The sequence below is a fragment of the Mirounga angustirostris genome, unplaced genomic scaffold (assembly GCF_029215605.1).
Source record: "Mirounga angustirostris isolate CCGP_5_RB_7025 unplaced genomic scaffold, mMirAng1.0.hap1 SCAF_13, whole genome shotgun sequence".
NCBI lineage: Eukaryota > Metazoa > Chordata > Mammalia > Carnivora > Phocidae > Mirounga > Mirounga angustirostris.
This window is the reverse complement of record NW_026991721.1, coordinates 42,198,932-42,716,306: the sequence shown is the minus strand read 5'-3', so window position 1 is coordinate 42,716,306 and position 517,375 is coordinate 42,198,932. Positions and strand designations below refer to the sequence as shown.

The following is a 517,375-nucleotide window of genomic DNA, read 5'->3' as shown; positions in this document are numbered from 1 at the left end:
CTTTTTTTCTTCTTTTTTTTTTTGCAGGGGGGGTCACAGATCACAGACACTACCTATAATTTTATACAAGAAGAAGAGAGGCAATGGAGTGAAGATTTTTCTGAATTCATTAAAATATACAAATATTCATATTTATTCTCTTTGAAATATTTACCTTAATATTCTCCACTAGATGCTTAACTTCATTTTCATGTTACAGCTTCATGGAGTTGAATTAGGTGTCCTCCAAAGATGCTTTGGAGGGAGAATTCCATTATTTTCTGCTGGTTGTACAGAAAACCTAACACATTCTCGCTCTGTGTCTCTCATGTGTAAATCTGTGCAGAACCCTTGAGATTTTTGTGACCAAGGAATAACTAGAAAGTGTTAGGTTGAACCATATATAAAAAGCTAATATTTGATCATCTTAGACCTATAAAGGTCTAAAACTTTCATGTGACTCATTCTAGTATTAGAGCCGCTTTTTTGGTTTTATTTTTTTTTTAACAAACATCTGAACCTAAACATACAGTTGAATGTGGTCTTATTTAAGATTTTATTTATTTATTTGACAGAGACACAGCGAGAGAGGGAACACAAGCAGGGGGAGTGGAGAGGGAGAAGCAGGCTTCCCGCGGAGCAGGGAGCCCTGTGCGGGGCTCGATCCCGGGAAGCTGGGATCATGACCTGAGCCAAAGGCAGACGCTTAATGACTGAGCCACCCAGGTGCCCCAAATGTGGTCTTACTTAAAATAGTCATCCTGGGAGATTGTATATTTCATCAGTACTTAAGTTTTTGACATTTAACACCTAATTTTCTGCTTTATGTTGCATCTTTCGCAGGTTCTTGTCATTTCTCCCAATTTGGGTCTTGGCTTCTTAAAAGGCAAACCAGGCCTGCACCTTTCATGTCGTAGAAACAACACTAGTAAACATTTGTTGAGCACTTGGCTGTGTCAGGCGGTACTCTAAAGATTTTACAGATATTCACTCATTTATGCCTTTCAGCAACGCTTTGAGGAGGGTTCCTCTATCACTTTTTTTTTTTTTTTTTAAAGATTTTATTTATTTATTTGACAGAGAGAGACACAGTGAGAGAGGGAACACAAGCAGGGGAAGTGAGAGAGGGAGAAGCAGGCTTCCGTCGGAGCAGGGAGCCCGATGCGGGGCTCGATCCCAGGACTCCGGGATCATGACCTGAGCCGAAGGCAGACGCTTAACGACTGAGCCACCCAGGCGCCCCTATCACTTGTGTCTTATAGGTGTGGTAACCAAAGCATATGATGGTTAACAGTTTACCCAGGTTACACTGGTAGTGGCAGAGCCAAGGTGTGAACTCAGCTAGTCTAGCGCTCAAGCCCCACTACACAATGCCCACCACACTATGTTGTCTTTCACTGTAGGAACACAGATGTTTCTGGACTATTCAGAGAAGTTGTCTGACAAGCTGTTGTACTAAATGTCTTTATTGGCTTTCTCATTTGAAACCCAGCAGTCATCAGAATATTCAGAACTTATTATGGGTTCATGCTATGTTTTACATTGCAAATATCTGTTTATCTGTTCATACCACTCACCACACTGCAAGCTTCTCAGTGGTCCAGACCTGAATATAACACATTACTTACTTTTAGAGATTTTGTGATTTAACATAGGAAAGTAAACATAATTTTAATATAACATATAAAGAAAGAGAAGGACGAAATGCTGAAAGCACTGCTTAGTATTTCAGGGCAGAGCTCATATAAACATGACATTGAAGTTGTGGTTGTAAGTCTGATTGGGAGATACTGGGATAAGGGTACATTCCAGGTATAGAGAAGAGATTTGTAAAGGCTAGGAAGTGTGGAGCAGTGAGGGAATATTTGGGGATTACGGGGGTTTGATGACAAAGGAAGGACGAGGCAGTTGGAGGTCAACTGAGGGCCTTTACATGGTTAGAATTAGCTATATAGGTTGTGGAATAACTCTTGTCTAAAATAAACAGTTTTCCTGGCCAAAGCACACCCAATTCCTATTAAATATCAAACGATTTTGGACTTGACCTGACCCATTACATTTCTAAATGAAATCAATTTGAGAGGGAAAAAGTCTACTCATGTAGTGTTACTAAGTATTTTTGAGAATACAAACCACAACAGAATTTAAACAACTGGTCTCTGGTTTTCAGTTATTTGTGATTATCCAGCTGAGATCTCTAGGCCAGCAGCATCTGCGTCTCCTGCGAACTCAATAGAAATGCAGCTTTCCGAACCCATCCCAGACTTAATCAGAAATGGGTGGGACCAGCAATCTGATTTAACAAGCCCCCAGGTGGTTGTGCCGTGCGTGCGTGGGCTGAAGGTGGAGAACCGCTGGGCTCAACAGTCTGTCTTTGTGAGATACCAGCAAGGTCCAGGCAGAGTGCTGTCCTAGGATCTGGGACAAGGTCTGGAAAGTCCCACTTGAAACTAAAAATCATATATAAAACACCATGCAAAACACACAGTAATACATGGAAAAGGGTCTGGCCTGGCAGGAATAATGCTGCTGAAGTGTTCAGAGAAGTCAGCTTTGTGTGGTGGAATTATGGTTGGTTTGGCTTTTTGTCCCTATTCTCTTGTATTTTTGAAGTTTTCTGCAATGAGCCTGAGTTTTTTGTTTTGTCTTTTTGTTCTCTTTTTTTGTTAAAGCGGTTTTTATTTTAAAGTGACTTTACAGTGCATGGAATCTGAAAAAATAACAAAAATGTAAAAATGTGTTTTTTCTCCAGTAAGAGTCAAGGTCCCTTCATTCTGGATTTTTAACTCCAGATCTTGAGGTGGAATTCTGTTTTACAGTTAAGGAATGACAATTTACTAGGCAGTGATAGACCTTGAAATTGTCCAGGTCTTTGTTACATTTTTGGTACTTGGTAGATAGGTTTATTTCTGGCGCTTCTTAGTTTCTTGCTCGGTCTTTCTCTGATGTCCTTGCCATCCACGATTGTATGTCCTCTTTGTGCAGCCAAGTAATCCTAGCCCTCCAGCTAGCTTAGTTTCCCACTGTAATTCTCATTAAAGTGTTTGTATTATACATTGGTTAGTTGTGAGTTTACAGAGAATCAGCTCCCACAGAGACCTTTCAGCTCTTGGTAGACTGAGAAGGTATTTCTGTTCTTAAAGTGGAGTTCTAGTACCTACGCAATGGGAACCTCTCTTAACTACTGTAATGTGGTGCAGGCAGTTCAAAGTATTGCTAATTTTACAGTGTCTTATTTGAGGAAATCTGAAGTGATCAGGGTTCTGTTGCCTTAAGCTTTATGAAAACAGGACCTGCCCTCATTAAATGGAAAATACCTCTTCACTCTGTTTTCTGCATTTGATTGTGAGCTCTCCCATAGAAGAGGGCCTATTTTTTACACACAAAACCATCTCCCTTGGAGGAAAATAAGACAAAGGCAGATAACAGAAAACATGCAAAACTGTGATTCTTTTGCATTTTTCAGCAGATTCCACGGCCATTTCTGTACAAATACACTGATTGCTTTGTACATGAATACTCCCATATCAGCATCTCTGACATACAATTCCATGGTAACTGGAATACACAGTCACTTCTAAAATGTAGAAGCTACTGTTACAACCTTTTCATAAAGACAGAGAAGCAAAGTCATATAGTGGAAAAAGCATTAATTGCATTAATTTTGCTGTGAGCCGAGGTATGATGACTGCCACCCCCTAGCTGTGTGGCCCTGAGTGTGTCATGTATCCCTTCTGCCCCACCTTCCACAGCATTAAAATACGTACCTGGGAGCGTAGTAATAAAGTGGATATGAAGTGTTTGATACATTCGAAGTGTTCAGTAACCACTCCCTCAAAATCACCATGAACATCCAAGGAATAAAACTGGAAGAAGAATAGGATGAATTCTGTGAATGCAACCCAACTTACCTCCTCAGATTCTACACTGTGATTTTCCCATTTCTGATGTTTCCGTCAACATTTGTTTTATCATTAACAAATACAGACTCTGAACATTTTTTATAAAGATCTAAGAAACCAGTTCCCTTTCCCCCTGCAATATTAATATCACTTTCATTGAGTACCCCTCTCCACTGCGGCTCTTCTCCCACCAATAGCTCTTGCTCACTGGGATGGAAGGAGGATCCTTCAAAATTTCCTCATCCAAGGACAAAATTCCCATAATCATTTCACCGAGGGCACGATTCTTTAAAGATGGCCAGTTCCCAAATCATCCAGTTCCATGGAATTTCTGTTAGCCACACGCCTTGAGACAACTCACCCTCTTTCTCCACCCTAGTGATTTGTAGTCTGCTGATTGCCAAGCGCTTTGTCTTCCTCCTAGGGTGAGAGATTTAGAGCATGTGACCTGGGCCTAATTTGTGCGCCAAGAACATTTTGGGAGTTCCCTCCTCTTGCTCGTATTTAAGAGAGAAAACCTAAAATGCAAAACTGTCTGTCTTTTCTAATTATATAGCGTGGCTCCTAAAGTATTTCACGTTCCATTAACTCTGTAGTCCTCACACTGAAAAACGAGAAGGCACAGGAAGATCAGTGGCCTGTAATTAGAAAAAAAAACCTTAAACTATCGTGAAACAAGCTCTGGAGATCACCCCACTCTCACATACGTGCGTTTATAATCTTCCTATCTGAGCCTCCATCCTCAGAATGGAAAATCTTCGGAAGAGTCTCAGAACTAGAATTTGCAGGGTACGTGTGTAAGGAAATTGTTAATCACAGGTTCTTAGCTCTTGATTTGGGTCTGTGCTTCACCCGGCATTCCGTAGAGCTTTCTCACCCTTTTTCATTTTCAAAGGAGAATGTACAATGTTTCCACATTTAATTGTTAGGATTTTGGGGGGGTTGGCTTCATTTTTTTTTTTTTTTAAGATTTTATTTATTTTTTTGACAGAGACATAGTGAGAGCAGGAACACAAGCAGGGGGAGTGGGAGAGGGAGAAGCAGGCTTCCCGCAGAGCAGGGAGCCCGATGCGGGACTCGATCCCAGGACCCTGGGATCACGACCTGAGCCGAAGGCAGACGCTTAACGACTGAGCCACCCAGGCACCCCTTCATTTTTTTTTCCATTGCAGTTTAAGCCAGTACATACAGAAAATAAACCTAGTTGCCTTTTTACCTTTTTCCCCCCTTAGCTAGAACTTTCTAGTTACTCCATTTGAGTTAAGTTTCTAATTCTCACAGTCCTCACTTTGGAGTCCACCCCCCCCCACCCCTACCTTTGCCCCCAAGAGAAGGTTCCTGTGTATGGTGTTCTTTTGCCCCTGCAGGCCCACGCTCCTCTCTGTTCTGCAGCCGCTCTTTGCCACTGATTTCAATGCCTCCAGTCTGGTACCTCTCGAAAGCGCACTCTTCCAGCAGCTGAATGATTTTCCTAAATCACAAATCTGTTCATGTTCACCCCTATATGTGAAACCGTATATGACTCCCCTTTTGTACACTGCCCCCAGGATCAAATCCATACTTCATAGCACAATTTCAACGGCTCATTATGACCTATCTGGACAGCTTCACATCTCTCACATTCTTCCTGTTCCTCCTGCCCAAACCACTTGCTGTTCTACCAAAATTCTAATCTCTCTCTTGCCTTGATCATGATATATACTTCTACCTGCAAAATTTTGCCTGTTCTCACCATCTTTCATCTTTCAGTGTAGGGTCTGGATCAGGAATGCTTTCAACCGCAAATATCCAAAAACCCAGATTGCAGCTAATTTTTCTAATTTTTTGCTACCATTTATTGTCACCATCATTATTGCTGGTGTTATTTCAAATAGTAAGATCAGTCTTCTAACCTATGTTCTTAAGTGATCAGTTGTTCTGATAAAACTCCATTCCACATTCTCATTCCCCTGGTCCAAACCAGGGATCACAGACCGGTATTAGCTTAGCCCATTCTGCTAATCGGTTGATAACTGATACCTGTGTTGAAAGAATTTGAGACTTGAGACGCTCAGCGGAAGAGAATGCCTTGCATGATCATTTAGTGATGTCTGTCATGGGTGCAGAAAGCAAGCATGGTATGTGTGCAATGTATCTGCCATCTTTTGCCAAACTTCTGCATCTCTAAGTGGCTTGGTGTTAAAAGTTTCACAGCTTGTCAGGATGGAAAAGCACAATTCTAGAATAGGAAAGCATTATGATTATTTTTTTTATTAACATTAATAAAGTGCATTATTCCACTTTATTTTTTTTTTATTTTAAAGATGTTATATATTTATTTGACAGAGAGCACAAGTGGGGGGAGGGGGCAGGCAGAGGGAGAGGGAGAAGAAGTTTCCCGGTGAAGCGGGGAGCCTGATGCGGATATCGAATCCAGGACCCTGGGATCATGACCTGGGCTGAAGGCAGATGCTTAACCGACTGAACCACCCGGGCGCCCAACATTATTCCACTTTAAATGATAAAACAGCCTCACTTTTCTAGGATTAAACCCAATTTAGTTGTATATTTATTATCTTTTGTTTGTATACACTACTGAATTCAGCTTTCTAGTATCTCCACTTGTCAGTCTACTTTGAATTATTGTTACACCACTTAACATGTGAGAACCTTACAAGAGTATTTCCATTTACCTCCCTCCCTGACGGATTGGTTCAGGATTATATGTCAAACACTCTGGGAATTTCAAGAAATATTTGATGGACACTGCAGGGAATTAAAGTCTCTTGAGTGAGTTAGTTGAATCTATGGGCCCCCATTTATATACACAAGCTACTGAGGACTGGGGGCATTGAGCTAAAATTTTCAGTTTCCCCACACTGGCCCCCAAAGTCTGAGGACTGGACTATTCTTGTTCCTTTTTTGCTCCCTGCCCAGGCTCTGTTCTCCTTCCTGCTTCCATTCCATAGCTCTCCTGGGCCCCATTCTGAATTGAGTGAGGGCCAAGAGAGCTGTGGGCTTAGAAACCTCACACCATCCCTGCAGCCCTCTGCAGACTGCATCCTGCCAGGTTGCTGAAGGAAGATGCCTGTCTTCATTGCCTGTGAACTGCCTGGTCTTGGGTCCCTTTTCCTCCCTTCCATTTTCTCTTGACAGAGGAACAGGGGGATGTTGGGGAAAGAACAAAGGACTTTAGAGTCAGTCAGATCTAGGTTCAAGGTCTGGCTCTGTCACTTGAGCACCTTAGGCAACTCATTTCCCTCTGAGTCTGTTTTCTCACCTGTAAAATAAGTCACTGTGAAGATGAAATGTGATCAGGTATATAATGTACCCAGGACAATGCCGGACTCAAAGTTAACCGCTTAATTAGTGCTAGCTAGCTCTTATTAACAGGTGAGCCTGGGAGCACAAGCTCTGGCCTGCTCCTGGGATGAAGACCTTCCTACAGGCCCAGAGCAGAGATTCTGACAACCCAGTGGTGCCACCTTTACTCAACCTAAATATACACAAACGACATGGAATGCAGATTTTCTTTCACTGAGCTGGTATCCAGGTCTGGGAAGTGAACGCAATTCGGCAAATGGTTTTAAGTGCCTGTTTGTGTCAATACTTAGTCTGGAGTTTCAAAGGGACAGGCCCACTGGGAATCTGAGCAAGAGGCTGTGGGTGAGGGGAGGGACGGGGGGAGCCTCGGGAGCACAGCTAGGCATGGTATGAGCACACTGACCACAGCTGCTCCCCCCCAGAGCCCTGCAGGGACACCTTGGCCCTACTTTATCTTTCCACCCACCTCTCTTACTTATGCTTCCCTTTCCCAACCCCAATGATCGATGACCAGTTTCTCAACGGAGCTGCTACTACCATTTCAGGGGGCATGACTGTCCTGCACATTTGTGGGCGTCTGACCCCACTGGCCTCCACTCACTGAATGCCTGTAGCCCGCATCCCCTGCCGTTCATTTCCAAATGCCTCCCCGCTTCCCCAGGTGCACCAGGCACTCTTTGCACTTGCTTGTTCCTCTGCTTGGAATGTCCCTCCTCACCCCCACCTCTCCACCAAGCCCTTCAGGAACACCCAGCTCAAATGTCACATCTCTGGAAGCTCCTCCTAATTCCTCCAGGCCCCGGTCACAGCTGTGGTCCCTCCCTGTTACCCAGCAGGGATCACCACTGTTGGATGGCTGTTTTGAGGTCAATTTCCTTCCTTACACTGCAGCTCCAGAAGGGCTGGACCACGTCTTAGAAGCTTTTGTGTACTTCTCGCAGTCCCTAGCATCCCGCTGGAGATGCCAAAGGCACTCCATGCAGGGGTCCTCAGGGAAAGCCTCCCATCTTCCCCGGCAGGGGGCAGGCGGGGCGGCACTTCAGGGGACCTGGCGGGGAAGCAGCCTGGCTTCCCCTGCCACCCGGTGGCGGATCCAGCGCCCGCCTTGGAGCAATGTAAGAGTGAACCTGGCTGGAATTGATCCTGACATCACAGCAAGGAGAGAGAGCTGCAGAGTGAATAGGATGGGTTGTACGGATGGCAGGGCAAGGGATTTGTTCTCCATGGGGCATTATGTCACCTTAAGCGAGCCGCTGCTTTGTGTTCATGCCAGTACAGAGATGCTGCATGGAATGCACCGAAGGAGCAGGGCCTGAGGGGCCAGTTGTGAGCAGTTAGCCAGACCTTGCATCACTCACAGCACAGGATGGTGCAACGAGAAGGGGTTTGGGAAATCCATAAAAGTACTCCATGAGAGAAAGAGCCCATAACTTGGCACTTGCCACCAGGGGTTCCTGAGGCTACATTATAACCTTATCTGTGGAGGGTCTTGCCCTTCTCCTCAAATCTCCTGCTCATCCCTGCATATGACCTGGGAGATGCCCCCAAATGGCAGCTTCATATAGTGGAAGACAATGGAGTAAAGAAGAGGGAAGAAACTGACCACGAGCTTCTTTTCCTTCTGTGGCTTCTGCAGTGGTGGCAGACGTTATGAGGGGCTATGGCAGGCAGGAACTGAAATTTCTAGAGGACGCAAGACTAGGTGGCCTCAGCTGAGCCCTCATGCCCTACTTTTTAATAAGGCTTTTACTTACTTCAGTGACAATCATTCATGCCATGAATATTTACTGAGCACTGAACAATAGTAGTTGCTTGGGGCCCCTGGGTGGCTCAGTCAGTTAAGCGTCTGCCTTCAGCTCAGATCATGATCCCAGGGTCCTGGGACCGAGCCCCGCATCGGGCTCCCTGTTCAATGGGGGCTCTGCTTCTCCCTCTGCCTCTGCCCTTCCATGCACATGCACACTCTGTCTCTCAGAAAAACCCAAAAAATCTTTAAAAAAAATAGTGGTTGCTATGATCACTATGCTAGACTTTATTATTTGGATTAACAATTATTCTAATAACTGGTGGTAACACTATCAACTATGAGGTTAATGTTGAAGGCTCTGTAATCTAGGTAATCAGAGATCTCTGTGATATGCAAAATAAATCCAGCTCGAAGCAGCAAAAATGAAAAAAGTAGTGGAGTGGATCATATAAGTTAGAAATTTAGAAGTTATTGACCTCACGAACTGTTTAATACAGAAACTGAGACAATATTTTTTCATCTTTTAGATTTTTCCCTCTGCTTTTCTTTGAGTGAGAAACCACAAGCTCTCTTGCTAGAAATAGCTTCTTCTGCCAAGCAGGGAAAATGATATCCAGTGATCCAAACTTGTGTCTTTCCAGCAGTGTAACCAAAGGCAAGAGAGAATTGTTCTCACTAGTTTTGGCAGTAATGTTACTAGGACTCCGGTCTGAGTGACTCAGGTGCCCGCCCTTTGGAGTTGGGGATTAGGGGAAGATAAGGTGTGGCAAAATTGACTATATCCAAAACACAGGGATTGGGGGAAAGTTCCTTTGAGAATGTTGGCAGAAATGAGATGGAGAAGCATACCAAGAAGATGAAACCACAGTTATCACCATCCACTCACAGAAGAGGGTGGGACCAGTATTTCTTCCTTAAGGAATTCCTAACAATTTTGTCAAATACCTCACTCAAGTCCAGATATGTTATGTATATTTAATTTTCCTAATCTTGGCTGCATATCTCTTACTTGCCCCTCCAGGTATGCTCTCCACCCTTCTCCCCCACCCTGCCCTCCACCTGCTCTGTGCTCTAGGCTAGGCTGACTTATCTGGACTGTATCAAGAGTTCCTTTGCCTTCCAGTTGGATTTCCGGTTGCAGTTGGCTAACGGAGACAGGAAATTGGAGGGAAAGAGAAAGATGAGTTGCGATATTTACTTTCCAAACTCCCTTCATGCAAGATTACTTCAGGCTGCCCAGATCCCTCCACCAAAGGGGGTGTGGCTCTGCATACAGTAGCTCTGTCTTCAGGTTTCCGCTCACCTTCGGGCTCAGGGGTGGTGACATCCCCACTGTTCTAGCCCAGGGTACTGTACTCTTCCTTTAGTCTTCCTACTTCCTGCACATCTTTGTACATAGTTGCTTTATTAAAATTTTCTCTTAAAGCCATTCTAATTTGAGTACACTGTTACCTGACATAAAGCCTCTCTGCAAGGTAAATGAAATTAATTGGTTGTGATTGTCTTTAAGCCACATTGACTCCTTATGGTCTCTGCTTTCTTTTCTAAGCATTCACAGGTCATTCTCTTTACCTATTCCTTCTAGACTCTAGTAGGGAGTAAAGGTCACGTTTGGCAGGCTGTAGTTTTGGGAACACTCTTGAAAAAATGTGGCTGCATTTGCTGGTGTCAGTTCTTTAATACCCTACCCTATGCTTTAATGTGCTCTAGAGATTTGGCCTCTTCACCCTCCTAGTTTTTCAGTAGGAATAACCCGGCCCATGGCGCACCTGGGTGGCTCCGTTGGTTAAGTGTCTGACTCTTGATTTTGGCTCCGGTCATGACCTCAGGGTCTTGAGACTGAGCCCTGCATTGGGCCCCACCCTGGGCATGGAGCCTGCTTAAGATTCTCTCTCTCCGGGAACCCTCCTACACTGTTGGTGGGAATGCAAGCTGGTGCAGCCACTCTGGAAAACAGTATGGAGGTTCCTCAAAAAGTTGAAAATAGAGCTACCCTACGACCCAGCAATTGCACTACTGGGTATTTACCCCAAAGATACAAATGTAGGGATCCGAAGGGGTACGTGCACCCCGATATTTATAGCAGCAATGTCCACAATAGCCAAACTATGGAAAGAGCCAAGATGTCCATCAACAGCTGAATGGATAAAGAAGATGTGGTATATATATATACACAATGGAATATTATGCAGCCATCAAAAAACACGAAATCTTGCCATTTGTAACGACGTGGATGGAACTAGAGGGTATTATGCTAAGCGAAATAAGTCAATCAGAGAAAGACAAGAATCATATGATCTCACTGATATGAGGAATTCTTTTTTTTTTTTTTTAAGATTTTATTTATTTGAGAGAGAGAGAATGAGAGAGAACGAGTACATGAGAGGGGGGAGGGTCAGAGGGAGAAGCAGACTCCCTGCTGAGCAGGGAGCCCGATGCGAGACTCGATCCAGGGACTCCCCGGATCATGACCTGAGCCGAAGGCAGTCGCTTAACCAACTGAGCCACCCAGGCGCCCCAGATACGAGGAATTCTTAATCTCAGGAAACAAACTGAGGGTTGCTGGAGTGGTGGGGGGTGGGAGGGATGGGGTGGCTGGGTGATAGACATTGGGGAGGGTATGTGCTATGGTGAGCACTGTGAATTGTGTGAGACTGATGAATCACAGACCTATACCTCTGAAACAAATAATACATTATATGTTAAAAAAAAAAAAAGATAGTAGGAAGGGAAAAATGAAGGAGGGAAAATCAGAGGGGGAGACGAACCATGAGAGACTATGGACTCTGAGAAACAAACTGAGGATTCTAGAGGGGAGGCGGTGGGGGGGATGGGTCAGCCTGGTAATGGGTATTAAAGAAGGCACGTTCTGCATGGAGAACTGGGTTGTTATACGCAAACAATGAATCATGGAACACTACATCAAAAACTAATGATGGAATGTATGGTGATTAACATAACATAATAAAATTAAATTAAATTTTAAAAAAAGATTTTCTCTTCCTCTACCCACCCCTCCACCCCCAACCCCAGCTCACGCTCTGGTGTTTATTCTCTAAAAAAAAAATAATAATAATAACCCGGGTCATGCTGTGGTAACAACTTCCAACACTGAGTGGCTTAAGATAAAAACAGGTTGATTTCTTTTTCCTGCTAAGTGTCCATCATGAGTTGGCAGAGGGCTCTGCTCATAGTGAACACTCAGGGACCCAAAATGACACCAACAGATGGTGTTGGTCATTGTGCCAGAGGGAAAGAGAGTTCTGGAGCATCTTGCATGGACAATTAAATGTTTGGCCTGAAACTGACACCAAACTTGTCACAAGGCCCCATACCTCCACATGCGTCCAAAGGGGCCAAGAAGGCTGTCCTACTGATTGCCCGGGAGGTGCCTGATTTCAGGGGTATCTCTTATCTGTCCAACTGGGGTATAAAACCTCTTGGGACAGAGTTGTTTTTGCATGGCTTCTTTCTAGCCTATGTCTGGACCAAGATCATACTCAGTAACACCCACCTGAGAGGCGGCTTGTCCAACCGTGATTTTAAGAGTGAATGACATTTGAAAACAAAAAGGTATGCTAGATGTTATGATATTTCGTCAGCAGTTGCTCAGGGTTGTGTGTGTGTGTGTGTGTGTGTTTTAATGTCAATGGAAAATACGAGTTCTTCCAATAGTAAAATCTCATCTGAAAAGTAAAAAACCATATAGAAGGGAAAATGTATCTTCTAGATGTGCCCTTTCTGCCATTAGGTTTATTTCAAAGTAAGTATACAATTTGGTTTGGAACCCACAGGATACATGGCACATATTAGGCTAATTTTTGTGGAGTGAATGAATGCGTATCATCATTTCCACGTATTTACCTCGCCTCCTGTCCCGGCTTTTTCTCATGTTGCCAGGCAACAGAGAACCTATGTTCACTTTAAGCATAGTGTAACATGGAGGAGCTGAGCTATGCACAATGCCAATAAGGTGTTCTTACTCTAGCACAAAAACAGTAGATTCTGGGCTAGATGGCCTTTTATTGCCAGAGGACAAAGGCGTGGGTGGAGACAGGCCGTATCCACTATCTGCGGGCTGCTCTGACCTCACCTGTGTAACCTCAACTCTCCCTGGCTCTGCCAACCCGAGAGGGTAAGATATGGTTGAATTAACATCGAATCTCACATCTTGATTGCTGCGAGTCCCATCTGCTTACAAAGGAGCTCCAGGTGGTCTCAAAGTCACCCCCCAGGTATTTCTGCTTCCCTGGACTCAGGCTGAGTCCATTCATGCTTTTCCATGCCTTGATGCAGATTGGTGCCTGCAAACCATTCTGTCTCTGCTAATGGTGCCCTTGGGTTATTACACAGCTCTGTCAGGCACAGCTGTCCTCTGTTGGTGGTGTCCCAAGCCCTCAGTGGGGAGTCAGGGGAGGTGACCACCGCCGCCAACTCTGAGTCACATTGGATCATCTGGCTCCTGAAATAGCACACAGGTCCTTCAAGAACAGAGTGTCCTCAGCTTCTGACCCTGTCTTCTTCCTTCTCCACTCTCACCCTGCTCCCCGCCCTAAGCTGACTCTATCCCCCACTTCCCCATCCCTACCACTTCCTGTCCTCCATTCTCCACCCCTGGTGGGGGATGACTCAAAACTTGTCCCTCAAACTGGGCCAGGGATCTGTCAACATTTCCTTCCCCTCACCTTGGTCCTCGTCATGGTCAAATAAGTAGTGGGTGGTAGAGCCAGGTTTTAAATCCTTACCCACCTTTGCACTCACTTTCCCCTGAAAGCATACACTGAGACCCTGAGATAAAAATGAAATACAGAAATTATCTGTTTCAAGTCAGAACTCTTTAGTTCTCCTCCTTTCCCCAAATTTGTCCCTCTCCCTGCATTCATTGTTTTAGTAAATGACATCACACCCCATCCAGCCTGCTCATGCTCCATCCTGCCCAGAAATCCTACCAGCGCTACTTACAACATGGAACTCAGATCCATCCAGTCACCACATTGCCACTGTCCTCACCCTGGTCCAAACCCATTGTTATCCCTCTCTTGGTCGACCGACCTCCTACCTGGTCCCATCACTTCCAGGCTTAGCCCACTTCATTCTCCATAAAACGATTCCACTCAATTCTCCATAAAACAGATCCCTCATCATTGGATCTCCTATCGCATGCTAGCCTCCTTCGTGTTTGTTGATCACAGTTCAAAATATTCATGTGAATATTTCTCCCCACTCCATCCTGCGCTCACTGACTTCCTTGACTCCCCCTGAAAGGCAGATAGAAGCCCCCTACTGTGGCACTGGGGACAAAACTCTGCAGATACTTAACCATAAGTAAAGAAGAAAATGTTGCTTTCTAAGCAGAAGACTGAATAATCCAGTGCAAACTTGCAGGGTGAGCGTCCTTCCCAGGGAGACGATGAGGGGCAGGAACAGATTAAGAAACCTGTCATCCCCTGTGGGCATGCCCCTTTTCTATGGCTCAGCACCCTCAGTAATGCCTAGAATGGAAGGTGGTGGGGGGCGTCTTGGTGACTTGAGGGATGCAGGAGGCAAGGAGGGAACCCTTTCCCTATCCACGGGAGAGCTGGATGGAACCAATCTGTGACTGCCACTGAGCTGGGGCAGCAGCGAACACAGCTCCACCGTCACGCTTGTGAGATTGTTTGATTAACGTTTGTCTCCCCGGCGAGACTGCAAGCTCTGCGGGGACAGGCGGGGGCTAGTTTTTGCCCTTCGACCCAGCGGTGTCAGACACACGGTAGGTGCTCCGTACGTACCTGTTGAATGAATACACGAACAAATTACAGGTGGACGTGCAGGTGGGTATTTACAAACATACATGCAACACGTATGTGTATGTGTATGTGTGCACATGCTGATAAGCACAGCATTGAGGCTTCAGATGGCCAGTGTCCTCACTTGTTTTTCAAGCGTAACAGTCAGTAGAATTTTATTGAAGTACGGAAAGGGCTTAAAAAAAAAAGGTGTTAAAACCCATAAAACCGGCGCCTGGGTGGCTCAGTCGGTTAAGCGACTGCCTTCGGCTCAGGTCATGATCCTGGAGTCCCGGGATCGAGTCCCGCATCGGGCTCCCTGCTCGGCAGGGAGTCTGCTTCTCCCTCTGACCCTCCTCCCTCTCATGCTCTCTGTCTCTCATTCTCTCTCTCAAATAAATAAATAAAATCTTAAAAAAAAACAAAAACAAAAACATAAAACCTCTGTGAAGTCCTTACTCCTTTACCCGGGCTGGGAGATGCTTCAAAGCAGTGCTTTTCCAGGCTTGGGGGAAGCATGTGCCTCCCTCCCAACCCTCTGGTTCAAAACCTTTTGGGGAAGCACGTGTGAGCTCAAAGTATCATTGCTTTGATTTGATTTTTCATCAAAGTATTTGGTTTATAATTTCAAAGTACCCTAGAATAAGAAGGGATGGGATTTTTGCATTTAGCAGAAGAGGACAGAGGTCAAAAATGGTAGAAAATTCCCGTTTTAAAGCAAAGAAACCAGCGTGTGCCACAGTGAAGGACTTGTCATATGCATTTTTCTTGTCGTTTTAAAATTTTTTGACTGGAGATAGATAGTGTTGGCTAGAGGGCCAATTCTTACTAGCATAAACGAAGACGCTTTTTGAAGGGTTGTAACTATCTCCTTTGTGCAGATTAGGATTAGATTGTGATTCACCAGGGCTGCGTGGTACACAGCTTTAAGGCCCACTGTGGCCAGTGATATGTGGTGCCTGATGACAAAGGGGCCCAGGACAAGGTTGACTTAGAGCAGACGAAAGAAGTGAGAGGAGAGTGGGGTGGAATACAGTTGTGCTCACTCAGAAACTGCAGGAAAGAGATCAGAGACAAAAAGTTTATATGATAAAAATGAATCTACTGGGTGCCTGGGTGGCTCAGTTGGTTAAGCGACTGCCTTCGGCTCAGGTCATGATCCTGGAGTCCCGGGATCAAGTCCCACGTCGGGCTCCCTGCTCAGCGGGGAGTCTGCTTCTCTCTCTGACCCTCCCCCCTCTCATGCTCTCTCTCTATCTCATTCTCTCTCTCAAATAAATAAATAAAATCTTTAAAAAAAAAATGAACCTCTATGCTTTTTAGAAACCTCACAGTCCAAAAAAATTTGGCTTAGCCCTTTGTCTGCCAGAATTAATAGGAAAGGCCAAGTCTATCATTGCATGTGCCTGTATGTGCCTGCATGTGCGTACATGCACACCTTTCCTGCCTGGTTAGTAATTGTGCAAGAGCCCTGGGGGCTTATGGGTAACCCCCAGTGAAGGCTCTTTGCAGGTGGATGCAGCTCTTGGTTCTTCTTACCCATGTCCTGTTGGATCCATTCAGAAGCAGTGATCCCCTTGCATTTTATAACAAGCTTGAAACACAGAGATCTTTGCTAAGATTCCTAAGCCCTGGTGCCTGGTGGCCAGTGTTCTTAGCCATTTCTGTCTCAAGTATCTAGTAACTTTTTGCTACTCAGCATCTATCCCCTGCTTCCTCTAGTTATAATACCCAATTTTCTAAGTTCCAGGGAGGAAGCATGTGACCAGCCAGTGAGAACGCTGTGTCTCATGGATTTAGTGATTGGCTCAGTAATTGTCATATATTCTAGTGAAAAGCCAATACGATTTTTTTTGGAGACACCTGCTGGGGAACATTACGTAGATCCTGCCAATGAAATCAACAGAGAGAGGGAAATGCAATATTGAGAGATGGATAGAAACAGTCCTCATGATATATTTTAGATCCCTGGATCAAGCCATACCTGAAGGTAGTTACCCATGCACTATTTAGTAACCAACCAATAAATAACCCAACTTCCTTTATCTCCCCCCGCCCCCAAGCCTGGTTTGCCTCTGTTTCCCATCATTTGCAATAGAAGGTATCCTAACAGATACTGAGTCCTCCCCCTGGGAACTTTAAGTGAGGCAAAGGTCATAGCTGTTTATGAATCCAGCATCTCTGCTCTATCCTCCAGATCTCCAAGAATATCATTCTTTTCTGGTTTGGGTGTTTTCTCTATTTTCAGCCCTTGGAAGACTTTCCATTCTGGAACAATCCAGTTCGAGGTTCTATTTATGACGAGGCCCTTGAAAATGAACAGAAAAAAGCCTGTTAATTCTCTCACAAGGCAAAGGGTAGTTAGATCTCCTGGACACAAATGCTTGGCTGATCTTCCAGAAATGGGGGGGTGGGGTGGGGAATTTACCTTTTCATTTGCCTCTAGGTGGGGGAACAAACTAGAATAGGTATCTCAATAAATTACCTACTAGTTAACTTTAAAGGTATAATGCTAAGGCAGCAAAGTCCTAGTAATAGAGCACCTGACCACTGACTCACTTTCAGGTAGGTTTGAAATACCATAAGGATAAGACTACAGAGCAAGACACAAGGCACCTGACCCAGTGCTTCCTGACCAACTGCCATTGGAGAGGCTGCGTGGGCAGAGTTATACTCACACAGCTGACTGCAAATTCAGATGCCTCCCGGGGCCAGGTGGGTAACAAAACTAGTGATCTGGGGGAGGATGGAGCTGCACAGGCAGCAGTGGGGACCCTCCGGAACAGGAGAAGACTGTTCAATAAACAGGCCGCCGATACTCAGCTCAGCCTATTGTCACCATGTGGGGAAATAGGCACAGTGTGGCTCGAGTTTAAGAGAAGCCCTAAATTTTGCGAGTTCTAAATGTTTGCAGCTAATTACATTTAAAAAAAGCAAACAGGACAGTTCAGCCAAACAAAATACACAAGCTGGCAAGATACATCTTTTTCTGTTCCTTTGTTTAAGTCCAAGATAAATAGTGTGTCTCAGTGTGTTCATCAGAAACCAGATTCTTCAAATGTTACAAGCTACTAGATGGGTGCCTGGCTTTGACCGCCAGGGGAGATGGGTGTCTGGGTTGACCTGTTCCCCCTTTGCAGGTACTGGGCCTGCCTCTCCTTCGGGGACTTCTCTCCCTCGATTACACGTGGCTTGGGTGAGGCTGACTCAGTCCCTGAATGTGCAGGTCAGCCCACAAACCTGGCCCGGCCAGGGACCTCATCCTCTTACCATAGTGGACTAGGGCAATAAGGCAATTCCTGGATTTCTTTTTCAAAAACTACTGGGAAAGAGAAGCTCTGCTTCCTCTGATGTTGCTAGCTTGCTACAGGATTATGGATCTGGAGGGTTCCTGTGCCATCAATGGGAGAGGCCGGGAAAAGAACTGCACTATCACCGAGGAAAGCAAGACACGGAGAGGGCGAGGGTGGGAAAGAGAGAGAGATAGGGACCAAATGTGAGCTCCTGGCTCCAGCTATACCTGAAGCCATACGTACATCTGGACTTTGAGGAGGTTAGCAAAATGTTCTCCTTTTCCTAACATAGTTTTAGTTTGCATTCTCTCACTAGTCACCAAAATAAGCTTGTCAAGTATATAGTGGGTTACTGACTACCTGATAGCACCTCAAACCTAACTGGAGCCTGGGAGCCCAGAGCTTCAACCGGGGCCCTGCGGCTGGGAGACGGGGACATCTGTGAATCCAGCACTGAGGCTGTAGGGAGAAGGGCAGAAGAAGGAGAAGCAGGGCTGACAGATCCACCCTTCCTGCAGGGGTCAGCGTCAAATGTGTGCTCGGGCAGCATCCCACGTTCAGCCTGTTTTGCTATCGCAGTTATGTGCTGCGAGTGATTTCAACGTAAATGAGCTCAGATGTGATTGATAAATGGGGGGATGATGTCAGGGGAATGTGGAGGTTGCCCTGGTTCCCATAGGATGCTCCCAGGCTGCTGGAAGCTGAAGCCCAAGGGCAGGAACACAGCTGACGACGGCAAGGTCCTCCTTTACCTCCTGTCGCCTGAGTTGAGCCACAGTCTCCGTCTTCCCCGATCTTGGGCATGTTTCCTTATCTCCCTGACTCTGAAGACTACAGCTTCTCTTACATTTGCCTTCTGCCAACTGACCCCTTCCTCCTTTTTCTCCTTTCCAAGTCAAAGTCCTTTGTTTTCTGCAGAATTTTTTTTTAATGTATTAAGAGTTGAGCATTCTTTTTTAGACTCTGTGGTATTTTTTATTAAGATTGTTATTGCTTTGGTTAGTGCTCTGGTCACAAACTTGTGTATGTGTTGAATTGTCTGCCTCAATCCTATTTTCCCATAAGTCTTATTATTTTTAGTGTGCAATTTTACAGAAAGCACAGATCTCGTTATTGCCGAAACACCTGCACTTTTTTTTTTTTTTAAAAAGAGCAGAATGATAGGTAGCCATAGATGTGCTGACCTTGGGCCATGTTGCTTCAGTTCTCCTCCGTTTGCTTGCTTTTATATGGTATTATCAAAGTTCAACCTGTCTTTTAATCATTTTGTTTGTTTAGTATTGAACTATAAAAAGACTTACACCTGAATCTCAGGTCCTAGTAGGGCGAACGTGGAAGGCTTTCTGGATCCCTGAATTTAATTTTCCAACCTGGAAGACCTCGCTGTGCCCCTCAGCATCCAGGAGGGGCCTTTAAGCAAAACTACGTGCACCAGCAACGCAGCATAAGCAGATGCTACACACCGTAAAGGACGTGAGATGCAGGCAGCTGGAAAATTGTGCTACAAAAATAAACACCCACTTTCTGCAAATTGGGCAACTCTCATTAGCCCTGGGAAGCTCATTTTCATGGTTAAGTAGTTAAGCTGCTGATTAAAGGCACAGACCATTTAAGGCACCTGCTTCTTCTTTCATGTTCCTTCTGTTTTAAACTTTGGCCAGGAGATGGCGCTCTTGAATGTAAATTGCCTGAGGATCCCTAGGTGTTGGTGGTACAAGACCCACTCAGCACCTGCAAATACCTCCTTCTTAAACTGAGAAAATGACTTGGATTTTCCGTTGGGGAGAGGAATGCAATTTTAAATCCAGCTAGAAGCCTGAGTGGCTAAGAACATAATAACACCACCTGTCATGTTTTCATTTGGATCTAAAAATTCAATTAATGCCGATTAATGTTTGTGTGTGTGTGGGGGGGCAGGTGTACCCCCAGTGCTGTGATGTTAAACCAGGAAGTAATAATACTTTGTAGAAAAAAATAAGGCACTTGAGGAAGGACTAGTATTTGATCTTACCACATTAGATAAAGACAACTTGGTACACCGAGGTGTGGCAGACCTGACTTTATATCTTGGGCACAAATGCCACATATAATGGCTTATATCTTCCATACCTACCTTTGCATGTTACCAGAGGCCTTCAAAGCCATTATTCCTAGGGCTGAGTAAAACAGGAGGTTTCGGAGCCAAAGAATTTATGCATCTTCAAACATCGCTTTTTAGGCAGCTTCTACATATATATATATGTATATATATGTATATATATATATATATATATGTATATATATGTATATATATATATATATATATATATATAGTTTTAAAGATTTTATTTAAAAGAGAGAGAGAGCATGTGAGCAGGGGGAAAGAACAGAGGGAGAAGGAGAGAATCATCAAGTAGACTCTGCACTGAGCATGGAGCTGGACGCAGGGCTCGATCTCATGACCTGAGCCGGAAACAAGAGTCAGATGCTTAACTGACTGAACCACCCAGGTGCCCCAGCTTCCACCTATATTTGAAGAGCAAGTTCTAGAATGTGGCAGCTGGAGGTCTGATTGAATCTTACATTGAGATGTGGGTCCAAGAGATGTGCTGTCCTAAAAGAGAATCATAATGTGACTTGCCGGGTATGGGGTGCCCTGGGTGGGGGGCTCTGAATGCAGTATCTCTTTTAATCCTTACAACATCAAGAGGTGGTGACTCTTATTATCCTCGTTTACAGATGAAGAAACAGGGGCTTACGTAAGTGAAATAACTTGCCCAAGGTTAAACAGGTAGCAAGGATTACAGCTAGGAAATTATTCAGCTGGTTCCAGAATCCACACTCATTACTCTGCTGTTAATCTCCTCCCCCCAAACCCCCGAGCTTCTACAGTCTCTTTCCTACTTCAGACTTTCTGAGGGCTTTCATGGTGCACAGGATGGACACCGGATCCTCTAGCCTGACACTCATGGGTCTTTTTTTTTTTTTTAAGATTTTATTTATTTATTTGAGACAGAGAGAATGAGAGAGAGCACATGAGAGGGGGGAGGATCAGAGGGAGAAGCAGGCTCCCCGCCGAGCAGGGAGCCCGATGCGGGACTCGATCCCGGGACTCCAGGATCATGACCTGAGCCGAAGGCAGTCACTTAACCAACTGAGCCACCCAGGCACCCCCTTTATTTCTAATTTTAAAGAAATTCTAAGTAATGTCTCATAGTTCCTTCCCATACTCCGATGGAAGGTCTTGTTCATCCCTTGTTGTGCACACCCCCTGTACACTCAGGAAACCACCAGCTTCAGGTGAGGCCAGCCAGGGCTGGCTCTCTGCTCTGAGACAGAAACAGAAACTCTCTCCTGTGCGTGTTCAGGAGAGCTCAGGGCTTCAGGGGTATTAGGGCTGTCGGACGTGTGCTGAACAGTCAGCCCGCCCTTTCCCTGGGCTGGGGAGGGAAGGAGTATCAAAATTATCTCTAACTTGGTGAGGCTGGAAACAGAACTGAGGCAAATACAGGGACTGAACGATGCTCATGGCAGGATGTCCAGGATGTGCAAAGCCCATTTGCCATGGCATTGCCTCCCCTAAAGAGTGCTTGGGTGGTGTATCCATCTGTCAGGGCTGCCATAACAAAGGACCATAGGTTGGGTGGCTTAGACATGGGAAATGTGTTCTCTCGTGGTTCTGGAGGCTAGACATCTGCTCAAGGTGTTGGAGGCCTTGGTTCTTTCTGAGGGTGCGAGAGCGCTCTTGTTCCGCGCCTCTTCTCTGGCTCCCGGTGCTTTGCTGCCAATCTTCTGTGTACCTTGGCTTGTAGAGGCTTCACTGGGAGCTGCCTGCATCTTCACCGGGCAATGCCTGCCTCTTCCACTGGTCGTCTTTTTTTTTTTTTTTTTTATTCATGAGAGACAGAGAGAGAGAGGCAGAGGGAGAAGCAGGCTCCCAAGGAGCAGGGAGCCCGATGCAGGACTCGATCCCAGGACCCGGGGATCATGACCTGAGCTGAAGGCAGTCGCCCAACCAACTGAGCCACCCAGGTGCCCCCCACTGGTCTTCTTCTTATAAGGACGCCTGTCATGTGGGCTTGGGGCCCATTCTAACTCCAGTATGACTTCATCTGAACTCGTTACATCTGCAACCAGTCTATTCCCAGATAAGATCATATTCTGAGCTGTTGGGGGTTTGGACTGCAACATACCTTCTTGGGGGAGACACAGTTCAACCATAGTGGATGATCTCTGCTGAAGCTGGCTTCTCTAATCCCCCTTCTCTAAGCTTCCCTACGGCTGACCGTTCACACCAGTGTGTACGTGCCTTACGCCAGGGCTTCTGAACTTGCGGGCACTGTTGACATTCTGGACCAGATAATTCTTTGTTGTTCAGAGGCTGTCTTGTGCAGTGTCTCTCGCTGCCGGGAGCACTCCGCCCCGCTCAGTGGTTGCGGTCAGACGCGTCTCCAGTCATTGCCAAATGTCCCCTGGGGGGCAGATTACCACTGCTGTGGGGATGGCAACAGGTCGCCATGAGCGCCGCCTCCACCCCCCACCCCCCACCCCCGCGCCGGGGGCGCTGCCCGTGGTCCTGCGGCTATTTCTGCCTCCGAGGGGTGGCTCAGCGGCCCATTGTTCCTCTTCAGTTCTCCCCACTTCCGTGGGGTCTGGTGCGGAGCCCGCAGGCCAGAGTGGGGGGCTCGGGGGAGCAGAGGAGAAACCGGCGGCTCGTGTAAACTGACACAGGGAGTGTGAAGCGGTGATCTCCAGTGCTAGCGTGGGCAAAGTCACGCGGGGCAGGAGGGCCCGAGGCCATCTTCAGCGACAGGTGCAGGTCAGCGGGGAATTCAGGCCCGGAGGTGTCCGCAGCGTCCCTGAACTGGTTTTAAGGTTATGCAATAGCACTCAGCGCTGCCATGCTCAGTGCTATATGCAATGTCAGACCGAATCTCATGTCATCCTCAGGATAACTACAAGCAGTCGCTGCAATTAAGATCCTCATTCTATAGACAAGAAAACTGACTCAGAGAGGTGAAGTAACTTGCCCCAGGTCACACAGCTATTGAGTAGCGGAGTCAGGATTTGGGCCCCAGCCAGCCTGTTCTCCATTCCATGTCTTCTCAAAGGCCCATCTGAAGCCCACGGAGAACGTGCAAGTTCCCAGAGGCAGGTGGCGGAGCTAGGCTGCCTGAAGGGGACCCTTGGGCGGGGACAGTTTCCCTGCCTGGATTGATAAAATACATTAAGAGAGACGAGGCAAGATCTTTGATCTGCTTCAGAGAGCCAAGGGTTTCCAAGCAGGCTCCCTGAAAGAGTTCCTTGTTCATCACAAACCTGATCGCTTCATTGAAGCAGGTCCCTTGGGACCTGTGCTGCGGGTTCAGCTTACATCTAGCTGGCGGCCGATGTTTGCTCAAAAGTATGTTCTTTTCTTAATGTTACTTGAACTGTGTATGTGTGTGCACACATGTATGTGTGTGTGGCGCTGGAATTGGCAAGGATGAGCATGCAGGTGAGCAGAGGTTGGAGGAGGCTCAAGGCCCCTCACCTGTGGATAGGATGGCAGCCTCCAGATGTGTAGAAGGGAACTCCCTACAGCAACCTGTGAGCGCAACGCCATCTCCATCTGCCCCTCAAAGGCCTTCCACCCACAGTCACCCACTCCTCGACTCTCAAGTCGGCTTCAGTGTCAGAGACAGACAACGTGATATAATAGAAGAGCAAGGGGGGCACCTGGGTGGCTCGGTCGGTTAAGCGTCTGCCTTCGGCTCAGGTCATGATCCCAGGGTCCTGGGATCGAGCCCCGCATCGGGCTCCCTGCTCTGCAGGGAGCCTGCTTCTCCCTCTCCCACTCCCCCTGCTTGTGTTCCCTCTCTCGCTGTGTCTCTCTCTGTCAAATAATAAATAAAACCTAAAAAAAAAAAAATAAACAAGAGCAAGGGACTAGGAATCAGAAGGCGTGGATGTGAATCCCAGCTCTGCCGCCGAGTGATCTCGGAGAAATGGCTTAATCTCTCTGAGCCTCAGTGCTCTGCACTAGGTCCTGAAAGGACAGTGTCTGGCATATAGGAAGCACTTAGTAAGTGGGTGAGATAGCAAATACAGTGTTTACAACCTGTTTATCATAGGCACTGACATTCACAGCGTATTCTTGCTGCATTCACCTGCTTATCATCCTGGGCTGAAAGAAGAGACACCTGCTGGGTTGGGCTGGAGGACCTCTAGTGAGTAGAAAATGCAGTGACTTAGGCTTTATGAAGCTTCTGAGAGAAGCCAAAGGTGGGCTCTGCAAGGCGGGGATGCCTGGAGTTGGGTATTGTTCTAGAAATATAATTAATAGGCCACGCACCAGTGCATCATTTCTTGGTCCAGACTCGGTGTTAGACCCTGGGAGATGTGAAAGTGAGTGAGGTCAGCTTTCTCTGTCAAAGGGCTCACAGGCCAGTGGGGGAGGGGAGGAAGAGAGAGCATTAACCTGCTGGGTGATTAGAGCTCTAACAGGCCATTAGCAAAGAGTTGCAGAGAGCTTTACTGATTCTTCTGGAATCTCTTTCTCAGACACGACATGGGAGTTGGGTGGCTGTGTGTTTTCCAGACAGATAAGTGTCATTAAGAAACACTCCAGACAGGAGTGGCACTAAGATATTTGGATGCTATCAGGCAGACATACCAACCTCCGCTGTCATATGGGTGTGATCCATGGCTCGCAGGCCGCACAGCTCAGGGAGTTGGGACGAGGACAACAGTTGCAAGTCACCTTCGCCTGCGTGCAGCGGCCCAGGGAGCCCCCTACCGGTTGCACACGCGGAGTGCTTGCGCTGCTGGGCTGGCCCCTTGCTCCTCAGTGTGCCCTGGGAACAATGGGCAGGAAGGCATGTGGGACATGTCAGCTTTTATTGCCCTTGTATGGTAGCATGTTGGCCTTAGGATTCAGGATGAATCCGCTGGGACGAGGGACCATCCACGCAACAGACCCCATGCTGGGCTTAGATGTCTGCTCACGTGTCCCCTTGGTTCACTGTCTGACTCGAACCTGTGCTCTTTCCCTCTAGGGCGAATTCCTTCTCAGAAGATTCCTGGGCTTCTCATGGAAATAGGATCTCAGTAGACATACCTAGTCGTCCCCAGTTCCTAGGTTTGACTCCTAGAGCTCCTAGACTGACCACAGCTTGGCCTCCAGCCAGGCCCTTCCAGCTCCATTTGTCTCTGTGTCCGGGTATGCCCTCTGAGAAATGGGTTCATTTCTCACATTGAGTGCATTTTCCATCATGGTTATTGTGAAGACTGACTTGATTTACCGTATGAATCATCTTTATTTATTGTGTGAATCATCTTAAGGCCATGCATTCTCAACAGGGGCAATATCAGGTGAAAATTTGTTCTTGGGTATAGAGAAAGCACTGACATATACATAAACAGATGTACAGCCTATCTGTAGCAATAAAGTTTCGCTGGAGGGCATAAGGGGAAAAAAGGCCTACAGGGCTACTTGGGGACAATAGGGGAAAAAAGGCAGAGAAATACTCTTAAGACCCTAAGATAGGGGGTCTAAAAAGGAATATTTATATCAATTACAAATACACTTTCTATGTGATTATCTTTCTGTCCATGCTTATTAATACATTTCCGTGTAACAAACATTAGTAAAACAAAACTAATGTTGAAGACTCTGGTAAAGACCATTTCAGAATGTGTCTACAGACGTGTCTACAGAATTATCAACAAACATTTCGAGGAAGCCTCTTATGTAGGCTATGCTATATTTGAGATATTTCCTATATTTGGAACTCTGTGTCCTTTTTAAATAAAAACACTGAAATTCCCCAAATGGTTTTATTGGCACTGGTTACCATCATGGAATTTGGGCCAAAAGCCCTTTAGATATCTATGATCAATTAGTTTTTGATTATTGGCTAATTAAATGCATTTAAAATATATCCAAGAGACAGATATTACAGTTAAGTATCATAATTAAACTAATATTATGATTGAACATATTTTATTATATGTGCTGCCAAAGCGAGCACTGAACATATTTTAATCTCTCATCAGTCCAGGGCACTCATGGAAGGAATATTTATTATTTAATTTTATATGTACAATTTACAAAGTTTTCATGTAAGCTCCATTTCCTGGTTGTGTACCTCATCTGACACTCTCAAGAGCCCTGTGAAGTAGGGATTATTATTATTTTACCATTTTATTTTAGAGATAAGGAACATGAGGCTCAGTCAGCTTAAATAATTTCTTCAAGAGATTTAGCTGCTGATGGTGTGTGTGAGCCGACTCAGGCTGCCATAATAAGACACCATAGACTGGGTGGTGTAGGGAGAAAGAATTCTATTTCCTGCTACCCTCTTAAGTTCTTTGATTGGGGCCTTGTAAACTGGGCCAACAAAAGGCAGATGCACAAGAGAAAAACAGATTTATTAGCATGTGCCTCACCCTTATACATGGGAGAACTCAGAAATGAGTAACTCAAAGGGTTCATTAGGATTTGGGCTTATATAGCATCTTAGCAGAAGAACAATACATTATTAGAGTGTGTCAGGACAAAGGTGAAGGACCTTGAGTGTCTAGGGGCAGCAAACTAGTGGTAGATAAAGGCTGGTTAGTAGATTCCTCTCCATTGCCAGGCTATTCCTCTCCATTGCCAGGCTAATAAAGTTGTCTCCAGTGATTGACTTTTGTTTTTACTGGTAGAGAGGGGGGGAGATTTATATCCTATTTTTAGGCTTTTCTTGGATCTACTTCTAAATTGCCTTCAGCTCAAAGCAATCCTATGCCTAAGTGACATATTTTGGGGTGGCATATTCTGTCCCCCTACAGTGGCTTAAACAACAGGGATTTATTTTTTTTTTTTAAAGATTTTATTTATTTATTCATTAGAGACAGAGAGAGAGAGAGAGAGGCAGAGGGAGAAGCAGGCTCCCAAGGAGCAGGGAGCCCGATGCGGGACTCGATCCCAGGACCCTGAGATCATGACCTGAGCCGAAGGCAGACGCTTAACCATCTGAGCCACCCAGGCGCCCACAACAGGGATTTATTTTCTCAGTTCTGGAGGCCATAAGTCAGGGAGCAAGGTGCCAGGAGGGTTTGTGTCTGGTGAGGCCGCTCGACCTGGTTTACAGATGGCCACCTTCTTGCTGGGTCCTCATAGGGACTTTGTTTTATGTGTGTGAAGGGAGAGAAAAACATCTCTGGTGTCTCTTCCTCTCCTTATAATCTCAACAACTTCTCAATTAGGGTCCCACCCTTATGACCTCATTTAAGCTTAATTACCTCATTAAAGGTCCTTTCTCCAAATAGAGTCATATTGGGCATTAGGCGTCAGCACATAATTTGGTGGGGTGGACGGGAGCACGATTTGGCCCATAACATGGTGGCACTGGGGTTGGATTACTCTCCTCTGACTCCCAAACCTGTCTCCTGGCCACATCGCATGATCCCTCCACGTGCTAGAATCTATGTCCTGAGCCAGACCATGGCAGCAAGCCTCGTGCAAGCAGGCAGCTGCTGACCTTGGTGAGAGCTAGAGGTGGGAGGAAGGCCTGCATCCTTGGCATCAGGGAGAGAAAGCATAGGCAGAAAGGCAAGCTTCCCCTCGCTGTGGTCATTGCCCATCATTCAGGTGTTCTTTATCTCTTGCCTTGACTATTGGAAGAGTCCCCTGTTTACCTTTTCTGCCTCCCGCCTTGGCCCACTCTATTCCACCCCCGCAACAGGCAAGAGTCCTTTTCCTAAAATGCAACTCCTTACTGTGCTTAAAACCGTTCAGGGTTCGGGCACCTGGCTGGCTCAGATGGTAGAGCGTGCAACTCTTGATCTCGGGGTTGTGAGTTTGAACCCCACCATTGAGTATAGAGATTGCTTAAAAATAAAATCTTTCAAAATGTTCAGTGTTTCTCCATATCTAAAGTCTGATTCCTTAACTCTGCATTTAAGAGCTGTCCTGACCTTGGCCGGATCCACAGCTCTGACATTATCTCCTGCCACGGCTCTCCTCAAATTGAATATTCCAGCTACACAGAACTCCCTTGTGTTCTCTCCAATACACTGCTCGAGAAAATGTCTATTCTTATTTCAAAACTCAGCTCACAGAACATCTCTTCTAGGAATATTCCCCAGAAATCTTTCCTAAAGGAACCTGGCCATGCATTTCTTCCTGAAGTATGCTAGTTTGGTTATAAGAAGCAGTTACCTTCTATGGGAATTGTCCCCATTTTGATCCGCCTTAATGGAATGTGGGCCTCACATAGAACAGGGTTCAGTGAGTACTTGCAGAGCAAACGAGTGTTTCTGGTGGCAGGTCCCTCACCCAAGTGGGTCTCTTCATCTTCGTCATTCCCCAGCAGCCAAGAAAGCCAGCTTGTTCTCATGTGGACCTGCAGCCCCGGCTAGTCTCTGATGGACAATCTCAAGGAACAAATTGATCCTTATGGATTTTCTGCAGTAATAGAAAATATCACTAGAAAAATGGGATTTCTCTTTAATCTTAGTAACCCGCACTTCATCCCCTCCTCTTTTTGGAAAATTTCCTATGCCCAATATGGCAGCCCAACTCCATGCCACTGCTAGAACTCTGGGGGTCTCTGAGGCTCATAAGAAATCAGTTCTCCAAGCTTTCCTACAGCAAGCCAAGGCTCCTAGAAGGTCAAACACCGAGCCCTGGCAAAATCCCTTCAGTCAGAGTCCAGACTTGGCTCTTAACTTACCACCTGCAGCCAGTTGTCTCTTGAACTAATTGGTTGGCTAACTGTTAGGGCTTTTTTTCACTGACCAGCTGTTTAACTCAGTGGTTTATCACTTCCTTCCCTACTTGAGATATACAGAATCTCCCACAGAAGACTTCGCTGTCTGACTCAGATCCTACCCTTCATTCTCTCTCCTTCCTGGAGCACAACCACCTTCAGTGCCAACCCAAGGAGAGAAAGAACTCAGAGTAACCTTAAAACTCTGCTGCTTGTTATAGAAGGGAAGAATTGTAGTAACAAAATTGTCTAATTCAGTCAAACACACAGAAAATCCTGAAGACGATTAGGAGGGCTCTTCATTTTAGGATCAAGAGATCTATTCCAGCCTTTACAGAGTCCACAGGGGGTTAAGGTTCATGCATGGCTTCTCAATCCTAACTCGCCCTGATCATTTCTTGTTGGCATGATGCCTTTATAAGACTCTCAGAATGCTCCATATGCTCATCCCTATGGTAACAGAGTAACACCGCCGAACCTTTTTCTCCCCGTTCTCATTTCTACTCTCCTCTACATTTTATATCCTGATTTTATTCCACTTACTATCACACCACATTTTTCATGTTTGTTTTACATGATCATTGCAACTGTTATAACTTAATATTTCACCCAGTGCATATAAATACATTTTAAATTATTCTCATTTTGTTTACTAATTTTACGAAGTTATTTTTCACTCTTGTATGTAACACTTTGATGGATATCTTCACAAATAACACATTTTAAAAAATTCTTTCGACTTACTTCCTTAGGATTACTTTTCAGTATTGGAATGACTGGGTTAAATGGGATGCGTATCATTATGACTCTTTTAAGCTATTAATCTCTCGCTTTATATACACTGTGACAACTTTGTGGAGGTGTCTATTTTAGAGCAGGATCACCCACACTGAGGGCTATGATCTTCAATTTATCTTTGCTAATTAAATAAGTATAAGATATTATTTTCAGTTCCATTTCAATTTCCATTTAAGTCATGGCCAGTGCTTTAAAGTACAACTTCTTAGTAAGGCATGGTCAACTCGGACTTTTTAAGCACCACTAACTAAACTGCGATTTCTTTTAAATCCTATTCAGTTTGACTTTGGTTCAAGGCTTCACTGACATCTGGAAATGTGACTTCCTGCACCTGCTTCCTGGGTGCCCTTCCCTGGCTCTCCTCACCTTCTTCCCATCCTGGCCTGCACTGCTGTCTACCCAGGTCGGCATCTCTCTAAATTGTGCATCCGTCCTACCCTGTGAGTTATGTCTAACTGCATTTCTTTCTCTAGAAACATGTTTTGACTCTTTGTTCCAAATGCTCAGGATTACTGTTCTATTCCAACAGTGCTGTCAGAGTCCAAAATAGTTTGGAAAATTTTCTTTGGAAATTGTTCTCAAATCCATTAACATGTTCTTTTAAATATCCTTATTAGTGGCAAAACTTGGTATTTAGAAGGTAGATTTTTAAATTTGTTTTGGAAGGAAACTAGTATCTTTTACATAACTTTCCATATCAGACGGGTCCTGTCAGAAGCCAAAACCACGTCATTATTTCAGCAGAGAGATATAAGATAAAGAAACTATGTCCCAGGGAGAAGAGAGCTGGACAGGCAAAAAGGGGACACTGGGGTATCACAAAAGTAGTAGTTGGAGGAAGCAACTATCTCGCTTAGAGATGGGAGAACAGAAGGAAGATGTTGGGATTACTAAAGCTGAGAAATTTCTAGAAGGAACCTGCAGAGCTGGGACTCGGCCCTCTGTGGAGGAGCCATGCTCAAATGGAACTCGGTGCTCGGAGCTTGGAGTCTGGAGAAGAGGCTCCTTGGAGCTGGGATTCGGGCCCCGCAGGAGGCAGTGCCAGGGCTGGGGCTGGATTTCAGAGAGGGCTCAATGTGCTTGGTTCTGGGTGTGGGACAACCACAAACTAGAGCCACCTGCGCTGCTGGAACCAGCTGCCGCCGCCGGGGGGGTGAAGAAATGTTGCTGGAGCAACGTTGATAGGAACGGGAAGCAAACAAAGGAGAAACTCTCCATCTTCCTCCAACCCTCACGCTCCCTGTGGCACCCCTGACAGGCAGAGCCTAACCAGGAGCCAGCTGGAAAAGAACATTGTGTGCAGAGGCTCAGCCCCAGCATCAGAAGTAGACTGTGGAGGAGGGGAGGAATGGGGCCGAGAACAGTGGCTCAGTCACCAGCGAGCCACCAGGCACCAGGCTCTGTAATATTGTCAGCTACGAGACCTCCTTCAGTTCATTTGGCAGTCTGGTTTGCCAGGACTTCCTGCCCATGGGTGGATGGGGGCCCGGAGGCCCGGAGAGAGGAGGTAATAGTGACACTAGTGTGAGAAGACACACTTGTCACTTTGAGTTCACTGCTTGGTCCGCTGCCTCTGCTGAAGGTAAGCTTCCTTGGGGATGCCAAGGGGGCTGTGACAGGGAAGATGGGAGGAAAGAAAGGAAGGGGCCAGGGGCGTGGCATAAGGCTATGCCACATGTCATCGGAGTCTTCCTTGTGACCCACGCTCTACATCTCTAGAAATTTCTACCCAACTCATGAAACGTTTGGAGTAAGTGGGTTTCTTATGGAAACAGTGGAACGGTCTGAACTTTGCACTGTGAGAGACTCGCAGATGAACAAGGACAGCATCTGCAGATACAGCACAGGACTTAGCAGAAATCTTACTGGTAGCAGAAATCTCGGGGATCTTTATGACCTCACTAGGCTGTATAATTGGTCTGTATCTTAAGACCTGGGAGGCTCTAACTGACATTTAAGTTATACCCATTTTATAGGCAGAGAATTTGAGGCTCAGAAAGGTTAGGTAACATGACCACGATCACATAGTTATTAAATTGTAAAATCTGGATTTGAACTCAGTTCTGATTCCCAAGAAATGGGAAATGGACAAAAGAAGCCACATGGTACTATTACCTGCCATTTCCTCAACATAGAGCACATACCTGAAAACATGCTAAATTCTTATTGTGTTTAATCCTCATAATCTCATGAGGTAGATACATTATGCCTATTTCACAGATAGAAAAACTGAGGCCGACAGGCTAAATAATATGCCTCTTCACAGCCAGCAGTAAGTGGAGCTGAAACGTCCACTGGACTCCAAATTTTGGGCTCCCAACCAGTGCTCGTTAGACTCTAAAGAGCATGAGAATCACCTGGGAGTCACGTTAAATGCAGATTCCTATTCACTAGCTCCGGGGTGGGGCCCAAAATGCTGCATTTCTAATAAGCTTCCCAGTGATGTTGATGCTTACTGATTCATGAACTTCACCTTGATTAGCAAGACTCCTAGCAATGGCATCATACTGCTTCCCTATCCTGCCAAAACTATCTCACTGTTTTCACTGTTGGTCCGCCACCAAGAACACAGGAGGCCTCTTGGTCAAACTCAGCTGTGATATGACACACACAGCTCATCCTTCTTTCGTTTTCCTTCCTCTGAAATTTTTCATAGTAATGTAAGTAACCAAACAAATCCATCATCTGGCAGGTCATTAAGGAAAACATGATTTTTGCCCCCATGTGATTCCATTCAATTAATGAAGCTGTCATTAAAGTCTGTGAACGTGTCAAGAAAATTAGTTTCAGGTGTTACATTGTTTTGGTTCTAGAATAATTTCTATAGTTTTAATGAGGAATATTTGAAACATCATCACCCTTTTCCCCATCAGGGGCTTACAGCTCAGGAAACCGAAGAAGTCTGCCATATTGGGGGTCAGCGGGATGTTTACAGGAAGCAATTCACAACAGCTCATTGTTGTCTCCTTCTATTACCCTGAGATCTGCTCGTTGAGAGTTGAGAATGTTTTCAGAGCCTTAGCATTTCTTTAGGGATAGAGAAGCAAATGTAGCTTATGAAAAGTGCTGACAACTTTGTAAAGGGACCCAAAGAAGGCTAGCCAGGGATCTCCCACTGATGGTGTCTGCCCAGAAAATGGAAAGCCTTCAGGAAGATTCATTTCCCCTCTCTAACATAGAATATTTATATAGTAAACTCTGGGTTTAAAAAAACAAACACTATTTTATTCCAAGAGGTACGTGGGGTGGGTTAATATTTAAAACTAATGGACATGTTTTCCTCTTGCAGTCCCACATTTCCTAACATAGTTGATTAAACCTCAACATTTTCAGCAATTAGTGTTGAGTTGTAGCCAAAAGAATGATAATGAATAGTATATCAATACATATATATATATGTTTTTGGCTTTGGAGCTTTAAAGCTGAGTCTGGACTGTAGCAAAAATATGGTAAGTTTGCTTCACCTTCACACCAGGGAGCTAAGCTAGGAATATGTGAGCTGGAGCACTGAGGAAGCAATCAGGAAGGAGACAGTTAATTGCTGGTGGGGGTGTCTGAGACGGAGTCCTGTTTTGTTCCCATCGATGGGCTTGACATCCTAGATAGGACAGGGAAACAATAGAAACTAAGATAATGGTCGTGCTTGGCATTCAGTGCATTCCTTCCTCTGAGAGGCTTCTGCGGACTTCTTTATTTTTCTTTTTTTTTCCTGCCTATATTTATTTTTATTTACTTATTTTTTAAAAATATTTTTTACTTAAATTCAATTAATTAACATATAATGTATTATTGGTTTCAGAGGTACAGGTCAGTGATTCATCAGTCTTATATAACACCCAGTGCTCATTACATCATGTGCCCTCTTTAATGTCCATCACCCAGTTACCCTATCCCTTTACCCCCCTCCCTCCAGCAACCCTCGGTTCGTTGCCTATGATTAAGAGTCTCTTATGATTTGTCTTCCTCTCTGGTTTCATCTTGTTTTATTTTTTCTCTCTTCCCCTATGGTCCTCTGTTTTATTTCTTAAATTCCACATATCAGTGAGATCATATGATAATTGTCTTTCTCTGATTGACTCATTTCACTTCTATATCTTTTCAAATATCACCTATTTTCCATGTTTTGTGTCAGTAGTTCAGTTTTTTTTAAAGTCATTTCTACTGTTGAATAACACGCTATGATATGAATATGCCATGATATGTTTGTTCACTTGTCGATGGACCTTGGAGTTATTTCCACTTTTTGCTAATATGAATAAAACTGATAGGAATATTCTCGTACAGCTCTTTTTAAAATACACTTTTCTTTTTAGAATAGTTATAGATTTACAGAAAAGTTGTGCGGCTAATAGAGAGTTCCTATATATCAATATCTAGTTTCTCCTATTATTAACTACTTACATTAGAATCATGCACTTGTCACATTTAATGAGCCAATACTGACATATCATTATCAACCAAAGTCCATCCTTTATTTAGATTTCCTTCATTTGTGCCTAGTGTCCTTTTACTGTTCAGCATCCCATCCAGGATACCATGTCCATTAAGTCATCTCCTTAAGCTCCTCCTGGCTGTGACAGTTTCTGAGACTTAACCTTGTTCTTTAGGACTTTGACAGTTTTCAGGAGTACTGGTCAGACATTTTGTGAAATGTATCTCTATTAGGATGTGTCTGATATTTGTCTCATAGTTAGACCAGGGTAGGGGTTTGGGAGACGAAGATCCTAGAGATAAAGTGCTGTCTCATCACATCATATCAAATGTACATACTACCAACATGTGTTCGATTTTTCAATATATTTTCTGCATCTTTTGAGATTATCATAATTTTCCCCATATATTTTGTTAACGTGGTGGCTTACATTAATCAAGGTTCAAATGTTGAATCAACCTTGAATTCCTGGGACAAACTCCACTTAGTCATAGTGTATTATCCTTTTTCTGTGTTCCTGGATACAATTCGCTAATAATTAGTTGAAGATTTTGTGTCTGTGTTCATGAGTTTTATTTTTCTTACAGTATTCTTTTGTTTTTGTTTGTTGGTTTTGTATCAGAGCAATGCTGTCCACATAAAATAAGTTGAAAATTGTTCTCTTCTATTTTCTGGAAAAATTTGTGTGAGGTTGATATCACATGTTCCTGAACATTTGATAAGATTCACCAGTAAAGGCTCTGAGCTTAGAATTTTCCATGTTAGAAGCCTTTTAATTACAGATTCTGTTTCATTAATAGATATATGATCATTCATTTCTTTTTCTTCTTGAGTCAGTTTTAGTATGTTGTGTTTTTTAAGTAATTTGTCCATTTCTTCTTCAAATTTATTGGCATAAATATGTTCATAATATTTCCTTATTATATTTTGAATGTCAGTAAGCTGTCTACTGATATCCCCACCTTCTATATTGGCAATTTGAATTCTCTCTCTTTCTCTTTCTTTCTTACCAGAGATTGATCAGTTTTGATAATATTTCAAAGAATCAAGTTTCGGCTTTGTTAATTTTTCCTAATGTTTGTTCTCTATTTCATTTATTTCTGCTTTTATTTTTATTATTTCTTCCCTCCTTCTTTTGGGTTTATTTTTTTTCTCTAGCTTCTTCAAGTAAAAATTCTGATTTTTTAAAATTTTAAGCCATTTTTTTCTACTTTAGCCATGAAAGCTATAAATTTTACTCTTAGCACTACTTTTGCTGCATCCTACACATTTTAATATGTTGTGTTTCCATTATTATTCATTTGAAACAATTTCCTAATTTCTCATGATTTCTTCTTTGACCAATGGATTATTTACAAATTTACAAATTTGTTGTTTAATTTCTAAATATTTAGGGGGATTTTCTAGATACTTTATTATTAATGATTTCTGCTTGGTTTTGTTGTCTCTTGTGGCTAGAGCCCATATGTTCTAAGATTCCAATCTCTTAAAGTTTATTGCAAGTTATTTTATGTTCTTGCCATGTGACCTTGCCATTTTTCCTGCAAAAGGGGTAGCCTTTGACTTTCAAGTTGACTTGTGTGACTTGCTTCAGACAATGTAACAAGGAAGAAGTAATGGCATGCTAGTTCCAAGCCTAGGCAAAAGAGGGCTTGTGTATTTCCCATTGCCTTCGGGAAGTTTTACCATCTCTGTGTAAAGAACATGCCAGGGCCAGCCTGCTGGCTCAGGAGGAGGATGAGAGACACCAGGAGTAGAGCCTGGCCTTAATCAGCCTAAGAAGTCAACCTCCAGATCTATGGTCAAAAATAAGTAATTGTCACTTTAAGCCACTGAAAGTTTTGAATGATTTGTTATATAAAAAGAGCTAACTGGGGCGCCTGGGTGGCTCAGTTGGTTAAGCGTCTGCCTTCGGCTCAGGTCATGATCCCGGAGTCCTGGGATCGAGTCCCACATCTGGCTCCCGGCTCAGCAGGGAGCCTGCTTCTCCCTCTGACCCTATCCCCTCTCATGCTGTTTCTCTCTCTCTCTCTCTCTCTCAAATAAATAAATAAATAAAATCTTAAAAAAAAAAAAAAGAGCTAACTGATGTAGCCATTCTCCATGACAGGTGATTAAAGGGATGCTCAAGGCCTAGCCAGCTGGTCTGTATCCATTCCAATAGGCTTCCCTGCTCATTTGGGCTAAAGCACTACCAGGTCTATGTTCCCTTCCTTCTAGCTGCTGCCATTACTTTTTTTCCCTTGGAACAATGACAGTGAACATCAGTTAGGGCATCAGCCTGGTGAGTTTGCTCATGGAGTTGTCCCGACACAACCCCTATTGAAAAAGCTCAGGCATCCTGGGAGCACATCTGGGCCAGAGGGGCAGCATGAATGGGGTGTTGGGACAGAAACTGACCAGTCTCAGTTTTCTCCACCAGCCAGGGGAATGTGGAATGGAGAGCACAATTAAAAACCTCTACTGGTCTGCAGCACCTCTATATTGGCTCCCAACATTCACCCATGGTTTTGGACTCCGCTAACTTCAAGATGTCATTCCCTTCCTCTGTTAAAACGTGACTACCTTCAATCTGGTAAGGATTAGGCTTCTGGGACTGGCTCTGCATTTGGTCTGTTTCCCTATATTTATTCTGGCATCTCTAGTTTGGTAGGGAGAAGGTGGGCCAGCAGCACCCGTTAGTGTTCCATCTTGCCTAAAATTGGAAGCTCCATCTTTTCCTTTCTGCTAGTGTGTATGTATTTGTGAGTGTGCACAATGTACAAATATTTGTGTGCCTATGTGCCCCACGGGTTTATATTCTTTTTGTCTGATAGACAAATACACACATAAATAACTACGCATACAACAGGTATATATACATATATATGCCTCATATGTATATTCCACTAATATATTTTCATGCTATATTTATTAGTCTGCTATTGTTTTTCACCTGTGCTAAGTCTGGGAGAGGTGGGCTGGCTCACTCTTTGTGGGGCCTGAGGCAAGAGTAAAAATAAAGGCTTCCTTATCATATGTCTGAATATTTAAAAGCTATAAAACAAGCTAATACATTGTTAAACAGACTATGTCCTAGCCTCCTACCTTGACAATTACATCTTCCTAAGAACCTGGGAAGGCCAGGTTCAAATTTAGAACTCTTGGATCCTTCAGAGTTCTATGTCAGAAATAATGGTATGGAAAAGCTATTCCCTGACCTGTGCGCTCCCCTTCTATCTACCCCAGCGTGGGGTACTCACTAGTTCATGCACTCAAGCATCATTTACCCCCCTGCAAAAAGCCACCCCTTGGCGGCAGTTTGGGCATAGGCATTGCCGGTCTAACAGCATAGATCATCCTTGGGAGAATGGACAGGGAAGAGGCCTGTGCCGGCCAGTTAAGTGGCTTTAGGGACATTTTGGCAGGGAGACCCAGGGTCTGATACACCCAGATTGTCATCTATAAAGAGTGGGGGCAAGATTCCAAGAAGGGATGCCTTGCTGGCCCTACAAACATTGCAACTGGTAGGGAAAAGCCTAGCCAGCAGAGGACAATAAATATACATTGTAACAATACTATAATGCTAATAGTGCTTCACTGAGGAATAAATCCTCCTTGAACATGTGTATTTTTGTTTAAAATACCAGCTGCAAATATTTTCTTTAGAATTTTTGCATATTTATTTTTAAGCAAGGTTGACTTTTTTGGTATGTTATTTATTAAGTTTTGGTACTAAGCTTATGCTAGACTTACAAAGTGATTTGGGCAACTTTCCACTTACATATTCTGAAACAGTTTCAGTCATTTAGGTGGTTTTATATGTTCCTTGATGGTTAGGTTAGTTAGATCTTGCCTGTAGAACATGCAGGGTCTAATGTTCTTATTTATTTTTACTTTTTAAAGTGGTGGATTTATGAGAAACCTTGCTAGTGTATTGTGTGGTTGTTAATGTGTTTAGATAATCTACGTTTTCTTGAATAAATTTTTGGTCATTTCTATTGTGCTGGAAAAATCAGCCGTTTCATCTAGATTTGAAAATTTATTGACAACGTTTTCTATGATATTTTATAATGATTTTTACTGTTTTTTGCAACTATGGTTTTATCTTCTTTCTCGTTCCTGATGTATTTATTTGTCTTGCACTTTTTCTTCCTGGAGTATTGGGCTTATCGATCATTTCTGCTGACATTTGTTTTGTGATTCATTATTTTCAGCATTTTATCTTTATTAATTCCCTCATATTTCTTTTACTTTGTTTTGTTCTAATCTTCTCAATTGAATGCTTGGCTCATTTATGTTCAAATTTTCAAATGCAAATCCCAAGGAAAGAGCAGGTGCAGGATTGTGAATAGGTAATGAAGCCAAGGGTCAGAAGGAGGACAGGACATGAGGTAGAGTGGGGAGAGCCACATGAGGAGGAGTTATGACAAGCAGCATAGAATGTGTGAGGCTTGGTTGTCAGGGTGACATGTTATAAAACACCGCCATCCGGACACCCTGCCTCCGCAAGCTCTGCATCCAACTCCTGTCTCCATTTTGGCCATGAGCACATCATGAAGAGCTTGCCAAATACCCAACAGAAATCCAGAGCCACAATGTCTACTGCATTTGTGATCCAAGACTTTTAGTTTCAGAGCACAGTAAGTGAAAAAGAAGAGCCAGTAGGGACAAACATAAGGGTACTAAATTTTATTTTGTCATGGAAGGATATTAAACATAAAAAAAGATTTTTTTATTTATTATTTGAAAGAGAGAGACAGCGAGAGCAGGAACACAAGCACGGAGAGTGGGAGAGGGAGAAACAGGCTTCCCGCTGAGCAAGGAGCCCGACCCGGGACTCGATCCCAGAATCCGGGGATCATGACCCAAGCCAAAGGCAGACGCTTAACAACTGAGCCACCCAGGCGCCCACATATACAACATTTGTTATTAGCACAGTGATTACAACCAGATTTAGGATACTTTTACATATAAAAGTAATTAGCTCAAAATCACAGAATAACAGTTTTATTCAATTTGCAATGTGGTTCTTCACAGAATTCCAGCCCTAGCATCACAAAGCAGAGTATAGAAGGGTGGGTTTGAAGCTGAGTAGCAATAGCTTAATAACCAGTTCATTTGCTGGGCATGGGGGAAACTTGGTGAGCCCTACTTGTTTTAGGTTTATGTCCTCAAATTTCGGACCCTAGGAGTAAGTATGAAATGGATTTTGAAGACTTATCACAGGGCCTATAACTCAGCTTTGTTTTATCCCAATCCTTAACAATCATCCTGCCGAAAATCAGCAGTGGCAAATATCAATCCTATCAGAAAGAAGAGAGGATCAGGTAGGTCACAGTTTATTTCCACAAACAATTCTATAAAGACAGCATCCTGGACTGGATAAAAACTAGCCAGAAACACAAGGAGACAAACCAATAAGAATGAAAACCATTAGAGGCAGAACCAATAGGGTTTAATATGTTGGAATGATCAGATATAGACTTTAAAGTAGTGGAGATTACAGTATTCAAGGGGATAAAATACAATGTCTAGAATTTAAGGAGAGAACTGAAAGCTGTTTTTTTTTTTTTTTTTTAAGATTTTATTTATTTATTTGACACAGAGAGAGAGACAGCTAGAGAGGGAACACAAGGAGGGGGAATGGGAGAGGGAGAAGCAGGCTTCCCAAGGAGCAGGGAGCCCAACACGGGGCTCCATCCCAGGACTCTGGGACCATAACCTGAGCCGAAGGCAGACGCTTAACAACTGAGCCACCCAGGCGCCCCTGAAAGCTGTTTTTTAAAAAGAATCAAATGAATACCCTAGATATCAAACCAAAATTGAGGATGCAATTAATGGGTTTAACAGTTAATGAGAATATTAATACATTAGAAGACAGAGTGAAAGAAAGCACCCAGACCGAAACACAGAGAGGCAGAGGTAGGAAAAACACAGAATAGAAGAGACAAATGGATATAGGAATATCCTAGATCGATTTAATTTTTGTATTATTAACATTCCAGTAAGCAGAGAATGGTGGGAGAGGGAAGAGAGAGAGTGATGGAGGGAGAGAGGGAGGGATTGAGGGTGTGAGAGAGGGAGGGAAGGAGGGAGAGAGGAACAGAGAGAGAAAGACAGAAGGAATGGGGAGGAAGCCATACTTGAAGAGAGAGTGGCTAAGAATTTTCAAAACAGATAAGCAATGTGAATCTAGCCTTTTAAGACTACCTTCAAATGTCTTGCAGGACAAATAAAAAGAATTTCACCATCTTTACTATGATGTATTTAGATGTGGAAATCAAAGACAAGGAAATAATCTTAAAATCGGCAACAGAACAGTCATTTTATCTTCAAAGTCACAATAATAAGATCAACTAACACAAGGCAACTAACAGAAAGAATGGAAGCCATTGGACAGTGGAGTAAGAACTTCTAAGTGCTAAAAGAAAACTGTCAAACTTAGAATTTTATATCCATCAAAAACATCCTCAAGAATAAATAGGAAACAAAGGCACTTCCAGACGAATCTAAATGGAGATAATTCATAACCAGTAGACTGAACTACAGGGAGTCCTCAAGGGCAGAAGGAAATGATACCAGTTGGTCATGTAGGAAGGAATAAAGAGTAATAAAAATAAGTAAATATAGGTAACATTTACTGTATAAAACCATTTAAAATATTTACCATTTAAATGTTTAAATTAAATTTATAAATAAGTTATAAGATGAAGAACACATAAATCAGAGTTGAAATGTTGTAAGAATTTTACATTGTCCAAGAAGGTGAAAGTACCAATTAATATTAGATTGGATAAATTCATAAACCATGATGTAATCTCTAAGGCAGTCACTAAAAGAATTATAAAACAGCATTTGGCTTCCTAGCTAATAGAAAAGAAAAATTGAGCAATTAAAAATATTTCAAGAGAAAGTAGGAAAGGAGAACAAAGGGAGATAGAATATGTGGGACAAAGAGAAAATAAATAATAAAATGGTAAATTAAAACACCCTCCTATTGGTAATAAGAAAACAAATGGACTAAGGCCTCTGATTAAAAATCAAAGATTACTAGAGTTGATTAAAATCTCAATTTCATGCTTTAGATGAGAGGTTCATAAAACATAAGAGTACACAAAACAAGAAAGGATTGAGGTCACATTCACAGGTACCAGGGCTTAGGATTTCAATATGTGTTTATGGGGGACACAGTTCAACCCACAACAACACCCAACAGAAATACATGCACATTGTGTACCTTAAGATGTGTAAGAGTGTAGGTAAGAGTAGTATTTGTCAGAACCCCAAACTGTAGTGCTCTATTATTAATAAATTGTAGTGGTATAGTAATATAATGAAATACTATATGATAATTGTTTTAAAAGATTTTATTTATTAGAAAGAGAGTGAGCACAAGCAGCAGGGGGGTTGGGGCAGAGAGAGAGAGGGGGAATCAGACTTCCTGCTGAGCAGGGAGCCTGTCATGGGGCTGATCCCAGGATGCCGGGGTCATGACCTGAGCCAGAAGACAGCCTTAACTGACTGAGCCACACAGGCGACCCTTAATGCTATATGATAATTAAAATGTATACATTATAGCTATATACAACAATTTGTATCTCACAAATATAACATTAAGTTAAAGAAGCCAGATGTAGAGAATATATACTATATGGAATCCATTCACTGAAAGTTAAAAACAAGCATAACTACTCTACTATTTGGGGGATATATGTTAGATGATTGAACCAAAAAAAAAATTCAAGAAAGTAATTACCATAAAACTCAGGATAGTGGCTGGGGCGCCTGGGTGGCTCAGTTGGTTAAGCGACTGCCTTCGGCTCAGGTCATGATCCTGGAGTCCCGGGATCGAGTCCCACATTGGGCTCCCTGCTCAGCAGGGAGTCTGCTTCTCCCTCTGACCCTCCTCCCTCTCATGCTCTCTGTCTCTCATTCTCTCTCTCTCGCAAATAAATAAAAAATCTTAAAAAAAAAAAAAAAAAACTCAGGATAGTGGTTATCTTTGGAGGTAGGGAAGGGGTTGCAATGGGGAAGGGGCATGAGGAAGACTCCTGGGTGTTGGCAGTGTTCTATTTCTTGACCAGGATGCTGGTTACAAAGTGTTGACTTTGTGATAAATCATTTGGTCATATACCCTTATTTCATTTACTTTTCGGTGTGTGTGTGTTTAAGATTTTATTTATTTATATGACAGAGAGAGACACAGCGAGAGAGGGAACACAAGCAGGGGGAGTGGGAGAGGGAGAAGCAGGGAGCTCGATGCAGGGCTCGATCCCAGGACCCTGGGACCATGACTTGAGCCGAAGGCAGATGCTTAATGACTGAGCCACCCAGGTGCCCCCTTTTTATTTTATTTCTCATGTTTTATTTCTCATGTTTACACACACACACACACACATATTTATAAAGAGAAAGAAAGAAAGAGAAAGAAAGAGTGAATCCAGTTTAGTGAATTTGAGGCCATCTGGGTTACATTTACAATCAAATGAGCCAAACCAAAGAAGTATAATTAGGTTTATTAGAAACAATATATTGTCCTCAGTTCTGCTTACTAACCTGGATAGGTGTGGCTCTGCCTGCAGTATCTCCTGAATATGAAATTGTTAACTGAAATAGTTGACAATGTTAATTTATGCAATAGTATGTTTTTGAGGAACCCACAGTGTGCCGGACACTGATGTGCTTTTCCTCTGAGTTGAATTTTATGGAGTTCTGAGGAAATATGGACACTTTTGGTTTGAATAGCTGCTAGTCTCAGATTTCTTCACAGTGAGAATCTCTTCCCTCACACCACCCCCACCTTTGCCCACGCTCTAGTTGCAATGACTAAAACTTGCGAAATACTATGTATTCAAGCAGACAAGATGCACATATTCAAAAAATATCATGGCCATCTGAGATCAGGGTGAGAAAGTCTGTTGCAAATCTGTGGCAGCCTGAGTTGGGGAGTTGATGTGCATGTTCTCTGAATATTTAAGTTAGGTAAAGATTCTAAATCTCATTGCTTGAAAGTGATCCAAAACTCAAAGTGCCAGCCCCACTGGCCCCTCCTTTAGGAATACAGATGTCATCAAATCTCAATAATGACAGCTCTTAAGACAGCACAAAAAGAAATTTAAGAAGACATTTATTGTTTCTTAAACTTTTAGTATCTTCCATGCCTGGCTTGAAATTCATCACATATGATATTGCTGTCTTGCTTAATCATGTGTTTAAGACGAATGGACCTGTAGAATATGCCAGAAATGAATTTTCAGGAGCCTGGCTTGCCCAGTCATAAGTAAACCATGTTCAGGTAGTGATGTGCCAAGACTCCAATCAGCTTGTCTTCATAGACTTCTCTCTTTCCAGAAGCCATGAGCTTCAGGAGGGCAGGGACCATGTTTCCGTCCCTTACCAATGTGTACTCAATATCTAGTACAGTATTAGGCATGCAGCAAACACCAAATACTTATTGATTGACTAGCTGATTGAGAAAACAAATGAGCAAATACTTGACAAAACACGTTTCCCTAAAATGAGCAATGATATTCCAGAATGGTTCCATTTACATTGTATTTAACGTCCCTAACCCACCAAAAAGGGCCTGACTTTTGGACTTTCATGTATTCAATCAACTAATTTTTATTGAACGCTTATGTAGACCTTAGGGTACATAGTATTTTTGATGATAGGAGATGGGGGGAAATTTTTTTAAGTGGTAGGAAGTATTGGGGGCCGATCTTAAATAGAGTGATCAAGGAGGGTCTCACTGAGTTGATGTTTGAGTAAGATCTGAAGGAAGTGAGGGAGTAAGAGGTGAAGCAAGAGAAAAGAAGAAGAAAAGCAGGTGAGAACTAAGGGTACATCTCCCAGAACAGCATTTTAGGCAAAGAAAATAGCATGTACAATAGCTCTGAGGCAGAGAATCCTGGGAGAATTCAAGGGAAAGCAAGAAGCTGTGTAGCTTGAGCAAAGCAAAAGGGGGAGAACAATGGGAGGTAAGGTCAGAGAGGTTCCTGGTCCAGACTCTGTAGGATTGTATAAACTATTGGTTTTCACTAACAGTGAGATAGAATCCATTGGATTATCTTGGGCAGGGGATTGACATGGCCTGACTTACTTTTTAACAAGATCACTTTGATGGTTTTATTGGAAAAAGACATAAAGATCAAGAGCAGAAACATATGGAGTCAGAGCTAGTCTATGGAAAATTCTAACCATCAGATAGACACAATTGTAAGCAGAGAATTTGTTTTTTACCAAAATCAAGTCAAAATAGTTCTCTCCTTTCAGGAATATATTTGATGATAGAGTGGATACTATAATTACACAATAGATATTTTCTTTTTTGATGAAAATATATATTTGGTAATACATGAATATGCTACTGTCATTGCAATTTGGAAAGAGGTTTTGGAATGTTTAAACAAAATGATTGAGAAATTATAGATTACTGTTTTGAATGTTTTTGAAGGGTACTATTTGGCATCTTTTAAGGTATTTTTTAAAAGAACTGACAGGAGATTTAGATTAAAATTAATAGAGTATGAAGTAAAAACAATAAAGATGAACAGTGAAATCAACAGAAGTTATTTTGATACTGAGAAGTGAATTATAATAAAATTTTCAGATTATACTGAAAGCAGCAATTCATTAAGAGGAAGAGATAAATTTAAAATAAAAGTTATAGGGGCACCTTGGTGACTCAGTGGGTTGAACATCTAACTCTTGGTTTTCCATTCAGGTCATAATCTCAGGGTTGTGGGATCAAGCCTGTGTGGGGCTCCTTGATCAGTGGGGAGTCTGCTTGGGATTCTCTCCCTCCCCTCTGCTCTGCCCCCTGCTCATGTGCTCACTCTTGTGCGCTTTCTCTCTCAAATAGATAGATAGATAGATAGATAGATAGATAGATAGATAGATAGATAAATAAATAAATAAATAAATAAAATCTTTTAAAAAATAAAATAGAAGTTATAAAGTTGATCATCCCATAAATTTAAAAATCCAATTAATAAAGAGAAGTGATTAAATAAGCACATTGCTAATTTGGCAAAAACCAAAACCAGTGACGTTAATGAAGATAACAGAAAAGTCAAGATATGCTAACACAATAAGATACCAATGAAAACTGGTTAAAGAGTATTGTCGATTCAAAAAAGTATTGGAAAGAAAAGCTTGAAATGTTCTGAAATCTTACAGCTCGTATTTGAAGGAAACTGGATGGAGATTTTCCCAAATTTGAAAACAACCCTGAAAACTTACATGACATTACCAATAACAAGTTGTAAAGCTGAAACTTTCTAAAATATCAGTATTAAAAATCTACTTTCACCAACCATGTTAGAGGAAAAACCTAACTGTCTTTTTACTCTTGGTGTAGAAAATGAAGAGTTGACCAAAAAGTCTGCACCTCCAAAATTGTAGGAGAAAGTATGATAAAGGTGTGTCAGGTAGTTAATTAATCAAGATATTGCTTCTGGATATTGCTTCTGGAGTCACAGGTTTTGTTGACTTTTTAAAATTTGGATCTAGTTGTGATTTTTTTTCTCACTCTTGTTAAATTAATTAAACAAGGAAGCCATTAGACTGAAGTAGCTCTCATGAGGTGGCAGCCTACATAGCAACCCAAAATCTAAGCCTGTGTACATAAAATGCCTCAAGGTTATGAAATTGAAACCTAAGGATAATCGATCAAAAATAGCCAGCTAAACTTTAAGCTATAGCCAGTCAAATAATTTCCTTTCTATGCTTCCACCTCTTCTCTATGTATCATTCTCCCAGCTCCTGTCAGTGGGGTGCCTCTAACTTTTGGCTTGGCATTGCCCAATTAAATTGATTTTTGCTCAAATAAGCTCTTAAAATTTTTAATATGCCTCAGTTACCTTTTATCATTTTAAGTAAATATTTATGTTCTGCCTAAATTCTTAATGCATTTTTTAAGAGGGACCCCCAGGTGATAGAAGCTTCAGGCTCCCAAAATTTGGATTCACTCTGATCAATAGGTTGGTTTGTGTATTTTAAGATTGCAAAAAAAAAAAATTTTTTTAGATGTCCACAAAGATAGAGAGACAGATACACAAATTTGGAGTTCAGGATAGAGGTTCAAGTTGGAGAAGTACATTTGTGAGTGGAATGTTGTCCATATTCCAGTGTGTGGCTCCTTACCACACCACTAATAATTAACTTGATTCTCTGCAGATGCTGACTGGGTGTCCCACAAATTTAACTCAAGTGTGACACTACCTGGAAATAGTGTCAGATTCCACAGATTAATGGCTCAGTCCCATAAGACTGCCCCCCTTCTCACTTCAGATGCCAAGCTCAAATCCAGCTGGTTACCTGGGCTTCTGACCACCTTGCTGTAAATCAGAGGTTCCCACAACCGCCTCCTCGGGTTCCACTGATTTGCTAGAGTGGCTCACAGAACTCAAGAAACTAGTTTACTTACTAGATTACTGGTTTATTGCAAAGGATATTAAAGGATACAAATGAACAACTAGATGAGGAGATACATAGGAAGAGGTCCCAGACACAGGAGCTTCTGTGCTGTGGAGTTCGGTGCCTGGAGCATGGATGCATTCTGTTTCACCAACATGGAAGCTCTCTGAACACAGTTTTTGTGGAGGCTTCATGACTTAGACATGATTGATCAAGTCATTGGCCATTGGCCATTGACCATTGATTCAACCTCTAGTCCTCCAGGCCCTGGAAGGTAGAGGGTTGGGACTAGAAGTTCCAACCCTCTAATAATTAGGTTGGTTCCCTTGGCAACCAGCCTCATTAACATAACAGAGATATCTCTACAGCTCTTATTACTTAGGAAATTCCAAGGATCGGGCCAGAAAGAGAACGAAGACCGAATATAGGCATACCTCATTTTATTCTTGGCTTTATTGTGCTTCACAGATGTTGTGTTTTTTTTTACAAACTGAAGGCTTGAGGCAACCCTGCTTCAAGCACGTCTATCAGGGCCATTTTTCCAACAGCATTTGCTCACTTCATGTCTGTGTGTCACATTTGGGTCGTTTTCACAAAATTTTAAACTTTTTCATTATTATTGTATTTGTTGTGGTGATCTGTAATCAGTGATTAAAACTCTTTTACTGTAAAAGCTCAGATGATGGTTGGTATTTTTTAATTAAGTTACGTACATTTTTTTAGGCATGATGCCACACACTTAATAGACTACGGTATAGTGTCAACATCACTTTTATATGCAGTGGAAACCAAAAACTTTATTTGACTTGCTTTATTCTGATATTTGCTTTATTGCAGTAGTCTGGAACCCAGCCTGAAATATCTCTAAGGTAGGCCCATACATATTTCTTATCATAAAATCACAATATCACACATATCTAAATGGTATTTAAAAACTTAAGACTCAGGGCCATGCTAGGACTTTTGTGGGCTCTAGGCAATTTTACCTTTGTGAGCCTCTTCCTCCATTAAAAAAAATATATATATAATTATATAAAATTATATAATTATTAATAATTAATATAATAGTCAATATAATCACTAATTAACTAATATACTAATTAACATGATAACAACAAACTAATTAACTAATTAGCATAATAACAACATAATAATTACATTATTGTATATTTATATATTATTCTTGAAAACCGACCTCCCTGCTTCAGAGCCAAAATATAACACAAACACAGAGTTTGGGATTAAAAAAGAACAATAGCTTTATTGCTTTGCTGGGCAAAGGAGGCTGCAGTGGGTTATGGCCTTCAAAAAACTGCAAGCCTGGGGCGCCTGGGTGGCTCAGTCGTGAAGCGTCTGCCTTCGGCTCAGGTCATGATCCCAGGGTCCTGGGATCGAGTCCCATATCGGGCTCCCTGCTCTGCAGGAGGCCTGCTTCTCCCTCTCCTACTCCCCCTGCTTGTGTTCCTGCTCTCACTATGTCTCTCTCTGTCAAATAAATAAATAAAATCTTTTTTTTTTTAATTTCTTTTCGGGGCGCCTGGGTGGCTCAGTCGTTAAGTGTCTGCCTTCGGCTCAGGTCATGATCCCAGGGTCCTGGGATCGAGTCCCACATTGGGCTCCCTGCTCCATGGGAAGCCTGCGTCTCCCTCTCCCACTCCCCCTGCTTGTGTTCCCTCTCAGGCTGTGTCTCTCTCTGTCAAATAAATAAATAAATTCTTAAAAAAAAAAAAAAAGGGGGGCACCTGGGTGGCTCAGTTGGTTAAGCATCTGCCTTCGGCTCAGGTCATGATCCCAGGGTCCTGGGATCGAGTCCCACATTGGGCTCCCTGCTCCATGGGAAGCCTGCGTCTCCCTCTCCCACTCCCCCTGCTTGTGTTCCCTCTCTCGCTATCTCTCTCTCTGTCAAATAAATAAATAAAATCTTAAACAAACAAACAAAAACAAAACTGCAAGCCTGCCTGGAGGAAGGGGCTAGGGGGCTTTGTAGGGAAGTCCAGGTTCTAGCTGGTTTGACAGGAATTGTGTACTTGCTGCCAGCCTCCTTTGTCTTGTCTTGAGGGTGGTACCGCGTTCTTGAAACAAAAAGTTAAGAAGGGAGGAAAAAGGTTACTTTAAAATCAAACTTCGCTGGAGCATTAGTACAGCTATTTGATTTTGTTCAACCTTATGCTTTTAAGAGGTTTCATTACGATTATATGTTGTGTATTATAAATATATAATAGCATATATTAAGATGACTAATATCTAGGCTGAATATATTATCATATTTACTTTTTCTTCTAATTTTAAAATAAATTAAAATATTTTCAGGGGCCCTGAAAACTATTGCATAATTGTTAAATTAACCAGATTAGGCCCAAGACGGAGTCATCATGTTAAACTCTATATCAGCAAACCAAAACGATACTGAATTTCTGTGCGGGCTCTCCCAGGGAGGCCCAGGTCAACCCATCAGCAAATGCCTGCTCAGCACAAGTTACCTGACTTGGCTCCAAATAAGGAAAGTAATCAGCAAATGCCACTATAACTTCCTCGTTCCAGCTCACTTTGGTCTATAAAAATCTCTTGCCTTGTACAGCTTTTTGGAGATCCTTTCTAGCTGTTGGATTGATGCTGCCTGATTCATGAATGACTGAAAAAAAGCCTGCTAGAACAATAAATTGTCTGTGGAAAATTTTCTTTTAACACAGCCAGTTTTGCATATACTCTCCAGATCAGTCACACATGATGGCCCGCTTCTGGTTAGCCTGCCTCCAGCTTCCCTACAAATAGCCCCATCAGGGCATATTGAAGCCTTCCTTTCTTTTCATTGTAAACGTTTCTTGCTCCCCTGCCTGCCTGTGACTGACTTGCTGACTCCTTGATTGACTCCCTTGCTCTATAGTGAGTTCAAGCTTTGGTTCATTTCCACAAGGACAAGACCATTAGAGAGGAGGAGGTCAATAAACTGGAGATCAGGATAGTAGAAGGATCAAATATGTAGAGGTTAAAGTCATCTAGCATTATGACAGGAGGAGGGTTGGAGGGATAGACATTGACGGACATTGGTCATGTGAGAGACGACCCCAAATAGAAGAAATAGTGGAAGTCACCCAGGGTTCACAGATGATGGCAACAGTGAAGTATGGTGGGTGATAAAGTCTGATGACCTGGGAGTCAGATCTATGACTCTTACAGAGGTTAAGAGGAGATAATGGCAGGGGAGCAACAATGAGGAGTTGGAAGGACTCCTCTCCATCAGCTCCAGTGAAAGGAGGGATGTTGGAGCTCCTGCAACGGGAGCAGTGCCCTCAGGAAGAGCCAGGTTTCAGTTAGAAGATGAAGGTAACCCAGGCTTGAGTGTTTAGGGAAGCTTGCTTATTAGGACCATGAATTCCAGATAGTTGACTGCTTTAGAAGTTGGAGAGGGTTATGAGATGGGGTCAGAAAATACAGAACATTTTGGAGATCTTGGGGATGAGGGATGAACTGGGGGATATGAGCTTCCTGCAGTGACTAATAAAAATGGAGACAAAGACATACAGATGGATGGTGAAGTTGAGGGAAGGGATGGTTGGGGATCTTGTCAAAGTGGATTCTGAGCTCTGGTGCTTCTTCCAGACCTCCCTGGGGTCTGGAGGCCTGTGGAAGATCAGTTGTCCACTGAGCATGTGGAGCTTTGTTTAGACCCCAAGGATGGAGGTGTAGAGGGTGTGAAAGGGAGTCTTAGAAGTGGGAAGGGTTTCCCATGTTGGCATAAAAATGTCTCTGTAAAGACTGCCTCAGCTGCCTCAAAAGTCCTGCCAAGCCCTCAACATGAGCTGGATACACAGGCACCGAAATATTTGTTGAATGAATGAATGAAATAATGGATTTCCTTTAGTAACTGGAATATTTAACATCCACACCCTAAAGCATCTGCATTAGAATCACTTTTTGGGTAGATACCTACCAGATTTCTACACAATTAAAAGAAAAACAAAACAGGATAGAGTCTCCCTGCCCTAAGAGCAAATTCCAGCCCCAGAATGGAGAAAATTCTTATACCTTCTAAAATTATGGTTTTCTAAATCTAATCATTTAAAGATCCAGATCGCATAGGCAAAGAATGGGTGATTACAGAATAAGGGAAAGGAAAAGAGGAGTTAAACTTTATTGGTGGTGTTGGGGGTGGTCAAAGAAAGAATATGATGAGTTTTGAACATCAATTTGAAGAAGGGAAAGTATAATAAGTATTTCTTCTAAGTCATATGAGCCTGGGGTGAAGTCAGGATTACTGGCACCCAAATACTAAAAATAAAAGAAAATTAGTTATTTCACTTTTCTTCATTAGCCACCTTGCAGGATCACCCAGCATTTCCTAGGTCTCTCCTTGCACCAGCCATCAGGAGCCATTTCCTTGGACATGGGTGACAAGCCCGGGAGAGCCATCAGAGCGCCTCTTGGCTTCTGGTTCTAGGCTTGCTCCAGGTGCCTTCTCTGCAGCAGCTCCTAGAAGAATTCACATTCTGCTTCCCAGTTATAGACCCCTCAAGGCCACACTAATAAAGAACAGATTAAAGGGACCTTAAGGTGTTTTTAGTCTAATTCGCTACCTGATTGCAGGGACTCTTCAGAAAATGGCATTCAACTTCAAAGTGACACAGCATTTACCACCCCAGAGGCAGCCCATTCCATTTTGGTCCTTTTCAATAAATAGAATGTTCAGGCTCATTGAACTGAAATCCCCATAGCTTCTTTAGCAGTATTCCTGCCAAGATTTTGTAATCAGTTTAATAAGATCAGTGGCCATAGGATTATATGCCATAGGATGTCTTTCTGGTGGCCAGAATTCAGTCTCTGTAATGGAAACAGCAGATTCAACCCTGGTGCAGTCTTACTAAGCAATTTCCTTTTCTGTATGCATTATTTATCAATGTTCTTCTAATGTCATCCTCTGATTACATTATTGATTAGTTCTTTATTTTATGCAATCTAACAAGCATTAGATTAATTAAAGAATGCCTACTGTGTGTCAGGCACAGAGGTTATAGCCCCCTTGGTAAGTGAGTCAGATGAGATTCCACTCTCCAAGACTTTATTTGCTATAGGGATATAGAGCCAAGGAAACAGGCTTTAATTCAAAAGTGAGCCAAGTGCTATGTTATGGGAGTTATTAGAATAGGTTGGGAGTTCACACTGGGCCACCTAATCTAATTTGAATTATAATGCCAGAAATCAAGTGGTTGGTTTTTTAAAGTACATGCTAGCCCCGAATGTAAACTCCACTCTCCTTGGATAAATTTGTGTATGTCCCATGTTTCATCAAGCATTCATATGCAGACCATCCCCAGTGGTGAAGCCTATGGATAGGACAAACCCAGGGTTAAGCAGTCATGGATGGGAAAAGTGGCTGGCAGGGGTGAAAGAGTGGGGAGGTGGGTCTTGGCCCTGGGTGCCTTTAATGGCTCTCAAATTCCAGACTCCCCAGTCTTTCCCTAGTGGGCAAGGTTACTTCTCAGAATGACACGAGTTGCTGGGCCTCTGATGATACAACTGGAGCACATTTTGTCCATTGATTATTCAATGGAGCAAGGTCAGAAGCATTAAGCAAAAATATTCAAAAAAATATATAGATATACAGGGATTCATCAGTTTCCTAATTATGTGGGTACGTGTATGTACACACGCACAGATCCAATATGCCTAGGTGAAGATGGAAACAGTTGGGAAGAAGACATTTTGTTAGGACACTGTTACATATATGAAGACAAAAGTGATCACTAAATATTTTTCCCAGACATCAAATCACATAAGCTAAGAGCCTCATTTCACTGATAACATGCCTAGCCTCAGGTTATCTTCATAATTTTTACATTTTCTTCAACTTAATGAAATCTGCTCTGATTAAAAAACAAGATCTCCATAATTATGCTCCAAGTTATGGCAGAGGGGAGCAGATGGGTGGAATACAGAGATTTCTGGTGGGGAGGAATGTGGGTCAGAATTTAATCCCAGCTCCTCTCCCTCTTGTCCTATGATTTCCAGCAACTTCCTGAACCATTCCACAAATGTACATGAAAAAAGTCCCCATGTTATGGGACTGGTGTGAGCCAACCATTCATTTACTTGACAGATGTTTACTGAGCACCTGCTCTGAGGTTCCAAATCCTCAGGACTGGGATACAGCTGTGAAAAAGATGTGCAAAGAGCCCTGCTCTTGTGGAATGTATGTGGCACAGGGGATGATGGTAGACAATGAGTATAATTCACAAATGAATTATATAGAAGATGATAAGTTTTAGAAAAAATGAAAATATGGTAGAGCAAGGTGGGCTTGGGAGGGCAGGATGGGGCTGCACGGGTCCCACGGTTAAATAGAGTGGTGCAGTTGGGCCTTGCTGAGAAGGTGAGGTATAAGCTGAGACCTGGAGATGGTAGAGGAATTACCTAACTGGATGGCCAGGAGAAGACCATCACAGGCAGAAGGGACAGTCAGTGCAAAGGCCCCAAGGTAGGAAGTTTCCTAGGGCATGTTTGAGGGTAAAGGAGGCCAGTATATCTAAAACAGAGTAAAAAAAAAAAGGGTGGGGGGTGGGGAATAGGGAGAAGTGGAGGTCTGGGATGTCACAGGATCGCATAACACCTTATAGGTTGTTATAAGGATCTAGGGTTTTATTCTGAGCAAAATGGAGAACCACTACAAGATTTTGAACATTTGTTTTTAGCATATAAGGGTTTCCTGGCCACTCTGTTTGAAAGTAAATGTCTAGGAAGCCAGAGAAACTGGCTAGGAGGCAGTAATGGAGGTGAGAGATGATCGTGACCCAGGGGTAATGGAAAGTGGTGAGAAGTGATGGGATTGAAGATAAATTCTGGAGGAGGGCCAGCATGATTTCTAATGGATTGGATATGGATCATGAGCACGTTTGTGGAGGCGAATCAGGATCTCAGTTTGGGTATGTTTAATTTGAGGTGTCTATTAGCCACCAACATAGACATGTCAAGAGGCAGTTGGGTATGACTCTGGAGTTTGAGAAGGGGTTCTGGCATAGAGAGATAGATTTGGGAGTGTTTAGAAAGACTCAGTCCTTCTCCTCTGTTTCTTCCTTACTCTCCAGCACTGTTACACTTAGTACACTTCTGACACTAGAGGTAGGTGTGTTCTCTCACAACAAACAATTCTCCGCAACTCCAGCTGGGTGTTCTACAACTGAACCCAATTCTGCTACTGTGTACCTGGACATAGCGTCAGATCCCACAAGTTAAGTGTTCAGTCCTATAAGACTGCCCCTGCCCCATGCAGTTCAGATGCTAATCATAAGCCTAGATTGTCACCTGTGCTTCTGATTGATCAGCTATAAATTGGAGGTTCTATGATCCCCTCTTCAGGTTCCATTAATTCGCTAGAGTGGCTCACAGAACTCAGGAAAACAGTTTACTTACTGTTTATTATAAAAGGATATGATAGGGCACCTGGGTGGCTCAGTCCTTAAGCGTCTGCCTTCAGCTCAGGTCATGATCCCACAGTCCTGGGATCGAGCCCCGCATCGGGCTCCCTGCTCGGCGGGGTGCCTGCTTCTCCCTCTCCCACTCCCCCTCCTTGTGTTCCCCCTCTCTCTCTGTCAAATAAATAAAGAAAATCTTAAAAAAAAAAAAAAGGATATGATAAAGGATACAGATAAACATCCAGATGGAAGAGATGGGTAGGACAAGGTATGTGGGAAGGGGCAAGGAGCTTCCATGCCCTCTGCAGGCATGTCTCTCTCCCTGCACCTCCATGTGTTTGCCCACCTGGAAGCTCTCCAAACCCCATACTTCTAGGATTTGTATGGAGGCTTCTTCATGTGGGTGTGATCCATCATTACCTCCATCTCCAGCCCCTGTCCCTTCTCTGGAGAGTGGGGTGTGGGATTGAACATTTCAAGCTTCTAAACATGGCTTGCTCTTTCTGGTGACCAGCGTCCATCCAGGAGCCCACCCAGAGTTGCCTCATTAGAACAAAAGACACTGCTATCACCCGGGAAATTCCAAAGGATTTAGGAACTCTGTGTCAGGAACTGGGGTCAAAGCCCAAGTTTTAGAACAAAAGATGTTCTTAGCACTGTAGTCACTTAGGCAATTACAAGAGTTTTAGGAGTTTCATGCCAGGAACTGGGGGCAGAGACCAATATATATATATATATATATGTATATATGTATATGTATTTTCTGTTCTTACAGGGAGTCATCAGAGACCCACTAAAATATGTGGCAAGTTAATTCAGTGGGAGATGGTAATTTGTATTTTGCTGTCATTATATTTCCCCTCCACACCCCCACTCCTGTGACAAAAGGGGAAGCCAGGCTTTTGTTTCCTTTTGTCTCCAGGGAAGTTTGTTTGGCAATAGAAATGTCTGTTGCAGGAAGGCAACCCCTTGTTGTTGCTTTTGTTTTCAAAAGCTTAGAGTTTCTGGAAGGGGCCTCCCAGAGAGGTGTGTGTAGCAGGCAACTTTTTGAGAGTGGCTTGGCTGGGTGGTTCTGGTTCTCAGGGTCTTTTACGAGGTTGCAGTCAAGATGTCAGATGGGGCTACACTCATCTGAAAGCTTGTCTGGAGCTGGAGGAGCTGATTCTAAGATGGTTCTTTCACACAGACAGCAGGTTTGTGATTGCTGTAGTAGGTAGGACCCTCTCTGTAGGGCTGCCTAAGTGTCCTTACAACATGGTAGCTGACTTCCTCCAGAGTAAGGAAACTTTAACTCCTTTTATGTTATAGTCTCAAAAGTCACACACCAAAACTTCTGCCACATTCTACTCATTAGAAGCAAGCCACTAAGTCCAGTACACACTGAATGGGAGGGGAATGAGTCTTTATTTTTTGAAAAGAGAAGCATCAAAAAATTCGTAGTCATATTTTAAGATCACCACACATGGTGCTAGAGATCTTATAACCATACTGGAAGACTTTCCTACCGGTAAATAAGCCAAAACTTCCCTTTATTTTTAAAGCCAAGTTGAGTTGAGATTTTTTTTTTTTATTACTTATAGTCAAAAGTATTGTAATTAATGCAGTGGGTGTAAATTGAAGTAGTTGATCTGGGAGAGAATAGCAGTTCCCAAAGCTGAGAGGGGAGATAGTTTCTTGGGAGGTGATAGGCTCTCCAAAAGGTAAGGGAAATGGCAGCTCCCAGGGAGACTGGATCTTCCACACTGGGACTCCCAGTCTGCACAAAAGTCCATGGGCCTTGCATAAACATTCTGGTACTGCATTACCCATGTCTTTTATTTTCTGTATTCTGATGCTTTGACATCTGGGGCCCTGCTCACTCTGGAGGGACTGCTCCTCCCATGGTTAGCCAATTCCTAGAGATAGTAGATACCTTTGAGAGTATTTTTCAAATGCAAACCAACCAATCCAGAGCCCACACCCCAACTACATCCTTTATCTGACGCTCACCCTCTGAACCACTATCCACCTGCACTAATCACCCTCGGGCCAGATCCCAGACAACCAGGGACAATCTCTATGCTCTAGACCCCACTGAAATAATTCAAATTAGCCAATCACAAACCTGCTTACCATGCCTTGTCTCTTCCTTTCTGAAGAAAACAGAATAAAGACTCTTGCACATAGCTCTGCCCCTATCCCTGTGCCTTCTAACCAACCCTGGTGCTTCTCTGTGTGGCCCCTGCATGGCATGGCAGGACCTCCCCTTTTGGGAACTGTGAGTTACAAACTGTCTATTCAATGGTAATCATCTCTTGATCTGTTGGCCTTACTAAACCTCAAATTTTCTACTAATACACTATATTTTAAATCAGGCACACCATACATATAACTTTCTACCTTCAAAAGACCATGTAGGTATAGATGAGGGGTATATCACCTATGACCAGTAGTGTTCCTTCCTGAATATTCTGGACTATGTAAGACTCTAGGGGAAAATGGGGAACAGGAACTGGCCAGTCAGAGGCTGGGTAGAGTCAGATTTAATATAATTTTAAGAAAATGCCAAGAAAATAGATAACGTAATGCTTCTTAACCTGAGCGTGGTGATTACAAATTAAGACCTCCTATATTTAAGTTTTAGTTTTTGAAGAATCTGTGATAGTCCTCATAAGCAGTTATTACTATTCATATGTTGATTTTAATTTTCAAAGTAACTTATAAAGATTTATTTTTAAAAATTTCTAGCCCCTACCATCTCCCCCTTTTGACCTCACGACACATTTAAACATCGGGATGTGTGAAAGCATTTGGTGACAATTTTTGTTACACAGATGGTGCATGCCTCACCTCATCTACAAAAGTTGCTGAGTATGTTTACTTGAAAAAAATGTACAATTATTTTTATAAATTTAATCATGAAGTTACTTCATGGTCATTTCAGTTTGGCCTTTCTGGCAACTTACGGAGTTTCTCTCGAATTCAAATCTCAGCTATTTCCAGTAGGTAAAAGGCTTTCATTTTTTAAATTTGTATCTTTTTATTTCTTCCTGGATAGAAAGGTGATCCTCCTTCTGAGAAGCTTCTGTCAACAGCCTTTGCCTAAGACTGACATTCCTGTAATGTTTTCTCCTTTGTAGTCATTCTTTTTTTTTTTTCTTTTGCATTATCTGTCCCAACCCTTTTTCTGAGTCCCTATCTCAAATCTGTCCCATCATTGTCCTCAGTATATGACTATATGTCCTTCATCACTGCTGAGATGGAAGCTGTAAAGGGAAAACTCAGTTTAGGGAAAAACCCAGTTCTTCCCTACTAGGTGTTTCTTCCCTGTGTGTCTCATTTACTTTCACAGAGAACACTTTACTTTTTCTTTAAAGGATTTTATTTATTATTTGAGAGAGAAAGAGCATGAGCGAGGTGAAGGGAAAAGGAGAAGCAGACTCCCCACTGAGCAGGGAGCCCAACATGGGACTTGATCCCAGGACTCCGGGATCATAACCTGAGCCAAAGGCAGATGCTTAATGACTGAGCCACCGGGAACACTTCAGTTTGACACTTCTGATCACCAGATGTGTGGAGGTTTATCCCTATACCTAGTAATTCTCCAGACACCAGTGGGATGTTCTGCGATTTAACTCAATTCTAAAAGTATCTGCCCAGGTTAAGGACTCAACCCCACAAAACTGTTTCCACCCCACTTCAGGTGCCTATCACAACTAATAGATCCCCAGGTTACTCACAACTTCTGTCTGACTTGGCTACAAATTGAAGGTTCCCGGACCCCCTTCTCAGGTTCAGTTAATTTGCTAGAGTGGCTCACAAAACTCAAAGAAATATTTTCTTACATTTACCAGTTTATTAAAGGATATGATAAAGTCTATAGATGAACATCCCCATGAAGAAATGCATAGGGTGAGGTCTGGGAGGGTTCTGAGCACAGGAGCTTCTGTCCCCGTGGAGTTGGGGTGTGTCATCCTCCTGGTATGGATATGTTTGCCAGCCTGGAAGCTCCCTGAACCTCATTCTATTGGAATTTTATGGAGGCTACTTCACATAGACATGATCAATTATTAACTCCAGGGGCACCTGGGTGGCTTAGTCATTAAGCGTCTGCCTTCGGCTCAGGTCATGATCCCAGGGCCCTGGGATTGAGCCCCACATCAGGCTCCCTGCTTGGCGGGAAGCCTGCTTCTCCCTCTCCCAATCCCCCTGATTGTGTTCCCTCTCTCACTGTGTCTTTCTCTGTCAAAAAAAAAAAAAAAAAAAGATTTTAAAAAAATTAACTCCATTTTAGTCCCTCTCCCCTCTCTAGAGAACGGGAGGGGTGGAGCTGAAAATTCCAAGCTTCTAATCATGGCTTGGTCTTTCTGGTGACCAGTCCCCATCCAGAAGCCATCCAGAAGCCCATCCAGAGCTGCTTCGATAGAACAAAAGATGTTTCTAGTGCTCTTATCACTTAGGAAATCACAGGGATTTCAGGAGCTCTGTGAAAGGAACTGGGGGCAGAGACCAATATATATTTTCTGTTACCTCATAGAAACTGACTGATATGAAGGAGTTCCCTCATTCATCCTCAGATTCTAAATTCTCTGTATTTCTGTGTTAAATTCTCTCATTTTCCTTCAAATGTCAGAGGACAGGACTGTGGGAAAGTACTCTTCTCTTAAGCTAGATTACTCCTTTTGGCTTCTTGAAGAAAAAGGGCCCCTGTATTTATCACCTCCCATGCATCCATCCATCTAGCCAGTCATCCACCCAACAACTAATTATTGAGCATCTGCTATTTGGGGGAATCAGAGATGCTTAAGACTCTGTCCTTGTCTTTAAGGACTCTAAAAGCAGACTAACCAATTAGAGATCCAACAATTACAAAAGTGTGTACAAAAATACCTAGATAGCACAGAGGTGATGATGACTTACTATGGCGTAGGGTGGTGGTTCAGTTTTTTATTACTGTGTAACAAGCCTCACCAAAATTTTGTGCTTAAAACAATTTATGACTTCTCATGATTCTATAATCTCAGCTTGGCTTGGCTGGGACACTGTCCTACTTTATGTGTTGTCTGCTGGAGCAGAAAGTCCATGATGAATCCTTTACTTGCATGTCTATTTATTCATCTGAAAGGACTGGAACAGCTGGCTGCAGGCCACGCATCTCTCACCTTCCAAGTGGCATCTCCACCTGGCTTGTTTGGACTTCCTCATAGCAGCGTAGTTGGCCTTCTTTTGGCAGATAGTTTCTAAGAGGGGGTCATAGAAGCAGCTAGTTCTCTCCAGGTTTGGGCTTGGAAGTCCTAGAATGTCACTTTCACTATATTGTATTGTCAAAACAGGTCACAAATCCAGACCAGATTCAAGGGGAGGAGGCATAGATTTCACTTCTTGAAGAGTAGAAGCCATGTATGTACTTGGTGGGAAGACATCTGTGGTAGCCATCTTTGGAAATTACAAAGGAAAAAAGGTCAGGGAAAGCATCATAAAAAAGTGATTAAATTGGCCAAGGAAAAATTTTCTAGGCATAAACTCCTTATTCTTTTGGCTTCTGTGAATAAGGACTTCTTGTCCCTACCTCACTTTTATCACTTTTACCAACTCCCTATCCCATTGGTCAGAGAACCAAGCATGGTTCATGTCTGGCATAAAAATAATACATGGAGAGTAGCTATTTGAGATGTGATAAAGAGTCTATTGTCCATACTGGGATCTTCTTTTGATTGTCCTGACCCTAGATTTGTCTCTCCACATTCCTGGCATTTCTTTTTATACCTTGTAACATACTCAGTCAATACCAAATTATCAATAACCTAAAGAAGAAGTATGTCCCTTAGACAGGAACATGGAAACATGGACTTTGGAAACCTGACTATCTCTGTTCCTATAGGACTAGAAGTTCATTTCTGGAGCCTCAAAAACTCTGGAAATCATGTTGTTTCTATGCAATGTGCATTCTGGGGAATTATTTATTTACTGTTCTCTCTCTGGATTTAGTGAACTTTTCTTGAAATTTCCATCTTTCTCAGCTGTTCTAAATGGACCTCAAGGTAGAGATTTAAGCCCATATTTGGGTCAGAAGCATAAAGCAGAAGTGGTGGTCCCCCTCTCTACCTGACTTTCAGGGTCTGTATGGTGGTAGTGGCAGGAAAAGTAGGAGGAGTGCCCCAAGTGGGAGATAAGAGAGTTTGGTGAGGGCTCTCTGGCCAGCCACCTCTAGCCACCACTCTTTGCCAGAGTCACCTTCTCTTTTCCCCAAACTGGGAGGCTCTGCATTTTGCTTTCATTTCTTTATAGGAGACTGACTGTTACTAAAGTCCAAATGGAGATGGAGGGTCTGAACTAAGGTGGTGCATTGGTGAGGAATGGCCAGGCATCTCTGCCCATGCCTACCCTCCACCTCACATGCACACACTTGGACTCCCTGGTTCTGGGGCAAAGCAGCTTTGTTTAGAAACAAAAGAGTTTCTGCTTTGTTTGCACAATTGTTTGTTTTCCCATTCTGCCAGATCCCTGAACTTCTTCAGGGCACTGACAGCTCTTCCTGGGAATAATCCTTTGCCTGGGAGCTGCCTTCTTTCATCATCACCATCTGAAACAGTCCCTCCTAAGTTGGATTGGGCTGTGTCTGGGAACACATTGCAACTTCAGAATCCAGATGCCACTGTAAACCATCTAAAGACAATGGGATGACATGGTTTGTTGTCCTTAATGAAGCAGGGGTTAACTTGGAAATGAACACCATGAACTATGAGCCCCAAAGGACTCCTCCCTGTCAGGGTCCAAGCTGGACAGGATGTCACTGACAGGACCAAGCTGACTTTCCTTATCTAGAGGGTCCAAATGTTATCTGTTTTTGTTTTTTTCCCCAAATGTGTTTGAGAACTAAAAATTTCGGAGACATTTTGATAGTAAGGCTGGTAGAGAAATGGAAAAAAGAATCATGATAACTTTAAGAGGTGGAAATTACTCTCATGCACATTTTACAAAGGCATGGGGAGATGAAGACACTGGTCCATGTTTACACTGCCAACATGACAGAGATTTGAATTCAGGACTCTTTGGCCCGGGACGGCCTCCGCTCCCTGATTAGGAGCCCACCAGCCATGGGTGAGCTAGCTAGAGCTCTAGGCAGGGCCTGCCTGCTGCTCTGCCCAGGGTGCTCCCTCAGGTCTGTCCAGGAACCTGTTCTCTCCTTTTCTTTTCCTGACACAAATCCCAGTGAGTTGGTCTGCTTTTCTTTCTTCTAGAGCTTCCATCACTCTCCCCTGGTTTTCTGCCCCCAATCTCAGATGCACAATGGTCTGTTTACCCAGTTCCCTGCTTCTTCCCTGTTCTCCAAGGCAAGCACTTATTTCTTTTGGGCTTTAAGGGTTTCAATGCAGGTCTCTACAAGGACACAGAGAGAGGGTGACAGAAATAAGAGCTCTGCAGACACTTTGCACTCCTGGCCTCAGGTATAGGATACATGACCCTTTTGTGATATAGATAAGGAAGGCTTGGTGATCATCTAAACATCCATTTTTATTTCAGGAAGTGGAGCCCACTAGCCCCCCTCTCTTCCCACTGTCCCCCAGCTTAGGGATGAAAATGCTTCTGTCCCTTAGGAAGCGTCTCTCCAGCCAAAAGACTGCAGCTTGGTTAGCCACTGGAGATTTCCTGGGCAGTTTGCCTCTCTGGAGTCTTCCAGACTGGGAATCACTCAATTTCCTGGCTCTTCCATTCCGAACTTTTCCCCTGGGGGCACTGTCTTTGTGACTTGGCCCCAGTCCTTTGAGGCCTTGAGAACCCTGATTAAGTGAATGGTCAGTGGCCCCTGGTAAATTTAGATGCTGGTGTCAAAAGGCATCACAGGAGACCAAAGTTTGCAGAAGTTGGTCCCGTCCAGCCAGGTCACCAAGAGACTACATATTTTCTCAAAATTTAAAGCATTCAATTTCTTCCTGCCTAAGAAAAATCTCACAAGGGAGTCTGAGTCATGAACAAAGACGGGGACTGCTGTGGATTTGTTTTCCTTTTTCTTTCTTTATTTTCAGTGGAGAGATGATACAATTAGGTTGGAATAGAATAGGTGATTGTCTCACCAGGTGATTCTTAGGGGAAAGCAGAGATGATGTAGCTTGAAAATAGTCTAGTATCAGCCACAGCTGTGGAATGGGAGGGACAGTCAGCATTCTCAGCGGGCAATGAAAGTCAGTTATTCATTACCACCAACACTTGACAGTACAGTGAACACACGACATTATATTTATGCTACATAAAATAATGTGATACAATTTTTATGACCCAATTTAATGCAGTAGAGGGTATCGGTTTAATAAAGACAAGGACAATAGAATTAAAATTATCTATAGATCTACATAACAAAGGCTAGTAAAAAGCGAGAATTGCACTAATTTGACAGGAAATAGATAGCACTGTCATAAAATCTGTAAAATGGAGGAAAAGTGCCTCACTTCGAATTTGTGTGAGTTAAGTTGACAGGTGCTGATCTGGAAGAGGAAAAAAGCAAAAACCATACAGCCATCTCTTCTGAATTCCCAGGCTGAGCACAAGCTCCCTTCATTTATTCCTTCCTCTGACAGCAAAACAGAGTATCTGCTGTGAAAAGCTTTAATGTTTTAACAACTATCTGACAAACAAGCAAACTTTCCTATGGTTGTGCAAGATTTTTTCAAAGTTGAATTTCACTCCACTTTGGTACCTTGCCTACCTTCTAGATACCCATGGCAACTGGCTGGAAATGGTTAATATATAGAAATAACAGCACCAGTTGCTCCCTTGACCCATGGAGAGTCATGGGCTCAGAAATGAGGGTTATTTCTAAGGACAAAAAAAATGCGTGTGGTGTGTGGGTGGATTTCAATTTTATGCCACCCACCACATGTTTATGGAGCTTCCTCTGAGATTCCATGTCATGGCTGGGTTTGGTGGAGAGGCACAAAAGTCTATGACCTGGTCCATGCCCTCAAAGAGTTCATAGTCTGTAGGAGATGCAAGTTACTCTGATATGTCAGCTTTCTTTTAAGGGTTCAAAGTTGAGAGTAAATCCTAATGCTCTTTGTTCATTCTGCTTAAAGGTTTTTCTTAACCGTGTTCCTAGGACCAAGTTCATGGTGGTGTTGGCTCCTCAGGGCTCTTTTTCCTTTATCTATCAGTCAATTCCCTTGAACTAGCCCCCTTCCCTTCTAGGATAGGAGCAAACCAACCACAGGCTCCCATTACTCCTCATGGCTACAGGAGTGGATTTGGGGGCATCAAATAGCTAACCCGTGTCAGGTCATTGTCAAATCCTGAGCACTTTTCTCTGTAGAATGGCACTCAGTCTGCCCCTCAGAATTCTAGAGTCCCCCTAAGGTTTTTTGGAGTGAGCTGCAGGGAGGAGAGAGGAAGAGAGGAGGCTGAGAGGCTGGGTGAAGACTGGAACTATGCTGCCAGCTTTCTTGGGCCACCATTCTGCAGATGGCAAGTTATGGGACTTTTCAGCCTCTATAATCACATGAGCCAATTCCTTATAATAATTCTCTTTCTTCCTCTCTTTATATGTCCTGTTGATTCTATTGCCCTGGAGTACCTTGACTGATACATGGCCTTAGGTCAGTTTCAGAAGAGGGGTGGGTGCAGAAGCCAGGCTGAAATGAGTTGATGGGTAGTAAGGAAGTGGAGGTGGAAAGTATAAACTTATTTTTTCTAGAATGAATATAAGGAAGTACCTTGGGGGGAAGGGAGGGAAGGTTTTGAGAGAATTTCCTTTGAGAATTCATGACCTTGAGGGTAGAGAGGAAGCTGTCCACAAGTTGAGAAGGAGACACAAGAAATATGTGTGGGAAGGGCATCTGGTGGCTCGTCATTCACAGGAAGTGGGTGGGGAAGGAGCCAAGGCCACCACTGGGCTGTGTGAACTCAGAGTCATTTATCCTCTGGAGCCTCCGTGCCTCGACCTATAACCTGGACATCAAAGTGGCCACTCCACTGGCTTGTAAGGAAGAAATGAGATGGATTGTATGAAGGCAGGTAGGACAGAGCCTGGTACATAGGGGGAGGGTCACTCCTCCCTCCCCTCCTCTCTCAGCTTCCTGACACCATCCACTGTCTTCTGATTTCCACATCTCTGTCTGCACCTGGGGCGGAGTCAGGTAGATCAAGGTTTAAATCATGACTATACCATGTACTGGCTGTTTGACTTTGGGCAGGTTATACCATCTACCCAAGCCTCAGTATTGACATTTGTGAAATGGGAATAATATTTTTACTTCAGGGTTATTTGTGAAGGTTAAATGAGACAGTATATATAAAGCACCTAATAAAGTGCCTAACTTACACAAGATATGGTCGAGAAAAGCATAGTTTAAGTGACTCAGTAGAGGCTAAAGGCTTTATTCAGCTGATGTGCATCAGGGAGCACCTGACAATCAGATGACCCTCCAAGTCAAAGCAGGTTTTGTGGGGTGAAGAGAAGAGAGGGGTGTGTGTCTTTGTGGCTTGGTGCAGGTAGTCCCTCTCGTCACTTAGTGCTGGGAAGCCCATGCTTGGAACTCTGCCTCTGATTCAGGGTCCTTCATGCAACTCTGTAACAGTTCTTTCAAGCAGTTTTTTAAACTTTGCACCTTGTCTGCTAGTCAAGGTTCAGGTGGGGAGGAGGTAGCAGAAAAAAAAAAAAAAAGAAGAAAGAGGAAAGGAGCTAAGGCTGAAGCCAGGAAACCATCAGGTCTGTTTTAATTCTTTTATAATATTAAGTAAATGTATTGAAGGAACAAAAAATAAACGCATGTCTGGCCTAGGAGTTATCTTAGTGCTTTCAATGGGGATATGGAGTTATCCAAATGAAAATTCCTCTTACCCATGCTTGTTTTAAAAACTATACAAGACTATGTAGATATATATCTCTCAGGTTTCACCCAAACTCTCTGCCCTACAGAATCACCCTTTAAACCAAAATTGGTCAAGATTCCCTCCTTGGTGATTGCAGGAACTCTGGAAAAATGGGGTTTTTCTCAAGAAGATCCCACCCACCCCCCAGTATTTTTGAGTTTTCTCCAAAAATGTTTGTGTGAGCCAGAAATGTGTCCTGATCATTGCTTGTCACCTCTGGCCTCTGGGTCACCCTTTGCCACCTTATAACCTTTCTCCAGGTTCTCCTTCCTCTTTCTCTAGGACACAGCTAAGTTCAAGTCATACATTTCAACAAAACTTAACAGTTTGATGGAAACAACTTCAACATACAGAAAACAAATCTCAAAAAGGGTTCTGGGCATCTCAGCCCCTAAGCCAACAAAAGACATGGGTCCCAAACAAAGGTCAGCCCTCTCCTTGGCTTCCTGCTGCCACCTGTTGCAGGCCTCAGTGATGATCACCCCATGTAAACAGAAATGCTCATGGTCATCCCCTGTGTCCAGATTCAGGCCTCCAACATCCTTTGGGGCCCACCAGGAAGGTGGTACCTGCCCCACCTCCACTGTCTTCCCTTTCCTCATCAATAGCCCCTCCCTGCACATAAACAGCTATTACTAAACAATATACATTGATTATCTTAAAGTTCTGGAGGTCAGAAGTCTGAGTCTCACTGGGCTAAAATTAAGATGTCAGCACAGCTGCATTCCTTTTGGAGGCTTTAGGGCAGAATTCATCTTCTTGCCTTTTCCAGCTTCTAGTGGCCTCCAGCATTCATTCCTTGGCTTGATGTCTCCTTCCATCCTCAAAGCCAGCAAAGGCCATTTGGGTCTTCCCCACCTCTGACACTGACTTCCTTTTCTGACATGTCTCTTTTTTCCTTGCAAGATCTCTTGTGATTACATGGGCCCACCCAGACTATCTTGGGAAGATCTCCCATCTCAAGGTTTTTTAGCACATTTGCAGAGTTGCTTTTGCCATGTAAGGTCACTTATGCCCAGGCTCTGGGGACTAGCCTGTGGACATCTTTGCTGGGGCTAGAGGATGGTGGAACATTAGCATGCCTGTCAAAGATGAGTTCTCCTTTACTACTTGAGAAACAGGGAATACCTTTTGGTAACTTTAAAATAGTGGTTTGTTCTGAGTACATGTATAAATAACTTGCATTAACATGGAGACATTTTTGTTGCTGAAATTCTTCATGGGAAGAGAGTTATATTTGTTTAGAAGAATAAAACAATAAGGAGTGAGGAGGCCTGAGAGTGTTGGGGGCACGGAAGGCAGGTAGGGGTTGGGTAGAGAAGCAAGACTCAAAAGACATTTCAAGTAACAAAAGAGAGTTACCATAGTGTATTCTTTTTTGTTTTGTTTTGTTTTTGCTTTTTGTTTTAAGATTTTATTTCTTTATTTGAGAGAGTGAAAGAGAGAGCCAGAGAGGGGAGAGGGTCAGAGGGAGATGCAGACTCCCCACTGAGCAGGGAGCCCGATGTGGGGCTCTATCCCAGGGCTCGATCCTGGGACTCCAGGATCATGACCTGAGCTGAAGGCAAGGCAGACGCTTAACCGACTGAGCCACCCAGGCACCCTGCTATAGTGTGTTCTAAGAAGTGGAGCCTGTTAACCTGAGGTCACTTTGCTTCCAGGACGGGGTAGTGGAGTCAGCATGCCAACTGGAGAGTAGGAAAGGAGCACAGCTACGTACTAGAAGAGACAGAAAATTGAGATCCTCCAAGGGAAACTGAAGATGAAAGGGCTACAGGAATCTAGTACTGGTGGAAAAGGGAGAGAGAAAGAGAGAAAACAAGCAAATAAACTAAACAAAAGAAACAAAAGACCAAACTGTGGCCAGAGTGGACAATGGACATGTGGGATGTGAGAGCCACCTCCTTCTTTTTGGGGATCTCCATTCAAGTCCACCTTGCTCACTGGTGCCATGGGGGAGCATGAGGCGCGAGGAGATGAGAAAAGATGCTGAGTTCTACACCAGGGGTGATTCATGGTAAAGGCAGGATATCAGGACAAGAGAACCAAGGGGCCTGAAAGACTGGGGACAAGAGGGCAGCTACATTTGGTTGCAAGTGATTTAGATGTTCACTGCACTGTCTCTTGTTATGGTTTGTACCAGACCCCTGTCTGGTTTCTTTTTTTTTTTTTTAATTTTTTGTTGTTATGTTAATCACCATACATTACATCATTAGTTTTTGATGTAGTGTTCCATGATTCATTGTTTGTGCATAACACCCAGTGCTCCATGCAGAACGGGCCCTCTTTAATACCCATCACCAGGCTAACCCATCCTCCCACCCCCCTCCCCTCTAGAACCCTCAGTTTGTTTTTCAGAGTCCATCGTCTCTCATGGTTCATCTCCCCCTCCGATTTCCCCCCCTTCATTCTTCCCCTCCTGCTATCTTCTTCTTCTTTTTTTTTTCTTAACATATAATGTATTATGTTTCAGAGGTACAGATCTGTGATTCAACAGTCTTACACAATTCACAGCGCTCACCATAGCACATACCCTCCCAAGTGTTTATCACCCAGCCATCCCATCCCTCCCACCCCACCCCCCACTCCAGCAACCCTCAGTTTGTTTCCTGAGATTAAGAATTCCTCATATCAGTGAGGTCATATGATACATGTCTTTCTCTGTTTGACTTATTTCGCTCAGCATAACACCCTCCAGTTCCATCCACGTCGTTGCAAATGGCAAGATCTCATTCCTTTTGATGGCTGCATAATATTCCATTGTATATATATATCACATCTTCTTTATCCATTCATCTGTCGATGGACATCTTGGCTCTTTCCACAGTTTGGCTATTGTGGACATTGCTGCTATAAACATCAGGGTGCACGTACCCCTTCGGATCCCTACATTTGTATCTTTGGGGTAAATACCCAGTAGTGTAATTGCTGGATCATATGGTAGCTCTATCTTCAACTTTTTGAGGAACCTCCATACTGTTTTCCAGAGTGGTTGCACCAGCTTGCATTCCCACCAACAGTGTAGGAGGGTTCCCCTTTCTCCGCATCCCCGCCAACATCTATCCTTTCCTGACTTGTTAATTTTAGCCATTCTGACTGGTGTGAGGTGGTATCTCATTGAGGTTTTGATTTGGATTTCTCTGATGCCAAACGACGTTGAGCACTTTTTCATGTGTCTGTTGGCCATTTGGATGTCTTCTTTGGAAAAATGTCTGTTCATGTCTTCTGCCCATTTCTTGATTGGATTATTTGTTCTTTGGGTGTTGAGTTTGATAAGTTCTTTATAGATTTTGGATACTAGCCCTTTATCTGATATGTCATTTGCAAATATCTTCTCCCATTCTGTCGGTTGTCTTTTGGTTTTGTTGACTGTTTCTTTTGCTGTGCAAAAGCTTTTTATCTTGATGAAGTTCCAATAGTTCATTTTTGCCCTTGCTTCCCTTGCCTTTGGTGATGTTTCTAGGAAGAAGTTGCTGTGGCTGAGGTCAAAGAGGTTGCTGCCTGTCTTCTCCTTTAGGATTTTGATGGACTCCTGTCTCACATTTAGGTCTTTCAACCATTTTGAGTCTATTTTTGTGTGTGGTGTAAGGAAATGGCCCAGTTTCATTCTTCTGCATGTGGCTGTCCAATTTTCCCAACACCATTTGTTGAAGAGACTGTCTTTTTCCCATTGGACATTCTTTCCTGCTTTGTCAAAGATTAGTTGACCGTAGAGTTGAGGGTCCATTTCTGGGCTCTCTGTTCTGTTCCATTGATCTATGTATCTGTTTTTATGCCAGTACCATACTGTCTTGATGATGACAGCTTTGTAATAGAGCTGGAAGTCCAGAATTGTGATGCCACCAGCTTTGCTTTTCTTTTTCAACATTCCTCTGGCTATTCAGGGTCTTTTCTGGTTCCACACAAATTTTAGGATTATTTGTTCCATTTCTTTGAAAAAAGTGGATGGTATTTTGATGGGGATTGCATTGAATGTGTAGATTGCTCTAGGTAGCATTGACATCTTCACAATATTTGTTCTTCCAATCCATGAGCATGGAACGTTTTTCCATTTCTTTGTGTCTTCCTCAATTTCTTTCATGAGTATTTTATAGTTTTCTGAGTACAGATCCTTTGCCTCTTTGGTTAGATTTATTCCCAGGTATCTTATGGTTTTGGATGCAATTGTAAATGGGATCGACTCCTTAATTTCTCTTTCTTCTGTCTTGTTGTTGGTGTATAGGAATGCCACTGATTTCTGTGCATTGATTTTATATCCTGCCACTTTATTGAATTCCTGTATGAGTTCTAGCAGTTTTGGGGTGGAGTCTTTTGTGTTTTCCACATAAAGTATCATATCATCTGCAAAGAGTGAGAGTTTGACTTCTTCCTTGCCGATTTGGATGCCTTTGATTTCTTTTTGTTTTCTGATTGCTGTGGCTAGGACTTCTAATACTATGTTGAATAGCAGTGGTGATAGTGGACATCCCTGCCGTGTTCCTGACCTTAGGAGGAAATCTCTCAGTTTTTCCCCATTGAGAGTGATATTTGCTGTGGGTTTTTCATAGATGGCTTTTATGATATTGAGGTATGTACCCTCTATGCCTATACTCTGAAGAGTTTTGATCAAGAAAGGATGTGTACTTTGTCAAATGCTTTTTCTGCATCAGTTGAGAGGATCATATGATTCTTGTTCTTTCTTTTGTTAATGTATTATATCACACTGATTGATTTGTGGATGTTGAACCAACCTTGCAGCCCAGGGATAAATCCCACCTGGTCGTGGTGAATAATCCTTTTAATGTACTGTTGGATCCTATTGGCTAGTATTTTGGTGAGAATTTTTGCATCCATGTTCATGAAGGATATTGGTCTGTAATTCTCCTTTTTGATGGGGTCTTTGTCTGGTTTGGGGATCAAGGTAATGGTGGCCTCATAAAACAAGTTTGGAAGTTTTCCTTCCATTTCTATTTTTTAGAACAGTTTCAGAAGAATAGGTATTAATTCTTCTTGAAATGTTTGGTAGAATTCCCCTGGGAAGCCATCTGGCCCTGGGCTTTTGTTTTTTGGGAGATTTTTGATGACTGCTTCAATTTCCTTTCCTTAGTGGTTATAGGTCTGTTCAGTTTTCTATTTCTTCCTGGTTCAGTTTTGGTAGTTGATACATCTCCAGGAATGCATCCATTTCTTCCAGGTTATCTAATTTGCTGGCATAGAGTTGCTCATAATATGTTCTTATGATTGTTTGTATTTCTTTGGTGTTGGTTGTGATCTCTCCTCTTTCATTCATGATTTTGTTGATTTGGGTCATTTCTCTTTTCTTTGTGATAAGTCTGGCCAGGGGTTTATCATTCTTGTTAATTCTTTCAAAGAACCAGCTCCTAGTTTCGTTGATCTGTTCTACTGTTCTTTTGGTTTCTATTTCATTGATTTCTGCTCTGATCTTTATTATTTCTCTTCTCCTGCTGGGTTTAGGCTTTATTTGCTGTTCTTTCTCCAGCTCCTTTAGGTGTAGGGTTAGGTTGTGTACTTGAGACCTTTCTTGTTTCTTGAGAAAGGCTTGTATTGCTATATACTTGCCTCTTAGGACTGCTTTTGCTGCATCCCAAAGATTTTGAACAGTTGTGTTTTCATTTTCATTGGTTTCCATGAATTTTTAAAATTCTTCTTTAATTTCCTGGTTGACCCATTCATTCTGTAGTAGGATGATCTTTAGCCTCCATGTATTTGAGTTCTTTCCAACTTTCCTCTTGTGATTGAGTTCTAGTTTCAAAGCATTGTGGTCTGAAAATAGGCAGGGAATGATCCCAATCTTTTGGTACCGGTTGAGACCTGATTTATGACCTAGGTTGTGATCGATTCTGGAGAATGTTCCATGGGCACTAGAGAAGAATGTGTATTCTGTTGCTTTGGGATGGAATGTTCTGAATATGTCTGTGAAGTCCATTTGGTCCAGTGTGTCATTTAAAGTCTTTATTTCCTTGTTGATCTTTTGCTTAGATGATCTGTCCATTTCAGTGAGGGGGGTGTTAAAGTCCCCCACTATTATTGTATTGTTGTCAATGTGTTTCTTTGCTTTTGTTATTAATTGCCTTATATAATTGGCTGCTCCCATGTTAGGGGCATAGATATTTACAATTGTTAGATCTTCTTGTTGGATAGACCCTTTAAGTAGGATATGGTGTCCTTCCTCATCTCTTATTACAGTCTTTGGTTTAAAATCTAATTCGTCTGATATAAGGATTGCCACACCAGCTTTCTTTTGGTGTCCATTAGCATGGTAAATGGTTTTCCACCCCCTTACTTTCAATCTGGGGGTGCCTTTGGGTCTAAATTGAGTCTCTTGCAGACAGCATATCAATGGGTCTTGTTTTTTAATCCAATCTGATAGCCTGTGTCTTTTGATTGGGGCATTTAGCCCATTTACATTCAGGGTAACTATTGAAAGATATCAATTTAGTGCCATTGTATTGCCTGTAAGGTGACTGTTACTGTATATTGTCTGTGTTTCTTTCTGGTCTATGTTGCTTTTAGGCTCTCTCTTTGCTTAGAGGGCCCTTTTCAATATTTCTTGTAGGGCTGGTTTCATGTTCGCACATTCCTTTAGTTTTTCTTTGTCCTGAAAGCTTTTGATCTCTCCTTCTATTTTCAATGACAGCCTAGCTGGATATAGTATTCTTGGCTGCATATTTTTCTCGTTTAGTGCTCTGAATATATCATGCCAGTCCTTTCTGGCCTGCCAGGTCTCTGTGGATAGGTCTGTTGCCAATGTAATGTTTCTACCATTGTAGGTTACATATCTCTTCTCCCGAGCTGCTTTCAGGATTTTCTCTTTGTCTCTGAGACTCGTAAGTTTTACTATTAGATGTTGGGGTGTTGACCTATTTTTATTGATTTTGAGAGGGGTTCTCTGTGCCTCCTGGATTTTGATGACTGTTTCCTTCCCCAAATTAGGGAAGTTCTCTGCTATAATTTGCTCCAATAAACCTTCTGCCCCCCTCTCTCTTTCTTCTTCTTCTGGGATCCCAATTATTCTAATGTTGTTTCGTCTTATGGTATCCCTTAGCTCTTGAATTCTGCCCTCGTGATCCAGTAGTTGTTTATCTCTCTTTTTCTCAGCTTCTTTATTTTCCATCATTTGGTCTTCTATATCACTGATTCTTTCTTCTGCCTCATTTATCCTAGCAGTTAGCACCCCCATTTTTGATTGCACCTCATTAATAGCCTTTTTGATTTCTACTTGGTTAGATTTTAGTTCTTTTATTTCTCCAGAAAGCGTTTCTCTAATAACTTCCATGCTTTTTTCAAGCCCAGCTAGTATCTTTAAAGTGATGATTCTGAACTCTAGATCCGACATCGTACTAATGTCCGTATTGAGTAGGTCCCTGGCAGTCGGTACTACCTCTTGTTCTTTTCGTTGAGGTGATTTTTTCTGTCTTGTCATTTTGTCCAGAGGAGAATAGATTAATGAGAGAACAAAATGCTAACAGGGTTAACAATGTCCCCAGAAAATATACTCTAAACAAATCAGAAAAGACCTGAAGCTGGGGGAAAAAGAAAGGGAAAGAAAGATAAAAGAAAAAGAAAAAAAAAAAAAAAGAAAAAGAAAAAGATAAAAACAAAAAAAAAACCCCAGAACAAACCAAAAAAAACCAGAATATGATCAAATATGATCAGGCTGGTACCTAGATCAGCGCCACACACTAGATTTTGGGTGTATTTTGGTCTGTTAAAAGATAGTGCCTCCCAAGATTTTAAAGAAAGAAAAACTTATATATGTACAAAAATAAGGGTTAAATATGATGAAGGGATGGAATATGACTGTAAAGATGAAAATTATAAAAAAAATTTTATAAAAGGAATTGATAAGAAGTTGTTTGAAAAAAGAAAAGAGGATTTAAAAAAAAGGAAAAAAAGGGAGAGAATGTGATTAGGCAGGAGAGTAGAACAAAACCATACACCAGAGATTTAGGGTATATTTTGATCTGTTAGGAGAAACTATCTCAAAATTTTAAAGAGAGAACAACTTATATATATATATGCCAAAAATAAGGGTAACTACTATGAAGGGATAGACTATGACTCTAAAAATGAAAAATAAAAATGTTTTTTAAAAAAAGGGATTGATAAGATGTTGGTTGAAAAAGGGAAAAAGAAAAATTCAAAAAAAAAAAAGGACAGTTAAAAAAAAATTAACTTTGAAAGACTGAAGAATCATGGTAAAAAAGCCATGAATTCTATGTGCAGTATTCCCCTAGGGCTGGAGTTCTGCCATTCTCATTGATCGGTAAACTTGGTCTTGGCTGGCTGTTCTTGCTGATCTCCTGGGGGAGGGGCCTGTTGCCGTGGTTCCCAAATGTCTTTGCCAGAGGCGGAATTGCCCCGCCCTTGCCTGGTCCGGGCTAAGTAATCTGCTTGGGTTTGCTCTCGGGAGCTTTTGTTCCCTGCAAGTTCTTGTACAGCTTTGGAGTTCAAGAGTGAAAATGGCGGCCTCCCAATCTCTGCCCCGGAGGAGCCGAGAACTTGGGGCCCCACTCCTCAGTGAGCCCCCAGAGAAAAACCGCCAGTCACTCCCGCCTCCCTGTCTCTGGCTGCACTCCGTGCTCACCCGGCCTGTGACCGTGCGTTTCTATCTCTGGCACCCGAATCGGTGTGGAGTCTCCAAACCCAGCAGATCCCTGTGGTGCACTCCCATGCCACTCCTCCCGGGGGAGGAAGGTGAGTCTCCCCAGATCTGCCGCTTGTTGGGTCCCTGCTGGAGGAGCAGTGGCCCGACTGTGCCCCGGATCACGGTTTATGGCAACCCTGAGCTGAGAGCCCGCGCCTCGGCTCCATCTCTGCAGCCGGCTTCCCCGCTCCGATACCTGGGAGCTCTGCTGCATTCAGGCACCCCCGGTCTTTCTGTGACCCCGAGGGTCCTGAGACCACACTGTCCCACGAGGGTTCCACTCCCCGCTTAGCCACCGGAGTGACGTCCCTCAGTGAAGCTGACTTCTCAAAGTTCTGATTTTGTGCTCCGCGGTTCTATCACTTGCCCGTAGCGGCTGATGGAGGCCCCCTCCCCCGCCATCTATCCTCCCAAATATCGCCTCGGATTCACTTCTCCGCATATCCTACCTTCCAGAAAGTGGTCGCTTTTCTGTTCAGAGAGTTGTTGCTTTTCTTTTCTTTGATCTCCTGTTGAGTTTGTAGGTGTTCAGAATGGTTTGATCCCTATCCAGCTGAATTCCTGAGACCAGATGAAATCCAGGGCTCCTACTCCTCCGCCATCTTGCTCCCCCCCAATCTGGTTTCTGTGAGTGATTCACTTCATCTCCCTACTGCCACCTCTCCAACCCTTGAATGCTCTCTCCCCTTATTAAAATCTGGATACTATCTTCTCTAAATTCCTTAAAGATCCTAGATAGTCCTAATTTGTATTTGTTTATTTACTTTTACACCCATCTCTTCAACTAGTCTGTAAAGTCAACAAAGGCATATATACTGTTTTTTATCACTACATAGCCAGGACCTAACCTTGAATGTGGTAATCAGAGAGGAACATGGTGTTTGTTGAATGAGTGAATGAGCAAACTTTGGCCTATTCTCCTTCATTTCATTTTTCAGCCTATCTCTAAGTCCCAGTAGGTTCTTCCTTTGTTCATTTCTGATACTCACCTCCTCTTGTCCATACCTGCTGCTTCTGTGTCAAAGGGGGTGCAGAAGATAATGAAATGGGCCAGACCATTGTGAGTAGACATGCCTCCCAGAGTGAGCAGCTCCTGGCGATAAGACCTACCTCAAGCAAAACAAAGCATGAGGCACCAAGTGGGAAGAGGGAATCTAGTGCCTGAAACCCATGCTCCAGGCAGGAAATGTGGTCATGTGCTGCTGTACAATTAATTGGACAGGAGGACATAGGTGGGCATGCTGACAGGTGTTGGGACCAATGAGATACTCTAGGGGAGGCAAGTGTCTGGAGGACTTGAAGCTTGGGGCCAAAACTAGAGCATGTGTGTCTCTGTGTGTGTATGAATGTATGTGTGCTCACACTAACCTACACAGGGAAAAAGAATAGAGTCAGGTGGAAAAAAGGTGGTGGCCACTCAAATAGAAGGCAGCCTTGTCACAGGAAGTGGTCCCCTGAGTCACTGACTCTTGTAAGAACAAGATGGGTCTCTAAGTTGCAGATAGGCACCACGTGGTTGCAACTGTGGAATAGGTGTGTATGATGTGAAGAAGAAAGCCAAATAGATTCTTCCTGCACTGAAGTTTGATACCTCCTCAACTCTGGACTTGTAAAACAACTTTAACTTCTTCCCACTCTCATCCCACCTGTACAATTTATCTAGGTCCACTTGCTAAAGCACGGATAGAATCATGGCATGTTTGCTAAACTTCCCATGGCTCCCTATTGCCAGCAAAAGAAGAAATGTCTTGGGCGCCTGGGTGGCTCAGTTGGTTGAGCGGCTGCCTTCGGCTCAGGTCATGATCCTGGAGTCCCTGGATCGAGTCCCGCATCGGGCTCCCTGCTTGGCGGGGAGTCTGCTTCTCCCTCTGACCCTCCCGACCCTCCCCCTCTCATGTGCTCTCTCTCTCAGTCTCTCTCTCTCAAATAAATAAATAAAATCTTTGAAAAAAAAAAAAAAGTAGAAATGTCTCACCTTGGCCTTCAAAGCTCCATCAGTCTCCGCTCTCTCCCTAGTTTAACCAGATCACTCTGTTTCCATAATATATGTTGTCCTTTGCTGCCTTCGTGCCTTTGATTTGGCTGTTTCCTTACTCCTGAAGACAGTCCTCATTTTTACTCCTGGAAAAGTCAGCTCGGTGCTGTATGAAAAGACACATCTGGGCTTCACCTTCGGTTCTATCCTCTAATAGCTGTGGTTTTGGCAGATGCTGCCCAACTCCCCAGAGCCTTGCTTTACTCATCAGTGGAATGGGGATGACAATACCTGTTTGGCAGGGTTGCTGGGACGATTAAGTGTGATATCTCAGGCTTGTTCCCGGCACATCGTTGGTGCTCAAAACTGTTGCTGTCCCACTCCTCCAAACCGTTTCAGTTGCCATCTCCTTCCGGTGCTCCTCCACCACCTGTGACCTTGTTTCCCCTCAACCCCCACGGACACGATTGCAACCTCTCTATGGCATTTGCATTTTCTGCACTTTATTAGGATTGCCTGTGCACTTTTCTATCTCCCTGTTTAGATTTGCACTCTTGAGGACAAAGCCAGAAACCCTTTTTCTTGGTAGTTTCTGCAGAAGTACTACGAAACTGGTGCAGTGACTGGCAGCCATGCTCCAAGTATTTAATAAACATTTGTTGAATTTAATTGAAATGTCCGAAACAACCTGATCCCATTGTTATTCTCACAAATATCAGAATAAGGGCCACTACCATCACAGGCTGTCATGCATTATTGATGCCAAAGTCGCCTTCAGCACTCTGGTTTCCCGGTCCTGCAGCAGAGGACGAGACTGGACACATTTACATTTCAGAAGATCTGCTCTCTCTCCCCATCAGCCTGTCCTGGCCCCAGTGAGCTTCGAGCTTCCCTCTGCATGCCAATCACCCAACCGAAGTTCTTGCGGTTCTCTCTCACAGAAGCTCTGGCAGGAATACCGGCCTTTCAACGCAACTCCAGCTCAAAATATATTCTTTGTTCTTCCACATCCTTCGTGTTTCCGAAAAGCAAAACTCTAGCACTAAGTGCAGACCCAGAGGAGGGAAACTGTTTTGTAAAAGAAGACATACATTTGGCATGAAAAAAAAAAATGTCTGGGGAAAGGAAGTATAGAAAATCTGGGTGTGGAGGTAGCTGGACTTTCTGTGAGAAGACACAGAGAGTCCTCTTTTATTTTTAGTTCTTAACTTGATAAAAAGGTTGAGGCTTGTGCTGTCACTGGGTAGGTAGGCCTGTGATATTTAAGTAGATGATTTTGTGTACTTTGACAGGTGCACCACAATTCTGACAGTTAAAAACCCATCCTCTTCCTCCTCTTGCACTGAATGTTGATGTTAGATTGGTGTGTTCTGGGAACATCCTGAAGCTACCCTCAGAGAACTAAGGATTTTCAGAGTCTTTTTAGAATATAAAGCACACTTTGAATTGATTTACTTACAAAATGACATATTTCTGAGAGGACTGAACAGTCAACTAGAGATATTTCAAGTTGAGTGTGGGAAAACCCAGTCTTTTTCCTCATACATATTATTCTTGCCCAGTTCCTATCTGGCCCTCACTAGTCAAGCCACCATATCTTTGCAGATACTGTTCCTTCTGCTTAGAATGCTTCCCATCCATGTACTTATGGGGATAAGGTCATCTTTGGCCAAGGTCAAATGTTATCTTTCTAATTGCCCCTAATTTTGTTCCCACATAATTTGACACATCTCTTTCTAGTGCTGCTTTTTACATTGCTACAATTATTTGTTTCTATGCCTGTCTCTTTTTCTATATTGTGAATCCTTCAGTGATGACAGAGATGATTTTCTTTTCTAAGACTATTTTCCTGCTTCTCTTTGTATTCCATGACCTGATGGAAATTAAAACAAAACACAATCTGCAGGTCAATCTCAAGGAACTGGCAGTTATGAATACAAACAGAACAGCTTAAAATTCTGCTCTACAGGGCTGCCTAGGCAGCTCAGTCGGTTAAGCATCTGCCTTTGACTCAGGTCATGATCCTGGAGTCCTGGGATCGAGCCTCACATTGGGCTCCCTGCTCAGTGAGGAGTCTGCTTCTCCCTCTATCTCTGCCCCTCCTAGCTTGTTCTCTCTCGCTCTCTCGCTCTCTCTCAAATAAATAAATAAAATCTTAAAAAATTTTACAATGATTAGAATCATAGAAAACTGTGTAAAAAAAAAAGTAAAATGGGTACTCTGGAAGATTATAATGGTGGAACAGAAGGTGGATACAATCCAAACATACACAGTACCTGAAGACAAAGTGCCCAAAGAGATGTCAAGAATGCTTCCTACCTCCCCCAGCATCGCCTGATGGACTTTATAGAAACAAGAGATAAACACTGATAGTATTCCGTCACCTTCCGTCCCATCCCCTTCTCTATTACTTACTCTTGGTTCTCTTAGAAACTACCCTTTTCCACTTACATTATTTCTACTCATCTCCAAAATAGGTGGTTGAGATAATAGTTATAGTTTATATGCAATAATTGGTTTTTCTGCTCATTACTTATGTATTTCTATAGCCAAAATTTCTCCTTTTAACACTCATTATTCTAGTTAAGGCCCTCTGATGATTTCAACAGAATAACTATTTGAGTTATATAGTTCCTAAACATTTTCAAGTCTTAGAATATCTTCCATGAGAAAATAATAGGTTGAATGGACATAGCCATCTGGTATCACTTTCTTTCTTTAGAAATTCTGAAAATAGAATTCATTATCTTTTGATAAGTTGTAATAGAGGAATATGAAATTATCCTAATTGGGGCCCATTGGGATTTTTTTCTACAGGTAGTACCTCTTGAAGAGATAAATGCATAGCTGAGAGATGGTAGATTAATATTGTGAAATATCTCTATGTCCCCCCAAATCCTATGTCCCATCCACCCGATTCCCACCCCCACCTTACCACAAGAAGTGACTATTAAAATATCTAGCTAATAGACATAACACTGGAAGAAATTTCTTATGCACCAACAAGGAAACATAAATATATATTCTTATTTCCTCTTTTTACAAACAGGTAGAAGGAGATGGAGTGAAGATATTATTTCAATTTGCTTGGAATGAAAGCAGGGTACAGAAGACACAAAAAGAGGTATATTAGCTCTCAGATTAAGCTAATGATCAATGAGAAAGCATGAAGGAAGTAAGAAAATTCAAAAAGGTTGTAATTCCTTATCTACCATGAAAGAAAGTCTAAAGTTATGCTGGAATAGATACATATAAATTGATGGTGATAGTACATGGAATATTTATGGAAGTTCTGAAGTTAATGATGAGTAATGCAAAAACGGAGTGTTTACCTTCTAAATCATACTAGAATAAAAAAACTAATATTGCTTGTACATCAAAAGTTCATAATATAAAAGGGATCTCAAAGAAAAATAATGTTTAAAAGCATAAACTAGGATGACAGACCTGGTATTGTGATGGTCATCATGCTATCTGCTTTGAAATAGTGGTTTGATAAATTACAGTTTATTGGTCCCCTAGAAGGTGGTGAAGATAAAGGGAATGATCTTTGTAACGACCGAGGGGTGATGAGAAAAAGCAATTAAGATGTGAAGTTAAGTGAAAAGCTGATAAATGCATTGGGATTGCAGCTATGAAATAAATCTGGACAGGTGCAGGGCCATGTGGCAGGGTGGCAGTGTTGAAATTACAGGATTTATTTTCGTTATTGTTTTTCTTAATGAAAACTCCTCTTAGTTTTTGCTTTTGTATTACCTTTTCATATATTAAATAAAAAATTATAATATCAGTGGTTGTAATCTAGGAGACAATCTTAAGATACATTTTTAGAAGGTTAAAAATCTCTTCCCACTGCCCTCCATTCTAGTCCTCCTGAGATGATCAACATTAGCAAGCTGTTGTGTATTTTTCCACAATTTCCTTTATGCTCAAACAGAAACACATATTTAGGACTTTTTTGGTTGGTGTTGGTATTTGTTTTCATAGAAATGGAATTGTACTATAAATGTAACTCTGCAAATTGCTTTTTGTACTTAACAATACACCATGGGCAATTAGAGATAGATTGATTTCAATCTTTTAAAGAGCCGCACAATAATTTATGCTATGAATACATTACAACTGAGTCAGGAACATTCCTTATTTCTGGGATTTAGGTTCTTCCCAGGTTTTTGCTTCTATACACCATGATACAATAAATCTCTTGGTAGATGTATCCTTATATACTGGGGCTTTTATTTCTGTTAGGTAGATTTTCCAAAGTGGAATTTCTAGACAGTTGGTTCTATTGTCTATTTAAAAAGAAAGAACTCAGAGAAAAATGTGGTTTTTTGTGAATTCATGCATATTTACTTTTGCCCTCATTTTCTGAGATGATCATTATTTGTAGGACTAAAGATAGTTTGAATTTGGCTTCTTCTAGGCCCCATCCTGGTCCATTCTGGATGAAATCTTAGTTCAGAAGATGGGTCCACATGCATTTTGAGGGAGAAAAGAAGGGTAATAGGAGGAGTCAGAGAAGAATTGATCAGGGCCAAAGGAGAAGAGAATTTAAAGAAAGACAGGTGGTCAACAGAGTTAAATGCTGCTGAGACACAGAGGAGAAGCATCTTTCTTAATGATGGAGAGAAAGGCTGTTCATGAAATTTCATATGTATCTTTCCTGGGCACAAGGTAAGATGCTACTTCTTCCATTCTTTTGATGTTTTTCCCTATCACAGTGACTGGTGCCATTCCGGATATGGAGACTCTATAAGCCAGAGTCCGTGAGTGAGGACAACATATGGCAGAGCCCCTACCTCCCAGCAAATGTGGGATGGACACATGTAGCATAGATTAGATAGAAGCTGGATTGTTTTAAGCCACTAAGGTTTTAGGGTTGTTTGTCACTACAGCATAACTTAGCCTATCCTGACTGATACCTAGAAAAAAAGGTTCATTTGAGAAATACTGAAGTCTGATCTCAAGGGGATAAAGAGTAATCAAATTGTAGCTCAGGGGGCTAGAGAGTGGGTGTGTAGTAAGGAAGTGTAAGCAGCAAGTGTTAAATTCCTCTCAAGGTTGCTTAGGGGCTATCAGAACGCGGTCCTGCCAGTTAGTTAAATAAATGCTCTTTGGAGAAATCTAGGAATAATTCTAGAACACTTTTAAAATAAACCTAGAAACATTAACTGCATAAATAATGACAAAACCCAAGACACACACTGTAGAATTCTTTATATATACATTAAGATTCCAGCAGCTTTTATGCATCTCAAAGCTTACCGAAGATCTAAGAATATCATCCAATAAATTCCTCTGTTTATTTCTAGGAAAAAAAATTTGTTTTTCTGGATGAAATACATTTCCTTTTATTAGTTAATGAGAATAATGTCAACATCCCTCAAAACCCTTGTTCCTGCTCTCTTCTTATCTTTACTTCCAGGGGGTTGAAAGATTATCCTTTACCTTGATGGTTTGGCACCGCTCTCTGCTCTCAGGGACTAGCTTGTGGAACAGAGGAGCTTTAGGCATGGGGTCGTGTTGGAAGATCTGGAGGACCTAGACAACTCAGGGGGGTGAATGCAGTAAAGGATCTTATTGATTATGGCCAAGACAACTTGGTATAGTCCATAACTGGAAAAGACCCATCAGAGATTCTACAGGAGCAACAGAATAGAGGAAGGGAGTGTGTGTGTGCATATGGGACTGCATGTGTAACTATTTTACTGATGGTTCTCAAAGCAATGGTCCCATGACTAGTAAAATCCAGCAATATCTTGAGAATCATTCAGCTGTAAACAGTCCAAAAGTAGAAAACAATGTTGGTAAGACCCTGGTTCCCAGCAGATAAGACCAAACTGTCTACTACACAAGATGAGAGTTTTTGAAACTGCAAGCCACATGCCTTTAGGGGATTGTGAAATTGGTTTAGAGCATCTTGACTCAAGTTTTTTAAAAATAAGATAAAATGGAATAGGAAAATCAACATGCATCCCATGTCTTAAAGGTAAGGTTTTGTTTTTGTTTGTTTTTAAATGAAACTTTTGTTGCAGTGTGTGTGTGTGTGTGTGTGTCCTCGGTTGTGATCAACTGTGATCAACAATGTATTTCTTACTGTGGGTTCTGGGTCAAAACAATTTGAAACCTCTGGTCTAGAGCCTATAGGGAGCCTAAATTTATTTTCTGAGGACAGGGGTAGACCAGCACGACACTGAAAAACCCAAAGGTGGTGATAGCAAAAGACGGGCAAAAACTGGACATTGTTGAGAAAAGAGCTCCTTAGAAAGCTGATGCCGGTGGTACCACTGAGTGAACCGGGGCTTCCCAAGCATGCAGACAAGAGGTTTAAATGAGTGTGCACTGGCATGGCTGAACACAGTATGTTAGAGTCAATAAATGCTTAATTTGATATACCATGTCTGTAGCAATTTGTATTAAATCCCTCTCCTTGATCTTGGATCAATTTCTTCCTGCATAATAAACCAGAGGGATAATCTGAGAGAGCAGCTGAAGGTCAAACCAAAGGAGTGGTGCCAAACAGAAGGGCCTGAAGTGAGGTGGATGAGAAGGTAGCAAGAACGGGACTGACCGTGAGGTGGGAAGCCCAGATGATTCGCCAGGAGCAGGGGCTCCCTAGCAAAGACCTGACGGTGTTGAAGACCTGTTTTTAGGTGATTCTGCTGCTCAGTGTGAGGGCAAATCTGAGAGATGAAAGTACCCAGGAGGGATCAGATATCTTTTCCTTTGTTACACGACTTTTTGGGTTTTGTTATTTTATTTTAGGATGACAGTACTTTTGAATTTTTCATTAAAAGCCACGTTGAATTCTTTTCCTAAACCAGTGGGATGCAAGTGATGAATAAATAAATGGAGATGGGTAAGACCGGAGCTCATTTTATTTTATTTTAGGTCCTATCCTCTTGTTTATACTACCCTGTGGCAAGTTTATAGGCTGTGCCTTTTTTCCTATCCATAGAAGTTTTAGAGAGCACCCAACATGCCCAGTGATGACTGTACTTGGGATCCACAGATCCTTTAAGCTGTCATAACAGTTTTTATTAAATCATTACCTTCTATCTTTTTAATTTTAGTTGAAGGCATAATTTTCTGGCCTCTGAAGACTGTTGCAACCATAGAACCAGAATCATCACAGTATTGAATTTTTTTTTTTTTTTTTTTTTTTGCCCTTCTATTTTCAACACTTTGGCTGTGCCTGGCATGCTGCAAATATCATCTAGCCATCCAGACTGAAAGTGTAATTCTGGGTGTGCACAGTGTCCCCACCATTCAATTGCTGATATAGAATTCTTTTTAGGCTATTGTCAGTGATAGAGGGCAAAACATGTGTTTGTTTGAACATTTCTCTCTTTCTCCTTTGTTCCTAGGAAGATTATAAGGACGAAAAGATCTTCATTGGGAAAGTAGCATATTTTATTTAACCTAACACTGTTTAATAAAATAGGAACACATTTAAGGCAAGTTATAACACAGAACAAGATTTTTTTTTAAATGTAAACATAAATCCTTATTAAAAAAATGATTAACCTTTGTCACGATGTTAATTGCCTTCGGTCACTACTTAGCTACACTCTTTTTCATTTATTTCATTGTTTATTTATCTGTTTATTTATTTACTACCTGCAGAGGAGACCTGTCTGCAAAGATTTGCCTTTTGGCCCACTGCAGCCTCTAACGATCGGGGGTTGTCACTGCACTTATCAGTTTGCATTGTAGTCACTTGTCCTCGTGCATGCTTAGCTCAGATGAACTCTGAAACTCAGATTTCCCCCTACTATACCACACTGCTAATATTTTAAAGGATCCATGCTCATCTTGCCTGATGAACATTTAAAACCTGTAAGAAAAAAAAGATAAAATCAATTTTGAAATCCAAACAGATTCATCTTAAATGCTATTTTTCCATTTTGTTAACATTCACATATATATTTTGATAAAAGATAGAAAATAAGGAAAAGAAAAAGCTGTATGCCTGTCCTGTCTATCCATGCCCCTGCCTCCTTCCCCCAAGGAGCCAACAGAAATTTTCTTAAAGGGAGGTTTGGTTTGCATTTGGAGACAGCAGAAGCAAACTTGAAAGATAACACGGTTTACATGTGTGCTGGGATTCCTAATCACCCCTTCCTTGGCTGGCTTGAAAAATTAAACATGCCGCGTCCTATGTACAACCAGACGTGCATGGCTCCTCATTGCTTTGAACAGTTCCAGAACCTTAGTAATTTGAGTTTATCTCGAAAATTACTGAACTGCACGGCAAGAAATTAAACTAAAAATTATGTTCATCCATCACCTTTTATGAGCCATGGAAAACTACATAGGGAATAAATCTTTGCAAGCAAGACAGTTTCTGTTATAAGTGGTTCTTCTCACTTCAAATGCATTAATATTCAAAACCATAACCTGTCGCGTGCTCAGCTTTGTGTGAGAAGGGGAACAAATCAATCCCCTCCTTCTGTTTACTGTGTTGATTAACACTGTTCTCTCTGTGCCTGGGGTCTGGGAAGTTGCGCTCTTTCTCCCTTAAAGGGGTAGGCACCCAGGAAGCCCAGAAGAGAGAGAGGGAATCAGCACTTATCCTGAGCCTACTGTGGTCCATGCTCAACGATCCTAACAGTTCCAAGAGGGTTTTGTGATCCTCACTTTCTGGCAGAGGAAAATAAAGCTCAGAGAGCCCGTGAAACTCTGGCAAGCTGACATGGCTAGTCAGTGTGAGCCAGGTCTGACTCAGGCTCAGTCTAACTCCACATACTTCTTGGATGCCTCCATGACACTCCTCAAAAAGCAATCGAAGGAAGCAAGAAAATGATGCCTCAAGCAACTGGAGCCTTTCAAGTGTCTCCAGGGTGGAGAATGGAGAGCCCTGCCTACTGCCAATTCCTAAAGACGGCTCCTCCACTCCACTCACAGGTGGCCCAGAAGTCACAGCAAACTGTTCATGCTCTGTGTGATCGTCTGGCTTGTGAGTGGGAGGTGCCACAAGTGACTTGGGCCATGGGTCCCCACACAGCCCTCGTGAGGGTATGGGAAGCTCTCATCTCAAATTGTTCTGAAGTAATGCATTCCTGCCTGGATGACATCGTTATTCCCTCGGTGTCTGGCAGTGGGTCCCCACTCCCCAACCTCCAGAGAGTTATCAGAGTGAGAATAAATGTCTTTTAAGCAGAAGCCCACTCTCTCGACCCTTTGCAGAAAGTCATCTTGCAGTCTCCCCAGTTGGCGACCGACCGAAGAGCCCTGCTACCTCTTGCCTGCTCTCTGCTTGGCCCCTAGGCACTGACTGGTGCTCATGGGACAAAATCAGAGGGCAATTCTCCGCAGCTGTCCCGAGTTGAAGGCTGTTTACGCAGCAGCCTTAGTTGGTGTCCGTGTCTCACAGCAGAGAACAGTCTCAAACCTTCCCCACGATCAAGATGCCCTCTTTGTAAACAACCAAAACAGTAACTGTGTTCCTGGCCCATTACAGAGGGCCTCGGATGCCTGGTCACCCACTGTCCCCGCAGAACAGCAGGTCCCCACCATATGATGCCCTGTGACAGCTTTTGTAGAAAGTGTCCTATTGTGAACGACACAGCCCAGCATCCCCTGTTGGGCTCACAGTGCCCACTTCATAGACTCCCTAACATCCCATAGCTCCCCAGCCCCTGGCGCGTCCACCGCACCCACTTAGCCAGTCAGCTTCCCTGCCTCTGCCCATCAGCAGCTCAGCCTTCCTGGAGAAAAAGCGCGCCGCCTCGCCAAATGGTGCTGTGGATGATGCATCTCGAGCTACGCTTAGCAGAGCCTCAGTCATGTCTGGGTGAGCCAGGTCTGACTCAGGTCTGACTCCCATCACAGTCCCACCCCTCCCAGACTGTCCTCAAGCTCTTCCACTGGCCCTGGGGTTGGTGATCATTCCTATCCTCTCTCCCTAAATCCAGTTCTTTTTTTTTTTTTTTTTTCCTTTTTAAAGGTTTTATTCTTTCATTCATGAGAGAGAGAGGCAGAGGGAGAAGCAGGCTCCCCGAGGAGCAGGGAGCCCGACTCTGGGACTCGATCCCAAGACCCCAGGATCACAACCCGAGCTGAAGGCAGACGCCCAACCAACTGAGCCACCAGGGCGCCCCCTAACTCCAGTTCTTGCAGCAGGCTTCTGAATTAATGATTCGGAGCTCCTGGAAGGTAGGGGCTGGGATTTGTTTACATTCATGGTAATGATATATTGAATAAATGATGTAAATAAGCAAACAGGATCATGTTTAACCTGGGGAATATGGCAGAGTCGGTTAAGCGGCCAACTCTTGGTTTCAGCTGAGGTCAAGATCTCAAGGTCATCAGATCGAGCCCTGTGTCTGGCTCCACGCTCAGTGGGGAGTTTGCTTGGGATTCTCTCTGTCCCTCTTCCGCTGCTCCTCCCGCTCGTGCTTTCTCTCTCTCTCTCTCTCTTTCTCTCTCAAATAAATAAATACATCTTTAAAAAAACTGTTTAACCTGGGTCTCCACAAACCGAGTCCTCTCTCCTGAGAATCTTAATCAAGCAGAAGGGAGGGAGACAAAGTTAAATTGGACACTGATTTTTTTTTAAGCCCTGAGATCAGCACAGCCCCATATATTATCCCATGTAATGCTCACTCAAGTCTGCGAGGTAGATACCATTCTTTCCGCTTTTCAGGTACAAAAAAGTAAGTGGTCCAGATTTGCCTAACTCTGCAGCTCAAGTGCTTTTCTGTGTTTTTGCTATCTGACTTCCCACCTGCCCTTCCACTTTCTGCCTTTCTTCAAATTCTCTAACAACCCAGGGAGCTTATGAACCACTGGTGTAGGTGGAAGCTCCTTGGGAGGAGGCACCATTCGAGTTGGTCTCGGCAGACAGTGAGATGAAGAGATCCCCCAAACTTTCACACTCTCTGATGATTGGGCAAAGAAGACAGGAGGGGGCTGAGCCGCATATTAGTTTGAACATGTTTGATTTTGATTGCCAGTGACAGATACCCAACTTCAAACAGAGAAAGGAAATTGTGTGTTAAGTACCTAGGACATCTGAGGCACATTTGTGGGGTGTTTGGGTATGGAGCTCCAACAACGTCATTAGCAGGGGGCCCTCCTCCTCTCTCTCTCTAGATTTTCCTCCCCTCCCCATCCATGTTGGCTTTATCATCAGGCAAACTCTCTCTACATGGCGGCCACCTCTACATCTCTAGGCTACACTGTCCTCTGGACTCTTACTGCATTGCATGCCCATCCCCCAAACTCTGGTCTCTGTCTGAGCTGCTTCAGAGCACAGTCCATAACTTCATCTATATTCCCCGGGCCGGGACCAATGATCACTCACTGAATAGATGAATGACTGCAACCCGCTGGTCCTCTTCAAGTCCGGACTGGCCAAGTTCACTGCTGGGGGTAAGAGGAGGCAGTAAGAACAGACCTGAGAGGAAGTTTCTCTTTGTGTATCTTTCCACTTAGTTTTTAATTCTAGCACTGTTTCCTTTGTTCTCCAGTGATTTTTGACAGATCTCTTCCTTCCTTAACCTCCAATCAAGAGTTGGCAAGAGCGGGGCTGGGGGACAGGTAGGGATGGGCCAACGGGGAGGGGCTGCTGATATTTGCAGCAGTTTTTAGAGGAGAAGCAAATGTTCTAAAATTAGATTGTGGTGATGATTGCACAACTCTGTGGATTGACTAAAAAGCAGTGAATTGTATGCTTTAAATGGGCAAATTGTGTGGTATGTGAATTATGTCTCAATAAGGTAGTTTTTAAAAAAATATTTCAAGGGGAAAAAAATCCAGAAAAGGGTAACATTACAACATAGAATAAACAGAAAACCCACTATATATTACCTTTCCCCACATTTACTCTAACTATACTGTTTTATTAATAAGACTATGGTTACCATATATTGCTATAATCATGTAAAGGAAAGAAAAGGCAGGGACTTGTGTCTGTTTTCTACATGGTGATCTCCTCAGTACCTAGAACAGTGCCTGGTATAGAGTAGGTGTGGCAAGTTGCAGAAAATGGGCACAAATTCTTTGTAGCTCCTCTCCTACCCTGAGTTTGGCCACATGACTTGATTTGGTCAAAGGGACATTAGTGTACGTGATGTAAGTATGGCTTTAAAAGTATTAGAACAACAAGGGCGCAGCAGGGACACAGCCATGAGATAATGATGTGGTGCTGAGACCATCTGGATGGTATACATGACTGAACCCACTTAAAGCCTCCTGTAAACTTTTAAGATTTGGTGGCAGGTGTGGAATCCACACGTCTTGCTGACTCTCAAGACAAGCCCCATATATAAGTTCCTTGCCTGTTTAACCTGCTGCCCACCAGTCTGGAGTGGCCCGCCTCTTTCTCTGGTCTCTTTGGGTCCTCTGTCTCTGAAGGTGCGGGTGTGGGGGGGTGTTCAGATTATACTTGGGACGCACCCCAGGAGCTTAGAAACACCATGTGGATGACTCTGAATCTGACGCAGGCAGCCTGAAAACTTTCTCCATTCCATTGGAAAGATGAGAATGAGGCTGATCTCCAGATGCTCCCAGGCAACAGGAATTAAGCTGCCAGTCTTGCCACTGCTTTTCCTAAGAGGTTCTGAGAGTTGAGATTAAGTGGTGGGACTCAGGATGACATCAGATGGTTCTAGAACACAATGCACCACCGGCATTTCTGGAAAGCCTCAGGACCACCTACCCAAGGGAAGAGGACAGGAGAAGAGCAGAGATATGTACCTCATATCTGGTCCTTTAAATATGGTTGACACACCATGAACCATGCTGTCGCTGACAAGCTGAGGCCACTTTTTGTCATTGTCCCAGACCACAACAAAGTTTTCAAACCTGATGTTCTCACATTCATTTTCCTGACCCCTGTGCCACAGCTTTGGGTTGCTTCTTGTCTCTTAAATGAACCATTTGGACTCCCTCTTTGGGTCGTAGGCCTTGGGTCATAGGCCTCGACTTCCCACTCAGAACTTGAAACTATTCTTTCTTTGGATTTTGGTGTCTCCCACCCCCACCAAAAAAACCTCATATAGGAGGAGCGATGAGTTGGTCACCTCATCCCAATTTTCCCAGTTTTAAAATGGGAAGTCTTGATTCTCAGAAAACCCTTCAGTCCTGGACAAACAATCCTGGTTTGTCCTCCTATGTAGGAGCTCTCTAGAAAACCCAGATGGCCCAGTTAATCCCCCCATGCCCACGGGCAGCTAGGGAAGCCTACAACGATGCACAGTTCATCTGTAAGATGAGGGATAACATAGCATATGTCACTTAGGGTGGCTATAAGAAGTCAGGAAGGTGGAACATGCAGGATGCTTACTGCTACATAGCAAGTTGTCAGTAAATATTTATTATTCTTAATGTTAACTCTTGTTATTAATATTAATATTATTATTTAGAAACATATTTGAGAAGAGCTACGTTAGCATGATCCTGCAGGAGCAGTTAGGAAGTGGTGCTGAAGAACCAATGAAAATTAATGCTAGTTAGAAAACATAGATGGAATGAATAAGATGAGAACTTTGGAACCATGGAGGTGCCTTGTCTTTACAGCAATAACCACGTTAATAGTATTTGACATGAATTAAATATTGTTCACGTAGCTTTTGGAAAGAGCGCCTGTCCCATATTTAAGATCCTCCAAGGAGTGCTCGAGAAAGGGGGCTGATGACAACCCAACACGATTGCATGCAGTGAACTACTGGAAGAAATTTATGAAAAATGTATGACATATATCTTGCCTTTGGCAGCTAACAACTATTGAGTGCCAACTGATTCAGAATCTCTGAGAGCAGATTCCCAGAAAGCCACATTTTTAACACGCTGCCCCGGTGATTCTTACATGCCCTGAAGCTTGAGAAGCCCCCACTAGGACTTGGGCTCCCCGCAGGTGGGAACTATATCTTGTTCCCTCCTTTACTTCCATCCCCAACCCCCACACAGGTCCTGTGCCCAGAAGGTGCTCCCCAGATCTGTCTTTATTTTATCAATCTGCCTTTTTGTTTTTGAGGTTAAGGATTTGGTTTGCGACGAGAGTGTTTCTCCAGAATGAGACACCAACACATGTTCTAGTCACTGAGGCGTTTATTTAAACTAGTTTCTCACCCTGGTGGTAATGAGCAGGGCTGAAAATGCTCTGAAAATCAACACATTTCATGAGGAAAGGAACCCATGAAGTCTATGCGGCTAGAGGCTTTGACTAGATGGAAAGAGCACTTTAAAAATAATTGCCTGGCCTGCCATGGAAGGTACACTCTCCTCTCCAATTAATGCCATCTGGTTATCCACGGCAAGACAAAGCCCCTCCCAAGGAATGCCCACGCTGGAAGGAGGACAAGTAATCTAATTCCTCACGACATTTCCATCTCCATTTTAATGTGGAAAATCTCGATGAGATGGATTCTACAAGAACAGGTTTTCATTATTGAAAAGCCATGTCAGAAAAAATTAGCATGAAGAGGAAGCAGGAAAACACTAGATTGGATTATTCAGAACAATTTGATTATCCGCCCATTGTCAGAGTTGTTTCACACGCATTTAGGAGGTGTTAGAGACCCTAAGTATTGCTTTTTCTGCTAGTGAGAAAGTTATATTATCTGTCTTGCCTAGGTTGTTTATTTGAATGCTTTCCCTGCTCTTTCCAGGTTACTCGGTTGTTCTGCATCTTGGGTGGATAACGACAGCAGAGCACTGGTTAGAAGAGGAATTTACCCTTTGCAGCTTCTGCTCAGCCTCAGAACCATCACACCTGAACATACATGTGGCAGGACTCTACCTGGAGAACACTGTCAAAGGAGAAGGAGGAGCAAAATGAATAGGCAAACTGGGGGGTTGTGGGCCAGCCCCGAGCTGTTCCTTTTATGGGTGAGCCAGGGGGACGGCCGCAGAGACTGCTGGGGGCCTGGGAAGACAGCTGGGGAGGGGGAGACGCCTCCAAGCTAATGTCAGTGTGGCCAGGGCGCACAGATAAACACAGGGTTCCAAGGCCTTTCCCCTAAGGCTGCGCAGGCAAGGTCTCCCTTCCCTCTCTCCCCCTCCCCACTAACTTCCATGCCTCCCTCAGGCTGCCCCGTCAGATTCAGAGTTATCCACTTGGTGTTTCTAAGCATCTGGGGAGCTTCCCAAGTGTCATCTGAAGGCCCCCCCTCCCCGTTCTGTAAGCAGAGGACCCACAGAGACCAAAGAAAGAGGCAGGCCACCCCAGACTGGTGGGCAGCAGGTTAAACAGACAAGGGACTTGTATACAGGGCTTGTCTTTTTTTATTTTTTTATTTAAGATTTTATTTATTTATTTATTTGACAGAGAGAGAGACAGCGAGAGAGGGAACACAAGCAGGGGGAGTGGGAGAGGGAGAAGCAGGCTTCCCGCCGAGCAGGGAGCCCGATGCGGGGCTCAATCCCAGGACCCTGGGATCGTGACCTGAGCCGAAGGCAGATGCTTAACGACTGAGCCACCCAGGCGCCCCTACAGGGCTTGTCTTAAGAGGCAGCAAAACACGTGGATTCCACACCTGCCACCAAATCTAAAAGTTTATATGGCGGCTTAAGTGGATTCAGTCACATATACTGTCCAGATGGTCTCAGCATCCCATCACTATCTCCGAGCTGTGTCCCTGGGGCCGCCTCGGGGGGTGGGGAAGGCAGGGGGAATGCACATTCCAAGGACAGGGAGGGGGTGGGGAGCCTCCGATGTCCGGGTTCCACCACACAGGTCTACGGCAGTCACATCTTCTCCATGACCTCCCCCAACACCAGTATTTCTCGAATACCTGCTATATTCCAGGCTGGGCGTTAGTCCCCTCTGTGGTCATTGTCTGTGTGTATCTGGGTATCAGGAATATACGCGTGAAATGGGAAAAGCAGCCAAGCATTTCCTCTTTGCTTTATGACTCTCTGTTTTTGTGTCTGAATTCCTGGCTCAAGCTCAGGGACTATGTCTTGTTCATCCAGCAACTACCTCGGTGCCTGGCACTTGGCGGGCACATAATAAATGTGCAACGAGTGAATAAGCAAGTGGACAGCAGCCCGGTGGCATTGGTCTTCCTGTTCCCATTTTATAGATGAGGAAACTGAAGCTCGGAGTTTAGAGGATGTGCTTATGGGTCACACAGCTAAGACGGGGACTGCAGAGCCTCACCCGACCTTTGTCTTTTGGCTAAATCCCATGATGGGTGGGACTGAGGGCCAAGCTTCCATGCCCTGTTCTGTATCACAAGTCTGTGGGCCCCATGCCCCTCTAACAGGGGCACTACTCGGGGAAATACCTGCTTTCTTACTTTCCTTCACCAAGGAGACTCAATTTAGCGCCATCCCTAACGGGCGGCTTTTCTCAAATGACAATCTGGGCCTCCTCATTGTCCTGAGGTTCTTTTGGTCCGAGGGCTTTGCTGGGGCTCGGCTGAATGTGGCATGAACACCCATGCTGCAGCTGCTCCCCGCTGTGGGACCCACAGGTCCAAACACCTGGGCCTCCGCCATCTACAGGGTGGCGGCACTGGGGCCTCTGCTCTATCTGGTCTTGGAAGGGCTGGAGCTCCATTGTTCTCTGGCTTGGGTTTTCCGGCTGCCTAAGACTGTGTTCAGAGAACCATGATGGCTTTACAAAGTGAGAGTTGGGGGGGACACAATGCTGGAGCAGCTACTAGGCCCATATCATGAAGAATTTTAGGTATCATGGTAAGTTATTCTACTGTCTCTGAAGGCAATGAACTCACTGGATATCAGCCCCAAATTTCCTAACTCACCGTCTATTGGATGGAGGTAAAGCTTCTTCTCCAAACGGAATCATGCTATATGACTACTAATCAATCACAATACCTTTTCCTCCCAGGAGCGCAGGCAGAGAATTGAAATTCTTCTCAATACAGTCTTCTAGGCAGTTACCAATGCACCGGATGAAATCTATTTGCCATCCTGATTCTAGGCTCGCCCACCGTTTCCATAAGTGGAGAAAGGTTCTGTCATCCAGGTAACCCCAATCCACCCTCCCTGCTCCCCTCCGTCCCTTGCTCCAGGGATCTCTATACAAACAACCCTTGGGTTAGTCATGCATCCCACCCTGCTCCCATTGCCCCAGGCTCACCCCAGAGGACAGACCCGCACCCACTCTAAGAACCACAGCATCTGTGGCTTTCTCAGCAGCCCCCAGCAATGGCAAAGCTCTGGGTGGGACACAAGCTTTCCTGCTAAGCTCTCCCAGCCTTCCACTAATCAGGGGTCTAATTTTGCTTCCTCCATCAATATCACAGGGGAATGCCCGTTTTATGAAGTTGTGGACCAGCAGCACGGAGTCCGTGGCACTACGCAGTCACCAACGAGAACAGCTCTCCGTTAAACGAAAGCCTATCATTTTGCCCCCAAATTCCGTCGGGGCTCCCTGGTAGTTCCGGTTTCCTTTGTTAGGAGAGAGAGAGAGAGAGAGAGAGAGGATGCGGGGCTTGGTGCCTAGCCCAGGGCGGCCAGGGGCTGAGCAGCTCCACGACTGACAGCCTGGAAAGGCGGTGCGGGCTGCCCATCGCTGTCTCTCTCTCCTGGGGCGCGGGGCTGTGGGACCCAGGCTCTGTTACAAATCAGAGCAAATGCAGACTGTTGTCACCCATGAGCAGAGGCCGCTGTGTGAGGAATTTTAAAGCAGAGTTTATTCAGTCCCAATTAAATCCCATTTTACAAATTCCGTCCGAGTCCCCAGCAGGAGGAAGCCCATTAAATGTTCTCATACTAAGCTGGCCTAGGCGGCAGTGCAGGGCCGTGTGCGTGCGGCCCGGCTCCCCTGCAAGGCCATCGGGGCAGGGTTCTGCGCTTTCTCAGCAATGGCAGAAGGATTTATGTGGTATAACTAAGTACCAGGAAGACAAGGTTATTTCTAAGCAGGTATCAGAAAATAAAACGACAGGCATGAAATGGGAAAAATAATCTTTGAAGAGAAGCATTCGAGCGACCCAGGGGCTCACAAATCAAAAGAGAAAAGGTTTTTTGCTTTGTCTCTGGTTCTTTAAAGAAGGCCAATTCGCTCCAGTCAGGGATACCCCGTGAACATTATGGGCTTTCTAATGGCTCGTGATTAAAACAATTTTTAAAAGAACACCGCAGATAGAGCTTCCTGGGGTGTCTTTTAGCTACTGAATGGGCCACCAAGAGAATGAGTCCGTTCTTCACTCAACACGTAGCCTAGAACTGGAAATCAGTTAGGATGTCCTCCCTCGAGTCACCTTTTTACCCCCTCAGGCATCCTGGAAGCCCAACATCTGGGCACAGAAACAAATTCTTACTCTTTATTCTTGACTTGGAGTCAGCCCTAAATGCACCCCCGCATTGCTGCCCTGCCTTTCTGCCCTCTTAAGGGCATGGCCTCCTTCACATCCCCGCTGAGGCCTCAGGCAGCTTTAAATCTGAGAAACCAGTTCCTGCCCCTCCTCCTTGGGCCTTGCCGGACCTCCAACAGCTCTCTGGAGCCAAAGGGACCTCCTGTGCCCCGGGCGTCATCAGGCTCCAGTCTACCATTGGGGATGCACCATAAGGGCTGAAGAATAGGGTGGGGTGGGGAGACCATTACCACCTCACTCCTGCACCTGAGGTTTGTCTATGACACCCCTCTGGGGGGGTGGTCACAGAGGCTGAGTAGGGCATGGGGGGTGGGCGGGCAGAGGGAGGAGTGCTGACCTTCTGCTCTCTCCCTCCCTTTCATCCTCCCTTCCTTTTTCCTTTCCTTCTTTGTACTTACTTTAAAAGTCTAATTAGGTGACAGTAAAATAAATGAATTTTGATGCTTTCTATGACTTTGCAATTAGAGTTTGCAAATTAAATATTTCAGACCGTTCTTTGCTCTTCTTCCTCCTCCTCTGCCTTGAGAACTTTTCCTGCAAGTTAGACCTTTGACCCCTGGCTGGTGATAGGATCCTTGGACTTGAACCACAGGCAGGTGCTTTATCTCATACTTTGACTGCTAACATAATTTTCCACATATTTTATAGAAACAGAAGTCTTATTGAAACAGGGAAGCAAGTGATGGCTTCCCACCCCACTTCAGAAACAACCGTGCTTTGATTAGTCATTCAGTTCCCATAGATTTACTACTGGCAAAAGGACACTTTAATTATAAAGAAAAAAATAGAAAAACCATCTTTTCTGAAACATTTCTTTCTCTCTCTTTTTTTTTTTTTTTAAGATTTTATTTATTTGACAGATAGAGATAGTGAGAGCAGGAACACAAGCAGGGGGAGTGGGAGAGACAGAAGCAGGCTTCCCACGGAGCAGGGAGCCCAATGCGGGGCTCAATCCCAGGACCCTGGGATCATGACCTGAGCTGAAGGCAGACACTTAACGACTGAGCCACCCAGGCGCCCCTGCAACATTTGTTTCTGGAACCAGTGAAGCCCCAGGTAGAACTCTGAGAGTTAAATGAGAACAGTGTAGCAGCCTTTCATCCTTATGTAGATTTAAAAGACAAGGGAATAAAAAGTGCATTTATTAGAGGAAAGCTGAACACCTGTTTTCTCTACATTTGTGTTTTGTGCTCAAACAGGAGATCTGGGGTTCCCTCAGCTGGCAGACTTCCTGGAGACCTTCCAGCCCAGGTACATGAATACAGAAATTCTCAACAGCACTGAGCCAGCAAGATTGAGTCTGAGGGCAAAGCCTAGGATGGTTGGAAGCCAGGAGCTGGCCCAGGTTGAGAAAGGCAGGCATGCCAAGACCAGTGGCAGAAATAAACTATCCAAGGAAAGAATGGAAGTCAGGGAGCGATCAGAAATTGGGGAAGGGGGAGGAATTAGTAGGCCTATAGAATAAGACCATGCAGTGAAAGGCCTGTAAGGGTCCAGCCGGTAACTAAAATGAGGTCAGAGAGTAGGGTGTAATAGGGAGTGGTGGGGACTGTGTCAAACTAGAAGCTAAGTGCCTCTGTCAGAAGGATCCTCAGATCCAGTGACTTGTGGCCATGAAGGCATGCAAGCCCAGTATTACCAGATCTTCCCATTTTTAAAGAAAAGCACACAATCTTGATTTTTCCTTGGAACATCCCATTTTAAAACATTAGACAAGCCAACAAAATATGGGTGGGTTGGGATTATATGACAACTTCTATGGCCTGTATAAAATCACATGTCAAGGCAAAATTTAGATGGAGAAATGAGAGAAGCAGACACAGAGCGGGCACAGATGGGCATAGCTAGGGCTCCAGGAAGGGGTGAGGTCAGAGGGAAAAGGGCCAGCTTTCTGGGAGGCACACAGAGCATGGCCACAGGCTCTCTGTACTGCCAGGGGGCTTCATGGCGCCGGCCCCTCTCTGCTTCTGAAGGCCAGAGCAGCAACCCCAGCACCAGTGTGAAGGCTAGGCCGTCACACCAGCCTAGAATCCTCTATGGGATCTGGACCCCTAGACTCCGGCACCATCTCCTCTTACTCTCTCGTCCTTTCTCCTACTCTAGCCACCAGGGCCTCTGTGTTCCTTGGAGGCACCAGGGACACCCCTCCTGTAGGGCCTCTGCATGGCTGTTCCTTCTGCTTAGAACATTCTTCCCTCCCATCTCCACAAGGTGGATTCCCCACCTCCTTCCAGTCTTTGCTCAATGTCATTTTCTGACCTCTCTATGCAAAAGTTCAACCTACAACTACACCTGGTTAGTTTCTCAGTGCTTATTTTCTTTTTTCCAAATCAATTACCACTTGCAAATAACTATGCAATTTACTTGTTATTTCTTGTGTCTCATGCAACTAGAATGTAAGCTCCTCCAAGGTGAAGATTTTTGTTTGTTTTGTTCATTGATGTATTGCTGGAACATAGTTGTTCACATTAGGAGGCACCCAATAAATATTTACAAAAAGCAAGTATGGATTCATATTTCTTCCTACTGTCACGTAGCTCTGGAGAAGTGATTTCGAGGAGCTTCTCTTCCCTTCCGTATTTCATTCCTCCTCTGTCTTTCCCAGAATTCAAGTCAACAAATGTTTGTTGAGCAACCATGCGGCGCCAAGCCTCAGACCGAGCTCTGAGAGCACAGGGACAAGGAGAAACAGTGTCTACCCTCAAAGAGCTTATCATCTAAGAGGAGATGCATGGTAAGAATTTTTTTTAAAGATTTTATTTATTTATTTGAGACAGAGTGCATGCGACAGAGCTCGAGAGAGAGAGCGTGAGAGAGCTCGAGAGAGCATGAGAGAGAGAGAGAACATGAACTGGACAGGGAGGGGGAAGAGCAGAGGGAGAGGGGGAAGAAGACTCCCCACTGAACGGGGAGCCTGACAATCCCAGGCCCCTGGGATCATGACCTGAGCCGAAGGCAGACGCTTAACTGACTTCACCACCCAGGTGCCCCCATGGTAAGTATTATTACAGGGGATGTCCAAGGTGCTGTGGAGACACAGAGGAGGGCCACTTGCACTGGCCTTAAAAGATGTGCAGGATTTAGTGGAAGAAGAGGGCATCACAGCATCAAGGGAGGGGGGGCCAGGCAAGGAGTAAGAGCAAGTCAATACAAAGGATGGAAGGATGCTATGAAATTAATTTTGTGGGGTATTTAAAACGAAGTTACTTATAGGACATTGGCTGATGCCCCTGTGGAAATATGCTCACTGATACTTTGATGCTTCTATGACTTTGCAACTAAAGTTAGCAAATGAAGTATTTCAGACTCTTCTTTGCTCTTCCTCCTCCTCCTCTGTCTTGAGAACTGTTCCTGCAGGTTAGACCTCTGACCCCTGGCTGGTGATAGGATCCTTGGACTTGAACTGCAAGTCCTGTGCTAAAGCACAAATCTCCTACTTTGATTGCCAACATAATTTTCCACTTATTTTATAGAAACAGAAGTTTTATTGAAACAGGGAAGCAAGTGATGTGAACAAAACATTATTTCTATATGTTATTTGTACTGTGACACCTTTAAAAAAAACACACAAAATGAACCTTTATATACACACTAAGTATGTTCTTTTACCACAGTTATCAAGGATTCTGACCTCATTGCATCAAAACCCTGAAGGTCTTTTTTTTTTTTCTTGAAATTAACTTAACCATACAGCAGGTGCTCTCAATCCTTTTCAATGGAATATGTGAGTTTTCTACAGTTTCCTGGGTTGTTTTTTCTATATGGCAGGAATGAAAAATTAAACTATCATGTGGAGTGGGGATGCTTCTGGAAGTGGGAGGATCCCTCTGACTTCTAATCTCTCAAACTCCCTGTATAAATGGAAATGATTATCCCCTTGACTCCTGAAGCAGAGCGAGGCATGTTCCCTTGCAAGAGGGATATCAAATGTTCTAAATGTGACTTGAACCGATGTAAGAATAGTACTTCTCAGGAACAACTTGAGCTCCTAAAATGGCATCTTTAAAAAAGCCTCCTGTTACAAATCCAGACTTATGCTGAGTATAGCCTTTTAACCCAAAACCTTAAATACAGATCTAGAAATGGATTCATTTTTTTCACCCATAAGAAGCAAATATTTATCGAGTGCCTCATTATATAGGCATGCGTTCTACTAGGTGCTAGATATACAGAATGAATAAGATATAGCCCTTTTAAAATAAGTGTTTAGTTTATAAATCAGGTAGCTACAGATTCACATATAATGTATATTTCTATATACACAGTATATATATATATATGATCAAAATTGTTGCATTATAGATACAAAGAAAATCATGTGGACATAGATGAATGTACAAAGCTTAAAAACAAACTTTTACATTTTTTCTAATTAAAGCAGGAAACTTATTATATATACACAGAACTTCGGAGACAATATCTGAAGTGAACCATATTTTTGTAAACATGGGGTAAATATGAAGAATTTTTAACCTCACATTCTACAGAAAGACATGTGAAAGCAGGACATAGAAAGTAAATATAAACAAAAAAAAGGAGGAAACCTCATGCTAGTTATAATTAACACAGAAATTATTGTTTTTCCTCCTCAATCCAATACTGAAACCATACTACTCCCAGGGAAAAAGTTATTTTATAGTTGGAGTTTTTATACTGGATATTCATATGATGTATACAGATAAGTAAAATAGCAAGAGGTACCTCAAAAGCTAGAATTAATCTGCAGTTGGTGGCAACTTTAATTCTTTGAAGACCAAACTTTAAGCAATTGCAGAGAGTGAGGCAGCAAGCAGTGGATTGACTGTGGTACCAGGGTGTGGCTGGCGTCCTTGAAAGTGTGTAGAATCAGCATGGGGTCAGTGAACTGGACAGAGGCAGGAGTGACAAAGGGGGTTCTGGACCCACACCAGAAAATATCAGATTTCTCAGACTCTAAAACATCTTTAATTATAAAATACCACCAATTTACAAACAGCTCAGGGAAAACAAACACTACATTAAAGAATATACATTTTTACATTTCTACTCATCTTTAGCTGTATAATTATGCACTACTTTCTTTTTTTAGTAAAATAATCAAATTTTGAGTCTGAGCTGTCTTCAAACATCAGAGTTCAAATTTTTTTCTGATTTTTTTTTTTTTGGCCAATAGCAGCTATACTTACCATCACATGATATATTGATTTTTCACAAATCGTGCGTTTGACTTCTGTGGCAACTTTATTACTTTCAGGATTGGCAATATAATTTTGAATCATATATAAAAAAAGAAAACTCCATCTACATTTCCTACTTGGCTACCATAGTCTTTTTCCCCCACTGGATTACCAAAAATTAAACTGGTATTGTTGAGTAGAGAAATTTAAATCAGGTTCACTGAAAGGTTTTTTCCTATACCGAAAATATACAGCTTAAATAAAGCTCCCTCATGACTAAGCAGTAACTGAAAACCCCTTTTCTGAGCATGCATGTGGGATACCACTAAGAGGTGCTTAAATACACATTATTTGTTATTCAAGACAAAGCACAACTTGACATCTGATTTCTATGAGCCACTCTACTGCATTCTTCCTTCTAAAGTAGACGAAAACTATTTTGCATCTGCTGTGTGCCAGGCATTGGGCTGATCCACTCTAATCACCAATTTCATTTATTCTTTACAATGCTGCTGAAAGGTATCGTTATACTCTTTCTGCAGTTGGAGTAATGGAGGGTCAAGCAGTTATATAATTTCTTTGAAGTCACATAGACAGTAAGAGTGTAAGCATGGATTTGACTGATTCTAAAGTCCATGAGGTCAAAGAAGTCTTCAGTTGTGGTTTTCTCCCTCTGCAATCAAATGAAGAATGGGTCCTGGGAACTCTCCAAATCAGTACCATGCCATTGACAACCACTCTATACTGCTTCTCTACCCTAATGTGTCTTGATCAGTCCACCCCACCTGGTGCCCTGACATAGGAACCATCTGACCCAATACTTTGTCCCTCTACTTTTCTTTGTCCTCAGGAGTGGATTTTCCATCCGTAAAGGTCCTTGAAGTCTTTCCTGACTGCACCCTCTCCCAATCATTGGTTTTTTTCTTCTTTATAACCAAATACATTTTTGATTCGCTCTTATGGCATTTATATTCTAGCTTGCATTATAGAATTGTCTCATTTTATTCCCATAGTTTGGCCATGAGACCAGTGCACATGGCCTTGTAGACCCTTCAAAGAGGGTCAGAAGTACCAGCGGCATGACCAGTCTTTCTTCCTAGACACAACATTCAAGTCACACGAGTGACTGGATGTCTGGTCCGCTCATAATACCTCCTTCCAGAGCTGCTATGGCTTGTTAATTTGTGTACTTCCAGCTAACACTACCCCAGTTAATACCTAGAACTATGGGCTACTCAAAAGGATTTTTAGGAAATCCTTCTGTGTAACAATAAATAATACAAGATATATTCCACAGATGTACTATACTCTATATGTGTAACTTATACTTGTAACTTATATTTTGTGACTCCAAGCTGGTACTTTACCCTGCCTCTCTGAACATCTTGGTTCTAGAATTACATGAAGGGAAAGGAAAATGATCTTTTCTAGCTAAATTTACACTAATCAAAAGAGAAGCAGTATTAAGCCTCAAACCAAAGGGGAAAGCAAAAAATGACTCCAGATCTTAGATAAGGAAATGCTTGTGTTAGAGATGGCTTCTAACCAAATGAATTAAAGGGAGCAGAGGAAGGCTTAAAGCTTCTGTCAGGTGGGTTGGCTTAGCTAGCATGAAATCTTCTTAAAATCCCAACCCTTCCCACATTTCTACCTCAAGCATTTCAGCCTGTGCCCTTCAAGGTGACAGAACATCAAAGCTATGTCTTTGCTGTTTACTACCCTTTTTCTGTGTATCTTGACCCATCTTTTATCGCTTCCACAAACCGCTATTCAGTCCTGATGCTCCAATATGTTGAAGCCAAGTTTATCATCAAAAAATCATACAACTACCATTGATACCAAGACCCATGTTAGTAGCTATTTCTTGGGAAGTATTAAGGTCAAAAGAATGGATATGATAGGTCACCTCAAAGCTTAGGAACATCTCCAAATGCATGGAAGTTGGCAGTAAAGAAACCTGTTTAAATTAGTTTTAATACCTACATGACCAGATTTATTTTGACACAATACTACCCTGCCCCACACCCACCCAGCTTTTGTTGCTCTTGTTCTAGTTAAGGGAATTAGCCTTCTCTGGAACACATTTAGAAAATGTTAATGTCCCCTTCTGGTTCATGGCTCTAGCCCTTCTCACATTCTTAATTTTCTGGGAAGTCTTACTCCAGAGATCTCACTGCACTATCCTCCCCTAAACAAGTTCTATTTTAAGAAATACAGTTTTTCAACAAAAATATAGTCAGGATATGGACTCCGACAGTCTCTGCCAAGTGCAGTCATCTCATTAAGCCTTGACAGTGCTGGAGAATGTGGCACTCTAAAATTTCCATTTAAAATTAAAACTCCAAAAATATTTCAGGTAAGAGTAGGTGGCTTTTTGTTTTGTGCAATAGCTCCTTATGAAAAACTATTTATAGGTGGACCATTTTGCCACGGACCAAACAGACCTGTTTCCCATATTTTATTTAAGTAGATTTTTGTTTCTTTCTCTCACCAACAAACTTTGCTCTTTTGGAAATGCTTTATGATATTTAGAATAATTTACATCGAGGGGCGCCTGGGTGGCTCAGTTGGTTGAGCGACTGCCTTCGGCTCAGGTCATGATCCTGGAGTCCCGGGATCGAGTCCCACATCGGGCTCTCTGCTCAGCAGGGGGTCTGCTTCTCCCTCTGCCCTCTTCCCTCTCATGCTCTCTGTCTCTCGTTCTCTCTCTCAAATAAATAAATAAAATCTTTAAAAAAAAAAAAAAAGAATAATTTACATCGAGAAAAATGTCTTGTTTGAAGAACCTTGAGTGGATTCTCATTTCACAATATGTCTGCCTATCTATTCCTAAAAGGTCAAAGGAATCTGGCCACAGCTCTATCCAGAGCCTACAGAGGAGGTTGCAACCTTAAATATTCATTTATTCAGTCAGTAAATATTTATGGAGCACCTACTTTGTGCCAGACTCTGTTCATGATGCTGGGGATAACTGGTGAACAAAGACAGAAAAGGTCTATGACCTCTTGGATCTTACACTTTGGTGGAAAGGAATAGAAGTTAAATAAATGAAAGCATCTCAGAGAGTCATAAATTCTCTGAAGGAAATAAAGCAGGTTAACAGAAAGAAGGTGACTTGTGGAAGCAGGAGAAGAGAGGTCTCTCTGAGGAGGTGATGCTTGAACCGAAACCTGAATGAACTGAACAAACTAGATTTGAGTAAGGGGAGAAGATTATAGACAGAAGGAACAGAGGTGCAAGAGCCCTGAGGTGGGAGCAAGCGTGGGACTTTCCAGGTACAGAAAGAATATGTAGATGGAACAAGGTGGGGACTGCCTGGGTAGGAAGTTAGAGAGGTGGTCAGGGACCAAACCAGGTGGGGTCTTGAAGGCTAGGGAAGGTACTGCATTTTACTCCAAGGACATTGTGAAGCCATTGGCTGGCTGCCTCTGGGGAGTGATATTACCCAATTTATATACCACCAGTCGACACCAGTGCTGAAGCAACTTTTTGCAGCATTTTATTTAGAACCTTGAGATCACCTCTCCTGACCACATCCACATCCCTGTCAACCTTGGTTGAGCCCCTAAGTTCAAACCCCTGCAGTCACTAATCCTTTTCAGGGGCTTTATCTCCCAATAGCCTACCCTGTTCCTTTAAAATGTTTCTACCCCGTCTCCTAGAAGCTTCCATTCCAGAATAAATATTCCATCCTCATTATTTATTCCCTTCGCCTTTTTGTCTTAACTATAAGACAAGACAGTCCTTGAAGGTGCTGCTTTGCTGTGTTCCTCCTGAGCATTACTAGCTTGTTCTCCTGAGGCATGGGGTGGAAAATGGGCATCCTCTTTCCCCTCCCACAGCTGCTTCCACCCACTGCTGCCTCATTTTTGTCTTCCTTGATGATGCTCTATTCTGGTTTACAACATCTCTCTCTGGTAATTTCTTCCAAGTCATCTTTGTTAAGTTCATTTTCTTCTGCCTGCCCCTTAGGTTTTGGGGTTCTTGGCACTCTTTCCTTTACATACTTTTCCTGGGTTGTCTAATTTTCCCTCCATGGAGTCAGTCCTCATCTAAACCTGACTCTGCAAGCCATGTTTCTGGTTCAGAGTTCTTCCTCAAGTTCTAGACTCTTAAATTTAACTGCCTCCTGGAGCCCTCCACTTGAGTGTACCACAGGCACTTTAAGCTCACAATGTCAAAACTGAACTTATTAACCTCTCCTACCATCCAAACTGCTCCTCTTCCAACAGCTTCTATCTCTGTTGAATGGTGTTACTAGTTGTCTAAGCGAGAAACCTGGGAGTCACCTTGACTCCTCACTTTCTCTTGACTCGCATCCATTCTCCAAATTCTATCGCTTTTACCTAAAAACTTCTCATATTTCCATTGCCTTGTTCAGGTCCTCATCACCTCTTCTCTGATGGTACTGACTGACAAGTATTCTTGCCTCTAGGCTCTCAAATTTTCTACACAGTCACCAAGAGTGATCTTTCTTAAAACTGGAGCACACATTTGTTGTTCTTACCTGCTCAACATCCATTCACCCTTACTGTGGTGACAATATACTTATGTGGAGGAACCCCCTTCCCTCATCCCCTCTAGGGCCCTGATTCGGGTTCAAGGGGGTGGAGCATGAGAGCAGCCTGGCCGATCAGCGCACTGAGCCCCTGCCACAGTGATTGGTTCAGAGAGGGCATGTGACCAAATTGGTCTAAGCAGAAGAAGTCCTGGGTCTTGCTTGAGTGAGAATGGCCGGGAAGAAAAGCTCTGGTTCTACTAGATTTAACTCTGGATAAACATACGCTCGGAACTGCCTCCTCAAAGATCTAGAGAATGAAACCAACATTTACGAGAGTAGAACCAAAAGATGGAAAAGGAAGCCCATGTCAGGATTTGATGGAAGCCACATTTACCCGTGTGCTTTTTAGTTATGTGACTAATAAATTCATGTTTTTGCTTAAGCTTGTTTGAGTTGGGTTTTATTTTTCCCTAAATAATTTGCTACTAATAATCCAGAGAGACTCATGTCATTCATTACTCTACTTCATGTTTTCCTAGTAGTCTTCAGGATGATGTTCAAAGTTCTCAGCCTGTCATGAAAATATTTATGATCTAGCACCTGCTTACCTTTCCAGCTTCATCTTCTGCCACTGCCCATCTCTCCCCTTAGGCTCCCATCACACGGAGCTTCTTGCGGGTCTCAGAATGTGCCATCCTTTCATTCACCATCAGGCACTGCACTCATGATTTCCTCCCTCTAGAACAATCTCCAATCTGCCTCTCCACTTCCCATTATTCTTTCTTCAACATTGAAATCAGACATATTATCTTGCTAGAAATTTTCACTGATTCCCTTTCCTTAAGTCTAGATTAAGAAACTTCCTCACGCCCTCCTGACATTATGGGTAAACCTCAGTATTAGCATTTATCCATTTGGGTTACAATTTTCTATGTTGCTGTTTGTGTCTCCCCCATACAATAAACTCCTTGAAGGCAAGACCCATGAGTCTTTATATCCTTAAGGGCCTGGTATTATGCTTGACACACATTAAGATCATCAATAACACTTGAACCAAGAAATGCCTTTCAATGTTACTTACATTTATAGGCAGTAAATTATAAGCTCCTTGAAGGAGGGGCAATATTTCACTCTTATTTGTATCACTCATAACATGAATTGGGCTTCATTAGGCACTTAGTGAATATTTGTTTAAAAAAATGGATGGAGGAGTGCCTGAATGGCTCAGTTGGTTAAGTGGCTGCCTTTGGCTCAGGTCATGATCTCTGGGTCCTGCGACTGAGCCCCACATCGGGCTCTCCGCTCCATGGGGAGTCTGCTTCTCCCTCTCCCTGTGACCCTCCTCCCTGCTTGTGCTCTCTCTGTCTCAAATACATAGATAAAATCTTTAAAAAAAATGGACGGAGAAAACATATGCCATCAGACAATGCCACTGCTCTCTCCTTCCTGTTGTCATCCACCAACTTCTCTGTCTCCCCAGCATGTCCTGTGGGCTTCAGCTCTTCATATCATTCCTGACATTAACAATCATTTTGTTAATGGTAACATTTTGTTAACGGAAACATCATTTGTTAATGAAGAAGACACAGTCAACAGCTGGCCCCAGACATTGAGTTGAGGACAGCTCCTCCTCTGTCATGAATTTCTCCATCCCACTCGTATGTGATACCCTGGTCTAGGTCTTGTTGTCACCAATAGCTACTTAAGTCTCAATTCCATTCCTCCCATAACTTCCGGCCAACCTTCTAGAACTCACACTGTAAAATTCTCCATTGTCTTATAGATTTTCAATTCATTTTTCACTCTTTATTACTCCTCATGTCCTCATATTCCTCCCTATCCACCGTATAGTCCACCATTATCAGTCCCCGTGAATTTAGATTAGGTCCCAGGCAAGTGCTAGGTGCTGGGAAGAGAGCAGGGGAAAAACACAATCCGGTTCTGTACTCCTAGAATTTATAGTCTAATGGGGAGAATAGATATTAAATACATGAGGAAACATACAGATGTGTGTTTTAAAATTATGAGAAGTGCTTGGAAGGGAAAGTACAGGAGGCAATGAGTTTGCATAATAGGACCATCTAATCTAATCTCTGGGGACAGGGAAAGCCTCTCTGGAAAGTGCTAAAAGAATTTCCTCTTTAAAAAGGGGGAAAATTATTTCTGCAGTTTAAATGTTAATTTTTAATTATCCAAAAAAAAAAAAATCCACTCAACTTTTACCTAGAAAAAGCACTGACAGTTGCCTTCCAATAAATCCCAATACTTCCAATCTTTCCCCACACCATTCTGGGCATGTCACCCTTCCGAAGCATCTTTCCTATTGTCTATACTTTCTCTCCTCCTGTCTTAGGATGTTTCCGGAGATGCTACCAAAATGATGAAAACAGAAGTCCATCGGAAATCCTGGGATAGTTGTTACCTCTCCTGCCATGTGCCACACACAAGCATAATGTCTCATATTTGCTAATTAAAATAAAAACAAACATCTTAGATTTCGCATTACAAGTGGTACATTGGCTTCCTGGCTCTCTACCTCCAAAGCTCTCTGGAAGCTGTCTTATTTATCCTTCACCAGTAGGTGGCTCAAGCCTTCCCCAGAATCTGGGAACCTGGCCTTATGCGAGGGTTATCTTCATTTGACCTGTCCAGTCATACTGTGATGGTTTAATATCTGAGTCACTAAGTTTTTCTTCCCCCAGGGCAAGGGCATCTGCTGGGTTTATTACATAATTCTGTGTTCCTCCCCCATGGTTATGAAGCCCATCATACTGCTCCAGGGAAATAAATCATCTCCTTGTAGTGGGTTGAAACAAATTACAACGGCTCCCTCTTCATCAGGGCAGACCCTCGGCTGAGAGCTGACTCTCTAAGAATTTCCTGAGCCCTAGGAGGTGCCATGTTTTGCTTCCCACTCATTGGCCAGTAGCCATCCATATTTTGCCTCAAACTTTCCTCTAGGCACCTAACTCCACTGGAGACAGGAGCAAAATGACCAGAACAGATAAGAAGGCCATTGGAAGAATAGGAGAAAATTCTTCACTTTCCTAGACTTCAGAGGTTGAAGAATGAAGATCTTTGAACTGGTTGATGCACATACTTGAATAAGGATGCTTTGGAAGTCACTCAGGAGATCAGTTAACAAGGTGACTGGGAGAGAGAAAATGCAAGAACAGGGCAGGGAGCAAGAAAACTAGGAACTATCTCAAATTTGAGGCACTGGCAGTGCAAGGAGTTACAACCAGCCTGCCACAATCCCAGATAGCTCTTCCCCCGTTGGAAGAGCTCACCCTCTCTGTGTTGAAGTATTGTCGCCTGTCATTCTTGACGTCAACTTTCCTAGGATCACTCTTGTGGTGGATGTGATGGGTGGACGATGAACTGGATGGGAAGCGGTCCAAGTCAGACAGAGCTGTGGGAAGGGCTCTGCACTCCTAAGGTGAGGGATGAGCTAAGACACATGCCACGTGGTGGGGGAAGGGAGGAGGATGGATTGCAAAGATCTTCAGAGAGTCGAACTGGAAGGACTTGTAAACCGCCCATATGGAGGGAAATGGAAGAGGAGAAGTTCATGATAAGACCCAGGTTTCTGATTTGAACAGAATATATTTTCACTGGTGGGGCAGAGGTAGACAAAGGTGGACAGTAGTCAGCTCTGGAGGAGGGTCTGGGGAAGGGAGAGACCCTGACAGCCATGTGTGGAATTGGGGCAGGGATGGCAGAGAGGGCTGCACCTTCTGGCAGCTCCAAGCCTTCACAATCGGAACTTCTGGCAGATAGCATGAAGCCACGTGCCCTTCTTTCCCACTGTGCTTGAACCCAGTGCCAGCCCGCTTTGCCATATACTGGCTCCTGGAAGCCATTAGCAGTTAGTTAAACTTAGTTCTGAAGATGGAACCTAGAGGTTTAGGAGCGCCGTTGATGGGTAAGAGAGCTGTGGTCTTCGCTCAGTGTCCCCTTAGCAAACTCACTGCCATCTAGGCCATTTTCCTCACTCCCGCCTTGAGACTCTGTCTTTTGTCGGCCCCTCCGAGGGCTCCAGGCCTACCGGTCTCAGCACCTCCCCGCCCCGATCTAAAGGTGAGCGTTGCACCTCCTGACCTGGGCTCTCCCCCTGCCCGTGGTCTTCCCGTGAACCAAGCAGCACCAAGCTTCCCCTAAGCAAAGTGAAGTGTGTCCCTTTGCCCTCCCCCTCCCACCCCTTACAAAACTGTGTGGACAGCGGCCCTGCCCCCTGAAACCTCAAGCCTGAATCTTGGGAGGCTGAGTGACAAGCCCCACTCACGAAGACAATAGCGGTATTGACCTGCTGGCGGGAAGCAGGCCGGTCCACACGCTGCAAGGAAAGCTCGCAGACAGGCTTTTCCTCTCACACAATTGCTGCCTGTTTCCCATGTTTCACAAGAGAAGGGGTGCACATTCCAGGCAAGGGGACTATTTATTTTCCCACCGAAGATGACACGTGGCATCCAAAGGTCATGCCCAGGCCGGGGCCATGTTTGCTGGACTAAGCCTTGCCTTTTCCCAGAGGCCCTGATTGTTCCGACGGCCTCCCCAGCTGTGTCCCCTGCGCTGGGAATGTTTCCTCAACTGCCCTGTACAAACACCCATACTGGCTACTCAGTCTCCCAGGTTTGTTGATCAACCAAAGTCAGGGAACGAGCACCCACTCCAAAGGGTAGTGGGCTCTTGGTGGCTCTGCCACCAACAGGTAGGGAGGGGGGACAAAGTGGGTTGCCCAGGCTTCTCTTTCTCCACAAATCTGCAAGACAAGCAGAATTTGGACTATACAGAGGTCTTCAAACCACGGTTCAATCCCTTCAAAAGAAATTCGGCATGGCTGCACCTCCTTCGCTTTTCCAATGGTGTGAAAAAAAATTTTTATAAGGTTTTATTTATTTATTTGACAGAGAGAGAGAGGGAACACAAGCAGGCAGAGGGAGAGGGAGAAGCAGGCTCTTTGCTGAGCAGGGAGCCCGATGCGGGACTTGATCCCAGGACCCTGGGATCATGACCTGAGTCGAAGGCAGACGTTTAACCGACTGAGCCACTCAGGCGTCCCAATATGAAAAATTTTCAATAGCCTCCCAGATAGTTGGAATTCTTTTAGAGACAGTAATAATAATAATAATAATAATAATAATAACATTTATTTGAAAAACACTTAACATCTTATAAGACACTTCTGCAAATATTATTTCATGAAATTCTCAGTATAACCCGGGGGGATCGGTATAAACAATACCATGGGTGCAAGATACGCACTGAGTGAGGCATTGTGCTAATTAAGAGAATAAGGGAGGTATAAAGATGGACGAGAGTCCCTGACCTGCCGGAACCCACTGTGACATGTGTGACATAGGCTGGGGAAGATAGTGGTGGCCTTAGGGTATCTCCTGGCTCAAGGGCCTCTCAAATTTTGGCTGCCCATTAGGGGAAAATTTGTGCAGGGGAGTAGGGGACACCTTTGCACAAATATTGATCCTATCCAAAATCCAGTCCCAGGGAAACCAAACCCAGCCATGTTGCCTCAAAATCTGCCTGCCCCTCTCTTGAAGTATGTGCTCACAGTCTTATGCAAAGACAGCAACTTAGTTCATCTTGAGTGACTTTTTCTTCTGAGAGAGAGAGAGAGAGAGAGTGTGTGTGTGTTTGTGTGTATGCACTCATGAGCAGGGGGAGGGGCAGTGAGAGGGGCAAAGGGAGAGGGAGAGAGAATCTTAAGCAGGTTCCACCTCAGGCTCAGTGTGGAGCCCGACAGGGGGCTCGATCTCATGACCCTGAGATGATGACCTGAGCCGAAATCAAGAGTCAGACGCTTAACTGACGGAGCCACCCAGGCGGCCTTTGAGTGACTGTTCTGATGGGAATCTTGGCTCCGCTACTTTACTGGTGGTGCAGCCTTGGTCACGGTGCTCAGGCAGGTGGACAAGTGGGCATGTCAGTTTCTTCATCTTTAAAAGGAAGCTGCGATTCGTGGCTCCAGTATATGTGGGCAGTGAGGATTAAATGAATTAATGCAGGTGAAGTGCTTTGCATTGTATTTGTCATGTATGTAACACACGATTAATACCTGCTGGTTGTTGTTGTGGTTGTTATTTCAGTGACCATATGGATGATGAATTGGATGAAAATAAGGTTAGAAGCAGTAATACCAGTTCAGAGAGGAGTTGGGAGGGGCTAACTGAAGGTTTTTCGTCTTCCTTGTTTTTCTCCCTTCTTCCTCCTTGCATCCCACCTGCCCGCATATCTTCCTTCTTTCTCTTTCATGGTAGGATGAGTGTGAATAGGAAATGGGAAGAGTTAGGGCAAATGCGGTGGCCATCAGTTGGAGCCAGGACAGGGTCAGACCCCAGGCTCTGGGAAGAACCAAAAGGACCCATCCAAGCCCAAGACCACACAGGGGCATCCACAAGTCAAACACTAGAAACCAAACACAAATTCCATGTGCCAGGGGAATCAGAAAGCTGGCAACAGAGACCAGAGATTATGACTGGGGAATTGGGTCAGGGTTGGAACAGGGTGGAAACAATCAGAAAGGCCCAAAGGAATTGCTCTAACAGGTGGGGGAGGCTTGGTTAGCTGTGCTGGATGGTCTTAAAGGGTCAGAGACAGGAAAGATCACTCACCACCACCACCACCACCACCACCAATAATAATAATGGCCAACGTCTATTTAGCACTTTCTCTGCTATGGCAGTATGCTGATCCCTTTATGTGCATTTCTCATATAATGCTAAGTGTGTACTATTATTCTTATCATTTTGAAAGCTGAAGTTCAGAAGGGTGAGTTTCTTGGTCAAGGTCACAGAGCTGGACATGATGGAGTAGAATCAGACCTGGGACAATTTGACTATGATCCCATAATCTGTACTCTGCTGTCAACATTTACTCAGAAACACCACCTGAATGTTCCTAGTGCCCCAGACTCTGGATAAAGCATTGTGAAGGTTACACAGATGAATGAGACTTGGTGCCTGTTCTCCTAGCTAATCATGGGCCAGTGGAGGCTGATATAGAATCAAAGTGCAGTTTGTTAAGGACCATCACACACTTAAATTATTTTACATTTTAATAATAAGAGCAGGGGTTTTGCAACCAAAGAGAACTGCTGCTCTCTCGTCTTGGGGCCTTGAACAAGTCTTATGTAAAATGGGGGTACTGGTACCCATCTCAGAGGGGATGGTGAGGATTAACCAAGCTAAGTTATTCACAGAACCTACTACAGTGCCTGGCATTGTAGCAAATACGAATAAATGATGAACTGATGGAGGAGGTCAGAAGAGGGGCAGGAGGAGAGGAAGATGATGGAGAAGAGAAGGCAAATGGGGGCATGGATCCTCAGCAGCCCCTGGAAGGGACAGCTAACAGCACTTGTGAGGTCTCCTCAAGAGATCTTGTAAGATCTCTTGGTTCTCCCATGTTGGCATATTTTACTTCTACACTTAAATATGAGTTTGACATTAGAGAGCACATGCTTCTGAAAGGAAAAAGAACTACCCTAGGAATTAGAGAGAGAGAGAGAGAGAGTGTGTGTGTGTGTGCACGTGCAGTGAGGGGTGGGGAGTTCAAGGGTTTGGCTCTTGACAGGAACTATTCACTTAATAAGCATTTATGGTGCACCTGTTGGCTTGTGCCCAAGCCTTGAACGGAAGTCTGAGACCTAACCCAGGGAGAGGATGGTGCATCAGGCCCTGTGGCCTCAGGCCCAGGAGGAATAAGCAAAGGAAGGAACATTAGGAAGAAAAAGAGGTAATGAGCTATTTGGGAAGTAGGATCTACAGAATTTAGGAGCGAACTGAAGGTGGGGAGTGAAGGGCATTGTTACCTGGGTTTCCACCAGCAGCGGTTCTGCCCGGAACCCGGCTTTGCTGAAGGGCCAGGGGCTCCAGGGTTATAGAACACAGCCAGGCATTTGCTCTGACAGCTGGATGGGAGCAAAGTGAAACTCAAGCTGGCTTAGCCCCAAGACCACATGCAGAGAAGCTGGTTGTACGTTCCCACCATGTCTCTCCCCACCCCTCCCACCTTTGGCACCTTGGGCTCATTCATCCTGGATGAACCCTATTTGTCCCACTTTCTTAGCTCAGACACAGAGCTGTCTTCTTTCACTTATCTCCAGTGCATATCTATAACCTCACAGGGTTGGCTCAGTTCTCTGGCTGGATTTCTGGGAACCTGCTTTCTTCTCTATTTTGTGGGCCAGTGCCAGTAACAGTTCCTGACCTGCTCCCTTCTCTAGCCACAGATACCTAATTAAAAAAAAAAAAAAATCTCCACCAGCTTAAGTTCCCTGTAGTTCTCTCTGCTTCAAACCTTCCTGTTCTGGTCAATAATCTCATGTTAGATGTCAACCACCTGGCCATCCCCAGTCTTCCCAACTGGGGACGCCATTTCCATCTTTCAATGGGTACAGACAAATGAGTCCCATCCCGTCCCATAGATGGGGAGGAGGAACACAGCATCCACTATCATCTCCAGTTTCCCACCTTGCCTGGATTCTTGATCCCTGCTCTGTAATTTACTTCCTCTGTCCCATCCTTGCTCCATTTAGTGCATCACCTGGTAGACTTCATAGCTCCCCAGGTTCCTATTGAAGACTTACAGAAGCTACTGAGGCCTCTTCCAGAGTAGACGTTCCTGGAGGTTTTGGGGTAGCAGGTAGATTGGAGGACACCACATTGGAGATCACAACCTATGATCATGTCTTACTTGTTGGCATCTAGATGACTAAGGAGATTTCGTGCCCTGGGAAGGCTCTTGCCGACCACTGTCCATCAGGCCTTGCTGTCATCTCTGCCCCCAGCCTTGAGAACCTTCTCATCCCCTCCCGTGCTGCCAGCTGCCCACCCAAACCACCAAATTCCAACTAATTTCATGCTCAGGACACTTGGGCTCTCCACCCACTGCCCACAAACCCTGGACTCCCTTTGCATATCTCAAACTCATTGCTGAACGTTGCTATCTTTCACCAACTTCATCCAAAGGCACCCAAAGATGCTCTGCAATAGCATTTTCCCCTTTAACATGCCAAATTCAGTCCTTTGTCAGAGGGACCCCAGGGGTGCTAGGTTTTGTTTGGTTGTTTTCCTCTTTCATCTGCTTTCCCAGTTTCTTCCTTCTTACCTTCTGGAGGATTTCTCTACACCACTCAACCCCTGGGTTGACCAGCAGGCTGTTTGGATTTGATTTCATTTTCTTGCCTCCCTGCCCTGAACCACACAAGCCACAGCCCAGGCTAGAAACCACACTTGGCCTGGGCCCTGTGTCACACACTTGCTCTCTGGAGGGGGCCGGTGGCAGTTCTTTGGAAGGTTCCAGGTGGCGAAGCTGTTTGTTCAGTGAGGGGCCCCATGCCATCCTGTGCAGGGGGGCTGGAGGCAGAGAACCTGAGACTGTCTTCTAATAGTAGAATGTCACATCAAGGGGACACAGGGAGGACCAGGAAATCCATAACAGGGGGGTGGAGTCCAGGCAACTTGAGGCTTGGGGGTGCTGCTGCCTGAAGGTGACATTGACCGAAACACAAGCAAAGCAGATTTGGGGACGAAAGGTCCCTTTCAGGTGCAGTAAGGCTGAGAAGCCTGTGGATCAACCAAGGGCAAAAGGCCTTAAGGTAGGCAGCTGGGAAAGAGAGGGGCGGGGGGGCTTGGAGAGGAGGGCAAGAAAGAAGAGCTGCCCACCCGATGGCTTTGCTGTGACGCAACTCCCGGGGGGCCGGCGAAGCCTGGAGATCTGCTATCTGTCCGCAGAGTCCCCCAGCGCCCCGGCCGGGCAGGCACGCAGCCCTCGCGCTCAGCTGGCGCGGGCGGGCAGATAACGTGCTCTGGCGTTCAAGGGCAATCAGACTCAGCAAAGCGTGAAATCAGTTTTTTCCAACTAACTCACTCTGGGCTGAAGGAACAGTTTCTATCTTCAGAAAGAGAGGAGTAACCTGTCATTCCCCGAAGCGATTTACCTGTTCCAGCGGAAGCGGACATTCTTTTAAAGATGAGGGGGCATCTGTGCCCAACCAGGAACTGCCCACGTGGCGGGGTGCGTGGGCCCAGGGCGGCCCGCAGGCCGCTGACTCTGTTCCTGGCTTCCGGTCTGAGGCCACATCAGGAGCCAAGAACTAGGTTTCATTCATTTGTTCACTCGGTTTACATTTATTAAGCACATTCTATGCATCAGGCCCTGGGTCCCACTGTTTTCTAAAAGAGACAGAAAAATATGGGGTGGTGTTGGGTGTGTAGGCTTTGGAGTCAAACTGCCTGGGTTTAAGTCCTGGCTCCTCACTTAGGCGCTGTTGACCTTGAAAAACTTGCCTCCCTTCTTGTGCCTTGGCTTCCTAATTCGTAAAATGGGAATATAAAAATTATGTCTACTTCATGAGAGCGTTGTCAAGACTGTTACCATACATGTAGAAGCTCTTAGACTCATTCCTGGAACCCTGGAAATGCTGGTAAATGTTCGTAGATACTATGTCTGAACTTGTGCCTCCTCAAAATTCCTGGGTTGGAAGCCTAAGGCCCCAGGCAGTGGTATTGGGAGGCGGGGCCTTTAGGGGGTCATGACATCGCCAGAGTGGAGGCACCTGGAATGGAATTAGGGCCCTTATAAAAGAGGCTCAAGAACCCTCCCTTGCTCCTCCTGCTGTGTGAGGTTGTAACACAAAGACAGCCGCCTATGAAGAAGCGGGCCCTCATCAGGCATGGAAACTGCCAACACCACGAGCTTGGACTTCCCAGCTTCCAGAACTGTGAGAAATCGACGTTTGTTGTAGTAAGCATCCACTCTATGGTATTTCGTTTTGGCAGCTGAAACGAACTAAGGCAGCATAGAAAAGTAAAATCATTTCATGACCCTGGCACATGACATGTTGAGGGAATGAGGCGCTGGATTCTATGACAGCACTGGAAGAGTGTCTGGAATAGCACATGGATAGGGTAGGGGCTGTTCGGAGTCTCGAAGAATGATCAAGAAAGCGTATGTGTTCAGAGAACTAGAAATGGTTCAACAGTGCTAGAGCCAAGGTTCATGCCTGGAAAGGGGCAGGTAGTAATGGAGGAAAGGTTGGCAGGAGCAGACTGCAGGGGCCTTGACTGCCATGCCAAGACACATTTGTTTTTCAGTAATGTGTTGTAAAGATGATTCTGGAATTGTTTCTGGGAACTAAAATGCCATTTGCCTTGGCAATGTCCTTTCGTCAGGAAGGTAGAATTATAGTTTGTTTATTTTTAACAAAATTGATTTGTTTCAAACCTCCTATCTTGTTGCCAATAAACTGTTGTGCTGTGGATGCTGTTCAGAAACCTGTGCCTGTGGGAGCTAGAGTGTAATCATTGCTTTTCCTCATGGACTGACTGAAGCATTGGTCTGTGAGGCAGGAGTTCAGGGTCAGATTAAAAGGCATTTGTCCTTATTAAGTCCACCTGTCCTGAATATTTACAAAGCTGGGGGAAAACCAGGTGGCCAGTGGGCCAGTGAACCAGTGGACCACCCGTGATGGTCTTAGGTTGGGGGAGAAATCCTCGAGTCTAAATATGCACTCCTCCCAGGAGGCTTCCCAGACATAGAAGTGTCTTGAAGGGGCACTTCTTTTTTTTTTTTTTTTTTTTTTATGTTAATCACCATACATTACATCATTAGTTTTTGATGTAGTGTTCCATGATTCATTGTTTGTGCATAACACCCAGTGCTCCATGCAGAATGTGCCCTCTTTAATACCCATCACCAGGCTAACCCATCCTCCCACCCCCCTCCCCTCTAGAGCCCTCAGTTTGTTTCTCAGAGTCCATAGTCTCTCATGGTTTGTCTCCCCCTCCGATTCCCCCCCTTCATTCTTCCCCTCCTGCTATCTTCTTTTTTTTTTTTTTCTTAACATATATTGCATTATTTGTTTCAGAGGTACAGATCTGAGATTCAACAGTCTTGCACAATTCACAGCGCTTACCATAGCACATACCCTCCCCCCCCAGTGTCTATCACCCAGTCACCCCATCCCTCCCACCCCACCCCCCACTCCAGCAACCCTCAGTTTGTTTCCTGAGATTAAGAATTCCTCATATCAGTGAGGTCATATGATACATGTCTTTCTCTGTTTGACTTATTTCACTCAGCATAATACCCTCCAGTTCCATCCATGTCGTTGCAAATGGCAAGGTCTCATTCCTTTTGATGGCTGCATAATATTCCATTGTATATATATACCACATCTTCTTTATCCATTCATCTGTCGATGGATATCTTGGCTCTTTCCACAGTCTGGCTATTGTGGACATTGCTGCTATAAACATCGGGGTGCACGTACCCCTTCAGATGCCTCCATTTGTATCTTTGGGGTAAAGACCCAGTAGTGCAATTGCTGGGTCATAGGGTAGCTCTATTTTCAACTTTTTGAGGAACCTCCATACTGTTTTCCAGAGTGGCTGCACCAGCTTGCATTCCCACCAACAGTGTAGGAGGGTTCCCCTTTCTCTGCATCCCCACCAACATCTGTTGTTTCCTGACTTGTTAATTTTAGCCATTCTGACTGGTGTGAGGTGGTATCTCATTGAGGTTTTGATTTGGATTTCCCTGATGCCGAGCGATGTTGAGCACTTTTTCATGTGTCTGTTGGCCATTTGGATGTCTTCTTTGGAAAAATGTCTGTTCATGTTTGAAGGGGCACTTCTAAGTGTCCTTATCAGGATCCTTTCCATTTTCACCTGGCATTTCCTCCTTGCCCAGGGGGTGTGTTCCAAAAACAATACAATTTGGAGAATCACATGCAGTGCATTAGGAAATACATAGGCTTTTAGTTGCACAAAACCTGGGCTCTGTCTCAGCTCTGAGCCTTTGTCTCCTCATTCATAAAAGGACCATCATGGTGCTGCTTATCTCTCAGGGGTGGCTGAAGAAGAGAGAGTTAAGTGAGGTCACGTGTGAAGGCTCTAAGAACTAGTCACAGCACAGAGTGGGCAATTAGTACGGTCATTCGCTCTGATCCCTCCCTCCCACAACTGTCACACCTTCTAAGTGCCCATGACCCACAGGGTCAGGCTCACAGAATTCATACTTGCACAAAACCGAGGCACCACACCAATGGGCACAGGCTCCATTAGGAATGTGGGTAACAGCTCTGATTTGGGTCTGAACCTGACTCTGGGCAGTGGAGGATGGTGCCTCTTCCAAGTTCTTGTGAAGATTAAGCAAAGTGATTCCTCTAGAGTGTTTTTCTTGGATCTCAGCAGATAGTGAACACCCAATAAATGGCGGGTACTGGGCCAGCAGGAAGGGCATTGAAGGGGGGGCACAGTGGTGCTGAGAGCTAATAAAGATGTGGAAGGGTTGAGCCTAAGAGAAAGCGTGAAGACAAAAACAAAGGGAAAAGCCCTGATGTGTTGCCTCATGAGGTAGCAACTCCCTCTACCTCCGTCCACCCCCAGAGAACAGGAGCTGATGTCCCGGAGGCCGTATCATTCATCCTCCAACGTGGGTCACTTTTTTTTTTTTGGTAAAGATTTTATTTACTTATTTGACAGAGAGAGAGAGCGTGCACGCACAAGCAGGGGGAGTGGCAGGCAGGAGAGGGAGAAGCAGGGGCTCGATCCCAGGACCCCGGGGTCATGACCTGAGCCGAAGGCAGATGCTTAACGGAACTGAGCCACCCAGGTGCCCCCCTGGGTCACTTCTGAGAGTGGAAAAGGGTGCTCTTACATATTATCGAATTACACCAGGACAGCAGGCCAAAGTGGGGCTGTCCAGGTCAGGCTGCTTTGTGTGGTCCCCAACACGTAGTAATTTCTCAAATATATTGTCACTACCCCTAGGATTCATTAATGGGAATCACATAGTTAGAAAAGGCACTTACCAATTCTTTTTTTCTTCCAAAATTTTTTTTTAGATCCAAATGTCTTATACTTACAGACAGAAGGTGTGGATTGATGAGAAGGGGATGGTCAGGAGGGACGGTTGCCAGATGAAATGTGGAAAGTTCAGTGAAGGGTGAATTTTAGATGAGCAACAAATAATTTTTAGTGTACATATGTAGTGGACATACTTACTGTTCAAATTGTTGGTTGTTTCTGAAATTCAAACGTAGTTGGGCGTCCTGTATTTTTATTTGCTACATCTGGCATTCCTACCAAGATGGACCATGTGATCCTATGGTTGTATTATTAAATTAAAGACAAGACTATCTGGTGAAAACATTCTGTCTGCCAGGCGAAGTGCTGGATGTCAGAGTGGCATCCAAGTGAACAAGACACAGTTTCTGCCACCAATTCACCGGCCACGGAGTGAGGAGTTAAGGGAGGTCATGTTTGAAGGCTCTGAGAGCTGGTCACAGCACAGGGTGAACAAAGGAATAAAATGGACATTGAACGGAGCACCTATTGGGATCTGAATGCATTCACCAATGTTTCATGTGCCATCTCAATAAATCCTCACGATCAAGGTTATTCCCATTTTGCAGATGAGAAAATGAAGGCCCAGGAAGATGTCATGAGCCCAAGGTTTCAGAGGTCAGAAGTGATGAATCAAGGTCAAAAACCAGGTCCATCTGACTCCAGAGTCAGCTCTTTCCAATGAAAACACATTTTTTGTAAATGCATATACAAATTGCAATTTCAATAGACTGTTACAGCACAAAAGAGAGAAATGAACTCTGCCTTGGGTAATCAGGGAAGTTACTATCATCAATTTCCTGTAGTTATAAATCCAATTCCTTATAAAAGGAGGAGGTGGTTACTGTAAGGAAAAGCCATGGACTGAGATTAAGTCTCTCTTGGCACCTCCCTTTCTCTCTCTCGTGTTCTATTCATTCTTTCACTCCTGGCTGACTCCCTCTGCTCAGGCATGGATTCTGCTCATCAGAACTGTGGCCTGTGTGTGGTCAGCACGCTTTCTCAGGGTCTACACCTACCTCAGGCTTTTAACATCAGTTCTCATTAGCAGAAGCCTCAATATTTCAAAATTCTTGTTTTTTTTAATTATTAAAGTATAGCTGACACGTAATGTTGCATTAGTTTCAGGAGTTTGGTTTAATTTTTTAAAACAGTTTTATTGAGATATAATTTACATGCCATAAAATTCTCCCATTTTCTAATTAAAATTTTACAATAGATTATAGGCTAGTTTATGAATGAGTTGCCCTTGGTGGGGTGTTTCTCCCGATGTCATGTAGCCATCCCTCACCCAATAGCTGTGACCAGAGGACAGGGGCATTGAGCAGGTGCTAAGGGCTGAGAAATTTCACTTAGGATTGTGGACTTCTAGCACTGTGATTAACATGTCTAACAGAAAAGGGTTCTCAGAGGAGATGATGTTTGATAGGAGTCTTAATGAACAGGTTACTATTTGCCAGGAAGAAAAAAAAGGGAAGAAAGACATTCTAAGTAAGGAATAGCATGTGCAAATGCCAAGGTTCACAAAACAGGAATGAGCAGGGAATAGTGTGAAATTTGGAGAGCCCAGAGCACCAGGTCTTAGATTGGAAGGCAGGGGGGTATGGGTGACCATAGACTTCCAGGTTGCTGGCTTGGCTACTTGGGTGGATACATTTTGGAAGTACAATGATGGTTGGATGCACGGCTTGGAAGCTGTAACAGTCTTCACAAATTTATTAGAAAGGTCACCCACGATCTAGCCCTTGGAAGACCTTGATGCTGAGCTATATGACAGTGTAACAGGAAGATGAAGCCATTCCTCCAAAGACACCTACTCAAGCTGTCCTGAAGGTGGGTTCACCCCGAATTCTACATTGTTGATTCAGCCCAAATCCAACCATCTGGGTGCCTTTTGAGAAAGTAGAGAGCAGCAGAAATATGGCATGCTTTATGTGAAATCTCTGCTTAGCCAGCATGTTTAGATATTAAATGTTGAGAAGAAAAATATGACCTGCCATAAATTCTCATTAAACACATTATTGACTTAATAGTGCAAGTAAAGATAGGCCCCTAAAGAATTTTCTGATTTGTCATCAATAGTTTTTGCTTTTGATTTATTAATTTGTTCTTTTTCCAAGTGTGCTTATGGTAAACATTTTTAAAAAGAGATAATTTTTTTAAAAAAGGAAGAAGAGTAAAATCACTATAAATCCCAATACCCAAAGAGAAACCACAGTAAACAGTTTTGAGTATATGCTTCAAACTTTCTTTTTTTAAAATTACATTTTAGTATCTATTAACACACAGAGAAGTTACACATTAAATGGTACAGAAAAGTTGATGATAAAAAGCAGCTAGGCTCCATCTCACCCTCCTCATATTGTCCCCCTTCGCAGAGAGAACATATTTTAGTGGATTCCACTTTCCATAGCGGTTGCCCTCAAAGCTCAGGATCTGTGCTCTTTAATATACTCGCCACTGGTCACATGGAGCTCTTTAAATTAAAACTAATTAAAATGAAGCACAAATGAAAATTCAGTTTCTCAGCCTCACTGGCTGCAATAGCCACACGTGTCTAGAAGCACCCACTCTGGATAGAACAGATATAGAACATTTCCATCACTACAGAAATGTGTATTAACCAGTGATGCTCTAGATAAAAATACGCTTTTACCTTTGTCTCTCGATTTATCAATTTTAGACAGTATCAGTTGCCTTCTGTTTCTATTCAGATACATTTTTGTAAAAGCTTCTGGAGAAACTAACATATACATACACACAGAAAAGCATATCTGTTATAAACCTAAATCTTAACAACTTACCATGAAGTGAATAATTCCTGTAACTGCCCCACAGGGCAATAAGCAGAGTATTATGAGGAACTCAAACTCCCTCTTTTGTTTGCCCCAACTACCAGTTCCTCTCTCCGGAGGAATGAGTTGGTTTTGCCTGTTGACAATCTTTAGTATCTGGCTGCTTTCATGCAAATTATGAATGTGGGGTTCATTCAAATCATGTGAAGGAGAAGTCATTCATGGGAACAGAATTGCTGGATAGTCTGCATCATAGGATTATAGTACAGTTTATTGATCCGTTCTACTCTTTGGAGACATTTGAGCTGGTTCCAGTGTGAGGCTATTTTGAATAATGTCGCTGTGAGCATTTTTGTACGTGTCTTTTGGCACGTGTGCATTTATTTTGGGTATGAACCTAAGAGGGGAGTCGCCGGGTCACAGGTACAGATGTGCTCAGCATAAGTCCATCTCTGAAAAGGGATTGTAGAAGTGTATGGGTAATCTACCCAGCAGTGTTTGGGAGCATCAGCGGTGCTCCATAGCCTCATTAGTTCTTGATATTCTAACAATTACATCACTAGGTTGTAGATTTGCATTTCCCTGATGACTAATGAAGTTTAACATCTTTCTGGTATCCGTTGGCCATTTGGATATTCTCTTTTTGTGAAGTGTCTGAGTCTCTTAGCTATTTGACTACTGGATTTCTGTCTCTTTTCTAAAAAACTGATTTGTAGTCATTTAAAATATTTTTGGATATGCACCCTCTTTCACTAACATGTTGGCTAATCTCTTCTCTCAGACTGTAACTTGCCAATATCGTTTGATAAAGAATAGTTCAAATTTTTAATACAGCCCAATGTATCAATCTTTTCCTTCACAGTTAGTACATTTGGTGTCTTACCTAAGAAATCTTTCTCTACCATAAGGTCATGAATATATATATCTCCTATATTATTGTCTAGAAGCTCTATTATTTGATTTTTCATGTTTATGTCTATAATTGAACTGGAATTTATTTTTATGTAGGATGTGAGGTAGGAATCAAATCTTTTTTTTTTTTAAATATCGGAGCCAATTGGATTGTGTCCTTTATTAAAAAAAAAAATCCTTTGATGGGGCGCCTGGGTGGCTCAGTCGTTAAGCATCTGCCTTCAGCTCAGGTCACGGTCTCAGGGTCCTGGGATCGAGCCCTGCGTCGGGCTCCCTGCTCAGCGGGAAGCCTGCTTCTCCCTCTCCCACTCCCCCTGCTTGTGTTCCCTCTCTATCAAATAAATAAATAAAATCTTTGAAAACAAAAAACAAAAAACAAAAAAAAACACAAGTCCACTGGGGCACCTGGGTGGCTCAGTCAGGCAAGCGTCTGCCTTTGGCTCAGGTCATGATCCCACAGTCCTGGGATGAAGCCGCGCATCGGGATCCCTGCTCAGCGGGAGGCCTGCTTCTCCATCTCCCACTCCCCCTGCTTGTGTTCCCTCTCTCGCTGTGTCTCTCTGTCAAAGAAATAAATAAAATTGTTTAAGCACCACCTTTGCCATAGTTCTCCCCGCCTCTCTCTGTCTCTCTCTGTCTCTCTGTCTCTCTGTCTCTCTGTCTCTCTCTCTCTCTCTCTCACACACACACACACACACACACACACACACACACACGCACGCACGGCTCTCTTTCTGAATTCTCTGCCCCAGGGATAGGCAAACTAAGGCCCGCTGCCTGCTTTTACAAATGAAGCTGTCTTGGCAGAGCCGTGCCCATTCATTTGCATACTATCTATGGCTGCTTTCAGAATGAAGTCACAGCGACAGACCATGTGACTTACAAAGCCTGAGGCATTTACTATCTTGCCCTTTTCAGATTTTTGGTAAAGTAAACCCTCCGATTCTGTTCTCCTCCAAGATTGCTGTGGCTATTCTTGGGCCTTTGTATTTCCACATAAATTCTATTCAGATATATTGTGATTATAAACACTTGTTGTAATACAAATTGCGTAGAAAGTTTTGTAACTTGTTTTATAAGTTACTTAGTATCTAGTGGAAATCTGCATGATATTAAATGTTCTTCTACAACATAATTTTTAATGGCTTCGGAGTATTCAATTCCAAGATAAACTATCATTTATTTAACCAAAGACATTGCTTGGCTATATGTCTGTCTTATTTTCCTATCATTAAATTGTAAATTGCTCCTTTAGCTTGTTCGTACTCTTGCACTGAGTAATTTCATTTATGGGAATTAAACCAAAGTAAATTATCTTAAATGAAAAAAATATGCAAGAAGATGTTTATCACAGCATTATTTATAATCATGAAAAATTATAAATGACCACTTCACTGACCCTGGTAATGGCTAATTATAGTACTTCCATTTATTATAATATTACCCAAATGTCTAAAACAGTGGTCAGGGAGACTGGAAAATTATTACGGAATATTTTATGCAATAAAGTATGTGTACTCCTTAATTATGAGTATTGGAATATAGCCCTTAGGAAATATCTAGAAATGCATACACCAAATTAAAGTTAGTTAATACTAGGGAGTGGTATTTGTAAGGGGAGGGGAAGCACTGTATTTACTTTGTCTTGCTTGAATATTTTATAGAACTTATGCTATCTTACACTGAAAACATTTGAAAATCATTTTCTAAAATAGACTGCATGATGCATGAAATGATAAAATGGCAATACCCTAAGGAAAGATGAGCCTTTGTACAAAAGCAATACCGAAGACTTAGTTTTAAGCAAGTACATAAACAGAGCCTACAATTTAAAGGGAGCCTAACATCCCAGCAGTCATGAGAGCAGCGAACCCACAGACGACAACCCCAGCTAGACCAGAATTATTCTCTTAGTCACACTGGATACGTAAATACGAGCTCCTCAGTGAACACGGACTGGAGGCTGTGGATCCTTGGAGATGAGTGGATACAGAGTAACCTGTATGAAATGATTCTCATTTCAGAGTGTGGGATCAAAGTGACCCACAACTGGGGGCTCTCCTGTGCATATCGTGTGGGGGCCATAGAAGCGGACCACAATCTGGTGGGTGGGATGGGAGTTATCTCTGGATAACTAGTTTGAAGACCACTGCGCTGGGATCAACACTTCCCCCACACCCTTGGGTGTTGAAATCTCATAATTGCATCCAATTTGGATTGCGCTGCCCTGCAGAGTAATGGTGGGTAAGAGTTTCATTCATCAACAATAAGCCACGGAGTCCTACAAAAAAGACTCCATTAGCCCTGGGACGCTGCCAGCCCTTCTCTTTTCTCTTTGCCAGAAAATTAATGAGATCATTTATTGGAAGGTAGAAAACTAACCATTGCATTTTGTAGTGTTGGGGGTCAAATGGTACACATTCTGCTACACTTATGCTTCCATCAGTAAGGAATAAAGAAGGACCCTGGTTATGTGCCAGGCATTCTTTCCATATGCTGTGTCTCTTAATCGTCACAAAACACTCTGGAGAGTAGGTATTACTATTAGTTCCCTTTTACAGATAAGGAAACTGAGACATAAAATGGTTGAGAAATCTGACCAAACTTACATAGTGTAAGTGGCAGGGGCGGGGATCCGAGCCAGTTTTATTTAACTCCAAAGTTTACCTCTTGTCTTTCTCTTCATTATAACACCCTTTTTACTGTTGCACCCAAAATGCTGTCTGGCAAATAGCAAGTGCTCTATAAATACTTAGCAATTCCCCCTGGGATTTTACTGTGAGGATGGCGTTGGGCACCAAATCCTGAGCCTGAATTGCAGTAATTCAGCTTTGTTGGAGAAAAATATAGGAGCCTAGAAGTTGTGGCTGAGTGAAGAAAATGTCTCAATCTGTGGCTGAAATCTTCTTCTGAGAACGTAGTGTCCCATTATATACATTTGTACAAAATAAAAGGTTAAGACTCAAGTTTGCAAAGGCAGAGTGCATGTGGTAGGTTAAGGGCTTTAAGAAGGCAAAGCAGGTTCTAGAACTTATTGAACTATTTCCTTAATTAAGCAAATCCTTTATCTAGCAAAGGATAGGAAGGTCTATGAGTTGCAGGTGATCTCCATGATTTCCACTACTGGCTCAGGGAGCAAGGGAACCATTTGTTGTCAGGCACGTGGGTTTGTTTGGGGTTCTGGAAGGGGCAGAAACAGTAGTTGGGAGCAAGCCTACAATATGGTGTGGAATGACAACTCTACCTAAGAACCAATTCAGGACTGATGCTGCATTGAAAGCAAAGCACAGCTTCCTCCAGGGTAGGGCAGTGAAGGTCTCCAGTGAGTGAGTGCCTCTCTCATCACTCCTAAATTCTCTCTCCTTTAGAGAGGCTCCCTCTTGGCTCCAGCTGTCACCGCTGTCTAGTCTCCTGGGGAAGCCACTCACCATCTTTGAAAACTGCTCTTGCAGAAACGGAAATATATTTTAAGACAGCCTAACTTCCTAAAGAAACTTTACTAAATAATGAGAACATAAAAAGGAAAAATGATATAAAGTAGAAGCAGCATACAGTTAGACTATCAAAATGATGTTTTACATTCGTTTCTTTTATTCTATCGCAACTGGCTTCTGGTTCCAAAGGGTTGTTTCATTTCACACATCCTGCAAGTCTCCTGTCCTTCACACACCCCAGACTCTCTCCACCGTACCCAAACCTGTCTCCTGGATGTCCTTGACCCTTGGGGAAAATGACCTCCTCCCCTGCCGTGCTCCCTTTCGTGGAGTCTCTGGTCTGAGGGGCATGGCCTCACTCTCTCCCCAGCTGATGAGCAGGCCTCTGGTGGTCGATACACACATACACACACACACACACACGAAAGAAACTCACTCCCCCGGTGACAATCCTGTTTCCTACCCACAAAGGTAGGCTTTCTCCATTTAGGTTGCTATAGAATAATATCTCAAACACTAAACAATAATCTGTTCATTAGACATGGAGTCACAGAAATACCATTTTCTAAATAGAGGCGTCATGAGCATAGCAAAGTTTTTTCCTGACTCAGTACTTGGTGGTACTTAATCATACTCTCATTTCCTATAAAGTACCTCCTAATAATAAGGTACTAATATAAAACCCATTGATGGGCCTAATTATAACATCAGAGTGGCAACATTTAGCTAGGCAGCTGGGGAGGGGGGATTTTCCTTTATTTGTGATTGATACCTTACTCAGAAGATACAAGTTTTCTGGGGTTTTGATCAAGAATTCCTAACTCTCAGGAATGCAATCTCTATAAGCAACTATCAAAGGCAGCTCCAGAGACAGTAGGAGTTCTATATTCGCTCACACTGTGAGTGTGTTTTCTTGTGCTCCATAAGCTCAGAGCAAAAGGACCAGTCATTAAGGGTAACAAGAAAGCGCACCTGCTTATGTCTTGCAAAGTCCCCTTAGATGGCCATCTGCTGGAACATAAGTAGCCCTGGCTTCTGTGAAATAATAGCATCATGTGACAGTGGAAGATAGTCTGTGATTAAAATATAGCCAGGGCGGGGCGCCTGGGTGGCTCAGTCAGTTAAGCATCTGCCTTTGGCTCAGGTCATGATCCCAGGGTCATGGGATTAAGTCCCGCATCAGGCTCCCTGCTCAGCGGGGAGCCTGCTTCTCCCTCTCCCTCTGCCTCTCCTCTCCCCTTGTACTCTCTCTCTGAAATAAATAACTTTTTAAAAACCTTAAAAAAAATATATAGCTGGGGCCCATGTAAAAATGATGACTGACGTAGAAATGAATTCCAAAGAAACTAAAAGAGCAGTAGCTGAATGTCTACACACTGGGGGATGTGCAAGCAGGAGCAACATTGTAGAAAGCCAGATCCTTGAGGTGGAGGATGAAGAGCAAACAGTCTCTCAGAATTCAGAGAAGAGGAACAGAGATTAAAAACAAAAATAGAAGAAAAAAGATCCAATCTAAGAATTATAGATACTTCTTATTAAAAAGCAATTAGAAGCCATCAAAAGGAATGAGATCTTGCCATTTGCAACGACATGGATGGAACTGGAGGGTATTATGCTGAGCGAAATAAGTCAAACAGAGAAAGACATGTATCATATGACCTCACTGATATGAGGAATTCTTTTTTTTTTTTTAAGATTTTATTTATTTATTCATGAGAGACAGAGGCAGAGGGAGAAGCAGGCTCCCAAGGAGCAGGGAGCCCGATGTGGGACTCGATCCCAGGACCCTGGGATCATGACCTGAGCCGAAGGCAGACGCTTAACCATCTGAGCCACCCAGGTGCCCGATATGAGGAATTCTTAATCTCAGGAAACAAACTGAGGGTTGCTGGAGTGGTGGGGGGTGGGAGGGATGGGGTGGCTGGGTGATAGACACTGGGGAGGTTATGTGCTCTGGTAAGCGCTGTGAATTGTGCAAGACTGTTGAATCTCAGATCTGTACCTCTGAAACAAATAATGCAATATATGTTAAGGGAAAAAAAAGATAGCCGGAGGGGAAGAATGAAGGGGGGGAAATCGGAGGGGTGGACAAACCACGAGAGACGATGGACTCTGAGAAACAAACTGAGGGTTCTAGAGGGGAGGGGGGTGGGAGGATGGGTTAGCCTGGTGATGGGTATTAAAGAGGGCACGTTCTGCATGGAGCACTGGGTGTTATGCACAAACAATGAATCATGGAACACTATATCTAAAACTAATGATGTAATGTATGGGGATTAACATAGCAAGAAAAAAAAAGAAAAAAAAAAAGAAAAAGCAATTAGAATGGAAACAATACACAAAGGCACATTGAAGAAAACTTTCCTGAGCTAAAGAACAGATAGGCCTTTATATTTTTTAACTGACTTCTTCTACACTGACCTATTTTCATAAGTATCTCTACCAGATAGGGAATTTTTAAAATGGAACCCACGAGGTCATTACCTCACCTAATTAGACCTTTCTAAGGCCCAACCCAAAACAAATAGACCTTTCTGTTTTTTAAATAACCTTTTTATTTTGAATAATTTTAGCTTTATAGAAAAGTTGCTAACACAGCATTCCTGTGTGCCCTTTACCCAGCTTCCTCTAATGTCAACACCTTCTGTAAACACTGTACATCTGTCAAAACTAAGAAATTAGCATTGCTACAATGACCGTTAACTAAACTGCAGACTTTATGCGAATTTCATCAGGTTTTTCACAAATGTCCTTTTACTGTTCTAGGATCCAATCCAGGACACCGCACTGCATTGGCTTTCATATTTTTATAAAAATGGAACTGCAGTGGGAGACCATAACACTGGGTTAGCCATGTGAGCTGCCCAAAAGTCACTCCTTGGACCTCACCTTGTCTCATTCCTAACTGCCCTGGCCTCTGACTTTCTAATTCCTCCTGGTTTTTCTCCTTGCCCCTGGGATCTGATACACACTTTGACCTTGGAACTTCTAGCAATAATGCGTTTGTTCTCCATATGCACCGCACTGCCCCCAAGGGCCTTGGGTAGTGTCCCTTTCAGTTCCCCTGCTCTATTCCCGGCACTGCTCACCCCATGCTGCCTCCTTGGGGCACTATCACCCCAGCCTCCCCTGATATGTGGTCAGAAACGAATCATCGTGAATTGCTCTCTCGCTCTGCTCTGTATTCTGGTTGAAAGACAACATCAGTCTAGAGAAGTCTGAGGAAAAGTGAAAAATCAAAACCATTTCTGTTTACACGCAACTCAATATGCCTCCTTCCTCCCTTGATAAAGGTGACACCTTTTGAAAATGTTATTTCAGTTTTTCAAAAGAAGAAAAAGCTATTCATTGGCTGGGTTTGTGGGATTCCTCTGTTAGGTATTGTCCTGCGGGTTCACCACAGCCTGGGATCAGCCCGTCAAACTTGCAGGGTGAAGAGCCTCTACTTAATCAACTTCCCAGGGGGGATTGCACTTCAGAATGCTCACCATGCTAACAAAATCTCTAAGAAGTGGAAATAAAATCAGAACACCAACTCATTAATTTATAGTGAGCAATACACCTGACAAGCGAATCCATCACTGTGTGGGCCTGACCAACCAGCTCCATAGTAGCTTGGTGAGTGTGGAAGCAGAACAAAGGAGTTCTAGAATCTGAAATTGAATGGCTTCAGGCCCTGAAAAGCTGAGGCTCCCATTTCCCCAGTAAGGACAGTCCTGGCTGGTGGCTTGGTGCTTCCCTGACCTGGCCGGGCACTCCCTCCCCTGGGCACGCTTTGCACAACACTTCTCTCTGTGCTTCTGCATCTGACCAGTCCCTTTGGCTCAGGTACACTTCCAATTCTTGTCTGGGGCTGGGGGTCATACTGGCTCTTTAAGCTGATGATGGTTCTGATCAGTTGTGTTAGAATCTGTATTTTAACCCCCAAAGACTCCCTCACTTCTAAGTCCCTAGTGTTTGTGTGAGTCTGTGTGTGGTACAGTCATGGATGCCGTCTGTGTCCTGGAGTGTGGTTTTCCCTGACCCCCGCAAAGTGAGGAGATTGTCTGGGGAAGCGGACTCTGAGGTGGAGATGTGTGTGCAGGAAGGACACAGGGCATACTCTTGGCAGTAAGACCTGTGGGGGAGAAAAGAAGCAGAGCTGGGCAGAGCCAGAAGGTGAACTACAATGCAATCACAATGAAAAATACCAGCCGATTCTGGGAGAGCTGTGAATCCTAGGTGGCCCTTCCAAGTGGTCTTGAATTGGGGCAAGACGCTGGGCCTATGGTCACTGGATGGATGGTGTAACCCCGGTGAGGGACGACACTCCCCTCAGCTGGGGAAAGGAGTGGTCAGTCCTGGGTGAGTGAGATCTGAGCAGCACGTCACAGCACTTGTCACAGGGAGAAATACACCTCCTGGTAAAGCGCTTATAACCCAGATTCAGACTCTCTTGAGTTTGAATTCTGCTCCAGCCATCTCTTGCCTGAATGATTTTTTTGACGGGTTCCATAATTTCCTCATCTACAAAATAGATAATGTGATTTACCTCATAAGTTTTTTTGCAAGGATTCATTGAATAATCTGTGTCAAGTGTTTAGGTTAGGAGCAGACACACAGCAAACACTCATTAAATGTTAGCTGCTAACATTATGCTAGTTCCTATATTTTTTTGGCCCAAACTTTAAATTCATTACTTATATGCTTTTATTGTATAAAATGTTCTCCGTTTCTTCTAAGCCTCTAAGCACTGAAGGGGTTGAGTGTAAGTCCAAGATCTGGTCTGCAGTAAAAAGGACATGGGGCTCAGTTATAACCCAACTAACTCCCTCTTTTGAGCCTCATCAGATGGAGCGTTATTTACCGCCTGTCTCACAACCGGGCCATGCTGGCACCTGGGGTGGGGCAGAAACAAGGCAAGGTTGACGGGTACTGTTTGACAAGTGACAGTAACATACTCACAAACCTTGCTTCCAGAGTGTGGCTTCTGAGCAAGGCCAAGGGTATGATATTATCTATCATAAGGAGATTTTCCATTTCCCATGTCGAGCCCTGCCAGGCGGTTAAAGGACATAGAGAACACGCCGACAGCTTGCTGTGTTCCTGACCCCATTATGCAGCCAGTGGACCAAATGTGCCTCCTCTGAAAATAAACAGTTATTCATCAACTTGTCTCTCACTAGCATGGTGTAATTATCTTCCCAAAGTTATGAATGGGATGATAGGTTCCCAACAAAAAGAGCATGATGGAAAGATGGGTTTCGGCAGCATCAGTTTGTCCCTGGGCCTGACTCTCCCTGGGCTGCTTCTGCCGCTGATCACACACGTCTCAAGCCGGCCAGCTTTGTGAAGTGCATCAGAGAGGGAGGGGCCCTTCTTGGGGACAGTCAGAGCTCTCCGGTGCCCCAAGGGGTTTTGTGTCGCACGGAGCGGGGGGTGGTGGGGTGGGGGGGTGGCTATGGTTTGGGAAGGAGTTATGATAGACCCTGGCTTTCTGACTTAATACTAAATAATAGCACCTCAAATCCCAGTACTATTTCTTTTTTTTTTAAGATTTATTTTAGAGGGAGAGAGAAAGGGGGCAGGAGGAGGGTCATAGGGAGAGGGAGGAGGAGACTCTCCACTGAGCGCAGAGCCCAACTCAGGGCTTGATCCCACAACCCTGAGATCATGACCTGAGGTAAAATCAAGAGTTAGATGCTTAACCGGCTGAGCCACCCAGGTGACCCTCCCAGTATTGTTTCTAACAAATATCATCACCATCCTCCCAGTAGCCAAGCTAGAAAATGTAAATCACCCTGCACTGTTTCCTGATCTGTTATCACCATACCTAACCAATTTCGAATTGCTATAGTCACTGTTGTTATCTTGTGTCTTAATGTTGATCTCCTCCTATCTTCTACTCTTGATGCCTACTTGTAACATACATTCAAATGGGCATGGAATGATTTTTTTAAATTGCAGTGGAGAGGGGGTGAGAATTCCATGGTGATTATATGGCACCAGAATTAACCAGAGATTTAAATTTGTGTAGAGCAATGGCAAACAAAGTGATTATGGAGGAAAATAAAGTGGTAGCTATGAGCAGACACTCTTGGCTGTGAGCAGACACAACCGCTCTTCAGAAGGAGGGGTTGGCACCAGAAAGTAACAGAGGTGTTTTATGGTTTGGAATCCTGTGTGTTCTAGGGATGTATTAGAGACCTTTAATGAATTAATAATACCAGCACCTGCTGCAAACTAGTGGCAACTCTGCAGAGAGCAATGGAGAGGCTCCCAGGATCTGAGAAGTGCTTTTCTCTTCCCTTTTCTTTGATCAAACATTGGATTTATGAATATACTCACCCCACCCTGCCCCAATTAGAGTAGACTTGTTAGCCTTGATTAGAAGGTTTAATATCTATGATATATTTTCTGTGTTAACTAACTTCCTGTCCATGACCTTGTATTTAAACTACTTGCAAAGAACAGGGAAGACACAATTCTATTTCATATGACAAGTATTCCCAAATCTGTAGGTTTCGGAAGTGCCACTCCAGACAAGTTTTCCTTGGGGAGGTTGCCTCAAAGTCTTGGGGAAGGGGGTGCTCACCTGTATATGCTACCATCCTGTCTCCTGTCCGCTGTCCTCATCTTCACTCTGCCCACCCCCTAATCCATCCTCAGCAGAGTCATCTTTTTAAAGGACACACCTGAGCAAGCCAGTCACTGGGAGGATTTCCCCCACTGCCTACAAATCAAACTCTTAAATAAGGTGTTGAAGTCTCTTCCTTTGAGCTGGCTCCCACAAGCTTGCCGGCCCCATCTCTGACTGTGCCCTTTCTGGCCTCCCTGAAGGTTCAGATACCTCTGGAGTTCAGGCACCGGACCTCCATGATGCAGACTGTTCAGATGACTTCTCCACACCAAACAAACCATATGCGCTTTTGTATTTGTGCTATTACACAGCTCCCTTTATTTGAAATGTTCTTGTCTCTAGTCTCCACCTACTAAAACCCTAGTTCACTTTCAAGGTCAAATCCTATCTTCTCCATGAGAATTTCCCACATGCTTTCAGCCAGTACCACACAGGACACTGCCACTGTCTTTGTTTAGACACCAGTTCATTCTGACCTCTGTTATGTTAGTTTGATCATGTGTTTGCTCATTCCATAAATATTTACTATTGACCTTCTATGTCTCAGGCTTTGCATCAGGCACAGGAGATAAAATGGAGAGCAAGATCGAAATTAGACACTCTTCCAAACAGCATGGCATGATGAGGACCACTGCTCCTGGATCCTAATAGCAGGTACTGTGGGATGAACCAGGGAGTTCCTGGGCAGTGTGACTTGGGGAAGAATAGGTAGAGGTCAGTCTAGCTATCTCGCCTTGGTTTCACTAAATGGGGTGTGAGACTTGATGGGAAAACTGAATTGCTTGGGACAATAGAGGGAATATTTGGTGCCTTGACGAAAAAGAGGGCAGAAGAAGGAAAATCCTCAGAAAGTAGTTCTTTCTCTAAAGGGAAGAGGCTATACAGAAAAATTAAAATATGGAATAATAAAATAAATAAATAAATAAAATTAAATTAAAATATGGAATTAAATTAGATCATCCATGGAAAGTATTCAGCTCCATTCCTAAAACATACTAAGAATCAATAGAATTTAGTTGCCTAAAATTTTAGTTATTTCTCTATCCCTTCCTCTGAACCTCTATGAAATCTTCATTCTCATCAAGATTGTTTGTCAGTCCTCTGGAGCTGGACGTGTTAGGGGAAGGGAGGATTTCAGGAGAATGGGACAAACTAAGTCTGGCCTCAGGGTGGGCTTTGGGGAAAAAATCAAAGGCTGCTCAGAGAGAACCAGTCACATTTGGGGCATATACCATTTATTGTAATGGCCCACGAACTGGGCCAAGAGCTTGATATACATTATTTCACCTCATCCTCAAAACACCCTGTGATGTAGGTACTATTATCATGCCCATTTTAAAGATGAGGAAACCGAGGCACCAAGAACACAAATGATTTGCTCCAAGTCATACAGGTAATAAGTGGGTGGAGCTGGTTCAAATCCCAAATCTCCAAAGCTCACCCACTCTACTACTTTGCCCCACGGTTCCTCCACTAACCACAAGCCCCTTGAGGGCAGGAAAAGACAGTGTCGAGAGGAGGCATGGCCTCGGACATTATCCTCATTCTATAAATACGAGAATTAAGACTCTGGAAGTCAATTAACGTAACCCGTATGTTTTGAAATTAGTTTAGCACTACAACTTTTATCTTCTGACTCCTACTCAAGTGCTCTTTCCATTATAGGAGGCTGACTTTTCTGTGAGAACAATTCGCATGTCATGCATGATTGCTGTTTCCACTCCTAAGTTGATAGGATCACCAAGTCCCAGCCAGGATTAGAGTCTTCTTCGATTTATGGCTTATTCTTTTCTGGTCTGGGTTATTCAAAGGTCAGTTGGACTAATGGATGAAGACTGCTTTGCAGTCTATGTTCAATTTAAAATGCGTGATGCCTGTCAGACTTACTATTTTTTGAAAGAGAGCTCTCATTGGAGCAGAGATGCTATTTTAGAGATGATTCTGTGATTGGTTTTAGAGAGTAGATCAGATATGATTCAGAAAGATAGTGTTGAAATTCATGACATGTGAAAAAATGGGACCTAAATTCTCAAATGAACTCCTAATAAAAACAAAAAGATTCTCTGAAATAGTCCACAGTCTTTTGAGGCTATTAAGAAAGTGCCCAGCCAGGACTGAAAAGTGCATTAATGGTTATTTCTTTATGGCAATTGAATTATAGCATCAATCTCCACCTAGCTTGAATCACACTGAAAGAGGTTATTTTAAAAATTAGATACAAGTGTTCTGGTTTAAAAGGTGGCTGGCTAGTAACCCTTGACCCAACCTCTTCCAACCTCCCAATAAAAGTCTATGAAGAAAGAGAAAATGTCAAAAATGCATTTAAAAACCTTCAGACTAGCGCTGACAAACTGCTAGAATCTGGTACTAATTAATACCAACTTGAACGCCAATGGGATCAGCTTGAGAATGTAGCTTCTGTCCTACCCTTGCTCTGATACTAAAAACAAAGTAAGCCAGCTAGGCCAAAAACAGTAAGAATAATAATAGTATTTACACTGTTGAAAGGTAAAAAGGCATGTTAAAATTTTTTAAAGTTTATTTTAGCTAAAGCCAGTTTGAATCAGGAAATGCCAAACTGGAACTGGTCTGGAGCACTCCATGGTCAGGAGCTCTGGGCAGGACTTCTCAGAGAAGAGGCAGAAGCAAAACAAGGAAATTATTTGATTAGCTGTAGCTTAAGCAGTTGCATTATTTGGGAAAGTCTAGTTGGCTGTTTGTGATCGGTTGTTCTTCTTACCCTTGAGGCGTTTACAGGAATTGGCTCTGGCTTAGGTTTTGGATTGCTTACTAGGCTACTCATGGCCTTAGAGCCACCTCAGTCCGATGGTCTCCTTGTTTGATTCCTTCAACAACACTTACTGAGTGCTGCCTATGTGTGAAGTAGTGCTCTAAGCATTTTGCATGAATTACATCGTCCAACCCTCTCAACCACCCTATCAAGTAAGGACTATTATTTCTCCCATTTTACAGATGAGGAAACTAAGGCACAACGAGGCTAAGTGTCTTGTTCGGGGCCACAAAGCTACTAAGTAATTGAGCCAAGCTTAAAATCTACATGTTTTATCTAGTCCCTCTTTCATTTTGTGTCTAGTTCAGAAAGACAAGGTCTTTATATCAGCAGTCCAGGCAGCCATAACTCCACAATGTCCAGTGATAACAAAGTGTATTGTCGTGAAACGTAAGTGCCAAATTGCAAAGCATCAAACCAGATAAAGAAAAAAAAAATGGTTACAAACATAAGAAGAAACTGATAGTTTTACAATTATCTGGGTGATTTCTGTAGACAAATTAGGAGCAAAAAATAAAACTCCACAAAACTGGGTTTATAGAGAATTTGAACAATACATACATATTATATAATATTATAAACCAAATTATCCCTTTTATTAAAATGCTTGAGAAATATTTACAAAAACAGACCTTACAATCAAAGAAAGACAATTATCATATGATCTCACTGATACGTGGAATTTAAGAAACAAAACAGAGGATCATAGGAGAAGAGAGGAAAAAAATGAAACAAGACGAAACCAGAGAGGGAGAGAAGCCATAAGAGACTCTTAATCATAGAAAACAAACCGAAGGTTGCTGGGGGGGTTGGGGGTAGGGGGATGGGGCAACTGGGTGATGGACATTGGGAAGGGTATGTGTTGTAATAAGCACTGGGTATTATATAAGACTGATGAATCACAGACCTGTAGCCCTGAAACAAAGAATACATTATATGTTAATTAATTTAAATTAACAAGGGGGAAAAAAACCAGACCTTATACTAGACCACAAAGGACAGTTCAATAAATCTCAAAAAAGTAGAGTACGTTCTCTGTCTAAAATAAAGTAAATCTAGAAATCAAGAAAGTTCAGGGGTAAGGCCCTCCATCTCATGGAAATGAAAAATGCTCTTCTAAAAAACTATCATTAAGAGAGGAAATCAGTGGCACAATTGAAGATTATTTAGAAAATTGCAGTAAGAATATAGTACATCAAAACTCATGGGATATTGTCAAAGCTATCCTCATAGGAAAATTCATAGCATAAAGTGATTTCATTATTTAACAACAAAATAAAGCAAATAAACTTTCTTCTTGAACTCAATAACTTTATAAAATAAACAGCAAGGTAAATACGAGGCAGAACAAACACTGTGCAATTGATAGATTCAGAGACTGTAGAATGGTTTTCTTCGTGTTCCAGTCCGAGGCTCATTTTTTGTCATCTTCTTCCATAGAAGCTGCAAAGTAAAATAACTAACTTCCTGGGGTCCCCTGTAGTTAGAAGTGGTCATGTGAAAAAAGTCTTATCCCTGAGATATCAGTGGAGGATGATTGACGGGGCTTCTGGGACCCACTCTTGCTTTAATGGTCAAAGGGGTACAGACAGAGATGATTTAGTGTTTCCCCCCTTCCCCAACCACATTTTCTATCCTGACAGTGCTTCTGATATCTGAGGTCATAATAACCATCTTGTGACCAGAAAGCCACCAACATGAGGAGAAAAGCCAAAGGGTTGGGGATGGTGAATCTGAAGAACAGAATGAGACTAGATCCCAGAGACCCTGGTGAGTAGCTGAACAACGCCAGCAACCACCCACTCTGAACTCATGATTATGTTAGAAAAATAAATATTTATTTGAAGCTACAGTTAGTTTCATTTTGTGATGCAAGCAGCCAAATACACTTCTAACTTATATGGTATGCAAATCAAAGAGCTGATTCTGAAAATAAAAATAAAACTTCTGGCAAATCTAAGTTTTAAAAAGAGTGACAAGAAAATAAATAAGATTAAGATTTATACCAGTGTATCATAGAGAGAGAATTTTACAATTTTAAGAGGACATCAGGCCAATGACATCAGCAATCTCAAAATGGATCTTTTGCTATAGAAAGGAGAAATGAAAAAGAATCATTGTATATTGGGGGTTTTTTATTGCCTTCTAATTATTTGTCAGGAGTTGGCCAGGAAAATGAAACACTCTGGGTATTTTGAGGAGAATGTGATTTAGGACAGGAAACCATATGCTTAAAAAACTATTGGAAAAACAAAAACACACAAAACCACTGGAAGAGGCAGAGAACCGAAGGCTAGGAGAGATGGCCGATAGCACTCAGGTTCTTGTTGGCTTTTAGAGAATCAATAAGTTGCTACTGTCTCCCCATTCTGCAACTGCAGGAAACCAACCCCTGCCAGTGGTCACAGTTGCCTTCCCCACCAAGTGGGTATCTCTGGCGGGAAGGGCCCTGAGGCCACTGCGCTGCAGGAGGAGAAATAACAGCATATGTTTCCTTCTGCCTTTTAAATCTCATAGTGAGTGCCTCTCATTAATAGACTGTGAGTCAGAACCCTGCCTGCAAAGGATTTGGGGAAATGCAATTCTCAGTTTTCTACCCCCTATAATGCAGAGAGCATAGAAAGGGGAGGAGGAGAATGGTACTGAGTATCAGCAGCCATCCTGGCACATTTATTTATTTTATTATTAAATATTTTATTTAGGAAAACATGAAAAGCTCATATTCATTCTCTCTCTCTGTAGTGATTATATATTTTATATACTTATAGAACAATTATATAATATATAGAATAATTATATATAATATATAAATACATACGTATATATGCCCATGAAATTCCCATGCTATGTAACTGTGCACACCCCCCAAAATATATTGTATTAAAATTCTAGAAACAATTATGTTCAAACAGGTTTATGTACAGATAATTTAATGAAGAGATTGTTTATGGAAGTGTGATTGAACATTTAGGGAAGTTCACATAAATAGAGGTATTCCAGACTAGCAACAATGGGAAGCCATTACCATCCCAGTCTGAAAGGGACAAAGGGAGTGTGGAAGTTTTTAAGGACATCCACAGATTTTTTTGCTACTTCTCTCTTGAAGAAATAGGATTTAATTCCCTTCCACTTGAGTGTGGGCTGGACTTAGTGACCCCCTTCAAATGAACAGAATGTGGCAGAAGTGAGAGTGTATGACTTACAACTAAAAGGCATGTGGCTTCCTCCCTGTTCTCTCTCTGGATCGCTTGTTCTGGGGGACACCAGCTGCCATTTTGTAAGACATTCAAGCAACCCTTTGGAGAGGCCCACAGGGTCAGGACCCAAGGCCTCCTGCCAACAACCACATGTGAGAACTTGGAATCAGGTCCTCCAGCCCCAGTTAAGCCTTTGGATGAATGCAGCCCAGCCAGCATCTTGGCTGTAACCTCAAGTGAGACTCTGAGCTAGAACTACCCAGCGGAGCTACTCCTAGACTTCTGACCATCACACATTATGAGACATAATAGTGTTTGTTGTGAAATTTGGGGGCAATTTGTTATACTGCAATAGAGAACTATGCATGGAGAAAAATAATGTCCTTAGAGAAGATTTGAATGGTGGCAGAGGGCTCCTGAGCAGAAACTGCAGCCATAGAGGATATGGCCGTTGTCACAGCCACTGGGCCCAGGCTCAGGGGAGAGGCAGAAGAAAGCCCTCTGTCCTCTCTCCTCCTGCCCTTCAAACTTCTGCCAGTGCAGATGTTGACCAAGCCCAACAGAAGCTAGAGGGCAGGTGAGCCCCAGTTTGTAAAGATTAGCCACAGGGCACAGAGCAGGGCTGAGCTGGTCAGGGGATGAATCTTATGGTGTCAATAAAGAATGATCAAGACCTGTTTAGACCAAGCTTACTCATGAACAGTATTTCGATCAGGTCGGAGAAGGACAACCACTAGGGAATACAGGACATAAGGGGTATATCTATGGGTTGGACCTTATGCAATCGTGGGAGCTGGTTACACAAATTCTTTATGGCTGTTGTGTTTGTGTCTCAGGCTGGAGCCTGAGCAAAGCAGGCAGTGAGGAAAGAAAGATGGAGGTTAAGTGGAGGCAGCAAGAACTAAAGCCTACAAAGATGGACTGGAATCGACATCAGTCTCTCACTGCCCCCAAGTCTCCAATTTTAGTGATGGAGCGATCTGCGGGAGAAATTGGTCCCCTTCCGGTGGAGCCGAAATGTATCCAGGTCAGGGGTCAGTGAAACTGAAGGTGCTGGCCTGCCAGCAGCTGGAGTTGCTGTGCACCAGGCTGCTGTCCCATCCCAATCAGGTGAGCCAGTGGAGCAGTGACAAACTCTGAGTGGCATCGATGCCTCGTGCCCTGCACTGACCTGTGAGCATGATGAGAATAGGGCTCGGGCTTCACTTCTGCCTTCCCAGTCTCATACCATTGTCTCTTGTGGCCCGTTTAACCCAGAACTTCGCAGAGAAGGGAATTCTGGAAACAGCACCAGCTACACTAAGTCGATACAACACAAATCTGCCACAAAGTTGCAAAAGGGCGAAAATATAATAACAGCAAAACGAAGTACTAGGAGACCTGTCTACCCCAGCTAAATCGGGTGTACTCCAGGGAAGCAAGGATAGTTTCATGTTAGAAAAATCTAATAAGACATTAACAGCAGTTCAGCAATCTCAGTGAGAAAAACCACATAATCATCTCAATAGGTGACAAAAAGATGCTCAGATAAAATTCAACATCCATGACTGATGTTTAAAAATGCCCATAGAAATCTAGGAAAAAGAAGAAACTCCCTTTAACATACATCGGATATTGACAGCCTGTCCCATTCCTAATGTTGACCAGAAACATTTCCATTAAAACCAGGAAGAGGCAGAGATGCTGCGTGTCTGCATTGTTATATAGTAGCACTGTTCTAGAAATTCTATCTGATGCAATGAGACATCAGGCAGAAATAAAAGGTAGAATTATTGGAAAGGAAGAGTCAAAATTACTGTTATTTGCAGACAATATGATGATACATCTTTAAAAAGAACTGCAGGAGGATCAGCAGGAAGCTCTTAACATTAATTCAGAACAAGTCAAATGGTGGCATACAAGAAAAATGGACAAAATCCAGTAGCTTTCTTCTGTGCTAGCAATACCACTCAGATAATATAATGAACAGAATTCAATCATAAGAGAAACTAGAACACATTGAATACCTCATGACATTGGCATTTTTGAAAAATACAGATCATTGATTTTGTTGAATGTCTCTTAATTTGGGCTTGTCTGATGTCTCCCCATAATTAGATTCAGGTTATGCATTTTTGGCAGGAAGATCTCAGAAGTGATGTTGCGTCCTTCTCTGTGCATCCTGTTATGAGGAACATGATGTCAGCTTGTCCCATTATTGATGATACTAACTTTGATCTTGGTTAACATGGTATCTGCAAGGTTTCACTTCTGTGAAGTTATTATTTTTCCCTTTGTAGTTATTAAGCACCTTGTGGGAATTGATTTTGAGACCACGTAAATATCCTTTTTCTCATTAAACTTTCATTCATTGTCAACTATTTTCTATGACAATGCTGGCAAGGATGTGGTGAGATGTATATGTATACACAGTGCTGGTACGAGGATAAATAGGTCACATTCTCTGAAGAGCACTTGAGTATGCTTAGGAGGATTAAAAGGTGTCATAATCTTTGGCACGCCTGGGTGCCTCAGTCAGTTAAGCATCTCCCCTCGGCTCAGGTCATGATCCCGGGGTCCTGGGATCCAATTCTGCATTGGGCTCCTTGCTCAGCGGGGAGCCTGCTTCTCCCTCTCCCTCTGCCTCATCCCCTGCTCATGCTCTCTCTCTCTCTCTGATTAAAAAAATAAATAAAATGTCATAGTCCTTGAGCTCATAATCCAACTTCTAGGGAATCTATTCTGGGAAGGATGAGTATCTGAAATGTGGCCGAAGAAGGACTGTTTTCATTTCAGAAATATTTATAATATGGACAATTTGCTAACATGATAAATGGTCAACAATAGGCAAGTGGATAAAGAAGTTATGATAGTTCTATATAAAGAAATAATATACAATCGATTGCAGTATTCTTAAAGATTAATGGAAAAAAATAGTCACTGAACACTGTTGTTTGAAGATAGGGGTTTTGATCTGCACACGCACCATGTGCTTATAGGGTAGTAGTTTTTCGTAAATATCTTTTTAAAAATTTTAATAGTATCTGTTTCCAAATGCAGGTAATTTTCAGTTTCTTTTCTATTTTGCTGTATTTCCTCAGTGTACTGAATGCAACATCTTTGCACTCTTTTTATAATTGAAAAAAATCTTAATAAAAAGCTGTAGGTACAAATTAACTTTCTGCACATTTTCCTTGTACACATTTGCCTTCAGTGTGTTACCTCCCCTGGAGTCAACAACAAAGAGTCAATGGAGCAGCTGACAAAGCAGGTAAAATCAGTTTGCTGTGTTTGGTTGCTGTTAAACTACGACGTGTAATGCTGTATGAGCATATCCATCTGTCAGACCATTTTCTTTATTAATCTCACACATTTAATCAGCAATTCACCCAATAGTTTGGCAATATTTTATAACGGACAATGTACTTTTGTATGCATTATCTCATTTATTAGATGCTAAGCTTATTTAGGTCATTTTAATCCAACTGTGAAGAAAACCTTAAAAATTTCATTGAAAACTCAAGTCACTTAGCCTCTATAGAACTCTCTTCCCTTGCTCTAAGCACCCTGCGGTAGGAAGGGTGTGGGCCTGAGACAACACAGACCAGGTCTGAGTTGTCTTTCTGCTCCTTATCAACAGTGTGACCCTTGTCCAGTCACTTCGTCTCTCTGTGCTTCATTTTTCTGGTCTTTGAAACAAAGGGCTCCTAAGGTTCCATTTTAGGTGTGTTAGTCTGTGATTCTGATAGGATGTGTCAGTTCCCTCCATGTCCAATTTGCTTGGTTCCTGTGGGTCACTGCAATGTCAACAAACATCAGTGTGTCTGCAAACATCACCCCACAGATGCACCTTAACGACTTCACCCTGGAAGGGGACTGTGCTCTATTCTGCCCTGACAATCCTAAGCACCAGGCAAAACTGCATTGTCACTTCATTTCTCCAGAAACTTGGGACCTCTCCCTAGCACGGCCCGGTTCTTCAGCCCCTTGGAAGACTGGGGGCCACACTGCAGTAAACGGAAATTATAAATAATTGTACAGCTATTAGGCATTAAGCAGGAGGGCAAAGCACAGTCTTCCAAGCTCAGTAAACAATGTCTCAAATAAACATTTCCCAGTGAGTTGGGAGAAATAGTTGGTGAGGGGAGTTCATGCCCCCAATTCCTCTCAAGGAGACCATGCCTTGAGCAACTGTTTACAAGAATATGCTTTTCAATTGACCCTCACACTAAACCCTGTTCCACCCAAGAAGACCTATCGCACTTTTAATAAAGTGAGCTCCTTATAGAACACAGTTTGATTAATTCTCGAGTTGCCTCATCTGAGGTCTGCTTTGGAAAAGGCTTGCTAACCTTGCCAAGTTTTTTAAAGCCTCCAGTAGTCTTTGTCAGAACAGGATTTGGGAATAGAATATATTTATTTAGGACCAAGCGCAGTGTGGTTGAAGCCAATTATATCAATTAGCCCACAACCATCTTGTGAGCCATCTTATCTTCATTTTGTCAACTGAGAAAAATGTCTCAGATTAAATGAGTTCCCCTAGGTCACACAACCAGGCAGATCTGCCCGACAGAATCTATGATCTTTCTGCTGCACTGTGGCTATCCACATCTGAGGAATTCTGGGTAAGTTTCAATCCGCCTTCATTCTGTTGCTATAGGGCCATTTATTCATTCAACAAACATTTATCAAGTGTCCCCTATATATCAATATCTTTGTCCATTCTGGCTGCTGTAACAAAATACCACACACTTACTGGCTTATATACAACAGACATTTATTTCTCACAGTTCTGGAGGCTAGAAGTTCGAGATCAGGGTATGGGCATAGTCGGGTCCTGGGGAGGCCACTCTTCTAGGCTGCAGACTGCCAAGTTCTCAAGGTATCCTCACCTGGCAAAGAACCAAGCAGAGGAAGCCTGTTCCCTTGTGATCTTATAAGGGCATTGATCCCATTGTGGGAGCTCTACCCTCATGACCTCATCTAATGCTCCCAAAGGCCTCTCCTCCTAATAACATCATAGCAGTGGGGACTGAGGGAGGTAGAGTTTCGACATGTGAATTTGGGGGGCACAGACCTTCAGTCCACAGCAGTCAGGAACCATACTAGGCCCTGGGAATTCATTTTTGAACAAAATAGAAAAAGTTGCCCCCTCTGTTGGAGTTTACCTGCCATGAGGAAGACACATGGTGAACAGAATGAACAAGTAAAGTGCCTAGTGTGTGAGGGGTATTGTGTGTTATGGACCGTGGTGGCGTCAGTGGACAAAGAAGATGGGTTGGGACATGGTTGATTCTGAGATGACTGTTAAACATCCAAGGGGAGGATGAGCTGGAAGACATTTGGAAATACGGTCTGGAGTTCAAGGGAGAGGTGAATGAAGACAGTTCCCTATGAAAAAGAGTCCGAGGAGAAATCCTAGGATTTTTTTCTATTTGTAGTTTAATAACTCCCAGTCAGCCAATCTGAGCAAGTGCAAAGGCCTGGAGGTAAGAGAAACACTGGGCGTTCGAAGAAATAAAAGGCACTTGGTGCTGCTGGAAAGTGGGATGTTAGGAAAATGGGAAAGAAAGAGGGGAGAGGTGACCAGAGAAAGGATTCAGAGGATCATGAAGTGCTTGGCTTCGCTGTGAGGAGAAGAGGACCGTGAAAGGGAGAAAGGAGGGAAGGTGAGGACTCTGGCTGCAGTGAAGGGTGAGACTGGAGGCAGGGGTTCCCCAAAACCTGCTGCACGAGCCCGGGTGAGAGAGATCGGCAGCCTTAGGCAAGGTGGAGGCACAGGATGGAGACAAGTGAGGGGTCCACTCAGGCTTGGTCACAGAATGACAGGGCTTGGTGATGGATCGGAAATGAAGACTGCACAAGAGTGCGAAGGGGGTGCGTGACAGTGCACTCACCAATGTGGAGGTTCAGGAAGGGAAGCCAATTTGGAAAGACCAAAGGTAAGTTTAATGTTATATATATATATCATGTTAGAGGTGACTGGAAAATCCAGGTAAACAGTTGAGTGTGTAGATTGGGAACTCATGGGCAAAATCTGAAATACACATATTCAGCGGTGGTGGGGGGACACACACACACCCCCCAGAATGGATGGGGGGTCACCCAGGGCTAGTAAAGAGCAAGTTGAGGGAAGAGGACAGAACCCCATCAAACCCTACATTCTCCATAGGCACTCTCTCAATGTATCCTCTTAACAACCCAGTGAGTTCAGTTTTATCTTTTGTCAAGTCTGCTTACATGTGAATTACACATCTGTTACATGAGGGGCACCTCCTGCATGAAAGCATGTAGAGAAAGTTTGAATACCATCATACAGTCTTTCTTCAATGCTAGAATTATGTAATATCCTATACAGGTGAAAATGAGAAACTCCCCCCCCCTTTTTTTTTTTTTTTACAATTTTTGAGGCAAGGATATTGGGGCTGATACTACAGTTTAGACTGAGAGGAAATTTATCGATATGGTAAAAGTCAAGTTAGAGAACCCCAGAAATCGGATAGGACATGGAGGTTTTGATACGTGAAAATGGGCTTTTGGTCAATTAAGGTGAAAAGAGTAAGAAAATTTCCTCATGTTCCTTCAGGAATAGTAGTAATCAGTCAGGAGACATGGTGGTTAGACAAAGAATCATCCCACAAGGGGAAATATCACAAAATGCATAGTTTTTGTTATTATTTTTAAGTTCCCTTCTTATAGGAGTTCATGGCAGGAGAGGGAAAATATTTCTATAGAATCTCAAGAAAGCCTTTCCATGTGGGCTGATCCCAAATACATAAGACAGAATAGAGGCTTTTGAAATGAACCTTTAAAAATAATGGGTAAGTGTGGTTTTTTTTTTTTTCTCTCTCTCTCTCTCAAAAAATTGTTACACGGTGTGATTTTAAAACATCTTAAATCCCCAAACAGAAGCCAACTAAAATGCAATAATTTCATTGTAGGATGCCCTGAAAATAATATTTAACCCAGTGACTGCTCATCAAAGTGAGAACAATGATATGCTGGAATGGCACCTGGAGCGCGTTCCGTGGTCCGCTCAGCTGGCTACCACAGAGCGTCTCAGGAGCAAGCTCCGGGCTTTCAATGCCTTTGTGTAAGTGTTCACGTTCAGCTTAGCCATGAGATATGGCTCCTACATTTTTACACAGTAGAAAAGAAAGCCATTTTCCAAGTTTGTTTCCACAGCAACAACATTCCATATTGTCTTCTTCTGTATCTAAACATGATTAAGCTTCAACCACAGGGAGTGGAATAAAATCCTTGCAAAATAACCAGTTGAGACCGACTGTGAGGGTGAAATCTCCAGTGGTCATATTCATTCAACAAGCAGTGATTACCAGCCTACCCTAGGAACTGTGCAAGGCCCTGGAGATGTGGGGTTGGAGAAGACCCAAGGCCTGCCCTCTGGATCGTCCGAGACTGGTGAGCTAGATGGCCAGGCAAAAGGGTGGACACAATGCACACATAGTATCACATGTCCTGTAACCGAGGCACAGTTGGAGTATTAGGAGGGAACCACCAACAGCCCAAGGAATTCATGGGTATTTTACCTAGATACTGAATAACTGATGAACTTTCCCCGGAAGAGTGAGAGAGGAGAGAGAGAGAGAGAACAGTTAAGGCAAAGGGAAATGTATGTGAAAAGCATGCAGATAGTAGGAGAGCGATGTCACAGAGAAAGGCAGTTTGGGTTGGCAGGAAGAGAAGCAGAGTGGAGAAAATGGGGAGCAGAGTGGAGAAAAAGGGGTTGTCTGGGAAGGACCCTATGTGCCTTACTAAAGTGTGATGTAGATGATGAGGACCCACAGAACCCACTAAAGCAGAGGTGTGACCATATGTCTGCTAGGAGAATAGTCACGTGAGCTGCAGAATAATCAATGGGGATATTTGGAAGAGCTGGGGGGAGGGGAGTGGAGGTAGAGAGATGCAGCTAAGATCTCCTAGTTTGTATGAAGATTTGGGAATTTACCAAGATGTAAAAATATCTGTGTAGGCTTTGGCTCCTAATAGATCACTCAGTAAAGGTTAGTCCGCTTTCTTTGACCTCTTCTCCCTTCCCCTCCCAATCCTGTTTAACCCCAGAGTGAGCAGATGAGCTGGAGTTAATCCTTCCCTGGGGTTTTGCAGAGAAGAAATTTAGGCATGACAAGAAAGATCACTAGCCCAAGATTCTACCAGTGGGGAGTGGCAGGACTGGAATTTGGAGCTAGGGCTCTGACTCTAGAGGTTGGGTGTGTAATTACCACACTGTGCCACCTCTAACTGTGTGGGAAGTTTGCTATCAGAATGAAATGAGAGAATTAATGTCTCTGGCTGAGATGATGATAGTGTTAACCCTTTGATTGATTCCTTACTCCTCTCCCAGTATCTGTCCTCCTGATCTGTGACCACAACCTGGTCACTTCCCATTTTTCAGAGGCTCACATCGGCTCTTGCGTTCTGTACTTACCCTCACCCCAAGGCTAGAATCACTCCCTACAGTCTTTAGATTTTCTAATCCCAGACTAAGCACACACTCTCCCAGCCCTTTTCATGAAATACACCTCCTATTGGCCCTTTGTGAAATATCTGAACCTCTTTATACAGCCCCCGGTACTCTCTCCCCACCAAGTAAGTACCAAAAGTGGGAAGCCACAAAGTTCCTCTTGACCAGAGATCTTGCTTGTTACAGCGACATCAGGTCATTGTTGCTAAGAGGCCACTCTATCTAAAACGATCCCACCCCGAGTTCTGAGCCACTTGGCCCAGGAGGGTCCAGTCGAGTGGCTGGCCAGTGGCCGACTCAATTCTCTTTCTCTCTCTTGCTTGAACTGAAACGAGCTGGACCAAACAGGGAACAGCTGAGGGACTATGCAGTCCCTACCCTTAGATCCTGCCTTTCATTTATACTGGCCTTTTGGCTACACTCTCTGCCCTTGGGACCCAAGAGATATCCCCTGTCTGCTTCTAATACGCTCTCTCCTGGGTATGAATTTTATGTGTGCTCAATTGTAAACCCCATCAGAGCCAGACTTTTAAAAAATGTTAAGGGGAGTGATCCAATCCATACTGAGACTCAGCACTGAAAGTATCTTTCTTTGTTCATAGCTTGTAATGATGTAAAACAGGTTCTTCCCGTTGCCTCCTGGTTTTGTTTTTGTTTTTGTTTTAAACCTCCAGATAGTTCATAACAAAGATCTCTACAGAATCTTCTCCCACTTCTAGTAGCCTTAAAATATTTGACCAGCCTCAATCTGACCATATTGCTACATATGAGAACTCGTTGTAGTGGCTAATTTTTTTTGGTAATGGCTAATTTTATGAGTGCTACGAAGAATGGTACTGGAGAACATGCATGTGGGGTAGGGGGCCACCAATAAATTTCAGGAGTCAGATACCGCATCTGTTTATAATTGTCGTAAGGTTGCGTGTGCACGTGCACCCCCCCCCACACACACGTGCATAGCAGGATTTCACAGCACAAAAGGCAATACCTGACTTTTGAAAATCTGTCCTTTTTGATTTTGACAGTGAGCTCTGCCAGGTGGTCAATTTGAATGACCATTAATCAGTGCGATGGGGTGTCAAAGGAGTCAAGAATCATTAGGAAAGAATTGTCCCTGAAAGGTTTTGCAATTTTCTGAATTTATTTTTATCTAAAGAGACTCATGAGACTCCACAGTGGCATATGTGTCCTATTTACTCCATCAGAACCAGGGTGGTCTAGCCCAGATGCACCAATGAGGGAAGAGCTCAGTAGGGCTGGAGGCAGCCACATTCTCAGGGGTCGGGGCTGATTACAGCAAATGGTTGGCACAAAGACATCATCTCATCCAAGGGGGGTGCAAGAAGTAGGGGTACCCGAGCAAGGTGGAGGCCTGGAAAATTGCCAGGTCTCTGGCGATTGGCACCACCAGTGGGGGGCGAGCAATTCTGTCTGGGGCAGGTTGGCCGGGTGCTAAAAAGGTGCAAGGCTTGGCAGTGAGATGGGTCTGTATCCTCAACAAGGGACCGCTTTCTATAAAAAGAAAAATACTCAGATTTAAAGGGACATAGCTAGCCACCCTCGGATATGTGAACGTTGCTATTAAACTGTAAAGCTGTCATAAAGGGAAGCATGAAGATTAATAGATAATATTCTTTAGCACTTTAATTTTGTAGAATTCAAAATATAGGAAAATGAATTTCCTGGCTTCTTGCCAAAGCAGATATAAATAAGTAGCTATCGAGGTTCTCATTTCCTGAGAATTTTAATAAAGAGAAATATTTATGGTTTGAAATTACCTCCAAAATTATGCAGCAAAGAATAGATAGTTTATGACTTTGGAGAACAAAAAGAAACTTGCAAATACTTGATGTTGGCAGATCAATTAAGTGGTAATACATGCTACATTATAATTTTAATCACCATGAAATTAAAATATGGTAATGAGTGTTAACATGAGTTTATCCTTTCAAACTATGATTTAATTTATGGAACTTTTCTTGACTACTTCCTTATTTCCATGGTTATTTTTCTTATTCTGTGTGCTACTTTGATTTTACACTTTCCAATGCATATTATTCAGGACAGCCACCAATTAAATGAGTTCTTTATCCCTTATCAATTAAGGATCTTGTAGGCTATTCTTGCTCATTTTAATCTAGTTCTTTCCGCCTCCCTGCATAAAATATATGGAAAATGAAAGTAATTCTTTTTTTTTTTTTCTTTAGGTCTCTCTCTGGTTTTCAAATTGTTTCTTTTTTCCCGTGATACAAAGACAACCCGCGCGTCAGCTTGTCCTCTTCAAGGGCAGCCTTCCTCTAACAGATTTGGGGCAAAGGGAAGAGTTTGTTCTTGGCATCCGTGTGGCAGCTCTGGGGGCCTGGTGCACACCTCCTGCCTCTCCTGTCTCTACTCTAGATCTGGGTGCCCTCCCTCTCTCTTGGGGTGCTGCCAGCCCACACTGGCCCCAATGGATGGGTCACATTGCAAAGACAGTGTTTCCCTTTAGTGCTCAAATCTCTAGCTCCCAACCCCTCATTTTCAAAGCTCCCTGCTGGGATGTCCAAAAGTTATCTCAATAAAGGAGAAGAAAATGTTGAATAGTACACCAAAAGTGACTCAGATGGTCTATGGGAAAAGAACAACTAAAAATGGTAAACCCTTCGCAGAGGATCCCACTGTGTCTCCCGAAGGTACCAGCTTACAACTTTTGTCTTGAGATCAGCACTCCTCTCTGTCCTTCCATCTGGACCCCTCTTCTGGTTTGTTCACCCAAAACCTCATGCAGGGATGGGATTGGTTTGGGGGTGGGGTGCCGAAGCAAGGCAGTCTTAGGTAAGGTGCTTGTGCTAAAACCAACGCAATTTCCTGTCCCCTCGTTAAACACCTCTCAGACTGGTTACACTTTCCGGTGCCTGTGATAAGCCGTGCTCAGATCAAGCAAGCATAGCTTAGTTGCCCACTCAGAGGAAACACCAATTCTTGCAAGGTGAGGCTGTGAATCACCTACACAGTTATCCAGACTAAGGGTGTGCTCATCAAAACTCACTTCAAAGTCCTAACCTTGCTGTATTCACCAATCTAAAGCGATCATGCCATAAACTCTACCCAATCCTACCTTCTTCCTTGTCTCGCAAGATTTGCCTTTGCCTTCCCTGTCCAGGCTCTTGTTCCGGGCTTCCATGGCTCCCCATCAGCATCCCAGTTTACCTGTCCAGCCTCGTCTCCCTCACTCCCAACATTGCCCGTTCAGAACCCTGAAGAAGTTGTCACCAACCCCAGTGCACACCTACAGACCAAGATGTTTCACGTTTCCATGCCTTTGGTCACTGTCCTCGCTATTTTAAGTCCTCTCCTCCTCTTCCCCTTGTCGCCTTGGATAAATTCTCTTCAGCTTTGATGGGTCTGAGGCCTCTTTGGGGGAAGCCTACCCTGAACCTTGGGCCACACGAGGTGCCCATCATTCTCTTTTGTCAGAGCCCCTGTGCCCTCCCAACATCGCCGTGGAACGGTCCATCTATACATCCTGCCCTCTCAGCAGAACCCCATGAGAACAGAAACTGTCTTGCTGAGCTCAGGGTGCCCCAGGCCCCCCAGTTCTAGTTCCTCTGGAATGCATGGCTGGGAGGTGTTGAACGGAACTGGCCTGCGCTGGTTTTGCCATCATAGCCGTGGGGAATATTTTTCTTGGTGTATTGTTTGTCTTTCATTTAGGTTGTGTGAGTTTTTGACATAGAGCAATTTTTAATTTTTATGGAGTTAAATCTATTGATCTCTGTGTGATTTCTTCTATTGATTTTGAGCTTAAAAAGTGACGAACTGATTTTTAAGCGACTCCTCCTGACTTGGCTGAGAAATTCTGCAACCTCATCCTCCTCATGGGGAATAGGAAAACTGTATGAAGCAGAGGAGAAAAGGAGATGTCTTCCCCATCTATTCTCAGAAATCCAGGGCTCTTTTCTTTTTCTTCTCAGTGAGGGATGGTGCATGGGTTAAAGGCACAAGCTATATTTTGTATCTTGGCTTTTATAATTTTCATCAATACATGAAGACAGCTGTCTTCAGGCTAAGCAATTCCATTTGTCTTTAGGCCACAAAAGGCAGCCTATTCCTAAGTGCTTTCAAGTGACAGAAAAACAACATTTGCTGTTTTACTCTTTTCTCACCTTATTTTCTAAATAAGTATGAATACACCACAGCAATTTACTCAGCAGGCTGTGCTTGCCTAGCTTCATGCTTGGCTCTTGGATGTTCTCCATCTAGAATGTTGGCTCATTGTCCCAGGATCAGCTCAAATGTTATAGCTTTGATAAGCCCCTTCTCTGAGGAGCTCCTTCTCCTTCTAAACTCATTTCCCCCTTTAGATATGTGCTCGTATACAACATGACTGAAATGTAAGCAACACAAGGGCACAACTGATGTCTCGTGCATTCCTTTATGCATTTCCTGCTTACACATCAGCAAAACATAGCAGATTCTCTGCAAAGCACAGGAGAGGCGTGAACAAGACAAGCCCTGTCTCTGTCCTCATGGAACTTGTGTTATAGAAGGGGAGAGAGCTAGCCATTAAACAACTAGTTCCACATTTGATTACAAGCTTAGAAAGTGCTACAAAGGCAAAGTGTAGGAGGGTAAGTGAACAGAGGAGTGAGCGAAGGGGAGGTCAAGGAAAGCTTGTCTGGGACGTTTTATATAACAGTTAGTTAGGGTTAGTTAGTTTCAAGAGTAGAATTTAGTGGTTCATCACTTATATATAACACCTGGTACTCATAACAACAAGTGCCTCCTTAATCCCCATCACCTATTTAACCTATCCCCCCACCCACCTCCCCTCCGACAACCCTCAGTTTGTTCTCCATAGTGAAGAGTCTCTCTATGGTTTACGTCTCTCTCTCTCTCTTTTCCCCGCTATGTTCATCTGTTTTGTTTCTTAAATTCCCTATATGAGTGAAATCATATGTCATTTGTCTTTCTCTGACTGACTTATTTTGCTTAGCATAATATACTCTAGCTCCATCCACATGGTTGCAAATGGCAAGATTTCATTCCTTTTTGATAGCTGAGTGATATTCCATTGTGTGTGTGTATACACAACATCTTCTTTATCCATTCATCTATTGATGGACGCCTGGGCTCTTTCCGTATTTTGGCTATTGTTGATAATGCTGCTATAAACTCTGGAAAACAGTATAGAAGTTCCTCAAAAGTTAAAAATAGAACTACCCTATGACCCAGTAATTATACTACTAGGTATTTACCCAAAGGATACAACAATACCGATTTGATGGTAAGTGATATTTTAAGTTGACATCTGAAGATTGGTAGACGTTAGCTAGGTAATGCAGAGAAGAGGGAGGGCAGAGCATGCTGGGGAAGGGAATAGCATATGCAAAGTTTCTTAAGCACATTCTACCGCATGGTGGGCTAAAGTCACCACTTGCATCAGATGGTACCCAAAACACATGTATTATGTAAGGAAAATGGCAACATATAGTAAATGAAACAATATAATTGTGTACATTAATTCTTTCCAATGTTCTAACATGTTCAACTCTTTCCAATGTTCTAACATGTTCAACTCTTCAAAGTGGAAGCATCAAAAGTAAAATTAAGGGGCACCTGGGTGGCTCAGTTGGTTAAGCATATGCCTTTGGCTCAGGTCATGATCTCAGGGTCCTTGGATTGAGTCCCACATCGGGCTCCTTGCTTAGCGGGGAGAGCCTGCTTCTCCATCTGCCTGCCACTCCCTCTGCTTGTGCTCTCTCTCTCTGGCAAATAAATAAATAAATAAAATCTTTAAAAAAAAAAGTAAAATTAAGAACTGTCAATTTACTGGAGAGACAGAATATAACAGTGGTTAAGAACATGACTCTGTAGTCTGATAGGATTAAACTTCAGTTCTATTATTTATAGTAGCTGTGCAACCTGGGGCAAGTTACTTAACTTCTCTGTGCCTTTCTTCATCTGCAAAATAGGATAATGATGATGGTGGTAATGATGATGATAATAATAATAATGGTACCTACCTCATAGGGTAGCTATAGGAATTAAATGAGATAAAACACGAGAGGATCTGAGAACAGGCAATAAAGATCAGCTCTCCTCGTTTAGTGAAACCAACACATCATTTGAAAGTCTTCTCAATATCACCACCTAAATAAATATTTATTTGAGTTTGAATTAACAGTACTAACAGTTTTCAAGAAAAGGGAAAGTATAATTTTTCTTTTTTTGCCTCTGCCTAAGGAATTTCCCTGGTGAGTATGTCTATATATAGCATCGATTGGTGAAAAGTAGAGCAAAGAACAAAATTTCCAAGTGATAAGATTATATTTCAGTCTCAGTCATAATTACACACCTTCATAGCCGCTCTCATGAATTGCAAGCCTCATTTCTTGTCTGTTTTTACTTTTAAATACCTGCAGGTTTCGGAATCCTATTGGCAATCTTCTCCAACTTTTCAAACTGGGGCAGCTGAATTAGATCCTGCCTTTGCTCTTTTCCATCAGCAATTTGCTTAAGTTTTGAAAAACATCATTAAAACAAAGGATGCAGTGAGTATGCCCAAACATCGAGCTTTTGTTTGTTTCTGAGACAAAATCGTGAGGAGGGAAGTGACTTGCAAATGATTAATAGACTTGGTATTTAGACTTTCCAGCCTTGATTTCCAGCCTTGGAGCTTGCATTTAATTTTAAGAAAAACCAGCCTGTTGCTAGAGCTTCATTTCACACCTTGCATTTCTGCATCAGATTGACAAGCCCACTGGCCTTCCATTTTGCCCAGCAGAGCTAGACAGGAGGCAAAATTAAAAAAGGAGCATTTGAAGGGCAACTGGACTAGAACAGAAGAATAATCATTAGTTAATTTTTTCTCACCTCATCTTGAACAATGACAGGCAGTTGTTCTTTTCACCCCCTACCCTCTTGGTAAGCCTTTTCCAGGATGTGTGTTGTGCAGGTGGCCAAGGCGGCCTGAGTCAGTGTGGGGGCAGAACAGGAAGTCTGCTAAGATCGTGAACTCACTGCTGTTTAGCTTCTGATTTGGAGATACATCAGTTTATTGACTTTTTTTTTTCTAACAGCTTTATTTATTGAGATAGAATTCACATACGCTGTATTTCACCCATTTGAAGTGTACAATTCAATGGTTTTGTCTCTTTACAAGAGTTGCGCAACCATCACTCCCCCCCCCCGACAATATCCTCATCTTCTTATCCTTACTTTCTGTGTCTACAGATTTGCCTTTTCTAGACATTTCATATAATTGGAATTTTATAGTATGTGGCTTTTGGTGACTGGTTCTTTCACCTCGCATGATGTTTCATTTATCAGTACTTTAGTCTTTTTTATGGCTGAATAATATTCCATCTTGTGGCTGTACCACCTTTTGCTTATCCATTCATCCATTGATATGGACAGTTGGGTTGTTTCCACCTTTTGGCTGTTATGAATAGTGCTGGTACGAACAATCATGCACAAGTTTTTGTGTGGACATATGTTTTCCTTTCTCTTGAGTTTGTACCTAGGAATCAAATTTGCTGGGTCAAATTTTCTTGCTATTTTAACTCAAACACAAACCTTACACCACATTAAACTAAATGATAGCATTTTGTAAATAAATGAAGCACTTATAAATTTTAATTATAACTGTCTTCTAGAATATTTAATCCCCTAATTTATCCCGATAATGTTGACTCGGTTTCTAGTAGGTGCTTTGTGCTGTGCTGTGTATTGGCGATTCAAAGGGGACTAAGATAAGGCCCATAACTTTAGAAGGACTTATTGTTTATAGAAATAACTAATGTGTACTGGATCCTTACTTTGTGCCAAGCATGATCCTAAATGTTTTATTGGTATTAAATCCCTGACTACCACTGTTACCGTATGAGGTAGATACTATTACCCTCATTTTATAGAGAACTTAGGTAAGCTGCCCAAGGTCATGCAGGTGCTAAGTAGCAAAGCACAGTGGTCTTTATTAACTTGTCACTCTCCCAGGCTGCTTCTCTAACAACAATACCATTCAAGAGTTAAGTCTGAGTCATCTGAAGTTAGACATCCTGGGTTTGAATGCTGCCCTCCCCACTTACGACGTGACTTTGGGCAAAAGAATTGCACCTTTTAAACCTCAAATGCCTACTCTGTAAAAAGAAGCTAATCCAGTGACCTACTTCATAGAGTTGCTGTAAGCATTAAAAGAGATAAACATATACCAGGTGCTTGACATGTAATTATCATTCAATAAATATTAGCTGTTATTATTCATAATAAACTCTATAAGCAAAACATTACAAGGGCATATGATATATAAGGGCTGCCAAGTGTTGCAATTTGTCTTCGCAAGAAAGGAAAAAAATCAGGCTAAGCTGCAGAGTAGCTAAGCCTGTTTGCCTCCTTGTACCCCAATTCTATCCATCAATAGTAGCAACTAAAGTCTTAAAAGCTAGCTTCAGTTTATCTCTTCTCCTTCCATCTCTGTGCTGCTGGGGAGCCTAATGCAGGATAGCTATTTGTATTCTGTAAGTGTCTCTTGTCTCATCAAGAAAGGGGCCCATCCAGGCTTGTTTTTGGGTGGGTTTGGAACCCGACACCCAGGAAATGGGGGTAGCAGCAAAGGAATCAATCCAGGCATCTATGAAGGTGTCAGCCAGGCAAGATCCATTCCTCTGCAGGCACTTGCCAGGAAAGAAAAGGCCATACCATTATGCAAGGGAAGATCTCATAGAAATGTGTGATGCATTTAAACAGAAATGCATTCTATCCTCCGTAACTTGGGGGAGTTGCTGTTGCACTGGGATCGGGCTGACATGGGATTGGGGAGGCTCGGGGTGTGGTGTGACTTGTCACACTAAGTACACTTGTCTCCCACGGCAACGGGTTACTGGGCAGCAGGCGACAGCAGGGCTGGGAAAAGCATTCAGGGGAATGGTCAACAGGGAGCCCTTCTTTGCATATTTATCCGGCCCCATATTTGGCTGATGGCTTCAGAATGTTTTAAACAGTCATCAGCATTCCCTGCTGTTCTTGCGGACAGGATTGCTCCGGAGGAAAGAAGAATCAAGATTGGCTTCCTGATTCTTGTTACAGGAAAGTCAGACATCCAGGGAATCTGGCCATGGAGAAGGCAAAGTCCAGAATGTGTATGAATTTATGGATACACACATACAAATACACACCACACTGACTCTCCTGAGGGTCCTCACACTCACATAGTTGATGCTTAATAAATATTTACTCCCTCTCTCCTCAGTGTCTTAGAGATCTATATGTATCATCACTACTTGCTTACACCTGTCTTTGCCCATCAGATTGGATTTTGTGGGGAACAGAGACTGTGTGTTCTTCTCTTAGTAGTCCCAAGACCTGGCAAGGAATCTGGACCTTGGTATGTGCCAAAAAAAAAAAAGAAAGAAAAGAAAATTTCTAACTAAATAGCATACTAAGGTTGTATATAACCTTTGGCTGGAATTCTATTTAATTAAATGATCACATCAAGGCTGTGTGGGCGGTTTTATTGTTCCTATTTCACCAGACGAGGAAACTGATGTTGAGAAAGGTTAAGCAACCTGCCCAAGGTCTTATGGTTGGTGGAGCTGGAACTGAATTTCAAGTTGAGCATCTGATGGGTGATTAAGACTCACATAAAAATCAATCAACCTATTATCACATTAAGACACTAACTAGGATGACTGAAAGAAAATGCTTGAAGCTTCCAGGAAATTCAATATCATCAAAGAGCTTACATTAATTGCCTTCAGACCCATGACACTGAGCTAAGTGCTATAAGAGATAATCCACGCAGGTGGCATGGCTCTCCAGTGGATTTTTTTTTTAATAAAACCTATACCTAGAATATAATTATATGTAAGAGGAAGATTAGCAACACCATGAACTTGAACCAATCTGAATGTGGACCAGATGGACGAGAGTTCCCTGAGAATAAGGACTGGGTCTTTCTCATCACTGTGGTCCCAGTGTCCTGCACAAACTGGGCACAAAGCTGGTACCCATTAAGTGCTGCAGAGATGGACCCCATTTTCAGTATGAAGGCTAGGTAACCATTGGATATGAAATACAAAATGTCCATCAGTAGGATCAGTGTGGAAGTGAATGTACCCCTTCTTGCTGGCCTCCCACTTCTTTTTTTTTTTTAAAGATTTTATTTATTTATTTGACAGAGAGAGAGAGCGAGAGCAGGAGTACAAGCAGGGGGAGTGGGAGAGGGAGAAGCAGGCTTCCTGCCGAGCAGGGAGTCCGATGTGGGACTCGATCCCAGGACCCTGGGATCATGACCTGAGCCGAAGGCAGATGCTTAACGACTGAGCCACCCAGCGCCCTGGCCTCCCCACTTCTGCATCAGGTCTCATCTGCAAGACTTACAGGGTGTTCACTTCACTGGGCTTGAAATGAAAGCCATGAAAATGTCATCTTCACTGGAATGTTCTCGACATTAGCGTTGCAGCTCTGACCACAGGCATAGATGGGGGTACCTAAGGGCCAGAGGAGTGGAAGAGTAGTTCATCACAGCATTGAAACCATGTCTTCCCCTCCACCCTGGAAGCAGGCTAGGGGTGCCAAGAAATCACCAGAGAGGTGAGCAGAAGATAGGCTTGGAGGCTGTTTTAGCAGAGTCGGAGGTGGGGGCAACTTAGAGTCCAAGGAACAGCACTAGGAGGCTGATGATGAGCCCCCTGAACATGGAGCTGCCACTGGGCCAAGCACTTCTGCGTATGGGATTGGTGGTGGGTGCAAAGCAGGAATAAAGCATGCTCCAGAGGGGAGCCTGGGTCCCAGGCTGTGCAGAGGAGGACTGGTACAGAGGTGGGGAGGGGGGCTAGAAGGCACACACATTCTACAAGGTGTACCATGTGCTTGGAGGTGGGCCTGGTGAGGCAGTGGAGGGGGTGGGGAGAGGCGAGCTAGGGAATGTGGGAAAGTACTGTGGGAATAGAGGCAAGCGTAAGCTCCCAGATTTCACAATAGAGAGAGGAAGCCAATAGTAATTTTGGGTGTCAAGTGGGAAAAATAAAGACGGAATAAAGTATTACAATAATTTTTAAAAGGTGGATGAAGAAGGTTACTGAAAGCTAGTATGTGCCAATAGTTGAAGAGATTGGGGCTCAAATTCTAACTCTGTCACTTACAAGGTTGGTGACCTAGCATAAGTCAATGAGCCCTATTTAAGCTTCTATAAAATGGGTACAATACCTCATGTTGCCTCATCTGTGACACGGGTAGAACACCTACCTCGCAAGGTTTTGTAAGCATTAAATGAGATACATGTAAAGTGCTTAGCACACGGCCTGGCATAGCAATCCTTACTGAGTATTAGTTGTTACAGCTAGGGCTCCTGCATTTCCCGCTTGCCAAGCATTGGGCCAAGGGCTTTTGTCTATGCTATTTAAGTTTTTAAGAAGATTTTGTTTATTTATTTATTTGAGAGAGAGTGTGAGCAGGGGGAGGGGACGGAGGGAGAGCGAGAATCTCAAGCAGACTCTGCGCTAAGCAGGGAGCCCAACGTGGGGCTCGATCTCACAACCCTGAGACCATGACCTGAGCTAAAACTAACAGACGCCTAGCCAACTGAGCCACCCAGGTGCCCCTATGCTATTTAATTTTTAGATACTTTCTGCTAATGAATTATTTTTATTCTGACTTAATAAATGATAAGATTAAATCTCAAAGTGTTTAACTACCATGGGTAGTATATAGCAGATTTAGGACTCATCCCCCAGCATGTCCAGTTTTAGACACACTACTCCATTCACTCTCCTGCTGCTTTATTATTATAAATATATTAATACGTACCTATGGAAACTGCCTAGGATAGTGCTTGGATAATAACAATTGTAATAATAAGAATTATAAATATACTCTTATTTCATATATTATTAAACATTTATAATTATATCCATAGCAATCATTATGTATTTTTAATTCTACCTAGAACAATTATTATGTATTTGTAATAATTATTGTAATGGTTATTCTCTAAAGTAGGTACTTTTCATACATTTGCTCATTTAATCTTTATAATAATCCCATGAGTCAGGAACTATTAATATCTCCAGGTGACATAAAGTGGCTTGCCCAAGGTTACATATTTAGGGGCACCTGGGTGGCTCAGTCAGTTAAGCATCTGCCTTCAGCTCAGGTCATGATCCTGGGGTCCTGGGATTGAGCCCCGCCTGGGGCTCCTTGCTCAGTGGGCAGACTGCTTCTCCCTCTGTCTGCCGCTCCCCCTGCTTGTGCTCTCTCTCTCCGTCAAATAAATAAGCAAAATCTTTTTTAAAAAAAGATTACATGTCTATTAAGTGGTAGAGTTGTGTTGTGAATGGGGGACGGGAGACGCAGACACGGGGTGGGGCTTGACTCCAGATTCTGCTTATGTTATACTGGTGGGACTTGCATCACTGCAGTGCAGAAATTTTTCTCTCTTTCTCTGATTTTTCCTTTTTCTTATTTCTCACCCTTCTTTTTCTTCCCACTGGTGTCTCAAGAAAATTTCTCCCCGATTTCCATAAGCAGGTTACGAAGTCACCCAAACCTCCAAAAGGGAGCACAGATCTGAAAAAATAGCACTTAACCTTACTAATAAGCAAAGGAGTGAAAATTAAAAGTGAAAATGGCATGAAGGTAGTCAAAAAATTTTTAAATGAGGAAACCCAAGTCCACAGGGAAGCAGGTCCCATTTCCTGTGACAATGTTAAGTCGGTTCAGCCCTTTCGGCAGGAATTTGCATTAGATAGTGAAAGCCACAAAAGGGCAATTTCATTTAACAGTCATTTACTCATTTAACATACAGCAACACAGCAGCTTGGGAATTTACTATAACACCATGAAGGAAATTACTTTCTTCTCATAGGAATTCCACTTAAGAAGGGGTTGAATGTTATTATTTACTCTTCCCCCAACCATCTGTCATTTGGGGGGGCTCCGCTGGGGCCAGCTGGGAGAGGCCAGCTTCAGGGTTATGTTCATTACCCCAGCCCCCAGGATACTGTGTCCACTCAGGGGGCTCAGGTGGAGCGAGGGACTTATTTGTCTACCACGGATGCTACTTAAGTGAAAGGTAGTCCCTTCCTGATGTGGGCAGGCACCAGAGGGAAACTCCAGCTCCTTTATTTTTTTTTTTTAACTGAGCTACAATTTTTAAAAATTATTTGTTTTCAACTTCATTGCAATATAACTGACATATAACATTGTGTGAGTTTAAGGTGTACAATACGTTGATTTGATATACTCAGATATTGCAAAATGATTGCCACTGGCTTCCTCCGTAAAGGACTTCAGAGCTCTCCCAGGTGGAAGAGGCTGACTTTGTCACAATGACTCACATCCCATCATTGCTTCTTGCTGACCCACCGCCCCCCTCCCCGCCACACCTGCCTGGGGAATACTGGTTTCTCCTTTTTTTTTTTTTTAAGATTTTATTTATTTATTTGAGATAGAGAGAATGAGAGAGACAGAGAGCACATGAGAGGAGGGAGGGTCAGAGGGAGAAGCAGACTCCCTGCCGAGCAGGGAGCCCGATGCGGGACTCGATTCCGGGACTCGATCCCGGGACTCCAGGATCATGACCTGAGCCGAAGGCAGTCGCTCAACCAACTGAGCCACCCAGGCGCCCCTACTGGTTTCTCCTTAACAACCTTACTCCATTCTGAGTATCGCCGCTGGAGGGAGGGACCACAACACTGTGCCAACCATTTAGATCCAAAGAGTCTTTCATCACCCCAGCTGGATCCCACCCCTTCCCAGCAGCCTGGAGGTCCCGAGCAAATGAATCTGTGGTCACGACCTTTCTCTGGAGCCTCCCTGGATCTGGCCAGCTCCACTCGGATGCCCTCCAGGTCTGGGCAGCACACTGTTAAATCTGAGTAGTGTTAGCTCTGCCTGGGGCCAGGGCTGGGGCCACCGAAGGGGGTGGAGGGCATTGAAGGTGTCAGGGAGCATAGGTGAGGCACTTAGCATTCTCTCGCATCCTCCATTGCCTGCTATTGATTTTCTCCTGCCCTCACTCTTCCACTGCCCCATAAAGAAGCCAAAGTCATAAAGCTGTCAGGACATTTTCTAAAAGAAAGATGTGCTAAATGGAAATGTTGTTAGTGTGTCTTAAACAAAGAGGGACAGAGTGGCTCAGCGGGAGCCTCTGGTACTGCCATGGGCTGCAAGTGGAGGTGGGGCTGGAGAGAGAGCCACACTGTCAGGGGTGTGCCTGCTGATGTTTCTAGGGTCGAGGGAAGCATCACAGGCTCATCCTCTCCCCCCGGGGAACAAGCGCAGCTCACATGGGAGCTGCTGTGACACTTTGGTTTCCCAAGATGAGGCTGAGCATTTAAACAGCAGGGAGCCCCACAAATCAATGTAATTCAAAGTCTCTGTCCCTCCTTGGATTGCATCCCCCGTTCAGAAAAGAGAGAAGGCTCAGAGAACTGGAGGTATTTATAACGTACAGAATCTGTGCATCGTGAGAAACCTCCATTGTCCACCTACATCAATTGCAGGATGTTTGCTATGACAGTCTCAGATCAAGATTCATCTCAGCTGTTTACTGGCTCTGTGATCTCAGCCAAGGTACACAAGAGTCTGAGCCTCAGTTTCCTCGTCTTTCAAAATGCAGATGCTGATACCTACTTGCAGGGCTATTGGAAACTTGGAAACATGAAAGTTGAATCCTATTAAAAAGATCTAGTCTAGGGGCACCTGGGTGGCTCAGTCAGTTAAGTGTCCGACTCTTGGTTTTGGCTCAGGTCATGATCTCAGTTGTGAGATTGAGCCCCACGTTGGGCTTCAAGCTCAGCTGAAAGTCTGCTTGAGGATTCTCTCTCTCTCCCTCTGCCCCTTCCCCCTCCTCAAATAAATAATAAATCTTTAAAAAAAAAATCTAGTCTAATGCCTTGCACATATGTGCTCAATAAATGCTTCCTTTGACTATTTCAATCATTGGCCAGAGCCCTTAACCCAATCTCTGCATGGCCTTTCATGTTTTGACAGGGTGTGATGGATCTCTTCTAGGACTTGGTGTCTGCCTGGTTTAACAAAGCTCCTTTAATGGCTACAAAAACATTCTTGTACCAGAGTATAAAGCAATATACCATATGGATTAAAGGAGGAGACTGACATTATTAACAATGACCTCAGACAAGTTGATATCATTTAGTTGCTCATTTTCACAACAATGCAGTGTTTATAAAAGTGCTTAGCATGGTGCCTGGCCCAAGCATCAATAAGTGTGTCCAAAGCAGAATTCTAGGATGGCCCCCAAGATTTCCTGGTATGCATGTCCCCTATAATTCCCTTCCCTGGAGTGTGGCAGGGTGGAATGGGGGACTTGTGAATAGTGATGGGTTTCACTCTAGTAAGGTATATGGCAAAAGTAAAAGGATTTTACAGATGTAATTAAGGTCCCAAATTCATCGATTTTGAGTTAATCATAAGGGACATTATCCTGGATGGGTCTGCCTCAAGTCAATGAAAACTTCTCCTGCTCGCTTTGAAGAAGCAAGACACTGTGAGTTCTACAGCTGCTGGAAAATGAATTCTGCCAACAACCACATGAACTTGGACAAGAACCCTGAGCCTCAGATAAGACCAAAGCCCTTGATCGCAGCCTGCGAGACCCTGGGCAGAGGACCCAGCTAAGCTGTGCTCAGACTCCTAACCTATGGAAACTCTGAGATAAGCCACACTATGAACAGTAACATTTGTGGTAATGTGTTATGCAGCAACAGAAAACTAATGGAAAATTGTAGACATTTTTAAAAATTACCAGTAGTAATGAAAAAAACAGGACAGAATCATTCAGATGGGACTCAGTCACCGAGGTCCAGATGAAGGACCATATAGACCAAGATATTAATTTTCTGGAAAGTGACTGCTCCCCAACAAAATAAAACTCTATTCCTTCAATTCCAATACCTTCTTCTGAGTAGATACCCACCTGCAACCCAACAAAGTACATCCTATGAGCGAGCATTTCCAAGGAGCACTACTAGGTGGAGGATGTGCAGGCTTGATTCTGGGCTCTTATATTTGAGGTCAACCTAAATAAAGAGGCAAAATGAGGCACGCTCAAATGACCAGAAATTGAGCTTATTCAGGACCAGCAGAGGAATTGCAATTCGGGAAGTGCAATCTGTCGGAAGCTACAGGCAAGCCTGTTGAAGGTTTGGGGCAGGCTGTATTTATGGACCAGGCATGCAAAGAGGGGCAAAATAAACCCAGAGTTCAAGCAGTAAGTTCATTGGCTTGAGGATGGAGAGGGATTCTTGGCAATGTTCATTGGTCAGGAGATAAATCTCGGTCTTCTATAAATCAGGCATTTAATAAAAATAAATCAGTCTCTAACTTCCATTCTTCTGAGGGACCATGCATGAGATGCTCTATTTCTTATCTTCCAATTCCATTTTATTTATTTATTTTTAAAAGATTTTATTTATTTATTTGAGAGAGAATGAGATAGAGAGAGCATGAGAGGGGGGAGGGTCAGAGGGAGAAGCCGACTCCCTGCCGAGCAGGGAGCCCGATGCGGGACTCGATCCCGGGACTCCAGGATCATGACCTGAGCCGAAGGCAGTCGCTTAACCAACTGAGCCACCCAGGCGCCCCCAATTCCATTTTAGATTGAAATCCTTTCACACTGGAAACAGGAAGCAAGTGTACCGGGATGATATTTCAAAATATGAACACACCCTCTCCCTCCATTCCCAAGAGTGGACGTTCCCCTGCTCAAATTAAAATTTTCTGAGTTCCTTGTCTCAGGAGTGGAATGAGCCCCCAAAAGGGAGAGAACCAGATTTTCTGCTCTCAGTTTTCAGAAAGCCAGTCCTCAGAGGCAACAGGAGGACTCTGGACTTGAACGGTAGATTGAGAACCAACCAAGTGAGTAAGAGCCAGGCTCTACTTACCTCCAACTAGAAAGAGTCTCTGGGGTGGGAGAGCCACCAGGGAAGGGATAAATGCGTCAACATTGTGGATATTTGAAGAAGGGGCATGTTTATCCTTTAATCAGGCTGAGTTCAGACAGATGCTCCAGAAAGGTTGGGGAATATGGAGAGATGAAAGACCCTTGTCTTGTTTCTTGTGTGGAACTCAAAAGTTAGCAAGATTTCAGAAAAAAAAGAACTGCATAGTGTATGGACAGGTCCTTCAGCAGCCCCATAGAAATTCCCACGGCCTAGTGGGGCATAACAGTACAATAACTGAGTGCACCACAGAGGGGCAAAAAAGTAGCCGTGAGGTGGCCAGACTTCAAGGGGCCTGCATGGGCCCTTGATAGAGGAGCCAGAACATTCTACAGATGTCATTATGAATAGATGACAACCCATAGCGGAAAATGTTTCCCCAACCCTGGAACTTGGAAGGGACTTCCAGGAAGTAGAAGAGGGGAGGCAACTAAGAATGAAATTTAAATTTTTGCCATCCAGCAAGAAGGTGTGTGTGGGGTGGGAGAGTGCTTTCAATAAAATTTATACTGAGTTTAACCAAACTGACTTTTGCAACCGATTTACATGCATTGAACAACACTTCTGGGAGACCCAGTGAGAAGCAAAGGATAGCTTTCCAAGATCCTGAGAGAAATGGCCCCAGGGTATTATGCTTCCCTTATCCCACCTCATTTTACATCCTTCCCCATTGCCTCCTGTGACCTGCTTACACTGATGGAACATTAATGAGCGTGAGGGAAACTGAGGCTTGAGCTTGCACGTGGGTGCGTGCCCTATATCTTACTGCTTTGGGAACCCATCTACCAGGTGAAGAGTCCAAGCTAGCCTGGAGATACACTGCACAGCCAACAGTGAGGACCAGTATGTGAGAGAAGCCACTTCAGATCATCCAGCCACAGATTGTTGCCACCAGATGACTTCAGCTGCATTAGTCATCATTACTAATTTGCCAATCCATAGAATCATGAGTAACCAAAATCGTGGTTGATGTCGATTGCTGTATTATGTGGTGGTTTGTTATGCACCAAAATATCACCAATATAAGGGCACACAGGGAAAATATTCCAGTAAGACACATGAAACTGAGCTCCAATCAAGAGAGCTCAATACAAATGAATTAGCCAATGAACCGACTTAACTGCGCATTTTGAACCAGGAGCCTACATTCCTTCTGATTTTCCACACTGGCCCTGTGAAGTGAGATTTATTATAGGTCGGACATCTCAAGCCAAAAGCCACTGGTTTTCCACATAGTCCAACTTGTGTTCTAAAAATGTGCCTGGAACTCTTACAACACTGTAGCACGTCTCAAGAGGGCAGAACCATGAGCCTGGATGGGACACAGCATGCATAATAGCTAAGGCCTTTTCCCTTTCTTGTTCTTTTGAAGACCCAGCCCCCAAACCTGCAGCCTATCTACCATAGGCCCTTACTCCCCCACCCCAGACAAACAGAAGTTAGAGGAAAGAAAGAGGGAGGGAGAGAGCCCTGGGTGAGAGTTGAAAATCACCATGGAGTTTGGTGGTCTCATACAAGACAAAGGCATTCAATTCTCCTCTATTTGGACAGCTGAGACTGGTCCCTTTCTTGCCCCAGCATGCATGCCAGGAGACCCAGGCTGAATCCTAATGCCAGGCAGTAAGAGGGGGCTTCTCAGGGAAGATTTTCTATAGCAAATAGGTGAAGACACTCCAGTGACCCAATATGGTCTTACAAGAATACTTCAGAAAACTTCTGGCTCTCTTTTATATCACTCCTCTGACTTTTTTCCGATCAGACTCAGAGAGCTGAGTGGTATAAAAGCTGAGTATGTGCTGAGGAGGGATGGGGAGGACAAGTCTCTGAAGAAATCATTGAATTCACAGAGTTTTAGATTGGAAGATTTTCCTGGGCCTTGTAAGCCATAAAAAAAGAAGCAGATTTCTGTCCAGAGACCCATTCTCCAGAGCAGCTCTGACCAAGCCTGTTTGCCCTTGGAAGATGCTGTAGCCTCTAAGCATCCAGACACCAGGAGTCAGCACATGGTATTGTCTCTAGCTATGCTCCTTCTAGAAATGCTGCACCTTCTGCTTTATCCTAAACTAAGAGAAAGGGTTTCCTATGCAGAATGTGGTGGAGAATCCTAGATCCCTGACTCACAGGGGATCACTTTGGGCCTGAGCTTCCTCATCTTTAAACAGATAATAATGCATGGTTTGCTGTGTAGTGGTGAGGATGACATGGAGTGGTATGTGTAAGTGCCTGGCTTGGGTTCTGCACATCTTGGCTACTCCTGGCACTGACACTCACAGCAGGCAATCAATGAACATCAATTCCCCCTAATATTTCCACATGTGTATTTATTGGAGTGGTGGAATGACCAACAGGGTATAATTTTTATTTTGGTCAAAAAGGCAGGAACTCTTTATTAAGACAGGAAATCTTTGCTCCATGTTTAAAAAAAAAAAAAATCTTCCCAAAGTCTCCTTGGGGCCTCTGCTAAATTGGAAAACCCAATCAACCCGTCTGGTGTCCACTCAGTTGATTGCCTCCCCACTGCTACCTCCTTTTCATTACCTCCTGCCTTTATCTGACTTCATACAGATATTCATGCTCCTCCCTGGCCATGTGCTGCAAGGAAAGTAAACCCCTGCCCCAGCTCCAGGGGAAGATTTGGATTGGTCTAAGTCAGGGTTTCTCAACCTCAGCACTACTGACATTGTGGATGAGATACTTCTTTCTTGTGGTAAAGGCTGTCCTATGCATCTTAAGATGGCTTTTCAGTATTGTTGGCTTCTACCAACAGGAGTGCCATTAGCACTCCCTTCCCCAATCATGATGATCAAATATGTCTCAAGACATTGCCTGGTGGGTGGGGTTGGGGGTGACAGTATCACCCCAGTGGGGAATCAGCAGTCTAAGCTGATCCCTACCATTGATTACTTTAGACATTGGTATGTGATGTATTTCTGGCCAACGTAACTGAAGGGAAGTTTGCTAATGCTTTTGAAAAAGGTCTTCTCACTCTTTAAAAGAGAATCAAGGAGTAGATAACTGCTTTTCCTTCCACTGGACATTTTTGGGTCTGGTCATAAGGATCAGAACTATAGCAGCCATCTTGTAACCATGAAAAACTAGTCTGATGTCAAAGCCCACTCACCAAAAGATAGACTGAACCTGAATCCTTAATATGCCAATAAGCCAGAGTTAACCAAGCCTGGAACTCACTTTCTCTTATGCAAGATCTTTTGTTTCTTCATTCAATACATATTTCCCAGATGCCTACCATGCACAAGCTACTTTCGTAGAAATTGGAGCTGGATCAGTGAACAAGATAGGAAGATTGCTGCATTTATGACACCTGTATTCTAGTGACCTTAGTGCTTAGACCACTTTGAAAAGATTTTCTATTACTTTTTGTCACAGGCAACCAAACTAATACACCTACCAAATGCTAAAACTCTAAGCATCATTTGGGCCTTCGATAATACCTAGGAGATTTCTTTGTTTCTTCTGTTTCTCATTCTCCACACTGACCATTCCAAACCTTCTATGCTTTCCTCAAACCCCTGACTACCAATGTCCTTCTCCAATGTGGCCCTTATTTTTGAGCTACTAACTTCTTATAGTTCCCCATAGCATCTTGTGCATACCAATTTAATTTCATTGCATTCGTCCCATCATATTGAATTGTCTATTGATTTATCTCTGTAGGTTCTGAGTGGGAAGGGGTAGCTGGCTGCACCTACAGAGTGAGTTGAAATGCTGAAAGATACAGAGAAGCCATGTGGGAGACCATGTCTGGCATGGAGTAGGCTAAGGTCCAGAGAGCTTTCTATTTTCCTTTTCCAGTTTCCATAAGTTCTTACTATACCTTTCTAAAAAGGAATCCTTCTTTTGAACCAGCCCTAAGGGTAGCTCTGTTCAAGGGATCAACAAACTATGACCTGTGGATCAAATCCAGCCTCTGTCTTAGAAGTTAAGAATGGTTTTTGCATTTCTAAACGGTTGAAATTATCAAAAGAAGAATAATATTTCATAAACCACAGAAATATATAAAATTCACATTTCAGTGCCCATCGATAAAGTTTTATTGGAACACAGCCACACTCATTTGCAAATGTATTGTCTATGGCTGCTTTTACATTACAATGACAGAGTTGAGTAGTTGCTACAGAGATCATATGACTTGTAAAGCCTAAAATATTTGTTATCTAAAAGTTTGCCAATCTCTCCTCTGTTTCACACACACAACAAAAAGATCCCTGCTTAATACACTCTAATTCTGAAATTAGAGATAATGAGGATCTTTAAAATAGAGAATGCTTACTAGATCGTTTAGCATATTTCTAATTGGGTTTGATGGAATTATCCTCTGCTCCTAAAAAAATCTAGTTAGAAGGCAAAAGCAGAGAAGGAATGTGGATTTAGCCTGGCAGAGAGATGGTTGGCCCAAAAAATAATTAATTCAGGCACTTCCTTCTTTTGTCAGTTGTTTTCCAAGTGTGTTCTGCTAAGGCTCCCGACGTTTTTGAAAAGTGAGTGTTGCTACACAAATATAGTCAGGTAGTGCAGTCAGCCCACCCTGTCCATGCAGCAGAAACAAAACCCCAAGCCACACCTGCACTCTTTGAGCAACTGAGGATTCCTTGTTGTATTTCTATGGTTGATTGAATTCATTAGATTTTTCATATCTTATATACATTCATTCAATCTGCAAACATATATTGGGAATTGTGTAAGGAAGGCTGGAGAACCAACTGAGCAGAGACATGCAAGAAATGTCAAGATCAAAAAAATAGACTTTTTTCTTCTGTCTGGAAGAATAATAAGTGTAGGGCCCAGCATTTGTGGCTGAAGGAGGGGCTATAAAAATAGAGGATGATAGAGGGAAAACCGAGCGTCTCTTCTACTTGGCTTCCATCTTTGTCAATGAGAGTGCTTGTTGGACTGGAAAGGGTGAAACCTATACTGGCATGAAAGACCTGAAGTCCAAGAAAAATTATTAGAAAAATGAGCCGCTCGGGCGCCTGGGTGGCTGAGTCGTTAAGCGTCTGCCTTCGGCTCAGGTCATGATCCCAGGGTTCTGGGATCGAGTCCCATATCCGGTTCCCTGCTCAGCGGGAAGCCTGCTTCTCCCTCTCCCACTCCCCCTGCTTGTGTTCCTGCTCTCGCTATCTCTCTCTCTGTCAAATAAATAAATAAAATCAAAAAAAAAAAAAAAAGAAAGAAAGAAAAATGAGCCGCTCAAAATGAGGCCAAATCACCTGAACTAAACAAATTACCCACCTCATCAAGAAGATAAGTTGCCAACAAGGTCACTGGCATGTAGATAGTGGAACTGTGGGGGAAATCAGAAAACAGTGAAACATCATTTTTATTCTATAACACAGAAGATGAAGTCTTCAAACTATGATGGTGGTGGTTTTGATCCTGGTCAGGATTCTAGGACAGATGTATCACTTTGGAATCACATGTGTCTGTTAGTAGTTGAAATCCCTAAAGAGTAACTTAACCGGGCTCCTGGGTGGCTCAGTTGGTTAAGCGACTGCCTTCGGCTCAGGTCATGATCCTGGAGTCCTGGGATCGAGTCCCGCATCAGTCTCCCTGCTCGGTGGGGAGTCTGCTTCTCCCTCTGACCCTCCTCCCTCTCATGCTCTCTGTCTCTCATTCTCTCTCTCTCTCAAATAAATAAATAAAATCTTTAAAAAAAAAAAAGAGTAACTTAACCAATTTAGAGACTTACTTTTCTCATTTTGTGAACAGCCCTAAGGCAAGCATTGGTTTCGCAGCTCAAGGATGTCAGGATTCAGTTCTCTGAGATTCTCTTGGCCTGTCCTTCATTGTTACCCCATGGTACCAAGATGGCTTCTCCATCACCAGCATAAGTTTCTGTGTGCCAGGCAGAGGAAAGGGGAAGGACAATAGCAAGTTGACTCTGCCCCTCTATCCCCACCCTACTCCTTAAGGAGCTTTCCCCCAGAGCTCTACCCAGCAACTTCCACCTATGTCCCACTGGTTAGAATGTGCCACATGGTCCATGACTTCTGAAACAAGTGGAGAATATAGTTGTTTTTACCTGGGCACATTGCTCCCCTTGCCCAACAAGACCAGGGACTTGTTAATAAAAAAAGGCACATCTAGCAATCTTTCCAACAACAGATTTTCTGAGAAACAGATTTAAGTATGTTAAAAGAGAAAGAAAGAAAAAAAAAGGAAAGAACGAAAGAAAGAAGAGAAAGAAAGAAAGAAAGAAAGAAAGAAAGAAAGAAAGAAAGAAAGAAAGAAAAGAAAGACAGACTTGATCACTAGGAAGTGCCATGAGTTTGGAAAGGAACTGCCAAGTGAATTAATTGACTTTTCTTCAATGAAAATGTTCCTAGGCTGGTAGAGAAGGAAATATGGTACATGTAGTAAGTGCATTCATCATCAGCAGGCATTTAATAAAGTCACTTATAATGTTCTTATAGATCAGATGGAGAAATATAGATGATGTGACAATAGAGTAAGGTAGATTTATAACTGGTTAAAAGACTCAAAGGACTGCTGCTAAAGAGTCAATGTCAGCTCTGTAAGCAGTACCTATTAGTGCCACAATGTATTATTTTAATTAATATCAGACTTTAGAACAATAACTATATATATATATATAACTGACAGAGATTCAGAACTTGTCCCAGTCACGTTCTATGTCAGTTTCTAGCATGAATATCTAGCAGCACTTATAGACTTGAAGATTATGTAAATCTGGAATGACAGATTCAGAATCCAAAATTAACTAGATGGACAGGAATGGTGGACCAAATAATATCAGCTATCATTCACTAAACACCTCCTACATGCCAGACATGATGCTAAATACTTTTCATGCGTAATCTCTTGTTCTCTAAATAATCCTGAAGTGTTGGTCTTCCTATCATCCTCATTTTATAGATGAAAAAAACAAGACTCCAAGAGTTTGAGTCACTTGCTCAATATCACATAATAGGACATAAAAGAACTAGATTCCTTCCCAGGTCTATCCACCTTCAAAACTTACTATATTTTCTCTGTGCCATTCTGCTTTCCATGCTAGTAAATGTAAACAAGTCCTGTATTTCAGGACCAAGCAGGGGATGGAGAACAAATAGGTAAGGAGAGGTAAGCAAGTAATTAAAGGATTTGGAGATTTGGGTTGGCTGAAAGGTCAATGTGGATGTCTTCAACTTGTTTGAAATGCATCAAACAAATAAGGACAAAAGAAATGATAGAGGGATGAATAGATGGATTTGTGATAAAGCATGATTGTTATGGAACCTAGGTAGTGGATATATGGGTGTTAATTATACAGTTTTTTCAACTTTTACATATGTTTGAAAATTTTCACAATAAAATGAAGCAAAAAGTCAATGTCAATTGATAGCATGATGTGACCATGTTTAGATGGGGAAGATATAGCCTCTCTCTTCTGGGATAACACAGCTATACCTTATATTCTATATTAAATTCTTGGTGCCAGCCTTTTTCAGGGTCAGCGACAAGGTGCAACATGCCCTTGGGAGAGAGAAGAGGATGATGAGGGATCCAGAAACCATGTCTAACCTGGAAAAGAGAAGAAAATAGTGCCACATGGTAATTTTCAACAAACACTTAAGGAGTTATGTATTAGTTATCTGTTGCTGTGTAACAAATTCCACCACAATTCAATTGCTTAAAACAATATTTATTATCTTATCATTTCTGTAGGTCAGAAATTCAGAAGTGGCTTATCTGGGTGGCTTTAGCTTGGGGTCCCTCACAAGGTTGCGGGCAGAATGACCATAGGGGCTGCAGTCATCCAAAGACTTGACTGGGGCTGGAGGATCCATTTCCAAGACAGCTTACTCACAGGGCAAGAGGTTTCAGTTCCTGTTACATGAGTCTCTCCATAGGGGAGCATGAATGTCCTCACAACAAGGCAGATAACATCCCTCAGAGTGAGCTATCTAAGAGAGCAAGGAAGAAGTCAGGGTGCCTTTCATGACTCTATCTCTGAAACCATACACCATAATTTCTATATTATTCTGATCATTAGAAGTGAGTCACTGAGTCCAGCTCACACTCATGGGGAGGAAGATTAAGCTCTACCTTTGGAAGGAAGTAGTCTCAAAGAAGCTGGGGACATATTTTTAAAAAACCACAGTCTACTTTTTGGCAGAGAGTTAGGCATATTCTGTAAGGATCCTAGCAGGGTAGTTTTTACTTCAATAGAAAGAATTTTTGCCTAATAATTAGAATCATCTAAAGGAAAGTCACCCCAATCAGAATCAGTCATTCCCTTCTCTGTGCTTTCATTATATGTGATTCTTGTTTTACAAATATCTGCTTTGTCTGTCTTTGCAGCTTCTTGAAGGCAGGAATTATGCTTTATGTTTATACTACCCTCTGCCCTTCACTTGAGAAATCCAAAAGGAATCTGAATAGTTAACTGGAGGTGTGGTATTCTTTCATCCAACAACTATCTGTGGAGCATTTGCTACATGCCATGCACTGTGTAAGGAGATGTAGATGCAACAGTGAGCAAGACAGGTGAGGCACCTGCACTCATATGGGGTTTGCCTTGTCCTAAGAGAGGGAACGAGCAAGTCAAATAATTACAGGTTGTGATGAGTGTAATGAAGGCAATAAATAAATAGGCTACTATAAATGCAACTGAGTTCTAGGAAGCTACTTTGGTTTTATAGAGTTTATAAAAGAGATTAAGGAGCCAGATAATCTTCTTGATGCCTTCCAATATAATGATGGTGACTCCTTCCTTCCTTCATCTATTCCTTCATTCATTCAGCAGACACTGAGCATCTACTACATGCCAGGCACTGTGCAAGGCACCAGGGATACCAAGGAAACAGTTCCACCTTTTAAGGACCCTGGGGTCTTCTGAGAGATAGATGTCTACATGGATGTCTACATGGATGGTGATCGAGGTGGTAAGTACTGCAGGGGTCATGCACAAGGAGCCTGGTGCACACAAGAGTAACAGCTCTGCCCGGGGCATCAGTGAAGGCTTCATGGAGGTGCCATTTGAGCTGTGTTTTCAAGGATAAGGAAGGGGACTGACAATCCACCTAAGAATCTTTCTAAAAGATCAGCATCAGAGATGCCAGGACTTGTTAAGGAGAATGAAGGAACAGAGACAAAAGTGAATGTAAGTTTAATGAGTTAATGGAGCCTGATGAATGGATGCTCCCTGAATTCTGGCTTCTGTATCACAGCATTAAAATGCACTGGGCCGAGAAATAAAGCTCATTTCACATTTAAATCTTCTCAAGAGGAACTCCCAGTACTGCAGGCTCATCACAGCTCTGTCACTCACGTGACCGCTTCCCCTGTGATTCTCTGCCACGGGCCTTCTGCTCCAGACCGAGAGTCACCTCACTCCTCCGCCACTTGCCCCTGCAGTCAGTGCTACTCAGGGCACCTCTCCCCCCTCGTCTCTCCAAATCCTACCCCTCCAGCAGGCCTCACTGCTTCCATGAAACCTTTGGACCTCACCAGCCTGTGGGGGTTTCTCCCTCTGGGACTCTGCAAGAAACACAGAGACCATTTGTTTTGGTCTTTAACTGGCACTGAAATGTCTCTTATAGACCTGCATGGGCTCTCAAATAGATTGTGACCTTGGGCAAGCCAGTCACCTGACCTCCCTGTGCCTCACTTTGCTCATCTGCAAAATGGGGGTAATAAAAGTAACCAGGTTGTCATGAGGATTAGATGAGTCCATTTACGGGAAGCACTTAGACCACCGCTGTCTGGCTCAGATTAGCAGGATGGGACCATCTGCTCTGAGTATAGCAAGCCCTTTGTAAGTAGGAGGCATGCCCTCCCATCTGTCTGAGATACAATAAAGGGCCCAGCATTGTCAATGTCATCGCTATTTAATGAATGAATAAAATGTGTTTTATTCTTACTCTTTCTTAACACTCAGACCAATAAATTTGGTTTCAGTTTTCCAAGAGAAATGAGTCTGGGGCTGAACTGTGTTCCGGGGACTTTGTTTTTTTCCAGGTCCTCGCTCTTTGGGTGTGTATTTGAAGTACCAGTTGTATGCAGCTTATTTAAGCCACGATCCAATCCATAAACCTGCTGCTTCAGCAATTATATCTTCCAGATTGGGAGAGGTGCAAAATTTGGGCCACAGTTAATTGGAAGGCAAAGAAGGCTTTTTGTCTGTTTGTAGCACATAGACACTTCATTATGGTAATAGGAAGGGAGAAGCGTCTTTTCCTCTGCCCTTTCTTTGTTTCTCCTGTGTATTCCTTTTTGCACTAAATACACTTTCTGGCCATTTCTATGTTCTCCCTTGACCTCCTCTTCTTTTTACTGTGTCTCCTTCCCTCCCTCTGTTTCTTCATGGCATCAAGCTGAAAGAATGTGGGTCCATTTTCTTCTCTATTTTCCTCTCTCAGTGTTTCCTTCTAGCCTTGGGTGTGAGCAGAGGGGCTATCAGCCAACAAGCTCTGGAAGCTCCCCAAGACCACAGTTACCTTCCAGGTTACACCGCCTAGCATCGTACTTCTTTGGCTCACTCTCATACACAGCTGTGACAGCCCCATATGTCACCTGGTGAGCCAGGTAGGGGACACGGAAGATTATTCTTTTATCCATTAGCATTCTAGTAATGGCACATTTATCAAATTGGTCTTTTTGTTTGGAAATCAGAGCCCAAAGCAGAGAGGAAGTAGCAAAGGACAGCTAAGCTTTGAGAGTGTCTTAAAGGGACGGCTGGGGCATAAGATCTTACCAACTTCCAGGTCTCTGTCCCCAACTCCCACCTAGCTTCTGAGCTGGAGACCTATTGCCTTGGACACATCCTGCCTTTTCACTAGCTGCCCCCTCTGCCTAGAACACCTGACCCCTTGTCCAATCCGCAACTCTTCATCTGTCTTGTAAGAAGGTGTCGAGTGCCTTTTCAAATGTCACCTTTTCTTGGGCCCTCACCCCAATCAGAATCAGTCACTCCCTTCTTTGGGCTCTCATTAATAGTACATACGACTCTTTGTTTTACAAATATCTGCTTGGTCTGTCTCTGCAGCTTCTCGAATGCAGGAATTTTGTTCTGTTTGTACTACCTTCCTCCTAGTTAATCAATAAGTATTGGTTGATTGAAAGGATTAAATTTCACCAAAAATTCGCCGAATATCTACTGCATGCAGACACATTATTCTAAACACAGTGGAAAACCCAGTGACTCTATTATCAAAGAACAAACGAACTACTCTAAAATAAGCCCATGGAGGTGACCTTATGAGTCCTACTTAATATCGCTGCGTGTTCTGTTCTCTATCACCAGGTGGCAGTAATGTGCCGCGGTCATGTGGTCTAAGCTATGAAGTTCCAAAACTTCAGAGGTGGCTTTGCCTGGTCGCAGTTGCTGGATTCATAGCAAGAAAGCCACAGGGGGAATATGGGCGGAGTCTGGGTCCCGTGCATGGCTGGACCTGGTACAGAGCAGGTGTTGGATAAATATCTCTTCAGTTAATTGACTTTTTTTTTTTTTAAGTAAGCTCTACACCCAACATGGGGCTTGAACTTGCAACCCTGAGATCATGAGTCACATGCTCTATGGACTCGCAAGGGCTTGGTCTTGGGTGCTGCCCATAGCTGCACCTCGCGGGCTGTACTACATTCAGACAACGATGCTCTCTCTTCTCCATAAATCCAAAGCGGGAAGGCTGAGAGGTCTCCAGGCTGGGACCAGGTCTACACCTTAGGCCTATGGCTTAGACCTATTCCCACTGTGCAATTCCCTTTAACCTCTTTTAGTGGTGAGTTCCCGTTCAGTTGTGCAATGGCAGGGCTCTTCCTGATGACTTGTGTCTAGCTGAACTCAGACAACGGCTATGGCAAGTCGGAGGTCTTAGGTGAACTCTGTTGGAGCAGTCAATAAAGAGATATGAGCTGATCCCAAACTGCATCACATGTGAAAATGAATAAAAACGGAGGGAGTAGCAGTATAGCGGGGGGGGGGGGGGCATCTCTTTCAACAGACCTGAAGCACACAGTAAGAGAACAGCCAGAGAGGGAGAGAAGATGGGAGAGATGTCCAGCGATGCCTGGTGCCACCTCCCTGCCCAATCCTGATACCATCCCAAGATGAGGGGGAGACTCACCCACTCACACATGCCTGCAGGCTGCAGAGGTGAACAGGAAGGGAACCTGACGTCCAAGAGGCAGAGAGGTTCACAGCCAGGTTAGCGTTCTGCAGAAGGCAGAAGGGAATTGAGGACAGGAACACAGGTAGGGAATCAGCCTTGGAAGAATAGAAGAGTCAAACCCTTCTGCCTTTGGGGCAAGATATGAACCTGGGTTTTGCCAATTTGGTGCGATAATAGAGGAGACAGAGATCTGGGGATGTCTTCTATTTGGGGGTGAAATAAGAGACCAGGTTACCCCTCCTCCCCTCCAAAGAGTGAGAATATCAAGGTGATTGAGCAGGTTTGAGAAGGTGGTAAGGAGTAGAAGAGAGAAATAAGGTACCGTGAAGAATGGGAGAGGAAACTGGTTAGGAATAAATTTAAAAACTGTGGTTAAAAACAGAATTCATGGCTTTGTAGTAGGGCAATTGGTGGGGTTACCAGGCTTAATGCAGCAGAACTCAGAAGGCCGAGGTAGCTCCATCGTTCTGCTTAGTTGATCTAGGGTTGGGGGTTAGTTGGAGAAGTTAGGCAGCGAAGTAAAAGAGATGATGTCATGAAGAGTCTTGGTGAGGATGTGGTTAAAATGGTTAAGCATGGTGTCCAGACAGGGTGGGAAAGGAGTTGACCACAAGATGGGCTGGGAAAGTCAGAAGTGAATAAGCAATAGAAGGTCTCAATGACACAGAGGGGTCAAGGGGGTGGGGACATGGGAAAGCTAAAAATGGAATGAAGGAGGGCTGCTGGGAATCAAGATCTCCAAAGTGAGATTTCTGTCAGTGATGGCTGCTGACGTGGAGGAAGACACGCTCGTCGGAGTAGAAGAGGTTAGACAGATGGCTGTACAGCCCTCAGACTTTCTAGTCTCCCAAGACTATAGCAAGTGTTAGGCTGGGCAGGAAGCCGGTGGCCAGTGGCAGAGTTTTCTGTGGCTGCAGGGGAATGACCTGGAGGCTATAGATGATGGAGGTAGAATGAGGGACCCAACATGGGGCTTGAACTTGCAACCCTGAGATCATGAGTCGCATGCTCTACGGACTGAGCTGCCCAGGTGCCCCATTTGATTTTTCTGCTTTTATAATTTTTAAAAATTTTACGTCTTTTTTCTTTTTTAAAGATTTATTTATTTATTTTAGAGAGAGAAAGTGCACAAATGGAGGGAGGGGCAGAAGGAGAGGGAGAGAGAGAAAGAGAGAAGCAGACTCCCTGCTGAGCAGAGAGCCCACCATAGGGTTCGATCTCACAACCCTGAGATCATGACCGGAGCGGAAATCAAGAGTTGGCCACTTAACTGACTAAGCCACCCAGGCACCCCTAGAAATTTTACTTCTTGTATTCATCTTCCATAACTTAGTCTCAAAACCTACTGGCTCACAGGTAGACAGCTTTTCTGCATGAAAGGTTACAAATAGATTTTTCAGAGTGATTCAGCTTCCATCATTATCCATCTACTTTCTTTTTCTAGAAACCCCTTTCCATGAAAGCCTCTGAGTATAGCTCTAGGAGTTAGAGTAATATAGGTATTTCCTGATTCTTGTTCTAAATTAATAAAATAAGAGTAACAATACTAATTTTTGTGTAAATCATTTTGAGGTTTACAAATTATTACCACATTACCCATTTATTTCTCAAAACCCCAGGATGAAGGCAAAATGTGTATTACTATTTTCAATTTTGTACATTGAAAATAGTTTAAACTGGTCCTGTGACGCCAAGACCACTCAGCTTTATGTAGCCAAAACATGGGAAACCCAGACTGGAACCCTTGCATTTCAAGTCTGAGACAGTGGTTTCCTAAACTTTGGCTTGAATTTGTTCAAAGTGCAGATTCAATAGGTCCGGGGTGGGATTTTGGAATCTGCTTTGGAGGCAAACATCTAACACTTGTGTTTCAATGGCCATACTCTGAAAAACGCTAATCTAGAAACTCCTTTTTCCCTTCTCTCTTAAAGGAAAAAAAAAAAAAAAAAAAGGCTGATCTCACCTCTTACCAATCAAAGGAATTTTTTTTTTTCCCTTGGATAAGTAGGGCCCCCAGCTCTTCTTTTCTGTGACTTACCCACACACACTGATAAAGTTAATTATCTGCCCTGGCTAAATGACTTTCCCTAGCAACACCCTAGCAACTAACATCAGCTCTGCCTTAGGCTACAAAACTGGAAAGAGATTTCTTGAAGTCCAGTGTATTTTACAACAGAACAAAACATCTGAACAGGAAATTAAATAGAAAGTAAACTGGATTCATTGCTAAGAGATGAGACATAGACACACACAAAACAGTTCATGTCATGACAATCCACCAGAACACAATAGTCAAAATATGGAACTTTCTCCTCGTAAGTTCTACTGATGTCTAGAGGAGAGAATGCAGGATCTCATTCCACGGAGGAGGGAATATAAATGGGTTGCAGGAGAGGAAGGCATTCTAGGTGATGGGAAAGCTACTGGCAAACGTGCAAGGTAGGACTAAAAGTGGGGGACACAGGGAACCCAGCTGACAGCACTGAGAGCTCAGTCTGGGGCCTAGAACCAAATCATGAAGGGCCTTGAAGGTCACTTGAAGAGCTTGGGCTGTGAACGACTTTTTATTCCTAGAACATGGGGTGCATGGAGAATAGGGTGGTGAACCACAGAGGCAGTCCCTACCCTTACAGAGCTTGGAATCTAGTGACAGAGACAGACATGGAATAAATACAAAATGTGACAATCAAATATAAAAATGAATATGGAATTATAAATCTTGAGAACATTAAGAGAAAATATATCAGGTTCCAGGAGAGCATATAAGGAGGAGCATATAAATAGGCAATCAGGAAGGACTCCTCTGAGGAAGCAGTTTTGCACGGAGATCTGAGAGATGCTCAGAAGTTGGCTGAGGATGGTGGCAGGTGGGAGAGACTATAGGCCAAGAGAACAGGACAGGCACATGCTCACAACACCGAGGAGCCCTGGGGGTTGGAGCCTGTGACAGAAGGGGTGCATGGCCTGAGAGGATTCAGGAGGGCATTGGAGGCCATGTTGAAGATTCTTTCTTTGTTCTGAGAGCCCTGAAAAGCCACCGAAATGGGTTTTAACCTTGGGATTGACATTCAAGTCTGCATTTTAAAAAGGATCATTTGGTGGGGGAATGGGTTAGCCCCGTGATGGGTATTAAAGAGAGCACATTCTGCATGGAGCACTGGGTGTTATACGCAAACAATGAATCATGGAAAACTACATCAAAAACTAATGATGTAATGTATGGTGATTAACATAACATAATAAAAAAATAAAATTAAAAAAAGGATCATTTGGGCTTCAGCACAGAAGGCATATTGGAGGGCAACAAGAGTGGACGTGGGCAGCCCAATTAGGAGGCTGAGAGATGGTGACATCTGACTGGTGTGGTGGCAGAGGAGATGGAGAGAAGTGGACAGGTTCAAGAGGTAGTTAGAAGGTGAAACCTGGTGATGGATTGGATGTGCGGAGAGAGAACAGAGGTCTGAGGCGACAGCAGAGCTGGGTTGGGGAAATCTAGCTTGAGGAGTGGCCCTGGAGCTTGATGGGCTGCTTAAAGCTGGCTGTCATAGCCCAGATGATGAGGTCAACACTGTGTAGTGGGAAGAACCCCATTTTTGTGTTCGGTGAGGCCTATTTTGAATCTTGTATCTTTTCCCCTTACTAGCTGTGGCTCCTAGACAGGAGATTTTATAGGTTCCTAATTTGGGAAACAAGGCGGGAGGGGAAATGGGCCTCCTACTTGACATGGTTTTCCTGTCAGTGTTTAATAAAAAATTAACTCTTACATCCCTGCCCGCTCCATACCCGCCCATATCCGTGTTAGATTTGACTGTGTTGATTCAGATGAAAAGAGCACATATGTGGGTTATTGGACATACAGTAAGATCTGTAAAGGCAGAAGCCACATTTTATTCATCTCTGTATATTCATTCCCATCCTCTGAGATAAAATCTACACAACACTTATCTTAGTTTGTAGCATATATCACAAGTATAATTTGAAAAGATTGTGTAACTATGTATTTAATGTTTGCTTTTCCCACTGGATTGTAAGATCCACAAAGACAAGTAATAAGTCTGTCTTGTGTCCTAGTACTGAGCACATGGTCAGCCTTCAACATGAATGAATGAATGAATGAATGAATGAATCTTTGTTCCCTATGGGGCCCACTGCTGAGCACAGACTTGGCACCAAATCTGCACTCAATAAGAGCATGCTGGATGATTGGCACTATGCACCACAGAATCTAGCATGAGCTCCAAGCCAGTGACATGGGAGATAATTCACTTGGGACACAGACATGAATCCGAGTGTCACCTCTATGAAGGAGGGCTGGTCAGCTGGATCAGGTGCTCCTGAGGGTCAAAGAAGGTCAGGACTGAGAAAAAAGCAGAATTGGGGGCGCCTGGGTGGCTCAGTCGTTAAGCGTCTGCCTTCAGCTCAGGTCATGATCCCAGGGTCCTGGGATCGAGCCCCGCATCGGGCTCCCTGCTCAGCGGGAAGCCTGCTTCTCCCTCTCCCACTCCACCCGCTTGTGTTCCCTCTCTCACTGTGTCTCTCTCTGTCAAATAAATAAATAAAATCTTAAAAAAAAAAAAAAAAGCAGAATTGGCTTCAGTAAGGGGGCACTCGTGGGTGACTTCTGAGAGAAGGTGCTCAGTTAATAGTCTCAGCGGGAGTCCCAGGACAAGGATTGGAAAGTTAAGTGAGCAGGTGTGGAGGAATGGAGATTTCCAATGCAGACAGCTCTTCTGGGCAGTTAGTTAGTGATGTCAAAGAGGAAAAACCTGACCTGGAAAGCAAAGGAGATTGCTTTTTAAATGTAGGCATTTAAGATGTGTTGATGACCCAGGGGGAGGAAGAGGGGTCACCAAAACTTGTGAAAGCCCTTGGAGAGGGATGCTTGTCACACTGAGGGGAGGCAGGGGCCTTAAGGCTGTGGTACCCAGGACCAGCCCAGACCTACCCATTGGGGGGGGGCGGGGCATGGAGGCTAGGCCAGGTGTTTTATATGGGTCATTTCATTGGACTCTAGCACCCCCTAGAGGAAGGGCTTATTAGCCTGGAGGCGCACACACACGCACTCCCTCCAGAGCGTGAAACTGGAGGTTGGAGAGACTAAATAAATCGCCAACGCCTCGCAGAAGGTGAGTGGCAGGACTAAGGTTTGCTCCAAGTCTGTCCCCAGGGAAACACTGGTTGAGATTCCTTCACCTGGGCCTTTTCCTGTCTGGCCTTGGCGTTGGTGCCTCAGGCTCAGTTCCTCTCTAAACATCCCTTACTGGGGACTGAGAACCTGAACTAAAATCTAAGCCCAGAAAAGACAGACTTCTTTGAACCTTTTGAAACTCCTTTCTAGGGCTATATGAGGACTTCCCCGGGGCCTTAGGCACTTTTGTCTTTGGGATCTCCTTCCTTCATAAAACAACAGTAAACATTCTATTTTATGACTGCGTAGGTATAAGTAGAAATATATTAACATTATATAGTATAACATTTTATTAGACCTAAATGGTTTTTTTTTTTCCTTCTGATTTTAAAGAAAATATTTTCAGGAGTCTCCAAAAATATTACAGGCTGTAGGCGCTGTGCCTACTGGGCGCAGTTGGATGAGTCATTCTGCTCCTTTCCCATCCTCCAGTCTGACCTGCTCCAAAAGACCAATAGAGTCACACAGTCATGGCATCCGACCCTGCCTTAACTGTTTAGCTGCAGGCCTCAGTTTGCTCATCTGTAAAATGAGTGAAAGTGAGGTCATGTTTGTTGTGTGCAGGGAGAGTGGAGAAGGTGAGCAGAGACCCTTCGCCACCCACCCAGCATACTGGTAAGCACAAAGTAGGTGTGCAACAGAAGTTAGTTTTGTTACTCCGCAGGGTGCAAAGGTGTAGCTGGGGTTGGGGCAGCAGCCTCCTTGGTGGTGGGACAGAGCCCGTCGTGTCCCCGTGCCTTATGATTTCCTCGCCAGACCCTGGGAATCCAGCGTCGCAAAATAAACACGGCCGCGCAGCTAATCGCCAGCTCGGAAACAAAACAGCGCTGCGCTCGGGGATCTGGGCAAAGTCAGCCCGCCCTCCTCCCCCTACGCCGCCGCCCTCCCTTCCTCGCGCGGCTCCGCTAGCTCAGCTCAGCTCAGCTCGGCTCAGCGCGGCGCAGCTCGGCAGCCGCCAAGCCGAGACCCGCACGGTCTCCCGGTTGCCGGCGCCGGCTCCGAGCTCCCGCTCCCCGCCCGGGCTCCGCCAGGTCTCGCTTCTCCGGGGACCCCTTCGGGCAGGCGTCGCGTGGCGAGGGCCAGCGGCAGCGGCACAAAGTTGAGCGCCCGCGAGGATGAGGCTGTCCCCAGCGCCCCTGAGGCTGAGTCGGAGTCCAGCGCTGCTGGCCCTGGCGCTGCCCCTGGCCGCAGCGCTGGCCTTCTCCGACGAGACCCTGGACAAAGTGCCCAAGTCGGAGGGCTACTGCAGCCGCATCCTGCGCGCCCAGGGCACGCGGCGCGAGGGCTACACCGAGTTCAGCCTCCGCGTGGAGGGCGACCCCGACTTCTACAAGCCGGGAACCAGCTACCGTGGTAAGTGGCCCGGCGTGGCGCTGGGGGCGCGGAACCCGGCCCCCGGAAGGGCGCCGACCGCGCGGTGCCGGAGGAGGGCGCATGGTCCCCGGGCGCACGGTGCCGGCAGAGCCCGGCAAGGGCCCCCTGTCCTGACCGCCCTCAGCCCCTCTCGCCGCGAGCTCCGCGCGGCTCCCGAGCCCGCGTCCGGGGCCGTCGTGGGGGCCGCAGCCCGGCGGGGCAGCTCCATCTCCGACGCGCGGTTCTCGGGCGTGGGCTGCAGCCGGGCAACGCGCCACGCCGGCCTGGCTGGGAGGGAACCTGGCTTCTCCCCACCCCGGCCCGCGCCGGGAGAGCAGTGGAAACCCGTCTTCCTCCAGATCCGCCTCAGGAGTGGAGGGAGCCCTGGTTTCTCTCTGTCGGGTGCCAGACCAGGTGGGGGACAGCCTTTCCCCTCTCTCGTCCCTGAAGGGGAGGATACCAGCTTCTCTCAGAGCAGCCCCCCCGGGATGGTCACCCCGGTATCCTCGGACAGATGCCTTCAGGAGAAGGGACTTCGGCTTCTCCCTTGACTGGTCCCGGGGCACGGGGAGGAGGGGAGGAAGAGCCTGAAGCTTTCGGAAGGGTCCCCGGCAAGAACTCCAAATAATTTTCCGATGGTCCCAGGCGAGGGAGAAGAGTCTGGATTTCTAGGACAGGCTTCCAGTGGAATGGGCCTCCGAGGAGCTCTGTGTGGGTTCGAAATGGGAAGGGAAACCCGGTGAAGACGGAAAGGGAAGTCCAAATTCCCGAGGCCTGCTCCCTGGAGGTCGGGGGACCCTGGCTCCAGCCACCCCGAGGCTCTGCGCCTGGGGGATGTAGCGCCTACGCTCCTCGGCTGAGCGCAGGGAGGGGATGTCCAGGCAGGTGAGCGCCTCCTGGCCAGGAGAGCCCCTCGACCCGCGCAGACCTGAAGCCCCCTGACTCCATCCCCGCCGCCCGCCGCCTCTCTCCGCAGCCCATCATCTCCCCCAGACATCTTTTCCCCGCCGTACTCCAGTGGGGAGACAGGACCTGAGGCAGGGAAGGAAGCCTGCCGGGTCTCACCTGGGACTCCGCGGGCGGGGAGTGACGGGCTGCCTGCTCCCCCCCCCCCCCGCCCCCCGGCTCTTCGTAAGTCAGCCCTGGTGCCTCGCAGGGAAGAGCGGGTCTTGGGGGCAGCTGGTGGGCTCGAAGCCGCCGCCCTTGCATCCCCGCCTTCCGGGTTCCCAGAGCGCTGCGGGGGGAAGCGGTGGGAGAACACTGGAGAAAGTTTGGGCCACTGTCAGCGGGCGTCCCCGCCGCACAGTTCACCGTAAGCAGGCGCTACCCTTCCCGGAACGCTTCTCCCGGTTTTCCGGGATTATGTCCCCGGGATCGTGTCCCAGACTCTGTCCACCCGGAGCTTCCCAGAGCTGCGTCCGGGCGCCCCCCGCACGTGGCGGCGCTCAGCGCAGGGCGAGCCCCCTGACTCCCCGCGCGCCGGCCGGCGGGACCCTCGGTACTGCGCGGAGAAAGAACCCCCGGGCAGCCCGGGAGGGAGCCGGCGGGGTAGCGGGGCTGCGGGTGCGGCCACAGCCTTTCCGAGGAGTTGGGAGACAGCCAGTCCTCTCCGTGGACTGGAGGGAGGACGGCGAACCCCCCTTCGCCTCTTGAGGCCTCACCAAAACCGAGGACCTGGTTTCCCTGGGGAACCCGCCCAAGCTCCACGTGGCAGGGAAAGAGGCAGCTTTAGAGTCAGAGGGACTTGGCTTTAGTAGCCGTGTGACCTTGTGCAAGTCCTTTAATTTCTCTGAACTTATTTCCCGGCGGTGAAAGTAGCTATTTATCCAACAGCTCTGGTGGTTGTAGGGAGTAAAGGAGTTGACAAAGATGAGTGTACCTGAGGGTCCCAGTACATGTTTGTTTGAGTTGGATGTGAGGCCCTTATTGGTTTAATAACGGAGGGGTGTGCCTAGTCAGATTTGGTTTTGATGTGTGTGTATGTGATTAAAAGGTGTTCTCAGCACAATCTACCAGTGAAAGGTGGCTATCTGGGTCCTCATGAATTAATGGAATGAATGAATGAATGATTTCTCCACACTAGCCTAAGATTATTATTAATATAAGCCCAAGAGGATATTTTTAGGTGATTTAGGCAAGTCGGGGGGCCCATGCCCAGAGTCTTACCAGGCATTTCTTCCCACACAAATCCTCTTGAGCTATGTGCGACAGGTACCCCAACCCTGGGGAGCAGGGGCACCTGGTATTCACATGATTGGCGGGGTTCCACAACTGCCAGAGTGTCCATGGCCTGGAGGTGAGAACCGGGACTAGGGGACAGGGGAGCACTAGACTTTCACCTACAGGTTTTTCCAGCCTAAACATTAGCCTTTTGGACTGTGACTCCCCGCTCAGGCTGTTGGCCTGTGGTCACCTCTTCTCCCTTCTGGTGCCTAAGAGATCTTGAAAGGAAGATGTTGCAGGAACCATGCCCCAGCCTTCTGAATAAATACTCTGAGATTAGCAAATCTGATTCCGCCACTCAAAGTTAGGAAGAAAAGGGCGCTTCCCTAGTTTGTGACATTTTCTGTTGGCTTATACTTTCTTAGAATAATTATGTTAAAAGTAAATCAAATGCATTCTGCTCAGGTATTGACTCAGGGGCTGTGGGAGTTAACATTCCCCTGGTGTTCGAGTTGCTTTTTCACTTTTTCTTGAGTTAGAGCCCCTCACAAGCCTTGGAATCAATGGCTTGTTTTCCTGCCTGAAATCTTTGTCCCCAGAATTCCAGTACATCCCTGAATAGCTTCTGCTCTCCACATCCCCCACTCAGGATCTCCTTTAGGTATTCTACAGTGGATTAAAATGGTCACTGTTAAAAAAAAAAAATATATATATATATATATATATATATATATATATATATATATATATATATATATATATATATATATATATGAAAGCATGGGGTTTCTTCTCACCAGCCAGTATCCAATGGAGATTATTATTCAAACTTTTCCAAGTTGTTAGTACTATATTGACTTCCTTCTCTCTCCCACCACTTCTCTCTACTCTCCCTCCCTCTTTCCCCTTTCCCCCCTCCCTTGGCAATAATTGTGCTTTAGAAAGCTCTGAAAGGCCTGCTCTGTTTCTAACCATGGCCTCCTTTGACAGGGAGATTACAGTGATTAAAAATAACAAGTTGAGGATCCTCAAGGGGCTTCCCTTATAGGAGGACAATTTGCAGGACCAGCCATTCCCAGATCACAGTTTCAAGCCAAATAGAAGAAAATCAGCTGAAATGTTCAAGAATTGATTGAAAATAAAAGAGGCTCTTTTGTCTGACTAAAGGTCTGTTTATTAGGAAAATAAAGCCAGACCCTGGCTAATGAGAGTGGCTTTTCCTAGATGCTCTTTAAAGGGAAATTTCAAGGAACTTGATGGGAAAAGAATGTCCAGTTGAGATTTCAAAAGCTTGTCCAACTTCAAGCATAATTGGGGGATTTATTCTAAACCGGGAGGTTTGGAGACCTCCAAAGCTGCTTGGCTTTCTCTTTCTTTGTCCCACTCTGGGGCACACAATGCCATAGGAGTGGGTGTCCCGGAGAGCTCCATCTCAGTCTGGTAGAAAGAGCATAGGCTTTGATGTTGACTGGGTCTGTTTCAACTTCTGCTCAGTCATAAATTCACTGTGTGACCTCAGGCAGGCCTCTTCACCTCTCTGAGCCACAATTTCTCCAGCTATAAAATGAGAGTGCTCCCCCACCTCTTACAGCATTGCTGTGAGAGTCAGAAATAATCTGTTTAAAAAAAAAAAAAAAGCTGTCATAGAGTAAGTGCTCAAAAAATATATATATTAAGATGATTATTTTGGAAATAGAAAAATACTTAGCAGTGACACTGGATGAGACATTGTGTTAAGTACTTACTACTCATCTCACTTATTCCTTACAGTACTTTGAGGCAATTTATTGTTATTCTTATTTTACAGATGAGAAGACCAAGTCATAGAGAGGTTTAGTAACTTGCCCATGATCACACAGCTAATAATCAGTGGAGTAGGATACAAACTAAGGGATGTCTGACTCCTAAATCTTGTTCTTAACCAGTCTTCTATCTTGACACATGAAATGAAGGGATAACAAAATGAATTGACTCTAGCTACCCTAGGCCTCCTGGATGGTGAGTCTTCATTGAAGGGAAGGAGCAACATTTCAAGATAATTGACATATCTTGGGATACAAAGTATAAAGTGATGGCTCCTTATTTACATTTGCTTTTTTTCTTTTTATAGACTTCAGGATTGCATTTCCTCATAAACCAGAGAATTAATTTAGAAACACGAACAACCTTGTCAATCTTTAGCCAATTCCTTTTGTTTGTGGGGATACAGAAACAAATTGGATAGGAAAAAACCCCTAATTTGCTGGTTGGTTTATTTTTACATGCAGATTTATACTACCATGCCTACAAAATTATGTATTTGTAAAGTACATATGGAGAATCTGAGAAATTTAAACTGGATAAGGTCTTTTAAATAAACTATTTCTGATCTAGTGGGGTTTAAAAAAAATTAAGTACTGCTGATGATATTATAATTACCTATAAGTCACCCCCCCACCTCTCCTCTTTTCTTCTACTATTCCCCTCTTTTTTATCATGTAACTTTATTTCTTAAACTTTGCCCCCTTTTAATAAGCATTTAGTTCAAATTGATAATAAAAATTAAAAGAGATTGCTTACTGCTTTGAGTTTCCTGAAATGGAAAAAAAAAACCATCAAAACACACAAAAAATGAAAGCCTATCGAATCGACATTTGTCAAGGTTAGAACTTGGGTACTCCCCCATACATGGTGAAATTGTCATTCCATTGCTGCTGACGGACTCAACTGGAACAATAGGGTGTAATTGCTGATATGTTCACAAACATGGGCTGATATATCAAGAATTTTTCACTATTATTCTCCATTTGCTTGTTATATAGAGTGTCAGATGCGGCTCAATATTAATTTCTGTGGGAGAGGAAAACCTCTTACCATGTTATATTAGTCAAGATACAGGTTAAGCTCGTGTTTCAAAGAGACCCCAAAATACAGTGTTTTAAATAAGAGGTAAATGGGAAGTCTAAGATGATGGACAGCTTTGCCTCACAGGGTCAACCAGGAACCCAGCTTCCCTCTGTTGTGTTGCTTTGCCAATTCCCTAGCACTCTGTTGCCCAGTAGGCGGCCAAGAGTTACAGCACCTGAAATGTAGCTGGTCCAAATCGAGATGTGCTCTGAGTGTTAAGTACGCACTGGTTGTTGAAAAATCGAGATGAAAGAAAAATAAACTTCTCAATAATTTTTTTTAAAGATTTTATTTATTTATATGACAGAGATAGACACAGAGAGAGAGGGAACACAGCAGGCGCAGTGGGAGAGGGAGAAGCAGGCTTCCCGAGGAGCAGGGAGCCCGATGCGGGGCTCGATCCCAGGATCCTGGGATCATGACCGGAGCCGAAGGCAGACGCTTAACGACTGAGCCACTGAGGCGCCCCTCAATAATTTTTTATATTGATTGCATATGGAAGTGATAATTGTATATATTAGGTTAAATAAAGCACAGTGTTAAAATTAATTTTACTTGTTTTACACTTATCCCTACTGGATACTTGTTAACCAATACTATGCATTTCACCTGCCTTGAGCTTATTTCTGCTGGACAGCGCTGTTGTGGGGTGTTCTCATCAGAATGGTTACAGCTGTGTCACTACAAACACATCTGGGTTCTAGTCAGCAGGCAGCTTTCTTTTTCATCATGTGACCCAGAATGGTGCTCAGCGCTTCCCAACACACTCCACTGGTAAGAATTTAGTGACTTCACTACACCTAGCTGCAAGGGAGCCTGGGAACATTTAACTGGGCAGCCACATGCCCAGCTAAAACTTGGGGAAAGGATTTGTTGTTGTTTTCCAAAAGGATGAAGGTGAAAATGGATTTAAAGGGCTAATAGCTATCTCTGCCACATGTTTTAATACATAGTCGTATAAAAATACAGTATTTCAAATCCTCTCATTCAGTGAAAGGTATCTAGATGGTCTTCTCAACAGCATGTGAAGTTGATATAATTGCTAAATGAGTCCATAGGGGAAGAAGTGTTGCTGTGTGTGTGTGTGTGTGTGTGTGTGTGTGTGTGTGTGTGGTGTTGATAGGTTTCATACTGAGAAGAAAAAAAAGGGGCCAATATGTCAGAGTGGCCTGTTCTGTCTCGCCCTCTCCCTCAATAAAGGAGGAAGCTATAACGAAAGAAACGAATGAAGGAGGAAGTGGGTAAAACAAGAAAATGAGAGAGAAAAGAGGAAGAGAAAGAAGTGGAGGAGGAGGAAGAAGAAGAAAGGGAGAGGGAGGAAGAAGGAGGAGGAGGAGAAGGGGAAAGAAACTGAAAGAGAAGAAACAAAAGCTCATTGGGTGGAGTATATATTCAGAGTGAAAATGAAAGACAATTTGAGGAGACTGGTGTCCCATCTTACTTGAGAGTTAGGTTCAAGAAGCACTATGGAAAGCAAAGATCCCATAGGTCAAAATTATTCCTTAAAAATCCTTTCAAATTGTACGTCAACAACATGGGCACTAGATTCAATGTAGCCTTCTTTGTGTCCCCTTCCAGACAGTTCTGTTAGTGGGGAATAGAAGCAAACCGACATTTCTCAGTAAGTCCAGCACTTCTAATTGTCTGTCCACCATTGAAAGGGACCAATGCTCCCTCAATTGAGTGACAGGAAAAACAAGCGATTTGCTGGTCCTCAACCACTGACATGACAGGTACAAAATACTGACTCTGAAGGAGTGAGGGAACGAGAGTCTCCTCTCAGGCACACTCAAGCAAGTGCATGCATTGAATGGAGTGGCAACTGGCCCAAACTATCAAAGGTGTTCTTTCCTCTGTTTTTCTTCGGACAGCATACCATTGTGTGTGATGATGTCTTAGACACCTACAATATCAACGAGCTCACCCCGCCACGTAACGCTTTGCACATGGCTGGCCAGCTCTTACTGGTATACATTTCCCACTTTTACAGGGTATCTTGGCTGGGCTGGAGTTGAGGCTAGGATGGGAAGGGTAAGGAGTTGGGTGACATCACCAGATGTCCTTGTGAGCTCTACATAGACAAGGCTTCTAACTTTCACAGAATATTCAAAACTTCCATGAAAGATTCCGGAAAACTTAAACACATCTACAGATTAGCTGAGGCCCAGAAGACCCATGGGCAGTAACTCAAACCCTATCTACAGTTGTGGCTCAGATATTTGCAAATATGCCTCATGGACTTTGTGAGACAACAGGACAGCAGGGAAGGACTCCAAGCACAAGCCACCATGTGTGGGGGGTAGGGGTGTGAGAGGATGGGCAGACTCGGACCAGGTCATAAAAACTGGATGGTGATTCTAGGTGCTATAGGAAGCTCTTAGGATCCTCCTTCTTGTCCTCCCCTCCTCCTTTTCTCTTTCTCCTTTTCATCCTTCTTCATTTTCTTTCCTTCCTTTTCTTTCTGCAGCTGCAACACTACCCTTTGAATTTTCCAAACACACCAAGCTCATTCCTACCCCAGGGTCTTTGTACATGCTCTTCCCCATGACTAGAATGGTCATGCCCACATCTTCATATGGCTTGCCCCTTGTCTTTTAAGTTTCAGCTCAGATTTTATCCCTTTGAAGAGGCTTCTCTGACCACCAATTTATGTTTCCCATTACTTTGGCCTGATTTTATTTTCATCATAGCCCATAATCACTCTCTGAAATTATCTTGTGCATCATCTACCTCCTTAAGCTAGAATATGAGCTTTATGAGAGCAAGGACTGTTTCTTTCTTATTTGCCATTTATTTCTAGCACCCAGAACAGTTTGTGGATGTAACAGGAATTAAATCATTATTCTTGGGGGAAAAAAAATGAAGAATCCTGGTGTGAGATCTCCCTCTAAGAGAGCTAGATGGGAGAAAGAGAAAGCGTTTCTCTCTCAGCCAGAGAAGTGAGACCAGGGTTGGGGACCAACAGCAGGGAGGGACCTCCAGGTGATGGCAGCAGAGAGAAAGGATATCCCTTGCCCTGGGGGCATTGGCTGGGGGGTGAGGGCAGGCAGATGGCTGGGTCCCAGGTGAAGACTGTTGGGAGGAAGGAGATCGGCATGCTGGAAAGTTGGGTCATTGATGGTTCAGAGGTGAAGAGCAGAAGGACAGCAAGCCAAAGAGCAAACGGAAGGGGCTCCCAGCCTCAGACACTGGTTCTGATTGAATGAAGAAGAAGGCAGAGAGAATTGTTGATCCATCAAACCTAGACACCAGTTATTAAGTGAATTTCCCTGGAATCAGCACTTGGCGGGGTCATTTGTGTGGTTTCCAAACCTAGCTATGCATCAGAATCACTTGAAAGTTAAGCAAACAAACAAACAAACCATAGCTTCACTGGACCCACCCCAAACAAAGGGCTGGATTCCAGAAATCTATTATCTGTCCTTTTTTTTTTTTTAAATAGAGAGGGAAACAGAAGTGGGGGCAGAGGGAGAGGGAGAGAGAGAATCCTAAGTAGGCTCCACACCCAGCACAGAACCCAATGTGGGGCTCCATATGGGGCTCGATCTCATAACCCTGAGATCATGACCTGAGCTGAAATCAAGAGTCGGACGCTTACCCAACTGAGCCACCCAGGCGTGCCCCCCCTTTTTCTTTTAAACAAGATGGGGAGACACAAGGAGAAGGTGGCCAAAAGGTGGTCACTTTTCTATAAGCATGCTTCCCCATCACAGCCTCTCCCAGCCCCACCGCAGCCTCCCATGCTCCACATACGTTAGCACTGCTCACACCACTGCCCTATCCTGTTGCAGTGAGACATGAGTAGAGTGGCCAGTAGAATGTCCTCGAAGCTGGAATGATAGCAGCTTTCCCCTGCCTCGGCTGCCGAGTGCTGGGGAGAGAAGAATCGTGAGCTTCCTTTAGGCAACAACACTCTCAAACTGGCAGAGCCTGAGCTGGTTGTACTTTTCTCTTGCCAACATTTCCTTTCCATGCAACTTCCACTCATTGGTCCAGGTTCTGTTCTTTGGAGACGAGTAAATAAGGTCTCCCCTTGACCATATGTCAGCCCTTGGGGTGTTTGTGGAGAAATACCTACTCTGACATCTCTTCTGACAAAATGCCCCCTTTCTTCAGCCTTCTTTCGAGGATGCTGTTTCTTGTCCCCTTGCACTTTGTACTCCAGATGTGCTCTGATAGGGATGGAACACGGGAAAGGATTATCTCCCTTGTCCTGAACGCTGTGTTGGTGTTAGGCTTGCCAGGTCTTGTGTTTGCTCTTTTGGCAGCTATGCTGTACTCTGGGATCATGCTGAGCTCGTAGCCAGCAAAAATTCCTGTGAACTGCTGGGAAGGCTTGCTTCCCTTCTCTCCCTATACTGGTGCGACTGGTTCTTGAACCTAAGAGTCCTCCTGACTTAGTCTTCATCTTCCTCAGACTTAATCTAGCAGGTTTGGGCCCATCCCTATGGCTGTCAACCACTCATGAATCTGGATTCTGTCACTGAGTATGTAGCCACATAATCTAATGTTGGATTATCTACAATTTTGATAAGCAGTCTTAGAAATCTTTATTGAAGCTGGTAAGAATAGTTGAGCAGGTCAGGGCTCCTTTGACATCCCTTGAGTTTTTCCGTCAAGTTGACATCTAGTTAATGGTTTTAAAGTCGATACTTATGTACCAACTGCCACCTTCCTGGTCAGCCATTTCAGTTTAGCCACAAATATGTCTCCCTAGCCTGCTAAGGAATCATATAGTCTAGGCAGAATTATTGTCTTTCTTTGTTTCAAAATTAGTGAAGGCTCTTTCCAGGCAACATGACAGGAACAAAGTCAACCAAAGTAAAGCAAAAAGAGAATTATTGAGTCCCATATTTGGAAAATCTAGGGGTGGGTCTGGCTTCAGGTATAAATGGATCTGGGAACCCAAAAGGGTTCTCTCCTGCCTCTCTCCTTTCCACCCCTTCCTTCTACCTTGCCTGTCTCACTCTTCCCATCCTTTATCTCTTGGCTGTGTTTCTATCTGTTGTCCTCATTTTTCTTACTACAGATAAACTTTCTCCAAATAACAAGGAGGATAGCTGCCAAGAACCGTGAATGAAAAGCCTTTCAGTTAGTTCTGTAACTAAAAGAAAAGCCCTTGTCCCTTTGACTCCAAATGGGAAAATCTCAGAGAAGGATTCTGATTGGTCCATCTTGGGTCATAAACCCAGGTGACTGGGATGTGGAGAGAGACTAAATTTGGGTCAGTCCTTCTGTAACGTTATGTTTCAGGAGGGAGATCATCCAGCCCCAAAGATCGTCCAAGTAGAGGAAGAAGTGAGGCTCCTGGACAGTGTGCAGCCCTTGGTGCTACCTGCCCTCACTCATGTTCCCAGCTACATTCTCTTGGCTGACACATCTCCAAGTCCCCAGGAGCTTTCTTCCCACCCATCCCTCTTCCTGTCCACATAATGGTCAGCTCAGGACTCATTCATCTGGCTCCCAGCTATCCCATGAAGAGGTAGCATGTGGGGGAAAGAATGAGCTTCTATTGAGCTGTTGCAATGTGCTTCGTATACATTTTCTCCTTTAATCCTTACAACAAACCCATGATAGATGATAATGATGATCCCTATTTTATAGAAGAGAATGATTTATTTGTAAGACATCTTATTAGTTTAACATTCATATATACTTACTATTACAAATATTAATTCATTACTTGTCATAATAACAGTATGAGATAAATACTCTTACTGCCATTTTATAGTAGATTAGAGACTGAGAGCATGAGAGGTTAAGTAACTTGCCCAAGGTTACATATAGTAAACGGGGGGGATTTGAACCCAGACTTGTTAGCTACATCCATTATAGAAAAACAGTTTTTGATTTTTAGATATGTGTGCTATTTCATTTGGAATGGGAGGTGTTTCATCTCTGGCTGGGAATGCTGGAGCACTGGCTAAAGAAGACCATCCAGGGGAACAGGGCAAGCCAACCCCACCATACACACTTGCTCACCTTTGGATTTTAAGCCCTGTCTTCCCATCTGTCAACACATCACCAATATCTTTGGCCTAATACTGGCTCAACTGTTGCGCCAGTTTCTAAGTGAACATGTGAGTTGCAGCTTCCTGGTGCTCTGAACGTCACGCAGAGCAGGGAGGGAACCACTGTGGCTTGTGGACTGCTTCAGCACCCCTTGTAAGCCCCCTGTTGCAAGTTAAGGCAGAAGTTAAAGTTCCCCGTAGTTGATGTATGGGACAAGAAGACTGGGGCATCTCAGTAACATTTAGCAGGTGGATGGCAGATGCTGGCCCTGTGATATAGCTGGTTCAAGATCCTTTCACTGAGGTTGGAGCCGGGGAGTCTGAAACCCAAAGGCGGAGTGGGGAGCATGATGGTACTGGATGAGCTCCCGTGAGGGTGATAGGCACAACAGATGAATTGGGTAACAGCTCATCAGAGTTTGTGTTAGATGGTTGATACACTGACATTTGAAGGACCCAGAAAGCTATTTGGGAACTGGGGTTTGCATATGGCCAGTGTACCCAAGGATAGGGAGAACTCAACCTTGTGTAGAGATTTAAGGCCAGACTCCAGTGTGAAACATCGGTCCTCATACAAGCAAGGCAGGCCAGAGAGGCCCTTGCCACTGGTTTTTAGGGAAGGGCTATTATTCAGTAATCATGGAACTTCCAGCCTCATCTTCCTAAAACATAAATCTGAATATGACGTTCCCTAACTCAAACCCCTCAGGACCCCCTCATCACCTCCAGGGTGGTATCCCAAGGCTTTGAAGGCTTTGAAGAAGTTTCTGCCCCGTGTTCACCTTCTTCCCTGGACCTCTTAGCATACTCTCCCTCCCAGCTTGCATTTTATGAAATACAGAATTGCTTCTGGTTTCCAAAGTCAAGACTGGCTCATCATGCCTTTCCCTCTACCTGGAGTGCTGTTAGTCCTCTCGTCTACTGGACAAACTCCTATTCCTCATTCAACTTGGAGTTCAAATGCCACTGCCTCCTTGAAACCTCCTCTGACTCCCACCTTAGACCCAGATGCTCCTTCCTCTAGGATCCCAGAGCACTTTGTTCCTACCTCCAGAACACCCATCGTATGTTATAAAAAATATCTGCAGATGTGTCTTTTCTTCCCAGCCCTTAGATTATATGCTTCCAGAGGGAGAGGCCATGTCTTTTCTCTGTGTCTCCAGGGGCAGAGCACTGGGCTGGCACAGACAAATGCTCAGCAACAAAAGGATGAGGGAGGCTGACATACTGCACGTGGTAACCCAGGGGAACTTTGAAGGAGGGACCAGAGCAGGAGGAAGCAAACTATGCATTGAAGACAAATGAACACTTTTTCATTCATTCATTTAATGAGTCCTTATTGAGCATATACTGTGTGTTAAAAGGCACACTAAATGCTAAAAACACAGTGCAGCTTAAGACAGACTTGGTCCCTGCCTTCATGGAGCTTACAGGTTATTAGGGGAGACCAGTATTTAACATATAACTTACAAATAAGTATGTACTTAAAATTGGGTGAGAGGAATTCTGAAAAAGGGAAGGAGTGTTGAAAGGGTATATGGTGTGTGGGGCTGAGGGGCTGAGGGGACCTCACAGGACACCCTATATTGGGTGTGATGAGCTGTAGGAAGACTTTGTTCATTATAAGTGCTTACCCAGATCTCCCCATAACCTGGACTTTGAGGATCGTCCCCAAATCCTGTGAGGATTACCCCCACTGCAATCCTCTCAGTGAGCCCTCATTAGCGCCCCCTAGAGTTTTTCTTTGGTGGTTCAATGATTGTCCCTGAGGACCCAGCTTTTTGAAAACCATTGTCGGTTAATCAGCCTGCTGAGCATCATGATCTTTATCATCATAATCATCACCTTCGTCATCATCTTCTTCAGCCCCAATGTCACCAGCACTCCCACCAGCGTCCATTACAGGTCTTGAATCCTTTTATGCCAGGCTCTGTGATAAATGTTTATTTAATCCTCTCCACATTCCTACAAGGAAGGCAATATCATTAACTTCTTTTTTAAAAATGAGGGAACAGGGAAGTGAAATAACTTGCCAGTGGTCATATAATTAATAAACGATAGCTCTAGAATGCTCATCCGACATCTTCGCTCTCAACCAGTTCCCTGGATGTGCTCACAGGATGGCTCTGAATGGACCTTTTTTTTGTTTTTGTTTTTAAATCCTTCATAAGCATTTTTTCTTGAATTTCTTGGGTCTCTTAATGGCCTCTCTTGGGAGGCACTTGGGAGGCGTCATTAGAGAGAAGATTCTATTATTTATTGCCGAGCTGTCATCTTCAGTCATTACTGGGACTCAGAACATACTACACTCTTTCAGGAAAGAGTCATATAATGGGGCTCTCTGGAGGGATCGGATCTCCTGTCTTCCTTCAGATTATACTGTGTACTACCATCATCACCAGTGATAATTAGGGATCAAAGCCCCACACTGAGTTCAGCCTCCAGAGCCTCCATCTTGTGGGTTGTATTCAGTGAGGTAGAGTATGCCCTCAGTGTTTTTGAACCGACAGGAATGCAGCACTTTGGGAAGCTGAGTTTATGGTTAGCCCTTTAAGTGCACTACCCAGATGTACAAAAAGGTGAATATTTATCATTCAGAAACATTACTTAATAATATTTTTATCAAAATATAACTTACCAGTGGGAAAGTTCACAAATCACAAAGCTTAGTGAATTATCACATGTTGAATACACTCATGCAACCGGTCCCCAGATTGAGAAACAGAACATGATCAGTATTCCAGAGGCATCCCTTGTGCCCCTCCAGATCACTTCTCACTCCACTTTGCCACATGTGTAACTGCTGTTCTGACCTCTGGCATCATAGATTAGTCTGTTTTTGAACTTTATATAGATCTTGAGTGAAAGAAGACACACAGCTTTTGTATTATTTTGTGTGTCTTCTTTCACTTGATTATGTTTATGAGGTTCATTCCTGTAGTATGTAGTAGTAATTCCTTCATTTTCATGACTACGGTGCATTCAATTATACGAATATGCCATAACTTACATATCCGTCCTACTGATGATGGACATTGAGTGTTTCCATTTGGGTGCCAGTACAATATTACTATGAATCTTCTGACAGGTGTTGTGTGGTACTCATCTGTATGCATCCCTGTTGATTTAGGGTGGCATTACTGGATCATAGGGTATGTATGTGTTCAGCCTCAGTAAATACTGCCGAAGAGTTTTCCATTGAAAATTGCTTGTTTTCGGTTCACCAGTGTGTGAAAGTTCCAGTTAACGTTTGATATTGTTAATCCTTTTACGTTTAGTCAACCTGGTAGAAATGCAGTAATTTTTATCTCCCTGTTCACTAACAAGGTTGAGTGTCTTTTCATATGCTTTTTGGCCATTTGGGCACCTTCTTTTATGAAGTATTAGTTCATGTGTTTTGCCTATTTTTCTCTATCGGGTTGTCTATCTTTTTCTTATTGATCTGAAAGAGTTTTTATATGCTTTGGATTAAAGTCAATTGTGGTTAAATGCATTGCAAATATCTTCTTCCACACTCTGCCGTACTTGTTCCTAATGGTGTCTTTTCTTGAGCAAAATTTTTATATCATCCCACTTATGTATCTTCTCCTTTATTGTCAGTTTTTTTTTTTTAATGTCCTGTTTAAAAGTCTTTCTGACTCCAAGGTCATTCATATTTTATCCTCGGCCAACTTCTGAAAGCTTTGTTGTTTTGTTCTTCACATTTAGCTCTACCATCTGTGTGAAGTTTACTTTGTGTATGATGTGTAAGACCAAGATTCACCTGTTTCTACCTAGTTGACCAGTTGCCCCAGCAGCTCTGTTGAAGATAATTGTCTTTTCCCCCAACTGCTCTGCAGTACATCCTTAATCATACATCAAGTTTCCAGGTACTTATGGAACTTTTTCTGGATCCCAAACTATACAATTGGCCTTTTTTCCTTTCCTTGCTAGAATACACTGGCTGAACTTCTATAGCTGCATAAGTCTTGATACGTGGTAGTACAAGCCCACTAACTTTTCACTTCTAGAGATTGCCTTGGGTATTCTTGACCCTTTGCCTTTTCATATACATTTTAGAATCAACCTGTCATTTCACAAAAAAGCATGATGGCAATTTAATTTAGATTGCACTAAATCTATAAATCAATTTGAGAAGAACTGACATCTTTATAATACTGAGTTCACTAGTCCATGAACACAATTCAGTAAACTTAATTGCACATCAACTCTGTGCTAATCACTGTGCGGAGCCTAGATGTGGTTCTTGCTTTTGAAGGACTTGAACGAATAGGTAAACAAACACTTATCCACAAAATGCAATGTGATAATCTCATCACTGATAATAAGAGCTAATATTTATTAAGTGCCTATTATATTCCAGGCAGGATTTTAAGAACTTTACGTGTATTAATTCATTTATGCTTCACAGATACTTGGAGGTAAGTGCTTTATTATGCCCACCTATAGGGTTTTTTTTTTAATTGAAGTACAGTTGACGTACAATATTATATTAGTTTCAGGTGTACAACATAGTGATTCAACATTTCTATGCATTACAAAGCAATCACCGTGATAAATCTAGCTACTATCTCTTGCCACACAAAGTTTTTACAATATCATTCACTATATTCCCTATGCTGTATGTGGCATCTCCATGTCTTATTTATTGTATAACTGGAAGTTTATACCTTTCAATCTTCTTCCCCTATTTCACCCATCCCCCCATTCCCCTCCCGTCTGACAACCACTGGATTATTCTCTGTAACCATGAGTCTGTTTCTGTTTTCTTTTGTTAGTTCATTTGCCACCCCTACTCTAAGGCTGTCAGTCTGTCCCTCAGAGATCTCAGCTCTTTCTTCTGACATCATACTCATCATTTTCTGCTGGCCACTGTTGAGCACCATACTTTCCTGACTCTATTTTACTGTGCTGTTTCTCTCACCCTTTCTTCCTTGCTAGGAAGATCTAGCTGACCTTTTCTAGACATCAGTAGCCTATCAGAATGCTCTATTACTTTTGTGGGATGAACTGACCAATTAGAGCATGAGATTTGCAATCTTTGTGTCTCAAAGTCCTTCCCTGAGATGTCGTTATGACCACTGCTGCCTTATCTAAGACGGTTGTTTTAGTTTTTAGGGTTTGGGGGTCCTTTATGTTTAGGACTGAAACTAGAAGACTAGAATATCCTTCCCTGACAAGGGGTTGCTTATCAGAATCACATAAATGTTATATGTTAAATGAACTGATTTTTAAAATTTCAAAACTTAACCCTGGTGGAATACCCATACTATGCCAAATATACTCACTATGTACAATTCTGGGTGGAACGTTCAGCTGGGGAGGGAGTCTGGCCCTAAGTCTGCCTCTGGATGGTCTGACTACCTTGGGGTGTCTGTTGACCTCTCTGTGTCTTCTGTGAAAATAGAAGGCTGGAATAGAGGATTCTTGGGATAGGCTTGAGGCTCTAATAGTCTATAATTCCATGTTTAAAGGCCAGAATCTTAGCACTTTGATCCACACAGTAATCTAAATCTCAACTTATGTAAATATCAAGAAACCTGAATTGAGCATTTATTAGATGTCAGGTTCTGTGCTAGGTGCTAGGGATACAAAGAGAATTAAAATGAGTTCCTCTCCAGCATAACTCACAGTCCAGTGGAGAAGGCAGGTAAAAAGAGAATTGCAATGCAGTGCCAAAATTGCAATAAAGGATTTCCATCTCGGGAAATTGGGGATACAAAGGAAGGAATGACCATTATTGCTAAGAAGGCTCTTGAGCTAGATTTCCATGAAAACATAGTTATCTGGGTAGATGTGAGAAGGAAGAGTATAATGTAGATTCATAACTCCAGCTGCTGTAATATAAGTCTTTAAATGTCAGTCCTCACATGCAAAGTACAATATGGATGTTTCTGGTCAGTGGGTGATTCTCTATGTAGTTATTCAGAAACCCAGGTTCCTCCCATCTTGTGGCTCCACCACTTCTCCCAGGACACCAGAGTCTTCTGCTGGATCCCCTGCATTCTGCAGCCATAGGTGGGAAAGGAAGAGTGGAGGATCCTGTGGAAAGTTTGTGTGGGCCAGGCGGGAAGTGGTAAGCATCATGTCTGTCTGTGCTTTCCCTTGGCAGAAAGAGGGTGCAAACAGACCTAACTTCAAGGGAGGCTGGGAATGTGGTCTAGCTGAGAGCCCACAAGAAAAAGGAAGTATGGTTTGGAAAACACACAGCAGTCTCTCCCCGCCAAAGGACTTCCTAAGGGAGTTTCTGCTGTGAGAGGCTAGATTTCTCTTGGACCAGTCTAATGGAAGTGTAACATTAGATAGCTGTCAAGACAGGGGTTGCTGACCAGGGACTATCTTTATCAAATTGTGGATACTAGGACAGAGCTCACCGAACCTTTGCTGGTTCAGGGAGGCCCAACTGAGATCCTAGCTGAGGCATTTCGCAAGCTCTGAAATGTAAGGGGGAGCAGAGTGGAGGGCAACAGTTCACAACTCTCAAAGGGATGGGGCTTTTCCACCGTCCGCAGTCCCTCCGACCCACAGGCCTGGCGTATTGATGGAGAACTCGCAAACATCCGTTTGTCAGATGGAAGCCAGCTAATTCCTGTGCTCTTAATTTGTTTTCCTCTCTCTCCACAGTAACGCTTTCAGCTGCCCCTCCCTCCTACTTCAGAGGATTCACCTTAATTGCCCTCAAAGAGAACAGAGAGGGTGATAAGGAAGAAGACCACGCTGGGACCTTCCAGGTAAGACCCCTCTGGGATCTTCCGTGGCCCTCGTGCCCTCATGGGTGGAAACCAGGTGGAAGGTGGACATACTGAGGAGCTTGAGTGACAGAAGAGACCCAAGTGCCTGAGGTGGCTTCTCGGGTACTTCCCTTGACCATAGGCAGGGTGGGTCAGGTCCATTAGAAAGACGCAAAATGGAGTAGGCAGCAAATGCCTGAAGGCCTTCAGGTCCAGCCAGCAGGCAGGGCTATTCTCTGGGCTCACAGTGCCTGCAGACAGCAGACAGCCCAGCACCGTGGGAGCACTCGGAGCCCTGGCGGGCCCGGCTGTTTTTCCTGAGAGCCGTTTCATGACTGACTGGCCGTTCTCAAGTGTAAATGGAACGAGAGCTTAGAATGGCCAGACTGGAAGGAATACGAAGCATAGGAGAAGGACTATTAAGGGAATGAAGAGATTGATTTATGAGAGGAGATTAAAAGAATTAAACATGCTTTGCTTGGCTAAATGAACAGGGCTGAGTGTGAGAGGTGGTAATGGTCTTTAAATGTCAGTCCTCACAGAACAACCTCCTCCAGGGGAGGCTGCGTTTGACTTTGTACAAAAGGGCACAGCAAGACGAAAGTGGGTCAAGAGAAGAAAGAGAATCACAAAGGCAAGGGCCCTGACAGTGAGTCATATTTCACCGTGGAATATCCTTCCAAGGGAAATGGCGGGAACATCATCCTCTTTCAGAGGTTTAGAAAAAAGGCCGTCCAGTCGTCAGAACATGTCCCAGAAGGACTGGGGCCATCCTAGGAGGAGGCCTGGCCAAATTGGCTGTAACCATTTCTCATCTTAAATTTCCATTGTTCTAGAATCCGTTTTTTATCTGCCATTTGCAAACTGAGAAGAAAAAAAAAAACAACCTCAAAAGTACTTACACCCATAGTTAACTGCCTGGGACTCTGGTGCAATTGTGGGTGCCACCGAGGACCCTGCCCCAAAATATCTTCCCCGTCCAAAGACCTCTTTTAATCTTTTGTAGCCAGGTTGTAATTTTGAATCCCATGTTTTAAAAAATGTCCATTGTTTAGGCTTCTGGGCCTCTAGCCTAGTGTTAATTCCATGCTCATTGTAATGTCCTTCAGTGTACTTAGGTAGCAGGAACTTTCTTGGCATATATCTGAAGACGTTACCCAATTATAATATAATTATAATACTAACGATGCCCAATATTTGTTGGGTTCTGACCATATGCCAGGCATTAGGTTAAGTTCTTTAGCTTATTTTGGTTTATCTTATCTTAATCTAATTAGTATAACTCATCTCACTTTGATTCTTCAAACAACCAAGTAGATAGGAACTAGTATTCCTATTTTATGGATCAGGAAATTGAAACTAGCAAGATTAAATCATTGGCTTTAACAGCTAGTAAATAGTAAGGCCAGGTTCCTCCACCAGGTGTCTGATTCCAGAGACTAAATTGTTCAATCTCTGAATAGTACTGAATAAGCTCCTGGCACGACTGTGTTTGGACAGTGTGTTGGTAAGGTTGTCATCATAACAAAAGGGAGATTCATGCATGAATTCAGCCCACAAAGCACTGAGATATATTCCCCTGGTCCCTGTTGTGCTAATTTACCTGGAGGTGTAGATGATTTTTCAGATTCAGGCAGCTGAGAGATCTGGGTGCCTGAGTGTCTGGAGGGGTAAAGTTCTATGAAGAGAAGAGGTAGAGGGTTGGATGGGGGATGTGTGACCTTAATTTTCACCCAAACAAAATTTATCTGCTCTAAAATGTTGCTTAGAGATATATGCTCAAAAGAGTTGAAATCAGGGTTCAAACAGGTATCTGTACCCCCATGTTCATAGTAGCACTATTCACAGTAGCCAAAAGGTGTAAACAACCCAAGCATCCATTGATGCAGGAATGGATAAACAAACATGGTGTATACATACAGTGCAATATGAATTCTTAAAAAGGAAGGGAATTCTGACACATGCTACAGCATAGATGAACTTTGAAGACACTGTGTGAAGTGAAACAAGCCAGTCACAAGAGGACACATGCTGTATGATTCCACTTACGTGAGGGACCGAGAGTAGTCAAATGCAGAGAAACACAAAGTTCAATGGTAGCTGCCAGGGGATGCATGGGAGGAGGGAATAGGGAATCGTTGATGAACAGGTATAGAGTTTCAGTTTGGAAGATGAAAAAACATTCTGGAGGGGGACAGGAGTGATGACTGCATGAAAATGTGAATGTACTTGATGTCACTGAACTGTGCACTTAAAACATTAGAATGGTCAATTTTATATATATTCTACCACACACACACACACACACACACACAAACGATGCCTGAGTTAGGCTTAATGGGGACATGATGTGGAGTTAGGCATGAGGAGTTATGTGGCTTCTTTCTTTAAAGGCTATTCTGTTTTAATTTGATACATTGATAGTCCTCTCCACCTCACTGTCGTTTCTACTCCCCTAAATCTTGGTCCTTTCAATTGATGGGTGAATACAGGGCCCAGCTCACAGTGGGGAGTGAGCAGATGTTTATTGAATGAATAAATAAACACATTATTCTTTCCACTAGTGTCCATTGCTCAGTCATATTTGGAATTTTCCAGAACTCTTATCTCTTTACACATCTTTCCTTCTTCCTTTTTTTGGAGCTTTGGACATCCTTTCATGTTACATCACGATGGTTCTCCAAGTGTGGTCCCTGGACTAGCAGCCTCAGCACCATCTGGGCACTTGTTAGAAATAAAAAATCTCAAAACCCACCCAGACCGACTGAATGAGAAACTCTGAGGGTGGGGGTCTCCACGACCTGTGCTTTAACAAGCCTCAGGGTGAACCCAGTGTCTGCTGGAGTTTGAGAACCAGTGTTGAAATGAGACCTGGATCCAGCCCATCTGACAAGAACAACATATGTGTCTGCTCCCTCATAGTCTCGCTGCTTCCCCCAGCCCTGGAGGAATCAAAGTGGGAAACAGATACGAAAAACACCGAGCAGACAGTAATAATGCTTCTGTGCCAGATAGTGTTCTAAGTGGTTTCTATGTTTTTTTTAAAGATTTTTATTTATTTGACAGAGAGAGACACAGTGGTCATTTATTAACTGATTTAACCCTCAGAGCAATGCAATGAGATAGGCATCGTTGTCCTGTTTTTCACAGATGAGGGAATTGCGACCCAGAGCAATTAAGCAACTTTCTTAAGACCACTCAGCTCTGAGTGATAAAGCTGAGATTCAGACTCAGCCAGTCGGCTCCAGATCCCTGCTCCCAACCACGATCTACACTGTCTCTCAGTGTGTCCGTGTGAAGTGAAAACGTGAGGGTCTACTATGACTTTTTTATGGCGGAAGTCTCTGTGCCAAGGGCTTTATATGCATTATCCTCCTTAGTTCTCACAGCAACCCTGTGAGGTCAGTGTTGTTACCCCCATTTTCCAGAGGATGGAACAGAGTCTCCAAGGTGCTAAGTAAATTGACCAAAGTATCCAACATCTACATGGGGGAAAGGGGCCAAACCGTGTGCCAGTGATGTCCTCATACTTCCTGTCCCCCCCACCCCCTGCCTCGCCCTTGTGCGTTAAATGCACACTCCACTTTGGTTCCCCTTGTCTCAAGAGGTCAGAGAGGGAGAATCACAGCCCATCCGTCTTCCCTCTCCTGCTTTAGACACCAGGGTCTCTGTACGTGCCCCTCCCACTCTAGCCTACATGTCTTTTCTCTGTCTACCAAAGCTGTCATCTTCGTTTATTCCTGAGCATTTATGGAGCGTCTCCTGCATGCCAGGCCCTGAGGTAGGCCCTGGGGGTAACGGCGGTGAGAAAAGCAGACACAGTCCTGCCCCCCTGCAGCTGACGGTGTCCTCCCTGGAACCGTACCTTACCTTTACCTCCGCCGCCAGCTGGCAGCGAGTCGGCGGCGGGAACACGAGCGGGTGACCAGAAACTACAAACGCCGTGATGATTTTAAAAACATACCCGGAGTGGTTAACAAATCTTTAGATCTACTTCTTCGTTAACATCCTCACTCCAAAGACAACAATTTTGAGGACTTCACAACAGCAACGAAATTGTCCTATTCTTTAAATCTGGTCAAAGATTACATTCTTAGTTCTAAAAAGTGGCTCTGAGAGTGGGTGATTTTGCTTCTACATGAGTGAGCCCTTACACAGGGCGCACAGACCCACCGGGTACAAACAAATGTCAATCTTAATGCCCCTTTAGACTCGGCGGGGTGGGAATGGGGTGGCTGGGTACAGGGTCGCCCTCTCACCAGGTGGCAGAAGGCCCAGGGAGAAGGGGGTGGGCTGCTCCTCTGCTTCCCACAGCGGGTCCAGCATGGCAGCCTGCGCCAGCTAGGGTATCTGTCTCTGGCTGCCAGAAGGGAGAGACATGGGACCCTCTCTTTGATGAGTGAGCTGGGTGTACTTATGGTTAATTGAAAGTGACAAGGAATGCAGGGTATGGACTGTCTGCACAAAAGCAACCCACTAATCCTTAAAATTGTATTGCTAAAACCCATTTGCTCCCTGGAATGCTCACGGCCCAGCCAACTGTCCAGCTCATTCTCCCACTTCCTTCAGGTCTCTGCTCAGATGTCCCTTTCTCAGGGAGGCCATCTGGATCACCCTATTTGAAACTTCCTCCCCGCTCCTCCTTCATTTCCTGGGCTGGACTTCCTAGCCTTCTTCCCCACTTAATTTTTGTCCTGTTGCCTTTTTGGCACATGATGTGCCATTTTACTTGTCAACTTGAGTGTTCTCTGCCCCCTTCCATTAAATTATAAGCTCCATGAGACAGGGATTTTTATTTGTCTTGTTTGCTGCCGTATCCCAACTGTGCCCCACATGGAGTAGGCACTCAAATATTTATTGACAAAATATTAAGCTGCTCATTTATAATACCATCCTTTATTTTTTTTAAGGCCCGTATATGCATCAACCAGCTTAGGTAATAGTCTGCCAATCAAAGGAAAAAAGCCTCATTTATAAAGGGTTGTTTGCCTGAGAAGATCCCTTATCAATACCATACAAACAAGTATCTTTTTAATAACTAATTATTCCATATTCTTAATCACCTGTGTCTAACCTGTTTTCATTTTTTCTTCATTAATAATCTGTATTAGCATCTAGTGGGTCCTGAGCTATGTGAGAAGCTCAAAGAGGTTTAGACACACTTTTCTAAAAATAAAATGCCATTGCAAGCCTGTTCTTAGGAATTTTCTTAGTTTATAGGAAAAATTTCTCTTGTTATAGCCACCTAAGCTTAATCATGCCCCTTAAAAGGTACTAGGATTTTTCAATCTGTGATTCACTGTTATAAATAATGGAGTAAAAACATCTTTTGCATATGGGTTTGGTAATATTTTGCTAGAATAGATTCCCATAACTATAATTGCAAATGCAAAGGATATGGACATTTTAATGTTTTTGATATGTATTGCAAAGGTGATTATAAAATTCCACTCAGCACCCCTTTCAACAACCTGATATGGGCATTTCATCGTGGTAACCACACCCAGTGACGTGAAGAGGACTATATATTCCCATGTCAGGACTAGGATTAGGGAAATCCCCAATCATAGATTTGGCATAGGTCAAGTCGATAGACCAGATCTAGCAAGATGAAAGTTAATGGAGGAACACAGAAAGCCACCTATTTAGATCCAAATAACCAATTGAACGTATACAAAAAGAGATAGTTGAATTTATGGCAGCACATTAAACAAACAACAACAAAATACCTTAGGATTTTTAGTTGCCTTTAAGTTCAGAACGAGTCACCTATGAGATATGAAAAACTAATGAGGTCTTAGGACACCTCATAGAAGCATAAACACAGGAGTTAGATTGTCTTATGGGATTCTTCATCCATCCTGAGAGAGCTTACAATATTCTCTCTATATATAGACTACACCTTCCTAGTGAATGAATACTACAGTGTAAAATATAGTGTTTTCTTTCATTCGTTCATTCAGATAGTTCCTTAGCGTTCATAGCACTCTGTACTTTTCCTTCCGAGTGGTTTTTATAACTTAGAATTATGTATTTGTTTGTAGGATTATTTGTTCAATATTACTCTGCCCCTACCAAATTGTAGGGCAAAACCGTATCTGTTTTGCTCACTAGAATACTAACAATCAGCACCGTACCTGGCACATAGTGGACACTCAGTAAATGCTGTCTCAGATGAATTAGTGAAAGCACTAATTACCAGCGATGTGAAAGGCAACACACTAGGCTCAGAGCATACTGAGATGGATAATTAAGGCCTGGCCCCTGATACCAGGAGGTCGAGATCTACCACAGAACTTCCCAACCCTGGTATGCTATGTACACTGGAGGATCCCAAGTGGGTTATAGGAACACCTAGATAGTTACTTCTTTAGATATTGGGGTAGTCTCCTTTGTTTACCCTAGGGAAGTTCTATCATTTCCTCCCTGTGACATTGCACATGTAGAAGAAGAGAGACTTGGATTTATGGAAGCACATTAAGCAAGCAGATAAGAACTATATAGAAAGAACCATATTGCAACATCCTAGATGCTAGAATTGCTGCATGTGTGCAGATAAGAAAACAGGCATCTTCAGGAAGTGAGGCGTGAGTGCTGATTTGGGAGGAGAGAAAGGACATTTGTAGAGGTGATTACTTTGAGTTGTCTCTTTGGGTGGTTGAAGCTTACAGGCGGACAAAGGGTGAAGATGAAGGGGATGTGTGAAGACTACTCTTTCCTCAGACCTCTATTTTAAAACTTTCCCTATCTAATGTTTCACTATATCGTCTTTGATTAGTACAGAGAACCCAGCAAGGACACAGTAAGTTTTCTTACATGAATGAATGAATTAACAAATGAATGAATGAACCAGGGGATGAAAGACATGCTATGCCAACCTCTTCCCTTCAGGAACTCACTTGGTGTAAAATGCCTCTGTGGAGATGTGATTGTAAAAGAACCATCAAAAGAACACATTTTAAAAGCAATGACAATATCTCTTATTCGACCGTAGCTTGTTTTTTAAAAATTACCATCTAAAATCATTTGTAAGAAGAGTGAGAAGCAGCTTGCCTTGTGAATGCCTGGGGTAGACATTGGGTCCTCAGGCTTCCACAGCCCCAGTCTCTGGTGTCTGCTACCAGGAAGGACGAAAAGCACTTTCCTTCCAAGCAAGCAAGTCCTTAGTCTGAGAACCAGAAGCTCTATGGGGACTGGAGCAACAGAGCACACCCTTGTTTTGTGTTGGAAAATACAGAAAAGGATAAATACAGAGAAGGATAAAGAAGAAATAAAAAATGTCATCTTACAGATAATCATTACTAACATTTGGGTACATTTCCTACCAGATTTTAAATATAGATGCATATATGTAGTTGTTCAACAAATATTGGAACCAAACTATATATAGGGTCTTATATCTTCTTTTATTTTTCATGAACATTATATTATATTTCAATGCAATTAAACATTATTCCACTGCATGAATTTTAATGGCTTTATAATACTCCACTAATCCATTGAATTATAATTTATTCAACCATTCCTCTTGTTGGGCCAGATAGGTAGTTGCAGTTTTCCTTTTTATTTTTTTCTGTTTACTCCTAAAAAAGCCACTGCAATGAACACAACACATAAATCTTTGTTAGTATCTGTGAACATTCCCTTATTATTAATTTCAAGAATTAAATCACAGGGTTAAACCAAAGCCTCTCTTCCTCTCTGCGCACGCACACACACACACACATATGCACACACACGTGTATGTATATATTAGCTCCTTTATTTCTAGAGGTGGTCATTTGGAATTTGACAGTGTTATTATGCTGCTGGGTTATTATGGGTTATTATGACAGAAGAAAGCATTCCTATTTCTAGGCTGATTTTCTTCTTCAAAAAGGACCATGTGTCCCATTATTCTTCCAATTCTAACTTAACTTTTCTATTTACAATATACACTGGGTGTGTAGAAAGAACATGGTTTTGGAGTCAGCAGACCTGGGCTCAAATTCTGCCTCTACCAGCTGGGTGAAGAAGTCACTTAATTTCTTTGAAATCTTAGTTCCTTCATCTATAAAATCGGGATGATAAAGGTTATTTTGAGAAGCGGAGGAGATAATTTATGTAAAATTCCCAACACAGTGCCGGGATGCAGTGGACAATCAATGTCTCTTCCTCCTGAGCCAGCAGCTCGGTGCCCTTTCCACATCTCTGTGGCCAGTGAATCACAAACCCCATCCCTCTGGAGGCGTGAGCAGACATCCCATCTGAGGTATAACCAATGCTCTATCTGTCCAACTGTACCAGTGAGGGGAGATCCCAGCTTGTCTAACTCTATCTTCATTGGCATATGATTCAGAAAGCTCTGAAATAAAATGGAAAAACTTCAGTGTTGCTGGATCCAGGATACCCAGTAAATAAATGCAAAACTCTGGTCGGTGAGGGTGCTAGGTGGCTGGTGGGGCTCCATGACTGGCTTTGTGACCTCCTTGCACACAGCAGCTTCACTGAAAATGGGTTCAAATGATACTTTGACAAAGGCTGCACACGGGGGGAATGAACAGACAGAGGAGACCACAACTATCACCTCCAGGTACGAACTAGTCTAGTTGTTTGTTTAATTCTCTCCCTCTTAGCCGTAAGTTCCATGAGAATAGGACCGTCTGTTTCTTTCAGGCGAGGTAATACTAGAGTGAAATAGACATGTGACAAAGGGCACAGGGCCACAAATGGCCATGGACTGGGATGGAAAAACGTGAGGACAAACTCTGTGCTATTTCATCTGTTCAGCATCTCGTGTAGCTCCGGGAGCAGAAGTGCGGGAAGGGCACACAGAAGTCGACTACTTGTCCTCTAAAAATCCTCTCAGGGTTGTTCCAGAGAGCACACAGGGTTTATCCTCACAGGTCCTTCCCATGCCATCACCCCGACCCCCATGTCCTACTTCCATCCCCTTTGGAGTCTGGGCCCCTTCCCCATCTCTGAGCTCTCACACGCTTGGCACCTCCCTTTATTCCGGTTCTTCACACCCTGTGGCCCTGATGTGTTAAATCCCTGTTCCCCTCCATGAGTCTGCAGACCGAAAGAAATCTGGGCTGTGGCCATCTCTGTATTCCCACGGCCTCCCAAAGACTTGGCACTCTGGCAAGTTGATAAATGTTTTCCAAATTGATGGATGACTTGCTGCTGGAATTTCTGGCCCTTCCCACTTGTTTGTGGGCATTAGTTGGTCTCACGCTTTCTTGCATGGGAACTAGTATTGTTTCCACATCTATCTTTCTAAAGGTCTGGAAATCATTTTTACATACATTGTAGAATTGTTTAGCAGACAATATATAACTGTTACTGCCCCCAAAGAACTTTTATCAGGTATGTATTAAGTACCTTAAAATGCCAGTAAGCACTGTGTAACCTTGCAATCCTCTCATTTTTATTGTTCACTTTTATTATTATTATTTTTAAAGATTTTATTTTGAAGTAATCTCTACACCCAACGTGGGGCTCAGACTCACAACCCTGTGATCAAGAGTCACATGATCTTCTGATGGAGCCAGCCAGGAGCCCCTATTTTCACTTTTACATTTTATTTATTTATTTTTTAATTGGAGTGTAGTTGACACACAATGTTTTATCAGTTTCAGGTGTACAACATAGTGATTTGATAACTCTATACATTATGCTGTGTTCACCACATCTGTCCCCATACAGCACTATTACAATACCATTGACTAAACCCAAGTGTCCATCAATAGATGAATAGCTAAAGAAGATGTGGTATACTTATACAATAGAATATTACTCACCCATAAAAAAGAGTGAGATCTTACCATTTGTGACAACAAGGATGGATGGACCTAGAGGGTATTATGCAAAGTGAAATAAGTCAGACAAAGACAGTACCATATGATTTCACTTATATGTAGAATCTAAAAAATAAAACAAACAGGTGCCTGGCTGGCTCATTCATTAAATGCCTGCCTTCGGCTCAGGTCATGATCCCAGGGTGCGGGGATTGAGCCCCACATCGGGCTCCCTGCTCGGCGGGAAGCCTGCTTCTCCCTCTCCCACTCCCCCTGCTTGTGTTCCCTCTCTCACTGTGTCTCTCTCTGTCAAATAAAATCTTTAAAATAAGTAAATAAATAATAAAAAATAAAACAAACAAAAACCAGAAACAGACCCATAAATACAGAGAACAAACTGATGGTTGCTGGAGGGGAGGGGGGGTAAGAGATTGGGTAAAATGGGTGAAGGGGAGTGGGAGGTACATGCTCCCACAGTTATGGAATGAATAAGTCATGGGGATGAAAGGTACAGTGTGGGGAATATAGTCAATGGTATTGTAGTAGTGTTATATGGTGACAGATGGGAGCTGCACTTGTGGTGAGGACGTCTAGAATTGTCAAATCACTTGGTTGTACACCTGAAACTAATGTAACAGTGTGTGTCAACTATGCTTCAATAAAAAATAATAACTAAAAAAAAAACAATACCATTGACTGTATTCCCTATGCTGCACCTTCCATCCCTGTGACTTATTCATTCCATAATTGGAAGCTTGTATCTACCACTCTACTTCACCCATTTTATCCAACAACCCCGCCCCCCCAGTACTCCCCTCTGGCAACCATCAGTTTGTTCTCTGTATTTATGGGTCTCTTTCTGCTTTTTGTTTATTCATTTGTTTTGTTTTCAGAGTCCACATATAAGGGAAATCATGTGGTATTTGTCTTTCTCTGTCTGACTTGGCATAATATCCTCTAGGTCTATGCATGTTATCACAAATGGCAAGATCTTATCTTTTTTTTTTTTTTTAAGGCTGAGCAATATTCCATTATATAGAGAGATGCCTCATCTTCTTTATCCATTCATATATCGATGGACACTTGGCTTACTTCCATATCTTGGCTATTGTAAATAATGCTGAAATAAATATAAGGGTGCATATATCTTTCCAAATTAGTGGGTTTTGTTTTGTTTTTCTTTTTCTTTTTTTTTAAAGATTTTATTTATTTATTTATTTGACAGAGATAGAGACAGCGAGAGAGGGAACACAAGCAGGGGGTGTGGGAGAGGGAGAGGCAGGCTTCCCGCAGAGCAGGGAGCCCAATGCGGGGCTCTATCCCAGGACCCTGGGATCATGACCTGACGCGAAGGCAGACGCTTCACGAATGAGCCACCCAGGCGCCCCGGTAGGTTTTGTTTTCTTTGGGTAAATACCCAGTAGTGGAATTCTATTTTTAATTTTTTGAGGAACCTCCATACTGTTTTTCCATAGTGGCTGCCCCCATTTTCATTCCTGCCTACAGTGCACAAGGGGTTCCCTTTCTTCACATTCTCGCCAACACTTGTTATTTCTTATCTTTTTTTTTTTTTTAAGATTTTATTTATTTATTTGACAGAGAGAGACACAGCGAGAGAGGGAACACAAGCAGGGGGAGTGGGAGAGGGAGAAGCAGGCTTCCCGGGGAGCAGGGAGCCCAATGCGGGGCTCGATCCCAGGACCCTGGGATCCTGACCTGAGCTGAAGGCAGACGCTTAACGACTGAGCCACCCAGGTGCCCCATTTTCTTATCTTTTTGATTCTAGTCATTCTGACAGGTGCAAGGTAACATCCCATGGTCATTTGGATTTGCATTTCTCTGATGATGAATGATGTTGAATATCTTTCCATCTATATATCTTCTCTGGAAAAATGTCTATTCAGGTCCTCTGCCCATTTTTAATCAGATTATTTGTTTTTTGATGTAGAGTTGTCTAAGTTCCTTATATATTTTGGTTATTAACCTTTAATCAGATATATCATTTACAAATATCTTCTCTCATTCAGTAGGTTGCCTTTTCATTTTGTTGATGGTTTCCTTTGCTGTACAAAGCTTTTTATTTTGATGTAGTCTCAATAGTTCACTTTTGCTTTTGTTTCTCTTGCCTCAGGAGACATATCTAGAAAAATGTTGCTAAGGCCAATGTTAAAGAAATGGCTGCCTGTGATTTCTTCTAGGAATTTTATGGTTTCATGTCTCACATTTAGGTCTTTAATCCATTTTGAGTTTAGTTTTGTGTATGGTGTTAGAACATGGTCTAGTTTCATTCTTTTGTGTGTATCTGTCCAGTTTTACCAACACCATTTACTGAAGAGACTGTCCTTCCCCATTGTATATTCTTGCCTACTTCATCATAGATTAATTGACCATGTAAGTGTGGGTTTATTTCTGGGCTCTCTGTTTTGTTGCATTGATCTACATGTCTATTTTTGTGCCAATACCATACTGTTTTGATTACTACAGCTTAGTAGCATATCTTAAAATCTAGAATTGTGATACCTCCAGTTTTGTTCTTTCTCAAGATTGCCTTGGCTATTCTTTTGTGGTTCCATACAAATTTTAGTATTTATTCTAGTTCTGTGAAAAATGCTGTTGGTATTTTGATAGGGATTGCATTGAATTTGAGGATTGCTTTGGATAGTATGGACATTTTCACAACATAAATTCTTCCAATCCATGAGCATGGAATATCTTTCCATTTGTTCATGTCCTCTTCAAAAGAATTTTTATCACATATGTATTAAGTAGCTTGAAAATGCCAGTAAGTCAGTGTGTGGCCTTGCAATCCCCTCATCTTTAAAATGAGAATAATCATTTTATTCTCCATTCCAGATCTAATTACTTTATGGGACAGATCTTAATTCTGGTGTTACAAACATTTAAACCATCTGTTTGCTTTTTAAAATAGAGTTCAATCCAAAGAGTGAATGGATCATAGTTTACTTAAACAGTAGCCTATTGTAGGAAATTTCGGTAAATTTTTAAAATATTAGAAAATTTTTTTATAAAGAAATCCTTTTTCATTTATTTATTCATTCCACAAATATTTGTTAAGTGTTTATTAAGACTAGTAGGTACAAGGCATGTTCTAGGCTGTGAGAATATAGCTATGATCAAACAGACAAAAATTCCTGCCCTGTGGACATTACTTTTCTATATTTTAGATCATTTCCATGGGATAGAACCACAAGTTTCTGTATCAGATAGTTTTTAAGCTCTTGATGTGTATTATTATATCACTTTCTGTCACGTCTGATCAAGTAGGAATTTGAGTAGGAGTTGATTCAGATCTTACTTTTAGAGAGGATATATAACCTTTGCCAAGTTACTTTGTCTTGGTGAACCCCCTTGGACACAAAGCTATCCCTCCCGTTGCCCCCACTGATACCTGATGTTCCATAGTTCTTTGTTTTGGGGAGACCAGAGTATTGGCTGGAAGGAGTTCCCATCCATTTACCGTCTGGTTACTAAACCACAACTTGCAAATCCCATTCTTGTGCAATTACCTTCTTGAAATAAAGTTCAAGACCTTAGATTTTTGCCCTAATACATTGCTTGTTCAACATGGCTCATCTCTCAGCATTTCAAGATTTTCTAGATTTGGCATCTTTTATCCAACATAGTTCATCACTGTCCTCACAGCTTTACATCATCTGCAGATTGAATGAGCCTTTATTTTCAGCTAAGCCACTGATGCATGCTTCAGGGACTCTTCATTTCCTCTTCCCTCCACCCAGGATGCTCTTCCTCCAGGTATCCAAAAGGCTCTCTCCCTCACTTCTTTCAGGTTTCTGCTCATAGGTCATTTTTGTCAAAGAGTCCATTTCTGACCATATCTTATAAAACAATATCCCCATCACTCAATCCCATTTATCCTGCTTTGGTTCTCTTCTTTTCACTTGTCACCACCTGGCATGTTATAACTTGAGGGCTTATTCGCTATTTCTCCTCACTACAGTGTCTACTCCATGAAAGTAGGGGCACTGCTTTGTTCAGCACTATCACAGTGCCTGGCACATAGTAGGCATTTAATAAATAGCTGTCAGTTTCTTAGGTGTGCCTTTTTTCTTTCTTTCTTTCTTTCTTTCTTTCTTTCTTTCTTTCTTTCTTTCTTTCTTTCTTTCTTTCTTTCTTTTCAGAGAGAGAGCGTGCACATACACGGAGTGGGGGAGGAGTAGAAGAGAGAGAGAGAGAATCCTAAGCAGGTTCCAGGCTCAGCCTGGAGTCTGACATGGGGCTCAATCTCATGACCCTGAGATCATGACCTGAGTGGAATTCAAGAGTCAGACGCTCAACCGACTGAGCCACCCAGGCAGTGCCCCTAGGATGCCTTTTTAAATTCAGCCATAAAACAAGTTGTTCTTTTTGACAATAGAATGACACTGACTTTTTGGTAAAAACAAGGATTCTGGCATCTGCTTTCAACCCCTTTCCTTCCCAAAGTCCGCTGACGTCCTAGGGTTTCTTCATATGTATCTGTATGAGGACACACGTGCTTACACACACCTCCTGGCCTCTTTCCAAAGCAGCCTGCACTTGTGCAGCTGCCTTTCAGGATCCTGAAAGTATAGGACTTGGCCTGAATCCCAATTTCATGTTATCATTTTAGTGGCAACATAGCCGCTCTACCCCTTACTGACTGCATAAGCTTGGGCCACTTAATTTAACCTTGCTAAGCTTCAGTTTCCTTGCCTGTCAGTTTGGAAAAATACTAACTCAGAGAGTTGTAAAGATGAGATAAGGATTTCCAGTTTCTGCCTTGACATATAAAGAGCTTGAAAGTCTACTGTTGTCCTTACAAGAAAAAAGCTGAAAAACTGAAAATCAATAACTCTAATTATATCCATCAGTGAATTGAGGACACAAGACAAACTGCTCCTCCTTGCCCCAAAACTGGAGAGACAGGGGTTATTGAGAATCACAGCTTCTCAGGAGCAGAAGCTGCTGGAGACGGTACCTGAAGGGACACTTACGTGGTCACTGACAGATAGCTAGAGGCTGAGTATAGACTAGCTTGAGAGTTAAACTCCTCAGAGCCCAGTATTGGGGGATCTCCACACTTTTGTGACTTCTACCTCCAGAAGCCCCACCATATTCTCATCTGGTAAAGATCAGAGAAAAATTCTCTTCTGCTTCAGGCAGAGGGAGGGGAAAAAATAACCATTCTGAAATATATCCAAAACAGTGTCCACAATAAGATCTGCCCTCAAGTGAAACTACCAGAACCTTATCTGGGCTTTAGGAAGGGCAATTAGCCAACTCTAGCTTCCTATTGCCTTCCTATCTCACATAAGAAGGGTTTAAAAGATTTTATTTTTATTTATTTGACAGAGAGAGACACAGCGAGAGAGGGAACACAAGCAGGGGGAGTGGGAGAGGGAGAAGCAGGCTTCCCGCCAAGCAGAGAGCCCGATGCGGGGCTCAATCCCAGGACCCTGGGATCGTGACCTGAGCCGAAGGCAGATGCTTAACGACTGAGCCACCCAGGTGCCCCATAAGAAGGGTTTAAAAAAAAAAAAAAAAAAGGCTGAGAAATTCTTCTGAAAGTCACAGCCTAGAGACAGGCCCAGTAAAAAACTGAGTTTTAATCATAAGGTTATAGACTGTTTCCCTCTCCCTATACCTTATTGTCCCATCAACAGGGCTCTAGTATGACAGTGGATTATAACCAAGAGAGATTCAAGACACAAACGCTATTTAAGAAGGAGTTTCTAGAGAAAACAAATGATAATAGAGAAGACAGAAATAAGGATACTAGAGGGAATTGAAGCCTCTGACACCTACAGCCACAGCAAACATTAAACACAGCCTAACTTCCAACCAGATAAACAGAAAACCTCACACTAAAGTTTTATCTCAGTTCCTATCATCCTGTAGACTGTGTCTAGCTTTCAACACAGAATTACAAGGCATGCTAAAAGGCAAGAAAAAACACAGTCCGAAGAGACAAAGCAAGCATCAGAACCAGACTTAGAGCAGAGATTTTACAATTATCAGACTGAGAATTTAAAATAATTGTGACTGATATGCTAAGGACTGTAAGGATAAAAGTGGACAACATGCAAGAACAGATGGTAATGTAAGCAAAGATTTTGTATTTCTACAAAAGAATCAAAAGAAAATGCTAGAAGCTAAAAACACTGTAACAGATATGAAGAACACCTTTGTTGGACTCAGACATGGCCAAGGAAAGGATCAATGAGCTTGAAGATATGTCAGTAAAGGTTTTCCAAACTGAAATGCAGAGAGAAAAAAGCAGTAAAAAAAAGAAAAGAAAGTTCAGAATGTCCAAAAACAGTGGGACAATTACAAAAGGAGGGTTTGGATCAAAGGCAACCTTTTAAAGAGGACTTACCCTCCTACTCTTGATCAGGGGTGGGAGGGAATGCTTCTTTATTTGAGGGTTGGGGGGAAGGCAAAGGAAACCGGTGAAAATATATAACAATCTGATGAACAAGAAATGAAGGTGACAGAGTTCCCGTAGGATGCTCTCCATATAATTCAGACTTTAATAGTAATATCTCCCTCACAAGATTATTGAGAAGATCAAATAATATATAACACCGTTTTTCAAATTGTAGCAAGCATCAGCATCTCCTGGGTTCTTGTTTATAATGCATCTCTCTGGGCCCCGACCCAGAGAATTGGATCCTATGCATGTACGAGGGTGAGGACTTGGGGCAGAGGAACCTGCATTTCTTAAGAAACACCCCAGGTAAATCTGATACAGGTGCCCCACAGACCACACTTAAAGAAATATATAAACATTGAGGACAGCTTGGCCAGAAACATGCTCAACAAGTGTTTTCCAAGTAGGTAGAGGCGAGCTCATCTGTAGAGGAGCAAGGACGGGGCTGAGGACTGGGGAGCTGGAAGAGTCTGGGAACAAGGGCAGGAATAAGTATGAAGTCTGCAAGGTGAATGGAAAGACTGCCTAATGACAGAGAGACCCAGTTTAGAAAACACACTCCTAGGAGGAAGCTTCACACTAGATTTGAAATTTTCTCCATCAACCCTCAAGAGCCTGGTTGCAGGAGCCAAGTGAACAGGTGGTGTGATTTTTTCAGGACTGACAAACCCAGGGGTACAATGGATGGGAAGGCACAGGCTTCCAGCCAAGAGGAGAGGGAACCAGGGCACCATTGAGAAAGCTGGTCAGGGGTCCAGGCTGGGGAGGAGGCAGTACGGCCAGTATCTCCTATCATTAAAAACCCCAAAATGTCCTAGGACTGCACATCTCCTCCCACCACGACCTTCCTTTCTCCGCTCCCCCTTCAGAGCCACGTATCTCAAGAGAGTTATGCCTACATATTGTTTTTCGTACATCTTCACCATCCATTCACTTCTTAACCCCATAAGCCTGGATTTAGCCCTATTACTCCACTGATCTGGTTCTTCCAGTTTCTTTGACGGTCTCCATGTTGTCGGTAGACACTTCTTACATATCCTTCAGTGTCAGAGAGGACTAACCACTTTCTGTGTCCTAAAACACTCTCCTCTCATGTCTTCCCAGGATTCTTTATTTTTCTTTCTGGCTATGGTTATGGCTTTATTTGCTTCTCCTCTCTACCTGACCTCTAAATCTGTGCCTCAGACTCAGCACTATTGACATTTGGGATCAGATAATTCTTCGTTGGGGGCAGCTGTCCTGTGCATTGAAGGGTGTTGAACAGTATCCCTAGCCTCTACCCACTGAAGACCAGCAGCACCTTCCCACACACCAGTTTTAATAACCCAAGAAGTTTCCAGACACTGTCAGATGTCCCCTGGGGACAAAATTGCCCTCACCGAGACCCACTGCTCTAAATGTTGCACTCCCCCAGAGTATTCCTTTAATTTGTACCTCTTGCCCTCACTCTTCTAGACTGCAAGCCCCTTGAAGGTAAAGCATGTTTTAATCATCTTGGAATCTCTAGAGTCCAGCACCACAAAATTTAGTTCTTGGTAGTTAATTCATTAATAAGTGCTTGTTGCACAAAAAGGTAGCTATCTTTTATGTTGTGTTTCTTAGTTGTTAAAAATTATATATGTCTGTTTATGTATCCTACCTCATTGGAGAGGTGCTGCCTGTCCCTGCCCAAAATGGTCCCCAGTGACTATGATATTTCTTACATCTTTTCCCTGTGGGTCTGTTTCTAACAGCATCCCCATCCTCCAAACGTAATTTCACACATGTTACTAAATCAGTTTGTTCCAGCCTGAACCTAGGTTCTTGCTTCTCCTTCAGAATAACCTGCAGGCTGGGAATATGGATCCAGGCAGTCCCGAAGGCCCATGCTAACAACTTCTGCTAATTCTTAGGCTGATTATGCAGGTTATTGAGTAGATAGTCCTTTTGCTTCTTGTTCTTTGAACGCACTCTGTGTAGCCTTGTCTGCTTCATTGGTAAGGGCATGGGGGTGGTGCTCAGAGACTGAGAAAACCAAGCCCACTCCACTTCCACTTGGGCAGCTTTTATCCTAGTTTGGGATTTTGGAATTAAAAAAAAAAAATCTGACTCTATTAGTAAAGGAGTGATAGTCATTTTAGAGCTAGTCTCTGAGTAAGACTTGCAAATTAATCCAATTTGGCCATTCTGTTTAAAAAAAAAGGGGGGAGGGGAATTAAGGGGCTTTGTGACAATTGTTTCCCCAAATTCTCTGACCCACCAGTGGTTTTGTGGCCCCACTTGCCCAAAGTCCCATTCACTGTGTTGCCTGGATATTGAGTAGGATCTTCCTGGGGTCTGTGCCACTCAAATGCAGCGTTGGAAGCCGCTTGAGTTCTGTTCACTATATTGCCTCTATTGAATACACTACCTCTTAAGCAACTGGTTTACCCAGCTGGGGGAAATCTAGCTCACCTTATTAAATTTCTAAGTGCATCCCAGAGCACTTATTCTCGAGGAAGGTAGACTATAAGAGACAGTTCTGACATATCTGGACAGGTCAGCAACTTAAAAAATTATTCCTGTTTATAGATTTAGGCTCCATTCGGGTCAAGCACACCCCCTAGAGAATGTGTTAATAGTTTCACTACGTTTATCCGCAGACTACTCTTAGTAATGGCCAGCATGTGTTGAGTGCCTATGGGATACCAGGCTATGCCCTGGGTGCCCCTATCTCCTGTAACTCTAATCTTTACAAGCCGTCTGTAAGAAAGTGTTATAAATATTTTAGAGATGAGGAAACAGACTCCGAGGGATTATTTACTGGCTCAAACTTTGGGGTGTTTTTTCCCTTGGGTTTTTTGTAGACAGGAAAAAGTTAAAGCCTCTTTGCAGTTGCTGTGGTCTTAAGAGAAAGGGGAACACTAAGCATAGTAGAGTGAAAAGGCAGGTTCTTTTGAAGTTTTGTCTATAATTAAATTAGAAACTTATGCTGGGGGAGAGGCTGTGTGTGAGAGACCCCGTCCTGCCCCTGGTCCAGTCCAGGCTGCCTGTTGAATCTGCCAGCTGTTTCCAGATCCTGGCTCTTTCCCCCATTCCAGCCCTGCCCACTGACTTATGTCTGTGCTGTGGCTTCTTAACAGTAAGCTCAGAATCCCATGGGTAGGGCAAGAAAGGAGGGGCTATCACAGACCAGGGTGGGCGATGGCAACTTCCACCGATTCTGAAAGGCCCATTTTAACTTTGTACTGGGAAATCAGAATACATCTCACAATCGATACGCACATGAAATGGAGGATTCCTTCTCCCCAGATAAACTGTTATGGTATCACCGATGCCCCCTACACTCAGCGGCATCTTAGATTTGAGGAGCCAAGGCAGGTTTTGTCTTGTGTGTCGGTTCTGATCAATGGGTGGGGACTATCTAGAGTTTGGGAAGAGAAGAGTCTGGTGTTGTGTTCTGGGGAAGAAGGATAAGCTGGGGCATCCGTGTGCACGGGAGATGGTGTGGAACCCCAGATGCCAGGCATTTGCACCTTTGTGTTGTGTCTTTGGAAGTAAATGGAGGAATACCTACCATATCTTTCATTGTAAACTGAGGGACATAATGCACAGGAGACATTTCCCAGGGACTACGTCAGAAGTCCGCCTCTTCTTACACAGATTTGTGACCTGGTCCTTTGAAATAGCTTTCATACTTTTGAAGTAGTAGTTTAGTTATTAAAAAAAAAAAAAAAAAAAAAAAAGTGTATTCTTATTGTAGAACAAAGGTATGGAGGTATGAAATTTTAAAATTTCATTGTATAGACCATTTGACTATGTGACAATTAATGGATCTTTCATTGCATAGATTGTTTTTACCTCTTTTTCTATTGCAAACCAATATGCATGTTCCTATGGGTATGTGTGCACGCTCACATACTCACTTGGATCTGTATAAATCTTAGAAGCAGAATTCTGGGTAAACATCCTTTTTAATAGGCCCAAAATAGTCCAGTTAACATTTCCTCATTGAGTTGTAGCTTGAGGATTATGTCCTGCTTTTTACTTACATAAATACTCAGGGGGAAAAAAAATCTTTGACCAATAAAGCTTTTCTTATGTTTTAGATTAATTCATGAAAATGGTTTCCCAGAATGAAATTCATCTGTTAAGAGCTATGAACATGATTAAGTTTTTGATAATTTGTGAATTGATGTTCCAAAGACTTGGTTGATTGACACTTGGAGCTATGGATAAATAGAAGCTCAGTAATAAAGACTTTGCGTTCCCACCGAGAAAAGCACATGAAGATATTGGGAATATCTCAATGCTCACCATGTTGGCAGTTTGGCAGTAGCTCTTCCTGGGAGTTAGAGCAAGTCCATGCTGTCCCTGTGCGGTGTGTCAGGGGCTCGGGGTCTTAGGAACACCCCCAGGGAATATGTGGGCTCTGGGGCTCCTCTGGCTTTACCTACCTTAGCCGAATTGCTCATAGCAGGCTGGGGAAATGCCCACGCTGCCAGGACTGTAGGAGAACTCTCTGGAGTGCCAAACCACCGCCTTTCCTTCTTATGGGTCAAGTGCAGGTGGCCACAGAGGCCTGGGCAGATGATGACTTATGCCCTGGGGCCACCTAATCTTGGGACTAATTCTTTTTCTATTCCTTGGCAGGGAAGGGGAAGGCTGAAAAAGGGAGAGAATTTCATAGCGGGTTCAGACACTATTGTTCCTGGATACCCTACTGGTGATGCCTCAGGAATTTTCTTTTCTCTGTGGGTACAGTGCCAGTGTCTACACTTCATGGGCTCACTTGCTAGGTTTAAAGCACTTGTCACACCCTATCTCATTTAATACGATTCATTTGACTGAACCACTGAGCAGATAAGTGGTTCAGGAAACTAGTATGGTGGGTCTACCATCTGTGAACTTTCCACTTGCACTAACCTGTAAAAGGGTTTAACTGGTGAAGCAAACGGATCTGCCAGAACGAGTCCATTGTGCTGTCTCTGTGTTCGGCAAGAAGGCAAAAGTAATGAATCCAGGTGGACGTTTATACCAAAATAATAGCCGACTTATTCATGCATTTATTTGGAAAAGGGCCCACATAACTATAGCATTGGTTATGTTTTTTCTAAATTTAATTAGTAAAGTCAACTGAACATACTGTTCATTTATTGCTAATGGGTGCTTTAAAACAAGTTCTCAGAGTAAGGTTTTTTCCTGTTATATTTTTATACTCGCATTAAAAAAGAAATATAAGCCCAACCTTGTTCAAAAAGAATGGAAGATAGCTCCTATCTGGTTTAATCTAAAGTTAACACTTTCGAAGTAGAATTTTAAAATGATCATCTTAGGAGCGCTTTGGGGACTGGAGTTGGGAAAGTCAGGAAGCTTGGTGTTGACTCACACAATTACTTCAATCTCCGCAGAAGGGAATGTGCCATTGTTTCGTTCCAGTCCAGGCACCACTTGGTGATCACTTAGTAAGTGCCAGGCACCGCCTTTGGCCAGAGTGATCTGCGTGTGGTACTGTGCGCCAGCCGATGGCAGACTGCTTCCAGAGTGGACGCGGGGCATTGCAACTCTGCGGGGCAGCTGTTAGCCCCCCTTTGCAGGTGCCTGCGGACTGCTGGTCCCCAGGGGGACTTCTGTACGGTCTAGTGCTGCTGTCAGGTCTATTTGAACTGGTAGTGGCCCTCCTGGCTTAGAGTTGCGTTTTCCTGTGTTCACATGAGAAATTTAATTTTGCTCTCCAGAAGTACTCATTATTAAGGAAAATATTACGAACCATTTTCCAAGTGGAGACTGAACAAATGGCCAAGTATAACTGAATTCAGGGCCCTGAAATAACAACATTGTTTCTTTAAAGCGTTTTCATTGAGATGAAAGCCAATGAAGTTATAAATAACAACAGTTACACTTATGTTTTAAAATTTTCTCACCCCTTTAGTTAATAGGGAAAACCAAATAATAAACGAAACAAACTGATTTTAAAAATCAGTATCAATGTGGTTTGGTTTTTTTTTTAATTAAGATCCCTGTTTCTAGACTAGGCATTAACTGAAGGATCTTAAAATTCGTTTATCATTATTTTTGTTTAATAATCTGTAAGTGAAGCTTCTCTCCTTTTTTATCTGGCTCGAATAGGGACTGACCCTTACTTATATGCAAAATGTGTCTCACATTTCTAGAGAACTCAACAGTGCTGACATCGCATTCCCATCCATCCTCTCATTTGAGCCCCATGGTAGCCCTGTGGTGGAGACAGAACTGGGTTCTTATCCACATTTTACAGGTGAATTATCAGAGGTCGAGCGACTTGCCTGAGGTCACCAAGCCAAAAAATGGCAGGGTCAACCGTATTTCATGGGGCCATGCTGCCTTTCTAAATATTTACAAAATTAGACCCTCAGATGGAAGATCTTCACCAAAACTCTGCTGCTATTCAGCACTGCAAAAGTTAATTGTTGGGTTCGCTAGGACTAGCTAAATATCCTGAAAAAATATGTACATTCTGATGATGGATGCATCACACCCACTATTTTCAGGCCCCTTGTGTTTTTATACTTGTTAGTCTTTGTAATTTATCAACCGAACACATGAATCATGGACTACTTAGAATGAGAGCTCACTATTATTGAATGCTGTGTTTGGTGTTATATTTTATTGATCGCTTGCCTGATTGATTAACTAACTTATACTTTACATAGTTTTTTGTTGTTTTTTTTTTTAAAGATTTTATTTATTTATTTGAGAGAGAGAATGAGAGACAGAGAGCATGAGAGGGAGGAGGGTCAGAGGGAGAAGCAGACTCCCTGCCGAGCAGGGAGCCCGATGCGGGACTCGATCCTGGGACTCCAGGATCATGACCTGAGCCGAAGGCAGTCGCTCAACCAACTGAGCCACCCAGGCGCCCCACTTTTTTTTTTTAAAGATTTTATTTATTTATTAGAGAGAGAGAGCATGAGAGGGGGGAGGGTCAGAGGGAGAAGCAGACTCCCCGCTGAGCAGGGAGCCTGATGCGGGACTCGATCCCGGGACTCTAGGATCATGACCTGAGCCGAAGGCAGTCGCCTAACCAACTGAGCCACCCAGGCGCCCCACTTTTTTTTTTTAAAGATTTTATTTATTTATTAGAGAGAGAGAGCATGAGAGGGGGGAGGGTCAGAGGGAGAAGCAGACCCCCCGCTGAGCAGGGAGCCCGATGCAGGACTCGATCCCGGGACTCCAGGATCACGACCTGAGCCGAAGGCAGTCGCCTAACCAACTGAGCCACCCAGGCGCCCTACTTTACATAGTTTTAAGAAGTCTTTGCCAGAGCTACTGAGCAATTCTTTACTTCCCTTCGCCTATGAAAGAACCCTGGGGCAAGGTACTGTTCAGAGTCATTGGATCTTGTTGCTAATTTGAAAGAGGTGAACCATGTCACAATGCAGGGATGTATTCAATCTGTAAAGAGGCAGAGGGCCTCTGTTGGAATTTGAAGCATGTTTCAAACAACCAGCTCCACCTCTCAGCTCTGCAGAAAGCCCTCACTAGGTCCCAAATAAAAGAGAGATCTGCTTTGCCAAAGTTATCAAGGCGGAGATTTTTTTTTAGCAGATTTTATTTTTTTTTATTTTTATTTTTTAGAGAGAGAGAGAGCGTGCAAGCCGGCGGTGGGAGGGGTGTGTGGATAGAGAGAGAATCTTAAACAGGTTCCCCACACAGTGCAGAGCCCAAGGCGGGGCTTGATCTCACAACCCTGAGATCATGGCCCTGAGATCATGACCTGAATCAAAATCAAGAGTCAGACGTTTAACCAACTGAACCACCCAAGTGCCCCTCAAGGCTGAGATCTTAAAGCACCCAGGTAGTCGCTTGGGAATGGAGAAGAAAGAATGGATTCAAACATACTAGAGATTGAAGTTTGCTGTGAGGTTTAAAAGAGGACGCGGAAATTCCTAGTTGAACAAAGCCCATAACTGAGTAGGGAACAGAGGAAGGGCAGGGGAAGGGGGGAGGGGGAAGGGAAGGGGCTGAGTTTGAGATACTCTGTTCAATTCCTGAGCAGTTTATAACCTGGTCTGGGAAAGCAGGGTTGACAGGGGGAGGGGAACAGATAAGCAAACCAATGATTAAACTGCAGTAGGATAAGGGCTGCATGGAGATCTGCAGAGCATGCTGGGAGGTCAGTTCAGGAGTGGGGGCAGGAATCGGAAGGCCTCCTCGTGGATGTGACACTGGGGCTAAGTGGTAGAAGAATTAGTTAGGGAGAGTGTAGTACAGAGCACTCACAGCAGAGGAGACAATATAGTATTCAAAGACCCAAAGTAAAAGAATGGCCAGTAGATCAGGCGAGGTCAGTGGGTGGAAGGGTTTTGGATGGTGAAAGACAAGACAGCAGGGGCAGTCCAAGCCATGAAGAGTCTGGTAATAGCAGCCAGCATTTATTAAGCATTTACTGTAAGCCAGGCACCACAGAATAGCTCAGAATATGTTCAGAAGGTAACTGATTGGCTGTGGGCGAGGAGAGAGGCACAAGTCCAAGGACACTCCCAAGTTTCTGCCTTGATCAGGAAGGGGAGTGTGGAGGAGGAGCCTGTTTATAAGGGAGGAGGATGTTGAGCGCCCCGGGGGGCACATTAAAACTGAGGCCCTTTAGCATCCAGGTAGCTGAGAGGCAGTCTGACATTGTATTCAGGCATATGGACTCTGAAACCAGACTGCCCTGGTTTGAATCCTAGCTCAGCGGCTTTGGAGATTTATGGCCACGGGCAAGTTCCTTAATCCCTCTATGCCTCAGTGTCCTCCTTAGTAAAACAGGGATAATAATAGCACTTCAGCATTTCCCTTTTAGAGTAGTAGGGGATGCTCGTGGGAGGAGAGGGGAGGCAAAGAAGGGCCCCTAGAGAAGCCTGGGGAGAGTTTCCGGAGGGTGTGTCTGCGGGGGTCCACGTGGTAGTCCGTGTGGGAGAGCTTTGCGCAGGAAGAGGCTGTAAAGAGCTGTCGGACTGGGCAGTGAGGAGGTAGTTGTGGTCACTGCCAGAGAGATTCAGGGGCGCCAAGGGTTGAGAAGAGCATGGCCATCTCTATCGAATGCAGTTGGTGGGAGTGCAAATTAATTCAACGTTTCTGTCGGTTTGGCAACGTGTATCAAATGTAGAATGCTCATACCCTTTAACTCTGAAATTCCACTTCTACGAATGAAGCCAACAGGCAGAATGAGAGGAGTACAGGCTGATACAAGTACAAGAATGTTGACTGCAGCCTTGTTTATAACCAAAAAAAAAAAGAGGGGTAATTGATCTAAAAGTCCGCCATACAGGATTGATGAAAACAAACGATAGTACATCTTGGCCGTGGAATGCTGGGCACAGTGGCTAAGAGCCGGCGTTCCGGAATCCAACTGCCAGTGTTTGAATCCTGGCTCTGCATTGGCCAGCCGCGTAACCTCAGGTCTCTGGGAAACTTTCTGGGACTCTCCGTTTCCTTAGCTGTAAAATGGGATAATTGTAATACTAACTCACAAAGCTATGTTGGGAATTAAAGAACTTGATACAAATGAAATACAGAGTATAGGCCTGGCACATATTATTATGCAAGCATTTAGAAATGCATGGTAGACATAGATGTATGGAAATAGCTGTTTGCGCGGTATTAAGAGAAAAAACATGAAGTCACGGAACAGCAAGATAATACGATCCAGCAGTTAAACAGTGCTTTTTTCTGGGAAGTGGAAACATGGACACAATTCACTTTCTACTTTGTACATTTCTGTATTTCTTACCTTTAAAACACAGGTGTTTAATGTCTGATTCACCTGGCTGACTATAACCCAGAGCGGGGGCAGGCACCATTTTTTGTTTTGTTCCAGACTGTGTATCACAGTATCTGGCACATTGCAAATAGGTGATAGACATTTGCTGAATGAATGAATGAATGCATGATGAATGAGTGAGAAGTAAGAGGTTGTGTTTCGGAGGAAGCTGCATAGACCAAGATTGCAAAGATGCGGCTGTTCTGTACCTACGAGGCCCAGGGTGCCCTCAGGGAGGAGGTGGAAAGTGGAGCAGAGCTCTGGGCTGAGGGCCATCGTCATCAGCCTGGATGCTGCCATCTCCCAGGCTGGGGACTGCATGAGGAGAAATCAGGCCCCAGAGCCCCGGAATCCAATCCCTAGCTCTGTTCAGCACTGAACAGGACGAATCTGACAGCAGGACCATGTATCGCCCAACTGCAGGGGATTTCTGTACCATAGAGCCATTTCTCACAGGAATACACCAAAGTCCAGGAAGGTTAGGTGAGTTCCCTGACTTCCCCCAGAATGTGCATCTCCCAATCCTGCTCTGGTGCTGGCTCCTTCCTCCAGCGACTTACCAATGTGGATATTTCCGATCTAAATGAAGTTTGTGAGAGGACATTTACTGGATCCCCGAGAACCCATTTCTCGTATGTAGTGTGACTTGCATTACTCAGGTTCACTGATCACCCATGCCCTTTATTTGTAAGGAACAAAGGGACTAGGAGCATAATTAACTCACCCACGTCTCCCATTGTCCTTAAGTCTTTTGTGCAAGCATTAATTGTTGTTTCTATCGTTGAAAGCGGGATTGTTCTCTTGGCAACAGGCATCCAGAAAGAGAGCTCAGCAGGAGGCTCAGCAGGTGACACTGTTGAAATTTGACCTTAAGTTTCCAGAATAAAAGAAAAAGGCAGAAAAGCACCAATTGGGGCGCCTGGGTGGCTCAGTTGGTTAAGCGACTGCCTTCGGCTCAGGTCATGATCCTGGAGTCCCGGGATTGAGTCCCGCATTGGGCTCCCTGCTCGGCAGGGAGTCTGCTTCTCCCTCTGACCCTCCTCCCTCTCATGCTCTCTGTCTCTCATTCTCTCTATCTCAAATAAATAAATAAATCTTTAAAAAAAAAAAAGAAAAGCACCAATTGAGCAGAGGGTCATTTTGAATTGGTTACCAAGCTAACCTATAGAGTGCTTTGGGAGAAAAGACATTTGGTTATTTTCAACTACAGTCAGGAATTCAGAGTATCAGCCAACTGAGCTCTCAAGTACAGGCCCTTAAGGGATCCAATTAAATGAATATTTAAGAACAACTTATTGTTAAGATATTACAATTAGCACAGGTAAATGGAAGCTTCAGATGTGCTCTTGGAAAACGGCCTTTTCTCACTTTATATCTTAATCATTACTTACCCATACATTGTTGTTTACCCCACCCGCAGGGCGGCGGGGTTGGGGGGGCGTGGGGAGGATGGGGGAAGACGTGCTCAGTCAGGGAAGATGGGCAGATGATGGAGAGCCTGAGATTTGCCATCAGGTACAGCTGGATAGACTAGTGGCTCTGTCCATTGGGAAAGCTGCGTGTTTCTCAGGAAATCACTAACTCCCCTGAACACCACTTTCCTCCTCGGGAACAAAGGATCATACTACCTATCTCAGAGGGTTGGTCTGCTGATTCAGCAAAATCATGCTTAAAAGGCCTGGCACATAGCTCAGTAAATTCTAGCTTCTTTCCCCTAAACTTCTGTTCCCCTACCATCTAAAAATATCAAGTTATAAATTCCTGGGCCCTTTCAGTAGGGGTGGAGCAGGCTGTGTATTTGGCTCTTTACCACATTTCACGTAGGCATTGGACTCTATCTGCAGAATGCAAGTTGTATCCTCTCTCTTCCCGCAGCAGAACACACAGAAGCAGAGGGGAGGAGCAAAGCTAAAAGCAGGTTCATGTTGGTTCACCTGGAAAGCCAGCTGCCACGGAAGTCTGGAGTACATCTCAATTTGTTGCTCGCTCTTTTTCCTTCCTAATTCTTTAAGATCTCTGGGTAGGATCACGTAAGATGGAGACAAGCCAAGGGAACCACCAAAGGCTCCGGAGTGGAGCGTGTTTAAGAGGCGAGCACGGTGGGCTGACTCGAGAGTGGCAGGAGATGATGTGCGGGGAGTCGCAGGCTGGTAGCCCTGAGTTTGGATTGTCAGTGCAGTGGAAAGCCGTTGGAAGTCTTTCAACAGGGAAGTGACATGATTTGATTTATGATTTTCAATGTGCTCTCTGGCTTCTGCAGGGAGATTGGATCGTGCGGGTTAAGTATGGAAGCAGAGAGAGAAAGGAGGAGGTTGCCACTGTATTTGCAGAGTGTGGGTGCTCTGTGGGTGCTGGAGAGGGATTCGGTAGCGGTACCACTGGCAGGCAGTCAAGGTGAAGCTTGAATAAGACAACACAGTGAAGATGCGAGCATGTAGTACACATTTCACAAACGTGAGTTCCCGTCTTCCCTGGTCGGTGCTATAACTACATCAACAGAGCGGTGCTTTTAATTGGATTTCAGGGGATGTTACACTAATAACTACATTTTCTGAGCTATGGATTTGCTCTTTGGAGCAAGGGCCGATCAAGAGATGAAGGCTAGCTCCTGCTGACCACAGCCTGCCTCCTGGGAAAACTCGCCGAGGGAGGGAGAAAGTAAAGAGAGCCAGGAAGCAGGGAAGGAGGGGAGAAAAGTACAGAAAAAAGCCTGGAAGGAGCGATCCAGGGGCCTCCTGATGAATAGGAAGATGCTGTGTGCAGAAGGTGCTGGCCTCAGAGCTGGACCTTCATCCTTCAAAGTGATGGAATAGGTAGACGGGGCAGTCGGCTGTGATTCGAACTGGAAGGAATCCTCGAGGCCATCTCGCCCAATGTCCTCATTTTAGGAAACTGAGATCCAGAGAGAAGTGATTTGTGCAAAGCTACATAGATAATGGCAGAGACAGGGCTGATAGCAAGATAGAGTGGAAAGAGATTGATTTGTAAAGAGAGACTGGGGGCATCCTTCATTCAGTAAGCCTGTACTGAGCTCCTGTTCTGTCTGAGACCCAGCTCTAAGCACTGGAAACAGATAATGCAGTCGGACAGACAGGGAGCTCACCCCCAGGCCCTCCTCTTATGGCAACTCTGCCACCATGTGCCAGTGATTCTTGCCTCCATGGTTCAGTTTCCTCCTCTCTGAAAAAGGAGTGGTAATACTTCTTTAACTTTAATTAATTCATTTATTCATTCTGCAAAGATGGAGTAAGTGTATAGGATGTGCCTGGCACAGGGCTGGGGGCAGGTGACACCAAAGGTAAGTGAGTAAGCCAGCCCCAGCTTTTGGATACGATGGACTAGACTCAAGACGGTTTTCATCCCAAGCATCCATCAAAATCACCCAGGGTCTTTGAAAGAAGCACTGCTACCCTGGTCCCACTCCCAGAGCTTCTGATTCAGTGGGTCTGGGGTGAGACTCAGGCTTCACTAGTTTCATAGAGCGCGCAGGTGGTTCAGGTTTGGATTCAGGCTATGAAGGAGCGCTGGAGACACGAGGATCCAGGTGATGAGGGTGGTAGTGGGTACAGAGTGCAGCACAGTTGGCTCAGGCCTGGAAGGCTTCCCAGAGGAAGCGGCATGTAAAGGGAGACCATAAGTAGAAGCCAGTCTAGCAACAAGGAGAAACAGTGTCTGGGGAGGGCTACAGGCCCTCTGGGAATTGCTGTGAGAGTCGGAGGGGTAACAGATAGACACACTTAACACAGTCCGTGGCCAGAGAAGAGCACTCCATGTATTGTTCCTTTGCCTCTTTCTCTCTCTCCCTCCCTTTGTTCTCCCTGGCCCCACACCCTTCCCATTAAAGTTCTTACTCCAACAATACACTGTGTTGACAAGACAACAGCTGATTCTCAGGCTTCTAGTAATGCTCTTGGAGAACTTCTTCGTGTCATCCATGAGCTGGTGAACTGCCCTCATATTGGCTCCCTCCCCACTGCCCCCAGGTCAGGGTGCCCTCACCCTAGCAGAGGGGAATGCCTCAGCTCTTGTCTGCACGATTGGATCAGTGTTTTCACCCCAAGCCTCTACCTTTAGGCACACAGAGACAAAATGCATTCTCCCCGGATATTTGATTTGTTTTGCAAGTGCTCAGCATTCACAGACTGGTGACCACGTTGGATATGTTTGACAAATAACTGAGAGTTATCATAAATCTACTTCCTTAAGAGAGATCCTTCCTTACTGTTAAAATCTAGCTAGATTGAAGTTTGGCATTCCCCCAGGGGTGGAGAAGTTCACAGACATATACCATATTCAGTAAGATATAATAAATCCATGCACAATGTTTGCTGTTTTCATGCTAAAAAAAAAAAAAAAAAACTGAGAGGGAAACCTGACATGCTTTTGTATCCTGGAGAATGAAGGCATCTGATGACCTGTTTAAACCTCTTGTGAAATAACCCTCAGTGGTACCTTACCTCATCCTCAAGGTGAGGGGTTAGGGGCGAAGGGAGCAGAGTTTAGATCTGTGCTGATATCTGCTGACTTAAGCAGAGTACGACCAAGCATCAGAGGTAAGGAGGAGGCTGGGGTTTGGGGGAGAAAAATCACTTTTCTGCTGGAAATGTCATTGTCCAATGCTAGGGTAGGGAAGAGTCAGAGAGTCTCACTTTTCTATTTATAATCTTCTAAATGCAATGTGAAAAAAAAAAATTTATATTCTTTTTCCTGCCTGTAAGGTAGCCCCATCCTTTCCCTCCTACCCCCTCCCCACTTTTCCTCATTTTGGGTCATGTTGGCATATGGGTGAGACCAGAAACAAAGGTTGCTGGCTCATCCCAGCAGCCATCTGTCCACACTTGCCAGTGAACTAAATTTGCCAAGAACTCCGACTCCATAGGCTCTTGGGAGAGGCAGGCTGATAAGCTTGTGTCTCCAATAAACCCACGGCTTTGGATGATCTGGGCAGGGTGGGGAGGCTGAATCCGTGGGGGAACTGGGGCCCCCATGGAGACAGGGCTGGGTGCCCTCTGTGCCTGGAGGTACTGACACTGTAAGAATGATGGAAATGAGGCTGGGATGGGGGATCAACTCAAATGTTTAAAGAGCCAGAGCGGCAATAAAATCTGGCTGGGATTAGTTTTTTTCTGCATCTGACCTTACCAGAATCCTCTTTCCAAAAATCTAAGCCTTCTCTGGGCACACAGGGTGTTTCTGGAGGCTGGTGATAAAGTGGAAGAGCCAGGGGTTCAGAGCCAGACTGCTAGGTATGAGTTCACTATAAGCCTGGTGAATCGGACTCAGTGACACCATTGCTCTGAGCCTCAGTTTCTTCTGTGAGATGGAAAACTGAGTCCCCTCGCAGGACTGTTTTGGACTTTAAATGAGCCAACATGGTTAATGAAATAAACTCCAGCACAGTGCCTGGGACACAGAGGGTCCTCAGCAAACTGAAATTTCACTCCTAACTTTGTCCTTTGCCAAATGAAGTCAAACCATTGAAAGTCCTCTCCATGTACAAGAGACATCCATTTGTTCATCCCAGAAGGTGCCAGCACAATAGAAAAAGGCTTCCTGAACAGCCACGGGCAGAGCAGGATAGAGATGTACACTTTGCTGAGCTGATCATAATCTAAATGAAATAATTATGTGAAGTATTCAAGTATTCAAGCAATTCAATGAGGAGCTGCCTCATCTGCCTTGATGGACTTTTCAATTACTCATTTTTAGTACTGCATTATACCATTCTCTGGCAATAATTATTAAACATTTCAACTGTATTGCAGTATAAAACTTAAAAGGCTGATTTATTGCCTAGGCACTAGACTACCTAGTATAATGTTCCCCAATTAGATGGTTCTCTTTCTTTAAACCTATTTATCAGAGTGATTTTCCAGCATTGAGTCAAAACTGACACAAGTTCCCAAGTGGGAGATGAGGGGACAACGAGTTAGATTCAGTGGATACAAGCACTAGCTTTGGGGTCTTGGGGGATGTGAGCCCAGGCTCCCCACTTCCTAGTCCCAGCTTCTGAATTCACAGGATTACTGGGATGATTATGTGAAGTGGTAGATATCAAGTGTTAGCAACAACACAGAGGATGGACTCAATAAATGTAGGTATTATTGCTATGACTGTGCATTCTGGGATGCCCTGGATTTCCCGGGTTATTCACACATGTGTATCAATCACCCCCTAGGCTCTGGGCACTAAGGGTGCTGGCAGAGCCCATTCTCTGATTGTCTCAAAGGGAAGTCACAGTTATTGGGCACCTAACCCTTCCAGGCCCCTTGGATTTCTTCCTTTATCAACACGATACAGCCTTTTACAGATAAGGACACTGAGGCACAGAGAGGTTAGTTACTTTTTTCGAGGTCATTCAGTTACTAAGACTGGTTCAAAAGCCCAAACATCATACTCTCTCTACCACCCCATACTGTCTCTCAGGACCCTAGGAGGCATATTTCACTTGGTTCGAAGGAGAAGTCTTCTTTCTCTTCCTGGTTCTTCTAAAGGAGATCCCTCTTCTCTTGCTGAGAATTACCTACCCTTAGTAAATTACCAGTTCCCCCCAAGTCCATTTCTGCCTGTCTTAGCATCTCCCAAGTGGAAGATGAGGTTCTTTTTTTTACCCAAGGGCTATACTGTAGATAGAGTGATCAGACAATGACCCCCGCCCCCTCCCACACACACACACACCAGCTCCCCTGGAGCTTGTCCACCGTACTTGACGCTCCCAGGCCAAGCTAGATTTAGGTGCAGGCCAGCTGGGTTGGTGCCAGGATAACAGTCTATAACAATCACGAAAACATCACTGGAAATGTAATGAGATGGGAAAAAATGAGCTTTACCAGAATTATGGAGAGTAAGCATGATATAAGAATAATGGTAGTAATGGTGTTTATTATTATACACAATACACCATGATTATAATACATACAGCAATAGCTTCATGCCAGGAACGTCTCGAACTATTTTATATATATATATATATATATATAAATTCATTTAAACCCTCCCAGCCCATTGAGCTCAGTACTATTATTATCTCCCACTTTACAGATAAGACTCCTTCCAGAAAGGTTAAGGAATTTGCCAGAGTCACACCACTAGTAAACAGGCTGTTGGGCTCTCCCAGGCCCTTCACCATTGCCTCCTGGTAGGAGGCAAACCCCTAAGAGTGCTTAAGTGACCAGAGATGGTGTCTAGGCTGCCTTCTAGGCTTCTTTGTTGCTGGGTGAGGTGTGCAAGTTCAGGGCCAGGAACTGAACTGAGCAGGGCAATAAAGAGGGAGCGATTGCTGAGCCAGCAGTCTTCCCTGCCTCCTCCTACACAGCACTCAGATTCTCCTCCTAATAAATGTTGGGCAAATATTTAGAGAATATCCTTTTGAAAGGAGGCCAGATTACTAGCCTGCTCAGGGCACCCACGTGTCCTGGTCCAGCCCTGCTCCCAAACCTGGCCTGCTGTGTTTGCTCTCAATATGTAAAACAGCCCACATAGTATGGAGGATTAATCTGCTCTTCAGTGGGGAACACAATCCATTAGCTCTCAGGACTCAACCTCTATGGATCAGAGGCCATGTGCCCAGGACAAGGTGAGAGAGGGGCTACCTACAGTGATCATGGTCACCTCTCCGCTGCTCCTCCCCCAGGTCCTCACATACTTCTCAGGTCTGGGAGGTGGAGTGCACGCCCTGGCAAAGAGAAGATAGAGCAGAAAGGGTAAAGGAGATGAATAAAATGAAAACAAGAACCTGTTGGAAGAGATGCTGGTGCAGAAAAGGATGCTGATAACTGGTGAGAGTATTTAGCTAGGCACTGGGAGGTGAGGGTCTCTGTAGGGAAAGAGGGCAAGATTTGGACCTAAATCTTCACAGCCTGCAAGAGGGACCATCCAAAGCTACACTGCACAATGCAGCCAGCGCAGATGGCTGATGTGTTTAGAAAAACTTGCAAAAATGTGGGGGCTTCTAGGACAAATAGAAAAAACAAGACGCAACATTATACACACAATACAAACACAACTATCTGCACATCTCAAAATATAAATAGAGGAAAGTCTAGAAGGAAACAGACCAAAATGGCTGAAACAGTGGGGGAGCTTTTCTCCCCTTTACTTTTCTGTCTTTGTCAACTTTTCTAAAATGAATTTATGCCTTAGAGCAATAAAGGCAAAAATCCTTATTTAATTTTTTAAAATCTGTATTGAAAGCTCTTTCATAAAAGACAAAGCAGCTGTCTTTCCTTCCATGACTTTTCGCACTAAAAAAAATACACATGGGAAACTAGAAAGAGGTGATTTAATGACCAGGATTATTTTCTTTGGATTCTCACTCAGATTCCCTTCCTGGAAGGATCCAGCAATAATAATCTATATTAATTTCACTCCCCGAAAAATTAAAAATGTGAAATTTAGCCATAAGGGATGATCATAATAGCCTAAAAATTTTAAGCAACAAAATGTTCAACACTCAGGTTTTTTTTTAAATGTGGAATATCCTTACTATGGACTGCTATGCAGTCATAGAAAATTTTATTGAGAGATATACTGAGTAGAAAAGAAAGTTGTTCATGATGTGCTATTGAGTGAAAAAGCAGGTCACAAGAGAGTAACTACCATATTTTCTAGAATCCCATATATGTATGTGTATATAGGTATAATCTGAAAAGCTACACTTCAAAAGGTTAATAATAATTCTCTTGGGGGTAGTAGAATTTTAAGTAATACTTGTTTTATAATGTTTACCTCTCTATGTGTTCTGATTTTCCTTCTTTGAACAAATATCTCTTATGTAGTCATAGTAAAAATTTATACCTGTTTCTCCTCTTCAGGATGTCCTCCTCCTGTGTTAATACGATTAGCTAGCATAAGGTGTTGGGGGAACACTTCCCTCCAGCTACAATATACTGAGGGCTTGTTATGGGTATTGAATGCTTTGTAAATACAACCTCATTTATTCCTTATGTCAACCAAGCAAGATAGGTTTCTTTAACCTCATTTTTCAGATGGGAAAACAGACTCATAGACTTGGCCAAAGTCATCCAACTAGAAAGTGGCAGAGCCAAGATTTAATCCAAATCTACCTGACTCAAACATTCATGCACTTTCCATCTACCGTACTACTTTGCACAAATGTCCAGAGAAAACATATTTATGAGATGATGCCAAAGGACATATTTTCCTTCACTCACCCTAACCCACCCTATGTGTTACTGTTGCCTGCACACTCTGATGCAACAATCCATATTTATTTTTTATTTCTTTTAAGATTTTATTTATTTATTCATGAGAGACAGAGAGAGAGAGAGAGGCAGAGGGTTCTCCGTTTCTGCAGGCTCCCCAAGGAGCAGGGAGCCCGATGCGGGACTTGATCCCAGGACTCTGGGATCATGACCTGAGCTGAAGGCAGACGCTCAACCATCTGAGCCACCTGGGTGCCCAACAATCCATATTTAGATATACTACTGCCCTCTCCCTCAGACTCAGCTCACCCACTACCAAGATAAATAAGGACTTGAGGACAGCATGCTTAAGCAACCACTCTTCCCAGTTGAGGGTTATCACATCACTATCCCTGAGAGGCATCCTTGGTCATGGTGTCCTGCATTGACTACTGGGCTCCTAAGTTGTTCTCCTACTCCCATCTCACATTCCCCCAGCAGAAGTCCCTTCTTAAACTAAGGCCCAGGTTTCCAAACCTACCCTCTCCTGCCAGCTCTGCCCCAAGACCATGCTCATGGGACCAGTTTCTTGTTGTGGGTGCCATTCCAAGTTCTCGTTCCAATTATCTGACTTATCCTTGGTTCTCATGTGGGAACTGGAGCCCTGATCCTGACCACCAACCCTCACCTCTATGTCTGAGGCTCTGCTTCCTGATGTCTAAGATGCCACCTACATGAACTTCTGGACAGTATTCTCCCAGAGGTCCCACTGCCATGGTCCACCCACTTGTTAGAATGTTTGAGACTCCATCTGGGGCCTTGACACTGTTTAGGTTAATCTCTTGAGACTTATGTCTGTCAGACCAGAAAGGGTAAGACAACATATCAGGAGAGGATCCAGATCAGAGTTGAGGAGGAAGATCAAGAGTAGATTTAAGAAAGAAGTATTGTGTATTTGAGCCTGAAAACATAGTGAGGCCACAAATAGGATGAGGCAAGAGTAGATACTCTAAGGGTAAAGGCAGGTCCTGATACAGCTTTCAAAATGGGTATGGCATGTGATTCAGGACTAAGAGTGTGATCAATGAAAGGTTTTAGAAACTTTTACAGTCATGCTGATGAGGTAGCTTAGAAAGCCCCTAGCATTGAAAAGGTCTGTTCATGACCAGATGCCCAACCAGTTGCCTTAACTATAGGTTGCCAAGCATTCTGGAAATTAAACCTTGTCCCCCTGTTTGAACCTGGGTTTGCCTTACCTGGCTATCTCCACTTGGCTGGATGGGGACCAGCCACAGGTCCCTTGAGCTCTCTCTTGAAGTGAGTCAAGCAGCCCACTTTACCAGCAAATGTCTCCCAAGTGACTTTAAACTTAAACTTAGCCTCAAAAGGTTTATTTTAACCTATATTTTTTTAAAAAGAACAACAACTGGGGTGCCTGGGTGGCTTAGTTGATTAAGCTTCCGACTCTTGATTTTGGCTCCAGGTCATGATCTCAGGGTTGTGAGATTGAGCCCCACATTGGGTTCTGTGCTCAGTATGGAGTCTGCTTGGGATTCTCTCTCTCCCTCTGCCCCTCTCGCCCCCTCCCACCCCTGCTCATGCATGCATGCGTGTGCACTCTCTCTCTCAAATAAATAAATTTTAAAAATAATTTAAAAATTTTTTAAAAAGAACAACAACAAAGAACAGAAGTGTTAGCCATGGAATGTTGTAATGAGGTCCTTAAAAAATATTAGAAACTTCTTCATTTAAAATAATACATCATCATTGTAGAAAATTTAGACAATATAAAAAACATAGAAAGGAAATAAAAATCACCCATAATACTACTACTAGACCCAACCGCCCATTGTAATATGTCTTAATTTTCTGGTCTGAGTTACTCAGAAAAGAAATCACAGACTGAAATGAGTGGTGAAGGCTTTATTTAGTCATATTAGTTGATGGCTAACATGGTGGCTCTACTCAGACCACAAGAAGGGTGGAGATTTGGGGAGATGGGGAAAGGTACAAGAGCAGGTTTTGATAGACCCAAGGCTTATTGGAAGAAACTAATATTTTCTGAAAAGCAAACAATTTGGGGGGCATTCTCTGAATTGGAGGAAACAACTCCTTCTGTTCAATGCCTAATTACCATCTGGCAACTGAGGTTGTGGATAAACAATCATATTTACCTGAGGTGGCTTCTATGTCTTGGAAAACATTCTTCTTTGTTTCAGTACTGGACCAAGGGTCTTAGTCTTACCCCCAGACTGGGATCTTTGCCAGAGGCAACTGGAAAGAGCACAGGCTTTAGCTTCAGACAGTGCTAGGTCAGAATGGATCACCCTGAGCTTCATTTCCTCATCTGTAAAATGGAAATAATTATTCCCATGAAGGATTCAATGATGTGACCACGCTAAGTACCTGACACATAGAAAACGTTAATTAAATATTAATTACTTTTCGCTTTTCTGATATAGTCACCTAGAACCCTCCCAAAGATTGTAAATATTTAAGGTTAAAAGTTCTGTGACTCCCAGTAAAGGGGGTTCTCATGGGAAGCCAAGTGCACAGGTCTAAAAAAAATCACATTGTTTGGAAATCCACTCTCACACCAATAAAACTGCATAAGGGAAACTAAGTACCCTCTAAGAAAATCTCAAGCAAAGTACTATTTACAATTACCAAGTACTTATGTTTGTGTTGGAGTGGGGTATTTAGGTGTGGGCTGGTCCAATGTATGTGGTTCCATGGGACTAAGCTTGACTAGAGAAACTTCTAACATAAGGGAATGACACTATTAGGAGGGCCTGTGGCATAGGAAAAGAGCACAGGCATTAGAGCCAGGTAGGGTTCAAACCCTGGCTCCGCCCCTGTGGGACTTGGACAGGTTATTTAACCCATCTACCTCACAGTCATTTCTTCAAGGATAGGCTTGTCAGTTTCGGGAGGAAATGGAAACAATATATGTAAAGTCCTTGGCCAATATAGTACTCATAAATGGTAACTATTGTTATTATAATTAAGGCTATTAATTACCATCTAGAAAAACAAAGTCCAAAGTCAGAAGGAAGTCCAGGGAATTGTCTAAGGGAGCTAAGGCAGATATTACAGCCCAGACAGAGCTGGGAATCTCACAACCAAAGGGAGGAGGCGAATAGACCGAGTTCTTCAGCATGCAACTATTATGTATCAGGCTGTGTGCTACGTACTGGGGAAACAATGAAAAAAAAACTAAGAGACATGGTGCCTGCTCTCATGTAGCTTACAGATTATTAAAGTAGTAAACATTAATCAAGGAATCAAACAAAGTATGTAAAATTAAAAAATAAAGTGCCTGAAAGGAGAGAGATGTATCATATGAGAACATATAAGAGAGGAAATTGCCATAGTGAAAGAAAACAGGGAAGGCTTTTCAATGAAAAAGATGAGTGAGCTGAGATGAAGTAAAGGAAAGAGGGGAAGGAGAAGAGGAGAGAGGGAGGGAAGGTAGGAGGGGGGAAGAAGGAGGAAGGGAAAAGATGGGAGGGAAAAATGAAATAGGAATTGTCAGTCTTTGGCAAGAGAAAACACAAGTCCAAAGTAGCCAAGTGCAGAAAACAAGGAGGGAGATGGCACAGTATGAGGCTAGAAAGGTAGGAAGGCAGAGATTCAACTCTGTTAAGGATTTCAGTCTTGATTCTAGAAGCAGTGAAAATCTGTAAATTGTTCTAAGGAGGGAGATACTAGAACTAAATTTGTGTTTTTAAAAGATCACTTTGGCTTGCCATGTAGAGAATTAGAGAAAGGCAAGAGAGAATGTACAAAGGTTAGTTAGAATAACTTTATTTTAGTTCAGATTTAAAATGATGTAGCGGGCGCCTGGGTGGCTCAGATGGTTAAGCGTCTGCCTTCGGCTCAGGTCGTGATCCCGGGGTCCTGGGATCGAGTCCTGCATCGGGCTCCCTGCTCCTTGGGGAGCCTGCTTCTCCCTCTGCCTCTCTCTCTCTCTCTTTCTGTCTCTCATGAATAAATAAATAAAATCTTAAAAAAATAAAAATAAAAATGATGTAGCTTAGTCTGGGTAGTAGTAGGGATGGTAGTAGGAATTCAAGAGATATTTGGAAGGTAAAATGGACAGCATTTGGATATGAAGGGGAGAAGGAGGGAAGAGCCAAGAAGGACATCCAGTGTTTCTGATTTATACAACTGAAGTAAGGCCAGGCTAGAGGGAAGATAGTTAAGTCAGTTGCTGATGGGGTAGATTTGAGGTAGTTTTGATCCAAGAGGAAATGCAAATAGAACATAGAAGTTCAGAGATGCATGTCAGAGGAGTGACCAAGACTGAAAATACAAACTTGTGAATCATCCACACACATAGGTAGTAATTAAAGCCATGAGTTGAATGAGATCACCTGCAGAGACAGAATAAAATCAGAACTGGAGAGGGTTTAGGGCTAGCCTTGAGCAATTACAGATTCAAAGGCCAGTAGAGGATGAGCAGCCAAAGAAAATGGAGAAAGAGTAGATAAGAAAGTGGAGGCAAGGAGGAGGGCAGGAAGGAGCTATGGCACTAAAGCCAAGCAGGGAGAGAGTGCTTTAAGAAGAAAGACTACAGAGAATTTACTGGATTAAGCATTGCAGAAGGCACTGATGGTCTTAGCTAGAGCTGTCTGGGTACCATGATGTTCCCAAAACTCCTGGAATTGAGCTGAGAATGAGTGGGACGTGAAGTGAAGACAGTAAGCATAGCCAACTCCTTCAAGTAATTTGATTGCAATGGAGAGGAGAGAGAGAACACCGTAACTGGGGAGGGATGAAGGGATAACTCAGAGTCACTTAATTTTTAAATGGGAGAGACTCAAATATGCTTAACAGGCTAACCGGAATGAGTCCACTGGGGCAAAAGTTGAATCTGGAGGGGATAAAATTCATTCTTAGAGTCAGGAAGAAGTGATGGGAGCAAAGCAGAAATGTAAGAAAAGTAAGGTTCCTCTGTTATAACAGCAAGAAGGAGGACAGGGTGGATGCAAATGAGAAAATGAAGGATTCTACATCTGATGACTTCTGATTTTTTCTGTAAAGACACAAGGTAAAACAATAAGTAAAGAGGAGAGATAAAAGTTGGAGGTTTGGGGAGAGTCAAGAAGATTTGAAATCATCATTGTCAAGAATGGGAAAGTAAAATAACAAATGGGAAGTATTTGACCAGAGTCTAACCTGCTAAGGTTTTATCAGATACACACAGCTGGGTAGCAGGGCAGACTCAAGGCTAGAAGTCAGTTAATATAGAAGACAACTGGCCTTATCATGGGGTGAACAGTTTATCTAAGGTTGGGATTTCATCACATCAGGAAGATAAAATGACAGAGAAGTAAGGGAGTTTTTAGAGTTTGTATACTATATATGTAAAAATAAAGACCTACAAATAGATAACACCATGTTGATAAAGAAGAGTAAGGAAAGGAGACTTGCTCTTCTAGATGTTAAAATATAGTACCATGGGTAGGGGGTGGGCAGGAGACTAAAACAGAAAGCCCAGAAACAATATGAGTGTTTGGGGACCTGGTACATGATTAGGTTGAATATATGCCCCATTTATTGGGAAAGTCTCAGTTTTGCCTGTTATCCCAGAACAATGATTAATAACAGCCTTTTCATCCTTGTTTGGTCAATAACTTATGTTGTCATTCTATATATGACAGAGGTGGCATCACAAAAAGTGGGGCAAAGATGAATTAAGTAGCATAAAAGTAACTCACAGTGTGGACTTCTGATGTCCCAACCCACATGTAAGAAGTGGCAGTCAACACTGCATCCTAATAGCAAGTAAAAAGCTAAGCAAACTGAAAAATCAACAGCCCTTAGATCCATCAGAGAAGTTAGTTCACAGGGCAAACCACTGCCCCCAATACTGGGGAGACAGGACGATACAGAGGATCACAACTTACCAGAGCAGAAATCTCCCCATGCCAGCATAGGAAAACCTAAACTATAATTGCTAGATTGTTAGAGGCTCAGTGTGGACAATTCTGAGAGATAAAAACTCCAGAGGCACCCAATCATTGGGGTGGGGATGAGGGACAAAATTTTTGAATTTTACTTCCAGGAACTCAAATTCTGTTTGAATTTTGTTTTCACCTCACATATTTTGATACTCTCTTGTTAGGTGCATACACACTAAGGATTAGTATGTCTTCTTAGAATATTGACCCCTTGGGCGCCTGGGTGGCTCAGTTGGTTAAGCGACTGCCTTCGGCTCAGGTCATGATCCTGGAGTCCCTGGATCGAGTCCTGCATCGGGCTCCCTGCTCGGCAGGAGCCTGCTTCTCCCTCTGACCTTCCCCCCTCTCATGTGCTCTCTGTCTCTCTCATTCTCTCTGTCTCAGATAAATAAATAAAATCTTTAAAAAAAAAAAAGAATATTGACCCCTTTATCATTTTGTAATGCTCCTCTTATGCTTGATAACATTCCTTGCTCTGATGTCTGCTTTGTCTGATATTAATATAGTTACTCTTGATTTCTTACAATTAGTGTTAGCATTGTGTATTTTTCTCTGTCATTCTGCTTTTAATTACATGTGTCTTTATATTTATAGTGGGTTTCTTGTGGACAACATATCAAGGTCTTGATTTTGATTCACTCTGACAATCTTTTAGTTGGTATATTTAGACTATTGATATTTAAGGTGATTATTGATATAGTTGGATTAATATTTGCCATACTTGTTTTCTGTTTACCTTTTTGTTTGTTTTTATTTTTGTCTTTCACACTTCTGTCATTTTTGTCTTTGACCATTTTTATATGATTCTATTTTCTCTCTTTTCTTAGCAAATCAATTATACTTCCTTTTTTTATTTGCTTTTTTAGTGGTTGTCCCAGAGTTCACAGCACTGGAGAACACTTCCCCTCCCCAACACCTTACCACCACATTACTAAAGGCCTATTTACTTCAATTCTTTTTACCCAGAACGACATATCCACCTTTCAACAAAAAATTAAAAGGCCTACTAAAAGGCAAAAAAAAACACAATTTGGAAAGACAGAGAAAGCATAAGAAGCAGACTTGGATATAAATCCAAGATGTTGGAATTATAAGACTGGGATATACCACATTCTGGACCATAAAATACACCTTAACGAATTTAAAAGAACAGAAATCATACAATGTCTGCTCTCAGACCACAATGAAATTAAACTAGAAATCAATAACAGAAAGATAGCTGGAAAATCCCCATAAACAACACATTTCTAACCAACACATGGATCAAGGAAGAAATTTCAAAAGAACTTTAAAAATATTTTAAACGAAATGAAAATGGAAATACAACTTATCAAAATTTGTGGAATGCAGCAAAAGCAATGCTTAAGGGACATTTGTAGCACTGAATGTATATATTAGAAAAGAAAAAGATATAAGAGCAATAATCTCAGCTTCCTCCCTAGAAAAAGAAAAGAAAATTACATCCAAAGTAAGCAGAGGAAAAGAAGTAATGAAAATGAGAGCAGAAATCAATGAAATTGAAAACAAGAAATCAATAGAGAAAACCAACAAAACCAAGATTGGCTCTTTGAAAAGATCAAAAAAAGTGATAAGCCCCCAGCCAAGCTAACTAAAAAAAAAAGAGAGAGAAGACAAAAATCACTAATATCAGAAATGAAAGAAGGAGCATTATTATAGATCCAATGGACACTAAAGGAATAATAAAGAGCTATTGTGAACAACTCTGTGCCCACAAATTTGATAACCTACATGAAACAGACCCAATTCCTTGAGAGACACAATCTGTCAAAACTTAAACAAGAAGAAATAGACAATCTAAATAGGTCTATATCTATTAAAGAATTGAATCAATAATTAGTAATCTCCCCAAAACAGAAAGTACCAGACCTGGATGGGTTCACTGATAAATTCTACCAATTCATTTAACTTATTAATTTAATTAATTCATTAAACATTTAATGAAGAAATTATACCAAAACTCTACTTTCTAACTCATTCTATGATGCCTGTGTCACCCTAACACCAAAACCAAAGACTTTGCAAAAAAAAGAAAACTCTAGACTTCTATTTCTCATGAATATAGATGCAAAATTCCTCAACACAATGTTAGCAAATCAAATCCAACAATGTACAGGAAGAATATATACCATAACCAAGTGGAATTTATCCCAGGTAATGCAAGGCTGGTTCAACATTTAAATATCAATTAACATAATCCATCACTTCAGCAGACTAAAGAAGAAAAATGTGATCATTATCAATAGATGTGGAAAAAGCATTTGACAAAACCCAACATCCACTCATGATAAAAACCCTCAGCAAACTAGGAATAGAGAGGAATATCTCAACTTGATAAAGCACATCTACAAACAAAACCTATTCCTAATAGCATAGTTACTGGTAAGAAACTTGAAGTTTTCTCAATAAGATCAAGAACAAGGCAAGCATATCCCCTCTCACCACTACTTTTCAACATTACACTGGAAATTCTAGATAATGCAATAAGACAAGAAAAGGAAATAAAATGTATACAGATTGGGAAGGAAGAATTAAAACTCTTTTCTCAGATGACATGATTGTCTACATAGGAAAGTCTGAAAGAATCAACAAAAAACCTCCTGGAACTAATAAGCAATTATAACAAAAGATTACTGGTTGTCAGGGGTTGGAGGGAGGGAAGGATGAATAGGCAGAGCACCAAGGATTTTTAAGGCAGTGACACTATTCAATACAATACTATGAAACCTCAGTGGTGAATGCATGTCATTATACATTTGTCAAAACCCATAGAATAAACAGCACCAGGAGTGAACCCTCATGTAAACTCTGGACTCTGGGTGATGATGATATGTTGATGTAGGTTCATCAGCTGTAACAAATGTACCAGTCTGGGGCTGGATGTTGATAATAGGGAAGGTTGTTCATGTGTGGGGACAGGGGGTCTATGGAAACCCTCTGCATTTTCTGCTCAATTTTGCTATAAACCTAAACTCTTAAAAATTAAGTTTATTACTTTTTAAAGTAGCTCACCGTGTGGAGAAAATGGAGTTGGAGCCCTACTCCATTTTATTAAAAAATAAACTCTAAATGCATAGAAGACCTAAATGTGAAAGGTAAAATTATAAAGCTAATGGGGAAAAAAATACTGGAAAATATCTTAGTGGTCTGTTTTTTAAGGCAAGACCACAAAAGTGCAAGCCATAGGGAGAAATTGACGAATTTGACTAGATGAAAATTATTTCTGTTGAATGAAGAATTCCAAAAGTAAGACGAACCTCTGGGTGAACCTCCCACTACATGGTTTATATTGCTGAGAAGCTCTCATGTGGGTTCACAAGTAGAGCAGCATGAAGAGCTTCATTGCAGCAGTGTTTGTGGAGGTAAAGATCTGGAAGTCAGCTGACTGTGCCTCACGGGGAGAATGGATAAGTCAAATGTGGTCTATGCATGCAGTGGAATACTAGGCTGCAGTCAGAAGCAATGAATTACATTCACATATAGTAATTTTGACATACAGGTATCCCCACTTTTATGAAAGTTCATGTTATGCCACTTTGCTTTTACGGAAGACCTACACTAGTACCTGTTTCCACAACTGAAAGAAATCCAAAAAGGATTTTCACTTTTATGAAAAAGGCAAAAAGTGAAAATAGCACTCAGCATTTATTTTGCAGTGAGCTGTTTAAAGGCAGCGCACACCTGAGCAGCAAGAGAAATAATGCTATACTACACTCAGCATCTCAGCATTAAGCCCCATATAGCTTTGAACTGTGTCTGTGAACATCTGGGTTTTATCTTGATTTATTTTATGCATCTGTTTGCAAGATGTGTCCTAAGGTATCAGAAAAGCCTAAGAGAGGTTATTTTTGGGGTCTGGGAACACTCAAAAAATTTTCCATATGAATTCATGGTAACTGCTTCTTCAGTTTATACCATTCCAGCTTACAAAAGATTTCATAGGTATGCTCTACTTTCAGATAGTGGGGGAAACCTGTATCTTAAAAGCATAAGATTAAGTGAAAGAAACATTAAAACACAAAACAATTCTATGTAACTTCAAGTGAGTTACATATATATGTGTATATATATATACATAATATATATATACATAATATATATACACACATATTTTATATATACATTATGTATTATATAAACATATGTATGTTTATATACACACACACTCAGGAGGACATATATAAGTGGGAGTAGGATAAAGAATATAGATTAAATAAAATATAATAGAAGATTGCTTTTGCTTTGTCCGGGGATAAAAATATATGATGAACTAAGGAGTTTGAGTGACTTCATTTTTTCTTACCTGCTGTCCTAAAAGGAATATGAATTTTTAAAAGTAAAATAAATACAATATGGATATTATCTTATTAAATTGTATTTGAAGACTAAATGAGTAATTCAGATAAAGCACTTAGCTTAGTGTCTAGCACATACTAAACACTCAATAAATGTTATCCGTTATTGTTATTAGCACTACTCATGACACAGCTACTTCCAATCAATTGGAGTTGGCGCTTAAGACCTATTGGATTTAGATGATTTCCCCCAAGGGATCCTTCCAGGTCTAACAGTCTGTAATAGCACTAGAGGGATAAGCAAATTCTGGCAGCAGACCCAGAAGCAAATGGAGAAATGCTGAACCAGTCTTGGGGAATGGGAATGGCTACCAGTTTTTTTGCAATGTCCAAGGAAACCTTGATGGTTAACTTGGGAGAACACCAACACAATGCACAAACTCAGGAGGTAGAGACTGCCAAGTAAACAGTGCCATGAAGCTGGGATGGAGTTTATGTACTTTGGAGGACTTCCTCCAAAGGGGTGTTTTCTTTTAGCATTTCGATTTCAAGTTCTAAAACTGTAGCTGAATTACAGATTTTAGCTATTTAGAGAGTGTTGGCTTTGGATTATGCCCTCCCCCTCCTCTTCCTCCTCCTCCTCCTCCTCTTCCTCCTCCCCTGAAGTGGGACCCGGTTATGAGAGTGAAATAAGCAAGATCATCACCTAGTGGCCTGTTCCTCAAAGTGTTGACACTAGATCCTGGTCCCAGAGAGCAGAGCACATGTGCCAAATCCTTGCCCTCATGTTAATTCAACAAGCATCGACTGGAACTCTATACCAGGCACTATTCTGGTGTCTGGGGATATAGAGCTGCTAACACACAACGACAGGTTTAAAAATAAAATTAAGGAAGTGTCAGCTCGGAAACTTAAGAAAGAGCCTTCCCAAAGTGACATTGCATTTTAATGTGTTTACTTTCCATAGATCATAGATGAAGAAGAAACACAGTTTATGAGTAACTGCCCCGTCGCGGTCACTGAAAGCACCCCACGGAGGAGGACACGGATCCAGGTGTTCTGGATAGCGCCACCCACAGGAACAGGCTGTGTGATTCTCAAGTAAGTGAGTAAGGGGTCATTAGAATACTTCACTCTCCCTCCCTGCAGTCTGTCATAGACTTCATGGTGGGGTTACAGAAAGAAGAGTGGCTTTGTTGGGGCATCAGATGAGTGGCATCAGCCCTCTGCCCTTAGTTATCTCAACTCTGAAATGGGGTCAAGGGCCATCACTGATGAAACGCTATAAAAGGAACCATTCGCCCAAATCTCTAATACGGAGATTGCAGTGATTCTCGAATTCAGTGATTCTCCTGGCCACGCTCTAGCTTCTAGAGATATTGATACTCGCGCTGGCTAAGAAAAATTACAAATCAGGTAAGGATAATCTCTGACTTCCTCCATCTGGAAGGAATTGCGCTAGGCTGACCTGAAACCTAACTGTAACCTCTTTAGTCTCTGGCCCTCCTTTATGATCTTATTTTCTTCCTCTTATCCTCAAAACTGCCCTCATGTGCCACTTCCTATCTGGTCTCCTGATCCTCCCTTTGTTAAGTTACAATGCATGATAAGAGGTGCTAACTTGGGGGCACCTGGGTGGCTCAGTTGGTTAAGTGTCTGACTCTTGGTTTCGGCTCACGTCATGATCTCGGGGACATGAGATCAAGTCCTGCATTGGGCTCAGCTCTCAGCACAGAGTCTGCTTGAGATTCTCTGCCTCTCCCTCTCCATCTGCCCCTCTGCCCACTTGTGTGCATACTCCTGTGCACGTGCTCTCTCTCTCAAATAAATAAAATATTTGTTTAAAAAAAGAGGTGTTAACCAGCTAATAGTTTTCCTGTGAAAGTAGCATTATCTCAAACCTGTGTCTCCAAAATGGTATGCCGTGGGATGATGTTCAGAGAGATGTAAATAGGTGGGCAGGAAACCAATTTCTACAGTTAAGTAAGTTTGGAAAATGCTGTAGACTATATCCCCTTCTTACAGATTCACAACATATATTAGCAGATTCAAGGTTTTGCAAAGTCCTACTCAAATGAAATGTGTTTAACTTGGTTTCACCAGCATTTCCCAAACTTATTTGACTCCCTTTTTTCCTGAGACATATATTAACATTCACCAGTTTGGGAAATGCCGCCATACATAACCTATTTTAAATAGATTTAAAGACCATGTAGAGGGATACTGGGAATTTTAGGATTTCAGACAGGCAAATTGTCATAGGTAGATGGACAAGGCTCCAGTCCCAGCATCCAAGAAGCCATTTTCCCATGAAAATTCCCAACCATCTTCCTCTTATTTGAGTCCTCTGGGGCCTTATTTATATATTTGGTTCATCTGTCTACACCTCTGGCAGGTGGACATTTCTACGGTCTTAGAACTGTGGTTAAATTCAGCCCACCTCTGAGGGGCTACTAAGGAGGCATTCCAACCAGGCAGTCCAGTCCCTGCAGCTTCTGGACTCAGCTGTGCCTGGCTTATGAAAAAAAAAAAAAAAAAAAAAAAAAAGCCCAATGAGGTCTCTGGAAGCCTCTGTCCATTGTCCAGCCCCAGCCCGGGCTTTGTCTAGCCTCCCTTTGCTGCCACCTATCCATATATCACTTGTTTCTTAGTTTGATGCAAGCTGAACGTGCTTACTCAGATTCCTTGAGAAGTTTGTCTCTTGGCATCAATCTGTATTGGTGGAAAAAAAAAAAGGGATTAGCAGTAGAACTTTTAAATATGAAACCTTATATATAAACCCCAGTATAGGGGCGCCTGGGTGGCTCAGTCGTTAAGCGTCTGCCTTCGGCTCAGGTCACAATCCTGGGGTCCTGGGATGGAGCCCCGCATCGGGCTCCCTGCTCGGTGGGAAGCCTGCTTCTCCCTCTCCCACTCCCCCTGCTTGTGTTCCTTCTCTCGCTGTCTCTCTCTCTGTCAAATAAATAAAATCTTTAAAAAAAATAAAAATAAAAATAAACCCCAGTATATAACATGTATCTAGTATCTAGCTGAAATGTGGGAGAAAGCCTATGGAAATGAAGGCCACTGAAATGAGAACCAACAGGGGCTCCTTACAGAGGGCTGGCTACACAGCAATGGATTCAGCTGCCATCAGTAGCATTTGGCGAGGACTCCAAGACTGGCCAAGGGGTGGGAAATCTTTGTAGGGGAATAGAAGGGCAGACTGCGGGTATGTTCTGATTGGAGGGTAGGTTATTAGCACGGGGAAGCTGGAAGCGGGATAACCGAGAGTAGAGCATCTTATGTAACTGGTTTGGAGAGCAGAGTTGGCTTTCTCTTGTTGGTCCTGAGTTGGAAATAGGGGAGGCAATGGGGGCAAAAATTAGATGAGCTGGTAGTGAGTGACAAGTCCTAAATGTTCTGGCTGACACTGTAGGCATTGTGGTTCCCAGGCTGGTTGCTGCTGAGTTTGGGGGTCAGAGTTCTATTGTTGTGGTCCTATGTGGCCTGCCTATTGTCCGCTGGTGTTTGCGGGGTCTCAGCCTGGAGACCAGGTTCCCGGCGTGGCTTTCTGGTACGCACACTCTTGCCCCTGGCTGTCTGGTCACTCCGCAGAGCCTGGGGCTCTGAAGAAGAAAGCTGGAAAACGTTAGATTTATGTGGTGAGTCGTCCTGCTCTGAAAATCCCGATCTTTCTGGCTCAGATCTCTGGTTTTCTTTGACTTACTGTTCTCACAAACCAGAAGTGTTTGATCTTCCTGGCAGAAGCCAGAAAGGCCTCTCTTGTTTACCCGTTAGCAATGAACATATGTGAACATATGTTTATCCATGAACAATGAACAAGTGTGGCTTGTTCGGTCCCTCGTTCTTTCAACAAATGTAACTGAGCTTCTATTCGCACAGGCATGCAGGATATATAGACAACTGACGTATGTGCTTGGCCCTCAAGGTTCCACGGGCCAGATGGAGGAGAGAGAAAAGGTCAACCGATACTTTCTATGTACCAGTAATTCAGCAGGCACATCTAGCGGGTTTTATCAGATTTCATCTTCCTAACAAACTACTTCCATTTTACAGAGGAGATCCCAGGGAAATTAGGCGAGTTTCTTGAGTCACATATCCATTTAACTCCAAAGCCCCATGTTCTTCCTTTCTTTTGTTGGTTCTTTCTTTCTTTTTTTTTTTTAAGAAGGTATCTGGAGGAACAAACCAAAGATATCTGGCACAGATGGGAAATCAATATCTACTTCTGTTTCTCAAAATGGCTATTGGTTGTCCCACATCCATTTATTGAAGAGTTTGTCCTTTCTCCGATTGCTTGAAACGCTACTTCATCAAATATAAAATCTTGACACAGGTCCAGTTCTGTTCTGCTGGTCTTTTTATCTATTCCTGCACAAAACCCACACCATCTTATAGCATAATTTTATTTTATGTTTTGGTAGCAAGTCATCGCCCATTAATCTTCTAGTTCAAAATGTTCACGGCCATTCAGGCAGATTCATATTTCCAAACGAATCGTAGAACAAGTAAATTGTAGTTCAATAAAACTTATATTGGAATTTTGAGTGGGGTTGCATTGAATTAATAGTTTAGTGTGGGAAATGTCAGCATCCCTACAATATGTTTCCCCAGTCAGAAATATGGAATATCCCCTATTTATTTAGGTCTTTTATATCCTTCAGTAAAGTACTGTGATTTTTCTTCACTGAAATTGCACATTCTTGCGTGGCTTTTTCCTCATAGGTATTTTATAGTTTCAGTGCTTTTGTGAATGGGCTCCTTTTTTGTTCCTATTATACTTTCTAATCATTGATTGCTTGTGTTTAGGAAAACCATTGATTCTTGTACTCTGAGTTTGAATCTGGACACTGTTGAGTTCTCTTGATCTAATGGCTCATTCGTTCATTCTTTGCAGAAATTATGAATAAGTATACCTTGTGTTTCCTTTTCATGTCTTAGTTTATTATCTGTCACCTCTAGTACACCCATTAAATGGTGGTGTTCATGCTTATTCCTGATTTTAATGGGGATTCTATGATCTTTTACTCTTTACGTATAACATGAAGTACAGGCTTCAAATTGATGCTTTAATCAAGTTGAGAAGGACTCTCTCTCTCTCTTTTTTTTTAGAGAGGGAGGGAGAGAGAACGGGGTCAGGGAGAGGGAGACAGAAATTCTTAAGCAGGCTCCATGCCCAGCGTGGGAACCCTGAGATCATGACCTGAGCCAAAATAGAGAGTTGGACACTTAACTGACTGAGCCACCCAAGTAAGTGCCCCGAGAAGGACTCTTGATCTAGCTGAGAAAGTTTCCTTCTTTTCACATAGAAGGCAGCATTTGGGGAACTGGCCAACCAGTATTCCCTGTATACCTGCCATGTGCCCAGAGCATGGGAAAGGCTCAGGGTATAAACAACGATCCTGACTTCCAAGGTATTTTCAGTCTGGTTGTGGTATAAATAAAAATATGCATGCAAAGGTTAGCAAGCCCAAGGCAAGCATGAACTGGGGACAAATTAAATGTGGTTAATCAGAAAGGAGATGAGTGAGGAATGGAATAATGGGAGCACCAGAGTGTCTTGGAAAGTTAGTGTATATCTTGAAGGCTGTAGTAGGGTTTGGATAAATGGACAGAAGGATGAGGTTATTCCAGGTGACGGGGGTGGACCTAGTGAAACTGAGGTGAGAATAAGAATGGCAGCCCTGGGAGACAGACACTGTGAGATTAGAAGGTCTTTGGGGGCCAAAATCCATTGCTAAGTCATGGAGGTCTTTTAGTGTCAAGATGAAGAGATTGAATTTGAGTCAAGAGGAACGAGGGAGCCATTAGTGGTTATTAAATAGTGGACTGACATGCTGGGAGGAAAGTTCACTAAAAAGTTAGTAAGGACACTTAAATCTGGCAGCAAAGCTCAAAACAGATGAAAGGAGAGATGCCGACTTTCTTGCAGAACCCGCGCTTGCAAAAAGGAGCATTTGTGTTGCAGCGTTTGGTTAATCGTCCTGGTAGGATAAGCTGCAGAGTCTGCTAAATTCCTGTAGATGACAGCTCTGAAGCCTGCTTGGTTAGTTGTGTTCCTTAGTCCAGGAGGGCAGGAAGGGAAGCACATAGCAATTATGCCTTTGCTTTTGGGGCAAACCTGACACCATTTCCATTTTCCATTCGGATGCAAAGATTTGAACATTTCTAAATTACAGGCTTTCCAGGCAGACCTCCTTCGAGCCTTCTCCCTTCACATGAATGACCCAGCACTTAACGTTGCCCCGGCATGCCACATTGCTGCCAGAAGGCTGTAAACGGGATAGCAAGGTAGCAACTGAGGGAAAGAGCCCCTGTGAATAGAATGCTTGTGTACAGACCCCACCAGAGGGAAATCGCGTCTCCTTAAATCTGACAGCTTTTGTCCCCTGAAGTGACCCGCTCCTTTCATACATTTATTACCTTTATGACCTACGTTTTATTACTGGGTTTCTGACACCCATTCGTAACTTTCCGGGAGGGTCTGAGATGTGGGTCCTCCTGCTCCTGAGGAGATAGTCACTGGTGAACCATTTGGGGAATTCCACCTCATGAAACAGGGGTTGGATACAGGGTCCCGGGAGTACTAATAGCCAAGAGCCACGCCCTGTTCTAGGGGCATTACAAATACTTAGGTAATCCTCGCAGCCACTCTCTGAAACTGATACGATAGAGGGCACTGAGGCACAGGAGAGAGTAAGTAACTTGCCCAAGGTCGCCAGGTACATGACAGAGCTGCGATGTAAACAGACGTTCGGGGCTCCGGAGTCTGCGATCTGTACTCTACCATCGCAGATAGGTGCTCCTGGGTCAGGTTCAACTCTGACTTCACTCTCTCCCCCCAACACCATTAGCTGCCAGATCTGTCTCTTCTGTCTCCCACTTGCTTCGTATTCATGGCCTCATCCACAGACACTTCTTGCCCCAGTATTACGAGAACCACCTCATTGCTCACGCCGGTTCCTTGCCCTCTGCTCCTGCCTCTGGGGTAAGACTTGCTGTGCTCATGCGCAGCTGAGTCACACCACTTACCTACCAAAGCTGAATGGTGCTGTCCGTCACCTTCAAGATAAAGTCCAGAATTTTAATCAGAGCATTTAAGTCTCCCCATGTCCTTTACCAGAGTCCCTGATCAGCCTCTTCTTGCCCTGAATCCCTCCATGAACCCTGCGCTCCAGCCATTTCTGTGTGCCCATTCTCTTGGTAACATTTATTGAGAGCCTCCTGGGTGTAGGCACTGAGGACTCAGAGGCTGTCTGAGGATGTCACATACGAAACAGATCAGGTTCACGGTCTTTCATCGGCAATTTGGAAATCCAAGAAACTCTAAAATCCAAAAGATTTTTTTTTTTTTAACTCATTGAGGGCCCGAACCTGCCCGGAACTGACTTGAAGTTGTTCATGGTCTTTTAGTGTAAATATTCATGAGCTGGATGCTGCCCCAGACCCTGATAGGAAATGGTACAAAATATATGGAGTTTGCATGGTATTGTCTTTCTGAAATCCAAAAATATTCTGAATTCTGAACCACACCTGGCCCAGGGGGTATCAGATAAGGGAGCTTTGCCCTGTTGATACAATCCCTGGTGGGAAGTTTGGCAATGACAAGTATCACTCCAAGAGTACAAAGGATGTGGCCCCATGGCAGGACTGGATTGTACATAAATGTTAAAAAGAAGCAACTCATTTCTTGCCCAGTTTCATCACCTATCCCCAGCTGCAGCTGCTACAAGATCGGAGAACTTATTCAGTGTCACCCATTGCCAAAAAATACAGTTAGCATGGTGTCCAAGGCCCTTCCTGACGTGTTTTAGTCACCTCGACAGCCTCATTTCTAGATGCTGAGACTGAGCCTCATGGAGGGGATCAACTTTATTCCTCTTGGTGGCCCTGGTGCAGGGATTGGCAAATCACAGCATGTCGGCCAAATCCAGCCCACTGCCTGTTTTCGTGAATAAAGATTTATTGGAATACAGCCACATTCATTCATTTAGGTATTGTTTAGGGCTGCTTTCATGCTATAGCAACAGAATTGAGACGTTGCAACAGTAAAATATTTTTTCTCTGGCACTTTCTAGAAAATGCTCTAATGCATACCCCAGTGCTAACAACTTAGTCACTGCTGATTCCTGTCCCAGGCCCTCTGAAAAGCCCAGCTGAGACAAAGGCTTGTATTCAGGTGGTTTATTTGGGAAGTGATCCCAAGGAGCAGGGGATGGGGGTGGTAGGCAGGGCATGATTCAGTCAAGTGTTATTAACTTGGCCATCACTGTAGGCAACTGGTGCTTGATCCCACCAGGACCTTTTGAGAGGCCTTATGACACATGTCTCAGAACAGTGTGCCCAGGGATAGAGGGGGAGGCCATTATCCATTGGCTTCCAGCCTCCAGTGATCAAGGTTGGACCCACAACGTGAACTCCCCATGCACTTCTGGGTTGTACACAGGTGAGCGGTCACCAGATTCTGAACCCAGACTGTAGCATCAGCGAAGCTCAGGGACAGGAAGCAAGAGCGCCCCATGAGGACAAAGTGTGCATCATGCAATTGCAGTAGGGCAGAGCTGGTCCCTGCTGTCCCAGTGAGTGGGGTCAGAGCTGGGATGGGAGGATGTGAGGAGGCCGGCGTACAGAGGTGCCCGATGCATCGATAGTGTGCCTGACAACGTGGGCAGCTTATATTCCTCACCAAGCACTGGGCTAGGTGCGCCGCATGCCTTATCTCACTTAATTCCCATAAAAGCCTCTAGGGTCTTCTCTGTTTTCCCTGTAGGATTTTCCCATTTTGTCAATGAGAAAACCAAGGTTTAGAGAGTTCATATTCAGGGTAATAAAGCAGCTAGGTGATAAAGCTGGGACTTAAACCCACTTCCACCTGATGCCAAAGCCTTTGTTGTTAACGAAACACCACTGAACTACCCTGACTGAGCTTGACCAACCCCCACCTGCCCACCGCCTTCTGCCTCTGTTGATCTCTGAGGTCTGTGAGCTCAGAGCCCCTCCTGTAAACCAGGAGGTAGGAGACTGTCTGTTGGGGGCATGGAGGTGGGGAGAGAATGTTGTTTCCTAAGGGAGGAAACTAACTGCCATTTGGAAAGTGAAAACAAACCCTGCACCTGGCAAAAGAAAGACTTATCCCTGGGAAGAGAGGCTGGGTATTAAGGAGGAATTAGGGAACACTCATAATACTTTGTAACTTCATAGAGCTCACCGACCCTTTTTATCTTAGAAGGAAATAACAGAGGAGGCTCACATGAGATGACTGTGTATGATTTGGAGGAAGCTGGCAGCGTTAGGAGGATCTGGGGTGCAGCTTCCCCCACAATTTTTCTGGCATGAGGTATTGAGAAGAACCACCGCATCCTTGTTGTAAGTCAGGGGGGCTCTTGACATCAGCAGGACCGACCAGGGGAGGAAACCGGGAGTGGCCAGAAAGGAGCTGGGGACCCCTGAGCCTGTTGAAGTGGCTGGTTCTGGGACAGCACTCAGAAAGTTGGAGGCGATGGCTAAAAGGGCAACATGTGCTCGGTTTAGGAAGATTTCGATGCCTGAAGACCTATCATCTAACGGGTAGAATCCAGATGCCAGGAGTTCCTGCGAGGCCAGCAGTGGCACGACTGCAGGAGAGCGGTCCAATGGCAGCAGTGTGATTCAGCAGCTGGAGTCCCAGGGGCAGGACCCAGCCCCCCTCCCCGGGGCGGGGCGGGGGGCGGGGGGGGACTGGCAAGCGTTAAACAGGAAGTGCGTTAAACAGAGCTCCAGGCGCTGCAGCAGACCGCCGCGCAGGTGCAACCCTGAAGCCCGGCTCCCCCGACCGCGCCAACCTTGTGAGGGGCCGGGGGCGAGAGTACGCGGCCCGTCCCCATTGTGCACCAGGGCCCCGCGCCCCACAGCAAGATAGCTTCCAGTCCTCCCCCACTGATGGAGCAGGAGCTGCTAGTACCTTCCCTGCCCCGGTCAGGGTGGGATAAACGCATGAGATTTTGACCCTGGGGACATTTTTTAAAAGTTAAGATTCAGTTCACATAACGTGAAATTAACCATTTTAAAGGCATCAGTTCCGTGGCACTTAGTACATTCGCGGTGTTGTGCAACTGCCCCCTCCGTCTCGTTCCAGAACATTGCCACCGCTCCAGGAGTAAAACCCCTCCCCCGGTAAGCAGTCTCTCCCCATTCTCCTGCCTACAACCCCTGGCAACCATCAATCTGCATTCTGTCTCTATGGATTTACCGATCGATCTTTCAGATAAATGGAATCGTACAATAGGTGGCCTTTTGCATCTGGCTTTTTTCACGGAGCATAGTGTTTTTGAGGTTGATCCATGTTATAACAAAGTATTGGTACTCATTCCTTTATATATCTGAGTAATGTTCCATTATCTGTATATTCCACAATTTGTTTACCACCCCTCCCCCCGTGGGCATTTTTGACATGGAATAATCAAAGTATCAAACTAGAAACGTTTGGGCAACAGTGAAAAAGTACCCAATGGTGTCACACCTACATATATTTAGTCTCTCTATTTTTTTAAACCGGGCAATACACACAAGAGATGTGTTGTTCCACTCCTGAGCCACACCCCATCCCTGAGAAGGACAGTGATGACTCGGGGACAAGGGTAGAAAAGGACAAAGAATTGGTTCCACGTCTACTTTGTCTTTCAGGGTCATGAAGTAAGTGTGAAACAAGTTAGCATCTTCTACCCTGTCACCAAAATGGCTTGATTAGATCCTTTGCACCCAGTATGGGACTGCAGTAGAACCAAGTCATATAAACTTGGGCATTCGTTACTGCCGCTGGAAGGGGCAAGGGCAGAAGCCCTCCAGAGAAGCAGATGATGCTGATCATCCTCTGCAGAGGCCCACAGCTCCATCACCACTCATTTTCAACTACTAATCAGAGACTTGTCCCTGAATTGTGAGCCTCCCTGCAAGCCTGCTTGCCACAGACAACACTCAACATAACGCCAATGAAGAAATGAAATGACATAAAAGGAAAGAACGTTCCCCACTCCTTCCATGATTGATTAGTACAGGCTGATGGCAGTTCCATTTGTCCCTGGGCATTTCCTGAAGATTTTACATCAGACTGCCCCTGGAAGCCAGGAAAATAGGAGAAAAAGCTCTCTTATATCTTAGTTCTCTGCTATTCATAAATGAAAATCTTGTTAATTTAGAGTTTGACAGCTGTGGTGCATTTGGAAGGCCAAGACAGCTGTCATGAGCACTCCGGCTTATTTTTCAAACAGATGTTTAATTTGACTTTAGTGCTATTGCCAATTTTTTAGGAGAAAAAGAGGGGGAAGCAGAAACAGAAATAATCATTATATTCATCATTTGGTTTCCTTTCAAAACCTAAGTCGGCATGATGAACGATGACCTCAGACTTGCTCTAATTGCAGTTTTGGGCACAGGAGTGGTTAGCTATCATCTACTACATGGTCCAAGGTCCATCCTTCCTTTTTTTTTTTTTTTTCCGTAAAGTCAGAGGCTGTTTTGTGATAATTACACCCAGACACTGAACAAAGTCCCAGCTACCCAGAAAAGCCTTCCAGAGTACAGAAAAAATGGGGGAGTGGTGAGCATTGGGTGACTGGGCCACAACGCCAGATGAAAGCCACACGGCTGAGTCTCGTCTTGCGGCTATGGAATCAGGAAACCAGCAAGAGCAAACAGACAGAGCCCTTGGAATGGCAGCCAGGGTCTCCCACTCACTCTCTTCCTATCTCCCATGCTTCTGTGGCTCAGGCAGCTGGGTTCATGCATGCTCACAGTGTGCAAATCGGTCTCAATGTATAAAATTAAACACATCTGTGGCTCCACGTAGAAATCTGATGAGTCAGAATGTGCTTGAACAGGCCCCGCTGTTCCAGTCCACGTTGCTTGGAGGACTCTTCCTTCACACCAGCTGTGTCGCTAGGTAAACCTACTTCCCGGATCTGATTTCTCTACCTTTGCTTTTTTGTGTTTGGCTTTCAGTGGTCTCACTTGGCTCCCACTTTGTACCACCATCCACAGCCTTCTTTGACAATCCCTCCTTAATGGGGACAATATATGCAATAACACACTCCCTGCATATCTCTGTACCCGTCTCTTTGTACACTGTGATGGAAGACATCTTGCCACCTTCCTTAGTCAACAACTGTGACATGTGCTATGCTAAAGAAGAATCCATCCCAAGGAAAAATTTGGCAGATGTCCTGGATCCCAGCTCTGAAGTCATGGTTTGAAGGAAGAATGGTCTACAGCTTCATCCAACTAGTGCTAGAAATAACAGGACACTCTAAACAGAACCAAGGTGGGCTCCCAGGGCCAGTCTGACTCCTCAAAGAGGGGGCCCCACATCTTTTTAAATAGAAAGTATTCTTTGAAGATTATTAATCAGAAACTAATTCTTCCTTAACATACAGATACACCAGGCTTCTGCCATGGTGACCACCGAAGAATTACGGGGAATCTTTAGGGAATTATTACATGTATCAAAACCTCCTGGCTGTTGCTTGCCACCCCACCATTTACCTAGGACTAGACTATGGGTCCATTCCTCAGGCAATTTCTCCCCATTTTTGCTCCATACTTGGAGCTCTGTCGCTTAATACTCCACATCACACCTAAGGCCAAGCCACAAAGGTTAATAAAACGTTGTTGAAAGCCTGGGGAGTGCCAGGACGAAATTGTAGCACAGAGAAACTATAATCGGCTTCTAGATTTTGGCTGCTCCTAGGGCCCAGAAGCCCAAGCTCATCCTTGGGGCGGGGGGGAGGGGGGGCGGGCGTGGAGGGGGGTGGGGGGAATCCCCTGCTCCTCATGCTTGGTGAGCATCTGGCTCTCTGCCTACCCTCGGTGGCCGGTTTACTTCCCCCCGAAAGAATGCCTTTACACAAATCCCAGTTGCCCCAAATTCCAGACCCAACTCCCCTCTGGACTAGTTCGTTCAGCATTACAGATACAAAGGTGGAGTCACAAGTCAGGTGACCTGAGATTGAATTCTGGCTCCACCACTTAACTAATGACATTAGGCAAGTCATTTTAAATTCCCAGTGCCTCACGTGTTGTGATGAGCACTGGGTGTTATACGCAACTAACGATCATTGAACAGTACATCAAAAACTAATGATGTACTGTATGGTGGCTAACTGAACATAATAAAAAAATTTTTTAAAAATTTAAAAATTTCCAGTGCCTCAGATGCCTCCCCTGTAAAATGGGGATAATAATAGTACCTGCCTCATAGGATTGATGTGAGGATGAAAGTGTTTAGAACAGCATCCGGTATAGAATAATAAGCTCTATAAATGGCTACAAGACTCTTGTTGTTTTTGTGATTATTGCTTTACATTTGCAATAAAATGAAGAACTCACATACATGTTTCTTTTTTTTTTTTTTTAAGGTTTTTTATTTATCTATCTGAGAGAGAGAATGGGAGACAGAGAGCATGAGAGGGGGAGGATCAGAGGGAGAAGCAGACTCCCCGCTGAGCAGGGAGCCCGATGTGGGACTTGATCCCGGGACTCCAGGATCATGACCTGAGCCGAAGGCAGTCGCTTAACCAACTGAGCCACCCAGGCGCTCCCACATACATGTTTCTAAGACAAAAGTAGAGGCTCATCCCTGGAAGTGAATTCCAGTTTCTGACCCTTAGGACAAAACCGGTACATTCTGAAACCTGGTGTAAAGCTTTAAGCCCTATTAGGTTTTAGTCTCACTGTGTCTGCTTTCCATTTGCTTGTTTGCTCCTTGCCAGTTCCCATACACAATATGAAGTGCTGTTAAGAACCACATAAAACACAATAGTCATGTTGAATTTCAGACCTCGAGACCAGGGAAAATAAAAACCAAAATCTAACATCAAGAGGAAGACCAAGTACAAATAGACATGGGCTGTACATTCCCGCAGATTTGTAAGAGTAACATAATGGATTGCAGCCTATTCAATAAAATGGAGAGCTGGGGGCTGTCTGATATAAATAAGTACATGTGCCACTTCAGTGAATGAACAAATAAACCAACAAAGACATTTGGAAAGGTTGATAAGGAACAGGATGTTTATATCATCGCAAAGTCTCTGCCCTCAAGGTGCTTAATAACGGCAAAGAGCCAAACAGGAATGTCTGGCAGACACCAGTGATAGGACAAATCTAAATTTAAATCACGAGCCCCCTGATAGGATGCAGTGAGAAGAACGCAGCATCACTTCTATGATATTCCCACTAAAGACGCATAACCTGAGTCTAATCCTGAGGAAGCATCAGACAAGCTCAGTCATTTTATAGAATTACCTGACATGTAATCTTCAAAGAGTTTCAAAGTCATAAAAGTCGAGGAAAGACTGAGGAACCATCCTAGACATAAAATCTAAGTGCATTCTGTGATTCCAAACTAGGTCTTTTGGCAATAAAGAGACAATTTAAGTCAAAACTGGAATAGGGTTTGAGGGTTGGATGTATTAATGTTAATTTCCTGTGTCTGGTGGCTGTGTGTGGTTACACAGGAGAAGGTCCTTGTTTGTAGGAAATACACAAGAAAGTACTTAAGGCAACTGGACATCATTCAACCACCTGCTTGTAGATGCTTCAGGGGAAAACAAGTTCTTTGTACTGTTCTTGTAAGTTTTCTTTAAGGTCGAAATGGTTTTGAATTAAACAGGCCCAGCGCAAAGGCAGGGGCTGGTGGGGTAGAAAGGAAAAAGGGAAAAGCTGCATTTGTATCTTCCCTTCTAGATTTTTCCCTTTTCTTCCTGGTTTCCTCCTCTCAGAAGGTTGGGCTAAGATGTGGATGAGAGTGTCCTGGGTTCAATCAAGAATATAGGCAAGGACTCTTGCCAGGCCTGATCTCCAGGCTAAGTTCATCTGTTCCTTGATTCCTTCCCGTGGCACCATAGATCTGTACCGGGCACCATGCCCAACAGCAGGGATGCAGAGATGAGCAGGACACAGCCTCTTGGGAACTCGCAGTGGCAGGAATAGGATTATATGGTGTAAAGGAGCCACACTGGGAAGAGTGCAGGGCTGGGGTGGGTGGGCACCCAGCCGAGTCTGGGGTGGTGCAGAAGGTCCAGAGAGCACAGTTCGTAACCTGACAAATAAGGCAATAGGGGAGAGAGAGGGAGGAGACAGAGTATGGCATTGTCCCTAGCCCAGAGAAAGCAAGGAATGTTTGAGAACCTGCATGTGGAGCCAGATGGTAGAGCAAGAAAGAGTGCAGTTGTGGGGCGGCGGGGGGGGGGGGGGGGAGGCGCAGAGGTGGTGCTCTATCCTTTCCTTCACCAAAACATCCCTTCTTGGAGCATTCAGCTGGGTATTGCTCTAATTTTTTAATAACAAATAATAATAAATAAAATATGTGCTGACATACCTTCTTATGATGAAAGTAGTATTGTCCCATTTTACAGAGAGGAAACTGAGGCACATCAAGTCCAACATCGAAAGCAGTAGAGCTGCGATTTGAACCCCAGACAGCCCAACTCCACAGCCCAAGCTTTTGCTCTGCCACTCTACTGTATGAGTAGATCGTTGACGAGGATGAGTTCTCACGAGGATTACTGGTCTTTTATAAAGAGGGTTGTCTTTTATATCTAGTTCTCTAACGGTAGGGGCGAATGGGGGAGATGCTTGGGAATTGCGGTGGTTGGTACATCTTACCCACTCGAGTCACTCCGCTCTCGCCTGCTTGCAGCCTCCCCTGCCCGCACTGTCAGCAGTCGTGTGAGACCAACTGTGGGCCCAGGTAAGCCCGGAGCCAGGGCAGCTCATGATGGAGGAAGGAAACAAAGAGTCAAATCACAGAAGAAAGACTGAGGGTCAGGTCCAAAGGGCCCTCGGTGGGAAAGGCAGTCACAAGGGGGCGAAACAGGGCACCAAGCTGGATCAGGGTGAGCAGTTCAGGATGGAAACTGTAAATAAGGCAAAGGTGTACGAGGCCCCTTGGTATGTGGTGCTGTAGGTGGCCCTTGGCCTCAGTGGGAAGAGAAGGCAATGTGTCTTTCTCCACCCTCTAGCTCTCCTCCACAGGACTCAGTTATTCATCCTGACAAACATTTAGTGAGCATTTACTATGTGCTGGGCTTGTGCTAGCTATGGGGAGGGAAGAAGAGAGAACAAGGCTGAGGGACTGGCACGAATATTGATCTGAGAACCTGAAATGCCAGGTTCTCTCTTAAACAAGCCTGCATTTCCATTTTCACTTTAGCCCCTGGAACAAAGCCAGGAATGTGGGAGGGAAGAGCCAGCCCTCCCCCTCCCCCCCCCACCCCTGCCCCCCACCAGCAGCCTCTATCATGGCCATTTCTAAAACAGCTTTTTACAGAAAGTCTAATCTCTCTGGCCATCACTACAGATTCTATTCCTAATCACATTTTGCAAGATGGTTCTTGACAGATTGCAGCATTGCACTAGAGAGTTTGCCCCTTGCAGATGGGCTCTGGAGTCGGTCAGGTCAAGGGTCAAGTCCTGGCTTTACCAAGTCTGAGTGGGTTTTCCTCCCTATAAAATCGAGATGAGGAGCTAAGGCATAGTGCCCCTTTGCATTTTTTAAATAGTCTACGCTTTACAGACCACCTTCCCAATACTCTTGCAAACTTGACGTCATAGTCATCATGGGAAATTAAGGCTCAGAGAGGTACTGTGATTTGAACTGGGTCTTCCAGACCCTGAGTGTACAAGTCAAGATAGAAACCTGGTCTACACTTTTAAAACAGAAAGGATTTGCTGTGCTTTTGCTCCTTTTCTTTTATGATGATCAAAGTCACTGTAGAACGCTGGGGACACCTACATAGACTCTCTTTGACAGTAGTTTTAGCTCGGAATTTCCTTATTGCATGGGAGTCATGAGAGTCCAGTGAAGAAAGCTGTGGTTTGTGGAGTCAGCCTCATTGGGTTCCTAATCCTGCCTCACTGATTAAGAGTTACGTAAACTTGGTCAAGATACCTGGTCCCTCCGTACCTAGGCTTTTTTCATCTGTTACAATAGTACCTACCTCATTGACGGGAGAATTAAACAAGACCATCTATGCCAGCGATTTTCAACCTTGGCTGCACATTAGAATCACCTGAGCAGTTTTTTAAATTCACCAGTGTTCTGGTCCCCGCTCTGGAAATTCTGATCTCCTTAGTCTAGGGTGAAATCGGGGTGTCAACACTTTTTAGAAACTCCTCCAAATGATTTTAATGAGTAGCCAGGGCTGATGTTAAAAAGAAAAACCACAGACCCAAAATGGTGTCACTTAGGTTAAGGCTTCAAGTCAGTAAACCAAGACTTAATACCTAACCTAACTGCAGTTACACCCCCCATGGAATATAACTTTATTATTTTTTTAGGGGGCTAGGGGCAGAGGGAGAGGAAGACAGAGAATCTTAAGCAGGCTCCACACCCAGCACAGAGCCTGACACGGGTCTCGACCCCATGACTCTGAGGTCATGATCCAAGCCAAAATCAAGAGTCGGACACTCAACCAACTGACCACCCAGCTGCCCCCAAAGAATATAACTTTTAACAAGCCCCTCAGGAATTTTCTGGTCAGCACTAATAAGGTAATCAGTTCCATGAGCCCTTTTTATCTGACAAAGGAAGATAAAGTAATTCATCTACTAGAATCCTTTTATCCCCAAATGAAGGTGACCTCACCTGAAACAATCCTTTTTTTTCTGTTTTTTGACTTCCTTGTCCTGCCCTTAAAAATCTTTGTCTTTCTGTAGCCCTTTGGAGCTCTTCTCTACTTGGTAGTTGGGATTCTGCCTGTTTCATGAATTTATTAATAAAGTCAATTAGATCTTTAAAATTTATTGACTTTTTGTTATTTAACACTGAGAACCCTTGAAGTATATAAAATCCTTACTACAGAGTACCTGGCACATAGTAAGGACTCAGTAGATGTTAATTGTTATACAAGCTGATGATAAGGTCAAGGCCTGTGGACTAATGCTGGTGAATAGGTATGAGCATCCAGTGGGCCCAAGCTACTGGGGGTAGGTACCAAGATGAGCAAGAGAAAGTCCCTACTTCATAAGGGCTTAATTAACTCTTCAACTGGGTAGGAAACACATAAATACATGATAAGTTAAATAGCAACATGAGGTTTAAAGTTGAAAGAAGAAAGGAAGATTCGGCATAGATGCTTTTCATATTGGTTTAGTTCATTACTGCTCACAAGAGTGGACATGAGCCCAAATCTGTAGAGCAGAAAACTGAGACATAAGCTGTAAATCATCTACTACCCCCTGAAGAGGTAGGTCCAGGATCAAACCTGACTGGAAAGGTGGTTCTCTTATACCATATCTTTATCATTCTGAATTCATAGTGATTATAAAGAAAAAGTAATGAACTAGTTGGGATTAGAATTGAGAAGGTTTAAAAACAGTCCTTCTGTATGTATGTATATACCTGTTAATCTGTTTATCATTCTTTCCATTTATCTTTCCTTACTTCCATCCATCCATCCAATTCTGTTACCCAACATGGCCATAAAATAAGATTTTTAGGGAGCCTGGATAGTTCAGTCTGTTAAGCGTCTGACTCTCGATCTCAGCTCAGGTCTTGGTCTCAGGGTCGTGAGTTCAAGCCCTGCCTTGGGCTCCATGCTGGCTGTGGAGCCTACTTAAGAAAGAAGAAGAAGAATATATTTAGTTTAATCAAATATTTTGGCTAATATGCCAAACTTTGGGGTATATTTGGGGTATATTTTAAGTGAAGTTTAAGTGAAGTTAAAAAAATTATCATTAAACTTCACTTCCAGTAAATCACAGAGGAATAGTATAGCTGAGGATATGCTTTAAAGATGCTAATGGAATCAGAGTATTTAGTGCAGATTAACTACCCCTCCTAAACAGTAATACAAATAGAGGAAAACAAAATTAACATGATTAAATACATTCAGAGACTATTTATTCTGTTAATTGTTAAAATTTAGGCAATAAACTGCAAGAGACTTGCAGCTGCAGCTCCAAAATAGCTGGTCCTCCCCTCAGCTGCTGCTAATTAATGCGGTTTTCCTAATAACAGTTTTCTGATAGCAGAGAAACAGGGGTAAGTCAAAACAACTTCATTTTTATGCTGATAAGCCCTGACGACAACAACCAAAAGAGCCCAACGGGATCCACATGGAAATGCTGCTCACTGCTCCAGAAAGGAGCAGAAAAGTGCTCTGAACAATTGTCCATTGCCTGTGTAAGTGACCTATCTTCTCTTAATTTGTCTGACACTTTTTTACTCCCGAAAGACAATTCCACGAGGCCAGTTTGCACCATTCAGTATGCAGAACTCCCACTGGGCAGAGTTAGCAGGAAAACAGCTCAGAAGTTGCCAGTTTCTCTCGAGTCCAACCCATCTATGGTTGCCTTTGATCCATGTATTGATCCCCAGTCAGTTGCAGTTAATTGGTTTTCCCAAAATATGTTACACAAATCATAGCACTTTATTAATCAAAGAACTGTCTTGGCCTTCCTAAAGAGGGTACAAGACACATAGAAAGCCAGGATCTATTTATTAGCTTTTCCTTCTGACGGTCCAGCACAATATCTTCCCAAACTGGGCCAGTCAGTGGCATTAGACCTCTGGCCGTGAGGGACTGCTGGTCCTCTCTGGGACAGCTTGAACAGACAAGAATCCAAGTCAGCGGGCGCCTGGGTGGCTCAGTTGGTTAAGCGACTGCCTTCGGCTCAGGTCATGATCCTGGAGTCCCGGGATCGAGTCCCACATCGGGCTCCCTGCTCGGTGGGGAGTCTGCTTCTCCCTCTGCCCTTCCCCCCTCTCATGCTCTCTCTCTCTAATAAATAAATAAATAAATAAATCTTAAAAAAAAAGAATCCAAGTCAGCAGGAAGTTGAATTCTAGATTTTCAGGATCAACTATGTCAGTCCAAAGGGACACTATGCATGTCGATGCATTTGGATGCGGGGATTAAATAGAGTACAAAGTGTCATTCACTGGAAGATCATTACCAAATATCCTTCTAGGATAAGGATTCTGCTAGTTCATTTTCTTGAAATGTATCTTACTTTGTATCAGAAACATCATTGACATGGAGCCATCCAGAAAAATAGGGAAATGTAGATCCCAATCCGATGGCATGAACTCAACCACTTGTGAACACAAAACAAAGTAGTGCCCAGGGAAAAGTTCGATCTGTGGGTTCACCACACTGTGGGGGTCCAGCTTCAAGGACGTCTGTTGTGCTGCCCTCTGGAGGTGGCGACCCTCTGGTTTTATTCTTGTTCTCTTACAGAGATGGGGAAATTGAAGCCTTCCGCTCCCTCACTGTTTCTCTCCATCTCCACTGTGACTTCTGTCCCTACTCTGTGAAGGTTCTAAGCATTTCCCAGGGACACATGCTCTTGAGCTAAACATCCTCATCTCTCCAAGATACACAACATGTAAATGTGGTTACACCTTCACCTTTGCGAGAGATATTTTTATTGATTTGTTGGGTTTTAATTTATTCCTTGCCTACTTGAGGGAAAAAAGATTTGCAGTACCTTATTTAACATGGATAAGGGGCTCACTCTTAACTCCCCCATGTCAAGAGTTAGTGAAAGTTTTTTTAATTTAGCATATATTTTTCAGAAAGAACGTGTCGCTTGCATTCTTCTCTGCATTAAAATGAGGTCCCATTACTTCTCTTCCACATTATTTTTCAGAAAAAGAAAGTTCTTGGCTCACTTGCTTTCTCTTTCTTTCTCTCTTTCCTTCTCCCCTTCCTTCCTCCCTACCTCCCTCCCTTCCTTTCTTAACTTCTCTCTGAAAGTATTCTCTATGAGAAAGGGTAGAAAACAGGACAGATCATACCCAGATTTTGTGGCCTACATGTGTTCGCATGTTGTTGCTCTAGAGCTCTGTGGGGGTCCAGTGTGACCATGGCATAACGCTAATCAGCTCATATGACATAAGAATGAGGTCAGATGCTACGAGAGGGCCACAGATGTTGGAAAGAAGAAACCTGGGACAAATCTGGAGTGAGTCAAAAATGTAAGGCCTGTGAGTGTCTTTTGCAAAGAGTCAAAGGATGAGCAAAGTGGAATGCATAGTGCAATCAGCAATGGTTTTTTCCATAAAGGAACTCTGTCCCTGGTTTAACTTCCTCCTGGCAGACATACCGTCATCCTGCTGATTCCCAACATTGTGAAGGGATTTTGAATTCAACCCGAACGGTTCCTTTTGAGAACAATGGCTGCCATTGGCCAAACTGCCTGGCTGGAACAAAGCGAAGCAGACTTAACTGGTCTTTATGCAGTGGGAAATGTTTTGTGACTCAGACCAGTCCCTGTTTGCTGTTTACCCCGCACTCTGGGCAGCACTGCTAACACAAAGGACCTTATGCTTCTTGCCAGATCGTGGACATATGGTAGACACTCAACACGATGTGTTGAATATAAAAGAGTTGACTTTCGGGTAAAGTCAGTAATATGAAAACATATCACATCGACACACCTTCAGCGCTTTTTGCAGGGAAGGCACTATGCTCAGTGCTAGAGGGGCGAGCAAGTACAAAAAGGGCCCTTCCTTGAAAAACCTCAGAATTCAGTCAGAAGTACAAAACATAAACACACAGTAAGTTAAATTGTAGTACAAGACATTGCAGTTTAAGCAAACCTCGAGTGTCCCGTGCCCGAATGCCAAATGAACAGGAAAGATCAGTGGCGTTCTAGAAACCCAAAGGAGGTTGCTTCTGATGGTCCTGGTCAATGAGACTCTGAGGCAGCGGTGAGGTGAAATGGCGACAGATGGGGGAGGCAGGCGGGGAGTCCATCCTTGGCTTATCAAGTAGCAGGGGCAGAAGCCAGGAGGGGCTGTATGCCACACATTCTGCACCCAGGGAAATGGCAGGGCTGAGTTCAGGTCGTTGGGAAGAGTCAGGCGGACCATGGGGGTGGGGTGTGTGTGGGGCTCAGACCATGATGGCAGCTTGCATCCTGGTGTTCAGGAGTATGGACGTTTAGCCCAGAGTTTAGACCGTGATCTCTAAGTGAGAGAGGCACCTTTGCGTAGAGACCCAGTGCTGGGGTCGAGTGGGGCAGGGTGGAGGTGGGAGGTGACATAATAGGACCATGGCACCACTCTGCCTAATAGTCGGTGAGAGGAAGTGGTAATGTGCTGGAGGTGACAGTTAATCCCCTGGCAGAGTGTAGGTGAATCGAATGGGTCGGCAAGGAGAAGAGACGTCTTACGAGGTTACTGCAGTAATCGTCCAGGGAGCCCTTCATTGACTCCTCCGTGCGTGTCCTTCCTCGGGCAGGGAGGTAGGTGGGGGCCTCGGGTGGGGACTAATAGGCGTGAAAAGCATGACTCCAAAATTTAAAGCAGTGCTTCTTGTAGAATCTGTCCCCAAAACAATGCTCATACTTAAATTTTGCAGACCGCTTTTTCGGGGACTCAGGAATCTTCTGAAACCCATTCACGGGCCATGAATCCCTATCTAAGAACCATCACCACCACCCCCACCACCACCCCCACAGTCCCCAGCCCAGCCGAGAGGATGGAGACTCTCCCAACACCCAGATCTGCTGCTCTACCGGAAGCTCCCATTTCCACAGCGGAAAGCCCGGGGTGACTGGGAGGCTCTGGGAGGAACAGAAAGGATGTCAGGTGGCCAAGGCGTAAGGACCTTGCTCTGTCGCCTGCACTGCTTCCTTCCATTTGAGAGAACGGTGCTGCCAGTCGTGGCTTGTGGGAGCCCACAGAAAGGAGGCAGTGGAGGCCACGGCAGAGCGGGACCGAGTGGGGAAGGGGATGACTTGTATGAGCCAGCCAGGAGTGCCTTTATGATATGGAAGCATTTCCTCGGGCCGAGAGGCTGGGATGGTTATGTGATGACAGCCGTGCCCTGCCCAGAGCAGCAAGGCCCGCAAGGCACACCGGGAAGCCCAGGAGCGATGCTGCTCTTCTGTTTCTTGTCCAGTCGAAACAGGTTCTATTTTGGATCAGAGCATAGTCTGGAGAGAGAGAGAGCAGTTGAAGCCTTGGATGCTTGGAATAAAAATTTAAACTTTATCTTTAGAAAAAAAAAAAAGAGCATATATCTTAGTTGGAGATTTTATTAAACAGAATGACAGTCATGCGATTTCACATATCTGCTATCCTTCATTTCAGACCAAACACTGGTTCTGAAGCTTTTCAAGGTCAGGGACCCCCTTGGAGAAACAGAGGAACACCGTGGACTCTCTACCAGACATATGCACTTGTGCACATCACACAAAATTTCATCATCCTGAGACCTGTCTGTGGACCCCCAGATTAAGAACCCCAGGTTCAAAGAGCCTTGGTTAGATCCTCTGCTAGTTTCCAGGCCGGCAGTGATGAAGGTCCCAGGGGTGGAGGGGCTCACAGTCCGCTGAGGGTTTATAGATGTGAAGACGTTGGAGGGAAAAGTGAGGCAGGTGCTGACCAGCATCTTGACTGGATAAGCCATTATCCAGCAGAATCATGGGTTCAGCCATGTCAGAGAAACAGCAAACCCACCTGTCAGCTGTCCCCACTGGGAACACCCCAAGTACTGGTAATCGTGTTATGAAATGCTGAGTAGCATGCTAAGGCTGATTGGGAGGCGGGGGAAGGGAATTTTCAGGAACATCAAACCCCAGGCTATTGTAATCTTAAGAGAAAGAGATTTTTGGCCTAAAGATGTATCGTGAGATAGTACCTTCACCCCAGGCCCAACAATTAGATGTATTTCTCTTTGCAAGGTGAAAAAATGCCATGGATCAGTTAAGCCAGAGAGAGGAATCTATGAAGGGTCAAAAGATGCTGAAAAAATACTGACAGTTTGGTTTAAAATAATTCTAGAAAATAAGAAATGGTCGTGTTCACTACCCAGAATTGCCTACCTGTCAGAGCTCCCACAACTGGGAATACATCCTGCAGTCTATTTATTTTGTCCATGTGAGTTTATTTAAGATTTTTCCAACAGATGACAAATTTCCAACCAGTGATCTAACAGATTCCCCTAAGGGTTCCCACTGTTTCCTCGGCCACAGCTTACAGGCATATAAAAGCCTCCTCCAGAGGGAAAAAAAAAAAAGGATATTTCACTCTCCTGTGTGTTCCTGTCAAACTCCCACCCACCCCGCTTCCTTTCCGGCATGTCACTCTTCACACTGGTTCTTACCTGCAGGCCTGCCTGCTCTCTTCCGAGTCAATGTGAACAGGTGCCTGTCCCTGGCGTCCCATCAAAAGTCCCAGCAAAGGGCAGAATGACCTCCCACCCACCAAATACAGAGCATCTTTCTCCAAGACTCTTCTGATCAAAGCACCCCTACCCCACCAGCATCCTCCAGTGGCTCCCCAGTGCCATCTCCTGGCCCAGTATCTAGGGTCAGCAGAACGGGCTCTACCTCACCTTTTGAACCACGCTCCCTTGTGCTCCCACAATGGTTTGTTCATACAAACCTCTTTCTATCAGTTTGAGAGCAGTGCTCATAAGAAACTTGACTAATGATAACGTCAACAAATAGAGGGATTTGTTTGTTTGTTTTTGATAAAACATTAAAAGGCCAGACGTAGGTGACTGCTTGGATTGTTTCTGTAGCTAAACAGTGTCGGGGCCAGGGTCTCTGCTTTTTTTCTCTGCCTTTTCCTCATGGTCACAGAATGGCTGCTTTGTTTCCCACATTGTGTTTGTAGTCAAGGCTAGAAGAAAACAGGGACAGGCAAGGTAGGTCATTAATTTTTTTCAGCTGGAAAGCAAAGCTTTCTCACATGGTCTCTCCTCCATCCTGCACACCTCCCCTTCTGATAGTGAGGCCACATGTGGGGCACATGCACCCACTCCCCAGCTGCAAGGAAGGCTGGGGCAGTGAGACAGGGCTATTGTGACTGGCTTACCTGGTATCACCCCCCAAAGATCAGGGTTATGAAATCATGAAAGACGGAAGGCATGGATACTGAGTAGATGCCAGCACTCATTATGCAGGATTCTGAGTCAGCAGATTATGTATCTCTCTCTCTCTCTCTCTTTCTTTCCCTCCCTCTCTCTCTCTCATCAGGCTGTTGACTATTGGATGTCACACTAGGCCTTATTCATCCTTGTACCTCCACTCCCTCACACAGCTAGCTCTGTGGCACCTACTCTGGTAAACAAAACACGAGTAAATGAATGCCTGTCTGGTTTGAATGCCTCTCATATCTAAATTAGCTCTTTTAAAACATAATCCAGTTTTATTCTTTTCTTTTCACATCTCTCTTATGAAAATCAATTCCTCATTGTTAATTTCCCATTGGATTTTGGGAAGGTAAGTGTTGGAGTAATAGTATTGACAAGCTATATGATAAAGATTAGGTCTGAAATTGGACAATAATAAGAGAAAAATGGAACCATAATAAGCTCATTATCCCCAGGGTCATGGGGTCATTCTGAGAAGAAATAAACTGTGTTTAAAAATACTTCTTCTCCAGTTTTTGTTCAAATTAAAACCGGGGCTTTGTAGATGTAACTATGTTCAATGATGTGACTCAAGAGCTTGAGAAATCCAATGATCATCATACAAGGTTGGGAATGGAATGTAGTCTTGTTAAGAACCGAACAGACCTCCCAGCCAGATTCTGGTCATAACATAAGCTGTGTGTGTATGTGCAGCACTGTGGAGTGCTGGTAGCCCAGGTTAGGTATAGAAAGACTATGGATGGGGTGCCTGGGTGGCTCAGTCAGTTGAGCATCTGCCTTCAGCTCAGGTCGTGATCTGAGGGTCCTGGGATCAAGTCCTGCATCGGGCTCCCTGCTCAGTAGAGAGTCTGCTTCTCTCTCTCTCTCTCTCTCTCCCCCTCTGCCCCTCCCCACTGCTCATTCTCTCTCTCTCAAATAAATAAATAAAATCTTAAAAAAAAAAAAAAAAAAGGAAAGACCATGGGTGGTGGACCTGCCTAGGGACTCTTTCTGGCGTACAGCTCTAACTGCTACAAAGTGCCCGTCCCTGGTTACAGACTCAGTTTCTGTGGCATCTTTCCAAGAAGTTATTGTGATGGACCTCATTCCTACCACCTCTACCCCCACCTCATCCCAGCCAGAAATGGCCTGCTACCCCTGAGTCACCATAGCACTTGTAGATGATTCTCCACTTGGGGTTCCAACATACCATGTATTCTGAGAGTCATTTGAGAATGTTCTTTCTTAGAGTGTGGCAGCTTGTCATAGGCACACTTTCTTTAGGATGGCATCATCTGGCCCTCATCTAACCCTATTACACGATTTTATTACCAGACTCCAGCCTGGTGGATGGTACCAATGTCAATGTCCTCACCATAACATTATACAGACTGAACTTTTACAAAATGTTACCATTGGGGAAAATTGGACAGTGTACGATTTCTCTGTATTATTTCTTAAATCTGCATGTGGATCTGCAATTATCTCAATACAAATTCCAAAAATTAAAAAAAAAAAAATTCCTCCTTGCGCCTTCTGTCTTTTGTTTCAGTGGTTGGCATCACCATCCCTCCCTCTAGTCACTGGGGCTGTCACTTAACCTACCTCCCTCTGATAGCTGTCTCATCTGTAAGACAGGTATAATGGTAGCGCCTACTTCATGGGATTGTTGGGAGCATTAAATAAGTTAATATTTGTGAAGGACTTGAGTGTTTCATTGTTAAAGAAACAAAAAACAAATAAATTATCTTGTACTCCACCGCCTCTTTCTGCCCAGGTCCTGTAAGTTACCCAGGCCTGATAAATTTTCCTACAACGTGTGTCTCAGATTCTCTATTTCCACTGCCCCAATCTTAATTCAAACCTTCAGGGTTTCCAGTTGCAGCCTTGCAAAGGCCAAGTTAGTCACTGCTCTTCTGCCTCCCGTGGCTCCTCCATCATCTCACTCAACATTGATTTCCTGTTTCCTTTATTTGTCTCGCTCTTCTCCCACTAGGCTAGGATCTCCTTACTGGAAGGCACTGTCTCTTATTCATCTTTGAATTTTCAGCTCCTATCAGGTGTCTGACACAAAATAAGTCCTCAGTAAGTGTTTTATGAATGACTGATAATTAAGCAGGAATAATCTCATGGCAGTTACTAGCATTGCTTCTTTGCAGTAATTGTAGATGACTATACCAGTCTCTGAGTCTATAGCTTTGTGACCCCAAATGTAGATTCTGACTTTACTGTTGGGCAGCCAGGCCAACTTTACTGTTGGCCATGAGCTGAGATGCTTCCCCAAATCCAACTCATGGGTGTTGTAGATGGAGCCCTGCAGATAAGCTTTCACTTTTCTTCTCCCATGGGCACATTATGACGGGATGCCAGGGTGCCTGTCTACTCCTGGACATAGCTTCATGTCCTGACATCCACCTAAAGCCATATAAAAAACTGGGAAGAGTTTGGATCATGGAATGCACCCAGTCTCTGTAAATATTTGTTGTTTAACATGAGACCATGATCAGTTTAGTACTTGGCATCCTCGTGAAGTAAAATAAGGCACATAGCCTCAGCCCCTGATGATATTACCATCACCATGACTCTAATATTTTATTTCTGGGTGCTCCCACAGAGTTGTTCTTTAGATGTCACTGGTTATAAGCTGGACCACTTCCATGAAAAAACATCCCTGAGATTGTAGGCAAAGTTTTTAAAGCACCCCAAGAAATGTTCAGTAGCAGGGATTTTACTGGACTTGGGAAGAGCGTTGGCAACCTTAGTCTGGAGACCACAAACCTGAGCTTCATTTTGGCCATTCAGTATCTCTGCCTGAAGCAGCTGACCAAGGTAGCACCCTTACTCCTCTCTCCACAAGCCAAGGAGACAGACCGGATGTTAATCATAATAATAGCTACTGTTTATTAAATACTTTCATGTGCCAAGCACTTGCTAGGAGATGGTGATTTAACAACAGTAAGGATAATGGCTACTACATAGTGAATATCTACTTCACACAACAGCCATGTATTAAGGACCTTACATGAATTATCTCTCTACAGCAGTGACCCAGGCACTGAGGATCCATGTGAATTTTTAAGTCATTTCCTGGCCTGATTTCTCCCAAGTCCTTCAGTTTCTAATATCTCCGTATCCCTTTTTGGTGAGAGCAGGGGTCCAGGCCTAGCCTGAGACAGCATACCCACAACTTAGCAAACTCTAACTTTATCCCAACAGGAAAATTCCCCAAGGAAAAATAACAGCAAATGAATAAACCCTGCAGACAGAAAAGGGTCAAGTATCTAAGAGATCCAGAAATGCTCCACCACCTTAGGTTTAAAATAAAACTTTTGAAATGTAAGTTATTTAGAACCTCAATATTGCAAAGTTTGAGAAGTAAACATACTGAGAAATGTAATTTAGATTTCCTTGACACGCTCTCTCATGATAAGAGAGCATTCAGTGTATCAGTGCATAAATGCTATGCAAGAGGACTGCCAAATTGCAACACAGAATGGGAGAAATTTGTCATTTTGAAATGCTAAGGGAATTCTTACCAGCAGTTTTCTCATCTTGTAAAGCTATTATTTTTCTGAACTATAATATGATTTATAAATCTCAGCCGAGTTTTATACTTTTGATGGGAACATCTCAAAATGAAATGCATTTCTCAGAATATAAACTTTCTCAGGAGTTGACCAGATGAGGAATAAAAAGAAACATCTTCTGCAATCAAGCGTACCAAATCTTGGTCTCTGCCGGCATATCCGCAAGTGAATGTTGGTCTTCCCCAGAGTTCTGGGTTCAACCTGACTCTCTTCTCACTCTGCACACTTGCCCTGGGTGACATCAGCCGCCTCAGAAACTTCCGCTCCAGTGACTCACATGCCCCTGCTCCCCACCCCCCACATCCCTCCTGAGTTACAGGTCCCTGTGTCCAAGGTCACTAGATCAGCCACCATCATGCCCTACAGACCACTTAACCTTAAATCCTCTCCTTATCCCCAAACTCTGTTCCTTCTCCTTGAATCCGAGTGCTACAACACTGCTCACATCAATAGAAGTAAGTAAGATACAGTTCCTGCTCTCGAGAAGCTTATATACTAGTACAGAGATAGAAAAGTAAATAGGCTGTTAGAGCGCAGGTTATTAAGTGCTGCAGTGGAAGAAATCCAAGAGGCTGTGGCTCATAGGAAGAGCACTTAACCAAGCAGCCAGTCAAGAAACCAAGCTTAGTGGGTACGAGTTCTGGGTAACTGAAGTAAGTGTGTGTGTGTGTGTGTGTGCGTGTGTGTGTGTGTGTTTTATGCTCATATGCGTGTTGAGGAGTCACAGAAAAGGATAGAAGGGGTCCCATGGACAGAGGCCCAGGGGCAGAGATTACAAAGGCAAATATAGTGTATGGCTTGGACAGAGTGCTCAGGAGGGATTAGATAAAGATAAAGTCAGATCAGAACAAGCCTTGTATCCCACGTTTGATCTGCACAGAGTTTGAAATCCAAAGGGTATAATCCAGAGGTTTGGCCAAGCATGGGCATGGAGATGTATGCTCAGTCTTCGTGGAGAGCTCAGGTGATCATGACCCAGGCTCCAGGGAAACCCACCAAAGTCTCAGCTTTTCACGGTATGTTCCATGCGATGCTAAAATGGAGCCAAGGAAAGTCAATTTGCAGTTACATTTCATAATAACACTTACCTCACAAGCCAATTATACTTTTTATATGTGATCATCTTTAATCCCTTACAACCATGCTGGACGTAGGACAGGTCATGAGCTTTGGAGATAGACAGGGGAAACCTCAAAACCTTCAGCATGTTTGTTACCCCCCTGCATCTCGGTCATCATCACCGGTAAAGGGGAAATTAGCTCCAAACTTTCATCTTAATCCTTCTAAAACTAAGAGCATTTTAACAAGTTTGCTTGTTAAAGTTGACCTAAACTGACAGGAAACTAAGGTTTTTATTTACTGTCTTATTATGAATATTCTTACATTTTGCTACAGAATATTGATGGGTTTGATTATGGGGATGTTAATAGTATGTTATCATCTTAACTTCCTAATATCTGTAAAATTCTGAATTCAAAAATGCATCTAACCTAACGGTTTTGGATGAGGAAGGAATTTGAGGAGTTGTAATATATGTAAAACATAAGATATATAAGGTAATGTACATAAATTTAGGGCCTCCCTAGCACAGTGACTGGCACATAGGAAGGGCTCAGAAATTAGAACTATTATCAAAAAGAGAGAGTAAGCCATCACAGACTTCATAAAACAAGGCATGAAGGAAATGAAAACATCTTATAGGAAACACATGTTTTCTATCTCTGGCCACCCACATTTTTACAATTATACTTTTGAAAATTTGGGGTGATTTAATTTTTCTAAATGTGATCATAGGCTTTGCCATTATTCTCTTATTCACAGCAGGAGGAAGAAAATTCAGAGTATCTGTTACAGATGCTAACAAAGGCAGATTTGGGGAGATTCTGGGAGAGGAAACAGCACCAGCAAGGGCCCAGTAGAGTGGAAGAGGTGTTCAGATAAGAGGAAGTTTATTCCCCTTCTCAAACTCTGGAACCCAAGGAGCATGGCACAAAATGGGGACAAATGAAGTTTGGGAGAAATTTTATGAAAAGCCTTGAATACAGTGGTAATTTTGTATTTTATCCTATAGATCAGCGGTTTTCAAGCCACGTTAGCAAGAGAATTTTGTTTTGTTTTGTTTTGTTTTGTTTTAAGTAGATTCCATGCTGAATCCAATGCAAGGTTTGAGCTCAAGATCCTGAGATCAAGACCTGTGCTGAGATCAAGAGTCTGACACCCAACTGACTGAGCCAGCCAGGCATCCCAAGTGAATTTTGTTGAAGTAGAATTTAATTTGCCTGGGAACTCTACACTGCAACCACCCACCAACTCATTTTTACTCTATGGCCCAAGTGCTCTTTTTATTTATTTTATTTTATTTTTTATTTTTATTTTTATTTTTTTAGAGAGGGGAAGAGGTGGGGAAGGGCAAGGGAGAGGGAGAAAGAGAATCTTAAGCAGGCTCCATGCCCAGCATGGAGTTCAATCTTATAACCCTGAGATCATGACCTGAGCCAAAATCAAGAGTCAGATACTTAACAGACTAAGCCACCTGGGCACCCCCAAGTGCTCTTTTTATTTTTTTTTTTTAAGATTGTATTTACTTATTTGAGAGAGAACACAAGCAGGGGAAGGGTCATAGGGAGAAGCAGACTCCCCACTGAGCAGGGAGCCCATTGTGGGGCTCGATTCCAGAACCCTGGGATCAGGACTTGAGCTGAAGACAGATGCTTAACTGACTGAGCCACCTAGGCATCCCTCAAGTGCTCTTTTTAAAAGAGCAAATCTGATTATCTCATTTCTTAGGATGCACTTGTCAAAGAGATCTTACCAAGCTTGGTGTAAAATGCCATCTCCCTGCAGACTCGGGGTGATGTAGCCCTGTGCACCTCCCCAGCTCATCTTACACCATCTCCCTGGCTTAACCACTGGTCAGTTCTGCAGTGAGCCATGACCCTCCCACATCAAGGATCTTTAAAGGATGTCCTCTCCTTTGTTTCTCTCTCCCACTTGCCCTAGTGAGCTCCTACTCTTTCCAATCTAAGCCTTCTTTTCTGAGGGGAGTCTTTCCTGGCTTGGTCAGGACCCCCTGTGTTATACTCTCCCACATCCTGGGGACTTCTCTGTTCAGCACTTAATCACGGTCATGTTAAATGATTAGCTGTGGATTTAGCTGTCTGGTGCTTTCTCCCCACTATGCTGTCAACTTTGAGAATGGGAAGTGGCCCCATCTGACTTGCCCCTGGCCAGTGTCTGGCTACTAAGCAGGGGGAAGACAAATGGGGGAGGAGGCCACTTTGGTAGGAAAGAAGATGAAGCGTTTAATTGAAGCAAGAATGCCAAACCTGGGCTACTTCCCACAAGTCCTTCTCCTCACCATCCACAGGGTTCTCTGAGGCTCTTCTTGGTGGGGAACACTCTGAAGTGGTAGATAATGGGATGCTCTGACTACCAAAAGGCTTTGTAATTTGGCTTTGGAATGCGTGTTCTCAAGAGAGTTCTCTTGGCCTGAGGAAACTTTCTGCTTGATGGTCAACAGAATGGATCAATGATCAAAGTAGTTTTGCAGAAACAAAAAGCATATTTCATTCATTTATTTCAACATCTCATCTCTCTTGGGAAAGGAAAGACTATAAAAGACATCTGTAGGCTGGTCTGAATTTTATTCTTTTGTGCAAGACTGGGTTTAGAGTAGATGTTTCTTTGGAAAGTAATCTTGGCCTAGGCCCACACCATCGAGAAAACTGCCTCCATATTCTGTAGAGGCATGCACACATTGACCCCTGCCTGGGTCTGCAGTCATGGGACACAGGGCAGATCATGTGACCCTAACACTCCTTTGGTGTGCTTAGCTGTATGGAACCAAGGGATCCCTTTCTCTGTGAAATAGGGCCAATCAAAGTAAAAATTACCTTTTGATTGAGTAGCGTTGCTGAAGAAAATCAATAGAAAGGGCTTGAAATCCACTGGTACCATTTCATTGCTAAGTGTTGTAGACTTCACATTACAGGAACGCTGGGTTTCAGGGTTCAATGTCTGTGAGGCCAGCTGAAAATACACAGCAGAGTGGGTTAAAGGAGACGGAGTCTGTCTGTGCAGCCCTAGATTAAAGGGAAAATGTGTGCTGGCCAGAAGTAATTTTTCAACCTCCAAATATTCTTTCCAGATTCTAAGATCCTGTGTTTGACATGTTTAAGAGAGAGATATAACAGCTGAAATTGTCTTTGTTCAGAATGTAGGAGACAGTTTCGTCTAGACTTTCAGGAAAGATAGAGAATGACATTTTCAGAGCAAATCAAAATACATTTTCAAATTCTTTTTTTCCCCTTCAGGAAGAGGACTTGACATGCTTTTCTGATTTGAATTTGGTGGGTCTATAAATGACTTCAGTCGTTTGATACAAAACTATAATAAAATGAGCCATTGAGAAAAGTTACTGAAAATGCCATTAGTTCACTTTCTTACCTTAACAATAATATTAGCACCGCAGACAGCACAACAACTAATATTTATTGAGTGGTTTCTAAGTATTGACGTACACGTTTTTTTATTTAGTTCTCAGAGCAATCCCATGAGGTATGCATTATTATGAATGCCAGTTTTCCAATGAACAAACTGAGGCACAGAGAGTGAGGGGTGACTCCCCCGAAGCCACACAGCCTTAGGCAGCCAGGCCAGGATCCGACGTCCCTCGAACCTTCTCTCCTCACCACTGCACTTGTGTCTTCTTTCCCAACAGGGCCAGCATCGTACAGAAACGCATCATTTATTTCCAAGATGAGGGCTCTCTGACCAAGAAACTTTGTGAACAAGGTAAGGACTGCAGGTGGAGGAGGAGCCAGAGAAATGGAAGGGGGCTCATTCAGTCCAGCCACCCAGTGGCAGGACTTCGGTGATTGGGCTTTCTGAGCTTCTCCAGGTTCTGCTCCCTCACGTAGCACTGATTTTTAATCTGGCTGTGTGTAGTGGATAATTGGATCCGCATTAAGCTCTAATTACTCAGCTTTGATTCCCTGGGTAGGAGATAATGTACCTTATATTGGTGTCATCTTCTTATTTTTGTGAAACAGTGATTATTCTAAAGAGGTTCCTTGGAATAATTCACAGAACTTAATTAAGAAATGCACAATTGTGTACCTTTAAGATGTCTTTAATCGTTCTCTGGAATAATCACCAGCAGAACTTGTGAGGCACCTGGGCAACATGGGGGGATTTTCTCCAAGAAAGACAAGCGGGAGGTGGGATTGCCGAGGGAGCATTGACTTTATGAGTTTGCCACATTCAAGGACGTGGCCCTTAGGTTTGCAGGCTTATTGATGCCCTCTCCTTGGGTTGAAGGCACTCTAACAAAGCTCATGGAGATCAAGTAGACTGGCAGATCAGAGAAGAGGCTGGGATTCAGATCCAGCCTGGGTTTGAATCCTCACTCTGCCCTTCCCAGCCCTGTGACTTAATATATATTTAAAATAGTACAGCGCCTCCTTGGCACATAGTAAATGCTATATATATATATGTGTGTGTGTGTGTGTGTGTTAGCTATTGTTATCTGTATGCAAAAGCTTGTTTATTAATCCATCATAAAAAATTAGGACTTTTAACATCTGAATGTGTTTACAAGTCATTAAAGAACTAAATAAAAATAGAAAATGTTCTACAATTATATATCTTAACTGTCTAATGTCTATTCATTTTTGCAGAATTTTTATTTGCATTTAGAGCAGTTAGCATTTTGAGAGAAATAATCTCCAATTCTAGTAAATCATAAGCTGCTGAGAGAAAGAAAGTTTCATATGGGTCTTCTGGGAAAATAATAATAATAGCTAATATTTTTCAAGTGCTTTGCTATATGCCAGGCACTATTCTAAGCACTTCACGTGCCTTGCTCATGCGCTCTGCATAACAGCCCTATATGGTAAAGACTGTCAGATCATCCCTATTTTATAGGTGAAATGTCTGAGACATGGAAAGTTTTTAAAATCTCACTTAGCATCATACAGCTCGTGGTCGAGAACAGGGTTTGGACCTAGGAGCCAGTGTTCTTAGCCACTGCCTTTCTGTTGAAGGGACTACATTTCAGTGCGTTGTACCAAAGCATAGCTCCCTCTGGACGAGTGAGAGCAGAAACTAGGTTCTATGTGGAAGATGGCTTGGAAAGCATGAAAAGAGCAGAGGGAGAGAATTGGACACCTGCATTAGAGTTATACCCATCGTAGGGACCAGAGAGCTAGAACCTGGGGGCCAGGTGCCTAGTCAGCTTCCAGGTGGACATGACCACACACGGCTTTGGGGGCCTTCCTTTTTATATTTAATTACTCAGCCTTTTTGCTAGCACAGAACATCTTGACTATTGAGGCTCTTTGTTCCTAAAGTACGGTCCCCTTCCTGCCCTCTCTCCATGAGATGACATGCAGGTCCATGAGGTAGAGTCAGAGTGTTCTGGATCACACATTTATAAGCCACCTCTAGATCTACACCCATAGATGGCTAATCACAGCCACTGTGGTCTGGTTTTGTTAGCTTGACATTCAGAGGACAGTCTTATTTCCCAGATTTGAGGGTTCTTAGGAAACACTTTGCTGTCACCCCCGCATACGGACAGCAATCATTAACTAAAGTGCACTTGCCAGAGCCTCAGCCCTGATGTTGTGTGAAGCTAGACAAATATGCTAAATTCTGCAGATTCGGTGTCAAATGGCATGCAAGTCTGTATTGGTTATCACTTCTGAAGCGGAGATCCTATCAAAATGACTAAACATGCCTATGTATAAGAAGATTGTTTTCCAACAGCAACTTTGTGGGCAAAAAAAGGTCCTGCAGGCCCTGGGCTGAAGGATCATTACGTGCAGTTTTAGACCATCCCCAGAGACAGCAGACCCATGAGGAAATCCCACAATTAGAAAAGCAGATCACCTTAAGAAAGTCTTTAATTTGTAAGCAGAGAGCAAAAGGATTTCTCTTAAATGTGTATGCCTACTTAATTATCTCTAGCTCTTCCATTAAGGTCTTTACGTTCTCAGCTTCCTTGGTGAGTCAGATCAAATCTGTCAAGGAAGGGGAGAAAGAAACTAGTATCGAGTATTTTTTCTCAGTTGAAGCTGTGCATCCATAGGGGAAAAATTAACAACTGCAAAGATAAAAGGCAATGGCAATCATTATTTTTTTTAAAGAAACATTAAATATTAAGTTCCTTACAATTAGGAACAGAGAGACATAAAATATTCAAAAAGGTGACCTATATGAAACACATACATGCCCATGTTTACTTGAATACCACGTCACAAACGATGAAGTGAGAGAGATAGAGAAGGAACGCAGAGAAGGAAGGAAAATGTGGGAAAGAAGGAATAAGGAGCAAAGGAAGACTAAGGGGAGAGCTGAAAAGGAAGAAGCTAATGGATGGAGAGTAGAAATGAGAGAGGGGGCAGCTAGGGGATCAGCACGGCTGGAAGTCCCCCATATTGGGCAGGCCCTGCTGCGGTTAGCAGAAGAGGGGTGAGTTACCTCTGGTCATCATCACCCTTTAAAAACCTGGTTCCTTTTCAATAGGCTTTTCCTCAAAGGGAACAGTAGGTCTGTTTTTAGTTTCAAACTTAGAGCCTTATTTTTTTAAATGGAAGCTAATTTTCCTTTGGAATTCCAAAAGGTTTATTGTAAGTGTATTCCCCTGAACTCCTGAATATATCTTTAAGTTTACTACCCATATCTGAAAGCCCTTTTGAGAAGGTAAAGCTACCAATTTGCCTTATTTTGGTTTTTTGAGAGATTGCTCTGTCATCAAATGGCACCTGGGAGCTACAATTGAAACCTCTCCATGTATCTCTCAGCTTGGAATCCCTTTTTCAAAACTAATTTAGTTCTTTTATAACATAGTTGATCATAATAATAATAATGGAAATGTAAAAGGAAAAAAATCTTTAAGAGTTCCTAATTTACGCTACCTTTCCTGAAATATATTCAATAGGGCTTGTCCTTTAACTATCAAAGTGGCTTACACAGGAATGGTACCTGGGTTTCATGTGCATTAAGCAACGGAGAGCCTGCTCCTAAGCACAGACAATGCGCGGGCCTCTTCCAAGTGTAGAAAAAAAAAATAGCCAAACAATGATTTCTATTTTGGGTGGTTTCAGACCTCTTCTTTGGTGCTGTTTAGAAACCCTGGAGCTATATAGGGAGGCCATATTTTAGATGCACCAGCCTTCACTTGAAAAAGCATAGAGAAATACACACACAAAAATTACTCTCATTGGTGTTTATGCAGACCTATCCAGCAGAAGGTCCTTCCTGGAGTGATACAGCACAAAGATTAAGAACCTGGACTCTGGACTCAAAAAGGCCTGAGTTCCAGTTCTGCCTGCAAACCTACTAACCCTGTGACCTTGCACTGGTTACCTAATTGCCTCAGTTTACTGATCTGCAAAATGGTATTAACTAAAGTACTTACCTCCTACGGTTGCTAGGATTAAATGAGACTGTGCATGGAAAGAGATCAGCACCTACAAGGACTCTATACAATGTTGTTATTATTACCATCTTTCATACTTTTGCTCCATCCTAGAGTGCAGAATTCACTTCTTCTATCCATCACTGATTTTGCATGTTCAGACCAAAGGTACCCAGTGAATTCCACAAGGAAGACTTTTAAATGCTCTTCCTGACACTCAAAAAGATTTTTATACTGTCACTGCTCTTTATATAATATTTAAGAATAAATGTCCAACTTGCCAAAAAAAAAAAAAAAGAACCTTTATGTTAATACCACTGGAGAAACCAAAGAAAAAGTAGCTGAAGCAAGTTGCATCTGTAAGCCTCTGTTTGGTCTTGCAGGAAGCAGAACAGACTGAAAGCAACAATGCAGTTAGGGATGTGAGCTTGACAATCGGAAATACTGAATTTATTCATGTAATCTCTCTTTCCTCACTTATCAGCTATTCACAGATAAAAATGGGGACAGAGAAGGAATCTTGTTAAGTTTTTCCTGGCTGCTGCTGTGCTCAGAAGTAAACCTGAACTTACCAACATCGTCCTAAACCCTCACCCCTCCCAAGTCTCTGAAAGCTTGATAAGAAGGGATGTGACTATATATGCATTTTTTACAATAGTTTTCAGCAGTCCTTCATGTCTGTCTACTTGTTCTCACTGCTCCTCTGCAAAGCTGTTCCTTCTGGTCCTGGCAATTCAGCCCCAGAGAACATTTCTTAGAGAAAACACACACATGCATATTCCTCTTAAAATTTAGTGGGAAAGTCCTATTGTGGGAAAAAAGGATAACAGGAAATTTTATCCCTGGTTTCCTAAATATTCAGCCTTATTGGTCTCACAGGTCTCCTCACATTGTTAGAGCAAAAAGTTCTGAGTCTTTTTTATTTGCAGAATATAATTACCATACTTAGAGTTATATAAAAATCCTTTATAGCCCGAGTACTGACCTGGTTCTGGGTGTTGTTAGTCGATGAAAACTGCACGTCATCTTCTTTTCCCAAGCCTTAAGGACAGGATAAGACCAAGAGGGTGCTGCCTTATAAGTGACCCACATTTGTTTCCTAACTTAGTGATTTCCCTGACTGTTTCAGATTCCATGTTTGACGGGGTAACTGACAAACCAATCTTAGACTGCTGTGCCTGTGGAACTGCCAAGTACAGACTCACATTTTATGGGAATTGGTCCGAGAAGACGCACCCAAAGGATTACCCTCGTGAGTAGAGTAGACACCTCGTGGATTGGGGGAAGGCGTGCAGTGAAGTTGTCTGGTTGTGGGGTAAACCAGCCGAAGTATGTCGGGTCTATTGGCTTTTACCAGCTGACTCATGAAATACACATTCCCAGAAAGTGAATTCATCAAGATTAGCAGATATAATACTGGTATGCTTTGAGCTTTCATTGCATAGCATTGTTCTAATCTGTGATTTAAAAAAATATTTCGAAGGTCATGCTGCTTATCTTCGGGTCAAGCATTTGGTAACCTCAGTCCCCCTAAAGAGGCTCTATCCATGAATTACACAATAGATCTATCTGTGCTGGAAATAGCTGGCAAGAAGGACCTGCTCTTGACTCCACAGATTAAGGTCAACAAACATTCAACATCCTCAATCATAATGCTGGTAATCTATCTGCACACACTTTCCCTACGGATTCCAGATACCACCTTACAATCCTTCATGACACCATGCTCCAGACAGCCAATACCAATCCATAGGAGTTATTAAGAGGCCCCAAACTTGCTATTTTGGAGAAGATCCTTAATCAGGACCCTACCAACTCCCTTTTAGCATATGATCATCTCAACAAATACCTAGCATGTGCCAGGCACCATGCTAAGCTCTAGCGATATAATAGTGAACAAAAAAAGACACAACCCATATTCTCATACAACTCAGAGATTTGTGGGGAGACAGGCACTTACTGAATAATCACACACAAAAATGTGAAAATTCTAATGATGAGTAGTGGACCTACCATGTGCCAAGCATTTGTACATATGTTATGTCATTTAATCCTCAGAATAACCTGTGTTTGTGGATGAGCTCACTGAATATCAGAGAGATGTCATGATTTGCCCCTAGTCAGATGTAAGTTAATAGTGGATCCAAGATTTGAAAAGGGATTTGTCAGGCTCCTTGGACTGCCTTTAAGACCCAGTGACGCTCATTCTCTCTAACTGTGGGTGGCAGGCTGTTGGTGTGGGGCACTGAGCACGATTTTTCTGTTCGTTGTCTGTTTTATTCTTATACATTTCACTTTTGAGTTGCCACAGCTGGGAAAGACAAGTGGAACTGGGAGAAAGAGATTAAAAAGAGGGATTTGGGTCAACCCCTAAAAAGGGGGAGCAAAGGGTACGCAGTTGGGACTTAAGAAGACCTGGTCCAGACCAGAGCCTCCATAGTCCCCAGGCAGCCCACCCAGCAGGGACTTGGCAGATCAAGATTATTTAATTTTACCCACATGTAATCAAGACTTGGGATCTTAGAAGCTTCTTCCTAGTTCATTCTTCTCACTCTGGGATTCAGCTTGATCTGCTTCAGCTGGTGTGGGAGACCTGTGTGAACAAAGTTGGACTCTCTTCCTGGGGAGGAAGAAACCACTTGGAACAAGGATGATGGAAAAAAATTTCCTCCAGTGCCTCCAGTCCACTAACCCAGAGGAAATAAAATGTTAGGGGCCCATTACTCATCTTTCGTAATCCTAAGGAGCTTCTTGTGCTGTTCTGTTGTGACACTGTTATTCCCCAGAATTTGGGGGAAAAAAAAAAAAGTACAGACCATTGTTTCTGGGTCTTTGGGCCAAATCAAGTACAAATCTATTCAGAATTTCTGTGGAGTTGTTGGGAGTTTCTTAATAAAACAGACATGTGCTCTAGCTCCCCCAGGATTGTTCCTTTGTCAGATGTCAGTGTATCTTATTTTGGGGTTGGAAAAATCTGGTCACTATGTACAGAGGAGCGTTTATCACATCGGACTGTAATTATTTCTTAAGGAGTCTTTCTTCTCTATCAGGCAGAGCAGTCCTCTAGAACAAAAGCCATGACACACTCATCTTTCATTCTTAGTGCCTTGGAAGTGCTTGGTGCCTTCCCAAGTATTAGGTACTGATTGTTGAATTCAGAGTAGTATTCGCTGAGACCTGGGAAGCAGATTTCTAGCTCGCATCTAGTCACCATGGCCAATACTGATGAGGAATTGTAGGCCAGACCTTCCTTAGAGGGAGAGGGGTCAGAGGATTGGAGCCAATGGGAAGGACACAGAGAGGGTCTAAGAAGGACTTTGAAAATTCGATGCTGGCAGAAGTGATTTCTACTAATCTTAAGTAATAGATGACTTTCCTTTCGCTGCTCCAGGGATGATCTTGTCTTGATAACCAACCATTGCCATGAAGCCCAATTAAGTCATGATGCTTCCCAACCATAGTGCAAACTGATAAATGTCAGGTCCCTCTCGCCTTTATTATTGCTCATCCCAAATACCACTTTGTCCACAAGGAGCTCAGAGCAGCAATTCTCAAGCTTTTTAATTTCAAGATGCTTAAAAATTATTGAGAACTGAAACATCCTTTTGCTTATATGAGTTGTGTCTATCAAAATTCAACATATCAAAAATTAAAACAGAAGTTTTAAAATATTACTTATTAATTAATTTAAAAAGTAACATATAATGAATTAGCAATAATAAACCCATTACATGTTAACATATTTTATGAAAATAATTATATTGTCTAAAACAAAAGAAATTTAGTGAAAGAGCATCATTGTTTTACATTTTTGCAAATCTCTTTAATATCTGACTTAATTAGAAGACACCTAGATTTTCCTATTTGCCTCTGCATTCAACCTGTTGTGGTATGTTTTTTTGGTTGAAGTATATAAAGAAATTCTATCTCACACAGATATGTAACTGGAAAAAGGAAGAATATTTTAGTAACTTTTTCATTAATTACAGATAATCTTCTTTGATACTATACCAAAACTCTACAAAGGGTAGTTTCTTTTTTTTTTTAAGATTTTATTTATTTATTTGAGAGAGAGAGAGAGCAGAGAGCACAAACAGACAGAGGGAGAGGGAGAAGCAGGCTCCCCACTGGGCAGGGAACTGATGCGGGGCTCCATCCCAGGACCCTGGGATCATGACCTGAGCCGAAGGCAGCCGCTTAACTGACCGAGCCACCAAGGCATCCCCAAAGGGTGGTTCCTTAAAGGATAATTACAGTGTAGAACATGAAACCGTAGCATTAAACGTGTACTCTGTTACATTAAAATGCATTGCTTTACTTTGCACTTTGAATGAATCTTTTACAAATAAATGATTTTGTGACATCATACATTGGTCATTTGGAACATACTGGTTTACCAAGTTATGCAGATGGTCCAGATGTTGAGACATCAAAAATCACATTCATTGGGGCGCCTGGGTGGCTCAGTTGGTTAAGCGACTGCCTTCAGCTCAGGTCATGATCCTGGAGTCCCGGGATCGAGTCCCGCATCGGGCTCCCTGCTCGGCAGAGTCTGCTTCTCCCTCTGACCCTCCTCCCTCTCATGCTCTGTCTCTCATTTTCTCTCTCGCAAATAAATGAATAAAATCTTAAAAAAAAAAAAATCACATTCATTAATATTGCTTCCATTCTCATTAGAAACATGTTTAAGCATTAGAAAGCTACCAGATTCATAGTGACAGATTCAAGTTTTCCAAAATTCTAAGTTTTGCTTGAAAGTTTGAATTTCGTCATTGGCAACGCATCCTGTCTTGTTGTTTTCCTTGAAATGACAAGCTCACTTCATTTTTGAGAAAACGTCTACCACATTCTCCAGTCGGAATAGCCATAATTTGTCTGTCATTGGTTCTTTCAAGTAAAAATGATGTTTATGAAAATAAAAGTGTCCAGTCCAGCTTGTAAGAGCATTTACTCAAGACAATCATCATATCTGAGTATATACAGAAGTGTTTCATGCATGTTCCCCAGTTAGTCACACAGAATGGGAGAAAAATGTGTACTCAGACGTGCAGAGACTAATACAAAACATTAATAATTTTTATTGTTTCATCAAAAACATTCTAAAGTGAAGCTGACTCTTTGCATTGTTTCCTGCGGCTCCTGGCAGTGACTGCTGACAACCTTCGAGGCCACTGCTTGGATGGGCGCTAAGTGACAGCGGGTTCACGCTTTAGCACCATCAGGGTGAAGGCCAACATGTGGCAAATGTCTCAGTATTATTGTGAAAATAGTTTTCACCTCACAGACCCCCTGCAAGGGCCTCAGGGTCTCCAGAGGTCTGTAGACCGCACTTGGAGAACTTCTGCCGTAGGATAGGATAGCACCCTAAGGTGTCTGTCCTTCAGTTCTCTTTGGGTGACTTGCCCTGGAGAATTTGTATTGGGCTCTACAAGAGGATTGGGCAACGCCCTTGTGCCTTCAGTCCTTGCTTGTGGGGGCCACATCGACAGGTGGCTCTTCTCAACCACTGTACAAGACGGTTGGTCCCAAATGCTGTTTCTGGGGTTCCCTTTCTTAGAGAACAGAGGACTCTGCATCCACGACAGCCCCCTCCCTGGGAGAGGCTAGGTGTGGTGAAATCAGGAAGACGAGGTGATGGCCCAGGCTGACATCCCCTCGCCATTGTAATGCCATAAACCTCTGCTGCCCATCTGGAAGTAGTGAAATCCTTTTAAAACACCCCCAACTGGGTAGTTTCGAAATCCATTTTAAGGCTGGGTCTTGCAAGTTTTACCTCCTAATTTTATAAGTGAAAAAAACCTGAAGCACAAAGTTAAGGGCTCAGATCATATAGCCAGAGAGTTTCAGAAACAAAATCAAAGCTCAGATCTCTTGATTCCCTTTTGCCTTCTTCTGGGTGCTGTCACAAGGCTGTCTTCTCTCCTCTGCAGTGAAATTCAATGTCTCATACACAAAGCATCTTTTAAGCATCTGCTGTACCCATGTGGACTCAGCCGATACTAAATTCTGAACAGCTTTGCCCCACTGTACAAAGACCTCCCCTCTAGAGATCCTAACTTAGAAGTCAGAAAGAGAAAGTCTGGATTCACTGAGCCTGAACAGAGTTCCAGAACCCTGAAGTGTTAGGAGAAGTGCAAGCAAGCCCCCCAGTGTCTGTCCTCTGCAGTCTTCAGCGTCCAGAAGCCATCCAGGAGCTTGTGTCCTTTACAGGACATGGTGGCCAGGCATGTCTCCCAGGGTTTGGAGACAGGCTCTGTCTTTGCCAGGGGATTGGGAGTTGCCTAACATGCTGAGTCACTTTGCTCACTTGCTCTGAACACAGTTCCTAGGTTTGTGTGTTTGTTTAAGATTTTATTTATTCATTTGAGAGAGAGAGCGAGCACGAGGCAGGGGGAGCAGGGGCAGAGGGAGAGGGAGAAGCAGACTCCCCGCTGAGCAGGGATCGCAGGACCTGGAGATCATGACCTGAACCGAAGGCAAACACTTAACCATCTGAGTCACCCAGGCGCCCCAGGCTCCTAGGTTTTTGACAAATGCCTCCACCCTGTAGAGATTCTGTAATGTCCCTTGACGATGTAAACTGCACAACACTCCCCATTTTTGATATGGTATCAGTTTTAACACTGTTTAACAAATACGTATTGATGAAAAGAACATTTTTTCCAGGAGCCCATTATTTTTGTTTCATCTGATGACGCATTGCCTAAAATATAAACATGGCCACTGGGAAATACACTCTGTAGAATCAAAGTTACTTTTACAATGAAACTCAGCCATCTTTTCCATTGGGTCATGTTATTTAAAAATTATTAGTTATTAAATCTAATCACATAAAAGACCACCACTCTAACCCTTGGCAACAACTCTCATTTCTTCATATGTTCATCCACTTAGAGAGTTGCACATTTGGAAACATTGCATTCTACATCGTGCCTTTGGTTTTGTTTCCATAGTCGTAATTTGTTACATCACCTTGCTCTAAAACGCTTATCAAAAAAATAAAAAATAAAAAAAAATAAAACGCTTATCTAACTGTTCTTTTATTGAACATCTAAGTGATGTCAGGTCTTTTGCTAACATAGAAAAGCACTACAACAAAAAAGCTTTTTTTTTTTTAAAGATTTGTTTATTTGAGAGAGAGAGCAGGGGGAGGGGGAGAGAGAATCCTCAAGCAGACTCCCCACTGAGCATGGAGCCTGACAAAGGGGCTTGATCCCAGGACCCTGACATCATGACCTGAGCCAAAATCAAGAGTTGGCCACTTAACCGACTGAGCCACCTGGGCACCCCACAATAAAAAAACTTTACAGTAAAGTCTTCTTCCATCTTTTGTCCTTCCTTTGAATCATTTCCTTGAAATAATTTCCCAAGAGCAAGACAGCCCGATCAAAGGATACGCACTTTTTATGGGCTCTTAAGACATTTTGCCAGATTCTTCTCCAAAATATTTGTATCAATTTACCATGTGACCAATAATGAATACATAGATCTCTTTCTCCCAGCCTCCTCAGCATTTAACTTAACATTTTCTGTTTGAGTTTTGCCAATTAACGGTTATAAAAAATTAACTCATTATTTTAAATTGTCATTGATTTAATGACTAACATATTTGAATCTTTTTTTTGTGCTTATTGTGTTTGCCTTTAAAACCCCTATGGCATTGACAAGAATCAAGTCTGATTTTGCTCATTATCTCCTCAGGGTCTAGCTCATTGTCTGGCCCACTGAAAGCCTGTAAATAAATAGTGTGGAATGAATGAATGAGAAGCAGTTACAAAATGAGCAAGGAAAAGGGTGGAGGGAGATGAACAATGGGAAGCCACTGAAGAGGTTGGGGCAGGAGAAAGAGGACCTTATATGGCTGCTAAGTGGGGAGCAGATTGGATGGTGCTTGCAGTTAATTGGGAAGGTAGGTGAGGAGGATATTACGGTGATGGTGCTAGCTCAGACTAAGGCAATAATGTGGTGATGGGGTGAATGGATGGACTGGAGATATCTTTCAGAGGTAGATTCTGTCTTGGATTGGATGCAGAGGAGTTACAGAGAAAAGCATGAGCTGACAAGTACTCTTGCTTCTTAAAATATTCCTCAATATTATTGTCTCTCTATTTTTGCAAGTGATCATGAAATCATTTTATCAAATTCTGTAAAGGATCCTGTCAGAATTTTAAATGGGATTGCATTAAATCCCTAAATTACTTTTGGAAGATTTGTTAGCTGTATAATATTTAGCTTGCTCACTTTCTTCCCATTTGTGATAAGAAAATATGTGGGTTTCCGCAGCCCAGTGCCTAGAACAGTCATGAGTCACAGGTGGACTATAGGCCTCTTCTCTCCATCTAACTTCAGAAACAAAGTGAAACATTCAATAAACAATAATCCCACTCCTTCCCACCATCACAGGGCAATCCCTCTCCAGGCTGAGTAATTGTGCCCATCAGCGCCCCCCAGTGGTGCCACCGCCAGGCTGTGTATGAATAGAGATGTCACCGGGAATTAGAGTTTGGTACCAAGTACATGCGTCACAATACACAGTTTTAGTGAAAGACGGATTAAAAGAAAAAGGATTTCCCCCTTTTTCTCCTCTCTTCTCTCCATTTCTCTGGGAAGTCTTGCGGCAACAACTCTCTGTGTTATGCACCGGGATGGGGAAGGAGAGTCAGTTAATCTGGTCTTCCAGTTCAACATGGCAGGTTGAATGCAAACATTAATTTCTGATCTTTCCTCCAACCGCATAAAGACAGCACTAGATGAATAAAAAATAAACTCACAAAGACAAGAAAAAAGGAAAGAAGACCACACCCTACCAGAGATATTGGCAAAATCTGGGGAGCTGGAGAGGTGGCAACTCTCAGCAGAGCAAAGAAGGAAGAATCCTCCGTACCTGTAGAGAGGGGGAGTGCATAACAGCCAAGCCAACTGCTTGCACAGATCACAGGAATAGCCTCAGGAACCAGGCGTTCAGCACAATGGATGAAAAAAGCCTACCATCGTGAAACTTTAGAGTAATGGGGATCGGGGGACAACCCAAAAAGCATCCAGAAAAACAGGCAACAAAGAATCAGACCTTTTTAGAACAACACAAGAGCTACACCACAGTGGAGCAATGTCAAATTTCAAACTCGGGGTTCTAAATTCTGAGGGGGGACCCGTTTTGCTCAGCCTGGAGACCAGACAAAGACAGAGCAGTTCTGTTTTGTCTCCATGTGCTAGTTGGGCTTCTTTGTAGATGGCTTTTTCATGGAAGTTTCTTTATTTTGTTTTGGTGAAGAGAGTATGTAATAGAACATTTCTGCTTTTGTGTATTTACAGAATTTGCTTTGTTTGGTTTTTCATGACCTCCTATCTGTTTACTCGAGAAAGCCTTTTCCCTTATTCCACGCAGGTGCTGAGGGATATGTTATTTACTTTATGGCACACGAGCATCCTTGGTCCATTCGGGGCCCCTCTGGCTTTATTTGCTTTTTGTTACATTCCATGTACCCCACATAGGACGACTGTCATATTCTAATCTTTCTGCCATCTTATTTTATATTTGCTGATTGTAATTTCTTTTTGTTTTTTTTTTTTTTTAACCACTTCTATTCTTTCCATTGCCTGCATTAAGTTTTCTTCTGCTGGTTTAGACATTATTTGATTCATGTTGTTGTTCTTGTGGTGGTTGCCTCTAATTTAAAACACACACTTAGGTTGATTTATCTGTATTGATTTCATAAACATTTCAGTATTGGTCTTCCTCTGAACAAAACAAGAACGTTAGCGTGTTCTCAGATTCCTTTGTTGTCTACCACCCCTCGACCCAAATACACACTCATGTTGGTTATTTTCGAGGAGAGTCTTTGATCTCCCGTGTATTTCCGTGTCTCTGGTAGTTCCATGGGTCTGTGTTTCTGAAGTCTCCGGGGTTGAACTCAGAGGAGTGAGGCGTGAGTGCTAATTCACGATCTCATCAGGAACCAACAATAAACTTGCAGGGTTTTTTATTTATGGTGTTCAATCCATTTAATTCTTGGCAGTATCTATACTTACTGCTATATGATGGTAAGTTTAATTATGTTTATTCAGGCTCTATTACTTGATCATTTCTTCTTGATTTTTCATGTTCTGATAATGGGGTACTAACACCTTGATCTAAAACTGTGTACTTATCATTTCTCCTTGAGCTTTAACAGATTGTTTTCCATTTGTCACTATGTCTTTGGAACCTATAGCATCATATCATTATATCATCGTGATTAACTCTGACTTTCAACATCGCATAATTAACATAATTAGCTGGTTTTAATAACTTTTGCCTTAAATTCAATCGTGTCTGAAAACTCACCTGCTTTTTCTTCCCTTTAATTAATTTCCCTTTTAAGTGTTTTTTTAAATTTATTTTTTCTTATTTTTAGACTGTCTATGCCTTTTAAAGATTTTCCAATAAACTATTGCATTCATCCAATTGGAAGGGCTTTTGTGTTTTTCTTTCTTTTTTTTTTTTGTTTCAGTTTTTTTATTTGTTCTGTTTTGTTTTGTTTCTCAACGTGATTATTTAAACTTACACTTACTTTAACCTCAGTCCTATGCAGTTTATGTTCTGCCATTCTACTTTTTACCTCTCTGTTGTTATTGTTAATTTGTTTTCTTGTTTCTAGATTTTCTTTGGTATTACATAGGCAACGAGCATGTATTTGGTTTTGGTTTTGCTTATTTTTATTTCGTTTGGCAACAATCTTCTTTTAAGTCAATTAGCTATCAATTTAAAACATACAACAAGGTTTTACTTCTATTTTATCAGTATACTCCTATATTATTAGCATAGCATCTTTTGATTCACTCTTATGAGAAACCTTTGCTGGTTTTTGTTTTTCTCAACCCTTTTCTTACTTCCATTCTCCATTGACTTCACTTACTACTCAGTTCATTTCTTTTTATCTACTTTTAACAATTCTCCTCATTCCCAACTCCCATCAATTCTTCTCTGTTATTGTTCTTATTTACTTACCTCCTCAATAAAGATGTACTGATTCAGGATTTTTTACTATTTTTAACAACATCATTTTTTTTTTCAGGTCTTTTTAAGATCAGATTTCTTTTTGAAATAAACTTGGAATCCAACACTTGCCCATTAGTGGGTGATTGAACTTCTTAAGACTGAAATTCTGTGTGAGTCTTTGCATTTGGCTAGCAACTCAACTGGGTAAAAGCCCAAATTATACAGTTTTTTACTCTGACTATGGTTTATCCATGGTTTTCCATTATAGTGAAAAAAAAAAAAAAAACCTAGTCCTTATTCACTTATGATTTATATTCCTTTACATGAAATCTATAACCTACCTCCGCACAGAGTGCTTTCTTCTTCTCCTGCAGTTAAAATATTTGATGACACCCGCTATTCTAAATGAGATCTTAAAAAGGGCTTTATGTATACCTTCAGCTATTTTATTAGTGGTGACATTATTCTTCGAGGTCATTTTTTTTTCCTAATCTTTGATTTGTTGTTGTTGTTCTTTATTGTTTGTCCAGTCATTCCATAGATCTATTCAGAGCATCTCCGGTGTGCCGGCAGCGTGTCAGTTCATTCCTGTTTATTCCTTCTGTTTCCTCAGGAACTCCGTGCTCGGTCAGGATGCTCCGTTCCCCAGACCCATCTTCTTTCACATCTTTTCCTATCTCTCTCTGTGCTCTGCATGTTTTCCCCTAGTTCATTTCTCTTTCTCTGGTAAGTTTCCTATAGCATCCGGTCCCACATTGGACTCATGTTCTCATTGTTGGCGCCTACCCACTCCTTCCTCCCATAATGAGTTCTCCTGAAATAGGTATATTTTAAAAATACATTGCGACTCTTCTCTAACTTCTGTTTTTATTTTTGTTTCATTCCATGGCTTATTGCTTCCCCCTCACACCTCATCCTGCACCCAGCTTCTTAATTCAGAGTTCTTCTCTCATTCTGCCGAACATTTTTAATAGTTCAAAATCTTTTCTCCCCCTTTTACTCGTTTTTTCCTCATGTGATGATTATGACTGCTATCTCTGAAACCTTTGCCTCAGGGGTGCCTGGGTGGCTCAGTCGTTAAGCGTTTGCCTTCGGCTCAGGTCATGATCCCAGGGTCCTGGGATCAAGCCCCGCATCGGGCTCCCTGCTCAGCAGGAAGCCTTCTTCTCCCTCTCCTGCTCCCCCTGCTTGTGTTCCCTCTCTTGCTGTGTCTCTCTCTGCCAAATAAATAAATAAAATCTTAAAAAAAAAAAAATGAAACCTTTGCCTCAGACGATTTTATTGGCATTTAAATGGGACTTGAAATTGGAAGGTTCCAGCCTCTCGTGCTGCCTCCCTCCTGGAGGTCCACAAACTAGTTCTCAAGCATACCCTTTCTTAAATAAGATACGCCTTCGCTGGACTGACCATTTAGTATGATATATAAAGTATTACTGTCCTTGTATCTATCAAGGTAAAGTCTCATTACCACCAATAGGGGTAAATTAATTTATTGATGACTTATTTGCCATTTACTCCTGCCGGCTGGCAGTTCAAAGAGCACATGGTTAGTGCCTCTCATTCATGCAGCTTAAACGGCCACCTGTTTGGAACTGATTTGAGGAGGAAGAAGTATTGGATTCATTGGCAAGTCATGGATTAGTTATTATGTAAGTTCTAATGCTACCAGTTCCCCTGGCAAAATGGATGTGATTCACATTTAAGTATGACACCAACCCATGCATTTTTCCTGCAGTATTTCCTTCAGACTTGTTTGCCAGAACCTGCGCAGCGACTCCAAGAAACGCATACTTTAATAATAAAGACTTGATTTTCCCTTTGCATGAGAATATCCTAAACTCCAAAAAGTCTTTATGAAACTGAAGAGGAGGGACTGTATAAAGTCCATTAAACCACAGCATTATGTATGGTTACCCAGGAATTTGCACACAATACTCAGCTATAGCTAATGGCATTTATGCACTTAAGTTTTCCAAACAACGAGTTGAAAGATCTACCCTCAAGAATTGTTTCTGCTGAGAAAGGGCAACTATTTATAATCATGAGTGGAGTTTCTGCAAAGGTCTGTGCCAGGCACTACAGTCCTGGCAGACGGCCCTCCCCAGTTTGCAAGAACTCTCCTGTTTGGGGCTGGAAGTGAAGCATGAGTACAAAGAAATACTTGCAGCATTTTCCTAGCCTCAGTTAAATTTCAGAGTGAAAGAACAAACACATAACAGGACAAAGGATATAGGAAATCACAGCACAAGCAGCCCTGCCTTATTTTTAGTAAAAAGGATTAGTAAGGGCGACCCTGCAGTAAAGCGGATTGCCTGGGATCAGGGAGTAGGATGGTTGTAATCTCTTTACTAGAACACTGAGTTGATTGATTAAATTAAAAGTTATGAGTCAAATGCCCCCCAGAACATCTTGGAACCTTTCAGTCTCTGCGTATTCATGTGATCCTAATGACCTTCCACTGGAAGGGAAAAGAGTGTGCTACCTGTAGGGAACCCATGAAGAAAGGCTAGGGAGCAAGATAAACCTTTTCACAACTGCCAGCAAGAGTTTAATTAAACTCTCTCTAACATAATCAGCTTGGTTCAATTTAAGAGCAATGCGTGCCATGTTTTCCCTGCACATGGAGCGTCCCAGGGTCCTGCAGCTCAAGTGGAAAGAACAATGAAAAGCAGAAGGCTTTCTCTTCACATCTGGCTCATCGGAATGGGGCTAAGAGGCTTTCTGGAGGCTTTTGCTGACTGGGACAGTTAGTGTTTACAGATGTGAGTGGCTTTCAGTCATTGAATGCAAATTGCGTTTGCTTTGTTGTGCACACCCTGGGAAAACCAAGAGGAAGAAGAGGAATAATGTTCCTTTATCCGCCCACCCACATTGAGATTCAGGGCACAGTCTTTTCAGGTTTATCGGGTCCCTAAGCAACCTTTGAAGAGAGCTGTCCATCTGTCCGGCTGTCCCTCCTGCAGCAGACATGGATTCATTTGGCTTTGCTTTTCAAGTCTCTGGTTCCATCTTGGGTCCATTGACTGAATTTTTAGGTAAACATTTCTGGCCTGCAGACCTGAGTGGTTCCCCAGCTCCTGGGCTAATTCTGCCTCCCTCTTAAACTTTGATCTGTATTCTGAAGGCGAGCTCGTCAGAAAAGAAAGTGAAAGAGGGCTTGCTTTTAATGTGAAGACTAAAAGCCAGAAAAATAAGCTAAAGCAGGAGGTGGGAGAGAGCAGTTTCTTGCGGGAATAGTGAACCTCAGCACCAAATATCAGAACAATGTGAGAGCCTTTTGAAAGAGCATTTCTGTGGTGAGAGAAACTGTAAGTCCGGTTTCCCTTGCCCCCAAAATTGGCCAGTGGTGAGTGCTCTGCTAAAAATCAATGTAAACCACATAGAGTCTGAACCATCGTGGACTTGGAAGTCAGATCCCACTTGGAGTCTTGCATCTGACACTCATTTACAGAGCCTTATGAAAATTGCTGTACCTCTCTGTGCCTCAGTTGGCTTGTTTGTAAAGCAGGGATAATCAAAACACCTACCTCATGAAACTATTTCGAAAATGGGCCAGAGCTCAAATCTAAGCTCCTCTGTTCACTGGCTGTAGGACCTTGGAAAATACACCAGCTGACCTTTTGAGCTCTGATTTTATGTAGTAAGACCAAAATCTACATCACTGGATTATTCTAGGGGTAGGTGAGTTAATATTCTTACAACTCTTAAAATAGGCTTGGTATATAGTGGAAGTTCACAAAGTGTCAGTCATTTTCAGTTTTGAATGAGGTAACTCCTAAGTGGTTTTTTTTTGTTTTTTGTTGTTGTTGTTTGGGTTTTCTGTGGGTTTTTTGTTTTGTTTTGGTTTGGTTTGCTTAATACCAGATACACAGCAAGTTCTGTCTTAACTGTGGCTATAATGTGCTTATTTCTAACCTTGTCATTATTCCCACCCACATTCTCAGCCTTTAAATAAGGATTTAGCTCTGATCTCATGTTGAAATCTTGGACAGACCTTCTCATCTGATTGGCTTTCATCAGCTGGTGAGAATTTCCTAAAGTATCCACCTGGCTCCTAAATTTTCTCCATGCCCCAGTGGAGACAGGGCTGAGTTCCAGGTACACTTTATCATCCCTAACCTTACGAATACCCGATAAGATGAAGATGAGTAGCCCCAAATTTAAAATGCAAAGATACTTTACAAAAGATCTCATACTGTGGATAGTCCAACCAGCAGTGAGGAAATAGAGTTTGCATTTGTGACAGTTTTCCCAACTCGGAAAGGAATTTAGTAACAAATACAACATACATTTCACAATCAGCCAGGCAAACACATGGAACTAGTCAGCTAATCTTGATTACAAGTTAGTATTTACTGACTTGTATTTTTGTAAATAAGCTAAAGGAAGTAAACAGAGTTTGAGATTTATATGTTCTGTGATTTCTGTTGAGCAAAATTGGTTTTACTTGGTTTCTCTCCCCTCTCCCCACCTCCCCCTATAAGCACATAAAAAATTCTTAGGTGGGATTTGCCTCTAAGTATACAGGGACCTGAGCAGCACCCAACTAGAGAACAAGCAAAGCTGGGATAAGATAAGAAAACCACTTAGCTGTTGAGCACAAAGGCTCCTGGGGTCTGCACCATCCCCTGTAATGACATCAAGGAAATGTCACATCGGACAGAATCTAGACCCTCTCTAAAAATCTACCCTAGTTAAGTGCATCTACTTCCTTTAATCCATAAGATCTGGAAAAATCTCTCATATCCTCCTCAACCTTGGGGCAGGCAATTATAATTAGCGTCTTCATGGTACTATGTATATTAGAGATAACATTGGACAAACTTCCTATATGATCCTTTTCCTTACCTTCTATCTCCTGTGTCCTCTTTGCTTTTTCCCCACCTTCTATAATGGTTTTATGCTAGACCCCTGGAGGAAAGCATTGGAGTTGGTTGGGACCATCACCGTGTCCCCAGCTCCAACACAGTGTCTGATCTAGAGTTAGTGCTCAATACATGTTATTCAGTGGGCTTACTGCAAAAGTCTTCTTCATTAAAAATATATATTTAGGGACACCTGGGTGGCTCAGATGGTTAAGCGTCTGCCTTCGGCTCAGGTCATGATCCCAGGGTCTGGGATCGAGCCCCGCATCGGGCTCCCTGCTCAGTGGGGAGCCTGCTTCTTCCTCTCCCTCTGCCTGCCTCTCCCCCTGCTTGTGCTCTCTCTCTATCTCTCTGACAAATAAATAAATAAAATCTTTTAAAAATAAATAAATAAAATAAAAAATGTATTTAACTACTTAAGACAATCATAGGAAGGGAGAATGTATATGTTCTAAAAATCTTAATAAGGTTACTCAGAATCATATGCACAGAACTCTATTGAAGCTAACAGCGTTTATGTGCTTAAAGTTTTCCAAACAATGAGTTGAAAATATACCCCGAAGAATTGTTTATGCCAAATAAGGCTGAGTATTCATGGTCATGACTGAAATTGCTGCATGTTTTCTGCCAGCCACTGCATTCCTGCCAAACATCCTCCCAATTTGCAAGGATTCTTGGGTTTCACGTTGGAAGTAAAGCAGTAAAATGCCTCTTCAACCCAACTGACATGGGTCTTATTCTTCATTAGTACTTGCTTAGACTACCCTGAGTAGAGCAACCTCCTAACTCTCTGAAATGCTTATTTAGGTTGACAAAGTGATATGGATTTTCAACCGAAGAGCATGGAAACAAGTTAATAGAATTGTGATGTCAATTTGGATTGTGAACACACACTTGGAAAGTGGCTCTTGCTACTTCCATGCCAGAGGCACCAACTGAGAGGTTGTCAGTCAGAGACTTACATCAGCCAAAGGGAGAAATCAGCTCCCCATCCTGGTAGCTGATGCACCCAAACTTGCAAGGGATAGGGGGAGGGGAGGTGGGGAGGAAAAAAGCAAAAAACTGGCAGACCGAAGTCTTAGATTTGCTAATCACAGCTACTAGGGGGTATATGCTTGAAGAATAACTCACAACAAAGAGCAGTTACAGGCAAAAGCTCCTAGAAAGTGAGCCTGCTGAAGACCCTCAGCCCTGTTTTCAGATTCAGTGCAGCCCCCCAGCATTCCGGCACCAGTGAATTTCCAAAATTCCCAAGAATTTTGCAGGAGTTAAGCAACCCATCATTGTCCCAATTCTAACAAGTCTGTCACACCTAAAGGTAAAAAGTGTAGTCTCTGGAACCAGACTAAATCCTGCCTCCACCACTTACTGTCCATGAGATGGTAGGCACACCCCTTCATTAACCTCTCTGTGCCTCAGTTTTCTTATCCATAAAGTAGGAATGGTAACAATACTAACTTCACAGGACTCTTGTGAGCATGAAATGGATTAATGTATGTAAAGAGCTTAGAAGAGCCTGGCATATATTAAGTGTTATATAATTGTTAGCTACTATTATAATTCATTTTGTGTGATCCACTTCTTGCCTTGAACTCCAGTTCTCATAATTGGATCTCCGTCTTTAGGCATTCATTGATTCCATAGATATTTAGGAACTGCCTACCATCTGGCTGACCTTGCCCTTAAGGTTGCCTTGTTCCCTAGTGAGACCTATGTAGGCAATGAGGATGAAGTCCTTCCCTTGCTCCTGGAATTCTGCCTCTTAGAGCAGCCATACCGGCCTGATGCCCAGGGTCCCTGGTCTCTTCGAAATATCGGGAGCTCCCACCACCAGTCTCTGTCTCCTCTCTAAACTCACTGCCTGGTCTGGCCTTGATTCTGGCAGCACCCTTGAAATTTGTTCAAGCAATGAATAAATTATTCAACCCTTTATTTCCCTCCAAGGAAGAACTAGGAAGCCAGACCTTATCAAGTCAGAGGAATTCCTGCTGCCCCTTTATTGCAATAATTTAATCTCTAAGAAGTTAAAAAAAAACACCTAAGGAAATAGCCCTCTAATCATAAACGATCCCTCTTCATCAAGAGAAAACAGACTTGGGGCGCCTGGGTGGCTTAGTCGTTAAGCGTCTGCCTTCGACTCAGGTCATGATCCGAGGGTCCTGGGATCGAGCCCCGCATCGGGCTCCCTGCTCCGCGGGAGGCCTGCTTCTCCCTCCCCCACTTCCCCTGCTTGTGTTCCCTCTCTCGCTGTGTCTCTCTCTGTCAAATAAATAAAATCTTTAAAAAAAAAAAAAAAAGAGAAAACAGACTTTTCCTGCTTAGAATTGCACAAGCAGAACTCTTCCATTTCACCAGAGCTCCAGGGAATAATAGGCCACCAGCTGCCACCTTGGGCTGCAGGTTTCAAGAACTTGGAAAGGGAATTTTCCATCCTGATTATTGCCTTTGCAGTGTTCTCAGCTGCCAGAACATGGTGGTGGGCGTGGGTATGAGCCAACTTTTGTGTTCCTAAATAATAAGGCTGAGATGCTGTCCTCCTTTGCTACAGAACCCTGGACACACAGGAAGCAGTCAACCCTGGGCACCCATCTATCAACCAACTTTCCTATATTACCTACTATGTGCAGGCCTTTGAAAAATAAGTCACCTCTTTATGTATTTTTAAAAGCATCAGAAGGAAAGCTAATACTCAAGGCAAAACTAAGAAAGTTCTGATACTACCAAAGCAGAAGAGACTTGACCAAGGTCACGTGCCCCAGGAGGGGGAGATCCAGGATTTCATTACGTGAGCCTGAGTTAAAAGGCTAATTCTTAGGCAGTGTTGAATTTACTGAGACCTGACCAGCCTAATCTCTTGCCCCTCTGTAACTTGTTGTTGTTGTTGTTGTTGTTGTTGTTGTTTTGGCTCCACACCCATCTTATCTTCTCAGATGGCACACTGCTTATTGTGACCTCTGGGCCTTTGCACTGGACGTTTTGTGTGTTTGCAACATTCCGTCCAGCCCCCACACCCTTCTTTTGTTCTGAGCTTAAACCCCACTGCCTTGGAAAGACTTCCAATTCCCCAGGCTGGATTAGCAGCCCTCCTCTTTTCTGCTCCAGCCTCGTGGTTATCCTATCTTGACACCTTCCATGCTGTGTTGCAATTGCCTGTTCACATGTCTGATCCCCCTAATGTCCTAAGACAGGGCAGGGCCATAGTCTGGTTTGGCTCAGAATCCCCAGGACCCATAACACATGACCAGTAAGTATTTGTTGAATTAAGAGGAACCAAGCTCTCTCTCTACCAAGCTGCCTCCCTGACAGATCAAATCCCAAAATAAAGATACCAGCTTTGCAATTCCTGGCTAATGGCTCCATGCAGGCTGAGCTCCTGCCCAGAGCACCTGACCTCTGATCCTTAAAATGTTCTGAGGTAAGCTTTGAGCTCCCACCTCTACCTCTTACAAGCTCACAGCTCATCCCTGTCATTTCCCTGTCACCATCCCCATTACATGAGAATTAAATTTTTCATTCCAATACAATGCAGCTCAAGCCTAGGGTAGACCAGAGTGAGCCTTGAGAGACAAGGAAAGAAAGCTAACACTGCTTCTACCTTCACATTTTCCTTTTTAAAAGCAAACTTTTAATAGAAGCATGCATACATACGTACATACATACAGAAAAGTGGGTACATCCTAAGTGTACAGCTCACCTTTTCCCATTCATTTGAACACATGCATATTAGCAACTCCAGAAGCCTCCTTTTGTCCCTTCCAGTCAGTGCTCCCCAACAAAGGGCAGCCACCATCATGACTTCCATCATAGATCAAGTTTGCCTGTTTTTAAACTTTTTATAAGTGGAATTTTATAGCATGTACTCTTTTGTATTTGGCTTCTTTTGTTCAGCTTTATAGTTTGTGAGATTCATCCATGTGACTGTGCATAATTTTGGTTTGTTCTTTCCCATAACTGTATAATATTTCACTGCATGAATATACCACATTTAATTCTTCCATCCTATAATGGATGAACATTTGGGTAGTTTCCAACATGGGGTTATTATGAATAGTGCTGTATAAACATTCACGTGCATGTGTTCTGGTAAATATATGTACACATTTCTGTTCTTTATATACTAGGAGTGGAATTGCTGGGTCATAAGATATGTAGCCCAGCTTTAGTAAACTGATTGTTAAACGGTTTTCCACAGCTAGAGAAATCTGGTAATCTACATCCTTGCCAACACTTGACATTGTTGGTCTTTTCATTTTACCTACCTAGTATGTGTGCAGTGATATCACATTGTGATTTTAATTTGAATTTCTTTGGTTTTGACTACTAAGTTGTTCTTGGCCATTTGCATAAATCTAAAGTGACTGTTCAGTCTTTTGACCATTTTTTCTATGGAGTTGTCTGCCTTTTCCTTGTAGCAGTTCTTTTTATATTCTAGTTATGAGTCCTTAGTCAATTACATGTATTCCAAATATCTTCTCCTGTTCTGTGGTCTACCTTTTCAGTCTTCTGATGAACAGAAGGTTTTAGCTTTAACATAATCCAAATGATCTTTTTTTCTTCATGGTTAGCACTTTTTGTATCTCACTTAAGAAATCTTTGCTTCCCCCACAGTTATAAAGACTTAGTTATATATTATCTTCTAAAAGTTTTATTGCTTCTACCCTCCATATCTAGGTGCTGAATTGATCTGTAATTGAAATTGTGTATGGTGTGAGGTAGGGATCAAGATACTTTCTTTTTTTTTTTTTTGCTAGAATCATTTATCAGGATGCCCATCCTTTCCCTTCTACATTAGTGTTTCATTTGTCATGTATTAAGTGACTATATATCTGTGGGTCTATTTCTGGACTCTGTATTCTGTCATTCTGTTTCATTAGTTTATTTGTCTATCCTTTACATCTGGGAACATTAGTTCTCTATTCTTCTTCAAGATTATTTTGACTATTCTTAGTCCTTTATATTTCTGCATAAATTTTAAGATCATGATCTCAATTTTCATTTAAAAAAAACCCACTAGTATTTTTATTGAAATTATGTTGAACTTATGAACAAAATAGGGGAGATTTGACAACTTTACATTATTGACTCTTCTAATCAACAAATATATTCTATCACTCCATTTATTTAGGTTTACTCACACTTCACTCAATAATGCTTTATGGATTTCTATGGAGAAGAGGTCTTATTAATTTTTCACTGGATTTATTCTTAGATACTATATATTTTATACTTAGCAAGTAATAGCTTTTTAAAATTTCATTTTTTTTAATCACTGGTATGTAGAAATGACATTGATTCTTACATATTGACTTAGTATTCAGAGACCTTGCTAAATGTACTTATTAATTCTATTAGTTTATATATGAATTATTTTGTTTCTTGTTTTTAAAAATTTATTTATTTGAGAGAGAGAGCAAGCACAAGTGGGGTGAGGGGCAGAGGGAGAAGCAGGCTCCCCGCTAAGCAGAGAGCCTGATGCGAGGCTTGATCACAGGACTCTGGGATCATGACCCGAGCCGAAGGCAGATGTTTAACCAACTGAGCCACCCAGGGCTAATACCCCTATATATAAATTATTTTGGAATTTTTACATACACCATTATATCTTCTACCAACAATTCCCTTCCAGTCCTTATGCCTTCTATTTCTCTTTACTGCCTTATTTCACTGGCTAAAAGCTGGTAATAGTGGGCATTCTTGCCTTCTTCCCAATCTTATGGGGAAAGCTTTTAATATCTCACTTTAAGTATGATTTTTGCTATGGCTTTTTTGTAGATTTTTTAATCAGGTAAGGAAAGCTCCATTCTATTCTTAGTTTGTTGAGTGTCTTTTTTTTTAATCATGAATGGGTATTGAATGCAATCAAAACTTGTTCTGTATCTATGAAGAGATACATATAATTTTTCTTTTTTTCTGTTCATGTGATGAATTTCATTGATTGAATTTTGATTGTTAAACCACCCTTGTATTCTTGGAATAAACTCTACATGGTTGTGTATGGCTTAACTGGATATAGGGTTTGTTAATACTTTGTTTGAGATTTCTGCATCTACAGTCACCAAAAAGGCTGGGGTTCTGTCTTCACTTTTCCCTTAAATTTTGAGGTGGAATTTTTTACCCCAGCCTGACTCCCCTTTTATCTTATATATAGACTTGTTTCAATAGGCTTTGCTTCTATTATTAGCTTAACAAACTTTCCCCCAGGACCTCTATCTTCTCTCTCACTGGCAGTGCAAAAAACTCCCCAAAGACAAAGCAATCACAAGCCAAATGCTGGTTCAATCACTCACTGACAGCGTGTCCATGGACAAGTTACAGATTTTCTCAGAGCCTGTTTCCTTATCAATGAAATTGGATTGAAAAGTAGATTGGATAATAGCACACAAAAGCACCTGGTACAAGTATATGCTCAGTAATTCCTATTTCTCACTACCTCTTCTATCTACTGCATAAAAACTTTCAAACACAGAAGAGCATTGACTTACTTATTTACAGAGTTTAGCCAACAGTTAAGATTCAAACCTACAAATGAACTAATGGGGATGGGAGAAGTCCATTCTTTTTGTTGAACTCTAAAACACAAAGCAGTTATTTACTGCTCCTGCTAAGTTTTTAAATATGAGCTCCTAAATTTTTTTAAATTAGATGAACATTGCTAGAATTTATCATCCAAAGTACTACAGTTCCTTCCCTGAGGCTTCAAACTCAGGTATTAATGGTGTATTAAACATTTGGAAGTTGTCCAGAAATATAGCCTCTCTCCCACATATAACAATATTTATGTAGAAAAGTCAGCTTAGAAGGACACTTTTAAATAAAGTCCCTCTTTCTAAAAATATAACTGCAGTGCTATTTGTCAGTACACAATAAACCTGTAACCAGCCTCTAGAGTAGCAACAGGGATGGGAGTTTGGTGGTGCTCTGAGATTATGTTTTTTGTCTCTGAGATGAGAATCAGATAACTGGCTAGGTTTTAGAGATATCCAAATAAATCAGGAGTCAGAAGTTCAGAAAAATTGGACTGGGAAGACTGAGTTCAAAAAAGGCAGAAATTTATGAACATCAAGAGCCACTACTTTCATTGTTGTCTGGGGCATTGGACAGGTACCACCTACTTATCCCCTGGTATCCCCACCCCAAGAGCTGATTCTGGTGACAGCCATGCATGACATCAGAATGACCTCCTAACTAAATCTGGACTTGACTTAGGCTTTCTACTCCATTGGAGTAGAAGGGACATGGCCTAAGTTTGACAGACCTGATCAGAATTTCAGCTCTATCACTTACTTGCAGCTCAGTTACCTCATCCGTAACATGGGGATGGTAACTGACCCACCTAGCAGGACCACTGTGAGAATGGAAGGATGTTACCTAATGCCTATGAAGTGCCTGTTGCAGGGTATGTGCTCAATAAATGGTAGTGATTATAATAATGATGATATCTACAGTGATAACAATGGCAACAATTATGATGACAATAACAACAGATCAACACCCATAGCTTTGGGTGGAGGGGCACTGAAGGATCATTTGTATTCTATAAGACTACTCTGCTTCCAGAAACAGGGAGAATAGCCCCAGCTGGCTCTTGTCTAATCTCCCAACTATGATTTTATGGGTCTTTGGGGCCATACACATGACCTTGGTTGAATGAGCCATGTTGAATTTCCCCAAAAGCAGAGCCTGAGGAAAGGCCTTTGGTGCAGGTGGTTTATGTAGAAGGTGGTCCAGGAAGCAGGAGTGAAGGGACTGGGGCAGAATGACAAGAGAAAAGGAAGAATCGACTTAAGAGTGTATTTTGAGGTCATTGGCATCAGTATACCTCTGAAAAGTGTACAGAATGTCTTCCAGAATTGTCCACTAGCACCCACCCCTCCATAGGCTAAGATTGTCTCCAGGAACACTATCTTACCTGCACTCCAGGTGCTTGCTTGCTGGCCAAGGGGGCTTTCAGAGCTTCAGAGAAGGCCTTGAGTCAGTAAATGGAAAGAAGCACAGTACACTTGAGGTGGACACTCACAGAAGTTCTGGGAACTTCTGTCTGTTCACCTGACTCATTCTGCTGCTATTTTCCCACCACTAGCTCCACCCACCCAATGGGTTTCTACACCCACCCCCCCACCCAATGCTGACTGCTACTGGAACCACCACTACACTAACCATACTACTTAGAAAATCTAGCTGTCCTCTAAGACCTTGCTTTACCCTAATGGACAGACTCTGTGCATGTTCCAGTTTTCTCCTGATCTCTACCTTCCCTAGAGAAATGGAATATCAATATTAAAAGTAACCATTTATTGAATGTTTATTATGTACCAGGAGCTGTACTATTTTTATATGGATTTCCTTCGTGACACCCATAACAACCCTAGAAGGTAGGTACTGTTGTTACCGTTGCACAGAAAAGAAAACTGAGTCTTAAAAAACTTAGGTAGCTTATTCAAGGTCACACAGCTAGTAATGGTGGAAAAAGGAGGGTAAGAATGACCTTAAACCAGTAGGAGATCTCCTTTTTCTTTTAAGACATTTGAAGTAAGGATAAACTGATATATATAACAGCATGGATGAATCTCAAATGTATTATGCTAAGTTAAAGAAGCCAGACTCAAAGGGCTACCTACTGTATGAGTTATTTATACTATATTCTAGAACAGGCAAAACTATAGGGACCAAAAACAAACCAGAGGTTGCCAAGGGCTGGGGATGGAGGAATGGGATTGACTACAAAGAGGCACAAAGCAATTTTTTTTAGATAGTAGAACTATTTTATATCTTGATTGTGATTGGTTATATGATTGCATGCATTTGTCAAAACTCACTAAATGATACATTTGAAAGGATGACTTTTAGGGCGCCTGGGTGGCTCAGTTGGTTAAGCAACTGCCTTCGGCTCAGGTCATGATCCTGGAGTCCCGGGATCGAGTCCCACATCGGGCTCCCTGCTCAGCAAGGAGCCTGCTTCTCCCTCTGACCCTCCCCCCTCTCATGTACTCTCTCTCATTCTCGCTCTCTCAAATAAATAAATAAATCTTAAAAAAAAAAAAAAGGATGACTTTTATTGAATTTAAAATATGCTTTTATTTTTAAAAGGGAAATAAAGCAGACAGTAATTTTCTTTTGATTGCCCCTGCAATTGTTCAACTGTGGGAATAGAGGGGAGCAAAAGTCAAAGGTTCAAAGACTGGGTGGCGTAAATGAGCTCAGGTGGGGAGTTCAGTATCAGGTTGAAAGGATCTGAGAAAATAATTCAGGGAGAGGAAACAGTGAGCTTAACTTTCCCAAAAAGGCTGAAGGTGTAGGAAAGACAAAAAATAGTCTTTGTGGGAAGAGAGCATTGACAGGAAAATTTTTTTCATTCAGCATTAGGAAATTTGAACCTCTTTACTTTAAGGGTGAAGGTCCTTAGTGAAAAAGAGATGAAAGTTGGAGTGTATGCATGTGTTTACCATCTCTAACACTTTTTTTTCCTTTATGGAGATCTGAGTTTATATCTGTTTTCATTTCCCTTCAGCCAGAGTCCTTTAATATTTCATATATAGCAGGTGTGCTGGTAATAATGTCACTCAGCTTGCCTTTATCAAAAAACTGTTTTAGTTCACCCTTATTTTTGAAGGATATTTTTGCAGGATATAGAATTCAAGGTTGACAGTTTTTTTCATTTCTTTCAGAACTTCAGCGGTGTCATTTTTTTGACATGTTTTTGAAGCCGGCAGTCATTCTTATTTTTGTTTTTCTGATTGTAATGTGTCTTTTGAGCTCTGGTTGCTTCTAAGACTCATCATTAATTAATTTTGATGTGGCATAAGTATAATTTTCTTTGTTTTTATCCTGTCTGCAGTTTATTGGGCTTCTTAGAGCCATAGGTTGATATTCTTCATCAGGTTTTGGGCAATTTCAGTGTTATTTCTTTAAATATTTTTATAACTCAATCTCTCTATCCTCTCCTTCCAGGATTCCATAACCCTTATGTTAAACAACTTATTGTTGTTCCAAAGGTCACTGAGACTCCCATTCATTTTTTTTTTTAATCGTTTTTCTGTGTGCTTCATTTTGAATTTCTATTACCCTGTCTTTCCATTTATAGACCTTTTTCTTTGCCATATCCTAATACAGATATTATATTTTTGAGTTCTAGATTTTCCATTTTGGGGGTTTTTAAAACAGTTTCTTTCTTGGGATACCTGGGTGGCTCGGTGGGTTAAGCATCCAACCCTTGATTTCAGCTCAGGTCATGATCTCAGGGTCATGAGAGTAAGCTCCACATCTGGCTCCACTCTGGGCATGGAGCCTGCTTGAAGTTCTCTCTCTCCCTCTCCCTCTGCCCCTCCCCCACATCTCATGCATGCTCTCTCTATCAAAAAAAAAAAAAAGTTTCTTTCTCTGATGAGAGTCCTCATCTGTTCACCCCATCATGGCCATCTCTTCCTTTAAGTCCTTGAACTTAATAGTAGTGTTTTAAAGTCCTTACATGGTAATCCCAACCTACCCATCATTTCAGGAACTCTTTCTTTTGACTGTTTTTTTTCCTCATGGTTATAGATCATATTTTCCTGCTTCTGCACTTGTTAGTAATTTTTGATTGTATGATGGACATTGGTGAGTAACTGAATTTATTATCTTCTTTTAAAGAGTATGGAGTTTTAGGGCGCCTGGGTGGCTCAGTTGGTTAAAGAGTATGGAGTTTTGACCTGACAGATGTTTAATTTACTGGTATATCCACTTGTTTTACTTTCAAGGCTTGTTTTCTAAGCTTTGTCAGGGTAAGTCTAGACTAGCCCTTACTCTAGTGCAAAAGTTTTTTACTCCTAAAGTGTGACTTTTCCAGGGTCTCAGTTGAATGCTCAGGACGGTCAGCAAGGTCTCTCGAATGTGGATGGTTGGAAGTCGTACATCTTCAGCATTGTGTGACTTCTGCAATCTCCATTCAGCTCTTAGCTCCCAAGTAGCTGTATTTCCCAAGGCTGTGGAGTTTTGTCCTGCACGTGTGCAGCTTAGTCTTCAGTCAAAGACTTAGAGGGACCCCTATGCATGTTTCTGAAGTTCCTTCTCTGTGCAGCATCCTCCTCTCTGATATTTTTGCCAGTAAATCCTATCTACCTCAGTAGCTTCAAAGTCCTATCTTTACCTCCTCAGCTCAGCCAGATTGTCATGCTCTGTTGTGTTCCACCTTCCTGTACCACAAACCAGAAAATGTCCAGGACAAACATGGGGCTCAGCTCTTCTGTTACCCTTCTCTCAGGGGTCATAGTGTTTTGCTATCTATTTTCTGAAATTTGGTGCTTCATACATTTTACCCAATTTTATCATCCCTTATGTTGAGAGGGCTAGTCCAGTGCCATTTGGACCATCAGAGTGAGAAGCAGAAGTTGTGTGAGCGTATATAAATTTGGAGGTTGTCTGTAGACAAAACAATCATATTTTCTTCTCTACTTCATACTGCCTTCAAGATAAAATAAAAACTTTTTATTAAGACATTCATATCCTTTCTGATCTGCCTGGCTGACTGGCTTCATCATTGATCATTCTTTCTTTACAAATACACTCTCTCTCTCTCTCTCTCTTTCTCCCTCTACCTTGACCTACCTTATGGTTTTCCATGTACCTCTGGCTTCCTCTCATGCTCTGCTTTTGCACATACTGGTCCTTCTACAAAAAATACCTTCCTCCTTCCCCCTAATTGCCTTGTTATCTCCTACTTATCCTTCAGAAGGTAGCTAGCTGTCCTGTCCTCCAGGAAGCTCTCTCTGGTACAGTCTGGGCTGAATAGCCCCCATTTGTGTTTTTATGTCACTCTGTGTTGCCTTCATGAAAACTGTATCATATACATGCCATTGTAATTACCTGTTGTGACCTGTCCTCCATATGCTTCACCCCACCTTCCAAACTGAACATCTCAAGGACCAGGACCAAGTCTGAGTCTGCTCAGAGTCTCCAGAGCACAGACTGTCAAACTTTCTCTCTAAAGGACCAGATAGTAAATATTTTAGGGTTTGCAGGCCAGGCAGTCTCTCTCATAACTACTCAACTCTGCTTGTGTAGCAGGAAAGCAGCCATAAATAATACATAAATAACATGTGAAATATAAAACTTTATTGGAAAAAAAAACAAGCAGTGGGCTGTGGCTTGTTGATTTCTAACCTAGCACATAGTATGCCTAGTAAACATTTATTTAGTGAATGAATTAACAGAATATTATTATTAGAAACCTCAGAGAAAATGCAAAAGAATATGATCAATTCTGTAAGTGCAAAGGTTTTCCCTGGAAAGGAAAAGTGACATTTTTCTGAAGACCTGAAGGAAGGGAAAAAGGCTAGCTGAGTGAAGAAGGCAGAAAGAAAGTTGAAGATTTTCTGGCCAACCTGACAGATCTCCCCATGCAGGGTTTTTTCCAGGAGGCCATCCCGGGACGGGATCCTGAAAACCTGAATAGCTTGGTCAGAGTGAGCTCCTGAAGCAGCCAAGGGCAGGAAGAGCCAGAGGGCAAGTGCAAGCTGTGTCCTGTGCAGCACCCAGGGGCAAACCCAGAGGAGCCAAGTTCTGTAGCCAAATCCAAAGCATCAAAACCCAGGCAGATCCTGGAAGTGAGCCTAGGGTGAGAACGGCAAGGGCAAGAGCGAAGTGAGATCCAAGACAGCTTTTATGAATAGGGCTGGCAGGCCCACGGCATTTTTCTGCTGGTCACTGGCCACACGGTGCCTGGAAAAGTCTGGGGATGGGTTGACCTGGGTCTTCCCGGAAGAGTTCAGTGACAAGATTATCCACTTAGACATAAAAGGAGGACAGGCAGCAGGACTTAAGGACTGGAGAAGCTTCAGTGCAGTGACCATAGCAGATCCATAAGGACCCAACCAGTGCCAAAAACCAAGATTTGCTGAGATACAGTAGGTGAGGCTGAGATTGGATAACGGGAGGTTGTAGCAATCTAGACACCAAGGCTGTAGGACGTTCTCCAGGGAAACGCTATGAATGTTATGTCAAGGAAATGCGTGGGTGACTTTCCACAGGACTGAGATTGGCAGGGGAATGCAGCCACTGACAAAGCAGGCCAGCAAAGTTGGGCTGTTGCTGAATACCTGCCAAAGGCAGAAAACTTCAGAGAATCCATCTATGTGCAGCACGAGACAAAAAGCCGGACACGGTTCTTCTTTCATCAGCGATGGCCTTTTCAGCATCATTGTGAATTTAGGCATCACTGGTAACTTAGCACCAGCAATGACAGCAGAAAAGGTGTCAGAAGTGAGCTTACTACACTTACATTCAGGACATCTCCCTGGAAGGGCTTTTCAGACAAATGCACGTGGTTGCCCATCAGTATCTCAAACTCATGTGTCTAATTATTTCTTCCTCCCAGCTTCCCACCTGCCTCTGTCCCATCTATGCCTCAGATGCTTGGGAATAAACATTGGGAATAAACATCTAGACCCTGGTATGTGGAGGCCACAGAACACTGCTGGAACCAGAGAGAGGCATGCTAAACCAAAGAGCTTTGGCCTTACCTGAGAGCCAAAGAGGTTGGCGATAGTCTTGTTTCTCTGCCCCTGACCCTGACCCCAAAGCTGAAGCCCGAGTGTTCCACCAAGGACCTCAGTTGTAGCCCCCTTGAGCATCCCTTTAAGCCACAGCATGAACCTTGTCTCCTTCTCCCCAGGCCCCCCGATACCTGTGGCTTCTCCCTCTCCTTCCTCCCTTATTTCCTAGAGGATGCTGGGGCCCAGTGCTGCACTTCTCCATGTCCCAGCTAACTGGGTCTGCTGAGCCACCTCATTCTCAGGCCCCAGACCACTGAGTCCCATTTAGAGGATTCCCTCCTGGTTTTTCTTTCAGCTTCAGGTCCTTGCATCTGATATTCTGTCCTCTCTACCCACCAATTCTAAACCAAACTGCCTTCCAATCACCTACTCAGATATTTTTTGTTTCCCATGCCTTCCAGAAACTTGTCTGGATTTGCCCCATCCATCCTCTTCATATTTAATTTGACTGGCTAAGATTTATTAGACCCACTTTGTGTTCCAGCCACCAGTCATGACTTCATGGACTTTAGCTTTAGAACAACACCAAGAGACTGGTCATGTCAATATCCAGATGAAGAAGCTGAGTTTGAGAGTGATTACTGACTTGTCCAATCTAGAACTGAGCTTCAGAACTGAGCCTAGAATACACGATGGTCTGATTCAAACACCAGAGCTTTAACTACTACCCCAAACTGCCTCCTGAAGTCTGTCCAATCTTCTCTCTTATTGGCTCATACCTCTGATCCTGTTTCTGCTTTCCCTCTCCGCTGCCCTAAGTCAAACCCTACACAACTCACACAGGGAGTGTTGATGGGTCTCCTCACCCTGGGCCTTCTCCCTTCCCATCACTGGGCGTGGCCTGATGCAGTGTGGTCGAGAGCACAGCTCTGGCCCCAGACAGATTTGACCTTGAATCCCAGTGTCCTCACTCATCGACTCTGTGATCTTGGGTTAACTCACTTGACCTCTCTGAGCCTGGGTTTCCTCATGTGAAAAATGGGAATTCTGATAGCCTCTGTGTCAGAGGAGGTTCTTTTTCTGAGTGTTTAATGTGATAATGTAGGTCAGTCCTTGGCACAGTGCCTGGCACTTACTAAAGGCTCAATGCATGTTAACTATCATCGTATGGTTCTTCCCAGAAGGAAATTTCCATCCTATATCCCCCCTCTCATGGTGGGCACTCAGCACTCTCCTCAACCCAGTCCTGACTTTCTTTTCCATCTTCTCTTTTTGCCTTCTATCCCTCCAGTCCATCAAACAGTCTCCTCTCCTTCTTGACCTCTCAGTGCAATGTAGGGAAAAGAGCATGTGCTCTGGGGTCAGGCAGACCTGGGTTTGAACCCTAGTTTTGACCCTTGCTAGCTCTGTGAGCTTTGGCAGCTTCCTTCACATCTCTGGGTCTCAGTTTTCTTATCTATAAAATGAGAATGAGGGTGTAGAGAGGGTTACCCCTCAGAAAGCATTATACCTGACACCTAATAGGTGTTTAATCCTCTTATATATGTCATCACTGGAATTCCTGCTTCTCCTGTCCTGCCAGTCTTCTCATGGGAGCCTCCTTCCACTGGGAAAGTTTCCTTGCTCCTCCATCATATTTGGATTCCTCTTGTGGATTCTCATTATGCTTTCCATCCATAATAATACTGAGAATTTCGCATTGTACAGTTCTTTATAGTTTTCATAGTTCTTTCCAAAACTAGCCCAATTAATTTGCACAACTCTGAGCAATAGTCCGACTAGTAATTATTACCCCTATTTTTAAAAGGTAAACTGAGGCTCTGATTCATGGTCATGCAGGGAGGCCTGGAGTCCAGTTCTTTTGGCTCTTGGTCACCAATGCCTCTACTCCCTGTACCATTCTGCCCCCGAGTGACTGCCACTCACCTGAAGTCATCACCCTTTGTAATGTTGCAGATTGTTTTCCATGGTTTCCTGCCTCGTCCCCCCAGGGAGGATAGAGTCTGGTCCTTCCCCTAGCCTAGTACCTGTCAGATATCTATTATGTGGTTGATGTCATTCAGTGGGTTGAAATTTGAATTAATGTGGTAATTTGCAAGACCGGTATAGGAAATTAACAACTAAACTGATCAGAAAGTTGGACTGGTACAATGACATTGTATTCAAATGTAAGAAACCATAAAGACAGATCCCATTCTTTTTTTTCTTTTTTTTTAAAGATTTTATTTATTTATCTGAGAGAGAGAATGGGAGACAGAGAGCATGAGAGGGGAAGGGTCAGAGGGGGAAGCAGACCCCCTGCCGAGCAGGGAGCCCGATGTGGGACTCGATCCCGGGACTCCAGAATCATGACCTGAGCCGAAGGCAGTCACTTAACCAACTGAGCCACCCAGGCGCCCCTGACAGATCCCATTCTTGAGGCACCTGTTTCTCTGCACTCATGCCTTTGGACTTGGATTCTTTGGATTTGGGGACTTTGCAGTTAGCTGCTCCATCCCCTCTGCTCTGTGTTCTTGTTTCTATAATATCCCTGCCCATGCTGGATTGTAAGTAATCTGCTGAGCCATCTGTCCCCCCCCCCCCCCCCCCCAGACCATGAGTCCCTCCAGGACAAGCACCTATCCAATTCCCGTCAGTGGCCAGGACCTGCCACTGCGCTTGGAACAGTAAATGGAAGCCGAATGAATAAATCAGAAAGATCCATCTGGGTCCATCCCCTCATCTCCCTATGATTGTGCTCGTTCCTAGTCTCTTCTCTTATCCCACAGTACATAGATTTCTTATCTCCTATACTGAATAAAAGGCAAGTTTCATGTTTTACTCATTTTTGTAGCCTCCCTAACAACCAGGAAAGGAGGAAATTGTAATTATTGAGTGTCTATTGTGTGGCAGTAGTGATTTCCCATATATTATCTCATCTTTTAAAAATGGAATTTAATTCTTATAATAGGCAGTAAGATAGGCATTATCATCCTTGAATTACAGAGGTGGGAGCTGAGACTCAGGGAAATGAAATAATTAGAATTTGACCAAGTTGACCTAGCTAGAAAGTGGCAGTGCTAGCATTTGAATCCTTGTCTGCAGGCTGTAAGACCAATGCCTTTCTTTGGTGGTGGTGGTGGTGGTGTTTGTTTTTAACAGCATGCAGGTGAGCTGAGTGTGTTAGCCCAGTAGGTGTCAGGAACTCTGCTGACCTGAGACTTGAATTTAATCACATTAAATCAAATCTGTGCAAGCCTGCTCCCAAATGCTTCAAGCACGTATACTACCTACCTTCCCTTTTGATTGTTTGGATGAAATCCTTTTGAAAACATGCACTGACCACTCACAGTGCATCAGACACAGTGCTGGGCACTGGGGACACAGTGCTGAAGACAGGTCTCCTCAGGGACGTGACAGTCTGGTGGGGAAACAGACCTGTCGCGGTGATCATACGTGTTATCTGTGCTGTGGGGAGACAGGAGACAAGACTTAGGTCAGTCTAGGGGGACCTTGGGGGACTTCTGGGTAAATCATGAAGGAGGGATGAGAGTTGGCCAAGCCAAGCAGGAAGAGAGCCAAGGGGAACAGCATGTGCTAAGCCCCAGAGGTACAGAATTGTAGGTAGGATGGGTCTGGGAAAAGGGGCCATTTCGGTGGAACAAGGCAGAGGGAACAGGAAATGCTGAAGCTGGTCTCCCTGGGTTCACAGCATGAACCAAAGGTCACGAGTGGCTCCCAGCCCTTGCCCCTCCACAAGCAGTGCTCCTGGCTTGGATGACAGCTAGGACAGTCTGGCCACATATCTATCTGTCTTCTCTAGGGAACTGATGGGTGAACACAGTGTTTGCATTTCCCCGGTGTGGAGGAAATAATGAGCAAGCAATTGGGCAGGCGGACCTAGTGATGTCATCTGCCTGCGTGGGGCGGGGGCGGGGAGGCATGGCTGCCCTCAGCAGTCCGGGAGCGGGGCTTGGCACCTGAGTTCTCGATGTGCCCCTGCAGCAGAGGGCTCCAGGGTAGCAGGGAGCTGATGCAAACAGGATCAGGCCCCGTTCAGAATGGTCTTCTTACGTGGTGGGTGGAGTGGAGTTCTGTCACCCCAGGTCACATGTGTCCCTTGTGTCCACCCAGTTCCACTTTTCCTCTTCACTATGCCTGAAAACGTTCTTTAACTCAGGGCATTATTAGCCAACCAAGAATGGCTGAGAGCTGAACTGGCCTTATGATGAACTGTATGTTACTTAACCAGTAATTAATATATATACATGTGTATATATATGCTATATATGTATATTTTATGTATATATTACATGTGCGTATATACATGTGTATATATTATATGTATATTATATGTGTATGTATATATTTATAATATATGTATTATATGTGTGTGTATGTGTGTATGTGAGTATGTGCGTGCGTCAACACTCATCACATGCAGAAACAAACCCAGTGCAGTGCTGATGTTGACTCTCCGTCCCTCTCCTTCCTCCCCCTGGCACTTTGAAAACCCCTCAGTCAGTTTTGTCTTGGTCCTGTCCAGATCTTGTTCTGTTCTCCCACACGTCACCCAGTGGTTCCCTCCTGCACCCCGATGGGCCCCCTCCCCCATGATCCTCAGTGGACCACTGTGGACCAGTGCCTTCCACATATCCAGACTGCCTGCCCCATCCTCTCGCAGGGCTAGCTCACCTGCCCCTCATCCTGGAAGGCACAGAAAAGCCAGCTCAAAGTCAACCCTGCTCATTTCTGAGAATTGCCCAAGCCTACTCCCCACTCACTCCCTTTACCCTTGGCTCCCTGCTCATGCTCTCCCACCACAGCTCTACACTCCCATTTTGCTCCCTCTAATGCATTCTTCACACTGCTGCCTGGATGGTTTATCTAAAATTCAAATGTGATCATGCCGTTGCCCTGCTCAGGACCCTTCAGTGGTTTCAGACCCTTTCAAATGACATGCGAACTCCTGAAGCATTGAAAGCAGAGCCATCCATGAGCAGGCTCCTTCCTACCTCTCTGGCATTGCTTCCTACCTCTCCCCTGACAGTTGGTGACACAGCAATACTGAATTATTTATGGCCCCCCAAACACACGATGTTATTTAATGCTTCTGAGTCTGCCAGAAATAGCCTCTCCTCTCCATTCTGTCTTACAAATCCGATCAGCCTTTCAAAGCCTCAAAGTTGTCCCCCTCTCTGAAACCCTCCCAGACAGAAGTCATCATTCTGGGCTGCCTCTGTGTCTCGCTCAGGATCTGTTGTTGTCCTGTCTGCATATCCCCAAGACCTTCTTGCTTCCACAGATGGTCTTATTCATCTCTGAAGAGCACAGGGCCTAACACAGAGTAGGTGCTTACCCGCACAGTTGAATGATTGTCGAATTACACTTTCCTCCCAGCATTTAAGGGGCTCACGTTTTCGCCATAGCTGCACTGATCCCTGCATCCTGATTGGCTTTCCCAGGTCGGGCCAATCACTGGTCTGCAATCATTGGTGGATCCCACTCCAAGAATTACGTGCTGTGGGAGTACGGAGGCTATGCGAGCGAAGGTGTCAAACAAGTGGCAGAATTGGGCTCACCCGTGAAAATGGAGGAAGAAATTCGGCAACAGGTAAGAAAAACAATCACAGAATGACCAAACACCAGGAACAGAGTCAAAGCATCCCTTAGATTTCTTTTCTGGGGCCTTGAAGTTTATAGTACGATGTGCTGGAAGATCGGTGCCCTAGGAAGCAAAATCTATTTGCTGAGTTTGCGGGGGGGGGGGGGGGGGGGGTTAAGTCAAGTTGAGGACAGAGACACACAGGTCCCTCTTGTCTCAGATTTTCCCTGACCGGATTTGCGTTTTCTCCAGTTTTTGCTAAAGGCCGCTGCTGTGGCCTCCTGGGTGGGATGCCGTGTCTCTGGTCTCCTGAGAGTCGATGCAGTGGCTTTCAGTTTTCTTGCTATGATCCTTGAGAGAGGGTCAGGGGAGTGACACTGAAGTCATCCAAACCGAAATCACCATTTCAGAATCACCATGAAAATAAACTGTTTATCAGCACTTGCTTTTTGTGACCGTGCCTTGAGGCGTTTGACAAACTCGTTGGTCATTAGTCATAATAGTTACAGACTGAAGCATCTTCTACGCACCACGTACGTACCGTGTTACGTGGGCCCAGGAGCTGTGCCACCATCTAGGTCCCACTCATCCCATGGAGAGATGAGGACGAAATCGCCCGTCGTTCTTTCTGACTTGTTTGACTGACAGTGCTCTATTGTCCCTCATCCAAAGCACTAGAAAGAGGCCAACGAGGGATCTGGGAAGAAGAGTTGCAGCTTTTCTGTGGCCATCCACTGCTGCACTGTGGAGAGGTGACAGGCCAGCTTTGGCCATCGTCACCCACGGAAGCCCTTCAGGCCTGAGAGAGCTCAGTGGGCAGTTGGGGCTCACTGCCCCCAAGTGCTCAGGAGGGAGTTAGGAAGGAGCAAACCACGCTTGGGCTGTGGTCATTTCACACCACAGGTCACTGCGAGGCTGTCCCACATCTGAGACTACAGGAGGCCCACGTGTCATGATGTGTATGTGCCCAGAAGCCTGAGCAGCATGGGAGGGCAAGCACAGCTGAGGCCCCCAGTGCTTCCCTTTGAAGTCTCCCATCGGGACTCCGGGCTGCCCACAAATCTTAAACTGAAGGCAACAAAAGTCACCCTGACGCCTCCTATAATCCCCTGAGGAATCCTTTTGGACCAGAGTCCAAAAATGCTTATGTTTCTAATTAATTTGATTTAAAGCCTTTTCTACATTCTTGGGGGGGAAATGTTTAAACAGATGTGTTTTTTTGTTTTGTTTTTTTTTAAGATTTTATTTATTTATTTGACAGAGAGAGACACAGTGAGAGAGGGAACACAAGCAGGGGGAGTGGGAGAGGGAGAAGCAGGCTTCCTGCCGAGCAGGGAACCCGATGTGGGGCTCGATCCCAGGATCCTGGGATCATGACCTGAGCTGAAGGCAGGCGCTTAACGACTGAGCCACCCAGCCGCCCCTAACCAGATGTTTTAAGATTGCACGCTATTCATCACAAGGGTATCCAACCAACTAGTCAGTGTTTCTCGGACCCCACCGCCATGCCTCATGGCTGGCATCACGCATTCAGGCTAGAGCACAGTGCAACATCTGCCAAGCCATGGAAGGCTCCAGCTTGGTCCTGGTCTGTCCAGCCTGTCATGGGGGGGGGTGGGATCCTTTGTTTGGGACCACGAGGGTCCACGTTCCTCGGTGGTACACTGGCTTATCGAGTCCCGTTGTGTGGTGTGGTAAAAAAAATTAAAAAACAACATTTGTTACAAATAATAGTTGAACTACTAAAGTTTGCAAATGCATTAGATCAAGGTCAAGGGCATCTTCATAATAATGCCAGTCTCCTTCATTGTCTTTCTTGAGAGATTTCTGGGGAGAAGAAAAACATGTATATGAGTCATGAGAAACTGGGACCGGTTATGCCAAAAAACATTATTTATCATGTGTTATAGCAGCACAAAGGTTGGAAGCTGATGGATGGGACCCCCAGCCTTAGAGTGTCCCCCTTAGGGAAACATTCTTTGCTTGGCGTGTTCCTAACCAGGACACATGGGATTAGCTTCTGTGCCACAGTCTGCCTATCCCAGCTGGCTAGTATTCCCAACATTAAGTCATAATAATAAGTTTAATGATGAGGCCTGCACATGGGAGTTAAAATTCCAGTGAGCATATCTGAGGGTGTGTCACCACCTTGCAGGCCCCCTGGTGCTGGATATCTACTTTTAGCTCTCACGTCTAGTCTGAGAAGACAATAGCATCAGCCCTGTTTTACAGATAAGGAAGCTGAGGCACGGTCAATAGCTAGAGAATACTAGAACTGGAACCCAAATCTGCCTCGCTCCAACGCTTGTACACAGTCCCACATATATCATTTGCAGGGCCTCGTGCAAAGTGGGGTCCTTATTCAAGACTTAAGAATTCTAAGGTGGTGATGCTGTGAATTTCACAGCATGGGGCCCTGGGAGGCTGCTGGGCACACACCCTTGAAACCAGCCCTGGCGTCCACTTCCCTGCCCCCCACAGCTGCCCCACAGAGAAACTCCTTTCACCCTGTTTCCAGGGCTCCACTATGAGTGCAGCAAGCCCCCAGCCCCTTGGAAAGTCAGTCGGATAGCGTGATTTCCAGATCCCTTCTTTTCCAAACATTTCAGAGTTTTCAATATTGTTCCCTGCACACACATAATTTATTATGTTTTTCTGTCAGGTAAGGAGCAACATAAAAAGCAGCAAGAATATGAATCCTCCTAGAATATAAAAGTGTCCTCTGAATAACTGGGAACTTGTTTGAATACATCTACAAACTAACCCAGTGTTCTCAGCCTTTAATGCCTTATATCCTACCAATCTCTCTATCAAAGAACCTGAGTCCAACCAGGATGAAAAAAAAAAAAAAAAAAAGCCCTCTTTTCCCAAGAAAGACATTTATATGCTTACTAGCATTGTCTTATTATAGACTTATCGCTCACTTGCAAGTTTCAAGGGCATTAAAAATCACAGTAGATATTGTTGGCGGTAAATCTTATGCTAATGGCTTTCAAACACAAATGAACAAAAATAATAATCCCATTAGTAGAGGAAAATTGTAATAATATTATTGAGTATAAATTTTACTGTTACGATAACTACAAAACAACCAAGAAAATTAATGAAAAATCACAGTAGCATTATTGCCAAAACTCTGGTGGTCAGAGAGAGTGGGGGAAAGGCGCAATGCACACTTCTTAGCAGAGAAACAGAGTGTCCTATTGGTGAGTAGGGACTGTGGATTAGAACTACTGAGCTCAGGCTAGACTGACAAGTCACAAATAGGCAACCCAAGGCAGGTGGAGGCAGTAGGGAACGTTAGGTCACACTTGTAGGTAGAGCCAGGAACTGACAGTGAGCGGACATATACTCTGTTATGAAGACGTTGCGCTGAGTCCATTTCCACGTTATCAAGCACACACTTATGATGTGTGTACTAGGTGTCTGGTTCTCTGCCAGACATGGCCCCAAGATGGCGCCCCATTCACCATGTTGGTCATGCTAGAAACCTACTCATCATCCTTTATTCTCTCCCCTGCCCCAACTCTGGCCATCTGTCCTAAATTCATCCAGTTCACTCCCTCATCACCACTGCTCCATCTAAGACATCCTCATGTCCTGCACTAGTTTTCTGATCTCCCTGACTCCAATCCTCTTCCTCTTATCCACACTGCTCCAGGGCCATTTCAATAAAACACCAATGAGATTATGCCATTCCCTCTGACTAAGATGTCCTCACTGACCCTAAGATCAAGTTCAAACTCCTTATCATAGCTTGAAACCCCTCCATGATCCAGCCTTGTCTCGCTTCTCCTGTCTTATTTCTTGCTGCAGCTCTAAGTTTTGCCCATCAAGAACCGTGTTCAGTCTTCCCAAAGAGCCATGCCCCTCTTGCATCTGGGTCTTCCCTCAGCCTGGAACATCTTCCAGCTCCCCTTCACCTGGTGAACTCCTAAGTATCCTTCCAGGCTCAACTTAAATGTTGCTTCTTCCTGGAAGCCTTCTCTAATTTTGTACAAAGTGGGTGCCCTTGCCAGGCGCTCGCACAGTGCTCAGTACCTCCCCTGTCGTCACCACCATCACCATCACATTTACTGTAAGTCCTTGTCGGATGTGTCTCCCTCACTAAACTGCAAAGTTCCAATCTGTGCTTCCATCATCGTATCCTCTGAGCTGGGTAGTGTTATCTGCTTCATGAATGTTTCTTGAGTGTATTCATTTAGGCACTCAACTTTACTGAACACCCACCAAATGCCAGGCATTACAGATACAGAAGTGAGCAGATGATTCCCTGCCTGTATGGAGTCTACGTTCTAGCAGGGGAGACAAGGAGAAAACTAAATAATTAGAAAGTAAGTAAAAAGAAACCAATAAGAGGTGACAAAGAAAGCAGTGTTAGGGAGGGACCTTGGAATTAGGGTGTCCAGGAAAGGTCTCCCCGAGGAGTGACCATCAAGCTGAGACCCAAAAGAAAAGCATAAGGAAAAGGTCATTCCAGATGGTGACAATGGCGTGTGCAAAGGCCCTGGGATGGAAAAGAGCTTGTCATGCTTTAAGAACCCAGAGAAGACTGGTATGGCAAGAGGAGAGGGAGGGAGGGTAAGTGTGGCCCAGCATGAGACCGAGTTGAATGGAGGGCCCTTCATCTCCTCGCTGGAGAAATTCACAGGTGAGGTGAGAGAGGCAGGTCCATGAACACCTATTCCCATATAAAGTACTTGGACTTCAGGGGACTCTCTGCACCAGCTGGGAGAATGCAGGTATTAGACTGTGGCAGTCCTTGATATGCCATTTTCTGAACCAGCCCGGGCTTTCATGGCCCCTGTCCCCATGGCCAGAGACACATGTTAGTTTCCATGTCACTTGGGGAAGCTGGGTCCAGAGCCCTTTCCCTCAGCTTCCTTCTCTCCCCATGCCGACCCTCTCCTAAACTGGATCGTCCCTGCCATTTCCTTCTCTGTCTCCCAGGTAGGCGGTGTGTCCCTTGAAGGCAGGTGCTGGAGTCTCCTTTTCAAACCCACCTCTGCTTCTGTTCATACCTACTCTGTCACTTTATTATGGTTTATTTTATCTCTTCAATTTTAAACATGTCTAATTGTCTCTTTCAGGTTACTCTATTATCTCCAAGTCTTAGGGACTAATCTTCCTTTGAATTGAACTTGATGTCTCTCCCAGTCACTAGTTTCTTCCTTTGCTTTTGGGTTGTTCGCTCACCTCCAGCAGATGCTTTTCTTTTTTTTCCGGTGGGCATCCTATGTGCTCGAGGTGTGGTGCTTGCTTGGGGGGACAGCGTATTTCCATCTTGTCAACCCACATTTTTATGTCCTTTCTCAGCTTGGAGATCCCCCCTGAACACCCAGTGTGAATACGGACTCTGCTCTTACATATGAGAAAGCCCAGGGCTTCCAATCCCTGAACGAGAATTTTTACTCAGGGGCCCGGATAGAGCGCAAGCTTCCTTGTGATTTGTGGAAGGTTTCCCCATCCCCTGTTCATCAACAGGGCAGCCCTTCAAAGCGTCTAGCTTGATGCCGCTGGGGGTCTTCCCACATCTCATCGCACGCCAGCTCAAGACTTCCCCTTCTCCCCTCATGTGGCTTTGAAACCTCCACCCCTGCCCCTGGGGCCCACATCCCAGTCCGTGGCCCCCACAGGCCACCAGCAGGCCAGGCTGCTCACTACTCTGGGTTAGGCTTTCCTCCCCAGTGCTGGCATTCAGGAAATTTTTCTAAATGTTTCTAAGTTTTCAGTTATGTATTTTTAAAAATGTGCCCGTTGTATTTTGTCTGACATGTTTGTGTGTGAGGGAGGAGGGAGAAAGCTGGGCTTTTGCATCAGTTCAGTGTTTCGTGTCTCCAGATGGCCACCTAATATCTCCAGCACCTAACACGGTGTCTCATGCATAGTAGGTGCTCAACAGATATCTGAACTGACTCATTGACAAGCAAGCCATGAATGGTTTTTTTTGGGTTTTTTTGTTGTTGTTTTTTTTAAAGATTTTATTTATTTATTTGAGAGAGAGAGAATGAGAGAGCACATGAGAGGGGGGAGGGTCAGAGGGAGAAGCAGGCTCCCCACCGAGCAGGGAGCCCGATGCGGGACTCGATCCAGTGACTCCAGGATCATGACCTGAGCCGAAGGCAGTCGCTTAACCAACTGAGCCACCCAGGCGCCCGCCATGAATGTTTTTTGCATAAAACCATGAGGGTTGAATGGCCACTCACTCATGGGACATGCTCCAGAAAAAAAACACTCCAGCTTTTATATAACATGTAACTCTGGACATATAAGTTATGTATGTATAACTTATATAACATGTAAGTCTGGATTCATAACTTACCTGACCATAAGAGGTCAGATAATGGTGGGCCCTAAAATAGGCATCGATTATTTCATTTCAGGAGGCCTTGCTTTGGCAGATTGCTTAAGCCAGCCAGCAGGATTGTCACACCACCTGTGGCATGAGAATCAATAAACAAGCAGGTGTTCTTTTTCTTTAAAGCTTAAATAGTGTATAGGGCTCTGGGAACTTGCAGAAAGGATTTGAGAATTTTCTTTTCTCGTCTCCTTTAAAGCACTTAAATCATATGTCTACCGAGCATTTGTTTTTCCTGATTTTTGAGTTTCTAAGACGTGATCACTTTCCTCTAATTAAAACCCTAGCCTTATTTCTCATGTTTTCCATGGATCATGACATGCTGCCTCATTTGGTTGAGGAAGTCACTCACACCCACACACGCACACACTCATTACCAGCTTTTATTTATAACAATAAAGCTCCCATGATCTTCAGTACTTGTGAGAAGTAGAACTGTATAATAACTAAAAGCATTGGCTCTGAATCAATATTTCCTGTGTTCAATCCTGGCTCCATCACTTACTGTGTGACCTTGGCAAGCTACTTAACCCCTCGGTGCCTCAGTTTCCTCTTCTATGAAATGAGGGTGGTAATAGGACCAACTTCAGAGGGTTACCATGGGGACTAAGTGTACTGATATGTGTAAAGTGCTTGGAGCAAAGCCTTCCCTGTAGAAAGCACTCACTGAATGCTACTTGTCATTGCCATGGTTTCATTGCTGGGTCTTCATTTCCTCCTCAGTAAAATCAGGGGTTGTCCTCAGATGGAAAAACCTCTGCAGGCGCTAGAAAAGCTAGTGACTCTAATTGTTCAAGTTCATCATGTCATTGCTCAGCCTGAGAACACCCACAGAATGCAGATACAACTCCTTTGCCATTCCCCAGGCTCTGCCTCTTCCTGCCCTTCCTCGCCCTGCTGAACAATGCCATCTCCCCATATGCCCTAGCCCTCTGTCCCAAAGTTGACCCTAAACAATTTGAGGATAATAACTACACCCTCATATCAAAAAGGAGCCACAACAAAACTCCATACCCATACCAACCCTATTCTTGTCATCGGACTTTTCCCCTTCCTTGGAACAGCCTTATCTGGATGTCCGCAGAAGCTGGTTCAGTGCCACCTCCAGAACAAGGTCTAGAGGGAATTAAAACCAGGAGATCTTCCCATATGCAATGGGACACAGCCAACAGTTGGAAATGCAGACAAGGCTCCCAACCTAAGGAAGCAGGTGGTCTAATGAAGCTTCTTGATGATAAGTAACAGAAACCTACTCAAACTAACTCAAGAACAAAGGAAACTTTATTGTAGGGACAAAATAGAATTTAAGAGAACACAAGTTAATACTGAGAGAAAAAGCCTCATGAAAGCCATAACTGGAAGGCATCAGGCTGAGACAAATTATCACTCTTCCCCCTCTCCTAACCCCACCCCACCCCCAGAATCACATAGTCTTTTCTGTGTTCTCCTATGTGAATCTCTTCCCCCATCCTTTCTCAATAGACCTGCTGTCCCTGCTTGCTTATGTTGTACATGGCCCCAAATGTTGGCTGTAGAACTTTCTTCCTTGGCTTCCCATAGCCAAATGAGCTGTTTTGGTGGATCTTAGCTGAAACACTAGAAAAACAGATTGATCATTAGACAGCACACAGGCACCCCTGTATCAGATATCTACCCCCTAGTCCAATCAGTGGTTATCTCCATGTAAAGAACCACCCCACCTGTTAGTCCATATAGGAACTATGGGTTGGGCAGTTTATACTAAAAAAGGAATAGAAAATAGAAATAAAAAAGGAATAGAAAATAGAAAGTAGAAGGTAAATTGATTGACATTTCAAGGCAGCGGTGGATTGGCAAGAATTAGAACAGGTCACTGAACCATAGCCAAAGGACCTGAATTCAGGGTATCATGTCAGTCCTGCAGGAGAGAAGGAGAGCACTAAAGAAAACAGAGACAGCATGAAGGAGAGGAGAGGTTAACAGAACCCCAGGATGCAGAGCTTAGCCAACTGGGCAAGAAAATGTTTGGTCTAGAGATTGTTTCAGCCATTGAAGTGGGACCAGGGGGGCATCACTAGACCCAAGCATGAGGATTTGGAAAAAGAGAGAGCAGAGAAAGGATATGGGCATGGAGAGCACTGTCAAGACCACAAGGTGCCCTTGCCACCTGCTGCCTTATGCTTTAATGTGGCTTCCTAAGGCTTTGACCTTGAGTAGGTCACCTAACCTTCACTGAGCCTTAAGAGTCTTCATTTGCAAAATGGTGATAATGAGAATACGAACTACATATGTTGGTTATGAAGTAATATGTGGAATCATATACATATAGTGACTGTCAAAGTATAAGCCCATTATTATTACTCTTATTATTGGGACAAAAAATTAAATTTGAAGGATTTATCATCCTCTTTTCCTCCCATCTTCTAAGATGCTTTGGTTTTACTGGGTGGGAATGTGACTGGAAGAGGTAAAGTATGCCACACAGAAGCTGCCTGAGAGTGAAGACTAGGAAAGAGAAGTGAGGGAAGAAGGAAGGCCAGGAAGCTGAGACAGTATTAGAATTTTAAGGAACAAGAAGAGACATATTTGAGCAGCTGCCATTTGGAGTGGAAATCAGGGAGAGAAGGAAAGGCCCAAAGAAGACTTTTTTTTTTTTTTAAGATTTTATTTATTTATTTGAGAGAGAGAATGAGATAGAGAGAGAGAGCATGAGAGGGGGGAGGGTCAGAGAGAGAGGCAGACTCCCTGATGAGCAGGGAGCCCGATGTGGGACTCGATCCCGGGACTCCAGAATCATGACCTGAGCCAAAGGCAGTCACTTAACCAACTGAGCCACCCAGGCGCCCCCAAAGAAGACTTTTTGTGCATTGAATTTCTACAAGAAGAGCCATCGAAAGGTAATATTTAGCAGTCCACTTTGCAAAACACTGTGTGAGGTAATTTACCCTCTGCTGCCTCCTCAAGAAGGCATTCAGTAAAGACCTGTGGTGCTTTTCAAGCTTCTTGGAGTCAGACTAGGTAGATTCCTTTAGGTATGTCACCCATCCGCCCAAGGTCCCCAGCGGGGCCCAGTTTTATTTGGCTCACATTAATATCACTACCCATACCTGCTTTGTCCTTCCCATCTCATTCAAGGCTTAACTCCATGGAGTGTGTCCAAGTGGGCATGCAGTTGAGAGAAATATGGTGATTCTAAGGGTGGGGACCGGGAAAGGAGTTAAGTAAAGATTCTCAGTCACAGACACTTGTTACGGAAATTAGAACATCCTTGGAAAGGTGTGATTTCAGTCATATGAAACCTTTTGTTTGCTTTCAGTTGAGTCTTCAAACAAATCCAAATCACAGTAGGACAGGCAGCCAAAGTGATTCAGCAATGCCTGTTCTTCAATAAAATTGGCGCGGGCTGCCTTTGCTGGAAGGAAGCAGAGCCTGCCTCTTAGCAGCAATTCCCAACCTCCGCAGTTTTCCAGCAGAGCCTCGCTGATCCCTGGAATTTTTCCAGAAAACCTCTCTTTGAGAGAAATGGGGGACAATTTTACTCAAAACTTATAGATTATTTAACTCACTAAAAAAATCTATTTTTACAACTGAGCCAAAACATGGCAAACAGAAGGCAAATTTAAATGGGGTATAATTAATAAGTTGCCTTAATATTTAAAGGGCAGCTTGGCAATATCTGTCAAAATTGAACATTTTCTTTTTTCTTCCTGTGGCAAGAAATACATAACATAATATTTACCACCTCAACCATTTTTAAGTGTTCCGTTCAGTAGTGTTGAGTATATTCACGTTGTTGTGTGTATATTTTCTTTATAACTCAACATAGTAATTCTGTATCTAGGAGTTAGTCTTTAAGAAATACTCTCACACAAAGGTATATGAGGAAGGACATTCATTACAGCATTGTTTATAAAAATAAGAGAAAGAAGCAATCTTTATCAATAGGGAGCCTACTAAAAATTCTGGCTGCTTTTATACAGTTCAATACCATGCAGCTATTAAAAAGAATAAGGCATGTGTGTATGTACTGATATAAAATGTTCCCCAGTATATATTGTTAGGAAGGGAAAAGCAGGACAGTGTCTCTAGCTTGCTGCCATCTGGGAAAAAAGGCAGCTGGGTCAGAGCCAAATGATTACCTGCACATATAGCATTTTACATGCATAGAATATCTCTATGAACATACACCAGAAACTCATTGTCTCTAAAGCAAACTGGGAGTGTAGGGGCCAGAACTGAAAGGGGTATATGATAAAATGATACCATTTTATCATATACCCCTTTGCACTATTTATACGTATATATGTTACCTTTTTAAATGAATGTTATTTAAATAAAGAAAGAAAACTTTGATACGAAACTGAATATTGTAAAAAGACCAATACTCCAAATTAACCCATAAATTTAATATGCTCCCCCCAAAAATCAAACAGGTTTTTAACTTATACAGGCTGATTCTATGGAAATGAAAACTTAACTTGTCAAGAATAGCCAGAAAATGTCAGGAAGATAGTAATGATTGAAGGGAAGTGGGGAGAGAAAGACTAGCCAAATCAAATATTTGCAAATGATATATCCAATAAAAGGTTAATATCCTAAATATATAAAGAACTTACACAACTTAACACAAAAAAAGCAAATAATCTGGCTTTAAAAATGGGCAGAGGACCTGAATAGACATTTTTCCAAAGAAGACATACAGAGGGCCACAGACACATGAAAAGATGCTCAACATCACTCATCATCAGGGAAATGCAAATCAAAACCACAATGAGATACAACTACCAGTCAGAGTGGCTGGTATCAAAAGTATAAAAAATAACAAATGTTGGTGAGGATGTGGAGCAAAAACAACCCTTGTACAGTATTGGTGGAAATGTAAATTGATAGTCACTGTGGAAAACAATATGGAAGTTCCTCAAAAAATCAAAAATAGAAATAACACATGATCCAGTAATTCCACTACTGGGTATTTACCAAAAGAAAACAAAATACTAATTCAAAAAGATATAAGCACTGCTATGTTTATTACAACATTATTTGCAATAGTCAAGATATGGAAGCCACCCAAGTGTCCACTGATAGATGAATGGATAAAGAAGATATGATCTCTCTCTTATATCTCTCTCTATATAGAGAGAGAGAGATCTGTTTCTCCCTGACCCTCCCCCCTGCTCATGCTCTCGTGCTCTCTCTCTGATGAATAAATAAAAAATCTTTTAAAAAATAAAATAAAATCTTTAAAAATAAATAAATAATAAAGTAAAATAAAAATAAAAAATGAAGATAAAAAGCATTAGAAGAAGACATGAGAGAGTCATTTTTAGACTCTAAAGCAAAGTCCTTTCTAAGCATGCCACAAAACACAGAGGTCATAAAAGAAAAGACTGATTAAGGAAACTAAAAACAACTTTTTAATTCTAGAAAATACTTGAAAATTTTAAAGGTAAAGGACAAAGTGGGGGAAATATTTGTAGCCCATACAATAAACAGAAGGCTAATTTCTTTAATACATAAGGAGTTCTTATGGGTTGCTTTCTAAAAGATCAATAAAGCAATAGAAAAAATTCTCAAAACACGTGGCAATTAGATGGCTTTTAGATATTTTAAAAGATGTTCAACCTCATTCACAATTATGAAAATGCAGATTCATTCCGCAGAGCTGCAATTTTTGATCTATTAGGCTTTTTTTTTTTTAAGATTTTTATTTGACAGAGAAAGAGCACACAAGCAGGGGGAGCGGCAGAAGGAGAGAGAGAAGCAGGCTCCCCTGCTGAGCAGGGAGCCCAATGCGGGACTCGATCCCAGGACCCTGGGATCATGACCTGAGCTGAAGGCAGCCGCTTAACCGACTGAGCCACCCAGGCACCTGATCTATTAGGCTTTTGATAACCGTGTGTTGACAGAGGTATAGGAAGGCAGACACTTTCCCAGCTGATTGTAGCAGTACCGACTGGTACAACTTTGCAGGGGGTACATTTCTCTGACTCAGTAGTTAATATCCAGGAATTTATATATGCAGAAAGACTCACACATAGGAATGTGCTATTTACCGAACACTGCAACAGAAAAAGTGAAAAAATTTAAATATCCATTAATAGAGGACCAGTTAAATAAAAATGAGAATTTGAAATTAAACATTGTCAAGACAAATCGTTTAGCTAAAAAAGAAAGCGCAGCAGAGTATTTATAGAGTGCCCCATTTGCGTTATCTTTTTCTAGACGTATGCCGACATCTCCTGAAGGGTGTATAAGAACATGAATAGCGGTTGCCTTGGGGGTGGGGAACTAAGAGATTATGGGATAGGAATGGGAGGGGGACCTCCCGTCGTATTCCCAAGGTGCCTTTTGAATATTGTACCATGTTTTTGCAATATCTATTCGAAAAAGTGATTTTTTTTTTTTTGAGATTTAATTTATCTGATAGAGAGAGAAAGAGCACAAGCAGGGGGAGCGGCAGGCAGAGGGAGAGGGAGAAGCACGCTCCCCACTGAGCAGGGAGGCTGATGCAGGACTCCATCCCAAGGTCCTGGCATCATGACCTGACCCGAAGGCAGATGCTCAACTGCTCAACCAACTGAGCCACAGGAGCTCCCTAGCTTAGGAATCTCTAAAAGATACCATATAAGAAAGCATATTGTGTGGTCTTGGTAGATTGTTCTATCCTAGTCATCAACAGAGCGTGTCTAGACTCGCCAGTGTGGTGCCAGTGTGCCCTGAAAATCCCCACTAGTTTCCTGGAGACTGGACTGGTCAGAGGTATGGATTTATAATCCAGGTGGCCAGAAGCAGTTTACTCAGAGAAAGAGTACAAATCATAGCCAAGGAGGAAAGATCCAAGTCAGTGCCTGGCCTTAGGTCTGAGGGATGAGGCCACCAACAGGAAGTCCGTGGAAGCCCAGATGGCATAGAAAAGGCTGTGATGTGCCCAAAGCCTCTTCTGGTGTGTTGGCAGCCACATGGCTTAGGATGGCCTGACATCTTAAAGGGTCAGAGGGGACCAGCCAGAACTTTCTCAAGGCTCCAGAAGTGATCGCAGCTACCCCTTTTCACCTTTGTGGCCACCAGGTGGTAAGTCTATGTGCTATAAGTGTTTGCTACTCTGCAGAAGAGAGAACCTTGTCAGTGGAGCGTCCCACATTCAGGGGTCCTGCTGGGGCCTGTGTGAGACTCACGAGAGTGTGAGCTAAGTCAGCATTACGCAAAGTGTGGTCTGTGGAGTGGTGCCTGTCTGCAGGCCATTTGCTACCAGCCCATGATGCGCTAAGTCCATAAGTTAAGAAGAAGCATTTAGAAATCGCACTTTAAAAATGTCTCAAGAATCTAATAATAAAAAAATTAGAACTTGGGTTTTGTACACTTTTATTTACGTCTTTTACTGTTACATTTTAATTTTACCAAAATACAGTCTGCAACAGATTACATCATTTAAAAACAACAGCAACAAGCTGGTCTTTCACTACAGAGTGGAGAAGCATTGTTCTAGAGGCAAGGACTCTATCTGAGCCATTTCTTTACACCCCAGTACCTGAGTCAGGGTCTGGGATAGCGCAGATGCTCACACGTGTTGACCACAGTCCACAGGTTTTTTTGAAATGAGAAAACCAAGGACTGGAAAATATATGTGACTCGCCCAAATGCGAATGGCAGCACAGATCCATACCCCAGAACTCCTGACTTCCGTTCTGGTGCTTTCTCTTCTCTCTGCTAAAAGACAGGAAGCTTAGGCAGCCCTGAAAATCTCAGGTTGTTGGATGGTACTCATCCAGTTTCCTGAAAAACAGTGTTCACCAGACTCTTTCTGAGACAGTTTACAGCTAGACTTTCCAAAGAATATTTGCCATCTGGTGGTAAAAATGGTGTATGCGCTTCGCATAGACATTCATTCATTCATGTGTCAAGCACCATATTTTCGAAAACACATGGCCTTAAGAGGCTCATGGTCTCTTGAGAAAGACTGACATGGAAATCGGTGGTGACAACACAGCGTGACTTGGGCGGGGGAAGTCAGTCCAGGTCATACTGGGAGCACAAGCAGGACCTTCCCTGCTTCGGGAAATGGCGGTACCATGAGCAGCCTTAAATTCAATAGTTTCATGCTCAAAAAAAATTAGCTCTGTCCTTGTCTTGTTCTTCCTGGACCATTAGGATAGCAGTTTTTGTTGTCACCTTCTCTGTGTGAGGATGAGCTCATGAACTGAGCGTGTTACAAATGCAGCCAGTATATGCCCTTTTGGCTGAATGGCATAGCTGTCCCAAGGGCTGTATCCCTCGCCACCACTGCATCTGGTCTTCAGGTCTGCTCAAGAATGCAGTGTTCGTTTCCCACCTCTGACCAGAGTGTCTGCAAAGGTCCCTCCTGGCCATGCAGTTCTTTGGCTCTCTCATCCTGAAGCTCTCCTGTAGCTAAGCCCGGCATTCCCCTAGCCAACAAGTTCATCAGCCCGTAGAACCAAGAGCCATGCACTCAGTAGTCCAGCTTGCCCGCGGTGAGGGATGCATGGCATAACGGGGTAGAGGACAGGCCTGTAAACAGCTTTATCTGAAGTCAGAGGTTAGAATAATCTCATGAATGAACTTGAATACCAGGCTGTGGAGATTAGATGTAGGCTAGTAGGAATAGGGCAGCCACTGAGGGTTTCTGGGAAGAGAAGTAACAGAGACCAGGGCATTCATTCATTCAACCTAATTATTGACATCTATTGTATGCAAAGCACTGAGCGGGCCCCTGTGCTAGGCCCTGAAAGCACAGAGATGAGTAAGACCTCATGTGGGAGACACATCACACCATCCCCCTGGGTTATAATGCACTCTTTACCCCATGCAACAATTTAAAATCCTTGTCTCGGGAAGGAAAGAAATTAAATTGTCTGAGAAACTTCCTACCATATGAAATTAGCTATAGAAATTATAAAGCCATAAGTCAGACTTCCAATTGTTCTGTAACTATGTAAACATAGCAATTTTTCCTTAAGATAGAAATATATAAGCAAACAAACAAAAGAGGACACAGGAGCCCCATCTCATGGAGAGATGTTCTGCTGCCTCCTCAGGTTCTGTCCTTGAATAAGAACACGTCTCATTGACACCATGTAGCCAATGAGGCTTGTAAGACCTGGCATGGAGGGCTGAGGGAGCAAAGGGAAAAGCAAGCAACCACAAGCTGATGAGCTGGGTGTTATGGTAGAGTTTTGTGGAAGGTTACATGGGGGCACGAAGGAGAAAGTGTCGGTCCTGTCCAATTCTGTTTTGAATGAAGGACTGCACGAAACCATGAGCTGAATTTTGAAGGATGAAGAGAGTTTGCTGGTAGACGAAAGGGGAGAGCACACCAGGCTGCGTGGAGGTGTAAGATTCCTTCATGAAACCCTAAGAACTGCACGGCCAGGAGGGACCTTTGCAGACACTCTGGTCAGAGGTGGGAAACGAACACTGCATTCTTGAGCAGACCTGAAGACCAGATGCAGTGGTGGCGAGGGATACAGCCCTTGGGACAGCTACCCCATTCAGCCAAAAGGGCATATACTGGCTGCATTTGTAACACGTTCAGTTCATGAGCTCATCCTCACCTCACCCTGTGTTGTCATGAAACCCTACGGTGTAAGATTCCTTCATGAAACCCTCCTGAGAGCGGTAGGAGACAGAATAGGCAGGACACATTCATTCACTCATTCTTTCCACAAAGGTTTCCATTCATTCACTTACTCTCTCTCACAAAGGTGCACCTATGGTGGGCCCTGCCATCGGGTAAGCAGGAAGGCAATCACAAATGCACAGACACAGATTTTACCTTGAGAGAGCTCAAGTACTCAGAGTTCAGATAGGCAGAAAACCCAAAAAGCTGTACACCGCCTTTGCCTCAGGAAGGCAAAAGGAAGGCAGGCTAACAATTCTCTCCAAGTCTTCCTAGTCAAGGAACAGGCTTATAGCATGCCATTTATGGTGTCTACACCATACCAGACACTCTGATAGACTCCTTACAGACTTACCTATCTGAATGAATCTTCACAGCAAGCCTGGAAGGTGGTTATCATTCATGTCACTTTCCAGATGAGGAAACCAAAACCCAGGAGAGTTAGGTAAATTTTCTAACCCCAGGTCACACAGCTAATAATCAGTAACACCTGAATCTGAGTTCCTTCCTATTGGCTGGCTCTTTACTTTTCCTCATGCTGCCTCTCCATCCCTAGAAGGGCTTTCATTCCGCATCAGGATCAGAATTCCACCCAGCCTCCTATATCCTACCCTGTCATGATGCCTTTCCTGGTCCGTTCAAATGCATGTTGCTGCCACCTCCTCAGATCTTCCAGAGCATCTTGAATCCTAATTTGGCCCATTTCCTGTGGGTGTCTGTGTCTGCCTCTGGAAGAAAGAACATAACGTAGGGGTCCATCTGAGAGGGGCTGTGGCCCCAGACCCACCCCTTCCCTCCCCATTGGTGCTTTACATGTGACTAGCTCATAACACATTTGTAAGTGTCTGTGGAATTCAGTGGAACCCTTTAGCCCTGGGTTTGCTGACAGGAAGACTGCTTTAGCAAAGGCAGCCATTCGACTAACTTTGTCTCCATAGCTACCACCAGTTCTCCAAACGATACCCTAGCTCCCAGTAGGTTCCAGTCACAGTAATTCTTAATTTATCTTTCTATTTGGAAGCAAAATTACTGCTTCATTAATCAATGGGTATAGAAAATCAAAAGTCTATTAACTGGCAAGCCAATGCTGTTCCAAAGGGCATTGATCCATGTATGTTATGGGCAGCCTGTTCATTGGAAACTACAGCTCCTGAGAGCAACTCTCTGGGGCAGTGTTGGGGCGTCTGGAATGTTTTTATCCTTTAATGCACAGGCACATATCAGATTCTTATGGTATTTTGTGTGTGTGTGTGTGGTAGGAAAGGGGAGACTATTGGCTTGTCAGTAATATGGTGCATGATAGGATTTCATAGATGCATATATTTAACCAATAAGCACCGACAGATATATTATGTGTTTCCTGGAGCAAACTAACTTATTCTTTAAAGTAAAATGAATTCCCTGCAGAATATATTCAAGAATAGCAATAAATGCAAACATAATGGGTATGCTCGCCTGGCTAATGATCTGGGATCAGCACTGCAAATATGGTTGGGTCTTCCGAGATGAGGATTTCCTCTATACCAATGCCCAAAGGGTTATCTTTTTCAAATGGACTTGCTAATTATTTAAAAGTCACCCCTTTGAATGATCTACATGCAGAGTGGTGACTCAAACTTCAGCAAATACATATATTTCAAAAACATATAATGTACAAACCTAGCCACAAAGAAGTTGGTCTGAGATGAACTCCAGAGCCCTCCAAATTGGAGCCTAAGATGGTATTTGTTGCAGAGTAGGTTTCTCGTCTGGGTTAGGGCTTTATTTTATTATTCCAGCTTCCACAGTGGTTTTGCATTCTTTTATAAGATACATTGTTGACTCACTAGAGTCTAATATATTAGCATGGAATATACTTTTGCTTCTTCTGGGACAATGCAAGGACCTTGGGACATTTTAATTCCCTGCACCCCACTGCTGCCTTAATAATGCCAAATAATGAAATTTTATATATATTTAGCTCTACGAGATGTTATTCATATTATTTCTTACTGTCAGGATTCATTTGGCATTACCCCTATATTTACCCCTTCTGTTGTTCTTCCTTCCTTTCTGCATTTCCATTTACCTTCCAGGATTATTTCCTTCTACCTGCAGAACACCTGTACCATTGTCTTTAGTGAGAATTTGAAGGTAAAACTTTCATTTCTTGTCTGAAAATATCTTTATTCTGCCTTCATTTTTGAAGGTTATTTTTTAATAGGTAAGTTGGCAAATATTTTCTTTCAGTATTTTAAAGATGTGATTCCTCTGCCTTTGGCTTCCATCATTTTGTTGTGAAGTCACCTGTCAGTCTGACTGTTGCTCTTTTGAAGACAACATGCCTTTTTCTCCAGCTGCTTTTAAACTTTTGTCTTAAAAAAGCTTAGGTGTGGTTTTGTTTGGATTGATCCTTCAGCGGGTGGCTGTAACGCTTCTCAAATCCATGGCTTCCTATCTTATGTCAGTTTGGGGAAATTCTGGCTATTGTTTCTTCAAAGATTGGTTCTCTTCCAATTTTCTCTCTCCTTCTGGGACTCCAGCGACACCTATGTTAAATTTTGCTATCATTTCCCATATGTTTCATATGGGTTTTTTTTTTCAATATTCTCCATCATTTTTCCCCTCCATACTTTAGTCTGGATATTTCCTAACCCCATCTTCTTCTGGTCTAAACTGTTAAACCTGTGAGTTCTTAGTTCCAGTTATTGTATTTATCAGTTCTAGAATTTCCGTTTGATTCTTTTTTACAAACTCCAATGTTGCTAAAATCTTCCATTTTGATTTCTATTTCTTTGAACATGTTAATCACAATTTTTGTTTAAATCCAGGTTTGGTAACTACAATATCTGGATCATCTATGGGTCTCTTTCCATTGTCTTTTTCCCTTGGTCCAGTATCCTGGTATGTCTAATGATTTTTTACTGAATGCCAGACATTGTACGTGAAAAACTGTAGAGGCTCTGGATGACATTATCTTCCTTCACAGAAGATTTATTTCCACTTCTAGCAGGCAATTAGCGTAGGGTAGATCACTTTAATCAAATCTTGGATTGGGCTGTTTTGAAGCTGAATTTCAGTCTTTGTGAGAGCTGTTTTAATGTAGGGTTCACCCTTACTCCAAGGGTGTACTCCTACACTTTCTAAGGGAAAGTCTGGGGTGCTTACCAGTGTCTCTCTTCCTTCTGGGTTCTGACTTACAATTTTAATCTTCTTGAAACATGAGGCTGCTGAAAACTCTGTTCAGTCTCTTAGCTACTAATTTCTACTCAGATTTGCAAACTTTCTCTCCTGTGACTCTTACAAATCAGCAACTGCCTCAAAGGAAAAGCAGTGCCAAATGTTGGGCTTGCTTCTCTGTCCTTCCTTTCTCTTCAGGATCTTGGCTCAAATCATATTCTCTCCACAGTCCTGCCAAAAGCTACGCTCAGCTTCTCAGCCTCTTAGCCTCATATGGCTGATGGAAAAGCCAGTGCTTAAAGGGGAAAAGCAGCTCGGAACATGTGACTCACTTCTATGCATCTACCTTCTCTCCAGGATCTTGGCCTTCAAGTCCTGGCTGTGTTGAGAGCTCTCTAGTGCTTTAAACCAAGTTGTTTTGTTTTGTTTCATCCATATTTTCTAGTTCTTGGCAGGTTGTTGGTCTGATATAAGCTAGTTCACCATTATTGGAGGTAAAACTAGAATCTCTTCTCTTTTTTCTGGTTTATTATTTGTTTTAAAGATTTATTTATTTATTTTAGAGAGAGAGAGCAGGGGGAAGGGCAGAGGGAGAGACAGAATCCTCAAGCAGACTCCCCACTGAGCGTGGAGCCCAATGCAGGGCTCAATCTCACGACCCTGAGATCATGACCTGAGCCGAAATCAAGAGTCAGCCACTCAACTGACTGAGCCACCCAGGTGCTCCTTTCTGGTTTATTATTATTATTCAATTTATTTAAATTTAAAAAACAAAAAACAATTCATCCATTTTCCCCACTCCCTATGCCCCACTTCTGGCAACCACCAATCTGTTCTCTATATCTATGAGCTTGGTGTTTTTGTTCGTTTGTTTTTAGATTATTTTACATATAGAAGAGATCATATGATATTTGTCTTTCTCTGACTTATTTTACTTAGCATGTACCCTCTAGGTCCATCCATGTTATCACAAATGGTAGGATTTTTTTCATTTTTTAAGGTTGAATAATATTCCATTGTGTATATATACCACAATTTCTTTATCCATTCATCTATGATGGACATTTAGGTTATTTCCATATCTTGGCTATTGCAAATAATGCTGCAGTGAATAAGAGGGCCCATATTTTTGAATAAGCATTTTTGTTTTCTTCAGGTAATTGGTGCAGCCACTGTAGGAAATAGTATGGAGGCTCCTGAAAAAATTAAAAATGGAATTACAATATGATCTAACAGTTCCACCTCTGGGTATTTACCTGAAGAAAACAAAGATGCTAATTCAAAAAGATAGATTCTCTTCTTTAAGCATGTGGGTTCTGTCTCTCCAACATACAGCTGGGTCTCTGACATCATTCTGATCCTTTGTCTTCCACCCAATCCCACTTTCTGGTTTTAGTACTAATGTGCTAAGTGCGGAGAACTCTAGAGCTTTTTGACTATAACTCTTCAAAGCTCCCCCTTAAGTTACATTTGTTGTCTAAGTTATATTTGCTATTTGTTTTCATTCCTAATTGATAGTGGAAAATATAGTATTACACCAGGTGGGACTTCTCTCAATGTGAGTGACTTGGCAAAATTCTGCAAGGGGGAAGGGCTTATGATGTTCTGGTACTTTGATCCATAGGCTTTCCTCTGCATTGAAATCTCTCTCCTACTGGCCAAAACATTATTTTTCTGTGTCCAGCTTCCACTCACATAACCCCAGTGTGAAGGAACCACCTGCCCCTGAATTTGAACTCAAATTACCTGTCTTGGAGCTTTGCTTTCTGTCTTACTGATTTCCATTGCCTACGAGTGACAGACTTGCTAAATATGTCATCATAAGTGCTAAGAAAATTGGATTTTGACTTTTCCAGATATTCAAACTGTTAATAAAAAAACTTTTTTAAACTTCTGTGGATTTAAAATAAGTAATATTTTACAGTAGTCAACTAGTAGGACTCTGATTCTTCTAAGATGTTTATAAAATTAATGCCACATTTTCTCAATGGTTGAGTCATTAGATGAGAATTAGGCATTATCAAAGACTTCCTTGGTACCTTTGAAAAGGAATTATATCAAAATAATGCAGACTTTGCTGAAAATATAAAATAGACTGTGTTGGCTATATATTGAGCACCAATCAGTGCATACATAGGAATGTCTAGTTTGGTAGATGCCCTCCAATCCAGCTCAGTTGTGAGCAGTAGTTAACTACTGTAATCTAAAAAACGAATGTGCTAAAGCAGGGAATTATAAAAACTAGTACATGAATGTATCAAATATTTTAACTTATGTAAGTATACTTTCAGTCACAAATCACTCAAAAAACTCATCACTTCCGATTTCCAGCTTAGGCTTCTTGAAAGCGGACCTAGGACTTAAAGATATTTGTAAAGCAATCTGAGTGCGGAACGCCCGATATTTACTTTTCCCAGTCTTTGACAGTTATCTCCTTCTCACCTAATCATACAATATTTTTAGTAACTTGCCTTTATTGAGTCCTTCTAAAGCAGTCATAAAATGACACCTTCCTTTTCTCACTCATTTCTCATCAATTTCAAAAATTAACTAAATTATGTAAATACAGTATAAGAATAACTGGCAGAAGGAGATTTGGGGACATACACAACTTGGTAAACATGCGGGTCCGTTGAGGGAGTGTAAGCATGCTGCTGTCGCAAAGGACGGCACACAGCCAAAGCGTTCAGCATGCAGTGGACTCTGTCAGGATTTACGGCAGACGGAATGACAAGCATTGGTTAGTCCTGCGAGGAGGTGAAGTGGCATTTGTCAAGAAAGCTTCTACGGTGCTTGTAATGGGTACAGTTCATTTTGCTCGGCTTGGGTTGAATCTTGTCGATTTGAAGTCACCTTCCTCGCCAGCCCCCCTTCCTCTCCACCCCCACACCTCCTCATATTCATTCGCTGGTGTGATTTCAGAATGATTGGAATTAGCTCCTTCACCAATTTGTAATGTTGCCTAAATTGAATAATGATAACAGTGAATGTGCAGTCTGGCACTTGATCACACACAAAACATGCACCATCTCACTGAATCTTCATACCCCTTTTAGGCAATACTATTACTATCCTCATTTTATACCTGAGGACAACTGAGACTCAGAGGACTGAAATGATTTGCCCAAGGCTTAGCTGTTAATGGTAAATGCAGAATTCAAATCCAGGCCATCAGAGTCCAGAACACACGTTTTTACCCCACACGACCCTGCATCCCTTGTTGCAGAACTTGGGAGTTGGTGATGGGTCCTCTCTGTGGTAGCTCACTGTCTGCTTCTCAGGCTGGGGCCGGCTCCCCATGCTGCCATTTTCCACTTTTTTGCTCCAGTCAGCACCTGTAAACTCAGCCCATTTTCCTTCCCTTCAGGAGCTGATAACCTCCCACTCTCTCATCCTCCTCTCCCAAACCTGGCAAAGTACAGAGTTCCGGCGTCTGATGCTCCCTTTTCCTTCATTGATTCTGAAGACATCTTTGTGAGCTCTTTGTGATTTAAGGACTTTACTGTCATCACTATGGAGACACAGAGTAAGAGAAAAACATGTGCAAAAAAACGACAGTTTCCAGAAACTTACAGCATATTTGAATTCTGGTTCCTGAGCTCCCATTCTTCATCGCCCATGCTGTAATGGGAACCAAATGCACCACTGGGTTGTTGTCCTCCGTATTTAGTCCTGAGAAAGGGGCTCCCCAATTCCCGACCTCCCTTTGGCAACAGCCCTTTTACCTCCACACCCAGAAAGGCTCTTTATCCCAGCACAGATGCCCCTCTTATTGACAGGGGGGCTTGTACTCTAAAGCACTTCAGACTGGAAGGTACCGATTTTCTAGGAATTCTGCCCGACACACGCAATAGCAGTAATGATTTCTCTAAGCATTACCTAATGCTCACTGTTTAGTCACTAAGTATCGTGATTTCTGGAAAAACTCATAAAATGTCTGTATTTTATCTGGCGCTCATCAGGTTGAGTAGGCAGGGCAGGAGAGCCCCAATTTCAGCCAACCTTAACCATTAGCTCTGGAAACAGATTTCTTCCTCCAAATAACTGTCACTCAGTAAAGATGTACTGGCTGCACCAAAATGGCAGGAACTCAGAGAAAGCCCACAGTTTCCTGGTTTAAGCTGCCACTCTCAAGTAACCTAATGTGTAGCTCAGTGTCTATTCCCCGATACCGTTTAGTCTCAGAATACCAATTGTTAACTGGATACATGGCCACCCAGAATAAAGACTACATTTCCCAGCTTCCCTTGAGTTAGCCTTGGCCATGACCCTAAGTTTCTGACCCATGAGATGTAAGAAAAATAATGCATGCTGTTTCCTGGAAGAGTACGTAAAAGGAGTGTATATGCCCATCTTTGTCCCCTGGATTGTCCATCTACAGAACTTTTACATAAGAGACAAATTTTTATTCTTTTTTTAAAATTTTTTATTGTTATGTTAATCACAATACATTACATCATTAGTTTTTGATGTAGTGTTCCATGATTCATTGTTTGCGTATAACACCCAGTGCTCCATGCAGAACGTGCCCTCTTTGATACCCATCACCGGGCTAACCCATCCTCCCACCCCCTTCCCTCTAGAACCCTCAATTTGTTTTTCAGAGTCCATCGTCTCTCATGGTTCGTCTCCCCCTCCAATTCCCCCCCTTCATTACAATCTTCTTCTTCTTCTTCTTCTTTTTTAACATATATTGTATTATTTGTTTCAGAGGTACAGATCTGTGATTCAACAGTCTTGCACAATTCACAGTGCTCACCATAGCACATACCCTCCTCAATGTCTATCACCCAGCCACCCCATCCCTCCCACCCCCCACCACTCCAGCAACCCTCAGTTTGTTTCCTGAGATTAAGAATTCCTCATATCAGTGAGGTCATATGATACATGTCTTTCTCTGATTGACTTAGACAAATTTTTATTCTTGTTTTCAGTTATCATATTTGAGTTTCTAAGTTTTACACAGTCAAATCTATTCCTTATCAGCATAGGTTAGAATTCCAAAAGATTGAGATAATTTTTTCTCATTCCTTTTCAAAGCAGTTGTCCTGTGAAGTATATTTAGATCGAGGATTCTCTAACTTGCTTTTTCTTCACTACACTGTCCTAAACACACATATATACTTTGGTCTCAAGTGACTAGCAAAGAGGCATTTGTTCTCATTGGTAACTATAGTCTACGTGAAATTCTTCAATTAAATGAAGGTTTAGAAGTCAGAAACAATGGGCGCCTGGGTGGCTCAGATGGTTAAGCATCTGCCTTCGGCTCAGGTCATGATCCCAGGGTCCTGCAGATTTTGCTGAGCAGGGAGCTTCTCCCTCTGCCTCTCTCTGTCTCTTGTGAATAAATAAAATCTTTAAAAAAAAAAAAAAAAAGAAGTCAGAAACAACACAAAATCCTACACAAACGTGGTCTCATCTTATGATCAATTCCCACCGCCACTCTTTTGTTCCTCCAACTGTTACATACCTTGCAAGGAAATGAGAATAGCTATTTCCAAGGACTGACCCATCCTACACATGAAATCGGTGATAAATACAATAAATGCCTAAATAAACTGTGGCTAGAGTTAGTAATTTCTTACCATCAGATGGCTCCTGTAAAAAAGCACTAAAGCAGGGCGCCTGGGTGGCTCAGTTGGTTAAGCGACTGCCTTCGGCTCAGGTCATGATCCTGGCGTCCCGGGATCGAGTCCCGCATCGGGCTCCCTACTCAGCAGGGGGTCTGCTTCTCCCTCTGACCCTCCCCCCTCTCATGCTCTCTCTCTCTAATAAATAAATAAAATCTTTAAAAAAAAAAAAGTGGGGCGCCTGGGTGGCTCAGTTGGTTAGGTGACTGCCTTCGGCTCAGGTCATGATCCTAGAGTCCCGGGATCGAGTCCCGCATCAGGCTCCCTGCTCAGCAGGGAGTCTGCTTCTCCCTCTGACCCTTCCCCCTCTCATGCTCTCTCTCTCTAATAAATAAATAAAATCTTTAAAAAAAAAAAAAAGCACTCAAGTGTCAATGTACAGGAAGCCCCCGGTCCCCTTTCAAGTTATCTGTTAATTACATGTCCCTCAATACCCAGTGTCTTTGCTAGTGTGGCGAGCATCTGGTTCGTTTTATCCCGTCGCTCAATAGGTTTTAATTGCAGCTGCTGCAGCAGAAACCTCGAGATGCATTTCCGATAGAGACCGTGGCAGTCTGTAGCCTGGCCCAGTGATGATTAATTTCAGTGACTTGAGTCTCGGAGGAAGAGGGAAGCGCTTCCATTTTAATTACATCTACGAGAGTGTAGCACTTTCACCCCTGCTCAGTGTCCTCAAACAAAAGCCTTCCTGAAAGGAACATAAAATCCAGGGTGCCGTAGTCTCTACCGACACAGATCTCCTTTCTTCATTGCGCCACAATTCAGCCAGCGCTGTATTGGGAAATACTGGCAAGCCACTGAGATTTGCAAGCAGATTGGAAGCCATGAAGAAAGAAGCATTCAGTTTATTTTTGTTTATTTTACTTGGGCAATTAAAATGCATTGAGTGGGTCAAGATATGAGACAGCATCTTGCCATCATTGCAGATGTTCTGCATAAAAGGGTCAAGAATAATTAACCCTGACATGCATATGTATTTATTCATTGTTTCACTGAGACAGAGTCAGAGACATTCTTGGGGTTTTCCAGAACACTCCATACTCATTCATGCCCTTGGGTCCTGGCACATGCTGTTCCCTTTTCTCTCCTTTTCCATTTGGATAAATAGCATCTTCCAGCACAGCACAGCTCAACTGCCACTTCCTCTGTCTTTCAGGGGGGGCGGGGGCGGGTTGTAGGGGTGGGAATAGGAAGCGCAGAAGACCTTAAATGAGACGTATCTGACTGGGAATGCCAGTGCTGGGTGAACTTGGGCAAGTTACTTAGGCTCTCTGAGCCCCAGTTTCCTCATCTATACACTAGAGGAGAATTAACATTCTCCTAGTTCATAGTTGTTATGCATATTAAATGAGATACTTTATAAATGAAGCAGTCAGGATAATGATTGGTCACAGAAGGGGCATGATAGGTATAATTTACTTTCCTCTTCCACACCTCCAACAGTATAAAATCTCCTCTACGATGCTAATTGATTAGTAAGTCAGAAAACAGGGGTTCAGATTTGACTCTGTCCTTTCCTCCTACCCCTACCCAAGGAAAAGGTGATTAAATTCAGTTGTCTCTCATTTCAAGTCCATTCCCTCCTCTGGGATGTCGCTGATAACTGCCTTGATTCACGCATGCTTTCTTCATTCATGCAGCAGCCTCTTTAGATCTGCGTGCCTCTCATCTTACCCCCTCCTTGGCGTGTCGGTGAGGCTTCCACAGTAACCTCTCCTGTCCCTCCCCTCTCAGGTGATCAACCATCCCAGTTTGCCCAGGACTGAAGGGGTTCCCAGGATGCGGAGCTTTGAGTTTTAAAATCAGTAGTGCTGGGCAAAGCAGGATGAGTTGGTCACCCTGCATCCCCTCCTTAAAATCTCTCATTGGTTCCGCAAGCTTTGCAAGATGAACTTACATTAGTCAGTGTAGCACACAGAACAAAACCCTTTGTCATCTGGCCCTGCCTTCCTCCGGACCTTCATCTTCACCACGCCCTCCGTAGTTGCTACACAAACACGCACACCTTTGCTTCGGCGATATGGGGCTTCCACAGATGTTTCGTGCTCTTTCCCGGCCCTGTTTTTGTCCTTGCCCTTGCCGTGCCTTCTACTGGCAATGCCCACTCCCCTACTCATTTCACCTGGCTGACTCCTTCAGATCCTAACACCTCACCTCTTCTAAGAAGTCTTCCCTCCACCCCTGCACTAGGTGCTCCTCCATTGTGCTCCCGTAGCACCTGGTTTCGCCTCTGACCTGACATCTCCTGCCCTCTTCTGTGATTCTGGGCTGTCTCTCCAAACAGACGGAGAGGTCCTTGGGGACAGGGACTGTGTCTTATCTATCTTTGTAACTCCAGGAGCTGACACAAGTCAGCACTCACTATTGAAAGAATGAACAACTGAGGTATACACATTTGCTTCCCACTCCCACAACTCCATGAACTTCTCAAACACAGAAAGGACACCTATCTTGATTTTCTTTGATTTCTTGGTTTTCTCCTCTAGTACCTGGTACAAGCAGGGCTCAATTAATATTTTGAATGGATGAATAGATGAATGAATGAATGAATGAATGAATGAATGAATGAATGAATATATCTTTAGATAGGAGCCAGATGATGAATTTTCATGGTGAAATAAACTTGCCTTCAGTTTATCTCCTACCCTAGCCATGGGCCCCCGGACAAGGTACCAGTTGTTGGAACCAAACATGGCCCCATGCTGTCCCTAGGGAGCTACCAGCTAAAAATTACTGGGGTTATGCCCCCCTCCTAGAGACACAAACTCCCGAAGAAAAATGGTTTCTGTCCAAAGGCTGATTTCAGATAGAAGAAAATACCTAGATTTCCTACACAGTTGAGTATAAAGACCACTAGCACATGGAGAAGAACGCTATGCCAGATGGCTTTCCCACTACAAAGAGATGAAATATGGGTCATTTCCACTTCCAAAGTGGTTGAGTCTTTCTGGAGCTCAGCATTACAGCTGGCAGCCCTTTTGACAATGCAGATCCCGCTGCCTGATGGCAGGAAGTCAGGCAGGGTCCATCCATTTCCTCCAACCACCTTTCCAGCCAGTAAGCTGTAACTTTCTCCCCTATAAATGTTTTATGGCAAGTTGAGTAGAAAACGTAGGAGGGATTAAGACCTCAAGGGGTTTGGCAGGATGGAGAAAATGAGAGCAGATTGGAACATGAGTGATTGTTTCTGGAAATAAGTGTAGAATGGAAAAAGGTCCAAGGGCCTTGTGGTCACACAGATCTGGGATCAAAACCTAGCTCTTCCATGTAGAAGCTGTGTGACCCCACTTAACTGGGCCTCAGTTTTCTAATCTCTACAGTGAGGAGATTTACAAAGCCTACTTGGCACAGGGTATGTCCTATACATGTTAACTTTCTCCCCTCTCCTGACTCCTGTTGTATTTGCTAAAATGATACTTCTTGTCTGGCAAAGGATTTTCCCCCTCATTTGTAGATTTCTTTATAATAACTCCCATAAAGATTATTTTAAATGGAACCAAATTTAGATTTATGCATTTTTTAAAACTTGCTTTCGAATAGAAAGACAATAGTATGTTGAACAGGATCAAAGTAGAACTATCCAGGGGTGTCTGGGAAATGTGGTGTTTCTATCCAGGAGCAAACCATGAAAGCAAAAAAAAAATGGTGGTTTATTTAAAAAAAAAAAAAAGGTGTCTGTGAGTCTCTGGGAAGGTCTAGAAACACCTGTGTTCTGCTTTGACTCCCATACTTGCGCTCCTAAGTTTTAGAAATGGAGAAATGGAGAGGGGTCTCTAACACCTTAAACTCTCTTATATACCTCTTGCTGTTTGTCCCTTAGACCCCTTGTTTCCATATCCTATTGTTTCTGATAGTTATTCATTCACCTCCCAAGTTCACTCATCTTTTAAAATCACAGTTGAATAGGCATGTGTGAGGGAAGCTTACTCACTTTCAAGTGAAAATCTTCCCATAGGGAGGAGCTGTAGAAGACAACCCAGCAAGACTAAATGAGACAGGCTTTCAGAATCAGAAGCCCAAGTTCTAATCCTGGTTTCTTCATCCTTACGTGGGATCAACGCTCATGTTTATCAGCCGTTACGTAAATCTCTAAACATCCATCACCCAGCTCAAGTTCTCAGGCAATACTAGAAACCACTCCATCGCATTCCTAGCAGGTTATCACCCTACCAGACCTCCAATGACAGGGAGCTCACTTTTCTGAACTACCATACGTGTTTGCGTACTTTGGCATCCAGCTAAAGGACTCAAATAGGAGCTGGAATCCCGTCTCCTTTCTGTTTGTCAAGCTGAGTGCCCCCAACTTGAAGGAATCCTTTTTCTAATCTGACCATCTCCAGGGGGCTCCTTTTTCTACCTGTCACAAAGGCATCATATAGACTAGTAGTGACCCTTGCAGGTCAACACACTCCAGAGCACTTAGAAGGGATACTGGTCCCCCAAAAGTAGAAGGGACTCCAGTTTCCCTCGTGAAGGTGTCATTCCAGATGCCAAGTGGCAAAAGTTTGTGTCCTTTGGCTCTTCTTGGCAAGAGCCGAGTCCCCAAATGAGTCCAGATGTGGAGAGACCAGCCATTAGTCAGCATCCAAGCTAATGCTTCTGCAATGGGAGAATATACCAAATAAACAAGGACTTATGGCAGCAAGCTATGCTTGATCATTTATCAAATTGCAAAATCTTACCCATGACTGTGAAATGGCTTTATGGTTAGGAAAATGTACTAATAATTTTATTAGGCAGCAATTAAACTTAAATTCCTTTTAACTGTATTTGATGTCATTCTTTTTCTGGACCCATTAGAGTAACATTAAGGTGTTTGTGCAGATAGCTCAGTCATTTCAAATTACTTTCCTGTCTAATGTAGGAGCCTTTAATAGCATACTCTTAGGTTGAATTCAATTTTGGAGACACCAGGCATGCTAATTAGATTGTCTCAGTGTTCCTTGCAAAAGAAACTGAAGAGGAGCTATTTTCCCCCCTCTTTTGCTTAGCAGTGTTCATGAAACACAACTTTCTGTGCAGTTAGAGGTATAGATAGACCCTTTACTGCACAAAATCCCACTTGAACCATTAAGTATTGTTAGCAGACACAACGTCTGGTTAATATGACACCATTGTTGAAATGTTTTTAAGATCTAATTAGAGCCTGTAAGTTTTCTCTCCTATTCTTCTGAATATCACAGTTAGTGTTTGTTCTGTCTCAGCCTCTAACATTAGAATTGAAAGAAGGGTAGAGGGAAGGAAGGAACATTTATTAGGCACCATCTGCTAAGTTCTGGGTAGGATGCTTAATGCCTATAACAGCCATATGAGTTTGCCTTATTATCTCCACTTACAGATGGGAAAACTTTGGCTCAGAGAGGGTAAGTAAAGTGCCCAAGGTCACACAGCTGGCAAATTGTGCAGTTGGGATTTAAATTGTCAGCCTCTCTTTGCCACTCACTGGTTCTGGGAACTTGGAAAGTCACTTTAACACTCTGATCACTGGGGTCCTCATCTATAAAACGGGGATAATAATAATACTCACCCCCTCACAGTTCGTTGTATGGATCAAAGGTAATAAATGTAATGGCCCTTGCAGATGAAGTGCTATACAGAAGTGATAGGTAATGTCTCCTGAGGTCTTGGGCGACATCTGCCTTCCTTCTGCGAGGTTGCAACCACATATTCAATGCCACAAGAAGGTCAGAGAGAGCACAAGTTAAACCTTGTCCTTGGGACTCAAGGTAAATGAGATCTAAAGGGAAAAGAAGATGACACCATGAGAAGGAGTTGAGTTGTTCATGGGTCCAAAGGTGATTTAATGGATCTGCAAGTCCCTTGGTGACTCAGTTTCCCCATCTGTAAACAGGGGGTGTGCAGGCTGATCTGTGGATCGAATGAGATGGTGTCATATAAAGCATCCAGCACATTGCCCAGAATTGAAACACTCAACAAAATCATTCCATTTCACAATTATTTCGCCAGGCTTAGTCTCTGGCAATCTTCCATCTCTGTGATCCCCACTCGCTTACAGATTCCCTCTTCCAAGTCTCTTTCCTCACTGATCTATTAACATAAATTCTTTCTCCAAATCGTCATTGTACTTGGCATCGATCTACTAACTTACAGCTCTTACAGCCATGATTGCAATTACCATTGGTCCAGGCTCCTTGCAAGGCCATCCTCATTTCCTCCCGGTTACCATGATAAATGTTACTAATAACTCCTGCCTCAGATCCCTTGTGGAATGAGGCAAGAGATTAATTTATTAATTGATGGATTGATGGCTCATAACTGTTACAATCATCATTAATTGCTATTACCTTTGAAGCATCAAATGGTCACGGCAGTTCAGCGCGAGGCTAAAAGAATGCTTCTTCCTCTCCTGCGAAAGGTGAGAGCGGTCACCCGCCAGGTAGGGAAAGTGAACGTCACCTTGGGAGTGCAGCAGTCCCCCCTTATCTGCAGGGCATACTTTCCAAGACCCCCAGTGGATGCCTGAATGCGGATAATCCCAAACTCTACATGTACTATGGTTTTCCCTCTACATACAGATCTGTGATAGAGTTTGATTTGTAAAATAGGCACAGTAGGAGATTCACAGTAACTAATAATAAGTTAGACCAATTATAACAAAATACCGTAATAGAAGTTCTGTGGATGTGGCCTTGGTCTGTCTCAAAACATCTTATTGTCCTGCACCCACCCTTCCTCTTCTTCGTGGCCTGACGTGAGATGATAAAATGCCTGCGTGATGAGATGCAGTGAGGTGAATGACGTGGGCACCATGACGTAGTGTTAGGCCACCACTGACCTTCTGAGGACACAGCAGGAGGAGGGTCAGCGCTTCTGGCCCCCAGCTGACCGCTGGCAACCGAAATGGCAGAGAAGGGGGACGACTGTTCAAGCGTGTGAAGGCGGGCATGGCACAAACCATGGGGGCGCTGGCCCATTCCCCTGTGCTCCCCAACTCTGCCCGGGTGCTCCCCATAACTCCTGTGATTCTCTTACTGCTGCACACCAGCAGCCCGGCACTGCGGCCCTTCCCTCATGGTGCCAAGACCCTTCTCCACCCAGGAGTTCCTGAGAGCCAGTCGGGCAAAGTAAGAGGACAGAGGGACTGTTTGTCCTGCCAGCCTCCGGTCCCTGCAAGCTCTCTGGTCAGTGCAGCGTGGAGCTGTAGTCTTGTCACGCCAGCTTTGAGGGGGCCCTCGTCCTCCAGCACCCGGAGCCCATGGAAGACAAGCATTCCCTATGCTCAAGTCAGGCAGGACGCCAGGACGAGCCCAGAGGCTTCCATCAGCCCACTCTGCCCCACCCCCCTTCACAACCAGCTCTCACAGATGACCAAGGGAACGCTGGAAGACTCCCACCGATCTCTCGGGCAGTTCTCTCAGCCCTGAGGCATTTCCACTTTGATTCAAGAGTAATGCCCGTGCAAGGCACAAGCTTTTGCGGAATTCCTCCCACCCAGCAAACATGGTATCGCACATTCTGCTTATCACAGGCTCTATCTGTAATTTGCCCTCAGTCAGCAAAGCCAATCATTTTCTCTTAAACAGTATGGCCAGTGTTCCTTGCCGGTGGCTGCAGTTTAGTTGGCACTTTTGCCCATGACATATACCCCCTCTTTTACTCTCCAAGATCTATAGGAACTATTTTCCCTCCCTTTAACATCAGCCCTGACTTGTTCACTGTGCTTCCCACCCCTTTTTCCTACAGAGAGGGACTTTCCCAGTCAGACTTAGCTGAACTCATAACTCATCTATGGAATCTTGTAACCATTTTCCTGAAAGAATCATGGGAACAGACCAGGGGCTTGGTTCTGAGTTCAGCTTGGGATATGAATCTAGCATTCCACTGCTTTTAATTTAACTCTCTGTAGCATTTAGCGCTTTGGGTTTTTAGGAAGTCCATTCATTCTTCCTTGCTTGTATTGTCATTGGAGATGGTGGTGGCAGGGCAGTCAAGCTGGGGGGTACTGCCTTCCTAGAACAGCATCTATGGAAACGTGTGCGTGTGTGTGTGTGTGTGTGTGTTTCAGTGGTGGGCCCCATAAACAGGAGAATGCTCTGTACAGATTAATCAGTAAAATGTATTTTGTGCCTGCCCATCCCAGACAGCAGGGTGCTGACCAACCAGTGAGGGGGTTGACGCTCCTTATCAACAGCTGGAGAGATTCCTTACAACACAAAGGGTAGCAACAGCAGGTGAAACCTGAACCCACATGGCAGGATGAATTATATGCGGTTTACCAAAGAGCTGTAAATGTATACACAGCCCCCACAGTAGAGCATACAGACCGCACTATGGAGTGGAGGTGGATTAAATCTATATCCCTCCAAACAGGGCATGGGGCAAGCCCTTGGCTTAGGCCAGCTGAGTAGATCCATCCTGGACCTCCTCGGTCCACCTGTCTTCGGGGTGGTTCTGCGGTTTCTGACGCTCCACAGCTGGCTGCAGGCTGATCAACCCGCTTTCTTATCAGACTGACCACTTCCTTACATCAGAGCCAGCGTTCACACTGCAAAGAGTTCTTATTCTTTCCATTAGTCCAACTGATCTGACATGACTGGGGGGCCTTTCAGTGCCAGCTTTTGCATCTGATCTTATAGTCAATAAAGATTATGGAGCTGGGGAGTAAATCTGAATAATAATATGCACCTCCCCAGGTTGTATGAGTATCAAATGAAATAATACATGCAAAATGAGTTTGAAAAGCATATGGGCCTTGTTGTCATTATTATTTTTTTCTGAAAGGAACTCTCCCCTGATTGCTGGCTTGTCCTTTGGACTTCCCTTCAGAAGGGCAAGCCAGATACATGTGACAAGTTAAACAGGCATAGAAGATATTCTTATCTGTTTAAGTCAACAACAGTAAATGCATCACAAGACAGTATGTGATTAATTGCCAAGTGAATTGTGAGAAGAATAATTGCTAGAAGAATATGAACAAGAGAAGGCTTAGCTCTAGTTGGTGGGGGAGGGATAGAAGGAGGCTCCAGAGAGCCTGGATAGAATAATAGAGATTTGTTCTGGGTCTTGTAGGACAGAGGGGATTTCGGTTAATGAGCGGAAGGCATTCCAGGTAAATAAGATAAGTTATATGGAGATGGGTGGACAGAGGGGCAATGGTATGTTCAGGGGGAAAGTTGCAGGGGGCGGGGCATGGGGTTTGACAGTAGGCAGAGTAGAGAGCATGGATATAGTGGGAAATTGTGAATGATGTTTGCTCTGACTTTACACCTACAAATAAGCCCAACACACCTATGTCACGTGCTCTAACCAAGTGAAAAATAAGCTCCACACTCTCCACGCCTGGCTGTGTCTTTTATCTAACACCCTGTCCTTCTTGTTCCCTACCCACGCTTTGCTGTCCCAGCTCAGCTAGACCCCTCGCCTTGCCTACATTTCCCATTTACACCCCTGCTCAGGCCCTGAAAACCCAATTCTAATGTTTGACCTCGGAGATTTACTTCTTAATTCGACTCAAATCTAGAATTAAAACAAACACTTACCTAGGCCCTTGTGTGCAAAACACTTCAAATATCCTACCACCTTTAATTCTCAACCCGGTGAGATAGTACCACTCCTACCCCCATTATGCAAATAAGGAAATTGATGTTTGAGATGTCAAGGTCTAAGGTCACATCACCTATAAATGGTAGAGTCGGGATTTGATCCCCAAGCTGTTGACGCCATGACATGATTCCCAATCACTAGTAGGTAGCACTCTTTTATTGCCTAAACACACCCCATTGGTTCTTTCCTCTTTTGTGACCCTTGATAGGATGTCTTAGTCTAGTCAATCTTTGGAAACCTAGACCTCATGCTGCCATCCTGCTGCAAATCCCTGAGTACCAAGGACATGGCACAGACAGGAATTCTCAATGGAATTGTTGGTTTAGGGCCCTAGAAGACTCTCAATACCAACACTTATATTTGATCCTAATGACAATTCCCAGCCAGCGAAGATTTCAGGATCATGATAATCATAGGAAATAATATGGTCAAAACCCATGTTTTCAGAAGATGAATCCTGGGACCCATTTCAGGACTGTCCTGCCTGTCCCGTTCTAGACTATGGAGAGGTTGCAGGAAGAGACAACACTTCGCAGCCTATCTTGTGGGCCAAGGCAAGGTGATAAGGGTCTGAATTAAGGTAATGGTGGTGGAAATAGAATACGATAATAGTCAACCCATTTCACTGTGAAATAAAATGTATTTCTCCTGAAATAAATGTTCTCACCACCAGCGTGGGGTTATCTGTAAAGAATCAGCTTCTAGCTTCATAACTCTTTGGGACTCAGAATGTGTCTCAGGTGTATCAGGGTGTCTTGGAGGGCCATGGGAGGCCACACAATCGGGAGGGAAGCTTCAGGCACTGAGCTTCTGGCCAGTGCCCAGGCAGGTGTGGGTTCGGAGTGGCTCAGCCGCTCAACTAACCACATGACCTTGGGAAACTATTTAATCCCTCTAAGCTTGTGTCCTCATCTGTCAAATGGGGATAATACTGTCTGCCTCACAGGGTTGTTGCGAGGATTAAATAAGACAGTGGATAGAAAGGCTATGATTAGCACAGAATAAACGTCAGTTTTTATACTATCATTTCTTAGCCAAACATCTCATTAAAAGCCCTGCATAATCACCCATAAAATCTTGTTTGAAATAAAAGTGATTGGGTTCAACCAACCCTTTGGAAAGCAATTTGGCTTTCCAAATGCTTCCCACTGTGTATTAAGACACATAAAAATGCTCATATCCTTTGACCCAGTTGTTCCACTCCTCGGAATCTATTCTTAGGAAATTGTCCTCGATACAGGAAGAACATCATGCACAAAGAGTTTCACTGCACGAATGGCTTACTATAGTGAAAAATTTGACGCAACCTGAGCGTCCAGGGACAGATGCTTCTGCATTCTGCTGATGCTTTAAAGATGCTTTAAATCAGTATTAAATACAGCGCTCATAGCCATGTTTTAGGCTAGGGAAGGTCAATCAATCAAGGATTAAACATCATCCTTTCTTCGGTTTATTAACCAACCCCTCTTTTCTGCGGGGTTTTCCTGCATGGCCCACAGGCCGGGGAGTCTAGCCCCTTTTCCGCCAGAGTCCTGCCATCTGGGCCCTGCCCCAGGGGCTTCCTCCCAGAGCCCACCATGCAAGCTTAGGTGTCTTACCCAGCTGCCTCCACCCCTCTATGGCTTCAAACCTTAGTTCCTTCTCCTGCAGACACAGAGCTTCCCTCCAAGACCGACTGACCAGGGTCCTCTGGCTTGGCTCTCTCTGTGTCCCAGGGCTACCTTGCAAATGCATCTTCCTTGGCCCTGGCCCTTCTCCACCTCTCATCCGGGCTCTCTGCCCACTTGCAACCTCTTTTCTATTGTTTCTTTTTTTTTTTAAAGATTTTATTTATTTATTTGAGAGAGAGAGAGAGAACACATGAGGGGGGGGGAGGGTCAGAGGGAGAAGCAGACTCCCCGCTGAGCAGGGAGCCCGATGCGGGACTCGATCCCGGGACTCCAGGATCATGACCTGAGCCGAAGGCAGTCGCTTAACCAACTGAGCCACCCAGGTGCCCTCTTTTCTATTGTTTCCAACACAGCTTGTGTGTCCTTCTAAGTTAGAGAACATATTTTCTCGGGTGTCCAAAATTTGTTCATCCAAATACACTTAGTGAAAGGGGGAAAAGATTAACTTCGATGTTGAAGATTACTCAGAAGCCCGTTTACACTTAGACTCTGAGTCTTAAAGCCTTTGTGAAATACTTTGTAAAATCCCTCAAGACAGGACTGAAACATTATTCAACCACATCGTTTCAAAGTTGGCATCCATGAGGTTAAAAACACAGGCATTTCACTGGTAGAAAAGAAAGTACAGGAAAAATCACTTGGTCTACCTTTATCTTGTAAGCTGGAACTTCTTTTGATCACATCTAGGGGGAAGAGCATGTAGTTTCTCTTGAGTTTGTGTAATTGTGTACATTTTGCAATTTCTTAGCTTTGGCATGCCCTGGATAGCATTTGGCTTCAGCGCTATCAGCTCTAAGGGCAATTCATCACTGGGCTTTTCCTGACAGCTCCAGCATCTGGACCTTGAGTGGCCCGAGTCCACCATGTGGTGGAACCTTCTGTGAACCTCCTCAGCGGAGCATAGAACAAGCTGCCCAGGGCCCCGTTCTTCCCTCACTCCCAGAAGCCTAGTGCACCAGCCTCGTACAATTGCTACACAGGTTATGGGATGTTTGTAAAAGTAAACAGAGTAATTATCTTTTCTTAATGTTGTCTTACTGGTTGAGTAATAATCAATCAATATTTTAGCTCCACATTTACTCAGCATCTACTGCATACCAGGAGTCCTGTAGTGAGCGCCATGGATATGCAGGTAGCTCATGCTGGCCCATTCTGGCCCATCCTCCTCTCTTCCTTCCAACTTCCTTCCTTCCTCCTTATTTCCGTCCTTCCTTTCTTTTTCCTTCCTCCTTTCATCCTTCCTTTTTTCCTTTCTTATTCACATAATGCTGGGAAACAAAGAGAAAAAAAGCACTTACAATCCCACTACTTAGTGTATAAAGAAAATACTGAACGTCTTTCCTTTCCTATCCCACCTTCTAAGCCCCAGAGGTGGTAACTCTCCTCAACAGACAGACTGGTGTGTGTCCTTCCCAACTTTTCCTTAAATTTATCTAAACGAAGCTATCTATCTCTCTGTATCACCAGACATTTCTTGGCGAAATAGAATGATGCCATACTTATTAGTCCCACGATTTTGAACATTGGCTAGGCAGCCAGCCCTGCACTGGACTTCTAACATGCATCGTTGTGAATCCGAAAACCCCGAGATGAGCTAGGTACTGTATCGTGTCCATTTGACAGATGAGAAACCCCTGAGGCTCAGAGCAGCTCAGCAACTCACTTGTCCAGAGTCAGAGTCCAAGCAGCACAGCTGGGATTTGAACACAGGTCTACTGGCTCAAAAGCTTTTGTAGTCAAATGCTCTACCACTGAGCTATACCTCCGCTCCAAAGCTTTTGTTCATTCCACTATTCCAGGCCACCTCTCACAAATCAATCCTCCTATGTGCTCTACCAAGCTTCTGAGGCTTAGCTTTCTTCTATAGATGATTCTGTTCATCCCCAATCTGCCTCAAATGGTCCACAGTAACCCTGGGCTGGGAATCCAATTCCTGTACCAAGTGGGCCCTGAGGACACAGAACTTGGACAAATAAGAACCAGTCTCTGCTAGGAAGAGCATGTAGATTAAGTTTATTGACAGTGTTGATCTCCTCCTTAATTTATAACCTTATGCCTGAGCATCCCTCCCCTTCCCCCAGATCTTCCCACTCCCACGTCCTCAAGTAGGACTCCTTTAATGTAGAGACAGTCATTTCTCTCTTCCTTCCCCATACATTTTAAAACAGTCGGGCACATTTTGTTCTTCATGAACTTTCGGGACTGGGCACACATTGTGAAATAATAAAAGGAAGGGAAGGAAGAGCAAGGGCTGCTTGACTTTCTGGCTCCAGAAATTTTCTTCCAGGGTAAGCTAGCATCCAGTTCACTCTCACAAACAGTCCGGAGCCAAAAGATTCCAAATCAAAGCAAAAATCTCTCCAGAGAACTCTGATTTAAAACTTAAGAAAAGAGCCCATACATATTTTTAGAACAATTTAGAAAAGAGGACATCTGTGACTTGAAACAGCTGGAAATAGACTTTTTGCCAAAATGATGCCGATTGCGAAAGTCATAATGGTCAGACAAGAGGCATTCGAGACCCAAGTGGTCCTGTAGTTTTTGTACATTCGAGTTTCAAATAACCCTCACTATTGTGCGTTAAATGCGTATGACCTCTCAACTGCCTTTGGACGCCAAATGCCAGCCAGCTACGCAGTTTGTACAGCAGTGTTCATGTAATTATTTGAGGATTTTATTGTAGTTTGCCTTTACTGACTTAGTAAAGCAAAAGAACAAGTCAGAAGAAGCAGAGGTCTTAAAAGCTCATAATATGCTTGAGAAAATAAAAGAAATTATGAGGTGTGTTGAACACAGAAGAGCGTTAGCCTCAGAGAGTCGTTGGGCTTAAGCCAGTCAACCATGCGTTCCGTTCCAAAGGAAAACAACAACATGTGTTGAAAATGTTGGTAGCAAATTGTGGGTGAAAGACCAGGTGTCATTGGGGAGCTATACATTTCTTGTAGTTTACTGAAAATGAAGCCTTCTCCTAGTTGGGACCCTGGTAGGTAGCAATGTGGAGAAAATGTTGGTAGCAAATTGAAGGTAAAAGGGAAGGTATCACTAAGGAGTTGGATTTGTTGGTCTTTGTTTGCTGAAAATGGAAACTTCTCTTACCTGGGACCCTGCTAGATCCTTCCCTTACTCACTATTATGTCCCAGCATCTTCTTTGCACCTAATAGGTGGACTAAATATTTGTTGAATAAATAAACAGCATAAGTCATTTGTTGAATAAATGAATAATGTAAGTCAGGTTCAATGTTTTAGGGATTTCACTGTGCATAAAAGTAGAGGTACATTTTGCCATCCCTAAATAAAGAAGGGGAAGCACGAAAGAATGGATTCCAGCCTGCTCTGTTACTGTGCCTTATGATGGACCCAGCATCTTATGGGGGCAAAGAGTGGACTTGAGCGGGTGATCATGAAGGCCTTTTGTCAGACAGTTGTGCAAATACACTACACCCCTCGTCCACATCACACACACAAACCCGACTGAGGTCAAACAGACCTGGTCAGGCTATGTGTTCCAAGGACAAAGAGTAAGGTATCTCTCATCAGAGGATGCAGTGTTTCAAGAGCAGATAGAACAGGAAGGTCGGCCCAGAAGGAAAGCCAGCATCAAGATCAAGGTCATTATGAGGGCATAATGAGGGCATTATGCTAAGTAGAGTAAGTCAGACAGAGAAAGACAAATACCATACAATCTCACTTATATGTGGAATCTAAATCTAAAAACAAAACAACAACAAAAAACAAGCTCATAGACACAGAGAACAGATTGGTGATTGCCAGAGGTTGGGAAAAGGGGGATCAAGAGGGAATGGGTGAAGAGGGTAAAAAGGTACAAACTTACAGTTACAAAATAAATAAGTCATGGGTGTATAATGCACAGTATGGTGACTATAGTTAATAATACTGTATTGCATATCTGAAAGTTGCTAAGAGAATAGATCTTAAAAGTTCTTAGCACAAGAAAAAAAAATCCTTTTTTATCTATTTATGGAGACTAGACTATTTTTTAAAGTGTTTTTTATTTTTTATTTTTTTAAAGATTTTATTTATTCATTTGAGACAGAGAGAGAGAGAGACCATGAGCAGGGAGGAGAGGTAGAGGGAGAGGGAGAAGCAGGCTCCCTGCTGAGCAGGGAGCTCAATGTGGGGCTCGATCCCAGGACCTTGGGATCATGACCTGAGCCGAAGGCAGAAGTTTAACGAACTGAGCCACCCAGGCGCCCCTGGAGACTAGACTATTAACTAGACTTATTGTGTGATCATTTCACAATGTATACAAATATCGGGTCATTAAGTTGTACACCTGTAACTAATGTTTTATGTCATTTACAGCTCAATTAAAAAAAGAGAGAGATTAAGGCCAATAATCCAAGCCAAGGAATAAAATGAAAATTCATAGCCAAGGCAAAGAATCAAACCAGAGATGCTAGTGAGTGAGGAGTATTCAAAGAGACAAGTCTGGAGGAATTCTCAGTAAAGTGAAGCTGTCCAAACTGGTGTTTCCCACCAACTTGCTGTGTGCATTTGAAGAGACTAGAGCAGAATGCATGCAGCTACTGGACAGAAAATGGATAAATGACCATATGAAAAAAGAAAGTCTAAACTGGTGCCCCAGCAGTGCAAGTCTTCGGAGTCTTAGCTCCAAAAATAAATAATGAAGCCACGAATTAGATACAGTTGAGCTCAGCCACTGGAGAAATCGTTTTATTGTACCAATGCCACGAGCCCAGAGGTAAAGCAGTGTCCACAGCAGGTGAGCCCAAGAACAAGGTCAGAGCAGGGTCAGTCTGAGATTCCAAGATCAGAGCCTAGAAGGGTTTGGCAGGAAGGCCAAGGCGGGGATCAGGATGGCCCTGCACGGACAGGGCCTCCTTGGAAGGGAGGACAGGGCCTCACCTCCATTGCCACACCACCCCAGTCTCGAAGGCATCATACCCTGAACTTCCTCATTGATAGCCTGTGAACATGGGCAAGACTCAGAAGGCATTGTGGTAAAAATACATACGTGCATACCTATCATCCTGCTCCAGGGCTTCTGAGGATGATGAGCCCTGCTTGACCCAAAGATAAAGGGGGTGGAAATTCATTTCATTTTAAGTGACCTTAAAGTTTATTTTAAGTGAACTTGCATTCAGTGTGTCTTGCCTTCAAAAGGTTGCTCTGTGAGTTGCAGGGGCAGGAGGGTCTTCATTCTCCGCCTTCCACTCTTTGTTCTTCCCCAGACAAGTGGGGCTGGGACACTGTCTCCAAAGCATGGGTGTTGCCCCGGAGCCCCAAGGGCATGCTGGCTAGGGATTCCCGCCAGCTAATCCCACTACTCTGCTCTCAGAGTACAAATTTTGTCCTAAGATAAGCCATGTGTTACCCCGAACCTTAGAAAAGGAAAGCACTACGATACGAGATGGGGGTTTGGTTGGTGTCCGTGGGAAGGAGGTGAGTAGGAGGGATGCGTGTTCAGAATCTCACTGCCTCTCTGGTAAGGCCCTTCCAGTGGGAAACTTAAGCCAGGTCTGAATTCAAGATCTGTCCTGACCCTGGGCCCCACCTGGGTCTCCAAGTGCACCTGTATCCTGCTGTACTTCTCTCTTGCCCGGGAGGAGATACTAAAAGACACTGTCAGTCTGTGCTCTCCCCTCTGATAGCCAGGGATGCCCACTCTGAGGCCTCGCCCATCACAGGATGCTTGCAGAAGACTTGCACAAAGTCTTCCACAGGAGTGGCCATCGGTGGCTCTCAGGATTTCCTGCGGGCCTGCTCTTCAGCAGCTGCAGGACCCCAGCAGTGCTTCTAAAAGGTGGCAGTTTCGGGGTGGCTCACTCGGTTGAGCAGTTGACTCTTGGTTTTGGCTCAAGTCATGATCTCAGGGTCCTGGGACTGAGCCCCCACCCCCCACGTCGGGCTCCACGCTCACTGGGGAGTCTGCTTGGGATTCTCTCTCTCTCCCCAACCCCTCCCCCTGCTCAAGCACATTCTCTTTCTCTAAAAAAAAAAAAATTAAAAAAATAAAAGGTGGCAGTTTACAAAAGGACCCCCGTTGAGCCCTAGGGAGCCCCATTGCTGGCAGCTTGCCCCAGGAACATCTTTCTCTAGAAACCTCTTCAGCCTCATTGAGACCGATGGTGGGAAATGAGCCTGCCCTGGTAGCTGCCAGCTGAGGCCAAGTGTTCCAGCCCTTGGCATTAAGGATGAATTTCACCTCCCCCAGGTTTTTGTCTTCCTGCCCCCGCCCCCACCGGTGAGGCAGAATATACCTATTAAACCTTCCCATCCACGTGTAAGATTTAGTCTCCAGGGTGTGCTCTAGATTCCTCCTCACATGGGTCCTATGGAAGCACTTGTCACTAAGTCACCTGAGTGACTTAAGTACCCTTCAGCTCTTTTGGCAAGAAATGCGAATTAAATTTCCTTAGTGACTCTAACTTGAATGGCAAATGTCAGCTATAGGGCCAGCTTAAAGCTTAGGGACGGATTTCGACGGGAAAATGCCCACAGCAGACGCTCAAGAGGGAGAATGCTAAAAAGCAGTGGGACAGACGGAAGAGGATCCAGGCCCCCTGCACCCGCGTAGGGCCTGCCGCGGCGGGCACTTACTCACCCAGCTTGTTACAGAGGACCAATCACAAAGATATTTGTTTTGTCTTCTCTCCTGCTCTGGTGAGCTAATCACAGAGTCATTAAATTAGCTACAGAATAAATTAGTTGTTATCAATGTGAAAGTCAAGACACTCTTCTGAAAATTCGTTAGGATAGAACACTGGCTTGAACGATTATTCTAGATGGAGAAATACCTTGCTGATTTCTCTTACGAATGTATTTATTATTCCAAGAGGAAATCCTAGATTTAAAGGTACACCTAAAAGAAATCCTTACTCTCTTTTTAATAAATGGCAAAAAAAAAAAAGGAAAGCGTGTTCGAATCCTTGAAAACGCTAGAGATGGCCATCTACGTGGAATGTTTACGTGTCACTGAGACACTGAAATGTCTTCAGGGGTGGAAATTAGTGCTGCTTGCTGTACGTGTTGATATAGCTGTCTCACCAGGTCCTGCCAACAAAGCAGCGAGAAGTCGTGCCTTTTTCAAAAGTGTGTACTCAGGGGCGCCCCAGGGGCTCAGTCAGTTAAGTGTCCAACTCTTGGTTTCAGCTCAGCTAATGATCTCAGGCTGAAGTGAGGTCAGGCTCTGTGCTCAGCACAGAGTCTGCTTGGAATTCTTTCCCTCTTCCTCTCCCTCCCTCACTGCCCCTCCCCCCTCTCTAAAATAAATAAATAAATAAAATCTTTTTTTTTAAGTGTGTACTCTGCCCTTTTAAAATTATGAAAATAAAGAGATTCATACTCAAATTCTAAATTACACTTCTGTTAGACGTTGGACTGTGGCAAAAAGTGGCTGCCTCTGATGAGCTGGTTTGGCCAAGCCCTAAATGAAGTCATTTCCATTCGATCACAGCGAGGTGGAGACACCTTGCGATCAAAGTGTCCGGCTTTCCTCTCTCTGACATGACGAAAGTTACTTATGAACTGGAAGAGTGTGGCTATTAATGGTGAAGACAACAATGACTACAAAAAGCCCAGAGTCTGAGGACAAAAGCCGGCATTGTTAAAGATAATACAGCAAAATCCCACAGTCAGAAACCCTGGGATCCCATGGATTTCTTCATAGTGCAGGTCAAATCAAATCCCAGGAGCTGCATTCTGGGCAGGGTAGAATGTCAGGCCCCACACTCGGGCCCGAAACAACAGCACAATTACAAGATCAGAGAATAGTATTGGGCAGAAAAAGAACTTGTGGGTTTTAGTGGGCGATGAGGCCAGAGTCGTGGCAGACGGCCAGCTGGGGAAAGGCTGGTGTGAGCGTGGACAACATGAGAGAATAGGATCTAGAATAAGGATTCGTAACTGGGGCTTCCTGTGTGGGGTTTAGAGGTCATACCCTTCTCTTCTGTCGGACACTTTCCACCATCTCTAGTAGATCCATCAACATTGTCATGGTCATCCTTGTCGGTACATCTTTGCAAACATCCTTGATGAATGCCTAAGGATAATCCTAAACATGGGATCTCTAGGGCTAAGGACTGGTTGGAAATCAAGGAACGGGGATATTTGATCTCCTTCCTTCTGTTCTTCCTTCTTTCCACAAATGTTTACCGAGCAACTACTTTTTTTTTAAATTGCAGCTTTACAGACATATATTTTACATACTATCCAATGTACCTATTTAAAGTGTACAGCTCGAAATTTTCTAGTATATTCACAGGGTCGTGTGCCCACCACCACATCAATGTAAAACATTTTCTACTTTCTGGTCTATAGATTTGCCTGTCCTGGACATTTCTGAGCACCTGTCATGCAGCAGGCCTATGGCCAGGAACAGGTGGCTAGAGACAACAGTATTTCTCCCTTCCACCCCCAAGCTCTACTATCAGCTCTGAGGACACATCACCTATGCTCCCTGGGCTTCCCTTTTATTTTTCCTCCTAAAAATGAAAGGGATGGAGCCTCTTGCATTTTAAAACATTCTACTTTAAAACCCAGTCCTAGAGAAAAAGGCACGGGGGAAGTCGTTACTAGGTGGGGAAATGAACACTTTCTTCCACCCCTCCTCCACCAAATTATCAACTTCCAATGCTTCAAGACACAGCTGAAGAACCCCCACCTCCAGAAAACTTTCTATGCTCTATCCACATCCCTATGTCCTGCCCCGAAGCTCATTTATGGCCCCATGCTTATCTCTAATTAGTAGCTTGTCCCGGGCACTAGAGTACAAGCTACTTGAGACTAGCGAGTTTGAATTACTAATTTTTAAGACCTCAGGGCCTTGCCTAGGGCTTTGTATCCTAGGTATTTGCTAGTATTTGATATTTGTGGAAGAAGAAAGAGAAGGTGGAAAATCAGAGCTGTCTTCAGTTCCTTTCCATCAAATCCATGGAGAAGAAAGTATGTTTAACATCCATGTAATTAACTTTACTATAAAGTTTTATTGTTGACACCATAATTTTTTAGTCTTTATGTAATAGACCTTTTGGCTTATTTCCTTATTCTCACTTTTGGTGACTTATTTTAAAGTTAGACAAAGGATACATAGGAACACGTCGTGCTCCCAGATTCCAGAAGAGGGTCCTCCATAGGATGGTGGCTGAGAAGGTGAGCTCTGAAGTAAAGCCCCCGTTTGAATCCCTCTTGGCCACTTGCCATCTCTGCGGCTTTGGCAAACTGCCTGTCTTCCCTAAGCCTCAGTTTCGTCATCTGTAAGATGGGGATAATGAAACAAACAACTTCCTAACATTCGGTTGAAATTTAAATGAGAAAATGCAACCAAGTAAATACACATAGCTGTTCAAAAAATGATTATTATGGATGAAACCTAATATATCCAGTCTTAGGTTACAGCTTCATTAGTAGGTCATAGTAAAGTAGCAGATTCTAATAAAGGAGAAACAGAACATTCACTGGGAACGGAGAGATAATGAGGTGATGGAGAAACCATTTTTATTCTAATATGTTTAGCTCATTTTCTTATAATTAAGCTACAAGATTATTCTTTCACCTACAAAATGGACAAATTCTTCATGATATTAACTTGTTTGAAAAGATATCCTAGTTTAAGTGGAATGAATTTCCATTTAATATGATTTCCTAGCAAGACTAGATTCTAATATGGATTAATATCCTAAATAGAGAGCTCTAATGGACCACTGTGGGAGTGAAACATGAATCATAGACATGGCCCCTTTATAAATATCAGTCTCTGAGGAGACATCCATCAGTGTGTCGGAGGGATCTGATGGCATCGAGCACAAGAGTAATCATAACTGACATTGACTGAATGCTTGCTGGGTGTCGGGCAGCCCAAGTCAGGCTACCCAACCTCGCTGAAGCCTCATGCCTTCGCCAGAGGCTGACTTTCAACACTCCCCTCTGCTCGCCCACCCAGAGCATCCTTTTCCTTAGACTCCAAACACCTGCACAGCAGCCCGTCATCAGCACGGATCCCAGCAAAGGGAGGGAGGAGTCTCCAGGCTCAGTCATCCAAACGAAGGGGAGACTTGGAAAGCTGTTTGCCTCATGTCCTTTCTGCAGAATGCCCTTCTCCCCCTCCCCCAGCCATCCCCTGGATTTCCTATCAGTTTCTGAAATGATCTTGTACCTTTGTTTATCCATGCACACCCTTCTGTCTTGTTCCTTGCCCCTGCCCCCCATGCCTAGGACAGAGTGTAGTCCAGAGCAGTGCTCAGTGAGTATGTGTTGAATGAAAACAAGGAAAGAGAATGGGGCAGGAAGAGGGATGGCACCCGCCATGGCTGGCATTCTCATGGCCCCCAGAGCCTGTGCTTGCTCATCCAGATTGGATCCCACTCCACTGAAGTCTGTGTCTGGGACTCTGTTTTCCAAGTTTATTCAGCCCCCATGCCCACCCTCACCCACCTCGGCTAGCCTCTTCCTTTTGAGCCCAACCCCCTGAGGAGCCTTCAGTTTCTTTCACTTTCAGTCATGCCAAATCCTGTTCTTCCTGCTTAACCCTTAGGGAAACATCCTGTCTTTGACCACGATTTCTGCAGGTGGCTAATATCATCAATTATTTGACTCATTCAACTCTCAGAGGGTAATCTTCTCTTTAATTCAAGTTTCAAGGCCATCTCCCTGTGTGCTCCTATATATCACTGATTACACAGAGCAGAGTCAAGCAGAGGTGTTGGCACTGCTCTTTAGAGATTCATCTGGAAGCTATGGTGCTGTTAATCACTGCTGTGTTCGTGCTAATTGTGTCTGTCTATAATCAACCTCGATCTGCCCTTCACCACGCCAAAAGTTAAATGCCCAACGGCGGGAACACACTGAAGGCAGCCCTTGAGGCCCAGAAAATCCCCTCACCCGCCCTGCCAGGGCCCAAGAACTCCTGATTTAGGAGGTCAATCTCTCTTCTGATTCCTCCGTAGGATGCATTCCCAAATCAAAAGCCAATAGTTAACATTTCTTTGCAAAGGAGCAGACAAAAAATGTTTTTGTTTGACACAGCAGCAATGGAAACTAGACCATGTTTCTCTTTTATGGAACCTCTGAGAGTAATTCATTGAGATCTTGACATTTATATCAACCCAATCACCTTGCCAGCAAGATATTTTCTTTGGCTCCATCAGCCCCACACACAGACATTGCTGCAGGCACTTACCAGGTCTTGTTGTTAGGTGGGCTGCTTTTAATACACAAGGCAGGATTTGGCAAGAAGCAGCGGCACCTGCTTTATTGAAAGACATCTTCATATGTTACCCTCTGAAAGAGAAGTGTGCAATGTAAATGTCCTTAAGCAATGATTATCGGACATCAAGATGTCCATTCCAAAAAGCATTGTACCAGACGCTCAATCACATACAGTCACCAAGAATGGAGGTGGCAGTTGGAGAATTTGAGCTTTTAGAGAAAACAAATTTGTAAACCCTAAGTGCCTGCCTGTTTCTGACCAACACCTAGCCAGGTAATCTGAGTAGTACACACTGGCTTAGAAAGGGTCTTCACACCTGAGAGAGGGCTGGGGAAGAAGGCAACATGCAGGTCCCTGTTGCCCCGAGTCTACAAATAAGCACACATGAGATACACTGCCTCCCCCCAGAGATTTTTGTGCGCTGATTAAAAGAAAGGATTGAGCATGCAGTGTTGATTCCCATGTTAGTGTCGGTCCCCCAGCATCAGGGGAGACATGACCATAAAGGACTTTTCCTTTCCACTTTTCAAAAACTGGAACTATCATTCCAGCAGTGGGAGCAGGGAAGTCCAAAATTCATAAGGCTTAGCAGCTCAGGTACAAAGAAAATGAAATCAGAAATCCAGGGTGTTTCGCTATTACCACCAATGGCCTATCTTCGATATAACAGCAATCTTTTAAATTTCGCATCATTTGACCCCAGCAAATCTGACTGAGACATTCCCTGTCTACAATCCTTGTGTGGTTCCTCTTGCCTCCAGCTGTGGCTTTCTAAGTGCTCCTCGGGCCCTCAGGGTCTGGCTTCCAGGGTGTGGGGGGCCAGGTGTATCTTCAGCCCCTACCCCTCTGCTCAGTCAAGTTCTCCTTTCACCTCTTCTACAAGTCGGGCTTCCAAGTGGGATTTTCAACAAAGAGTTTTGTGACTTAGAAACAAAGTGCCAAAAGGACCGGCCTACAGGATAAAATCTGGACGAGTCCTGCCTGTTCTTGATCATAGCTGTTTCTCAGACAGCCCCCTGCCCATCCCCCACCGTCCTGGCATGCCTAACAACCTTCCTGTCCCTTGCTGTGGCATGTCTCCCTTCCCTTCCCTCTGCCTGGAAAGTCCTCCTTCTTCTCGGCCAGGTGGATCGGTATTCTTGCTTGAAGATCGGGTTCAAATTTTGCCTTTTGAGTGTACTCTTCCTGCATTCACAGTAATTAGCCATAGTCCCCTAGCATCTATGTATGTGTTGATGCACGTGGAATTATTACCTGTGTCTGAATCTTGGACCCATCTGCACACTCACAGAAGATAAAGCCCATGTCTCATTTCTTTCCTCCTCCGTCTTCCTCCAGGGCTTGGCATGCGGTGGGCACTCAATAAATATTTGATGGATGGATGTGGAGCTGTTTAATTCACCACTAGATAGCAAGCTGGCATTGTCCCAAACAGCTTTATTCAGAAGGAATTCAAAGACACAGAGCCACTCTCATAACCAACTCAAGCAGCTCTGTGTTAACAAAGAAGCTCCCTTCTTTTAACTACTTCTGTTTAGATCTGAATTTCATTTTTGTAAAAATAACTTACAACATTAAAAGAACTACTGTACAGAGGTCACACGTTGAAAACCCATAGACATAACAGTCTCTTAAATTGGCATGGTTTGACCCTGCTGATCTGAAGTCACCTCACTTAAAATCTGTACAGCTCCCTGTGGCCTATGGCTTTTGAGTTCCTCCATGGGACTTCAGGGGTTCCTTGGGGACTTCTATGGGTAAGTTCTCCATGGAGATCTGATTGGGAGGGATGTGACTCTGGGCTGCACACCCTTTGCTACCATCAAAGAGGTTCTAGGGTGCCTGAGTGGCATAGTTGGTTAAGCCTCCGACTCTTGATTTTGGCTCAGGTCATGATCTCAGGGTCCTGGGACCGAGCCCCAGGTTGGGCTCTGCACTCAGCGGGGAGTCTTCTTGAGGATTCTCTCTCCCTCTGTTTCTCCCCCCCAACTCATGCACATGCCTGTGCTCTCTCTCTCTCTCTCCCTATCAAATAAGTAAATAAATCTTAAAAAAAAAAAAAGAGGTTCCACAAAATCCAAGTGTTTAAATATTTTGTGTTCTCACTTTTGTTTTTTATTGCCTTTGGCGGAGCCTGATTCTCCAGTCCACCATAGCCCCCCCCACCCCACTGGCTATTTTGTTTCTACCCATCCTCACCTGCCTGATCCCAGCTATCATTTGAGTTTGCGACAAGCCCAGCCCTCGAAGAGCGCTTGTCGTTTCTCTGACCGCCTTTCCAGTCCTGGAGCGCACACATCCTTGTTTCCAAAGAGTTGCTGTCACATTGGCACACATCATTTTGTATTTTCTTTCTTCACTTAGCACCATACCATAAACATTGTTCCATTACGTGAGACACATCTTTTGTGGTTACCTTTTTAAATGACAAATGTTTAGGTTGGTTGGCTCTAATTTATTCAGGTCTCCCATCACAGTTAAAACAACTTTTTATTTTATGCTCTTAGAAGTAATGTTGTGTTGAATATCCTCATACCTATGACAGTTTTTCTAGAAATAAATGTGTTCTTATTGATTTTAACAGGCTCCTTATATGTTATGGATTTTACTCTTTTGATGCAAGTATTTTCTCAGAATGTTCTTTTTCTTTCATTTCTTCTATTTTTTATGATTAAAATATGTTAAGTATTATCCAGTGGAATCTTTGGATCTCTTCCATTGTTATTTCTTCTATTGCTTCAAGCCTTGGAAAGTTCTTCCTGGTTCATTACTCATAGTTCCCAAGATCTGATGCAATCTTGGTTCTCTATTCTTCTGGTTGTTCTGTGGATTTAAAAAATATATTTAACACTTTAATGTATTTGAGCATATCCAATACATGTTTAGATATAACTGATATTTAAACTGATATCAGGGGTGCCTGGGCAGCTCAGTTGGTTAAGCGACCCACTCTTGGGTTTTGACTCAGGTCATGATCTCAGGGTGGTGGGATCCAGCCCCACATTGGGCTCGGGCTCAGGGCGGAATCTGCTTCAGATTCTCTCTCTCCCTCTGCCCCTCCCCCCCCCAAATAAATAAATAACTCTTTAAAAACAAACAAATTGATATCATCTATTAAATAACTTCTCCTTGACTCGTTGTTTATCATACTTCATCATATATCAAGTTATCGTATACAAATAGATTTATTTGGGCGACTCTGATTCTCCTGTACTGTTCTTTATGTCTGGTTTCATACCAGTACCTCACTGTTTTAATTATCCTTGCTTTGTAGTATGTATAGAATTTATAGTTCTAGTCTTACCCAATCAGAAGACTTCTTTTTCAAAATATCCTTTCATGTTCTTGACACCGTTTGCCTAATAAATGTTAAAATCATTTTGTCAAACTCTAAGAAAAAGTGGTGATTTTGCTTTAGAATGCATCATTATACTTCTTAAATCATTGCATATATTCTAGGTGTCTTATATTTTTATATTATCATATTTATATGAGTCTAGCTCTTTACTGCTATGTACAGTAATCTATCTAGCATATAGTAATATATTGCATGTAGTAAAGTAAAAAGTAAAAAATCAGTAGATTTTTTAACTTGAATACCAAATCTACCTTCTTTCTAAGCTTGTTGATTTAGTTCCAAGTATTTAGCAAAATCTTTGTAAATATTGTTCACTTCTTTTCCGACAGTTGTTCTTTGTGTCTTTTGCAATTTGCCTAAAGCAATATTAAATTAGTAACATCCTTCTTTCAGGCCTGTATTTGAAGGAAAATCTTCTGGTGTTATTCCATTATTGCTTCATGATTTTAAATAATATGTTTATCAAGTTAAGGTCCTAATTATTTTACTCAAAAGAAAAGGTCTTATCAATTCCTCTTTTGAAATATGTTGAAATAGTTTGCATCATCTAATGTTAATAGATTTTCTTTTATTGATTTGTTTTCCACATTCCTGGAGTAACCTTCATTAAGATCAAACTTGTTACATAGAATACACTGGATGGAGTCCATCCTAGCCTGTGTTTCCATACAGTCAGCCTAGCCTGGAAATTATCTGTTCCTTGGGAGTTTGAAGAAATCCATTAAGTCTGTGTGCCTTGCTTTTTTGAGTTTTCTGTAAATTTTTTAAATTTCTTTGTCTGTTACTTTCTCTGTTAAATTTCTTTCTCTGAAGTTTCCTACCTCATTGTTTCATTTGGGGTATTTTATATTTTTATTACAAAATATTATCCATGTGTTGAGGCTTTTAGTCAAGTAGCATGTAATTAGGTATAGTTTTCACATATAAGTTTATCCCCTTTTTACATTTCATATATGGAATGAGACCTGAATTGTCATGCAGCTTCTACCACTAATTTATCAATGCAACTTTGACCAAGTTAATTTGATTTCTGACATCATTTTCCCTATAAATAGGAGTCATGTTACTTACATCCCAGGGTTGCTATATTACAGATAATGTATGTAAAGTTCTTAGCACTGTGCCTGTCCTCAATGAATAGAAAATATCACAACGTTCTCTTTTTTAATGCTGTGGGTCTCCTTTCTCTTCTGATCTGAATTATATTTGCATGGACTTTCTATTTTTCATAGTCTTTTTAGTATTTTCAGAAGCAACATATAAGCAATGGGGGACCACTGGAGGATTTTGAAGAAAGAACACCAGCTCTGGTAATTGAGTGTCCGAGCTGGGTTTGTGGACAAATCATCAGAAGATGGGCCTATGCTGTGAGAAATGACACAGTTGACAAGGGGCCAGCTAGACTTTTCTTGCCAAGTGGGATGTGGAGGTGTAGGCTTTACATTCATAGTCAGTGAACACAGGCTCCAGAGCTCAGAAGAGGCCCTTTCAAGGGCTCCAGGGAGTGGGAAATTGACCAACTGGCCCCCAATTGTCCTGCTCCAGCATCCAACCCTTTGGGGCTGAGAAACAGATGCTGACAAACACCATGACCCAGACTAAACCCAGCTTTTGAATGGGACAACAAAACAGGCTTTGTTCATCCTTTTGAAATGGGGCCCAATTATGTTTGATTAATAAATGAAACTCTGTGTCCAAATAGGAGAGACACTGTAGAGAAATGGTCAGAAAGCACTTTGTGTAGAAAAAGGCTAATGAAGTTTTCAGAGGGCATTCATTTGCCTGGAGCTGGTCTAAGACAGAGAGAAATCTCCAGCCTCCAAATCCTTCTCTTGTTTCCCTATCCCCCCCTTTTTTTTTCCAAAATATGTTTTTTGTTTTTTGTTTTTAAAGATTTTATTTATTTATTTGAGAGAGAGAGTGAGAGAGAGAAAGAGCACAAGAGGGGGAGCGGGAGAGGGAGAAGCAGACTCCCTGCCGAGCAGGGAGCCCGATGCGGGACTCGATCCCGGGACTCCAGGATCATGACCTGAGCCGAAGGCAGTCGCTTAACCAACTGAGCCACCCAGGCGCCCCCGAAATATGTTTAACTCTTCTGCTTAAGATTTATTTTGCCTCCTTGGTGATGGATTTCTGTGTTTATTCTGTCATTTAGAAGAAAAAAATGTACTGTTAGAAACATTCTTGATCTGTTTGTAAATGTCAATAAAAAATAAGCCAAAAGGTTGACCACGGTAATTAATCAAAAGGTAATCACTGAGCACTTTCTATGTACAAACCCACTGTGGTATACGCTATGAGGGAAGAATTAAGAAATAGTCCCTACACTCAAAAGTCCTTCAATCCAGTTGGGGAAATGGCTAAGTAATAGACTGGCTGTAATACAAGAGAAGTTGAAATAGATGCTTTAATCAGGTTGTAAAGCACACCTGTGGGAGCACAGATCAATGGGATGGATCAAAAGGACTTCCACGAGCAAGGTCAATTATATTGCATCTTAGAACATAAATAGGCTTCCTATAGGCATGTGTTCCTTCCGATTCTTTTGGATGAGCTGACCAGTGCACCTGTGCACAATGCCCCAGATGTCAGCTGTTCTGGGCTATTCCAACAGCTCCATGTGTGCACACATGCACACAAACACATTCCCACTTCACACGTGTTTGCTTTCCTCTCCCTCACTGCCTTTGGCCAGCCCCCAAATCCTCATTCCCAGAGGGCCTCTGGCCCGCCTCAGCTTGACGACCTCCAAAGTTTGGCTACTTAGATCTAGTTTTTTCCGTATGGTTTCTGGTTCTGCTCCCTTCCTTGAGTCCTTGAGTTTTAGCCCCTTTCTCTGTGTTATCTTGGGAAAGAAACTCTCAGTTTCAGTCCTCTGCCCATAAAGCCCCCAGCCCTAGCCAGAAAAACCTTGTATCAAGGTAACTGTTGGAAGAATTCCCTTCATTCTCCTTCTAGGAGTCATGGGGGTTTTCTGGGCCCTCCTCCACTCCCCCGCCCTAGGGAAGGTGAAGGGAGGTGAAGGGAAGGCAGGTGAGATGATATGCAGTGGAATTCCACCTGCAACATTAGCCAACAGGCTAGAATACCTGGAGGTTGTATGTCAAGTTCCAGGAGAACCTCAAGAGAAATCAGCCATTCCCAACCAGTAAATTTATTGAAGAAGTAGGAGTCTGGTTGCAAGCCCAGCTACACGCTCTTGCTCCTGTAACAAACTCCTCCTGAGAGGCAAGATGGTGGGGGGAGGGGGTGTGTCTAGAATGCTGTCAGCCACAAGTAACAGAAAACTTAGCCAAGAGTGGCTGAAACAACACGGACGTTTACTACCTCACTCAATGAGAAGTTTGGAGATAGCTGGTTCCAAGGTTAGGACAGTGGTTCGCAGATGTCATCAGGAGCTAAACCACTTCCATCTTTCCGCTCTGCCATGTTTAAAGGATCAGCCATGGCTCCCTTTGTGGCCACGAGATCAGTGCAGCAGTTCCACACTTGGCCTCCTCATGTGACAACCTGGGTGATTTCTTCTGTTCAGAGTGCTGTTGATCAGGTTACTCACGGTATTCAGCTGACAAACGGACTGGTCTAAGGGATCTGAGGTGGCATCATTCATATGTCTGGAACCTTGGAGGGGTGTCTGGAAAGGCTGGGACTGTCTATTGGAATGCCCGCACATGGCTTCGTCAGCACGGTGGTCTCAGGGAGTTAGACTTCTTACATGATGGCTTGAGTTCCCAAAGAGAATGTTCTAAAAGACAGAATGTAGAAGCTGCCAGTTTCTCAAAGCCTGGGTCCAGAAATTGGCCAAAGCAGTCACAAAGCTTCCCACATTCAAGGGGAGGGGACATAGACCCCCACCATTTCGTGGAAGTAGGATAGAATTTATGGTCACCTTTGACCCATACATAGGTTGTAAACTAAGCTGTTGCAATAAAGAAACCAAAAATACAGTTTTTAAATCAGATTGAAGTTTATTTCCCTCACACATAAGAGTGAGGAGGGGAACAACACAAGGCTGGTGGTCTGTTTCTGCCAGGCTCCGCACATGGTTCCCATATCTGGGTCCAAGTCAGCTGCTGTGGTTCCTACTCCTTTCCAAGCAGCAGGAAGGGCTAATGAAAACAGACGGCAGACAGCTTTCTTAAATAGGGTGATCCAAGAGTTATACACATCCCTTCTGTTTGCATCACATTGGCTAAATATTGGTCCCATGGTCACACCTGACTGCAAGTTATTACCAAATGGAAGATGGGGAAAATGGGACTGAGAGACAATTACTTCTTGGTCTCTCTTGACAGCTGAAAAATAGACAGTGGTAGATGAGTTTCAGCTCTAAATAGTGAAGTTGGTGTCTGGGGAGGGTTTATGAATCTTCACATCCAGGGCTGGTAGTGAATTACAGGTACTCTGAGTACACCTCTAACGATGGGGCCACTCACCCACACAGAAGCAATGTGCAGGTAACCCCCTATTAGGAGTGGTACCTTGCTTGAACCTCTCACTGAATACTAAGGATAATTATCAGTTGGGTCCACTTGGTGAGGTCCTTCTCCTTAGAAATATCTGATGCAGCATCTTGCTCCAGACTTCACAAAGACCACAAAAGAATTCATTGAAAAGGAATGTGCTAGCATTCAATAGTTCGCTGAATGGTTATACAGTATATAGAAGATCTAACTAGTGTTAAAAACCGGTCCCATACACCTAGGTGGCTCAGTCATTGGGCGTCTGCCTTCGGCTCAGGTCATGGTCCCGGGGTCCTGGGATCGAGCCCCGCATCGGGCTCCCTGCTCCATGGGAAGCCTGCTTCTCCCTCTCCCACTCCCCCTGCTGTGTTCCCTCTCTCACTGTTTCTCTCTCTGTCAAATAAATAAAAAATAAAAAAAAATAAAAAAAAAAAAAACCGGTCCCATAAAGAAGGCCTAACAAGCAAGCAGCTTTGCCTCACTAGGGCATTGGTGAAGCCCTTCTTAGGAGAAGGTGGCCGCTGCCATGGGTGTTCTCTGGGATTTCTTCAGCCTTCTTCCTGGTCCTGAGAAACTCACTGCGCCACTTTCGCCTCCCACACCAAAGCAGGTCGGCTGGGTCTCACTTGGATCCGAGCCGGTGCTTTTGTGGGGACAGCTCTCCATCTCTGCCCGGAAGTGCTCACAATCTAGTCCTTTTAGCCCCCACATTTGTTTTATAAGTCTAAAAGCAGCCCTATTCCTGTCTGCTTTATGTATTGGGGTTCTGAGTATACTTTTTCTTAACACAATGTGTTCCATTACTTGAAAAAAAGGGATTGATGGCTATTGGCTTAGGAGACTCCTTGGGCTCAGGGCTCATCAGCTTATGGTCTCATATATTCTCACAACTGTTTTCAAGAAATAAATGGTCTTTCCACTGACTCTTGAGGGATAAGTTTAATAATATATTTGAGGACATATTTGAAACTGGATGAGAGTATTATGATTCTAGACTTCACTTATTTATAGTTGAATCTCCTTAGCTTCTGTATTTAAAAGAAAAAAGAAAAAATACCTCTTTCCTGAAGAGGCAGAATAAAGTGACAGAAAAAAACGTGGATTTTTTTTTTTTTTCTGTTCAAAAGACTTGGTTTAAATATCATCTCTGCCGCTTACTAGCTCTGTGACCCTGGGCAAAATACTGGGATCTCTCTATTTACATCTGCTTGTGTCTAAAATAAGGGCAATGGTAACAATCCCCGACCATATCATGCTGTTATGAGGGTTAAGTTAGCTGGTTTATGCAAGCTGGTAAAGCCACTCTGGAAAACAGTATGGAGGTTCCTCAAGAAGTTAAAAATAGAGCTACCCTATGACCCAGCAATTGCACTACTGGGTATTTACCCCAAAGATACAAACGTAGGGATCCGAAGGGGCACCTGCACCCCAATGTTCATAGCAGCAATGTCCACAATAGCCAAACTATGGAAAGAGCTGAGATGTCCATCGACAGATGAATGGATAAAGAAGATGTGGTTCATATATACAATGGAATATTACTCAGCCATCAGAAAGGATGAATACTTACCATTTACATCGACGTGGATGGAACTGGAGGGTGTTATGCTGAGTGAAATAAGTCAATCAGAGAAAGACAATTATCATATGGTTTCACTTATATGTGGAACATAAGAAATAGTGCAGAGGATCATAGGGGAAGGGAGGGAAAACTGAATGGGAAATCATCAGAGAGGGAGAAAAACCATGAGAGACTCTTAACTATAGGAAACAAAATGAGCATTGCTGGAGGGGAGGTGGGTGGGGGGATGGGGTAACTGGGTGATGGGTATTGAGGAGGGCACGTGATGTGATGAGCACTGGGTATTATATGCAACTGATAAATTACTGAACACTACATCTGAAATTAATGATGTACTATATGTTGGCTAATTGAATTTGATTTTTTTTTTTAAAGCACGGTGCCTAATACTATTAATACCATCATTTATTGAACCCTTACTATGTGGCAGGCACTGTCTAGGTCAGTGGCTGTCCCTTGGGAACTTGTTAGAAATGCAGATTCTCCTCAGGCCCCACCCCCGCCCCACTGAATCAGAACCTGGGAGGGGGGATCCCAATACTCTGCTTTCATAAGCCTGCCTGGTGATTCTGACGCGCATTCAAGTTCGCAGATCACCAGCCTATAAGACCATGATGTTCACATCCACATGACACTACAGCTAATAGTTTGTGCAGAAACAAATGCAGACATGCCCTCTCCTATTTTGTTTGGTGAGGGCCCCGGAGTCTTACGGACTCAGTGCCATGTGTGGCTCTCAGAACCGTTCCTTACAAGCAGATGGAAGGTGAGAAACTGGGGAAAGCCAGATACCTCCCGCCCTTCCCCCTCCCAGGTCCTCTCTTCCTCCCCCAGAGGGTCTGCGTCCTGTGTGGGCGGTTTATAAAATACATTCAGAGAACTCAGCCACTCCAGAAAGAGTGAATAGCTCCTCCGTAGAGTAGCCCTAGCACCCGTATCTCCCTGACTTGTCACTGTGTGTTCCGTCTGTCCCCTTGATGAAATATGAGCTCTTTGAGGGCAAGAACCATGTCTTAATCATCTCTGTGTCCCCAGTGCCTGGTACACATGGTAGACACCTAATAAGCGAGTGGCGAATGAATGAAGTGTCAGCCCCAAATATCAGAGGGTGGTTTGTTCCAAGAGTGCTCAGGTGGTAGGTGGGTCCTCGCAGCCAATATATCTCTGGCCCTGGTGACAAGTAGGCAACGGGATCGCCCAAGGACCTGGGAAATGTTACCCGAGCCGTGCCTCCTCCATCCATCGGCTCAGTTCAGTACCACACAAGGCTGTGGGACAGTCTCTCAAGGTGGATCAGAACCACATTAAGAACCGCCTAGAGAAGTAAACTGCAAGTATCCATTTCTTTGCTCTGTCATAATTGTTTTCCCAGTTGCAGGTGAAGTTGAAATCAACTCTGTCTGTTGAAGGTTTGAGTAGAATAACTTTTCTGTTTCATGAATCCTGAACAGTGGAGGACTGAATTCTGCTCTGGGCTGTGGGAAAGGAACAAAGCACTCAGTGGGATAGATGGGAGCTGAGCGCAGCCTTAGCCGAAGAAGATTTGGCCCTATTCTTGGGCTTTCTGTGGATTGTTGCTGCTTTCGGGTCTTTTCATGCTGGGTGGGTGCAGAAAGCCACGCTGCTCCCCAGCCTGCGCCGCCTACCCCCCCCCCCCGCCCCTGCCACCTAAGCCGGAAGCCATTCAGTTAGCTCACTCAGAAGAACCAGAATAAATATAGATTTCTTCTTCCACATGTTAATTTATGGGACCTTCCTATTTCCTTCTCACTGCAGTGCACCTACCTGCTGCGGTCACATTCAACTTTATTGAAAAGCAGCAGGGAATTCATCCTCCGCTAGAAAACGTTGACAGTTAAGTTCAGGCTGTGAGGGGCAAGCTATCCCAGGTGAGCCTCTCTCTCTCTCTAAGTGAGAGTGTAGACAGTAGGTATTGGGCTATGGTGAGGGGCCCCCATAATGAGGAGAGCAGGCACCCTCTAAGAGTTGAAGGAGGAGGAATCAGTGCAGAAGGGTCTGAGTTAAACCACACGTAGAAACGGTCCTGAGATCTGGTGACGAGTGGGGGATGGCCAGATGCCAGCCATCGCAACTAGGGTGTGTCCCCTCAAGTCAAATGTTTGTTACAAAACTGCCTCCTAAGGGAATGGGGTAGAGAAATTAAGTGAAAAGATTTGCCTAGTTTTGAGGGGAGGGAGATTTTAGATATGGATTAAGTATCAATTTCAAGAGAAAAATGTGAATTTAAATAGGGTTATTAAAAACCTAAGAATACTGAAGTGGGGGGGACCTACCGCCTATTTGTAGTGTATTGTAGCCTGACTGAAGGAAGGTATGGATAAAGGAAGTGGTCTGCATAGCCTCTAGAAAGAGGGTGGTCAAAGAGGAAGAGTTGGTCAAGGTCTCCTGTGCAGGTCAAGAGAGGAAACACCATGACCCTCAGACATGATGTTTTGATCTACAGGGAGGGTCTGTCCCCATAATGGAGGGAAGTGCATTTGACTAAGATGGCTCTGTGACTCTGTCCGTTAGAACCTTTCACCTCCACTTTCTTTCTTGAACTCTGTGCTTCCCGGGCAACATTCAGTTAAGATGATAGCTTCTCAAAAAGGCTTTGCTACGCATGGAGGCTGTGGCCCGTCACTTTTGTATTTCTCACCGCTGATCACGTCTTCTACCTCTTGAGAGTCTGGGTAGCACGAGCCAGCCCTCCGACTGGCCCTCTCGGCACACACCACCAAAATCAAGGTCCTGGGTCAAAAAAGGAGGTGAGTCTACTCTGGACACAGATCAGCCAACATCCCCGGTGACAAAGCTCTTGAATTCAACTTCGGGAGGGGGATATTTCTTCCCCATCTCTGTCTTCAGAGGACCAGTGTTAATGTTAAATAACAACCAGAATCTCTTCTTTGTTTATGTCTCAGTAAAGGGAATTTTTAGGTTGTTTAAAGCACTCCTTTGAAGTGATTTTGCTCCCCAAATTTCTAATTTTTGTTCATTATACATTTGAAAAGGATTTCAAGTTGCCTGGTGATAAAAAATGAAAACACGACAAGCTCTATACGCTCTGACCTTAAAAACTTCTGTAATGTAGCTTCAGAAAATATAACTAGGAATCATCTCAATATCACATTACAGATCTATGGCTTAAAGGTAATTTCTGTCATTTGAATATGATGGTGAGCTGATGGCTGAATTGGATTCTTAAGATAAAAACAATTCATCCTGCATTAGGAGTTATTACTTTAATTGAATAATATCTGGATCATGCCAGTGGTGATAATGTTAATGTTATTACCCATTATCTTGGTAATGTTCACCCCACTGTTTCCAGAGAAAATATAGCCCATTAAATGGACGGAAGGATTCAAATAGAAAAAAAAAGCTGCAAGCTTTTCATGGCTCATTATGCCAAGGTCAGAACAAAGGAATAGCCCTGACCTTGAAATAGGACGGAGGACCTGGCCTGGGCTCCATGTTTGAAAGAATTGCAAGAGAAGTCCTTTCAGCCATGGCAGAGTGCCATGAGTTTCCTCAGCCGTATCTTTATGAAAATTAACATTCACTCATTAATTCATTAATTCGCTTACCCATTCATTCCTTCAACCAACTCATTCATTCATTCATTCAACCAACGTATTTTGTTTACCTTCACAAAACCATAAGTGGTGTCAGACCATTAAGAAACAAAGATGATTTGGTCAAGGAGGGATGGTCAAGGCTTATGGAGAACATATTATATCTCTGACAACATAGTGGATGCTTCCAAACAATATCTAATTTATTCTTCGCTAAAACCCATGAGGTAGGTAGAGTTACTATACCCATTTTATACCTGAAGAAACTGAGGGTCAGACTGGTAAAATGACTTGCCCAAGGCCTCACAGCTAGAAAGAAAAAGAATCTGAATTCAGGCCTAGGCCTGTCTTATTTTAAGGTCGAAGCTGTTTTCACTACACGTGGAATTTGGACTTAGGATATAAAGACATTTTTAAAAATATTATAATGCAGTGTGATAAATTATGCAAATGGCACAGAGTTATATGGAGCAGGACAACTGTGGTGGTGATAGCCAGATCCTCATTCTGGGTGGACACATTACACTTCTGGGCAGTGGGAAATGTCTAGGTGGCCTAATGTGTCATGCAAAGCTCCTCTACATCCCTGCCCCATCACACAGCTCTCTTCCCACCCCCTCTTCAAAACCTGGTTTCCGTGTCCCTCTCCCATCCTCCCAAACAAAGGGCATTTGTTCTCCCATATCCCATATAACTCAAGGCAAGAGGAGGGGTGAGGCTCTAGTTCATCTCCATCACCTCTTCTCCCCTCATCTCATAGAAAAAACCATGCTCCTTTGAGGCTTCTCACACCCGCCCACCCAGCCTCTGTCTTCCTGGTCGCTGCCCCTTTCCAGCCTTCTGGTCACTCCCAGCCTTCACTGAAGATTTTGGCCCTGAGATCACTGTATTCTCCAAACCAAATCAGCAGTTTTTACTGGGACTGGGACCACTTCCAGCTGTTATGAGTGCTGGAGTCATGTGGGCCCCAGAAGATATTTTATCACCCTGTGAAGTAAGTCAGGAATTCAGAGGCAGATGATACAATAGGCTAAGTCCAAATCAGAGAAGTATGTCTGATAAAACTTTATGTAAGTACAAAAAATGTTTTCAAGCCACACCTTTGCCCGATGTCACATTATAGAGCCTGTTTCTCATTTAGGCCTTGTACCTAAATGAAAGTACCTATGCCTCCGTTATAACCCAGATCCCGTCGAGCTGTGACAGGTGACAGAGGCCTTGTGTGAAGAGGCAGGGGACCTGTCTGGGAAATCTGTGACTTCATAGGCTGCACCTCATCGTCTTAATACCTTGAGACGCATAACAAAGGTTCCATTGACCTGAACCATTTTCTGAACATTTTTAAAACTACAGATTCCTGTGCCCCACCCAGAGATTCTAATTCAGTAGCTCCGAGGTGGGACCTGAACATAAATAGACTTAAAAGGTCTTCAGCTGATTCTGAAGCACAGCCAGTTTGGGGAGCATTGGTATTCTGCACCCGCCCATGAATCCAGATGCTCCCTACATCTTGACACCAGGTGAGCGTAGTGAGTCCCCTCTCCCTCATGTTCACCATCATGAAGCCTTGCACCTCCCACCCTCATCCCCAACCTCCTACCCGCCCTGTCTCCCCACTCCCAAAATGTAGTTCAATGGACACATTTTTCTCCCTCCTGCCTCTGTTCTTTGCCTCTCAAGAATTTCCAAAGCCAGGTGCCCTGTGTAGGGGAGGAAAAATAATTTTCCTCTACCCATTTAGGTTCTTGACTAAGACATTCCCACCCACCCCTATAATAAAAGAAAGATTAACAAGAGAAAAGAATTTTAATTACATACATATGTATATGTCTATACATCTGGGAGTATCTCAAAAGGCAGCCAGATAATTGAGGCTTGTATACCATCCTGAGCTAAGAGAAGGGATAAGAGTCTGGGGCTTCGAAGGGGAGGAAGGCAATCACAGGAAGGTGAGAAGGGGAAATACATGATAAACAAAATTTGCCCTGCAATGCAGATAAGTCTCTCAGATGAAAATGCAATCTCTAGTAATAGCTCTCTTGCTGGTACAGGGCCCCTCTCTAAATGTAATTTCCCCTTGCAAAAGGGTAACTTTTATACTATTTTCAGTGCTTCTCCAGTGTCTGCAGTTTCTCAAAATAATCTTTGTGCCAAAGAGGCATATTTTGAGGTGGCATAGTCTCTTACCCTTCACCTGCCACTGGACCTTATCCTGATGACAAAATGACCAAGTGACAAGAGTTAAACACAAAAAGGAAAGGTCAGGGAGTCCAGCTCCCTCTGCTGCGGATCAGCAGTTAGTTACAAATGATGGGCTCTTTCATCTGGCTCCAGCCTGGCAAGGGATCTGGGGGTGAAGAATTCTGGGTTTCATTTTCCTTATTTCTCTGAGCTACTTCTGGCAGGAACATTATAAGCAAATCAAGTTTTGATCAGTCAAAGCCTATTTGAAATTTCTAGGAGCTGCCGCCCATTCATTCATTTATTAAACAAATGTATTTATTACCTCCCAAATCCTGTGCTGGACAGTGGGAAAGAGGGAGATAGAGGTGAGCGAGACACAGTTCCCCCCTTGAGGCACTCACAGCTCGGTGGCGGGGGGGAATATATGCCTGTAAAAGGGTAACTGCAGTTCAGTGAGGTGGATCCCATGACCAAGGTCAACATTGGGTACCTTGAATGCACAGAGGAAGGGCAGCTATACTAAGCCAAAGGCTTGAGCCCCATTCTAAAGGGCCAGGAGGTATTAGGTGGGTGAGAAAGGGCTGAGTCACCTTGGGGAGATGATGGTTTATGCAAAGGTATGGTAGCTTGAAAAAAGCATTTCTGGTTCAAGAAACTTTAAGTAGTTCAGTAGGGAAGGAGGTATCCTAATGCTGATGCTTTGACATCAGAGGACACTGAGCTCAGGTTCTGGTTCCTTTGCTTATTAGCCACATGCTGGGGAGTGAATCCTTGGGTTTCTTTGAGCTTCATCCATAAACCCCACCTTACAGGAGTGGAGATGAGCTAAGGTAGTACCTAACACATAGACCACAGCCAGTACTTGGTGTCCGGTTTGGTGATGAAGATGAAGATGGTGATGATGGGGATTGAGGGTACTTGTTGGGGAGGAGATATGAGGCTGGAAGAGGAGGCAGATCCGAAGCATGGACTTTGTGTTCCATGCTAAAAAATGTGGACATTATCCCTAAAGCCAAAGGAAGAATGTTAAGAAGAGAGTGAGCTGGTCCAATGTATGCTCTCGAAAGGTCCCCATGAGGGACTGGAGTGGAGCAGGAGAGGAACCCTTGGAGGCAGGAAGGAGTTAGGAGGCCCAGGTACTCATATGACAGTGGGACAAGGGCCACGCGGTGGGGTGGCCTCTCAGAGCACCACCGACGAAGCTGTTGCCTGTGATTTCTCAGACTTACGGGGCCAGCTCGGCTCCCTCATGGCAGGGCCTGACCACATAGAGGAACAGAAAATCCAGGCTCCTCTTATCATTGGAATTAGCTGCTTTTCTGACTCCACAAATGTCCCACTCAGGCACACTGAAGTATGCTTTTTCGGTTTAAAATGGAAAGGAATAACAGTGGCGAGCTGCGGGTGGTGGGATTACAGGTTGTCTCTATATTATTCTTTTTGCTTATCTCAATTTTCTGAATGTTCTACAATGAACATATTTTTGTAATAAGAAAAAATCCATTATAAAAATGTTTTCTAAAAAAACAAAACTGCATGTAATTTCGATCAAAACAGCAATTCTTTCCTTAATACCTGAGTAGGGAAACGCTCGATTGAATTACAAATGGAGGGGGGGGAAATTGTTGAGAGGATCCAACTTCAAACTTCTAAGGTGTTTATTTTCTTCCTTTTGCTTTGAAAGATTATGCCAATGAAGACAGACCAAGACATGTGAAGAGCCTTGAGTTTGAAAAATAATAGTCGTTTTTATTGTGATCGCTTCAAGTACAGATTCTTTCCATGATTTTTACTTCAGGAAGCTTCAAGAACAGGAAAACTGCCCCATAGTTACTGGCTTATTGATATTCTCTTTTTAAAGAAAACAAACATCTCCTCAAAGAGAAGTCCAAGTGACAATAGCCTCTCAGCCTGGGTTGTAAAAATACGGAATTGCAGATGGGCCCTGGGTGAAGTTTAGTGAAATTCAGTGGGAACCCCAGACAGAGGTCTAAGAACTGAAATTTTTCAGCTCCCTGCTCCAAAACATTGAATGGCCATGCCTAGGTCCCATGTTCATGGAGTCGCCTCAGGTAGACATGTTATGCACCATTAGGCTGTCTTGTAAGAGGTAGCATCTTGATTGCAATCTTCAACTTGAGGTTTCTTAAGAAGGTAATTATAATAGTACTGAAAAGAGTTCACATAGTTTTGTAGTACATCAAGTGTCTTAGCGTGCAATCCTTACAAGAAGCCTATGAGTTAACTTGAGTCTCGTGGTAGAGATGGAGACAAGGAGGCTCCTGAGGCCACACAGCTGGAGAGCAGAGAGACAGGACTCTGCTCAGCTCTTCAGACTCGGTGCTATTCCTCCCCCCCTCCCTTCTTTTTTTTTTTTTTTTTAAAGATTTTATTTATTTATTTGACAGAGACAGAGAGAGCAGGAACACAAGCAGGGGGAGTGGGAGAGGGAGAAGCAGGCTTCCCACCGAGCAGGGAGCCCGATGCGGGACTCGATCCCAGGACCCTGGGATCATGACCTGAGCCGAAGGCAGTTGCTTAACCGACTGAGCCACCCAGGCGCCCCCCCCCCTTCTAACGACTGGTCTTAGTTACCTCATTTTCACTAGACCCACTCATTCAAAGGGCAGGTAGGGTCCATAGGGATAGGATTTGTTCCTATTGCTGTTACAACAAATTACCACAGATTAAGTATCTTAAGATGAGGTAAATTTAATCTATTATACTTGTAGAGATCAGAAATCTAAAATGAGTCTTATAGGGCTAACATCAAGGTGGGAGCCAAGCTGGTTCCTTCAGGAGGCTCCAGAAGGCTTTTCGCCTCTTCCAGAATGTCAGTGGCTGCCGGCATGTGGGGGCTTGTGGCCACATCACTCCAGTCTCTGCTTCCATCCTCACATTGCCTTCTTGTCTTTTGTCGTCAAACCTGTGCCTCCTTCTTACAAGGACACTTCTATTTCAGGCCCCCTGAATAATCCAGGATAGCCCCCCCTATCTCAAGATCCTTGATTTAATCACATCTTCGAAGTCCTTCTGGTCATAAGGTAACATTCGCAGGTTCCAGATTTTAGAACATGGATATCTTGGCGGTTGCGGGGGGGGGTGGCATTGTTCAACCTACCTTGGGAATATTTACTGAAAGGTCCTTAAATGTAAAATTCTCTGAATTTAAATTTAGGTCATCAGGTTTTTTTAGTTTTCTATTTTTAACCTTTCGATTTTGAGTGCCTTGGGGCTTTCATGTTTGTTTGCTTGCTTGCTTGCTTGCTTGTACTTTGAAGCAAAGTTAACTCTGACTCCCCGTGGGAAGTAACTTACCTAAAGCTCCATCCTCCTGCTATCTTTCAAGGATGGATGCAGACAGCAGGCTTCTCCAGGGTTTGGAGAGGGCCTGGAGAATGGTACATTCTCTCCTGTTAGGCTTCTCCGGCCTGCAGCCATTTACTGAGCACTTACTATGTGTCAGGAACTGTGCAAGCATTCTGCATTCCTTTATAGCTCATTTATATCTTGCAGCAAGCCAGGAAGGTAGTTCTCATTAGACTGCTCTTCAGAATGAGAAAATCAAGGCTCAAATAATTAAGTAATGTGTCCAAAGCTGCACGGTTAAGCCACAGAGCCTCTAAAACCTAAGCTCTTCATACAGGGCTCTTGCAAAATTAGAACATTCCCAAACCCAGGTAATGTATAGACCTTTTTTAAAGGGCATATGTAAGCTCACAAACCCCTAGGGTTGAGTTGTAATTATTTTCATTATCATTTTATTTAAATGTGTGCAAAGATAACTGGATATTAACTCTTTATGCTTATAGCTCTCATATGACCATAAAAGCAAAATAAGGATAATCATGCTAACACAAACCACAAACCTTTTAAAATGCTAATTAGGAACATCGCTCGAACGTGGTGGGTGATGCTGTTTTGTTGACATTGACTGCTCACAATCCAGATTTGAGCCTGGCTGCCAGGGTCCTTCAGAGTTGGCTGTGCTCATACACCAGAGTCCCTTAGCCTAACTCACCTCTCCCGCCCGCTGACGGCACGCACATCATTTGGGCTTTACCCAGCGAGAATGTCATGCATGTGTTAACTCTGCCTCTCTTTTTCCACGAACTGTAGCAGCTGGGCTCTCTGGGCAGCAGCTGGAGTCCAGATTGCCATGCCTGAAGTTAGGGCCCCACTCCTGGGAACCGCACCTGGGGTGGCGAGGGGGCTGGGGAGGGGCGGCAGGCAGGAATGGGCAGAGGGAGAGGCGGAGCTGCGTTGCAGGCCCAAAGAAGGCCTCTGCCAACATCACACGAGGCGGTTTTATCCGCCAGTGCAATCCCCAAAAAGAACTGACAACCGAGGGATGCCTGGGTGGCTCGGTCATTAAGCATCTGCCTTCGGCTCAGGTCATGATCCCGGGATCCTGGGATCGAGCCCCGCATCGGGCTCCCTGCTTCGCGGGAAGCCTGCTTCTCCCTCTTCCACTCCCCCTGCTTATGTTCCCTCTCTCACTGTGTCTCTCTCTGTCAAATAAATAAAATCTTAAAAAAAACCACAAAAACAAACTGACAACCGAGGGCCGCATTTTCGCAGCTTTCCCAGCAGCTGAGGAGGGACCTGGGCAGAGCATCATGGTCCACAGTAAAGTTGTACAGAACAGCAGTGGGATATAAACACAAACACATCCTGGCTGCTGGAATTGCCTGGCACTGCTAGATTATACGACCCTCGAGTAAAGAGAATATTTGAGGAAAATAAAAACTTTGATTCACTGGACATTCGGTATACTTGATTAAGCACCTACTATGAGATGGGTGCTTTGCTAGATACCTTCTGGTGGGAAAGACATGTAAGTGAACAAATAATCATGCAAATAATAATAATGCAACATGGTTGAGGTCACGGAAAAAGAGGATCCAGGGGTAACAAGAAGGCATCACCAGGGCAAGGAGGTAGGGGAATGGGAGATGTTGGGCAAAGGGTACAAAGTTACAGTTACATAGGATGAATAAGTCTAGAGATCTAATGTACGGCACCGTGACTATAGTTTAAAATACTGTATTGGGGGCGCCTGGGTGGCTCAGTGGGGTAAGCATCTGACTCTCGATTTCGACTCAGGTCATGATCTCAGGGTCGTGGGATCGAGCCCCCATCAGGCACCGTGCTCAGCATGGAGTCTGCTTGAGATTCTCTCCCTCTCCCTCTCCCTCTGCTCCTCCTCACATTGGTGCTCGCTCTCTCTCTCTCTCTCTAATAAATAAATAAATCTTTAAAAAATAAAAATAAATAAAATAAAATACTGTATTGTATACTAGAAATTTGCTAAGAGAGTAGATTTCTAGCGCTCTCACCACAAAAAACAGAAAGGCAACTATGGGAAGAGATGAATATGTGAATTAGCTTGAGGGCAGTAACCGTGTTACTATGAGCAGGTACACCTCGTTTTATTGCACTTCACTTTACTGTGCTTGCCAGATACTGCTTTTTTCCCTTTTTTTTTTTTTTTTTTTACAAATTGAGGGTTTGCAGCAACCCTGCATTGAGCAAATCTTTTGGCGTCATTTTTCCAGTGACATTTGCTCACTTCGTGTGTCTGTGTCACATCTTGGTCATTTTTGCCAACTTTTTGGTCATTCCCTTTTTGGTAACTCTTTGGTAATTCTCTTCAAACTTTTTCATTACAATTATGTTTGTTACGGTGATCAGTGATCATGACTCTCTGAAAGCTCAGATGACGGTTAGCATTTTTTGGCAGTAAAGTATTTTTTGATTATGCACATTGTTTTTTTAGGCATAATTCTGTGGCACCCTTACCACACTTCAGGGTGGTGTGACTATAACTTATATGCATCAGGAAAGCACAAACTCCATTTTATTCCCCTTACTGTGATACTAGCTTTCTTGTGGTGGTCTGGAACTGAACCCACCAGATCTCCAAGGTAGGCCTGTGTCTGTACGTCAAAACACAGTGTTGTACACCTTAAATATATACACTTCTACTCAAAAAAAATATTAGGCATTTCAAAGGAGGAGTTGCTTGAGGGGACAGGGATATGTAGCCATAAATGGACAATTACACGGAAGGAAGCGGTGTGGAGACCTGCACATGTAACTAAGTAACCAGGGCTACCCGTTCATTACCATTCGCCTGGCCCTTCACTTAGGCCATCTCCCTCAGTCCTCACATACTATGATTAATCTACTAGAGGACATGCCCACAAGAGCGGGGACTTTGTTGTCTTGTCCACTGCCCTATGCCCCATGCCCAGCACAGTCTCTCACCGTAAAGGGAGCTCAATAAATCCGTGTTTTACGCATGAGGAATCCGCTGAGAGGACAAGCGACTTCCGCAAACTTACACAGCATGTAAAGTGGCTGAGCCAAGATTTGAACTTCGGTCTGGCTTATTCCACCACACTGCTCTTTAATTCCTGGTCCCCTCTGCCACAATCATAACTAGAAGCTGGGTTTCACAGCCAGGGAAACATCCCTTACCAGGGGAAGCCTGGCAGAGGCCAGCCTCTTGCATTCCCGGAAGGGACACCACTTTAGCGTAAGCCACAAGGCACAACTTCTCCTGTTACCTCTGCAATCTGTCCCCGGACCTCTGTGAGGACACGGGGTGGGGTGTCTCAGGAATGAGAAGGGTTAAGCTTTTACAGCTTGCTGAAGCTGTTCCTTTGCATTTAAATAGCACAATTGAAGAAAGCAGCTTCTGGAATCTTATTTGATGCTAGCCTTCTGGGCATCTTAAGGCATGCCTATTTCTCCACCGCCAGGTCATTCGGAGCTTCATTACTTAATAATTTGAAAGCTTTGTATGGAAATCAGTGGATGAAGGGAGACGAAGTGAAATGTTATATTTAAGGACCCAGCAAAACAGGCTCACAGGACAGTACCTGAAGCTTCTACCTTGCTCTCTGATTCAATATAGGGTATTTTAGAGATCATCTCATTAATGATATAGCTCTTTTAATAATGAACCCAAAGACCGTAGAGCAGTGTAAAAACACACACATATATGCTTTTGTATCTTTTTTTACTTTGCTCTATGGCCTTTTTTTTTCTTTTTTAGATTTTGTTTATTTATTTTAGAGAGAGAGTGTGCGTGGGCAGGGGAGAGGGCTGAGCACAGGGCCGATGCGGGGCTCAATCTCACGACCCTGAGATCACAACCTGAGCTGAAACCAAGAGTCAGCTGCTAAACTGCACCACCCAGGCGCTCCTGCTCTATGGTCTTTGAAGTCGTCATTAAAGGGGTTATTTCACAAATGAGATCATCTCTGAAGTATATTAAATTATAGAAAGCAAGGTAGTCTGTGTACTCATCTATTTGTATAATAATCTAGCTACTATTGTGCAAAGAAATGGTAGGGGTAAAGAAAATGGGTGTGTGTGTGTGTGTGTGTGTGACAGAGAGCTAGGATTTCAACTATGTGACAAGAACATACAAATATAACAATGAATTGATAGTAGCTGCTAGGTAAGGATGGTGGGATTATGGATATTTCTTTTTGCATCTCTCTCACACACTCTCTTTTTCTCTCTAACATCCTATAATATGGTTACATTATTTGGTGTTTTTTTTTTTAATTTCAAAGACCTTATTTTAGTAGGTGAGGTAATTTCCATCCTGACAGAGCGCCTACCTGGCCCTCCTCACTTGCATTAGCAGCTGTTATGGTCATTGCTGGGGGCCTGGCAGAATCCTTGAGTGGCGGGCGCCTGGGTGGCTCAGTCGGTTAAGCATCTGCCTTCGGCTCAGGTCATGATCCCAGGGTCCTGGGATCGAGCCCCAGGTCAGGCTCCCTGCTCCACAGGGAGTCTGCTTCTTCCTCTCCATCTGCTTCTCCCCCAGCTCGTGCTCTCTCGCTCTCGCTCTCTCTCTCTCTCTCTCTCTCTCTCTCTGTCTTAAATAAATAAATAAAATCTTAAAAAAAAAAAAAAAAAGAATACTTGAGTGGCTTTGTCAGTGAAGCTGTCCTCACATCCCCACCTCTGCGAGCCTGGCCCTCCCTCACACACCCTCCCCTGCTCTGCTGTCCCCAGAGAGCCCATCAGAGTGTGGCCCGCTGTAACTGCTCATCGTGCAGGGAAGGCAAGCTCCACGAGGCAGGGACTGGCGTCGCTCTTGTTCTGGGCTCTGTCTCCAGCCCCCGCAGTGGAGCCTGGCAGAAGGTGCGGGCTCCCCCAGGATCTGCCGGGCCCCCGGCAATGCCCATAACCTCAGCCGTCAGTGGCCACCGCACCGCACCTTGCTCTCCCCTCCTCTTGCTCCATCTGGAAGGCCGCCCCTCCGTCTCCGGTCTGGATCTGGCCTCTTCTCATCTTTTCAAGGACCCCACTCTTGCAAGTGCACCCTCTCTGTCTCCGGCAACAGCCCTTTCTCTTTCTGCATTAGATTATACCCTTCCACATACCAACATGCCGTAACGTCACTCATCTTTTAAAGACTAATTTCACATGTCCTTCCTGCTCTTGCCAATTTTCTCGACATCCCGCACAGCAGACTCCTCCAAAGAGCTGTCGGGACTTGCGCCCACTCGTCTTGCCTAAACCCGCTTCGGGTGCATCTGCAGCAGTGACCAGCGAGGCAGCGGTGGGGCAGCAGGGGACCGTGGGGGCATCGGGGGATAGTGGTGGCAGCCGAGAGCAAAGGGACAGCAGGGGGACAGTGGGGACAGCACAAGAGCTTTGAAGAGGCCCTGGGGCAGAACCTAGTGCCCTCCTGTCTCCCTGTCGGCCCGTGTTAGGCTCTTTGCCGTCCCCACCCTCTTCTCTGTCTCTGCCTACTCCCCAGGTTCTCTGTCCTGTAACTTTAACCACCACCTACATGCTGATGCCTTTCAAATTCATATCTCCAGCCTGGACTTGTCCCTCGAACTCCAGCCTCATATATCCAACCGCTGACAAGACACCTCCCCTTGGAGTCATCCTTGACCTCTCTTTGTTTTACAGCCCTCATCCACTGTCTCCTCAGCTCCCATTGCTCTCTCCTGGCCCAATGCCCCCTGCCTGCCCCCTGCCTACCCTCCCCCGTGCCCCACTAGCGCTTACTGTCCCGGAGCGTTCAGCAGAGCCCTCTGAGCATATCAATCAAGTCACACTCTCCTGCTTGCAGACCCTTCAGCGACATCCCGACATCCCGGTCCCGCAGCACTCACAAGAAGTGCCCTCGGACCCCCAGGAGGGCCGCGCAGGCCAGAGGCTTCCTCTAGCTTGTCATTAATTAATCTTTTAATTAACTCACCCATTAATCATCCCCTGCATAGTTCCTCCAACCCAAGCCAATGCTGGGGGCACAGGGAGGACACAGTCCCCAGCCCTGCTCTCCCGCTGGCTTCTGGAGCCAGACCTGGACTGGAGCTGTCCTCAGAGGAAGGTGGGGTGGGGGTGGGGGAGGCAGGGAAGAGGGCCGAGGGGTGTCCAGTGCTATGCTGCGGAGGGTTGGGGCGCCACCCTTCCAGGCACCTGCCGCAGGACCTGGCCTAGGCTTCCTTGAGACCCCTGTCCGGTCAAAAGCAGACAGCTTCTGCTGAGCGTGTCCTCTCCCGTGTGATGTCCGAGTCTCACCTGGCCTGGCCCCTTTTCTACTTCTCTGCTCTGGCCCTGGCACTTAGTTCTTTTCCGATTGCTGGAGACAGGGTGGAAGGTGGGGAAGAGGGCCTGGGAAGGGGCTGGTGGGACAGAGAGACAGACATGCCCCATCAACCTCCCCAGCTCCCTCTGCTCCCTGGGGCAGACTTTCACGAGCATTACAAAGGACAAAATGAAAAAGCCCAGAAAATGAGCTTAAACACAGGACTGACACTTTGGTCACCAAAGGACAAGCTAAATCGATGCCTGCGGCTAGCAGAGGCACACAGAAGGAAGGCCCTCTCTCTCAGGTCACAGGGTGATGCTCATCCTCAGAGCGCTCCACCTGCCAGCGTCAGATGCACGTGGAGGGGCAGACCCGGGGGGCTCTGATGAGCCCTTCCCCTCCGGCTTGAGAAATGCCAAGCTGCTTTCACAAAACCGTCTCACGGGAAAACTGTTATCTACAGCATGATGCAATTTTCCCATCGGAATTACAGGCTGTGTTTGAAAAGAACTAAAAAGAAATTGAATTTGAAATGCTTCTGTGCAACCACCTCATCTTCTTGTGGATCTGCTAACGGGCTTGAAATAGCGGATCAGACGTGGCTTGTGACAGCAGCGGGGGCCCCGGGGGGGCGAGGCTCGCTAGCACCCACCGGGGGCTGACTCAGAATTTGTGAGCTCTGACCATGGTTCCTACCGCGGCCCCTTGTCCTGGCCCGTCCCTCTCCGTCGGGTTCAGGCAGTTCCAGCAGAGCTGTCTGGCGGCACTCTTCCCCGCCCTGCCGGTGCCCCGACCCACCTGCTCCGTGCTATCTCGAAGCATCGCTTCACACGGCTAGGCCGACGGACTGCTGGTAGACCGAGCCTCGAAGGACACCAGCCTCTCATTCATCGACAAGTATTGCTTGAGCACAGTCCTAAATACTGATAGTACTGATAGTACAGCATGGAGCAAAACAGAGGAAAGCCCTTGTCCACGGGGTCCCCTATTCTAGCAGGGAGAGATAGACCATAAAGAGTAAATAAGCAGGGGCGCCTGGGTGGCTCAGTCGGGTAAGTGTCCGATCTTCATTTCCGCTCAGGTCATGGTCTCAGTGTCGTGAGATCCCAAACGCCATGTCCAGCTCTGCCCTGAGTGTGGAGCCTGCTTAAGACTCTCTCTCGGGCGCCTGGGTGGCTCAGTCGTTAAGCGTCTGCCTTTGGCTCAGGTCATGATCCCAGGGTCCTGGGATCGAGTCCCATATCGGGCTCCCTGCTCAGCGGGAGGCCTGCTTCTCCCTCTCCCTCTGCCTGCCGCTCCCCCTGCTGGTGTTCTTTCTCTGTCAAATAAATAAATAAAATCTTTAAAAAAAAAAAAAAAGACTCTTTCTCCCTCTCTCTCTGCCCCACCCCCTGCTCCCTGCTTGTGCACATGCTCTCTCTCAAAAAAAGGGGAGGGGGGCGCCCGGGCGGCTCAGTTAGTTAAGCCTCCGACTCTTGGTTTCAGCTCAGGTCATGATCTCAGAGTCATGAGATGGAGCCCCATATTGGGCTCCATACTCATTGGGAGTCTGCTTAGGATTCTCTCCCTCTGCCCCTCCCCCCACTCCCTCCCTCCCTCTTCTCTCTCTCTCTCTCAAAAAAATAAATCTTTTTTATTTTTTATTTTTTTTAAAGATTTTATTTATTTATTTGAGAGAGAGAGAATGAGAGACAGAGAGCATGAGAGGGAGGAGGGTCAGAGGGAGAAGCAGACTCCCTGCCGAGCAGGGAGCCCGATGCGGGACTCGATCCCGGGACTCCAGGATCATGACCTGAGCCGAAGGCAGTCGCTTAACCAACTGAGCCACCCAGGCGCCCCTCTACTCAACTTTCAATACCAAGCCCAGAAATCTCTTTCTCTGACTCCGCAAGAGCATTATTCCTTACTCAATATTCCCACCATGGTCTGGGTTAGGTGTCCCTCTGGACTACCAGACTACACTGAGCCAAAACCAAGAGTGGGTCACTTAATGAAATGAGTCACCCATGCGCCCCATGGGATTGCTAGTTTTAAGAGGGAACAGAGAAGACCCCAAGAGAAGGTGGCATTTGAGCAAACACCTGGAGGAGGCAAGGGAACGAGCCTGTGATACTTGGAGGATGGCGTTCCTGGCACAGGAAACAGCAAGTGCTAAGGGTGTCCGAGGAAACAGGAGACATCCAGAATGGCTAAGACACACGGAGGGAGGGACAGAACCCTGAGGGTTAGAGTTAGTGAAGTAACGAGGGGCAGCATGGCCACTGAATGGGCTAAGAGCTGGACACTGACCCTTGGCAGCAGTGAGGTCATTGGTGATCTTGACCAGAGCAGTATCAGAGGAGGGAGGCATCTCAGTTACTTCATCTGAAAAGTGGGACCCATTTGCCTGCCTCCCTCAGAATTCTGCAGTGCAGACCTCATGAGACCACGGGCAAGCCAGAGAGCACCACCAATACGAACCATCTGTTTTTATTTATAACCCAATAAACCCAGAGCTTGTTGAAACAATGGGAAACTATGACGCTGGGCACAATTGATTTTAAAGATGCTTATAGCCCCATTATCACCTCATAAAATGGCTCATTTCCTGCTGCTCATCACCAGGACACCCACCAAGGGATGAAAAGTTCCCCTCAGACATGGAAGCCATCAGGGTTGATATTTTTTATGGATAGTAACTGGGAATTCTGGGAAAGGATAGAAGCAAATAATGGAGCCAAGCACCGTTCACCAGAGTCTTTACATAAGATGCCCTCACAGAGGGATCCAGGTGACCCTGTGTCTCAAAGCAAGGGTTCGTTGGGGAAAAGCGTCAGCCAGGGGCAGCCATGCTCTTGAAAAATGAACAAGATGGAAGAGGGACGAGAGCAAGATGAAGAGGAAGAACAGACAAAATGAAAAGAGCAGGAGTTTTGGAGTCAAACGCATCTATATTGAAATCATGGTTCCTGGGTGGTCTTCACCAAGTCACGTGACTTCTCTGAACCTCCATTTCGTCATCTGCAAAATGAGATGATAGCTATTCCCAAAGGTTTTCCTAAGAAACCAGCTGATGAGTGCAAAGAAATGCGCGATGGGGGGTGGGGGCACTCTCTGTGTGAGCATGTGGGTGTGCATTTAATATCGTTGGATTCCCCCGCTTCAGGAGCAGTTCCTCTCCAGCTCAAGAACCCTGTGCCTCCCCTGCTCTGCCTCAAAACCAGTTCTCAGGGCAGCATGAACACTGCCAGTATCCTGAACACTGTCCGAGTGCGGCTGTAACATCCAGAACTCAGAGTAGGTTAGGACATGGCCTGGGGCCAGCTGAGGCACAGGTGGGCAGGGGGGCCCTGACCTTTCTCGAGAGGCTGGCACTCCTGCATCACAGCTCAGCCTCCCAGCTCCCCTCTGCCTGGCTTCCCAGGGTGACCAGTGTGGTCTCCACAGTCAGACTGAGGTTTGAACTCTAGCTCTGCCATTGACCAACTGGGTAGCTAATCTGGCCAAATAAATGTGTTTCTGAGGATTAAAAAGTGTACACCTACCTACCCTGCAAATGTGTTGTAAGGATTAAATAAAATGCTCTATGAAGGTAGTTAGCAAGATGCTTAGCACATCAAAACAATAGATCACTGTTGTTATTGTTGTTTCTACTTGCTTTGATCACTTTCCTCTCTGATTATGGACTGCACCCTTTTCTCTTCCTGCGGGGAGGAGGCAGGTTGTCTGGACTGACTCCCAGACTATAGGCCTAGGGCGGGACGTGCTCAGTGCCGCCGGCAGCAAAGGGGGCCTTAGGATGAGGAATGAGGTTGTGGTTCAGGGCTGGAAGGTGAAGGTTCAGGCAGGCACAGTCAGAGAGGGCAGAGAGGAGGTGAGGAACAAGGCAGGGAGGACGTGACAGACCCCGGTCTTTCACCATGGGCATGACTGAGATGTCCAGAGCCCTCCAGGATTGACCCTCCGAGGGTCAATGTTGGGTGGGGTTGGTTTTGACACCAGCCCCCACCCGATCCCTCAAACCCACATTCTTACTCTCAGCTCGCTCAGACTTGCTATCTCCTAATACCGATGTGATTTCCACCTCCAACCTGTCCCCGGCCTGTTTTCCCCCCCAACATGACCCTCCTTCCTCCAGATCTGACCTCAGCCTACGGCCGGTTGGGGGCTGTGTGATTCCCAGTTGGTGTCGGGGCTTCTGAAGTTGGAGTACAACTGTAACATCTTCACAATATTTTTACCGAAAGCAAAACAAAAGAACTCGTCCCCATGGGGACGCCTGGGTGGCTCAGTTGTTAAGCGTCTGCCTTCGGCTCAGGTCATGATCCCAGAGTCCTGGGATCGAGCCCCGCATCAGGCTCCAGCCCTGCATTGGGCTCCCTGCTCAGCAGGAAGCCTGCTTCTCCCTCTCCCACTCCCCCTGCTTGTGTTCCCTCTCTCGCTGTGTCTCTCTCTGTCAAATAAATACATAAAATCTTTAAAAAGAACTCATCCCCATGAAGATGGACACTAGTGACCTGTGGTTTCTTTGGGGCTTTTTATCTTAATTGGCATATCTCTGGAAAAGTGCTAATGTCATACAAAAGAGGCATGAACTGTGAATACCCTGAAATACTTGGTTTGAAAAGAGTCCTATGGGAGATGTAGAAGGGCTCTAAGGATTCTTGAAAGATCCTTTCTGTGCCTTAGAGACTTGTTAAAACAACTTTTCATTTAAGTCGAAAGTTTGGATGGCTTACTCTGACTTTAAGTCCTTCATTTTTCAGAATGGAAAATGCCCAGCCCCCCAGCGGCCCCATCCAAGGCTCACCCAGCTACATAAACCTCCTTCATATGCTCCCTGAGACTCAGAGCTTGACTTTAAGTGAGGGAGTGTTCTCCCAAGGCGTTGTGGGTTTGGAGATGCAACTGTGTGTTTCACAATCTGTACTCAAGCAGTGCAAATTGATTCTCATACCAGCTTGGCCTGAATGTAAATGAGGGTAAGAATAGTAGCTAATATATGCTTATTCGGGCACTGTATTAGCACATTCTATGGATTATGTCATTTAGTCCCCCAACAACCTCATGTAGTAGAGACTCTTTTTATTGTTGTTTTTAAGGTGTATTTATTTTAGAGGGGGGGAGGGGCAGAGGGAGAAGGAAAGAGAAAATCTCAGCAGGCTCCCCAGTGAATGCAGAGCCCGACATGGGGCTCGATCTCACCACCCTGAGATCGCAACCTGAACCAAGAGTCAGATGATTAGCCGACCACGTCACCCAGGTGCCCCAGTAGAGAGACTCTTTTTAAATCCCATTTCACAGATGAGAAAGCTAAGAGAGGTCAAGAGACTTGCCGAAGGACACAGAGCTATCTAATGGTGCAGTCCGGATTTGAACTCAGGTGTGATTCTATAGTTTATGCCCTCAAACACATTCCTGTCCCATTGGCTGGCTCAGTAAATACTAAAAAGTTTGGTAGTATTGACTGTGCCCAAAATTGTGGCAACATGGGCACATACACATCTTGCGGGGGTGTAAATTGGTACAGATTTTCGGAGCACGATTTGGTAGGTCCTACCAAAATGATAAACTTGCTTCATCTTTTAATCATTCCTGGCAATCTATAACACAGGAAGCCTTGGATTTATAAACAAAGAAATACATATGCAAGTGTTCATCATAGCATCACGTGTGGAAATAAATATCCACCAATAACGCTGGTTAAGTAAATTACAGAACATCCATGCCATGGAATTCCACTACACATCAAAGGCTTTGCTTTTTCAACAATTTGCTGAGTATCTATCCATCACACTGGATATGGCCATGAACAAGCAAGCCAGACACTCTCCAATCCTGCAGAAGTTAGGTTCTACCAAGAGAATTTTGATACTTCAAAAATTTTTAGCTTTTTAAGTAAATTTTCCATAATGCTCCTGCTTTCTTATTTGATTGGCTAACACAAATGATCCCAAACAAGTAAAAATAAGCTGTTGACCGTTCAGGTGGATGCAACCACTAGCTGAGACAATTTACAGCGAGAAACTGTTCTAATGGCCACACACGTAGATCCACCATCCTTGGAGCTTCCATAGCTCTCAAAATTACAGGTAGAATTTCATCACCGTAAATAAACACTAATGGAGGGCCCAAACAACTCTTGTTGAGTTATATACTGCAAAAGTAAAATCAGTATGTCATTAGTTGGGACTTGAAAACGAAGATTTAATTATAATGCAAGGTAAATCTGCAGGGCCAGCTCACTTGGTGGCCATCTGACTCCACCCACATTGACTTTACTGCTTAGTAAAATAGTTCTTCAAGGGCAAAGGGATGGTCATCAGACAGTATCTCGTTAATTGGCTCTCCTATCTTGTATTTCTCTTTTATACATCTGGACTTGGTTTACCATAATTTGAAGATCTCCAACACTAAAAATCAACAAAAGGATTGCTATGATGCGGGATCTACTGACATGGAAAGTTTCCCCTGATATGATATTAAGGAAGAATTTTTAAATCATGGTGCAGAATAAGATGTTCAGTATGATGCAGTTTTTGTGGGAAGAGCTCTATCTAATGTACACACACACACACACACACACGCATGCACGCAGTTGCATATGCATAGTAAAAGGTCTGGAACGATACACACCAAACTGTAACATTCTGGAGAAGGAGGCGGAAGGCAGGGTAGATGCCAGGGCGGAATATGCTCCACATTCACACTGTGTGCTTCTAAATTTGTCTACAGTAAGCATGTACAGTTCTGCTTATGCAATATTCTGTATATATAAAATCGAAGGAAAATAAAGTATACCAGAGCTAGATGATGAAGGCAATGTAGGAGAACTCAGGAATTAAGACATCGTCATGGAAGTTGTGGGCAGCCGCTGAAGGGCTGAGGCAGGGAATGGAGATGGTTGGATTTGCAGCAGCGTGGAGGGTGCACTGGGGGGAGGAGGAAGGTGTGGAGGCCATGGAAGGGCTCAGAGGACTTGCAGACCGAGAGCTTGGACTTGGACTTGGAGCCCGACCGCTGTGAGGAGCGGGAGATGGGGGACTGGAGGAGCCCTGGAGGAGGTGCGGGCTTCTGGGGTCAGAGGCAGGGCTCACATGGGACGTATGAGATGATACCTGGGCAACCAGGTCACGGGAGACCCAGCACTGGTGGTGTGTCGCACACGTGACTTCATGCCAGACAGCCTCTCTCAGCCATTCACCAGATATTTATTAGAAAAGAGTGAGGGATGGGCGCCTGGGTGGCTCAGTTGGTTAAGCGACTGCCTTCAGCTCAGGTCATGATACTGGAGTCCCAGGATCGAGTCCCGCATCGGGCTCCCTGCTCGGCAGGGAGTCTGCTTCTCCCTCTGACCCTGTTCTCTCTCATTCTCTCTCTCAAATAAATAAATAAAATCTTTAAAAAAAAAAAAAAAGAAAAGAGTGAGGGATACATTCCCAACCAATAAACAAGTCTCCCACGAGCCATGTAAACCACTCGGTTGGACTGAGAAATGCTCTCCTTGCAGTCATGTGAATGTGGGGGTGTCTTTGCATCCAAAGATTCTTTCCTCTGACCAAAAGAGGGAACCATCAGGGAAGCCTGAGCTCAAGAAGAGCTGTTGCCTCTGCTAGCTTGTCCCCAAGACCGGCTGTGGGTGCCCGGGGCCACGCTAGATCTGGCTGAGCTCCTGTCCTCTGAAAGGCCCACCACCCAGTGGGCTGCAGGTGAGGCGATCCAGGCCAGAAGGCTTTTCAGAATCTTTGGGCCTGAGCCTGGGGACACCTCTGATCTCCTTCCAGTTTCCTCAGGGCTGTGGGATTTTCTGGGCATGGTACCCACCAACCGAGAAGTTTACCGGTTCCCCCGAAGTATGTTCTAGGCACTTATGCCAGGCATGGCTCTAAGGACCAGGGCAGAGCTCTAAGCCAGCCAAGCAAGTCTCTGCCCCCCTGGAAACCAGGCACCTGTTCAGTCGGCAACAAAGTTCTTCCTTCCTCAGCTGGTGACATTCTAGGTTTTTCTGGGCATAGTGGACGGTGGTGTCTGAGCAGCGCTGGGCCCAGCCAGGGGACGGGGAGATCCAGGACCAGCTGAACCCACTCCAGGGAAGGTCCCTAGCCAAAGCCAAATCTGGGCCTGTGGAAGTCTTAAGCCTTGAAAAGGTTATGATATTCCTCTGCTCCAATGTGTAATTGAAAATAAAAACCCAAACAAACTGCGAAGTTAAGCAAGATCAACAAAGTTCTGATTTTTGCCCCTCAATGATGACTTAATGCTTCAAAATGCTAATCATCCAATTCTTCCTCAAGAAAATCATTTTACGTGCCTGTGCTACATGCTGTCCAAAGCAAAATAGAGCAGAATAATATGAGTGGCGTGAGGGGGGCTGGCCCCAGACTTTGTCCTGGCCTCCTTGTCCAAGGGAGTCTGATCAGGCATGCGCGTCTCAGCAGCAGGAGGGGCCCCGGGAAGGACAATCCTCTGGAGCAGGTGTTGGCTGCACTGCAGCCCCTCATGTAGCCACGGCCGGGACGCAGAGCACGTGACCTGCCCCCCGGGCTGGCCACGACATAGAAGTCTAGCCAGCCGAAGCAGAGTCCAGGTCAGAGCTCTGGCTACAGTGGGGGAGGAGTGAACTGGGCTGGAAACCCAAGTGTGGCTCGGGGGGCCCATCCCTGTGCCGCACACACCAGACACAGTGGCCGTTCAGCCCCCCACCCCCTGGGACTGCCGAGACTCCGGGGCTTCCCTACCCGGGGGCAGGCAGAGCCTCCGCAGCAGGTAAGGCAGTGGGGGTGGACGGTGTCACCATGTCAGACCTCTTGTTCCCAGGAGCCTGGCTCTCCTCGCTAAATATCTCTTGTCCTTTTTTGCAGAGTGATGAGGTCCTCACCGTCATCAAAGCCAAAGCTCAGTGGCCAGCCTGGCAGCCTCTCAATGTGTAAGTAGCAACCAGACCCTGGCCATGCCCAGCCCTGTCCCAGCCTTGTACTCAGAGCCACCCAGCTTCTGGCCACCGCCTGCCAGGTGTGTCAGTCGAGTCAGCAATACCTCTCAGGGGGAAGAGCAGGTGCGGTGCGCTGCCCACGTATCTTCTCAGGAGAACAGGTTTGGTGTCTGTTTCCCCCAGTGTTTCTAATACCACAGAACCAGACACAATGAAAACCATTCTGTGTTCACTCATGTTCTCAGCACAGGCCGAACATGCCTTCGCACACAGGGGTTCTCACCCGAGGCCAAGTCTGACTCACAGAAGGCTAGATTTACCCCAGTTTCCATTCTCAGTCCCCGTCTCTTTTCTGTCTACTCTATCTCTTGAAGATTTCATCCTCCCTTGCATTTTGGTGACCAAGGGTGTGCAGATGGCCCTATAAACGACCATTCCCCCAGGTAGATATGTTTGTGTGTAGGTAAGTAGGCAGATATGTAGATAGGTAAGTAGATAGATCATCCATCCATCGGTTTCTTGGACACCTCTCTGGAGAGGGTGTGCATGGACCTGGAACCCATCACTAAGTCCTGTGGATTCTGCCATCTTCATATCTCACAAATCAGTTTCCACCTGACCCTTCTCCCACTGTTAGCTCCGACCACCAAGTTTTCTCACCTGGACTGCTTCAACTCTTCCCTCGTCCATGACGCTGTCACTGGAATGATCTTTTAAGAATCCAAATCTGATTGTGTCCTCCTCTCCTTAGAATCCCACCATGACTTCTCTTAGTCTCCAGGATCGCTTTGTGAGGCCACCGAGAGCCGGACACACCCCAGCCCCTGCCTCCTTTTCCTCAGGACTCAGGTCTGGCTCCTCCCTACTCTGCACCTTGCTCTGGCCACACTGAATCCCATGCAGTTCCTTGAGCGGGCTCTGGTTCCCCTCATCCTCTAAGGATGCAAGATTTGGAGCTGAGTTCTCGCCAGCCACATGAAAGTGGTTGATGATGAATGGCTCGGCCAGCTAGTCTCTGGAGTATCTATACCCACTAATGATGGCATTGAGGAAGACAGCAGCAACCCGGGCAATGCTGAGATTCTGCTCAGTGGGAGAAAAGGCAAATTCCAAATGATAGGAGGGGAAGCACAGGGTGAGGTAGCAGGAGCAGGGGGAGGAGGCGCTCTCACACGTGACCAGCTGGGAGCAGGAAGCTGGTGCCATGCCAGGCGCCTGGTGCCCACCTCCTTAACCATTTGGCAAATCAGTGGTCCATTCCCCACGACGGGCCAGCCCTAAACAGCCAGTCCCCACCCCATGGAATGCCCAGCGGGGGGATGGGGTGGGGGAAGATGGACCAAAAACAGAGTTCTACCATTCCAGAGCTGCCCTTTGCACACGTTCAGGTGGCACCACATATACGGAATATATATAATATGACGTCATCATGGTAGCCGTGTACGCTCCAAGGGGGTAAATGTTATGATGAGGATATCAGTGGTTCCAGAAGACCAGAGAAGGCTCACAACCCCGCCGAGGGTTGGGGAGAAGTCAGGAGGGCCTTGTTTAGGAGACGTCCCAGGGCTGTCTGGAAGGATGCTCCTTGCCCCTGGAGAGGCCCAGATCTGGTAATACTGAGGCCTGAGGCCCTACGTGGAGACCTGAGGAGAGAGAGAGGCCCACCCTTGGACAGCTGACCCAAGGCAGCCCAGCTGGCTGCATGCAGGCCTTGTCTAGCTTGCTGTGATCTCCTCTGAGGAAGCTGGGCCCAGAGTGGTTGAAAATCTGCCGAGCCCTGGAAGTGCCTTTCCCTCCGAGGAGAAGCAACAGAGGCAGGCCCTGCTGCCCAGGCTGTCCCCTGGTAGGTGGGCATTTGTCTGTCCCAGGCCTGTCCCACCAAAAAACACTGATGTGAATTCACAGAGGCCCTGAGCCCCCTTCACATAATAATCATCAATCAGAAAAAAAGGTCCACCATGAATCCTGCTTGCTCAGGCTCTCCTCAGCAGCTCCCAGCTCCAGAACCTGTATGTGAAGGAGTCCTCACCATTGGCCCTCGAAGCAGGCAGGGGCTCAGGGCCAGGGAGCGGTTGGGGGCATCTGGGCCAGAGTTTGTGGATGCCAATGTTGATACCACTAAGCAACCCTGAGCCCAGTTTTCCCTTAAGGAGCCTGGGTTTAGGAAGATGTAAAGCAAGGTGCTTCCAAAAGGAGTGAGGAAAGAGAGAAGAGAGAAAAAGAAGAAAGCTGAGAGCTGACCTTTTTGTTTTGAGCACCTACTATGTGCCAGGTACCCGGCAAGGCACTTCTGTTCCTTATCCCACTTCATTCCTCACACACACCCCACGAGGTAGGGATTTTGAGCCTCACTTCGCAGACAAGATTGAGGCTCAGAGGTTCCATGGCAGGTCCAACCTCAGCATCCAGCTCCACCGGCGGAGGAACTAGAATTCCAACCACATCCAGCTGCCTCCACCACCTGTGCCCTTCACTTCTAACAAAGCCCCTCCAACGAAGTAACAATTCATTCAGTGTCCATTTTTTAATCAATCGAGACATACACTCTATCTGCCAGTCAGACTTCGGGCCAGCATGAGATGAACAATGTGACCACAACCAAACTGTCTGACTCCTGCCCCTAAACAAGACAGGATCTTGACTTTCACTTACCTCGTGTCCTTCTGTCAAGGATGACCGAGACATTTCATGGCCTCCACAAATATTTGTGGTGGGTCTCTAAGGGGAAGTACTGTCAAAAGTGCTTAGGAATACAGCAGAATTTCTCATGAACTCACAGTCTGGTGAGGGAGAGAGACATTAACCAGATGATGACAAATGTGATGTGTCTGCAAAGTAAAGACATAAAGTGCCATGAGAGTATGTGAAGAGGACCCTGACCCAGCCTGAAGGTCAGAGAAAGCTTCCTTAAGGGATGGCAACTGAGCTAAGAGTTAAGGAATCAATAGGATTTGTCTAGGTAAAGAAGCAAAGCAAGGAGAGAACATTCTAGAAAGTCTAGAGAGACCATCACGTCTCAAGACCCTGAGGAGGGATCGGCATACTTAAGGTACTAAACAGCTGTGGTGTAACTAGGTCCAGAGATCACAGGTGAACTTGGTGTGGCGCCAAGCCATGCAACATTAGGGATTTTGATTTTTACATTAAGAGTAATGGGAAATCATTGAAGGGTTTTAAGCAGGATGACAACACGATCAGATCTGCATTAAACAACAACAGTAACAACACTCTGGCTCCAATATGAAAAGATTAAGACTAGAGGAAGCAAGACCAGTGAGGAGAATTTTCTAATTCACAGTGACCTTGACAAGGATGGTGGGAGGGGAGATGGGAGGGGTGTAGAGACCTCAGAGATGCGTAGGACTAGAGCCCACAGGCTGCGGTGATAGGATGCATAAGGAGGGTGAAAGAGGCAGAGAGATCTAGGTTAGTAAGTTGGCGGGGCCACTTACAAGGTTTAGAATAGCAAACGAAGTTTAGTGGGAAAGCTATGGTAGAGATGCCTTCGAATTATCCAGCTGGAGGTGTTGCCTGTTAACTATGAAGTTCTGAAACTCGGGGAGAATTCTGCACTGACATATAAACTCGGGAGCCATGAAGGAGTAGTAGACTATCAACGCCAAGGTCATGAATGAGAGAGAGCCTGAGGATAAGTCAAAGGCTTAAGGCTAAGTCCCGAGGAGTTCCAACATTTACTGCTGAGGAGGACCTGCCTGCGAAGGAAGGAAACAGAAAAGGAGTAACAAACTGACTGGGGGAAGGAAGCTTGGTATCAGGGAAGCCGAGGGAAGAAAGCTGTGCCCAGTGCGGCTGAGAGGTCATGTAGGATGAGGGCTACAAAATGCTGGTTGGATGGATCAACATGAAGAAAAGCAGGGACCTTCCTGAGCAGGGACCTGCTGAGCGATGGCGGGAGGCCTTGAGCAGGATGAAATGTGAACAGAAAGGGGGTTTATGGAGTCAGTGTGTACAGGCAAGTCTTCTGTGCAGTTTGCTGGGAATGAAGAGGGACTGAGCAGTAGCTCTCAGGAGATGAAAGAGTCAATGAAGTTTTGTTTGTTTGTTTGTTTTTGCCTTCTCTTTTAAGATGGGAGAGACTTTCTGAAAAATTGACCAAAAAAACCCACAAAATACTTGGGGACACCTTCCCACCCTTCACCCTTCCCTCAGACTTCCTGAGACCCCCGTGAAACAGAATTAATCAATGGCAAACATCAGACCTCCCAAACACCCAAACCCTCTCCCGCCCAGGGCTACCAGCTTGTTAAGGGAAAGGAATTTTCCTTTGGTTTTCCCATACCCCAGTCTCCCCTTCCCTCTTCCAAATCGCATTAGGAAGTCAAATTAGGAAGCCTCCACGCAGCCAAGTTTTGTTTTGCAGAAACAGCCCTGCCCCCTTCACTGAGCCCTCCTGATTGAGGTTAATGGGATTCCAGCCTCCCTCGGGCCAGTGGAAAGCCAGGGTGACCTACTTTGTGAGGTCCTGCCCCGTGAAACTGACTTGCTTTTCAATGATCTTCATCTTTTTCCCCAGGACCACTTCTCAAAGGACAGCCATGAACGAACAAATTAGCTGCTGACTTGTTTAGCTCAATAAATCAAGCTGCGGCTCTGTCAGCCCAGAGCGCAGGTAGAGACAGAAAAGACAGATGCTGAGCAAAACCCACATCCTTCACTAGTTCCTCTGGCGCCTGAGTAGAAAATGACCAGGTTTCCTGCAGATCGATTCTGAATTTCCACCACCCAGTTCCTCCAGTTTCATCTGAATACTAGGAATTACTGGAACTTTTAAAAATCATTTTTTATTCTCATAATGAATCTTGTAAGGGACTGCAGTCCCCTTCATGATTCCCAGCCGCTCTGTTTAATTAATATTTGATAAGACAACCATTCATGTGTCCTCCAGACAGCTGAGGGGAGGGTGGATCAGAGACACGGTCACCCTCTCCAGAAATCCTGCCTCTGGAGGGTCAGTGCCCCGTAAATCACCCAAGCCACGGTTCTCCCCAAGAGGACAGGGGCATCTCTCTCGGATCAGGGCTGAAAGTTTCAGGGCCCTCCCTGCCTCCTGTAGCACTTGCCCAGGTCTGTGGATGCCCTCAGGATTGCACAGAAGACTGGCCTTGGACTGGCGGAGCAGGCGGTAGATCGAATGGGCCAGAGGGACCAGAGTCCTAGATGCCTCCAGGTGATGAGCAGTTTTCGGAGGCAGGAAACCGCACTCAGACCTGCCTCCACCCACGCGGGGCTTCAGCCTAGCGCATGGCTCGGGCGCCTTCTAGTGGTCCCGTGGGGTTTCTGCAACTTCGAAAGCTCGCCATTGGGGATTATTTGAAATACAGAGGAGACAGAACTCAGCATATGAGTGACCTGAATTGCCAGCGACTTGAGTCTCGCCAGTGACCTGAGTCACACTGCTTTGGTTCTGAAATTTCAAAGGGGATAATACGTCCTTAGCAGGAGCATAACAATCCCTTACTGCCTCTTTTCTTGTATGCTGTTTTTCGAAGTTTTGTTTGGAAAAGCTGAATGAGTAGAAAATCAACATTTACCAAGTCCTGTGATGTGCGGGTCACGATGATAAGCAGTTTCTTCACACAAAGCCCTTGGGTGGGTATGATGAGGCTCCCATTTTGCAGCCCTAGTAACTGCAAAGCATGCTGGGGTAAAAGGCCGTGGCACAGAGCTACAAAGTGGCTGAACCCAGATGCAAATCCAGCTGCCTCGTCCAATACCCTTTGTTCTTCCCTACTCGCTGCCTCTCTGAATGTAAGAAGGCAGGACACTTCCCCATGTCTTCACTTGCTCTTCCCTTTTTCATTTTGCTGGCATGGACTGTCTGTTCCTAGCTTTCCTTTATCTGTTGAGATAGGGGTGTTTTTCTTGCAGATTTGGATTAGCTCTGTATCCACTACAGGTAGTCACATTGGTCAGTCACCATGCGTGGAGACATTCATGCCAACGTGCCATTTTTTTCTAATTCAACACTGTTGTTTCATTACACAGGTATCTTCAGTTGGTGTATAATTCAGTTGCTTTTGTGATTGCTTTATTGTTTCAAAGCTGAGAAAACTAACATTTCTCTAACAGATCAGTAAACTTGACTTTTTTCGTATAATCTGGTTGCTTTCCAGGTAGCTCTGGATTTTTTATTTATTTATTTTGGTGTATGAAATTAGATGCGAATCCCATATTTTTTTTTAATTGCAGTTAAGTTGGCCCAACCCCACTGTTGCACAATGTTTCCTTTCTCTCCCTAATGTGAGAAGTCTGTTTTGTATAATACGTTATCTAAAGTTTCTGGGATCTCCAGTCTATGCCATTCATTTCTATTTCTTTCTTATCTTGAATATGACACCATTTTAATTATCATGATTTATAATATACTCTGTTATACGGTATGGCCAGATCAACGCTCTTCGCTAGAAAACTGATAAAAATTTAAATCCCAGGTGCGCCCGCATGGCTCAGTCAGTTAAGCGTCTGCCTTGGGCTCAGGTCATGATCTCAGGGTCCTGGGATTAAGACCCGCATCAGGTTCCCTGTGCAGTGGGGAGTCTGTTTCTCCCTCTCCCTTCCCCTGCTTGCGCTCTCTCTTTCTCTCATACTCACTCTCTCTCAAATGAATAAAATCTTTAAAAAAAATTTTAAATCCCAGGATAGAAAAATAAAACCAAATTAACAAAATATCATATATGGGAAGACATGGTATATAAGAAAGCGTGAATGTGAATTTTTATTATGGTTTGGACAAATTAAAGAATTCCAATCATACCTCGCTTTTTCAAAGAAAACTTACATATATTCTTATCCATTTCATCATTTTAAATAGCATTTTTATTATAGAAGTAACAAATACTTTGAGGTGATTTTTAAATTAAATTTGAAGGTCAAAGGAAGTACAAGAGTTCCATACTCATTTCCTAAATTAAGTAATTTTATTTAAAACAAATATTTGAGGAGAATCCATTGCATGCCAAGTTCTGAGCCGGGCTCTGGGATATAGCTGTAAGCAAGACAAGAATCATCTCTAGTCTTTTGGAACCTCATGGGCAAGATGGAAATTAAACAAGAAACCCCAAAGAGTGAGCTCGGCACACTGGGAAAGTGCACCAGGGGTCCTAAACGATTTGAGGAGAGGTCAGGAAATGCTTCCTCCAGGACATATTATGTGAGCTTGGGGGGGGGGGGGGGGAGTCAGGGGATGAATTTCCCAGTCAGGGGCAAGAGAAAAGAGCAGAGCATACCTGAAGATGCTAGAAAATTGCTAAAATTGTTCCCAGGTCCTTACAGATTCAAATTTGCCCTATTACCCAACCTAAGGTCAGGCATTTTGTGCAGGGATTGGTTGCCCCAAATTTCCTATTCCTTAAAACTCACCAAGGTCTGGAGGAGACCTCAGTCAGGTTACAGAGTTGGCCAAAATGCATCTGCGGAGAACAGTTTGCATAATGCCTTGTAAAACCCGCCAGGTTCTCAGATGGTCACATCCATCAGCTGAGCAAAGTATCAGGCGGCCTGTGGGGTCTGGCTTGGTTCCGGTTCCCCAGCACTGGACTCCTGAGCAGAGAGGATTTTGCCCCTTAGGTTGTCATGGTGAATAGTGTCACCCGTGGACTACAGGATACAAATGACTAACCGGACTCAAAGCCACATGCCCAGGGGGAGGGGAAGGTAACAGGTGGAGCGGTTGGTCTCTATGGCAATGGAAGAGCGAGTCTGCCGGCCACGGGGCCAAGCCAAGGAGGGCCGGGGCGTAGTACTGCCCCTGGAGATGTCCGCGCTGTTGGCCTCGCACTGACGAGAAGGCGGGCCCTGGCCCAGGTCCCGAGAGCCGCTGGGTGAGCAGTGGCCCAGCGACCCGGACTGCCGTTCTCGTAGAAGCCAGGTCTTTAAGGAGGCCGCGGAAACCACCCACCGCCAAGCCGGTAAACGCACGCCCCGGAAGAGAAGGTGAAAGCCCCCGGTTTGTGCCCATCTACACAGCCAGCGAGGCAGGCGTGGGACACGGCAGTTTCTAAAGGCTTCCGGGAAAAGCATCTCATCGGAGGCCCGCAGCATCCCTGCAGGTGGTGTCACAACGGAAGCCGGTCGGTGACTTCAGGCCGAGACCTAGAGCCCGTGGTGGGGGAGCTCAGGTCCTCACACACTCCCCTGTTCAGCTGGCCCTCGGGGCACCTGGGGCCTGGGGGGCCGCTCGGGGCTCCTGCCCTCCCCCCCCTGGAGCGCCAGGTCTGCACGGGGAGGACCACATGGTGACGGAGCGATGTCAGCCCTTGGGTAGTGTGTGGAAACACGGACCATGGGCACGGGCCCCGGTGAGGGGCATCAGAGAGGCCCCAGGATGAGGTGGCTCATGACCCGAGGCTTGAAAGATGAGCAGAGCAACGGTTCTCAAACCTGAGGTGCATTAGGATCAGCTGGAGGGGTTGTTAATCTAGAAGGCTGGGTCCCACCCCAGAGTCCCTGCTGAAGCTGATCAGCGGTGGGGCGCAATAATTTGCATTTCTAACACGTTGCCAGGCACTGAAGACGGGCTTTCCCAGCAGGGGCAAGTGCACGTGGGACTGGTCCCGCAGCTGGCCTGGCCAGGGCACCGGAGGGTGGGGAGGCAAGAGGATTCAGACGAAGGCAACACCAGGCCAAAGACAGCCGGGGCGCAGGCTCTTCCTGCACTCCTGGGCCAGAACACAGACTGGCAGCAGGCTACAATGTAAAGTCTCCTTGGGAAGGCCTCCCTCCACTTCCCTCTCTTTTCTGAGCTCTGTATGACCCTGCACTGCTTCTCTCTCGATAGAGTACTCATAGCTCAAGGGCCAGGCACTGGACTAAGTGCTGGATGCAAGTTCTCTCATTACACACCCTAAAACTTTGGCGTAGCCATAGGGAGGTCCCCATTTCACAGATTGGGACACTGAGGCACTGAATGCTTTGGTTGTTTGCCCAAGGAATCACAGCTGTAAGAGGTAGCGTGCCAGGACGCACACCCAGGCTTCCGTCCCTCTCTGCTCATTGTTTGACCCCATCCGGCCTGCCAGAGCCCAAGGGGTCCAGTTCCACGAGGCCTAACCAGGGCTGGGGTCATTGCTTTTGGGGACAGGGGAGGGCAGCCAGAGCAGCCGGTCTCCAGAGAGGCACACAGGGACTCCCGGACAGCCGAGGTGGACCGGCTGCCAGCTGAACTGAACAGACGAGTTGGTCCCCAGCCAAGGATTCCCCATGATGAGCAGCCTGGGGGTGTAGAGTCAGGTGGAGCTGCCTTTAAACCTCAGCCCCTACCAGCTGTGTCTCTAGGTCCATTAACCTTTATAGGTTCTTCTCTACAAAACGGGATAATAACTCTTCTTCTCTATTGCTTGCTTTCTTCTCTACAAAACGGAATAACTCTAACCCCACGGGATTGTCATGGGGGTGGGGAAATAAAATAACTGGGGCCTGCCACCAAGCATGTGCTGAGTGAATAGAACGCTTTCTTCCCCAGCGCCCCCCCCCCCAGGGCGGGGGGGGGCCACCACCACTGACCTCACCCAGCCCTGGCCAAGAGTAAGACCTCTTCTTAGCAACTTGAGACAGAGGCTGAAGACAATCACCTCTTGTGGCTTGGGGGTCGTCAGGCAAAGGTCTGTGCTGCTATAGCTGGGTCCCTGCTCACCACCTGGAGGATGTGGCCAGGGAAGCATGTGAGTCCCTGGGGGAGCTCTGGGACCACAGGGCCTTACTGGAGGCAGCCCCATGAGGACAACGGAGGCAGCAGGCCACGGAGACGCCCCTCCGATGGCACAACGTAGATCTCAGTAGAGTGAAAAGGCAGCAGGGAGAAGGAATTTGAAATGGATGATGAAAAGAACACTGATCTTGAGCTCATATTGCCTTGGGTCACGGTCTCCGTCCGCCATTTAACTTTGTGACTTTGGACCTGTTACATAAACAAAACCCTCTAAGCCTGGGTTTCTTCATCCATAAGTTGGAGTCACTCATCTCTCAGGTCAGTTCTGAGGATTCAGTGAGAATGTCTGAGCAGGGGCTCAGGGGATTGTACAGCTGTTATTTGTAAAGTTCACCTCCCATCCAACACAGCTGGGCACACCACGAAGCCAGCAAAGGGTTAATGGGACCGCCCTCAGCTGCAGACCAGTAAGCACGCAGGGGCGGCTCTTTTTACCCAGACCTTTTTCGGTTGCCTTTAAATTTCCCTGACTCTGCTCCTTGGAGGAAGTGGATCTGAGGTTTGGCCTCCGGTCTCCTCATTTGGCTGCCTGTCGCATAAATCCTTATCCTTGCTGCCTACTCGGCGTCTCGCGGTGACCATCTTTGCTGAGCACTAGGCAGATGACCTTGGGTTTGCATGCAAACATGGGGAGCCCAGCAGGAGCTTTGTGCCTGGTTTGTTGGCCCCCAGCTGGTAACGGGAGCCTGCTGACCCGAGAAGTTGCCTAGGCTCTTTGTCGTGGGGCCCGTCCTCAGGGCCCCACCAAGGTTCAGCACCTAAATTCACTCCTGCAGCCAGGCAATGGCTTTGAGGTCTGGTTTGGACAGAGAGGTCTGGGTGAGTACTTCATGCGTGGTGGCAAGGAGCTTATTTCTTCCTCCCTTTTGGTTTGGCTTTCTTGGATTTCTTCCCCTCACTCAGCTGCCTCCAAGTAGAGGGTTTTGCTTCTCTTAGCCTCCTTTTCTTAAGACAAGGCTGACTAGCAAACAGTTGGGTTCAGCCAGTGGAGCTCTGACTTTTAGGGAGGAGCTAGAAACAGGAAGCCATCTGGTTCAATCAGTGAAGCCTGGTCTTCTGTGGAGGAACCAAGGCCCTTAGAGGCCAGGCTCTGGGCTTCGTTTGGTTCATTTGTTGTAGCAGCTTTTGGGATCTTTGAATAAAACTGGCCATGTTCTAAGTGGAAAATGGGAAGTGACCATTTGATCCCCCCGTGCAGCCCATCGGGCTCTATTCTCCAAAACGGGGCAATATTTTTTTTGCAACACGGCTTAGCCGCCATATTCATTAGACTCTTGAGAAAAATAACCACCTAATGGACCCATAAATTATACTACCTTGCACTTAGATTTGTGTTATAAAAGAGATTTGGAAATTGGGCCTTTAAGATCCTATTTGCACCTTGTTTATGTATTTGTATGTGTCCATATGTGTTCTAAGTGTGAGCTAGTTTCTACGTCTGCATGGTGTTGCTAAGACAAATTTGTACGAGAGTTCTATTTAGGCCGTTAAAAAGCAAGTGCTTGTTAGAATTGGCCATTCTAAAACTCAAAGACAGAAACGAACCCAAGTGTTTTTCACATGATCTTGAAAACTATTCAGTATTAAAGCTAACTTAAGGTTGCTGATTTAATTAAAATGGACATGTGTTTAGAATTAAAAGCATTAAATACAAAACTTTTATTCTGCCTCTGTTGATTGAAAGTCAGGTAAGTTCATCTTCTCTCCACTGCAAAATCTGTCCAAAAGGGGGAGGAAACCAACACCTTAGAACTTTGTCTAACGTCTTAGGAAGTTTTAGGCTCTGAACCTGGACAAGACTGGCAGGTGGATTTTACCGTGAGGCCAAAACAACAGAGGATTTTCAATACTTGCCAGTATTTATAGATCCCTTTACAAGTTGGGCTGAAGCTTTCACACGCCCTTCAGAGAAGGCCTCAGAAGTTGTCAAAACACTTCTAAGCAAAATCCTTCCTAGGTTTGGATCGCCACTAACAATTCAGACGACCGGGGAGCAGCATTTGTGGCAAAAGTCATGCACGTGGTGCCCGACGCCTTGGGCGGTCAATGGAGCCCCCCACCGACTGGGGAAAAAAAAAAAGAAAAATTAAATTTGGCAAGGATACGCCAGGAAACTAACTTGCTGGTTGCTCTGCTCTGGGTAAGAGTGGCCCCCCCAGAGTGGGCTTGATTTAAGCCTCTATGTTATACAGAAGACTCCTTCTACACCCCTTTCATGACTTAGGGGTTCCTGATGGGGCTCCCATTAGGGAATTGGATATTATCAGGCACACTGAGTGGGCAGGCTCACTGCCAGCAGGCTGACGTGCCCCGCAGGTGTGCCCTTACGTCGCCGGATTCCCGGAGACTTGGGGTCACTAAAGACCGGCAGAGCGAGCACGCAGAGGGCCAGCTCCAGACTCCCCGCCCAGGACCTTGCCGGGTGCTGCTGACCACCCATTCTTCAGTGACACTGGAGGGAAGAAAGCTGTGCATTCCTCGCACTCGAGTTAGGAGAGTCCACGGGTTTCCTACAGCCTGTAGGCAAGGAGGACCTCGCAGGGAGCACCGCTTGGCAAGCCAGCCCCCGGCAGACCTGAGCTGCTCATCAGGAGAGCCGGTCTGAGGAAACCCGTGCCTACAACAAGCTTGGTTCCGACCAATCTCGCCGAAGGCCCCAGGTAAAACAGAGTCCCCGCACTACCAACCAAAGTACACAAATCTCGGTCATGCAGAATGGCAGGCAGAGAGCTTCCATTCCTCTAACTCTAGTCCTCACCCCATCTCAGCAGGAAGTAACCGGAGCAGTCATCATCCCCATTCCCTCAAGGATGGGGAAGGATCAAAGGACAGTGGGGACTAGAACCCATAACCAAAGGGATAGGGGGACTGATCACAGCTGCAGACGAGGAAGCTCAGCTGCAACTTTTTAACCCAGACCTTTCTCATTTGCCTTCAAATTTCCCTGACTCTCCTCCTCGGGGAGAGGTGGATTTGAGGCTTGCCCTCCCATCTCCCCATTTGGCTCCCTCTCGAAACTTCTCCTGGCTGCGTAGGCCGTGTCTCAGTGATTGTCTTTGCTAGGCATCAGGCAGATGAGCTTGAGTTCAGCTACAGTAACACAAGATATTTGTTCGCCCATTTATTGAATCACTTTTACTGAGCATCTACTCTGTGCCAGGCACTGTTGTAGGCACTGGAAATCAAGCCCTGGGATAAGACCGACAACAGCCCTGCTTGCCCAGAGCTCACATCCAGTGACAGCTGACCATCAGTAAGCAGCTAAACAATACGCATATGTGAGTAAGTGCTCTGAGTGCATTGGAACTGGACAGTGTGGTAGCAGGTGATTCTCTCCACATGTGGCCAGTGGAGGGGCTCAGGACAGTAAAGGGTGTCAGCCAGTCGTGGCCAAAGGCAGAGATCCGTGGAAGACCAAGAATCCACCTTCTTTCCGTCCTCTCCTCCCTTAGCCATGGTCTGGCCAGATGTCCCTCAGAGTGTGCACCCCCATGGCCCCTAATGTAATGTGTTTGGTTTCCAGGAGAGCCGCACCCTCGGCTGAATTTTCAGTGGACAGGACGCGCCACTTGATGTCCTTCCTGACCATGATGGGCCCCAGCCCCGACTGGAACGTGGGCCTGTCTGCAGAGGATCTGTGCACCAAAGAGTGCGGCTGGGTCCAGAAGGTGGTGCAGGACCTGATCCCCTGGGACGCTGGCACTGACAGCGGGGTGACCTATGAGGTGGGTGAGCACCCGCAGTGGTGACGGGACGACCGTTCCTGGGTGCTTGCTCTCTGGTCCCGCGCTGGTGGGCCTGGACGTAAATGACGTAGATGAACGCACGGTGTGGTCGGGCAGGTCAGCATCATCTCCCTCTCACAGACCACATACAGTGTGACCCACACAGCTGGCCACGAGGCCAGGGAGGAGAGGGAACCTGCTAAAGGGCAGTTCCTAGGTAAGCCAGGGAACAGCAGGAAACAGGGGGGGAAGCACAGAGCAAGAGAAGGGGTGAGAATGGGGAACAGAAGTTGATGTCCGTACTTTAGACTGGGCCAGATTCTGGAGGTTTCCAGACAGCCCGCCAGGTTAAGGAGTTTGGATTCTGTCCTGAACGTTAAAATTTTTCAGCTGTGGTCAGCACACCAACTGCATGGAAATGTGAAGCCATTAGAAAACCAGCGGCAGGGCCGTCTAGAACAGACCCTGGTAAACTATGGTTTGTGGGCCAAATTGGGACTACCACCTGATCTGTAAATAAGGTGGTCAAACTCAGCCACCCCCGAGTACATGTTGTGGGGGGCTGCTCTCTCACGACAACAGCTAAGTGGAGTTGTAGCCGACACAGGATGGCCCACAAAGCCTTGAAATATTTACCATCTGACCCTCTACAGACTCGTTTGCCAACACGTGGTCTAATAGGAAGAGCTCTGGATTCAGGCCAGCCTGGTTCAGCTGTCTCCCGGCTGGAATGACCTCTCTGAAACCTTTTCTTCATCAGGATGGAATCCTGCGTACCTGGGAGAGTCTGAAAGTATAGGTCCCCGATTTCCTTGCACGATGCACAGGGTGGATAGAATTGCATAAACATCCATAGTAGTTATAGCTGTTGTGAAATCCCTATCATGGCTTTTGTTGATCCTATTACAATCAAATTGCTGTTGTGATTTTTAACCACTTTGTTTCCCACACTCTGTATCTGTGTTTCTCCCACCCCACCCCCACCCCCACAGTCACCCAACAAGCCCACAATTCCCCAGGAGAAAATCCGGCCCCTGACCAGTCTGGACCATCCTCAGAGTCCTTTTTACGATCCAGAGGGCGGGTCTATCACTCAAGTGGCCAGAGTTGTCATCGAGAGAATCGCCCGGAAGGTAATGGGGTAGAGCTCACCCTGGCACGGACCCTTCCCAACAGGAGTGTAAGCAGACTGTACCCCTTTCTGCTCTAGAATCATAGGGTCCCTTGCATATTCCAGAATCTAGAACTCCTGGACTTCCCAAGCTTTCTAAGCATGCAAATTATTCATAAGCTATAAATGAGCAAAATAAACATAAGGGAAAGGTTCTGTGCTCTCCTGAATGATGCGATCCAGAAAAACCGGTTTCATTGTGAGTTCCACAGTTGATTATTAATGTCTGCCATGGGTCAGGCACTAGGAAGCTGTGGCTTTCTTGCCATTTCTTTCGGTCCGATTGTAAATGTTGGCTCAAAACTCCACCATGGCCTGGGATTTGTACACGGGGCGGGCATCCAATTTTTATGTCCTTCCTCTGTCCCCTACGCATGCCATTCTTTAATGTGAGCCCTCCAAGCAAAATGTCCTTTTGCAGGGGGAACAATGCAATATCGTGCCTGACAATGTCGACGATATTGTAGCAGATCTGGCTCCAGAAGAGAAAGATGAAGGTATGTAGTTGTTCTTCGTTGCAGGTAGCAACATAAACTGGCCATACCTTTTGGGAAAGCAGTTTTCTAACAGGTTTGAAGAGCTGCAAAAACCTCATGTCCTTTGACTTGGTAACCCATCTTTGAGGACTTCTGCATGGAAGATCATCCAAAATAAGGCCAGGACTAGGCACAGAGTATAAGGGAGTTGGTGTAAGTGGGCTATCGGAATATGTGTTCACTGGTATCGGGCCTTTGGGTGGGTGTCACAGTATCCCCAGCGCGCTCTGCTTTGTCACACTGTCCTGTGAGGCATGGACACAACCACTTCCCTAGCGAGGAAGGGGAGGCCCAGATGCTACCGTCAGGAGGGAAGCGCAGAGCCTAGGCTTGAGCCCGTGTCCTCATGGGATCTGGAGCCACACGACCGGGGTCCTCCTGTGGCCTTGGGCAAGAAGCTCCCATCCCACCACGGGGTCCTAGTGTAAAATGGGGATGATCACCAAACCTGCCTCACTGAGAGTTGTTGTAAGAATCAAATGGGCTAAAACATGTAAGGTTCTCGGAATGCTGTTGGCGTGTAGTAAGTTCACTCCATGAACACCGGCTGCCCTTACGTGACCCCTGTTATAGGGTCATCGGGAAGATGGGACTAGAAATGCTCTTCACGTGTTGAGGGGAAGGGATAGTAAGAGATCTTCCCTGTTGTTTAGATATTGTTGCAATGATTATAATTTTTAAAGGCAAGTGAGTAGCTGCTTCCACCCCAAGAGTACCCAGGTTTGCTGAGGCAGGTCAAGCGGCAGGGATCTTATCTGCAAATGAGCTTGTGTGTGGGGAGAGGGCCAGCCCCAGTGTCCACAGGCTCCCAGGGAAAACCTGTCACGTACTCGTTCCAGATGACACCCCTGAAACCTGCATCTACTCCAACTGGTCCCCGTGGTCCGCCTGCAGCTCCTCCACCTGTGACAAAGGCAAGAGGATGCGGCAGCGCATGCTGAAGGCACAGCTGGACCTCAGTGTCCCCTGCCCTGACACCCAGGACTTCCAGCCCTGCATGGGCCCGGGCTGCAGCGATGAAGGTGAGCGCACAGCCCAGGGGCACAAGTGGCTGGCAGAGGCCGAGGAAGGGAGGTGCTACCTGGCTCTGCTGGCCCCTCGTACCTGGTCAGTGTCCCTAGGAGGGCACCAGGACCCTGACCATAGTGGCCGGTGGGGACCACTAGGGAAGAACCCCATCTCCAACAATGTCCTAAGACATCAAAAGAATTCTTGATTATCTACCCAACTCCCTCCAGCCATGGAATCAATGACACACCAGTCACTAAAAAGCTAGCAAACATCTTATGACAATCACAACTCTAACAAGCAGCCTGCTTCTGGGCCTTCACTCCAGTCTCTTCTGAAGGAACAGAACAAGGTAGCCAACACTGAATCTAGATCCATTGCCCTAATTCTGTGTCTTTCATGGACCTTCATGTCTCCCTTCTGCCCGAGTTAGAGCACCTGCTTTCCGTCTCAGGACGCTGGGCTGAATCCAAGAGTTCTGTCTCTCTGAAAACTGCTCAAAAATCAGGCTTGAGCTAGGAGCTTGCACCACCTCGGTGGTGATGGCCCAAGCTTCAGAATGGCACTGGGCTGCCTGCCGGGCAGAGGTCGGCCACCTACTTTCCAGGGCACACCCACGCTCCCCACCTGGACAGATCTGGACTCTCTCTGTACTTTGATCTTAACTCTCTCAGAGGTGCCGTGAGGCAACAGGAAAGGACACAGAATTTGGGCTGGTTTATGGCAGGAAGAAGACCACTTCCAAGCCGAGGATAATTGAAGGAAGCTTCTCGCACTGCAGGTCATTCACCCTCTGGCTCTTCCTGGGGACAGTCTTAGATACCCCTCCCGGCTGGACACCCACAGTGGCTTATTGTCGTTTGTGTCTTTGGCAAGGCCCTTCAGAGGGGAGCCAACCCTTCCATCTCCATGTAGTCTAGATATTAATCCCTTATCAGATACAGGATTTGCAAATATTTTCTCTCATTCTTGGAGTTATCTGTTCACTCTTGACAGTGTCCTTCTGTGCAAGTTCTAAATTTTCATGAAATCTGGTTTGGCTCTTTGGTTGCCTGTGCCTTGGCTGTCCTGTCCAAAAAATCATTGCTAAATTCAGTGTCATGAAGGTTTTGCCCTGTGTTTTCTCCTAAGAGATTTATGGTGTTAGCTCTGTTTAGGTCTTTGATCCATTTCAAGGTAATTTTTGAACATGATCTTAGGTAAAAGTCTAACCTCATTCTTTCATATATGGATATTCAAATTTCCCAGCACAATCATCTATTGAAGGGACTGTCCTTTCTCCATTGAATGGTCTTGGCACCCTTGTCAAATTATTTGCCCGTTGATGTGAGACTTTGTTTCTAGGCTCGCTCTCTATTCTAGTCCATTGGTCTAGATGTCCGTTCTTGTGCCAATACCACCCAGTTTTGATTCCTGTAGCTTTGTTAAGTAAGTTTTGAAATCAGGAAGAGTGTGGCCTGTCTGTACATACTCAGGTGGGTGGGGACCGTATTCTGCCTTCCTGGGGTAATGTCTTTCTTATCAGGTCCTGGAAAGCCTGAAGTGGAGCTTTCAAGCCCTACCCCTATTATTACACTGGAACATAATGTTCTTGTTCGGTAGTGTATGTTGCCTTTAATTAGCCTTGTCTTTGGGTCTAACGTGTGGGTTCCAGCAGGGATTTCTTACACATACCACCAGCACTGTCCATAGGTTAAATAACCCTGCGGAGGCAACACACATGTGCAAATGACAGCCACGGACATATGCAGGCTGGACTCACACTCGATCCTTTCTAGCTTCACTTTCCAATACACGTATATGCACACTCTATACAAGGGTGTTTGCATAAGCTTTCCCTTCACCTTAAATGCAGATATCCTTTGCCCACCAAAAGTACACTCAGATGTGCCCTTTTGTGTGAAATCTTCCCCCAAACTCCCAAGGAGAGAGTTTTTTCCCTCCTCTATGCTTAATTCCCTGGGCTTACCTTTGTTACATACTTTTGATACCTGGAATTATTGTGCCCATCTCTTTCTAAAGTAGAGCAAGATCCAGATCTTACACATCTTTTTAACTTCAGAGCATACCATGAAGCATTCAAAGCATTTAGTAGATCTTTATTGATACGAATAAATGGATAGCTAGAAGACTTTATTGCCCTCTTAAAGAACTAAGCAGGCAGACACACACCCCCTGTGTTTCCACCAGGAGTAGCACCCCTACCACTACTTGGAAACAGGACTACCAAGCCATGCTGAGAGCTTTATCTTTTCCAACAACCTCCAGAGTGTCTCCTATATGATCATGGCCTTTGCTAGCACCTAGTGATAGGAGCAAAGCCATATACAGCCCAAGGTATCAACAGAGAAGGCTGGTTATACGGCCTTCCTCATTCTTCCACTATGTCCCCTCCTCTAGCGCACACAGACATTCCCTCCCCACCCCACCATCTGCTCCCCATTGTAGCCAACCTCAGTAGCACAATGAGAGGGCTGGGGTCACTGGTCACTGAGTATAATCTGCTGTTTGGGTATAAATCCATCCTGTGTCCATCCTCAGGTCCCTATGTCCGAAGGCCAGTCAGTCTTCACCCTCAGGAACCAAATTCTCATAAATTTTTCTAGACTGGGAACTGGCATCTTTAGACAAGAACTATAAAATCTCTGGTTCCTCTGGGCAAAAGAGCTTATCCTGTATCTCAGAATACATATATAGTATCTTTCCAGCACTGCCCAGAAGTTTCTGTGATGGGAAAGTTCTGTATCTGTACTGTCCAAAATGGTAGCCACTAATCACACATGGCTACGGTGTACTTAAAATGTAGTTAGTGACTAAGGAAGTGTATTTTTCATTTTATTTAATGGTCTTAGATATAGGATACATCCTAGACCATATAGATGTATAACGTTAGATTATGATTTATCCTAAGTTTTACTTTATGTATAAATAAAACATTCTACCCATCCAAGCAGCTTTCAAATGCAATGTCATGGAATAAGGCCTAATCCTGAGTGCCCCATGCACCTGGAAAACAGGCACGTCCTCTTCAAGAACAATTCCTGGTTTCAAGATGTCTACCTTTTAACTTCCCATCCATCAACTGCCTAACTCCCCTTGAATGCTACCCAGTTTTGTTTTTTTAGGTTTAATTCCAGGATATTTAACCTACAGTCCTAGATTAGTTTCAGGTGTACAATATAGTGATTCAGTAATTCTGTACATTACTCAGTGCTCATCGTGGGAACTGTACTCTTAGTCCCCTTCACCTGTTTCACCCATCCCCCTCTCCTCTGGTGACCATCAGTTTCTCTACAGTTAAGAGATAAACCAAGTAAGACTTTTTTTCGTTTTTGTTTCTGAAATTCCACATTAAGTGAAATTCTCTGGGATTTGTCTTATTTTGCTTAGCATTATATTCCCTAGCTCCATCCATGTTTTTGGAACTGGCAAGGTTTCATTCTGTCTTATGGCTGAATAATATTCCATTACATATATATATGCCCCATCTTCTTTATCCATTCACCAAGTGATGGACACGTGGGTTGCTTCCATAATTTGACTATTGTAAATAATGCTACAATACATAGAGGAGTGCATATATCCTTTCCAAATTAGTGGGTTTTTATTTGGGTAAATACCCAGTAGTGTGATTACTGGATCATACAATAGTTCTAGTTCAGGAGCCTCCATCCTGTTTTCCAGAATGGCTGCAGCAGTTTGCATTCCCACCAACAGTGCACAAGGGTTCCCTTTTCCTCCACATCCTTGCCAACACTTGTTTCTTGTGTTTTTTATTTTAGCCATTCTGACAGGTGTGAGGTTAATAGCTCGTAGTTTTGATTTGCATTTTCCTAATGAGTGATGTTGAACACCTTTTCATGGGTCTGTTGGCCACCTGGAAGTTTTCTTTGGAGAAGTGTCTGTGCATGTCTCCTGCCCATTTGTTAGATTATTTGGGGGGTGTTGTTTTATAAGTTTTTATATATTTTGGATACTAACCTTTTATCACAGAGGTCATTTGCAAATATTTTTTCCCATTTGCCTTTTTGTTTTGTTTCCCTTGCTGTGCAGAAGCTTCTATTTTGATGTAGTCCCAATAGTTTATTTTTGCTCTTAATTCTTGCCTCAGGAGACCTATCTAGAAAAATGTTGCTACAGTGATTATCAGAAATTACTGCCTGTCCTCTCTTTTTGGATTTTTATGGTTTCAGGTGTCACATTTAGGTCCCTAATCCGTTTCGAGTGTTTGTGTATGGTGTAAGAAAAGGGTCCAGTTCCATTCTTTTGCAGGTAGCTGTTCAGTTTCCCAACACCATTTGTTGAAGAAACTATCTTTTTCCCCTTCAAAACCATGTACTAGCACAAAAACAGACCTATAGGTCAGTGGAACAGAGCAGAAAACCCAGAAACATTATATGGTGACTTAATCTTGGACAAGAGGCAAGAATAGGCAATGGGAAAGCCAGCCCGTTCCTTTTCGATCCCTGCACTGGGGAGCTGGGCGCACAGGCCACAGCATCAGCTTGTGTGTTGCAGACGGCTCCACCTGCACCATGTCCGAGTGGATCACCTGGTCACCCTGCAGCATCTCCTGTGGCATGGGCATGCGGTCCCGGGAGAGGTATGTGAAGCAGTTCCCGGAGGATGGCTCTGTGTGCACGCTGCCCACCGAGGAGACGGAGAAGTGCACAGTCAACGAGGAGTGCTGTGAGTAGGGGTGCCCAGCAAGTGCAGGGGGCGGGGGCGCCGAGGCCGTAGACTTGATTCCAACAGGGCTGGCCTTCCAGCTCCCAGCAGCTGCCTGGTGACCGAGTGGGGTGAGTGGGATGAGTGCAGCGCCACCTGCGGGATGGGCATGAAGAAGCGGCACCGCATGGTCAAGATGAGCCCGGCGGACGGCTCCATGTGCAAGGCCGAGACATCCCAGGCAGAGAAGTGCATGATGCCCGAGTGTCGTGAGTGCGCGTGGGGCAGGGGATGGGGGCGGTATGGAGGATCCCAGCACCCTTCCTATCCCCCAGCAGCAAGGCCAGAGGCTGAGCGGGTGCTGGGAGGAAATATGGCACACTGTCCTTGCAAGATAAGGGCCACCAAGCAGACCGAGAGAGGGGCCTCCCTTGAGGGACCTTCTGAGCAGTGCTGAGATAGCAAACTGCTGGCCTCTGGAAAGCATTTACCTGCAGCTGTGTTTTATAGGACCCCAGAGTTTCTTGGTTGTCGGGGTGGAGGGAGGGGTTGTATAGTAACATTCAGGCAGGACATCCAGTCCACAGGTCATAGGTCCCCACTCTTGTTCTGCATGGGACTTGCCTGGCCTCATAACGCATTACAACCCCAGCTCTATGCACAAATGTACACAGGCCCACACACCAGTATACAAGCATACATATGCACACAAGTACATGAACATTCTAGGATTTCACCAAATGTCCAAAACTATATTGCACAGTTCTTGGGCAGTGGGTGGTGTTTCAGGTGGGGACTTGGGTATTCATATTACTGAGTTAATCTGATGTCCTGAGCCCCAGGGGAGATGCAGGAGAGTGACAAGAGCAGTACTCTGCTGAGCCAGTTCTTGCTCCGTGGGGTCCCTTGGGTTTTCTGAAGCCATCGGTCCATTTCACTTGACTCCAGGGGCCAGAGTTGGGGACAGGGGGTAGGGGGGAACAAGGAGAGCAGAGAGAGTAAAAGGAGCCTGTTCTCAGAGGCAAACCTGGCTCTTGGCCTAGATACCATCCCCTGCTTGCTGTCCTCATGGTCTGAGTGGAGTGACTGCAGTGTGACCTGTGGGAAGGGCATGCGGACCCGCCAGCGGATGCTCAAGTCTCTGGCCGAACTCGGGGACTGTAATGAGGAGCTGGAGCAGGTGGAAAAGTGCATGCTGCCTGAATGCCGTAAGTCCTGGGGCTCCTGGTGCCCCCCCCACCACCCCCATTCCCCTATTACCCAGTACTGGGTGTGGGTCCTACTGCCACGTCCTGTAGTAGAGCTCTCTGCTGGGGAGAAAGCGCATGGGCTCTGGATCTCGGTGTTAGCAAAACTACTGAACTCTCAATCTCCTCAGTAGCAAGAGGGGATCCCACTATCAGCTACAAAACACCCCAACTACACGTTGCTATGAAGTCCAAAGAGGAGACCAGAATGGAAAACACTTAGCACAGGCTCAAGACGCCTTATCACATAGGGCTTGCCCTCCCCACAACTGTCTGATCCATGGGTTTTCCTTGCTTTTTACTTCTATTCCTTCTCCCTGGGACCGTTTACCCCTGAGATTAAATCCGTGACTGCTGTACATTTGCATTTGCAGCCTTGTTAAGACAAGCCATGAAAGGCTCAATGCCTGACCCCAACTCCCCCCACCCACCCGACCCCACCCCTGTGATGAGCTGTATTTTGCAGGCACTAACCTCCAAGGAGAGCGAGCCCATTTTTCTGGCTAGTCTTCCAAGCGAGCTTCCCTTTTAGGAGGTAGAAAGTCAGACTCGCTTGCTAGGACCTGTTTTCCAGCTTCCTCTGAAACGCACTTGGTCTTTGGTGCTCCCTCTTCCTTGCTATTACTCAGGCTGCCTCCCTGGGTTCAAATCCCAGTTTTGTCCCTTACAGGCTGCACAACTTTCAGCGGATGACTTAGCATCCCTGTCCCTCATCTGCAAAACAGCAGGACACACTTCCTAGGTTGCTCTGTGGATTAAACCACGTAATTGGCACAAAGTGTCAAGCACTAGCCCTGACAAGCATAGGCCTCACTTGATGTTCCACATTACAGTTCCTGAGCGGGTCCAGGCGGACTCAAGTCATGTGTGGAGAACACCCAGACTATCAAACTGGGCCTGAGGCTCTTAAGAACTAAGATCGACCCTGTGTGCAACCCAGCTCACCAGAGTTGGGGCTCCAGAACTTCTGACCAAGACAGCTACCCATGTAAACATACATTCACAGGGTTCATTGAATGGAGAAGAAAAGATGAACATTTGCTGTGCACCAGAAACTGGGCTGGACGCATTATTTCACCTAATCCTCACAACCTAATACGAATAATACCATTATCCCCATTTTACAGATAAAAAAGCTACCTGAGCTCACAGGGAGAAAGGCCCAAAACTACTGACCAAAATGAGTTCTTCCTAGATCCAGCCCGGATCTACACTCTGCAAAGCCAGTTAAGAGTCCAGAATTCTTTGCCTCCTTAGGTCACATCCTGAGAATCAGACTGTTGGGTTATTTCCCCTCTACATTTGTGAGATGCTGGCTTAGTAACAAGAATTTGCTGGATCCTGTAACCCTGATAAGCCATAAGACACCACTTGTTCTCACCCTTCTTCTCTACTGAATTTCCCATTTCTGGCTCCTATGTTTTTTGCACAAACAGCCACATATCGGACCCAGGAGGATGTTGAACAAGAGAAGCTATGGGGTCTTACTGCAGAAGTCACAATGGCCTTGGGTACTGGTCTACTGGGGTCAGCTGTGAAAGCACCAGTGAGCTGTGCCTTCCCTGAGAAAATCCAAGTCCTTGGGACTGTGGAAGGGTATTCTATGCCACCAGAGGCTGATTTGACATATTGTAGCTACAGGGCAGGGCAAGAGGCTCTGAACATATCTTCCAAGTTTCCTCCAAAGCATTTTGTCATGTGGGCATAGAATGTGGATGAAGACCTGGGCACCAATCCTGCCCCTACAGCTCACCAACCATGCGGGCTGGATGAAGTCCATCTGCCTGTAGGAGCCTCAGTTTCTTCTGTAAAATGGGATAACAGCACCTTCTTTGCATTTCTCGCAGGCTTGGGTTGAGATGCTCAAAGTAAAATGTAAGGGGCCATATGCTATCTCAGACAGGAATGATCTACACTCATGCCCATCTGTGTCTCGCCAGCCGTTGACTGTGAGCTCACCGAGTGGTCCCAATGGTCAGCGTGTAACAAGTCCTGCGGGAAAGGCCACATGATTCGAACCCGGATGATCGAAATGGAGCCTCAGTTTGGAGGTGCACCCTGCCCAGAGACTGTGCAGCGGAAAAAGTGCCGCATCCGGAAATGCCTGAAAAATCCATCCATCCAGAAGCTGCGTTGGAGGGAGGCCCGAGAGAGCCGGAGGAGTGAGCAGTTGCGGGAAGAGTCTGATGGCGAGCAGTTCCCAGGTATTGCTCCTAAACTGGAGGCTGGAGTGCAGGGCAATGTCAAAGCAGGGGAAGTGAGAGTGGGTCCTGAAGAACTGATAGGGGTTTGCATCCCAGGCAGCAGGAACAGTACTTGCAAAAGCAGAGAAGTGCCCAAGAGCATGAGATGGTCAATGAAACAGAGGCAGATGGAGTAGAGCCCAAGAGAAGAGGCAGGAAACCAGGCGGGGGGGGGGGGGGGGGGGGGGGGGGGGGCGTGCGCGCGTGGAGACCAGACCATAAAAAGTCCAGTGGCCTGCTGAGGATTTGAGACTTCATTGTGCAGGCCGCTCTAAGCAAGACGGACTTTAACAGACCTGTGTTGAGTGGTTTGGAGGTGGCAAAAACAGAGGTACAAAGGCCAATTTGGTTGGTAGCCCAGGAAAATCTGTGTTCCCTACTCCAGCATTTTAAAGAAAAGACTGGGGCTTCGCTGTTGAATAAACTGGTCCAGAGGCAAGGACTGCACGCTCATTGGCAAACGGATGAAATAAGTTGGAAAGATTCATGGTTCAGTCCTGGGTACAGACTGATCATCGCGATGGTGTTTAGATTCTGTGGAGTGGGTGAGGAAGATACCATGTAAAAATGAACGTTAATGGGTATGCTGAGTTTCTATTTTAAAAGGCACAGCTCGGGGCGCCTGGGTGGCTCAGTCGTTAAGCGTCTGCCTTCAGCTCAGGTCATGGTCCCAGGGTCCTGGGATCGAGCCCTACATCAGGCTCCCTGCTCGGCGGGAAGCCTGCTTGTGGTCCCTCTCTGTGCGTCTCTGTCAAATAAATAAAATCTTTAAAAAAAAAAAAAAAGGCACAGCTCAAGTTACCCCTTTTTCTCAAGACATTTCACTTCCACCTAGGAAATGCTCCTGATAGTTCAGGAGCAGTGCACATATCAAAGTGTTGTCTGTTGGACATTAGCCACTCAACAAATGTTAAGCCCAACTATGTGCCAGGCAGGCACTGTGCCATGGTCTTCTCCAGGAAACTTAGCATAGTACTGGATGGATAATCATAAACGTGCTTGGTTGTACAAGAGTAACCTAGAGGGCCATGGAAACTTTTTTTTTTTAAGATCTAACCTCTGGGAGTCAGGGAAGGTGTTTTTGTTTCAGCAAGAGTGCGAGAGACACACACGAGCAAGCGGGAAGGCAGGGGTGCAGCTCGGTGGGAGAGCAGCTCAAGCAGACTTTCCGCTGAGCAGAGCCCGATACAGGGCTCAGTCTCATGACCCTGAGATCATGACCTGAGCCAAAATCGAGTCAGACACTTAACTTCCCTGGGGCGCTTGGGTAGCTCAGTCGGTTTTCTTTAAGGCAGGCATATTTATCTGTGTAGGGGAAATAATAAATTATACTTGAGTTTACTTGGCATCTAGGAAGCCAAGTACAGGGGAAACAAAGCATCAGGAGCAAGTGGTTAATTGCATCCACAAGCCACCCCAGAAAAACCACTACTATGATTCTGCGGGTCAGTGACTTGGGCTGGCTCAGCTGGACCCATGAAGCTCCTATCAGCTGGAAGGTCTAGACCAGCCTCACCTGCAACTGGGGCCTCCAAAGGGCTGCCCGGAGCCTCTCTCCACGTGGCCTCTCTCCAGCATTCTAGCCAGGCTTGTTTACATGGTGGTGGAAGTGTTCCCAGCAGTTTTCAAGTCCTATTTGCTCATGTCCATGGGCCAAAGCAAATCCTATAGCCCAGCCCCGACTCTAGAGGTGGAGATGTGGACTCCTGCCCCTTGATGGGAAACACTGCAAAGCATTTACGGTCATTTCTGGGAGTCTGTCACAGAGGGGCTGACAGTCTCTCATAAGGACTCTAACCATTGTTTAACTCAACCCATCATTTCACTCAAGAGCAGGGAAGCCCAGACCCCTCAATTTGACAGGTGTGTACTGGAGTTGAGCATTTGGCATGGTCTCCCAATTTCTGCTACCCTAACTGGGCTTTCCCATGCTTCCAGGCTGCAGGATGCGCCCGTGGACAGCCTGGTCGGAGTGCACCAAACTGTGTGGCGGCGGGATCCAGGAACGCTACATGACTGTCAAGAAGAGGTTCAAAAGCTCCCAGTTTAGCAGCTGCAAGGACAAGAAGGAGATCAGAGCGTGCAATGTGCACCCTTGTTAGCCAGGGTATAAGTGGTCCAGGGCTGCACCCTAGATTTGCACAGTCACCAATGGCTGGAGTGTCTGTTTGCTTGTTGTTTAAGGCAATTTAAATCGTATCCACTAGTCTTCATTTCTGCAGTCTGGTTTGCCCAGTAGTCTTGTGGAGGCCGGGGACCTCCTTTCTGTCCACAGCTTGGTAGGCACAGGCTGCGTGGGGCTCCCTCCTCCCCTGCTGGCCCTCCTCCAGCACAGAAGACGTGTCAGCCCCCCGTCCTCAACGGAAGTGTGTCCCTCTGGAGCATCCACCAGGGCAGCACACACAGGCCTGGCCTCCTCCACAGGGAGAGGCAGCTGGGGCGGGAAGGGACTCCCATGCCTCAGCCTCGGGGTACAGCAGGGAGGAGACCATCCTGCTCCGATGGAGAGCGCAGATTCCTCTCCTCCTTGCCTTCGGCCTGCTTGCTCATGTAGAAACCTCCTGTTTGCCCATGTCCTTTCATTTAGTGGAACTTTAGGTCCTTTGTTGAGTCTCCGCGTGGGGAAAACAGAGCTGGTAGACGTGAAGAGCACTGAGAGAGGATGGCTTTTCTTTCAGAAATTCTGAAGTTCTGAATACATTTCAGATCCTCCCCTCCCAATAGTGGTGGCCAAAGCCCCGAGAAAGGAAATGATGGCCGCTTTACTGGGATGTAAGGTCGCCGGTTCTTACACCTGAGCTAAAAGGCACTAAGTCTAGAAAGTATTTTTCCCTGGCTTTTTTTTTTGTGTGTGGCCACAATTCTCCTGGGAAGCCAGCCTTATAAACCTTCTGACCTCCCATACTTACTAGAACCAAGGCCAAGGCAGCAAAACTGGCCTCTCTAGCAGCCCCAAGCCTGCACTTTTAAAATCTTCTGACACATATCTAGACTTTTAAGTTTTCAAACCAGTTCTACCAAGAAAACATCGTTTAGTTATATGTCTGCCCACATCCCACCAAGCCACTGTTTGAACAAAAATACTATCTATACTTTAAAGGGTTTTTTTTTTTTTAAATCATAAAGTTTTTTTATACGTAGAGAGAAAAATGTTTCAGAGACCAAGCAAAACAGATTGAGGGAGAAAGGAATATTACAGAATCGGGCCGAGTAGGAAAATCGGGGGGAAAGCCAAACTTTACCTGGGCTCTCCACACCAGGGCTCTGGTCCTCCAACACACGTGTGGGCAAGGCCATGGTTTTCCATCCCCTTCGAAGCACTCGAAAGCATCAAATTCAGGGATTCTGACTACCAAGAATTTGTGTAAGAAGACATTTTACTGAACTGAGTACAGCAGCAGTTTTTACTCCTTCATTTATTGTTAAAACTGTTTCATTTCTGTTGCAGGTTTTCATTATGCTTAATCCAAATATGTATCATGGATGAGATGTACACAATGTTTCTGAATACACTACTTTTAAGAATTTGCATTCAGCACATCAGAATATTTCCAAACACAACATATATATGATATAGCCCTGAATCTTCAATAAAAAACTCATTTGGGTCTGTCTTCTGTGTTTTTAAACTAATTAAAAGTGTTCAGAAGACTGGGCCCTTTCCAGTGATCCACCTGAATCACATTCAGCAAAAGATATGGTCTTTGCTCCCTCATTTGAGAGGGACATTACCACATCCCTGAGTCTTCTGGAACTTTGAGTTGTTTCCAGTATTATTTTTGTAATCCTTAAAAAAGAATTGCTACCTTGCCCCACAAAGGAGCATAATATAAAGAAGTTAAGAGGTTTAACTAGGACAGAAAATCTTGATATAGAATCTGCCCACTTGTGCAACACTGTTCTTGGCCATCTAGAGGCATACTTATTTTCAACCCATGAAAATCAAAGTCCCTCAAGTCAGTAATTCCTAAGTCTAAGGACAAGCCACCATGGTGTCTCATGTTCTTATCAGGTCTCTATGGGATACATTTTAAATCCTAATTGCAGAGACTTAAAACCAGTAACTGGTTAATGGCTGAGAATGGGTAACCTGTTTCTTATTACATAAGTATGATTTCTTTTGCAAGGAGGAATTTATAAGAAGCATCAAATCTCTTTCTTACCAAAGTCTTGGGTTAGGTAGTTTATAGTTTCCCTGGCTAACCAATCCTTTTGGAAATACTTTACTACAAAAATGAAATTTGTTTCAACTTCCACTTAAGATAATAAAGAGATCATAAGACATCCAGTAAGAACTGCCACATAAAGAGGAGCTAAACTGTACATATTTTTATCAATGTCAAACCAGTTGTAACCCAATTTATATCCACATTTTAAGAGGACAGTGAGTTCAGAGATCTATTACAGAAGACAGACAATGGGTCACTCACCTGCCACCTTCCTTACCACTGCATTAATTGAAGGAAATCTTGTTGTAGCAAAAGAGAATAAAGCCTGGGCTTCTTCAGACCCAGAACTGAAAAAAAAGATTTCGTGCTGTGCTTATAAACTTTGTGTATTAAACATGTCTTAGGCATATTCAGAAGTCTGTATACTTCTTATGGGAAGTAAGAGTACATTATACATTCTCACAGGACTACAATTCTCCAGAAACTTAGTCCAGGTCAAATCCGTGGCTAAAATGTCAATATACAATAATTCTTTGTATCAAATGATCTCTGTGACCTAACAAACAGCCCACATGTTTCAGGCAACAGACTAAAGGAGCTAAATGTTACAGTGTACCAGGACTGTATGGTGAGTCCCTGCACCCCCCCAGTTAAGTATTTACACCCTAAAGAAATGGACACTACTGTCCAAATAAGAGTAAACATACATGTTTAATCCCTAATTACAACACAGAATCAAGGAAGACACACTCATTCCACTCTTTGGTTATTAGGTGCTATTAATTTTAATAATACAATGATTGATTTTATTCTTCATATTGCCCAAAAGTAGGGAGAATGAGTGAAATAAATTAGTCCCTTTTGGAAAATGAGTGAGATGCTGTAAAACTATAAATAGCAACTGAATGCTAATGAGCACGAAGATAATTCTTCAGTTTAAATCCTCTGAAGTCTGTGAGCAGAAGATCTGTACTAAAATGTCAAATTTAAATAATGGCACCCCTGCTTTAGATCCCTGTGGGTTTGGAAGGTTTTATACACTCAGCGGGGCAGAGAAGCAGAAGTCCTACCATGGCCGAGCACAGGGAACCTGCATTTTCTGGCTCGGGCTCTGACACAGGCGGGCTTACACTAAAGGACTTCTCTGCCCCACCTCCCCAGTTTAGCCAGTTCTCATCCCGAGAACGAGTTGTGACGGCACGCTGACGGAGGAGTCCCTGGATGCCAGTTTCACCTCAGCAGCCCCCCACTTCTTCAGAAACCAGTAAATGCCCACTTTGTGTTGAAGCGGGCCTGACTTGTGTTTCTGGCACCTATAACTGAAAATGTCCTGACAAATAAAATATACATGCATTACTTTTAACCCGGCTCTCATCAGGCCAAAATGCAATTTCAGATTTTTCACTTAACATTTATAATGTTGAACAGAAGATAGCATTCATTAACATTTTCTCATACTGCTCTAAATTCTCATGAAATATGTTCTTAACCACTTCCTGGCTTTAGAACTGACTGGTAATAGTTCTCATATTCGAGGATTTCTCATATTTAATGGTCCTCAGATTTTAACCGTTATGTGTTTGAACAGTTTACTTCAAATAATTTTAAGTATTAGCAGAAGGGACAACGGCAAACATCTTATTCAAGACTATGGACTCCTTTACAAGACCTGACATTTGTAAAAGTAGAGTCTGTATTTTTTTCTGTAAAAATATGAAAGTAGAGTCTGTGTTTTTAGGAGGCAAGCATCTCCTACTGTGCCCTTCCCCTGGAATTCACGAGCCTATCTGGGAAGTGAGAAGGAGCACTGGTGAAAAATACCTCAATCTGCTGCTCCCTTACCCACTACATTAGCACTACGCAGAGACGTGCAGCCTGAGAACGTCCACCAACCGTCACCAGCCTACAACGAGATACAAAAATTGAAAACAAGCGTTCAAAAACTTTTACGGTAATTTGACATTGCCACAATATCCGAGAGTATGATTATTTTTCTAAGAGTTGGGTTTTTTTAATTACATTTAGCAAAAGTATCGTATCGTTCCCCAGCAGCGGGGAGGAACAATTTTCCAGACTGGCCGCTCACCGGAGACAGTGTGAGAAGTGCAGCGCTGTGTGCCATTCTCACTACCCAGGCAGAAAGGGATGCCAGCCTCTGAATGTCTCCAAAGCACCCGTGTCTACATGGCAATACCTACTTCCAGACCTGCATACCTACTTATCTATGATTAAGTACCATGCCCTGGCTCTTCTAACTCCTCTAATAGCCAACCCTATGCAAGCACGGGTAACTGGCCCATCACCCTCTGATTTTGCCACAGAATTTCTCAGAATGGTAGCCCACACTTCCTCCACTTCCTTGCCCTCCAATTACACCACAACCCACTACAATCTGGTTCCCACAACCAGATGACTGACACAAAACTTTCTAAGTCATCAGCAACATCTACGCAATCACTGCTGCCTCTTACTCCTCCCCACCTCTCCCACCCCAATCTTTGTACAGCACTCACAGCTTCTGACCACCCCTTGGCTTCTTTGACAATAGTGTCCTAGTTCTCTCCAGTTTCTGGCTGCTCCTCTTGGCTTTCTGCTGCCTTTTACTGTTTTATCCCCAAATGTTCGTCTTCCCCAAAAGTTTTACCCTTGGATCTTCTCTCAAACTCCTTCTACTTCAATCCACTCCCACCTCTTCAATCACCAGATCAAAATAGATAAATTCCCAACCTGCACTTGCAGTCCTAGCCTCTTCTTTGGAGCTCCAATCCGCATTCCCAAATGCCTCCTGGACTCACCCTGCATGTAACTGCCACAATCACCATGTATTTCTACCACTAGAATTGCCTGTGTGCCTTACTCATTCATCAAATGGTTTTCCTGCACATGCCAGGCACTGCGGGGTAAAGCACTAAACACAGCAGATGTGCTTCTGCCCTCACAGAGCCTACGACACTCAAGTACAGATCAGACAAGACAGACAAAATCATCACAGATGTCCATGTGTCCCTAAGTAAATAGAGGGCAAAGTGGTGCTACAGGGGGCTGGTTGAAGAGGGCTCTTTGAGCAGGAGGCATCTAAAACAAAAGCAAAAGGCTGAAACACCTAACTGGAATAGTCAAGTGAGCCAACAGTCTGGGAAACCCCGGCATGCTATAGGGTGTAAGAAAGTACATCAGCCTGAGTGTGAGAAGCGAGGACAGATCCTGCAAGGGGCTTGCTTTGTACACTATGGGAAGGAATCTGGATACTAGTCCAAGTGCACTGAGGTGATGACAGATTTTAAGCAGCAGTGTAACATTTAATTTATGGGCTAAAAAAGATCCCTTTAGCTGTATTTACAGAACAGCTTTGTGGGGGCAAAATGCACATAAAAAGACTACTTCAAAAGCAATTGCAACAACACAGGTGGCAGAACAAATTGGAAAGAGACAGATTCCATGACTCGAATAACCTCTTACCTGACCACCCTTCCTCAAAGCTGCACTGCTCTTGTCATCCATACCACTAGATTAGATCCAGGCACTCCCTGTTCAGAATCCTTGGCGGCTCCCCATTACATACAGAAGGGCCATCCTATTTTTAAAGCTCTCCACAACCCAAGCCCAGTCTACTTTATCATTATTTTTTCCCACTGCACTTAAAATCCTTTTAGATTAAGGTTCCAGTCCCAGAATACTCCCTGCATTCTGCCAACTCTGTGTCTTTTTCCCCAGCCTTCCTTCCCACCACCTCTCTTCTCCTCTCCTCCCCATCTGAGATCCCACCAATCCACCAAGCTCTGACCAAAGCACCACTTCTAATTAAGAAGCTCCCTCAGATCTTCCACATGGAACAGATAACACCTGCAGGACCAGACAGCTTTGTGAACACTTCTCACTCTGCTTTAACTACATCCCTGGTATTTGTCTTCTCACTCATAGTCTTCCTCCACTAGATAACCAAAGTTTGTAGGAAGGAAACACTCCCCGTTTATCCATTTCCCAGAACACCTAATGAAGTCCTGCAGAAAGACATCTGTTCAAATTACAATACCTTTTTCTAAAAGGCTCCTTGACACTTTATATGCAGTTACTCATTAAATACTCTTATGTGGTCAAGTGATATTGAAAGTAACCACTTTATCATCTTCTCGTCCTATTTATTTGCCAGCTATCTGTTTAATGGGGTCATTTATATACAGGAATGGGAAAAGAAATAAATTAAAACTAGTGGTGATGAAAAGTCAGAAGAGGAACAAGGTAGACCTGATGTATATAGAACCTTGTTATAGCAAATTTTAAAAGTTAAATGATAAAGGGACCTATTTATATGATAAAACTTTGAAGGCCCAAATTTAGAGACATCAATGTAAGATGTATATCAACAAGGCATAACGTCCAACCTTGAAATACTATAAATCCCTAAACAAATATTACAGAGACAAAATTCCTAGGACAGAAATTCATGACTCTCAGTTCAGGAAATACTGTTCGAAAGAACTTTCACATATATAAAGAGAAGAGATTCTAAAGTTGGGAATGTAATCTCAAATGCTACATGTGCTGTAGAGCAAGACTGGCAAACCATGGCCCACAGATCAAATCCAATCTGCCATCTGTACAGAATAGTTTTTACAATTTTAAATGTATTTTTTTTAATTCAAAAGAAGATTAATATTTCATGACATGAAAATGATATGAAATCAAATTTCAATGTCCCCACATAAAGTTTCATTGGAACAGAGCCACATTCATTCATCTATACACTGTTTATGGCTGCTTTGGTGCTACGACGGCAGAGCTGAGTAGCTGGGACAGAGACCGTTTAACCCACAAAACCCAAGATGATATTTATATTTACCATATGGTCCTTTGCAAAAAAACAATTTCCCAATCCCCCAGCTATAGAGGAAAAAAAAAATGGTCACATAGACAAGGACTATTCATGCCACAAGACTGGCCATTCTTTAAAAAAAAAAGATTTCAAGTCATAAATTCAGAGGGCTACAAGGCACCTCTCATTGTATGATAGATACCACATGGGAGAGACTTCAGGTTCCAATAGAGGAGTAAGTAGCAGGAACCAGATTTACCCTCCTACCCTAGACAACCAGAAAACTGGAGTTAGTATGTGAAACACCTATTTTCAGCCATTATGCACCAGGCAGCATAGGACTACCATCTCTGATGGAAGAGAAACAAAAAGGTAAGCCTTAAGATTGCCCTGACTTTCTGCCTAGAGGCACATTCCAGATTGCAGAAAGGATGGGGGATCCCAAGCAGGGCATAAATGTTTCCCTAAGCTGAAAAGACAGACACTGGAGATCTGTCCCAGACACCGGGAGTCTGAGGCAGCTGAAAGTTGCAGGACAAAGTTCTGGAGGGGAGAGAGCTACACAGAAAAAAAGAACTCCAAAAATATGCATAGGGTCACCAAGTTTTTGCTAGATATTAAGATATACATGTATAGAATGAAACTCCAGAGGCTGGGTAAAGGATAATCCAGGAGCTATGGACAGAATGGTTCCCCAGAGCTCACATGGGCTGGGAATTGTTTGGTTCCCATTAGCCAAACTGGAGAGTCCTCACTGATTACACAGGGCATTCAGTAGAGACACTAAGAGGGCCACACCCTAGTACTAGAGCTAAACCACCCGGCAGGGGCGGCGGGGGGAGATACTTGAGACTGTATAAAGTTTAAAAGCAAGCCTTGAAAGGATTAAACTGAACTACACGTATACTACCAGAAAAAGGGGGAAAAAAAAACCCTTAGATGAAGACCACAAAATCTAGGCACCCAACAAATACACAATGTCCAGCATCCAATCAAAACTTACTATACATGCAAAAAAAAAAAAAAAAAAAAAACCAGAAGAACGTGATCCATAACTAGAGAAAAATCAGTCAACAGAAACATTCAAAAATTATAGAGATAAGGAATTTAAAAACAGACATTATAACCATGTTCAAATATCAAAGCAGCCTTTCTCAATTCTCCCAAGGATGGTACACAGCTAGAACCACCCTAGATGCACCGAAGAGAAGTTAGTTAATTCATTGCACACCACAGATAGATAAGATATTAGACTCAATTCCCCAGGAACTCAGCCGAGAGGGGCTGGCTAAGAGAAATACATGAGCACAGTGAGAGAGATGGAAGATGTAAAAAGAGCCAAACAGAACTTCTACAGAAGAAAAAAGAAAACACAACGTCTGAAATGAAAAATTCATTCATTAAATGTGATTAACAGCAGATGAAACAACAGAAGAAAAGGTTAGGGAACTTGAAGATGTAGCAATAAAAAGCATCCGAAGTGAAGCACAGAAAGGGAAAAAAAGTAAACTGATGTAACAAAATTTAACCTTCAAACTGCTTCGCTATAAATCATCTATTCAGAATAAAATTAAAGGTTTCCCATTAAATCTACCTATTATGTAGACAATCTCTTGTTATCTGAAGTTACCTATGATAAATAAAAAATATTCCCAAATGAAAGTCCTAACAAGGATATGCAATAGCACTATAGTATCAAAACCCACACGGTAACTATGGGTTACTACCTTCCTGGACAGTAATTTTAATAAGCATTCAAATAAATGTGTGCATTTTGCTTCAGCTGTTTTAAGCTTCATCTTCAGAGGAGTATATGTGTATGTATTCACCCTCCTCTCTCCTTCAGAGATGGGTTTTCTGTCAGGGGCACTTCATAGAAAACGTTTAAGAAACACCAAATCAAGAAAATATTCGGGAAATCCCTAAGAACACCAAGCCATTTCACTTCAATTTCACCTGCTAAATAACTAATACTGATTTTTAGATTCAAACCCTAAGGCACTGTCAGAAAAAGGCACCGAACTAGCTACTAAAATAAGTTTCTTACAACACTCATTCCTTCAAGAAACCACCAAAATAACAAGTCATCAAGCCTTATCTTGTGATAACAGATCAATTTTAATTCTAGCACCTGAAGCTATACAAGGGTACGCTTTATCAACTTCATGGGACTGTTGTACACATTCAATAAAGTGACAACTGTGCAATACCACTTAGTATCTCACGATCAGGAACATACTTTTGAATTGTTTAAACACAATCCACAGAATTAAAAACAAAATCAGAAGCCATCCACAGTTATACTAATTGTCAATTAAGTTTTACACTTACTACTTGATATAACAGCCAATACCTAGTACGGGGTATCAAAAGTGACTTCAGATTCTCATCCTGTTGTAATCTATGGAGAAGGTTCCTCGAGCAGGTATGTGACTGGCCAGAGGTGGGCGCCACCAGGACCAGGACCAGAACAGCAAGTAAAGTTCTACCACAGTTTCTGTAGTTTTCACTTTTTTTTCTTTGTCAGTTAAAAGTGAACAGTGAGAATTAAATACTTATCTTTACATATACACAAGGTATGCTGTGAAAGCATATTTGCTTACAAACATATAAAAATACTTGTTAACTAGTTTGATAAGAAAATAATGTATAAAAGTATATAGCAAAAACATTAATCATCTCTGACCTCGGAAAGATCAATTCCATATTTTATATTACAAACAAAAACAGTTTTAGTTTTTTTGAATCCCTTATCCAGAAACACTTGAAAAGGAAGACAGATAGAAATTATTTATTTTTACTCTCGACAAGGCTGTGAAAAGAGTTAACTTAAAAAACCAAGAACATTGAAATGCCTTAAGTCCAGAATAAGTCCAAATATTTGGCCATACAGAACATTACTATCCTCTTCAGGAGTGGAGCACTTAATAAAGGCTTCATATGCAGTTTTTAACCTATAAATACAATAGGCATTTGGTATTTTGGCCACTGGAAAACAAAGGCTGTAGCATCAGTAAAGGTCTGAGAGGTCTCATTTTTGTGGTTCAATTCAGTGTATTTCAGGTTAACTAAGGTTGACATCAAAATTTTTAAAGATAGGCAAAAATTCACATTTTAAAAAAACTCCTTACATTTCTATTTAGAGTAACAATAGGAAATATGATTCCAGAAGGTAAAAGTTATTTCACAACCTATGACTTCAGCTTGGCGAACAGCTTAGGTTCCAAAACTGATTCATCCCTATTAAAATGTAAGCCCTTAAAAAAGAAATGTGTCTGTGTATATAGATCAGTATTTTTAAGGAATCAGATAATCTTTGAAGCAGCCTTAGTGTTTCCTTTAACTCTGTCTTGAAATGACCATAGGATTAGCTTCACAGAAAGGATCAGCCAGCTTCTAGGTCTAAGGCTACCACGGTGATCATTTGTCTAAGGCTAGAAAGGTACCAACGTGATGTGATGTAAACCGTAAGGAGAGAAGGAGAAGATGAGGGCTTTTCCTGGCAGTTGGTAGCTAAAATTCAAGGGATTCTTAGAAAATGACACAATGGCAGCCTTTCTTGTCTTTTTCTTTCCGTGTTGGTTCTGGTGAAGGAGGACATTCCTGCTCTTGAAATTTCCTGTAAGACAGAAAAATCTACATATAATTGTCTTGCTGGTAATATCACAAATATATAATTTTTGGACAAGCCTAGTTTATGTGCATATGCTTCTCAATGTTGAATTTCAACTAGGGAATCAAAGCAAATCTTCGAGGGGAAAAAAGGCACAAATGTTTCAACACCAGCATAAGCAGAGCTGAGTTTCACTTACAGGTGAGTCTTGACTCAGATTGAGATACTGAACTCAATGACCTCTAAGTCCCCTTCCCAATTTGAAATTGCATGACTATAAGGTATACTTAAGAAGAAGCGTCCACCGCTAGAGTAGAATATAAAGTACGAGGTACGCAGTTCCTATGCCTGTTCTGCCACTTACTAGCCACAAGTCAGCATTAGACAAGTCAGCTGACCTCTGTGGAGCCTCAGTTTTTTAGAAGGGAATAATAAAACTCTACCTTTCACAGTTGCTATGAGGATTTAAGAAGACTGTTATGTTTAAAGGCCTATCAGTGCCTGGCATAAAAAAGCCTCCTCTAGGGGCACCTGGATGGCTCAGTGGGTAGAGCATGCGACTCTTGATCTCGGGGTCGTAGTTCAAGCCCCACGTTGGACATGGAGCCTACTTAAAATAAAAATAAAATTAAAATTAAACATTTTTTTAAAAAGCCTCCTCTACCCACTCCTCACTCCAGATTGACGTACATGGATATAGATTCTGAGGATCAAAACTAAGGACAAAATATTTCCAAAGGCAGTAAAAGTTATGTTAAGAAGGTACTGATTTGTGTGCACACGCATGTTAAAATACATATAACAAAATTTAACATCTTAACCATTTTTAAGCATACAGTTCAATAGTATTAAATATATTTACAATGTGGTACAACCATCACCACCATCCACCTCCAGAACTCACCTTACAAAACTGAAACTCTGTGCTCATTTAAAAACAGAACTCGTACTTTTAACAAACCACTAAAAAATGAAAAACTATAATCCTTACTCTTCTTTCCCCACAAAGAGAATGCCCAGGCAAAGGGCTAAAACAGCACAAGAAGCCCAGAGCTCCGATGTGGATTCACCTTAGATACACAATTAACACCAGCTCACTCCACATACCTGGCAGGCAGAGAGACGAGCAGATCTTAGAGAGCCCAGGGTGAAGGAGAGGCCAAGCCACCAAGGCTAAAAATAATCAAATTAAACCCCTCCCACTATAAAGCAACTCAACTTTTCTCACATGAAACTAACTCCAGGTGACCTCACCCATCACCTCAAGCTTCCTGGTACCGTTAACACTTTCTGAACCACAGAGGCCTTCTAGGCCAACAGACAGAAAACCCCTTGGCTATCTGTGATATCATACTTCACCCCACGAATGGGAGGCCTGACTCTCTACTACCTGGCTCACTCTCAGCCTGGGAAGGGACGGGGATGAAGCAAAGCTGAAGAGCACAGGCTCTGCGATCAGAGAGACGGATTTGAGTGCCAGCCCTACCATTTAAAGCCAAAACTCTCAGCAAGTTAACTCACCTCTGTGTACCTGCTTTCTCATCCAAAAGTGAGGACAGATCAAAGGATTTAGCTTACTGGGTTGTGGTGAGGATTCAACGCCGTAATACATGTGAAGTATGAGGTGCAGTATCTGACAGAGACTGCCACCCAAATGTTAGCTATTGTCATCCCTGTCTTCATGCCACAGACACCTTTGGAAGCAGCACAGACTCTTCTCAAAATCCCTACGTGTACTCTCTCCTTCAATGTAACTGAATTTGGTTTTATATAGAGGAAGTACCCAGTGTACAGTATGTCCTTAGTTAAAATTTGTAATATGCTGTGGGCATTAGCTCCTAGCACAGAAGCGCTTCTCCATACAGCTTCCTCTTTCTTACAGAAAACACTGAGTGGCAATTTCTTTTTCAGCTAATGGTTTTAAACAACACAGTGTGATTACCTGTCAAATTCAATAAATTAAAACAAACTTCTAAGATGTATTTCACTTACCTTATAACCCGGACAAGTTCATGGAAAGCTTGATCTACATTCATCCTAATCTTGGCTGACGCCTCCATGTATGTTACCTTAAGTTGTCGCGCTAACTGCTGTCCTTCTTCCTGTGTTACCTGAAATTCCAAGAGTTGTATTTGAGGTACAGAATTAACAGATCTGCTCCATCTAATCCTTGGCCATGGACTACACGGCTAATCCAGCCAGGGGCCAAGCTGCTTTGTCATAAGATAAACCAAGAGACTCACAAGCTCAAAACATACTGAAGCCCACCTCTGAAGAACAACTCAAATGATGAAAATATGACCATGCAACAAGGTTTCAGTCTGGTGATTACTCAAAAAGTATTAAATACAATGGTGATAAATTCTGGGAAAGCAAAGTACAAGGTGCTAGCAGACTCTATAACCCTGTTGGGCAGATCAGGAAAAGCTTCCCTGAGGAATGACATTTAAACTAAGAACTAAATAAAGAATATGCAGTGACATGGGGTGGGGTAAGAAAGTATCCCTGACAAAAGAAACGGCAGGTATGAGAGCCAATTGGGGGGGAGGGGTGCACTTTCCAAGTTCCTAGAACTAAAAGAAGTCTAGAAAAGCTTAAATACAAGAAGCCAAGAGAGAAAATAATGAAGAGATGAGGACGGAAGCCTTGAGAGACCGTGGGTCTTCCTCATCTCTGCATTCCCCAATACCAGGCACATAAGGGACGCTCAATAAATACATGAGAAAAATGAGTAATGATTACGATCACAATGCCTTCCTGATACTAGAACGTGAAGGGTGGCAGAGCTAACAACTTAAAATGGTAGGACAGAATAAGAAACATAAAATGAGTACAATGCCCCACATGTTTTCAGTGTAAAAGTCCTCATGAAGTCATGACATTTACCGAAAAATGAAAAACGCTAAATTACATCACATTTACATGGTGTGGCTGAAAACTCTTTCGAAAACAATGACTTTTATTGCTATCATTACCACAGAAGTAAACACTTGCACAGAAGTTAGAAACTAGATTGGGGAAGGGGGTGGACTCAGGAACCTATCTCCCGTAGAGAACTGCCTTCTTCTGGTCTTTTTTCAGTGATGTACCTTTCTCTCTACAAAAAAAAATCGGATCATGATTTTTGTGTATTTATGTTATACCCTGGAACTATGTTAAACTCACTTATCTGGGTGTTCTTTTGTAAATTCCATAGGCTTTGCTACAGGATCATGTCATTTGCTTCTAAAGACGGTTTTGTTGCCTCCTTTCTGATGTGAACGCCTTTCATTTCTTTCTGGCCGGCCCTCCCAGCGTAGCACATCAGTGCCGTGCCAGCAGCATTCAGTCCTTCCCCATGAAGCACACGGTTCGGGGTAGGCCTTCACTGCACATGCCCTTCACCATGTCAACAAAGTTCCCGCTAGTCCATCCGGAAAGAGTTTTCAACAGCATGTTAAACTTTCTCAAATGTTTTTTTCTTCATCTACCGAGATCATGATTTTTCCACATTCGTCTATTAATACGGTGAACTGTGCTGATTCATTTTTGCCTGTTAAATCAACACTGCATTTCTGGAATAAACCCCACTTGAGTAATGATGCATTGTCCTTTTCATACATGTACTGTTAAATTCTATTTGCTGAAATTTTAAGAATTTTTACATCTGTGTTCACAAGAATTATTGGACTATAGTATTCTTACGTCTCTGTCTGGCTTTGGTATCAGAGTAATGTTGACTTCATATAAGGAGTTGGAAAGAACCCTCTCTTCTTCAATTTTCTGGAACACTTTCAGCAAAATCAGTTCGGCATAATTCACGAGCAAATCCACCTGGGCCTGGGGTTTTCTCAGAGGGAAGGTTTTTACAACCAGCCGAATTTATTATACAGATACAACACTATTCGGGTTATCTAATTTTTTTTCTTGAGTTTTGGCAGTGTGTGCGCCCTTTAAGAAATATTTCTATTTCATCTAACTTGCTGAATCTATTGGTATAAAGTTTCTTTATAGTATGGTATTTCTTTATAGCATAGTATTTCTTTATATCGTATTTATTATATTTTCAGTATCTGTAAGATCTGAAGTGATGGGATCTCTTCCATTACTCTATTGGTAATTTGTGCTTTGCTCTTTTTCACCTGGTCATTCTGGCTAGATTTGTCACTTTGACTAATCTTCTAAAAACCAGATTTATCCTTCTATGGATTTTTTATTTTCAATGTCGTTGATTTCCATTCTTTAGTATTTCCCTTCTCCTAATTACTATGGTTTTAATTTGCTTTTTTCTTCTAGTTTCTTAAGGTAGAAGCTAGTCTCTGAATGGAGACTTTTTCTTTCCAAATAATAACCACTTAATACTACAAATTTCTCTATATTTTCTTCTTTGGTAGCATCCCAAATTTTGATTATGTTGTGTTTTAATTATAATTCAGTTCATAATGCTTTATTAATTTCCCTTTTGATCACTCCTTTGTGCCAAGGGTTAGCTGGAAGTTTGTTGGTTTCCCCATATTTAGAGGTTTCCTGATTTCCATCAGTCCCACCATGGTCAAGGAACATACCGGGCCTGACTAGAGTCCTCTTAAATTTATTGAGACTTGTTCTCATTTCAAAATAATGTGTATTCTGCTATAGTTGGGTGGAGCATTCACTAAATGTCAGTTAGAATAAGTTGTTCAATAATGTTCTTCAAGCCGCCAACATCCTTACTGATTTTCTCTCTACTTAACTACTGAGAGCAGTGTTGAAAATTGCGACTATGAGTATGTCAATTACTTGTTGCAGTTCTTTCAATTTTTGCTTTAAGAATTTTGAAGTTGTTATTCAGTATATGAATGTTTAGGATTGTTATGTTCTCTTAATGACAATCTCTTTTTCATTATGAAACAATCCTCTTTATTCCTGGTCATCTTCTTTGCTCTGAAAGGGACTTAGGCTGATACTTACGTTGCCATTTCAGCAAACTTTCCATTAGGATCAGCACGCTGTATCTTACCCCAGCCTTTCACTTTTAACCTCTTTGTGCCTTTACACTGAAAGTAGATTTCTTGTAGGGTCTCACTTTTTTATCCAATTTGACGACATCTGCCTTTTAAGTGAGGTGCTCACACTATTTACTGCTAATGTGATTACTGATGTCACGGGGTCATCTTGAACTTTCTTTCCTATCCACCCCATTTGTTCTTTGAACTAACCCTTCTTTTGGGTTAACTGTATTGCTCTTATGATTCCCTTTTCTCTCCTTTATTGGCTAATGAACTATGTAATTATGTTGTTTTAATGACTGCTTTAGAGTTTATGATACACATTTTTCACTCATCACAGTCTAATTCAAATGCTTTACACCAATGCACATATCGTGTAAGAACCTTATTACAATAGAACGTTTCTCCCTCCCACTTTTTATTGTTATTACCTTTTACCTCATAATAGACGGCTGTTATTTTTGCTTTAAACATCCCATCATATTTTAAAGAGATTTAAAGAACAGTAAAAGTAATTTATATTTGCCCACACAATTATCATTTCTGGTGCTCTTCATTTTTTTGGTACAGATCCAGATTGCCATTTGGTATAATTTTCCTTCTTTTCATTTCTTGTAATGCAGGCCTGATGGTAACGAATCCTCTCACCTTTTGCACATCTGGAGAAAGTCTTTATTTCACCTTCATTTTTGAAATACATTTTTAGTGGGCATTTAATTCTAGACAAGTTTCTTCTTTCAATACTTGAAAGATGTTGTGCCACTATCTTCTTCTCCCCTGCATCACTGCCCATGAGAAACCATGATGACTGCCGCATCTTTAGCTCTGTTCCTCTGTGTGTAATAGTTTTCTTTTCCTCTGGTTATCGTTCAGATTTTCTCTTTATCACTGGCTTTAAATAATTTCATTAAAATGTATGTGTCCTATTATAATTTTCTTCGTATTTCTTATGCCCAGGGTTTGCTGAGTTTCTTAGATGTACGCATTTTAGTTTTCATCAAGTTCAGACACTTTTCAGCTATTATCTCTGGCTGTTAATCCCACTCAGGGTATTTTTCATCTCAGACATTGTAGTTCTTAATTTCTGTAAGTCTGATTTTGATCTTTCTCCATCTTCCATGTCTCTACCTACCATATGCAATTTCAGTCTTTTCTCTAGCTTCTTGAACATATGGAATAGAGTCCTAAGAACTGTTTAAGGTATCTGTTCACTAATTCTATCATCTGTGTCATTTCTGGGTCTGTTTCTAGTCCCCGCTTTTTGTCCTTACTGTGAATCATATTTTCCTGCTTCTTGCTTGGTAATTTTTGAGTGGATGGTTGGGTACTGGACTTTTACCTATTGGGTTCTAGAAAGTTTATATTCCTATAAATGTTCTTGAGCTTTCTTCTGGGATGCAGTTATTTGGAAAGTGTGCTCCTTTTTGTTACATAGTACCAGAACAGAATTCGTTCAGGGTTAATTTTGTTCTACTACTGGAACAAAACCCGTCTGCGTACACTACCCAATAACCCAAGAATTATGAGATTTTTCACTCTGGCTAACTAGAATAGGAATTATTCCTGGCCTTATTTGAGCTCAAGGTATTATTCCCTCTAGTCTTTTAAGGTATCTTGTTCTCCCAATTTAATATTCCATTTCCAAAATTCAGCAACCTCAATGTAGTATCATTAGTTAATTACATTAACACATACATCTAATAATTACTTCATAATAGTTGATAACCTTGTTGTGCTCCAGAAGGGCAGCAGGCAGGTTCTCCACAGCACTGGTATACCCAAGTTTTTGTAAATTTTAAACTTTCCTGCCTCTCTTCAAAATGGCTTATATACCATAAAGCCAATGGTTTTGAAATATAAATCAATCAAATCAAGCAAGCAATTAACAAGTAAGGAAGCCAACTAAGAAAAGAAAGCTTCACAGAAGCCAATTTAAAAAGAAAATTCCTATTTTAAGTTGACATGGGAAATTCCTTCCTACAAAAAAATCCCCATGCTGTCACAAATTCTGTTCCTTCTTCCTGGGATGCCACCCCTTCTCTCCCAACATTATACTCTTAATTTGTTCCTCAATAACACTTCAAGACTCAAGCCATCAATAACTTCCCCCTTACTGCCACTGAGGTTTCGGAACAGCACCCTGGAGTTCCCATCATGCCCTACACAGTGACCAGTGACAAAACCCTAAACACACTAAACTCCAATTCTTGGGTTTGCTTTCCCACTCTCCCAACACCACATCCCTTGCAGCTAGGGAGTAAGGCATATTTGTCTTTGTACGCCCAGAGCCCAGAAGAGTGCAGCGTCGTTAACTAATAAAGACATATGTTAAGTAGACAGAGTATGACCAATCAAGTAAGTAAATGAAAACATATAGGAAGAAAAATAAAAATTAATATTTGAGACAAGTCAATCAAAATTACGTTATTAATATAACTTTGGGGGAGGAAAATACATGTCCTTAAGAATTTTGCTATTTAAAAAAAAAATTAAAAAATTAAGAATTTTGCTATTTGTCTTTCTGCTCAATTATTCTTCCAAAAGCTATCTTGCCCCATCCCTCCTTCATAATGTAATTCAGCTAGAGAGAAATGGCAAATTACCTACCTATACGTAATAAGAAAAATTAGTTAATGACCAAGATGATAAGATAATCCCACTACTAAGATGATTCATGTGCTTCATTCATTTAGTTTTAAAGCATGGTCTCACATCACTGTCTCCTAGGAATCGAGGTCAACAAGAGTTTGTACACACATTTCTGGTCAAGAAATCTCTAACCACATATATAGCTGCTTTTGAGCTCACTGGTGTAGCATTATTTTTTTTTTTAATTTTTTTTTAAATTTTTTTTAAGATTTTATTTATTTATTTGAGAGAGAGAGAATGAGAGACAGATAGCAAGAGAGGGAAGAGGGTCAGAGGGAGAAGCAGACCCCCCGCTGAGCAGGGAGCCCGATGTGGGACTCGATCCCGGGACTCCAGGATCATGACCTGAGCTGAAGGCAGTCGCTTAACCAACTGAGCCACCCAGGCGCCCTGGTGTAGCATTATTTTAACTAAGAAATAACACTGCTACCACCAAAGCAAACAAAAATGCACAAAAAGACTATCACATGGAACAAAGAACACTGCATATGTAGATTGAAAGCTACACAAATAAGGATTTCCTAGAGGTTTCCCAACCCAGAGAGTTTTATAAAGATAAACCATATCTCCTGAATATTTTAACTTGGTAGGTCAGCACTACCCAAAAATGTTTTGTTTTAAACAACAAAGGTGAATCTGATAGAACAAATTCACAGATCTACACCTGGGAACCTCCAGTGAGTCTCACTTCCAAGGCACAAATGAGTATTAGAAGATAATCCACAATAATGAATTTATCTAGTACTATGTATTTCCAAATAGAGAAGAGCAAAATAAGAATGATGAGAGCAATTTCATTAAACAAACTGGGTTTCATAGGAACAGACCTAAACATTCGTAATGCTCACTTAAGGATGCAGCTAGTTAATGAATAATGTAAGTTTACAGAAGCAAAACTTGTTTTTGTTTTCAAAAATATCTATTGCACAGAAAGAATCATCAAATTATTACCACGGCTTGATTCACTGATGCCTTGATCATTCATTCAGCAAATATTTATTGAGTACATATCTTTGTTCTATGTGCTAAGGACAAAGCATGAACAAAACTAACCGCTCAAAACTGAGAAGCTCTCATGCTACATAAACTCAATGGTTTACAAATCTTCTAGATGCAGACAAAGCACAAACAGGTAAGGCGAGAAGAGGACCCTTCATCTACTATTGGCAGGTAGGGGTGATGTCCTCTTCTTAGGAGGCTACAGGGGCAGACTGTGGTCAAGGTACTAACAGACAGAGTGGGGGTTAGTACACGTAGGTATTATTATAAGTGTAATGGGTTCCTTTCTCAAATTAGCAGTGGCCACTAGCACCTAACGGGGGAAAGGAGAGGGGGAGGCTAAGGTAAGCTGGGGGAGAAAAGAGAGGGTAAAAACAAAAAGCAAAACCATCCGTTTCTAGGCAGGGCTGAGTCAAGGACAAAAAACTTGAAATCAGAGCTATCACGAAGCCCACAATCCAAGCCCACATACCACTGTATTAAATTTCAGAATCAGGGTGCTATCACATTTACCTACTTTAACATTTTCAGTAAGCACAAACAAGTCATTTACCTATGTTTTCCTCCTACATCTTTGACAGGATAAACAAAATGATCAAAGTATCTCTAAGGGACTAGGTGTCTGATAACGCTAACCATTCAAATTCTTTTTATTTAATGTAAACTTCAGTGACTTTGTTCTTTCTATTGCTCTGTCATTAGTGTCTAGAAAAAGGGTTCAGTAAATATTGGATGGATGGATGGATGGATGGATGGATGGATGGATGGATGGATGGGTGGGTGGGTGGGTGGGTGGAAGAAGCAAATCTAGAGATCCAGAAGCCAAAAGAAAGTAAGCAAAATCTCTTCTGGCTGATCTCCCTTCCCAGACAGGTTCAGAATTTCAGGAATCAGTAGGAGGAATGCCCAGGGCAGACCCACAAATTCAAAGAACATGGAGAACTGGCATTTGTTATTTAAGAGAAAACTAGCTAGAAACTAGAAAAAGTCCAAAGGACTGTGTCTAAGACAAAGGCAGAAAACAATGAACTGGGTCAATAACAAAGCAAGCCAGACTGGTTACTGAATAAGAACCTCTTAGGGGTTCTTACTCAGTAAGTAAGCATTTCTGAACGGGGAAGAAATTTTTATGGGATCCCTGTGGCCTGTCCAGGCTGTTGGTAAAGCAAGGGAAGGTGCTAAGACATTCTAGGCAACACCTTTAATTCTGAAGAGACTTTACAAAGGTAAAAAAACCTTTAGCATAGCACCTCAATTTCAAATGTGCTGTGCACGGCTCTCAAAGGCTGGGAGGTGAAGCATGGTAGTCTTTATACATCCAGAGCCTTAGGAGAAGGTGTACCTGAGCCCTAAGACATCTGAGAAGAGAGAAGGAATATATCAGCAAAGGGAGGAAGGAGGAGGCAGAGGTTACGGTGTCCCAGAACTAAGTAAACAAAGTGTTTCAAAAATGAGAGTCTGAGAAACTGTGTCAAATATTACTGACGTCTGCGTAAATGGTGACCTTGACTCGGGCGCTGCATGCCTGAGGTCAGGGCAAGCAAGAATGGCAGGAAAGAGAGGAGAGAGAGCAAGTGTAAATAACACTTTTAAGGAGTTCTGCTTGACAGAAGCAGCAGAAAGGTACACAGAGAAGAATGTGAGATTAAGAACAAGCTTCTGCCATAGCTATGTTCTGTTTTAAAGAGGAGATCCGTGCTGGCAGGAATGATCGTGCAGCAGATAAACAGAACAAGTGGAACGGGACCGTTGCTGGGGTGAGGCCTACAAGCCGGGGAGAAGGAACATGACCCAGTACCTACTAGAGAGGATGGGCACACACAGGTGAACAGTGTAGCCGCCTAAGTGGGGGAAGGCAGAATTGATGGGGTACATGTGCACTTAGGTTAGTACATGTGGAGGTGGAAACGTGCAGAAATGTCTCAGTGAAATAGGAAAATATTACTCATCATTAGCTGAGAGTGAGGAAGGGGAAGAAAGTGCTGTCAGTTTAAGAATGAGAAAGTGAGTAAGAATCGTGCAAACAAGTGGGAAATGAATGGATGAGGGAAAGGCGGTAGGATTTGCAGCCAGCCAGCACTCAAGGCTCCCATAAGTGCAGGAGTCCTGCCTGAGTGCAGGTGTGAAGGAACCTAGACCAGAGGAGATGAAGCAGAAGCAGGAATCCAGTTTTTCTCAGTGCCTATCCTTCAGAGAGCAGAATCTACAGGAATGAGCGAAAATTAAGCAGTCCGATCTCAGCTACTTGCTCTTCTCCCTTGGATATACACGTCTGAGCTTTCAGCATATACATAATTTATCTTGTATACAGTTTAAAGCAGAAAACTGTATATAGAAGAACTTACTCCAGGCTAACTGCATATCTTCAGGGTGATGGAAATATGAAACTTATCATTCCCTACGTTGTTTCTCTCATCACCTTTGTTTTTTATTTTACTCTTCTCATAAAAAGGAAAAAACTTAAATGAAAAATTTTGTAAGCGCATGGTGTGAAACAAAGTAGAAGTGCCATAATATGTTGACTATCTGCAGACAGAGGAAACCGTACCACAAACACTGGCAATCTTCAGTATAGAGATGCCTTAGATGTAACTCCTACAGACCCTCTGTCCCAGGCCCATCGTGGTAGGGCCTGTTTGCTCTGGTGGACATAGGCTTCCCCGCTCTCCCTGACCCGCCACCGCCTACCCTACAGGACCCAGTCCTCCCACCTATTCCATTACTGGAGCTGTATACAACCACAAAAAGGTTTGAGAAAAACCTTTTCCATCATCAGAGCAGAAAGCACTCAGGAGTGGGGTAGAAGAGGTAGGGAGGAGAGCCTCTTGCTCACTGCAGAGCTACTTTGCAATTATTCCCCAGATCCAGTGATATATACAAGTGTTTCTAGTACTATAAAGGACTGAGAAGATCAGCAGACAGATTCTACTGGCAACATTTAATAAATATAATTAGGTTCACAAACCCTGAAGGAAATGACCTCAAAAATAAAAAATTAAAAAATAGATGGACTATCTACTCTAGGCTTAAGATGTGAACAATGCCATATTCTAAATTATTTCAAAAAGTTTATACTGGTTTGAGTGAAGATCAAATTTTTTCACCTTAACTTTATAATAATTCAGAGTTTAAAAAGACCTACCAGTAAAATTTATTCTACATCAAGTATCACCAGTAAACATTTCTAAACCTTAAGCCCACGTTTTAAACTTGGTATATATTCAACAAAATTTTACAAATAGAGCACACAAATCAAAGGTTTGTTTTAAATAGTTAACTACAAAATGGAAGGCTGTCCTCAATGCTGTTATCAACCCATTTTTCTTGATGTTTGTACTTTTCAAACAAAATCTTAAAAGTGTTAACACAAAGCTATATAAAAACAAAGGACAACTTAAATACCAGCAAAATTTAAGAAACAACTTAAACAATTATATTCCAGATATGGGGTAAAGGCTAAACCCTGAAAAGAAATAAAAAGACACAAAAAGAAACCCCAAATAATAGAGAGCCTGCACTAATTTACATCTGACCTTGTTCTGCTCGCCCACAAAAAGATGAGTGGGCAATATATACTCCAAATTTTAAAAATTAAATGTGAAATAAGTGGGTAAAGAAACAAGCGAGTATAATCTAGCCTACAACTAAATGCTAAAAATCTTCTTCCCTTACAGGTTACTGGTGTTAGAGCCTGCCAGTGTAAAGAATGAACAGAACATTCTGTCATTGATGGAACGCAGGGAAAACCCAAATACTGTCATTCAGGTCAAAACTATTCTCTAAATGAAAGTAATTTAGCATTAACACTGAATAAACTTGGCCTGTAATAAGGGTAACTTTAAGATGAGCTAACTGAATTAGAATTTTGGAGATTACCCAAGAAATTATAACATGTGAATGGAGCTGGTACAAATACTTACAGGCTACAGGGTCCACTGAAGTTCTGTGTAAATATATGTGAGAATTCGATTTCCCCAGATCCAGTGTGCCAAGCTCGACAGTTCTTCTGATCATGGCACTTTCAACGGTTTCATGAAACACATCTACTCACCTACACAATTATCAACAATGGGATTCCCACGAGCAACATTCCTTCTCACCTGTCTTTGATGATCCAGATCTGCTTTATTACCAATTAAAATCATTGGAAACTCATCACGATCCTTCACTCTGAGAATCTGTCTTTGAAACTTATAGATCTCTTCAAAACTAAAACAGAAACAGACAAATCAATTTGCTCAAATATCAGAACTTGGCTAGTCTCACACCCCATTTAGTATCTTATTACTTCACCTTTTTCTCTAAAAACAAGAAGTCCAATTCAATACAATAGTGATCTAGGCATGAACAGAAGATCTACATTTTAATACTGGTACAAACCTGCCTCGATCTGTGACTGAAAAGACCAGCAGGAAACCCTCGCCAGTTCTCATATACTGTTCTCTCATAGCTCCGAACTCTTCTTGTCCTGCTGTATCCAGAACTAAAGAGAAAAACAACACATGGGCAGGCCCAATGAACGTGGGTCCTTCAGAGCACATCTGACTTAGTGCAATAAAGACATGGCATTCTCCTCGGAGTGCTTTATTCTCATATTGCTAGAGACAAACATATCTCACAGCAGACAGTTTCAGGGTCATCCTCATCAGTACGGGTTGATTTCGTAGCTACAATATATTAGCATACCAACCACAAGGTTAAAAATATCAAATACATCTAGGCAGATGGAGTCAGATCACCTCTGAAGTCAGCTGGATGTTCTATCTCCTCCATGCAAAGAACTGAAAAAGATACCTGTAAATTCAGGAAAGAAATCTTGGTCTACTCCCACCAACACCACACTTAAAGTGCAGGTACTAACGTACCTCTTGATCTCTGTGAATGAAAGAATCATGTAAATTAAAAGAACAGGGCTATCTTTTGTGGAGACACGGAGTGTGTGACCAAGCACAAAACGCTATTTGCTAACGCCTCTGTGCTAAAAATTCTAAGCAAGTTAACAAATATTCAATCTTTTCTATATTTACTTCACCCATTTTAACATTTGCAAGAAAGCAGGAAGAGCTGAAACTTCATGTTTTTTTCCCAAATGTCCCCAAAAATACAACTTCAACAAGTTACACTGACATGATTAGTTTCACCAGCACAAGATCAACACAATTCTTGTTTTATATTACATTTACTGAGGAATATTTAAATGCTGATTCATCAATCAAAACTAATGAAAAGAGGTGGGCTTATGTTCAAGACCATCTAAAATTTATGAAACTAGCAAAACACCCAAGCTTACTTTTTAAAAATAGGATATGCGAACTATCAAATAAAGGAAGACTACTTACTATCTAGCCGGGCTGCTCGGTCATCTATCACACACTGCTTTGTGTAGGAATCCTCAATGGTTGGGTCATAATCCGTTACAAAATAGGACTGTAAGAAAAAAATCTTATTTTTAAATATATGTTTAATTGCCAAGTACCAATGTAACTTTAATCAAATCCCACTTATCCAGAATTAATAACAATATTTTCATGTATTATGGTTTAAACTACTATGTTGGTTTCCCACTGAATGAAATCTATTCTGAGCAGCTTCCAAGTAGAGAACAGGTACTAAACAGCTCTGAATTTTCCTATCTGATATATGCAAGACTGCAAAACACCTACTACAGTTTTTTCATAATTATATACAGTAATGTTTTCATAATTACATATACCCAAGATAATATTAATCTAGATCTCATGTTCTTCAAAAACTAGAAAAACAGTCAGTTATAAATCCAGGTCTATTTGCAACTCAGTGGTAAGCACCAGTCCTGAGAACAAAGCAGTCTGAAACAAAGGGAGACAACAAATAGGGGCCTGGAAGATTCCATGCCTCATCTTCATTCTCCCCTTCTTTCCTCGCACCTTGTCTTTTTCCCATTCAGCTGCCTTGTGTATCATCATACGGAAATGGGATTTCAGAATTTTTTTTTTATTTGCAGGGATCTCAAACTTACTCTTTCACTGATATTTTTGTTTTTTTCATCTTAACTTCTGTTTCTGTCTTCTTCTGTTAGCAAAGCCTCCCAACTGTTATCTTCTGCAATCATCACCAGAAGCAAGGACAGTTAAGGTAGCAGAGTAAGAAGGGAAGAATCTCAGTGAGCCAGTTAAAAATGTTTGTGTATTACACTTCACAATTTCTTTAAAGTTTTTAAAAAGAAAACAATGGCAACACTAAGAATCTTAGAGAGAACTTATTTCCCGCTTCTGACAGAAGGGCACTAACTAGGACACTGACATCATCCTTCTTTTGTTCTGAGCATCTCCTTTGCTCTCCCCTCTTGACTGACTTCCTCAAAGCCTACTTTCCCACTGGCTCGTTACCAATTCTGAGGGAATGACTTAGAGGAAGGCAGCTTGATGCTGGGAACCAGAGCCAAAGGGGTTCAGCCATTCTTCAGGCAAGGGTTCCTGGCAGCTGGACCTGCTGGCTCCAGGGACACTGCATTCATAAGTGACACCCCCCCCCGCCCCCGCCCCCGCCAGCATGTGATGTACACGAACACCATAGGCTACTCAGAAGTAGGAACTCTGAACAAAACAGTAAAGAAACCCCTGGTTGGGGAACTGGGGGTAGGACACTTGATCTGCTTGCTACTATGACTTGATATATTTTATTTTTAAAGGACACTTTCCACATTTATATTTTAGGATTAGCTTTAATCACAGAATTCAGTATCCATAATCCTATTTCCCTCTGGATGGTTTCACTTAAATGCACAATTTTTCAAAGTCTATAAAAGAAACATTTACCAACAGGAGCAGCTTTGAGTAGAAAACCATCTCCATCACCACTCCATCTCCATTTAAAAATAAACAGATACCAAAACAATCCTGAACTTGCTTTTTGGCACCCACATCTCTTCTAAAAGTGATAACAACTGGCAACAGTATCTTTCTACACACTCTTCTAAACAACTTAAAACTGTAGTCTTTCCCTCAAGCAAGTTGGATAGGCATGCTGTTTATATCTTTTTAAGATTAGTTTCCTGAAACATGTTTCTCGGCAGCAATGGGATACTTCCTGCCACGCTTTCATCTTGTAAAACCTGAAATTCACTGAGTACTCCCAGTTTACACCTAAACGTGCTGAAGTGTGCTGCACTGTCCCTCCCACTTCATCTGAAAAAATAATGGACAAATATTAAATATATTTTAGTCATGCATGGTAACAAATTCGTTCGGTGTGACTTTTTTTTTTTTTTACACTATGAGACAGAATTAAGACATTAAGAAGATTACTGGGTTTAAGCAATTTTGAGGGCCATTAAAATAAATTATTTTTCCTTTTAGTGACTATGGAAGTTTCACATTTTCTTTGGCCCTCTTAGCTCTTCAAACATAATTTTTTTTTTTTAAGAGAGCAGGAGAGAGAAGGGGAGGCAGAGAATCTCAAGCAGGCTCCACACCCAGCATGGAGCCAGATGCGGGGCTTGATCTCACAACCCTGAGATCGTGACCTGAGCTGAAATCAAAGAGTTGGGCTTTTTTTTTTTTTTTAAGATTTTATTTATTTGACAGCGAGAGAGAGAGAGAGCATGGGCGGGGGAGCGGCAGGCAGAGAGAGAAGCAGACTCCCCACTGAGCAGGGAGCCCGATGTAGGGCTCGATCCCAGAACCACAGGATCATGACCCGAGCCGAAGGCAGACGCTTAACGACTGAGCCACCCAGGTGCCCCATCATAATCTTAAGGTTATAAGAATTTTGCCACTTTGCTACCAAACACTGGCGCACACATATTCCACCGATATTTTTAAGACCAAACTAATTGCTGGAATTTCTGGTGTTTAGGTCCATATTTCATCTTCACTGTGTCCTGTTTTCAAACTGTGACTATAGAGACCATCATTTTGTTTCTATATATTGATTTTAGGGAGACAGAAAGCATCTTCCTCCCTCATAAAAACCCATCCAAATAACAATGCTCCAGGGCCTGACTGACATGGAATCCAACACCCCCTTCTCTCTCATAATGCTTGTAAGCCACAGGTCAGAATGTGCCTAAAAAGAGCATTCTTCATGTGCAGGTAACAAATACAATCATCACCTCCCCCCACAAAGACATAACATTTCTGTTGCTTTAACCTAGGTACCAGATATTTAGGGCAGCAGATCACCAACAAGAAATCAGTCTGGCGATGGACAGTCCTAGATTTGATACTAATTCTGCTACTTTCTAAGTGTAGAACCGGAGGCAAGTTACTTTACCTTTCTAACCTTTAGCATCTGTAAAACAGGACAATAAGGGGTGCCTGGGTGACTCAGGGTTAAGCGGCAGCCTTCAGCATGATCCCAGGGTCCTGGGATCAAGCCCCGTGTCGGGCTCCCTGCTCAGCGGAGAGCCTGCTTCTTCCTCTCCCTCTGCTTGCCACTCTGCCTATTTGTGCTCTCTCTCTCTCTCTCTGTCAAATAAATAAATAAAAATCTTAAAGAAAAAAAAAAACAGGACAGTAACAAACCCTCGTGGAGCAGATAAATTCAAGTAGTGCCTATAAAGTGCCAAGACATGCTGATGATTGATAAACGTTAACCACGCTGCAGTGTTTTTGTCACACAATTAGATGGTACAAGTGTTTTTATTCAAGTATAAAGACTTGTTAATCCTGGGAACAGCTGTATAATTCCAATCCTGGTTATACCACAGACCAACCATGGCACTTGGCATCCAAAATGTTGTGAGTCAAGATAAAATCTCCTCATGTGAAGTTTTAGAGATTTTTTTCTGGAATCTGAGCAGTAATTACACAGATACACACATAGGTAAAAATTCATCAAGCTGTACACACGATGTGTGCACTGTTTTGTATGCATACAAATTGGACCTCTGTAAGATACATAAATTTAATGATTCCCTGCTGTTTACAGGATTCAGTGCCTTCTTCACATAGCATGCAAAGCCTTCTAGTTTGATCTGTACTGTTCATCATAAGAAGCCTTATATTTTACTACTTGAAATCCTCAGCCAATTGCTCTTGCTCTCCTGGTTTCATTCGTTTGTTTGGCAGTTATTTATGGAGCATCACGGGGACAAGGCCCAACTTTCACAGAGCCTCACTGCTTTTACACAACATCCAGTGCTGCGACTGGGGGTGAAGGGAATGGGGAGTGTGAAATATACAGGCATGAAATGCCAATACCATGCTAGTTCAGAAGGCAACAAAATTTAAGTGGCTTAAAGACTGTAGTCATGTACAGGAACTATGTGTACATTGACTTATAAACACAGTCCAGCAATTTGCCAGAAAAGAAAACAGTCTCTGGTCCTGAGGCTGAAAGAAGTTGCCAACCACAGTCCAGAAAGGATATTCTATAGCAGAAAGCAAGGAAAAAAAAAAAAAAATGAGCACAGTGTTGCATAGCAGAAGACAGCAGAGAACACACTGAAAGGGGAAGGGTGGCAGGAGAAAGTAACGTGCTTTCTTGGTATCACAGGAAAGGATGCATGGAGAAGGACCCTAGCCAGAAAGAAAGGGAATGCCTACTTTCAAAGGGCAGGATGCCTTCCAGGTAGTACGAAGGGCAAATGGACATAAGTCTCCTTAAGGTTGTTAAGATTTATGGAGAAAAGTTTAGGATTCGGGAAGCTATCCCATTGAGACAGGGAGTCGATTTCCCCTTGATAAAATCTGGTCTGGGTAAGGCTGTCAGAAGCCCTTAATAATGCAAGAGCATTATGCTGTAATGGCAGGAACAGTATTCCTGATTATATGCCACTAGATTGCACATCAGGAATTCTGCTTGGCCTAAGAGAACTGCCAGCTCACTATCTTCCCATTCAAAGAAGCTGCCTTAAGAAAGAAAAGAAAGGGGAAGGGGAGGAGAGAGAATGGGCTGAGGCCACTTCTGCATTTAGGGGGCAGGAGTGAGAGTCCACTTTCTCCTGACGCCCAGCTACTGGTGGAAGTGTAGTTCCAGAGCACTGCCACAGAGCGGTGCCTGGTCTACACAATGGGATGGGTAATTTACTGGAGATGTGTGAAACTGTAAATCCAGCACTCTGGTTAAGTTTCCTACCCTTGCTAGATCTAAGGTGCCACTGGGGAGTCGTAAGCAAACGAAAGGGCATTTCTAAGCATAGTGCCAGTCTCAGGAAGAGTCTCAGGAGTCCTCTAAAAACATGGGGTACAGAAAGGAAAGGGAGACTTTCTCTTCTTGACATCCTGTTCAGCTCACCCTTCTTCCCCCACACTACACAAAGAATCCACATCATGAAACATTCTAGATACAGAATCCTTTGGTTCTCTGCCCCCTCCATTTCAAGTCAGTATTTTCCTATTCTTAATTCTATCCACAAAACCTATGTTTTTTAAATCATGATAAAATAAACTAAAACATAAGGTTTCCTAAGGGCTCATTTTCTATTAATACATGCACTTATAGTCTTTGCTGGAGGCAACACGATGAGAAGAAAACGTATGGGCTCCAGAGTTTGAGAAACCTGAAATTCAAACCCAGATGCCACTTCCACTTCCACTTCCTGTTTGAGTCCTTGGGTAAATTGATTAACAGCTCTAAAGCCCATTTTCTCAACAGAAAGAGTAAAGGACAGGGATAATTTAAGGAGGTCCTGTCCCAGTGCCCACTTTAGATGTGGCTCTGGAGGATCATGGGAAAAAAGAAACCTTCCAGAAAGAGGCTGCGGGGGGAGCTGACCAGAGGGATTGAGGAGCTGCAGTCTCCAGTGAGTGCTGTGTACACCCCATTCTCTTCCTGGCTAGGAGCATCTGCTGAGGTTATGTAGCCTATTCCCACCACTGTATCCTAGTGTGGGGGGCCACCAGGGAAGCAGCAGAGTGGAGTGGAAAGAGCCTGAGATGTAAGTCAGACGAGAATATAGCTCTCTACTTTCACTACCTGTGGGAAATGAGAGCACCTCACTTAACCTGTCTGAACCTCAGTTTCACTGTCTGATAAGATGTAATTAATACTAGGGGCGCCTGGGTGGCGCAGCCAGTTGGGCGTCCGACTCCTAATTTCGGCTCAGGTCATGACCTCAGGGTCGTGAGATCGAGCCCTACATCGGGCTCTGCACTCAGCGTGGAGTCTGATTGAGACTCTCTCTCCCTCTGCCCCTCCCCACCCCACTGTCTCTCTAAAATAAATTTTAAAATATATTTCAAAGATTCTCTCCCTCTCCCTCAACCCCACCCCCTTCTCTCTCTCAAGAAAAAAAAAAAAAAAAAAGATGGAAACTTGCAGGATTGTTGTGAAAAGTAAAAATAATGTATGTGGAGTACAAAGTACAACCTAGGACACACAGTAGGCTCTTACAAGTCATAGCTACTGAAGAGCAATCTGTACTTTACTTCCTTTTGCAAACCTACAACACTCCAACCAGAAAACAATCTCAGTATGCCTGAATTCCTCTTACCCTTAAGACAATAGGTCTAGATTTTCCCAAATATTCTATGTTATGCTTTGGAAAATCTGTACACCAAACTTTATGTATACCTTCTAATTGGTACTTACAATTTCTTTTTACATTTGCTTATCTTTTCATATATGCATATATGTGAATGTATAAAAGATGCACTGAGCTAAACTCAACAGGGTACAAGCATAAAACTTTCCTTCAAAGCCCTTCTGTGGACAAGTTTTCCCTTGCTCCTGAATGAAATCTAATGCAAGTCTCCTAATTTTTTCCAATCATTCTTTGATTATAAATAGTTGTTCAATCACTGTCAGCCCCAAGACGTTATGATTTCGATAATTAAGATGTCTAGTACAGTGTGTTAGTCAATACTCATCTAAATTAAAAAGCTTTTTTCCCCTTCTGAGCTAGAGCTGAAAAGTCTACAATTGGGCTGGGGGGGGGGGGGAGTGATACCAGTCATTGTCTGTCTTTCCCCATCTGTTTCTGCATCTCTTCAACTTCTAACAAGGCTCTCTGGTTCCTTCTGGGTTGGAGCTGAAGGAGTGGGGAGAAGTAAGGGGCACTGAAAAGGCCACACCAACGAAATCTGATATCCATGCTAACTTTCTATGGGTCTCCTGGAAGAGTCCCTACATGGGAACCTCCATGTGCAATTTCCAGAACTTGAATGAGAACTGACCATTTACACCTCTAACCCTCAATCCTTAGGGTTTCCACAGGCACCTCCTCCTGGTTCGTATCATCTTCTAGGCGGTCACACACAGTGTCCCTCTTTAGAAGGTTTTACCCTGGTTCCATCCAGAAGCTCAAGGAAACACTGCTGCTCTCTGAAATGCAGATTACTAACTATACAGCCCTCTTTTCTTCTGCTCTGCTAGGGACCCACAGATTCACATACTATTCCTTATGCTCTGCCAAACACCAAGGGATACATGTCAAGTTCTCAGAATGATTCTACTAGAGCCTCCCCTATTATTTGGCTTCAACGAAAGGGACCTAAGAGAAGCATCCTCCTCTCCAGAGGCTGTGTGTGGAGGTGGGAAAAGACACAGAACACACCACATACTAACAGTTCTCTCCAAAAACATCCTTGTTTTAGAACCCTTAATACTCCATACTTTTACTTCCTGGAGATAATAAGACATGTGCAAAACCAATTTAAGGCCACCCTCTATGCAAGTCCTTAAAATATGAGGGTAACTTTACTCTCAGCCTCTGGGCTTCAAGAGAAACTAAAATAAGTTATAGCGTTCCAGTTAAAGCCTATTTCCACCTAGATCTCATGTATCCATCGCGTAGCTTATGCTTCTTAGAACTTCTCTGGAGTTAAGTAAGGTACTCTGTACATAGTTAGAACCTCAAAATACCGGCCATTAGGAAACCCAATAGTTCAGACGATTGTACTGAGAGGTCAGAAACTGACTTCCCCGAGCACAGTAAGGACCTGGTTAGCGACCCATCAGCAGCCTCTATCTGCTAACACAAGAGCAGTGCAAATTCCTCTGGTAACACTAGAGAAGGCTGTAGCAACTTCAGGCAGCTGGGGCCAGCGTCAGGCTCTTCCTGGTGGCACTGTTTAACAGCAGCTGTCAAGTCACAGAGAACCTTTGTTCCCTGCAACACCCTCCCTTACTGTGATGTCAAATGTTTCCAATATGCTTGATATTCCTTCAGGCAAGGACACAGTTTTTCCTGACTGAATTAGTATTTCATTTAATCTAACAAGTATAATTATGGAGATCCCCATAAAGGATCCTCCAGAATAAAAGGCTACCCTAAGTCCGGTAATCCTTTTAGTCTCTTTCTAACAAAACTTCCCCCCCGCACCCAGTCAATGTTACTAATTGTCTCAGACTGTCCAAAGCCACTGTGTGCCTTTCATGTGACTTCTGTGCAATCTCAGGGATGATATTCACACCTCATGTGAAGATCAATGGGCCTGGTATGCAACAAGAAAAAGTACAGTACAAAGTCAACTTATAAACTGGTTCTATTTCAAAAGTTTGTTTCTAAGTCAGTCAGTGCTCGTTTCCCCAGGTAAAAACTGTTCTCATCTGTGTTTAGGTCCATAAGGCCAGACCACAAAAGCTACCACTGAAATATGGTCCTGAGCCATATTAACCCTGAGTTCTATTCTAACCTCTGTAGCAGAGGCATTTGGCCCAAGAAGAGACAGAAAGGGAATTTCCCTTCCTTTCCCTGTGTAGAGAGCCAGGCTGAAGCTACACCAAGAAGGAGGAAAAGCTTGTCTTTGGGGCACCCCCCAGGCACTGGGCCACATCATCCTTCCCTAACTCTCCACTACCTCATTCTTTTTTTTTTTTTTTAAGATTTTATTTATTTATTTGAGAGGGAGAGAATGAGAGACAGAGAGCACGAGAGGGAAGAGGGAGAAGCAGACCCCCTGCTGAGCAGGGAGCCCGATGTGGGACTCGATCCCGGGACTCCAGGATCATGACCTGAGCCGAAGGCAGTCGCTTAACCAACTGAGCCACCCAGGCGCCCCTCCACTACCTCATTCTTATCCTAGCATTCGCTTCCCTCTGGTAACATTCTAGGTACAAAACCACTTACCTCTCTGCCCACTGTTCCTTCCACTTTCCACTCTCAAATTAAAATTAACGATCCCCTCAGGAGACCTAGAACTCACCCAGAGGCACTAGGTGGAAAATTACCAGTCCAAATTAGAGCACACTGCAGTGGGAGCTCACCCCAACCCTTCAAGTGATGCTTGCTCTTTTAAAAAGCAAAATTCTAAACCAAAATGAATCTTTAGTTAACATTTTTGGCAAAGGTCAAAAAGAAAAAGAAAAGCTTCAGACTCTGTGAAAGGAAAATTATTCAGGGGGGATAAACCACCATTTCATGATGTCAGCTCCCCAAAGGGAGTGTCAGCTTACTCTTCAAAGCTTTTATCCCTTCCAAACCCAAAGCTTCAAAAGGAAAGAAGGGAAGAGAACGGTTTTCCTCTTTCTTCTTTCACTTCCCTCCACCAACACTATCACAACTTGTGAAACTAACCTATTGGGTGGACAGAAATGTTTAGCTCACAGTACCAGTGGAGAGATTTTGATAAAAGGAAAGGAGGGGCCCTGCCATGGCTACAGCCACTATTCAGATATACAGACCATTAGTAGGTACGACAGGCTTAACTCAGGTACTGGCTTTGCAAGAACATGCTCATCCTGCAGAGCTGCCGTAATATTCAGAAACCAGTCAACAGCGGTAAGCCAGCAGCCTCTATCATGCAGCATAATAAAGTTTATTTTTCTTGTTTGAACTTCGTATTCATTCGCTCTCATCCTCCAGGAACTGCAATCCTATTTTGAAAGATGACGTACAAAGCCTAAATGAAGTTTTAAGGAGAAGATTTAATTTTTTTAAAGCACAATGACAACTGGCACAGACAGAAGTAATAAACAGGGGCCATATAAGCCTGTGAATGATATGTGGACATTAATAAATAGCTCGTACTATCCCCATGGGAAATGTGAGTAAATCCCATGACATTCCCTTTAACACACCAAGTTTTTGTGTCTTTCAGTTCTTGCCTTGACTGAACCTTGTCTCCTAGGGAATTTCCAGATCCACCCCATCCTTTCCATCCTGATAGCTGTTAAGTTAAATTACGTTAGCCTTCCTTACCTCCACCCTTACGTGGACCAAAGCTGCCTAAACAACGTAACACTGGCCTCTGTGCGACATTTCAGACGAAGAAGACAGTCTTTGACTTCTGGGGCACGTAACCGTCCAGGCCTCACCTGGGTCCTATCATTGTATCCTTCCTCTCCATATCAGGGTCCTCCCCATGATGGGAGTCCCCACCACAAAGACCTCAGGGCCAATACAGACTTTAGGAAGAAGCATTCTCAACCATTAAAAGATCCACATTCAGAGTCTCAGCATTGTTAGCTCTTACTCATCTGACCTTGGCAGGACCGTAACAATGCTGATAACTGCTGCTGTTTTATTCCCAACCCAGACATCACCATCTCTCCTCCTCCTTCTCTGGCTTTCCCAATCAACATGTATTTCAGCTCTTACAATGGGCTGCTTCTACTCTTATCTCTTTTCTTATGCAGATAATCTTCTAGGTAAGTAATCCAGGCCATTCCTAGAAGTAGGCCCTCTTTTTAAGAGCATTACTGGAATATAATTCACATACCAGAAAATTCACCCATCTCAAGTACACCGTTCACCGTTTTTAGTAATTCGCAACGTTGTGCAACGGTCATCACCATCTAATTCCAGAACATTTTCACCAACCCCAAAAGGAATCCCACACCCTTCAGCAGGCATTTCCCCTTCCCCCCATCCTCTCCCACCCCTAGGGCCACTAAACCATCAATCTACTCCGTGTCTCTATCAACATGCCTGCTCAGGATATTTCATGTAAATCCAATCATATAATATGTGGTCTTTTTGTGTCTGGCTTCTTATTAGCATATGTTTTCAACATTTGTCCATGTTATAGCACACATCAGTACTTCATTTCTCATTCCTTTGCTATGATACGCCATCATATGGATATGTCATATTATATTTACCCATCCATCGGGTAATGGACATTGGAGTTGTTTTTACATTTGGGCTATTATAAATGATGCTGCCATGAACATTCATGTACAATCTTTTCGGTGAACCTATGTTTTCACTTTTCTTGGGTACATTTCTAGTACAGGAATTGCTGGATCATACCATTAACTTGAAGAACTGCCAAACTCTTTTCCGAAGTGGTTGTGCCATTTTACATTCCCATCAACAGTGTTTGAGGGTTCTAACTTCTCAGTATCTTCACCAATACTTGTGTGTCTTTTTGATTCTAGTCATCCTAGCGGGTGTACAGTAATATCTCCTTACAGGTTTTTTTTTAAGAATCTTTTTTATAATCTCTACACCCAACGTGGGGCTCAAATTTACAACCCTGAGATCAAGAACCACATGCTCTACCAACTGAGCCAGGTGCTCCTCCTTGCAGTTCTGACTGGTATTTCCATAATGGGATGTTAAATATCTTTCCACATACTTATTGGCCATGTGTGGACCTTCTTTGAAGAAATGTCTATTCAAATCTTTGCCCTCTTTTACATTGGGTTGTCTTTTTACTGTTCAGTGTAAGAGTTCTTTATATATTCTGGATATAGGGACACCTGGGTGGCTCAGTTGGTTAAGCGTTTGCCTTCGGCTCAGGTCATGATCCCAAGGTCTGGAATCAGGTCCCGCATCGGGATCCATGCTCCGCGGGGAGCCTGCTTCTCTCCCTCTGCCTGCAGATCCCCCTGCTTGTGCTCTCGCTCTCTCTCTCTCTGACAAATAAATAAATAAAATCTTTAAATATATATATTTTTTTCTGGATACAAATCCCTTATCAGATGTATCATTTGCAAAATTTTTTCCCATAGCCCCATTATTTTGAAGTCTTCCTGCTATAATTAGCACACAGTTCCTTAATCTCAACCCTGAGCCAAAGTCCTGTTACCCACCAACAATCTGCCACAATTCCAACTTCCATATATCCAGATTTGTGGGTAACGTCTGGCCTTGTGCTCCATCAACCAACTGCACTATCCTTTTATTGTGTGGTGGTTCTGCTGTGCTGACTGCTGCCTGGAACAGAACTTCCACCGCTATACCCACTTCCCTAAGACTCAACCAGCCCCCCCACCCCTGAACTTTCCTCATCACGGTGAACTCCCTCTGCCTATACCATGCCCTAGCACAGTTCACTTGTGCCAGTTTGTGGCATCACCCCACTTCATCAAATCTAATAAGATGCCATTAATTTTAAGACCAACATTATCTTATGTGCCAAGAAAGGAAGAAGAAAAAAAAACACCAAAACAACTACTGCATGTCTTTGATTATGAGCCTCTCAATGTCAAAGATCCCAGAATGTAGAGGAAAAAATGTGTCTTAGGATTAATGAAATATGGTAGTTCTAGACAACAGTTCTGTAAGGCTGGTATTGTTGTTCTGATGAGATCACTGAGGCTCGGTGGTTACATGACCTACCAAAAGTCACAGTCAGTAGACTGGTAGAACGGGGATCCAAATTCAGGTCTAACTCCAAAGCAATACTGCTTCCATTACACTTTCTTTAATCTGTCATATTAACATCAAAGCATACAACATGCAGCAGTTTAAAAAAATAAATCCCATCACTCTTAAAGTAACTTATTTTTAAAATTATGAACTGCTATTGCCAAATAGAAAAATCAATTAAAAGCTGTTTCATTCAAAATGAAAACATTTCTACATTAAGAATAAAGGTCTGAGGATGGCAATATAAAAAACATATACTCTTTGATCTAGCAATTTCACTTCTAGAAATGTATCCTACCAATACCTCTGTACATATATGATATGACATGTGCAAGGTCATTCATTATTGAATTTTTTTTAATCTAAAAGACTGGAAACAAATGTCCTTCAGTAAATGACTGCTTAAATTATGAAGCACTCATTCAATACGAATGCTTCCATTAAAGAAAAGAATGACTTCATGTACTAATAATGTAGAGGAATCTGCAAGATATGTGGTTAAGTAAGCACAGTTTACCTATTTGCTTTATTGTGCATAAAGTATCTCTGGAAGGATATACAAGAAAGATACACAAGATATCATTACCTATGGGAAGACCCCAACCTGGAAGTTGGGAGACAGGAGTGGGAGGGAAAATTTTTTGTTGGTTTTGAAATCTGAAACATGTGAATGGAAAAGGGAATCAAGGGGAAAGACCTAGATGGATTACACACAAACTCTTTAGTAATAAAAGCAGAGCACAGGAGTATGAGGAAGACTAGATTCTAGTCCCAGCTCTACAACAACCAGACGAGTATTCCTGGAGGAGTCAACCTCTTTCTTGGCTCTTAGGGTAAATGAGGAATTTGCTCTGTCTGATCTTTTAAAAGACTCCGGCTCTCTAATTTTATCAGGACATATTCAGCTCCTACACTGTGTCCAACAGAATTTATAGGTGCTATCAAGAATTCCTTTGTTTTATATCTGTGGTATAATGAAAAGGATATCGGAGTTTAAGTCAGGAAGGTTTGCTTACAGCCCTAGCTCCCACTACTTTCTAGCTATAGAATTTGCAGCAAATCACATCACTAAGTACTATTACCTGGGAAGCTGAGGTTATAGCTACTTCCACAACTTTGTTACAAGGAGTCAAGTAAGACAACCAAAAATCTTCTGAGGTTTTTACACCACTATGTGAAATGTAAATTACTGATATATACAGAATCCCCCTTTAGGTATTACAAACTAAGTATAAGAAAGAACACGGATTTTGGAATCTGTCAGGCCTGGATATCCCACTTAACTAACTGATATATGATCTTGGGAAAGTTATCTAAATCTCTTAAATAAATCTTAAATCTCAATTTCCTCACCTATCAGATGGCCACAGTGATTCTCATTTGAAAGGGCTACTGTGGAGATTAAATGACACTTTAAAAAAAAAAAAAAAAAGATTAAATGACGGTCAAGTACCCAGTACATGGCTTAGTCCAAAGCAGGCATTTAAAATTTGGTTTTCTTGGGGTGCCTGTGTGGTTCAGTCGGTTAAGCGTCTGCCTTTGGCTCAGGTCATGATCCCAGGGTCCTGGGATCGAGCCCTGCATCGGGCTCCCTGCTCAGCGAGGAGCCTGCTTCTCCCTCTCCCTCTGCTGCTCCCCCTGCTTGTGCTCTCTCACTCTCACTATCTCTCAAATAAATAAAATCTTTTTTAATCGATCAATCAATAAATATAAATAAAATAAGAATTGGTTTTCTTCCTTTCCAAACTTAGAAACAAAAGGCTGCCCCATAAAGCAGGTAGCTGACCAACTTGCTTCTAGCTGTTAACTTTTGCTCCCCAGGGCCTGGCTAGTTACTTCCCTTTTCATTTCCTTTCCCTTCTATCCACTGCCACCTACGAATATCCTAAACCCTGTCTTCATTTCTCATCTCTTCTAGAACAGAGAATGAATGGTCTGTTGGAGCAAAACTGGAAGTAAAGGGGGCTGGTGATTTTCACAGCCCATGTTCTACTAAACTTTTAAAACTTCCACACGAGGGGTGCCTGGGTGGCTCAGTCAGTTGGGCGTCTGCCTTCAGCTCAGGTCATGATCCAAGGGTCCTGGGATCGAGCCCTGTATCGGGCTCCCTGCTCCGCAGGAAGCCTGCTTCTCCCTCTCCCTGCCGCTCCCCCTGCTTGGGCGCACTCTCTCTGTCAAATAGATAAATAAAATCTTAAAAAAAAAAAAAAAAAAATTCCGTATGAATCTTCCTTAGGCTCATTCACTAACCCACTCAATCTACAAATACTAACCAAGCACCTACGATGAGTCAGGAGCACAGAATGGAATCACAGCTCTCATGGGGCTAGCAGTTTTGTGGAGGGTTGACCATCAACATATAAATAAGCAAAATATATATAGGAAAGGTCATATGAACTCTAAAGGAAAATAAAGGGGGCTGACAGCAGCAGGAACTAGCAAGGAGAATGTGATATTGCATAAGAGAGCCAGAGAGGGCTTTGCTGGCAGTGTGACATTTCAGGATAAAATCCTAGATCAATGGAAGGAGTCAGCCATGCTGCTATGTGGGGGAAGATCACCGCAGGCAGAGAGAACATTATGTTAAAAGTAGTAAGGTGAGAGTGTGAGTAACGTGTTTGAGGAATAGCAAGGAGGCCGGTGCAGCTACAACAGAATGAATGACAGGGAAAACAGTACCTGAGTTCAGAAAGTTAACAGAGGCAGTCAAAGCCTTGTAGACCATGGTTAAGGACTTGGATTTTATTCTAAATGAAATGAAAAGCACTGCAGAGTTTGATTCTCTGATTTTATTCTACACTGGCTGTTGCCTTCCTTTCCCAGTCTTGCTATGCAATGGACAGAAGTCTTCCTTCTGATACTTCCTTTTGCAGGGATTAGCCAAGAACCACCCCACAGAGGCAATCAAAGCAGTGTGTGCATACACTTTGCTTACGATCCCCTTTAAGATGTTGTGGCGAAAGATTTCTATTGATTCAAGGAGGAAAAAAGAAGTAAAAGCACTTTAACCATGTTTAGGAAAATGTAGGTCAATTATACTTGAAACTTATCAGTAATACAGGGGCGCCTGGGTGGCTCAGTCGTTAAGCGTCTGCCTTCGGCTCGGGTCATGATCCCAGGGTCCTGGGATCGAGCCCCGCGTTGGGCTCCCTGCTCGGCAGGAAGCCTGCTTCTCCCTCTCCCACTCCCCCTGCTTATGTTCCCTCTCTCGCGGTCTCTGTGTCAAATAAATGGATAAAATCTTAAAAAAAAAAAAAAAAAAAAAGTTATCAGTAATACATTTCTAAATGTGCTTAATCGTTTTATAGAAACATAGATACAAATGAAGAATATTAACATTGTAATATGGATTTTAAGAGTACCCATGGTATATTAAGTTCATTCATTCAACAAATATGTGCTGAATATTTACTACTTAGTGCTGGGGTACAGTCCTGAGTGAGAATAAAACTGATATGATCCTGGCGCTTGTGGAGCTTACATCTTATAGTGGAGACAATACATAAGCAAGCAGAATAAAGATGACAATTTATTTTTTGAGGGGGGGGGGCGCCAGAGGGAGAGAGAGAATCCCAAGCAGGCTCGATCTCACAATCCTGAGATCATGACCTGAAATCAAGAGTCGGATGCTCAACCGACTGAGCCACCCAGGAGCCCCAAGATGACAATTTTTGAAATAAGTACTACAAAACAGACTCATGTGGATACAGAATGGATGGAAGAAGGGGCTTGTTTTTAAAAATTACATTACCAAATACTGTAGCCATGGGTCTACAGCACAACTGAACTTGAAAAGAAAAAAAAAAAAAGTTTTATTAAACCTCTTATCCTAAGAACTAAATTTCTCATGGCTTTCATCTCAAAGTGGGAGAGAAGGAGAATGCTCTGACCAGAGGTTCTCTCCAAACCACATGCCAGAAGGATGAGGCAGCACTTTTCAGAAAGTGGCTCTGTCTATTCACACCAAGGACTACCCTTCTTACTTCTGATTATTTAACCTCATTTATCCACCCAGCAATTCTTGGTTTCTATGAAATCCCTCCACATGGCACACAAATTCAAATCAGACTAGATCACTGGATAAATTTAAACTCCTTTAAGTGAAGACAAACATGGCTCATATCAAAAGGAAGCATAAAAACATTCATCTTACAAAAACACCCAAATATGTAGATTTTAAAAGTCAAGAGCTAGGGCGCCTGGGTGGCTCAGTTGGTTGGGCGACTGCCTTTGGCTCAGGTCATGATCCCAGAGTCCCGGGATCGAGTCCCGCATCGGGCTCCCTGGTCAGCGAGGAGCCTGCTTCTCCCTCTGACCCTCCCCCACTCATGTACGCTCTCTCTCTCATTCTCACTCTCTCAAATAAATAAATATTAAAAAAAAAAAAAGTCAAGAGCTAAATGGCATGTGTTCGTAGAATTGAAGACTTTGCTCACACCATTTAAAGTCCCAAATTACAGCTTGTCTATATGCACACAGCCTAATTTCACAGTACAAGAATGCCACATCAATTGCAAACCACACAAAGAGAAAATAAACATGCAACTAAATTTTGAATCACATTTGTATGTACATAGGTCAGATACTATTCTTCCCTCCAGTAAAAGTATTTATACAGTGCTCATTAGCAAATTCAAGAAAAGGTTTTACTCACTGTAGTGGGTTGAATTACGGCACCCAAAAAGATGCCTAACTCCTAACACCCTGGTAGCTGTGAATGTGACCTTATTTGGAATAGGGTCTTTGCAGATACGATTAAGTTAAGGATCTCCATTGTATCTTCATAGGAGAAAAGAGTGGAAGATTTGAGACACACAAACACAGACAAGACCCAAAAGGCATGTGTCCACAAGCCAAGGAACGTCAAAAATCACCAGAAGCTGGGAGAAAGGCATGGAAGGCGATTCTCCCTCAGAACCTCCAGAAGAAACCAACTCTGTCAACAACCTGACTTCAAGGTTCTGGTCCACAGAACTGTGAGAGAATACATTTCTGTTGTTTAAAGCTACATTTGTGGTAATCTGTTATAGGAGACCTATGAATCTAATACATTCACCTATAAGATTTGAACTCCCCCTTCTTGCAAATAATTTTTGTACATAGTTTATAAGCCCAAGAAAAATGGAGGACAAAACAGATTTTTTTTTTCTATTCACAAACTATTAGAACTCAAAAGCTGAGCTGCCTTCACAGTATCAGCATTACAATTTATTACAAAGAGATATACATAGACGCACGAAGTAACAGTTTTCGAGTTTTCGTTCTCTGAACTAGAAAGATTTAGTCAGTCAAAAAACACACAAAAAGTGAAAGAAGGTAAATGGATTTAAATGGCTCTAAGTTTCTAAAGTTTGGGGAAAGTAGTCAAAAAGAAATATAATTATCAAAATTATAAAAAAGAAATATATATAATTACATATATAATAGTCCCAAGACTATAACAAATTGTATTATTTTTAGTTTAGTTTTTTAATTATAAAATAATATGTCCCCACCGTAGAAAATGTGGGAAATCGTAAGACAAAAAATTTATACTCACCTTTGGAATCAAATTCAGTCCTCACAATTTCTCACCTTAATTGCTCAAATAAGGCCCATCATTACAGGCCGTTGTTTACAACCAAGTTTATATGGCAGTTACACAACTATGAAATTGAGAGTCTACAATGGAAATTCTGATCTAATTTTAACATAAGCCTTATAATTGAAACACACAAATGGGAACTACAAGGAGAGGCTATTGTCATGGGGGTTTCCGACAAGGTGCTTTCCCTTGATCATTTTGGGTCCTAAACTGTTCTGGTGTCTAATCCTAATTTACATATCAAGCAAGCCCTCAATTTTAGAAATAATATTTTTAACAGAGAAAAAGCAACAGATGAAGATCAAAATACTAACAAATTTTATTCAAGAGTTTCTGAATAATCTCCCACATTTTGCTTTCATTTTCTCAAAAATAAGTATCAAATAGGGGCACCTGGGTGGCTCAGTCGTGAAGCGTCTGCCTTCAGCTCAGATCATGATCCCAGGGTCCTGGGATCGAGCCCCGCATCGGGCTCCCTGCTCAGCGGGAAGCCTGCTTCTCCCTCTCCCACTCCCCCTGCTTGTGTTTCCTCTCTCGCTGTGTCTCTGTCAAATAAATAAAATCTTTAAAAAAAAAAGTATCAAATAGATGGTACAAAAAGTAGGTAAAGAGGAACATCTAACAGCTGCCACACAACAAGTGAAGATTAAAACACTGAGAATGAAAATTTTGCCAAAAACAAATCTCTGAAATGCAGGTTAAACACTGATGTTTTTGTTGAAAACAAAAATTTCACTAACTCCAGGCACATTTTTAAACTGTTCTGCCATTTAGATAGGTTTACCCAAAATTACACAGCATCCCCACTCCTTCTGTGTGGGCTGCACACAATGACTTCCTTCCAAAGAACACAGTATGGAACACGGCGGGAAAGGAGGGTAGGAGGTTTACAGTAGAGAAACCACACACACTACCTCAGCCAGGTGACCGTGGTCAACATCAATAGTAGGAATCGTGTTGACAATGTATACCCTTGATGTGACGTGACCTGATAAGCATGGCACTTTACCTCTGTGTCTTCCTCCCAAAAACCTGTAACTCCAATCTAGTCACGAGAAAAGCATCAGACAAATTCCAATAGAGGGGCATTCTACAAAATACTTCATAAATTCTCCTCAAAATGGTCAGGGTCACCAAAAACAAAGGAAGTCAGCAAAGAGGAGCCTAAGGAAACATGACAACTAAATGTAATGTGGTATCCGGATAGAATACCAGAACAGAAAACAGGTATTAGGTAAAAGCTATGGAAACCTGAACAAAGTATAAACTTTAGTTAATAATAAAGTATCGGGACGCCTGGGTGGCTCAGTCGGTTAAGCGTCTGCCTCGGCTCAGGTCATGATCCCAGGGTCCTGGGATCGAGTCCCGCATCGGGCTCCCTGCTCCGCGGGGAGCCTGCTTCTCCCTCTGCCTCTGTCTCTCTGTCTCTCATGAATAAATAAATAAATAAAATCTTTAAAAAAAAAAAATAATAATAATAATAATAAAGTATCAATACTGGTTCATTAATTATAACAAATGTACCATACAATATCAGAGGTTAATAACAGGGAAACTCGATGCTGGGTATATGGGAACTTTGTTTTTTGGGATTTTTTTTAAAGATTTAATTTATTTTTGAGAGAATGCGTGAGCGCAAGCACAACCGGGGGAGGGGAGGCAGAGGGAGAGGGAGAAGCAGACTCCCCACTGAGCAGGGGGCCTGATGCAGGGTTCACGGGGCTCGAGCCCAGCACCCTGGGATCATGACCTGAGCCGAAAGCAGACACTTAACAGACTGAGCCACCCAGGCGCCCCATGGAACTTTGTTTTATCCTCTCAATTCTTCCATAAATCTACAACTTTTCTTAAATAAAGACTATTTTAAAAATGTACATGGCAGTTATTTCCAGAAAAATACTAATTAGGGTCCCAGATAAGACTTTTCTAATCACCCACATGTAAAAGCTTAACTTACGGAAAACAACTAGAGCCACTCACTAAGCAGTTTCTTCCAGCACTAAGATTCCATCTGGATTTTTGCAAGGCTGATAATTCAAGTACTTGGGGGCAAGAAAAGGGCATCTAGACCAACTCTACCTTTCAAGCAAACATCTGATTTATTGTTATAAGGGTGTGAAAACCCAAAGTCTCATAATCACAGAGCTATTTATAAATAAGACAGATAATTTTAAACCAATAAAAATAACAAAAAATAGTAATTGAGAAGAAGAAGATGCTTCTAAAGCAGAAGCTTTGTGCAGGAAGTTTGGTCTTTCTTCCATCACCATAGACTAAAATAAACATTATGTCCCTAAACACACCGACTCCCCATTTCCTCATTTACGTAATGAAAAGTGACTACAGTATAGTACAATATCCAAAGGATGCTCACAAAATAACAGCGTATCACAAATAAGAACCTAACAATTTTACTCTTCCAATTCACTGGCATGTGCTAAAAGCAACTAATTCTGGTTAAAGTGTACGTAACACTTTGTCACTGAGGTATGCATCAGTATGAACAAGAGAACCACAAGAGAATGACCGAATGGGTACAAAAGAGGGGAAATTGAAGTCACATTTAACTACTTATCAGCACTGACCAGGCCCTCCTCTTAAATGCCTCCTCCTGCAAAAGTGTCCTGAAGAAACTCTCATTTCAATTAACACTCACTGAGATGATCCTAAAAAAACTGCCACACTGCAGTTCAGCAAAAGTGGGGTTCTAAATGCAAATCGCACATCGGAGAGGACACAAGTGAATGAGTAATAGTCCTTGCCCTCAAGGCGTCCTACTCATCCTCGAACAGGAGGCAAGACAAGAAACAAATACCATCTTTTGTTGACTCTAGGATGCCATCAACTGGAAGATGCATCCTAATTACAAAGGTATTAAAATGAGAATTTGTGAAATGTCTCAGAACGGATAAGACAGCACAGTTTCTGAGTGACAAATGCTACAGTGAGTTTAGCATCAAGTATGTGGAAGCAGAGATGTGGAGGTACTGCCATCTGACATTGCTATCTTCACAGGTGTGGGGGTGCAGGGGTGCGGGTGTTGGCACTGCTCGTGCGGCCCGTAATCCTCCAAGTCAACGCGAAGATACAGTTCAAAATGTATACATCTTGCCAAGAATAAATTTATTTACGAAATGCAAGACAGACCCATTAAAGGTGTAGAATATCTTTATTAATAAAAAGTTTTAAAGCCAACATGAATAAATTCATTTTGACATTTTACTAAATTATTTGGGAAACAAAATTCACAGGTAATTTCTTTACTTCTTAGAAATGTAGTCATTTTATCAGCAAGAAACTTACAGATGAGAGAACTTACCAGTTTTTCCTCTTAACCTTCCTCTACAAACAAAGCAGAGCAGAGCTTTTAAGCGTACGAAGAGAGCAATCATAAACTACATTTCTGAAAGAGAAGCAGGCCAATTTCAGAGATAGCAGGAAGAACAAAACAAATCATTTTCACGTTTTTCCCTTCAGTTAGGACTGACATTCTACTTTCGGACAGGAAAACCCTGTCTTTGCAAACTCCTTAAGGCCATGCACATAAACCCTAGAGAAATATTTATTGAATGAATGAATCACTATCCTAATAAATCCTATTTTGGACGTTCACTTCTTTTAATACTAGAGAGCCCAGAGATGAGATGGCATCTGTTCAGCTAGGTGCCCTTATAAGAGAAGCAAAACCCTTATTTCTCAACAGGACTCGTGTACCTAGCGGAGGGCGGGGGTGGGGGGGTGCCCCTCACCCAGTCTCCCAGGCCAAGCTTCCCTGCTGCGGTCACTGCAAAAGGGCGCGACTCAGTCAGGCCATGGAACAGCTAAGACAAAAGAAAATTTCCTGAGGAAGGCAGCCAGTATACAGTAAAGATAACCCAAACACAGATACCTTATGGATTCTTTAGTCCCCACTTTTGAAGCTATTTAAAAGTAACTATAAATCAGACTTGCAGAAAAATTAAGTTTTAAGAAAAATAAGAGCTTTACTCCTTCAGGGACACGTACATCAGGTACACGTTGAGTCACATGTGTTTGACTTGGCAAACAATACCTCTACAGAATTTATATTTACCATGTGCCAGGCACGAAGGACTTTACATACATTAGTTCACTGAAACCTCACAAGAAGTCCATGAAGTAGGTTAAGTACTCTTGTTATTCGTCTCCATCTTACAGGTGAGGAAAAGGAGACAGAAGAGGTTAAGTAACTTGCCCAAAGCCACAGGCAGTAAGTGGTGGAGACTGATTCCAAGCAGTCTGGCTCAATTCTGTGCCCAAAACCACTACATTACACTGAGAGCTGCCTTCAGAAAACAAAATAAATGTATCGCCTCTATCTTCTCTCTATATATGGAGTTAAATGTCCAGACCTCAAATCGCCCCCATACATCTCAATCAAGCCTGACACTGGTAATAAGCTGGCCAGTAGGCAAAGAAGTGTTTCCTAGGTATGTGAGTATGATGGGCATTGCAATAAACACACAAACAAAACTATCCAGACTCCTTTCTGCCTTCTAAGAGCACAGATAACTTCAAGTTTACCATACATAATGATTTCTCCTTCCCCTTTAAACTGTTATCAAAATCTCTCACACCCAATACTGAATTGATAAAAGGTCATGATGCTACCCAAGACTTATGGTAGAGAGATACAAATACCAGTTTTATTTTTCCAAATACAAAATGATTATGTAATGAGAACAATAGGAACTTGCAGGATAAAGAGACTCCAACATAACAAGATGAAGGGAGTTAGTTCCATTCAACCAACACTGAGTCTAAGATCTCTTACCTTAAGGCACTCACAATAAGGAAGCTGTCAGCCCAAAAGAGGAAAAGAAAGAGCTTACTAGAGAAATGATAATAAGATTATAAAAATACTAAACAACTCAACTGTAATCACGTTACATATTTACAACAAACTAATCACTGTACAAATGTTTAGAGAACGAGGAATGATGGCGGCAGGGGAGTCACAGTGTAGAAAGAATATAGATGAGTTAAGTAAAGGTCTTCCTGCATAATTCGTTTATTTAGTTGTAGCACTGTCTACTCACTACATTCCACAAAAAAGCCACATTCATTTGAGGTCATTTTACCTCTTGTTATTTCCTCTGCAGTGAGTCTGCAAAGTTGTAAGGCATGGTGGTGGTGATCCTACTCATTGAACAGAAAGCAATTGAGTGAAACATACAAGCAACTAAACCTCTGGCACCCTGTAAAACCACAAGAGACCAAGATCTTTTTTCCCATGTTCTAACACATTTTGTAAAGTCGTTTTCTTAAGCAGCAATATACCTAGAATGACTGCATGCTTGTCTGGAGTCACATGCTCTCTACCTAAAGTCGGGTCAATGGACACTAAGAATGGAAATTAAGTCAAAAATTGTAAATGGACTTCATTAAGCAATTCTCACTGACTTACTCGTTAATTTCAATCTATAAACAAAAGCAAAGGAAATTTTTTTCTGTAGAAACTCATTAATACTTAGTTTCCAAAGTTAAACTTCAGGCTGGCCCAGAGATTTGCATTAACCAATTTTTTGTTGCTTTCAGAAAAACTCATGTAAAAACATTAGCTAAGAATAGCTGAAGATAAAAAGCAGAGACAAGGAATTTTTCTGAAAGGCACTAAATTATACTGTGTTTATATAAGATAGCATGGATTGGTAAAAGTAAAAATACTAAATAATTTAAATTTTATTTCAAAATTTATTTGTCAAGACCCTATAAGCAGTTATGAAAAGAAATAGGATATAAAATACGGGAAAACAGTGAAAATACGAGTTAATCTTCACAGTAACTTAAGCAACATAACGACAAAAGAGAAACTGATTGTAAAGAACTAAATGGGGCACCTGGGTGGCTCAGTCGGTAAGCGGCTGCCTTAGGCTCAGTCATGATCCCAGGGTCCTGGGATCGAGCCCCGCATCGGGCTCCCTGCTCAGAAGGAAGTCTGCTTCTCCCTCTCCCATTCCCCCTGCTTGTGTTCCCTCTCTCACTGTGTCTCTTGTCAAATAAATAAAATCTTTAAAAAAAAAGAACTAAATGCAGGTCAATACTTTTAAACCTCTGGGGAATGTCCATACCGTCTCTCTCTCCTTCTACTAGTATAACTAACTGGGAGCAAATTTTATATTTTCTCAATACACTTCCCTTCATGGAAAGGTGGGTGGAATGGGGTAGGGAACTCTACAAGGACAGCACTGAAGTCCCTTATTCTTCATACTTACATTCTTTTTTTTTTTTCATACTTACATTCTGAAGAATGATCAGAAAGTGCCAAAATCTCTGAAGTCCCCACACGGGGCAGGGGTGGAACCTAATTCTGTTTATTTCTGCCATGTCTTGTGTTCTGTTAGTGCACATTTGCTTGATCACTCAGGCGTAAGGGGGGGGGGAGGATGCTGTCAACTTGCTAAGACCACGTTAGCCCACCTATGCCCCCATCAGCCTGGTTGGAGGGATCCTTCTTAACCAGCAAAATCTCAGATTTAGCTCCTTTCCCATCCACCCACCCCCAACTTGCTTCTGGCCCAAAGTGTAGTCTCTAATTGAAATTCTGACTCATTCCTGACGTTCTGCCTTTCCTGTGTTTTCTTATCAATAAGTCCTTCCTACTGTTATTTAAGTTCACCTGTGTTTGGGGACAGCATAATTAGAATGCCTGAACAGTCCTAGGACCGATATAAGAGAAAAAATTAGGAAACAAAAGAACCTTGCTACACATATACAATCAGGTCCAGAAGTGGTAAGAGCCAGTTCTGCCAAGCTTTCAGGGAGCAGGTAATTCCAGTATTACACAGATTTTTCAGAGAACAGGAAAGAAGGAAACGCTTCCCAACTCAGGAGGCCAGTATAACCTAGATATCAAAATCAGACAAAGCAAGGACATTAGGGAAAATGAAAATGATAGGCCAACTTCACTAAAATATAGATGCAAAAAACCCGAAAGCCCATAAGTAAAACATTAGCAAGCAGAACCCAAGAGTACATAAAATACATTATGACCAATATATTCCAGGAACCTAGGAATACAAGGATACATAGACTTTTTTTGAAAAGTTACAAATATAATTCACCATATGAGCAGATTAAAGGAAAAATAACATGATCATAAGAGATACAGGAAAAGCATGAGAAAATGTCACATCTATCTTAAAAATTCATAGCAAGTGGGACTAGAAGGGAACTAAAAACCTGCAGAAACAATTTTTTTAACAGTGATCTAAAATCAAGAACAAAAAAGAATGTCCATCATTACCATGTTTATTCAACATTAAATTTGGAAGTCTTAACCAATGCAGTAAGTAGAAGAATTGAAAACAAATTATTTGATGATGATACGTTTATCAATACAGAAAATCCTACAGAATATACAAAATAATTACTGGAAACAGAGTCTACAAGGTGTTTGGATAAAAAAAATCTATCTAACCCCCAGACCTCCCTCCCAAAAAAGGCCATTTCTGCATACAAGCATTTATAAAATTTAAGTCAAATAGACGATATCATTTACAGTAGCAACAGCAAATATATGGTAATAACTAGGAGTAAATCTAATAAAATATATTCTAGACCTTCATGGAAAGAAACCATAAAGCTTTAAATAAAGGCCAAAGACAGGGGGAAATACATATGACTTGAAAAGCATTCTATGGGGGCACCTGGGTGGCTCAGTCGGTTGGGCGGCTGCCTTCGGCTCGGGTCATGATCCCAGGGTCCTGGGATCGAGCCCCATGTCAGGCTCCCTGCTCGGTGGAGAGTCTGCTTCTCCCTCTCCCTCTGCCTGCCTCTCTGCCTACTTGTGCTCTCTATCTCTCTGTCAAATAAATAAATAAAATCTTAAAAAAAAAAAAAAAAAGCATTCTATGTTCATGGACAGAATTGTCAAAAATGTCAAGTTTCCTTATTATGATACAATTTAAAATAAAAAAGCTGGGGTGCCTGGGTGCCTCAGTCAGCTGAGCGTCTCACTCGGTTTCAGCTCAGGTTGTGATCTCAGGGTCGTGGGATCCAGCCCCACACTGGGCTCTGCGCTCAGCACTTCATCCTTCCCCCTCTGCTCCTTCCCCTGCTCTCTAGCTCTAAAATAAATAAAAATAAAATTTAAAAGCTATTGAATTTGTCACTGAACTTGACAGAACCAGAAGAACCTGATGGTTATGAACAGGAAAAATACCCAAGAAATTCTTTACAAGAGTAAGCTCCACGAGAATTGTTTAGTTCAGTGCTGTTTTGCCAGAACTTATACAGTTCCTAGTACATAGTACTGGCCACAAAGATTCGTTCAATAATATTTTTATTGACTGAACACAGTAGCGAGGCTTAGCCTAACCATTTATAAAATTAAGATAGAATGGAACTGACACAGGACTAGGCAAAAAGACTAATGGAACAGAATAGATGGCCCCCAGGGCGCCTGGGTGGCTCAGTTGGTTAAGCGACTGCCTTCGGCTCAGGTCATGATCCCGGAGTCCCGGGATCGAGTCCCGCATAGGGCTTCCTGCTCGGCAGGGAGCCTGCTTCTCCCTCTGACCCTTCTCCCTCTCATGTGCTCTCTGTCTCTCTCATTCTCTCTATCTCAAATAAATAAATAAAATCTTTAAAAAAAAAAAGAATAGATGGCCCCCAAAAATCGACGTATATGAAATCTGACATATAAAGCAGAACAGATCATAGGGGAAGGATGGACTAATCAATAAAAGCTGCTGTACTAGTCAACACAACTGCTTATGTATACAAGAAAAGTGAAACTGGATGGAGGGAATTATAAAGGACCTATAAATCTTATAAACACAGCATATATTATCTCTAGAACCGCTCTAGAAAAGATCACAGATTCTTATTTTCTAAATATATTTAGATGCTATCCTAACTGAAAAACTACATAGTGCTTTGCTTGGAATAGTAATGCTTAGAGACAGAAGTGCTTACTAAATATTATTCTTAGGCCTGAGCCCTCCTCAAACTCACCTTGTTGCGAATCCTTGCCTCCACCACTTCCTAGCTTTGTGACCTTGGACAGGTTACTTGGTTTCTCTGAGCTTCATTTTACTCATCTACAAATTAGCTTATACTAATACTCGACAACAGAGTAACTGGTGGAGTTTTTTTAATCCTTTTAGTTTTTTATTTTAGAATGCCATTAAGTTTGTAGATTAGCTTTTAGAATTGACATAGTTAAGAGCTTGCACCTTCAAATCCAAGAATACAGTGTGCTTTTCTATTCCTTTAAGACTTCTATATAAACCACAGGAGCATTTTTAGGTTTTCTGATAGAAATGTTACACATTTTTTTAGTGTATAAAAGAACTTTTTGTTTGCTGTCATACAAGGGGTCTCTGCTTCCACTGTATCTTCTATTTGGTTTGTAAAATGATAATTTTTTTGCATGAAATACTACTGTGCAATATGGAATGGAACAGGGACTGGAGAAAGAGCATTAACTGATCCCATTTGAGGGAGGATGGAATTTAGAATTTCATCAGGCTTCTCTCAATCTACTTACTCAAATTTAAAACTTTCTGTCTGGGAATATTACAGAAAAGCATCCAGTGAAACATTAACGTACTAGAACCTCTTCAACATAATTTGGTTTTCTCTCCTTATTGAATGGCACTAAAAGTGACCTTATTACGCCATGGCATGAACCCAAAAATAGCAGTGAAGGCTTCAAAAGAATATGTGCAAATCTGAAAATCTCAGAGCATATGCCTGATGCTTTATTTATTTCTCACAAAATGAGAAAGAGTAACAACTTAAATCTATAAGTAACTATTAGCTATATAGCTTCTAAAATGTTGCTGTTATTACATAATTTCTAGCATTTTGTATACTGAATTTCTGCAGTATATGCAGTTGTTAACTATTTTACATGATGCTTAATTTTTAATTATCAAGTTTCAGTGATTCTGAAATTTGTTTAGTAAGACCTTTGAAAGCTGAACAGTGGTTAAAAAATAAAATAAAAAATAAATAAAGGGTAAAAGTTCTCCTAAGGCTTTACTCCAGCTCATATAACAAAATCAGGGGCTCCAATCCAATTTAGGACATAGTTTCCAGTAAGGGCAAAACATCTGTCCTCTCCTGTGTTTAGACCACACTGGCTGCCCCCAGAACTGCCCCTTCTGTACCTCATTTGTTGTTTTCCACAGCTGCCCTCACCTGAACTTCAGATTCCAACTGAGCCCTGAATTTCAGTTTGAGGCCCTCTGAGCACTCAAGCCCTTGCTTTGTTAGGATGTGACTTCAAACTTATTGTCATGTTGCTCCATAAAAAGTATGCAGTCATTATTGCTCTTGTATGTGGGGCTCTCTCCATCAGTCTTTTCTGTTCCTTCTCTTCACAGTCCTTGGCACAAAAGTGCTCAATGGATGCTCTTGGCGAACAGCCAGTCCAGTCCTATCCACGTATAGAAAGTAAATATTACACTATTATGGGATCCTGGGCATTTGAAAGAATATTCTAACATGCGCCACCCAGATTTATGTTCAGTGTCTAGCAGTGGAGCAATGAAAGCAAACTGCAAATATAAAATTCATTTAAAAAAAAGAAAAAGAAAAGGCCATTCTCTACTGGGGTGTTTGCGGGTGGGAGGGTGGGGGACACAGAGCAACCAAACAGTAGAAATTCATGTCATATCTTAAATAATTTACATGTTCAGCAGAGAAAACAAACATTGCAAATCTATTAAGAGCACAAGATGGCTTTTTAGTTCAGCTGTGGAAAACTAGGCATTCACTCGGCTAAAGGAAAAAAACTCAGATGAAGCAGAAATAGAATAAACCAATTAATACAAATCAAGTCAAAACAAATTAACAAATTAAGTCAAAACAAATTAACAAAATTATGTAGAGTTTTAAGATATGCATGTATGAATTTCATTATACAAGCTCTTATATAGTTAAGATACCACTAAGTGTACTCAAAGTGGTAAGTAAAAATAAAAATAGCTGAACAAAGGGTGGTCAAACCTCAAAACAAGTGCTATAACCACCACCCAAAAATGCAAAATAGAGGAAGTTGTCTTCTTCAGAGTTTAAGAGTGAAAAAAAATTCTCATTTTATCTAACTTTTATTCCACTGAGGAAGGGAGTCCCACAGAGGAAAATCAGTTTTGTGCCCTTCTGATATGTTTGAAGAACAAATACAATTTGCCATAATTAACATTAAAAGAGGTAAGCAGTATTATGTTAGCATCAGAAGTATTTTTATCAGTACCAGCAAAACTGCCTTTTAATTTGCACTAAGAAACTAAGCAAACTAAGTCTATATTAGCTTGCACACACACACACACACACCACACCCCCCTCCAAAAGAACCCCAGAAGGCTGTGAGGATTGCTCAGTACCAGCAAAACTGCCTTTTAATTTGCACTAAGAAACTAAGCAAACTAAGTCTATAGTAGCTTGCCTACACACACACACACACACACACGCACGCACGCACGCACACACACACCCTCCAAAAGAACCCCAGAAGGCTGTGAGGATTAAAATTTTACTCCAGGAGAATAACTGATTATCTTACCAATCTCACTTGATTTCATTCTAAAGTCATCAGTAAAACTGCTACTAAAACTGTGACAATATGAAGTCATGCAATAAAACCCAAACAACATAAATTCTCCCCTACTTAACAAATCTCTAAATGCTTTAGGGAAAAAGAAAATGTGCATTACATACTTTCAATGTCTTCCAACCAGCTCTTCATAGATTCATACGTACTTCTTGCCCACAACCACAACTCATGAGATGAAAAAAAACCTCACAGACGAAAGCTTGACTTACTCCTCACCCACACTACAGGTAATGAAAATAAATGCTACTCCTTAAAAGTCACCATAAAATGAAGGGACTAAAAAACAGGTAAAACATGAGAAAGCAAGGAGGGAAAAATACAGAGGCCAAACTATTAATCATGATCACGTTAAGTGGCTTCATTAGAAAAGAAGCTCAACAGGATTTCTTTTGAAATAAAATCTAACAATGCGGTGATTACTCTAGTAAAAGGGTGAGCAAAAAAAAAAAAAAATGCATCAAATTAGTCAACAGAGGAAAGCCAAGTATGAAAACATCAATATCAAATATGGTAAAATTTATTCAACAACAGCTATAGTGAGATTTTTAAATGCCATTAACGCAATAATGGAAACGATATTATTTAGGCAACAAAAAGAATCAATGCAAAAACTATCAGAAGCACTGGAAGTTGAAAAAAAATTATCTACAGCATGTAGTCAAAAGTGTAGGACACAAAGCACATAAGATTAATGAAGATTCAATGGACATAAACCAAATTTTATACTTTAAAGCACAGGCAGATTTGCCACAAAATGAATGAAGATTGGGCCCTGAGGCCCCTTGTTTACACAAATGATTTGTTTTCTCATTCTAAACAAATATTCATCTGTCTACACAATTCTGTATTCTCTCTTAAAGAGGGGTGTCAAAACTACACAAGCTTTGGGCCCTCAATACTTGCATCTCTCCCTGCACTAAAGACAAGAAATGTATCTTCGCTAATGTCCAGAAATTCCAGATCCCTAGCCACAATACTAAAAACAAAATGAAAAAGCAGAAATCAACCAAGACTTAAATTTCAACTACAGATTATAATAAACAATTCAAATGAGAAAAAAAATTTAATTTACAAAATTAAAACAGAATTTCTACAAATATCAAATGACTAATGCAGTATTCACAGGTGAAATCATAATTTTGAATGTGTTCATCAAAAGAGAAAAACAAAGTAATAAAATATAAGATTTTAGAAAACTATTAAACCCAAAGGAAAACAGAACATAATAATTAAGGATAAATACAAAGATCTAAGAATTGATAGCACTGACAGTTTAAGAGCTGGCACTTTGGGATGGGGGTGAGGACCATTCTAGAAAATTTAAATGAGTAGCACTGGGCAGGAATAGCTTAAACATCTTAGATCCCCAAAAAAGAGGCAGTATACTGGCACGTGGTAGCACTCAAAAAGAAAAAAAAAAAAGTTGAGAAAATACATATATTCAAGGGAAAGAGGCTGTAACAAAAATAAGATACTCTTGTCTTATTTATATATAGTAAAATTGAGAAGCTTCCTTATGGTAATATTTTTACACAAAATTTTAAAAAGAAAAACACATAATTACAAAGATGTTATCTCAAGAAACAGAAAACTAAGTTAACAGAAAATAAAATGGACAACATTGTCTAAGTAAGAACTATGAACAAAATGAGTATCTGCAATAATGACAACAGTGATAAGTTCAGATTTTTTAAATGCAGAATTTAAACCTCCTGAAGAATGTGAAGACGAACACACCATCCCATTCATCTTACAAGACAAATATGATCTTGATCACAGGTTTTATGTACCCAGAAAATGGAAATAAAACAACACCCATACAATTTAATAAAATAAACCAGAAACTTACCAAGTGAAATGATAGTATGTAAAATTCCTCAGTGTACTAATACACTCGCATGAAGTGATGCATAGCCTAGGTATTTCTTACCAATTCAACATCAAGGGATACCACTAATAATGGTTTAGCAAAAACAAATAGGATCCATTTCTACAGATGCCAAAGGAGTATCTGATAAAATCACATCACTAATAACAACATTAAATAAAACACTAATAGGATACTACTTAACATAACTTATCCAAAAAATTTGTATTTTATATGATGTAGGAAAAAAAATCAGTAGCAAACAAGGACATCTACTGCATTCATTCTGATTTTACCTTTTTTTTTTTTTTTAAGATTTTATTTATTTGACAGAGACACAGCGAGAGAGGGAACACAAGCAGGGAGAGTGGGAGAGGGAGAAGCAGACTTCCTGCCGAGCAGGATCCTGGGATCATGACCTGAGCCGAAGGCAGACGCTTAATGACTGAGCCACCCAGGCGCCCCACAATTTCGTTATTTTAAAAGTTTAAAGGTTCTGGCCCAAACAGTACAACTATAGAAACAGGATGTAAATATTAAAAGAGAAGAAATATATATGGAGACAGATGTTAACTGGACTTACTGTGGTGATCATTTCCTAGCATATGCAAATATTGAATCATTATGTTGTACCCTTGAAACTAATACAATGTTATATTTCAATTATATCTCAACAAAAGTAAATAACAGGAAGAAACAAAAAGGCAAGGAGAAAATATTTACAATACATATAGCTGACAAAGGACAAGCAACCCAATTTTTTAAAAAGACGAAGGATTTGAACAGACACATGGCCAATGTGCACCTAAAAAGATGTTCAATGTCATCAGTCAGAGAAAAGCAAATTAAAATAACAGTGAGATACCAGTACATATCCATTTGACTGGCTAAAATACCAAGTGCTAGTAAGGACCCAAAATAACTGGAACTTCCACACACCTTTGTCAAATATAAAAAGGTCCAACCATTTCACAAGAAACTGCCAGACTGTTCTCCAAAGTTAAACATATGACCTAATAATCCACAATGTGGTTTATAATCCAAGAGAAATGAAAATATAAATCCATACACTAACATACATATGAATGTTCAGTGCAGCTTTATTCATAGTTCCTAAAAGCTGGTAACAACCCAAATGTTCCATCAACAAGTAAACAGGCAAATAAATTGCAGCATATCATAATATGGAACACTACACCAAGCACCAAATAGGAACAAACTACCAAAACAAGCAATATCATGGATGAATCCCAAAAACATCCCAGGTACAATAGAGTACATACTGTATAATTCCATAATATAAAGTCCAGAACAGGCAAAATTAAACTATAGTGATCAAGTCAATACAGTGATTACCTCTGGAGGTTATTAATTGGGAAAGGACACAAGGGACTTTCTTGGAGCAATGAAATACTCTGTATCTTGCTTGTGGTAATGGTTACATTGTTTCGACATAAAGATTTGTCAAAACTACCTAATAACACTGAATATGGTTGGATTTTATCATACGTGGCTACAACCAGAGAATAAGAAGGCAAGCAGGAGTGGAATGAATGGTTGTAAGCAGGAAGCTTTTACCTTTTGTTTTACATACCTTTGTATTGCTTATAACTTTGCATACAATAAGGTAAAAAAAAAAATCTTATTTTTAATGAAATTTTCACTAATATTTCACTTAGTTTAATTAAAAAAAGCACACATATATTATCATTAGAGCAAAAGAGAAACCAAGACATAGATCCCTTATAAAAGACGTAACAATAAAAGAAAATCTGATCATAGAAAAAGAAGTGTGCACCAGATTGAGAGATGTTTTTCTAAGCTTTAAGTGATAAAAGAAATCTTGGTTTTAGTCTATTCTATGTTTACCATATAAGAGAGAAACTAACCGAAGTAAAAGACATACAGAAGCTTTTTCTATCAATCAGCAAATTTATTTATAACTTTCTAATTATAAAATGACCACTGTAGAAAACTTCTAACAGTATAAAAAAGAAAACTCATTATTTGGGTCTCTTTCTTCCCATTTTTTCTATTATTTTAAGGATGAAAATCAGGACAAGACATACCATTTTATATTTTTTTCTTTGTGTAAATTATAGTATAAGCAACTTCCTGTTTCATCATATGGACTTTTAAAACCATTTTTCATAGGCTGCATTGATCTGCTTTACATCCACTAGAAGAATGAACTATATTTTAACCATTGGCCTATTTAGGACAATTATAGCATGTCACTATTATAAATCATGTCATAATAAATCTTTGTAAAATGATCTTTATGGTTCTTACTCATTTCCTTAGTAAAAATCCCTGGAGGTATACTTATCAAGTCAAAGGAGAGGCTAGGCTACTGATAAAGTACAAACTATACTCGAGAAAGCTATACCAATTGTATTCCCTTAAGAGTGCATTCAGCAGCACTGAAGTTTTAGTTTTTTTTCCCTATTATAGGATATATTATAAATGCAGTGCAGAAAACGCAGACACAGAGAAGTAAAACACCAAAAATTAAAATCATCCAAGAATGTTTACTCTTGAGTCCTTTCCATACGCATACATAATTAAACTTGTGTTGTACTGTATATGCGTTTATAATGTACTCTCCTCCCCTACTTAATGAGCATTTCTTCCTTACCAAAGTGTCTCAAAATTAATTTTAATAACATGGTCCATTATTTAATCCATCTTTATTACTGACCACATAAGCCATTTCTAAAATTTTAGCTTAAGTCACACTGTCATAAAATTTTGTATATAAATCTTTGTACCATATAGTAAATTATACTACATCAGGAAAAATTCCTTGAAAAATAACTACTAGGTCAAAGTTTATGAAATTGAAGGCTTAATTCAGCTTCTGGATTTATAATTTCAGGAACAGTATAAGAGAGTATCTATATCCCCATACCTTTACCTGTAATAGGCAACCTTTTATGGACCTTTGTCAATTGATCATTTAAAAATGGCTTATTTTTTTTTAGATCTTTTTGCTACTCAGTGAGAGATAATTTAAAACACTCACTGTATTTTGTTTTTTAACTGCTCATCCTATTGACATTTTTCTTTTAAGATATAAGAACTGTTGTATCATCAGCAAATTTTTAAAAATATATTCAATTCTGATATGCTTGTAATGTAACCTATGAAATTACTAATTTGGGTAAAAATTTTTTGCAAAGCATTTATGTACATCTAGATTATTTTGCCTATTTCTAGCTGAGACTCCCATCAAGCTTTCACTTGTTTCTAAAATGTCTCCTTCATCCAAAATCACACTACGTATTTTCTACCCTTCTGGGAGGAAAAAAAGTATCACTATCCTGCTCAACTTTTGATGCTTCAGTATGTGCTCTAGATTCAATCTTCCACTTTCTCAAAGGTCCTTGCCATCAACAGTCCCTTCTCTGGTGTATTTCCTATCACACCAGCTCTTCCTCTTCGGCATATAAATAAGAATTTTTTTTTTTATTTTAAAACACGTGCACCCCAGTGTTTACCTTCCTTCTTTCTCTTCCATCAGTATTTTTCTTAACTTCCCGTTCAGTGTAGTCTGGCTTCTATTCCTATCATTCCACTAATACTGCCCTCTGTGACCTATTCATTACCAATCTAGACTTTTCACCCTTAGATTGCTTAACCCATCTAAGACATGACCCTGCTCAACACAACATTTCTTGAAGCTCTCTTTTTGCAATACCTAACATGGATTTTGTCTCTAGTTCTCCAGCCCATCCTCCTCGGTCATTCTGTCCCTCTTCTTCCTCCTGTCCTCTTTTCAATGGCAGCCTTCCAGAGTTCCATCTGGAGCTATGAGGACCTCTCCTCCATATGGGTAAGCCTCACCTACACAAGCTACCCTCAACAATCATCTATCACTTTATATTCCCAAACCTCTCTCGGCCCAGATCTCTTTACTACACTACTCCTCCAATCATAAATATGGCTAATACATGCCTTCACATAGCTGCCCCTAAAGCACCTCAAACACAATAGCTGAACTCATTACAAAATCAAGTTGAATGGCATAATGACTTGCAATGTGAATCAAGAGGCATAAAAATATTAATCCATTGTTAAGCTAATAATCTAAAGTCAAGAGAAATTTTAAAAACAGAGTAAAAACACTGGAGGGGGGGGCGCCTGGGTGGCTCAGGCGGTTAAGCGTCTGCTTTTGGCTCAGGTCATGATCCCAGGGTCCTGGGACTGAGCCCCACATCAGGCTCCTTGCTCAGCGGGGAGCCTGCTTCTCCCTCTCCCTCTGCCTCTCTCCCCTGTTCATGCTCGCTCTCTCTCTCTCTCTGCCAAATAAATAAATAAAATCTTTAAAAAATAAAAAAATAAAAACACTGGAGGAAAGTATTAATTACAGCATTACTTAATATAACCACACACACACAAAAAAAAAGGACTTTTCCTTCTGGGAAGATGGAGTACACAAACTTTCTCCATTCCTCCTGCTATGCAAAAGTAAAACTTGACATTATACACAAAACAAACATAAGAAGACTCAAAGAGAAGGTAGTGCTAATCCTTTGGAAACCAAGGAACAAAATTGTGGCGAGTCCCTTGCAGGCTTTTTTTTTTTAACCTTGAAAATGCCAGAAATGGACCTGAAAAAGCCTCCAACCTAGAAATGCCAACAGGACCAAACAAAAAGAATCCCAACAAAAGCATCCTCTTTCTGACCAAGGGACCATGAAAACGGCAACCCAGAAAGATGGAAAACTTTTAGACAATAACTACCCTACTCCAGTCAAATACCACAAAAAACAAAAACAAAAAACAAAAAAACCCAACCACTGTGTGGGGCACCTGGGTGGCTCAGTAGGTTGAGCATCAGTCTCTTGATTTCAGCTCAGATCATGATCTCAGGGCCGTGAGATCAAGCCCCACGTTGAGTCCCGTGTCAGGCTCCATGCTAGGCATGGAGCCTGCTTAAGATTCTCTCCCTCTCGGGGCGCCTGGGTGGCTCAGTCGTTAAGCGTCTGCCTTCGGCTCAGGTCATGATCCCAGTGTCCTGGGATTGAGTCCCACATCGGGCTCCCTGCTCCATGGGAGGCCTGCTTCTCCCTCTCCCACTCCCCCTGCTTGTGTTCCCTCTCTCGCTGTCTCTCTGTCAAATAAATAAAATCTTAAATAAAAAAAAAAAAAAAAAAAGATTCTCTCCCTCTCCCTCTGCCCCTCCCTGCCCTTCACGTGTGCGTGCTCCCTCTAAAAAAAAAAAAAAAAGCCACTGTAGTCCCACTCACATCCCCACCTGCAAAGGCCCAGTGGGGAGTCTAGAATTCCACTCTCAAGGCTATAAACACTCCAATGGGATGGTGTCAGAGAAGGCCAGGGCTTTCATCCTGCTGACCAGTAATGAACTCTTGCCTAACAGTGTTACGAACTCTCCCCTAAGAGTATCAAAAGAAGATTATGTGGGGAAGCCTGCACTTCCACCCCCAGCCAGAAGTAATATGGAGTGTCCCCCCCACCTCAGGCTTCAGTGGAGGCTTGGTGGATAATGTGGACATCTAGCTCCACCTGGCAGTAATGAGGCAGCACCTCCAACTTCCTTCTCCTGCCAGAGTAGTATGAAAAAATCAACTAAAATAAATGGTTTGAGTACGCTCCAAAGCCTCAGGACAAAGTATGAAAATGTGCAAGGTTTCAATTAGAAAATCCAAAAACCAGGAAGATCTTAAACGGAAAGACAAAAATAATCAAAAGATACCAACATCAAAATGACAGAGATGTTAGAATCATCTGACAAAGACATTAAAGTGATCTTGATAAAACATTCAAACATGTTTGAAATAAATGAAAAAAAAAGTCTCAAAAAAGAAATCAAAGTCTCAGCAAACAAGTATGTTTTATTTTTATTTTTTTTTTTTAAGATTTTTTATTTATTTGCGAGAGAGAGAATGAGAGAGAGCATGAGAGGGAGGAGGGTCAGAGGGAGAAGCAGACTCCCTGCTGAGCAGGGAGCCCCATGTGGGACTCGATCCCGGGACTCCAGGATCATGACCTGAGCCGAAGGCAGTCGCTTAACCAACTGGAGCCACCCAGGCGCCCCAAACAAGTATGTTTTAAAGAACCAAATGGGAACTTAAGCTGGAAAATAGAATAACCAAAATAAAAAGTCCAGAGGATGGCCTAATAGCAAAATGGAAGGAAAGAAGAAATATCCAATGGAGTGAGAGAGAGAACAACAGAAACTACCCAATCTGAAAAACTGAGAGAAATAAACTGGAATAAAAGAAAATGAACAGGACCTCAAGGCCCCAGGGGGCTATAACAAAAGATCTAAAATTCACATTATCATAAGACCAGGAGAGGACACAGAGGGACTGAGAAAATACTTGAAGAAATAATAGTTGAAAATTTCCCAAATTTGGCAAGACAAACACCTACAGTCAAGCAGCTGAGCAAACCCTAAAAAGGAAAAAAAAAAAACAAAGAAATCCACACCTACATACATATTAAACTTCTAAAAACTAAAGAAAAAGTCTTAAAAAGGCAATGACAGAAAACCGTATTACCTAAGGGAAAAAACATTTAGAAGGACTACAGATTTCTCATCAGAAACCATAGAGACCAGACGTGACACAATTTTTTAGGTGCCATATAAAAAAGAACTATCAACCCAGAAACCTATATCCAGGAAAAAAAAAAAAAATAGCCTTCAGGAATGAAGATATAGCAAATATAGAGAAACTCTATCACAAGCAGGTTTACTCTAAAAGAATGGCCAAACAGGTTCTCTAAACAGGAAGTAAACAGTAAAAGAAGGAACCTCAGGAAGGAAGGAAGGATGGACAGAGCAAAAATATGGACAAGTATGACAGACTTTCTTCTCTTTAATTTAATTCTAAAGTACGCTTGACGGTTGAAGCAAAATTATAATACTGGTCGATGTGGTTCCATATGTACGTAGAAGAAACACTGAAAATAATTATAAGGTGGGGAGAGTGAAGAGACATAAAGGGAAGTATAAGGTTTTAACACTTCGCTCAAACTGGTAAGATGACAGTACCAGTTCACGACGATTGTACATGGAGATGGTAATAGTACTTGTTAGATTTTAAGTTTGTGGTGGGCGTTCTAAGTACAATAAACTAAAACCCCACAGGTACTATTATCATCTCCATTATACTGATGAGGAAATTAAAGCTCAGAGTTGAGAAAGTACATAGACAAGTAGTGAATATGAGACTCAATCCCATAGTTACCTGGTTCCAAATCCTGACACTTTTTCACTACATTAAAAAAGGGTTCCTGAGAGTAAATCTTCATTCAAAAACGTGGATGGGGGAAAAATTTTTTTTCGCTAACCTCTAACCGAAATTTAGCATTTCCTTCAATCAACCACCATAGCAGTACCTGTGGCGGTCACCAACAGAAATCAGATATCTCACGTAACAGATAAATCAGAATAGCATTTACATTCAACATGAGTTAAAAAGGAAGACTTTTGTTTTTAGTATTTCGATAACTGGATTTAAATGTAATTGCTTTCCTTTATAAACCTACATACTTTATTTTATATATCCAAAAAACTGTATTCTGAGGAGTCCACAAGTTTTACCAGTCTGTCAAAAAGAGTTCTTTGTACAAAAAAGGTTAAGGAAACCCTGATGTAGAAAACTTTCCAAATTTTACTTCAAAAGTCTTAATGGACCTCAGCTTCCGCTTGCCACTGGAATGGGAAGAACGGCTCTGTTTTTGAGGAGATGCCAGAGAAAGAAAACCTGTAAAATTAAACTATGCCAAAAGCGAAACATTTTCTCAAGTTCTCAAAAGTCAATACCATAAGAGCCTAGTCCTTAGATGACACTCAAAATCTATCAAAAAAAAAAAAAAAAAACCCACCAAGAAACCCCCCAACATACACCGTGAGTTCATTTGTAGGTAATCTCCCCCAACAAAGAGGTAATTCAAACCTCTAAACTCAGAAACAAGAACATTAATTCCTCCTTCCCCAGCCTTCTACCTCTTACCCACCCCATCCCACCCACTTCCTCTTAAGCACACATTATAATCTATAAATCTAAAGGTGCCCATAAATGACATGTTTTCAATCAGTTTCTTTATGAGAATTAGCAACATCTCAGTATACATACTTTCACATTGGAAAACAGAGTTCCTTTTCTCACTCCCATCTTACCTCTCCAAAAAGCAAAAGTATCCAAATAAAGGCAAAGCTTTTTAGATGAATAACCACCAAGAGCATTTTTTCTACTCCCATGATCATCCAAACTTAGAAATAAAATTCCTTTCATTCATAAGGCCACCAAAAGGGTAACACATTTTTAAAATAATCCTACCCCCCCAAATTATCGACTCCTGATGAAACATGTTCTCAGCACAAAGTTATCCATTTTATTAATGAGCCAAAAATGTATAGTATATATACACTCTAGATTGTCTTTCAATCCTTAGTCACACCTACCTAAAACCACATTATGTGAGCACTCACTCTGCGTATCTACAAATAGTATTAAGAATTTTGTGATGGGAAAAGTTAAAGTATCACTTCTTCATACAGGAAATTTAAGGCAAAATTAATCATCAGTTCCTGTAACCAATATGCAATGAGAGGCAGTGCTTTGGAAAAATGTTCAAAAATGGTGTATAGTAATTTTAGAAGCAAATCACAACACACTTATACACACAAATCCACACAAAACAGTTTTGTTCACAAATTCAAATATGAACATTTTATTGTAATAAGAATTGCACTCGACTTTTATTTGCTGTTTGAATAGTCAGGGAAAAAAAAAAATAGTTTCCCACCCTGAAGGAAAGCCCCTAAAGAATATACTTGTGTCTTGTCAACGAAGTCATGATACCATGAACATCAAATGAAAAGTTTCCACCTGACTACATATTTAAGTCAATTCAGAGTACATTATTGTTCTTCATTAACTATAAAATAACTCAGAAAATGTTTTATGAAGAAAAATATTAAGAATATGTATACCTACATCCCAAGTTAGGAAATAAAATATTAGCAACAATTCTAGACCATATTTATATGTCCCTTGACAATCATATTCCCCCCTCCTCCCCATCCCTACCCCTAGAGGTAATCAATTCGGAACCTAAATGAGCTGTTTGTCATTCTCATGCATTTCAACAGTGATATATCCACAGAGTGAATACCTCGACCTTCCTAAGCTGCTTTTACAGAGAGGATGCATTCATTACAAATCTGTGTCCTCACACTAGCTTTCAACAGTGCCTTCAGCAACAGTTTTAGTAGAAACCCATCAAGTCATCAAGTGTGCTTCTGATGAAGCCTCATTTACTCTTTCCCTCTCCCCCTCTCCCCAAATCCAGTGCTCCCCCCAGATTCATACTGGTAACAGGTAACAGAATTTCATCCATTAAATGAGAATGTATCACTCCTTTCAGTTCCCCTCCAGTAGATGTTGGCATTCTTGTTCCAATTTAACATTCGTAGTCTATAGTAAGAAGACTGGTATATTTTAGGGAGTTGGGAAAACCAATCTCAGCTTCACTGCTTACTTGGCTAGAGAACCTTGGGCAAATCGCTTCTTCCCAAACCTCCATCTCCTCTTCTATAGGATGGAAATAACAATGACCATGATCACCACCTTGCCATCATAAAGGGTTGTTGCTGGTATTAAAAGGAAACCATGTACACAAAAGTCTCTGAAAACAAAAGTATTACACTAATGCAAAAATCATAAAATGTAAGTTCTAGGTATTATAAAAACTCTTGAGAATTATTTTAAAAAGTTAAAATGTGGCCAAGCAATTTTTAATAATTCATTAAATGTTCTTACTACAGAACTTAAAAGTATTAACGAGGCTGAAATAACACAACTCTTTCAGTCTGTTTATAATGAAATTAACCTCTACAACTAAATAATTTGTTCTAAATTCCACAATGAATCAAGATTCTCACTTCCTTAGAAATTATGATATAATAATTAGAAACTCTATAAAATCCTCCACAAGAAATTACACATACATCATGTTTTTAAAGGTAATAAACACTATTGGACCAAATGGGTTTTTTTATTTCTCTTATTTTTTAAGCAATCTAGAAAACTCCAAGGAATGACAGGATTTATTTATTGACTACTGTGGGAATGAGTTCCCCCACCCCACCAAAAAAGAATACCACACTCCATCTTCCAGCTTGGGAAGAGGCATTATCAATGCAGGTGTGAAGAGTATCATGGCCCCTGTCAAAGTAAGGACAGTTCTATCATAAGCCAAAGCAATAAGACATTTATATATTGTATAGAAAGCAGCACAGGGACGCCTGGGTGGCTCAATCGGTTAAGTGTCTGCATTCGGCTCGGGTCATGATCCCAGGGTCCTGGGATGGAGTCCCGCATCGGGCTCCCTGCTCAGCGGGAAGCCTGCTTCTCCCTCTCCCTCCTTGCTACTCCCCCTGCTTGTGCACTCGCTCGCACTCTCTCCCCGACAAATAAATAAATAAGATCTAAAAAAAAAAAAAAAAAGTAGTAGTATGAAGACAACTTCTTAAAAATCTTAGGGAAACAAGGCCAAACAAGATAAAACAACCTAATTTTTTAAAAAACTTAAAATGTCATGTGTCATAGGACTATAGAATCTCAAAGGACCCTAGATGTAATCTATTTCAGAACCTCCATTTCACAGATGAAGAAACCAAGGCCAACAAAATATAGACCTTTCACTGAATAAAGAAAATGTAGTTTAACTGGGGGCTCCTAGAGAAAATGTGACTATAAATCAAGCATTCTTTGAGGGGATTAAAAAAACATCCCTGTCACAAAATGTAAACTGCAAACAGCAAGTATAAGGAAGACGAAGAAGGAAGTTAGTAAATGATGAAGGAAAAAAGGACAAGAGTTGAACAATGAGAAAGAGACACAACCTCAAAGGCTCAAAAATAACTAGTTATTAACCTGGCCTTGGTATCTCTACCCACAAGATATGTATTAATCACAAAGGGAATAGCCATCACTTTTCAGTGGTTAACTAAGCAATCAGATTCCACATCAGTACTGGGAAAAACAAACATGTGCTTCCCTAATATGAGGTACTGGAGGAAGACCTTTCCTTTGTCCTATTTCTGCCAAAACTACACAATTTGATTCTAATGATAAGAAAACATCAGACAACCCAAATTGTGGAATATTTTACAAATAACTTTAAGACTAAAAAAAAAGCCATGAAAAATAAGTGCAATGTGCAATCCTGGATTGGATCCTAGACCAAAAAAAATTTTCTTTTGTTATAAGGACATTACTGGAACAACTAAGTTTAAATAATGTATGTTAGATAACAGTACTACAATTTCCTGATTTTGGTAACTGTACTAAGGCTATATTAAAGACTCTTTTTTGTTCTTCAGTAAGAACACTAAAGGGACATTACTTCCACAACTTACTCTCAGAAAGTTCACCAAAAAAAATGTACAGGATACTATGGGAGGGGCACCTACTCCAATCGGGATATTCCCTGGGGAAAGGCTTGCTGGAGATGAACCCTGAGTCACATCTAGAAAGATGACTAAGAATTAGTCAGATAAAAGGGCATACTTGGTAAAGGATAGAGGTTCAGAAGAGTCAGAGATGGGCACTTCACACAGCTTGTGACTAAGTGTGAGGAGACTGTGTTTCTCCAGACATAATACACTGTGTAAGAGCAGGAATTTCAAGTAAGTATGTGCAGGTGTCTGGGGGTTTTTCCAGGTCTGGAGAGAGCAGTAGCCAAGGCAGCAAGTGCAGGGGTAATGGGACATCGATCACAAGGAGGCAGGGGAGCAGAAAGGGAAGCAAGGTGATACTTTAAACAAAACTCCACTCCCTATTCAATCCCAGCTCTTCTAATTTCAAGAGAGCGCTTCATGAACCTTTTCTAAAAAATGGAAAAAAAAAGAAAAAAACTACCCTCAAAGACTAAGGTAACTCATTAAACGAAAAGTGTTTTTATTTGGGCAAGGTAGTATAGTGTAGCCCTTAGCCCCCACAGGTGCTTTGTACTCAGAAAATACAGGTTCAAGTCACATCTTAGCCATTATTGTGGGGTCCTCAGCAACATATTTAACCTCTGAGCCTCGATTTCCATAGCCAAAAAAAAGAAACAAGAAGCTATCGATTAAATGAGGCAATGTTGGTAAAGCTTATAGCATGACATCTAACACACAGAATATATTCAATATACCTTAGATATTATTGATTCGAAATATTCTGCATAGGTCCCTGTTCCTTATTAAAAGAACAAAACAAAACTTGAAACCATATTATAATTCAGTTACGTATAAGATAGCAAAACGAACAGAACCAAGTCCAACCACTTTATCAAAAACACAAACTAGGGGCACCTGGCAGGCTCAGTTGGAAGAGCATGCAACTGTTAATCTCGGGGTTGTAAGTTTGAACCCCACACTGATATAGAGATCAGGTAAAAATAAAATCTTTAAAAAAAGAAACCCACAAACTAAAGTCTACTTATGTAAGTACTATACAAGCTTTATAAACCATATTGTGGCCTTTCATCTTATAATTCTGTTGAAGCTTATTAATACAAACTCAGGGTTAAAATAAGAAATTAGAACAGACCAACTATTTATTTGGGGACATTATTTAAGTTTGGTGCCTTTTTCAATGTTAACTACTTGTACAAATATTTCACAACAGCAACTTCAACAACAAAAAATTATAAATATGACAAGGCTAAGTCTATTACTCACAATCCATTTTAGCACCATTCTAAATAAATACCTTTGGATAGGCATAAAAGTGAAGAAGTCATTAAAGTAATTAGTAGGATCCATTTTAAGCAATAAAGTATAGAATATAACAAGGGGTTCCATTTAAAAAAAAAAAAAAAGGAATGTGGGGTATTTTGTGACAGGCCAGTAAGACAGCTGGAACAAAGCTGTTGGAGCGACAGCTGTGCACCATGTACTGTTCATCTAAAACCACAAACTAAAGTAACCCATGTCAGACAACTTCATTTGACTAATCAGCTCAGCCAATGGCTCCTTCCTGAAACTGCTATAGAGAAATCTAAGTAAATACATAATTTGCAACTAAGGAAGGAGAAAAAAATAAACAAAACATCAGTGTCTTTAAATGTAAAATTAAAAACTGAGAATCACAATCTAACATTATAACAAAATTTTCCATACTATTTTAACACCTGCTAAAATTATGATCACAGAACCTATCAGACTTTATAATGGCAAGAAAATAATCCCAAGACCCAGTGTATGAGGAAGTCTGTATTACTGATATGTAACCTCACCAATTCCTACTCCATTCTTAACTTTCAACTAAATGAAAAGTGTCTGACCATATAACACTGCAGCAATTATAAGAAATTGTTAAAATTAAGTTATTTGATAATTAAAAAGCAGCTAATTCAAAACAAGTTTGGCAGGGAAACTGTATGCCAATATATGAAAATAAATTCACAAAGTACTCAAGTAAGCTACTCTAACCATTCATTTAAGCATCTGCAAGTCATTAAATTATCACAGACCTAGTCCACTGTTTTATATTTTATCTCCTTTTTTTATTCCAAAAACCCATGAACCCTTCTCTAAAGTTAAATTCACTCTTTTCTCAGTTCGAGTAAGATACACATCTGTGTAAGCTTGCATACATGCATACACACACACAAGGACAATTTCCCTACATTATTGACACACCTTAATTTCAGAGACAAAAGGGACAAAAATTACAAATTTCATAGTCACATATCGTTTCTACAAGATTTCTAAAATGTTGTATCTATCACAAAACTTCCTTTGCAGTTTGACTCTTGCTTACTATTCTTTTCCTTTCAGCTAACAAATTGCTGACTGTTGTAATCTCAACCACATGTCATCATTTAACCAAAAACAAGGCATTAAAAGAAAACCCACCAGGAAATAAGACAAAAGTAATAAATCTTTAAGACCTTACTCTCAGGCTGTTTTACATTTCCTGAGTCAGAATTTCCACAAAGAAATTAAAATAGGACCATCTTCTCCAAAGACTATCTTCAATAAAACTGAATGCTATGGATCAACTGCTAAAACTTCTAAAACTCAAGATTCAAGTCAAATGTACACAGGCTACATATAATCTTTTAATGACAGAGAAACTCTGAAATCCAAAATGAAAACAATTCAATTCTTTGTCCTCTTCAGTAACTAGCAGCTATGGAACCATAACAGCTACAACTCATCTTTCTTAAGATCACTTTTTTCCCCCAACTATTTACTATATTCTGTTCAAGACCTAATACTAACAATTAATAAACATTAACAAATATTTTGCTATATGATTACTTCTATGTAACAAAAGTATTCCTGGTCTATGACTCTCAAAATCTAAAGTATAAAATGTACAAACAAATACAACTAAGGGGCAGACATTCAGGCAAAATATTCCAAATCTATAAAATCCCCTACTGGGGTGCCTGGGTGGCCTGGTCGTTAAGCGTCTGCTTTTGGCTCAAGTCATGATCTCCGGGTCCTGGGATTGAGCCCCCCTTGCTCAGTAGGGAGTCTGCTTCTCCCTTTGCCTCTTCCCAGGCTTGTGCACTCTCTCTCTCTCTCTCTCACTCTCTCTCTCGCTCTCCCATACTCTCTGTCTCAAAAAAAAAAAAAAAATCTTTAATAAATAAAATCCTCTACTAAAATACTTATTTTACTTTAAACATTCTAGTGTTTACAAGGTTGAAAACAATGATGCCAAAGTGAATCAGATACAGAATGGTTATCTTGTCCAAAGCTATAGTCATATAGTGGCTAAACCAAGTTCTAAATAAATCTTGACTCACAAAAAGGATTCTCTGCACTACCTCAAGCTATCTTTTCTCAGACAAGCAGCATGAATTTTTCCAGGTCTAGGAAATCTTTTTAAAAAACAAAAACATGGCAGCTGTGGTGTTTAATTTCATAGACTGCATACGACTATGACAAAAGCAGCCACAAGGAATAAGTTTCACAGAAACAACCTCTACTTTTAAAGTAATCTCTACATTTATACTCTCAGTGCAGGGGAAATAAAAGAACAGAAACAAATTCAATTAAGCCTACATAAAAAAATTTAAGAAAGAAAATATAAAAAGAATAAAAAGGATAAAAACAAATTTATCTAGATTACTTCACAAATACATAATCAAATTATACAATAAATGTAAATGGGCTGAATTCCCTACTAAAAGACAAGGACTCTCAAATTTGACTTTTAAAGATCAATTAAGTACTGTTCACAAAAGCTACCAGAAAATGACCAAAAAAGAAATGTGAAATATAAATGAAGTAAACAAAAAGCAGGAATGGCAACATAATATCACAGGATCAAAATCAAGGTTAAACTCCACACAAGATACTACTGAATTTTAACAGACAGAAAGATTCAATCATAACGTTTTATATACCAGATGACACAGCATCAAAATAAAGCAAAATAAAAAATATGAAGAAAAAAATAAAATGCAGTCTTCATGGGATATTTATTATAAAATAATGTAATTATAATAAATGTATTTCAGAGTTTCACAGATTACATAGATAAGAAAAAAGGGAAGATACAGAAGATTTGAGTAATATAATGAACAAATTCCATTTTAACAGATTTGAATACAACTTTGCACCTTATGAGCTACAAATGAATACTCTTCTCTCATGTTCTTGGAATATTTACAAAAATTAATGGTATGTTTGGCCATTAAAAATCCTTAATATTCCAAAACAGAATTTACAGGTCATGTTCTTTGACCACAGCCCAACTCAGCTAGAAATCCACAAAAGGATCCACTCAATCCTTCACCAAATATGTATTTTATTAAGGAGATATCCAAACTGCAATCAAAATTATCTAAAAATAAAAAGTATAGTATTTCACATCAAAGGAAACAATGCAAAATCAGTCCTATAACGCCTTTCCACAAATCATTAAGGATACTGTAAATATTCTGGAAAACCTCTTGCTAAAATTCTTTAGAATACCATTAAAAATATACATTCTAACATATAAACTACCTAAAGTACTACTGTGAAAAATAGATGGCAATCAATCTCATTTTTAAAAAAAGCACAACACTGAGGGGTGCTGGAGGGGAGGGAGGTGGGGGATGGGGTAACTGGGTGATGGACATTAAGGAGTGTACATGACATAATGAGCACTGGGTATTATTTAAGACTGATAAATCACTGACCTCTACCTCTGAAACTAATAATACATTATATATTGAATTTAAATTTAAAAAAAATAAGAGAAAAACTTTTTTAATTTAAAAAGCACAACAAAATAGCTTATGTATGAAATCATAAAAAGACATCTATACCCAATACAATATAAAATAAGCATACTGCGGACTAGATACACACACACACATGCTGAAGAAAGGAATTCTTTTGCTTCTAAGCCATTCCAATTTCTGTACCTACAGCAAGAAAAGCCTTTGCCTTGATCTTCATTTTACAGCACGTGCACACACACACACTCTCTCTCTCTCTCACTGTCCACCCAGCTTCTTCAGGGGCTCAATGCAGAAAGCTTAGTCTTGAAGGGTAAATAAATTTGAAAACTATCCTTTTTAACCATCTCTAATTCTCCAAAATTATACCTCTCAGCCAAAACCCCAAAATTAACTGAATGTCTTAGTGGGTTTAATAGAATTTCACATTGGTTGAAATCCTACTGATACTCCAAAAATTATGGCTCCCTGGTATCAACCTGTCTGCCCTTCAGCATCAAAACAGATTGGGAATCAAAGTGCCCCAAGGTAATTCTGAAAGATGGCCAGTTCTTCACCGCCAACACCAGGAACGGCTAAAATCAACTCTTCGCGAGAGAATACATTTTTAAAAACATACTCTACCACACAAGGAGAAATACATTTTTAAAAACATACTCTACCACACAAGGAGAAAGGCCTCCCCTGGAAAGAGTTGTTTCCTTAAACAGTAACAAACTAGAAAGCAGCAGTTTTGTGGCCTTAAGAAAAAAACAAGAGAACATTACCATTGGTTAATATCAGACTGAGATATCAAGGGCATTAAATTGGTTTGAGACAGTAATTAGATTTCACATCCAAAAAATTTCATCCGTGATACAGAGGCAAATTTAACAAATTCTCCTAGATGGAGATTATCTTATCCTTTTTGCTGATTAACTTAACACAGTATGGTATGATTTCAGAGAATCAATGCATAAATAGTATTTCATAAGATGACTGAGAAAATGAATAAAAATGGAAAAGAAAACCTTCCCAGACCTGAGGGTGTTCCATCATTTCCCAGGGAAAACTAGTGAACAGAGAAAAAGTTCTACTCCTATCCTGATAAATGTTTCCATTTCCAATGACGAGAGAAGGCTACAAGCATTAAGTAAAAAATAAGTTATTCCTGCAGAATGGAAACTTGAAGCCAGTAAGCCAAATAAAGGTAAAGACATGGAAAACAAAGATCTGCCTCCATTGTTTTAATACAAAAATGTTGGGGCCCAATAATTTTACATTCAGCCAAATCATCACTTATCATGCAAAAGTAACTATCTTAGGTATCTCTTCAGTAAAAAGCACTTGAAAGTATTCTCTAAATCACAATTCAAAATAAAAACTAGCTGTTGATAAAGACTATTGTAAGCACTGAAACCAGTTAGAATGATACAAATGGCAAATAAAAGCAATAACCCTTCATAAGAAAGGGATTAATACCATTATTATTTACTGTAATTATAACAGCAAAACAGAATGCAAAAGCCAAAAAAAAAAAAACCACAAATCTTTTAAAAATACTGCAACACACACTTTTGGTTGCTTTAAATAAGGACACTAAATTTATGAATGGGATGGGTGCAAACAGCAACCAAAACTGCCAAATTCCTCATTTCCCATAGCTGGGAATAAAACACTATTAGTCTGTTTTTCTAATTAAATATGTTTAAGATTAAGAATAATTTTTCTTAAAGATTTTTATTTATTTGTCAGAGGAGAGAGAGAGCACAAGCAGGGGGAGCGGCAGGCAGAGGCAGAAGCCAGTTCCCTGCTGAGCAAGGCGCCCGACGCAGGACTCGAACTCAGGACCCGGAGATCATGCCCTAAACCGAAGGCAGACGCTTAACCTACTGAGCCACCCAGGTGCCCCAAGATTATAAATAATTTTAAGGTAAATCTGAATCGTTAAAAAGAGAGAGAGAGAGAATCTACCATTCAAATCTACCACAGAGCACAGGAAAAAAAAAAAAATATATATATATACACACACACACACACACACACAAGATTAGTGCAAAGGGAGGTAATTATGCTAAAGATCAGGGCCAAAATCAGTAGTGACCTAACATAAATTTTTCAACCTCTCTCTCAAAAGATACCTGGCTAGAAAGTTAGGCAGAAATTTTCTCCTTAAACAGAAACAAAGTTGGTCCCCTTTTTGCCTCAACTTGGTTTCTTTAGGCTTAATTTCACAAAGTGCCTAGCTAGACTGATTATGAAAACCAGATTTTGTTAACATAACTGAGTAAAACAAACTGCTTATTATCACTACCTAAAGCAACATCAGAGGCGCTAGTTTTGATCACTTGGTCAAGGTGATGTCAGCCAGGTTTCCCCACTGTGGTTACTGTTTTCCCTTGATAATTAATAATATCTCATGGGCAGATACTTTAAGACTATGTTAATATCCAGCTACTCTCAAATCCAATAGCTATAACATCTATTTAGGATTGTGACTCAAATCAATTGTTAAGACCGCCAAATAGTGATTTCCTAATTCCACCATTTCCTCTAAGCTTATTAGTCAGAATTCTACCTTAAGGAAGAACTTCCCTTCCTCCTTCATTTATTTATTTATCCCTATGGATTCACAGATTCCTACTTTATGGATAGTAATCAATTACTATAATTATTTGGTTATATTGTCCCCGAGTTAGCCGGTGGGAGTCCTTCTGGGTTGGCTGTGTCTCTCTGACAGATCACCATTGTTTTGGTTTTTTTGAGCACTTCCTTACTTTCTGACACTACACGATACTCCAAGCTCATCTTTGTTTTTCCCTGCCCTAGCCCTGGGATCAGTCATTTCTCTAAGGTTCCTGTTAGTAAAGAATGGTATTGAGAAACCAAGATCTGGCACTAGGTATTTTCACTGCTAATGGGGAGTCACTGTTTCTAGGCACTCTTAGGGCTGGAAAAAAGATGCACAGATGTGTGTACGTGTATTCATATGCATCTATTTCTGCATCTGTAATTTTTAAACCATGAATTTATGTATCTTCAATTCCAATCAAGCATCAGAGTTGATGCTAACCTTCCCCCTTTCCACAGTGAGAACAAACTGAGAAAGTTGGCTCCCATTTTCCAAAATGTATTTACTTATTTGCTTAATCCTAGTATAGAAAACCATTTCAGAATTGAAAACCCATGCCTCTGTGACTGACACACACACACACACACACACACACAGCCTATTAACTAGAGTTCAATGTTTGTTTCAAGTTCTTTTTGTCTTTATCCCAAGGACATAGTCCAAACACCCAGTTCAAAAGTTAGGTTTTTTTCTTTCCCCCCTTCAGTGCGGTTATGTTACTCATTTGAAATAAGGCTCAGTTCATTTATTTGTTTGTATTCCACCTCAGGGTGGTTTTTTTCTTCATCACTTGATTGTACTGGTATCTGCTGTTTATGCAGTACGTGAAACATTAAACATGGTTCCAAAAGTCAGAAAGTATCCTCAGAAAGGTCACCAACCCCATTATCTCTACCCCTTCCCCCTCACTCCTACCCACTCCCCATGGCTAACCAATAATCTCATTAATCTCGACTTTATCCATTCAGTGCTGAAAATACATTTTCTTATTTCCCCTTCTTTCTTATACAAAAGGTAGTAGAGTGCACATTATATAGTACTTTTGCACTTTTTTTCACTGAACAATTTATCCTAGAAAGCACTTCATATCAGTTCATAGAGATCTTTCTTATTTTTTTAATAGGTACATAATGCTCCACTGGGTGGAGCATTCTATTCAATCCCTCTCCTATTCTGTAAGTTGTTTCTAATTTTTTAAATTACAAGCAATGCTGTGAGCTCATGCATGTGTATTTTCACACTCATGGAAGTGTATTTTCAGGGTAAAATCCTAGATCTGGGATTACCGACTCAAAAGGTAAACACATATACAGTCATCTTCATCTATTTTATGTCTCCTGATAGAGTGCACTAAGAACAACTCATTATTTCTGCGTTATTATTTGCCCCCAAAATGCATAACCTGAATTTAACCATGAGGAAACAGACAAACTCGTATCGAGGGAACTCTTCAAATAACTTACACTCTTCAAAAATGTCAATGTCCTAAAACACAAAGACTAAAGAACTGTTCCAAATTAAAGAAGACATGGAAACGGAATGCAGTGCATAATCTGAGATTCTCTCCTGCTATAAAGGGCATTATTGGGACAACCAGCAAAATCTGAAAAAGCTCTGCATGTTAGATTAGTGATAATAAATCAATCTTAATTTCTGATTTTAGTTATAGACTATGTTTATTTTTTTCATTTTTTATGTTTTTTTAAGATTTTATTTCTTTATTTGAGAGAGAGTGAAAGCGAGAGATCACAGAGGGAGAGGGAGAAGGAGGCTCCCCACTGAGCAAGGAGCCCAATGAGGACTCGATCCCAAGACCCTGGGATCACGACCTGAGCCATGACGTGAGCCGAAGGCAGTCGCTTAACTGACTGAGCCACCCAGGCGTCCCAGACTATGTTTATGTAAGCAAATGTCCTTGTATTTAGGAAATATACATGGAGAGACTTAAAAATAAGGGGTCATCGTCTTCAACTTACACTCAAATGATTAAAAAAAAAAAGATGGGGGAAGGAATAAAACAAATATGGTAAAATGTTAGCATTCGGGAAAATCTGAGTAAAGTTTCTTTTAAAAAGCAACACTGGACGTTACTTTGACATTTATATCCATACTTCGAGTACTGAACATGTACTTACTTGTATACAAAGCTCTTTCCCCTAGAAAAAACATCACCATATGAGGTGACAAGATAAGTTGGCGGGCAATATTAAACTACTAATATATACAAACAACAAATTCTGTGACTGTAATATTTTTAATTAAACTATGATTTAATGCTATGGAACCAATCAACAATCACATTGCTTTTATAAAACACTAAAAATAAAATACAATTTATAAGGCGACAAGGAACTCATTCTATGTCTCCAGTAGCGTAATTTTAGACAACTTACATTTCTTTGTTTCTTTCAGAACCACACAGAAAATAAGTGAATATATAAATCTTTGTCTTTTTCATAAAAGCCTGAGAGCTGTTTCTCTTTGCAAAGTAGAAATAAATCAAAGGCCTACCAAGGACATTACTTTAAACTAAGTTTCAATCCCAAACACAGACTCAGCAACTCTGCCCAAAGTAATTCAAGATCAAGGCCTTGCCAGAAGATTCACTATTAACTCCACAACGTCTAGAGTCGAAGTCTTTATTCATAATCACTTTTCAGTAAGGAGGGCATATAGAACTAATACTCTAAAGACACTTCTATTTTTCCTCAGAAGGAAGAAAGGGAGGAAGGAAGGGGGCGGGGAGAGAGAAAGAGAGAGAAAGAAAGAAAGGAAGGAAGAAAGAAATAATCATACGGCATCACAAAATCTGTTTCAATTTTATGAAATCAATTAATTTGAAAAGGGAACCTTTAGGGGCTCCTAGGTGGCTCAGTCGGTTAAATGTCCGATTCTTGGTTTGGGCTTAGATCATGATCTCAGGGTCCTGAGATCAAGCCCTGTGACGGGCTCCAAGCTCAGCGGGGAGTCCACTTGAGATTTTCTCTCTCTCTCCCTCTCCCTCTCTGTCCCTGCCCCACTCTTTAAAAAAAAGAAAAGAAACGAAAAAGGAAACTTTAGAAAGTAAAAATACTGCTTTAAAAAAGTCTCTTTTCAGGGCACCAGGGTGGCTCAGTCGACTGAGGTCTGCCTTCGGCTCAGGTCATGATCCCAGGGTCCTGGGATGGAGCCCCACATCGGGCTCCCTTGCTCAGCGGGGAGCCTGCTTCTCCCTCTGCCTGCCACTCCCCCTGCTTGTGCTCTCTCTCTCCGTCAAACAAATAAATAAAATCTTTGGGGAAAAAAGTCTCTTTTCCCACCCTTTCCCCCCTTTTAAAGTTACCAATTTAATTCCAAATTAACAACTACTTTCACTTCAAAGTTTGCAAAGACCCACATTTCAGCCTCACAGGTGAATTAAAAATCTCATCCCAGTAGGCAGCTGCCTGTCGTAATCACTTTGCATTCTAATGGTATTACATCAAGGGGAAAAACAAATTCTTGAACCTACTCAACAAAAATGTCCCCACTACACTCCTTCAACTTTCCCCATCCCATTCAGGAGAGATGCACACATGTTAGAATGAATAAAAAGAATGAGTTTTAAGAGACCTAAGGTCAGAATTTCCTTCTGCTTCTCCTTTGACAAAAGTGGCCATCCTCTTCCTTGTGCGCCTACCACTTCTATGCAGGAATTGCCAGCAGATCCATTTCTGATGTTACCAGAATGAGGCAATCTCTAGTAAGTACCACCATCAGGAGAGGAGCCTTATTTTTCAATCCTAAGAATTCATTTGTAAATTACTCTGAAAATGTAAAGCAATAAATACGCACACAAAAAATAAGTCTATAGTTTCAAATTCACAGGCACGAGTTATTTTAAGTGACTTCTAATTGCAGAGAGTGTCTTCAAGACACTGCAGTAGAGCACCAATTTCAGAACCTAAACTCACGCCCTTCACACATGGATCAATTAACTATAACATAAATACATGAGTCTTGAAATCTCTTCTAGGATCTCTGCCCCAGGAAAAGTCAATGAAAAAGCATTCAGCAAAAGACAAACTCGGAGTAAAACGTAATGTCTGAGTCAGGTCCAGACTAACAGGTTGCAAGACTGACTAACACTCAACATGTGAGCAATCAACTACCCCCTACACAGCTCAAAATCTGACAAACTGCTCAATAAAGTGAGGATGCTAAACAAAGACTAGAAGCTGGGAAATTCCTCTAATTCTGTAAAACGCATATGTTCTCTTCTGAGAGTTACCAGGTAAAGCATTAACTCAAAACCCCAATAATTACTCCAAATTTCCTAAAAATCAACTTGCAACTGATAAGTTTCCCCAACTCAAAACGGTATCAACATTTATCACCTAAAGACCACACAATGTGAAGAGGGGAGTTTGAGGCTGGGGTGGGAGGTGGGGGCTGCTGAAGACTTAATAGACCAGATTATGTGGCAAGGAAAAATGAAGAAATTACAAATTTTGTTTTGGAAGAACAAGATAGTAATAGCAGCAAATAAAACCAGGTAACAATTATTATCAACTTACTCTGTAGATGGCACTGTGCCAAATGATTTGCATGCATTATTGTATTTATTCCAAAAACCCTAAAGATACTATTAGTCTCCCTTTTCATATAGGGAAACTGAGGCTTGGAGAACCCAAGAAACTTGACTAAAGACACACAGCTAGTTAACTAAATAAGAAAGAACCTAGAGTTTCAAAGGCGCAGAAATTTGTTCACCCAAACTCAACATTTTATGGAGGAAAAAAAAAGGGGGGGGGGGCGCCTGAGTGGCTCAGTCGGTTAGGCGGCTGCCTTCACCTCAGGTCATGATCCCAGGGTCCTGGGATCAAGCCCCGCATCAGGCTCCCTGCTCAGTGGGGAGTCTGCTTCTCCCTCTCCCTCTGCCTGCCTCTCTGCCTGCTTGTGCTCTCTCTCTCTCTGTCAAATAAATAAATAAAATCTTAAAAAAAAAAAAAAAAACTGAAGCCTTGAAAAGATTGAGAGATTAAGAGATTCCACAACATCACCTGAGTAGGGAGACCCAGAATCCAGATATGCAAAACACTCTCCATTTCACTTTGTACAATGTTAAGATCATTTCCTAATTACAGTTTACTCTCATTTAGGTATTCTATGTACCAACAAAACTTAAAAACATTTTTCAAAAAACTATGAATAGAAAGATTAACTCCACATATTTTACATTTTTATACTTTATAATTTGCTAAATTCATTTTTAAAGAGGAAAAGGCACCTCAATTAAGTACTTATTGCCTTAATTTCCTATTTTGCAGCTCTTCATATGCATAGGTCCCAAGTACATCTAAGGTTAAAGAAAGTCAAGGCTAAAGACAAAGTTGTTTTTAAATTCTCCATTCACCAATTTACCATATTTTTTCTGCTCAAGATTATATAATAGAAAAATATAAACTGAACACCAAAAAGTGTCATTTCAGAAGACTTAAAAAGTAAATAAAACCAATTTGTGTCATCCTGATCTCCTACGAGAACGGACTTCCACTTGTTAAGATTATTATCCTGCTGCCATCTCCTCGCCCTCCAATTACTACTGCTAGACAATCACAGCAGAATGAATTTTAATTTCCCAAGAGTGAGACAATAAATAGTGGCTCTATTAAGTGTGGATGATAAATAGTCACTTTAGATCCACAGTATAAGATTAATCTCACAATAATAATGTCTGTAGACTTATTATGCACTAGGCATTGTTTTAAGCTCTTGACATAGGTCAACTCATTTAATTTTCACCACAAGAGTATGCGGGGTACTTTCAATTTCCCCAGATTACGGATGGGGAAAACTGAGGTACTGAGTTTAGGTAATTTATCTAACGTTATACATGCAGCAAGTGGCACAGTTGAGACTCCATCCAGGTGGACTGGCTTCTACCTCTGCAGGTCTCCTTGGAGTCAGAGCCCCCTTTCACTGGCTCCAACTCATCTGCCTCTCCCACTCCCCTCCCTGCCTGCCTTCTCTCTCTCCAAACTAGCATGTATCTTCCCCCATACTCACATAAGATGCATTCTCTCTCCCTCCCACAAAGCCTATACAGTCCTTTTATCAATTCTTCCCAAATTGACTTTTCCCCAATTCCGAATTCCCTTTGCATTTAAATGTGTTACAGAATTATACACAGACACTTATACTAATAGCCATCATTAACTGAGTACATACTATGTGACACAGTGCTAAGAACATTCCCGTAATTTAAAGGATTATAAACAATGTGTGATCCCATCCATTTTGCTGATGATTAAATTGAGACTCAGTGAAGCTGAATATTCTGGCAGTGTTCTCACAACCAATAAATGACAGAGCAAGAGACAGACGCTTAAGCTGACTCAAAGCTCACTTTTTCTCTATGTATATATATATGTGTGTGTGTTTCTCATCCATACACGCCTCCTTTACTTCTGTTATCTAGTACAGTACTATTCATAAAGGAGGTATTTCTTTATCAAATGAATTCTAGAGAATCATTTTTAAAAATAGCAATTATTGTTATCTTAGCAGTTTCTAAAACTATTTCCCGAAAACAAAAGGTTCCAATACCTTAATTAAATAACCTACAGATTTAAATACATTCAGATGGTCCCTCCCCACAAAGGACCTAAGTATGTGTAGTTTAACCTTTCAGGTGACACTTTACTAATACTGGAACCCAGGATTCTTCTGTCACTCCTCACCACCACTGCCGCCCCCCCCCCCCCCCCCGCCAACTACAGCCCCCAAAGAAAGGTTAAGCTATAAATTGTTTTGCTTTGCCATCAGTTAAAGTCTCTCTCGGCCCTACGAAAATGCCGGCCCTGATTCTGCAGCCTGCGAAACTTAAACCAATCTCACCTCTTACTCAGTGTGATTTTTTTTTAACCCACTTAATGAGCATACTGTAAATGCTCATTACATAAACATCTTCTCTTCCTGGACACAAAGGTTTTAGCAGTAGTTTTTAAACCCCTTGAAATATTATAACAGCATTATTGCTCATTTAGTCAATGTGAAAGGTAACAAGCACATTTATGTTAACAGTACTCTGTATTTTAATGTTACTCTAAACGTTAAGTGAAATAGCCATTTAAGCATCCCAGCTGATAACAAATGGATGAAACGGAAACCAGAAATTAATTCTTCACCAAAGCATCTTAACAGTACTCTTGATATAGTAAGAGTATCTTTTTAACCTGTATAAAGGGATACCTTCGTTCTCTCCCAGCATGTGCCACACCTTTTAGGTGGACAAAAGCAGAGAGACATCTGGGTTTCTCATTTTTAAAATCCCGAAAAAGATCACTCAAACCTCTTAACAAGAGCAAATCCCAAGAATGACGAATTCCAACGCCCTTTTCTTTACCACAAGCCCTGACTTTCGCCTCTAGCAACCAGAGCGAGCAGGGAGTGGAGGAGTGGGTTATTGGAACAGATCTAGAAGGCACGCCCCGGTCGGTCATCTCCTAGCCTGGCCCATCCCAAACTTCACCTTGGCAAAGCGAGAAGCAGGAAGGCACCAGGAATTCCTAGGAAATGGTCTCACCCCTATCGGAGAACATTCTTAACTTCCTCGAAGCCACCATTTCCCTCGGGCATTATCACACACTCCCCCCCGGACATATTACCTAAGAGATTACTTAAAAGAAAAGCACAAACACACACAAAGAGAAACACACAGCTCGAAGCGGGCAGCTCCGGCTCGGCGTGCACGGAGAAACCCGCAGACCACGCGGAGCCGCGGCCAAGTTGCCACCGCGATCGCACCGACGGTGCCGGAGGCGGCCGCGGTGGCTGGAAGCCCAGCGCGAGGGGCTGCAGCCCCACACCCGACGCCCCGAGCCCGGGCCGCGGGGCAGGAAGCCCGGCGCGGCGGCGCAGCCTCCCGGGAGGGCTCGGCCCCGACCGGAGCGATAAGGTGGATCGGCGCTTCCCACCCTGCCAGCTCCGCCCTCCCGGACACATTCCTGAGAAGCCCGACTCCCGGGACGCCGAGCAGGGCGCCGGGCAGGCAGGAGAGCGGCGTCACGGCCGCAGGGCAGGAGGGCAGAGCCCGGCCCGCACCCCCCCCAACACCCGCCCCCGGCCCGCGCGGCGCCTCCGGGGCGGGGTCGCGGCAGCCGCCCCGCCACAGGTACCGCGAGCACCCGCCCGCCGCCGCCCCGGCGCCCCCGGCAGGCCCGCTCCAGGCACCTGGATGAACTGGATGGTGAGCGCCGACTTGCCCACGCCGCCTCCGCCGACCACCACGAGCCGGTACTTCTCCTGGCCGGAGCCGTCCCGCCAGCCGGCCGCGGCCATGGGGACGCCGCCGAGCCCGCCCGGCCACGCCGAGCCGCCGCCCGCCCTAGGCCCGGCTCCGGAGACGTGTGCGGCCGGCGGGCTGCGGGCGAGCGGCGGGCGGGGGTCCCGGGCGCCGGGAGCTGCCGGGAGGGCCGCTCCGGGCGGCGGCGCGGCGCCCGGGCTGGCCGGGTCCCGCCCGAAGCGCGGAGAAGCGGGAGGACCGCAGGGGCCAGGGGCGGCAGCGGCCGGGGGGCGCGCTCCTCCACACGTCTCCGCAGCGCCTGCGGAACGCAGCCTCCAGCGCCGCTACAAATGGCCGTCTGGGGGCCGGGCTCCGAGGCTGAGGTGCTGCATATGCATGAGGGGGCGGGGCGGGGCGGGGCCGCGCTGGCCGGGGCTGAGACTCCGGCGCTGACCCCCCGGCGGCTCAGACCCCCGCGGACCCGCCCCTCCGGTCCCTCGACCATGAGAGTGAGTTGAGTGACCGAGTGAGTGTAAGTGTGTAAGTGTGTAAGTGTGTACGGTGTGGGAGTGAGATTCTGGCGCTGAGAGAGGGCGGCTCAGACCCCCGCGGCCGGACCCCTCCGATCCCTTGACTGTGAGAGTGTGTGTGTGTGTGTGTGTGTGTGTGTATACGCGCGCGCGTGCGCGTGTAAGGGGAAGTGGGTGTCAAGTGGGAGTAGGAAGAAGACAGTAGACCGTGTGTGACCATAACTGTGTAATGCCAGGGATTGTCAGGGATTATGTGGATAAAAAAATACAGTATGTGAAGGCGTGTGTGAAAAATAGAGCTGTTGTCATCTTAACTCAGTTTTTATAGGAGAGTAAATACCCTGTTATAAGAGTACAGATGGTGACCATGATTGTGTGAAAAACAGTGTGTGACAGTGATTGAGGATCAGAGCTGTGTCACAGTAATTGTGTGTGATGGGTTGCAGTGGTGAGGGTGTGTGAGGAACATGACAGAGACTGAGCATGGGCAATAAGTCACAGTGATTGAGGGTGCATGGACAAGAGTGAATGGGACAGCCTTGTATGTGTCAGGAGAGCGTCCTAGTGGCTGCATGTATGTGTGAGAAATATTTGGTCATTGTCTAGAGGATTATAAGTGAGAGGTTACTTTGTAATTACGTACATACTTCATACCAGGCACTGTACTCAGTGCTAGAGATCCTTTCCTGAACAAAGCAGTGTCCCTGCCCTTAGGGAACTTAGAGTCCAGTGGGGGAGACAGCCAGGACAATGACAAAACTATAAGGCATTATGATAAGCGCTGTAACTGTTAAGCATCATGCAGCATGTGTGCCCATAGCAGAAGCATTCACCTGAGAGTTGGGTGGTCAAGGAAGGCTTCCTAAAAGATCTGAAGAATAATAATAGAGACAGGTGAATAATTAGAAGAAAGGTATTCCAAGGAAAGGAAACTGCATGTGCAAAAGTCAGAGCTGAGAAGGTAAGAATTGTGTCACATGATTTTGAACGTATTGGGGAAGTCTGCATGCCAGTGATTGTGAGTGAAAAGGGATTATGGGGGTGTCTGGGTGGCGCAATTGGTTAAGCCTCCAACTCTCGGTTTCAGCTTAGGCCCTGATCTCAGGGTCCTGGGATGGAGCCCCGCCTTTTGACTCCGTGCTCAGCAGGGAGTCTGCTTGCCATTCTCTCTTCCTCTCCCTCTAACCCTCCCACTAGTTCTCTCTCTCAAATAAATAATCTTTTTTTTAAGTGATTATCTGTGTGTATGGCAGTTTAACCAAATGTAGCAGGAATCACAGCTTTATGTCGTGTTGGGTAGTAGATAAGGCCATAGGCTCTGGGGCCAGACTGTCTGGATTCAAATCTTAGCTCTTCCACTAAAGGTGTGATGTTGGGAACTGAAACTGTGTGCCCCAAGTGTTGTCTTCTCTAAGGAAAGTAAGACTACTTACCATAAGGGTTGCTTTTGTTGTCGTTGTTTTTGTTTTTTTCCGTAAGAATCAAATGAGTTAATACCTATAAAGCACATAAAACAGTGCCTTGGCATGCAGTAAGATTTTATGCCAGTTTGGGGACAGGACTGCAAGTTCTTGGGCACTACCTAGTGACTTCCTTGGAACCAATAGAATGCAGCAGAAAAGATGCTGTATAACTTCCAAGGCCAGACGGGTCCGAAGGGGCTGTGCAGCTTCCACCTGTTCTCTTGGGATTCTCACTCTGGGGGAAGCAAAGTAAGAAGTTTGGCCACCCCAAGACTTCCATGCTAGCAAGGCCACATGTAAGCATGCAAGTCCAAGGTACAGCTGAGCTCCTACTGCCGGCCTTGGGAGACATCTTGGATACCCAATGCCGTCAAGCCTTCAGATGAGGGCAGTCCCTCCTGGCATCTGACTGCAGCTGCATGAGAGACCCCAAGCAAGAGCTGCCCAAGCTAGCCCTTCCTGACCCACAAAATCATGAGCCAAATGAAGTAGTAAACTTGTTGTGCTTCTTTCAGTTTTTCATTTAGAAATTATTTCCATGTGTAAAGTATAAAGTACACCCATACACCACCTTTACCCAATTCCACTACTGTGAGCATTTTACCCCCCTATTTCTCTCTTTCATATATATATATATATATAGGAAACACACATATAAATTTATGATTTTATACACATATATATAATCCATATATAAAAATGAATTTTTTGAACCATTTAAGGGTAAGTTACAGACATTATGGCCCTCTGCCCCTAAGTACTTCAGTGTATATTTCCTAAGAATAGGGATATTATCTCATATAACCAGAGTATACGGTTATCAACTTTAGTAAATTTAATACTGATATGAATATTTTCATTTAATCTACATTGATATTCCAATTTTGTCACTTGACTCAATAATGTGCTTTAGAGCATTTTCCCTCCTAGCACAGGATCCAGTCCTGGCTCAAGCATTGCATTTAGTTGCCAAACTCTTTTTATGTTTTTTTAGTGTGGTACAAAATGGTTGTTTTAAACACCTATTTTTTTGAGGTGGGGGAGAGCAAAATATTTGTCACACAGTAGTAATAGCCAGAAAGGCCTCAATGACAGATATTATCATCAATGTGAAAAGGAGAAAAAGGAGAGAAAAGGAAGATGAGCCCACCTCAAAGAAACGCTGAGAAAAGGCCAGTTAGTCTTCCCACAAATGTCTCTGGATGTCTGCCTAGCCCTATAATTTCCCATAATCCTTCAGGACCAAGAAGATGACCAAAGTGTCCCGCTTATTATGCTCCTTGCCTTCTGAAGTACCAGCCTATTTTCAGTAGAATCTCTTTCAATCCACCTATTTGTGAGCCGCTTCTATGCCTGAGTCCTGCCCAAGATTTCCTTTCCTTCCTACTCTGCACCACTACGATCCCTGTGTATAGGACAATTCCTGAAACCAAGCAAGCAAACCCATCCTATAGAAAACATGTGCCGGTTGCCTCTGAGCCATCCATTTCTCCCTCCTTTCAAATAGTATCTCCAAATTTCCCCTCTAGTTTATGAATGGCACCCACCCCAAGCTCCAGGGGTTCACTCTAATTCACTTAAGATTATCAACCTCCACTGCCACAGTTATTAGCTGGAGGGTGGGTATATAGTCTAGGTCAGGGCAATCAGGAACAGATTCAACTGTGGAATCAAAACTACAATGAGATACCACTTCACACCCACTAGGATCACCATAATAAAAAAGCCAGATAATAACAACTGTTGACAAGGATGTGGAAAAACTAGAACTCTCATACACTGCTGGTAAGAATGTAAAATGGTGTCGCTGCTTTGGAAATCAGTCTGGCATGTCCTCAAAAGGTTAAACATAGACTTACCATATAACCCAGAAATTCCACCCCTCAGTATAGATCCAAGATAAATTAAAACATATGTCCATACAAAAACTAGTACATGAAAGTTCATAGCAGCATATTCATACTAGCCAAAAAGTAGAAATAACCCAATTGTCCATCAACTGATGAGTGGATAAACAAAATGTGGTATATTCATACAATAGAATTTTATTTGGCAATAAAAAATGATGAGGTATTGGTACATGCTACAACAGGGAGGAACATTAAAAACATGATGCTAACTGAAAGAAGCCAGTTACAAAAGGGCACATATTATATAATTCCATTTATATGGAAGGTTCAAAGTAAGAAAATCCATACAGGCAGAAAGTAGATTAATGGTTGCCAGGACTGAGGGGAAAATGCTGAGTGGCTGATAATGGGTATGGGGTTTCTTTCTGGAGATAGGAAAATATTCTGAGATTAGAGAGTGATGATGGTTGCACAACTCTGTGAAAATACTAAAAACCATTGAATTATATACTTTTTAAAGTGAATGTTATGGGGGAGCCTGGGCGGCTCAGTCGTTAAGCGTCTGCCTTTGGCTCAGATCATGATCCCATGGTCCTGGGATTGAGCCCCACATCGGGCTCTCTGCTCGGCTGGAAGCCTGCTTCTCCCTCTCCCACTCCTCCTGCTTGTGTTCCCTCTCTCGCTGTCTCTCTGTCAAATAAATAAATAAAATCTTTTTTAAAATAAATAAAGTGAATGTTATGGTATATGAATTATATTTTAATAAAACTATGGGAAGAAAAGATTCAATTGCAGGATTTTATCTGAGCTATCAAGGAAATGTCTTTTTACTTCAAGATGTCCCCTGTATCAACTCTATTCCTTTTTTTATTATTATTATTTGATTCAAATTTGAGTGTTCAGCAAGCAAGAAGCATATAGGCTCAACTGCACCTAGACTTCTATTTCAAAATGTTTTCTTGCCCTTAGAAAATACCCCAAAAGCCTACACAAAAAGAAACCTTGGGGCGCCTGGGTGGCTCAGTTTTTAAGCGTCTGCCTTCGGCTCAGGTCATGATCCCAGGGTCCTGAGATCGAGCCCCGCGTTGGGCTCCCTGCTCTGCAGGAAGCCTGCTTCTCCTCCTCCTACTCCCCCTGCTTGTGTTCCCTCTCTCTCTGTGTCTCTCTCTGTCAAGTAAATAAAACCTTAAAAAAGAAAACCTTTACAAAAACAAATCATTGATGACATAGGAGAATATGGGAAAGAAAAAACTAGTTGTCATTCAAGCCAAATAAAGATGAATTTTCATCTTAATCTGAAAAGTTTGCTTCTCAAGTAGCTGGAATAAAATAGGTAAGTATGTAAATCTTTACAAAAAGAATGACCTACAAACTTGGAAAGAATGGTAGAGATCATCCCCCTTACCTTACCGAAAGAAATCCTGTGACTGGGGAAAGAATTTCTTTCCCAGTGTCATCTAGCAAGTTGTTAGCAGGACACAGGTCTTCTGACTCCCCTGCTTAGAGCACTTTACCTCATGCCAAACTGGATGTTACCCAGAACCCCGAAGAGCCTCACAACACAGAGATGGTATAATGCTACCAATCAAGAAAACTGTTGGATGCATCATTTTGGCTTAAGTTGAGTGACTGTCTAGCTAAAGGGCTGTCAAGAAACTTCAACAGGCAGGGGTGCCTGGGTGGCTCAGTCGTTAAGCGTCTGCCTTCGGCTCAGGTCATGATCCCAGGGTCCTGGGATCAAGCCCCACATCGGGCTCCCTGCTCGGCGGGAAGCCTGCTTCTCCCTCTCCCACTCCCGCTGCTTGTGTTCCCTCTCTCGCTGTATCTCTCTCTGTCAAATAAATAAAATCTTTAAAAAAAAAAAAAAAGAAAGAAACTTCAACAGGCAGATTCAAGACCTGATTTGGCCAGCAGATATGTTTTGGTGCATAATTCAATTTTTTAATTGAATTACCAATATGTAATTGAGTTATCAATATTTTAAAATAGGATATTTCACAAACAAATCTGGATTTCTAACTCTTCCCAATAAAATTAAAGGGACCATCTAGTAACACCAGGTCAACATTATCATGTGACAACTGGGTCCATGTAAGTACAGGCTGCCCTTGAGAAAAGGTCTGGAGGCTCCTGTTCCTCAAAGTTGCCAGCAGTCCTATTGGACCCAACCCGATTGATGTGACCTGCCTGGACTTTGTGGGCTTTAAGCGTTTGCCAATCTTACTACTATCTGCCAATGCTCTCCAACTGGGATGCACATCGGAATCACCTGTAATCACCTTAAAATGAAGAACCTGGGCTCCCCTACCCCCCATCTTGATAAATAAGTTTGCAGACCAAGACTCAGAAGTTGTATATTTAAATATCCAGAGTAACCCTGAGACATCTCCATAACTGAGAACTCTTGGAGGAGAGTAGACTCATCCATGTCCACTCTATTTCAGAACAAACAATGACCTTCGCATCTGGAATGTTGGTGACTCACCATCTCTAAAAACCAACATTGCCCAAATACCATCCCTGGCCCATCCCAGAGAAAGGATCTAGGGGTGGAGTGGGGAAGGAGGTACTGCTGAAACGAAGATCCCCCTGACCTCATCTATAGCTGGGTCAGACAGAGCCCAGGCCTGATAACCAAAGAGGGCCAAACCCCAGATCAGAGAGCGTTGAGTTCTTACCATGGTTGATGGAAGCGCACCATCCCCTTATTTCCTTAATGGGCCTCTGCTTCTAATGTGAATGAATGGCTGATAGAGAACGAAACAGCCCAGCAGGAGCTGCATGCATCTGAGATGAGACAGATGCACAAATCTATTCCTTGTTTAAAGATCACACTGCTAAGAATAGAAACTGAAACACACACTGAAGCGTGGGCACACACACACAGCCCTGAGGAAGGCCACAACAGAGCCGGAGGAATCCATAGTTTAGTGGAGGATCATCGGAGAATCATAGAGCCCTAGAGCAGAAAAAGCACCCTGAGATCATTCCCGCTAAAGCTTTCATTTTAAAGGTGGGAAAGCAAAGGCCCAGATAGAAAGAGGGGTCCCCAGCACTGCCTAGAGATAGAGCAGAAGCACGACTGGAACTCAGATTCTGTCTCCCAGCTTGGTGCCTGACTCAATGTAGTGCACTGCCTTGGGAGCCCCAGAGCCCAGGTGACGGAGCAGGGTCAAAGTCACACTCCCCCTTCCAGGCAGTGGCTGCCAGGAAGAATCAAGCAAGAGTGTCCACCGCTGTATCTTTTTTAAATAATGAAAAATCAAACCTACTTAAATATTCAGCAACAGAGACTCGGTTAAATAAACGATGCTACAATATGAATATGGATACTACTTGGCATTAAAAATAATTTTTATTTGTTTGGGAAAATGAGAATAGGATACAAATCAGTATATACGAAAATATAAAATATATACATAATAGCTACCATTTGCTGAGCACTTACCAGGAGCCTGGCATTGTGCTAATTACTGAAAACCTATTATCCAATTTAATCCACAAATCAACCATCTGAAGTGGGTTCTATTATTATTTGTATTTTACAAAAAAGTGGAAGCACAGAGATGTCATGTAGCTAATAAATGGCAGAGTGTATATTTGAACCTATGAGTGGCTCAAAGCTTTTGTACTTAATCATTATGAATAGATGAAAAGGAAAAAGGCCAGTAGGATATTCAGTTATCCTAAGTAGTGATATCACAGGAGAGTTTTATTTCCTACTTTGCGTTTTCCTGTATTTCATTCTTTCTCCCCTTCCTTCCTTCTTTCCTTCCTTCCTTTCTCTTTCTCTCTTTCTCTCTCTCTCTTTTTCTTTCTTTCTTTTCTTTCTTTCTCTCGCAATTCCACATTCTCTCCTACCCCCAGCCCCTGGTAACCTCTAATCTGCTTTCTGTCCCTATGAATTTTCCTATTCTAAACATTTCATGTAAGCGGAATCATACAACATTTGTCCTTCGGTGTCTTATTTTGTTTAGCATAATGTTCAAGGTTCCTCCATGTTGTAGCATGTACTCATGCTTCCTTCCTTTATTGGCTAAATAGTACCCCATTGTATGGATATACCACAATTTGTTTATCCATTTATCTGTTGATGGAAATTTGGATTATTTCCATCTTTTGGCTATTGTAAATGATACTGCTATGAACATTCATACACAAATATCTGAGTTCTTTTTTTTTAAGTTTTTTTTTAAGATTTTATTTATTTATTTGTCAGAGAGAGAGAGAACACAATCAGGGGGAGTGGCAGGCAGAGGGAGAAGCAGACTCCCCACTGAGCAAGGACCCCCCCGATATGGGACTGCATCCCAGGACCCTGGGATCATGACCCGAGCCGAAGGCAGACGCTTAAGCAACTGAGCCACTCAGGCGTCCCACAAATATCTGAGTTCTTGTTTTCAGATCTTTTGGGTATATGCCTGGGAGTGAAATCACTGGGTCAAAGGGTAATTTTATGTTTAACTTTTTGAGGAACTGCCAAACTATTTTACACAGCAGCTACACCATTTTAATTCCCACCAGCAATGTGGGAGGGTTCTTATTTTTCCACATCTTAATCAACACTTGTTATTTTCCATTTTTGATTCTAGTCATCCCACTGGGTATGAAGTTGCATCTCACTGTAGTTTTGATTTGCATTTTCCTAATGACTAATGATGTTGAGCATATTTTCATATGCTTATTTGCCATTTGTACATCTTTGGATAAATGTCTATTCAAGTTCTTTGCCTATTTTTTAATTGGGTTGTCTTTTTGTTGTTGAGTTGCAGGAGTTCTTTTTTTTTTTTAAGATTTTATTTATTTATTTGAGAGAGAGAGTGAAAGAGAGAGAGATCATGAGCAGGGGGGAAGGGTAGAGGGAGAAACAGACTCCCCACTGAGCAGGGAGCCCAATGCGGGACTCATCCCAGGACCCTGGGATTATGACCTGAGCTGAAGGCAGACGCTTAACTGACTGAACCACCCAGGCTCCCAAGGAGTTCTTTATATATTCTGAATAGCAAATTCTTATCAGAGATGTGATTTGCAGAGGCAGTCCCCATTCTGTGACTTTTCACTCCTTCATATGGCTTTTGATGCACAAGTTTTTCTATTTTAATGAAGTCCAATCTCTTCTTTTTTAAGTCGGAAAAAATATGAAGTCATGTTTATGAACAGATTTTTAAAGATTTATTTATTTATTTATTTATTTATTTATTTATTTATTTATTTATTTATTTATGAGAGAGAGTGAGAAGGGGGAGGAACAGAGGGGGAGAGAGAGAATCCCCAGCTGACTCTGCACCAAGGGCAGAGCCCAACGCAGAGCTTGATCTCACGACTCCGAGATCATGACCGGAGCTGAAACCAAGAGTTAAGATGCTCAACTGACTGAACCACCCAGGTGCCCCTTTTATTTGTTTTATAAACAATACGGACAAAGCAGGAGCCAAGGTTGTACATATATAATCTAACTATGGAAAATTTAGTGTTTGTTAGATAATCTGGGAAAATTAACTATTCCAGGAAGAACAAGAATCAGGGTCAATACACACAAAGTACTTCTGTCGTCCCGTACCACTCAGGTTGAACTGTGCTAGCTGCTTTGTCCTTTCCTTTCCTGCAGCGTGTTTCCGGAGAGAGTCATGCCTGCTGCTGTAAGGGGACTGAACCCTGAATATCATGCTGACTGTAGCACCCAGGCCTGGTTTATGGAGCTCCAAACAGGCCCCTCTTTAATCCACATCCCTTACCAGGACCGTGCCTATGACTGTCTTAAAGATTTGCGAAGAACCTGTGAAAGACCAGGAGCGTGGAAGAGAGAAAATGGAAGTCTTTGCTTTGGAAATGGTAAGCTAAGACATCTCTGGCCTCCAGAATAGGACACAACTTCAAATGCAGCCATATGGATTTAGGTTAGATGGCTGGGTAGCACCTGACACTAGGGCAAGGGAGACAGCTCCTCGGAGGCTTCTTAAAATGCAGTGGTTTCGAGGCCCCATTCCTGCCCCACAGGATTACACTGTTTCGGAAGAGAACTGAAAGGAAATGCTCTGTGATTGCAATCTTCCCTCCTGTGCCCTGTGAGCCACAGGATCTTTCTGTCTCCCGCAGGTGCAATACCACTGGTCTAGTGAGAACAAATAAGGTTTTCTTCACGGGGCACTCAGGAGTGCTGGTGAGAGAGCGTGAGACACCATGCCCTAAATGTAAGAAGGGAAGGCACCTGAGAGATCTTCTACTCCACCCCCCACAACCGTATTAGTCAGTGTTGGGCATTAGGGGACCCAATAAATAACAGCCGTCTTCCTCACCCAAGTTCTGAACCAAGTGAGAAATAGGACACAGAAAACCAACAGATGGAGATAAAAATGTCAGCTTTATTACCAGTAAGAGCTATACTGGAGGACATGGCTTAGATGTGAGGCCAAGTGGGCTTGTCTATGCTGTTCCCAAAATAAACTTACCGCTGAGTTACAGGCAGGGCTGGAATACCTGCAGGCCTCATCTTTTGGGGGGTCTGCCTCTGCACAGCTGTGGCACATACAGGAGCGCGGAATGAGCGCCCCTTTAGTCAGGCTGCCAAAGAAAACAAAGGGAAGAGTTAAACTGAGCATGCCCAGATTATTCTGCTGAACTCATTAATTAGATAATGAGATAATTTTCCTCGTGGAAAAGGATGAATAAGGGGTGGGGAGGGAGTCTGGGAGTCTCACTCTAGTGATTTTCAAATTTTAGTGGACATCAGAATCACCAAGAAGACTTATTCCCACACAGATTGCCAGGGTCCATCCCCAGGACCCTGATTCGGTAGGTATGTGGGAGGGTCTGAAAAACTGTGTTTTGTTTTGTTTTTTAAGATTTTATTTTATTTATTTGCGAGAATGAGAGAGAGTGCACACAAGCAGGGGGAGCAGCAGGAAGAGGGAGAAGCAGGCTCCGTGCTGAGCAGCGAGCCCGACGCAGAGCTTGATCCCAGGACCCTGGGACCCTGACCCGAGCCGAAGACAGACACCCAACCGACTGAGCCACCCAAGTGTCCCTAAACTGTGGTTTTTAACAAGTTCCCTGGTGATGCTGATGCTGCCTATCCTGGTATCACACTTGGAGAACCAATGCTTGAAGAGAATCTCTCCCCTTGGAACTTAAGGAGGAACAAATGTTCCCTTCAACAGAACGTGTTTGGTGGCCAGTGACAGAAACCCAACTCAAACTGAAATAAAAAGAACGTATTGGTTCATGTAACTACATGATACAGCTGTTGCACTGACTTCAAGCTGGACGAGACTCAGAGTCTCAAATGGGGTCTTTAGGACTCTTTCACTCTCTGTATCTCTCAGCTGTGCTTCTTCTACATGGCTCTTGTCTTAAGCAGGGTTTCCCCTGGGGTTGGCAAGATGGCATCACTTAAGTTCTTTCCCCTAAGCAAGTGTTTCTCAAACTTCAGCATGAATCAGAATCACCTGGAGGGCTTGTTAAAACACAGATGCTGGGGCCCAGCCCAGGAGTTTCGGATTCAGTAGACTGTGGGGGGGTGGGGCGGGGGGAAGCCCAAGAATTGGCAATTCTAACAAATTCCCAGTTGATCATTTTGATGCTCTCAGAAGAATAGCGAGAGGATGCTGGAGAGACACAAACAACAGATGTTCACTACTCTTTGTTTTATAGATCAAAAAACTGAGAGGTTAAGTGGCTGGTCTGTTTTCTTCCATTCGAAAGATAAAATTTTGTCCAAAGGACACGTAGGTACAGTAAAAAGAGCATGGGTTTTGAAGTAAGAAAACCTGATGTCAAATTCCATCCCCACCACAGACAACCTGAATGGTTGTCTTTACTCTCTATCTGGTGCTTTAAAATGA

General features: G+C 43.3%; 2 protein-coding genes and 3 long non-coding RNA genes across 10 annotated transcripts; 4 read left to right on the top strand and 1 right to left on the bottom strand.

The window, feature by feature from the left end:
• The first annotated feature begins 131,349 nt into the window (after positions 1-131,349).
• Positions 131,350-135,430, top strand: LOC123856611 (uncharacterized). The gene is made up of 3 exons (XR_006793723.1): positions 131,350-131,441; positions 132,453-132,598; positions 135,222-135,430. It is a non-coding gene; the product is annotated as an uncharacterized LOC123856611 (long non-coding RNA).
• A 4,451-nt stretch (positions 135,431-139,881) lies between these two features.
• LOC135362252 (uncharacterized) lies at positions 139,882-147,753 on the top strand. 2 transcript variants are annotated; one of them, XR_010406725.1, is made up of 4 exons: positions 139,882-140,025; positions 143,454-143,575; positions 143,696-143,847; positions 147,447-147,753. It is a non-coding gene; the product is annotated as an uncharacterized LOC135362252 (long non-coding RNA). The 2 variants fall into 2 exon arrangements; XR_010406724.1 differs by having other exon boundaries at positions 143,696-144,176.
• A 32,623-nt stretch (positions 147,754-180,376) lies between these two features.
• On the top strand, positions 180,377-425,227 carry SPON1 (spondin 1). The gene is made up of 16 exons (XM_045894085.3): positions 180,377-180,854; positions 198,539-198,645; positions 244,983-245,116; positions 277,171-277,244; positions 282,002-282,124; positions 315,626-315,774; positions 396,525-396,589; positions 409,846-410,047; positions 411,040-411,180; positions 411,640-411,715; positions 412,594-412,776; positions 417,281-417,451; positions 417,532-417,699; positions 418,474-418,638; positions 420,618-420,881; positions 422,859-425,227. The coding sequence occupies exons 1-16, from the start codon at positions 180,617-180,619 to the stop codon at positions 423,020-423,022; spliced, it is 2,424 nt and encodes an 807-aa protein (XP_045750041.1). The 5' UTR covers positions 180,377-180,616; the 3' UTR covers positions 423,023-425,227.
• A 6,769-nt stretch (positions 425,228-431,996) lies between these two features.
• RRAS2 (RAS related 2) lies at positions 431,997-512,231 on the bottom strand. 4 transcript variants are annotated; one of them, XM_045894088.3, is made up of 6 exons: positions 512,213-512,231; positions 447,470-447,557; positions 446,511-446,613; positions 446,231-446,339; positions 435,508-435,626; positions 431,997-433,521 (listed from the first exon to the last, which is right to left on the bottom strand). In XM_045894088.3, the coding sequence occupies exons 1-6, from the start codon at positions 512,213-512,215 to the stop codon at positions 433,434-433,436; spliced, it is 510 nt and encodes a 169-aa protein (XP_045750044.1). In that variant the 5' UTR covers positions 512,216-512,231; the 3' UTR covers positions 431,997-433,433. The 4 variants fall into 4 exon arrangements, with proteins under 4 accessions (XP_045750044.1, XP_045750042.1, XP_064432870.1 ...); XM_045894086.3 differs by lacking the exon at positions 512,213-512,231 and adding an exon at positions 505,640-505,894; XM_064576800.1 differs by lacking the exon at positions 512,213-512,231 and adding an exon at positions 450,384-450,416.
• LOC129046354 (uncharacterized) lies at positions 506,083-517,041 on the top strand. 2 transcript variants are annotated; one of them, XR_008507492.2, is made up of 3 exons: positions 506,083-506,200; positions 515,143-515,366; positions 516,400-517,041. It is a non-coding gene; the product is annotated as an uncharacterized LOC129046354 (long non-coding RNA). The 2 variants fall into 2 exon arrangements; XR_008507491.2 differs by having other exon boundaries at positions 516,377-517,041.
• Positions 517,042-517,375: the final 334 nt, after the last annotated feature.

What these genes read in the sequence shown, in the direction of transcription:
- SPON1 (XM_045894085.3), top strand. Translation starts at nt 180,617, where the DNA reads ATGAGGCTGTCCCCAGCGCCCCTGAGGCTGAGTCGGAGTCCAGCGCTG. An exon ending in GCACCCAAAGGATTACCCTC is followed by an intron (nt 282,125 to 315,625) that starts GTGAGTAGAGTA and finishes TGGCTTTCCCAG; the next exon opens with GTCGGGCCAATCACTGGTCT. An exon ending in ACAGCGGGGTGACCTATGAG is followed by an intron (nt 410,048 to 411,039) that starts GTGGGTGAGCAC and finishes CCACCCCCACAG; the next exon opens with TCACCCAACAAGCCCACAAT.
- RRAS2 (XM_045894086.3), bottom strand. Translation starts at nt 505,747, where the DNA reads ATGGCCGCGGCCGGCTGGCGGGACGGCTCCGGCCAGGAGAAGTACCGG. An exon ending in TCAGTCACAGATCGAGGCAG is followed by an intron (nt 446,340 to 446,510) that starts GTTTGTACCAGT and finishes TTTCTGTTTTAG; the next exon opens with TTTTGAAGAGATCTATAAGT. An exon ending in ATCTGGATCATCAAAGACAG is followed by an intron (nt 435,627 to 446,230) that starts GTGAGAAGGAAT and finishes TTGGAATTTCAG; the next exon opens with GTAACACAGGAAGAAGGACA.